General features: G+C 39.3%; 15 protein-coding genes and 9 long non-coding RNA genes across 46 annotated transcripts; 12 read left to right on the forward strand and 12 right to left on the reverse strand.

Annotated features, from left to right (window-relative positions):
• Positions 1-1,978: 1,978 nt before the first annotated feature.
• On the reverse strand, positions 1,979-19,800 carry LOC100872002 (sodium- and chloride-dependent glycine transporter 2). Of its 5 annotated transcripts, XR_015295208.1 has the most exons (11): positions 19,547-19,775; positions 18,461-18,629; positions 16,634-16,912; positions 13,356-13,560; positions 12,946-13,139; positions 11,411-11,591; positions 10,244-10,481; positions 9,005-9,217; positions 8,879-8,924; positions 4,199-4,351; positions 1,979-2,401 (listed from the first exon to the last, which is right to left on the reverse strand). XR_015295208.1 is itself a non-coding variant. In XM_086917674.1 (10 exons), the coding sequence occupies exons 2-10, from the start codon at positions 18,518-18,520 to the stop codon at positions 2,270-2,272; spliced, it is 1,701 nt and encodes a 566-aa protein (XP_086773800.1). In that variant the 5' UTR covers positions 18,521-18,629; positions 19,547-19,800; the 3' UTR covers positions 1,979-2,269. The 5 variants fall into 5 exon arrangements, 4 of the variants coding, with proteins under 4 accessions (XP_086773800.1, XP_086773801.1, XP_086773798.1 ...); XM_086917674.1 differs by having other exon boundaries at positions 8,879-9,217; positions 16,634-16,832; positions 19,547-19,800; XM_086917675.1 differs by lacking the exon at positions 4,199-4,351.
• Positions 19,801-24,775: 4,975 nt separating this feature from the next.
• Positions 24,776-26,072, forward strand: Bet5 (blocked early in transport 5). The gene is made up of 3 exons (XM_003692053.4): positions 24,776-25,207; positions 25,444-25,653; positions 25,732-26,072. The coding sequence occupies exons 1-3, from the start codon at positions 25,109-25,111 to the stop codon at positions 25,858-25,860; spliced, it is 438 nt and encodes a 145-aa protein (XP_003692101.1). The 5' UTR covers positions 24,776-25,108; the 3' UTR covers positions 25,861-26,072.
• Positions 26,073-27,244: 1,172 nt separating this feature from the next.
• LOC100864423 (E3 ubiquitin-protein ligase RNF19A) lies at positions 27,245-36,806 on the reverse strand. Of its 2 annotated transcripts, none has more exons than XM_012484242.3 (13): positions 36,655-36,806; positions 35,035-35,258; positions 34,822-34,964; positions 34,534-34,723; positions 34,149-34,460; positions 33,879-34,023; positions 33,672-33,808; positions 33,325-33,422; positions 29,148-29,346; positions 28,870-29,065; positions 28,618-28,783; positions 28,169-28,539; positions 27,245-28,084 (listed from the first exon to the last, which is right to left on the reverse strand). In XM_012484242.3, exons 2-13 carry the CDS (start codon positions 35,195-35,197, stop codon positions 27,835-27,837), a joined length of 2,370 nt encoding a protein of 789 aa, XP_012339696.2. In that variant the 5' UTR covers positions 35,198-35,258; positions 36,655-36,806; the 3' UTR covers positions 27,245-27,834. The 2 variants fall into 2 exon arrangements, with proteins under 2 accessions (XP_012339696.2, XP_086773802.1); XM_086917676.1 differs by lacking the exon at positions 36,655-36,806 and adding an exon at positions 36,232-36,514.
• Positions 29,796-33,133, forward strand: LOC100864545 (putative oxidoreductase dhs-27). Its single transcript, XM_003692052.4, has 3 exons — positions 29,796-30,833; positions 31,012-31,227; positions 31,532-33,133. The coding sequence occupies exons 1-3, from the start codon at positions 30,696-30,698 to the stop codon at positions 32,483-32,485; spliced, it is 1,308 nt and encodes a 435-aa protein (XP_003692100.3). The 5' UTR covers positions 29,796-30,695; the 3' UTR covers positions 32,486-33,133.
• Positions 36,807-38,042: 1,236 nt separating the features above from the next.
• Positions 38,043-49,926, reverse strand: Fmr1 (synaptic functional regulator FMR1). Of its 5 annotated transcripts, XM_086917677.1 has the most exons (14): positions 49,762-49,926; positions 49,315-49,367; positions 48,295-48,445; positions 48,043-48,206; positions 47,795-47,960; positions 47,579-47,649; positions 45,735-45,806; positions 43,481-43,628; positions 43,224-43,361; positions 42,855-42,998; positions 42,556-42,766; positions 40,415-40,630; positions 40,058-40,156; positions 38,043-39,907 (listed from the first exon to the last, which is right to left on the reverse strand). In XM_086917677.1, the coding sequence occupies exons 1-14, from the start codon at positions 49,924-49,926 to the stop codon at positions 39,726-39,728; spliced, it is 1,980 nt and encodes a 659-aa protein (XP_086773803.1). In that variant the 3' UTR covers positions 38,043-39,725. The 5 variants fall into 5 exon arrangements, with proteins under 5 accessions (XP_086773803.1, XP_086773804.1, XP_086773805.1 ...); XM_086917678.1 differs by lacking the exon at positions 45,735-45,806; XM_086917679.1 differs by lacking the exon at positions 40,058-40,156 and having other exon boundaries at positions 49,762-49,890.
• Positions 49,927-50,000: 74 nt separating this feature from the next.
• Positions 50,001-56,108, forward strand: LOC100864304 (WD repeat-containing protein 44). Of its 3 annotated transcripts, none has more exons than XM_003692051.4 (7): positions 50,001-50,280; positions 51,054-51,222; positions 51,308-51,692; positions 51,816-51,943; positions 52,053-52,190; positions 52,273-52,563; positions 52,643-56,108. In XM_003692051.4, exons 1-7 carry the CDS (start codon positions 50,213-50,215, stop codon positions 54,371-54,373), a joined length of 2,910 nt encoding a protein of 969 aa, XP_003692099.1. In that variant the 5' UTR covers positions 50,001-50,212; the 3' UTR covers positions 54,374-56,108. The 3 variants fall into 3 exon arrangements, 2 of the variants coding, with proteins under 2 accessions (XP_003692099.1, XP_012339675.1); XR_001111727.3 differs by having other exon boundaries at positions 50,025-50,280; positions 51,308-51,943; positions 52,643-54,501; positions 54,975-56,108; XM_012484221.3 differs by having other exon boundaries at positions 50,025-50,280; positions 51,308-51,943.
• A 1,164-nt stretch (positions 56,109-57,272) lies between these two features.
• Positions 57,273-66,672, forward strand: dy (transmembrane protein dusky). Its single transcript, XM_086902470.1, has 3 exons — positions 57,273-57,686; positions 60,689-60,776; positions 62,635-66,672. Exons 2-3 carry the CDS (start codon positions 60,729-60,731, stop codon positions 64,330-64,332), a joined length of 1,746 nt encoding a protein of 581 aa, XP_086758596.1. The 5' UTR covers positions 57,273-57,686; positions 60,689-60,728; the 3' UTR covers positions 64,333-66,672.
• Positions 66,173-85,957, reverse strand: m (zona pellucida domain-containing protein miniature). Of its 3 annotated transcripts, none has more exons than XM_003692050.4 (8): positions 84,902-85,957; positions 76,032-76,111; positions 71,533-71,777; positions 71,057-71,250; positions 70,540-70,662; positions 70,245-70,459; positions 69,500-69,895; positions 66,173-69,398 (listed from the first exon to the last, which is right to left on the reverse strand). In XM_003692050.4, the coding sequence occupies exons 2-8, from the start codon at positions 76,071-76,073 to the stop codon at positions 68,823-68,825; spliced, it is 1,791 nt and encodes a 596-aa protein (XP_003692098.2). In that variant the 5' UTR covers positions 76,074-76,111; positions 84,902-85,957; the 3' UTR covers positions 66,173-68,822. The 3 variants fall into 3 exon arrangements, with proteins under 3 accessions (XP_003692098.2, XP_086758595.1, XP_031771277.2); XM_086902469.1 differs by lacking the exon at positions 84,902-85,957 and adding an exon at positions 79,635-79,653; XM_031915417.2 differs by lacking the exons at positions 76,032-76,111; positions 84,902-85,957 and adding an exon at positions 73,708-74,110.
• Positions 85,958-95,766: 9,809 nt separating this feature from the next.
• On the forward strand, positions 95,767-97,122 carry LOC105734944 (uncharacterized). Its single transcript, XM_012484181.2, has 2 exons — positions 95,767-96,005; positions 96,478-97,122. Exons 1-2 carry the CDS (start codon positions 95,919-95,921, stop codon positions 96,826-96,828), a joined length of 438 nt encoding a protein of 145 aa, XP_012339635.2. The 5' UTR covers positions 95,767-95,918; the 3' UTR covers positions 96,829-97,122.
• A 5,258-nt stretch (positions 97,123-102,380) lies between these two features.
• On the forward strand, positions 102,381-104,362 carry LOC105734943 (uncharacterized). Its single transcript, XM_012484180.3, has one exon. The coding sequence runs from the start codon at positions 102,492-102,494 to the stop codon at positions 103,770-103,772; it is 1,281 nt and encodes a 426-aa protein (XP_012339634.1). The 5' UTR covers positions 102,381-102,491; the 3' UTR covers positions 103,773-104,362.
• A 2,455-nt stretch (positions 104,363-106,817) lies between these two features.
• Positions 106,818-420,881, forward strand: Sol1 (CUB domain-containing protein Sol1). Of its 2 annotated transcripts, XM_086902370.1 has the most exons (13): positions 106,818-107,551; positions 149,571-149,637; positions 167,742-167,922; positions 200,065-200,282; positions 243,376-243,532; positions 245,922-245,981; positions 253,391-253,602; positions 254,955-255,032; positions 378,602-378,788; positions 388,492-388,682; positions 408,627-408,834; positions 412,599-412,846; positions 417,095-420,881. In XM_086902370.1, exons 1-13 carry the CDS (start codon positions 107,549-107,551, stop codon positions 417,163-417,165), a joined length of 1,881 nt encoding a protein of 626 aa, XP_086758496.1. In that variant the 5' UTR covers positions 106,818-107,548; the 3' UTR covers positions 417,166-420,881. The 2 variants fall into 2 exon arrangements, 1 of the variants encoding a protein (XP_086758496.1); XR_015290526.1 differs by lacking the exon at positions 388,492-388,682.
• Positions 168,109-178,539, forward strand: LOC147658370 (uncharacterized). The gene is made up of 4 exons (XR_015290529.1): positions 168,109-168,512; positions 177,026-177,612; positions 177,693-178,184; positions 178,274-178,539. It is a non-coding gene; the product is annotated as an uncharacterized LOC147658370 (long non-coding RNA).
• Positions 168,769-171,850, reverse strand: LOC116414060 (uncharacterized). The gene is made up of 2 exons (XR_015290528.1): positions 171,312-171,850; positions 168,769-170,446 (listed from the first exon to the last, which is right to left on the reverse strand). It is a non-coding gene; the product is annotated as an uncharacterized LOC116414060 (long non-coding RNA).
• On the reverse strand, positions 175,264-178,444 carry LOC147658371 (uncharacterized). The gene is made up of 2 exons (XR_015290531.1): positions 178,321-178,444; positions 175,264-178,248 (listed from the first exon to the last, which is right to left on the reverse strand). It is a non-coding gene; the product is annotated as an uncharacterized LOC147658371 (long non-coding RNA).
• LOC147658372 (uncharacterized) lies at positions 207,024-208,510 on the reverse strand. The gene is made up of 3 exons (XR_015290527.1): positions 208,237-208,510; positions 207,819-208,177; positions 207,024-207,480 (listed from the first exon to the last, which is right to left on the reverse strand). It is a non-coding gene; the product is annotated as an uncharacterized LOC147658372 (long non-coding RNA).
• LOC147658373 (uncharacterized) lies at positions 249,327-281,985 on the reverse strand. Its single transcript, XR_015290532.1, has 2 exons — positions 281,380-281,985; positions 249,327-249,596 (listed from the first exon to the last, which is right to left on the reverse strand). It is a non-coding gene; the product is annotated as an uncharacterized LOC147658373 (long non-coding RNA).
• LOC147658374 (uncharacterized) lies at positions 390,129-390,808 on the reverse strand. Its single transcript, XR_015290530.1, has 3 exons — positions 390,747-390,808; positions 390,584-390,670; positions 390,129-390,517 (listed from the first exon to the last, which is right to left on the reverse strand). It is a non-coding gene; the product is annotated as an uncharacterized LOC147658374 (long non-coding RNA).
• An 8,734-nt stretch (positions 420,882-429,615) lies between the features above and the next one.
• On the forward strand, positions 429,616-442,636 carry LOC100863885 (NADP-dependent malic enzyme). Of its 4 annotated transcripts, none has more exons than XM_086902372.1 (12): positions 429,616-430,053; positions 434,344-434,512; positions 434,908-435,066; positions 435,216-435,397; positions 435,737-436,046; positions 436,145-436,327; positions 436,414-436,639; positions 436,723-436,865; positions 436,944-437,238; positions 437,342-437,486; positions 438,274-438,445; positions 442,496-442,636. In XM_086902372.1, exons 1-11 carry the CDS (start codon positions 430,028-430,030, stop codon positions 438,311-438,313), a joined length of 1,878 nt encoding a protein of 625 aa, XP_086758498.1. In that variant the 5' UTR covers positions 429,616-430,027; the 3' UTR covers positions 438,314-438,445; positions 442,496-442,636. The 4 variants fall into 4 exon arrangements, with proteins under 4 accessions (XP_086758498.1, XP_086758497.1, XP_031771276.2 ...); XM_086902371.1 differs by lacking the exon at positions 442,496-442,636 and adding an exon at positions 440,273-441,379; XM_031915416.2 differs by lacking the exons at positions 438,274-438,445; positions 442,496-442,636 and adding an exon at positions 440,273-441,379.
• On the reverse strand, positions 436,631-440,514 carry LOC147658375 (uncharacterized). The gene is made up of 3 exons (XR_015290533.1): positions 440,254-440,514; positions 437,301-437,506; positions 436,631-437,232 (listed from the first exon to the last, which is right to left on the reverse strand). It is a non-coding gene; the product is annotated as an uncharacterized LOC147658375 (long non-coding RNA).
• On the reverse strand, positions 441,466-443,084 carry LOC100863759 (RWD domain-containing protein 1). Its single transcript, XM_003692047.4, has 4 exons — positions 442,859-443,084; positions 442,296-442,645; positions 442,022-442,208; positions 441,466-441,928 (listed from the first exon to the last, which is right to left on the reverse strand). The coding sequence occupies exons 1-4, from the start codon at positions 442,926-442,928 to the stop codon at positions 441,813-441,815; spliced, it is 723 nt and encodes a 240-aa protein (XP_003692095.1). The 5' UTR covers positions 442,929-443,084; the 3' UTR covers positions 441,466-441,812.
• A 1,341-nt stretch (positions 443,085-444,425) lies between these two features.
• Tusp (WD40 superfamily protein Tusp) lies at positions 444,426-480,096 on the forward strand. 4 transcript variants are annotated; one of them, XM_086902374.1, is made up of 16 exons: positions 444,426-445,247; positions 456,152-456,319; positions 468,158-468,340; positions 469,731-469,838; positions 470,437-470,602; positions 471,083-471,351; positions 472,566-472,654; positions 472,740-472,874; positions 473,068-473,470; positions 473,822-473,999; positions 474,276-475,872; positions 476,026-476,139; positions 476,205-476,427; positions 476,551-476,730; positions 476,802-476,914; positions 477,027-480,096. In XM_086902374.1, exons 1-16 carry the CDS (start codon positions 445,152-445,154, stop codon positions 477,034-477,036), a joined length of 4,032 nt encoding a protein of 1,343 aa, XP_086758500.1. In that variant the 5' UTR covers positions 444,426-445,151; the 3' UTR covers positions 477,037-480,096. The 4 variants fall into 4 exon arrangements, with proteins under 4 accessions (XP_086758500.1, XP_086758502.1, XP_003692093.4 ...); XM_086902376.1 differs by having other exon boundaries at positions 444,427-445,247; positions 476,802-476,923; XM_003692045.4 differs by having other exon boundaries at positions 444,433-445,247; positions 476,802-476,946.
• Positions 449,656-465,679, reverse strand: LOC147658376 (uncharacterized). Its single transcript, XR_015290534.1, has 4 exons — positions 464,226-465,679; positions 450,712-451,378; positions 450,555-450,631; positions 449,656-450,361 (listed from the first exon to the last, which is right to left on the reverse strand). It is a non-coding gene; the product is annotated as an uncharacterized LOC147658376 (long non-coding RNA).
• Positions 480,097-480,761: 665 nt separating the features above from the next.
• Positions 480,762-484,273, forward strand: Sply (Sphingosine-1-phosphate lyase). 3 transcript variants are annotated; one of them, XM_031915419.2, is made up of 9 exons: positions 480,762-480,891; positions 481,446-481,593; positions 481,663-481,878; positions 481,956-482,164; positions 482,261-482,497; positions 482,565-482,774; positions 482,865-483,103; positions 483,170-483,437; positions 483,513-484,273. In XM_031915419.2, exons 2-9 carry the CDS (start codon positions 481,452-481,454, stop codon positions 483,639-483,641), a joined length of 1,650 nt encoding a protein of 549 aa, XP_031771279.2. In that variant the 5' UTR covers positions 480,762-480,891; positions 481,446-481,451; the 3' UTR covers positions 483,642-484,273. The 3 variants fall into 3 exon arrangements, with proteins under 3 accessions (XP_031771279.2, XP_086758828.1, XP_086758829.1); XM_086902702.1 differs by lacking the exon at positions 480,762-480,891 and adding an exon at positions 480,946-481,256; XM_086902703.1 differs by lacking the exon at positions 480,762-480,891 and adding an exon at positions 481,243-481,274.
• A 14,904-nt stretch (positions 484,274-499,177) lies between these two features.
• LOC147658377 (uncharacterized) lies at positions 499,178-503,378 on the forward strand. The gene is made up of 2 exons (XR_015295220.1): positions 499,178-499,480; positions 503,000-503,378. It is a non-coding gene; the product is annotated as an uncharacterized LOC147658377 (long non-coding RNA).
• Positions 503,379-520,887: the final 17,509 nt, after the last annotated feature.

The raw sequence follows: 520,887 nt of genomic DNA on the forward strand, positions 1-520,887 counted from the left end.
TATAAACTTGCTGACTCGCGCTTCGCTATCGCCGAGATTAACGATGTTATATTATTTGCCTGTTATATTCATTGTGACTCGATACGTATGAAATATTTTTGTTTGCCAGATATAATTTTGGTAAAATTTTTGCGACACAGTGGTTACTTGTCAATTAATCAAAGAACGATCCGAATCGTCAGATTCGATTATTTTGTTGCTCGAAGCTGTGATATTATTCGGAAAATTTTCGGTCGACGTGTATATTTCCGTGTCGAGGAAAACTTGAAAAACAATTGTTAGCTGTGAATAGATACGATCGAGTAAAGTCGATAACCTCTTGGCTTCGACGTTTCTTCTTTTTTTTTTTTCTTTCAAAGCGTCAAGACTTTATTTCGAGAAACTTTTAACAATGTTATAATCAGAAATCAATAGTATATTGTAGTTATACATATTTCATTCGATATTAGTTAAGAATCTTTTAAATATTACTTTTCGAATATAAAGTGGGAAATCAATTTGACCGGAAACTTTTGCGCACCACTGAATATATTGTCAGAGGTTTCATAAACCGTGGATCGATAAGAGTCTCATCGGTATAGAAGCAGTACTTCGTTTCATTTAAAATTGCAAAATGCTTTTTTGGTATATTCGATCGATTGATTCCGTATATGAATTGGATTCGTGCAGGTGTATATGTAATGTGTCTCCCGTGTCTGGGATATCCAGGTTGGTATTAGTGGGTTTATTTTGCCGCTTGATAGAGTTCACGCATTAATAAAACAATGGAGGATCGCGGTTATCGGTTGAGCGCTCTTGTAAATACGTATTCCAATTACGAATAATATCGAAAATTTTTCTTTCCATATCCGTTCTTATCCTTTCTTATCTCATTTATCCTCTCCCTCTCTCTCTCTCTCTCTCTCTCTGTATATTATTTTGGAAATTATCCGCGCTCGTGAAGCGTACAGCGACCAACCAATTTTCCATGCTTCGACTACTCCATCTGTATCGAACTCCGTTAACACAATTATCAATAAGGTTTTCCGAGGTTACAACTTTAAAATAAGTTAGTAACAAACAAATGAGAATAACTAACGCGCTTCGTTCACTTCGTTTTATTAAAATTGCTTACTCGTTCCTTCTTACTTTATTTACAGTAATTGAATTTTAAGCATCGCAAGCCCAAACAACTCACCTAATATTCTCTAATGTAACCTCCGCTGTTCCAGCTTCCGAGACATCCCTAGGCCTTGCTTGTTAACGATGAGTCCATTAGCAGCGGGTCCGGCACGAAAAATGTTTTCCTCGCTTCCTCCTTCCTTTCTTCCTCGTCTTTATTTTAACATATTTCCACACACTTCTGCTACAGTATATAAAAACTGTAACGCAACGCGTATATAAAAAAATATATATATATACATATATATATATATATACACATTCTTCTCGCAAAACATTTTTCCCGCAAACTCGAAACATATTTTACAAACTCTCTTTCTACGAAAATAGATTCTAAAAGGTTAACGTTAATCGAGAAGTAGTTGGCAGTTCGAATTCGGCCCGCATCGGGATCCGTTTGCCGAATTGTGAAGGAAACATCGCAAACGAATCCCTTTCGAAATCGTAAACTCGTTGATGCGATACTCGTTACGAGTTCAAAGCGTTATTTCGAAATCGTGGTTAACTTAAGCCAACGTTGCCAACGTTTTGTCCGCGAGCATTAATTTAAAAGTTGGGAAGGAAAGCTTCCGTATTGAAAAATATGAAATCGGGGAAGCGGTTTCGCGCTTCGTGATTCTTCCTCCCCCCCTCCCTCCTCCCCCCTCCCTTCCTTGAAAACTTCTCATAATTGTTGGTACGAAGCGGGGGGGGAAAAAAGGAAAGAAAGTAGAAATAATACGCGCAGCAACATCGCCGGTTGAAATTATCGAGATTAAAGAGGGAGAGAATTGGAGGAAACGTTACGCGGCATAGCAGTGGTTCTCAACCGCGCTTATTAATCTTTTGCATACCGCTTATTTATTTCAATAATTGCAATTACATCGCCGTTCGTAATTCTTCGCCAATATCACAATACAATAAAAAAAAGAAAAAAGTTAGCAAGATATTATTGAAAGAAAAGAGATTGGAAAACCAAGATAATGGTGTAATAACGTAATGTATTGTATAACGAAGAGAGCGTTTTTTCTTTTTCTCTTTTCTTCCACGTGACTAGAATCGTGGAAGAAGAAGAAGAAGAAGAAGAAGGATGGATGGATTTGGTCGAAACTCGTCATGTCGCGTCGAGTTAAACGGAATTCTCCTGCGACTCGTTCCCACGCGGTTCGGATACCTTGACGGACACCGTGGACACGGCGTCCTTACTTTTTTCCACGGCCGGCCCCCACGTCTTCTTTGGTCGAAACATGCTGCGGTCCCTCTGCGGACAATTAAAACGGGAAGTCAAATTCTTTGAACAATTTGCGCCCGCGGCTCGTGCAAACAATTCGTGTCGGCCGAGCCCCGCTCAATGCTGTTTCGACCGCACTCGCCTCCACAGGGTCGCGACTCGAACGAAAGATTTTCCACAGTTTTCCCCACCCGATGTATACGTATATATCGTCTCTTCGAAACGATTTCTTGGAGACGCTTAAGTTGTTTAAAAATGTGAAACTTGAAAGAAGAAATTAATAGAGAGAGAGAGAGAGAGAAGGAGAAAGGCGATCTCCACATTTCTTTTTTTCCCTTCTGAGAGAGATATAATTTAGAATAATAATAGTAATAATAATAACAATAATAATAATAATATTGGTCGGAGAGATTGGAAAAAGGGAAAGATTTTTCTCTCTCGTAGCTCACGAGTAGTAGTTTCTTCGACTGTACAGAGAGAGAATCGAAAACAGAAAGGAAAGGAAAGAAGATAAGAGTAATAGTAAATTTATCGAGTAAAACAAAGCGGAAGCGGTCAAGGAGAGAGGTAAGAGAGGGAAAGAGAGAGAGAGAGAGAGAGATGAAACGGGTGAAATAGGTTCGATACGTACGATGGAGCACGGAACGAAACTTTTCGTTTCAAAGTACGATTACCCGAGGTATATATATATATATATATATACCATAGAAAAACTTGTATTAAGACATTTCCAAGTTACGGTGAAGATTTTTATTACGGTAAAGAAAGGCGAGTTTCAGATCGAATGCATGAACCGAGGCTTAAACAAGGCTGAACTGGGCGCACGTGATCGTTTTTGCAAGAAAATTTGCAATTCGTACGAAAAGAGAGTGGTTCGTTCGCGACGATATCGCAACGAATAACACACTATATAATTATCGTGTGAACCGCTACATTTTATCGTGGAAATTTACAATGTCTCGTTGCACGAATCTTGAATTACGAGAATGATTTTGCTTGTTCGTTGAGGGTAATAAATTTTAATCGATCATTTTTCTCGATCGAAGATCTTTTCCTTTCTCTTGCGATATACATCGAGTCGATATTATCAACTATATATATATGTACATCGTCATAAATCGGTAGAAAAAAAATAATAGAAACCGATAAACCCCGCACTGCTTTAAGCCTCGAACAAATTTACGTAGCAACTTTATACAACTTTATACTACCATCATTCTCGCATAAGCTTCATCGTAAAAACTTATAAAAGGAGATATAAGGAAGAATTAATAATAACGAAGAGAAGGAGGGTTAAATATTTTACTCGACCAAACTTCCTATCCTATCGTGCCCTATAATTATCTTTATCGAATTATTTATTTTCTTTCGTTCGTATTTTTATACGACGCCAGCAAGATTTTTTTTATGCCGCGGATAAAGAATGCATAAATTAAATTGAATTGAATTACGAATACACGTGTTAAAATAAAATGTTCTTAGAGACTCTTCGAACATTTCGAAACGACGATTTCGAACCTCGATTCGTTTTGCTTCGAACGAATTCTCAACAAATCTGCACGGGGCAAAAAGCTTGATATAGCTTGATATAGCCGGAAACTCTCTCTAATACAAACTCTAGAGCGGCGGCTTGTACGTAAAAACAACGAGCGGTTTGCATAATTTCATACAGTTTGTTGAGCATTATGCCGACTGATAAGCCCGCTTCCGGGCGCAAAACTCGATCCTCGAGGAGGAGGCGGCGCCGATTGCTTGCCAATTTCGTTCGATTAAAATTAATCCAGAGATTTATTATTATAATCTTAAGTCTCGTTGGTTAAAACTTACCGGCCCTTTCCAAACGCGGCGGATGAAGAACAACGGCATCGGGGCGAGGGTCGACAGGCCGATCAGTATTCCGATCGCATTCGCCCAGTTAGGGAATATGTACTTGCCATAACGAGGCATCTCGTACGTATATATTTGATACACGAACACCACCTGCGAACGGGAAATCAGACGGGGTAGAAGGTGGAGGAGGAGGGAGGTGGAGGGGAGGGTGGATAGAAAGAGCTGTTATTTCTTGTGTAAACTACTCGGGGGAGCAGTAAGCTCGATGGTACAACGGCCAATTAAGAATTTGATATTTTTAATCGGGGCCGACTTCGGCACGCCGTCCCCGGGGCGTCTTTACGAGGCAGGCGCATAGACATTGGGATTAAATGAAAATTCACCCCGGTATTGAAATCTGATTAAATAGATATTAGGTTAACCGATTAAAATGTCTCTGAAGCGGCGAAGGTACTTACAAATCATATCCCCGCTCGCTTCGTAAAAAAGGTATTTATCGTGAGTCGATATTGTGGAATTAGAAAAATTTTTCGCAAAGTTTTCGAGAGAAGGAAGGGGATAGTCAGCATCTTTTCGATTCGTCTCGATCTTTCGGGATCGGTTGTCGAGATACGATATACAATATTCGTAACACTTTAAGACGCTACGCGATCTTTATTTTTTTTCTGGAAGCTCGTACGTATTCTAGAAATAGCGTATATTTTTCTACGAGTCTTGTCTGCAGTTTGGAATAGCTCGGCGAGAGCGAGGAACGATCAAAAAATACTTTTTTCTTCACGTTACGATAACTCGAGAACCGGAAATCGTATTAGGATAAATCGAAAAGTCTTTTAAAGAGAAAGATTTCGCGCTTCTAACGATCTTTTATTTGTCAATTGTCGAATCATTATCTTCGGAGTTACGGCGATTTAAAGTTTTCCTAATTTTAATAGGAAGTTTGATCGGATTAGAGGCGAACGATTAAAAATTATCTTTTCTTTGAACGATCGTATCTCGGGAACCGGAAGTCGTATTAGGATAAATCAAGAAGCCTTTTAAAGAGAAAGATTCCGTGTTTCTAACCGTCTTTCATTCGTCGACCGTGGATCGTTATCTTCGGAGTTACGGCGATTTAAAGTTTTTCTAATTTTAATAGGAAATTTGATCGGCTCGAAGGCGAACGATCAAAAATTATCTTTTCTTTGAACGATCGTATCTCGGGAACCGGAAGTCGTATTAGGATAAATCGAAAAGCCTTTTGAAGAGGAGGATTCCGCGCTTTCGACGATCCTTCGTTCGTTCGCCGATCATAATTATCTTCGAAATTACGAGGGTTTAAATTTCGCCTAATTTCAATACGCGCATCCTTAAATTTTCGGACACGCGCGTATCGTGTCTAATCTGTAGGGGAAAAAATCAATACGTTCTATTTTGCTGGTTAGCAAGGGCAGACCAAGTTCATAAATACTAATATACTCGATCGATAAGTTCGGGTTTACCGTGTAACCTTACATTAAGCATACGAGTTGGAACACGCGTTGGCCAAAGTTCTCGATAGGTATTAAAACCGGTTTCCGGGGTTGGTTGGGAAGTTTGAAAGCGAGCCGGTCTAATTCCTTGCGCCTGTTTATGAAAATCGAACGATCGATGACCGGAAGAGCGATTTATCGGCGATAACTCGGTGGAGATCGGACCCGATTGGCCAACGAAGCTCGGCCCCAACATTTCCCTTGTTTTTCCGGGTTGAGGAAGGATCGAGGCTCGGTGTTCACAAGTTAAGTTATCGATTTGATTGGCTGGCTCGGAACCGGGCCGGTAATCGATGAAAAGAGGAGGAAAAACCGTGGGCTGCGGCTGCTCGTGATCATTTATTTTGTTACGATTCACGATCGGTAAATGGGACGTGACAGGAGTTCCAGGCCGGTAGGGCTTCCGTTTCAACGAAGGAGAGGTATAAAAGAGGACTCGTCTATATTCTCACGTGTGCACCGGCGAAATCGGTGAATATTAGATTGGCGCGTACACAAAATATCGCCTCACCTTTGAGCCCGTCGAGTTTCGATTCCATTAAATTCGTCGATTGTTCGTGCGGGAAAAAAGAAAAAGTTTCTTCTTTTTCCTCCGTACGTTTGTGTTTCATGCATGCATTTTAAATATTCTCTCTCTTTCTCTCTCTCTCTCTCTCTCTCTCTCTCTCTCGAGAAAAAAAAAATCTAGACGCACCTTGAATACCTCCCCCCGTATCCGTTGAACCGTTCTTAAAAGCCATTGTTGTATGCTAATCAAAATCCTTGGGACACAATCCCTGTTTAATATGAAAACCTTTTTACACTCGCTGGCAAAGCCAGTATCTGTATCACGACATCGTTTCAAAATTCTGAAGAGGTAAGGGAAAAATATGTCGAGTGAGACGAGGCGTCTCGTGTCTCGAAAAAAAAAAAAATAAAAAAAAAGAGAGAAAAAGAGAGAAACGATAAAAGAATATAAATATATAGAAAAACATAAAGAGGGGGACCCCTCTTAAAACAGTTTTCCCTTCGAGCAGTGTCGTTTCATGTAAATGTAATATACATGCGGGGAAAAGTATGCGGCGCATAATTGCGCGTTTACTATCGCGGCAAAATAGAGGAGGACGGATACGCTCTCGAGACATTCACGTGCTAGACGTGGAGTAATCTATAATTGCATTCTTTTCTCATTCTCATTATGATTATTCGAGAAAGAGTTTTAGAACGCTCTAGACGAGAGATAAAAGAGAGAGAGAGAGAGAGAGGAAGAAACTTTGGAAAGAAGATAGAGTAAGAGGAGGGGGGAGTCCAGCGTGTTTTGTCGGAATTTTGTCAATTAAACGTGTAGTCGCGTTAAAATATGGGGGAAACAAACGTTACGCTACGCGTTCCATCCAGAAATCTAAAAAATGCAATGCAAATGCTTGCAATAAGTTGAAAAAGGGCAAAAGTTATTACGGGACATTTATTACAAAGATAATTAAACCTGTGCTATTTCAAACGAAATTTTAACGAGATTTTGACGATTGCGAGAAACATATATGTTACAACAATATTTGTTGATAAAAAAAAGAAATAAAATTTCTTTAAGGCATGCTTTTTTTTTCATTTTAAGCGAATAAAAGAAAGAAAAAGAAGGAGAAGAAGAAACGAGAGATTTTAAGATTCGAAGCGGTCGGGTCGCCGCGCGATTGTGACCGGAGAAATGAAAAGAGGATTGATCGAGCACTATTCTCAAAGGGAACTACCAAAGGTTTATCGAAAAGTATAGCGTACACACACACACACACACACACACACACACACACATATATATACAGATCGTGGAGGTAACCGGTGCCAAAAATGTCGCACTTAATAAAATAGTCGATCGATCAAAGTGACCAAGGTTTGGATCTTGAAAATTCTGAACCAGGAAGAGAGAGAGAGAGAGAGAGGGAGGGAGGGAGGGAGGAAGAGGGGGATATGCATCGTTGAAGCGAGAAAATCTTCACCTGAGCCTGAGACTCTATCTCGAAGAACGATAATGATGAAAATTCTGGCGAGGTGACTGAATGATCGTTGCTTCCTCTCCACTCTTTCACTCGTCCGAATTAGTGATCCAGATATTTGGATTCGCGTTTGTTAACGACGAATGGAACATAATTATTTAGGCTGTGATTTTTTTCAATGGAGGTTCGGAGGTCATTTACTAAACGAGATGCGGAACGAGGGATGGAAGAGAGAAGGAAAGAAAGGAAAGGAAGGAAGGAGGGGAAAAAAGAGGGGGAAAAAAAGCACGAGCGGGAGGAAGAGTCTAAAACAAACGGAAAATCAATAATGGGGCACAAGCGTCGCGCTAAATGCTCGAGGACCGAGAAGCAAAACCGCGATAATACCGTCAGTGAAAACACCGCCTGAAGGAGGAAGGATTAACGTCTTAACCGTGCGAGGTACGCGCCAAAAGAGGGCAGCGGGCGAAACGCGAACTAGCTCCGTGTCCACGGGCAGGATTTGTTTAATCGCTCGGATGATTCGTACACGATTTTGTCCACCGAGTTTTATTAGAGGTTAAGTTTAATTGAGTATAATTATGTGCGCGTTTAATTAGACGCTCTCTATCTCTATCTCATATTTCTGGAAAAGAGAGAGAGAGAGAGAGAGAGAAAGGAGAGTCTCGTTAAGTTTATCGTTTATGAGAAAAGAGGAAGGTTTCATTTTGAGATAAAGAATAAAAGAAGAGAAGAATACAAGGATACGATGTATAATTGGCCGTTGACATCGCGATAGATACACAGACGCATACTGGCTTCGTAACACGGTGCTACGTATACACTATATACGTATGCCAAAGTTATCGAGCTTATTATCTTCAAAGTTGGCCGAAATTTCGTAACGTCTATTGGGAAATTTAATCTAGAAGATAGGAATCGATATCGGTAAGTCGAGGAACATTATTGAATTTCGTTGAAACATTTGGAAAATATTAAAACGAACACACACACATATATATATATATATATAATCTTCCGCGTGGAAAGAAATATTGTCGACAGGATCGGCTCTCATTTACACGGAGCGGTAACAAAACATATCGACATCTCGTTTATTTCTATGAGAACACGATGTTTTAATATCGATGCCGGTGAAATAACTTAGTTTATTCGTCCAAGTTTCAAGGGGAGGGGATACGTGCGATTGCTATACTTACCAGGCAAGTGATAGGCGCGAGCACGACCCAGCTGAGCCACCAGTATCTGCGGAGCAAAAGGTTGAACCGCATTTGCATCTCGGCTATGTTACGCAGGAATTTGTTGCACCCGTAACACCAGCCTACCACGCCGACCTCGGCAATGCCGATCAATAGTATCGCCCAAGAAGCGGTGTTCCAGTCCATCAGCGTGAACAGGTAAATACCTCCGTCGAACACCATCGGTATGGCGAGGAACCAGCAAGTGACGCATATACCCAACACGACCAGCCTCTCCCGTTTTCGTAAATCCGGCCGGAGGTCCAATATGGCGGTGTTTATCGCCTGCACGCCTGCGAACTGTGCGCGTATCGTAAAAAGCAACGACCGACTCCGACTGTACTGTGTGTGCCTCCTCCTCCTCCTCCTCCTCCTCTGCGTTACCCGAGATTCGATGCTCGCCCGCCGGGGATTCTCTCGTTACCCCCTTTCTCTTTTTATATCCCTTCCTCCCCCCTCTCTCCTCTTTTTTTGACGCCGTCCGTCTTAATTACCCTTCAACCCTAGAAAGCGAGGAGGAGGAGGAAAGACACAGGGGAGGGTTGGACGCGTTGCGTGTGTGGAAAACAAAGGGGCCTTTCTTTTTTCTTTTTTTTTTTTTTCGTCCCCTTTCTCCATCCTTCGTCTCGCTCGTTTACCTTTCCACGCTCTCTCGTTCGAAGGAGAAAAGGGGGAGGAGACGAGGACAAGTAGAAAGGTGTGGATTTCAGTGGGACGGCAAACCATAACTCTTTCCATGATATACGAGCCTCGAGGCGGGAGAGACGGGGGGAGAGAGAGAGAGAGACGCGATGCAAAAGTAACACGGCACGATCGTCCGGGGCTACTTGGGAGCAGCACATTTTCACCGCACAGCTCCTCTTTTGACGGATACAGGGACTGGCGTTCCGGTTCTACGAGCCACTTGAATAGCGCCTTCTTAGCCGGCTCGGTAAGACGAAAAATTTTTTTCCCCCCTCCTCCTCTTCTCGCGCGCTTGCCAACGCGCCGTCCAAGGAACAAGGCCGTACTTTAAACTTTAAACAACATGGAAATACGATGCTCTTCATTTTCAAAAGTCTTCACGCTTCTCTACCCCCGTGCCCTTTTCCTTTTCGTCTCTTTCATACTTTTCCCCTCTCTCTCTCTCTCTCTCTCTTTTCCCCCGCAGAGCGCTCTCTTTAACTTTGAAAACCGCTTCTCCATTCTTTTAAAAGAAATTCTTTCAAAAAAAAAAAAAAAAAAAAGAAAACTCGCAAAAAGATCACTCGCCTCGATTATAATCTCAACGATCTCAACCCGATCCCTCCTTATCCCATTGTTCCAATCGTTTTATCGTTCACTTACTTGGCTCCCGATACCCAGGATGAACAGCATGACGAAGAAGAGGACGGCCCACACGTTGGGCAACGGCATCCGCACCACCGCTTCCGGATACGCGATGAACGCAAGCCCCGCTCCACTCTGTATCACATCCTCGACCGAAACCCCCATTTGGTGGGCGAGGAATCCCATGATCGAGAAGATGACGAAACCGGCGAAAATCGACGTGGCTAGGTTCGTGAAACTTACGAATATCGCGTCTCTAAAAAAGATGAATGAAAGAGGGGAGGGAGGGGGAAAAAAAGAAAAAGAAAGACCAAAACTTCGACACCTCCCCCTCCCCCGTTTTCCTTTGTTTCCAAAAAAAAAAACAAAATCCGTCCCTGTCGGTTCCCTAGCCAAAACGAAACTCTATATATTTCGTTCGAGCCGCGATAAAAGCTCTATCTGCGATTGACGATGGTGTTTCTTTTTTTTTTTTTTTTTTTTTTTTTTTTTTACACGACGATCCGAATTTCCAAGATCGTCGGATTCCTCGAAAGGGGAGTGTAAATAGGGTTAGTTGAAGATGACGAAAGGACGAAAGGAAGGACGAAAGGGAGGGAGGAGCAATTAATAATCGCGCGGGGTAAAAGTTGGCGTGGCAAGTTATATTCCGCCGCTGCTTGCTCATTCGACTTGCGTCGCGCTGATATAATTTATACGCGCGCGCGATGCAACGTGCAACGAATTGTATCTGACTTCTCGGCAGCCAAGTTCAACGCCGGATAATCATGCTAATTACGACTTTCCGCTATATTTCGAGCACGTGAACGCCCCCCGGCTCAACTGAACCGAGCTGCGAGTGCATCCGGAGTTGCGGAGGTAACGCGATCCACCCTCGCGATCGAGGCAAGACCGCGAATTATTCTCTAGCTTGGTTCAGCCTCGTCTCGTTTTTCTTTTCGGACGACGTTCGAATTACGATATAATTTTCGGGACTCGGGAGGGGGAGGTCGCCGATATTCGAAGAACGAAAAATGCTGTGTTATATATTTGATGAGATATGTTAATTGGGCGGAAGATTTCAATTGGACGGCCTTGCAATTTTATTTTTGAATGGTAATAGATCGTAGTAGATACCGATCGAATTTCTTCTCGTAAAAGATTTGTGATATTTTCCGATTTTTCTTTTTTTTTTTTTTTTTTTACCTGTGACAATTGTTGTTGAAGTTGCTGTAGCTCGAGAGCGTGATCAGGGAACCGCAACCGATACCGAGGGAATAGAAAACTTGGGAGGCGGCATCCGCCCAGACACTGGTTGATTGCAAGGTGGACCATTTTGGCATGATGAACCAAAGAGAGCCGTCGAGGGCACCTTCCAACGTCACGCCTGCACGTTTTTATTATTAAGTAATTATTATTGTTATCGTTATTATTCGTTCGTTCGTTCGTTAAAAAGTTACGTTGCTCTTTAAACTCGAAATTAAATTCACGAGACACGAGAAAGTGTTAATACGCGAAAATGAAAAACGTATCCGGGGAATACGGATCGTCAGACGCAAGTCTTGCCCCTGTAATATTTAAACTCGATAAGCTGTATATACGTTTAAACCTATGTACCAGCAAAATATATATATATATTTTTCTAATATTTCGAAGCGTTATAATTTTGAAGTAAGGAAAAAAAAAAAAAAGAAAATGTATACACAAAGTTTTATACCGTAAATGCTTTATAAAGTTAGAAGTTGAATATTGAGTGCACACCTGAAATACCGGAGAAGCGAGTAATGAATTTTACATTACGGGGCGCGAGAGAGATAGGCGAGATAGATGTTTAACTTATTTACATTTACTCGGTTCTTTTTTTCTTCTTTCTCTCCTTTTTTTCACAAATGTAAATATGCGATTAATTTCGACTTCCGTTTCCTTCGCGGCACATCTTTCACCGGTGTATAAGCACGTGTACACGTGGTAGGTTTATTCGGCTGGTAGGACGAGCAGCGAAATTCACAAAGTTCGAGGGGAGAATTAATTAAAATTCGACGTAAATAATGGGACAGATAACGAATCCGCGACGAATTCGAACGTTAACGTTAGTTTTCGCAGAAGGGCTCGCTAATTAATATTTATCGATCGATCGTTAATCCCGCTGCTGTTTAACGTTTCGGCGGGATATAATATCAAAGTTTCTAACTTTGATTTTTAATTTAGCGTTGCAAGTTTAATGCCGTGCGAAAATATATCTCGTTTAACGTTATCAATACGTTTTTAATATTCATAAATTGTCAATTATCGTGTCGAAGAATTTTAATTATAAATCTTCGCGTATGGGAAATACGTGATATCGTTCGTCGCATCGCTCCCGAACGTTAACAATTAATATATTTTTAATTCAATGACAATTCATCGACTGTAATATTCCGATTCGTCGAATAGTTATTTATTACGCGCTTAATGAATATGTCCGATAATTGAAGAACAACTGTTTTCCAACGATTTATAAATTAATAACACGTTTCCAAATAATCGTTTGTATTCCAAACTGTGATCGAACACATTTCCGTTATTGCGCTATTACTTTTTATAACTGTGATGCGCGTTTACTCTCCTTCTTCGAACAAGTCGAATAATTTTTTTTTTTCGCCGATCTCTCTTTTTGGTCGAGGATAGAAAAAAAAAAAGGAAAAACTACAATCGCGGGTGGAATTCGACGAGGAATTATATTATTTCATCCCGGTTCTTACCTCGTATCAGCAACGCTATAAGCATGACGTAGGGGAAAAGGGCGGTGAAGTAGACGATTTTTCCAATGGATTGGACGCCACGCATCAGACACAAGAAGCAGATTATCCAAGCGAGGGTCAGACATCCTAACAATTCCCATCTCACGCCTCCGAAGTGTTCCCACGTAGCTCCTCGTATACCGAGCACATAGTCGCTAGATTCGATAATATCTATTCGTGATTACGCATTTTTTTCTTTTTTTCTTTTTTTTTTTCATCTTTCCTAGTATCAGTAATTATCAGTAATTAGACCGAACGAAAAACCAATTTGATTTAATTTAATACACGAGACGCGAAGGAAGGAAAGAATAGTTTGGAATTGGAATTTGGTTGAAAATTCATTACGATTGTAGATAGTTTCGACGACGTACTTGAAATATTCCTCCGACGAAAGGATCCGTGTGTAAAGGTTTCGAAGGAGTTCCACTTTGTCAGCTTTGAAACAATGCGTGACGTTCCCATCGTCGAAATCGAAGCTCCGGCATACGTGGCTGGCCGATATACAACTCTTGTTGTAAAATATCGTTTCCGGATCGTCCGTTTGACATTGAATCTCTTGAAGCCCGCTGTAACAATCTGCGCGAGTCGGCATTACGGCTTTATGCCCCATATCCAATATCGTTGCACGATAATTAGGAAACATCAAAGGCTTTCAAAGGCTATCGTTGATTGAAACGAAATAGCTGTCGTTTACAGAATACGATGCGTCGTAGGGACCCAACGTATGGCTCGATATTGCGACCTCGATGTATACGCGTTATATACACAGACACACACACGCGCGCGCGCTATGCATACACGCGTGTAGTATATCCCACGTTGCTACTTCGTTACCTCGATCGACCAGAGACAATTACGCTACCGCTTTGTTCCTCTCCTCCGTATTTATTATTAAAGAGCAATTTATTTATCTATTTATTTATTTTTATCTCCACCGCAGGGATTTTCGGTTTTCGACCGAGAAAATACCACGATCGTTCGTTCGTTCAATGAGACACGCGTTGAAAAAGAGTATACAACGCGAATAAACCGCGACTTACCGACTTATGGTGAAGTAGAGGCGAGGAGAATGCGGTGTGGAAAATTAATTTATCGGCGATCTTTAAATTAATATCCTATTAGTTTTATAAGAAGATTTTGACGCGGAGTAATTACCGAGTCAACAACGAATTGTCGAGCAAGCGACGAAAACGAAAATGATCGAGTTGGATCAAAAGATTTGACGAGCTTTGAACGAGTTACCAACGAGGTACACCGATGTCAAGCTTGGGATGGAATTATACATCGTAACCTGATACTCGAGAGAGGCTTGTCGATATATAGGCTTTTCGGCTCTATACGTAATAGTGAAACAGTAGCTGTAATTCGGCTGGGATCGTGACCAAACCCGCTCCATTCCAGTATAAATTGACCTTTATTGATCTTAACGGCCAAGTTTCCGGGTGTCCATCCATTCACGCGTCACAATTGCAATTTACGAAAATAATTCGAAAAAGGTTTTTCGAACGATTAACGGTGCGAATAGACGCCGTTAAATTTTTTCCTCCACGCTAATACGTAAATTTATTTTAAACGGGAAAAACTTAAGGTTCGTTAATGAGAAAAATAATAATTCGTTGCTCGTTCAGCCTGCTATACGATCAGAAATATCCTGCACGATTACATTCGAACGGTTAATTTATTATTATATATTGTAACGTATTATTTTGCGATTTTGCATCCTACCAAACTATACAATAATTTACATTTTCCTACATTCTATACAACGATAAAATGATTTCAAATTTATAGCGCGACAATGTTGACCGCAATGCGGTGCTTCCATTTCGAAACAATGATATTGTTGTTACTCTCTCGCAATTTCTTCAATTAGTGATTTATTACGTCCAATTTGGTGGAAATTTCGCAAATTTCGAAAATAAATAAAAAAAACACGATAATTTACGAAACATGCTGGACAAGGTGGGAGGAAAAAAAAAAAATAATAAATAGAAAAGTAAAAAAAGAATGCTAATCTACGTGGAAAATCCACGTCAAACGATCCTGGAACGATTGTTTCGATGCGATCGGAAAAGTGTCGAATCGTCGATACGTGATAAAAATGGATTCTTTATATAACGATATCTGTATCGATGCAGGTGATCGGTGGTCGGCGGTCAGTGGTCGCGTCGATGGCCGTCTGCCGATGAAACTTGTAATAAATTAAAAATAAACCAGGCTTGGCTTCGTGTTGTATCGAAGAGAAGATCTGTTTTTCGTTCTTCGCGTCTCTTAAATAACGAATCCAAAGGATCGCATAATTTATACTTCTCGAGACTCGCTTGAGGATCGATTTTTCTTCGTTAAATGTTCGGTTTTTTTTTCACAAAGCGGTGGAACAAACGTCCACTGCACGGTGAAATGGGAAATGAGCGAGGGTATCGATAGATCTCGAATTTTCACGTATAACGCACGGAACGGGAAAAGAGTTTTAATCCAAAGTTCAACAATTAAAACTGTCGAAACAATTTAGCGGAGAAATTTTTTGGTCAATCCTAGTTTCCCACCGATCGCGATCCCATCGTTATTTCTAGAATCATAGTTCTACGGGCGGAAATTTCGTATTTTTTCCTGGTTCGGAGATGGAAATTTTTAAATGCAATGGAAATTGTTCGGGAGGGGAAAAAAATAAAATCATTTGAAAAAAATTTACGTTACCTTGGATCGAGAGAAAAAAAAAAAAAGGAAAAAGAAAAAAAAAATAGATACAAAATTTTCGATGAGTCGATATACGAGGTTCGATAATTAAATAACAGATAAAAAAATCAATTTGATCGTTGTTGATGAAAAAAATGAATCGTTGGATATCTCTTTTTTAGAATTAGAAATTTCACGAATTAATTATTACGCGTTTAACTAAAAATTGATCGTTCTCCTTGTTGCTGTTATTGTTGTTGTTGTTGCGAATCTCCTCCCTCCCGTTTATGTTTATTTATTTTCTCGCCCTCCTCTGTATCGTTGGAATTTAATACGTGGTAATGCCTTATATTATCCGTATACGAAATAATTTCGGAAATCAATAAGAAGGAAGTGATAACGCGCGCAACGTTGTTATCCCCGTTGCGAAATATTATATGCCGATAATTCCCTCCCTTCCTCCTTCTCTCTCTCTCTCTCTCTCTCTCCTCTTCATCGAAACCGAACGTCGAAACCGATCAATGATCGAAGCCCGATTCGAGCTTTTCGAAAGGCAAGAAAGCGAAATAAAAAATTCGAGGATCGTGTTATTTTATTAGCGTTTATTAGGAGGAAAAGAAACGTTGGTAGCATAGCGATAAATCGCCACGAGCGAAAGGGGAGACGCGTATATAAAGCTGCCTCGCAACGATACGAGGGGAGGGGAGAATATTTTCTCCCGCGCGTGGAGAAATTGAATTTCGAAGGAACGGGCCGTTCGTCATTCGATCGTTTAAAACGGTTCTACGACCGCTTGGGGGAGGGGGGGGAGGGAAGGGGTTTTATGGAGGCGATAAAATACGCGTATGGCGCGGTTACGCTACGTTAAATAACAAGTTGAGCATCCTCATCCGCGAGGAGAGGGGGTTTTCTAAAATTTAAACGCGCGAGCAAGGTGATGGCCGGTTATTTGTTATTTTATCGGTGTACTTACGGTTCGTGTTGAAATCGTTGTCGCAGTAGGCCCAACTGAGCTTCGGCAGGAACGAGAGGAACGTGTAGAAGAGTGTCCAGGCAACGATCACCATGTAGTAGACCATTACGAGCAAAATGACGACCAGGGTGCAATAACCGAGGCCCTCGAGTGCCGGCGCCATACGTTTGAACGCCTCGTTAGGGCCGAGCCCGGAATACTGTCCAACGGCCAGTTCCAAAAAAAATATCGGTAATCCCATGGTTATCAGCATTAAAACGAACGGAATTATAAAAGCACCTGGAACCAGACCACAACACGACTAGGCGTCTACTCTGATAATCTATATAGAGGAGGTAGGAAAGAATTGTACGCGGTGTTGCATAGTTTATTTCGATCGAGCGAAAAGCGAAAAAAAGTTCGAACGATAAAAAACGATGGGGGGAATGACTTTTCCCCTATCGTATAATTTTTTAAATTACGCGACGAACGCGTAAAATTTTGAAAATAACCTTTACATCGTCGCGTTTACTTTTAATTCGCGCTTCGTATCGTTTGTTGCTCGCGTTATTACACAACGAGAAAAGGGTAATAAAAGAAAGAAAGAAAAAAAAAACAGGGAACAATCGTGCCTCGAATCTGATCCGTTCTATAATAAAGAGGAATAATTTAACCATGCGGTTAAATGTGATTTTAACAGCATTAATTTTTCACGCGCGAGTCTCGCGCGTTCCTGTTACGTTGTCAATCGTTGGCAAACTAGCTTGTCTAATCTAACCAACGAAAAGAAACGGGACGACGACGTTAAACGTGTATTAATTGAAATTATCTTCCTCAATTAAAACGAGGTATTCTCGATCAATTTCCGGTTTTACGCTCGCTATCGAGTGACGAAACAAACCGAATAAATGTATATACATACACGCGCGCGAAAAAATAGAGTGGATCTATCATGGGGTTCGAACGGGTACTGATTAAAAGTGTTACCGTTTCCCCGGTGCTCTGATTAACGCGACAAAATACAAAGAGAGAAAGCGGTTAAAAATAGCCGGGTGGCGATACTCCCTTTGGTCGTCTTTCGTTCAGACCGCAGGCGAAGAACAATGAAGAGAGCCGAGGGCCACGTAAACGAAACGAGAAAAGAACAAAACGACGAGAGTGGAGGTAAAATAGAATAATTAAAACCCAAGTGTTTGGGATATGTATATAGTACGGTAGGCCAACCTTTCTCTCTCTCTCTCTCTCTCTCTCTCTCGGTATTTTGCAAATAAACCCGGCCTAGAGCCGAGCGAGAGGAAACAGGGAGAAGGGAGAGTAAAAGAGAGAGAGAGAGAGAGAGAGATTATATCAACAGGCACAAGCGCGCCCGCGCACACAGTCGGGAAAGATTTATTAAATTTGCCGAACGCTCGGTCACGAGCTGCCAAACTACGCTTAATTATTCGAATTAGCCGCTTCGTCACGTCAACCACCACGCACGTACGCGGGCGGCGTGTCGCGCGAGCGACTCTGCGCTTCCCTTTTCCCGCCCCCCCACCCCTCCCCTCCTCCTCCGCCCGGGCTCCCCTCCCCTTTCCCCTCCCTTTTCAGATTTGTTCTTTTTCCGCGAAAACGAGCGGGCACAAGGATAAATCATCCCGCGTAATCCAGTAGTTCGTTTGCCAGCCCGTGACCGTCTCTGTTTAGAGAGCAGCACGAACAGACCTTCCTCCTCCCGCCCCCCCCCCCGCATGGAAAAATCGCTCCGTGCAAGCAAGCTCCGCCGTGCGCTAGGCTGCGCGCCATCCGTACCATACGTATATACGTATATACATATATATGTATATATATGTACATATACATACGTACCACCGCCATTACGATATACAAGGTAAGGGAAACGCCAAACATTGCCAATGCCAACGGCATACCCGATGCAGGATAGAACAAACTCGATGGGATTGGCCCAGCTACCACGTTCGGGATCCTGCTCCAGCTCCACCAAGGCACCGCCGACTCCGAGAGAAACCCTCTTCCTCTGCCAATAACACGGGTTACCTTATATTTGCATCGTATAAATCATCGGCGACGGACGACGAGTTTGGACGGAGGGAGGGAGAAACAGAGGGAGGGAAAGAGAGAGAGAGAGAGAGAGAGAGAGAGAGAGAGAGAGAAAGAAAGAAGCGAAAGAAGCCCCTTAAAAAAGAGTAGGGAAAAATAAAGGGTTAATCGGGTAATTTAATCGAGTAAAATTTATTCGATGCGGAGCATCGCCCACGTAACGGCACGAGCATCGCTACAGTTTAATCTATTCGCGCGGTAAACCAGGAACAGATAAGATCGGACGAAACGCTGTTCTTTTCCGCCGCGCATGGTCGATCCTGTTGTTTTGTCGGCGCGTCAAGACGCACGCGAACTCGGCTACATTATCGGCCACTTCGGGCGAAGCCTTTACTCCGCGGTATCGAGCGAGATTTTATGCATCGATGGAAAAAAAGAAAGAAAGAAAGAAAAAAAAAACGATATACATTTTTATCGTAGAATTACTTTGGCAGAATTTTTTGAACGAGGAGAACGAGTTTCTTTCTATTACTCATCTAAGATAAGCTATTTCGTACGTACGCGATTTCATTTGTCGGATACCGTTTCGACCAACGGACCTCCCTATTTTTTACGACTCGTACTCGATCTCGTTTCGCGAGCCGCGTCTCCTGCCACCGATCCCTTGAGCCGGGTGTATTAAGTGGGCAGAATTTCCAAGTGAATATATCCCGTAACGCGGGCATTGGGAACGTCCCAGTGGGAACGGCCATCTACGTCCACGACATCTGACAGCCCATTCTCGAACGAGAGGAACGAGTTTCTCTCTCTCTTTCTCTCTCTCTCTCTCTCTCTCTCTCTCTCACTCGAGCGTTCGCGTGCTCGAGACGGCGAAAGCGAGACGACAGCCCTTACCTTCCACGTTTCCTCCTTGGCCTCCGTCATGGCGGCGATGGAATCCGGCGCGAAAACGAAAATATCGCGAGGCGATGTGACGATAGATACCTCGTCGCGTTCTGACCTAGCTCCGCCTCGATTAAACGACTATATAACGCGAGATATCGAGATAATCGACAAAAGCCAATTATCGAACAAGTGGATAGCACCTCGTAGTATCGCACCATCGCATTGCAAAACCGTCGAGCTAGCGACACACGCGCCTCCATCTCGCTTCTGGCATGCCCCCTCTCCTCCAACGAAGAGGAGGTGTTTAAAGTCGGGTTTGCCTCGTCACCTTCACCTCCTTCCTTCTTTTTTTTTCGGATTCCCGTCCAAACGTCGATACGTGGCGCGCGATCCGGAAGTTATTGAACCGCGCGCGCGAAGAATCGACGGAGCACAGCGTTCACGTTCGAGCGCGATAAAAGCGTGACGGGAATGTTTGGACAGCTCCCGTTCGCGGCGATACGATCGAGCTACCGGGTCGACGTGATAAAACGACGCGGTGTCGCGATACGCGAATCGAATTCGCGTATATCCGGTGTTTAACAAATCGATTCGGAAATCTTTCGCTCGAAGAGGAAGAGGTGTGCGCGTTTGTGCGTGTCGTTTCGAGAAAGATAATTGGCTCGAGTGAGTGATAATTTCTTCGTTCGAGGCGAGGTGCAAAGAAGAGAGGTTAGAAACGTGTTTATTTGTACCCGTTTGGAATGGACGTTTGATGAAAGGATTTTATTCTCCCTCTCGTGGATATATGCCTGTGATTTGTAGAAAGCTGATCGATATCCTGAGCGATATCTTTTTTTTTTTTCTTTTTAATTTAAAAGATATTCGTATCCATCGAAGATATTTAATGTTTGCACGTGTCATACTTTTCCAAGATTTTTGTGATCGAGCGATAATTAAACGATACGATACGATAATAATCTTTTAATCATTTTGATCAACGACGGTTACAACATCGATGTTAAACCAAGAATATTTTTCATCGGTCAACTATTTTTTTCATTTTTTTCTCGTATCAGCGAACCGTTTATTAACCACGAGAAAAAATTACACGATTCAATTTCTCGCTTCGTTTCTCGCTAATTTCAAGAAACAATTCGCGAATGCGTAATTTTCCAAACTATTTACGGTTTTACAAGGATGAATGGCAGCTACTTGAAATTCCAAAAGTTGAATTCCAAGATGAAAGAATGTCGAGAATGGGAAAAGTGGCATGCCATTTTATCGCGGCAAAACTTTGGCTACGAGAGAGAAAAAAAAAAAAAGAAAAAGAAAAAAAAGAATTCCATATCCGGTGAAAGAAGCGGGAGAAGATGATCTCCTCCCTATCCGTTCGATCGCGCAACAGCGTCTCACGAGAGAAAGGGGACAGGTTTTGAACAAATTTGTTCCACGAGTTGCAAACTTGTTTTACCCGACAGCAGATATGAAACCACCTCTATTTCCGTCGATCGCCAAACAAAAATTGTGGTTTACGCTTTGATACAAAGATTTGACTTTCGCGAATTATGCAACCACGAGATATTTGATTGCATGGAAGAGTTGTCCAATATCGTTTCTCAACAGAAGAGAGAAGAATCGAAGAAAATTGTATAGAAAATTATGTTCACGTTCGCGTATAAAAAAACTGGCGAGATTGAAAGAAACTCGAATCTATTACTTAATCCCACATTGTTAAAATCATTGTGGATTTTAATTACGATTTTCTGCCGTGCACGCCTAGTGGCAAGATTACCTATTATGGTGTATGATAATTTTTGAATTATTTAAACGAGTTATTTTCGACTCCATTCCGCCCTACATACAAATTTATAACGTTATATTTTCGTTATGCATTGCCATTAAGAATATTCTACAACCATGTCTATATATAATGTAAAGCTATTTATGATACAACTCTTCGGAATACTTGTTATTTGAAATTTGTTATGCAAAAACCTATTTCATCAACGAAAGACCTATATAGATCTATAAAGACTGTAATAAGAGATATAACGTTCAAAGTTTTGAAGGGAAGCATTTTAAGGAGAAATTTTTATACATTTTCATACTTTATATCTTAACGATATAAATATAAATTGCCATAAAGATACGTTTACGAATAAAGTTATGAACGATGATCATGATGAATCGTTTTTTTAACGAAACGTAACAATATCGTTGTACAAGTTGTCTCTTTAAAATTGTCAAGTTTTCGTAGAAATCGACAAGAGTTTTAAATGATTTGTCTTATGCAAAAATTCTTAATATCTCAACATCTAATTTTGTAAAAAAATTATTAATTATGTTACGTGTTGGAAAAGATTATATCATACAGTTTGAACAGGAAAATCCTCTTTACCAGACGGTTAATGAAACCTTCATTTGTCATCGTTACATCGCGTATTTCCTTCCTTTTAACTTCTCAGATCGGAAGAAAAAAGGAAAGGAAAGGAAAGAAAAATAAGAGGACGCGATAAAAAATGTAATTCTCTGATTTCTTAGTTTACCTCTATAAAAACACGAAAATTGTATAAATTGCAATTATTTTCGAGTAGTGTATCCAAGGAGAAAGGGTTTAATAAAGCTCGAACAGCTCGATCAACAACAGAAAGTTGGTCGACAAATAAAAGAAGACTAACTTCGACTTACAGTTCCAGTTTAATCTGGTTTCTTTAACGCAACACGATTCCAAGATACGATCTAGCAAATGAAAGGAGCAACGTTAAGGTCGTTGTTTAATCCTGACGTGACATGAAACTCGTCGTTTTCACGAATAAGAATAAAATAATAGGTTCGATAAAATTACGATATAAACAACAAGAAGGTGAAAATTTCATCGATCATGAAGTATAACTTGTGTTTCGATCGATCAATTTCGAAAGGACGTGTTAAAAAGAGGGGGAGGGGGACGATAAGCAAATAAGCGAGCGAGCGAACGAGCGAGCGAGCAGTCAAACAAACAAACAAACAAATAAACAAATGAACGAACAAGAATGCAAACAAACGGGCAAACGAATAAAAATCCAAAGCTCGTGGTTGTTATTGCGATTCACAACGACGTAATATCGTCGACAAAAGCGATATATCTAGTACTCTCTGTCAATACACGGCGTTAGTTTATCGTAGGCTGCTTTATTGCGATGTGATTGTGTGCTCGACTGCCATATGGTTCGGGCCTCGAGAGGAGATGGGCGAATTTCGTCGCGCGCAACCACCTTGCTCGCGAAAAAGCACAGACGATAAGCTCGCGACGACGTGACGACGCTCGAAAACGTGTTTTGCGTGACGTAAAAATATTCGTGGGCACATTATCAGTCGAACGAAGTGGATAATAACTGGCGAAAAATGTTCGCGTGATGACGCAGGGTGAAACGTGTTTATAGGTTAAGTTGGAAACCTAACCAATAATAATAAATGTCGAAGACACGCGATCAATGAACGCCGATAAATCGAAAGCGAAGTGATGCATATTATCCGGAATGAATATGGAATTAACAGAAATGGGAAGTTTGCTATTGCGCAAACTTGATAAGCTTATAACCTGGGTCAGTATACTAATCTTCTCTGCGTGGATCTGTACGTGTACCATTTTAAACTTACTTATTTTAAACGCTTGGCCAATGGCCGATTATATTACGCGAATACGTAAACCTTTATGCAGGAAGCTGAAACCGTATGATACACTCGAAACAGCCAGCGCTGCCTGCGTTCGTTTGATTTATAGCCATTGGGTCATTGTTATCGAATCATTCCAGTAACCAACGCGTGCGATCGCTCGTTTCACGCGGCGATATTTTTATCGTACATCATTTTTCCCTTGTCAAAGATGCGTGAACGCGTAAACCAGCGTGATTACACGTGTAACGAAAATTTTCCTAACCAAAGAATGAGAGAGAAATTGGCCGATACCGGGATGAAGAGAAAATCTATAAAATAATTGGCGATACGTTTATCCGAATACCCGAATAATGATTTATGGATCGTAGGAATTATAGATAACCGATATTATGCTGTTAATTACTTATTTATCTTGTTATCGTTCGACGAAATTCGTTTCATTTCAATTTCACGAGTATAATCGATGGTATTTCTAACCTTCACTTATGGCTTCCGATCTCTTCCGCAATGGGCTATGTACATACGTGTATCATCTATAATTTGTTATCCTCTATTATTCTATGATCCCGTTTATACTGTATTTATTTGTATAGCGTCGTTCGCATAGATATCGCATGATTACGAGATAAAGTTTTCCTCCGGATTGGTTGACTTTAGCTTTCTCTCGACTCTATTTTAACGTTTGGAAAACCAAATGACGTGCTTGATATTGGAGAGCTTCGAGCGAAAAACAATGCAGCGAGCTCGATGCTCATTTATAGCGGTATCGTAAAATATTAATAAAAGTGGTTGAAAAGATAATCGAAGCCAAATTTTGGTCAACGCTTTATGTCTGGTAATAATGTTGTGCATGGTAATTCGAATATCTATTTTCCGAACATAATTATCGCGTTTAAGCGGTCAATAATTGAAATAGGTCAAACATTATTGTTTCTATTTTTTGATTCATTACTTCTTACTCTACTGCTGTTATTATTATTGGTTTCATTATTGCAATGCCGATAAATTCAATTGCATACTAAATTTATTTAAAATTATTTATTACGAAGAATAATAAACTAGCGATCAATGAGCGAATAAAAAATTCATATTAAATCAAGTATTTATATTAAAAATATATCTGATATAAATATGTATAATCTAATATATGTATCTAATGTATAAATCTATAAAAAATAGATGTATATGAAATATAAAAAAAATTGTATCGAATAGAATCTATTAAGATTTTTAATCCAAGATTTTAATCTGAATTAGAAAACTAAAAAGAAAACTAATCAAATATAAAAACTACTTTTTGAATGCGTGAGTATTATAGATCAAATGTAGAAGGAAAGGAAATAGTGGGAGAAGGATAGACATAGAGTAAAAATGTTGAAATCAGCGCCATCTCTAGAGTGCCGCAAATGAAACTCGATACACAAGGACAGAAAATAATAAGAAAAGGATAGAAATAGAATAAGAATTGACCAATAACGCCATCTTTTGAATACTGGAGGTACCTCTTCAAAGATTCATCTTTCTAAAAATTCTTAAGAGATAGCGCTAACCTTAAATTCTTACTCTATCTTATCCTGGTTTTAAAAAGATATCATCAATACTCAAGAGATAGCACTATTAGTCAATTCTTATCCTTGATTTAAGTTTCGTTTGTGGCACTCTGTAGATGACGCTGATTTCAATATTTTTACCTTATCTCTGTCTTTCTCTCACTATTTTTTATCCTTATCTATATTTGCTTGGTTTCATTGTATCTTCATCTGTGATCAAGCGTCGCTCGAAGTGAACGTATTAATGTATTGATAACAATGTACATATATATTTTGATGAGCCATCTTTCGTAAAAAACTTACATCGCTATGCAATCATCGATAAACAATTGATTGAATATTTTGACAACAATAAAGAAACTAAAAACCATACATTAAGATTATGACAATTCACAATTTATACATATTTTCCAAAAATGGAACATTGCTATATTATGCAGAATGGAACAGATTGAATAAATCTGGGATCACAAAAGCAGAGGTATGTACGAATGGATATCAAAATTATTATTTTAAAAATTATTAAATATATACTATATATGATTCTTCTAACCTTTTCAAACTACAATCTAAAAACTTATAAAAATCATTTGTTCCATTATTCTTTAAATTAAATTTATTGAAAAAGAAATTTATTATTATGCTATTGTATTTATTATTAGTATATTATTGTATCATTAACAATATTAATGTAGTGCATGTTTTGTACAAATTTAGGAAGCAAAATTAATGTATGGAATGTTATTTTCCATAAAGTCGTTTGTAAGTAAAATTTCGCCATTAGATCCAAAAGAAGGATTTTTATATTATAAAACTAGTAAATATACGTTACATTATTTTGAAACTCCATCTGGATTAAAATTTGTATTAAATACTGATAATGTTACACAAAATGCTAGAGAATTATTACAGCAATTGTATAGGGAGGTGAGTACAATAAATAATTTTATTATTACGAAATATATTCAGAGATACATAGAAAAAAAAAAGTCAATTTTTTTACAGGTTTATTTAGAATATGTTGTAAAAAATCCTTTGTGTCAATTAAATGAACCTATTCAAAGTGAATTGTTTAAATTAAAAGTTGATGAATTATTTAAAAAATCTCCCTTGTTCTTAAGTAGATCAATATAGAGATCTAAGTTTATTAGAGATGTTTATTGCTTTCATATATAAATATAATATATTTCGATATAAAAATGGTTGATTACTTATTTATTCAAATTTAATTTCATAATACAATCAATTGTTATTAAATATTGAATATTAAAAATATGAAAAACTAAAACAAAAATTATGTATAATAAAAATATTTTTATAATTTTAGTAAATATTAACTTACAATATTTCTTCTTCGTCGTATTTAAAAATTTACATTTATCATAAAACAAATAATTGTTTACAATACATTTTTGTAATACATACTACTGATTTTTATATAAAATGTACAATGATTAAAAAAATTTGAAAAAAATTAATATTTATAATTTTTTTAAGATATTTTTATTAATACGTTAAAATTGCACTGTTCAACGAGAGAGCTAAATATACTTTATAAATATGTATTTAAATCATTATTTGAAATACGTAAAAATATTAGTAAAAATGCAAACATTTTAAAAATGTTTCTATGTTAAATTTACTGATTTTTATATATATATATATATATATATATATATATATATATATATATATATATATATAAAACCGAAATATAAACTGAAACATATTTCGTACCATGCACTAGTAAATCTAGAGCATATATGGTTCATTATATAGTTTATTAATTAAAACACATATCTATTATTTATATATAAAGATCATATGGCAGCTTAATGTCATATTTCACAATTTTTGAATCCATATTTCTATCTCTTTTTTTTTTCGTATAACTCTCGTTCGTAGATATGACATTAGCTTATTCAAACATTAGCAAAGTTATTATTTACGAACAAGAAATATAAATATATATATATATATATACGTGTATATATATATATATATATATATATATATATATATAGATAATAATTTTACACAGTTATGTACACGTATTTAAGTTCTTAAGAACTTGAAATAAAAAGTGAAATAAAACGTAAAATTATTAAAATATGATTACAATGTTTCTTACTATGATTGTTAGTCATTTTTCATTAGCATTACAATATGAATATATCGGCAAGAAAATCAAATCAAAGTTTTTGATATGCCTAACAAAGCACCTGAAATTAGTATATATAAATCACTGGTGTTAATAATAAATAAATATAAATTTAAGATAATAAACTACTATACCTTTTTTATAATATTTCTTAATTTCTTCTCCTAAAACATTGTAACATTCTCTGTCAAGACATGTTCATTGCCTTCAGATACATAAATTATTTTATATTTTCACCAAGAGATAACATTTAGAAAATGTTCATGTACAAAGGTTTTTACGATACTTGTACAGCTGGAAATATGATCGAAATGGAGAAATGTATCATACAAAGAAAATAATAATTGTTGTTCGACATAAAATGCAACCGTAAAGCTTTATAACTTTTTCTTGTTACATACAGTTATTTTATACGTATATGTCATATCGCATGAAAATTTTAATTCTGTTGCAGAGCTTTATCGTAGAAAAATTTTAAAGGATTCGATACTTCTATTTATGAATATTGCGTTTTGAGTACGAGAACAAAATTTTTCGCGTATAATAATATTCGCCTATGCCCAAAAGACAAACGTTGACATAGAAGAAAAATCTGTATTAAATTAATTTGTAACTTTTTTGTAACAAATTTGAGGCCTGTGAGTATATATATAGCTATACACACATACGTACATGACATATATTTATACGCACGCATTTCTAAAATATGAACGCACATATTACTTACTTCGATGTACTTTGCCATGCAAAGATAGATTTCATTTGTTCCCTCTATTGCATTCATAACATGTATACATGGTGTGCATAAATATAGTAAATTCGGCATTATTCCACGCACGCAGTGTACATTTAAATACATATATACACACATATGTGAATACGCATCTATCTACGTATTTCGTATTTAAAGGACGCACATATTACATAAATGCTCAGTCTTTTTTCTTTTAAGAGCGTAAATCTTCTTCTACATTATTTATACTACATCCTTTGTCGGAAGATGTCAAGAAACGTGCACCGTTGTTCTGTACCATGACAGGAAATGGTTCTTCTATCACCGATAATCGCTTTTCCCGATCTGTAGAAGTTGTAGAATTATAAAAGAAAACATTTCTCAAAGCGGCGACGTTAACCCGTTCCCATGATACGTTATCTTCCGTCAAAGAGTCAGCCTTCGATTCGCCATTAGAACTTTTGCTAAAAGTAAATAAATATTATAATTAATAATCGTAAAATTAATCGTCAAATTTTCTAATTTCAATCAATTAAATTCTTTCGTACTTTGTACTCTTTTGAGCATTTGTGTCTTGTTCTATCTCTTTGTTACGTTTACGTCTTCCAGAAGTTCGATTATTCACTCCACACGTGCTAATAATTCCTTCTTGATCCGCTTCGATGAAACTAACATGATCATCGAATCGGACACGTTCAGAACCTTCGTCTTCTCCACAAACGGTCCAATTACTGGAATCACTACATTGGCGATCTAACGTTGGCTTACGTCGAGCACGTTTTGCTAAACCAGGTGCTACTTCTTCGAGAGAACTCAAAGATGTAGCTTGACCTGCCGAGTCCATATGACCTCCTGCAATAGAGCTTGTTCCTTGTTCTCCTTCGGTACTTCTGCCACCGCTAATTGAACTTCCATCCATCTAAACAATAAATACGTTTAAATTTTCATGATGATAAAAAGATTAATTTTTTTCTATTGCAAATAAAAATTCAAATACTTTAAAATTTAGAACAGAGCCTGCTAAAGCTCTCGTGGAAGCTGCGCCATCATCCAATGCAATAGATGCGTTTACAGATTTCTCTGATAAACTGGTTGCGGCAGACGCTGTTTCACTACACAAACTGAAGCGTTGAGTAGATGTCACATCTGCTTGAACTTCCAATCTAATTTTAGATATAAATATATACACGTTTTTAATAATTGCAAATTATATAAATGAAAAATATATATATATATATATATTTTTTACCTTTGACCTCCTGGAAGAACACTAGAAGCTATACTTCCTGCAAGGCTAGTACCAGCAACGGCTACATTACTGGCACTCTCACGATCGTTTTCACGACCTAATTTTTCCAAATGACTACCACTGCCTAATGAAAGTGAAGCTTCTCCTATCGAAGGATTACCGCCACGATGACTCGCAACATCAATCGATGCTGCATCTACGATAATAAGAATTATGTTTTTTTTTTCTTTCTTTTTATTTAATCTAACATTTAAGATCAATTTGAATTATATATTTACCACCACCATTGCGAACACTCAGAGAACCCATAAGTTCATTTTCGTCATCGAAATCAAATCTTACACCTGTACCATTCGTTGAAACACCACAACCTCCACTTCGACAAAGAGAAACGGGGACTACACCATAAACGTAAAATAATAAAATTGGTACGCCAATACCTACGGCCAATCCAGCTAATATGGGCGAAACTAAAACCTGAAATGATGATTCTAAATTAGGAACAATATTTTTATTAATCTTACAAAAATTCAAATTTTAAATTAGAAATTTATAATTATTCAATCAAAGATAATAATGAAGTAAGTAAATATTATATATATTGAAACGTGAAACAATTAATAATAAAAATATTGCAAATTTTATAACTACGAGCCATCGTAGTTTCATGTTGCAGGACGTACAGTGAAATTAAAAACTATATTTTTCTTTAAAATTAATTCTTTTTAGAAGGAAAAACTAGTAGTAATTAAGGAAATTTTTTACGTATTTAATATATTCAGTTGAATTATTTAAAATATGTAATATCTTAATTACTTCGACTTAGCATTTTTTTTTTTTTTAAATAATTGCACGCGTATCAATTTGAAAATGCGACAACTTCTGGAACAGTCTTCAATGTGTCCAAAAAAAGAAACGAAAGCAGCAAAATAAAAATATCAAGCAAAATCGAAGGGAGAGGTTGGCGGTTGAAATAAATATATCTCGGCCAGCCGTGTAACTTGTCATGATGAGCTGAAAGATTACTGGCACACGGCGATCCGTTTTCTAGATTTTCATCGAGCGTGGAAAGGAACGTGAGACAGCAAAACAGGAGACAGAGAAAGTGCATGGTGAGCAAAAGGTGCGGGAGGTGCGGAAGGAAGGATATTGATCGACGGTAGGAGTGCGCGCATGGGAAATCCTCTCTCTGTCCCACCCTGCGGCCTGCATCCACCTAGGTGGCTGACGATGGAACGTGCATCGTGTCAGTCGGTACTTTAAGATCCACACTACGCTACGATCATAAACGGTCCGACGAATAGAACGTTGGGGAAGTCGGTTGGTGCTCTGCGCCAAGGGTGTGTCGTGCTGTGGACACTGTGAGCCCCGATGAGAAAACGTCGAACTACGCCGGCCCGAACGTTCCGGTCGGCGTAACAGGAAGTAGAAGGGACACGCGACGAATCCATTCGTTTATTAGTGATTTCATCAAGTCTTCCCATACTTACACACGACAAGCTCAGATGTGAACAGTCAAATAGGCGGACGTTCTGCATGTATATCGTTCATAGGAGTGTATATGTCGTTTATTGGCATTGATTGGGGACAATAGACACGCAAAACGTCACAAGCACGATACACATACACTTTCTTTCTCTCTCTCTCTCATCTGTTTTTTTTCCCTGTTTTCTTTCAACACGGCCATCATTGATAGTTGTTAACCGTCATTAATACTAATAGAATAAACAAAGGAAAAAGAAAAAAAAAAGGAAGAGGAAAAGAGACAGACAGACAGAGAGAGAGAAAGAGAGAAAGAGAGAGAGCGAGACAGAAGAAACGAAACTATGGCGAATTGGGATTGGGAAGACACCGATTGGGATTGGGAAGATACAGAAGAATCTTCCTGCGGAGAGGAGCAGAATCAGATAGAATTTAACAAGGAGTGGCTCGGTGGTGTCCTAAAGGAATTTCACAAAGAACCGGTTAGTTTTTCGGTATATAAACTATGATTTACAGCTAACAGTTGTCTGTAAGAATTTTTTTTTTACATCAATTTAAACAGCCTAAATAAATGCTTTATTAGCAATGCAACCCATTTAAAAAAATGTGACGTATCAAGTATTCTTGAATTGCTTGCAAATTAACCCGTCATATACACAGGTCACAATAAGCGAATGTAACGTAAGTCCCGGCTGTACGAGTAATGAAAGCGCGCTCAGTGATATTATGCGTCTTAAAATCAAGTATATGTTGAACGACACGAATACTACGCAAGATTTGTCCGTAATCGTGAAAGAGCTTCCAAGAGATCCGATAAATCGTTTCTTTGTTATCGAAGGCCAATTCGATCTTCGGGAAATTAAATTTTATACACAGGTAAGCAATTAATTAATATAGCAGTGCTCGTTTTAGCATCCGACAAGATAGTACCGAATTCAAATGTTCATCTAAATAAGTAATTTGCGAATTCAATTTAAGCGAAAAAGAAGATGGGTGTGAATCAATGTTAAATTTTTTTCAACAATTTCTCATTTGACATATTTGAAGTTTCGAAATTCCATTTCCAAGAATTAATAGGGACTAGGATGCTAAAGGAGGCACTATATATGTTATTGTGTTGTTATATCAATATTCAATTATTCTATCTAATAAATAATAATTTGTATTTTGTTTATATTAGGTCATGCCCGACCTGAAAGAATTTCAAAAGAAACAACTAGCATCTCAAGAAAATAAATCGGATACCGAAATTCTTCTGTCAGTTCCAGTATGCTACTTTGCAGATTATACACCAGCTGATGAATCAGGCGATAAACCCACAAAACCAGAATCAATTTTGGTATTACAAGATCTTCGTGATTCTGATTTTCGAAATATTAAATTTCGTGAAGGAATGACATACGATCAAACTAAAATTGCATTAGAAGCTATAGCACGTATACATGCACACTCATTGGCAATGAAAGTTGTAGAAGGAGAGCCTCTGTCCGAACGTTATCCATTTCTCTTCCAAACAGCAAAAGCAACAAATTCGTATCAACAATTGGTTGAACGTGGTTTACCGCAACTTGCCAAATTTTTAAAAAGTACACCAGGATTGGAAGCGATACTTGAGGCCTTAGTTATTCTAAGACCTAGAACTAAACATATAATATCTGCACTTCTTGCACCAGAAGGCCCGCTAGCGTTGATCACGCATACAGACTTTTGGTGTAATAATTTACTTTTCAAGGAAGGACCCTCTGGTTTCGAATGTTGTATCCTAGATTGGCAAATGGTTACTTATAGTAGACCAACTAACGACATTGCTCTGTTATTAGTGAGTTCATTGCCAACCGAACTACGTCGAAAGCATACGGAAACTTTCCTTGATATTTATTGGGATGCACTAACTGGCACGTGTTTTCGTCTTGGTGTCGACATTCCCAAAGATTTAGGCTATACAAGAGAAAATTTAAATAAGGATTATAGACGATCGCAACTTCTCGCTCTCCTATTATGTATTGGATCCGTAGATGTTGCTCTAGGAGATGCAGATACTGAACAACGCTTGATCGATGTTTTAAAAGACCTTCATAATGAAGGTGTACTTACAGACGAGACTATAATTGCCAATAGCGAAAATGATTCTTAGTCAGCGTTATTACCGCCCATGATAGTGCTGCAGCAAATTAATATTTCTATGCGAAATGTAAATCGAAAAAAAAAAAAAAATTATGGAACTGATCGTTCAACAACTCGATCCGTCTGTTACTAACGTTATAATTACGAATAACGTGATTCATTTCAAGCGAAAAAAGCTTGTGTGTTGATAATTATGTAATTGTGGAATCGGTCACGTTAAAATTCATTGACGTGGTGAAAATAGAATTGATGTTAGATTCTTATGTTTGGAAACATTTCAATATTGGATTGTTCTTGCGATATATACACCTACAATTTAGTAAGAAAATTAAGTAAACAAAATATCACACACATATAATAAACATTATATGAAATTTTAAAAATACAAACGACTCAAAATGTAAAAGAATTGCTAACAATACGTGCCATAAAAAATAATTTAAGTCGAGAATAATATTCTTCTTCTTAAATTAGTTAAATATAACACTTATTTAATTTAAAGTTCCAAGTTTTTTAACGAAATTTCTTCCCGCAAACTAAACTAAAACGGCTATACGACCGATGTTTTGTTACTTGTAATTCATATACGCAATAATTATATTATTCCATTTCTTTGTACAAACTATATAAATAAATAATACTTTGATGTTGTCATGAACTTGAATGACTGAATGAATGATTTTCATGATTCCTAAATGATTCCATTATTAATATCTTTAAAATCATATTAATACTACTTTAAAATATTATTCATCTAACATATATGACAATATATAATTTATAGAAAAATATTCACTTCAAAATTAATAAATTTTATATAAATATGAACAAAAAAAAATTTTAACTTACAGATGCAGTTACTCCTCCAACAATAAAAGCATTCCTCTTATGTTTGTTATCTTTTTCATATCTTGTATATAGTTCTTTTCCTACCCATACTGGAATACCTGTAATTAAATATATATATATATATATATATATATATATATATATATATATACATACGTGCACGCGTGCGCGCGCACACACACACGCACGCATATATATATATATATATATATATATACATGCATATATACACGTGTGCGCATAATTTTTTTCAAAAACAAAATAGTTCAAACAAATTTTTTTCTTAAAGATATTATTATAAATAAATAATATTTGGGTTACATAAAAATTATTTATAGTTTACAAACCTATAATCATAGCAGGTACAGCTATACCAGCAGCAAGACCAATTCCAACTGGAGCTCCTACTAAAGTCCCAAGTTGCCAGAGTATTTTCTTTTTTCTAGACCATGGCTTTTTACCCCAAAAGGTACAACCAGATGGACTATAATATAAAATATATAAAATAAAAAATTATTAAAATAAGATTTTATATAATAATAAATATGTTATACCTTAAATAATGAAGATCACTGATTTCTTTCATACATAACCAACAAAATTCTGCACCACAAACAGCACAAACCATATGATTGCAACTTCCATCATCCATTTTAACAATAAGCACTTGACATCTTGGACATGGTTTGACATCATCTTCTGTAAATGTAATTTTTTTAAAAATATATTTTACGATTATTTATTTAAAATAAATAATTTTTTTTAGAATATTTATATCTTTCATATATTATATTAATTTAACAATTTTTATAAATGATACATACTATGCTGTGAATCACTTTGACTAAAACTGAGAGATGAACTGCGTTCATAATATTGAGTACGTTGAGCTCTAGCAGCATCACATGTCTGATTAGGATGCCAACGTGCTTTACAATGATAACAAAAATAAGAATCGCACCCTGGCCGCTCACAACGTAACTTCGGACATGAAGCACAACCACTAGCAATAACGGCAAAGCTACAATCTGGTGCAGGACACCATCTCGCATCAGGTTCTACAGCAAGAACTCGTCGTACCATAAAATCTTCATATTTCTCCAATTGCGTTTGGTCATTTAAAATCATTCGAATGTCTATAAAACAATAAATTCAATAAAAATAGTGATAATAAAAATTAAATTCTCTTTATTAGAAAAATATATTTACCATTTGGATGAAGTGGCTCTGAACATTCAGGACATGCTATATTAACTCTAGATTCTGAAATTTCTACTTTAAGATATTGTTGATAACAGTCATAACAACTGCGATGGTGACAAGACTGAACAACAGGAAAAAATTCCATTGGTAATTCAGCCAAACATAAAGGACACTCCATTAAACCATTTTCATTACTCTAAAATAAAACTTATTTTACAATCTAAATATCACTTCAAATTATCAATTACTTAATTTATATTTTTCTAAAGTTTCAGGTATATATTCTATAAATACCTTTCCGGCAGAAGGAAGTATAGAACCTTTGCTGGAAGCACATTGTAGATCTATGTTCTGAAATTGAAAATGGCTCGAACCATTACTTACTCTGGCTTCTCCTTTTTCAACATCAGTAATCTTCCCACCAGTTGGATCTTTTGCTAAAAAATAATTAAGATTCAAAAAAAAAAGTTATTTTATATTTATTTCAAATTAAGTATTATTTATTACTTTTTACATTCCTGTTGTTTGAACTCGGTGTCCTCACAATTCGACGACCAATAAGTGGACTCGAATATAATAATCGACGTAAAGAAAATCGTGCTAACATTCTTCGTGGTCGAGGAGCTGTACTGCTACAGCCTCCAGAACTGCTATCATTTTCTTTAAACATCCTGAGTAATATTACAAGTTACTGTCTCATTCTCTGTTTCACAAGGATAAGTCAATTCAATCTATATTAAATCATATAAAAAAAAATTCAGAATTAGAATTTTCAAATTAATTTAACGTATATATCAATATTCTATAATCTATTATATATTATATAGTAACTAAAAGTGATATATTAAATGATAAGATATGATATATGTTATTTATATATTATTATCTAATTTATATAATAATATAAACATATTAAAAATATAATTAAAAAATATAAAAAATATAATTTATAAATTATCGATTACGATAAGCGATTATTTTTTTCTATTATAAACATATGTATTATATTACATATAATTATATTGATCGCATTTAAACAAAAAAAGAAGTTCTTATGATTATTTTTTTCCAATAATATCGCAAAATTAATTTCAAAGTAAATCTTTTTTAGATTATAAATTATTTATTAGTAATAATAAACATAACGAATATATGTGTACGTATATATCCGTCATATAAAAATTCATTATAAAATATATAAAATTTTTATATATTATTATCGGACCTTAATAATTCATATAAATTTATTATTTTTTTATAAATTCACTTTATATTCGATTTTTTATATATATATTTTACTACTTACATTAAAAAAGAAATTATGTAGTTTGTCACGGCAGTTATCATCAATTACGATTTTTTTACATTTATGAAGAGTATAAATATTCAATATTTTGAAATTTTTAATATGCAACATAAAATATTGTAATATAAAAGATTATTGCTATTTATCTTTTATAAAACATAAGTCAAATATTATAATATTATATATTATATCCAGTTATTTCTCTTACCGAATTGTATAAATCCAAATATCCAAATGTTATAATATAATAACCCAATGTTATGTCTAATTCACATAACATTGAAGAAAATAATATATTGAAAATATAAATTAGTAAATCAATTCCAAAATTGTATTTATGAAACAATTACGAGGTATGAAAAACATTTAATGCAAGTTTTTATAATATTATATTTTACCTCACTTCACTCGATGTACTTGTAAGTTGATAAAATAATGATCTTTTTATAAATATAAATATAATTATAATTAATGCAAATGTCAATTTTGTAAGGGATGCAAAATAATCGCCATTTGCAATAGCTTAAATTTACATGTACATTATATAAATACATGTATATTATATATTATACGTATATGTACATACTATATATGTACATATACATATATATGTTTTATTAAAGTTGTTTTCTCATTTAAAAATATTATTAAATTTTAATTAATTAATGAATATTAAGGCAACTGAAAAAAAAGCACAAAAACACGTTTGAGTCGAGTACTGAGAAACCTTACACATAGATGACTAGCATTAATACAGGTGTGGAAAGTTCACGAGCAAATACCAATTGAAGTTAAGCTAATCAAAACGTATTATAACGTACCTGATTTCTGTTAACTGATATTTTCAAGCCTATAAAATCTTTAGTAACTAATAATAGATTCACTATTATTATAATCACCCACTATTGATAAGTTTCACTTATTTTGTTGGTTAAGAATGTTCACTTGACACAACAGCTGACGGCTTCTGACTAAACGTATCATGCACATAATTTAGATGAGAAACACAGTGAATAAAATGAAGAAATATATATACAGCGCCCCTATATGAAAATATTTATTAAAATATTGTTCAAATTATAAATTCCCTAATTTAAAAGTAATATATAATTTTTATATTAATTATTGATAATGATTTTATTTCAAATAAAATATTTAATTAAAAAAAAAAGTTAATATTTAATCATTATAAAAAAAATTTTTACAATTTTTAATTTAATATTTAGTTGAACGTATATATTTATATTAACGAAATAATTTTTATTATTTTAATAAATGTATTATTTTAATAAATTTTATAAATTTTAATTATTATATAATATATAATAATTAAATTTCATTTAGAAATAAAGAATAAAATATTATTATGTAATTTGATTTTTTAAATCAATAACCCAATATTTATATCAGATTTATATGAAATAGTTTTATAAATAATTCATTAATTTTATTTTTATATTTGTATTATTATTTGTTTGTCTATTATTGTTGATATTATATTTTAAATATAATTAAAAATTATATTCCATGAATAAAATAATTCATAATAGTTTTAAATATTTTGTAATATTTTTATGTTTTTTATAAACTTTATATTTTTGAATTTAAAAAATTTAAAAATGTATTTATTTGCAAATATTGTTTTATTTATTTGTAATTTTTATTAATTTTTAAAAATTGTAATATACATTGTAATTAAAAAACAATTTTTAACTATTTTATTTAGAAAATAAATTTTAAATAAAATATAAATATATTAAATGTAATTTTATAATAAAAAAATATTTTTATTTTTTCCACAAAAGCAAACATAGTATCATAGTAAATATGTTAACGATTAATGATTTATTTAACAATAGACATACGTAAAAGTTCATATTTATTAAGTGAATCGAATTCTCTTATTCAGAACTTTCTTTTAATTAAATTATAATTTAATATATTTTTAATAAATTTAAAAAATTTTAATTTTATAAATTAAATGATTTTTGTTGATTACTTTAAATTAGAATGAAAAAATTATTTTGTTCATGTTTGCATTTTTATATTAATATTTTTGTAATTATAAATTAAATTATAATAATTAAATATTATTAATATTTTCAGACTAAGTTCCATGAGAAAATTAAGCGTAATAGTAATTATTTTTAATAGAAAATATGTTACGGAAATTAGGGATAGGGATAAAGATTGTAGTTTAAAACGACTGTTAAGATTAAAAAACGATTATCAATGTTTCGAAAAAATTGTGGTTCATCATACTAATGACCGCTCTATGTACAGAAATGTTTTATTCTTAAATTATGCACAAATTGCAATCAATACAAATGTATCTGAAACAAGCAAGTTGGGGGATGTCTCAGTTTTTTTTGCTGCCATGAGAATATTCAGATAAAATGGCAGCTGTTTTGTTAGATGTCAATGTGTTGCATTAACCGCCATGCGTTTTTGCAAAATCCTTAAGACATGTCCGATTAATTGTTGTCATATCCGGAAGAAAAGGCAGCTGTTTTAAATTGACAGATAATGTTTCATATTTCACTGATAATCAATTTAAAACAGTTAGCCATATCTATTTTATAGCTTAGTATAGTAAAGCTAGTTTATTTTTTCAGACATTCACATTTCGACTAAGTAGTATTATAGTAATAAAGGTATGCGCTAAGTCTGCACTTCAGCTAGATATCATAAAACATGTATCATTCCTTCTCTGGCACATCATACATTGGTATTACTAAGTATACGTTTACTTTCTTTTTAAATCATGCGAAACAATGCAGAAACGAACGTCATATCAAATCCTAATATTTGATATAGTATGCTTAGACTGTAATAAAAAAAACTAAATTACATGAAAAGTGAACTCGGAAATAAAAACCGACTTCTTGTACACCCATTTGTTTTTTTTACAATCAAATAAGTCATTTTAGCATCATGGTATTATTAATCAACACTCAGTATTGAAACATAAAATTGAAAATCTAGTGTTGTTAAATAACTCTAGTAATAATCGTAACAAAAAAAAAAAAAAAAAATCAATCTTGTAGTAAATAGAAGGAACATCATTGGGAACACCTTTTAACCAAGACTTCATGCAGCTGCCACCTACCATTGTTATAATTAACAATGGGAATCCATTTTTTCTTTCATCATATCATGTTTCGTCCTAGTTTTGTCGCAAAATGCTTTATACCCAGTATGTTCAATTATTGTTTTTTTTGTTTTTATATATGAATATAAAATAACACAAAACACGTACTTTTGTTCATATGTCAAAAATCTTTATTACAATTATTGCAATGATGTAAAAGATAAAAAACAAAAAGAAAATGAATAAAATTGATTAAATCCTGCGTTTTTGTACGTATTGTGTTATTTTTTCATAATAATAGCGACACATCTAGGCGAAAATTATTCAAATTGATAATTGACATACGAGCCACAAATATCCAGCCTATTATTAGATCTTTTTTCAAGTGATTAAGAAGTACTTCACAGTACATCCAAATTACTGTCACACAAGTTGGGAGCTTGGTATAAAAATGAGGCACAGTTTCACAATCAGGGGATTCTTTTTAGATGCTTCTACTATCTCCCAATGAATGTATCCATATATCAAACATGATAGCATAATCACTATCATTAAACTAAACCATGCATGGATATTAATATGTGTCCTTAAATGTGTTTAAGGAGAATGACGATTTCTTAAACAACAGTCGTATTCTTATCGGTAGCAAACAGTCTTAACAACGAGCGTAGACTAATCATGTCGCGATCCATAATCGTGTAGTCTTTGCGTAGGTATGCGTCATGTTATGTGCTGGGTGTTAATAGCTCTCATCAGGTGTAATGTTATATGTAAGTAGCAGTTGTCGACCATAATGATTGTTTAGCCACTGGTACCGTTAACCAGAGCTTCCTTAGGCTTATTGCTCTGTTGCATACGACGAGACCGTAATTCTCTTTGGCCTTTAGGCCCTTGGGAACTGTTGTTAGTAGTAGAAACGTCATTGGCTGGTGTTCCTTCTTTACTAGTTACAGTTGATTGGTCTCCTGGACCGGCATTGCTGCCTAAACAAATATATAGATTAACTCTGAGTGTTACTGTATATTAACATTAATACGCATTCTGAAACATATTTAATATTGCACTTACGCTTATGTTATATTAATACCGATCGTCCTAAAGAAATAAATCCTTTTTAAATTTCGCGTAATTACCTTTTTGATTATTTGTTGGTGTAGAACTACGTTGTCGAGAACGTCGAAGTCGTCTTCGTCTTATGCCTTTAGGTCCTCCTTCCACACTTGATACAGATTCTATGCATATGCAAACCATTGTGACCATCTTTTTATAAAATATAAAAGTACTACTGAAAATTAAATATTTTTGTGACTGATTATATAAAAAGCTACATTTCACATACGTTAGTAGCGTGCATTAGTAATCATCATCGATATTGTTAGTGTTAGATGGTCACAAGTGTTTGTTTCACAATCCATGCCATTCTCAAAGGATTTTACTAATCTTTAGGACGAAACGGCTGTTCTACTAAAATATTGGGAAAATATTGTTACCTCTATCAATACTTGAAACGTCTTGACTATCGAGAACAGTATCTTCATCATCTGTTGTTCGACGACGTTCATCTCTACGATCTCTACGTTGAGTTGGAGGACGACCTTGTCTACCACCCATATACCCTGAATTGCCTGCACCTCCTTGATGGCCACCTCTTGGCGGTAGATCCCTTACTCGATCTTCACTACCATCTAAGGTGTCTCGGCGTAATCCTGTAAATTAAATCAGATTTATAACAAAAAAACAAGTTAAAATTTGAATGTAACACGATGAACACAAACATTTTAATGATTTTGTAAAACAAATGAAATGATGAAAGATTAGTATCCTTACTTGTAGTCGATGATGATCAATGTAGCATTTAACACATTATCAATGATGTTTTCCATTATAATAACTAAGGGTATTAATTGGGAGTGAAGAGGCATCTTTGGAATCAAGCTCACTAATTTTTTAATTTCTTCTTCTACCGTTAATATTTATATTTCCATAAATTTATACAAATTTAAATGAAAACTAATATATTAATGTAGTATTAAATCACAGAATATAGTTTTATTGAATTACATTAATGTAATTAAGAACATTTGTAAAATACTTGTGATTGTTACTACCTAATATTTTATAAGTTAAAAATCAGATTCACGTGGAGTATTTTACAAGGTAAATTTTATTACAAAACGTATATAAGTACATTTTTAATAAAAATAATAACATAATTGCTTCTTAATTTCTTATTTATCAACTTGCAAACAACCTATATAGTTAAGACAACATTCAATTTTGTTAACGTTTAAAAAGCAATTAAAGTTAATTACATTCAATGTATTATTTAACTAAATGAAAGATTCAAAAGTCGTTATATACGTACATGTCATAAATTTGACGCGGCATATTCGTTAATCCATAAAAAGTAGTTACTCTTAAGATATATAATACGTGATTAGACAATTCGCACACAAAACAATATTATGTACTTTATTTATTTCTCAATAACCAATAAATCAAATAAATCACACACCGTGAGTTACTTAGCTACTACATGCATTTCCATTAAACACATACATGCAAATGCATATGGTTGCAGTTATTTTCTATTATAATTCCATGTTCTATGTGATGACATGTTTACAAATGCGAATTGTGAATATATCTATAGATATTAATTGAGGAAGTATAAAGTAATTATGACAAAAACAATGAATTACGAATAACGATGTACGATGAAAAACTAAATAGCTGAAACGGTTTTATAACAAATATAGCTTCAAATCTATATAATTAAACAATGAAAGGCATTAACGACTATAAAAAGATATTAAGATCAAATCTGATTTGAATAAATGAATTATTTTAACGTTAATAATAATAAAAATCATGAATAAATTAATACATGAAGAAAAAATTCTCTTTGTATATGTTTTGATCATTATTTTTTATGCTTATATTGATAAATTTACAAATTTGTAAGCTTTCAATTTATTAAATGTAATAAAGTAAACTTTTAAATCATTTAATGAGTATTTCCAAGAATAAATTACAGTAAAAACTCGTTTATCCGAATCTCTAACATTAAATTGTTTTATTTACTGAGCTCAAAAAAGATTCTTTAGAAAATATTTATCAATTCAAAGAAAAAAATATTTTTATAAGTTATATATTTGAATGTAGAGCTATATATGTAATTTATTTTATCTATTAACTTTTAGATATTAAGAAATATCTAAATACATCAAATTTTTCTATAGATTATTAAAAATGAGCAGTTTATTATATAGTAAAAAATGGATTAAATTATGACAAATAATATATGAGACAAAAAATATATTTGCACTGTATTGGGTAATGAATGAACTAGTAGGTGGTAGCGGGAATATCGAATAATATCCTGATTTTTATTTATTCAAACTAAAAAATCATCCCGCCAAATCCGAATAACTGAGTTTCTACTATAAACCTTGTATAGTAATAATCCTAGCACTGTTTCAACAAATTATTGAATGTTACTTTGTGACAACACGCCCTCTGTCTTTAAAATCTCTGGGTTCTCTACTGTCTCTCGTGTTGGATCCACCGCTTCTGCCATTACGTTTTTGTGTGTTCTCTACATTGTTGATATAGTCAGTAATAGTATTACCAGCATTGTGTCTGGCGGGAGCCCTACCCCTGCCACCACGTCCGCGAGATTGACCACCACGACCTCCACGGCCTCCACCACCTTCTTCTGGGCCTGTAATCATTCCTCGTCTTGTTGGAGGAAAGTTGGGCATTGGTCCTGTGGTCGATCCATGCATATTTCTTAATTGTTGGTCAATTTCTAATTTTTCTTGACGTAATTGTTCTACTTCCTTTAAGTCAAATAATAAAAAATTATAACAATAATAATTAAATTATATTATTTAAAATATATTATACATATATTTCATGCCATTATACCTTCAAATGCGCCAAATGATATTCCAATAACATTTTGGCATTAGCAATACTTTCAACAGTACCAACAAATACAAAGGGTACTTGACCCTCTTCTCTTGGAATTGTTGGTTGAGGTTCATTATCACCTTCTATCTTAACTCGTACCTAAAATTTATAATTATAATATTTAGAATTATTTTGTTAACTATATCATTAATAATTATTTTCATTAATTTTTATTTATTTTAATTATTATATCTATATATTTATAAATTATATTAATTTTATTTTAAATTAATATGAAAATTATTTTTGATAAAACCAATAAAACTATGTTCAACATATTTTTATAAACATTTAAAAAAATAATTAATATAATATAATACTCACCACACCACTTTTATCAACAATTTCTTGTATTATGCGACCATTTTTTCCAATTACTTTGCCTACCAAAACACGTGGTACTTGTATAGATTCTTCACTATATTCAAGTAAAGAGCGAGCTTTTTTAACTGCTTCATGTGTCTGTAATTAAATATGTATTCAATGTTTCTTTATAGAAACGTTATTTAAATAAATTTAAATTTATTTTATAAATAAAATATAATATAATAAAAAAAATAAATAAATATTTCTATTTTTACCTCTCCATATATTTTAAATGTGCATGAATTTTCTTCTAATTCTATATTTGTAATTCCATCAACCTTCCTTGCCTGCTGAATATTTGCCCCATGTGCACCAATTGCTAAGCCCATCAAGTCCTCTCGAACATTAAACTCATCTGTGTATCTAAAAAACAAAATTTTATCTTACATATATAATTTCAGATATATATAATTTTTTGTTCTTTATTGAAATATTACAGAATCTATAATAAAAGAATATAACTTATGTTTAATTAAATCTAAACAAATTCAAAATGATTTAATAACATTTTAAATTTTAAAATATCATCTAGATTATATTATTCAATTTTTTTTATTGATATTATAAATAATACTAATATAGCAGACAAATAACAGTTAGTTATGTAATATATTTTTAATATATGCTAATATTACTGTATAATAGAATCTTAATGTTTAATAACATAAAATTATGGTTTTCATTAGTAACATGCAATTTTACATTATTATACATTATTATATTACAGTACAGTGATAATATGCTTTAATTAAATTTAAATTCTTGTCAGTGGCTTGCATCCTGGCAGATAAAAATACTAATAAAAAAATGCTTTGTGAGCATCAAATATATGTATAATATATGTATAATGTATATTACAAATAATAAAGTGATATTCAAAGGTTTCAAAATTATTTTTAAATCAATAATAGATTATTTAATTTAGTTTTTTCACATTTTAGTTTTAAATATTTTTTATAAATTGAAATTTAATTATAAAATTATATTTGAAATCTGATTAAGTTTAAACATATAATACATTAAAAATTTTAATTATGACACATAATATGTACATATATATTTATATAAAATACCAATATATATTTTAATATAATAATATAAATAATAAGTAGATCATTTTAAAAAATAAAGCAATTTAGTAGTAAAAATTAAACCAATTTGAAATAATGAAATTATTATATAAAACATGCTCATATCTTTTTGTAAAAAAAAAAAAAAAAAAAAAAAGAAATATCATATACTACAAATATTTCACAATTTTGTTTCAAATTGTTTTAAATTTCTGAACTTTTTAATTTTAATATTTGAAAAATTTGCTTCTTCCAATGATTTAAAAAAATTTTACATAAATCTCATTTAATTTTTTAAATTATATAATATAATAATAAAAAAAAGTAATATTAAACAAAAATAAATAATTATAAAATTAAAGATGAATAATATAAAATAATATAAAATAAATAATATAAATTTGTTTTTGATATAAAAAAAATTAATTTTAATATAATTAGGAAAATATTTTCCTAAAAATAAAATAAAATATTATATTTTTTTATTATAATTTTAAAAGAAAATATTATATTTTCTTATTATAATTTTTATATTTGTAAATAAGAAGTAAATTTCTGTATAAAGATGATATGGTATACATTGTAAAAATAATATAAATTGTGTAAAAATGTTTCATAAATGAAAATGAAAAAAGTAAGTCATATATATATATATAAATAAAATTAAAAATTATAATAATCTAAATGATAATTATCCAGTATAAAAGTTTTGCATTAATTATAAAATATTACTCTGCTTAATATATATATATTATATATATTATATATATAGAGCAATATATATAATTCTTATCGAAATTTTACAGATAATTTTTTTTACATTTGGAAATATATTAGATAGAGCCACCATTTATTCAATTCTTTATTGTGCAAAACACTTAATATATCAGTGTTTCTCAAACATTGGCAGGCTAGAATATAATTTCTAATATTGAAAAAAATTAATAATTTTAAAACTCTACTTAATACATAAATGTAAAAAAAAAAAAAAAAAAAAAAAAAAAAAAAAAAAGAAAGAGAGAGATGAAGAAAAGGAAAAAGAGAGAAAAAAGGGAGGGGGAAGAAAAGAGAAAAAAGAAGAAAAAAAAAAAAAAAGAAAAAAGAAACAAATGAAAACAGATCACAGCTACATGTTTATGTTTACTATTTTATCAATCACGCAAAATTTTACTACAGAACTCATAATAAATAGAAAAAAAAAAAAAAAAAAAAAAATAAATAAATAATAAATTTTGTATGTCAGTGTACTTGAAGCATTTGAGTTTAAGTGAATGATCTACACAACGCCGAAGCATGCACATTTATAGTGTAGTTTCATTTTTCATTTAAAAAATGCAGCTGTGTGATTTATCATACAATAAGCTAAACTTAAATCTAAACCACGCTGCTGTGATCTCACCTTGAATTTGTTTTCACTCCTGCCTCAAAGTCTGAGACACGCTGATATATAAAGTTTGAAGATCTAAATTTGCTGAAATGAGAAAGAAACTCTTGGTGTAACTTATTGAAAACTTATATATGAGATGGCCCTATCCTGCGTCCCTGCCATTCTGTCTGTTTGCTCCTCACTAAATAATAAAACTTTAAAGTTTTATATAAATTTAATTTTTGAAATATTTATATAAAACAAACTATTCGACAAGAATTTCAATAAATATTGATTAATTTAATGAATAATGTTAAAAATTATATTGTTTTTTTACATTAACATTTTTTACAAATACACTTACAATTTGATATGATAACAAAGGATATATCACTGCATATTTATTTTGTGTGTGTGTATTTTTTTTAAATATTATATGCTCATAAACATACCTGTGTAAAAAAGAATTAATGTCCAGTGTTAGCATTAAACAATTCTTCACAAATTTCTACTAACTTCTTAAAATTTATTAAATATTATTTATTCAATAAAAAAATTATACAAACCCATTATCTGAATGTATGGAAGAATGAGTATCTCAATCTAAAAATATAATTTTAATAAGAATAATTAAAGTGTTCAAAGATAAATAACATGATAACTTTAAAAAAATTTAAAGTTATCCTAATTGCATATATTAATAGCTGAAACATGTAATGATAATGTCTGCTGCAAAAACATGTAAAGCATCTAAAACTACAAAGATATTTGTGATTTTTTTATATGATTATTAATGTTCAATATTTCAAACTTAATGAATTTTATTTTTAGGTCAATTTATTGATTAATGATAAAACAGATGATTTATTATGATAGATGAAACATGACAGAATTCAAAATTTTTTGTACTTCAAAAAATATGTGTAATATATATATAATATATATACATACACACATGCGCGTATGTAAAATACAACAAATATATATATATATATATATATATATATATGCATATATATGTATGTATTCAATATATGTAAATTAGATATATGCATATCTAATCTGTATTTTATAGTATATTTTATATTAAATATAATTATTAGAAATGATTTTATTTTAACCAAGATTAAATATCAAGATAAATAAAATTATTTATTGAAACAAAATTTTGAAAATGGTATTATATTTCCTATCATAAATTATTATATTTTCCTATTCTTGTGAAAATTTATTCTTGTTAATTTAAATATATAACGAATTAAAAACAAATTGTAATTATAGAAAAATTAGTTGAAATATTTAATATATAAATATATCATGTAAATTAAATTAAATTAATTTAATCATATTAGATACAGCTGATAATAGTAATCAGCAAACATTGAAAAATGTAGCATTAATTTATTTGTTATAATATTATGAAATAAACAAAAGAATATGTCAGCAAAAAGTGACATTCACTAAAGACAGATGAAAAAACACATTGTGTGCAGATTTATTACTATATGCACATCGTGCTCTTGTGATTGGCAAAAGTATGAAAAATAAGTATGAATAAATAACTATCACACACAGATGTATATGAATTTTAAAAATGTTGCATGAAGAAATTATTAAATACTTTATACACAATCACGCTTGTATAAACTATAAGGAAATGTATAATAAACATTTGTAATGTGACTACATAACATTCATGAAAATTATATGATGTTGAAGCAAACATATTAATGATTAGAAATCTTGTGAATTATTTCTGCCAGTAAATGCAAACCACAGACAGGATGGTAACCAGGACAGTGTATGGATAGGGGCAGGTTTTTAAATATCACAAGATTTTTCTTAATGGCAACACCAACTCTAACATTTTTACTTACCCCCCAATCGTTTGAAGTTTAGTTGACTCAAGTTGGCGTGCTGCTTCTTCTGTTCTTTTTAAAAGCAATACCTGCAACATATATATAAAATATTGCATTTGATATCAAATATACTTTTATTAAATTTATGTATATATAATGTATCTTGTATAATTTTATAATATCATAAAATATTTAAAAAATATCAAATCTCTTACAACTTATTTTGTAATTCACCTTTTGCGATAAGTTTCTAAAGTGCATTTCTTGGAGCATGGTACTGTGACGATGTAAATTTTCATGACGGGAGATGGCCAGCAATACTCCTCGTTCAGGCACATATCGGCACACTGCCGCCCCTATCGCTTTTTGAAATTCCTTATGTGCATTTTCCATTTTGGCACTATATTAAGTAAGATATTTAAAATATATATGTTATAAGTATTTCTTAGCTTTTTATAAAATAAGTTTGATATGATACATACAATTCTCTTAGATCTTCAGGTACTTCTATTTCGATCTTGTGAAATGTATTTTTATCAATAGGAGGATTAGGATTTTTTGCCCTCAGTCGTTCACTAGCTACAATTTCAGTATAAGCACATTCCCATCCCGAATATTCAACTACTTGAAAACCTCCTTTACTCATCTAAAATGATAATTTCATTTATAATATTATATATATACTTATTGTACTAATAAATCTCATGTATGTTGGGAAATAATTTTTTATTTACCTTAATGATTGCTTTCCACCATCCACATGCTTCATGCTCATTGGACCTAGAAAATACTTCAATCTCCATATTTTCAGAAAATTCTGGTTTTTGACCATCTGTTGGAGGTAGACGTACTTGAGCAAATGGAAATTTTGATTCCGGTTGCCAACTAAAACATAATCAATATTCATAAATTATCCTTGAATATTTTGAATAATATTACAAAATTATATGTATTAAATATATAATATCAAGATTATAATAAACTTTAACAAAAAGATATATATATATATATGTATATATATTTAAATATTATTCAATAAACCATATTTAATTGATATACATAAAATGTTAGATAATAAACATATTTATTGCCTTTATATGTATAAACATTTATTCCTTAAAATTTTTATAGTTTTATAACATAATTAATTGTCATCATTTTTTTTGTTCACTGATATATTATGTTACATTACTTATTCAATTTCTAATCAAACAAAATACAACTTTTAATATATTTCATTCTATATATTATATATAAATTTTTATATATTTAAAATTTAGACTAAAATTATATATATTTATATGTAATAAAAAAACTTAATAAAATATGTAATAAAAATTTAATAATTTATATATGATAATTTATATTAAATTTTTGAATACTCTTAGTAAAATTTTAAGCATTTAATATAATTTTTACCATTAACATACATACATATATATATATATATGAGTATATATATATATATATATATATATATATATATATATATATATATATAGAAATAAATGTATAAAAAAATCCTAAAAAGTTATAATTAATCAAATAATGATAACAAGTAATATCCATAAATATTATATAATTTTTGAAACTGTTGATGTAGGTATTAGAAATATTAGACCTTCTATAGCTGATAAAAATAGTATAATTCTTATGCTCAAAAGACTACACTGTTATTAGTTCAGAGTATCAGGGTAAATGTTCAAATATATTAGCAACTAAACTGTTTTTGAAAAGTAGAAAAAAAAACTTACTCATTTTCAAATGTTACTAAAACCTCGTCCTCAAAGACATCTGTGACAAAGGCCTGAAAAAATGAAACATAAAGCATATAAATTCATTCGTACAAGAATCACAGGTATAATGAGTAGCGTAAGACATTCGGACATAATACCGCGATACTTTCGGGATACGTTAGAGAGTAGTGTTTTTATAATTCTGATATTAAAGATATGCGTTTTTATGAATTGGGAGAATGTTGAGACGAATCGCAACATCAAAAGCTGACGAAAATCACGCCCTGTCAAACGAGACATGGCGTCGGAGGAAGCCGCGTTACCTCGCGAACATTTGAGGGCCGCGCTTTCGCGAAGTACGGGCGTCTCTTTTGTGAGATTAGAACCGCGCCATGGGCCGTAAGTTAGTCTATCCACGGCCTCAATCTTCCGCCCTGTTTTTTGTATACTTTTCACAGAACGAACCTTATAATATGCTCCGTTTTCGCCGCATACTTCGACTGTGAGATCCTCCATCTTGCTTTTGTGTGACGGCTCGCCTCCTTTGCAGCAGGCATGCTGGCGAGCGGGCAGCTGCACGAGTTCGAGGCTGCAAATTCGTTGTTCACCAATCGTACAACTCTTTTCCATGATGCAGCCTCTTTATTGGATGGATTCAGGCAGTGTTACCACTTTCACATCGCTAATTTACGTTTGAAAGAACTAGGATAATTGAAATACGCACCAGTGCATTCAGCACAAAACTGTGCACTTGTGTAACCGCTATTAGAAGTCAAATCATGACTTCGTGCCGCTTACGATCCTGTGGCCGCTTCTACCTGGCCCTAGTGTTCGCGATTTTGCGAAACGCGTGACGTGCCTTGACAGTACCGATGCGGAGAAGAGTATTATTACCAATCACTCAGTGCAGACGACAATGTCTGGAAGCAGCGATTCCGAAGAATTTTTTGATGCAGAGGATGATACTTTTCATCATAATGCACGGTAATTTTTTAATTTGTTTTATTAAAAATTTTATTTCGAATATAATTTTTTCGTATATATTGGACATTTAATAAAAAATATTGTTGTATAAATTAGATATACCTAGTTTAGATGTAACTAAAAAATTATTTATTATAAAATTTGATTTCCAATTTTCATTCTTTTTAATTCGATATATCTTAATTAAAGTTCTTATACATACAAAAGTTTTTTTCAAATCGTTTTTATATAACTGATTTTTATTATCGTATCATATTCTTAAGTAATTATCTTTGGTTAGGTCTGAATTTAAATACTTATATTAGATATTCATATATTCATATGAAATTATCACAATTGGTAAAATTTACAAATTTTTTATGAATCTAAATGTTAATATTGTTAATTTAAGAGATTTTGAAACAATTTTGTTATTATATAGATGTATTTGAATAATTATTAATCTATTTAATAAATCATTCATTTATTTTAATACAATTGTATTTTTTAAATTTTAATATTCGTTTATATAATTACAATTATTTTATTTATTTAGAGTTTATAATATATTTAGAAAAATTTTATATTCATTTTTTGTATATTCAAATATAAATAAATAAATAAATAAATATGTATATATTCATTCATATATAACAAAATAGATATATAAATAAAATAGATATATAAATAAATTTACAATACATAAATAAATTAACATTTTATTAAAATAAGACTCATTTTATATTTCATATTAAAAGAATTATTTTTATAATTAAAATATTTGGTTCTTATAGGAAAAATAAACAACGTGATTCTATCAGTGTTGAAACACAAAATAAGGATACATCAGAATCATCCAAAAAAATGGATGATGATGTTTTTGTGAAACCTGCTCAACCTAAACCAATTGTAGAACCAAAGGAACATATAATGATAGAATGTATAGTTAATAAAGATAAAAATGTAAGTAGTTGTCACTGTTAAAATTGTAATACATGTAATATTTAACGTTCTATTAGTGTTTAATAAAATTTATTTATTTAAATAGGAAGAAAATGGAAAAGATTCAAGTACTGATAAAAGTATAGGTAGAAGAAGATTTCGTGAACTCAGACAACGTATGCAAACAGAAGATGATGATATTGCAATTAATAGTTCCCCTCCAGATAGTCAAACATCATCAATCGAGGGTGTTTATCCTACTCCTTCAAAGACAACACATCCATTTAGGATTATAGAACATGATACTCTTAGTTTACAAAGCATGACATCTTTAGGACGAGTGGGCCGAATTTTAGCTGGAGTTGGGGACAGTGCGTCTACTACACTTGCACCAAATGTAACCCAGTGTCCCCCTTCTGCCATCCTTACCCGTGAAAGCCAGATGTCCTCCATTGCTAGTATTCCAAGCAAAGACGAGGACACAGCATCTGGTAAGGTGTCCCAGTCCTCCAGCATCCTTACGTTATCAGGGGATATCCTTCAGGAATCCTCTGTTAACAGTAGGTCCAATTATATTTCTCACTCACAAAATGATAAGACTGTTATGCTTCAAGAACCTGATGTCATCGCTAGTACAAAGAATAATGGAAAATCAAATGAAGATATTACTATGGTTGGAATACCTGTTGCACCACCAAGACGTAAAAAAAAGTCAAAAGTTCAAACACCTTCTGATCTTGCAGTACGATATTTATTAATATAATATTGCTACAGTAAAAAAGATATTATGTAAAATTATTAAGAATATAATATTAATAATAAAATAAGTAAATATAGATTTATGATTTTAGCCTTCTACAACGGAATCGGCATTATCAGCGTCGCCGTTACCAAGTCCTGCGAGTACTATCGAATCCATTACCAGAGAATTTGAACATTCTCTTGATATTCGATCTGCAACGAAAGGACAATATGTAGTTAAACCACAAGTAATATTATAATATTTGTAAAATATAATTTTAAAATATCAAATGAAATATAAATTGTTCAATTTTGTCATTATTTATACAGGATGAAGATAAGTCGAGAGCCGAAGGCCCGTCAACCGAAGAACTGGAAAGGGTGGAAAAAATGAAAGCTGAATTAATGAGCGTGAGGTCGAGTGACAAATCTAGTAGTCCATTGGGATCCATGTCTAATAACAGTATCGGTCGATATTCTTTAGGTCCTCATAAATTATCAGGTTTAAGTCCGCAAGGTTCAAAAGAAAGACGAAAATCAGCAGGTGACCAAGATATGGTTCAGCAATTAAATATGTTTGTAAGAACAAGAACAGATTCTGGAAAACGTCTAACAGATATGGTATATACTTGATAGAGAAATGTTATTTCTTATTACATACATGCATATTTTACTAGAATTACGTTAATAATGTTTTTAGGAAATCTTGGAGCAAGTAACAGTTTTAAATTTGGATACTGGAGAAAGAGTACCATTGAGTATAGCAGAAGATAAATTACCGCAATGTATTAATCCTTTATCGCTTCATATTATGAGACTTACTTCAGAATATATAAGTAATTCTAGTCTAGAAAAAGAAAAAGAAAGTGACGAAGAAAGTGTTGATAGTAAAATGTCTAGTATACCGCCTGATGAAGATGTATCTGTTGGTAGAGTTCGAAAAAAAACACAAAAGTTGAAACGATTCTTAGGATCTACTGTAAAAAAAACAATGGACAAAGCAAAATCTATTGCACAAGAAGTATCGCATGCAAGGCATAAAGAAGATGTTATGGATATAGTAGACGAAGTATATCCTGGTGAACAGCAATACATAAAATTAAAAGCATCTAATAGTCATAAAGGACCGTATGAATTTAGTTGTTTACAGCATGTTCAAGATTTGAGTGGCGAACATGTAGGTCCTGTTTGGTGTATGAAATTTTCAGTTTGCGGACGATTACTTGCCACTGCAGGACAAGATCGAGTTTTAAGAATTTGGGTTTTGCGGGATGCTTTCACGTACTTTCAAGATATGCGAACTAAATACAATGCCGAGAAAGTTAGCCCAACTCCTTCCCAAGAATCTTTGGTTTCACAACAATCTATGGAAGATCCTAATGTTGTGGCTAGTGCCTTTAGTGAAATAGAAGGGACGAAAAGTCCTTTTATGCCAAAGCCTTTTTGCACTTATACCGGACATACCTCGGATTTGCTCGATGTTTCATGGTCCAAAAATTATTTTGTCTTATCATCATCAATGGACAAAACTGTTCGACTTTGGCATATATCACGAAAAGAATGTCTATGTTGTTTCCAGCATATCGATTTTGTTACAGCAATAGTGTTTCATCCTCGCGATGATCGTTATTTTCTTTCCGGATCATTGGATGGTAAACTTCGATTGTGGAATATTCCAGATAAGAAGGTGGCTGTGTGGAACGAAGTCGATGGACAAACTAAATTGATTACTGCTGCAAATTTTTGTCAAAATGGAAAATTCGCGGTAGTTGGTTCTTACGATGGCCGATGTATATTTTACAACACGGATCAATTGAAGTATCACACGCAAATACATGTTCGATCAACAAGAGGTAAAAATTCAACGGGAAGAAAGATTAGCGGTATTGAACCTATGCCAGGTGAAGATAAAATTTTGGTTACTTCAAATGATAGCCGTATACGATTATATGATTTGCGAGATTTAAATCTATCATGCAAATACAAAGGTTACGTTAATGTCAGTAGTCAAATTAAAGCAAGTTTCAGTCCCGATGGGCAATATATAGTTAGCGGCTCGGAAAATCAATGCATTTATATTTGGAAAACTCATCATGATTATTCTAAATTTTCAAGCGTACGTAGAGATCGAAATGATTTTTGGGAAGGTATAAAAGCTCATAATGCCGTAGTGACGTGTGCAGTGTTTGCACCAAATCCAGATAGTATTATTAAACAAATTGAAGAAAGAGAACATTGGGAAAATAAAGAGGATGCAAAATTAGGTAGTTCAACCGTAGATGTTCCTCCCGTTGATCCTGTGGTCGAGCAGCGTACTAAAGGCTGTGGTGGACATGTCCTTGTGAGTGCAGATTTCAATGGCTATATAAAGGTTTTTCTAAATAAAACAAAACCTAAACACAGTTCTTTACCAGCATCTGCTCTCGCGTAACACAACACTAGATTGATTTATGCACTATTGTTAATACAAAAAAAGATTAATAAGAACACCAATATTACATACAAATATTTGTTTTACCTCAGTGAATTATATAGAACTCGCTGTATGCTGTTTTTAAGGTAAATACTTTTAAGGTATTAAATACTTTCGAAAACAGAATATTTTGAGATGCATGCCAAAAGGCTTACTTCACAATAAGAAAGCTTCTATAAGATAGTTAGGAATATTAAAATATATAAATTTGTGATGCTCAGGCAAATATATATATATATATATTTTTTTTTTATTATTATTATTAAAATAAGCAACAAAAATATCTCTTTTATTTATTATAGATTAAATAACATTTATAATTTTTATTAAAATTTTAAGTAAATTACAATACAAACCGTATCGATATAATTTTATAAGATATTGTATTTTTAACACTTTTTTAAATTTGACATATTTTTATTCATTTTTTTTTTTTTTTTCCTCTTCTTATACTTCTTATATCTTTTCGGTGCTGGTTCACTGTGGTCATGTACGTGAATGAAATCTTGCCGAAATTATGGTTAATGGAATTGTTCGTTTTGATGATATCTATCGACAGAAAGAGCACCTTGGTGAAGAAACAAAGTATAAATAAAAACAAGCACGCAAGCAATGGCCGAATAGAACAATTAACGAATTGTACGAATAACCATTAATTTATAATACTTGATGATCCATCATTAGGCCATCAATGTTGGATAGTATTTAGAAAATCGTTTCATGAAAATCAAATTGGATTTTCAAATCCTGATGGTTTCTAAAATGTCATAGAACTTTACCATGATAAGATAGCGTAATACATCGAAGACAATATATTAATTTAAAAAAAAAAGGAAAAAAAAAAAAAAAAAAGAAAGAAAAAAAAAAGGAAAAAAGAAAAAAAGAAAAGTGATTTGAAGTTAAAACGCATCATTGTTAAGTTTTTGTACGAATATAATTCATATTTTAGAGATTCACTACACACGTTCAAAATGAAATTTTATTACAATATAAATTTAATTTATACGTACAGTATCAATTGATGTTAGCAAAGAGTTTACCTTGTACACAAATATTACGTAAAAGTTATCATAATACTCATAATACTCGCTATGTTTAACGTTCGACACTTGAATGTCGTAACTGTCATTTTAATCTGATTTAAAGATATATGAAATACCTGTTTCGCAACGTGTCAATTATAACGGCAAAGACGTATATACCGTGTACGAGGAACGATTAAAAAGATGTTTCAAACTTTGCGATTTTACGATTCTTATGTATTTGATAAATCACGTCTTGAAGGATGATGCGCTATTTAGTCGCGTGGTGAAGGTTAGATGGTTAATCTCTGTGCCACACAGCATTATAACAACTTGCACAGTCGCAAATATGATGAAACCATCGAATCACAACGTATGATGTATTTTATTTGTATCGTAAATTTAATGTAAATACGCAGAAAAAGAATTGTAGGTATTTTGTGTAAATGCAATTGTAAATATATATTATTCAAGCGATAGCGTAATCGCTTATTAACAACATTGTCATTCCGACAGCGGCGTGCACAAAACTATTGTTTGTGATCTCGTAGTAATCAATAATCATGTAATATATCAATGTATCAATAGTGTATTCATGTATGAAAACGTGTCTGTTTTTTATGTTGCCGTCACACAACAATATACATAAAATTTACATTAATCATTAGAAATGTCTCTTCATCTATCAACTCCTCGCATACAATTTTTCCTCTTCGCATATATATCCATATCCATTTATAATAATCTTTTACTTCAATTTTTGCAATTTAAAATCGAGGAAAAAATTAAAAAACAATTAAAAAACAATTAAAAAATTACTCCACTTCTCGGGATATTTTCACGATATATATTCACGAATAAGAAATCGAACGATCATCCGTGTTGTTACATTGTTACACAAGAAGACAGTACCGGCAGATTCTCATCTATAGGTCAACAATGTATGTGCGGTCAGTCGGTCGGTCGGTCGGTCGACCAGCCGGTTGACTGTCAACTGATTCACCCATTTACACATTCATACGTCTGGGTATACACACACATATCTACGCAAACATTGTTCCGAGTAATTAGGATGAAAGTGTACTACAAACTTAACGCTTTATGCGAAATAAACAGATACCGTAAAACATTTGTTTTCGAACTATGTATGTATGTATATATATATATATAACTTTAAATTTTGATACATCAAAGTCTTAAACAATTAATTTAATCGGATAATACATCTTATATAAAGATTATTTAGAAATAGTAAAAATATTCCTTTTTCATTTCTTATAAATAATATCATCTAATATCGTTTAATAACAAATTCGGAACAAATTCCATAATTTACATAATTTAAACTATATCGAACGCTTGAAACTTGAACTTGGATCCAAAGGAATGTGCAAGAGGAATGATGAATTGATCGATTCGTTCTTACGCAAAGTTTGCAAAGTTAAGAAGACGAATTTCGTTGAATTGGGTTCAACCTGCACCTAGGATAGGAGATCATACAACGCGGAAAGATGTTAGAGACAGGCGGCGTGTCGGGGCCGACAAGTGGCGCGCATCACGCGAAAACAGGGATAACGAGAAGGACAGGGAACGACGAATAGGAGCACCACCGCGACCACGTTCACAAGAATCGTGGTCGTGGTCGTCAGGAGTGTGGTTCGAACGAGAAGAGATATCCTCCGGTTCGTGAGGGACCTATATAACTGTACTGTGTGTCTGGGTCAGGGGGCGGGCCGCCACGTTTATAGTATACTCTCTATATTGGACAGGTGTACCCCATTCCGACTCCACGAGTTCTCGCGTGCACCATCGAGCCAAGGCAGGCTGTAACGTGTCTTTCTAGCTGCCGTGACAGATATCGTGGTGCATCGCGGTAAACACGCGGAAGATCAGTCGCGCGGGGACCCTCCGAGGACGGTTAACCAGTCGTTTGGAAGGATCGGGTATCGGTCGTAACTGGGTTTTCACGAAACGTCTCACTCTTCGGCCCTACCTTCTCTACACGCGCATTCGTCGCTTTTGTCCCCGTTTTTCGTCACCGAGATCGCTCGCCGTCGAGATCGATTGTCTTGTGCTTTAGATAGCCTCCGACCGCGCGGGTACGCGGAGATTTCTTGGCACATGGTGCTTCAATCAGTGCGGTGCATTGCTCGTATCTTTCTTCTTTTGCGCATCGCACGTCTTTGACACGGGATCTGCAAAAAGGGAAGTCCTGCGTTCCGCCGTTTCTACCTCTCGATTGGACAAACGTAAGACACAAATTTATGATGTACATCGTGCTATTAATTACAATAATTCGCCGTCCCTGAATACGAATGTAGGGACGTGTGAGGGCTTGACACTTGATGACAATCCATTTTTAAATAATATTACGCGAAAATAATTTCTCGGTCAGATTATATTCTAATTGAACGCTCGATCGTTTTCAATCCAATGACTCGAGATTGTAATTCTCCATGAGATTTTCTACGCGTATTTGTCGAACGATATTGCAAAGTATATAATTCAACGCGAAATTCAATTATCCGCCATTTGTTGAGCTATCATTGAGCATGTACTGCGGTTATTCAAGTTTCTTTGCGGCGCGTTAACGTAACGTCAGGTTGAACCGAATGAATTATACGATGTACGCACGTACGCCATATAGGATGTGGCGTCGCGTTATAGGCAACCACGTGGTTGGTGACCGCTTTCGTTCCGTCGCACGTGTGCGGCAACAGTTGACGACTGCTAGTCGGCTAGTAAGATTCGCCTTGCGAAGAAATCGGAAGCAAGTAATGGATTCGTGTAATTTTGCACGATCGATTTTAATTCATCCGTTTATTTCCTCGCTCTTGGATGGCAAAATTTTTTTTGCTCGAGATACAACCGATCGTAGCCACTCGTTGCTGATGAAACGAAAAATTATTATTTATCGTTTTTTTAAATATAATTCAATAACGTGTTCAAATACGAACGAATTAATTATTTTCCCTGCTAAATCGTCGCCGATTAATAATGTTATAAAAAAGGTATAAAATAAATTCGATCGAGATTGTTATTAATTTGCGAATAATCGAAATAAAATTTAATCTTAATTAGAGAGGAAGATGTACCACCGGTTACACTTAACGATGGATGATATTCATTCATTGTACATTATCGATAGCGATATCTATCGCGATCAATCAGTAACACGACACCTTTACAAGGAAAGTGCATCGAATTGCCATCAAGTTGTCAGTTTGCTCCATTACGTTCAATTACCATCCGCTTACTAGATTGCACGCTAGATATAGAATAATGTATGCATTACTAACACGCGAGCATGCTCGATCGAGCGCTCGAAAGATAAATTTTCTTCCATTTATCAACTTCGATTATATATATATATATATATACCGACCGACTTCGTTTTAACGATTAAAAGAAAAAAATATTAATACCTTATCGATAAACAATAAGAGATTGGGACACGTTTCACAAATTTCCGTTACATCTTTGAAGAAGCAGAAGCGTGCGCAGACATTCGCAATGCGATAATCAGAGAGAAAGAAAAGGGGAACAAAAATATATTCGAAGCCTTCTTCCTCTATATAGGTCATTATTAGCTACGCATTTATTATGCGAATGCCTGACTTCGGAATTACCACACCGCTGGAACCGTTATATGTATTTGGCACCATGCCACATCTTCGGCGTGCTCGATTCATGGTTAGCATGGAACAACGGACGGTGTAAACAGCCGCCGGTGATTTTTATTCAACGGTGGCCCCGTAGTGAAAGAAAAAACAGGTGTCTCGCGTTCTATCGTGGCATGAATCCCAAAGCGAAATAATAACTAATGTATGCCGGTAATAAATAAGCGTTCGTTAGATTTGCCGCGTTAACGGAATTCGAAATAGATTGCCGTTTCTCGGGGGGGAGGGGAAGGGAGGGAGGGAGGAGGAGGAGGGAGGGAGGGAGGAAGGGAGAGATTATAGCGTCGTTCACGAGCGTTTATGCTTAGATGATGGCGCGAACGAGGAGGAAGAAGTAATTTAATTTCATAACCGATAAAAAATAGGCATAAATATATATAAGTAGGTTTATAAGGAAGGTTATTTTTAAGAATTCGCCCCTCTCTCTCTCTCTCTCTCTCTCTCTCTCTCTGTCTGTCTACCGTGACATAAGACGTAAGAATTTTGAAGATAGAAATATTAGAAATTAAATAGCGCCGAATCACAATAAAATATTTTTGTAAATATAAAAGATTTCAAGTAGGTTAGCCGCGAGGAGAAATTACCGGTCGTCAAAGCGGATAGATAAACGACCATTGAAATCCCAAATTGACGATTTGTCGCACGTATCGTCGCCTATTGTCCGACCTGAAATGGGAAATCCATGAACTGGCTAGGATGATTTTAGCATTGAACCCGAGTAAGTAGATTCGGTACATAGAACGAAGAACCGACGGGTGAAAACCTACTTGCCTACATTTCATCGCATCTCTCGAATTCATCGCGTGTTTATGGCGGATCGAATCGCGTCGCGCGATACACACAGTAAATTTGTTCCTCCTTTCAGGACGCTCGAAAAAGTATCGTACGCGTTCGGTCATCAACCGTTCGTTTACGAGTTCGATCGACTCGCTCTTGCTACCAAATAAGCTTGCTACCGATCTCGATTTTCTTTCCTTCTTTTCTTTTCACCCAAGAATGAAAGAAAGCATGCGCGTCCAAAGGCAATCGCGTTAGTTGCACCTCGCGATAGTGAAATCGATTTTCACGATCTCGTAATCGTGGCAAAGAGGGCCAGGTGATTATAATAAAACGCGCGGATTATTTCCCGAAAGGATTTGACGAATTCGGTTCACGGCTGTAGTTATCGATCACGCCAGTCCGGTATCACGGAGCACAACGAGGTAACGGAGTGAAAACCCGGACACTCGACAGGAATTTGGGACAGGTGGCCTAGTGGTCGCATGAGGCGAGCGTATCTGATAATTGACGATTAAACACGAGCGAGGTGTCCAATGGATGGACCGGTTCCTTCGTTTAACGTTCAATATTTTCTACTAACGATTCTTTATTACGTCTCCACGTCCATTCGAATTTCCGGTAATATCCGCGCAAATTTATATTGCATCGCGTAACACTTTCTTCATTCTCTCCCCTCCTACCTTCAACTCGAAAACCTCAACGTTTAAAACCTCCCTCGATCTTTGTTATATAAATTAATCGTACAAGTAAAAGAAAAAAAGAAAAAAAAAAAGAAAAATTATTTTTTTCAGCGACCAATAGCAAATACTTCACCGTGGACTCTAACGCGGTATGCGGTGGCGGATCTTCATCATTTTAACCTGTCTCCTACTAAAGGGGGTGAGTATGAAATATAATCGGAGGATAATACAATCGAACAGAACGTTCTCACTCCGTTAGAAACAAACGATTCGATGTTGGATCGAAAATTGGGAAGCGAGGAGGGAAAAGGAGGAAAGGAAAGAAAAGAGTGTAGGCGGGAAAACCGCATCCAAGGAGGGTAAGGAAAACGCCACGGTACACGCCGGAAAGGAGGGTTAGGTCGGTAATACGTGGGTAATTACTGCATTATAACCCAGATATCGCGGTTGGTACATAGGCTGGGATGCCGTTACCCAGTGCTCTGACCCAGAGCTAAGGGCGACTCCGAGACCCGGTCGATGTCTCGAAATGGTGCGCGGTGCCCGATCCGGCTCATCCACGTCTACTACGAAGTAACGTTTTATCGTCGGGCCTTCACCACGAATCGGTCTTCTGCAAGATTGCGCGCAAAAATCGCGCACGAAACGACCGGTTCCGTGATCCCACCTTCCCACCCTGCATTCTTTTGGGGACCGACACGATTTCGATTCGCTTCTTACTTTTCTCTCTCTCTCTCTCTCTCTCTCTCTTTCTCCTTCTCCGTCGTTGCTTCGAGGACGAACGTTCGTTCCTCAGCCAACCGCGGCGCGCCAACATTTTAAATATTTTCGTGTCACCGGTTGAAATGAATGACCGGCGACACGCGTCATTATCGTGTTGTCAAACACGGAACATAATTTAACGTGTTCGTAAATTAAACGGGGGATTTATATCTTTGTCACGATCTTTGTGTATATAATCGTGCGTCGGGAGCGTGATAGTTCTTGCAACGGACTCGGGTGAATGAAGCGGAGTAAGAATGAATGAAATACCTTTCTAAGAGGATAGGAGAGAAGCCGTTGAAGCCGCGCAACATCTCGACGTTTATTATCTTTCGTGTGACTACCGTGATTTCCAGTTTTTCTTCCATACGTGTATACACGTGTACATACACGTATATATATATATATATATATATCCTTGTCGTCGATAATTATTTTTCAGACTTGTATCGTCGTTATCGTTACGATCTCCAACGAAACGCGATTCAAACCGACAATTCAATACCGCGAGATCGAATCTCTACGAGGCGAAAAGAAGGTGAAACACGGGAGAGGGGAGGAGGTGCGTGGTCGAAATCCGTCGTCATCCGGATTCGAGTGACCCGGCAAACTTTCGTCGACGATTTATGGGACGATGGCTGGATAGGCGCGATAAGATAGGGAAGAAGGGAGAAACCGAAGCGGCCGATTGACCTGCGGCTAAAGACACGGGTGGTCCGTTATGCCCCAGGGTCACGCGCGAGGCAATCAGCCGCTACACACAGTGTAGTCACCCGATGCTCCTATTTCATCGTTTCGCCGCCCTCCTCCTCGACCCTCCCTCCCCCCGCCATTCGTCGAACAGTCGGAACGGGTTTGTTGTCCCGATCTCCGTCCAGCCCGTTGTCTCCCGTATTCGCCGTATTGGAAGGAATGCGCGCGGCCGGATAACTCTTTCAACGCGTCCCAATCTTCGCCTCCTTTTCCTTCCTTCCTTCGACGATCAATTTTCGTCTCTTCCCTTTCGATCGATACCCATACGCGAATACACCTGAGCGTATACAAAGATGTTCGGGAACGAAGTGAAAAAGTTAAGAGCTGATTATTGTAATTATAATTGTAAGGGGGACGGGATCGTTGCTCCGCCTTTCTTCCTCCTCGAGTAAATTATGCACAATCCGACGCAACAGTCAATCCACTTTCACGCTTTCTCGCCGTTTATCCTACCGTCTCGTCTATACCCGTCGAGGAGGAGGAAGAAAGGCGGGGACGCATTCGGAGACACGCATACACGCATACATACTTTGTGTTCGCAGCTGGGAGCGGAGGATGTGGAGGTGGTGGAGGCGATTCCAGGGGAGGACAATCGGAACGAGAATTCAGCGTTGAACAGGCAGGACAACGACATAAACAGCTCGGACCAGTTGGCGTTAGAATCGTTAGGGGAGAAGGACGCGGGCGGGAGCCACTACAAGTCGGGCGGCCTTCGAGGTCACCCCCTTCCCCTGGGCCCGAATCGGGCAGGGCTCGGGCTGCCGCATCCGAGGCCGCACCACAACGTGGCGTACCACGGGCCGCCCCCACCCCTGCCCCCGGCCAAGACCGAGGCGATCGACAAGGTGTACACGACGGGCGGCGGGATGAGCACCGCGGTGGGCGCGGAGCCGTGGCCCGCGCCCACCCCCGACATGCCCAAGATCGTCTCGTTGGACGTGAAGTGCGAGAAAAGCCTGATGAAAGTTTACCTAGGCTTCGACAAACCGTTCTACGGGATAGTGTTCAGCAAAGGCCACTACAGCAACGTGAATTGCGTCCACCTGCCGGCCGGCTTGGGGCGCACCTCGGTCAACTTCGAGATTAGTATTCACGCGTGCGGCACGGCCGGGAACACGGAGAACGGTTTGTACGGGTACGGGGCCGAGTCCGGGTCGGGCACGTACTTTGAAAACATTATCGTGGTGCAGTACGATCCCCAGGTGCAGGAGGTTTGGGACCAGGCGCGAAAGCTGCGTTGCACCTGGCACGACCTCTACGAGAAGTCGGTCACGTTCCGCCCGTTCCCCGTCGACATGCTGGACGTGGTGCGCGCCGACTTCGCCGGGGACAACGTCGGCTGCTGGATGCAGATACAGGTGGGCAAGGGGCCGTGGGCGTCTGAGGTGTCGGGCCTGGTCAAGATCGGCCAAACCATGACCATGGTGCTCGCGATCAAGGACGACGACTCCAAGTTCGACATGCTCGTGAGAAACTGCATGGCGCACGACGGTAAACGGGCCCCGATCCAACTGGTCGACCAGAGGGGTTGCATCACCAGGCCCAAGCTCATGTCCCGCTTCACCAAGATAAAAAACTTCGGCGCCTCGGCCTCGGTCCTCTCCTACGCCCATTTCCAGGCGTTCAAGTTCCCCGACTCGATGGAGGTCCACTTCCAATGCACCATACAGATATGCCGATACCAGTGCCCCGAGCAATGCTCCGAGTCCCCTTTGCTGCTCGAGTCCCAGGGCCTTCTCGACCCTCACCACTCCCCAACCTCCAACGCCCACCCCGATTCCGCCTACGCCCTCCCCCCACCCATCCCCCTCCCGCTCGAGGCCTACCTGCAGGCGGCCGCAGGCCGCCCGCGGGACGAGAGGCGAAGGAAATCCCGCGAGGTAATACCCCAGAAGGCGGTCGGGGTGAATCGCATAATACGGGTGGTGTCCACGGGCGACCTCACCTTCTCCATCGGGGACGAGTCGGGGAACGGCGAGCTCCCGGGGGGATCGACCATGGTCTTCCCCGTGAGGAACGAGAGCGGTCCGAGCGCGGCCACGATGATCTGCATGACCACCCTCGGATTCGTCGTCACTCTCGTTATACTTCTGGCCGTCTTGCTGCTCTCCTGCATACTGTCCACCTACCTCTGCCTGCGCCTAAGACCGTTCTCGGCTAGATCTAGAAAGGCTGCCGCGTATCATAACGGGGAGCAAAGCGCGGCTAAAAAGTCGATCAGGACGTGTTTTTACTCATAGGTTTCTTTTTTTTTTTTTTTTTTTTTTTTCCACTCGATCGATTGTCGGCGAAAAGACGCGAGATACGATACCGTCCGTTTCTCCCTCCTTACTTTCGCGCCAAGAATCAAGCCTAGGGGTTTCTGCCTGAAAGAGACTGGTTTCACGATTTTCTTTTTCGACGTAGCGTTACTATTATTTATCGAGATAACGGAAAAATTGTTAACGTTGTTAACGTTGTTTAGCTATATATATATATATATATAGTAAGAAGAAAAGAAAGGGGAAGTTTAATTTATATTCTTCGTGTGGAATTGCTCAATGGAATTGCCAGATATTTTTTTTTTTTTTTTTTCTTCTTCCACTACAAAGCGTATATATAGGTGTAATAAGATTCCGGCGAGTTACTTGTTAGCTTGTTTTATTTTATATTTATTTTCAGAGACAGATCGAGACCGTTCAGAGAAAATTTTTATGTTCGATGTTCTATTGGATGTCGCGCAAACCGGTCCTCTTGGTCGCGCCATTACAGGTATCAGTACAGAGGCTACAGAAATGTCGCAAGCACAATTCTGTATATACGAGAGCGCGTCGTATTTTTCGTATTGAAATAAAAAAATATCGATCCTCTCGGCGTCCACGTGTGTGGCGAATCGAACGTTCTCGTCGAAGTGGAAGAGATGGAACGGGTACAGATTTGTGCTTCGTCATCACGAAATATTTACGCTCAAGCCCTTGCCGGCGTGTATAGATATTCCGAAAAAAATTTAGTCAAAGATAATCAAACATTTTTCCCCTTCGTGCTACGACCATGGTATTTGGGTACTTTTTTCTTTTTTTTTTTCCTATTTCGATGAATCGTTGTTACCCGTTATCGATCACATGTATATCATAACTCGACGTATTAAGGCTGAAACACATTGTAAAAAAAAAAAAAAAAAAAAAAAAAAAGAAAAAAGAAAAAAGGAGAAAAAAAAAAGAAAAAAAATAGTCCATGTTTAAGAAAAAAACGTCGTTTCCCTTTTATTTGTTTTTTTTTTTTTTAATACGTTGACGATATTGTTGTTTTTTTAATATTATTTATTTATTAGGTAATAATGTTTCAAATTTCTTTTTTTTTTTTTTTTTTTTTTTTTTACGAATTCATATTCACCATATATCACTTGTACACTTGTAACGGTGTAAGAGCCAGTCACTATCGAAACTATGTTAAAAAAAAAAATACTATCTCGATTTTTATTATTTCTACGTTTAGGTTTTAACATTAAATACGAAACGTTTCGCTTCAGTGAAGCGAGCATTTTTTTCTACGTTAGTTTATACGTATACGCGCTGCCATGTAACGAAGTTTCTTCTTATAACTAACTTAATAGAGTAATAATTTAAAATATACGAGTAAAATGTCGATTATCTTTCGATGGCTATTTCATCAAAGATAAAGCTATTTATATGTATTTGCATCGTGCAAAAAAGGAAAAAAAGGAAACGCGTAACGTATTCGTGGAATAATACGCGGAAAAATATTCTCAGATATGCCGAATATCGTATTCCTCTTGGAATAAATATTTGAAGCGTGTACATCTCTTCCCGAGATTTCGTTCTTCGTCGTTACAATATTCAAAGAATTTTTGAATTTTATATATGTTAATACACGATGTTTCGATTCTTTTCGAAACATTATATTCGCCATTCTTTCCCTCTCAAAAGAAGATATCATCTTTGTTCAATTTCCAATTTTGATATTACGGAAAATATGTTGACGATTGATCGATAATTGACATTTTATTAGAAGAAGAAGAAAGAAGAGGTCGAAATATGTAAATTCGTAGTGAATAAAAAGAGAGAAAAAAAAAACGACTAATTTGGTTTCAATCTTTCATTTATGCAATTAAATTATTTCTTTATATTAATTATACAAAGTGATTAAGATCGAACAATGTATAAAGGAATAGTCAGTAGTTTTGTGATAGCATATAAAAGATTATAATATAGTATATTTAATATTAACGTATAAACACGTAGATATAAACATGTTTATATAAATTATTTCTCATCGATGAGATAATTGTATTTTTTTACAAAATTAATTAGCATTCCAACTTTTTGTATATGTGCGAGTAAATTGTAATTAATATTATATCTACCGCCCTTCTTACACACGAATATTCTCTCTCATTCGAGCTAGCGAATACACGAGAGAAATATGTCGAAACACGAACTCTAATTGTCTTCGATCATTTTCATTTTGGAAAATAAGAGAACGCGGGAAGAGAATGAAATCGTTGGTTCCGTGGAGATAAGTCAAGCTCCTGTAAATATATTTATTGGCATGTTAAATAAAAAATGCAATCTTTCGATCAATTCAATCGATCCTTTTCTTCCCTCCGTCAGAAGTATTCTTTGTCCAATCTCTATATTCGTTCTAACAATTATTTCACGCTTTCTCTCTCTCTCTCTCTCTCTCTCTCTCTCTCTCTCTCCAATTGTAAGAAAATACGCATCTTCATTTCTTTCTACGCGTATTTCAGCAGCGAATACAATGTAAATATAGACGCACGCAAAGTCGAAGAAAAAATGAATCGAGGGAATTTTATTTTTTATTCTTTTTTGTAAAAGAGCTTTTCCGATGTATATGATATTTCAAGCTCGATGAATACAGAATCTTGTTCACAGGATATTAAATATCTTTCCATACGATCGTTGAATCGATTTTTTTCAAAATGTTATATCGACAGGCACAATTCGCTAAACCATATTGAATCTTTGCAATTACATTACATACGCGTAATAATATAAATATCTCGACGTATGAAACAAAAAAGGAGAGAGAGAGAGAGAGAGAGAGAGAGAGAAAAAGATTTGAGCTCGACAGAAGCAGTTACAAATTTTCTTCGCAAAATATTTTTCACCGTGTTTTTATTCAGCTGTTATTTTCAGCCTCTTTAAAGCTAATTCTAGAGGTGCTGCTAGCTTAAGTTCATTACATTATCAATCTCGTTGCGTTTAACAACACGCAAGATACCCGTGAAACCAGATGCGAAAAGCTTTTGTTGAAAAGCGGCAAGGCGAGTGTAAAGTGTAAGTTTGAAATAAATTTTTTTATTTGCTATATACTTTTTATACAAATATAATTTTATGCGAAGATACAAATAAGAAAAAGAAGAAAAAGTTTTCTGACAAAAATACAACGCTTAAGGAATAAAATATATAATTCTTTGCACGATCGTTAATCGTGCGACGAATTTTACGTATTCAAATTCAGATCGATATTAAATTTTGATTGTAAATCTCTTCGAAAGTGTTCTCGTTTATGTACAATGATGATTTTTATATATCATTTATGTATATGATAAATATCAAAATTTATCGATCTCTAAGATAAATATTTAATTCGTAATTCGATTCGTTCAAGAATTACTTATATAATTTATACAAAATTATATTCCATAGTAATTCCCACATCGATGATATAAAATTAATCTTTATATATATATATATATATATATATATATATATCTGATGTGCCTGTTCAATTTTTATTATAATTATGATATGAATATTGATCGTTATCAGCACCTCTAGCGAATATCATCATTAAATAGATAAGACACGCGTATTAATTGTTACGCGTTACGACTTACTTACAAAAGAACGAATCTTTTCTTTTTTTTTTTTTCTTTTTTTTTTATAAATCGCATTTTAATTCTCGTATTCTACACACTTATAGAAAAATATTAGTACGCACCTTCTCAAGTTCATCAATTATCTAGGGGGGAAAAGACGCGTATTTCGTTTAATCCTCCCTTAATCATCTTCGATTCGATCGAAATGAATGCCGAATCGAGGAGCGAAATAATAACACAAAGTACATCTGATAATATGATTATTCGCAATATCAAGCGAAACGTGTTTTTTTTTCTCTTTTTTCTTTTATGTTTTTTTTTTCTCTTTTTTCTTTTTTTTTTTTTTTTTTTCCATACAATATTCACTCAACACTCGAGAGGAAACATTGTTGTTCCGAAACGAACAGCATCCCTCTCGCGAACATTTCATCAACTCGTCCTGCGGCGAATATTGTTTTAGCGATGATTATTTTCCTTACTTACCCAATACCAATAATTTTTACTCGTCGAAAATAATCGTTCGATAACGCTTTCGTCTGCTTTGTTGGACGAGGGAAAGGGGAAGAGGGAAAGAGGCAAAAAGAGAACAAGAGTGGGGGGATAGATAAATGATCGAGAAGGAGGGGGATTGAGAGGAGTTTGGCTCTCGGATTATGAAACGCACCAGCTGCATATTTTTCTTTTTTTTTTTTTTTTTTTTTTTTCTTCTTATAATAATATATCTTTGTCCCTTTTGATCGTTCGATATATAAGGAGGAGACGAACTGTCGCGCGTACGAACTTGACGCACTTAAAATACTTTGTACAGCGTGATTATTGCACATTGTCTTTCGTGGAGCGTAGTTACACGGTCCCGCGACACCAGCGACACAAAAGTCACGGAATCCGTCAGCCAGCTCTCTCGACCGGGGGACTCGTCGTGGCGGCGACTGGATTCGTTTGTTTTTGTTGAATCTGTTCCGGATGATGAGCTGGTCTCGCCGTGCAACGTACGCGCAACAACCCGTAAGGCAACCACCCGTTGGTCGAGTGCACCGCCCCATTGTTCTTCCTGCTGTCGGCGGCCTCGCGTTGCGCCTGCAACCGATGCAGCATCGCGCCCGCGACAAGCGCAGAAACGACCGCCGAGAGCGCCACCACGATGAAGAGGGCGCTGAAACCGGGCATGGGCAGGCAGATACCGTACACCACTTCCTCCCGTATTCTGCCTTGAAACACGGTTACCGCTTCCGCGTGTGTGTCCGGGCTGAACGCCAGATCGGCCTCGGAGATCACCTCGTATAAGCCGCTCACGCCGACGTCCGCGCTACGGATCTTCCTATCCGACACAACCACCGACCTCTTTCGTCTGCCGTTAGGGGACGAGAGCGGTGTCACGCTCGGTATCGTGTCCCCCTCCAGATTGCGAGGGCCGTGAGGGAATTTGTCTCGATCGCTCTCGTATCGCGTTACCCGTGCTGGATCCTGGAAATAATGGGTGAAAACAAGCTTCGTCTCTCTCTCCCTCTTTTCCATGATGGTAATAATAGTGATAAAAAGGAAAGAAGAAGTTGGCGCGAACTCACAAGGAACGGTCGGCTCGTAGGATCGGTCGTCTCGTCCAGATGAACTTTGTCGTTCGGTATCTCGACCACTGGCGCTGGCAACCGGTTGCTCGTTTGCGCCTGCGCCTTCGGTACCGACTTCTCCACCCCCAAGAAAGTCAGACTCTCTATCGAAGTCATCTCGTCACCGTCCTGAATGATGTCATCGTAAAGGGAGCCATCGGCCTGCTCGCCCCCACCTCCCGCGTTTTCGTTACCCTTGTCGGCGCTGTTGTCATCCTCGTTGTTGTGAACGGTGGGAGGTATTGTGGTTTGCGGGTACTGCGGTCGTATCTGATCCTTACGCTCTTGAATGTAGTGGCCGACGGATCCGCTGAGCTGACAGTGATCCAAACACCCGTGACGACAGATCTCAACCTTGACATTGATCGAAACAATTTAACCGCTTTCGTCTTCCTCTCTCTCTCTCTCTCTCTCTCTCTGTTTTGCGCGCAAATTTGCATAACGAACAGGCAAATCATTCGATCGTTCGTTCAAGATCGATCGTCTCGTTTACCGAGTAAATTCGTTAAAAACCGCTCTTCTACTTGTTTAATCGTAAATATTTGCTCTTTACTTTGTCGGACACCACTTGGAGCGGTGAGAAGGAAAGGTAAAGGCTGAAAGGCCAACTTCACCAACGCGTTTCACAATATTTTCGATAATACTTTTGCCTTTGATCGTAAGCTGTTTTATCCGTTGTATATTTATATCCAACATCGTTTACCTTGCACTTGATGTGCACGCTTAACGCGTCCGGGAACTTGAACGCGTGAAAGAAGGCGTAAGTGATGACCGTTGCGCGATCGTCCGAGCCCCGCGCCTTCAAGAATCGGCTGATCATCTTCGGCCTGAGCACGCATCCGAACTCGTCGCTCAGCTGTATCGTGTGCCCGCCGCCGTCGGACGCCACGCAAGACTTGACGCGCATGTCGAATTCACCTGCGTGTGCCCGCCAAAATTATCATGGATTAAACGCATACATTAGATTCCGCCAATTTTTCCAATTTTTGCCCCGTTACCTCGATAATCGTTTATGGCGACGACCAGGGTGAGGGTGGAGCCGAGCGGCACTATTCCGGAGACGGGCGGCGCCCATGGTCCCTTGCCGTGCTGAATCTCCATCCAACAGTCCACGTTGTCGCCTGCAACACCATACGCGTCTCTATCTTAATTCGACGATCGATCGATGTCTAAGCATATAAAACGCGTGCATAAAGGGAAGTTGAGTTGAAGCGCGGCTGCGGTTCTTAACCTGTGGTCAACCGCCGCTACACGAGTTACCGTGCGATCATTTACCTCGTGTTAAACTCTTTGCACAAGGGGGATCACCGTTTCATCCATTTGTATCGTATATATATGTATACATATATACATAGATTCGCGTGCAATTTCATCGAAATCGCTTCGAACGAACAACTGCGATTAAAATTATATCGCACGGACACGCACGGTTTCCAAGCTCTCGAGAGAAGGATCTCAGAATGCCAGATGGAACAGTCGCGTTTATTAAAGTCGATGAGAGTGGAAAAACCGTACCTCTGAAATCTAACTGGATCACGTCGAGATCCGCGATGACCATCGGCGGTTTCGAAGCGGTCTTCTCGTAATCGTTGAACCACTCGCAACGCAATCGTTTAGCCTCGTCCCACACTTCGAGCAGGTCTTTGTCGTATTGAACGACGACCGTATTCTCGTAGAATTGTCCGTGCATGTCTGGCTTGGTACCGCATCTGCGCATTTCAATCACATCAGGGATAAAATTCGATGAAAATTAATCTATCTCGGCTAAAGATAAATAATCGATAAATAATTTCGGTTGAGAAAAGAAGAAAGAGGAAAAAAAAAAAAAATATCAAATCCGATTAAACGATTCTCTCGCGTGCGCGGCGTAATCGATTAACCGTTGCCGCGCGCATATCTTCTTATCGAATCGAGTGCGCGCCGCGAGAGAGAGAGCTTAAGCTATAAAGATCGTTTGACGGATAGAGACGGACAAGTACAAGAGATCTTACCTCGCGTAGGCTATCCGAAAGGAGAAGAAGGTCTGGCCGGTGGACGGTGGAACGTAGACGCATCGCGGATCCGCGTGTTGGCCTTTGGACGAGACGATGCCCTCGAAGGGTTGGGAGAACGAGAGATGTACGTCCATGTGATCCTTTCCACACATCACTTCGAGGGATTGTATGGCTGGCATTCCCTCTGGCCTTTCCAGCGGCCAAATGTCGCTGCTGCTACCAACGCTCTTCAAGCCAACCACCTGTGCATTCAACGAATACGTTTTTATACCTTGAACTCGACGAACTCTCTCTCTCTCTCTCTCTCTCTCTCTCTCTCTCTCTCTCTCTCTCTCTCTCTCTCTCTCTTCCTTTTCTCACTCTGGAGTACCGCGAATGCCTTTTACGAATATCGTTCTACGTAACCGAATATCTCAAAACTTGCGAGCATTTCCGACATTTCGATCGCGATGGAAATAGATAGATCGATGGAAATAAGTTTAAGAATGGGAATGGCCGCAGTTGGTTTTATTCGCAATTATTCCATAGCAATTATTTCATCGATCAAATTGTTGAAAATTATTTTAGATGCGTACATAAATATGCGTACAAAATTGTTAATACTGGGTTAGATTTATTATATCTTAAAGCGCGCCGTATGTTTGCCGTTTCCATCGTAATCGTGTTTCCTCTCAAATTGGATATAATAAACGTTTAATTACTTAAATGCTCGTACATAATTCTCTTTAATGATCACTTATAACGATTATTAAGTTCCGGATAATAATATTTTGTATAACATGCCGAGAAATATACGGTAATTATATTTTCTATATTTAGACTATTAGCGGTACTCATTTAAAATTATTATTGTAAAATTCTAAATTATCGATGCTTGCGGAACGTTTTTTTTTTTTTATCGTTGGTATTTTTCGAGCGAAGAATTCTTAAAAAGCAACAAAAAACCTAGATTAAAGTCCAATAAACAATTTTCGAATAACTATATTCGTCGTATCGATGTAAAATTTACGCTCGCGATTACGCTTCTAACACCGATGATCGAGAGGAAATATATCTGCATCGGTCTTGATTTAAACGAAAGATAATTTAATCTCTCGATCGATTGAATCGTCGAGTTACGATCGTTTCCACACCTGCAACATAGCCGTCGCGTACAAGTTGGTAAGTAAGCGAAAAATGAACGCTGCGAATAATTTAACGATCGACCGATCGATAAATGCAATCTTTGAAAAACTCTGTTGTACCGACCGGATCGAACCGAATGCAAATATCGCGACTACTTTTTCCCGTAGTTACGTTTCCTGTAACATGTTCCCCCCGGTAACAAGGCTTATCCGGCCGTATCTCCACGATTTCTCTTCCACGGATCTCTCTCTTCCCGGTATCTTTATTTTCATTCGGCAACCATGATTATACCATTACGTTTATCGTAAATCACCATTCCAATCTTCCTCCTCTTCCCCTCCTCCTTCCTCTTTCCCTCCCCTCCCCGCCCTCCTGTGCATTCCTTCTCGATCGTAATTCTCAACGAGACGAATAAACGATAATAAATAAATACAACCAATGATTCCATCAATGGTACAGATCAATGGTGATCATCGTTCGAGCTCGTACTCGTATTCGAGAGAATATATGTATATAGTATATATGTATAGTATATATGTTATATATATATATATATATAGAGACAGCGAAGGATCGTAACCGCGTTATCGTACGATCCCCGACCCACGTTTCCCACGTGCAACGTCGATTAACAGAGAGAGAATGGAACGTATACGGATCGTAGGCGAGAAAAATAAGCGGGCGAGCGTGTAACAATAATAATAATAACAATAACAATATAGGTATTTTCTAGAAAAATAGACGTCCAGATCTTTCGTTTCGTTGATGCACGTAGCGTGTCGGGCTCGAACGAGTCGCGATCTTTTTTGAAACGGGGGAATCATAGAAGAAAAATCCGCGCGACAGTGCGTAAGCGCAAAAGTGGGCATGTTTGAAGGAAGGTGTTCCCGTGCGTATATATCGTGGTCGCGCGCAATGCTGGTAACGGGAGAGGCGTCTTTACCGCTGCATTAACGGTCGCCGTTTTTCGCGCAAGTGAAAACAAGTTTCTGCGCTCTTACAATCGCACTGTTAAATGACAACGTTTCATTAGAAATGATTACGCACCTGTGGTATACCAACGGGTGTATACACACCACGCGTTTGTGTGTGCGCGCCACTCTCTTGCCCCCTTGCGAGGCAAACCGAACGACCAGCATCTCGTTTTTCTCCCCCTTCCCCTCGTGGCTTCGCCACGACTTGATTCACGGTCGATCATCGAGGATCAATCGGTTCACGGTTCACAGTATTCCCCTCTCGAAACGATCGTTCGTATATCGCGAACGAGGGAATAGACGCGAGGATTATGCCTCGAACGAGAGGCACGCGTCTCTTTTAACGCGTTTATTTATTTGTATCGTATTATTTGTACAGACAGAGCGGGTTGAAAATTGATTTTTCACGTTTCAAGACGCGACGAAGAACGGATCTCGAAGTCCGTTCGGAATCCACGTCGACTGATTAATTTACTGGAAGGGATCAACCGCGCATGCTCTCCGCGCATGCGCCGTCTATCGAGGAGAGACAATCGCGTTCGGTGTATACTCCCGAAGAACGTGAAATGAATGGCGAAACGATATTTATATTATGCGGTAGAGGCGGAAGCAATTCGCGGGATATAGGCTTTACGACTCGACGGCAAGTTCGTTATAACAGCGAATGTATCAGTATTCCGAGTTACTCGAACGTGAGGCACGCCGGTAGGTGAGTTTCCCATCGCGGCTCCTCTGGCGTTCGAATACTAATGCCCGTCTCCGTGTACCCGATTGTACTCCTCGCGACACACGAGGAAATAGCTTCCTCCGTGTTCGTTTATGCGCTTCTCACTGACTGCGAGACGAGCAACTATTTCTTCGTGTCACGTTCTTTTAAGTAGGCACCAATAAAGACTTCGGTGGTCCCTCGCATTCGAGGCCTCTTCTTTAAAAAAAAAAACGTATTGTCGCGCCATGTAGGCAGAAGCAAAGAACGAATAGTTAAACAGATTTTTACGGTACTTTTTCTCGACAACGGTTAATCCACCGATGGATGGATTGCTAATATTTTTCCGAATTCTTTAAGATTCTTTACCGAGAAACACGATCTCAGAATTTCAACGTAGAAAAAATTCTCTAAAAATCCTTTTATCTTTTTTTTTTCCTTTCCTTTTATAATCCCTGCATCTCAAATTTGAATCGAATTCGGCAAAGAAGAAAAAAAAAAAGAAAAAAAGAAAAGAGGACGTGGAAGATGGACGCCGGTGATGATGAATACGGAATATATTCGGTGGAGCGAACGCTCGAGTGGATACGGAAGCGCATAAATATCGAAGGATCGCAAGTATGCGAGTGGATGACGCATTTCCTGCGCGAAACCGCAATAAGAGATTTCACTGTGCAGACGCAACATCGAGGGGGCAATAGGTTGTGCAGAGGTCCTGAATAACTTTCAGAGGAAGCAGGTGCAAGGGGGGAGAGGAGGAAAAGAAGGTCGTAAGATACGCGTAACGGTACCTAGAGTAGGCACGAATATCCGCTTGCAAGCTGTCGCGTCTTTTGCCGCGTCATCGCATTGTCATCCAACTGTGACGAATTTTTCATTAGGCATCATTTCGTAACGATCATCCGACAATTTTCTTTCTCTCGCTCCCTCTTCTTCATTTCTAATTGCGAACGGTACCCGCAATATTTACTCCCTTTAATCCAAGGGAACACGTCGAACACACGCGATTTCCCTCGAAATTATAGCCCATTGTCGGTGGCAAAATGGGCGAGGGCTCCAACGCTTAATTGGCTTACAAAAGGAACGGTTAGCAGATAAGAGGCAACCATGTGCGAAGAGTCGTGCGAAAATCGTGTGGACGCCGGATAATGGATGCGAGATTATCGTCGTTGTGCACAACAAAGAGGAGTATCGTGGAGGAAGCTATCGTACACGTTTTTCGCACGTGGTTTTATTATATCATTTTAGAATTCGTTATCGAATTCTATCACTCGGACGAAGAGAAGCTTTTTCCTTCGAGCTTCACTCGTAGTATCTCGTTTTTCACTCGTCCAATAACTTACGCTCCTTGTTTAACGATTAACACGAGCAAATTTTATAAAACTATAAATAATATCGATTTTTTTATTTCGTGAGAATTCTATTCGTATTATAATGGGCCACTCGTTAATCTCGGCGCTCGGCTTCGTTATTCATACTCGAGCGAGTTCGATCGAGTCATATAGTTCGTATACTTATTATACGAGAAAGCAGCATACTTTCGGCCGATTCTCGTTCGAAATTAGCCTTTGAACCAGGAAGTTCGATGTTACTCTATATTTTTACCTGAGATCCACGTTATTTCGGTTTCTTACGTTATAAAAAAAAAAAAAAAAAAATCAATACGTACGCGCAGAAGGAATATTTCTCACCATATAGATCAGCATACGTAGCAACCTCCACACCCCTGGCATCCTGGAGGTCCCAGCCTCTCACGATGAGATACGCCTTCCTGGAACGAGAAACGTTTTTGTCGTTAAAAAGTCGTATACAGCCTCGGCTCATCGTAATCGTATGCAACCTGCAAAAGGAATTTGCAGCCGGATCTATTTTAATTTATCCGAGCACCATGGTCTAGCGAGCAAATTAACTGAATACTATCCGCTTCCAGGTCGCGCTTCGGATCCCAACGAGGTCTCGGCGTAAAATTGATTCGCCAACGGAGAAATCATAGTTGCATAGGAGAGGGGTTTGTACGAGCTCTGTACAGATATTAAATTCTGCGATATTAAATTTTTCACGGGATTATATTATCACCGCGAGTATCGATCCGTTAATCCTTTTTATTTCTCGAAAACGCTCGTTTATCAAATCTTCGTTAATGCACGCGGGATCGTTGAAATCATTGAAAATGATGAACGAGCGGAACGGATGAAACGGGTTTCGGTATATTTTCGTATTAATATATTTCTATTTCTCATCGATGATTATCCGTTGAACACCGAGATCCGCCGTGAAGATAGCGCGCGCGCCAACGTGGACCACCGTGCGTCTTTATGCGCGAAAAAAAGCGATTTTTCAGGGAAGGGAGGGAAGAAGAAGTTTACAACTGGTTTCGTAGTTTCGTGGCTGGCCTACTTATTTTTAGTATTATACTTTGTTGGCTCGAATGTAGCCGAGTCGCTAATGAATCGATAAGCATTTTACCGGTTCGGCTGGCTCCTTCCTTTGATCACGATCTAAACGCCGCGTGTAATTGTAAATTTAAACACGCCGATATCCTAACGATATCTCGTCCCATAATCAACATTTCCGAAATAAATGAACGAATGACAATTAGAAAGACGTGTTCGTTTCTTCAATTTTATTCTTATCTCTCCTCTATGTATGCATACATATTCAAAACCCGACCCTATTCTCCATTCATATACACGTATATTTTTAATCTTAACTAACGGTTATAGGTTCGATCGTTTCGATAGATCGATCGAGGTCGATCGAGGTTCAAATTTTTAATCTTATAATTTTATAATGGGGAAGAAACGAAAGGCTGAGAGGAAAAAAAAAAAAAAAAGAATCGAAGGGAGTGTCCGGGATCGAGACGAAAACGTTGGCAAAGATAAAAATGAAGTTAACGATCCCGAAACCTGTTCCACGCGACCATTCATAAAACCATTCGACGACTGTGGTCCGTTTCCACGGTAAGCCATTTATGAATAGATTAAACCGACGGATCTCGACGTTGTACGTTTGCCGGTGTACATCAATCGCGTGTCACTGTTGGAACCAGCAGTCGGTCCATGATTTACCGATCAGCTTCACGATTCTCGTCGATAATAACTTTTTAATTAGCGTTACGTCACCACACTTCTTTTCTCCTCTCTCCCTTAAATGCACCGCCTCTCTTTCCTCTTAACAACGCTCTAAACGATCTATTCAGCTTTATCGATTTTTCTACACCATACGATCGTCTACTAACGAAGCAACTCTCCAGCAACTCTTCATCTTCTTTTTCGCGCTTAAGAAATAGAAATAGAGACGATATAGAACTTCGTTTTTTGTCCGAGAATCTTTTTGAAAGATTCAATTTCACTCGTACGTCTAATTTCCTAAATCTAATCTCTGTCAGACGTCTCATCCATACGTATATGAATATTGATATATATATATATAAATTGAAACCGCTCGAGGGGGAAGGATAGCTAGCTCGCGGCGAAGCAAAAGTGGTTGCACACATCGTTAATAGCGATATGACATATACGGCGTGTCGTAAAATCAAATCCTTCTTCCCTCCTTCTTCCTTCCTTCCTTCCTTTTTTTTCTCGTTCCGTAGGAACAGGAAGAGTGTAGCATCGCGTGGAAACGGCACGTCGATTCTAAAGCCTCCGTTAATAGACGAGGCAAAAGGAAGAGGGAGCCGCGGAGGACTGAGTTAATTAAAACTGAGTTTATGTCGCACGCGTAAGTGGCACGTCACGAATAATAATAGATGGATGTGAACAACGCTGGCAACAACGTGTGCGGCTCACTCGTTCAATCAACGCGATCGATTCAAACGATCTACCAACCATGATTCGACCGATTGTTGATCTACGATTTTTCAATTTGTTAAATTGCACTGGTTCCTCTCGTTCTTGCGGGACGACAGAGAGGAGGGGGAAAATCGGATACTAAACAAAATCGGCGCGAATTGGATTAAGAGTATTGATAGAAACTTAGTCACGCCTCGTTTTACCGTGTTCTTGCCTTCGTGCTGGTTGAAAAACGTTCTCGGATACACCGTGTAATCTTCGCGATCCGTGAGAAACGGATAACACGGTTAGAAGGTCTGTCTGCGGAGAGAAGCGATTGATCGATGCATAAGTTTAGAAGTGAGGTGGTGGAGGAGGAGGCGTTATTGTTCCGCCTGAGAATTTAATTTTTTTTTTTTTTAATTAAATCCCTATAACATAATCGTTGTTGCATCGTGCCTATTAACCGATTAACGTTTCAGCTTACGTGAGATCGAACGAGCATGCAGGAGGACACGGGACGATGGATAAGATTGTAAATACAATTCGAGGAAAATAGTTTTCTACCTTATAAATTTTAATGGGGCTGTTTCTGCGAAACGGGAAATGTTAATTGACTAATTATAACGAAAACCAGTCTGACCCATATACATACATATCCTCTCTACCCTAGATTTTTAACGTTACGCGGTAGGTCGAGGATTAGCTGTTCTACACGCGCGCAGACACGGACACGGTAGCGCGCGCGCTACTTAATCGGAACGCCTACGAAGCAACTCATGCGTATAAAAGTTACGATGCAACTATTGTCGCCATCAGCATCGGCACGATCACTTCTGTCGTTAATGTTAACTGCTCTTGCAACCATTATCGTTAGTACTGTTATTACAGTGTAACTGCTATTCCCGCGTATTACAGCCCGCGACAAGCTTCCCGTCCTCCTCGTCCACCGAATCCTTCCGTCCGATATCGAGATAAAATCGACTCTGAAAAAATTTCTTCTTCCATTCGTAAAACCCGATCTCTCCCGATCCCGAATTCGAGAAAAAATTCACGAGATTATACTCCATTCTGAGCGAATAAATACCGTGTATATACGAAAATACACCAACTCCCTTTTTCTTCCTTTCCTTCTCTTTTTCTTTCTTACTCTTCGGTTCGAGAATCCGTTTCCCGGAATGTGTCAAAGTTGGAATGCAGGGAGGGGGAGGGTCGGTAACGGTGTCCACGACTCGCCACTTCTCGGGCGGAGGATCCCACGCTGTAATGTATTTCTTCGCCGGCGCTCTCTTTCGCGAGAATTATTATCCTTTCCCATATAACCGACTCCCTCTTGGAACGAAACCGGACGCGCGAAAAATAATAAATCGAAGAAATCTGTCGATGATCGCGTTGGCTGTCGCCGCGTTGGCCAGATCGGTACCAGCCTGCTGTTAACGCGAGTTTAATTTCCCGTGGCGTTAAAACGTGTCGTAAAACGGCCGCTTGATTAAGCATTGAAATATAATACCGATAGATAGATACCTTGTATTTTACGATTGCCATTATTTATTTCGTGTTCCGTGCGTTTTATTGTTTTGTGCCCCATCGCCAAAATGGGGTTGGTTTCTCGAAGGAGAGGAAGGAGGGGAGGAATGGAAAAAACCACTTTGATCGAAAGTTTTAACCTTGGAAAAAAAATTGTGTGAAAGACAAATACTCGCGAATTCTGGAGGAACGCGTTGGGAAAAAGGGTTTCACGTAGGAAGAGAAGAGATCTCTCGTAATACGATATCCCCGGTCATTAACTGTTACTGTCATTAATTCTTATATCCCCGTGCAATTTGTAAGTGTCGCCAAAGTGAACGGTAAGTTATTTCGAAACCGTCGAGGGGAAGTCGAATCGACGAATAAAAACCGACGAACGTCTATACAGATAGACGCACAACGGCCGGTGATCACGAAGCGGTACGACAAACTCGTTCCGCGGCAAAAAAAAAAAAAAAAAGAAAAAAAGAAAAAGAAAAAGAAAAAAACCTCCTCGTAGATTTGATCACGAGCAACGATTAATTATTAATCGCGTAAAAATGTGAATATCGTATTTTTTTTCCTTTTTTTTTTTCTTTTTTCTTTTTTTCCATCAAACGATGCATCGACCGCGCGAACGGCAATTAGCGGCGATGAGAAATGACAGAATTATTCGGGGGAAGAGAATTTCTTTCTTAATGAACACGTTTCACGATCCGTACGTTAACGTGCTTAAACGTGTTCCCCGTGCAACTCGCTACTTTTAAACGAACGGTATCTTCGAAATAGTTTCGAATACTCGTGCCAGTAATGCACGCGATAAGTAGGATAGGATCGTGATACGAATATTTTCAAGTTTATCGAATTATATATATATCATAGGAAAAAAAAAAAAAAAAACGAAGAAGAGAAAAATGTTTTGAAAAACTCCAAGAGCTAAGAAATAATAATAAATAATTCATGCGATATTCGTCATCCAATAATATCCGATATATTTCGATCGATGTTGTGAGAGCCAACTTATTAAAAATATATATATATATATAAATAATAGATAGACGTAACAGATTATTAAATCCCTTCCGGCAAAATTCGGACGAAATAACGTTCCGGTTAACCTTCGAACACGTAAACGCGCGTGATCCCGGTCGCGACTGTTATACGCGGCCCGAGATACCAGCGTCGGAGAATTATTATCGGTCGGCAAAATGGAAGAGAGCGGGGCGCGCGGAGAGAAGAAGCGGGAGATTCCGTGTAGAGCGGAGTTCGAGTAATCACGGACCATCACCGATCCATTCACCGCCGGTCGAGATCGGTTGCGTTAACATTAACGGTTAATGCGACCCAGTGATCGCCGCGACGAGGAGGACATCGAGGAGCGGCAATTATCGCGTGCGCTACGTCCGAGGGCCGCGTATTACGCGTGCTCGAGCTTGCACCGCCCCCCTCCCCCACGCCCCGACCGCGTGAATGCATTCGCGAGTAGTACGTGTACGTGTTTATGTAAATAAGGCCCGTACGTACACACGGCCAGATAAGAGAGGTATCGTGAATGGAGGAAAGTGGCGGCGATACCGGACGGTATGCCAGACGGACGAGTTCTCGTTCTCTAGGGGGGAGAGGGAGGGAGTGGAGGGAGAGAGGCGACATCGCGTTACGAAATTCCGATGCTCCGCCGCCACCATCAGGTGCCGTCAACCCGCACCTCTTTTATATGAATATATCCGTCAGCTGTTCTCAAGCCGGTATCGATCGAGCCAAACAAGTAACTTTCCTCCTTGCTAATGGGTGAAAATCAATTTGATTCGCGGAGAGAGATCGTCGACACGCGGAGGAAGAAGTAGGTTCATTGTGGCGGACCAGAGAAGAGAATTTACGATTACTTGTATCGTGGTTATGTACGTGGCGATGAAGCGTACTACATATGTTCTTCCCGTAAAGGATGGAAAGCCCGGCATATATCCGGGACGCGAGGTTGATCCGCGATAAAACTTACGTGGAAACTGTTTCGGTCGGATATCGGTGCGCCGCGTTAGTACGTTACATTCCATACGCGTTCTCCTTTACGATCGAACGATCGAATCGGATGTGCTGCGCGATATTCGCGCAATGGAAGGGAAACGAGCCGAGCTCGAGAGAGGAGTTTCGTTCGATCATCTTTGTTGAAATTCAGGATAGTACGGTCGAACGAATTCTAAAAGCGGCTCGGCGTGTCGAGGCTCGAATCGTTTACCGCACAGCCGACAGCTGTCGCGAATCATCATTATCCTCGTTCGACCTGGCTACGGAATAACCGTAGGGGAGGGGAGAGAGGGAGGGAGCGAAGGGAGGGGAGGGGAGGGAAATAACAAAGAAACTGGGTTAACGCTACTACGACCACGTAGCGTGCTCCGTTTCCACTCCGTGTCCGCGTCCCATTAATCCGTTTCTCTACGAAACGGACTTCTTTTTTTCCCCCCTTCATCTCTCTCGGCCTCGGATGAGTCGAGAAATATCGAGAATAACGAGAGAGAATTCTCGCCCCCGAATCGTAGCCCCCAAACGGAATAACGAACGAACGAATGAACGAACGAACGAGTGAATCGCGTACGACGACGCGGAGACTCTGGCCACCGTCGAATAGTTTTCAATAGAGGATCGTATAGCGAGAGCGAGGATACCGCGTCGAGCGAACGTAACACCGTGGCGGATAATGGATAATGGCACGAATCCATCGGTTTTCGTGCGGGAGAGTGCGCCACGCGCGCGCCCCGTTCCGAATCGTCCGCTGTAAATGATACGCGCACGCATCCGTTCCGCGCAACCCTCCCCCTCGCTGCCCCGATTACGCTTTCGACCCAGTGTTCGCGACGCTTGATGCGTGAAGCATCATAGAATATCCTCGTTCGGCCGGCCAGAAACCGATAACCGTTCGCGATACACGCGCGATTCCGTGGCTATCGATGACCACCGATCGATATTCACCGTTTGCCGCGCGTGAAATTCGTCGCCCGCGGTTTACAGCGTTATTTCAACAGTTGAAGTTGATGTTGATGTTGAGCGAAGAGATCGGACTCGAATTTTCGTCGTTCGTTTCTTCTTCGTGCGAAGGGAAGGGGGAGAGGATCGCGTTACCAGTCTCGCTTGGACAAAGTAGACGAAGCGACGACGGGGTATCGACGGGGCACGGAGGAGAAATTACATACACCGGCAAACGAATGCAAAGTTATGTCGGGCGCGATCCGAATGCCGCGGCAGGCCAGCAAGGAGGTTGAATGCCCCCGTACAACGTACGGATTAGCGCTCGGTACCAACGTGATCGTATGCCTGGTGAATATTTCATGAAGCGCGGAAAAAAGAGATGACACCTGTTCGAAAACCGTTAGCGTACTCCTTTTGCCCGCCAACGACGGGGCGGCGATGGGCAAACGGACGCTCGCCGACTTATTTCGATGCAAATTTTAAAAAAGGACGCGAGCCGCGGCTAAGTTGGGTCCGCCTCGATCGTGCATGCCCTTGATGAGATCGCAACGTTTCGAAGTCAACCCACACACGTGGCCTCCGCGATCTAAGCGCGCCGCTCGAACCGGTCGATTTAACGTTATACAAATAACGAAAACAGGAGGGTTTCTCTTCTGACGAAAGTTTCGACGAGGATGTTAAAGATTTACAGGCGACTACGACTTTTATCGGCTGTTTTTAAACCATTTATTCAGATCCGGTTTTCACCGGTTCCGTTCCCAGTTTTTTTCCCCCCGCGTATTCACTTCGTACCCGAACGTCTCGCCATTCTTCTACAATCTTTACACCTTGGATACGATCAAACTCGATTCGATCCTAGGTTTCGAAGAAGCTAAGCTTTGCAATTTTTATTACCTTAATTCCGTTCGAGTTAAAAAAAGATAGAACTTTTAATTTTAGATCTAAGTTTCGTCGAATAGGTAATCGCGCGGAGGAGGAAAGGAAACGCGTTGGCGTGGCGTTCGTTCAAAATGTTCGGAACGGAGAGGAAGTTCTGGAAGGGAGCCGATCCAGTAATTAGGATGGTACAAAATCGATAATCGGCGTGTCTTCGAAACGAATTTTTCGGGTGTAGCAGCGTGCAGGTGTAGCCAGGTGTACGGGGTCCTTCTTTAGCATGTTATGCACGCGCGTATACTCGAGAGCCGGTCCGTGTGGACCCGAATCGGTCACCCTAGTCGACCCTCCTTTGCAGGGATCGCATAATAGCCGCGGCGAAACATCGATTCTTCGAGAATCCGGATTATTTCGCGATTAACAAGATCGTAACAGATCGTCCAACATCCCGCTCTCTAGAATATCGTTAATTCCTAATCGCCAATTATACCACCCAACTTCTCCTTCTTTCCTTCTCCCCCCCCCACCCTTTTCAAATATTCTCTCTATTCGAAATTCGAATTTCGTTCCATCCATGAACGTTGCTCGCACGCGGTAAATTAAGTTATCCGATTTCGCGGCCGTTCTTAATCTTTTCGTCTCTCGAGGAAGGAAGGAAGGAAGGTAATCAGACGACGTATTCGTCGACGGAAGCGAGTAGTGGCGACGGTAGTACGAGTGTTGGTTGGAATGCGCTAACTCGGTGCTCCGCGAAGCGGTTTGATCCTCGACGACTCGAGGAGGAAGAATGAGAGACGGATACGAAATAAGGAAGAAGAAGAAAAAGAAGAGAGAAAAGAGAGAGAGAGAGAGAAGAGGGAGAGAAGAGGAGAGTGGAAGAGAGGCCCGCGGGAATGGTGGCTCGGTGCGTTCGCGATTGAAGATGGCAAATGGGCGAGAGAAAGAGGGTACGAGAGGGAGCGAGGAAGAGAGAGGATCTGTGTGGAAGCACGTGGAGATTCGAGGCACATTGCGCCCAGACCAGCGGCACGAAAATTTGGTGAGGGCCTCCTTGCCTGCGGACCGACCACATTCCCTCCCCACCCGATTTCCTCGTACGAGAACCTTATCCGCCTGCCTGTTTCGCCGTGGTCCACTCTATCCGCGCGCGCGTTTATATCGACAGCCCCGGATCATCGGCCCCGGCTCGCATTAACTGTCCCAACGACCAAAGCGGCCCTCCCGCCTTCAATGGGGGAACCCCCGGTTTCGTTTCCAGCCCGAGAAAAAAACGAGCCATGCCCCGTATTCGTTCCACGAGAATTACACGAATTGAGAGAAAGAGAGAAAGAGGAGAAAGAGAGAGAAAGAGAGAAAGAAAGAGAAACGCTATTATTATCAATATTATTATTATTATTATTATTATTATTATTAATAATAATAGTAGTATTATTAGGAATAAAGCTCACCTAGGGATCGCGGAGTGCGCGTGGAGTCGCCACGTGTTAGCTGCAGCTTAGCGGCTCCTCGTGCCGCATCCCGGCAGCCGCTTTATCGCCTTATCAACCCCGCTTTCTCTTCCTCTCGAGCTTTTTAAGCCTTTCCTCAAAGAAGCCTTGCCCTTCTCGTTCCTCCCCGTGTCCGTGCCACTGTCCCTTAGATCCCGCGTCGAAAAATGCACCTGTGCGATCTATGGAGCGCAGGTTTATCGCCGGCACCCCTCCTCTCTTCCCCCTCCCTCCCCCCCCCGGATTGATTCGATCCTTCCCCCCCGGGGACGAAACGCGGAAACGGAAGATTCCGTCGTCACTCAAAAAGCACTCAAAACAAAAAAAGAAAAAAAAAAAAGAATAAATTGTTCACCCGATAGATACCGCCGCGGACAGATCTGCACGGCGATTAATTATTAATTACACGGATCGGATCGCTCGACAATCGCTACCAACGATCATCGTCATCGCTGGAAGACCGGCACACCGCGATTGTTCGTTCGTTCGTTCGATCGAGGGGGATCGACGCGAAAAGTCCGTGAAAAGTATCGATCGCACAGGAAGGGAAGAAAGAAAGAAAGAAAGAAAGAAAGAAAGGAAGGAAGGAAGGAAGGAAGGAAGGAAGGAAGGAAGGAAGGAAAAAAGGAAGGGATAGAATAAAATAAAATGAATAAATATAAATATGTGTACAAAGATTGAATTAAAGAAGAAAAAAAAAAAAAAAAAAAAAGAAAATAAAAATAAAAAGGCAAAAAAGAGGAGATCGTGGTCAGGGAAAAGGATGTATATCGGTTGCGCGATACACAGCGAGAGAGAACGAATACGAAACTCCCGTTGGATCGTGGCCGATTCGACTGAGCATCGATAACGGCAGTGTGTGGTACCGGTAACGGGCAACAGCGACGGCGACGACGATGATGACGAAGACGACGACGACAAGTAGCGTATCCGCCAAAAGATCCGCGACGTACGTTCGTCAATTTGTCCTCTCCTCCACTACTGTTACCTCCACCTTTCCTCTCTCTTCCTTCTCTCTCCCTCTCTCTCTCTCTCCCTCCCACCTTCCCCCCCTCCCTCCCTCCCTCCCTCCCTCTCTCTCTCTCCCCCCTTCTATCCTTCTTTCCACCCTGCGCCCTCACTCTATCTCCGTCCCTCCTCCTCCTCCACCTCCCCCTCCTCCTCCTCCTCCTCCCCCTCCTCCTCCTCCTTAGTCCTCTCCGTTGCTCCGCTACGAAAGAATGCGCAACCACACTGGTTTACGGTTCCGTTCGCGACGAAGATGTTCTGCGGACTGATAACCTGCCGTCTACTTACCTCCGGCGAGCGCCCCTAACGCGCCGAACTCCCTGGCACGACAGGTGCTCCGAACGAGGAGTGGGAATAAGAGGATGGCCCCGCGGAGGGGGCAGGGAGCCTACTCGCTCGCGTAGCAGTGGCGGCGGCGGCGGCGGCGGCGGCGGCGGTGGTAGCAGCGGCGGCGGCAGCGGTGCGTATATACGAGAGAGAGAGAGAGAAGGAGAGGAAAGAGGGGCGATTATCGGGGAGGGAGGGTTTGGGCACGAGAGAGGGATGAGAAAGGAGAGAGAGAGGAGGAGAAGTGGACGACAACGACGACGGCGGCGGCGGCGGCGGCAGGCCGTGCAACCAGCATCGAGCAGACCGAACAGAAGAGGGCAACGACACCGTATCGCGGGTCGGTGGGCTTCGACACATTTACCGAAAACTACATCGTCACCACCACCGTCACCGCCACCGATGCTCTTCCGATTCTCCGAAACTCATTCGATCCATCGATCGATTTGCGCGCTTTACTCTTCTTCTCCACACACACACACACACACACACGCACGCACGCACGCACGCACACGATAGATGACGAATTTCGACTCTCGTAATTAAGATAACCCCCTTCAAATTCGTTCAAATACGTAGGCGCGAATCCTCGCCAATCGAAACGATTAATTCCGCATGCTACTGCTTTCGCGGTATATCACTGCTTTGTAAGTATACGCGTGTGAGTAAATTACGTATGGGTCGTCGAATCGGGGTGTCGAGATTTATCGTTATCTAGAGAGGACGTCGGGTGGTCATTCTCGATCGTTGGCCTCTGTTTGGGGCACGGCCATTTCGTAGCCGGGCCGCGTTTTCCATCTCCCGCCCTCCTCATCTTTGCCGCTATCGCGCCACCTCATCCTTCTCGTCCTCTTCCTCCTCCGCTCCTACCCTTCCCTTCTTTCTCTCCCGTTCGTCCTCTCCCGTTCGTCCTATAGTCTTATACGTACATACGTACGTACGTTCACCCTTTTTCTTCCTTTCGTCCGTGCCTCCTTTTCTCTTTCTTCGACTAGAAGCCACCTCCTCCTTAGGGAACACTGATATCTCGAGAACGATCAGCGATGCGGCGGCCCCCTTTCCTTCTTGCGTTTCTCCATCCTCGCGAGCCTATATATACTACACACACACACACACACACACACACACACATCCAATTGTCCATCCTCTTTCTCCCAACACTAATTCTTCTTCACCCCCGGCGTCCATTCTCCACCCGATCGAACGGTGATAATCGATAATCAATACGACGAACGATATTGATCCGAGAAAGGGAGACGAGCTCGATTCGACGAGTGTGATGATATTCGTTGGTCACCCTCGATCGAAGCGGATCGAGAGGATCGAGTAGGGCACGCCTCGCGAGCGGCCAAGGCCGGGGCGAAAAAAGGAACGTTTTCCGTTTTCAAGATCGTTGATGGTTGAAAAACCCGGTTCTCTAGCGCGCGTTCTGGGAAGGATCGGGGTCGCGGGACCGTCGGTACGAGCGTGTACGCGCGAGAAGACGCGAGGCGGGGCGAATGGAGCGGCGCGATGGGCGATCCGATCCGATCCGAAGGCGAGGCCAGGCGAGACAAGGCGAGGGCCGAGGATGAGCCGAGGCGTCGTGCGCTTAACCGCCCTATAAGGCAGTTCTTCTCTCTTCGCTGCCTCTCTAGTCACCGTTGTCTCCGGGAGTATATGCCCGGCCGTGTTCCTTCCCGAGGTGTTCTTCCCGCGCCACGTGATCGTCCTTCCCATTCCCCTTCCTCCTCCTCCTCCTTCTCCATCACGTCGATCAAAATTGAAAACTCTCTCCATTCTTCTTCTTCTTCTTCTTCTTCTCGCGAGAAAATTCTCTTTTGATCTCTCGGTCTCGTTGATCCCTGAAACGCGTTAGGGAAGGGAGAGAGAGGAAGAGTTTGATCGCATGTGAGCCGCATTTTCGGCCGGCTCGAAACAACGGACGTTGGTTTGCCATTGTTTTCTTCCCTCGATTCGTAGCGACGAATCCTCTTTATTTGCAACCCGCATATCGATGAATCGGAGGGAGAAAGAAAAAGAGAGAGGAGAGGGATAGTAGTCGCGTCACGACTCGTTCGATGGTCGTTTAGACGGTGTCACGTATTTGCGTACGCTAATTACTTCTCGGTAACGAACCACTTTTTTCCCCCAAACTGCCTCGCGTGATTACGGTTTCACGGAACCGTGGCCAGTCCATTAGAATCGTTTGATTCTCCTCGAGAAGCGAAGGGGAGTGCAATCGTGTTAGCAGTCGATCGCCTCGTCCAGACTGTCTTCAGGTATCTGAAACTCGCGCGCGCGCTCGACTGGCAACCGAGGAATTTCTTTCCTCTTTTTTTTTCTCTCTCTCTCTCCCTTTTCTCTTTTTCCCCATTGTTGCCGCGAGAAAAATCGTACGGCAAGGTGTATTGTATTCCATTGCTTCGCTTTTTTTATCGATTCTCCTCGAACGATAATATTTCCCTTCGTTTTTCGACCGATCGAAAAGGTCAGGTTAATCGCGCTCGTTTGAAAAACCTTTCTCCGTGACGTAACGCACGATCCTTTCGATCGTTTTTCCTTTTTTTTTTTTTCTTTTGGATCGCACCATCCGTTCCCGAATTACGATTCAACGAGTCGCGCACGAATCGTTTAATTCGTATGATTCGAAGTTGAACGGCAGCTAACGAAAGATAACGCACGGAGTCGTCGATTCATATCTATTGAATCGGGCGCGATGATTTCAAACGAATTCGAATCCTTTACAAAAGGATTTAAACCTTGTTGGCCGTGATTCGTTGATCCGTGGAGAATCGTAGGTACTCGAAATTGTCGCTGCGGGCGGTTTTAACTGAACAAACGAAAAATGGGCGCGTATCGGAGAGATTCGATCGAAATCTGTTTACACGATTTAATACGATCGATCGAATCGAGGAACTTCGCGTTCTCAATTCGATTTCCGGTTAAATCGACTCCCTCGAGGAGATGCATTTCGATATTTTTCTTTCTCTCGAGAGAAATCGTCCCACCAACATTCCCTCTCGGACGACAGGATCCAAGATTCGCGATCGATTCGCAAGAACTCACTGTTATTCGTGATCGTGATCGTTTTTTTTTTTTTCAGGTCGAATGTTCGAAAGTGGTGCACGGATTCCGAGACATTCACGGGACAAATTCAAACTGCGGCCGTGTCGTAGCGACGTGTCTGCACGCGAGTCGCATTCGAGATTATAAGCCGTGATCCGAGCCAGTTTCTAGGCGGAATCGGCGAAACGATACGTTTAACACTGGCTGAAACACGGAACTCGGTGCTTATTGGCGCGGATCGAAACAGTTTTCTAGATGAGTCGTCTGGCGAGAGAAAGGGGAGGGAGAAGGAAGAGGCGAAGAGAAAGAAAGAAGCGAGCCGAACTGAAAATTACTTTCGCGCGATTTCCCCTCGGGTCCAAGGACGATCGACGCCAAGGTCGTCGTATCCACTCGCGAATCTCGAGCCAAGTGGAAGAAGACACCCATCGGCGCAACGAATAAGGTGATCGCGAGATGCTCACCGGAATAAAACTCGCCTCGACTTTGCTTCGCGGACACGGACGGATTAATTCCATTCGCCTTTTCACTTTCCGCGCTTTATCGTTCGTCTATATCCGTTAAATTTTCAATGATAATTTTCTCGAAGAAATTCTGGACGAAATTCTTCGAAGTCGAGTCTAATTCTTTGAAGAAAGAAAGAAAAGAAGGATCGATCGATTCGTTTTATCGATACTCTTCGTTTCGAGCGAACGATTTTACTTACTTCCCGCGTATCGTAATCTTTTTCCATCGCCGCTCATCTAGAATTCTATCATCTCTACGCACCGGTGATCTCTCCACCGAAATCAGGAACAACCGGACGTAGAAGTATTTTATACGTGTCGTGCACTTGGCAGCCATGTATGTAGAACGAAGTGCGGTAAATCGGGCGCATTGCCACGAATAATATGACCCTGACTACGCATTAAAATTCGCTTCCATTTTCTGCCTTCCGCGTGCGTGCGCTGTTCGGTTAATACGGATATTATGGAGAATTGATGGAGAATTTTTTCACTCTTTCTTTTTCCTCTCTCAGACTGTGAGATCGGAATTCACGCAATACGATAATTCCCCGATCGATCTTTCACGACATTGAGACGCGACGATGATCAGGAGGATAGAAGTGGGGAAAGAAATTTTTTTTTTTTTTTTTTAAAAAAGGGTCGCCACGACGACGAGTTCCGTATCTCGAGAATGAGAATTCCTCGATGAGGTCGCCGCATGATACAACCGGTGTATATATATATATATGATACCACGAGCAGAAGAACCGATCTTTTAACCGCGCGCTCTTTTCTCATTTCTCCCCTTCTGGGTTCCACGTATTTCCGTTTATCTCTTAACTATGTCCCTAAACAGTTACTACTTGGAAGAAATCGCTTCTCGGCCACGAGTTTTATTACCGTGAACGCGTGCCACGAGGCGCGTATCGAGAGAGTCGGCCGATTCGAATATCTCGAATTGGCGGCCGCCCCGTGCGTGGAAAGAAAACGCGTTTCTACTTCGATCTATCCTCGAATGTTTGTTGCCCGATTGAATTAGCCGGCACGAGGCGGTGGCGCTGTTCTCGAATCGAAGTAAAAGCCGGAATGGTATATGGTATGGATCGAAGGGAGAGGAGGGGGAGGAGGGGGAGAGGAGGAATGAATCGGCGCTCGCAAACACGTCGTCGTCTGAGTGGTAGCCTATTATTTGTGTAGCTCGCGAGTTAGCTTCGTCCATTACTTCGTACATTAACGGAGTGGTCTGTTTCTTCTTTCCTTTCCTTTGCACTCTTCTTCCCCCCTCCCCCCGTCGTTCCTTCGACCTGTCAGACACGTTGGCACAGGTAGGCTTGTCCCACGATGCAAAAAATCCTTTGTCGAATTCGCTCGGGATTCATCATTCCGCCGCGCGTTATCCTCGAGCACGCAATTTGGATATTACTGGATGCACTTTAAGCCCTTTTCCCTCTCTTTTTCTTCTCCTTTCCTTCTCTCTCTTCAAACCGCGCGCGCGCCGCCTCTACAACTACGCACCGCTAATCGCGTAAAATCGCTTATGGCGATCAAGCATGTCCGTATTACCAGGCTACAACCGGTGTTTAACCTACTGCGCGACTTAAGCGCAATTTTGATAGCGAATACCGATACGCTCGACCTTCCCCCTGCTTCTTTCATTTTATTTCAACGAAGTCAACGAAGTCGGTGCCAGGGACTCATCTGGATGCTCGGTCTAGTAACGAGTTATTATTATAATCCGTGACGAATAACTTTCTCCTCGCTCTCGTATTACATAGGCCGCGGAATAAATAAGCTTTAATGCTGTTTTAATGCTGCTTTGAATAGGAGAAAAAAGTAAGAGAAACGTAATGATAAACGACATGGGTATATCTAATTTATACCATTATACATACCGACGTACCGTTAAATCGCGCTTCTTTGTAAAACGAAACCCCGCTTTATTTATCGAATTACCTTCGGCCTCGGTTTATTTCACGCGAGGAAGGGGGAATGGAACGACTCGTTCTCGCTCGCACGGGCTCGCTTTAAAAATTTCGTCGTACGAAAGAATTGTATCTATTTATCGGATCGATATATATATATATATGATATTTTACTGGAACGCGCGACCCGAGGGAAAGGGGGATAAAATAGGAAGAAGGGAAGGTATATATACGAGGAAGGTATTTACTCAATGGAGACGTAAATAACGCGGGCGATAGCACGCGAGCGATTCGATATCTTGCTCGATCGCGCGGCCGGTATCACGGTGTATCTGTTTTACCACGCACAATCGAGGCCCGCATAGAATCCGTTCCCGATGGGACGGGTAAAGGCTATAAAACATATCGATGCTTAATCCTGTCAGACGCCTCGGGTGTCGAAGCAAATAGCAATGGTATATACGCATATATATATATATGTGCCGCTCTCTGCTGGAAAATCTCTCGTGCGCGGATACCCCAAGATTTCCCTGGATTCGAGTCCGTCGGCGATACCGAGCGAGCTAATTATACGCGCGTATACACGAGTGAGAAACGAGTGAGAACTAAGAGGCCGCTAAGAAGCACGTGGCACGCGTATTATGCCTATTTGCCGAGCGTTAGTAGTGTTGAAACGCGATAGGTGAATAGCGTGACAGCGAGTGAGACGAATGTTAGGCGTGACGTGGCACGTGCGCGCGAGCTCTGTCCGTAGGCGTGTATATCCGCGGCGCAGACGACGTCCCATTAATTAGATAGACGGGGGTAGGAGGGTTTTAACGGTATGGAAGAGAGGACACGTGGCCGTTAAAACGCTTACGCCCCGAACAAACCAACGAACGATTCGACGCCGATCGGCGCGACGGCGGAGAGGGGTCTAGGAGACTATGAGATCGCGAGAGGTCACGCCTCGCGCGTGGGAAAAAACGAGAGAAAAGGCCTCGGTGTCTCGGTAAATATAGGCGCAGCCCGTCGGTCGTCGTAGCCGCGGTAAAAATCGGGGGGGCATGTTCCCGAATAACAGTAAAAGAGCGGTTTATTTGCATTTCGCTTGTAAATCAACCGACGCCCTGCCTTTCCTCTTCTAACCAACCCGATTCGACCGCTTCGTTTTCGGATATATAGGTACTTATATAGGTCTTGGACACCTTCTTGGAAAGTGAGAGATCGTCGTTTGTACAGTTTCGATAGCGATCGTCCACGCTGCATAAATCTTTTTCTCTTAATTTTGCAATTACTCGAAAAGAGAGTATGAGAGGGAGAGAGAATTTGCTTGAATTTGTAAAGCGGTTGTAAAATTATATATCCGTTTAACGGATGCGTACGAGAGTGGATCGAGAAGGAAGGGATCCGATCTCTCTCTCGTCTGGATCGGATGGTGCGTCCGGTGGTTGTCCACCGTTTCTTGCTGAAAGTTGGAACGCGAAGGGGCCACGCCGCTTCTTGGAGGCCGCTCGGCTCTCCTCGCTGCGCGCGCGCCACGCTCGCACCTGTCAACTAACTAGTCGAACCTGATTAAACTCTGCCCCGTGTGTCGTATCGCGTGCCCCGCGTACTCCCCTTCCTCTCCTTAACTCCACCTCCACTTTCTACTTCCCGTTACCCCCTTCTTTCGATACATTCAGTCATGTCCCCCCACTCCTCCTCTCCCCCGTTCGCGCTCTATCGTGCCTTTCCTCTCTTTCCTTCTCTCCGGTTTCCTTCTCTCGCTCTCGCCTCCTCCCCCTCTTTCTCTTTCCCTCCCTTTCCCTCTTCACTCGGCTTCGCTTCGAGACCGATGTTGGGCGCAAGCCACGTTCCGTAACACGACGGCGGAGAAGAGTTACAGGATCACCGATACCATATCCGACTCCGCTCCGCGATCTCCTTGCCCGGCGTAGAAATACGTCCGAATACCTCCTCCCGATTCGTTACCTCCGCAAGATGCCTCGCTCGAGATTAGGAAACGCTAGCTTACCTCCTTTCCCTTATGTGCGAGGAGGTAAAGGATCATCGCCTCTCCATCATTTTTCTCCATATTCGTATTCTACGCTATTCCACGTGCGTTACCATCGAACGAAGTTTTACATTCGTGCAACTTATCTCTCTCTCTCTCGATTCTTTCTCGAACCACTTCTCTCTCACTTGTTAATTCCGTTTCGACCACTTTAGTCACGCGTTCTCTCTCCCTCCTCCCTCTTACAATTTTGAAATGTGGCAGAATATAGAACGAACGTGTGTATGGATTAGCGGGGAAACCAGAGATCCCCTCGGTAAATCGTAGAACGTGATTCACGAATAGGTCAGATATCGAAACTCGCAATCTCTGGATGTACGTTCCTACTAATTTAATCGCAACGAATTCGACGAAACGACGTTTGACGCAAATGAAAATGCGATTTGCGTACAATTTATCGAAATTTTGACTTGATCGTTTTTAAAATCTGTCGAATATTTAATTATAGAATGTTAGACAAGTAAAAAATTAATTTATCTGTGTGTCTCGAATTGGTTTGGCAGGCACGAACACTTTTTCTCTCGCTTCTCTCTACTTAATTGGTAAATTTTGTTGGGAAATGAACAAAAAAGTTCTTTCGTGAGAGTGCTGTCGCTTCACGCGACAACAGTTTTCAGTTTCAAGATCCACGATCACCTTTACACGTAACATTGTTATATACGTGTAAAGAGAAGTAATCGTTCGAGAGAAATCATTAACATATCCTTTAATGTATTCGGTTATACCTTGAACGAGAATACGTTTGAGAATACGCTCGTACGAACCTTTGTAGCAATAGGCATACGTAATTTAATATTTATGTATCCATGCAATTATTCCGCTTTACGAAGAATTGAAATTGTGAAAAATTCCTTTCCTTTGTTCCTCGTTTATGGCCTTTTGTCTCTCTTTTTATTTCATTCGTGGTTAATATCCTTTTGGTAACGTATAAAAATCGTTTTAATTAACGTATAAAGAAACGTTTACCTAGCCCCGCTACGAAACTTCTTCTACTAATGAGGATACACCTATTTTGTAACCAAGTATTCAATTAACACGTTATATTCATATAAATTCAAATTATTTTATTATCTCCTCGTTTCATGCAATTATCATCCACACGATGAAACAACTTTTTATATATATATATATATATATAATATTTCAATACGATACAACGCGCGATACAAAGAGCTTCCATGTTTTGTTCGTGTGGATTTAAATATAAATAATTCTAGAACGAAGAAATAAAAGATTTTATGTGTAATCGAATATCCTCGAATTTCCTCTCCGAAAAACATTTGAAAAACATTTTAGAGTGGAAAAAAAAAAAAAAAAAAGAAAAAAAAAATACATCGAGGGAGAAAGCGCACAGGCGATGCGTCGATCCAATGAAATTTTAATCGAATAGATGGAAATCGATTTAACGAAAGTTGACCGAATCCTAAAACCAGGAAGGGAAAACAGCTTATCGGCAGTTGTTGATCAGTGGTTAATTAAACGGAGGCTTTCAAATTCAATTCCGATTATCTTTATTTCCGTAAAAATTAGTAATAGGAATTATACAAGCAGCGCCGCGTCGCATAAAATCGTCGAACTAATGATTTATCCGGGAGAACTTGTTGCGTGTTTCGTAAGATGGCGTGTCGTGGCACTTATTAAACAACGATATAAGAAAACGAAGGCTTCATTTTCTTTCGATTGAACTTTTTTTCTTTTTCTTTTTTAATCATAAATACTCGATCAGATCGAGATATTCAATCGAAAGAAAACTTTTATTTCGCTTTTTCTCTTCGATTTCTCCTTTTTTATTATTTTGATTTATCTTTAACCATTTTTATAACTTATACTTTCCTTTCGTTTCTTTCACTTCTTTTTTTCCTTGTTATCGTATTAAAGGATTTCTAAATAAATATTGGATTCTAAAATAAGAAAAAAAATATATACATAAAAAATTGTTGTTGCACGCACGTTCCACTCTTTCGACCCTTTTAAAAATACGAGTTTCATTTTCTCTCACCCGGCGCCCTTTTGTTTCGCAAGATGTGACATCTTCACTTTATTCGACGACAGTTTGCACAGAAAGGATCGCAACAACATACGAAATTCGCAGTTAATTCCCGCTCAGTTGTAAATCCTTCCTCTCCCTGCGTAAAGATAAGAAAGATAAGAAAATGCATCAGCCAGATTACATCATTCCTTGGGTGGAGATGCGGGCGAGAGACGAGAACATTCGAAAAGAATTCAAGTGTTATCCCGTGGTAAGAGAACTTTCCAAACGAATACGGGGAGTTTAACAATAATTAACGCGAAAAAAGAGAGAGAGAGAGAGAGAGTAAATAGAATTCGTTCGCTGAGACAGCTCTCGGCACGAGATACGGAAAAATCATTTCAAATCTATCATTCGGGATGAAATTTTCTTGTCAAACGTTGTCTCTGATAACGCTGTCTCAGATCTCGGCCACGGTGATTTTATCTTCGATCAAATATCGCATCCTATCCTATCCACGTCTATGTATTAATATTTCGGGGGACGAATGCAAGACTAAAAAATTTGCTAGTCGTAAACCGATAGATAGATTGAATTGTAGATTTATTAGTTTCTGTCAGCCGGTTATTTTGAAAAAAAAAAAGTAAATCCTTTACGTGTATAAAATCCTCCGTGTAAGTATTAATACGTAATTGAAAATCATCGTGTACGAATCAACACTTGGAGGAAGAAATTGATTTCAGTTGGAACCGTTCGCTCCGCGACATTCGATCTCTTATTTTAACAATAACAAAGAGGACAGCACAAAATGGGCGTACGAGCGTCTTCATAAAGTGGACGGTTTCGATCCCGGCAAGCCGCGATGCGATCGTATCAAGCAGAGTCTTATTTGGTTGGAAATCGCGAGGGAGAACAAAGGTCTGAAGATCCCGATGATTACCAGTCACTCGTACGGTCGACCGAACAGAGTTCAAATCGATATCCCTGACAAGAAGTATCATCGGTGCAGCAAAGTGAAAGAATTTTATTATCGCAGCGGCTTCGAATTAACCACTGACGAGGAAAAACAGCAGAAACCGATTTGTTTCCAATAAAACGAGCCCATAATTGGACGAATCCTATTAATTTAGCGATCGATTTAATTACTCGATCGAATTAAACGATGAATATAAGCAAGAACATAATTTATCATTTACAACAAACAATTATTATCATTCGTCTGAAATTTTCGTATATTTGTTTGCGTATATTATGCGTTTAGCAATTTTATTTTTTTGAATAATTTTAATCAATTTATATTTATATATTTATATATTATGTTTTATTATTTAATGTATATTTGTATGTATTTTGTACAATGTAAAAATAAAAAACATTTTTCAACTCAATCTTGAATTACTAATTTAAAATTTATATTCAACGTACAGTGGTACAAAATTATTCTATATTAGAGAATTTACTACTATCTTCAACCTGAAGAAACGAAAAAAATTCCACTTTCTGTCTGGACATATTTTTATGAATATTACAGAAATATACGTACGTAATTTTTGTATACAAATCGAGTAAAGAAAATAGAAAAATTAATACTAGTGGCGCCATCTCGCGTTTGGATCGTGGAAGCTTCGATTCGTTACTAGCAAAGCAGAATATGCAAGGAGGTATTCGTGACGTCACGGACAAAGAGATAACTGTGGGAGAAGGACAGAGACTAATATCTCCCACCATTTCGAAAACGCTATATTGAAAATTAATTAATTATTCGTTTTTTAGTAAAAATTTTTGCACTTTTAAATTCGCATTTTCTTGCCGAATCTTTGTACAAATTTTCCATGTTAATTTTAACATGAAATTCTTCGTTTGATTAATCGTTTGTTTAATTCGATTATCGCAATCCCCCACTCCGTGATCAAGTAGTAAACAATCAATTTGTTCATTCAAACAACAATGTAATTACGAATAAAAATAAAACACGTGAAAGTAGAAGAGGAAGTAACGTTTCAAATATGTATATTGATATTTATAAATAAATTTTATAATAATTTAGAGAAATTGATGAAAAATTGGTTGCATGTCAGTAGAGTCGGTACGGTCGGTAACATTATTCGTTAATAAATGATTAATTTTTAATTTAGTTTTCCACTGCACTTTTTACTGCACAGAATTTCCACACTTTTACGTTCGTGATTTGTTGAGTTAGAACTCTACACAAATTTCTCGTGTCAATTTCGACGTGAATTCGTTTTCAATTAATTATTTATTAACGATTAATATTACCGACCATACCGACCATGCATTATAACGTTTAACACGATTTTCATTAATTTCTCATTATCATAAAATTTATTTATAAATATGAATACACGCGTTTGAAACGTTATTCCTTCCTCTACTTTCACGTATCATTTTTGTTCACATTTCTGCTTTCGTTTAAACGAGCAAATCGATTATTTATTACTCGGTTACGGAAATTTTGAATTCACGAGATTCACTGTCTACGATAATCGTTGATAAATAAATAATTAAAAAGAATTTCGCGTTAAAATTAACACGAGAAACTTGGACGAAGCTTCAGTTTAAAGATACGAGCCTAAAAGTATAGAAATTTTTAGTAAAAAATGTGTAATTAATAAATTTTTGATGTAGCGTTTTCGAAATGGTGGGGGATATTATCTGTCCTTCTCGCACGTTGATCTCCTTGTCTGTGACGTCACGAATACCTCCTTGCACGTTCTGCTTTGCTAGTAACGAGTCGAAGCTTCCACGATCCAAACGCGAGATGGCGCCACTAGTATTAATTTTTCTATTTATTTCTTCATTTAATTTAGAAGCAAAATGTATTCCCACGATAATTTGTAAAAGTAAAAGGAGAAACGCAGTGATAATTCCATAATTTTAAAATATACTTGTTTGAGGAAAAGAAGAACCTTGTGTTGAAACTTTTACAAATTATATTTTTCGAGTAAAAAAATATAAAATTAAATAAATGATCATACGTTTCATATCACGATGTTTCGATAAAATTCGATAAAAATTTCGAGTGCCAATTCTTTCCTACGTACGTTTCATTGTATAAATTTCGATTTCGTATTAAAATTAATATAACTTGAAAAAAAAAGTGGCACGTGAAATTTGTTCTCAAATTTCAAAAACAAGTTAAAAATTATTCGTAAAATTTAATAACTTTAATAACTTTGATAACATTTCCGTCATTCCCTTGGATAAAATTATATTCGATCGACCATTTTTATCAATTCCTACGTTCTAACCAGTATAGCTATATTTTCTCTTAATCCTTGGCTATCTCTTTTTCCAGTTGCTGACTTGAATACAGATTTCCACGTTGTCGGACAGATCGACGAAAGAAACGGTGAACACGGAATCGTTTCAAATGTGCATATAACGTTTGCTTTCTCATATACGGAATTTAAATCAACATTGGTTCGAAAAACCAATATTCGTCAAATGCATCGAGAATTCCACACTTTTACGTTTCACGATTATCGTCGTAATTCCCATCTCCAACGTTGAATGCTTCGTTAATGCCATTATCGCACTTTTCAACGATATTATATTTAATAATTAATACAAATAACGCATTAAATAAACATTAATGGATAACCGGAGAGCTTAAATATTTTCTTCACGAGTAGAAAATTCGAAGCGAAATTAATCACAATTTCGAATGTAATTTCCGCTTTGGAAATCGGTATTGCAAATTAATTAAAACGTCTCTCGCGAGAACATAATTTCGATTTTAATTTCGTTACCATGAATTTCGAAATACGTTTCTCGCGAGCGTAAGACAATTTTATCCATTATCTTCGAGGATTGGTATCAACTATACCTTTCTACCTTTCCAAGCAAAAGTAGCGTGATACTCGATTCGTTGTTTTCGAATATGCGGGATAGACACGAAGAGAAGGTAGAGCGCATACATCGGGCATATACCTACTACTACTTCTAACAACATCGAGTTGGCATCAAGTTTCATGCGAGGGTATCGAGAGATCGCTGAAATTCGTAGGTATAGAAAGTAACGAAAGGAAGTCGAGCAGGATTTTACATAACCTAGAATATACTCCCGATCGAACTCGATACAATTATTCGTGAAAACGTATCGTGAAAATATTATTCCTTTAACATACGATAAATAAATAACATTGCGAATAAATATAAAATTAAGTGTTATTATCGCGGAATCGTTCACGACTCAGATGAAAATATTAATTCTACGCGACATAACCTCTCGGTCGCAACAATTTTCTCCACGTTCTCGTTCGTATTATCGCCGTTATTCGATGGACGGAAACGTCGACGACACGAATATGAAAAGTTCGGCTCGCGGAGACGAAATCCCGATCGAAGGAGAAGGAATTTTCTTGCAAATTTATGCGCATTAACGTGGCCAGATATTCATCGTGGTCGGTTAATCGACCAGGGTCACGGCCAAGCGAGCGCCAACTTTTTAAATTCTTTGTTTCTCGCCCCGTTAATTAAAAGTTTAATTAAAGCCGCGTCAATTAATCAGAATTCTGTGTTTTCGGGCCGCGTTCTTCGTTGCTCACGGAAACAAATAAAAAGGAGACGAGGCGTTGTCCTGTTGTTGCCCGACCAACCGGCCAATTAAAAACTCGCCTCGGCGACGTGCAAACTTTGCCGTTTAACGATGCTCGGAACCAAGTCGAACGGAGTGAATTTGTTACGCGAAAAAACGTCACCGCTTCAAATATTCAGTATACAGATCGTACATCGGAGCTCGAGAAGAAAGGGTATATTTCGCGGATAAAAATCTAGTAATTTTTCGCCAGAAACGTCATCGATTTCGATTTTATTGTTCCCCTTCTAATAAATCGGCCTCGGTTAATTTTTAATTTAAAAGCACTGATTCAAAGGGGTTGGATCCTATTTTTTTCCCCCCTCTCGACACGAACGAGAAAGCAACGAAGGAAGAGTTTGAACCGCACGGTCGAATTATGGGCGAACGCCGCTCCAGTTGAAAACTCAATCAGCAATAATTATATCGGCGTGCGCATGCCGATATCGCCCGCTACTTCTCTCCTTCGCAACGCATTTAATCCAATTTCCTTTGCCAAGTAACCAAGCCGAAACGAAAATATCTAGAGTGTGACTTTCCTCCCTTTCCAAGAAGAATTTCGCATTTCTTGACGAATTAAATTCGACCAACGTTTCCACGATTTTTCTTTCTTTTTTTTTCGGCTTACGAACGAATTAACGAAGGAACGAGAACAACATTTTCGAAAAATTGTTGCAAACGGGCAACAATTTCGACGAATGCAACGCGATTCCCTTTTTCCCCAATTTTTTCCAACCGGAAAAATTAAGCGGGATCCAAGTTTGGCGCGTTTCTTCTCGCGAATGCTGCATCCAGTCGCGAATTTTCCCCGATATATCGTATTTGTTTCAGGATTTACACGTCCACGTTGGCGGTGCTAAAAGCGCATCCGACATTAATCCCTTAAGGATCGGCATTGCCAAGCATTCCCAAAAGAAATCAGGCGGGTTGTATGCTTTCTATCCGCTCGAGGGATTTGAAGCGGAGATGTTGAAATTAATTTAAAAAAAAAAAAAAAATAAAAAAAAAAATTGGAACAAAGTACATCGCGATCTATATATGATCGGGGAACGTACGGTTGTCGCTGAAGGGAATATTTGTATTTGCTCGATGTTTTGAAAGAGGGAAATAAAGAAAAATTGGATTTTTATTCAGCGAAGAAAGTTGATAAATCAGATTTTCATCTCAACGCCTCCTCTAATATTTGTTCGACCCGTTTTGTTTGTATAATTGTGCAACGTTAGATCCCGTAATTTACGAGATACAGTGACGTTTATTCAACAATTCTTCTATTCTCGCTTGAAACGCGATGACTTGAAAAAAGTGATAAAAAAAAGGAAAGAAAAGAAAAGAAGAAAAAACCTCGAACAATTCATCCAAACAACGCTACCATATTCTCTCTCTCTCTCTCTCTGACATTGTCCCAAGGTTTAAAACTATTCGTCAATTGATAATCCATTTATCGCCGCTGATAGTTCAACTTTACGTATCCATAAAAGTTTCGCAAATACGGAATGCAACGCGTGTTTCCATTGTTCCGTGAAAAAAAATTTTCCATATTTATTCGTTAACGTGTTCGTTCCGTCTCCAACGATTACACGCGATAATAAATATTTCTTCTTCTTCTCTGAAAAAGATTTAAAAGACTTTAAAAGACATGCATCCACTTCAAAAAGTGCTCAACGAATGAACAAAGTGAAAAATAAAAATTCAAAATTCCAAAATCGATTTTCCATAATCGATTCGTTCGAACTTTTCTTCATACGGATAACAACGTACGATCGACAACAAATCAACGGAAGCACGCAATCGTGGCGTGGTAACGTTTTTTTTCCTCCTCCCTCCTCTCTTAAAATAGTATTAAATCGCGAAGCACATTTTCTCGTCATATCTATTTCCGGCAGATTTACGGGATGTATAAATTACTAGAATCGGGACATTGTTTGTCGAAACAATGCCTCATTGAGCCGGGGATCTCCCCGTCTCTCCCCGACTCCTCCCCGCAGTTTATCTAAGTTTTCGAATCGTCGCCGATAAGAGGACACCGATGTTTGCCGAGGAATCATTCTCCAACCGATTTCCTCGAACAAACGTCCGGATATTGCCTTATATTTACGACGTGTTTACGCTTGCTTCGCGTATTTGGGAGGACGATATATTCGCAAATCGATCGGCAAATCAATGGCCGACTCGACATCTCGCCGCCCGTCCGCTCTCCTCCTCGACTCGGACGTGGAGAAGATCGTGGAGCGCGAGCTCGGCCCCGACGAGTCTCGCGTCACGCGAGCCTGGAGCTTGGACAAGTTGGGCGAGACGAACGGGTTCCTGGGCCAGTACTACACCCTCACCGTCACGGTGGCCACGAAGGGGGACGAGGGGTCCCGTTCCCTGAGATACTTCGCCAAGACGCCGCCCCCCACCTCGAGCCCCCAATACGACTTCCTGGTCCGTCACAACACGTTCAACAAGGAGATCGACGTTTACGGGGTGATAATACCCGAGATGGGGGTTGGGAGCGGGCCGAAATGGCTGCCCGACTACTACCTGGGCAAGAACGACCGTATAATCGTCCTCGAGGACGCGGTGGACAGCGGTTACGCGACGCTTGACAAGTACGCCACTTACGGGAAGGAGCATTGGATACTGTTGGCCAGGGCGATCGCCACCCTCCACTCGAGATCCTTGATCCTGGACGAGAGGCTTCGACGCGCCACGGGGAGGACGATCCTCGACGTTTACGGCCATCTGTTGGAAGAGGTGGCGTTCATCGACAGCGAGCCGTTGGCCGCCAAGTATCTGGCCTCGTGCGTGAAAGGTGCCTGCGCCATGGTCGACATGAACGAGGGGTTGAGGGGGGAGAGGGCGGCGGCGATAAAGGGGTGGATCGGGGAGTGGGTGCCAAGGCTGCCGGAGCTCGTGGCGCCGTCCGGCAAGTGGAGGAAGGTGATGTGCCACAGGGACTTGTGGTCCAACAACATAATGTTCAAGGCGGACAACGGGGGCAGACCCGTCGGCTGCTACCTCGTCGATTTCCAATTCTTGAAGTACGGCCTCCCTGCCCACGACTTCGAGATCGCTTTAGTTCTCACCACCTCGAGAGCGACGAGACGCGAGTGCCGCCACCTGCTCCTCGACGTTTATTACGAGACTGTGAGGAGGGAGTTGGCCGGGGAGGGCCTGGTCGCCGAGGAGTGTTTGCCGCGGGAACAATTGGTGAAGAGTTGCGAGGAGACGAGGAGCATGGCGTTGGCGTTCGCGGTCGCCAATATGCAGGTAATGCTGCTCTCGAAGCAGGCGGTCGAGGAATATTTCGTCGGCTCGACCGAGAAATTGGAGCACTACGTGTACGGGGATCGGCGACCGGATCTCGTGAGGAGCGAGTGCAGGGCGAACGAGATGTATCGGATACGCATCGGCGAGGTGATCGAGGAGATCGGGGAGCTCATCGCCTCCGATTCTTAAGGGAAAGTGGTGAAGAGGGGTGGATCGTCGATGTGTCTTGGGATATGATTCGTGATATGAGAAAGGGAACGGGAAGAAGTTCCGTAGAAATTCAGAGCTTCGTAAGAGGGCGGTTATTTAATAAGCCGGAGAGGAGTAGTGAATTTAGCGAATCTTTTGCCAACGGATGCCTCGTTTGCGAAACGTTTAATACATTTCTCTCTCTTGTGAATATACGTGTTTTCTTCCCTCCTTTTTCTTTCGATACGTCTTCGATATTCGTTGTTATCGTCGTAATATCCGTGTTTGTGCAATGATAACATAACATTGTTCGATTATATTTAATTTTGAAAGCAGGCAGCGCAAACAGGGAACGAGAATTTCGTGAAAGAATCGTAGCGTATCGTCTTTTTATACATTTGGTTACATTTACTTGCCCTTTCGTTGATTATTAATAACGTTTCGCAAGCAAGTACGCCAGAAGTATGCTTTTATTATATCGTCTAATCTTCTCCGTTGTTCCGTTCAATCCTTCGTTTTCCTTTTTTTCCACCATTTCCTTGTAAACGATACCCTGTGCAACGATAATAAAGTAAATAATAATAAAGTCACGTATGGAAGTCGCCTTCCATTGTTCCTTCCATCCTTTCCCCGGCCATATTTTATAGCCGCTCGAACGATTGCTCGTCGAACGATGACGCCAACGATCCGTTTGTTGCCTCTTCGCCTAACGCTTTAATATAATTATTTCACGCGATCATTTCTCGCGCGTTGGTAGCTTTGTTGAACCGAGAATCGTTAAGAAAGCTAATTTCCTCCTCCTCCTCCTCCTCTCTTTGCCGGCTTAAACGACGCCATCGCTCTCCGTTAGCCGAACTTTATCGTAAAAGGGAAAAGGGATTATGGCACGTAATAAACTTTGCAGAAATCCTGCAAAAGGCCGAGGGAGATAGGAGATAGGAACCCCTAATATTTAAAGCAACTTTTACCCCATAATCTTGACTCCTTTCGACTTTTACATCGTTTCGAGAGAAAAGAATACACGAGTATTTTGGCATCGACGTCGCGACGTCAGATTAAAGAACGTTGAAAAGAGCAACGGAGCACTGTTGAATATCTCTCTTTGGAAAGAAAGTATTATTTTGACATCGATGTCGCAAAATCAATGTTCGTATTTTTTTTTTTTTTTATAAAATTATTAATTATTTACGAAACAGGAAATTCGTTCCCCGGGAAGAGAACATCAGTTAAAAAACGTTGAAAAAAAGTACCAGTGAAAGAGAGGACTGTTGAATTCTTTCGAAAAGAAAATACCCAAATATTTTGACATCGATGTCGCAAAATCAATGTTCGTATCGTTTTTTTTTTTATAAAATTATTAATTATTTATTATATTTACGAAACATTCCAGAATGAGAAAATTAGTTAAAGAACGTTGAAAAAATATAACAAGGAAAAGGAGCATTGTCCTGAATTCTTTCGAAAAGAAAATACGCAAGTTACTGTCGATTATTTACAAAGAAATATGGGCGCGAAAATAATTATTAATTATTTTCTACGAAACAGGATCCATTTGCAGGATGATAGCGTTAGATCAAAGAGAAAAAGTGGAACGGTGTTGAATCGGTGTTGGCAAATTTATCTTGGTTGCGCAATAATCGAGCATCCGATATTCCTCGGTTGGCGAAAATGAGAAACACCGGGTCCCATTCAATGGGCCGTAATGTTATGTCAGATTAAAGCAGAAGTTCGTTTTACGGCCGGCAATTCGAGGTAGCCGTAATCGTTCCCGTGTCGAGCCAATGACATAACCGGTAAATTGCGCTTACCTATCGATGATGGATCCCGATATTATTACACGTGAATCCTCAACAACTGTTATTACTATCATTATTTTTCCCTCTCCTCTTTCTCAATCGTCCCATCATCCTATTATTCCCCACCGACGTGGACGCGTCCGAAACGAGTCCGTTCGACGAATTGTAACCTTCCCCTCCCCCGTCGTGGTAAACACGCGATAAACAGGAAGATGAATGCGAGCAGTAGGCCGTCATTGAACGTTTCAGTAAACGCGAAATTATTTTATACAAACGAAATCCGTGAAATTCCTTCGAACGCATTTTCTTTTGATCAGGATTTTTGGAAATCCATTTAAATTTATTCGATCCCTAAAAAAAAAAAAAAAAAAGAAATTAAGATGGAAATATGAAGGACGTTTAAACCGATTCTCGCCGATTACGCGAGAAATAGTTGTTGAAACAGGTGGTGAGGAAATTACGTGAAATCGTGCGATGCAACATTATCGCGAAGAGTAGTATCGAGAGAAACGCGTAAATCTGTTAATCACAAAAGCTCGGTATTCCTCGCGCGCTCGTTATACTTCACAGGCTTTCCATTGAACGATGTAGAATTATCATCGATCAGCCGATAGCATTACGATTCCATTATCTGCATCTGTGCCGAACTCGGCCCGGCTAACCCTCGCTCGTTACCAACAGCCTCCAACTAACTCCCGTAATCCCACCATTGTACCACTACCTTGCGAATATTATCGCTATTTACTAGACGGCCTCGTTAACCGTCCGTAATTCTCCTTAAAATAATTATCTTCAAAAACGTTCCAACCTTTCTTCCCATCTCCGATAAAATCTTATCCTATATTCCATTATTATGTATAATTACGTTCTACACGTATATAACAATAACTTTCTTAAATATAAATACCAGTGCAAAGAGTTAAGAATGAATCAAAGTGAAAGTTTGATCGCAAGTCTTATTGGCATCGATTCATTTTCGAGATCGAAGAAATGCTTCGAGAAATAATCCGAGGGAGGGACGAAAATCCTTTTCTTTTCTTTTCTTTTTTTCCCCGGGAGGGATGTCCCGGCGCGAAACAAAGAAGGTAACGAAATTGGACACGCATCCGGCCGCGAAATGGTCGTGGGCCAGACTGGCGCGTTGCATCGACGCGTCCCACGAAAATTTCGCGGCACACTCTGGCGGCGGCGAAGGGCGCAGGCGCCCCCAACGTCCGGTGGCGGCAAGCCGACTCCGGATTTTCTCTCTAGTGTCGCGTCAACTGCCGCTCGAGAGTCGTGGCGCGTCGTCGTTCACCCTGACTCGACTCGAATCCAACCCTCCCTCTCCATTCCCTCTCGACGCGCGCTCTTCGAGAGAGAGAGAGAGAGAGAGAGAGAGAGATATTCCTCGTCCTCGAGTCGATGCAACGCCATGGATTCGAGGTGGTTCGAGGCGCGATTTTAAAACGCGGTTTTGTAAAACACCTCGCTCGTCCCTCCTTCCCGCGTCCCAATTATGAGGGAGAAAGGTTACGGTTGTTGAGCCGCGGCGGACGAGAAGGATCGGATGGGTGTCGACACGTGTGTGTTTATATTTATATACTCGAACGACTTTCGCGTACCTCGAATCGGTCGTTCCTCGAATAATATCGTCGAGCGCCAAACGTAAACACGCGCAAATGTAACACTCGTACCACGTATATTTATTGCGGGGACGGGGTTCGAGATTCGCAGTCGGAGAAGTTTCGTCGTTCGACTCGCTCGACACGACGACGCGAAGGAATTTCTTGCGGGCGAGGGGCGAAAAAATCGAGGGTGTGTGCACGTGTGTGTATGTGTGTGTAAAGAATCGGGGACGATCGGAGGAAAGTGCGTCGACTATGAATTGGTTGTGGAAAGTGCGAGCTGCCGTGAATTCAGCGGAGACGTCGCCCGGCTGTGAAGGAATGCTCGTGTCGGGCGCCGAAGCACGAGGGACTTAACGTAATCTTTAACGTAATGGTGAGTGGCGTTCGTTCAATTCCTTTTCTTTCTTCGAACGCGAATAGATACAAATCTTCGGAAGGAAGAGTAGCGGAATGGTTTTTTAACGGGGAACATTTGCTCGTCGTCGTTGTTTTCTCGCAGAAGGGGAGAGGGGGGGATAAAAAATTGCGCGTCGCGTCGCGAGTTGTTGCGCGAGACTTTTTTTTTTCTCGTTACGAAACACGTAAACGCGTAAACGCGTACAAACAGCCAAGTATCGCGGTTAAATCGTCGGTGCTATATTCTCGTCCACCATTTTTCTTTCTTTCTTCTTTTTTTTCACGCACACGCGCGCGAAAAACCTCCGATTTTATTTCGGAACATTTGAACGGAACATTGATCCCTCGTCGGATTAATGTTTTTCCAACGTTGCCCCCGAACCCATTCTCCTTTTTTACGATTGAAAATAAAATCAAGGAACGATCGTTCTTTCGTCCTTGACGGGTCCGCTACCTCGCGTAGATTCGTTTCACGTGGCGTTAATCGCGACAATACGTTTTCAAAATCGAGGAAAAATATTCTAGCTGAATATCACGCATATAATAGCTATATGATATTACGTAACAAAAAAAATACGATAAATTTTACGGCAAATTAATTCGAAATTTAGTAGAAGACACGATATATCGAGATAGGTCAAGTAAAAATATAAGATTTTAGGGATGAAATGTATATTAAATGTAGACGCGTAAAAGTGAGGCGTGTACACGTATATATCTCGTGGCTGGATGCATAGAGTAGAAAAGGAGAGGCGACCAACTATTAACCGCACGTGTCGAGCCGCATAATTTACATACTTGAGTATCTGCTCTCAGGTCAGACACAATGGCACCCGTACCATTTTACCGTATATACGTATATATATATATATATATATCCGACTTTGCGCGGATGCACACACATCGATACATCTGACACCTGAACAATTTGGATTGATCGTATCAACTGTTTAATCGCTTTATCCTAACCGGACAATGGAAGAACGATGCTCTGAGCATTGCACCGACTGCCGGACTGGTCCGGCAATTAGCTTAAATATCGCTTACATTGACATTAATCGACAGTATCTCGCTTGATTCGAAATCAATTGCGTAACTGTTACGCGTATGCCGTTCAACCGAAGCTGTTTTTAAACCAGGTTTTCGAAATGGATATATCATTCGGCCGTTAAATTAGAGAACGCTTTGGAATAGTTTTCGCGCGAAATACGCGAAACTGGATTTTTAAATTTCGGAACACGCCACGTTATCCTATTTAACGTGCAATTAATATCGGCGTGTAAAACCATTAAAATAAGCCGACTTATATTAATATCGATTTCTCGAAAAGGGAGGGAGGGAAGAAAAACTAAAACTAAAGTTTGTTAGCGTACCCCTGATCGAGCTCATGATTAATTACTCGAGTCCCGGCCAGAATCAATTAGAAAGTTGATCGATTTATTAGCATTTCCGATATTATATACTCGTTCCATCTCCAAGATTTACCTCGCGAGAAAGAAGGGAGGGGCAGAAAGGGGATGTGTGTCATGATTTCTCGATCGAGATGAGAAAAAAAAAAAAAAAAAAGGAAGAAAAAAGCTGTCGTTCCATCCTTGTGCTCGGCCCAAGAACGACTAGGAGGGGATATTTTTCACGGGCGATGATTTATCACGCGCTTGTCGAGAGTGCATTTACAAGCGTAGCGCACTCGTTGCACCAAGTTCCTCAATTGTTGCAACCCGCCTCGCGCCTTGAAAATTGATTTCCCGTGTCCCGATCCCGCCGCCAAATCGCCCATTTCCCCCTCTCCTCTTTCATTATCTCCCCCGACTCGTATTCCTCATTAAATGCAAATACGCGAATCGAATGGAAAAACGTGTACTCCTCTGTCGCGATCGCTAATTGTAAAGTTGTCCATTTTAACCGAGCGAGAGAGAGAGAGAGAACGGTTTCGAAAGCAATTTTCTTTATCGATCCCAAATTGGATTTTTAACGGATTAAATGGTGAAAATGTTCGCCGAATCGAATCATCGGGCACAAATTCTTCCGAAGAACAGTGGTCAATTCTTCTCCACATGGGCCAAAAATACCAAGTGTTTGCGCGTGTTAAGATCGACGAAGGAGCCGTGAGTGTTGGCGATGCTCGCCGCACGGTTAACGACGTAACACGAAACCGCGCGCGATTGCGAGGGGAAGAGGGGACGTATGGACGAGCGAGCAACGTCGCATAGTTTTGGTCCGATTCCATTCCATTTCTGTAGACAGGACAACACCGCCACGAGTGAAGCGATCCCCGGTGGGAGAACTTATTCTGCGATGTAAATATATTTGGATGTTTATACAGGCGCATGGTTAAACGCGCAGAAAGTGTTTAGCAATTTTAGCTTGCTTGTCAAGTAAAGCTGTGTCAATTTACTTTGATATCTCATATGCGCCGCTTGATGCGCCCGATACACGTGCACCACATTTACACGCACGTTGCACTCGAGTTATAAAATAATCGCGCGTTTTTTCGTTAACTTAAATCGCTGTGCTCGATCGATCGATCGATCGAGGCTCGCCATTTCTCGCGCGTTATTTTAATTAGAGGGGAACGGAAATTGGCCAACTTTCGTCCTCGTAATAATAGGACGCGAAAGATAAAAAACCCCGCTCCCTTCTCATCCATCTTATCGTTGCTTCGGCTTCGTCGACGGTTGAACGCGTGCCGCTCGACGATTCTTGTTTCGAATTTTATTTTAAACGAGTTCTTGCTCGAAGATTTCTCACGCGGACGAAATTATTTCAACGTATCGGACATCGAGACGCGTTAATATCGTTTAACCAGATGTTCTCGGGATATCGACGTTTCTCCTCCCACGACGATTCGTTTCCCAGTCAAATAATTAATACGTTTGAAATTTGAATTTAATTAATTTATTATTGATCACTCGTTACTCGAAAATTTATCAAAGCAAGGAGACGCGTTGATTAAATGCAAACTTGTGATGAATTGACAAAAGATAAATAAGAAAAATTTCGCAAGCACCGCACACAGTTTTTTACACTAGATTTAATTCTCGTTGTATTCGTTTTCCAAGTTGGTTACGAGATAACCAGTGTAGTTAGCATAAAACGTGTGTCAAACGTGTCGAGCAAATCGATTCGGTATGCACGGTCTGGAACGCGGGTTGCAGGAACCGTGCATTTACGATGACCGCACGTGGCGCAACACGCAACTACGAAGCGGCGGAGATATACGTTTTCTTGGCAATTGGAACGGCTCGAGAAGAAGTCATAAACCTCGGCGCGTATGTGTGTGTGTACGTGTGTGCGGTAGCTAGCTTGGCCTCGAACGCTCGATAAATAATGCTGGGCGCACCGTAACGTAAATTTCGGTTCGTGCTAAGTTATCGGAGGTGCAACGAGAGTTTTCGAAAAGTCACCCACGCTCCCCGTTAAATCGTTGCATGCGAAACAGCCCATCGACGGATCGACGTCAGTTCACGCGTTTCTTTACAAACGAAGTCCTTCCCATTTTTTTTTTCACACTCTCCTTTGCGAAAATCCTCGCGAAGATTTTTTAGGAAAAATGGGCGCGTGAGAATCATAGCGCTTCAAGTTCGAGTTTCGGACAAACAAAGTGTCGCAAGTTTTCGTTGTTTGGCTTTGAATCGCCAAGAGGGTTCGATCCTTTGAGAGCGTGCTCCAACACGCGAGGATCGGCCGCGCAATTAGGTTCATAAGGCTGTGTGTGTGTGTGTGGAGAGTATCGGGGAAACTCTGAGAACCGTCCTCATGTTTCGAGCCCCGTCCTCGGCGGGGTAAATTAACCTTGCAACACGCCGCAACTTGGAATACTTTTTGCAACGAGACACCAAATTTTGTCATAAATTTCGACGTCGAAATTTGGTAAAATTACGTATTTTCTGGGCGAGGAACGACACGAGAGAGTTCCATTTGAGAACTCGGATTGCACGGAGGTTTCATCCGGGGAAGAAAGAAAGCGAACGTTCCTTCTTACATAAAACTATTATTTCGAGAGGTTCGAAATAATTCTTCCCTGAGAGAATTTTCAACGACGATACTTTCGAATACTTTCTTTCCCCGGGCGAGCGACGTCGATGATAAATTAATTCGAGAAGAAAAACAAACGGTGCCGGGGACGAAATGGAGGAAGATTTCGAGGAGATTGGAGTTGGAGAGTAGGAAAGAAAATTAAAATCAACCCCCTTTAACTCGGATTAACTCGCGGCAGTGCCAACGGGTCGTCATTCATCGAACCTTTTCCCGATTACTTGGACATTATTACTCGGTTAATAGTCGGTTGTGCCAGTTGTTATTACGCGAGAACCGGCTATTTGCAAATGGCCAACCGTTCGCAAGTGAAAACGGCGTGAAAAGAAAATGTAGGGAAAGCGCGATCCGGTAAGAAAAGAGGCAAAAAAAAGAAAAAAACCATTTCACAGTCTCGACAGTGGAGGAGTATTTGTATGCATGGCAGTGAATGGAACGAGAGATAGAAGTGTTGTATCCATTGATTGGTAACTTTCTCGCACAAAAGTGTTTAAACTGTTAACCCGTTTCGATGTTTAAAGAAAAATTCTCAATAGATGGAGCGTTATAGAACGTGTATACACAAACGAGTCACGCTCGCGCCGTGGTGTACGAGAGCAGAGAAATTGGCCGTGAACACGCACGTGAACCGAACTCGCCCTTATCGCCCCGCTAACAACGCGATAAAGACGCGTGCATCGTTTCGATTTTGTCTTTCGCTCGTTCCCGCCTCGATAAGCTTATAATGAACGATACGTTTCCACCGGCGCTCCTTTATCGACCATCCGATAATTATTTTCCACCCCTTCGTTCCACGCGAATGAATTCGAAACGACGCAATATAAACACGCTTCGAATTTTTTCCTCCCCTTTCCTTTCGAACACCATTCTTGAGGGAGATAAAAGCGCGAGAAAATCCCTCGTCGAGCGAAACTTACGAGAAAATTATTTACTCGAGGAGGAAGTGGAAATTGTTTTTTTTTTTTTTTTTTTTTTTTTTTTGCGAATTTCGTTCGAGTGTCTGTAACGCGCGCGTTATGGTCGTTATTTTTTTGAAAATTTTATCGTTGAAAATTTTATGGAATCGTAAAAAATTTCTGGAAAGTCTGGCCGTCCATCAAATAGACGATATAACAGGCGAATAGTTACGGTTTTCGCTTTATAGTTTTATGACGCGCAGCACAGCGTGCAGCGCGTGTAATATTTGGCCTCGGTTTGCGCCCAATAAGGTTTTCGAGCACTGGATGATTCGTGATAATTCGAAAAAAAGCAAGATACCTTCGAACGTGAAAAAGAAACGTGCGAGTGGTTTCGTTTAACGGTGAGATTTGATAAAAGAATAAAAGAGAAGATTTTTGGATTATTCGACTCGAATAATAAATCGTTAGCGAACACGAATTCGATCAGTTTGGTGAAAAACCAGTTTGCGGTTTGTAGATTGTAATCGAGAAGAGAATTGGCGGTTGCAACAACATGGTTAACATGGAATAATCACGTGTATTATTACGTTTATGCTGTTACCATTCACGAATATAATTCAAATATGTATACGCTACACACACACACACACATATATATATATACATATACATTTAGCTAAGCTGCAAGTAATTGTTCCTGCCAAATACATGGTGATTTAACCATGGCCCATCCTCAAATATAAACGCAGGAAGGAACAAATATATATAAAACAAGTTAAAACGTAAATTATTCAAGCATTTCTTCCAACTCAAGCACATACACATACACGCGTAATACGTTTCTTCCCGTAAAAATCTCTTCGTGGCTCCTCGTTCGACGGTTGCACACGATGTGAAAATCGCGTGTGTACCATCTCCTCGACTTGAGGGGTTGCCATTACTCTGGAATGGTTTCATGGCCACGCTTCGTACACGTTTGGAACTGACACCGATGACATAATGCAAGGAAATTTCACACCTTCGCAACGTGACCAAGCAAATTTTGCCCCATTCGTCTATCGCGTATCACACGTGTACGACACGTACGCCCTGCCGTATTCGTATCCCCTTCTTCGAAATGCGATGGCGACACGTTCGAAGCGGGGGAAGAAAATATCGTTCCACGATGAGGGGAATACAAAAAAAAAAAAAAAACGGACAAAAATCTTCTTTTTCTCTTTACGATGTACAATAAGTTTGAAGAAGAAGAAGAAGAAGAAGAAGAAGAAGAAGAAGATCGAGACGAGGAGGGTTATTGATCGCGATGAGTGTGGAGAAAAGTTGGGGCGACCAAGTTTGGCATTGTGGTTTGCGCGATTAAATTTTATTCCACGGCAAGTTTTCCGCGACATCTCGTGTATTATTTTCGACTTTGGAAAACTAAAACTGTCGGGGCGGGGTCTTTTTTCTCTTCCCTATTTCTTTCTTTTTTCCTTTTTCACGGGGGTCCAGAGAGTCTAATAAAGGGGTCTAATAGCGGAAGAATTTCTACGTTGATAGAAAATTCATGGATCCGAGAGAAGATTTATGCGCCGCGTTCCTTCCTTCCTTCCTTCCTTCCTTCGTCTCCTCCTCGAAGGGGGCGCGCTCACTCGTTTGGAAACTATCGATATAGAGTAATATCGAGGACGAATCGCAGGACAATTAATAACCCGTTACGTTGAAATAACATTCGATCGTGACGAGAGTCGAAAATAACCTCGTCGGCGTAATTGGAAAGAAAAAGGAAATCGGGATTACGATTCTCTTCTGTTGGAAAAATTCCTTCCATTATGGATGATTTGACGGACAGTCGTACAACGATGAGCAGGTAAGAAAGAAAGAAAGGAGGAATTAATATCTCGTGTCGCACGATTGAATGAGCGTAGCAGATTTCCAGGGCAAACCTCCCCCAAGACTCGAGATGGATCGATCGTTCCCTCGCTGTTGTCATAAATCACCGTGGTGTATCGATGGATAGAGATGGCCTTGAATACTCGCGAGTGGTTTCGGGGGATAAGATCGGTGAGAAGGGAGCCGGGCGAAGAAATAACAAACACTTTGCGAACCAAACTCGAGGAATGGATCGATCGTTTCTAACCGAAACTTTGTCTTTAATGGATAAGCTCCGGACCCATTATGCAAACGACGGCTAGGATCTGGCAAGAAGTGAGGGGGTCATTTTCCAAAAATAATCCGCTTGGCTGATTCGAATTTGTCTACGAGTCTTCCTATCCTCGTCGTTCAGTGAATAAACAGGGCGAGTTCGGGCTTAAATAGGGATTAAAAAGATAATGTCGAATGTCGAAATTAGTAGGCGGGAAGATATTAGAGGGAGGGGGGAGGGAAATTATCGGGGCGAAATCGTGGTAGGAACGGTGGGATAATAAATCAACCGTTTTTGCAGGACAATGTATTTGGCGTCGGGCTTAAACCACGAATCCCGCTAACACCACTCTCTTGGCGTTTCGCCAATTTCCTTGAATTTCTATATATCATCGATGGCAAAATATACACGCGACGTTATTGCCGCCACTTCACTCCGTCTATGAACGAAGCTAGTCTCTTCTTTTTATCGTTATTATATTTCTCTCTTTCCTTTCTTTTTGCCAAACGAAAACAATGTATATATACGTTTCGCTTCTTTTCACACCAAGTTCGGGCCGTTTTTAGAGAGGGAAGAAGGGAAAAACTGGTTGCAAACCAAGAGGAACATTGGGATCCACGCGTACGTATGTGGCGATAAGCGAGACAGACCAAGCTCTTTCTATTTTCCACGGGGGAACGCGTGTACGTTCACGGGTTCGGATGAGAATCCAGGCGTGTACGTGGCTAGCTAAACAACGTGTTTACAAGCACCGGTGACATCGGTCACCTCTTCGCGGCGTGTTACCCTGATTGAGAAGCGTTGCTCCGTTCCGATGTTACAACGCGATTGACCGCGCTGGTAATTGCTTTTTGCATCGATCGCTCTCCTAATCGCCCCGTGATCCGACCCGGTCAATTATTATTGATTCTTCGTTGTAACGATAAAACGTTGAAACGCGATCGAGAAGCTTGCCGCTGGTAAATTATTTTAATCGCCTCGATTGAAGAGAAATTTTAAATTTATTTATTTTCCCTTTTAGCCAGCCGAGAAAAAGTAATCGCAGGTTGTGGATCATCGAGGATAGCGAAGAAAGGAGAAGGAATGATATAAATACACATTCTGATGTGTGAAAACAAAAATTCGTGAACAACGAGCACACGAGTTTCCCAGGATTTATTCGTTTATTGTATATGTGGCGTGTCGTCGACAGTGGTTTTTCGCATTATGATCCACCGGTGCGCGGTGTGCACGGTTCGCCGTGTTAAAATAAAGCGGATTCGTTGTCTGTGCCACCTCTTTGCCCAACTCCTCTCCAATAATCATAATGGAGCCGGTGGTAGGTCACCGCGTCCTAATCCTTTCACGCGCCCTTCCTCGGTTTCCACCATTCGAATATTCGATTGGATAGACGCGTGAACAAGAGGAGGAGACGTCGATCGAGAACGATAAATAACGAGGTGGGGTCAAAATGTTCTTTAGAGCTGGCATTTTCCCACGGCGAAAAAAAGATTGACCTCCTTTTTACCGCCGATTTATATTTTCTTTTTCTTTTTTCTTTTTTTTTTTTTTTTCATGAAACCGACTCCGTTCGAACGCTAGCTATGATATCTCGTAATTCTTCGGACAATGGCGGATCTCGTAGCTTTATCTCGTCGTGTAATCCGTTACTTCTTTTTCTCCTTCTTTTTTTTTTTCAAGTTTAACTCGTCTTATGACGAGGGGGGACGTAAAAATATTATCGAAAGAGATTATAGGATTATATATCGGGTTAGATTAGGCGAATTTTAACGGAGAGGGTCACGTTAATATCTCGTAATTAATCACGAAACGAAGGGAGGAAGATTTGGTTTGCAAAAAAAGTGTGCAACGACCGAATGGAAAACTCCGGTTTCCAATCGAGCCGGGTAAATAAGTTTTCCCGCGCGTATCGAAGCTGGTGGACCAGATACGGCATAGATATGGCGCGAACGTTTATTAACATCGAAGTGCTTTCAACGAATATGAGCATCGAGTAATCCATAGGGATAAGGTAGGCCGAAAGGTAGGCAATCCGTTTGGTATTTTCGACAGAAAGAGGAACTATGCCAGCGTTTTAAAAGCTTTATCGTTCATCGTTCGTATCTCGTTATATCCTTCCTTCCTTCCTTCTCTCTTTCTTTCTTCCTTCGTCGCGCGGCTATTTCCATTCTCCTGGCTTCCCTTGGACAGCCTAACATTCTCTTTCGATACACGAGATAATAATTCCTTTTCATCGTTGTTATAACGAGTTCGGGATCGCGCTTAGATTCCGGCTATTTTTATTAATCCGGTTGGAGGAAGGAAGGAAGCAGTTGGCCAACCGCTAGTTAACCGAAGCAATAAATCCGAATAAGCTGAAATCTATTTAATTGCGGGGCAGAATTGGAAATATATATATATATATAGCTGACCCAAATCTAACACAAACGTGATTTAAATTAATCCTATCTATATTCTATCTTCCAAATAATTAGATCTCATATTCCTCTTTTAATTTTAATCCTTGGCCCGGGATAAAGTAAATAGCGTATGGAGAATTTTAATTTAAATAAATAATTTTTAATTAAAATGTATATCTCATACACTTCCGCAACTTCTATCCGTTTAAAAGGCCCGATTTCTCCTCGTCTTCCTTTCTCCCTCGTCACACGCCCCTTTTCGTACGAAACGATTCGCGAATCGTTATCGCTTTATAACTTGATAAATTTCGGTATCGAACCAATTTCCATCCGCCGCGTACGTGGAAAAATAAAAATTAACCAAGGCACAGTTTTCGATATTCTTCGAGGGGGGAGCGTCGATGTGTCCGTAACGAAATCGATTCGGTCAGGATTCCGGGACCGTTGGCCATTTCCAACTTTGTTACGTATTATATTTTATTGGTCGCCGATCGATCAACCATCGGTTTATTTTCGGCCAAGTCGGCAAACAGAAGTGCTTTTAAAGCGGTTTATTCCTCTTCGTGCTCGTCCCAAAACGGAACTTTCTGCAAATATCGATCTATCCGCTAATGATAGGAACGCGTCTCCCTCAAGATTTGTCGTGTATTTGAATAACAAACTGATATTTACAGATAAAAAGCAAGATTATTAATTCTTAAAGAAAAGGAAAATATAAGTAAAATGGGAAAGGGGGATATCGATTGATAAGATTCGATCGCGCGAAACGGTGTCCTTGATCCCGTTGTTTAATCGTTCGATGTAATTGCCAACTCGGTAAATAACTCGCGTAGAATTTAACTAATTCCACCTTCGTTATCTTTCCGTTGTTGCATCTCCTTTCAAATTGCCGTAAGACGTTCGTTAATTTTAATCCCGCCCGTGAAAGGGATGTAATTGAAATCATCCTTTGTTTAAGGACGAGTTTGCAACGCGGATCTGGGGCGATAACATAACGCGCTTGTTGCGTCGGATCTCGTGCCAGAATTCGTTGGTCGTTCGTCGCCTCCCCCCTCTCCTTTATTTCAACGTTTCCCCTCGGCCAAATTGCGTTCGCGCCATTGAATCCGCGCGTAAACAAGCAAATAAGTCCAGGCCGCAAATCGATCGCGCCGCCTCGGTCGATAACTGCTAATCTTTACGTCCGAAATTTCACTCGACCGTACCGACCGGCTCGCCTTCATTCGTTTCTCGAGCAAAACGAGGTACGATTTCTTTCGCGATCTAACATCGTTTATTATTCGATTTATTACTCGAATATTTCGACGTGGATCACTTCGATCACGGTTATGGAAGGAAAGAACGGCTTTTGGAGGAACGAGAATCAACGAGACATTGTATAATTTCTGAAAGGGGGGAAAGCTCGAGCTCGTCGAGATTATCGGTGAATGTTCAGGCGTTCGAACGATACGCGGCGTTTCGGGATAGTTTTTATTGATGATCGAGGTACAATGTCGATCGCGTGTTCCAGTTCGAGAGTAAATAACGTTTTTCCCCCCGACGCGCGTCACGTTCGAACGAGTATCGAGGAATTCGAATTTGCTTCGTCCCCGATATTTCATCACCGTTACTTTCCTTACTTTTGTAAATTGAAATCTTGATTTTCTCGCATCCGTTGCGGCGCGCGCGCGCGCACTTCCGCTCGATGAATTATTTTGAATTTACTTTTCCTTTTTCTTTCCTTTTCGTCGCGACGGAGCAACGCATTTAAAGTCGTTCATTTCGACACAGGATGATTACGCAGGAATCGATCGGAGACACGTTTCCCAGAGAATAGGCTCGGAACGGAGAAGGCGTTTCCTCTCGTGTTCCCTTTTGTGTTCCGCGGAGAGCGGCCGTTCGCCGTCTAAAAACTTGGCGAGGAGAAATTCAGCGAAACACGCAGGGTTTCCCTTTTAGAACCGCGTATGTACGCGATTCTTACGCCCGGGAGATGCGCAAGATAGGCGTCCGTTTCTTTCGTTCCGCTCGGTTACCGGTTTGACCGGGCTACGACCGCTTCCCTCCACTTAATTGACCCTGGATTTCATTTACGGACGCCTTCGTTACTATTTCGCTTGGGAACACCTTTTATTACACCGACTCTTTCCCCGCGATAATAAGGATCTTCCTCTACGATACACAAAATATCGTATCCGCCGCTTCTCTTGTTATTATTAACCCTTTTTCTTAGTTAACTTAAAATGATTTCACGAATTAAAACTTTTGTATTTTGATGTTTTGTCTATCTTTACGCGTATATATATATATATATATATATATATATATATAGAAAGACAATTTGTCGAATATTGAACAATCCTAATAACGCGCATCACTATTTTTATCGCTATTTTCCTTCTCAATGAATAGAAATAATTTCGTTATTCGATAACTCATCTTCCATGCTTACGAAACTCGAAAACTTTGAAAACAATATTTCTATCGCGACGACCTGTCAAACTCGGACCAACGTCGAAAATGTAATTCGATCACGGTCTAATTTCGGATAAAAATATCTAACCATTCGATAGTTATTCCACGCTTTATAAGATTACACGTAAACAGCAAATATTGTCGAATCGCTGCATTCGAGGTGCCCGAGAGTCACCGTTGGAGGGTTGGCCCACTGCACTCTCATTTATATTTAAGAAGTTTGTTACCGATCGAGCCAACGAGAGTCCCCCCTTAGAGAACGTAATTCCATTACACATACATCTACTAACGTAAATAAGATATAGGATGGCGACAATACGAGCGCGAACGGTTTTTTACCAAGAAGGTGCGCCTCCCAAATTTTTGCATCCTCCATGCTTAAAAATTTGTTGCAATTGTCGGTTATCCGAGATTCTAATTATTCGTCGAATCGGTTGTCCTAACGTAGAATTTACTATAAGGGTAAAATGAACTAGGGTGGAGGGGGGATCGCGTAATTAACATCGGCCAGTTACCACGGTTAATGTCACCTCTAACGAGATGTAATTTACGGTATAATGGGAGGAGGAGGAGGAGGAGGAGGGCACGCTGAATATCAGATTGGCGCGCGTACACGAAATTTCTCTCTCGGGCGAACGAAACGTTCCTCCTGCAGGCGAAACAATCGGCCCGTTTCAAACCAGCCTTCCATCTGGGTTAATTAATTCTCGCGCCGCGTTTACGATACGTATTCGTCGTAAACGAAACGCCTCTCTTCTCCACCAACTTCCCCATAGTTGTTCCCCAATTAATAAAAGTACCGCGAAAATTTAAAAAGAAGGAAAGAATCCTGTTGGTCGATCGATCGATCAATCGTTGGGTTGTGAAATTATCGGATTAAGACATAAAGGGATAAATGTATGTGTTGCGTATAGATGTGTCGATGTTCGTTCTATCGAGTCGTGGTTCGAATTCGTCTTCGAATGATACAAAAAAATAATTGTTTCAACTTTGTATAACAATTATAGATTAAAATTTTAAATCTTCTTTTTAAACTTGATTAAAAATATATATGTAGGGCAGAGAATCGATAATCGAGTATTCTGTAAATATTTTAACGAGCATTTAAAACATCAAATCATTTTAATTTAAATCGTTATAAATTATCGACAAGCTTTTTGTTCTTTTTTTGTAAATTAAACTTAAAGTCGAGCTCGTTTGTTAGAGATTCACGCAATGTAACGAAGGATCGAATGCACGAAAAGTAGAAACTTTCCACTTTTTTTCCCACCACCATATTTGATTCCCAAAATTTTGCGAAGCTATACTATTAAAATTAATTTTAATGTTTACGCCCGCCATAATATTCCTAACTTTAGTTAGGCCAATTTTTTTATTCCATTCAATCTCTAAACAATCCTTCTTACAATGCTTTTTTTCATTTAATAATCCTATCGTTTTTATCATTATTTTGTTAAATTACCATTGTTCAAGCCGTATAAAAAATCATAATAAAAAGCAGTATCGTTTTCTCCAAAATTAAATCTCCATAAGCTCGAAAATCCAAGAAGGGGAACGTCGATTCATATATAAAGTCGCACACTTTTATATATATATATATATATATATATATATATATATATATATATATATATATATATATATATAAATAAACTCAACACGGATGAAACAATGTTTTTTAATGGGAAGGATTTTTGGTGAAACGTAGCTTCCAATACAAGGGCTTTCTCTCGCTTGATTTAGAATGATACAAGAGGGGAGGACGTGGTGGAGGCGCGTTTAATTTAACCGTGAATACGTAAGCACGCTCGACTGTGCACAACTAAGCAAACGAACGGCCAATTATACCGCATCGTAAGTCTGAGTTAAACCGAAATCTGTCGTGTCATGGATCCCCATGTTGGGCGATAATAATTCCTTTGAAATACGTTCGAATAAAAAATTTGGTTAATGATCGTTTACGCAGCATCTTTCTTTTTTTTACACCGGTTGGATTTCGGTTCTGGTTCTGTTTTGTTTGCTTCGCAAATATATCACATGTACACGTTATTTGTATAAATGATGACGGAATGATGGAAATATTAGAGATAAATCACTCTTTCTTTCTTTTTTTTTTTTTTTAGATAGACGAGATTATATTAGAGACAACAAAGAAGAGTCGATTGTACATATCGATTGTTTGCTCGGGTTGTGCAAATTCGAAGTAAGTTGATAGGATCGACTTAATCAATGGGCAAAGATTGACTCGGATTGACAGAGATTTACAGAGATTTGCTAAGGCCACTGGGTTTCATTCCCACGCAGAAATTGAAATTGTAACGTTTGTCGAGTTTTATTAAATAAACGTGTAAATATTATTCTCCTTCCGAAATTGTCATCCGCGAATTATTTGGTTGTAGATTGGTATTGACATATCGTAGTAACGTTTGCACTACGTGTTTTCGCTACGCTGCGCATCAAATTAATGAAGAGCAATCGATCATTTGGATGATATAGGATTTTGAAAAAAAAGAAAGAAAAAAAGAGAAAAAAGAAATTGATTGGATTCGAAGGATAAAGTTTAATAAACAAACTTAAAGAAATATAGATTTCTAATTTCTAATTAATTAGGATGAATTTTTGAAACGTAGATTGAAACGAGATTGGTTGATTTAATTTCAAAGTTATCTCTCAAAGAAATGAAAAGCGCGACAACGCGGAGATACGCAAACACTCGTGATGAATGTCAAGAAAGGAGCAGAATGTAATTAAATCGTGTTATTATTAAGAGAAAATTAAAACCAAGATTTTTATAGCCAAGTACTTTTTACATGGTCGATAGCTTAAGATTACGAAGAATATTAATTATATCGAAAAGAGACTTGAAAAAGAGGAAAGAAGAGAAAAAAAAAAAAAAGGAAAGAAAAAGAGAAGCGGCAAATTTCTCATAGTCGATTATGTTCTTCCGAAAGTAAGTACTATCCCTGCTTTACAAATAGCACTTATATATCACACAGGTGGATCACATTTTCCTTTTTCAGGATTCCACACACGTTCGTCGTCACTTATTGCCGTTGTACATCGCGAGAACTATTCTTATGAAACTGCTTCTACACCGGTTATATCTCGTGTATTCCATTTCGGCTGGAATCCCTTATGATAAATTTTTCTCCTTTTCCTCCGTAGTTGTATAATATTCACCGATTTATCGAGGTGATATATAATTGCTGCATCAAAGTTGTCGTAAATTTTTTTCAAAGGAACGAGAGAACACTCCTCAATTTCGTCGTCTCGATTTCGCTGAGTTTTCAGTGAAATATTTTCTCTAAAAAACGGCGATCACGTGGTAATCGAAGACTAAGAATAACGGAATAGACCGAGAACAATCGAGAACTTCTCCACCAGAACAGTTTGCACGGTCGAGCGGCACGCGTCGCCTCGAGCACCAATCGTGGCCCCTCTTCTTCGACGCACCGGTTCACGGCGCGTCGTATGTATGTATGTATGTAGGTCGTTTCTCGTGTTCGAATACGGTTCGCGAATTTTCCAGAATGCGCAGGCTACGATGCGACCGAGTCGCGCACGCGCACCGTAACGCATCGACAGTGGCCAATCATCGAATGGAATGCGTTTCTTGGCTTGGAAGGAAGTTGGTTTTACCGGGACGCCACAGATATCTTCTATTCAGCGAGAGAAAAGTTTTTCTCAATAGGTAAAGAAACGCGAAAGTAGCGAGTAGAGAAAGGAAGATTATTGTTCCTTGGCGCGTATATAATACTGTTGTAATATCGTTTCTTTTTCTTTTTTTTCGATTTCGATACTCGCCTCGCTTTCTATTCCTCGACACGAGCGAATCTCTCGATCCGACCTTCTGTTCTTTCGGCATTCGCGTCGGTGCTCGTAATAATACGTGGCCAGCGCGACACGGGCGCAACGTGGGATCGCGCGTATCGAAATTACTGTTATATAAGTGGATCCGGTCGTAAACATTCGTGCAGTTGGCGATGCAATTTATCGGGACGGTGCAAGGTAGCAAAATCGTTAATCGGCTCCTGACCGTATGAATTTTCAAATAACAATGCCTCCCCCCTCTCTCCCCTCTCCTCCCCCCCTCTCCCCTCGCTAGTAATATCCGCCCGTTTATGCGCGAATTCTCGCAATTGTAACGCTCGCGCGTTATCTATCTGTGAGAATCGTGATCGGACGATGAATAGATATAATTGTATTTATTGTTATTCGTTAACATTTGAAGGCGATAATTCACTTGGAAAATTCATTCCGCCTAATCGAGGTAACGTCAAATCGGCTATAATTTCGTTCGCTCGTTTCGCGCGTGATAATTCGCGATATCCGTTCTCCCCGGCTATCTAATCCCTCGATATTTAACCAGAAACCGTCGAAAAAAAAGAAAAAAAAAAAAAAAAAAAAAAACTAAATTAAACGCGCGATACCAGATTGGGAATGCGGGAAATTGGAGAAATTGGTCGAAACTCATTCGGAAATCAAATCACGTATGAAAAAGGGAGAATCGTGCGTGTTCTCCCGTTTTTTTTTTCTTTCTTTCTTTTTTTCTTCTTCTTTTTCAAGCGGAAAAATTGTCTCGGTCGAGCAAAGTCGAGCGTTTTTAAATAGCGCACGGTTAAAATAGCGCGTCGCATTATCTGGGAATTTCGTTGTTCGACGGATCGCGAAGGATTAACGGGGAATATTATCGTAATCGTATTTAATAAATTAAAATAAAGAGGGACGCGTTCGATCAGAAAGCTCATTAGAGATTACTTGGAAGGGAAAAATCCTTTCCGAGGCGGTGAATTCGTTAACGGCTCCCGACTCTTTTATTCGATCCCTTACCGATTCCATTAAGACGATCCTCCGAGTTAATCCTCCGGGGGAAGAATTTATCGTATCTTCTCCGAGCACATTTATACTTTGCGAATTGTTGACTAATTTGGTATCAAGTTAAGTAAAACGAAGAAGATAAAGGGATTATAAGAAATCAATTATAGAAGAGTATATACGTGCCAAATATATATATATATATATATATATATATATTATTTAACGAGGAGGAACACGAACGAGTAATTTTATTTCTCGTTCGACAGTAGAAATTTTAATTATATACGTATCTATCATCTCTAGAATCTATCAACGAGTTAATAACTTACGGTTCGATTTATTGTAGCATTATACGAATCGATAATTACATTGGCCAAATTCGAATGGACTTAGTTCGCAAGCGTTAATTACTTTGTTGTTCAAAGTGCTAGCCAGTGGTAGCTGCCAAACTGAAACCGCAATGCTTTAGAATACGGAACAAATATCGAATTAACGAGCATTGGTTAGAAACATTATAATTTTAACATTATAATTTTCCACTTAATTTTATATAAAACACGGAGAAACAACTTTCCTTCTTTGAGCTTGATTTCCGCTACGTGATAAACTCGGGGGGGGGGAAAGTTTAAACGGTTGAAACGGTTTAGCATTTTTGTTAAACTCGATTCCACGACGATGATCGGTGTACCTTGCGGAAAAGGTTACGAAGCTAGTGACTTCTAATCAATTGATGCATCGGGGAGGGGCGAAACTAAAAGTAATTTACTAGTTGGAGAGAAGTTGGAGCGTCTGTAAGTAGCCGAGAGCCTGTTTCTTCTCTCCCTCTTTCGCGAGCAACAATTAAAGTTTCAGGCCCCTTATTTCGATTTCGCTTGTTCGAAGAAGTTGCAAATACTTGGTAAACTCGTTCCTTTACTTTATCCTCGGCGCAACACGTATAAAACGCCGTTCTCGGAATGCCGGCTCGAAACTAATTCGATCGCCGCCAACTCTCCCCAGACCGATAATCAAATTAAACATTGGAGGGAAATTTTATCGTTTTTCGAACGAAATCCGCAAGTTTCCCCCCTCCAACTTTTCACTCCGTTAAAATCGAATGCTTTCTCCTTGAAACTGAAAACATCGGGGAAAATTTTCTTTCCTACATCCTCGGTTTAGAGAAATTCCCTCACCTTCTTTCTTCCACGAAACGGACGTCGTGGACAAAACGATCGAAGACTTTTCGTTCGAGAAGCCATCATTTTCCTTGTTTTTTTTCTTTTTTTTTTTTTTTCTTTTTCTTTTCTTTTCGAGAAAAACACGACAGGCAAGAAAACACGACGTTTCCACGATGACTAATTCGGGCAAAGAAGAACGAGCGAAGGGAAAATGACTTATCGACGGAGTCGGTTCGCGTAATTAATCTTTGGTACGCGATCGATGTAGCACGGTCCTGGCCAATCATGCAGACGTTTGAACGAAAACGATAGGATCGGTGCACTTTTGTCATCAGGCTGCGAGCAATAATAATCGAATTATCGCGTGCTCGTCGATTTGATAAACGAAACGGGAGCAGGCTGGCTGTATTTGCAAATCCATTAGATCCAGCGAATAATGGGTGGGGCACAATGTGCTGCTTCGATGGATCGGCTACGGTTTACTACGACCTTTGTTTATGCATTGTCGGCACCGTAACCATTGATCAACTTGATCTGACGTTCTCCTTTTTTCCTTTTTTTTCGAAAATATAAAAAAAAAAAAATGACTACAAATTTGCGTGAGTCGAAGATTCGACCGATTGCAGAGCGCTTTAATCTCAATCGATGTTTCTCCCCCCCCCCCTCCCCCCCTGCTGAATATACTCGCGTGGGAATATTGAGAAAAACGAGCGAGCAGTGGGAATACGCGTGCATCGCGTCAATCATGCGAATCTGATAACGTTACACACGTGTTTGTATTATTTGTTTTATTTATTTCGGGAAAAATTTTTCGCGAAACACGATCCTCCCTTCCAACAACTCCGCGCAATTTCACGCGCAATAATTATTCTTCCTTTTCGTCTCGTCACCGGGTATATGTATTCGTCTTTTTAATATTTTCTGAAAAGTAGAAAGTGAAAAAGAAGAAGGAGCGAAAAGTGTGTGAGCGCGAACGTTTGTCCACGTCGAAACGATAAAGTATACGCGATAATCTTGGCCCGACAGAACGAGAAAGAAGGACGGGTCCCGTTACCAAATAAAAGAGGGAGAGTCCTGGAGTGGCCCCTTTCTCCTCGACGATAAAGAAGTGACACGTAGGATATTATTTTCGGATCTTTTCACCGGCTGATTTATGCCGAATCGACGTCCAACACGTTTCAGGCAACAACGAAAATTAGAACGCGACCGACCGATTTATATTCGAGATTATATCGAGCTTAACTCGAGTGCTGTTAAAATATCCAAATCCTTGGCAAGCTGTTGTCTCGAGATATTACTTTTCACTTCGAAGAAAAAGAGGAAGGAATGTCCCTTCAATATTTGGCAGCGTTGTAAAGGAAAGGATCGATTCAAAAAATTGTTAGCACGGTTTTCGAAAAAAAAAAAATTACAAAATTTCGTCCATTCCACTTTTCTAAGCCGAGAAAGTTTTTTTCAAGTCGCGTGACCTATTCGCCCGCTCGAAGGATCGGAAGAAGGTGTATTTAAAGCGATCGAGACGAGGCTTGCTATTTATAGCATGGACGTTTTTAAAATTGGTTTGAACCGTGGAGTTTGCAAGCGATCGGGGCTAAGACATCTACGTGAAACTGGGGTAAAACGTGTACACCGCTGAAAACCGGTTGAAAATACTTTTCAAAGTTTGAAGACGTTGCCAGGTCACCCCGAGTGGCCGTGCACCCTCCGCGCTTTCACACCCTAATCTCAGCCACTCGGCCCAAACAATCTTCTTTCACGTCTCTAACTCTCGGAATTTTCTCATACCGCCTCTATTAAACATTCAAACCCCTTCGAACTTTTATTTCCAAAGTCGAAAGATCAAACGCCCCTCAAAAAAAAAAAAAAAAAAAAGGGAATCAGTTTTTCCAAGCTTTGCAACGATATTCGTTTCGTTTTTCGAGAGATAAAAAGGGGGAAAATGTTCGAATTTTTATTATTTTAGTCGGACCAGTCTCGACGATAAATCGATTATTATACGAGAAATTCCCGAGCGAAATTGTTTTCAGCGCGATCGCCACGATATACACGAATCTTTATCTCTCGAAAAATCGATTCCCCCCCCCCCCCCCGCGTTATCTTAAATCTTTCCACCAGATAGGATCGGGGAGAAATAATCTTCTGAAAATGTTTTTACAGTAGTCGGGACACCGACCTCGGAAATCAATTTTTCTCTTTCGTATCCTTCTTCGTTCGTGTAAGAAAGAGGAACGGAGGAATCGAAAATTTCTGTTAAATAAATTTCCACGAGAAATCGCGGGGGGGGGGGGAGGGAAAAATTTCGTTTCGTTCGCGAGAGAAAAAAACTTTGTCATCGCGCAACAAAGTTTCGTTGTTCGAGATCATATTTCATTTTCGTTAGAGGAAATTTTGTTAAAATTTTTACGCGAATTTTCGTTTCGTGTGTAATATATACGTTCGTGTGTACATATATATATATATAAAATATATATTTCAGGGGGGGGGGGGAAATAAATCACGTTTTATCGAAACATCGCGTTTATCACGAGAAAAGTACATTTGGCGATGTAATTTGAATTATTAGCGGGGGCGCGTGAATAACCGAGCGAGCGTATGAATATTAAAACGCATATGATCGCGTAGCGTGGCTGGTATCATCGTAATTAATGACGATGTATCATTATCGATAAAAAAAAAAAACTCACAGTTTTACGCGTGTCATTGTCAAACGTACTTCGACGAGGAGGAGATTTATTACGTGTGAAGAAAACGACGAAACGGAGAGAGGGAGCGCGATTCGAAAGTTTTAAGCGTGCAATAATGACGCGGAAATGAATTATATCGTTGTACTCGATTTAACGAGGAAAGTTTGGCAATTCGAGGGAAAGAATCACCGACTCTGTGACGTTCGAGAGGTGGAATATATATTTGTATATATTTGTATATTATCTTCATGGAGAAAAGAGAAGAGAAGAACAAGGAGAGGAGGATGGCGACTAATCACGCGTGCTCGTCGAAAGTTGGTCGAACGTATCGAAGTAGAATTCGCTTGTTGTTGGACGAAGAATGGCGGGAAGAAAATTGGGCGAGGTCAAGTCACCTCGTTATCGAGCTCCTAAAATTTTCAGGATGAACGGAGGCCAAGGAGTAGTCGCTATACTGAAAATTTCAAACCTATCCGCGATATTCAACGAACGTGCAGGCCGATGTTTTTCCAACGGTTTATGCCGATTAACGAAAACAATGCCGAATTGAAGCGCAACCCCGTTATTTTTCTCTTATTTCTACATGTTGCGATAAAGCGAATGAGGAGAACGTTTAAATTCGTTTAAATATGCGTACAGATCGATCTCGATCGATATTGAAAAAAAAAAAAAAGGAAAGAAAAAAATTGGACAAAGAACTTTCTCGTTTCGATCGATTCGGCCAATTCAATTCGAAACGAGAAAATGTCTAAACGCGTTACAACGAAGCTTGATGGCGATCCGAGTTGTCGTCTTTTAATGAATACAACGCTTCCAGAAACGTGTCCAATTCCTTTAACCCTTTGCACTCATTTGTATGTCCCTATTTTATATATATATATATATTATATAGATTTTCACTGATTAAGGGATTGAGATGCGGATAAAATTTATGTATTTTTCAAAAAATCTTTTCATTTCGATCGAATGATGAAGAAAAAATTTGGATTGGTAATCTTCTTAAATATAAATACGAGTGCAAAGGGTTGTAAATCTGGAAATTATTCCGCGCGTCTTATTAACTTGACGCAATGTCGCGATTAAACGCACTTTCTCCCGTCAAAAAGAAGGTTTCTCGTTCACGAAAACGAAATTTTTGCATTCCTATTATTTATCCCCAGTGTATCTTGGAAGAAATTATACTGTCGATGAAATTCCAAAAAAAAAAAAAAAATTTGTCGATCGATTGCTTCTCACGAGGAGAGGATAACGTTGATGACTCGTTTAATTGTCAACGAGTGGTCCAATAAGCGTAAAGTTCTCGCTGCGGAATTAGAAAGCGTTGCGACTCTCGAGACAAGGAAGGAAGGTGCGGATTCCTCCACTCGGCCGCGAGTACAAGCTCGGTGGTTAACTTTGGCGGATAACTGGAAAAATGGGGGAGGGATTTTCGAAGGAAACTTTTCGAAATGGAAGGAGGACAATCGTGTTTTCCGTAACTGCACAAACACAAACGAAGGAAGGAAGGAAGAAGGATGTTTGGTCGCACGACAGAAAAGGGCCGATTCCTCTAATCGGGCTGGATTCGAATAACGTATCGATCGAAATGTACGCGATTGAGGGATGTGCACTTGGGAATTACTTTGAAATCGATGTAACGTCCCGTCCTTCCACCAACTTGTACGCGATCACAGGCCGAAACTTTGCCCTCTGGGTGGGCACATACCTGTTTCTATGCTCGAAAGTCTCTTCTAAACGGTGATTTAGAGTAGTTTAGAGTTTCTGGCTCTCTGAATGAAAAAAAAAAAATATATATATATATTCGAAGTTTCAAAATCCAATCTCTTCTTACTTTCTTCCTAATTTTAAATCGTTCTTCGTGACGTTGATCTTCGATTTTCGCGTGCAGGAGGGAAAGAAACGGCGAGATCGCGCAATTGTAACTCGTGTTTGCGAGCGATGAACAGGGGAGGGGAGAGGAAAAATCGATCTTTCGCGGAAGGGGGGGAGAGAGAGGGCATATTTGCTTTCCGCGAAACGAAGGCTCATTAACTTGCCGCCAAACAACGCGTCGCGCCTTTCGTTTTCCTCTCTCTCTCTCTCTCTCTCTCTCTCTCCGTTGCCTTCTTCCTGCGCTTCGGTGTCGAGTGTTTTATTTCGTAGAGGAGATCAGCATTGTTACGGAAGTGCTTCGCGTCTCGTCTTCTCCTTCCTTTCGACGTGCCCCTTTCAGTCCGTTGCGAGCGAGCTCTCTTTTGTTTTTCCTCCCCTTTCTTTCTTTCTATCTTTTTGCTGCCTTCTTCTCCACCGCTCCTTTATTTACATTTCAACGAAACACGGCGCAACAAAATTGATCGCGAGACCGAATATGAACTCTGTTCCTCGCTCGCCCAAGTCGATTTCGCAATTATAAGAACACTTGTTACAGGGTATTAGGATAAAGGGAGCGAAAGAATAATTCTTTTTGTCGAGACTCGTCAGATTTTTATTTTCGACCGCGCGAGTATCTTCGATGTTGTCGACGACTTCTTCGCAGCGACAAAAATGTGCGTTCACTTCTCGTCGCGACCCGAGTTGCTTCGACTATGTTTATTGAAAAAAAAAAATTGATTTGATATGAAAAATTACAAAGAAAGATACTCGACGTGCAGTGACTCAAATCGCTCGTCATATCGTACGATACGCGGCTGTAGTCTGTGACATCTTATGCGACTATAGTCACTCGTAGTATTTTTAGTGGCATCTTATGCAGAGCGATTATAGTCACTCGTAATATTTTAGACACATCTTATGCAAAGTGATTATAGTCATTCGTAATATTTTAGAGACATCTTATGCAAAGCGACTATAGTCGTCTGTAATATTTTAGTGATATCTTATGTAAAGCGATTATAGTCACTCGTAATATTTTAGAGGCATCTTATGCAGAGCGGTTATAGTCACTCGTAATATTTTAAAAGAATCTTGTGCAAAGCGATTATAGTCACTCGTAGTATTTTAGAGTATTTTTTAGTACTTATAGTCACTCGTAGTATTTTAGACATCTTATGCAGAACGATTATAATCACTCGTAATATTTTAGAAGAATCTTGTGCAAAACGATTATAGTCACTCGTAGTATTTTAGAGTATTTTTTAGTACTTATAGTCACTCGTAGTATTTTAGACATCTTATGCAGAGCGATTATAGTCACTCGTAATATTTTAGAAGAATCTTGTGCAAAGCGATTATAGTCACTCGTAGTATTTTAGAGTATTTTTTAGTATTTATAGTCATTCGTAATATTTTAAAAGAATCTTGTGCAAAGCGATTATAGTCACTCGTAGTATTTTAGAGTATTTTTTAGTACTTATAGTCACTCGTAGTATTTTAGACATCTTATGCAGAGCGATTATAGTCACTCGTAATATTTTAGAAGAATCTTGTGCAAAGCGATTATAGTCACTCGTAGTATTTTAGAGTATTTTTTAGTATTTATAGTCATTCGTAATATTTTAAAAGAATCTTGTGCAAAGCGATTATAGTCACTCGTAGTATTTTAGAGTATTTTTTAATACTTATAGTCACTCGTAGTATTTTAGACATCTTATGCAGAGCGATTATAGTCACTCGTAATATTTTAGAAGAATCTTGTGCAAAGCGATTGTAGTCACTCGTAGTATTTTAGAGTATTTTTTAGTATTTATAGTCATTCGTAGTATTTTAGAGACATCTTATGCAGAGCAACTATAGTCACTCGTAGTATTTTAGAGACATCTTATGCAGAGCGATTATAGTCATTCGTAATATTTTAGAAGAATCTTGTGCAAAGCGATTATAGTCACACGTAGTATTTTAGAAGAATCTTGTGCAAAGCGATTATAGTCACTCGTAATATTTTAGAGTATTTTTTAGTATTTATAGTCACTCGTAATATTTTAGAGACATCTTATGCAGAGCGATTATAGTCATTCGTAATATTTTAGAAGAATCTTGTGCAAAGCGATTATAGTCACTCGTAGTATTTTAGAGTATTTTCTAGTATTTTAAAGGCATCTTGTGCAGAGCGACTAAGGTCATCTTATGAATACTCTACATCTTATGAATAACCCTACGAGTGGCTATAGTCGCTCTGCATAAGATATCACTAAAATACTACCACTGACTATAGTCGCTCTACACAAGATGCGTCTAAAATATCACGAGTATTTTTTAGTATTTTAGAAGCATCTTGTGCGACTATAGTCATTTGTAGGGTTATTCTTTGAAACTTCGCCCTTCAACGCAACCATCCCTCTAATCCCCCCCCCCTCTTTTAATTCGCATTGCACGCGAGAAGCAAGGATTGGAGGAAAAATATTGTTGGTTTCCAGAACGGAACACGGATCGAATAGAATTCAGCAACGGTGCCGCAAACAGTTAAAACAAATCCACCATTCACCATTCTAATGCGCGATCCTTCGAGTAATAGCATCAGTTCAGGCACCGCGTTCGTGCAACATTCAAAGTCGATTTAATGCTCTTTTTCGTTATCCCTTCGATCGATCGTTTCTCTAAGGGAAATGCATTCACTTTTCCCTATGCTTCTTTTGTTCCATTCTTATTCTCGGCCACGAGGCTACCTCTCCACACCCCTGGTGGGAAAGGAAATCGGTGGAAATTTCTCTCTCTCTCTCTCTCTTCCTTCATTAAACTTTCCCCTTTTGTAGTTTTCAACCCACGAAACTCTCCACTTTCCGCCGCCCACCTCCTCCCCTTGCACCATCGAACGTGCGAACCTGATAAAATAAAATAGTTGTACGTATAATTCATTCTTACGCGAATGAAAGGAGAAGAGCGTAGAAGTTAATCTCCAAATATCATATTTTTTTTATCTCAAAATCATTCCAATTCCATTTCTCTTAAACTCGCTCCTTTTAAATCGCATACGAATTTCAAACGAGACGATTAAACTCGTTACACGCACGTTTCTTAACACTTTATCAATTGGCGAGCAAGCGGGGGGAAGAGAGAAACGAAGTATCTCTCTCGAGGAGGGAAACGAATCGTGGGGGTTTACGTGATGGGGTTTAAAATATCGCGAAGGGGGAGGAGAACGTTCTCGCGAAAGTAGCGGATTCTCATGCATTGCTTAGAAGAGGGGGAAGAATCCAATAAGGGAGGCCGAAACCCCCCGTATTCTCGAGGGTTTCCAACAACCCGCTAGGAAAATTGCCCCTCGACCTTTTTCCCCCGCGATAATTAATAATTCACGGCACGATTCGTGGGCGGGCGCGCACGATCGACCGTCAAAGTACAGGGTACCTGTTGTGTATCCACCACGGTATCCACCCACGGATATACAACAGGCGTCATTTTGCGATTCGTACTTCAATTTCCACTCATCCTTCTGCTTCCATCTCTAATAATATAACGAAACGAGCAATAATAAGAATCGTCCTCGAAACGTTTAATGGAATAAGCAGTGAAATATAAAATATACTTTGGGATCGCAGAATTTAAAATTTAAGAACGATAGAAACAGAAAAGAGGGACAAATATGATTTGTTAGCGAATCATTCTGCATTTTTATACAATTTTAAATCTAAATCTAAAATATGTTAATATAGGAGGATAATATAGAGCTGAGTTTAAGTTGCCAATTAGAAACGTATATTCATCAAAATGCTTAAAATTGACTTTGGAAACGAACGAAGTGGGGAGCGAGGAAGTAGAAGTAGAGGCACTGAAAACAACTAATTCAGAATCAATATTACAGAATACAGTGTAATGAAGACTAACAACTAATATATATCCCTAAATTTTATATTAAAATATATAAGGTAAAAATATTAAAACTATTTCCGCTCTGTTTACGGCCTTCCATTTGGGCCCCGTGAGGAACTCGACGAAATCACGCTGCCCGGCCAACGTGTTGAACGCACGGAGGAAAGGATGGATGGCGCGCCATTCGAATGGTGCGTTTTCCGTTCGAATTCCGCCGATTGATAACTCGAAAGGCGGAGGCGGTGGAGGGGGGGGGGGCAGATGCGGCTTAATTATCGGAGGGGTTTGTTGTCATTGTGGTTGGGCATCGGGCGAGAAGCACGTATAGGCGCAGAGAGGCGGAACGAGGTCCGCGTGCGTCGTATGAATAACTGCGCCCACGGATTATCCCCCCGTAATCGTGGGAACGAAGGCAGAGAGGGACGAGTGTTGACGCATGATTGATCACAGCTAACCTCGTTATACGATTATTAATGTGAAATAATTAGCGGAGTAAGCAGAATTAATGGGAAGCTGTCCATATGAAAACGGCGGTGATTCCTGCGAAATCCAAGGTATCGCCGCGGTGAGTTATGGTTTAGTTTAGTATTCGACCCGGTATATGTCCCATTCTATATACGGATAATTTCATCAACCGAGTTACGCCGGCTCGGTCTCCTCGAAATCTCGCTAATTTTTTATTATATCCCCGTTGGAATTATTCGTTCTCGATAAAGTTGATTTGTTGGCCGAGAAAAGAAATTGTATAATTCTATGTGATATTTATTCAATTTTCTGAAATTTCGCGAAGAAATTGTTCGAATGTAGGGATCGAATATTTTTTTTTTTTTTTAAAAACAATATGAGTTGAGATTTGGATTCAGCCAATAGCGTTCGTGTCTATCGACCAATGTCGTTTCTTAATCAATTTCTTCTGGCAGTAGAATAACGAATTACTTCCTTTTTGGTCGAGATCGTATAATAGTATCCATTTCTCGTCACTTCAGGTATATAATTCCGTTGGAAAAACGGACTTGTACCGTTTTTTCACTTTACATCCAAATATCATTGCAGTGGATTAGGATTCCAATTTATCTTTGTTTAATATGGATTTCCAGCTCGGGACCCGTTTTCTCATTTCCACGCATTCTGAATTTTTGAAAGGTCTCCTCGTCGATAGAATCTTCTTCTAAAATGAATCTGATATTTCTTCCGAAACTGACACAATAAAAAGAAGTTATTACACGCAAAGGAAATATGAGAGAAGGTTATTTTAAAATTGGCAATTTGCTAAGGTGTGTCACTAATGTGATACACATGATATTACATGCGTTTAATTGGCTCTGATAAGTCTAACCGAGGGCAAGAAATAACTGATGAGCCTCGATTTTAGAAGAATTTAAAAATTCATCAAGGATTAAGCGTTAGAGCTACCAGCACCGATCCAATCCCTTTGACACGTCTCGACACGAGTTAACACGGTGATGAGGTAAAATATTCGTGAGTTGTAATCGCGAACAAGTCGCAAATTTCACTCCCGATTAATGCTTTTTAACGCTTCATCCATCCGATCCAATCTTTCTTAAACGCACGAAAAAAGGGAAGGAATGCATCTGTTTATCGATCATTCCACTCGAAATTCCGATTGCCCGCAGAAAATGTTTCCGATCCATTTAACCTCCGTGGAACGGGATCGACGTACAAACAACTTCGTCGATTCAATTAGAGATTCAACGACCCCTCCGCTTCACTCGAGATAATGAGACAGAAGCTCGACACGGTTTTCGCTTAGGCGAGTCTCATCCACACTGGTCGCGATGCGCATCGTCGATTCCAGCCAGGATTTTTACTCTCTCATTCGACTGGACGGCGAATCAGAGGTTTCGAGAACGACGACGACAAAAGTCCACCTATCAATCGTGATTGAACGTGGAAAAGAAAGGGCGGCCGTTGAATGACTATTCGAGAGAGGCGTAGTCGGGCGGAAAAATCGTGGACTCTGTTTAAACCGAAGTTATTCTCGAATTTTTTAACACCGCCGGTGTTTAATTTTGATTTTCTTCAATTTTAAACGCGAGAACGAATATGTAGCGAAAACAACGTTCTCGAAATATTACTTCTATTTGCAGTCGATGGTGACGAGTTCGAGTTGCAACAGACACTCGCTACGTATACACGTATATTTCCTATTCGTTTTACAGTCTTCTCTTTCCTCCCTATCGATTCTGACCGTGGCTTGACACGCGTGTAAGAATTAATGGTACATACGGGAATATTTATAGAGGGAAGGGAAAATATTTTATTGCAATGGGCAAACTTCTCTTGTAAATTACGAGACGTTATTTATCCAGCTATTCGCGTACTTTTTAAAGTCAATTCGTTCGCTATGTCATCGCAAATATGGACAAATATTAGGCGTGCAAATAAATTCCTTCCCCTTTTTCTCCACGATCGTAACTTCTCACGCGAATTCGAATCGCTTTACTTCGTTCGTGGCGCCATCTGAAACAGCGTTCCTTCTTCGTTTTTAAGAAGAGGCGTGACGAGCGCTCTAACAGTTTCCAGTCCCGTGCAACGATTTCGAGCGATATGGCGCGCGAGAAGCATCGCTGCTTACTTTTCGCGTTCCAGTTTAGGAAATCGGCTGTTGAAACTAGCGAAATGGTTCGCGCGCCATTGGCAGAGAACGCTGTATCTCGCGGAACGTGCGAAAAGTCGTAGCAAATTTAAATTTAAAGCCGAAATTTTAATTTGGAAGAGGACGATCGTTGGTGGATGCATCGAGAAAGTTCGACGACGATGAGTCAGAGAATCGGGAGTCACAAGAGGTATTTATTCGACTGAAACAATTGGGTACCCGATTTATGTAATAAAATCTTGAATTTGGGGAAAAAGAGGGAAAGAACTTATTTGCACACCTAATATATATAAATCATGTTCGGACCAAGTCCAAGAATGGTCGATTTTTCGCGTTCGTTTCGATCAGCCTTTAAGTTTTCATTCGCGAGAATTTTAAAAAGACGAAATTTATAAATCGAAACTTATTCATCTTCTCTGATTTATCCAATTTTTTCCTTTCCCCTCTTTTTCTCCGTGTCCATCCTACTTTTCGAGATCATTGGGGGGGAAACGACGACGTCTGATCCAGTATATTGCGCGCGACGACTGCAAAAGCGAGGGGACTCGAACGTTTTCGGGATCAATCCGTTTCCTTGTGTGCACGACTCGGTCGTAGAGCACCGCATCCGACCATTTCCCGTGTCTTTCTTCGCCTTCCTTTTCACCCCCTCGATACCTTTCCAACTTTCGCCGACAGATGTATAATATCTGCTTCCGCTGCTGAGTTTCACGCTGATCCCTCGTATCGACGATATTCCTCTTTGATCAACTCGACCGCGTATAAAATATGAGGAAAAAAAAAAAACTCTCTCCCTTTTCACTATCAGAGATTCTTTCTTCGGTCGGTCAGCTCTTCTTTTTCTTTTTTTTTCTTTTCCGCTCGAATCCATCCTCTCCTCTCCTCGTCTCGAAGGATTTTCGAATCGAAACGTTTAACGTCGCTTTTCGATCCGCGAAAAGAGAACAATGAAGCGAGAAAGTATCGTTCTCTTCTTGGAAATAATTCTTCGAATTATCGAGTAGCTGCAAGCAACATATGTATGCGCATCTGGTTGAAAAGGAACGATAAGAATAACTCGGTGTATAAATCCGTACACTTGGCCTGGTGCGATTTCCATTTGTTGAATATTGACCGGTTCCACGAAGTGCGAATCGATTGCAAATAAAATATCTATATCGGTGTGTATGTGTACTATATATGAACGAACATCGTTAAATATTTGCTCTTTGTTATGCTTTATACGGATTAAACGAATCAACGAGACGAGCTTGCTTTCCTGTTATATTTGTATTGTACGACGAATGAACTTCGGCCCCAAAACTTACATATCGACGAGACAAAATCGCACCAACGTACGAGAATTCAACTCGAAATTTAATTTAAGAAGCTCGAGTCGAAATCATATTTCCGATGCTAAGGAAATAAAATGCGTGACGAGAAAATATCGGGGAAATATTCTCGCGAGACGATTTGATAGGCTCCTTAAATCGAGACCTTTCTCTCTCTCTCTCTCTCTCTCTCTCTCTCTCTCTCTCTCTCTCTCTCTCTCTCTCTCTCTCTCTCTCTCTCGTGGGTGCTCTCGTCGACGAAAAAGGGGCTTTGTTCGGCTGTTTGCTTTCGATACGCAGCATCGAGGTGGATGCGCGGCTCTCAGTGCGCATCGATGCTCGCCGCCCGGCGTTACAGGTGTATAAACATTTATTCTGTCTATCGTTTCGTTGGAGAGAACTGATTTTTGCCTGGATCGTCTTTTATCGCGTTTCCTTGGAAAAAGAGAACGAAGGTTATCTGTCTATCTGTCTATCCCTTCGTATCGTTTTCTCTTCCTTCGAAACGATATAACCGAGAGATCGAGTCGCGTTGACGGGATTTCTCCACTGGCCTGGAACATCGAAAACGGGACTGCGTTTTCTTCGGGTATAATTTTCTGTTTTTACATGGGCCAAAGTATCGCTCCGCTTCGTAAATTCTTCGTAATCTATCAACCTTTTTGCGACCGTCCCGCCCCCTGTTATGCCTGGCAGACGCTAACCGTATCTCTTCTCATTTGTTGTGGTTCCCTCGATGTTCCCTCCTTTTTTCCGTCCACCTTTTTTTTTTTTTTTTTCTTTTTCAACAGGAAATATTTTCGTGCGCTCAAATCTCGATCCAAGATTTTCCACTTTCCGGCAGAGCTCTCTCATAATGATGTTCGAGCTGTTCCATTAATCGCTACACATATATCGACCGCGCGCATCACGAGAAGTCCTCTAATTACCCTTGGTTGGGTATATATTTTCTTTTGTAGCCTAGGAAGAAAAAGTGACTTTTAAAAAGTGGCTCGTGACGAGCGACAAGCTAGGCGAGATAAGTTTGAAGAAAAAGTAAAAAAAGTAGCAGTGGATATATAAATATTAAAACGAATAGAAGGGTATATTATATTAAGAACTTTCTTTCTTCTCTTTGCGGCGAGCACGAATCAATTTCATCGAGTTGTTTGAAATTCTAATTGTTTGCTCTTCGAAGGTAGGAAATTTTTACAAAGTATAGAAAATTTCATATTTCTAACGAATTAACCTGTCGTATTTCTAACGTATATTACAGTGGAAGATGTACGTGGAGGTGTAAATATCGAACGGATTTATCGTTCAATCGGTGAATTATCCATTCGCTGTTATATATCAAATATTTCGCAGTTATACCATATCCGCGTGTATAGTTTCAATTCGGTCGTAAGAAGTCGAGACCTTTTGAAAGATGCATCGAGGAACGAGGGCAGAGTTTCCTCGCCGCATTTCCCTCGCGAGAGGGAGTTATATGTTTATAGCCAGACGGTGATATACCACCGATCGTATACCCTCGGTAGCGGGGAAAATCCCGTGGCGCAAAGTAAATAAGAGTACTCGTTAGTTCCCGTTCTTTCTACCATCTTCGCCGCGTTTTGCGAGTCGTTCGAAACTTGGAACGGCCATTGTTCCGTAAAACCTCAACACAACGTGGTGAAACGTGTTGGCTAGCAGCACGGCTCGAATCGTGGTTTTAACTCGATCGCAACGGTTCGCACAACGATGGAATTGGACGTTTCCATCCTTTGCGATTTTCATTGGTTTAAACCCATCGCTCGATTCTATATATATTCTTTATCCTGACATAATTCGATGTTTTGCACAACGATAGATAATAACCCCTTGTGAATCATCAGCTTAAACCCATCGCTCGATTCGATGCCTCTACCGCAACATGTTTTATTCAAAGATTCTTAAAGGATTCGAGTAATGGGTTTAATTCGATGGTTTGCACAACGTTGAAAATGGCTTGAATCATTGGCTCGAATCCATCGCTCGATTCGGTGTTTTACTCAAAAATTCTTAAAAGGATCCGAGTGATGGGTTTAACTTAATGACTCGCGCAAGCAACAGAAATGTTTAATGTTTCGGCTCTCTGTGAATCATCGGATTAAACCCATCGCTCGATTCGATGTTGCCTCCACCGCACAACATCTCTCGCTCGAAGATTCTTAAAGGATTCAAGTGGTGCACAACGCTGCAAGTGGCAGAGTAAGTTTCAGCTCTTTGTGAATCATTGGCTTAGAGGCATCAATTCGATGCCTTTACCGCAACGTGTTTCGCTCGAACATTTCTTAAAGGATTCGAGTGATGGGTTTAATTCGATGGTTTGCTGCAGAGCGATATTTTCACCTTTTTTGCGAATCGTCGGCTCAAACCCACTGCTCAAAGATTTTTAAACGATTCGAGTGATGGGTTTGACTCAACGTTTGTCGAAACCGCTTCATCTTCTCGATTTCTTGCTCTGGAATTTCATTGGTAATTTTGCACGCTCGTTGCAAACGCGAGCATCTTTCACCATCGATGGGCTTGGAAAGGGCAAAGTTTAGCTCGTGTAAATTATTTCCTAGATGATTTATTTCGGGCCAAAATCACGGTATTCGCGCCACCTGTGCTTTCCAGCCGATCGATCGCAATGTTCTTCTCTCGATTACTTAATTAATTCGAATTACATTAGAAAAAGTTTGCGTTTCACGATCGTTGATTAAGAAGAAAATCACGATTTAAAATCAGAAACAGAACATCGTTTTGGGAACGTTCTCGATTTTTCTCAGGTTGGAAAAAAATCACCTGATTCGGCAAATAAATTTTCAATTCGGGTGTGTATCACGATCACCTCTTTTCCTATTGACACAACGTCGAAAGCACGCTGCTCTGTTCCCTCAGAGGTCAGCTCAGACCCCTATATAGCCTCGAAATCTATTGAAAATTCAAATTGAACGAGATCCAAAGCAAACACCGCCTCTCACGCATCGGCACGCGTGTGACGGCCGCATGTTCAATCAATCTGTGTTGTCCTTTTGAACCTTCGTTTGCGTTTAACCGCGCTCGCGCGAATTTTCCAAGTTTTTTTTTTTTTTTTTTTATTCTCGCGAAAAAACGAAGGATTCAATTTTTTCACCACTCTACGTCGACACTCGAAACTCCCCCCCTCCCTTAATTTTCGCTTCGATGTCTCGATGATTAACGATAATCACGCTCGTTTAAACCAACGGCGGCAAACAAATATTGACACGGACGAATAAACGTAAGAGTGGGAGAATTTTAGGACAGGATATTTGGACGCAACGCAAACACGATATAAATTCGTGCGCGCAATGAATCCAAATTTTCGAGGTTTGGCGGATGCCGTTTTCATAATTGCGAGCATAATTTATCGAGTCGATGAACCGAGTGCCGAGTTCATAGGGGGAGAAGAAGAAGGCTTTCGTTGAAAGCCTTTTCCCCACCGATCGATCCGCTCGTATCGTGTTGTTGCAACAATATCGCTGATACCGGATTTCCCGTGAAAAGAATACGCCTTCGAACGTCGTGTCCATTTTCTGGCTCGCGCGATTTATAATCCTTCCTTCAACTTCGACACCGAAGATCGATCTTATCCTTGGAACAAATTTCTTCTAATTACACTGTTTACGAAAAGCGCTGTTTAAAAAAAAAACGAAAGGAATTTAATCGGAACAACGTTCGAGCGAGATGTCAATTCTTTGAACTAATATCCGGAGAATAAAAAGCGAGAAGAGGAGGAGAAGGAGGAGGAAGAAGAGGAAGATTCGTTTTAGTTTAATTTCCTGATTGTTCTATCCAAGCATCGCGATAAAAGAGAAATCTATTTCACTCCCTCCCTTAATAATTTCGATTTGTTCGATCGTTTTTCGAGCAACGAAATTTCGATTTCGGGAGGAAAAAAAATTTCTGAAAGTGTAATTTAACGCGTCGCGACAAAGCATCGTTTTTTGCGCGTTAAAAACGATCGATGTTTGTTTACACAAGGAGAATTAACGTGCGAGCGAATTTACACGCGAGTAGTAATCGGTAAGATAACCGATCCGAGGAACGATGATACACCGCGCGTGAAACTGTTTTGCGCAGCGACGCGATGCATAAAAGTGGCAGAAAAAAAAAATAGCGTCGTGTCCCTGGCATACTTTATTAATTAAAAATGCCAGTCGGTCGGAATTCGCATCACGCATTCCGCTATTCATCGCGAAAGTCAGAATCTTGTTGTCAAGAGAGGGGGAGGGGCAGTGGTCGACCGAATTCGCGACCGAATTACGTTGGTTGTTACAACGAACGGGAAGTTACGGGGAACAAAACGTGTTCGTTCCAGACCAAGAGAATCGCTGTTTCAACTTTTAATCTTGCTCGTGAAATTGGATTTTGATTATTTCGAAAAATTATAGTTTTTCTTTTTCAAACGAATCTCTTGGACAAATTTATACAATCCCATCGATTTAATTCCCTAGATTCGGGAAACACGCCGCCGCCTCCCGAGACGCATCGCAAAGGACGTGACTCGAATCATCGATGAGACGTGAACCAACAAACTAATCAATTCTCTATTTTCACGCTCTATTTTCGAATATCGATCGTGCTTTACGAATCATCACACTTGAAAAAAGATATTCTCCACCGGATTCTGTCTATTAGGGGATACGTTGTGAAACGATTTGACCAAAAGTAATAGGAAAAAAGTTCCTTCGTTCCGCTACACTGAGCTCACTGTGCCGTGACGGTCGAAAAGAGGAACAAAAAACGAAACGAGACAACGATCGTCACGCGTCCAGTGACGCTCAATTCGCACGTAAACACACGAGTCGCCTTACCTCGGAATCCTATCGCCCAAAGGAATTAACATCGCTCGAACATTCGATCGACTGAAGAATGTCCAAGACGACGACGGAGTCGCGAAAAAGCACTTTGGAGGAATCGTATAAAACTCGATATAATATTTCGTTGTTGGCGGGGTCGCGCGACACACCCTGTCATTTTCCACTCTGCTTGGGGGACAAAGAGCGGTGGGGCAATAAAAAGGATGGGCGAGCCTATCCAACGTCTGTGCACACACCGTGCGAGGATGTCACTCGTGAGAAAGCGTTGCTCGTGACCTGACGCGCAAACAATGTACCGGCGAAAATATTTCTTCCTGCTGGTTTCCAGCAGGCAGTGTAGCGAGCCGCTTATACACGCGCTTGAAACTCGAGCTGAAAGTTTCCGGGGGGACGCGCTTTGCTTCGGAGAAAGTATTGTTTTCGCTCGTGCACCACCGAAATGGTACACCCTTTCAAAACTCGGCGAATGTTGGTCGAGCACCAGCCTGCGCAAGAACACGTATATCCACCGGATAGAAAGATTAATATCAACTCGATTTGACGTAATTTGGCTTGGAAAATAAACCGTTTGTCCCGTTTGTCTTGGATCGAAAAAATATATATGTGTGTGTGTGTGTCGATCTGTCGATCTGCAATTTGCGCTAATCCCGTATATCAAATCCATCGGAAAAAGCATTACGAAATACAGGATGTCGATAGCAAAGCGTTACTAATTGAAGCGTAGAATGGTGAAAAATCGTTTCGGACGAATTTCGGTAGAGTAACGAGGCCGTTATTGAATCACGTTCCGATATTTCCGATTGACATTATGACAAATAATAATCGGGGAGGATATTTTCGAAAGCTCATCGAGCATCAATACAAATCTCTATATTAATACAATTCCATTTTTCCTGAAATTAATCCCTGTTTAGTCCAAATCGATAAATGCACAACCCTCCTTTCTTTCTTCCGTTTCGAGCCGTATTTCGGCAATTCTTTCGCGAAATCGTCTCGTGTAACACGTTCGCGATTAGATCGGCATACGAATCTATCATTACTCCTCGAGCAGCAGGTCGATCGTTTCGAAGCTGGAAGAGATAGAGGAATAAATAAAGGTATGGAATCGAGGGCGAAATATCGGGCGAATCGTTTTCTCTCGGTCGCGAGTTTCCATCATTCGCGATAACTCTCGTTTAGAGAGATACGTACGAGTGTGTGCTCGTGATTTTCTTCGACGACGATATACGATGGTACGTACGTGTCTCTGCTTGAAAATCGACGCCATCTTTCCCTCTCCCCGCGAATAGAAATAAGGAATATAAATTTAGGCTCGATTTTTTTTTTAACGTGAAACTTTTCAATTACTCGTTTATTATTGATCTTCGATCGCGAATGAACGTTACGTTATTTAAAATTAAACACGCCGCTCGATCCATTTTTCTTCGACTTTCGATGCCCTGTGAACGAAGCATGGTCTGCTTTGTTATTCGTATCACGAAAATACGATTTTCCGTCAAAGCTGCTCTCTCTCTCTCTCTCTCTCTCTCCCTCTCTCTCTCTCTCTCTCTCTCTCTCTCTCCACTTTATAATTTCGAACGAAGTTAAAAACGTTACGTTGTCTTGATGCTGCGTTTATATCGATTGTACGTTAATTTATAATTATATTAATTTATTCTATTATTGTTATTTTAACAGCGCCGCGTTGTTGGCAATTTACTTTATATGTAAATCGATATCGTCGATTATTAATTAATTCCATCAATCCCCAGAGATTCGAAAAGTAAAGCGTTGTCGCATAGTAAACTTGCAAAAATTTAAGATAAATATTTATGCATTACGGTAAACAACTTACCTCTTTACTATGCAACGGTTCCTCTGATGAGATATGATTATATTTACAACTATATTACACCTTTGCGACGTATGCACGACGAAAACAAATTTGAGGAGAATATTTATATACAACACGCGTCTCCCCTATAAATCTGTCCCTTTATTTACCGTATAAAAATTTTTTTCTGTGATAAGTCATTTCGTAAATTTTTTGACGCGATTACAAAAAAATAATGGAACAGGCGATGTCGTGAATTTCCGCTTGTGACCAATTTCTCGATTGTCGATCGGATCGAGTTGGATCCGGAGAAACGATCCGATTTTTTAATTCGATTCAGTTAGATCGGAGAAAAAGAATTTGACGCGAAAACGTGTCGTATTTCTTGAAACATTTTGACCATTCCTTTTTAAAGCTGCGCGCCATTGTTGATCGCCGTTCACGAAAGAGTCGCTCTTTGTTCCCGTCGACTCGACTGGCTTTTTACCCGCGATAGAATACGGTGGAAATGGTGTAATGCGAAATTCCAAGAAAAAACGGGGAAACGTTGAAATCTATCTCACTTGGAAGGACAAGAAGGGACATCGTAAATAACGCTCGAAAGAATCGTGTCCGACCTCATCGCTAATGCATAAAGCGACACGTTCAACAGTGATAAATTTCATTCACGTATAAATCTTATTTTCCACTCTCCCCTTCCTTTTTTCTCTCTTATTAACGATCCTCGAAACCCGTATCATGTATCTTTGTTCAAAAAAGAAGGAAAATTTACCACCGATTCACGCACACTGCTTCGTTATTATTATTCCATCGCCTCCATGCGCGTATTCGAAACAAGGAGTTCGAAAAATTGGAAGAACCATCGACTTGTCTCCAGTATTCTCTCCGGTGTTTCGCTCCGCTAAGGAGAAAGAAAGAAGCGGGGGAAAGAAAACAGAATAAGCGAGTAAAAAGAAAGAGAGAGAGAAAGGAGGGGAGAAGAAAAATAAAGGCGAAGAAATATATATATATATATAGTTGATCGTGTCGCTTTTCAGCAATGTCAGCAGTCGCCGGTGGTTTTCAGGCCGACAACGCGAAACGGGGTCACCGATCGCATTGTACCGCTTTACCGAGTGGAGGACCGAGGCACTTCGCAACAATTCATGCACTTTTGACCTTTGCCGCGTTTCCCACTCCGCGAGAGAGAACGCAACTGGAACGGCCTACTTCTTGCATGGACCCAAGTCGACGCTAATACAATTTCGAGGCAGCGTCGAGGGCAAGTATCAACGCAGTTCTCTCTCGCCGTTCTTATACCACCAATCTTCTTCTCCTATAACCACGAACTGCTCGGAAACGAGTTTGGTCTTTCGTTTGGTTAATGCAGGAGGAAACGCCTGTTTTCACACGCATTTTCCTTTTCAGCCTGGTATAATAATTGTACGTATACGAATAAGCTAAACATATTGTAAAGGAAAATAAATTTTAGCGTTGATTTCGAGCGTTCAAATTATAGCTGTTCCAAGTACTGTGTATACCGTGCGGATTGTAAACAAAGCGTCTAAAGTGGGGATAGGCGGTCCTAGCGAGACTCCTGTTGCCCCTGCCACTTTGTCACTTCGTTTCAACAGTGAACTAGGTACACTCGTAGGTCGCGCACGACACGAGCCTTTTCACATCGAGCTGATTCTAGGCTCGATTGTACAGGTAATTTTGAACAAGATTTTCGCCAACACGTAACGTTTACGATTACCGTGTTGTTTAATTAGAAAATAATTGTTATTTTTAACGCGTGATTTCTTATTCATCATGTTATATATTTATAAATCATTACGCGGAAGAAACCACTCGTATTCTCCCTTTATAAAGTTTCAATTTTCCATGGTAAAAAAATAAAACGCCAATATTTCTCCTCGATTGAAAACTTCCCGTCGGATATACGCTTATTAAAGCGCGAGGGTAAAGCCGCGGCCACTCCTTTCGCCATTCTATTTATCGTTATACGCCAGTTTTATTGGAGTTCTCAGGGGCAGCCGCTCAAAGAGTTCAGAGATTTCGGATGTTAATTTATTCCATTTCGCGGAGGAAAAGGGGTTCATGAAAAATCTAGGCCGGATTCCACCCACGTGTAGCTTCGAAACGTGCTTCGAGTCGCGCCATTTCACAGTATCCGCGTGTAATCAGTGGACAGTGCTATCCTGTGTGGAAAACCCCAACATGTGAAAGTAATCTGAGATGATTTAAATATTTCAATGAGTAAAACAAGCTATACATAACATAACCGAACTTCTTTAACCGTTGACAGATAACGTTTAAGATGGAACGTTGAAGATTATTTGAAGTGTAAAAAATCAAGGTCTTGAAATTTCGATTCAATTCTGCAAAATATGAAACAGACCGTTATTTTTTTAAATACATTCACCGCTTCTTGCGATTCGCTTGTGACCTTGCTTTGACTTGCAAACCGTCCCGGTTACACGAAACAACACACATTCGCCTCTCGGTAAGCGAGCCGTCCTGCCTATTTCGTGTAGCTTGGAAAACGAAACTAACAACGTTCGACCAATGTCGAATGCTGTGTATCCACCACCAGTGTAGAGTCGGCTGAACCTTGGCAGCCGAGTTTATTTAGAGGAGTGCACGCTTTTATTCGGAATCGTTGTCGTAACGGATATTACCGCGGCGATTCACGTCGTTGTGTACATTTGTGGAAAGGAAAAGAAAAAAAAAAAAAAAAAAGAGAGAGAATGAGGAGAGGAAAAAGTGAGTTTTGTTCGCCGTTCGTCCAAGTACCTTTTACAAACGAAATTAACGAACGGATTATGCGAAGGGATCGTGCACGCGGATAAAAAGGAACGCAAGTGGATACAATTCGTATATAAAAGGGTATTTGATCAACGTTGAAGTGGTTGTCGTTGGTGGGGGAGATAGTTTTTCCAACTTGTTAATATCGTGGATTCATCTTCCGCTGGAACAGTATTTAACAAACGTTTATCCCCATTTTTTCCCCAGCTTACACGGTAATAACGTAACCGTGTTTCATTTCAGATTATTACTCTCGTCGATTGTTCGAGGAGTTGCGTTATCGTAAACTAAGAAGCGCGCGCAATTTTTGCTCGAATAATTGGCGGAACGAAAAATTCTATCGGTTTAAAAATATTGTCCAAAGCCCACGAAAATTCGGAGGACAAAATGTTTCTAAAGACGCGATTTATCCAACTTTTAAGATAAGAATTATCTGGCATAAATTCAAGTTAAAAACGCGCCCCTGATAAAAAGTTTTCGAAAAGTTTCCGGCCAACTTCTGGTCAGTTTTTCTCGATTCCCCCTTGATATATACATCTATGCGCGTTCTCGATCATGTTAATAAGGATAAAGATAAAAAATTTGAAAAATTGGAGAGCGCGTTCTCCCTTTGCATTTTTTCTCCCCCTCGCAAACGTAAACGTGCTACCATCCACAGCGATGAAGTTTGTGTACCCGATAAACTTTACCCCAGTTACACACAGTAATATCAATTTGAATGCGTAAATCAAATTTACAATCTATCCTCCCCCAGGTGAAACTGTAAAGAAAAAAATGTTGGCGTCGGGGCAAATATTTGCGTATTTCCCGGGCTACTCCTTCCATCCGATTCAATCCTCAAAGAAGATAAAAATATCGCTATCTTAAGTGTTTGCCCAAACGGTGTACCGATTTGAAAGAGAGCGAAATATTTATCAAAGAATATCCTCAACATTTCTTTCTTTCTTTTTTTTTTATATATCTAAAAGTGAAACGTTAATTTTATTCTACTTTAAAATCGTGGAGAAACGAACGACGTTTTTTCCCTCGAAATAAATTCGTATTCGGTCGGCGTGCCATTCCCGATCGCTCAATCCTTGGTAGCGGATGCTCTCGACGAGTAATTCTCCTGTATCCTCTCTGCTCCCAGCGAAAGCAAATGAACCTCGTACGCGTACACGCACGACCGGCGTCCGCATGCGCGAAGGCAGCCGTGCGAGAGGCGGCGTACAGTGAATTTTCCACGACCAGGGCCAGACTTTCAGTTGTTAAACATGGTGGGGAGGTGGAATCCTTGGCGGAACGAACGAAACGACCGATTTGTCAAATTGATTCGAAGCGGCGTGCGCGTGGAATTTTAAGTCTCCCTCCGACGAGAGGAGGAACGCAAAATTTTCACCACTGTCGAAGTAAAAAAAAAAAAAAAAAAAAGAAATAAGTAAATAAATTCGATGCACGTTCTTACGCCACGCGTCGTACGGTTGCATGCACGCGAGATATTCTATATTTCTTGTTAACGGGGATTCGTATGGACGTATATCGATCCGTTGCAGTCTTTTTATTTTTCACCCGAATTGGCCGCGACATCGTTTATTATCCGCTTCATTAAACGACATCGATATTTATCGAACTTTTTTCCTTTTCAAGGAGGAAGAGGCTTTAATCACGGTTGTCCAGGTTGAACGACGGTGGCCGTTATTCACGGTTCCACGGTTCTAACGAACGCGAGGTTGAACGACGTGACGCGTGTGGAGTATCTTAAAGAGAGAGAGAAAGAGAGAGAGAAAAAGAAAGAAAAGAAAGAAAGAAAAACAGAGGAACAAGTTTGAAAAGAAGTAGGAAACAGGAGCGCGCGTTTAATCCCGGCGAATAGCGGGGCCGTAAATATGAATTAAGGAAATGACGGGGGCTTCATTAAAATTGCACCATCGATTGGTTCCGAATGTGGAGGCGATCTCGCGCGGCTAAATCCACTTAAAGCCAACAACACCGGGGCTGGAAAAGCCGGTATCCATCCGTGCGATATTTCGAAGGCGATCCCGGGATGGAAAATGCACAATTCTCGACCATTACACGTGGATACCATAATCCGAAATTGTTACGCTCCCCGATCGATCGGTCGATCGATTCCCTTCTTTATCGACGCGTCGAGCATCGTTTCCCTTATAAACGAGTCCTACTCTCTCTCTCTCTCTCCATTCTTCGAACCGTCCTCGTTCCGTTCATTGATTCGAATGCGGTTTTTCTCCTTCCGATTAACGATTCGTTGTTGCCGCTTTTATCGCCCGTTTCGATCAATCGCGTAATTATATATCGGAATGTTGAATAGGAATTAAAAATGAAGAATGTTTTCGATTGCTTGCTTTCAGATGCAGAGAGCGGTGCTACTGCTCTGTTGGCTGCCGCTCCTCGACCACTGCCACGCCGTGAATCCAGGTAACAAACTTTTTTTTTTTTTGCTTAATACTTTTCTGTTACAACTTTTTTTTTAAACGTTTTTTTAAACGTTCTCGCACTTTGCTCCTTCGTTGTTCGCGATTTTTAATAGAATCGATGGATGAAATCGTTTCGATTTTCGTTAAATTTTCGTATAATATTTTCCGTTCTGTTTTTCCTCGTAATCGATTTAAAACAGACACCCCGTGTGTGCACGCGTATCGATATTTATAATACGAACGGCGGACACGTCGATTCGATTAAATTGCAATTTGTTGAAATATTACTAAATGATATGGAATAATTGTCACAAATTAATTATTAAACGGCAATAACAATCAGGCGCGTTGTTAAATTTATTTATTACGAGTTTTCTAAAACTTCGCCGGAATTAATTTCTCAGAATCTTCTCTTCCTTTTATTCGAATCGTTAAACTCACATATCGAACCGGTTAGAACGCAGTAATATTCGAAGAAAGGATCAAAGTCTATGAAGTCGCGAGTGGACATCGATCTAATATCCAGGCCAGTTTTCCATGAACCGATGAGATCGATCGATGCCCTGTGCCTAATTCACACAAGTAAGACGTATCCAGGCAACATATCCAGGCCGAAAACACTCTTCTACTTTGCCAAGAACCGTAACAACGAGATTTCATAAAAGTTAAATTAATTTTCTTTCTTAATTATTTTCTTCGCTAATTACAGATTTTAAACTATTCTTTTCCAGCGGCTTCCATCGTCCGCTTATTATACGATTCGAGAGTTCCGAATATTTCAATTTCAAAAATACAGTATAAAAAGTAATAACGGCCGAAAGATAAAGCGAAACGTTTCGAAACGAGATCGTTATATGCGTACATTATACTCATATTTCTAGTTATTAAACGGGATAATGATCCCCCGGGGGAGCAATAATAACATAAATTACGTATACCCGTTGCATACCGAAAGTAACTCGTACTTTTACGCGTGAATAATTATCCCGAGCGAAACGTAATCACGATAAACATTCTTTGATTTGTGAAAACGGACGAGACGTGGTAATCCGCGATAACGACACATTCCGCTCGTGTAAATAACGATTAATAACAAGTCGACGGCTGAAATAAAATTGCGTTAATTCGAAGCGTTGAAAAGCTCGTCGAGCCCCGTGTTAATTCGGTGCGTAATATTCGACGGGTAATATAATATTCGTGTCGAGATTAGTGTTCAACGACGAATTTAGAACGTTGATCAAGAATCATCCCTCTTGTTCCATCCATTCGAATTCGAGATTGGCATTAGGCAGCTGATTATAGCGCGGTGGAGTGGAATATAATTGGCGGAAACATCAATTTTTCCTTCTCCTCGTGAAATCGCAAATGTATGGGCGCGTTCCATTTCGTTTAACGATATTCGAGAGATTATTCGTATTAATCCGGACTCTATCTTAATTAGCCCTCTCCCCCGGGTTATGATCGCAGCCACACGATTTTTATTCTTCCAATCATCGTTCCAAATATTCTTCCTTCTCCCCGCGTTTTCCATTATTCCGATAAGATGTTCTCTCCGAAAAATCGCGGGAAGCTTGGATACACCCTCGACAAATTCGCAATAATGAAGAGAAAAAAAGAAAGAAAAGAAGATCCAACGAAGTTGGCGAAAAAGGAAAGAAAGAGAAATGGAAAAAACTTGCCGCTCGGTCGGAGAGAAAAGTACCAAGTTCCATTAGACGTGCGCGATCCTTTCTTAACACTGAACCTACCGACATTTCATGTATACCTATTCCTACCGTGAGCGGTCAAAAATGCAAAGAAACATTCGTATCTCGATATAGAAAGAGATTTTAGCCAATTGGATTCGCGAAGTAAACGATACAGAAAGTCGTGAATATCGAAAAATGGGTTGTATCTACATTATAAGAAAAAGTCAATAAGTCATATGGCGATAACTTTGTACACAAGAAATTCTGAAGGAAATTTGAAAAACGGTCATTTGACCGCGCCGCGGTAGGTTTAGTGTTAATTTGGCGAATACCATATCGCGCGTAAATCGTGAAAGAGGATCGATCGGACAAATTTGGGAAAAATTGGGAGAAGGAAAAGTTTTAGCAGCGAGAAAAAGGGGCCGAGATACACAGGAGGGGAGGAAGTTTTTAGCAATTTAAAGGATTTCTTGTAATTCGAGAATCCGTCCCGAGAAAGTTTCGCCTCGCCGTGTAACCGCCGCGATAATTCGTCGGCCGCAATATGGCGCGCGCGAAGTTTAGATCTAATCAATTCGGTTGTCGCGCCGAATAATTCCGCGGGAGAAATCTCGATGTAGCCGCGGGCCAAAAGTTCCCCATTACGCTCCTATACCGCCTCCAACTTTAATAATATCCGAAAACTTGGACCACGTTCGCGCGGATCGAGTCGAATGGAAAAATGCTCGATCGGCAACACCTCTCTTTCAGAATGGAAGGATTGGCAACGCCGCGGTTTCCTTCGATTGTTTCACGAGCCCGCCTCGTTACCCTCCGAGTTTCCTTACCCAAAAGTTTGTCGCTCTCGACCGCATTCCGCTCTCTTCGAGGGGATTGATTCCCGAAAGATGAAGCAAGTTTGGAAGTTTTTTTTTTTATAAAAGGGATCACAGGAATACTCGAAAGGATTTGTTTCGTTGTGACGGGCGGGCAAGGTTTGAGATGGATAAAGGAATAATATCGTGCAGCGAAGAAATTGTTAATATTAAGCGATCGTTTCGAGGGTGAATAATCGTGTCAGCCGTTTATAAAGTATGTATCCGCTTTTGACGTGATGCCAGTCACGTGGGAGGGAAGAGAAATTGCTTTATCGATTGGGAAAATTAACGGGCGAGGAGCGCACGAAATTAATAACGGGGAGAGAGAGTTTTTGAAGAAAAAGAAATAATGTTCATCGTTATTTTCCGTGGAAGGAAGGAAGGAAGGAAGGTATCTTTCTATTTATTTCATTGGTTCAATTGAAAGGAAAAGAGGAATTTCGATCTTCGGCTTAGCATCTTGAACTCGGTGAAGCGCTCTTAAATAAAGAAAAGGATCAACTACTGATTCCTCTCCCTGGTTCTATTCCTCTCCGGATAGGCGAGAATTTCCTCGCGGAGAGATCGAGAGAGATTTCGTTGTCTCGAGAAGAAAAATTTTCACATTTCTTCCCCCTCCCCCCCCTCTCGACAAACATTGCAAAGCACACATTCAAGCTGTACACTCGAGATGCTAGATTCTTACAATTGCGCGGAACAAGATGTTCAATTATTCCTATCCGAAGTAGAAGGCAACGCTTTTTCCATCCAACTCCTTACTTCAATAACGGTTACTGCTTAGCAGTTACCGCCTAGAAACTTCTATTCCATTCCTCGAGTGAAATTCGATATTTACGAATACGTTCGTCTCGCTTATTTTCGTTCAGGACAAATACGAAGGTCTTCTTCGAACATGAAAACACTGGAGAATCGCGTTTACACGCCAGTCGACTCGTTCGCCCAAATATGGACGCGTGCGATTCAAGAGGAGACGTTTAGAAATTTCTTCCGTTTCTCATCTCGATAATAACGGCGCGAGAATGTCGATAAAGAAACTCTTCCTCGACTCGAAAGAAGAGGACGAAAGAGAGAGAGAGAGAGAGAGAGAGAGGAAGGTTCCCGTTGGGACGAAGTAATAACGCGAGAGAGATTTCGGGGGACATGGCAGATTTATCGTGGCGACGCATAGTTGTGACGTGACGGGAACGAGAACGAGGCCCAGCGACATCTGGTGCCCGCCCTCTCTCGTATTTGACGCGTGTCGCGTTGCGTAGTCGCGACAGACCTCCGTGGAAAATCCCTTACGGACGAGCATCGCGAGATTGCTTTGCACGCAGCTTCGAGCTATGACGAGGCTGTGAAGAGGAGAGGAATGGGACAGTGGACGGGGAAGAGACGAAGTCGTTGGGATTTTGATCTTCTCAGAGGAGAGAAAATAACGTTTTCTGATATAGCGATTCTCTTCTCCCAAAGTAACCGATTAAAAAGTTACCGAGAAGTAATTAACTCGTTAAAATTCAATCGATCGAACGTACGAGTTATTCGACGTTTGGAAACGAGTCGAATATAACGTTATCTTGAACTTTGGCTATTAAATTTTGCAAAGCGATCCCGTAAAAGTAACGTTCTTATCGTCGGAGATGGGAACGAGTCGATCGTTTAATTGGGACGCGAATAAGAAACGAAAAGAAATAAGGAGAGAAAGAGAGACTACGTTGAACGTCGAAAGATCGTTTATCAGGCTCTAGAAATGTTGCGTAGCTCGGTCGGTAATCTACCGCGCGACAAACGTTATTTTCATTCTGCTCGCGCCGCTTCTTCTCTCCGGCTCTTGGTTGGAGATCCATCGTTGAAGGAATCGCGAATGGTTTCACGAGTGGTGCAACTAGGTCGCAGGATGATTTTCGTCCCGAAAAATAGTTTTCCACCAAAGTCGGACATTCGGCGAGGATAAAATCGATAAAACGTTCGCGCCACGCTCGAGTAAACTCTGTATTCCTGATGAACAGCCATTGGCGTTCGCGGTGAAACAAGTCGAAATGCGAAAAATCCGTGCATCGAGATGAAAGAAAGAGAGAGAGAGAGAGAGAAAGAATTTCGCGCGTTTCGGTCGATTCGTAACGAGTATTCGGCGTGGTGCGAATTCAATTCCAGGGATCACCGTCCCGCTCGAGATTGACCGAACATCGTTCGAAATAAGTTGGTGGAAAAATATAATTGATAACGACTCGCTTCGACCCTTTTTTTTTTTTTTTATTCGTCGCTCGATATTATTCGTATCACCGTGTATTTCTTCGTGCGAACGTAGACGCGAATGTAGATTTCGTTGAAAGAAAAAGAAGAGAAAAGAAGAAGGTAAAAAAGAAATTCGATCGCGACACGAGTAATATTATCGCCGTTCCATCGTTTCGCATCTCGTTCGACACTCGTCCCTACACCAGATGACCCAGTTTACTTGCGCGAAGATGCGCAGTATCGAAATATCGGCCGCTAATATCTATCATTTATCTAGATTTTGACGTGTAACGTTGAATACGATCCTGTCTACACGGAGCGTCGCGGAACTTTAATTACTTTGGCGGAAGCTAGACACGGAATTAGACTTTAAACTATACTATAGCGAAATTAAATTTAATGCGATGCGTGTCACCCGTATTATACGCGTTACATATTTCACGCGTGAATTCATCGTGACGCGATTGTTGATTGTTGGATTAATTTTTTTTATTTTCTGCGAGAAGAGAAGCGCAATAAAATATCACGTCGAACGACAAAGCGTCGTTCGCGCAAAAGATGTGGGACGCTTGATAAAATTGTTGTTATCTGTCACGAAGTGGCTCGCAAAAGATGTGGGACGTTCGATCGTATTATCCGATGATATAAACTATTTTGCGAAAGATGTGGGACGTTTGATAAGAGGTGGAGCAATTATATGAAAAAAAAGAGAGAGAGAGATTCATCGCATATTTGTAAGAAACTGAGGCGGCACTTTAACTCGTGATCTCGAATCACGATACTCGGAGTGTAATATATGCTTACGTGTACGTTTTCCTCGAGCTCTATCCGGTTGCTGCAGTTTCATAAATAACATATTTGTAGCCATGTCAGAAAGGTCGAAGGTCTGAATCTTTGGGGATAAAGAAGTAGCGGATGGAGAGTGAGATGGAAAAAAGAGTAATTTATTTTCATCTTTTGAATCGAGGTTAATTTTCGCGGGTAAGATTTCAAGGGCTTGGAGATTCGCAATTAAATCGAAACGGGCCGAAAACTTTGGGTCAAAAGCAATTTCATCCCGATAAGTGAACCCTTAAATAATAACACACAACTCCATACCCCGCGTTTTCCACTTCGCTAAGTTGCTGAAAGAAACTTCGGTTTCTTCCTCGTGCTCGTTAATTTCGCGCGAAGTTCTTCGCTTGGCAGTTGTGAGAAGTGAAAAAAAAAAAAAAAAGAAGGAGAAGAAGAAGCGGAAAAGAAGGAGAAGAAAAAAAAAAAAGAAAGAAAAGTAAGAAAAAGAAGAGGAAGAACCGTAGAACGATCTCTCGAAAAATCTAACGCGTTTTCAACTTTGCCACCTACCATTCTTTATCGATCGTAACATCTATCCTCGATTACGAGCATCGAATTCGTTGGTGAAAAACATTGCTCGGTCGGTATATACTTACCGATTCGCTATTTCACTTCTCGAGATATACGCGAAACAACGATCATTCGCGAAACTTTCTCCCCCCAAGAGGGACAGGGAGAGGGAAAATCGAAAGGCACTCGTGAGATTTGGTCGGGTTGGATGGGCAAAGCGAGAGAGAATTGCCATCGCGGCCTTCGAGAGAATCGAGGTTTGCCCCCCTCTCCCCCACGCTCGTCGAGTATACGCGAGTTTCGAAACGCAGTGGCTCGTCATTAACGAAAGAGGTCGGTCGAGATGCGAGGCGGAATAGCGCGATCGGTGGTGGGGGAAGTCTCTCCAACTCGTGCCTCGTTTCGTTGCCCGTTCGATGAAATTAGCCACTCGCATTGCGGTCAAGTTCGTCAATACCGTGCCCTTTGCACGCCCGTCACGGTAGAATTGGACGCGTCATTGGTCAAGGGTGGAATCGCTTCGGGCTGATTATTCGACGCGTATCGTCGCAGTTTACTTGGGCATCGCGTGCCGATATATATGTGTATATATATATATATCGACGGAGCATACGGCGAGGACGTACCGTGGAGCGAAATGACGAACGGCCGTTTCCCTCGAGCAGCTTAATGGCCGCAGTTCTCGACGCGGGCTTCCACGAGAGAGATAACTTCTTGCTCGACCGAGTGGAGAGAATCTGGCACCGTTTCTTCCGAAAAAGGGGCAAGAAATAAGGGCGAATTTCTGGTCTTTGCTCGACGGTCACGTTGTTTCGCGGCAAGATCGATGTCTCTTCCGGTACAATGGTAGCGATGATTCCTAGTTATCGAAATACCTCTTTTGTAAATGATATCGAATTCGAGAATCGTACGTTTCTAGAAAATTACGTCCGTCCGATCGTTGATCTGTACTACTGCGTCTCGATACATCGCGACAATAAACGAGTTTTTTTAAGAAAAGGAAAAATCAGAGATCTTGTACAGCGATACGAAAAGATTGTGGTAAGATAGTCGTGGAAATTAAATTAAGCGGAATGATTGAAAGATCGTTCTCAGCTCGAAGTTCTTGATAAAAACTTTACCACTTTTGCAAATATCGCGAATAATTTAAAGGTAATTCGTAGCGTGCGCTGCGCGTAGTATGCGATACGATGCCTATCGGGCCATTCATCGTGATGTTTAATCGATACGAAACGAATTTTCGTTGAGCGTGTTTGGTGTTCGCGGGCGAAAAATTTCGTGCAATTTTCCAACGTGGATAATTCCTATTGTCACCGGGAACAAAATGCCTCATCCGTTCTGTTACCGAAACAGTTGGTGGAACATTAATTGCGAATAGTTATGCGTGAAACGAAATAAAAGGAGGCGGGACGTATTTCGAGAACGTTTGTAAAATAATATATTTCCGTTTATTCTCTCGTTAAAGGTTTCATCGTTGTCGCTCGTTTAATTAACAGATCGTCGACTTTGTCGAAACTCGAACGCTCGCCAAGGAATGAAATTCTCTCGCCCCTTTTTCATTTTTTTAATTTGCCTCGCCAATACACAGAAATCGCTCGTCTCGCGAACGAAACGCGTCGCTCGGTGGGGATCGATCGATTCGAAAACAAGATGATCGCGAGCAATGTCGATTCGTTAAATTATTTTCTATATTATTTTCGTTTGCGTATAAAACGTGAATAAGTACATTGTGTAATTCACGTTGCTCCCTTTCCCGTGCTTTGTTCGATCAAAATTATGACTTCTCGCGCGGATACCTGTTGCTTCGAAAATTATCCCGTGTAAAAATATTCAAAGTAATTGGGGGCGAAGCGTTAAAATATCCCTCTCTAAAAATTCAACCACTTTCCCCCTCCCTCTCCTTCCATTTTCACAAACATCGCATAAATCAACTCGATTCGTATAACTTCGTATATTCGCACGCCACGGAAGATTTCACTTCGACCAAAAATACGACTAAATCTGCTACTAATTTAATCATCGGTTATATCGTTACACGGCTATATAGTAACACGCGAGGAGGAAGGAAGCGAAAAACGTAGCGTTTCCAGGCTTTTCGATGGAAATCCTAATCCGTGATGGTAGTGGCTCGGATTCGGCCGAGTGGATAGCCGAAGAGCGCGATATATAACGGAACGGTCGATCCATCATATTGGTCAATCTATCGCGGAATGGTCCCGGTGAGGTCGTTTTATCGTACGACTCATCCAATCCATCGAATCTCTCCGTGAAAGGGGACTGGGCGACTGCCTGCCACCCGGGACGTGGTGAAGTAGCGATCGCGCGCGCTTGTGTGTCGCCATCACCATCGCAACTAACATCGCACAGTCACACCAGGTTTCTATTTATTCGTGCGCGAGATGCAACTTCGTATAATTGATACATGGCTCGGCCGTAACAGCTGACCAAGCGACTTCTCTCCTCGACGCGTGCCAACCGTTGAAAAATATCGTTAGGCCAGCGATAATTCGGCGGTGTGTCATTGGCTGTCGCGCTGCCCCACCAATTTTAAGAACGTCCGCAATGCCCTCTCTCGACATTACTGTCGACTACCTGTTTACGCACGTTCGCTCTCGCCAAACGTATCCGCGCGTGGATAGATTCGCGTTATTTGGATTCATTTTTGAAGTTATTCCGTCGTTTTAGAAACGATCGATGCCAATCGTTTCGCGTCGCAGACAGAAAACGAAAGAATAATGTCCGAGTTTATCGGCTTAAAAAGAAAAAGAAAAAGAAAAAAAAAAATAGTGAAAAAAGAAAAGCGTTTGGGGAATCGGAGAAACGTCTTGGTAAAAGGCCACGAACGGCCTCGATCGTTCCATTTCGTTTGCATTTAAATCGGAATCAAAATATTGCCCGGCCGAAAAATCATTTTTGCCGGCCGGCGGACAATGCTCGGCCGGGGAAATGCAATCAAATCGACGTTCGACGTTAACGAGAAAAAAACGCCCCTTTCAAAGCGCCCACGCGCTATATGCGTACAACGTATAACTCTCCTCCTCTGTTTTGTTTCAATCGAAAAGATTCTCGAAGGGATCGAAGAGTACGAAGAATCACGGATTTTAATAACACGAATCCATTCGCGTTTTCGAAGAGAATACATTCGATGCACTGAATTATATTCGACTAATCATATCTCTCCTCTGTTTCGCATCGATCGAAAAGATTCGATCGAAAGGAACTTGCGAAATCCATTCGCAGAAGACGAGGGGACACGTCGATGGACAGAATTACGTATACGGCCGGTATAGATCGACGGATTTTCACGGTAAACCGTCGGGTATCGGGCGGATAATAGCCGAATCGTACACTTTGCCCATTATGATCTGGCCGGTAGCAGACTAAAGCCGAGTATTTACGTAATGCGGCCGTGTCGCGGTAATGCATGCATTGCACGTCCGTCGACACAGGGTTACGGAGCGTGTTAATTACTGCGTGCTCGTTACGCGTCATAAATTAATATTTCAATTACGATTTCCCTAATCCCTAATACCGCATATTTCGCCTCTCTTTCGAAGCGATATCCGTCGGGTCGAGATGAATTGCGCTCGAAGAAATTGCTTAAATTGAACAAAGCTTGGTGGAGAAGAAATTGGTCGAATTAAAGCGTAAGCGAGAAGAGATAAATTAGAACCCGATCAGAATCAGGTGTTGTGGTATCGTAAAAATTCTTTCACCCGTGATTCTGATGCACGAAACGAATCTATTTTCTTTTCTGGAAATTTGGAGAGTATACACATACGATATGGATATGGATCGTGGAAGATGATAATTTTACGGCGCGGGATCGAGAGGAGCAGGAAGTTCGATAGTCTCCAAAGAAATGCGGTGTTAGTTGGGCGAAGTAACCTGGCTGGGAGCAAAATCCAGGTAAGTTGGAGAGAATGGAGTCACGTTCGGGCAAACCTGATGCGAGCAAAATCGCGGGGGCGCGAGAGATTGAAACTTGGTAAATGAAGCTGATGCAAAATCGGGAATATTCGCCCAGGGTATCCACGCCTCGAACTCGACGCCTTGGTGAAATCGCCGTGGAAAACGAGTTCGTCGACGCTTAATCGAGAATCTGTTGGAAAACTCGCCGAGAGAGACTTGACACCGAATCCACCAACTCGTAAAATCGAGCTCGATTTTCGATCAGAAGACCATCTTTACTGTTTTATTTCGTCGCACTCCAACCAAAGCGACTTTTAAATCATCGAGTAAGAAGGATACGCGTCGAAGGATATTAATGTTCGTGTTTAGGATGGCGGTGTAATTAAATTGGAAAATTTATATTGTCGCCGAATGATGCGAGTCGACTCGATTGGAAATGCGGGAACTCTGAGGGTGGTTAAGAGAATGTCGAATAGAATTTCTACCGAACTTGCGAATTCTACGGAGTTAACTGTTGATTGGGGAGAGGGGAACTTTCGAGCTCGATCTCGCTAGATAGTAACTAACTCTTAAACGAATACAACGCTCAGCGACACCAGAATTCGCCTCTCTCGATCCCTCCTCGCTTCCGTGTTCCATGGAGGATTGAAACGTGAAATGGATCGAGATTTTCGCGTAAGAAAAAAAAAAAATCCGTACGAACGAATTTTTATTCGTAACCCTTACTCTCGAGCACGCTTCTCTCGAGTTAATCGATCCAAGGAACGGAGATCGTAATAATACTTTGTCCCGGCAACAAGGGTCGAAAGAAACGAGAGAAGTTTTCAAATAAACGGTGGAGCGTGGCAAGAACTCGCGAGAGCAGAGATTGAAACAACGAAATGTGCTGTTGCGGGAATGTATTGAGCAGGCCTCGGGGTGAGAATTAGTCCGATAAATTGAACCGAAGAGAGATTTGGTTTGGCTCCACGGAAACTGTAAGATTTGGATTTAAGACTCGGTAATTTTTCCACCTGGCGCGAAACAAACTTTACGATTAATTGTAAAAACGGAGAAGCAAGCATCCGAGAAGTTTTCGTGTCAATTTGATCAATGAAGAGACATGGAATAACCGCAACAAGGGGAAAGAAATTCGCGATGAATCGGTCGGTGATCAATCCAAAAAAGGTGTAATCAAGCAAGCGTGAGGTTTTCGTCAATTTGATAGAAATCGTGACTTATATATAAGCTCGTGGTATATCCATTGTCGTTGGCGGGACGTCAGAGCGTAGTATTTCTTCCGATATTACGTGAAAAGTTTTCCGCTCGAGCATGCCACATGTACAAAATGCAGGAAATATCTGGATGGTCCATAGAGGACGATGTCCATCCGTACAGTCAATATCTGTCTTTAACCTTAGAATGGAACGTGTACTATTGAACCGCATCTCCGGAGTTCGGTCGTCGTAAAAGTATTCTGTCAATATTAAACGCGAACAATTTTGATATAGTTGCTTGAACATACCTTTGTACGTAGATTAAACTCTTTGTGGAGAACGGATATTTCATTTGCTGTCTATCGATGAATCTCTTTCTTTTTTTCTTTTTAATATTTTATATTAAGTCGTGCCACGTGAAATTGCCGTTTTTTTGTTGGTCGGAGGAGAAACGATATGTTTTCGAAACTGTAATCTTTATTCGATCAAAATACGAGTCATCGGCTTTGATGTATATATATATATATAACCTTTCCGTCGAACAGTTCTCTCATCGATAAAATTTTCTTCGAAAGCCAACCTAATATTTCGATACTCGTATATAGGAATGATATTCTAAATTTGTTCAAAAAGAAAACAATTGAACTAATATATAGATTGAGTATATAGAGTTTACGAGCCGCACTCGATTGTCATTTTATATTCTAAAAACTTCGTGTGGTAGAACATCGTTTACATCGTTGCCGGATCAAAAAATTACTTTCGTAGGAATAATATTCTAAATTTGTTGTAAAAAAGAAAAAAAAAACTAATACAAAAAAGAAGTTATTACGCGAAAAAGATATAAGAGGACAACGTGAAAATATACCAAGCAAAGTATATAGGTTAAGTGGAGTTTACGAGTCCCGGTTGATTGTCATTTCATATTCTAAAATTGGCAACGTGGTGTGGTACAAGCTAATACGTCGTTTACATCGTTGCCGGATCAAAAAATTACTTTCGCACGCGACAAATATTCGCGCCGTCGATCCTGTTTATAAACTTTATTGCCCATATCGCGTGCACATTGTAAATTCGAAAGCGTTGTTCTCCTCTCAGCTGTCGTTTACATTCGACGAAACAGCGGCAAAGTGACGCATTCGAAAATAAACGGATGGAAACGATAAACGGGCGCCGCGTGGTTTTTCGAATCGCGTTCGATCTTCGCGAAATCTTTGTTTTTTTTGTTTGCTTTTCTTTTTTTCTTTCTTTCTTTATTTAAACGCACGCTCCGCACGCGTTTTGCAATTCGAATAACCTTAATATTTGCATCGCGGGGGACGGAGAGTTATGTTAAAAAAAAAAAAAAAAAAAAGAATCGGCCGGAAAAAAATGGTGAAATACGAGGGGCCGAAACCCGAGTATGTAACTTTCGCTGAATCGCGACGTAGTTTTCAACCGATCGCGCGAAACGGAAGCATCGCGGCTACAGTGTAATTTCGGATTCATGAATAAATATCTTCCCAATGGCGCTGCTCTGTATGTTTGTGGTTAGAGGAGCGGGGGGAAAGAGAGCGAGGGAGGGAATAAAAAAAAAGGGACCCGCGTTCGAAAATAACGAAGAAAAATACATTCCGCCAGTTGAGCGTCAAATCCCCGCCAATGGAAGATAAAACAATAGCATCGAGCGATATAAATTTTTGCTAATCTGTTCACGAATAGTTTGGCCACCTGCTCCTAGATTGATGCTCCCTGCACGCCACAGAAATCTATCAAACGAACGCCCCCCATTCTGACGTGGAATGAAACTCGATCGTCGTCATCCACCTCGCCAAATTCCTCTCTTTATGTTTTTTTTTTTTTCTCTCTCTCTCTCTCTCTCCTCACTCGAACAGAAAATAACAGGCGGATAACACGATCAAGGAGGATCGTAATTCACGAAAAGAAAGTTTTCCTTTTCTTTCTTTTTTTTTTTTTTTTACCTATTACATTCTCTCTCTCTTTTACAATCTTTTTAAAACTTTTATCGCGGGCCACGCTCGCCAAACTACACGCGCGATTGCGAACATTTTTTGCGGAAAGAATTGAACCCGTCCCGGGGCCAATATCGATAAATTTTGCGGGCGATTTTTATGCACAGTTTTCGGACTCTTTATCGGATCCTCTGGGATCCTATTGTTCGTTTCCTTTTCCTCCGCGATTTATGACCGCGTTACAAAATAGTCGAAATATCCGGCCCTCGGTCGAATATTAAAACGCACTTACACCGCGCAAGAGAACATACCTTTCTCTTTGACTAGCGAAACGAGTCGTAAATATCGTTCTCGCTTACGAAAATCGATCGAATTATCCGAAGGCGAAACTCGGTTCCTTGCTTCCAATGATTCGAGCTCGAGGTGGACAAATGAGCGAAACAAGCACCATTGGTAATTCACCGATCGCTAAATAGGGACTTGATTAAAGATAAATTGTCCCCCGAGGGGGGACGACTATCCTCGCTTCGACGAAAAAAAAAGAGAAAGAAACGTCATTGTGCTGTGAAAGAGAGAGAGATAGAGAGAGGATACGTTGAATTTTCCATGCGATTCGAGTGAAAGGTTGGATAATCGGGTTGAGCAGATGTAGAGGGAGGAGGGGAGAGAAGGGGAATGGTGGAAGGAGGTGGCGCGTGGCGACAAGGTGGAACGGGGCAAGGGGAGGGAGTGAGGGGAAGTATTATTCTCAATTTATCTCGCGCCCACTTAGCCTCGTCTATTTCGTGGCATCGGTTCTCAAAGGAATAGTCGTGGCGGCCGGCCTCGATCGATATCTCGGGGAGAACGTGCTTTTTGCCTGGTCCCAGCCTTCCCCCCTCCCCCTCTCTTATAACGCTCTCTTGAAATTTCCAACCTTCGTCCAGCCGAATGAAATAGATTTTTCCTTTTTCTCGTTTTACGATGACGATACGATTATTAAAATGATAATTAACAGTCGTGATCGATATTGGACGGTTGATCGAATTGGAATATTTCCGTCCCGGTGGATCGAACAACAATATTATAATGTCGATGGGAAATAATTTGCAAACAATTATGCGATAATTTTTTATTCGAATATTCGATACAATATCTATATATACGTACGTGTACAGATTTTGCTAATTACCAAGCCAACTCAATTAACATTTTGCACTCGCATCCGATATGTATGGTCATTGATTAACAAAAATATGCCCTCCCATGTCGGAGGGAATAATCATTTTGGGCGCGTATATTTCGATACGCGCTGGGAACAATAATTATTTCCATACCGTCTCTCTACTTCAGTTTGTCAGCAGGTACTCGCCGTTAATCGATCAATTATTGAGTCAATAACAATGTAAGTAGTATTTAACAACGAATTAATCCCCCTCTCCCTCCCTCCGTAACCGGCCCCGGCAAATAATAGAGGATCCGAGTCCGAGTCAACAGCGAAACTGCATCCACGGTAATTGCATGATACGGATCAGGTGCTTCGGCTCGGCTGGACGGGACGCGAGTATTGGTGAATTTTCGGAGGGGGAGGGGCTCGATTTCATTCCCCGATACCTGTATCCAGCCGAGTAATATCGCAACGTGTACCTCGACGTTTGTCGGGTGTCGGCCGATGACAATTTCCAAGATTGGACCCTTCCCTCTCCACCGATTTTTTCAATCAAAAACGGGATCCTTCCTTCGATTCGAATCACCTTCGAAACGCTTCTAAAACGCGCTGGTTGCTTGGATTTTGGATTTGGGCCGGGAAACGCGATAATTTTTAATTTTGGATGGAAGAAGAAGATTTCGTATTTTAGAGGTATTTCGTCGTCGTGTATATAAGCAAGACAAAGGAATTCGAACGAATTCTCCTCCTTTCATCCCCGGGAAGCCTCTTTTAACGGAAGCCCCTTTCTGTGTCCACGAGGTAATCGCGTGATCTAAGAGCGGTTGGAGCGCGTCTCCGGGTTGGCTGCATCTCGAGCCAGCCGAGATATAGATAAGCCGCTCCATCGCGCCAACTTTTTTCTCGCTCTTTCTACCTATACTCGTGCATAGGTAAGGGATCACGGTGTTTCCACCGTGATTTCACGAGCTTCGTGGGATAACTCGACAGCTTGCTTGCGGCGTGTGACAATCGCGAAAAGTCAACGTGCAACCCGCGCTAAGTGATTTTTAGTGTTTCCACGCGGTGGCGTTTCGAGGCGTTTCTCTATGCTGTGGCACAACCGTATACCGAGTCTATCGGCGGACGAGATCTGTCATCGAATCAGCCGCGAGGCTTCTCGAACTCCTGCGATATAATGCTCGTGGGATCTGCTCGTTGCAGGAAAAGAGATTGCGGAGATAGGGGCGTGCGGCGACCAGCTGTGAGTGGGGGCCGCTCTTGACGCGGCAACGTCGCGTCGTAAATTACTCTCCTCGCGCAAAGGGAGCCACGGAGTGAAAAAGCTTAGCCCCAACTTGGATAACGACTCGCCAGGATTAACTCGTCTTGCTTCGTCTACGCGGTTTTTAACATTTTACTCGTGTTCCGAGTGTTTAGTGTTTAGATTTTAAACGTCTTTGCGTCTTTGTCGGTGATCAATTTGCAAGGATAATTATCGCGCTTTCTTTTCGAGAAGGGGCGGCCCAGTTTTTGCCCGTCAGCCCCACATGTCATTCCGTTATAAATAACCCTCGCGAGGAGATTCTTGAGTCAGCGCGGGTGAACGTGACCGAACAATGATCTCCCCGGGAGATTTTACGACGGCTTACTAGAAAAAATGAGCAATTAAGGCTCTGCTCTCTCCCTCCCTCCCTCTCTCCATCTCTCTTTGTTGCTAAGATAACGAAAAAGTAGTGCTACGAATTTGAAATTGCTCCTGTTCAAAAAATTTTTGAAAGGAGAAAAATTCCAGAAAAATTTTAAAGAAAGAAGAGCTGGACTGGAATTCGGATGGAGTGAAGGATAGGTGAAATGGACGGAAGTTGATAAATTCCAGCCATCTTCCTATAATACAATCGCCTCCGTTCATATTTGACGCATCGAAGCGAGCATCGTCGAAGGACGTATAAACATATAAACGTCGGTGGAGCGGCGTGTTTTTAGGAACGAAGGAGAGGAAAATGGAGGAAATGAGAAAATAAAGAGGAGGAAACGGTTGTGTAGAGAGATGCGAGACGAGCGCGCAATTTCTATATATATATATATAACCCTGGGAGATGCTTTACGAAGAGAGTTAAAAAGAAAAAAAAAAAGTCCACGGAATTAAAAACTTTTTAACGTCCCTCCATCCCTGTCGATAATATTTCCTGCGAATAAAGGAATATCTTTCGCTTACTCTCTCTCTGTCTCTCTCTCTTTCGAGTGACAGAAGAGACAGAACGAAATAAGCGGTTCTTTTCAGCTAATTTGCCAAAGCCTCTCCACTCTGCCACGAAGGCGCGATTAATTCTCGCGTCACAGCCGAGCACAGAGGCCGAGAATCCCCTCTTTCGTATCGCGTAGTTTAGCCTCTCGAACGATGGATGGCGTTAGGGGCCGACGATTCTTACAAATCGTCTCGCTCGGATTAGTCGTGGCGTCCCCGTCGAACGAATGTTCTCCTAATGGATCACGTTCCAGGGAAATAATCAACGGAATCAGCTGCCTCCCCCTGCGATCGGCTGACACGAACTAATCGCGGGAAAGGTCGGTGATATTGTTGCGGATAAATTATTGCGCCCGTATCGACGAGCCCTCTCGACGTGAATGACCCACATTTCGTACCGATCCGACCTTCCATCTGCCTCTCTGCGATATATCCACGGTTTATAACCTTAATAGGGTTTTTCTTCTTCTGCTTTATCCGATAACCATCTTATACGATAAAAATCGATATAAATGGAGGAGGAAATATCGTTGAGCGTGGTAATGTCGTGGAAGAGTAAGAGAGAGACGAGTGGTCGAAGATTGTTGGCTTTTTAAACGTTTCCAAGGGGGGATGAACGAGCTATTGCGTCCGATTCATGGACCGAATTCGATTTATTATCGCTATACCGATAATGTATATCGATATCGATATAATTTTTTTTCCCCCCCTCTTTTTCTCGAGTAAACGTTAAAATCAAATCGCGCGATCGAATAATTCAGAAAAAAGTGTCTCGTACAATTTTAATACGTATCTATAGCATACACCTGTTAACTTATCGTTTTTCGTTATATTTTAAAAAAAAGGGGAGGAGGATCGAACCAAGATTCGATCGTTCGATCTCTTTTATATTCGAGCATCGCTGCTCATCTATTTGACGCGGATTTTCCGCGTTCCTTCGCGATTTTCTCCCCCTTCGTGACAAAGAGTTGCCGTTGAAACACGGTATTTTAGATCGGTTAAGCCGGGAGGAGAATGGGGGATGGAATGGAAATTAAATCCTCGTTTCGATACAGAGCTATCCGCTTTGACGGATATAAGGAAGAAAGGTGAGGAAGAGGGCAGGGATCCTTTCGTTCGTCGCGAAAATCGTCGACACGTACGCGACATTCCGCGTGAAAAATTATCGCCAATTTTTTTTTTTCCACGATCGATCGATCGATCGATCGTTAAGCATTAAGGATCCTCGGGAATCGGTGATTTCGTTCGTTTCGAAGTTCGGCAAGAAAGTTGCGGTACGTTCCCTCGTAGAAAAGTCGAACTTTAATTTGATTCCTCGAGATTGACGTGGGGCCGATACGAGGGGCTGGGATGAGGGGGCGAAGATCGATGAGAAAGCGTGACGAGTTCATTTTGGAAATAAGAAAAGTTTCGTCGGAGCTTGTAAGATCGGGTATGGATATGGATTTCATTGTCGGTGATTCAAAAGTTTACAAGCCCTTTTTATAGGGACATTTTTCGAAAATTTCACAATCAAAAATTTGATGTTATTACGTAAATTGTAACATGGGTATTGCGATTTGTTGTAGGTTGCTCTTGCGTCGTCTACAGCAGCTCGGACAGACCTCAAGGTGGCACGTTCACATCGCCTTATTACCCAAAGCCATATCCGTCGAATATCGATTGCCTCCTTTACACGTTCATCGGTCAACCCGACGAAATCGTCAAGCTGACGTTTCATCACTTCAATATCCGCCGCGCCCGATCAGAGTAAGTATATCCGCCACAGTCGAGCCTCGAACAGAGTCCAGACCAGAATGGCAACGCCGCAATTTTTCCTCGAACTCGCGATACAAAGGTAAGGAGGATAACCGAGGACCCCCTTCTCCCCCTCTTGATAAACTTCACAGCTCTATTCCTGAGCGAGCAGCGAAGAGCAACACTTTAGATAATACGAGTATTGAAGTACGATGGAGGCGAAATACAAGGCAGCGAGGAGTATTTCGAGCTATTTACAAGATTACTTATCTATCTCCCCCTTTTCAAACTTTTGTTCGATATTTCGTTCCAAAAACGATCGCCGCTGCGATTATGTCGGGAAGATGAACAATTTATTTACCATTTATTTTTCATCCTATGATAAATATCTAATATCTTTCGAAATTTTACAGAGTTACGTATTGCGCGTGAGTATTATCTTTTAAAGGAAACGAATTGTTCGCTTGTAACCTGTTCCAAACGGGTTAACCGAGTTCTTGCTGTATATAAACTTGGGAACAGAGTGGTTATTGCGGGTCACAGTAGCCCTCTCTCGGTGTATAACGAGATTATGGTTCGAGCCAGACTTGGCATAGTCTCTGGTATGTATTAACGATGTTTATTTTCTCATAAATTGTCTCTCTTTTAAAATATCGTAATTTCTGTCTGTAACCCTTCTGTATGATTATACACGAACGAATAAGATGTTGCACAAAATCCGTGAAATTTGTGATCTTGTATTTACTTCATGATTCGCACGCAGATATTTAGATATGGCTATTATATTGATATCAATAAATGGATCGTGTTGTAAAGATCGAATATAAAGTAAAAAAAAAAAAAATTTATCAATTCATCTTTCGTAATTGATTATTTCGTCAAGATTTATTGCTCGATTTATTATTGACAGAAAAGTACGTTTCGTTCGGCGAGAGATGAATATAAATTATTATTAAATTGCCTTTGTCGCAAAATATCAAATGTCACTTCGATGCAAATATCGTATTCGCAATTATCGAGTGTATATTGATAATAATTCATCAAGAGATAATAGGATTAATTGTTTTCACAACGATACCCATATTGAGATATAAAATAGAATTTCTCCCATATTCGAACGAAGATAATCATCGCTTTATTTAATAATACCATTTATTTTTCTCTTCCTCGATTCTCTATTCGCCGCCCTGTCCTTTCTTTTTCTTTTCCTTCTAAATTCAAAATCTTCATTTACGATTACAAGGATGTTCTCGACGACACTCGACAGCTTTAAACAGGTTTATATTACGGCAAAAATACGGACGGTATGGCCGTGGACAATGGTGCACATAAATCCGGAAGATTTACCACACTATCCGACGTGACGGAAGCTTAGTCGAGCATACTTAGCCCCCTGTTATGTCTCGAGGAAAGACGGATCATCGGATAAGAGGCGTTCCGTCTTACATCGAACAAGTTGGTGGCTGATTAGCCGATAGTTAGACGCTGTGTTTCCCTGATAGTCGGTTTGCAAATCGGCTCTCCATTGTGTATATATATATATATATATATGTACCTGTACAGAAATTGTGGTACAAGCTGACTGGTTTTACGTGTAAAAATAGTCGAAATGGAATTTTCAAATTTTTCAAAAGTACAAGTAAAATTGGGTAAAAATGAACTATCGACAGGTGATTCGCTCCACGTATGAAAATAAAAAAATGTGATATTAAATTTAGTATGATCGAATTTTCAAATTCAATTTTCTCTAAAAAAAAAATAAAGTTTTTTTTTTTTAAAATGAACAAGACTCCTATCCTCCTATAATTTATTCGTATTATTCTAATTTAATTTGTACTTGAAAATTTGATTCCACTTGAAAACCTCTAGAAATAATTCTTTTTTTCTATTCACTTTTCATCATATAGAATCATCGCGTCACTTGTACCATGATCTCGAAGAAACCGAATGGAATCATTCTTGTTTCGAAAGGACAAACATCTTAAGATGTTAAGAAAAGTATATGAATCGAGTTAAAAAAAACTTGCAAACGAGAATTAATTAGGAATATCTATAAATTGATGGTGGGACAAAGTTTCTTTGATCGAAGAAAGGAGGTGTATCCAAAATATATAAAATCCCCGCGTTCTTTCAAAATCAAAAAGGATTTAACGACGAATTTCTAACAGGAAAATCCGATTGCGCGTAACCGAAAGAAAATTTCGGACTCGGCATTTCAAATGCATATCACGAAGTTTGCCGGTTGGTTTAGAGCCCGGCTAAGTGCAGGAAGGGTCAGCTACGCGACACGGTCGGGAGAAAGAGTCGGTTAGGAGTTCAGGAAGGAGGAAGTTATGAGACGAAAACGAGAAACGTTCCCGTGAATGCAACGTCCGTTTCCGTGGATGGGACCGACCGACCCCCGTAGATTTTATTTTCTGCTCCGAATGCCGCTGCTTCTCCGACCGGAATATGAATCTCCCTTTTGTAAAGTTGCGGTTTCACCCCTTTTCTCGCCCTTCTTCCTCCTCTTTCTTTCATCGGCCTCTTATCGTATCTGAAAATAATACAATACGAATTCTTTTTTCTTTTTTTTTTTCCTTTTTTTTTTTTTTGGTCAATAATTAATAACTAATAATAAGTTTCGTGGAAGCAAGGATTTACTCAGCGAGTAGATAACGTGGTTCATTTTCAATTTGATTCGCATCGGTAGAGGCTGTAACAACAAATTCAATTGGTGGAAATCCTCCTCATATTCTTGGCGGACTTTATGCCGAGCACGTGCCTGTCCTCGGGCCGCTCTCCTTCTACACAGGATTCTATTTACAAATCCTCCAACGGTGGAGGCCATAAATCGTTTCTGCTTCTAAGGACCGTCCGAAGCGCCCCGCTATCCAATATTAAGCTGGCCACGAAGATGGCCCTATTAATATGGCGTGCGGAGGCACGGCGATCGTTTACACACCGCTCTCCACTATATATTCCAAAGCTGAGAAAATCCCTCGGAGAAGAGAGGAAACTTCGCTTTTAGATCCGCCGGCCCCGTCGATATTAAGCTGCCTTTGCACACGATGCACACGCCAAGTTTCATCCCACGGTGTGTCTTCGATACCTAATTATCGAATAACTTTGCAACGATATTATCGTCGATCGATTGTCTCTTCCAAGATTTATCACGGAGAGAAGATGGTAAGAAAGGGATTCGTAACTTTTCTTATTCACCGCTTATACTTTTCACCGTTTGAACGCCTATTTCCAACGCGAATATATATATATACCGACCGAGCGAAATATTTGCCACAAATGGTGGCCCGAATCAAGGAAGGAAAGTTTACTTTATAAACAGAACCAGTAGAAATTATTCATAGTCCCAGTCGTGATCAAACACGGTGTACATGGTACAAGTATTTAAACGTACATACGTGGGTAGAATAATAACAGTTGGTGGATGCTTGGCGATGTAAACCGGGTCTAATCCGTCAAAGTGTGCGAGCATCTAGGTTGAAAGGTTATGTTTCGCCACGTAACGAGCGCAGAAAATAGAGGAGCGAGCTGTCGATGTTTTTTCGATTCCTCGTGACTAAGACGAATCGTCGATGGTAAACCGTGATATATCCTCTAACGGAATTTTCCACTGTATATATAACGACGTATCGGCGATGGTATGGATTTCGAGTCGAATGTGTTCACTGTTTGTATGGAAAATAAGGTCGACGAGCTGTCGTCGTCGAGTAATCGATCACGTGATCAAACAGAGGGCACGCGTAATCGGCAGATACACATCATCCTTCTTGACCATCGTATAATCATCCTTAAAACGCAATGTTATCGTGATAAATTACGACCAGTGAATAATGGGTTTAATAAAGCCATCCGTTTCGATAACGGAATTGACCGCGCGTGTGCTCGTTATGCATTACTGTCCACTTCCCGATGACACACGATGATCCGGACGTGTATCGATGCGTATTGCTTTTATCTTTGTTCACCAGATATCGCCACGTTCGTTACGTGTGCTACGTGTCGAATTTACTCCCCGTTATTACTCGGGGGAAGGGACCTGATTATTTTCCACGCGATCGCGTCTATATTGATTATTCGAAAAATGTGAAATGCGAATAAAATAAATCGGAACGCTCCGGTAAAAAGGATAAAAAGGATACACGCGATAATTAAGCGAGATTTATAATTGGAAGCGTATCGTACAATTGATGAATTACGAGAAAATAATAGAAATTTATAACGTTCGTAACGTTGTTTCGCCAACGATAGAATTTTATGCAGTTTGTTCGATCGCTTATTAATTCTGGTTACTTCGATTGAACAGGCATAATGGCGGGTGAAAAACAATTCTACCGCTTAATCGATACTTTAGTTCGGACAAGTCGAAGTGGATTTAATTAAGAGTAATTTATTAGGATTGCGGTAAATACAGCAGTAATTATTACCCGGTAATAAAAACGCGAGACAATTAGCCTTTATTAAATTTCATTAAAACTTGGTAAATTGTGAGATTTATTATTAATTGCTTGGATAAAAACAAACGACGCAAAAATTGATAAAAATTATTCTTAGTTATCCTCAAAAATTTGAAACATCTTACCAGATATACCAATTTTTCAAATATTCGTAATACTTTAATACTCTTTGTACACATTGATATTTCACAGGACTTATCTATGCGAAAGAAAAAACTGAAGGACATTTTTATACCGTCCGACACGGAAAATTTGTCTACCTTCAAACGCAAAATATCGTGCAACGTCGTCGCGTATAATCGAATTTTAAATGTTTCTCTCTTTCTTCCCCAAGACCAAGAGCTAAATCATTGCATTCTTGCTACGCTAATTACGAGATTCTCGCAACAATCATCACCCACGTTCGATCAACGGACCGCTATTTCTAATTCTATCTTTTGGCAACGTTTTCTCTTGGAATCAATTGCGAGACGAGAAGTGGTTGTTCGTTCCTCGCGACAATGCCCTTGCCACGAGAATCGATGCTTTGTTGTGTAATTTGATCGCGCGTGGACGAGAGCGCGCGAGGGTCGGGCGGTGCGTTTCACAGCGAGGGAGAGGAAACGGGAGCAGGCATCGCGGAAGGAATAGGAAACCTCGAGTTTGCGGGTCGGACAGTTAGCGGCGGAACGTTGTAGCATCGGCTTTCATCGCAGTCGGGCCGGATGCCGCCGCTACCACGGAATTATACTTGTCTGCCGTGTAATTGCCGAGATTAATTATGTGCTAGATGAAATTCCTGGTCGGCGGGGTGTGACAATCCGCGGGGCGACGGTTTCGAGGAGAAACCGTATCTGCTGTGAACGCGGTTACCGAGGCGACGCGTGCGAGGAAGAGAAGGGATGAGATCGAACGAACGAATAATAATAATAATAAGTAATTGACTCGAAAATAGGGAGATGAGTCGGACAAGAGTCGAGCCGAGTGAAATGGAAGGGGAAAAAAGGGTCGGGTAAGGAGGAACTGGTCGGAACTGTTTGCATAGAAAGTAGCGCGCGACCGTTTCATATGGCCCCCTAATTGTCATGAATAGTTTATCGCGTGGAGAGGACTTTCCAAGCGGGCAAGGTTTCAGGTTCAGGTCGGCTGTGCGATCAATGTGAGAGGAATCCTAGCTGCGCGCCGAGCTCGTCCGTTCTTCCACCATTGTCCTGGAAATTGCTCACGCTCGATGTTTATAAACGAGCGATTTGACGACGCTCGCCGGAGGAAAGAAGAAACTGTTATCGCCTCTCCTCGACTTCTTCTTCCCGCGGGTTGAAGTTTGACGCGCTTTTGCCGGGGCTCGCGTTTGCATAAATTTGGAAATAAAATACTCGCTTGTCCCTGGCAATTTTTCAAGGGGAATGGGCAAGGGGCGGAAGAAGGGAGCCGGATGTCGATCGTGTTTTCCAATTAACATAAGTACAACAACGTTGAACTTGGTGAAATATTCAAGCGAGGGGAGGGGGAAGGCGCGACGAATAAATAGGATTGCCAATGTGGAGAAAAAAAGATGGCACCCCGGTTCTTCATTGATTTCCGCAACCCCGGTGCACGCCGTTAATGGTAATGGGAGCATGGAAATGGATATGAGAATCTTGGTTAGCGTTCGAAGGACCGCGTGGTGGAATATTCGATAATTCGAAAGATGCTGTTAGCTTGGCCCCGTTACGAACGATCCCTCGCGCTCCAAAGACCACGCTTCTAAATGAATCTGTGCGATTTTTCCCTCTAATGATCGTGCTGGGGCGTCGATCGACGAGGAACGGCGATATTACTTGCTTACTTTTATATTCGACTCGAGTTCAATGTTGCGAAACAGGATCCCAAGAGTTGGGTATTTTTTTTTTTTAAGACGAACGATCCATCGAACACACCACCCTTCTGAACGAATCCGTACGATGATTGCGAGGTGATTTTCACTCTAATGGTCGATCGTTCAACTGTGTAGCGTCGATTGACGAAGAACGGCTTACTTTTATATTTGAGTTCGATATTTTTCTATGGAGTTAGGATTAATAATGTTGAAACGAAATTTTTCTGGTAGCGTTTCGAAAGACCGCGGGAATTTTTTTTTTTTTGGTATTATAACGATACGAGTTAAAAACGAAATTTTAAGTTTGAAGAGAAATGTGTTTTTTGTCTGAGTGTTGTATAATGGATTTTATTTGATATTATTCTAATGGATAATAGGTTTTTTTCTTTTTATTTTTTTTTGATAAATTGAAGGAGTATAAGATAATTATAATTTTTGAATAACCGCGGGAGGAATAAATTCATCGAGCTTCGTAGTCGGAAAATTTCAGCGAAAATATTAATAAAAAACAAAAAGTAATAAGCAAGCTTTATATATATATATACATAGAGTATGTGCATTATTAGCAGCCAGCATTTTCATCGTAAATGTTAAATGCACATGAAAAAATGAAAAGTGCGGGGAAAAAGTGTTACGATGTTTTAAGCGTGATGGTATAAGTTAACGTTTTTTGCGTTTACAATTTTCTTTTTTTTTTTTTTCGAAGAACGGTCTTCGAATTTTTATAATGGAAAGTCGTGCGCGTACTTTTTTTCTTTTTTACGATATGAACGAACTCTGTCCAAACGAAGTTCAATTTCGAGACCGAAAATTATCCGTCAACGTATTTATAATAAAAAAACTCGCGAATGTAGCTGGTTTTAAATTTTCTTGCGGAAGACGAAATTCGCTGGACGAGAAGCCTCTCTTAATCTTCGACGCGATAGCTCGTGGCTCGGTCTTTCTGGGCTTACACTGGGTGTTACACGTGGTGATGAATGAAGATCCAGACTTTGCTAAATAAGTAATGCCTCAGGACCCTAACGTAATGAATCTCGACTCCTTAAACCGATCAAAAACTTCGATCAGTATTTATATATATTTTAAATATTTCGACACAATATTACAAACATGGAGACAATTCACATTACAAATAATACGATGACCGAAGAACGAATTACGATTCTTGCGAATCCGTATCTTCATATACCGCACAACCTCGTCTTTGTCTTTCGTGAGACGCTCCCGCGTCCAAGCGAGGAAGAGGGAGAATAATGCACAACGCGTATCTCCTTTCGGTGTAACAGAAGCGGAAGGCGTGGTTACGCATCACAGCCAGCGGAAGCAACGACAGATCCGTGGCCAACTGCACGGAAGGGAAACAGGAACGGAAGTCGGAGACGAAAACGAAGAAAACGTAAAACTCTCGCGTCGTATCGTCGTAGTCGTCGTCTCAAATATTGCCACTTTATGAAGTCTATCCTCTGCTTTGTTAACAAGTTCCCTTTTTCTCTCTCTTTCTTTCCCCTTCCCTTCTGTTTCACGAACGACGGCAACGTCTCGAGTTGCTGCCGCTCCTTGCTGTTTTACGAGGTATCGTTTCGTGACAGAACGGATTAACAGCCGAAGGAGATATCAACCGACGGAAAAGCACGATCCTTGAAATCGGGAATCGTGCTGCTCTTGTCGCCATCACGAGACATCTTTAAGATATCTACAGCGCGAGCAAGCGTTTCATCGCGCTTGCGCTACGGCGCATGGCGCGATAACTTTTTATGGTGGTGGTGGTGGTGGTCGTTGCGTGTAGGAGAGAATTTACGCGCATGCGTCGTAAACGCGATCTCGTAAGCCTCGAATCCTTCCTATTTTCCTGCGTGGCGCTCGCAAAAAATTATTTCTTTCTTTCTTCTTCTTTTTTTTATTAAAAGAACGACGTTTTTCGCTCGTCCCGGTTTAATGATGGCGATGTCGAAAGTTTGCTCGAAAGTTGGAAACAGTCGTGGGTCGCATCATCGTAATCGTTGTTTACCATCTCGAGTAACGAAAGATGGAGTTGAATTATTCCGTTCACGAGTCGCTCTCTAATTTCCTCCGGGTGAAGGGGATCGTGTCTTCTTCTCGTTTCCTCCGGTTCCGGCCGTCGATGTCGACGTGATTAACTAGCCTCGATGCTCCGTCATTGTACATTCGAACACGGGGAAATGGATACAGGTATCGAGACACTTCTCTTTCGATCGCATCTATTTTTCTAGGGATAGATTTCTCTCTCTCTTTTTCTGCTTTTTACAAATTAGTTACGAACGAAGGATTCAAATGGAAGAATTCAAATCATTCTTGCGTCGATAGATTTATCAGTTGGAATATTTGCACAAATAACTTTTACGAATAAATATTTTCCAAATCTCTGGAAATTTATTGGATCATTCTGTTCATATGTAACGATAAAACGCGTTAGTTAATAATTGTTGGAATACGAGTATGTGGAAGTATTCTCTCGTACGAACGTATGTTTTTTCCTTTTTTTTTTTTTTTTTTTTTTTTTTTGAATAGATGAATATATATTCGAACGTATCCATTTTTTGTTTAAATACGCAAATAAAAACTTTCACATTCAGAGTACGTAAACTTTTAACGAATTTTCCAAATTTTTCTATCCGTTATACATATATTTATGAATTTATCCATAAATTTATCAATTATTTCGGGCAAATGTGCTGCGATTATTTATAAATCATAATCGAGCCATTTTATTTACTCGATGCGTTTTAAGTTAAATATATACATATTTCATTTGTTTTACGCATCTACTTGAATCGAAAATAATATCAATAAATTTATTTAGTGAATGGGGCTGAAACTTTCGATTGGATGAAGTCACGATTGAAAGGAGAAAAAAAGATTAATTCTTAGGAAAGGAAGAAGAAAGGAGAAAAAATAGAATGGAAAAATCGACGAGAGGAGAAAGAAGACAAGATGGTACAACAAAAAGCGAAAGTGAGGAGCCTGGTCCGCCAAGGTTAAACGGGAGATTCAAGCGAAATCTTTCCGTGGAAGAAAGATTAGGACGTGGAGGCACGTAGAGAGAAAAGTTGGAAGAAATCGAAAACGGAGCTAGAAGAAGATAGGAAGATAGAAAGAAAAAAAAAGTTGGAAAAATTCATCGAAAGAAAACGTGAAAAGAACGTGATGGCAACGTGATATAATGGGTTGAATAATTTTTTACATAATTCTTTGATCGATGTCTTTACGGTTGCAGGAAAAAGTTTATGTTTTTTTAATTTTAGGGAGAAAAACGGGGAGAAACTTTTCTCCCCCCATAATTTAATGTTACAATAATCGATGGAGCTGGTTCAAGGCAATTTTATTTAATCACATTCAGCTTTAAGAGTTTATCCAAGTAAAAGAGGGAAGAGCAACTTTTCCGATATGGTAATAAATTTTTCGTTAAAATGTGTACTTAATAGGACGGAACGAAGGCAAGAATAACGATATTTTCGATATTTCCTTAGATTCTTCTCTCGAGAGATGAAAATCGCACGAGACAATGAGAAAGGATAAGAATTTCGATAAAAAAAAAAAAAAGGAATTCACGTCGCATTTCCTCGATGCGAAATATTTTATAAACGCAGGAAGCAAAAAATGACGATCGAAAGTATGAAATTCGAAGTAAAGGAGAGGTTATCTCGAAGGGCGTGATGTAAATTTTTTATCCAACTGGATAAAACCATCTTTCTGCGACTACGAAGGGAAGGGGGTGGGGGGGGAGCGAGGGTAATACGCTATTTTCGCGTCAAACCGCTCGCGAACGTGTTATTTCAGAAACAAGTTGAGAAGAAAATAACCCAAGTGTTCTTCCTTGCTTATCTTATCTTGCTACGTTGATGACGTATTCGTGTTCAAATTCCACGCCGATGCTAAAGAAATGGAAAGAAATTTTTTCCTAAACAACCGACCAGTAATTTTCTACGACTTTCCTTGTCGTTTTTCTTCAACGAACCAAGGTAAAAATTATCTTTTTCGTCGAATCCAATATATCTGCTTCCCCCTGCTCGAACTCGGCTATTTCTGAAAAAAAAAAAAATATTTTCAGAGAAATCTTCGATATTTCTGGAATTCTTCGACAGCTGAATTGCTTACACTCTTAAAACTCGAGACAGAGGCAAATCCAGAGTATACTTCACCACATCGTTCCTTTCCAAATCGTATTTCGCCTTTCGTCAATTCCAACTGTTTTCGTTGTACACTTCTCCTCCTCTTTGACTTGGTGCATGCGAATATTCGCTAAATGAAGGAGTCCAATAATTTTAAAACGGGGAGTCGGTTGACGGATAATAAAGAACGGATTTCACATCTTTCCGTTGGAAAAAGAAAGCTTATTTCCTAAGAAGTAAGAAGAAAAGGAGGAAGAAATGGCCGCTTTTCACGGCCGGAAAACGGTAACGTAAGCCTTGGAACGACCGGTTTCCAAAGGACCGTCAGATCTGAAACAGAAAATTTAATTAGATAATGAAACCCGAGGGGAAAAAAAAAGGAAGGAAGCAGGGGGAGAATATAAAGGGAAGGAAGAGGAGAATGGGAACAAAAGGGAAGGGATATAAAGGGCGGTGGAAGGAAGGAAACAGAGGGAGCGGGGTAATGCTCGCAGAGGGAAAAAGCGAATTCAATTTTAACATTTTTAACTCGAGCAAACCTTGCCACTATATATATATATATATATATATATTACATATACTGCTACCTTGAACGGTTTAACCATGAAAACGAGAGAAATTATTCAAAGTGATGGCGAAATCGAAAAAAATCGATATCTTGGTGGTAAGTTGAGGAAACAAAAGAGAAAGGTGAACGACTGAGAAGAAATCGTACGAGTATCATCTCTTAAAATTACGAGAAACAAAAGTGTAAGAGCGGTGTAATTGTATTTTCTTTTAATTTCTATAGGAATTTGGAGATTTTGAAGGAGGAAGATTTGAAGGAAAAAAAAAAAAAAGGAGAAGAAGAAAGGAGAAGAAATTGCTTTTCCTCTTATTTGCATTTACTTCTTATTTACATACATCTTCACTTTTAACGCGGTTAAGTGCACTCCGAAAGAAATAACGGGTAAAAGGGGAAAATGTACTCTCCAATTCAGATAAGCCTGTAAATTTTTGCCAGCGTCCTCCAATGGTGTCGTCCACGCCCCCTACACTTACCTCTCCCCTTTAGTATAAACTAAACTTAACCGTATGAAACTTAAGCACTTACATGCCCTATCTCGAAAGAATAGGACAGGGATCCATTAATTAATCTTCATTACTAACGTTATCGAAAACGTATCTTCCCTCTCTCTTCGTCCCAGCGTTCTCCGATCGCTCCATCCTTCATAATTGGCCCTCCGCATCGGGACCTGTGACACTCGATAGCCAGACTTGGCTATCGTAAAGGCGCCGCTTGTTGCTCCGGATTGTTCCCTACTACGTGTGTCTACTACGTTAAGGGTAGTGCTATTCGGTTTCAGAGGAAGCTATTTCCATGATAAACGGCGTTGAATTATTTATCACGTAGCCCGGATAGATTCTAAAATCGACATTATCTTATATTATATAATTAGAATAACGTAAATGCAATATATATAACATTGTCAGCGTTGAAACTCTGGAAAAAGCAACTATTTTCGTACGAAGGAACGAAAGGATAGTTTTTCTTTTCCTTTTTTTTTTTTTTTTTTTTTTAATATTCGAGACAAAAATAAAAAAGTCGAGCCAGGCAAGGAGGCTATAAATCTCGGGGATTGGATCATTTTTCAAACGAACCGACTGATTGTACAAAGCGTGCGATGTACAGGTTGATAACCCAGTCGCCTGGCAAAGTTTCTTTCTAATTAATTTTTATATGAAAGGGGATTCGAAAGGAAACGAGGAGGGAGTGGGAATATAAGGGGATAGAGGGTGGAAGATCGTCGGCTCTTCCGAAACTTTCTCCAGCTGCCAGTGGCAAGATATTATTCAACCGGCGGAGACCTTTATTAACTTCCAAATTAACCGTTGTATCGAAAATTATCCCCCCGCGAGACCCACGTTATATCATCATCCACGATTCACAATCCAAGACGAGATCTTCTCCGCTCGAGGAAACGGACAATTTTAGATTTTTAAACAAAGAGAGCAACTTACTACTTGTTTGGCGAAATCAACTCTCCACTTTTGAATCGATCGACGTCGACCGATGCTACTTTTCGAATCGAAAAATTGAGCGAGCGCAATGCCCTCGAAATTTGACTTTTCTCTTACATATATATATATTTTTTGATTGAATTTTTATAGAAGCATTGTTGATGAATCTGCTGCGGTTTTCCCCCGCGATGGAAATGAGTTTAAACGCAATTTCGGTCAATTACCGAAACGTTGTTGTTCAGGGGGTGGGGGGAAGCAATAAAAAAAGTGTAATTCATATTCATATACGTATGTGCAACTAGATATAGTCCGGGCGGTTATCGATCAAATGAAAGTCTCGAATCGAAGTTTAATCAAAAATTTAATAAAAATCTCCCCTCCCCCGTTTCGATAAGGGAATTCATCATGCCCTCGAAATTATACACTTTTGGTATAATCCGATTGAAGAAGAATGTCCTTCCTTTATTTTTCCTTTTTTTTTTTTTTCGACGAACGCCCGCATCGAATTAATTGCACGAATGCACATATTTTCCCTTAATTATTTATTCGATAATGTGTTTCGACCGGTCTCGTTTCAAATCTCGAATTTCTGATTAAAGGGAGTGATTTATTGGTTTAAAAGCGATCGAAGAATTCGCTTATTATTATTATTTATTTTCCTATCCTTTGCGATTCGATCGACTATTTCTAGATACTTTTGAATAGATATCGAGAAGAAAAGGTAGAAGTACAAATGGAATAACGATCGAGGAGAAGAAGAAACTTAAGAACGAAATACGTATGTATGGAAAACTTTTCCCTTCTCCCCTCGACAGCCTTTTTCGCCTCGATTTTCACGAAGAGAAGAGTGTTTTCGATATTTTTAGCTGTTCATCTTCTTGCTACAACACTTTTCCTTCGCTTTCATTTGCCTTCTCATTTAACTAAGTGAAACCAACGCGGTAAACTGTGGACGAAATTAAAGCAATATTAAACCGGAGGACGGTGCTCGCTTCTGACTGGCTGATTCCCGCCCCGATCGCTATAGGAACAGCCGCCATAAATTTCGAACATTTTCTTCCACAAAGCTGGAGGCTAGATGATAACGATTAAACATTGTTCGAGCAAACTTGGTATAAGACGCTTTTGATCATCGGAATATTTGTACCTTGGATCTTAATCATCGGGCTGGAATAATACTCCTCCTCCTCCTCCTCCTCCTCCTCAATTTTGTCGAGCAATCAAGAAAGATTTCTCGCTATCTCTCTCTCTTCTCGAAACAATTAGCAAAATGTCTCTCTCCTTCTAATTTTATTACACTCGACGAAGTGAAAAGTGTATAATATAAACGAGATCGATGGAGATCTCGATCGAGATTTCGGTTGCTCCAACCGTTCTCGAAAATAACTCGTTACGTTGGCGAGGAGTTTGGGGGGGTTGAAAGAGAGGGAGGACGAGATTGGGTAGACAATCGAACGGGGAGGCAAAGGGAGAGGAATAAAAAAAAAAAGAAGGAGGCAGAGAAAATCCTGACGCTCTGTCGAGGGCTAAATTAAAGAGGACGGAAACCCTTTCTCCGTTTGACCGAGGAACGCATCAAAGCCGAAATTGTTCTCCGACTTGTTTCAGGAGTTAACTTCGTCTTTCTTCCATTCCTTCCCTCATAATTTCCTCACGTTTTTCATTTTATTTTTCCACGAAGTGAAATAAAAGAAAAGAAAACTCGATAAACAAAAAAATTTTGCACTCGAAATTATTGGATTCGATTGGGAGGGAAGAATGGAGGGATTAGCATTCGGTTGAGGAATTTTTTTCTTTATTTCCAGCTTGCTGCCGGGTTGCATCTGTTAAAGCACGGCTTAAAGTAATGTCGTCGTTTAACAGTTACGATCGATTTCTTCTCCTGATCGACCAGTCGATAAAAAAGGGTCACGAAACGAGAAGAAAATAAAAAAGAGGGGGGAAAAAGGGGCACGGCACCTTTGCATTTGGCTAATCAAACGATAATTCGAAGTGAAGCAAATTTCTCGAGGATTGAAATCGATCGATCGATATAAATCCGCGCATCCGTGTTTCTTTCTTCGTTTCCCATCTCGAAGATGGGAAAAGCGCAGCGAATAGGCGGATTAAAAAAGCGCAATGGGGGGAAATTAAAATTAAAATTTATTGGAAGGAGATCGAGTCACGTTGCTAATCGCTATCATCCCTTTATCGATTTCCATTATTACACCCCGCTTAATTGGAACAGGTATAGTTTCGAGAAATAATAATCTTTCTTAAATATTCGAGGTAAGGGAAGAATGAAAAATTTTATTCTTGGAAACCGTACCATGCCGTTAGATTTTGTTAGAATAATAATAATTACCCAATATTCCCGCAATCTACTTATTTAATTAAAAAAAAAAAAAGTTTCCAGCATTTCTCCGACGAAATAACTCGTTCTATCTCTCCTTCCTTTTCGTTCTTTCTCGTTTTTTCTGAAATAACTCGTCATTACCAACGATCGCATCCAAAACGTTATTATCATCATCGACAATTCAAATTCTTTTCTACTTTTTCCAATCACCGCCATTATCCCCGTTGCACGAGATGAAACCGCGACGAAAGAGTAAAAAAACGAAATACGCAGAGACTCGATTTTGAAATCGAGGCGAGGAGGGCATAGACGAGCCGCCATTAGACGAGAGAAACGTGGTATCTGATGGGTTGGAAGGCGAATCGAGTGTGGCTGCCACGAGCGTTGAAGCTGAACGCGATAGAAGGAAAGGGAAGAACAAAGGGAAAGACAAAGGCGGAAGAGAAGAGGCGAGGCAGAATTTCGAACGGATCGAGCCGGCGACCGATTATAGCTATGGAAATTCTTAGGTGTGAGAAGAAAGGAATAATTATCCTGCAATTATTGCGCCGTGCTCGCGCATTGAAAACGCCTTTCAATTGCGTGGCGCGCGCATTCGACGAGATAAATGGAATAACGGCCTCGCTTCGTTCCGCGACTAACAGATGTCTCTCCTCTTAATCTCGCCAAACTAGCCGTCTCGATTCGCGCGACAAATGTCATTATTTGTCGAATATTTTTAACATCCTATTATACATTTTTCCTTCCTTTTTTTCATGCGTTTAAATCCGAGTCCAAGCCTCGTCTCGTCGAGTATGCACGAATATAAAAGGAGTAATAATAATGATAATAATAATAAAAGAAAAAAAGAGAAGGCAATAACGATGATCGATGGAGAAGAAACGAGATCGAGCGAGGGTGATAATGGTGTATTGAAAATCGTGTTCCAGATTTTGGTCGGTTAATGTAGATCGACTTGGGTAGCACGACGAGGGAGGGGTGGTACGTTTCGAGGAGTGAATACGATGATCGCGATGCGACAAAGCTTTTTTTCTTTTTTTCTTTCTTCTTTCGCTCTTCTTCTATCGTAATTTTACTCGTTCCATTGGTGTATTTAACATTCGTTGCGCGAGAATTCTAAAACGATTGAATGGGGATATTTTTTTTCTTCTTCCTCCCCGTCAAGATTAACGAGAGACGCGATATCATTCGAGAAGATAACGTTACATCGGTGTACATCGAGTTATAAAAACTTGATAAAAAGCGATGCCGCGTACATTTTTAAACGGGCAATCACATTCAATTCGAAACTGGAACGCGCATTATTTATTCACTCGTGAAGTATGATTTCGTGCGACTCTCCCTCCACGAAGGAATTTCTATTTGCCGCCTAATGAAATTTTCTCGAAGCTTTCGAAATAAATCGAACAACAACAACAACAACGTCGAATTTCCTCCTCTCTCCGTTCCTTTAGAATTCTAAATTCTGAATGAAAAAGATTCTCGTTTCAATCAACCCGAGGATATATATATATATAACGCGTGCACACGTTGCCGATGTATCGATTGATAAAACGTGAAATAACGTTCACGCCTGGAATTTCGTAATTGACCGGTTGTGTGTTTGATCTCCTGTGGCTGGAACAGCATTGTTTGCTAATATCAGGCGATATCCATAGTTGCCAATTATTACGTGGGGGAGAATTTTGGAAATTTCCCTTGGAACTCGAATTTCCCTCCGATCACCCTACTCTTTGTGCTCGATATATTCGAACACGCAGCTACGAATCGACCGACTGAAAAATTTTTCCAAAATTCCAAATTCAAGAACTCTGTTGCGCACTGTTCTCGAATAGTCGGATAATTAGATCCTAATTAGTTGTATCAAGGCTCGCCCTCTCTCTCTGCGTTTCAATCTAACCGAGGTGAACCGAGGTGTTTCTCTGGAAAATCGTTTGTCGAGCGAAAGTTTCACGATTTTGGAGCGCGATTCGATCGAGAACAAGGGCGAAGAGTAATCGTGGAAGCGTGAGAAAACCGCGGAGACCGGCAAGTGACAACTGTAACGAGTTGGAGGGAGAGAGAGAGGGAGAGAATGGCACGCGCCCCAGTAATCGAGGCATTTCTCTTTTGCAACCCTCCGTGCACCCCTTTCAGTCATTCAAACCCGCCCTTGAAAGCCGCCTCGTTACGCTCCTCGAATTGTACCGACGCTGTTCACTCGTAGCCTGAGAACAATTTGTCACCCTCCCAAATCCTCTCTTCTTCCGACCAATATTCACCATCTTCCGTTCCTCGTCTTTCCTATTTTCCTATATTCGTCTCAACTGGTTGCCAATTGTTCTCGTTTTTCTTCGAGAAGGAAAGTGGTGAAAAAGTTAAAAGTGTTTCGTTCGTTTCGTCGGGAATTTAAGTAAGAAATTTTCTTTCGACCCGTATTTATAGATATTTGCAGGATGACGAGAATGGAAAACGTTCGAAAACGAGTCCAGCAAGCTGTCGATGATAATTTCATCGCGCATTTATTTAATCGGGATTGTAATCGGGATTTTAAACGCGGTTCGAAGAGAAAGAAAAAAGAGTATTAAAGAATCGATCTTATTCGAGATCGAGAAAGGTGTACGGGCGATGTAACTGAAATTAAGGTATCCGAGTTTAATTAAAAAAAAAAAAAAAGAAAGAAAGAAAGAAACGTGTAATTGCAATCGTGAAATCGTATTATCGCATAAACTCGATAATTTATTTTTAATTTCATCAGAGGATTGATATTGCTAATTTGCTTGGACGTTTAAATTCCATCTCTGCCGTCAACGCGGACAGATATCTCGCTCATTTTATATTTAAATTCTATTTGGCGAAGAGTTTATAACGATCTAATTAAAGCGGTGGGACGATATGAAAGTAACGACTGTTTAAAAACTTTTGACGTACTTTTGATTAACAACCCCACTTACTTTACCGCCGTGTGTGGATACACAACTCGCGAATAATCAGCCGTGGAAATATTCTGCCAAATCTCTCCACAGAAGCAGAATAATTATTCGATCGCTCGATAATCTCTGACGAAAGGGATTGGAAATCGCCAGCTTTGATCAACAAAAAACAAATCGGAGAAAAGTATCCGTTCGAAATGTATTGTACTACATTTTTTCCAACTGCGAGGAGGATATTATCCATCGAAGGAATCGCTTGAAACGTAGCCCGCCTCCTGTTCCTCCCACGGATATTGAAAGGAATCGCGATTCTGTAACCGACACCATATGGCACGAATGAAAAGTGGCCGAGGAAAGTATTAAAGAATATCTTCCTCCACGCTGGACTGGCCCCAAATGATGGCACGTTATCGAGAAACTTGTTCTTCTCCAAGAAGAAGATGTACAAGCACGATGACCCGGCTAATGGCCCTCTGACGAATCCTCTTTTCCTTCTTTTTCACCACGAATATATACATATTTATAGATTTCGGATTCGAAACGAGGGAAGAAATTTTATTCGATTAACGTAATAATTTTTCGCGAATATACGGTTGGAGAGGGAAAAATAATCCATTTCTACGAGATGGAATTTTATTAGAATTCGGGTAAATCCCGATTATTTAAACGTTGCTCGTGTTATATTTGTTTCCCGTTAATATATGACCCCGAGGGAATTTTCGATACTGGAAAACGAAGCTTTTAGTCTTTATGCAAACGTTAATACACATTGTCTACGCCAATAACCACGGCTACGTAACGCGCTTTTAACGCAACGGGGCAAAAATTGCGAAAACGCGTTACACTACTCTGTCCATAGCGTGTCTCGATAAACACGCTTTCTAAAAAGGTTTCTCCATCGTCCCCAAGATCATCATCCCCTTTTCCAAATATCCCTTTCCAATCTGAAAAATAAACATGGAAAATTCGAAACTACGCTTTGTCCCAAAGAACAGCCGTCTGAATTATCGCGCGCGAACCTATTCGAAAGGATAGAACTCTAATCGGTGTAACGCTTCCTCTCGGGGCGGTTGATCCGGTTATTCGTTGCTAGAGATTCGCGCGTGGAATTCGTTATCCAAGTTGGATTCAAAGAAAAAGGGGAGGCTACGATCGAATCGCGACCTCTCCTCCTCTTCCTTTTCACCCTCGTTGTTTCGAGAGATTTTTTGCACGAGGAAGAATAGGAAAATTCTACCGAGAGAGGAAAAGGAGGAGGAACCGTGGCCAGTGTCTACGACGCTTGCTGAATTATTGCTCGAGAGATGGCCATTCTCCATTGTCGTGTCATATTCCCAGGTGAAGAGAGATCGTTTCGTTCCACAACCGTATAGCACCGCGAAATTGGCCGAATATTTTCGCCAATTGATCATTGGGAACATCGTTCCCAAGTTTCGCAGTTGTTCTTTCGATTCCAGCTATTGGCCTCGCCGTTTGAAATTGGTTTTTCGCTACGCGGGGAAGGGAAGAAGGTGTGTATATATGCTTGAAATGATTCGAATCAGTTATTGTTTCAAGTTGGAGATGAGTCAACGTTAGCAGGTAGTTGAAACACGATGGAAGGTGTTGAGTTTCGAGTTGGAAAATATCGAAATGGGGAATGGTTTACTTGAAGCGAAATACGATAGGCGTGGATGGAATGGAATATAAATTTTGGAATCGAAAGACGCGAAAATTTTGCTCGAATTGTCGATCGCTCGTTTCAAACCATCGATTGGCGAAACTTTGCAAGATTATCTTCGTTATTAGTTGCCATGGGAACGTACGAGTATTGCTTACAGGTTCGTTAATTAACGTGGAAAATTCGATAATCGGGAAAAATTTAAGTTGTTTTCACGGGAGAGGTACGCGCCCGACAGGAAATTTTGCGTTGGATTCTTGCTGAAAGTTAAAAATTTATTTTTTTTTTTTTTGTAGCAATTACTCTTTCCTCCGCGAATAATATTTTAAAATGCGGTGGACGAACACGTTCACGTTTGCGTATCACGTGAATAAAATTGCATCGTAACATGTCTCTTGTCGAGAGAGAATTGACAAATGGACGAATTAATATCGTCCGATCGATTTCTACATTTATTTCTTTGCACTTTGATAAGTCTCGTTATTTAACAATTTCGTATCGATCGTTAAGATCCAATTTTGACCAGGTTTATCTTTTTTTTTTTTTTTTTTTTTTTTTTAAGCTGTAACGATTACACGATTTATTACAAATAATGGAGATTTACCCGGGAACAAATTGGATTTACAGGCAGTCGTTTTTTCCATTGAGCGGGGAACAAACGCAACGACGCGTGAAGTTTGATTATAACAAAAAATATAGCGACCTCTAATGAACGAACGCATCTCGTTCCGGTATAACGGGACAAATGTTTTTTGAAAAATTGTTCGACAACATTAGACGAATAATTCGTTGTAAAACTTTCAAAAAAAAAAAAAACTCTACGATACATCTAAAAATGGATAACTCGATTACTTTTTAACCGACTCCGCGTCACACTTTTCAACGTCGGTTTTGAATAACGTTAATTCGCAGTGACGCGTGTGGAACGTTTTAATTCACCATTATATCGCTTCAATTTTTCCCTTCCTTCCTTTCGAAAAAAGAAAAAGAAAAATTAAACGAATCACTAAAACTTAAACTCTCGTTCGAGATTCAGTCTTCTCTCTTTCTCTCTCTCTCTCTCTCAAGATGGAGAAATATCGACGCAACGGAGGAATGTAAAAAATTCTCAGGGGATATAAATCACGTTCGAGCACGTTGTTACAGAGAGATAGAAAGGGGACCAGGAAAATCTTTCGGCGTGTACCCAAGTGCCGTTTGCCTTAATAGTGATGGATGGCTCGAGATTCACCCGATAATGTCCGTGTACTACTTCAGCCGAGAATTTCGCGGCCTCTCCAGTTACAGCGACGAGTCACGCTATTCTCGTAGCGTAGCGCGCGCACACGTACATACAAACGCAGCAGACAAACAAGGAGGAAGAGAAGGAAGGAAGGAAGGAAGGAAGGAAGACGGGCAAGTTCGACAGTGGGGCGCGTGTGCAAGCCAGGTGCAAAGCCAGCTCTATGATTACGCGCACGGCAACTTCGTTATCTGTATTCTCTGGTCGGTTCTGCGGTGATTAGTGTGGAAAGTTTTCGTATAGACGAATATTTGCGGTGGAGATTCCACCGGATCGGTCGATTCGGTCCGATCGAAGTGTTATCGAATCGAGTTTGGAAAATTTTCATCGTCGTTTCGCTCCCTCTGGTGAGAGAGAGGTAAGGTAACGCGTTTCACGTTTATCTCGCGTGACTTCGGGCTTGAAAAGAGGGGAGAGAGAAAGAGAGAAAGAAAGTTACGCGTCGCGTTGAGGATAATTACCGACACACGGTAATTTGGATGAAAGAATTGCGATCGGGTTACGTACGTTAAAAGCGCGTAACGCGTTGTTTCGAGGGCTGGATAAATATTGGGTACGAAAAGGAAGGGGTGAGAGGGATTTTTCTAGTATTTATCGTAATTTATAAATTTATTAGGGTTTATTAACGTATAAAAGGGGTCTCCTCCGTCTAATTTCAATCACGCTCGAATTTGTGTCATAATAAAGTAATTTCTGTTGTAACGTAATTACAAGAGATGATATCAGCGGTAAATTTGCCGGGATACGCGATTAACGAACTAATTCTTTCCAGATTATTTGAAAAACGCGAAAAAACGTTTCGCTCGACGAATCTGTCTTTTTCCTCTTCTTTTTTCTTTTTTTTTTTTTTTTTTTTTTTTTTTTACATGTTTGAACGATCTTTTCCAAACACGTTGCGTTTTCGTTTCGAGAGAACGAAAGAAACGTACCGGAGTAGCTCGTTTCGTTTTAAAAGAGAATGTTTAATTTCGTGCCATGAATTTTCGAATTTTTGTCTAAAGATATATATATATATATTTTTTTTTATTGTATACGTAGAGACGAATCCCAACAAATCTGTCAGGTTTTTCAAATTCCAATTTATAGTCGTCGATGAAAAACTCTGTATATCCATTGTGTGTCGCTCGGAATATTTTTTCATTTTTAATTTTCTCTGCGTCTACGTATTCGGCAAACGGGGTGGACTGCTTGAATTCAGGATCACGATGGATTATTTAGACCGTGGGCACGTTTAATTTTTGTAATACGACGCGAAATATTTATTTTTTCTTTTTTTTTTTTTTTTTTTTTTTTCATATATATATATATATAAATTCGATAAAAAAATAATATCTTCGTTTATTTACGCCGTTTATAAATTCGATCGTGTCCGTTTTTCCGGCTAATTGAATGCTCTATTGTTCAATGAATTAATTCGATAAGCGATAATAATACAAATGGATTGCGCAATATAAGTGATAGGACGAACCACTTTTGATAATTAGGTTTATTTTATCGATTTGATTTGTTATTCCTTCTGCGTTGAATATTAACCGTTTAACCTTTAAATATTTACCGTTTAATTTTGATATTACAATTTAAATTGATCATCCCAGTAACGCCAATATTTAAGGCTATTGGTTACGTGTTATAATTAACAGTTAATTATGTTCGTTGATGATGACGATATTAATTGTATTTCAATCCTGGTATCGACGATAAAGAATAGATCGGCTTTATGGTAAAAAAGAAACGTATATTTCCATTTCCCCTCTTTTTATCACAATCTTTTCGCCGTATCTAGTTTTCGCACTTGCTCTTCCTTTCCCGATTTCTCAAAAGCTTCCTCGTGCTTCCTTTTGCTCGACACTCTTCCACAAACTGTTTACCAACTGTTCTATCACCCATGTGTTGAGTTTTTAATTCTCCAACCTTTATTCCCATGCCTGCGAACCTAGTAATTAATCTCGATAAAAATCGATCTTCCTCCTCTCGAAACTTTTTTCGTGTGCGCAAATTTTTAAAGAGGGGGAAAAAAGCGATATTACAAAATTAACGAACAATTGGATATATTGGAAACGCATGACGAAGGCAGCTAAACTGCTCACAGCGTTGACATAGCTCGCGTGGCGAGCTTGATTGCCTCCAAGATCAGCCCCCTCGAATTAACAACAGTTTTGATTACTTCTCAACTGTTCAACGTATCGATGAACCGACAACGAAAACTTGCTCGAATCGAATATTTACGAATTATAGTTTTTACACGTAAAACCAGTAAAAAAAACTCTTCTTCAAACCTTCGTGCACCTTGACGCTATGGCGTCGAAACACGATCGCTTCTCGTTCGAAGGAAAATTTTTCGAGGGAAGTGTAACAGGTGTGGAATAATACGGAACATAAAGATAACACGAAGAAATTAGAACGTAAAATAATCCAGGGACCAGTGAAAAATCGATAAAAATTCTGTTCGTCGAATCTGAAGGATTTTCAGTCGAACGATCGAGCAAAAGTTCCATCGCTTTTGCGTAAGACGCGAAACTTGTAAAATGGAAAGACGTTTAAAAGGAGGGGGGAGGGCAAGGTCGAGAGCAGTCGTCCGGCTTGAAATATCGATCGTCACGCACGTCGCGAGAGGAGGCATCGTGGCGTCCATTGTGGCGAGGTTCTCACAAAGCTCTCCATTGTTTAGCCGAGCTCGCATTCCTAAATCTCCATTGTCGCGTGGATGGACGCAATTGGAAGCTGGCTAGGCCTCGTTTCGGTCGAGGACGAGTCGACACGTGGCCGAGTATATCGTCTCTCCTTATTGTTCGCTTCAAAGTGATTTGAAAGGAAAATGAAGAATGATTCAAGATTTTTCAATTAGGAACGTAACAAAGAAGGAGGTGATGCATTCGTTGGTAAAAATCTCTCATCCTCGAAGTAATCGAAAGCAAGATGAAACTCGAATAATTTGATCTCGATTTCTTTGCTGGATTGTGGAGGCTTTTCAATTAGGAGTGTGACAAAGAACGGGACGTGACGCGTTCATTTACAAATATCGTGTCTTACTCCTCGATGGTCGAAAGGAGAAGGAAGCTCGAACGATTTCGATTTTCAATTAGGAATGCAACGTGATGCATTCGTTTACAAATATCTTACTTTTCCCCATCGATCTTCGAAGCGATCGAAAGGAAAAGGAAGCTCGATTCAAGATTTTCAATTAGCAACGTAATTCATTCGTTTGTTTTTCGCCAATCTTCGATCGAAGGGAAAGACAAAAATTCGAATGATTCGATCTCGAGTATATAATGAAATGGAACGACTGATTTTACCAAATGATCGGCCAACTGTGTATAATCTTTTTATTCTTAATTTTTAAATTTCTTCAAATACGTGGACGAACGTGGTGCACCGTTTCGGCATAATTTTCGAAATGTGTAAAATAGGTTAACAAGATGACGCAGTTCGATGCACAATTTGTAGGAATCCTGTCTGACAAGTGGGAACTAATGGCGATTCCGTACTTGCAAATCGCGTTAATAGTTAGCAACATAATATATACATATAATTAATAACATTACCTACACGCGATGTTTCGCGTACAATGAGTCACTAATTTCGGGCTGAAATTTACGTTTTCAAGAAACGATTGCAAAAATTCGAATAAATTAGAAGGAAGAGCCTCGTGTATTGTAATTAAAAAAAAAAAAACTCAATCTGGTTAAAACAAAATTTCCCCGAATTTCGAAAAGAAGAAGAAGAAGAAGAAAAGGAACGATCATGCACGACAGGAGACGATAACTTTCATTTCCTTCTAAAAATATATATATATATAAAGAACGAAAAAAATTAAGCTGAAGAAGAAGAAGAAGAAGAAAGACGCGCCCAAGTATAATTTAAATTGCGTAGAATTTTAAACGAATCTCATCCCCAACGAAGTGGAAGAAGATATAAGAAAGATTACGTTTTATACGCGAGCAATTAAAAAAGCGGAATGCTTACGGAAAGAACGACGTCCAATAACTACACCATTCAACTCTTCCCCTTAAATATAATATAAAACCAATAATAATCCCTCGTCTCTCGTTGCTTCACCGCCGCCCTTTGCCGCGCGATTAAAACTGGAGATCGGTGAAAAATGGCGTGTTCGATCGAAAGAGATCGATAATATTGGAAACCGGTCGAGATTTAACACGCTGTCCACCAAGTTGCGTATCATCCTCTCCGGGAGGGAGGATATTTCTTTCCAGTCTATCCTTCGAGTTGGATCGAGTTAAAAAACGAGGCATAATTGCGGTTAAATTCCGCTCTACACGCCACGGAATCACTTTTTAAAAAGGCGCGTAAACTCGGCTCGAGAGGGCGAACTTGCTCGTCTCCCACACACGCGCACCTTTTTTAATGGAAAACACGTGGCTAAAGTAGCTCCTCCCCGCGATGGAGCCATTCGAGTTTTTTGGTAGCCACCATTTTCCTTCGATTCGAAGAGGAAACGCGGACCAATCTTTCTCCTTTCGAGTTTTATTCGAAACCCTTTAACGAATCGTCAAGAGGGACAGAAGAGTTATCGATAACGATAAATAAACGGGATAAAAACTGGTGTGTCGGGATATTTATTGTTATATCGATGAATTCCTCGAACCGTCGCTGCGAAGTCTTCTTGGTGGACAGAGAGAGAGAGAGAGAGAGAGAGAGAGAGAGAGAGAGAGAGAGAGAGAGAGAGAGAGAGAGAGCTTAACCCCGTGAAATAAAAAGCGAGTTGCTTTCTCTTCCCTGTGACACGGTCGGAAATAGATATCTGGACCAAGTTTCATCCGATTTTTATCTCCTTCTCGAAACGCCCTCTTGATATCTCTCCTCGTGCGATTCTCTCCCTGTTATCGGCAACCATTCTTCCCACAATGGCGTTGAACATCTCGTGGAAATTACTGCCGGATGAAATGAAAATGACGTTTTGAAAATGACGAGTTTCGCGAAGAATAAGAACCTCGATTATTGCAATTTCCAAAGATATTCTCGTTGCCAAACTCTGGCCAAAGTAAGAGTCAAGTAATTGCGCTCGAAACTCATTGGAGACGAACGATTCGAGGACATTATTAACAACGATGGTTTGGAATCGAGATTGTTGCGAAACATTGAAGCAGCAGCCTCCTCTCGAGAGGAGTCAAAGGGTAAGTAATTTACTTCGGTATCAGATTCATCGATACAGACACTGATAATTTCGATCAATCGATAATCTCTTAGACGTTCGTCCCCTTGCTCCAGTTAGGGGATTAAATCTTATTGGATACATACGGATCGAAGCAACAGGGCCACTGTGTGGTGGATAGATTCAGGGCGGAGGCACGCATCGGTTGGAAAACATTAGTCAGACGTGGGCCAATTATCAAATTCAAAGTTCCCTATAAGCTGGATAATTGGATAACGCCGACGGGATATATATATATTCGAATTGTGTACCTTGCAAAGGGATACACGGCCTTTAACCGATTCCGGATAATTGCGAGACAATGGTGGTTTGAAATTTGTAATTAATTATTGGTGAATTAGTGATCCCTTTGTTAAGGGATTGAATAAACGAATCTCGCGCATCTCGTCGTGCTTAGTCACGCTAAACGACGATAGAAATACTCTTGATTCAGTTTAATTCGTTTAATCAATCGATTCTCACTCGCCTCTGGTTGATACAGCTAATTTCAATCAAAGGAGATTTCAATTCAAGTCGGAGCTTCCTCGATCTTCGATCGTTTTCAATCGACGTGTTGAACACTGGATTCCAGACAGATTCTCCTTACGCGTTATATTCGAAACGAGATTGGTGGGCCTTGATCGATATCCGTGAATGGAGATGTCTGCTCCAATCGAATCGTGTTATTTATTTTTGCGTTTGGCGCGAAACGAGATAAAGGAACGAAGGAAGATTATTTCTTTGCGCGTGGAATATTACAGAGACGTAAACTAAGCGTAAACGGTATCGATGACAGATCTATTACAGGTTGAATCATGATATTTAGCCGGCAGATACACGTGTTGTTTGCACGGATTAACGCACAGAAATCACAGAGGATATCGGTTGTCGAGAGAACGGAGAATCGGAGAAACGCTCCAAACAGTTGAATCGCGCAATGTGATTGTCGAGCAATCGTTAATCCGTAACCCACGATGTGTTAACCATTCGAGAGACGAGTCTCGCTCGTCGGATTATATTTTTTAAAAAAGACTGTAATTTTGTTTCGTTCTCTTATATATTATACGTTATATCGATTACTACGTGCTTTCTTTTTTTCTATTCTATAGTAATTGAACTGCAATGTTTGTTCATTTTCAACGAAATAAGAAATTGTAACGAAAAGCAAAATATCGTCCAGGTTAGGCGACTCTATAGTTCGAACCGAAGTGACAGTGGCGCCACGGCCGTTTCACGCGGCAACAACTTGAACTATTTATGCTAGATTTCGTTGTCTTCGATGAACAAGAGTTGAACGATCGTCGTAAAATAAGTTTCTTGGATAAAATCATTTTGCGTTACTCGTAAAATAATCAACATTTCTTTCGAACGAAACAAGATTCGATCTATTCTATGCTGTCGAACGTTGAATTTTCCATTCACCAAGCGAAACTAACGAGGTACGCGCTATATATAAAATCTTTATCATATCTAAAAAATCTTTTTTCACGATCCTCGAGGGATGTATGTAATCCTGGCACGGGTCCAATCGGAATAGAATTCTTCCGGGAAGTTTTACCATGCCTACGATTCCTCTCGTGCCAACCAACGATCCCACCTGCCCCCTTAGCAGCAACTTTTTCGAATTGTGCCACGCTAATCAGTTCCTGCGCACTGCGATGTGCCACATTTTATCTCTCGCCTCTCTCTCTCTCTCCCTTCTCCCCCTTTCTTTTCTCGCCAGTGGAACATTCTCGATCTCGACGATTCGCATTGAGCGGCGGGAGCGAATCGACGCCAACGGTTGGGGAGGGGAGAGGGGAGAAGCGATTAGAAACATGACACGCGGGAACGAACGTTGTTTCTTCTCGAACGACAACGACGAAACGATTCTTCTATCGGATTTCAAAAATTCGACCGAACTTTTCTGGAAGCGATCTGAGAAGAAAGTTTTCCATCCACCTCTTTCATCCAGTTCCGTCCTCTGATATTTTTCACACTCTCCACGACGAGTTTGTATACACAGGGATTGTCGCCGATTGCCTCGAATTTTTCTCTCGTATCGGATCCAGCCGAAACGAATCTTGTTTGCCGGACAAAGCGGATGGTGTTCACAAACACGATAAACAAATCAACTGCACGAACTTATCTGGATCCATGGGATATTTAATTTAATACGTCGTAACCATCCTTTCTATCGTGAAATTTGAGAAAGGTGATGGAGAGATCATCTTTGAAATTCTTCTACTTTGTGATACTTTTTTCCCCCTCTCCCTTAACACGTTCGTCGCCCATATTTGGATTTCAACCAAAAACCTTTGCGCTCGTATTTGTATTTAAGAAGGTTGCCGATCAAATAAAATTATATTACACGTATATTTACATTAGGAAATATAAAATGTAGGACTATACGGCGACGTACGAGAGAAATTTAATGGAATAAACACCGAAATATAAAATATACATTCGATTCACAGAATTTGAAATTTAAGAAGAATAGAAACGGACAATATTAGCGAACCATGTTTCTGCATCTTGACACGATTTTAAATCTAAAATTAAACCGTGTACGGTAACATAGCAGCCTGTCGTTACGAATTTCCACCGATAATGCAGAGTTGGACCGAGAGCCGATCAGAGGCTTACATTCGCAATATTTAAGATCGATATTTGGAAAGTCTTCGAACGATTGAAACGGACGAGTGGAGACACCAGAAGACACCAGCTAAATTTCATTACTTTTTGACGAGTAACATTCGTGAAAAACTGAATCACGCTGGCCGCGTTGAGGGCAGGCTCGAGACGAATTTTCGAGCCTTTTTGTTTTCGCCGGTGGATCGGGAATTTATGTGGAAACGGGAGGCAGGATGACACGGGAGGTGACAAATTCCTTTCGGGTGTAATAAATTATAACTCTTCTCTTTCTCCCCGCGAGAAAGTGAGAGCGGAGGTGACGCGTGTTAACGTTACAACAAAAGCGACGTGTCGCGGTTCGGATTGTGGCTAGTGAAGAGGGGGGAGGGTTTCATCTTTTGACTGGGAAATCGCTTTGTGTGTAAATTCAGCCGAGTGGATGTAACGCTTGACAATCGGGGACCGACGGCTCTTTGCCGTTTCCACGGACGTTCTTTTGACAACGTCACCCACCCCGCGCACGGTGAATGTGTTTTCTTCGAGAATTTAATTCTCGAACTGGGGAGGGGGGGGGGCGGATATTTCTATATGACGAATTCTTTTCAACGATTTTGTTATCGTTTTTTTTTTTTTTTTTTTTTTTTTCGTCTTCCTTTCTATTCATTTCTAATTTATATTATATACACGTGTGTGTATTGAAAATTGGTTGCAATATTAATTACGATTTAATATAAATCAAGGCGTATCGCTTATTATTATTACATAGGATAAAGTAGGAAAATTTAAATGTTGTAATAATGTCGTGAATTCTTGTTTATCGAATATTATTTCCGGAAGCAGAGTGGAATTATATGGGTAAACAAGTAAGTTGGAACAACTCATTTGTTTGTAATACGGTATAATATCACGCACGTTTCATGATTGAAAACGTTGCATGATTAAATTATGCACACAAATAATGCACTTGCATAACGTTCAAATAACATTTTAATGCGAAAGTTAATACTCGTATAGTTGTCAGATTTCGTAAAATCGTGTTATTTAAATCGTAATCCATAAATTTCAACCGCAATTTATCGATGAAATACTCGACTTGATAATCTTTTAATAAATTCTATACGTTTCGATTATAATAATAAGTGATAATCCTTTTTAAAGTTTCTTAAAAAAAAAAAAAAAAAAAATGCCATTTTCAATACTTCAATCGTTTCTTCGTTTCTCGATCACAATTGCTTCGAACTGCAAAAAACAAATTGTCAAGCAGGAGACGGACATTTATTACGATAAATGATCGATAGCCTGTTGCATAATGAAATATCTTCTAATTGCACATGACGCGATTCTCTGTGGAATTGACCTAATCGGTTCATGCCATACGTATTTTACGTATCTACAGAATATGCGGAATATATTCGGCATATATGACTGTTCGAAAATTTAACAACCGATTCCTCGAGCCACGTATGATGAAAACGATCGATTAAACGCTATTAAAATGAGAAAAAACTTCAAACCGTTATAACTTCGAAACGAGCGACTTTTGATCGACGAATGAACGATCATTGGAAGCGCAAAATCTTCCCCTTTAAACCTTTCTTTGAATCGTTTCGATACGACTTCCGGTTTCCGAGATATCGTCGTGTAAAGAGAAGCGTAATTTTTCGCTTTTATCCGGGCTCTCTCGCTCGGACCCTCGTCTCACTGACCCATTACAAACTCGAGACGAAATTCCTAGAGAAACGTACGCACGCGGGGAAAAATGTGGGTCAATTGGGTCCATTCATAATTTCCGCATCGCGTTATTAAGCGGTATGGAAACTTTGAATCATTGTATTTCGGCGATAGTTCGAGATATCGAATCGAGACTTCAATCGTACGATTTTCACCAACTTTCGAATAGGTTTCGATCTTTATTACGGGAAGTTGAAATTTATTCGTTCGTGACTTTATTGCAATCGATTCGATTGTCACGATGCAAAGTATATCGAGAGTTAAATTTAATTTTCGTATATTTTTGCATAGCACGAAGGATAATAAATGCGTATTTTTTTCGAATTTTTTTTTTTTTTTTCGATTCCTAATTTTCGTTTCATTCGAGGTTGAAGAATCACCCTTTAAATTTTCTGACACCTGTAGCCGAACTTTCGGTACTGAACGTCACGCGCATACACGTATTATAAAGCTTTATATACGAGGTTATACAAAAAAGAATGATAAAGCATACTTGCCACGTATTAATTTACATAAATATTTTGCGAAACGGAACGCATCCCTCCATGAATTGCATATGTTATTTCTCACGCGATATGAATTACATGTAACAGCAGTTTATTATACCACGGCTGAAATAAAATTAAAGAGCGTTTTAATATGTACGATGGGACACGTGGAAAGCGTGAAAGCTCGATACGCGGGCTGCTAAATTTTTTACTTTGATTGTTTGTTCGCGTTGTAAATTGTCGTTGCTAATAAATCATTCGTTATTAACACCACGAATAATTCACTATCGAGAAGAAGATTTGTCTTAGCTTTTCGAACGCTACGAATAATAATCGTTCAAATATCCTTCCTTACCATCGATCGATACTTACCATGCCATATATACATCAATTCGTCTCTTTCTTATCCCCAATGAAAGAGACATCAGAATACGTTTGCGGCAAATATCATCATCACGAGCCTGCCCGTAATTAATTAAAAATCGTTCGAATGCTCATCATCGAAGGTAAATTCTACACTCCCTCTCAAGTATGACGATCCCAAATTATAATATACTCTCTTTTTTGTCGCGTCGAGCCAAGTTTAAGAGGGATTTAAGTTCGTCCCCGTTATCGGTGGCTAATGGACGGTGATACAGGATTCGCGTGTTAGCAACCGCTAACGAGCCGGCAAATTGTTTTTGCGAATATCTCTCTCTCTCTCTCTCTCTCTGTGTAAGCTGCTCGGCTCTATTATAATCCGTGCTAATTTCGGCATTGTATTCGCTTTAAGTCACCTCGGATCGGAAACACTCCACGTGAACTCCGGTAATCTGTGTACAGTCAGACTCGGGAACACCTGTTCCGTTTCACTGCCGAGACTAATTAGTCAATTAGCCATTCCACCGAGTAACCCAAACCTTATAACGCTGTTATCGAGATTCTCGATTCGATCGAATACCTGGCCGGAGGGAAACGCGATGAATAAGTAAATATAATTTATTTTATTATTATCGGCGTCTTTTTCTGTTACACGATTTTTAAACGAGTTTCAACTAATCGTCGAGTTAAAAGCAGTCGAATTAATCAATAAAATTAGAAACGTTCTATTTGGAATGTTTTTCGGTCGGTGTTCAGAAATTTGTGGAATAAATCATAGATTTATACCTATTATAATTGAATCATTTAAATACATTCTTAATTGAATTGATAAAATAAATTAAGAAAAATTAAATAACATTAGTTTGTCAAACTGAAGTTAATCTTTTGTTTTTAAAATTATTTTTTAAAATTCATTAGATGTCCGAAGTTTAAGAGTCGATCTTTTAAATCAAATGTAGTAAATTAATAAATTACTTCCAATGAATTTCATTCCTCAAACAACACCCAATTAAATGATATTTAATCATTAAAACGAACGATAAACCTAGTTTTTTCTTTTTTTTTTTCCATTAGAAACTGTTTCTTGGATCAATTTCTTAGCCAATCGGTTATCATCCCCCTGCCCTAACATCCTCGACACGCGGTTTCTCCTGGGAGGAAGCTGTGCTAACTTGGCCCTCGATTGATTTGTGTTTCAGCTGCGTGGGTGGCGACTTTTTAAAAGTGTTTCTACATCTGGAGGCGAGCGGCGTTTCCGAGTACACCCCGTGGTCAGGTGTGCTTTGCGGGGATCTACGCGACATCCCCCAGGTCCTCTACAGCTCGAGGTCCACGCTTATCTTGGAGTTTCACACGCAGGAATCCTCGTCCGCTAATGCGACCGGCTTTTTTGGAAATTTCCACTTCATCGACAGGCGTAAGTTTCATCACGGAGCGAGAGTGGCAAATTTCCAAATTGTTGTTGTATTCCAAGATGTGGGAAACGGGAGGGATGATCGAAACGAGAAGAGTCACTCGCGTGCTTTATCGTCCCCAGCCTTTTTATAATTCAAATCGATGTATATATAAAAACAGTTTTAATCGAATATGCATCGATCGAAGCTGTCACGGCATCAGATGATGCTTGCGAAACGAGTAAAGCGTCCAAGGAACGAGTCGATTGACAGCTTCTTTCCTACACGGATCTTTGCTAATTCGAGTCAATATATCCATATATACAAACAGTTTTGATCGAAGCTGTCATGGCATCCATTGAGATACGACGATGCTTGTGAAACGAATAGAGTTCAATTATAAAAAAAAACTAATTCAAATACGTGTATACATGATGCACTCAATCGAATATGCATCGAGCTGTCATCCATTATGAAACGAATAAAGTAGTCCATAGATCGATAGCTTCTTAAAAAATGCTTTCGTCATCTTTATCAGCCTGCTTTGTTACGCAGATTTATCTTATTTTATATAAAAAGCTAATTCAAATCAAATTATACATGTGTGTGACGATGCTTGTGAAACGAACAGATGTATCCAAGAGGCAAGGAGTCGATTGATAAAGCATCCGAAAGATATAAAGAACGATTGAAGTCGATTGACATCAATTATAAGAAGCTGTCACCTGGTATATCCATCGATCCGTGAGACACGACGATGCTTGCGAATAAAGTAGTCCAAGGAAGGAGTCGATTGACAGCTTCTTAGAAAGATCTGATTAATTCACTTAAAAGAGGGAAATTCCATCCTCGGCACGCTCGATCGAGAAATTGCTTCAAGTTTTCTTTTGCGAAACTCTTTCGAGTTTTACTACCACCACCATCCTCAACAAGAACCGATGAATTCGTGTCCATTTGAAAATGAGACCAATCTCTCGATTGTGCGCTTTTCCGTTCCCACAAATTCGATGATTACGCGGAGGAAAAAATTCAACCTCTGTTTCAACCGCGTGACGGATTAACAATTTTGTTAAATCGTTTGTTAAACGATTTGCAGATAACTCAACGATAGAATAACAAACCAAATGCGAAATCTTTTTGTATTTTCTTGTATTCGCAGAGAGAGGAAGGGAGGGAGGAAGATAGAGAGAATTTGCCTAATTATGCACGCGAGGGGATTCGTGTTTTTTTTTTTTTTTTGAACGCGTAACAAGCAGCGCGTCGCAGGAAAGAGAGAAACAAGATCGTGGAACCGTGGTAAAACTCGTGCTACTTTGGAGCCGTCAGGTTCATAAATCTACCCGGTCGAGCATTGCGACGAGTGGAATATTTTCTACCAGGAGGGGGGAGAGAGTGTGTACGAATTTTTCACTTAAGCGTCTTCGTAAATGGAAGAAATATCTAAAAGGAAGAGAGAAAAGAGCAACGTAGTCGTAATAATAATGATTCCATGATGACTGCAAATAAGTAAACTTCATAACGCGATTATTACATCTGTTATATCCCTTTCTTTTTCGCTATTTCTCTCGCCACCAAAAATGTGCACTGTGGTCGAGAAACGTGATCAGCAGCCGTGTTTACGATTCGAATCGCTTCGATGGTGTTTATTGAAAAAAAATAAAAAAGAAAAAAAATTGACGATAAGAAACATCGATCGCTCGTCGTATCGTACGATCATCTTGTACGCAGAGCGATATTATAATCGTTCGTAGTGGCAAAAGGGTTGAAAGATAGAGAGAAGAAAGATACTTTTTGGGGAGGAAAATTTCTAAAAATAAAATAAATTGAACGTTAAGAAAAATCGACAGACGGGGCTCGACTCGATCGTGGCACGTTAGACGACTAATCGTTGCTTCCATCCAATGCGTACTTTAAAAACAAACGGATCGTTTGGAGAAAAAATAAGATGCGATATCTCTACCCCCACGTATTATCGTCGCCACTTACCTCTTAAAAAAAAAAAAAAAAAAAAAAGTGTCCGTCGCCGGTTGAAGGAATTCGAACCATTTGTCTGGCTTAAATGTTCCTTAACCACTTCCGGCAGCGTTTTTCCCCTACGTTTTCTCCTACGATAAATCTTAGCCCCTTCCGGAACAACCGTATATCCTGTCCTTAAAAAAGTGCAACGTGAAGAAACTTCCCTTTTAAAATTTTAACGATAAACAAATTTGAATCGATCGATCTTCCACTTTCTTTCTTGCCAGAAAAAAAATTTCTTGAAAATTCATTACGCACGTCGATATTTCCCAGGGAAGGGAAACGCGTTTCTTGTTCACCCATCCACCTGGGGGACCAAGATCTTAGATCATCCTGAATCATCATAGTTTTCGCGGGGCTTGTTAAACGGAAAATATCGTAAGTTTGGGCGGAAACCGTGGCTCGGTTCGTTAGTAAACGCTTCACGGCCAGGAAGCGTGCATTTTAAATCCAAAAATTTTTTATTTCGCTCACGTATTAATCCCAGCTCACACGTGTGCCACATACAATTCTTCCCTCGAGAGACTTCTCTTCCCGAAAGATAGAAATTGTGAGAAGATGAGAAGAAGGAATTTTGCAACAGAATTATTATTATTATTATTATTATTACTACTATCTCTCCTTCCTTCTCGAGTTTTTCGCAAAAATCGTTCAATTTTCCACACCACCCTCCCCTTTCTGCAACTCGTGAACCACGATTTGTTTTCCCGATTTTGGATTTTCGTCTTGCTCCTCCGCGGAGGGAACGGATTTCGGTTCGAAGTTAATCCGAGGTGGCCCAAAATTTCTGTGGAGGATCTCCTCTTCCACCTCCTCCTGCTGCTGCTACTTCCGGCCAGGCATAATGGAAGTCGATAACCGAGGAGATTAGTCGGGCGGAGATTAGACGACAGATAGGAAAATCGGTGCACGGTGGGCTGGCTTATCGTAAATCGTGTTATCAAAGCGACGTAACGTATAATGTTTGCACAGTGCGCCAAGAGGGGGGGGAAGGGGTGTACACCGCTCGTGATCCCGCACGGCTAACTCGATCGATATTCAATTTCGCCGGCGATCGTCGATTACGTCGTCGTGACGCTTTTATCACCGCGAGCTGCCCACCCTAACTCGTGACGGGGACGGCGACTACGATGATTCGTGAAGCGAAGATGATGATTCGTGGAGGGTGAGGAGGGGAAACGCGGATTGGCGGATCGAGTAATGCGTGAAGAACGCGTCACGAATCCATTTCGTTCGATCCATCATCCACGGACAAACCTGTCAACCGGGGTTGAATGCGCGAATCCGCCGCGACGCGAGACGAAGAACAAGAACGGAGGGGAATGTAAATATAACAGAGACGTGTCTCCCCCATCAATATTCCACGTTTATACAATTTTGTGTAACGTAACATTTTCGACATCTTTTTACAATCGTGAACGTGACGATACGTGAAAAACATATGCATTCGAGAGTGCTTTTTAGAATTCGACTGGACGTTGTAATTTTTAAAATGCTTGAATAATAATCTCTTTTCTTTCGAATGAAGTAAATTAGTTATATTTCGCCATTTTTTATATCTTCCTTCTTTTTTTTCTTAGAATCGTTCGACGATACATGAAAAATAATCCTTAGAATTCGACTGGACGTTGTAATTTTTAAAATGCTTAAATAATAATCTCTTTTCTTTCGAATGCTTCGTAAGTAAACGCTGAATTCGTTATATTTCGCCATTTTTTATATCTTCCTTTTTTTTTTTTTTCTCTTAGAATCGTTCGACGATATATGAAAAATAATCCTTAAAATTCGATTGGACGTTGTAATTTTTAAAATGCTTAAATAATAATCTCTTTTCTTTCGAATGAAGTAAACGCTGAATTCGTTATATTTCGCCATTTTTTATATCTTCCTTCTTTTTTTTTAGAATCGTTCGATAATACGTGAAATATATACGCTCGAGCCTTTTTTTAACCCTTAGGATTCGACCAGACTCGACATTGTAATTTTTAAAATAATTTAAAAATTTTCTTTCGAATGCTTCGTAAGTAAACGCTGAATTCGTTATATTTCTCCATTTTACACGATTCACAAGTTGCTGCTAGATAAAAGAAAAAAAAAAAAAAGGAGTGCAAAGAAGTGTTAACAATAGGTGTGGAGGAACGAAGAAAATTCGGCGTGTTCGGGCATAGATCACACGCCGTTAAACGGTAAACAGCGGGCCGTGTTTCGGAGCGTGAAACAGCAGCTCGCTGATTAACCATGTATAATTAAAATGTAATTTCTTGCCCGCGTAACAAGAGCAAGTTTTAATCACAAACGGGGCTCAAATCTCGAAGAAACAACGAGGGGAGGTTGCACGCCGAGGGGGGACGATGATTATCATCGCGGTTGTCCAGAGAATTGAAAAAAAAAAAAAGAAAATCTTATTTTCCTTTCGAAGGAATTATCGAGGGGCGGAAAGATGACGAAGGGTAACTTACTTATTGCTTATTACCTGACTAAGCCTCGATCTACCTAGAAATTTGGCGATTAACTGGGAAGGCGAGACGCCTTCCCGATCATCGTCTTCTCGATATAATATTACTCGAATCCCTTAACCAGTTAATTGGACACTTTTCGTAATAATCGATCTTCCAAAGGAAAAAAAAAAAAAAAAAAGGAAAGAAAAGAAAAACTGACGAGTCGATTTATCAATCCACTTCGTGACTCAAGAATCAACTCGGCGTAAATCAGCCGCGCAAAATACCCATTTTGCCAATTTAGATAATAACACCGTGCCTCGATCCTTCGACATCGATAGCCCCGACACCAACCTCCACCTTCCTTCCTGCCTCTATCTCGTAGCCCCAAACCGTGTCGTAAACCAACCAACGTCGTAAATTTTCACCGTCGAACCTTTCACGTGGCAAGTTATAAGATATCCGCTCGAAACTCGATCAGTCACGAAATTAAAATTCCGAACCGAGGTTTAGACGAACTCGCTTATCGCCGATAAAAGGAAGCGATGGTCAAGAATAAAAAGGCTATACGGCCGCTCTTTACACGCCATTTCCCCGTAACGGCCTTTCTTAATTATTATACTTTTTCGATTTACGCAATGTTTCGTTATACGATAAAAAAAAAGAAAACGCTTTACGAACTAAAATATTATTATATAAAAAATTGGAATTTTTACGTACGTTTTCCGGGATGTGTCCAAGCCGTAAAACGAGGAAACGTCTCTCCGCTATTGATTAAAGTGGATAATTTCAACTGACTATTTCCAACTTTATTCTAGCTGCTGCCGCCACGCGGAGATCGCGCTAATTACTCGAAGACCCGAGATATACACTGAAATTCGATTTCCCCCTTTTATCCGAATCCATTCCAATCGGCAGTTAGGGGTGGACCACGCGTGTTATTACCGCCCCTCGAAAAATTCTAATCAAAGCTTGATCGGCTCCCTGAAGGAGCCGCCATTCTTTCCAATTGTGCCTTTATGAAAGAGCGAAACGTGGAGGGGGAAGAATTCGTTTCGGACGAATATGCGCGGAATTGTAATGGAAACGATTCGACGTGTCTAATATTAAATTCTTTCGCTCGAAGAAGACGGCGCTTTGGGAAATTTGTGTTTCTAAATTTGAATTTAACGATAACGATATAGTAAAGGGGGACTTTTTTTTTTTTTTTCTCTTTCCTCAAAATGTTGAGAGGAGAAGGTTGTTGCGCGACAACGGGAGTACAAGGTTTTCGATTAACGGGTTCAGCCAACTCGTTCTTTCGCGGTGATACGCTATTTGGTTTGCTCGTTTAAACTTGGTTCGCGGCTCTTTCGATTTTATCATTTTGACAGTTCTATTATCGTTACGAGAAACACACCGTGCCAACATCTTCCTTCGCGCGATAAAATGCAAGTGATATAATTTTGAAGAGAGAGAGAGAGAGAGAGAGAAAATAGGAGAACAATTTCTCCTACTTTTTTTTTTTACATTCTTGTAATAACGAGATACACTTTTATTCGTCAATTAAAATCGACCAAACCGTTCCAACTCGTTCCTTTCCCCGGAACAACATGGATCTTTCTACTCGATTTTTGCTTCCTTCTTTTTTCCCTCCGCGTATAATTGAAAATTATCGTTCCACGACAGTTCAAAACAGCCTCCTTTGATCGAGATAGAGGCATTTAAAGGCTGCGCTCGATCGTTAAAAATTTTTAATCGATACTCGATGTTTCTTTCCTTCTTTTTCCTTCTTTTTCGAAGCTCGAGAAACGAAACACGAGTGGTACTTGGAAAACTTGTCTCGAGTCGGTGGTATAATTTCCCCTTCATGATCCCATCGGTGGCCGCTGTTTTATGCAATCCCCGTTTCCGTTTGTTGCGCATTCCACGATACCTGGGAGACAGATCTGATACGAAAAGTACTTAAAAACTCGTGAACTCGTTTCTCGAGTAGAAGTTAAAGGTAAATCTTTCCCTCTCGAACGAAACTTTGCCCCGCGGCACGTCCGTCTCTTTCCCGTAAACAACTCGCCACGTCGTTACGTAAATTCCTAGCTAGGGAATATCCCGTACAAAGTTAATGGAACTTAGAAATAACAATTTCTTCCAGTCCCGGCATCGCGTTTCCCAATTTCTTTCAATCTCGCGTTTGATCGGGTTATAATTGTAAATTGTGTTAAAATTGTGAGATGATTTTGATTAAGAAAGGATGTGTTTAACGAAGGAAATAGGAATATGGACGTGATGATGTAAGCCATCGGATTCAGATCCGAATGAATAAAACTGGCATATTTTTGATCGTAAGTATATTTTTAACAATCCATATATTTAAAAAAGACTATAATTTTGTTTCGTTCTTTTCATTTTTTTTTCTATTTTATTTTAAACTATATTATACGTTTTATTTTTCTATATGTTTAGATATATTTTACTGCTATATGCATTTTCAACGAAATAATAAATTATAATAAATAGAAATTATCTCAAAAAATAATATTTCTCCAATTAGACTCTATAATTCGAATTACTGTGAGGCAGTTCGAAAAAAGAGGAACAGACGAAACAGAATCGAAACAGCGATCGTCACAAATACACACAAGATACACGTGTATAAATTGAACAGTAAATGCATAATTTTTCAGGATTGGATACATTGCTCGAGAATCCTCCCCGGGAGGAGAACTTGTTCCCACGAGAATCGATTACTTTCGTTTCTTTCGACTTTTGTTCCTCCATCCTACAGCAACTACGAAAGAGAGATAGATAGAAGGGGAAAAAAAATCGAAAAATATTTCGTCCCCCCTCCCCCCCCCTCGCGATATCGCGCGAAATTGAAGGAGGAAATGTTAATAGAAGCCGTTTCTATGCGTGGCCAACGTTTCAATCTGGATCCGCGCCACTTATCTAAATCCAAGAAAGATCGCGGGGAGAAAGTTTGGTCGTTAGAGCGGGTCGTTTAACTTTAATGAGATCACAGGGTTAAAATAGCGAAAGTAGCTCTCTCTACGTTTTCGATACTAACTGTTCGCGGCCGTTGCTTGAACCGGGATTAATCGAGCGACCGGTTACTTAAAGAGTACTTACCGCGAGACGTAAACTCTGGAACCACGTTGCCAGACTCTTTTAACGATTCTTTCCCTTTCAGCTTGTGCCGAAAGTGTAACGTTCCGTGAAACCGTTTCGAATTCACTGGCTTGTTTGTTGCGACACAGGCACAGATCGCGAAACCTAATTCTATTAAATGTGCAAATAAGTTTTTTCCTTTGTCTTTTTTTTCTCCAAATTCAAGATTTTATTGCACAAATCGGATACGAGATTACCCGATCGTTTCAGTCGGACGAATACCGTTTAATCTCATAACTGGATTCTCATCGAGCAATTTCTCTAACCTTTTACACTCGTATTTGTATTTAAGAAGATTACCAATCAAGCAGCAAAAGTCCCTAGAATGTAATTATATTATACATATGGTGACTATACGGTGATGTACGAGTGTACTCACCGTCGTCGAACTTTCTCGATGCACCCGAACGATCGTCGTCTTCCAAATTAAAATTTCCGGCTTTAAATCTTTGCTACGACTTTTCGCACATTCCGTGAGATACAACGTTCTCTTTCACTGTCGCATAAACCATTTCTGTAGTTTCAACGGCCGATTTTTTAAACTGGAACGCGAAAAGGAAGCGGCGACGCTTCTCGCACGCCATATCGCTCGAAATTATTGCACGAGACTGGAAACTGTTAGAGCGCTCGTCACGCCTCTTCTTAAAAATGAAAGAACGCTCTTTCAGATGGCGCCACGAACGGCAAAGTGATTCGGTCGAAAGTTACGATCGTAGAGAAAAAGAGGAAGGAATTTACTTGCATGTGCTGCAACGAAAAAATTCGCAATATATTTTTCAACACCATTGCTGTTAATTTCGACGGGTGCAGAGTACTCTTCAGAACATTGGCGTTCGAATACGTAAATGAAAAATAATAACACGGTGTTTAAATCAAACGTGCTTCCAATTATACGATATCGTTCAAACGAACTCTTAATTATCGATCATCGTGACGAACAAACTATTAAACAATACCACTAACATAGTCGATTCTCGGTTCAAATTTTTGGATATTTATCCCAAGTAAGTATTGAAAGCTTCACGTGATAAAGATGTAACGTTTATCGTTTCGAGGTTATGTCGAGAAGTGTAAGAAAGAGAAAAGAAAAAAACGATTCGCGCGTGAGAAATTTTGTGAACTTGAAATAAATCGTAGATAGTCGCGAGAAAGGGAGGGAAAACGTGGTTCGTTCGTTCGATTAAATTCAATTAAATTATTATTCGGGCAAATATATAAATGTATAAAATTTTATTCGCTCTTGTTTAAGTTGCCCGCCCCTCTGTTCATCCATCCACTGTTGTTTGAATCAAATTGCGTTTACCGTCTCGTAATTTATATTATTCATTTAATTTCTGGAAAAGTAATAAACGTCACCGGCCTCGAAAATTATGACATTGCGACAGGCGTTCGCAACATTAAATTCATACCAGTAGTTTTTCATGTTCTTTTCCCGCATTATTCTTCTTATTATAACGTCATAAAATACACATACGTGCGTATACACCTACATATACACGTAACCTCGTTTTCCTCTCTCTGTTATTTTTTTTTTCTTCCACTTCTTTTTTCTTTTTCCCCATCCTCCCTCTCTCACTTTCGTTCGCTTTTTCTTTCCGTTCACGTAACGCGTAAGTCACACTATTGTCGTAGGTGTGTATCGTGAGTTTTCCACATCGGTATGCGCGATACGAAACTTCTTGTTATTAAATTGTTAAAATTAATATTTCGCGTATAAAGTTATTTCACTTTATCAGAGTCTCCTAATCTACTCTTGCAAAAAAAACTCTTGCAACTCGAGAAAAAAAACATTTGTTGCCACGCGAATTTTCTCTCGCTCACGATTTTATAAGATAAATAACACGTTCGCCCGTTTCACGTTCGAAAACAAAAAAGGAACGTCTCCCAAAAGTAAATGAAAATATCTTCTTTTTTTTCACTCGTACGCTTTTTCCTTTTTAAATTATCATTTTTTTTTTTTAAAAGATTAAAATTAATAATAATATATATATCTTCTAAATTTATTTTCTATGTTTTCCTTTCCCCTTAATTCGACGATATATCCGTTTCGACCGATATTCATTCAATATCTCGCGTGTTACAGCGAATATCAAACACGAAAAGCCGAGCGAAGTTAACGATGATGGCAAACGCATAAACACGCGCGTTTCCGTTTGTGTACAACGCAACCCCCTTAACGGGTGCAACCCTATTACTTTAAAATGGAACGGGGCCGTCCCGTTGCGGGGAGGTGTTTGCAGTGCTGTGCAATTAAAACGTTGTAATTTGCGGGACGCGTTGATCGGCGGAATTGAGTAAACGGCGCGCAACAGAGCGGTGTTCGAAACAAACGTGGCGTTCGCGACAGACGTGGTGTATCACGTCTATTGCCTTAATTCGTGCGGGCGCCGGTAAATTGATAATGAATCCTATACGATTGGGCGATTAATTTAGGAAATTCAACTCGTCCTGTTCGGGAAACGTTCGATTCGATCCCGTCGAATTTCCAAAACGGATCGATCCAGAGGAGTGGAGGTGTTTTCCTCTTCGAGCGACGATCGGTGAATCTCTTATCTTTTGTATTCCATTTTTGATTGAACAAATGTTGAATTTCAAGGTCAATGTTTTGAAAATGTTTTTTTTTTTTTTTTTTTACAGATATTAGTGAAAAATTTAAAAAGATCTTATTTGTTGACTCATTGTTGTTACCAAAAATTTATTTATCATCTAACTATCTAACATAACCTCAATTGCGACTAACGAGCAAAAGGAGAACGCGTGAAACGATTGATAATAATAGATAAAAAAGAAGTTTGAGAAGACTATAATGTATAAAAATAGTGTGTCTTTTGTTTAAATAAAATATCGCGAGTAAGTTACATTGCACTCATTATTTCTATTTAAAAATTTAACTCTTCGATCTGACATAACCTCAATTGCAACTAACGAGTGAAAGGAGAACGCGTGAAACGATTGATAATAATAGATAAAAAAGAAGTTTGAGAAGACTATAATGTATAAAAATAGTGTGTCTTTTGTTTAAATAAAATATCGCGAGTAAGTTACATTGCACTCATTATTTCTATTTAAAAATTTAACTCTTCGATCTGACATAACCTCAATTGCAACTAACGAGTGAAAGGAGAACGCGTGAAACGATTGATAGTAATAGATAAAAAAGAAAAGACTTTTAACATAACCTCAATTGCAACTAACAAAAGGAGAGAACGCGTGAAACGATTGATAATAATAAATGAAAAAGAACTTTGAAAAGACTATAACATATAAAAATAGTGTGAACTTTTGCTCAAATAAAATATCGTGGAATTGAATAATTGAGGTATTAGGAGAATAGATATGGTACAACATAGAAATGACCTTGACAGGTGAAATTTATTCCTCACTGGCAAATGTTTACATAGATATGGTAATTATTACCGACTCTACGTAGCAAGTGTTCAACACTGAACAGAATATATATACGTACGATATATATTGCGCGTGTATATATGTATTCGTAGCTCAAGAAAATAGACGCACGTTCTTCTCACCTTTAAATAGATCGTTCGAATATTTATACTGATTTTTTTTACTATTCCGATACTATTTTCTTACATAAATATTTATAATTTATGAATCACGCGTTGTATATAAATATTCTATTTCCACTTATTAATTTATGCGAATTAAAAATTGGACACGCCTTTTCCTTTTTCTTATAGCGGCCAAGTTTTTAAGTTAACTTGAAATTAAATTATGGAAATAAAGCTGGTGATAAACTTTCATCGCCACAGAAAGAGAAAAAGAGAGAGAGAGAGAGCAACTTTCGTTTACGATAAATTCTCGAAAGAAAAACGGGGCGTAACGTGAATATTGATATGTAAATTGGAGATAAAAGAGCAAATGACGAGTACAAGGATGAAATGGATGAATATTTCGTATAACGGTGTGGTGATCGATAGCCGAGAAATCTAGCGTAGCTAGAAAATATAGCGTAAATTGAGTTGAACGGAACATATTTCGAAGAGGCCGACTACATCATTTTCTCTGGAAATGGCTCTCGCAATGGGATTAGCGCGCGAACAGAAAAGGAACTGGGAAATGGAAGGATCAAGCTGCGAGATTAACCCATAAGAAAATACTTTAATTGATTTGTCAGATGAAATCCATTGATTAACGCAAGAGAGAGAGAGAGAGAGAGAGAGAGAGAGAGAGAGATAATAAATCTCGAAGGTTTGTTTCATCGAAAAAAAGAAAAAAAAGACCACCGATTCCTTAACTTCAAATCATTCAAAAATTCTCAAGATCGCACATCGTATATATTTTCGCCAATTTCTCATTCCTGTCGCATACTTACATTTTGTTACAAGCGTAACATATGCAACGATTATATTCATCTCGCGTAACATCGACCCATCCCCCCTCCACGCCCCATCAAGAATTTCAATAACCGTAAAAGGAGCGGAGTTGCATAGTTATTCTTCCCTTGAACCGACCCTGTCCATCCTGTCCCGAGGGCGAAACTTTCCCCTTCGAAAGTCGAGATAACGCGTTCCGTTCGAGATGAAATGGGACGAAAAGAAAGCGGAATCTGCGGCCTTTAATCGGTTGAACGCGAGAATCGGGTAGCGCATTCGAACGCACAACACGTGTACGAAGAGGAACACGAGCGATCACGAAAACGCAGCAGGCAAAACGTGTGTGGCAGCCTGCTGGTGCAAAGTGGTTACGTGGCTCGCGTACAAACTCGATTAAAATCTATCCACCAACCAGGCAGGGTAATGGGGGGAGGAAATTTAAGAAGAATCTCAAGAGGACGCGCGTTTTCGCGGTCGAGGAAGATAGTATTTTCTTATCGCCTCGACAACGCGTCGCCAGTCGAGAGAGAGAGGTCTTCTTCTGTCCGTTCGTTTCGAGGGAGAGAAATGAAAAAAAGAAAAAAAAAGGAAGAAACGACACGAGTCTCGAGGGGATGGCAGCTGCAGTTCGTTTATGCGACGTTTTTTCCCCCGGTTCTTCTTCACGACAAAAGTCAACGTGACGAATGGGCGACGCTCGATTGGTCTGAACGATCTCGTCCTCTGGAAACTCGTTCTTTCGCCCCGTTGCGAAAGAAGACAGAAATCCGGCGGATGAAGGAGAAATTGCGGGGACAGGGATTGAAGGTGAAACGTTCGAAGGGATAGAAGAAGATAGGATGAACGAGACTGGTTGGCACGGTTGGCAAAGTTGTTACCAGATTCGTGATTAGTAGTGAGAGCGCGTCAAGAGAGGTATATTTAGAAAAATCGATTTGCAACGAAGGACTAGAAAAGTAATATTGTTCCAGAAATAAGCTCTAAGCAACTAATCGATCGGACCGTATTAAAATTAGAAAAAATTTAAACCGCTGTAACTCCGAAACGAGCGATCTCTGATCGACGAACGAACGTTCGTCGGAAGCGTGGAATCTTCCCCTTTAAAACGTGTTTTGAATTATTTCGATACGACTTCCGGTTGCCGAGATATCGTCGTGTAAAGAGAAAGGTAATTTTTTTTTTTAATCGTTCACTCTCGCTCGCGCCTCTCGTCTCACCGACCTATTCGACGAGGCGAGTGGCGGAGTCGCAATTGCTGGAAGAGCGTGGTACGCCTGATTCTAGGGGAAAAAATGTGGGTCACTAAATCGCGAGCTCCATTCATAATTTTGTGCTTGCGCACCGTGCAAACTTCGAACCCCCGTATCTCGGCAACCGATCGAGATATCGGGATGAATCGAAAACCTACTTCAATGGCACGTTTCCCTCTATCTCTCGCGATAATAAATTTTAACGAACGAAATCTTTAATTTATTATCGCGATTTTTATATAATATTCAAACTCACATCACGATTACGATTAACGGTTCGTGCTTTATTTCATTTTGAAATTATCGTTCGATTATCGTTCTGTTGATACGGAAAGTCTGCACGTACAAGTTTGCACAACAGAGAGATTAATATTCCTTCCCTTCGTATATATATATATATATATGTATCGTATCAAACGTGGGGATGGCGAAAGCGCGAGTCACTTAATTATCGCCGGCCTGAATGGAGGAAAACAGCGGTGGAATTCGAGCGTGCATCCGTAGTCTCCTATAATTACTTGCGAGCTTAGCAATGATGATAAACTGACGGAGATTTGGTTACATATATACATATATATATATATATATATCGATGTGTGGCGCGCGAAACGCGGTTAATAAACGAGCCAATGAAATTTCCTCGCCTCCACTCGCTGTCGCAATTTTGAATCGTTATTTCAACGGCATTGGATTCGCACAGATTTTCATAGGGGGGAGGGGGGGAGGGATATCAATGTCGGTCGTGCCATTTCCACGTTACTCCAAAATACACGGACAGGTTTAATAACACGATGAGCGTGATATTTTAATTTTAATACGACGAATATCATTCTTCCCTCTTCTCTTCTATTCCATACGCATTGTGCGTAAATCATCATCGTTTCACGATCGCGTATAATAATCATCGATACGAGAAAACTTGGGGAAATTGCAAACAAACTGTTGTCACGCGATATCTCGAGAGGATTGTATGTACGCGCACACACTTCATATCGATCGAACACGATCGAAGAGGGGAGGAGATAAAGTTAAGGGAAAGTTAAGCAATTGACAAACATGAACTGCTTAACTTCTTGCTTACACGCTCACGACATTTGTGCTCGCGTAGAGTGGAGTGGCGAAGAGTAAAGTTTTTTTTATTAAATTGTCTCCGCCTTATATTCTCTCTTTTCTAACTTTTCCATCTACAAGGAAAACAGAGTTAACGAAGCATCGTATCGAAAATTATGTGAAGGGCTCGATCGATCGTCACAAGATTAATTAATGAACCCGTTACCGGGATTATTAAATAGGAATCGAAAGGGGGCCGTGTGTATCATAAATCATGTGGCCTAATCAAGCGCGTGGCTGACTTTTCCAATTAATTACGGTGTGTTGCCAATTTCTAATAAATCCGTTCTTCGATCGACACTGATTCCGTTTATTTTTAAGTCTCCCTCTCCTTTGGAAATTCCTTTCCAAGGAATGGAAAAGAAGAGGGGGACCGATATTCAGGATGTCGAAAAGAAAGAAAGAAGAAAAAAAGAATCGAAATTTAAATCCATTTATAATTAGCTCGAAAATTTCGTTAGGTAGACTGCTCGCACACACCCTCTCACTGTGCATTTTCAAGTATTCCTCCCTTCTATCTCCACGCTCGATCCCGCGTTATTTTGCAATTTAAAAAGTGAATCCCGTGATGGGCCAACTCGCTCGCAGTTTTTCAAAAGCTTTAAGTAAGTCTACGCTTTTTAACTCGTTTATCCTTCACCTTTTTACGCGAGAAGCAAAAATTTTTTTGTTCGCCGGAAAATAAATTTCAACGGATTTGATGGAACAACAAGTTTATACTAATTCGATCCTCTCGTCTTCTTCTTGTTTAAACCAACACGTTTGATTCAAATTTTGATTCACTTTAATTCGATCGAAATATATTCAACAATCGAAGCGAAAATGCATTAATTCCTTCCCTCAGAATTTTTTACCCTCCCTTATTTTAATTTCTCAAAGAAAAAAAAAAGAAAAAAGGAATTAGGAAAATTATTCTTTGACGAAAGTGTTCGATTTGGCAAATTCAAACGTTTGATTTAAAATTGTACACTTTAATTCGATCGAGGGAGGATGATGAAACGGAAATATCAGCAATCGAAGCGAAAATGCATTAATTCCTTTCCCCCAGAATTTTTTCCTCTTCTTTATTTCGCTCGTACGAAGAAGAGAGAAACAGAATTTTCGAAAAAAAAAAAAGAAAGAATTCGGAGAATTATCTTTTGCTTTTGACGAGAGTGTTCGATTTGGCAAACTCAAACGTTTGATTCAAATTTTACACTTTAATTCGATCGAGGAGGGGATGATGAAACGGAAATATCAGCAATCGAAGCGAAAATGCATTAATTCCTTTCATTAATTTTTTTCCTCTCCCTTATTTTAATTTCCAGAAAAAAAAAAAAGAAGAAAATTAAGAGAATTATACTTTGCTTTTGACGAGAGTTTTCGATTTGGCAAACTCAAACGTTTGATTCGATTTTGATATTTTTTTTTTTGTTCCCTTACTTTAATTTTCAAAAGAAAAAGACAGAATTAGGAGAATTATCTTTCGCTTTTGACGAGAATGTTCGATTTGGGAAACAATGAACGCGCGGATCTGCCCGTTCCCCCGCTAGAGAAAGGATTTAAAACGGTTTTCACGCGAGCCGGCGGAAAATTCAATTATTATTTTTCAATCCCAACAATCTGTTTCTCCCACGCGATGCGCAAATTCGCCGCCACTTCCGCGGAATATCGACCTCCGCGCATAATTTCAATTTGAATTTGCATCAAATATTTCGAAAATTCGATTCGAGCAACTCGACTCGTTTCTTTCGAATCTCGATCGATGGGGGAAAAATTAATTTCTTTTTTTCTTTTTTCTTTTTTTTTTTTTTTTTCGAACAGCAAAAATTGAAATTTCCACTGATATTTCTGCTTCCATCGAATTCGAGGGGTGCAATGCTGCTCGACGTCCGGTTTCCATCCGGTTAATAATCGCTTTACTCTTTCCATCTCTCTATACGACTTATAGCAGCCGATGTGTGTGCATATAACGGAATGAATAATATCCCGCTAATTGAAGTCAAAACATCCGATAAACGTCAGGCATCAACGGGTTTCATTGTATTTATGCATGCAATTTGTTACGTTTAAATATTTAATTTTCTAGGAAACCGATCGGAACCGATCGAAATAACGCGCGTTATGAAATATAAATATATCCGAAATATTAGGTCACGTTTTTCTCGTACGACCAAAGGAAAACGATATATATTCTCGAAGCTGTAATCTTTTCTCGATGAAAAATACGGGCGACGTATTTCTCAACGAGACTCACCGCATTCCATTTTTATAAAACTTTCTGAACAAATTCTGCGAATGCCGGGATTACAGCTTCTCGTATCTTATTTTTTAAGAAACAAGTGTAAACGAGTGATAATCGATGAAATAACCAATTTTTCTCGATCAATTTCTTGAAAGAGTAACGAATTATTCCTTCCTTTAAAGGCAAGTTCAAAAATGATCCAACTACTTTTCCAATTTTTTACCAAGTTACACGCAAATTTCATTGGAGTTGATGTTGCTGGACGATCAAGTTCCACTTTGGCCTCCAATTTATCTTTGTTTAATATGGATTTCGGTCCAGCTCGTTTTCAACATTCTCATTTCCACGGTTTCTGAATTTCTGAAACCACCTCCTCTCATCTCGTTCGATATTCGCGCAGGAACAATATTCGTTTGGAAAAACAGTTAAACTAATACAAAAAAAAAGGAACTTATTACCTATTCTTAAAACCTGTTCTTTGCATTCTTTCCATATCAGTTTAATACAGCGAAACCATAAGAGAAATAAATAAATCGAGGGATTTTTTAGATAATCAATCGAGAAGCTTTCCACCAGTGAAGCGCATCTCTTTCCAAAACCTCGAGTTTAGAAACATTTCTATATATATATATATTGATTCTTGTTCTAAATAACTCGGGGAGAGAATTTATTTCGCGAAGCTTTCCCCTTACCTTCTTTCCGCCTCGCCATTCGTTACCTTAATTCGAACTCGTCGCGATATCATCCCATTGCATCTCTAACAATAATTAATTTTAAAAATAATAACGGACAGATGGCCTTCCTTTTTCTCCTTCGTCGAATTAAATTTCCAGCCAATTTCCACATCTCCGCGGACAAATATCGGGCCCCAAATCTCCAAATTTCATTACACGCCCGAATTTGAATAATTATATGTGCGCAAATACCGCGTCGTCGTCCGTGTACCAAGCTGAATTGCCAACGCGCTAACCGCTCCTAACGAACTCCGAGTTGAGTCCTTAAGACAACAAAGCGTTGTCGCCCCCGTTGATTCGTGGAAAATTCGTGAATGCGAGAAAAGAAAAGGAGAGGAAGAAAAAAAAGATCGATTCCGATCGATGAATAAAATTTTCGGGAAGAAAACTTTGAAACATTGTGAAACGCGAGGTTGAAAAAAGGAAACAGCATGAAATGTAAGAATAAAGGCTTCTCCTATTCCGTGATTCTACTTTCGATACAAAAACGGAAGAAGCAACTCAACGGTGCGCGCGTGTGTGTGTGTATGTAGATTTATCAGGAGAGAGATCAGGAGTACGCTTCTCAGAAGTTTTTCCCTTCATCCGTGCGATTCTTGATCTTCCTTCTCTCCTTTGAAAGGAAGAAAAGAAAGAAGAAAGGAAGGAGAAAGGGAAATCCGAGAGATAGGCGGTTAAATAAAGCGAATCCGTAAAGGAAACTCTGGAGGAGAAATAGAAAAGGAGGGGAGAAAAAAAGAGAAAAAAATACCACGAGGTGGTAAGACGAATTTCGTTGCTCGAGACGTATCGAAGAATCCATCCCCTGTCTCTTCCCGGTTGGAAAACAGGCGTACAAACGACGCCGCGGAGTTTTCAAAGCGGGGACGATAAAATGGAAAGGCGAAGGAAGTCCATTGGCACGGATTACGCTCGTTCCAACGTCGTGGTAATTCGACAAGTCCCGTGCCAGACCCTTCTTATCGAGACGTCGGTTTCTGCGTACAGTCCCCCCTCCTTCGTTTTATCGATGCGGAAAATCAAAAGAGCCGCCTCTTCCCCTCATCCGAGAGTTGTGCGCGTGTGTGCGTGTAATAATCGAATCTCATCGAAATCGGATCACCCACGGAAATAGGAACGCGAAACGTTCCGTGGAACCGAGTTCGTTTTCGCGATCGATACCGAGATGGATTCTATTTTCGTTGCTTATTTTCCTTTGTGGAATTAAAATGGGGAGAGAAAAGAAGAGTAAGAAACGACGAGTCTCTTCTTTTCTTCTTCTCTTCGTTAAATGGTAAAATCGTGAAGCGTGCGATCGAGAGAAGGGGAGGATTATTATATCGATTATTGATCGCCAACGTCGAATGATACGAGCGGTGTTGCATTGTATTTACTTGAACGGTTGATGCGAAACAACGATCGCTTGTACGACAACGTTTTAGCATCAACAAAGTGTAGCAATCGTGCAAATTGGTTATACGTGTTCGAACCGGTCCGATAAAAAATCTGGAGTCCGTTTATCCGTTTCGAGAATGCTCGACTGTGTTGTGTTTCGATTGTGTTTGTCTTCTCTTGAGTTGAGATTTTAATTTTCTGTTTTTTTCTCTCTCTCTCTCTCTCTTTTTTGGTATCAATCGATTCTCTCGAAGGAAAGAGAAATGTTTAAAAGATTGTTTTAAGAAAAAAGCGCAGGGGATAGATTGATGGTCGAATGTCGATTGAAATTCTGAGAAACGTCGTGACCTATTTCTTTCTTTCGGCCCGAGCCGAAGTGGAAGTGGTAAGAAAAGCATCGATTCGCGCGGCATCTATCACTGACCATAAGTATTACACGGAGTAGGTCAGTGAATACGAGTGAATATTTCTATGTAACGTAATACGAGGAAACTTTGAATTGCACTTTTCGTCTCGAACGTCGTTTCGAGTAATGAAAATGTTTGAAAAATAATAATGCAACAATTTAATCCATAAACGATATCTTGATGCAAGTAACACGATTTACAAGAATAGGCGTGGAATGGAAAAAGATTTTTCCTTTTGTTAAAACTGTCGCGTTAAAACAATTGTTTTTTGACGGAATTCCATCCACAATGCAAACAATTGCAACAAGTCGAAATTTCCCTAACAAAATACCAGGATAATTGCTTTGACTTCCCGCACAGTCGATGTTCGTCTGTATCGAATATTCGATCGAATCTCGTGGGATAATAACTAGATTCTAGTTATAATTCGCGATAGATAAAAGTAACTAGTATTCGTTCGATAAAAATGCATCTTCTCCATTATTCCCCTATCGTGTTTCCCCTACATTAACGGATCAATCAAAACTGTTGGTAAAATATTTTCATGCTCTACGAACATTTTAATTTCACGATAAAATTTCTTGAAACGTTTCATTCTTTTTTTTCCCTTTTTTTCTTCATCGACAGTTAAATTCTGTCGATCGTCTTATTTCCATATTTTTTCCAGATTTTTCAACAGAATTCGTACGATCGAACATTTTAATTTCACGATAAAATTTCTTGAAACGTTTCATTCTTTTTTTTTTTTTTTCTTTTCATCGACAGTTAAATTCTGCGCGTGTCGATCCCCGTATTCCCTCCGTATTTTTTTCCGTACGTCCACGTATTTGTACGGAAAGAACGATAACGTTATCCGTTACGACGCGCCATAAACTTTCGCTCGCCACTCCAACAATTTTAAGAGGAAATTAATTCTATTCGCGGGGCACGCCGGCTCAAAAATATGAACGCGGGGTCTTACATTAACCAATCTTTTAAACAATGCAAATTACAATTGTTTTCCTCGAGCATAACTCGTGTCATACCGATTTCTAACTTTACATTAGACATGCATTTTCTCTGTTACCATAGGATGTTACCCATCGACCTTGTCTCCAGAAAGAGATATCCTTTGATTGAATCTCGTAAAATTAAAAATTGGCAAGTAATACGATCCGTGGAACGAAGAAGATCCTTTTAAAATTAAGTAAACTTTACGCTTCCAACCTGTGAATTAGGATAACGCGTTTCAAAACTCTCCTCCCCTCCGATCCCTGACCACGCAGTATGAAATTTCATACTGCTGGCTAAGCTAACTACCTCTCCCTACTTCTATTCAATACAACTTCGTTCTCGTTACCCGTCCGTATTTATTCGTCGAATAAAACTCTCTTAGAATACATTGGTCCAAGTAAGAAAATGACTCTGTGAATTTCGATCCATAAATCATCCAGCTCTCGAGATCGAGGACGAGTTCACGCGTCACACGGATGAAAATGCTGGATACTCAAAATACGAGAAAACCGTATTTCAACACGGACAGCCATAAATAAATAAATAAATAAAAATAATAATAATAATAATATCGAGGAAGAGAGGAGGAGGAGGAGGAAAGGAAAGGAAAGGAAGAAAAATGGATCGATCCTTCTGCCTTCCCTCGGTTCGTAAACCGTGGTGATAATGTATTCCCTTCCCTGGTAATGCATTCAAATTCACCTCCCCAGGAGTTGATCCTCACCCTTCCTCCCTCTTTCACACGTTCGAGGACCGATCCACGTCCTCGTCGAGGATCGGTGGTGGTCTGTCGTGAATTTCCAACAGCTAGTTCGAATAAAGTAGGCACGAAGTTGGGGGGGGGGGGAGGGGGAGGGTGGAGGAGACCAGGATCGTGAAGATCCAAAATAAATCCGGCCATTACGCCTCCAACTCCCCTCTCCCTATCTTTCTCTCGATGTCCACTCGATCCACCGTTCCTCAGGTTCTGCTTTTCCACCCACTTGCTCGTTTTCATCGTCGCCACTCGTTCTCCCCATTCACGTCGATTTATATCGTTATTCCCCAACCCTTTTTCAGTTCCTCCCCCCTTCCTCTCTTTGAAATATTCGAATAACTCGAGAGAGAGAAGAGGAGGAGGAGGAGAGGTTTCTTTCGGTTTCTGCGGAGGGCTCGTTGAGATCCGGAAGAAACGTCGATATCGCTGAAATTTCGGTGAAATTCGAATAGGAGGGATGAGAGTTGAAAGGAGGAGGAATCGTAATTTCTCGACCTTGCTCGTTCCCTCCCAAGTTGACCAGCCAAGGGTCAAGAATTTACTTCTCGTTTTATACGAAAATCCAACGTGACGTTGGATTTTTTCTTTCGCGGCACTGTCGGATCGTTCCAATCCTTTGCTCGAGCTATTAATTCAAAAATACGGGAGCAAGTTCGTATTTGTAGATGTTTGGAAATTCCTTTTTCTCTTGATTGGGTTCTCTCTCGAGGCGAATTTTCTTCGTTAAATCGTGGGTGGAACTTGTTACGAGTTTATTTACAAAAGAGAACGAGAAAATTTACACCCGATTGATCCAACTGATTGACACTCCTTCCATTTGTTTGTCTCTGGGAGAATGAAAATCGAAGCTTCCTTCTGAAATATTCACAGGAAAATTCGACCTTATCGAGGAATTAATCGTTCAAATTCGTCATTCGTTTCCCGAAATGAAACGAAATTTACTTAATCGAAACTTTATCAAGCAGGGACGTATTTCTGAAACACGAGAAAAGAAAATCTTTCGTGAAAGATTTGCAACGAGCTCGTTTCGAATTCTGCCTTTCCAACGTTGGCCAATTCGTAAACGACTTTAAAATCGATGGATCTCGCCGGTCTTTGTCGGCGGCCGTGCACCTCTCTCTCGGATTCCGGTCACGTGGCCGAGCCACGCGATCCTTTGACTTCTTACCACCGCGATTTTCTCTCTTTTCTTACCGTATCGGCCAACTTCCCCATGTTTCACGGCTGCCGAACGCGCCCAACATTTTTCTCCGATCGGCCGGCTCCGTGGTATGCCGGCCCCATCATCCAAATGGAACTCGTGAGTCGCCTACGCTCGTCGAGTAGAATTTTAAGAGTCCGTCTTCTCGATATCGCGCCTTCTAATTTTTTCCAAGTTTACCGTTTCAGTTTAGATTTTTAATCGTTCTTTTTTTTTTATTTTCGCGACTCGTACGTTTTTAATACTTTTCGAAAGGATCGTTTTTATTGGAAAAACTGTATTACCACTTTTCTTTTCTTTCTTTCTTTTTGGAAATTGAAGAATCGCGAATGGAAATTGATCCTTTATGCAGGCGGGGATCGGTCGGGAAGAATAAAAGTTGAGAATTTTTAATAGCCGATCGAACGAGTGGCTTTTCATTATTCAAGCAATGTAAAAGTTTTGAAAAAGTCATTTTATATTCGGATGTGCGGGAATTTCATCAAATTTATTATATTAATTTGATTAAAATTCCGTTTCAATTTGTCCCCCCCGCCTCTCGAACGAAAAAAATGGCTAATTGAACGAGGGGAGAATAGAGAAGAGGTATCGATATTATCGTTATTAATTTCTCGTCTCCTTCGTTCCTTTACCGATTCTTATTCTCGTCGTTGTTTTACACGCGTAAAAACGAGGGTCTTTCGTTAAACCGCCTACCATTTATTTTCATTTCTTTGCGTGGTACCTTAGTTAACTCCTCCTCCCCTCCCTCCCTTTTTTTCTTAAACAATTACACAAGAGTGAAGCATCTGAATATCTGGTTGGCTCTAGTTGTCAGGTTTCAATGCAGATTTTATAGAAAGTCAAAAAGGAGAAAATGAATGAAGCTGCGGTCACCACTGCCACAAAATAATAATACAATGTCCCGAGCTTTCTCTTCTCGAATCGCCAGGCATTATTGGATTCTGCATTGTTCCCTTTGCGAGTTGTATTTTTTTTTTTTTTTTTTTTTTTTTGAAAATTTCCCCATTGTCCGTGGAAAGAGGGTTAACCGAGAGTGAAATACCGACGATTATGGAAGAATAGCAAAAAAAAAAAAAAAAATTTCGAATATATCGTATAGACAGATCCAAGACTCATGGCAGATTATAATCGTGAAAATTATTCGCCGCTTTCCATCGATCGATAAAGCAGTTGAACGCCGTATCGATCGAGCGAAACGAAACGACGCTCGATAAAAATCGATGAAAGCGGATATACCACATTATATAAATGCACCGTTTCAACGAGGCGTCTCGTAGGCCAGCCAGGAAGGGGGTTAGCATAAATTGCAGATAATTACGAGGACACTTTGTACCACCGCGGGTGGTTTTCCCTTAAAATTGCGCGGTTTTCGAGTTTCGTCGGGCGAGGATACCGCGAGGCTGCATATTCCGCGATGTCTCCGGCGGCGGTGCAACTTTGGGACCCCGGCACAATTATAAAATGGAAAGCTGAAAGTTTTCCACGGGAGACAAAGGGCCGGCGTCTCGCCGCTGAAAAAACACTCGCGGAGAAATTAATTTCGCCGCTTAACGCACGACTTTTATACGTTGCGCCGGTTCTCGAGCTTAAATGGGCTCCGCGTAAGCCGGCTTCCGCGGGAACAGGGGCTGCATTTTATGGCCAACGGCCGTGAAAGCCGAAGGCCTGCTCGCCTCTTCCCTCGTCGCCTTCGTCGCTCGTCTTTTATCTTTATTTTGCGCCGACCACGTCACACCTCGGGCGAACGTCTTCAAACTCGAGTAGCAGAGGTAGTAGAGGTTTTTTGCACCTCTTTTTTACAAAATTCTACGTTTCTTCTCCTTCTTTTTTTTCTTGTTTTCAAGGAGCTCGAATTAGAAGAGAAATCTTTCTTCTCCTAGACCTTAGGAATTGCCTGGCCATTTTCATCACGCGATATTATCAATAATTGAGAGCTATCTCTGGATTTATATTTACGTGATGTGGTGATTTTATGGAAATACGAAGGAAGATAAGTAATTCGATACGGTTTCTACATTGGGTAAGTATGTATTAGGTAAGTATGCCACGTTATCATCTGGTATATCTCGCTCGTTTGTTGAGATGTTAAAAAAATGTTTCGAACGAAAATTGAGTGATTTTAACAGGGTTGTATTTCGGTGTTATTAATTCTTTTCTAAATGTATACGTAAAGAATTTATGAAGATCGACATTATTTTTTTCAACGAAATCATACAGTTTTTAATACACGAGTAGACGTATCGTATCATTCTCTATAGAAATGTATTGTATCACTTATAGCGAAAAATTGTTGGTTTAGAAGATATTTAATTATATTTAATTATCTTGTAAATCAATAATTTTTTGACACATATGGTTTAATACTTTTTTATAGAGGATGACAAAGTACATCGATTCGTGTATTAAAAAATACATAATTCCATTTAAAAAAATAATATCGACTTTCATAACATTTTTATGCATTCACTTAAAAAGAATTTAATAACATAGACATAAAATGCTCTTGAAACCATTCAATTTCTATTCGGAGTATTTTTTAATATTACAAAAAATAAGCGAGATATTTCAAATGATAAAAATGAGACATCCTATACATTCCCCAATCCCTTAGAAATAAGTAAAATGTTTAAAAAATGATTAATTTCTGGCGGAAATAAGAGGTAAGTATAAAGGTAAGTATAGGTAAGTATAGGTAAGTATAAATTTTCAAAAAATTTAACATTATATCCTTTTAATATAAAACTGTGAAAAATGTACTACCTCTTGTCGGATTATATTCTCCTGTTACAAAGTCGAAAATTTGACAAGTCCGAAATTTCGACTTTGTATTAGGAGAACATAAGTTGATAAGAGGTCGTTCGAGAAATTTTTCCAAGAATTTTGCCAATTCTTGGAAATGACGTCAAATTCCTGGAATTTTCAAAATTCTTAGAAAAATAAAATTTTGTCTGAAATTTCGACTTTGTATTAGGAGAATATAAGTTGGCAGGAGGTCGTTCGAGAAATTTTTCCAAGAATTTTGCCAATTCTTGGAAATGACGTCAAATTCCTGGAATTTTTAAAATTCTTAGAAAAATAAAATTTTGTCTGAAATTTCGACTTTGTATTAGGAGAATATAAGTTGGCAGGAGGTCGTTCGAGAAATTTTTCCAAGAATTTTGCCAATTCTTGGAAATGACGTCAAATTCCTGGAATTTTCAAAATTCTTAGAAAAATAAAATTTTGTCTGAAATTTCGACTTTGTATTAGGAGAACATAAGTTGATAAGAGGTCGTTCGAGAAATTTTTCCAAGAATTTTGCCAATTCTTGGAAATGACGTCAAATTCCTGGAATTTTCAAAATTCTTAGAAAAATAAAATTTTGTCTGAAATTTCGACTTTGTATTAGGAGAATATAAGTTGGCAGGAGGTCGTTCGAGAAATTTTTCCAAGAATTTTGCCAATTCTTGGAAATGACGTCAAATTCCTGGAATTTTCAAAATTCTTAGAAAAATAAAATTTTGTCTGAAATTTCGACTTTGTATTAGGAGAACATAAGTTGGCAGGAGGTCGTTCGAGAAATTTTTCCAAGAATTTTGCCAATTCTTGGAAATGACGTCAAATTCCTGGAATTTTCAAAATTCTTAGAAAAATAAAATTTTGGCTGAAATTTCGACTTTGTATTAGGAGAACATAAGTTAGCAGGAGGTCGTTCGAGAAATTTTTCCAAGAATTTTGCCAATTCTTGGAAATGACGTCAAATTCCTGGAATTTTCAAAATTCTTAGAAAAATAAAATTTTGTCTGAAATTTCGACTTTGTATTAGGAGAACATAAGTTGGCAGGAGGTCGTTCGAGAAATTTTTCCAAGAATTTTGCCAATTCTTGGAAATGACGTCAAATTCCTGGAATTTTCAAAATTCTTAGAAAAATAAAATTTTGTCTGAAATTTCGACTTTGTATTAGGAGAATATAAGTTGGCAGGAGGTCGTTCGAAAAATTTTTCCAAGAATTTTGCCAATTCTTGGAAATGACGTCAAATTCCTGGAATTTTCAAAATTCTTAGAAAAATAAAATTTTGTCTGAAATTTCGACTTTGTATTAGGAGAACATAAGTTGATAAGAGGTCGTTCGAGAAATTTTTCCAAGAATTTTGCCAATTCTTGGAAATGACGTCAAATTCCTGGAATTTTCAAAATTCTTAGAAAAATAAAATTTTGTCTGAAATTTCGACTTTGTATTAGGAGAACATAAGTTGATAAGAGGTCGTTCGAGAAATTTTTCCAAGAATTTTGCCAATTCTTGGAAATGACATCAAATTCCTGGAATTTTCAAAATTCTTAGAAAAATAAAATTTTGTCTGAAATTTCGACTTTGTATTAGGAGAATATAAGTTGGCAGGAGGTCGTTCGAGAAATTTTTCCAAGAATTTTGCCAATTCTTGGAAATGACGTCAAATTCCTGGAATTTTCAAAATTCTTAGAAAAATAGAATTTTGGCTGAAATTTCGACTTTGTATTAGGAGAATATAAGTTAGCAGGAGGTCGTTCGAGAAATTTTTCCAAGAATTTTGCCAATTCTTGGAAATGACGTCAAATTCCTGGAATTTTCAAAATTCTTAGAAAAATAAAATTTTGTCTGAAATTTCGACTTTGTATTAGGAGAACATAAGTTGGCAGGAGGTCGTTCGAGAAATTTTTCCAAGAATTTTGCCAATTCTTGGAAATGACGTCAAATTCCTGGAATTTTCAAAATTCTTAGAAAAATAAAATTTTGTCTGAAATTTCGACTTTGTATTAGGAGAATATAAGTTGGCAGGAGGTCGTTCGAAAAATTTTTCCAAGAATTTTGCCAATTCTTGGAAATGACGTCAAATTCCTGGAATTTTCAAAATTCTTAGAAAAATAAAATTTTGTCTGAAATTTCGACTTTGTATTAGGAGAACATAAGTTGATAAGAGGTCGTTCGAGAAATTTTTCCAAGAATTTTGCCAATTCTTGGAAATGACATCAAATTCCTGGAATTTTCAAAATTCTTAGAAAAATAAAATTTTGTCTGAAATTTCGACTTTGTATTAGGAGAACATAAGTTGACAAGAGGTCGTTCGAGAAATTTTTCCAAGAATTTTGCCAATTCTTGGAAATGACGTCAAATTCCTGGAATTTTCAAAATTCTTAGAAAAATAAAATTTTGTCTGAAATTTCGACTTTGTATTAGGAGAACATAAGTTGATAAGAGGTCGTTCGAGAAATTTTTCCAAGAATTTTGCCAATTCTTGGAAATGACATCAAATTCCTGGAATTTTCAAAATTCTTAGAAAAATAAAATTTTGTCTGAAATTTCGACTTTGTATTAGGAGAATATAAGTTGGCAGGAGGTCGTTCGAGAAATTTTTCCAAGAATTTTGCCAATTCTTGGAAATGACGTCAAATTCCTGGAATTTTCAAAATTCTTAGAAAAATAAAATTTTGTCTGAAATTTCGACTTTGTATTAGGAGAACATAAGTTGATAAGAGGTCGTTCGAGAAATTTTTCCAAGAATTTTGCCAATTCTTGGAAATGACGTCAAATTCCTGGAATTTTTAAAATTCTTAGAAAAATAAAATTTTGTCTGAAATTTCGACTTTGTATTAGGAGAATATAAGTTGGCAGGAGGTCGTTCGAAAAATTTTTCCAAGAATTTTGCCAATTCTTGGAAATGACGTCAAATTCCTGGAATTTTAAAAATTTTTGAACGAATCAAGTTTTGGCTAAAATTTCGACTTTGTATTAGGAGAACATAATTGGACAGGAGATGGTACGTGGATTTATATAAAATTTTGTATACTTACCTTAGAATACTTACCTGTTACAGCTACTATTTTTTTTTTTTATTTTTTAATCGTTTTTTTCAACAGTTTTCTTAATTCTAGAGTTACTTACCTTTTTTTATACTTACCTGAGCTGCAGTAATACGTTTTTTAATTCTACAGGATACGGAAATATACTGGGTGTCTCATATAACTTTATATCTGTAAATATCTCGTTTATTCTTCGTAATATTAAAAAACGTTTCGAATAAAAGTTGAATGGTTTCAAGCAGGCTATATTCCGATATAATTCATTTTTCCCTAGGTTAACGCATAAAGGATTTGCAGAGGTCAACTTTGTTGCTTTAAAAGAAATTACGTATTTTTTAATGCATGAATGTGGAATTATATAATACGTTCACGTATGCATCAAAAAATATATAATCCTTTTTAAAAGGACAAAGTTGACCTTCACATCACCTCTACGCATCCGTCTAAGAAAAAAAGTAATTATACCATATTATCCCCCTCTTGAAACCATTTAACTTTTGTTTGAAACATTTATTAATATTTCCATAAACAAGCAAGGTAATACGGATAATAAAGTTACATGGCATACCTGGTATATTTGTACGATGTAGATTTTCGTTCCACGGGATTACCGCTCTAAGACAAATGAAAAAGAGGGAATAAATGCAAGAGAATTGGCGGAGGAATAGGAAATTGTTGTTGCTCACCATGCTCTTTCTCCGTGGTCTTATTGCAAATTTGACGTTCAGTTTAATCCTGTAATTGTGCCCGGATGTTCATTCATGTTGATTAGCATTGCGATTCCCGCCCTGGTCTCTCTCGTGACATTTGAAAATTGCACGACTGGAACAACTTTCTTTTCCATTACTTACCGTTCAATTACACGGGATATCCCATTTTTCCTGAAATTTCCTGAAATAAAGGAGTGGCTGGGAACAACAAATTTTTTCCCATAATTTTTAAAAATAGAAAAAGCGAGCTTGTTATAAAGATTGCTGAAAAGTTAATTTAGAAATTTTTGGTTTATACCTTTTATTATATACCTTAAGTGAAAAGTATGCAGTTGACGTTAGACAAATAGTTTTTCAATTTTCCAACGAAAATTTTCGCGATCCTTTAATTTCACTGCCACATACATATATGCCTTAATTTCTCCCCGTTATACTGTCAGCGAGGGGTGGGGGGATTGAATGAAAAGAAAGTCATAATGCTTGAAAAGAATTTAAATTTAAAAGGGAAAAGAACGAGAGATATTGAAATTTGAAAAATACCAATATAAGAGATATAACAATTTGTTATATTTCATTAATTAAATTTCGATATAAAATTTCACTTTGTTTCAGAGGAAGAAAAAAAAAAACAAAACGCACGAAAATTTATAAATTGCATCGGTTTTTGTTAAGCAAAACTGATTTACAATCCTTTTTGTATAAATACGATATAAAAAAATATAAAATTATACACGTATTAAAAATAATCGTGACGTTTTGAAATTTCGAACAAAGTGAAACGCTTTCTCGCGAGTGATAATGACAAGTATCCCCTTATAAATCCCAAGAATTTTCGAAACGAAGTTTCCAATAATTCCACAAATGCATGTAAATATTCGAGTTACCTTTTCCTTTTAACCCTTCTTCCCTTCCTCTTTTCATTTCAATCGTAAATAAATCATGAACAAAGAATTTTGGTCGCACAATGCATCAAAAGGTGCATTACTCGCCCCTACAGAAAACTCTATACACGCGGAAAACTCATGAAATATGTACACGATTTACGACAGCCACGCTGTATAAATATATATATATATATATATATATAAGTATAAGCCAGGCCTTGAAAGGTTATCATAAGTTAGGGGCAATTTTCTCTTGACCCGTGATCACTTTTCCTATAAACGCGCGTTGAAATAAAAACAGGATGGGGGGTCGAATAAAACAACCGTGGCGATGATGACAAGGGCGGTTGTGGCCGAAGAAAGAGAAAGTGGAATAAGAAAATGGAATGGGTGGGAAAGAAAGAAGTGGGGAGGGGGGAGGGGGGGGGGATTGTCCGCAACTTATGTAACAATCGTAGGAAGCGCGATATCTCCATGACGATGCTCTACGTAAAATATAACCAGAAAGGTTTCCGTGAGTTGCAATTTCCTTCTACTTCGAGTCCCCCTATACTCCTCTCCCATTGCCCTTTAAAATGAGATCCGGTGGACGAGGAGGCGAGGCGAGGTGGGCGAGGAGAAGGAGGAGAGGAAAAGTCTGAAATTAGAGAGAGAGAGAGAGATGAATAGAGGGAGGTTGAAGATATATATATATATATATGTTTGCACGCGTGGTGGAATGTTGTAACGTGGCGACAAAAGAAAATTCTCAATGAAAATGTTAATTTAAATTGAATTCACCGTGGTGGAGCTAGGCTTCCAGTTGGCTGTTTAAAATATTTCAGGCCGCGTGTCAACGAACAATGAACTCGCTTGCGACAAACTTCTCTATCCTCTCTGGTCGAGCAAGGATTCAAGCGTAATTAAATTACGTTTGGGCCAAAAAAAAGACGAAGATATTAATAAAAGGAAATTATAGAACGTTGCTCGATGAAGTCCGCGCGTGTTCTTCTTTGAAAAGGTGTGTGGAGGAAAAAATTGCCACGCTTTTTCTTCTCCCTTGGAATGAGAAAAGAAGAGAAGAGGGAGAAAAAATCCTCGTCACTTCGTTCACGAAAGAAATCTGGGTCAAGTGGAAACGTTTGCTTTTATTCCCAATAATAGAGAGATGTAAAGGAGATTGTAAACCCTTTTGTCGCTATAGACATTGACAGAGCTCGAGGAAAGCAATGTTATCTTTTTCTTCTTCTTTCTTTTTTTTTTTTTTTCGATCAGCGTTTCGTGGATCGAATTCGAGCGAACGAATTGCAAGAATTTGTTTATTGACACGTAATTGAGAGCCAACTTTTCTCGACTCAACCTTTGTACCGTCGAAATCTGCTTGATCAACGACGAGAACAGAACGAGAATCAAAGAGATAAGAGAAGATGAATCGTTATTATGCTTCATTATGAGCGTTTGCTAATTTTTATCGGTACACAAAGAAAAAGTTCCCACGCTTCGATCGCACTTTTAACAGTGAAATGTCTGAATCAAGGAGGAGATCAGAGATTTCTTGCATACCTTGCATACTCGTTTGTAAACCGATTTTACGATCTCACCTGGACCTGCTGCACTCACACTGTTAAGTAAATAAAGACTCTTGTTTTTAAGCGGCTTGTCTTTCACCCCCGTAACAAATGGAATCCTCTTATGCCTTAAGTATATGTTCTTCCTTTCCTAGAATGGAAACCAGCTATTTATCTTTCAAAGTAATTTCGTATCTTTGAACAGAAGTTCGTTACTTATCAGGGGGAAAATTGCGTATTTGCGTTATAATGCGACATTGCTTCGAGATTAAAACGTTTCTCGTTTCCTTCGTTCCTTGTCTTCGACGTATAAAATACGATTTTACTTTTATTCTGACCAATTGTCCGAACGTAGACGTTGAGAGAAATTCGTCTCGAATCGTTAATTCAACGCGAGTAATCGGCTTACGTATGATACGCTGATAATGAGATTTAGCAAGCACGAGAGAAAATTTGGAATAACGCTTAAACAAGATTAAACGGTTCGACGTATACAACTACGAATTTCCAGTGCGTGGAAATATAGGTGTAACGTAATTTTGAGAATTTCTAAGTTTGAATCTTTCTTTTTTGAAAAATTGTATAACAAACTTTTGCGATACGCAGTCTTCGTAGTTTTAAATATGGTAGAACGTACGATGCATCCGTTTGAAACGTAGGAAATGTTGTGGAATAAAGCGACGTGACGCGACGGTGTTGCAAAGTGGATGAGGGAGGGAGAAACTTCGAGAATGTTTCCTTGACCTAATAACCTTCGAGTCAACTTCGTATCGCGTTTCATTTACTTAGAAAATACACCCTTTTGCATTCACAAGACTATTCTCGGCGTAATGTAAATCGTGCCTTGGGATCGTAACTGTTGCTCACTTTTTTATGCGCGTTCCTTGTAGGTGGCGCCCTCGTCGCTGTATCCGAGAACAGTGCTCTCTACAGTCGTGTAGAATAAGTAATGACGAAAAGATGCGTCGCGAATTAAGAATTCCTCTTATTTTTTACTTTACAAATTTTTTTCACCGACGAGAAGAAATACGATAAAGATTTCGAGAGATGATTTTCTCTTCTTTGGAAGATGGAAGGTTTTTCTTTTTTTAAGATTTAGGAAAGACGGAGAATGCATTAGGTTGTAAGAAAGATGGAGTAGGAGGATAAACTAACGCGACACGATGAAGGCGAAACGATAGTCTAACGAGGAAGACAAAGGTAATTTATAATGGCCGACGGTGAAGAAAGGACAGTGTATTGTCGACGGAAGACAAGTGATGCAACTGTTTATACAGCGGAGGGTTTCAAAGCGTTTTCAAAGCGTAATAGCATTGACCACACGGCATTCAAATGTGTAAAAGAACTCAAAGTCAGAGTACAATGGCCCTAACTACGTGAACAATACGTTTCGTGATATTATTGTTGTACTTGATAATGTATCGAGTTATATATCTGTTAATTGGCATTGATGAATGAAATGACTATCGTGAAAATTTGATTTGAGATCGAGATGTATATAATACTTTTTTTTTCTTCTTTTTTTGTAATATCAATGTTATTAAAATTTTAATCAAATACATTAAAGGAAGATTCTCAAGACTACGGTTAAAAGCAGTAAGTAAAATGAAATGGAATTTCTCACAAAGCTTTTTAAAATGAAAAAAGTGAAATAAAAAAGCTTAATCAAAGCTGTGGTGGTTACATCGAAAGCTCGTTCCCCTCGTCAAAAAGGAATTTCACACGTGAAATTGTAATCTTTTTTTTTTTTTTTTTTTTTTTTTTTTTAAATCGATGATGAAAGAAACCAAATATTTCTGACGTTTTGGTAATTTTTTCACAAAGGCTTTAGGAGGAGGGGATTTGTTCATCGATTAGATATGGACGACGTTCGAACGTTGAATATATCGGGGAAAAGATTTTCAGTTGAGCAATCGGGCAAATTTAATTTTGAGATCTTCGTGAGGTCAGTTCGGTTTCAGAGTAAAAGTAATTTCTCCCTGCATCCAGCTCAGCTATGAAGCACTTTCGTGCCGCTTCCGGCGGTGCAATTTCCGTTAGGTTAACGTGGATCCTTTTTTCTTTCCTTCTTTCTTTCTTTCTCTCTTTTTTTCTTTCTTTCCTTTTTTTTTTTTTTTTTTTTTTTTACGAAACTTTCTTGATAAACACGGGATCATTTCTTTTGATAATTAACGTTAGTAGTGATTTCTAGATTTCTCGTTGAAATTCGAGTAAAAAATAAAATGGGATATTGAACTCGTAATATTGAATATTTTCAGAATTAAATTTGTTTTTTTTTTTCAAAATAGATTTTAATTACCAAGTTCACGCTTCTTGCAGATAACGAATCCATTGTTTTAGATGATAATCTTGGAAACCATGATATAAATGTTCCACGAGTAAATTTTCAAAATGTCTTCTTTTGAGGTTATATATATTATAATATCGTGGATGAATTTTATGGTTTTCGGTAGAACAAGCTGATTTTTCGTTAATACAGAAAGCACGCAGATACGGTATATAAAATTTGTTAATCTATGTTTCACTTAAGGATATGCCTAAGGTCGAGTATAATTTATTCAGTCGAAGTTTACGATGAAACTACGATGTTGGCAACACAACACATGTTGTACGAGGATTTATCGCGAGGACTTTCGAGTAAAGGTGAAACTTTATACGTATAGACAATTTTTCTACTGGCTACGATCTGTCATTGTTATTTCTTCGCAAAGAAAACTCGTACTGTTGTAGGCACAATCAAAATCTGAAGAAACTTTGAGAAATAATGTATCAAAAGTTAGAAGAAGAGTCAAATAACGAAACAAGGGAATTGATATTATTGTATTTTGGATTATAGATAATACTCCAAGATTGCAAAACATGTTCCAAATGTAATCGAGTTAATTTAATTCTTCACGAATGAAAAGAAATAAAAAAAGGAATGTAGATATTAATCTTTCAAATTCTCGTCGTACCTAATACTAACGATAAAGAAAAATAGTAATTGCGTATAAAATTAATAAGAATGAAGTAAATAAGATAAGTATGTGAATAATTAATAAGAATATATAATAACTTAACATATTTTTGTTATAGATTGTTATTAACCGGTAATATCGAATTCTACTTAATATCATAAGAGACTCTATGTACTTTCGATGCTTCACCGCCAGAGTGCACTGTTGCATCGTAATCAAGAACGTGTATTTACTAAGGTTATTTCGCGTGTCTAACGTAAGACAGATATTTTCACCACGGTGTTCTATAAATAGTTTTAAATTTACAGTGTAATTTGTTACTTGAATAAACATCAGTGTTAATAGTCCATAACAACTGACGTCCATTCATTAATCCTATAGTTCATATAGTTTTTCTTCGATACCTTGATAAAATTGACCATAACTACACTTTCCATTGTAATACTAAAAAAAAAAAAAGAAAACTAGTTTCATTTATTGTTTTATTGCTATATGAACTTATATGATAATTGTAAAATCATTCTCATACACTTTATTACCAGTAATAGTTTTGTCAGTGCATCTACGATGAAAAGGATAATATATAGACGATAAAATATCGATTCAAGCTAATCAATTTGAGAATAAAAGAATATCTCTCCTAAGTGGACACTGGACCGAAGTGACCATCAAAGAACGTCACTTAATTAGCCGAGAGTGAATGGATACTTTGTTAGTAATATCCATCAGTCAAGATACGTACCTTTTCCAAAAAATAATGGAATATAATCGCACATGGGGAATTAAAAATACTTTGTTTGATAGAAATAAAACCTACAATTGGAATATTTTCGTTATATTCGAGCAAAGTTTGGTAACTGGGTCAGTTCTATCCTTGTTTCTCCAAAATGATACACGATGACGTTGAATTAGATTCGGTCTATTCCCGCAACAATCGGTGACCGATCCACCAGATACCAAGTGCTACTTTTTCTTCTTCTTCTTCGAAAGAGAGAGAAGAGTATCGTGTCGTGGTGATTTCATCCCTGTTCTCGATCTACATTTGGAGAATCCATTACGGTAAGTAGAGTGCTCGGCATTCGTTGCTTTTACGCAGTATTTCATCGTTTCACCTGACGTTCCACCGGAACGTAAATATTTAATGCCTATTAAACGTAATTGGGAATCGATGAGACGCCCTTTCAAATAATTATCGACTGCTCGTGTGCGTGCACTGTTGCATCGCGTATGCGTGTTTTGAAAGACGTTTCCACCAGAAAGATTTGCAATTTGTTCGAAAATGAACAAGAATTTTTACTCGAGAATATATATATATATATATTTATATATAAATTTATTTATACCCGTTGAATATTAATCAATTTGATTTTACACTCGATCGCAAAAACTTGAAATTTATTCCGTTGTATTTTAGAGTGGGAAAAACATGGCTCAGAGAGAAGAACTGATTCGAGGAAGGTATGGCTGGCGCGATCGAGCAAGTTATAAAGAAAGGAAAAAAAAAATGGGTTATAAAAGAGCATCCGAAAAAAGCTCCACTGAACGATCTATCTCCTGCAGAGGAAGCTGCTCAAGAATAGATTTCGCTCGTTACAACACAATCTTTTCATGGATGCTCAAGAAAAAGAACCATTTTATTGTTATTTTGGCGTCTACGAGAATTGGGGAAAAAATTGAATAAAGGAGAGCAGGGAGGAAAGACTGGCTACAAGGATTTCTCAACAGATATTTTGATTCACAAAATCCTCTCAACAGCCAACGTGTGAGAGGGTTTAATGCTGTTGTCGTGGAAAAGTTGTTCGACTCGTTGCAATCGAATTATACAAACATTTACAACGAGTCGATGAAACGAGTTCTACCCGAAAAGATGTTAGATCTTCGAAGGAACAAAACAGGTTTCTCCCAGGAAAGAAAGCTTTTCTCGAGTTTCGAGTTTGTATAAATCGCGTACAACCCCGAGTTGTTTACATTTTCGCCAAAAAATGGGCGAACGATAAATAAATTTATGGTTCGTTCGCGTAGTGGACGTTTTGGTTTGAAAAAATTTTATCCCACGGTCCTTTCGCTTCTCTAGCATGGGCGTACTAAAGGTTTAGAGTTTACTCATCGATCTTGCGCGAAGAAATAATGCTCGTGCATCCCCTCATTGCGAGCACCGGTTGCAACCACTCACTTGATGCGTCTTTTATGCCACCGTTCAGTACACGCTACCCGCAGCAGATTCAAAATTGGTTGGCTGATAATCTTGGACGATCTGTGACTGTTTACGAGATAGAAAAATTATACAAAGGGGTCGAGAAAATCGTTTCGAGCAAGCATATGCATCGGAGAAATCGTCAACGTGGGAAAGAAGCCTCGGCAAAAGCAGAAGAAAGTGCAAAGAAAAAGAAAGTTTTCGAGAGGTTAAAACGACAACAAAGTGTTGCGTATAAAAGATTAGCAAAGAAAATTGCAATACTTGAGTAAATTAAAATAAATTTGTAACACGATGTTATGAAATAATTGCAAAATAAATAATTTAAAACAGAACAATTTCTATTGACTAGTTTTTTAAGAGAAATAAAAATTTTAGTGTTTTACCGAGAATCTTAATTTTCTTCGGTAAAAAACGTGATGAAAAAAAGCCCTGTTGATTTCCAGCTATGCAGCAAAATTTTATTTATATGCCTGATTTTTTACACCCTACCTTCCTCTTAATTCAGAATTTAAAAGAATCTCTTAAATCGTGACCCGCAAAACCTCTGTTTCTGCAGAGGGATTTTATAAAGTACATTTTCTTGTTCAGACTAATTTACAAGAAGCAAGATACAACCACGATGAAACGATTCATCGTATCGATAATTTACTTAACACGTTCGCAAACAATTTCCTATTTTTTCCCCCGGTTAAACGGGAAAATAAAAGTTATTTCATTTTATATTTCTACCCTAATAATAAAATAAGATCGTTCAATCCCAGTTTGCAAGCATTGCAGTCGTAATTTTATGGAGAAGCGTATAAAAAGAAAGAAGGCCCTCCCCTTTACAGTGACCACAGGGTGTTTCAATGAATTAACAAAGATCGAGCGAGGGAAAGGAATATCGATCGATTTTCTTCTATCTACGTCTACCATTCAGAGTATCGTAGTCTCGAGAGAAAAGGTGAACGAAAGTGTTTGACGTGGTTTGCGTGGAAGAATGCGACGAGAAATCTTGGCTGCTTGGTGACAGGGCGTGACGAGGCGCGGTTGTAATAAACGCGGGGAGGTTTCGTCTCGACGGGGATATTGGGACGAATGCGAAGATTATGCAAGAATGCGGAGACGCGTTTCGATCCGCCAAGTTTCTCGACTCTCGAACCTCTTCTATTTCATTTGCCCTGCAATTTTTCCAATTCTCGCCCCCCTCCTTTTAACTTTTCCATTTCCTCTTCCTCCCCTTTGTTCTTCTTCTTCTTCTTCTTCTTTTTGCTAGCCACTCTCATTTTCTTTGGGAATGTTTGAAGATGCGAAGCGAAATTTTATGCATCGACAGGTCGGCGTGCGCGACACCCCTCCGGCATTGCGGTGGCGTGTAAAATATTCAGATGAGATCCTCCCCCTCCCCCCTCTGGAGCCTGAATTTCGTGTACCGTATAATGCCCGCGTGTGAAACGTATTATACGCGATATTTCGTGATTTTTTCTTTTTTTTTTTTTTTTTTTTTTTTCGTTCCTTTCATCCCGTCTCGATTCTCTTCTTCGATTTTTGAAGTTTGGGTTTTCACATTTCAACGTATGGGGAGATGTATATGTTTGAGATACACGCGTGAGAGTGAAGATATCAAGGCTATAAAACTTTCTTTCCAACGGGGAAAGATTGGACAGTTTCGAATTTGATGAATTTCGTTAAAAATTCGTCACGTTTCGCGTGAGTTAATAATAATAAATTTGATCTAAGGAAAGATTTCGAATTCGATATAACATTCTCACCTTTGAGTTCGTTAGAAACGTTTTTTCGAATTATTTTATTTTATCATTTTTCCTTTTTTTTTTTTTTTTTTTTTCGACAGCAGGAATAATGCAAATTCGGAGAAAAGTTCTTGTCGATTTTCAATGTTTGACATCAGTGTTTCGTGTTCACTTTGTCATCAGAGTTCTCGATAGTCTCTCGTCGCGAAATGTAAAATGAAAAAGTTGGAAGCGTAGGAGGAAGAGAAATTTTTGCCGAGTGGAAATTTTGCACGTTCGCGCCAACTGGCCAACCGGTTATGATTTTCAAGTATGTTTCTCCCCTTTCCTCCGTATTACCCAATTTCATTCATTCACTCGGAGGAGGAAACGAGGTGTAGCGAAAAATTTTTCTTCTCTCTTCTTCTCTCTCTCTCTCTTTTTTTTTTTTTTAAACGGAAAAAGAGAAAGTCATCTACGGATTTCATAAAAATTTCCCGCTCGAGAATTATAAACAGATTCCATTAAGAGTTTGGGTTCAAAACTCCGTTCAAAACTCGCAGCGCAGCTTTTTTCGATTCGCTTCAAAATTGAAAGTAGAAATGAAAGGACGCGAAAGAAAGCAGAGCTTTTAAAAACAAAGCTCAATAGATTCGATAAATTCAACTGTCGCCATTTCATCAATTGCAAAAATAATTAAAAGTCATAAAAACCCGTCACAAAAATTTTTATCCTCTAAAAGATATCGAGATATCAAAATTTAAAAAAAAAAAAAAAAAAACTCGCGGCAATGCGACGATATAAACGTTCGCGTTTATAGATTCCTACACGTGGCGTAAAATTATGTTGAAAATTTTAATCAAGAGTTTCCCCCTCCCCTCTCCCCCCTCCCCCTCTGCATAAAGCTGTACACGATGTCTTAAAGCCGATTTATGAGAAAAGCTCCCGTAAGAGGCTTTATTAAAATGTACGTGGAAGAACGCGTACAAAACAGCATCGAAACGTTGGTACGTCGTGACCATATATTTATATCGTGGCTTAAAAACTATCAAAATTGCCTCTTACGTGCAAAAGTTTAATGAAGTTCGAGGAAAAATAAAAGTGTCTTCTTTCTTTTAATAAGAAGCGTAAGAAACGAAGCGTAATCATTAATCGCAACTCATAAGCGAGGATTCGAATTATTTCGTTTGTTCGTCCAATTGCGTTCTCACAATATCGAATCTAGCGACACTAAGAGTCGCACGAACAGTAAGCACTTTGTCGGTACAGTTTCCCAACCGGTTGCCCAACAGCCGCCGTCACAACAAGTTAACTAGAATTTCAAGGGTTAGGGAGGGGAGAGGGCATCAAAGCTCGGGAGTGGATATGCGATAACTGAAATTTTCATCGGTTGTCGCGTTTCCGACCTGTGTGCAGAAAAAGCATCGACGCGCCCCGAAAACGTAGAATATTACCGCGCGCGAATAATAGCTGCGCGTTTAACCGCTCTTTAACGATATCGCCGAATGAAATTCACGGTGCCCAACTTTGTTTTTCGAACGTTCGCCGTCCGCTCTATTACTTCATTCCACGCTTGTTTGTCGCGTCCACCAAACAAGCTCTTATCGATCGACACGATCCACCGTGAGACCGGGCATTAAACCGGATTAAAATTTGAAAAACTTTGAACCGCTGTAACTCTCATGATAATGACTTTCTTGCGACGAGTGAAGGATCGTTGGAAGCGTGGAACTTTCTTCTTTAAAATGCCTTTTCGTTTATCTCGATACGACTTTCGATTCTCGAGATATCGTCGTGCAAAGGAAAAGGTAATTTTTCCTCGTTCGCCGGTTTCTTCCGTGTGTCGTCTCTCGCTCGCATTATCGCTAACTTTTTTAGACACGATGGAAGACGCGAGGAAACAAGTCGCACGAGTCTATTCATAATAAAACACAGAAGTAAAACTTTCGTAATCCTTCTCGGTAACCGATCGAGACATCGGAATCGAATCGAAAAATGGCTTCAACGGTTCCCTCTACATCTTCTAAAGTATGTTTCGACGAAGAAAAATTTGTAATTTCTTTTCCACAATTGTGAGCAAAGTGACGAAGCGTGCAACGCTAGATATACTGTTTGTCGTAAAAATGTCCCCTACTCAATTTCCCCTACCAAATTTAATAATAAGATATAGATTTTAATTAAAATAAAGCCAATTTCACGAAGCCGTAGTTACTTTGTTAATTAGTTTCATCAACCGAATATGCGCACAATTCAGTTTTCGTTTGTTTTGCCGGTATAACTCATTTATCTTAAGATGGTTTTTATTAAATTATATTATTACGACGAAGCTGGTACACCGATGTTGTCGGAAATTCCACGACTTCGTATAAAACGATACACGATAATCTATTTTTGTTCCATTGTTGTCTACTCGAATAGACATTGTCTCGAATCCCTTAAAAAAAAAAAAAAAAATTGAAATTTTCTCGTTAAAAGAATCGAAACAAACAAATATTTGTGCGCATACACGTGCATCATCAGATATATCGAAAAGATTACGAGTACGCGTTTTTTTTTCTTTTCTTCCTTCTTTCCCCCCACCTCCCTCTTTCTGTAAGCGTTCCAATGTCCCGCGCCTTTGTCCCGCGTACACAGCCCGCTAACGAGTTTTCACTTTCTTCGGCAAAAGAAGTGTTTCACGGATTCTTCTCTTTTTCTCGCCCTTGCCGACACCGTATGGTAATGCTCCGTAACTGCATGAATACATGCATACACGGCACTTAGTCGCGTCGCGTCATTTAACTGCGAGACTGCAACTTTCCAAGTCCTTTCCAAGCAATTTTTAACAGCAGGCAGCTTTTCTAATTTTAGCGATAAAGAGTAAGGCGCCACCGCCAAGTTTCGTTCTATATCAGAATCTTTGATTTTATTGATCATCCGTTTTCCGAAAACAACATTTCCACCACGTCCATTTTCGTTTCGATGAAAACGATTGTTGAAACAGACGTTGCCTCGCTCTCAATTTACCCCCTGCCCGGGTACACTCATAAATATTCCACTGAAGAGGGGGGGGGGGGGTTGACAACTTCCCTTACCTACTAATTGTTAGTGTATATAACTATTCTCGGTCCCGTGAATGCTGTTATATTAACTTTGGAATATTAACTGTGGACAGTACTCGGCCAAGAATAATATCCGTGTTGCCAATTATTTCGTCGTGCGATAAATCGACGCTTAAATTAATTGTATCTATGTTCCAAAAATCGAAAATTCTTCCTTGGAATTCGATTCGTATTTGACGAATGTAATTTAAACGATTAATCGAAAACAGGTGAAAAATCGATTAGAGTGTTTCTCGAAAACGGATCTTACGATTGAAACATTTCTTGGCACATTCCAAAGCCTCGTCTTCTACTTTTCTTCTAAATTTTTGCTAGCTAAAACGCTGCTCGACCGTTTCAAGCTGTCGTGCATCGTGTCCGCACTTACGGGCCAAAAATGTGCACTATTTTTAATTAATAAACTTCGGAATCGAATAAGATTGCAGAATATAATAACACGATAACAATAACTTTATTCCAACCTCTCCAAATTGATCTGGCATCCTTTTTTCCCTTCATTTTTATCATCTTTAGCGAGAAACCAACGATAAATCGCTCGTCGTATCTTTTTACAGAACGACTTATAGTCAGTAGCAGTAACGAAAGGGAGAGGATCGAATATCTCGAGCATCGATTCAAGTATTCGTTCGTTCGCTCGATCTCGAGCAACACCGCTTAGGTGTTGACGCGTCATTACGTTGGAGCGCGATTACGTCGCTCAACTGTCCCTACGCCAGATAATCGTCATTTGTCAAGATAAGTGAGTGGTTGCGGTCTGTCACGTAATAGAGGGCACCAGCATCTTGTTCCCCCCTTTCCTTATTGCGACGCGATTTACGTTCGTAAACAGCTGGAGGTGGTATTCGCGAAATCGATGATAACAAGCTCGAGGAGGAACGTTTCCTTCCTTTTTTTCGCTCCCTAATTAAGTCGATCCTCGGCGACTTTTTAAAACCTGCACGCCCCTCCTTTGTTCCACGGGAACAAAGGGGAGATTATAAGATTCCGAGGAAGCATCGAGCTTTATGTATACATCTGGATACTCGAATATTCGCGAGAAATGTTGCAAAAGGTGGGGAATAATTGGAGCGTTATTTTCACAGTGTTTCCATTCCAAGGATGGACTTGACTTTCCGTGATTTTATTTAGATTCGAACGAAAATGGCGAATCTTTGAAAAAGAAGAAAGAAAGAAAGGAAGGAAGGAAGGAAGAAACGACGTGTCGTCGCCATGGTGAAAATTTGGAAAGAAATATCAGGCGGGAGTTTTGGCTTTGTTTTTAATTTTTGCTTTTTGACTCGAGCGACACAATTCTGTCCGATTTCCATCCGTTATTAATTAAATTGGAAACGGTTGTTGTCAGGCTAAACAGGTTACACGAAATTTCGAACACCGGGATCGAATATCAGCACCCGATATCAGAACATTCCTATAATTGGGAATGCGTGGAAAGTCTTGGTTTCGAAACGAGTTTGAAACGGATAGCAGAGTTTCGGCAAGGCCGAAATTTCTCATGTATCCCCCTCCCCCTCGTGTGAAAATCCGTGTCACACGTGAGATTTGCCGAGCGTCTGCTCGAAAGTTTGGAATTTCGGAATCGGGCAGCGACAAAATTGTCCACGTATTTGGAAATTGGTCGCTTTTGCTGCGCGAGCAGAGAGCGATACGATCGAAGCTTCTTTCGGCTCGAAAATAAGTAAATCCAAGATTCGCCATTTGTGCGAAACTTGACCAATAAATTATTGATCGAGTGGGCAAAAATAAATTAAATTTGTAGGGGAAAAATTTAATCAAAAAATCGTCGCGCACAAATTTGATTTCCTCCTCCGTGGAAACGAAATTTAAATAATGGGGGAAAAAAAAAAAAAATTTTACGCCATTTCTTCGCTTCCGTTTAATCACTTTCCCACAGTCGACATTATTAACCGAAATTATTAGCCCCTGAGAAATCGTTTTAACCCTCTGCGCTCGTATTTGTATTTAACAAGGTTGCCAATCAAGTAACAAAAGTCCCTAAAGAATGTAATATTCACTGATATACGTATAATAATAAAATATAGGATGGTGAGTGCCATATCCGTTTGCATTTATGTTTATCCAGTCGAGTAACAATGTCGAATGTCCCTGGAACGTGATTATATCATGCGTATATTCATACAATGCGTAAGGAATAACGATAAAACGTTTAGGATGCAAGGAGAGATGACAGCGCCATTTCTGTTGCAGGCCTGTTCGAGACGGACGGCGTGTTGATTCCCGGCACGATGTGCGACCTCGAGTTTGTCAGCTCGCAATCAAAACGGCAATACGGCCGCTTCTACTCGCCACGCTACCCGTCCTCCTACCCAAAGAACATCCGGTGCTCGTACCTCTTCCGGGCAAGGTAACTACGCTGACCTACTCTCGAGCCGGGCTGCCAACCGATCCCGACGTAATCCACGTGTAATGCATCTTGAGGCCAATCTCCACATACATCTAATGCTCCCTCGCATTTACCTAACTGCTCCTATCTGCGCAATCGAGATGCTAGTTAATTAACGCCCGATCCGAACGCAGCTTCCATCGATTGATTTAGCCTCGTTATTTATTTCTTAACTGTCAATTCGCCCGATTCTTCCTTCACGGGGGATAAAATGAGTTTGAAAAGGATCGATCTAGATTAATTAATTTAGCTAACTGTTTCTATCCGTGTAATCGAGATGCTAGTTAATTAACGCCCGATCCGAACGCAGCTTCCATCGATTGATTTAGCCTCGTTATTTATTTCTTAACTGTCAATTCGATTCTTCCTTCACGAGGAATAAAAAAAGGTTGCTAACTATTCTGCGCAATCGAGATGTTAATTAATTAACGCCTGATCCGAACGCATCTTCCATCGATTGATTTAGCCTCGTTATTTATTTGTCGTTAATTTGGCCGATTCTTCCTCCACGAGGGATAGAAAAGAATCGATCCAGATGTTAACTTAGCTAACTGTTTCCATCTGTGTAATTAAGATGCATCCACCGATCGATTGATTTAGGCTCATTACTTATTTCTTAATTGTCACTTTGGCCAATTCTTCCTCCATAAAAAAGGATCGATCCAGACGTTAATTTAGCTAACTTAGTTAGCAATCAAGAGATGCTAGTTAATTAACGCCTGATCCAAACGCATCGATTGATTTAGGCTCATCGTTATTCGTCGATGGTCAATTCGATTCTTCCTCCACGGGTTAATCCATTCGATGTTAATCCGTTGGAAAATTACGTTTCTTCGAATACGAGGCATTCGTTGCCGTATTTTCGCCGTGTCGCGATTTTCCTTCTACGCCGCGGCGCGTTGAAAAATGCACACCGCGGAGACGTCTCGCCCGGGAATGCGTTTATAAAATTCCAACGCGTATCGTGCTCTCTTTAAAATCGTGTAAAATCGTGTAAGAGGAATAAGAGCGAGGCGTCCACACACGTTGGATATGGATGTTCACCATGCGCTCGAGTGTACTTCAGGGACGGCGATAAATTCGACGATAAACTCGATCATCCGACGGATTCTAAAAATATGTACACGCCTGTCCCGTGTTATATCCGAAGGATAATCGATCGTCAGCCTCAGTTTTGCCATTCTTTTTTTTTTTGTCGCAAGAACAATTTGCAACAATCTCTTCATTCGTGTATTCCAATTACTACTAATTAAATATTCTCATCGTTCGCGAGATTGTTTAATTTATAATTATTATATAGGGAGGTAAACATTTTCACGAAACTGTGAAAAAATAATATGATTTTTTTTAGTGGAAAATCGTATCGCTTTGCCCCGCAAATTTTCGCGGCTGCCTTCAACTTTTCTCGTCTCCCATTTCTCGTCGTGGTACGCACGAACAGCGCACGAAAGTTTACACCGGTCGTGTCGCGAGTATTTTCTTCGAAAGGATGGAAAGAAACGTCTCGTGTCAGAAGTGCATCCTTGAAATAGCGGATCTATGAAATACGACTTGGCTTGGAAGACAGACAGGCGTGCGACACCTCGCCGATCCGGGAAACAAGATACGAAGTTTTTTTTTCGAAATTTTCTCCTCCCCGATTTGATTAAAATTCTAACGCTGGATTAAAAGGGACAATTTTAAAAATAATGGCAATTATCATTGGGATGTAAATTTTCGTCGAAGAAATTGGCAACGACGATTTTCACAGTTCTCGAGTTCAATCCAAATTTGAGGGAAGGGAGGAATTATCGATTCTTCGGGGGAAAAAGAGACTTCGGAAAATTGGAGATTTTGAATATTTTCATATTTTTTTGAAAAAAAAAAAAGTTTTAAAATCAATCTCGGCGAGAATTGAAAAGTTTTACAAGCGCAATTTTTCTTCTTTTCAACAGCGGTAGAAAATAATTAGATTTCTTCTGGGATCCCCCCCCCCTCCCCCCGCCTTCCCCCGCCTTCTCCCCCGCCTTCCCCCCCCTCCCCCCTCAGACCCTTTTCCTTAATTCGATTATATTCCATCAAGTTTGTCGGATACAGGTTTCCAAAAGCAATTATTTGTTTCCCGAAGAAGGAAAGTTTTTCTCCAACGTTTCATTCCATTCGTGAAAATTTCGTTATCCTCCTTTTTATTTATCAATCTCAAAACTCGGTTTTATTTATCAATCCCTGTACACGACTACTCCCTTCCTTCTCCGATTTCCCTCCCCCTAATCCCTCGTCTAATCGAATTATATAAATTCGATCCACAACAACTACGACAAACATGTTTAAAAATGTTCGCTCGAGGGAAACGTTTTTGATCTGATTACAGGTTAAAGGAGAGGATACGTTTATTTTTCGAGGAGATTTCTTTACAAAAGGGAGACTTGAGGTGAGTCTTTTATTTGTTCTATTCCGTTCTTCGAGGCTTCTTTTCTACCTTCGTTTATTTCATATCGATATTTGGATCCATTTTAACCGGAAAAAGGAGGAGAGGGGAGAAAAAAGAGAGAAGAAAAAAAGAATTGCGTTTAATATCATCGCCGCGTTATTGTTCCTTCGATAAACGAGTTAAGCAACTTGATTATAACCGAGATTATTCGCGATGGCGAATAACGCAGCGCGAATTCAATTTGAAATTTCAGAAACGTGCAACGCTTGGGAAACCGAATGGCGCGAGGCATACAATTCGATAATACTAATTTTATGAATGTAAAATTTCGACTCATAATTTTGTTTCCACCTATTCGATTATGTTTTATTTAACTTTCTCATATAAATGAGATTGATTTTTCTCCCCCGACTCGAGTTGCATCGAGTTTTCTCTACGTCGAGACGGAGAGAGAGATCCGTCCGCAAATATAAAAATTAAACGCGAAATAATAATAATATTCGCGTCAAAATATCTAATAGAAATTTCAAAAATTACGAATTTCGTTTACTTCTATTCGGAAAGAATTCAGGAAAGTAGAAATCGACGAGATCGAGACTTGTGACGATATTTCGAACGTTTCATAAACGTTTCATCAATCCATCTAAACTATCGATCCACGGATACAATACCTTTCTCACACAACACACGATTAATCCCGAACCACGATACGTGGTTCAAATATCGTATCGTTGGCGCGTTATTTATTCCTCATTTTTGAATAACTAACGAACCGGTCCAGTCCACTTTATTACGTGACACGAACCAATAAAGTTAAAAAACGAATCGTCTCTGCCCACACAGCTTCGAAATCCGCCATTCTCCTTCGAAGTTGGAGTACGTTTGTTTGAACAGGGCTTGTATAAAAGCGAGAACGGCCGTCGAAATCGTCGCACACGAGCAACTTTGTTATATTTGGAGGACAAAGAAAATCGCTTTTGGGGGTAGGTGCAAGTTTCCAAGTATGTAGATAGAAAGGGAAAGGGACGATAAGTAAGAGGGGAGAGTACTGTGGAGTTGGCAGAGAGAGAGAGAGAGAGGATTAAAGTCGAACCAACTGTTAAACGAGCTGCATCCACTCGAGCATCGATGATTCATAACCACGAGAGAAAACTGAACTGTGCAAATGCGAAATGTCGAGAGACACGTCTGACCGAATCCTTCTCTCGAAATCGATCCAAGTTGATAAATTTTCTCGATTCGATAAATTCGAGATGGCTCGAACAAATGAAAATTCGCGAGCGATAAATGGAATTTTCTGGATCGAACTGGATAGAACGCTTGTTCACTCTTTACTCGATTAAAAAATTTTTTTGAAAAAAAAGAAGAAGTACACGCGGTGGATTATTCATTTGCAATTGTCCTTTTTTTTTCTCGAAAAAAAAAAAATATATAAATTATCAACGAAATTACGTTTACGAGATCGAATGTCGAAAAACCACTCTCCCCAAAATCGTGAAATCACGTCACACTATTTTTTTTGTTATGCTATTATTCGATTCTCGAATCGAAGCAAGTAATTCTTTTCGAAAGTTGAAGAACAGAAACGCGACGGACGAGTCTCTAAACCTCGACGATTTAATTTAACGCGAGGAGGAGTAATAGCAATAACAACAACGTTCACCGAAAAAGCATACCGTGCCACTCGGTTAACAATCCGATAAATTTTAAAACGCCTGCTCCTCCTCGCCCAGTGCGCCCTCTGCTAATTGTGAATTACGACGCCTGCCGGTTATTAACGTTCACGAGTTAACGAGGCACGATAACGGCCGAGGCGCGCAAGATCGCCAACGTTCCTCCCCTCCCCCAAAACTTTTCTATTTAAAAGTTTGGCAACATTGTATTCCGGTCGTAGTTCGACGGTATGTCAAACTTCGTGAAAGGGGGGAGGGGATCCGCCACGACTTTAGGCGGATTAAACACGCAATGGAGATTTGCGTGCGCGCGATAAACTTGCCCCTGGATTAATATTTTTTCTCCCCTCCCCTCGTTCGATCGTTTGTTTAAACTTTAATGGGATCTGAACGAGGCAGAGTAAAGTAAAGTATTTTCCCATGCATCGTGGCGGATCATCGTTACGAACGCTAAAGTAAGATTTTTCCTCTCTTTCTTCTCTTTCTTCAGTCTTTCAGAAACAGAGCTTGAACGCTCATGATCGATTGTCAAGGATCGGTACTCTTTCCTCGCGATCTTGCACGGTGAAGAAATTTATTTTATTTCACGAGGAAGAAACGATCGACCGAATCATGATAGAAGAAAAGATTGGAACGAACGAATAATTGAAATTATAATCCGTTTTTCCCCTTCGATTTAAGCAGATTTTCTTTCTTTCCTCAGTACTGCATTTGCATATCGAATCGAGGGAAATAATTCCCTCGAAAATAATTCGCGTAAATCCGCGTGAAAGAGGTGTGCTTTGTTGAACGTGGCGTGTCAGCAACGTTGCATCTATATCGATCGATTAATACGATAATATCGAGCGCGATGCCCAATCGTTCTTCTGAAGAAGCTTATTCGCGAATACGTCTTCGAAACGCGTCAATTCCCGCGGGAGGAATGATGTTAAAATTTTCACTCGTTCGTTAAATTTTAATGCAACGTTGCCATCCGAAGAAGAAAAGAACGATCGAGCAAAAAAATCCATCCAACGTTCGGTCTCTATTTCTTTCCTAAGGGGATTTGAAAGTAGTGAAAGAAGGAAAGAAAAAAAAAAAAAAGAAAAGAGATGCAAAGAATTTAACACGGTGCTTGAACCATTACTCGTTATTAACCTTGCCACAATAGGCAGTTGAAGCAAACGAAAAGCAACGGAGCTCTTCGAGCCGGGAACGTTCTTCTCCTTCTTTTTTTTTTTGTTTTCCCCTCCCCTCCCTCTTTTTCTTTTTCAAATCCTGTAGCACCGACTACACCTTACTCCTAAATCCTTTGAGCGTGGCACGGACCATGATTCTACTTAACCCACATAAAGTTCCTCTCTGCTCCAAGACTTAGAGCTGGAAATGGCGATGGTAGTGGTGGTGATGGTGGTGGTGGTGGTGGTGGTGGGGTCGACTTGGGAAACGAGAGGTGCTCAGCAGAGACTTGCAGCTGTACCGTGCAGGAGTTAATCCTTGATAAATCCTTGAATTTCGTCCTAATTCGGTATTGAGCCACCTTAATTTCATTTTGCCATTGACCTCTGAGCTTTTTCGAATCCTTCTTTTTCCAATCATATATACTCTCCTTTACACAACATCCAGGAAAGGAAGCGTTATTATTACATCATAAATAAATTCGTAATATTTTTCTAGAATAAATACTATTATAAAAAGATGTAGAGAGTTTATTCTAGGAAAAAAATTTACTTACATTTAATAAAATAGATACGCGCGATATTTGGATTTAAAATTTAAGGAGTCATTCGCATACCCATGAACGTTACAAGTTGAATTTATATTCATTGTCTAGTTCCCCGTTCGACCGCCAGGTTCGTAAATCGCAACAAGTGCCCTCTATTGACGGTCCGCGAAACCTTTTAACTTTTCCTGTCTATCTTTCTTCTATCCAGACGCGTCTGGATTTACGCCACGGAACAACCTAGAAAATTTCCACGAGATTACAAACTTTTATCACGCGCGATGCGAAATACAAGCGTGAAAAAATTTTAAAAACTGTAATTATCAAAATTCGCTTATTATTCCCCACGGAATATCCCGCAAGGAGAGATTAATCATTCTCCAATTCTCCTCCTCCCCTCTCCCCTTCAGTTGTCAAAACGTTTTTATGCAACGTTTCGCGCATTTTCACGCTTGTATTTCGCGTTGATACGTAACGATCCAAGAGCTGCAGCTTACAAAAACCGTGTCCAATTACCGAGGAGGAAATTTGTGACTCTCGAATATTAGTTCGCGTATTTTTTCCTACCATAGTGTTTTGCCACCGTTTACACGGCGAGAGTTTCGTCGGAACAAACACTCCCCGACAAAGGATAATTGATTTCGGTTTCTCCGCTTCTCGTCGAATCAATTAACTTCGGCCCTGGAACGACTACATTATTTACCTCCTCCCCCGCGCCAGTTTCACGCAATTTTAATATCGCGAACCAATTGGCACCGCGTTTTCTAAACAAGCGACGATTATTGAATCGTCCATCGATATCTTCCATATATTTTCCCATTCATGACTAAATAATCGGAATTCTTGCATCCCCTCCTTTCGATTGTTAACCAATTGTGATCAAAGTTTCGAAAAGATCGTAGTGAGAAGTTGGAAAGATTTAACGGGGCGGATTTTCAGTGCTATTAATTAATCTCGATGACGTTTATCTTTTTTGAAGGTCGCGGGATAAAAGTTGGTAAAAGGGAGGGGTAAGAGGGTCGAGAAATGTTTCGATATATCAAGCGTTAAGCCGCACTGTCAGACGCACTCGGATATTACCCTGGAACGGAGCTGATGGATATTAGGAGGCTCCTTCTCCGTCAACCACTTGATACCAGCCACGATATCTGGAACGCTCGTGAGCACTCTCCGCGTATCGCCAACTTTTATCGACCACGACATTTTATTTCGTCTCTCGAAAAAAAACCAAGATACAACAATATCGATCGAACAAATCGGCGCAGTCTCGTATTTTCTTCCTTCTTTTCTCTTTCTTCTCCCTCCCCCCTCCTCATTAAGATCGTCCTCATCGTTTTCTTAATTCAGAGCTTGCCCTTGTCTCGAAAATTTCCGCGACGCATGCACGGCAAAAAGTCGGCATCCGTGCGATTTTTAACGCGGCTGATGGCGTTAGAGATACCGGAATGCCAGGTATATCCTCCTTGGTATTTACGTAAGATTGCGCATCGTTGAATATTATATCAACGTAAATAAAAAATTCTGGAATCTTCGGGACTATTTTTATCGATGTACTTAACCCGATTCGAATCTGTTTGGAGGTAAAAGTATCTTTTAATTACACCCGATTTTTCAAGGTACAATTTTCGATTATATTATTTATACGCGGTTATTGTTTAAAGGATATGAATAAAAATCTTCCTCTTTTTTCCCTCGTTAAAATAAACCCAACCCAACATCGATCGGGCAAAAACGAAAGGAAATTCGTTTAAATTCGATACTTGTGTAATATCTCTTGTATAATGTCGGGAAAATAATTTTCGACGTTGTATGTAATTAAGATTAAAAGTTACGCAACAAGGTTAAAACAACGCACTTTGAATTTCGAAACGGCGTTAAATTAACATTTTATTCGATCAACATAAATTAACGTGTAACACCGTGTAAGCTCTGCAACCGTCTACAACGTAGATTCTGAATGGAGTATATCTAATAGAGAACCTCTCTCTTCGACACCGTGCAGCTTGATGGATTAATCCTCAAAAATCCTCGTAAACTTTCTTGATTCCATTTTGTTTGGAGTAAGGAAAAATGGATCGTTTCATTTCATCCAAAAAGATAAATTTAAATAAACTTTCTTTCTCTTTGACCGTCAACTTTTTTTTTTTTTTTTGATACATCACTTCAAACAAGAGAGCACCGTTGGCGAAATTTATCCGTGTCCTTGGCTCACTTTCTTGGAGATCTTCTTAATGAGATCTTATCGCTGTACGTGTACAAGTTGGATGAAATTTTGCCCGCGTCTCAATTACTCGCTTCTTGGGAAAAGAAACAAAACTGGATCGATCACCCGATGCCGTCCGCGACAAGAAAACATTTTCTCTTTCTCTCGCGTATCATATTACACTCGTATTTATTTTCTTACTTTAACTCGCAGAAAGAAAGAGAGAAACTTTCGAGAAACGAAAACACTGTCTCTCTAATCTATCCGATCTTCGACTCGACAATCCTTCTTCCCAAGTGTAATTGCTTAACCCGTGCATGTAATAGTAAGCTCGTGCCATCATCGATCAAGCCCTTAAATCGATCGAGTCCGCTTCGAGGATCCAACTCGATTACCGACCGAGCTGTAATTCTCTTCCATTCGATTAGACAAAGTAGTTCGCGTGTACCTATAAAGGTCGAATCGTCGACTATTGATGGAACTCTCTCTCTCTCTCTCTCTCTCTGTCTCTCTCTCTTCTATTTCTTTCTCCCTCTCCTTCCTAGTTTCCGCCACGTTTCTCCAGCTACGCCAGCGCAGCGTTTCTCGTTCTCCTCCGACCAACACGTTACGTCCATCCGCTTTGTCCTCGCAATTTCACCTTTAACTCTTCTCTTCCCCTAAAACAAAAAAAAAAAAAAAAAAAAAGAACTCTCGAGTCCGTCCTCTCCTCTCTCTCTCTCCGTCGCGTGGCCACCACACTTTGGCTGCTCAGCCATCTTTTTCTTCTTCTTTTTCTTTTCTTTTTCCGCGAAATATCTCGCAACGAGGCGAGTCAACTCAACGAAGGTAAATTATCTCACCTCGGCCGAGAGGCAGACCTTGAGGTACGAGCGAGCATTCGAGAGGGAGGGGAATCGACTCGGGCAGTTTCTTCTCAAGTTGCGCGCCGACACCGCGATAAATTAAGAGGATTCTTTCTCTTTTTCCTTTCTTTTCTCTCTCGCGAGCGTTTTCAATTCTCAAGGAGCAAGTGAGAACATTAACTGTTCGTTACATCGTCGAGTATTTATTATTAGGTGAGATTTGAAAACTTTGGATTTTTTTTATCACGTATTCTTCTTCTTCTTCTTCTTCTTCTTTTTCGTCGTCATAGTCGTTTATTCCATTTTTCTTGGTGAAAATTTTTAAATTTTCTCTCGTTTTTTTTTTTTAAGATTCGAGCAATAAAAACTGTAAATAGGAAAAGAAGGTTTCTTTCATTTTTGACGAGGGAAATTCAGGTCACAAAGGGTTAACGATCTTCCTCCGTTGCCCGATACGAGAGAACTTCCAACTTTATTGACCTATTCATTTCTGCACGGTTGTTGTTTTTTCTTTTTTTTTTTTTTTTTTTTTTCTTTTTTTGTTGAGAAACTTCAGTTTATTACGTTTACTTCTTAATAAAAGTAACGAGTTGAAAACGTAATTTGATCGCAGCGGGTTTTATTTCGCTATATAGAAAAAAAAAAAAAAAGGACAGAATTTGAAAAAAATGGTGGAACCAGTGAAACCGTATCTCGAAATTAAAAACCTCTGAACAAGAGTTATTTTCATAGGTTTCAAGTCTCTCAAAAATGAATTTATATATTGGAGATAAAGAAGAAATTTCGATCAATTTAAGAAAAAAAAAAAAAAAAGAGAAATTTATTATCGTGGAAAAAAGTTCACTGTTCGAGATATATCAGAAACTGATCGCGTATTACGTAAGGCAGGCGTCGTGATAGGAATCTCTCAACTTCCGGTTCGCTTATTCCGCGGCGGAGGGAAACATACCTATAAGTTGCCGTTAACGAAAGGTATCCTGTTACAGTTGCCTGAATAGAGCGGATTTAATCAGAGTGCACGACGGTACGGATTCAGGGGCTGCCACAATAGCTATGCTGTGCAACCAAGGAGCGGAAGTGGAAGTGCTCAGCACAGGGTCGGACCTGTACGTCGAGTTCGTCGCTAATTCCGAGTGGCCGGGCCAGGGTTTCAAGGCGATGTTCCAATTCCAGCCATTCGACGATGCACCGCATCCCGGTGGGTAACGAACGACATCCCGATCATATTATGAAAATCCGCCGTATATATATATATATATAAACCCCTCCCTCCCTCTTTCCCCCTTTCTTGCTCGATTAACGATTAAGTCGAAATCTTGGAAGGAGGTATCGGAGTATTCGAAAATGCAATCGCGGAATTGCGGTCACCGCTCTTCCTTCGAACCAGTTCCCAAATTCATCATTTTTCATCCCACGATTTCCTCGATCGGGTTTAATCGAGCATCACTCACTCGCGTTTAAATTCCCGATCATGTCCTTCTGATCCTGTCGTCCACGATTATTCGAGAAAGTTTCTCCAAAGTTTGTCGGAGAATAATATCAAGTATGTTTGCGGTTTGATAAATGGTTGAAAGTGATAAATAGTGGTAACTTCCTCTCTCTCTCTCTCTCTCTCGTGATCACGAACGAAAGAACATAGCTATTTTTTCAGTTGCGTTAAGTGTTTGCACAAGTTTGTTTTTCTGGAATCGAAGGTATATAATTCTTCCTGTTCTTTAAATTTCCTTTTTCCCCAATAATTTATGATCTATATACTTTTACAAAAAAGATAAATTGTTAAACAACGCCTCTCCTTACACGTTCTGCACGCTCTGTGGTCGGTAGCGTAGATTCGCAAGCTCGACGTAAGAGAACGCGGAGAAGCTCCGGAAGCGCCTCTAAGCAGAGCTCGCGCGAAGCTTTCCAAGTTGGCGCTGTCGATAAAACAGAACTCGAAGCGTGTTTCCAACACACCGTAAAACCGGTGGATCGACTCCTTCCGTTTTTCCACTTATCCACGCGATCGTTGTCACCCCCTTTCGATAATTTCCATAAGCTCCGTAACGAAACGAAGCACCGTTGTACCAACGAAGCACCACTCTCGCAATGGTTGGAAACGTGTTGGAACGAACGTGTTATCACGCGCGACGGCACGAATTTGCATTAATTCGTTATTACGCGGACGATAACATTTGTATCCCTTGTTGATTCAGCCTCCTTAAGCGTTTCTGGCCCTGTTAATCAAATTAATTAACGACCTTCCCCCCTCCCTCTCTCTCTCTCTCTCTCTCTCTTGCACTCGATCATCATGAAGTAACTTTACTGATTCGAAAACGAAAATTGATTCTCATTTTATCAGAATATCGGACGAACGAAAAAAAGACGAACGATAGATTGGCCAACGATAGAAGTGTAAGGATGATTCGCGTGGTTGATTATTTATGAGGTAATAAATCACGAATGGGGACCGTTTGCTAAGGTAGATTGGCCGTGTTCCATTCGCATACGCGACTCCCAACTGTAATTAACGGCACTGTATATTCCGAGGATAATTACAATAATGTATTTCAGAGGCGGACAAGGTCGTCCCAGGGGCCGTTACCGGTAACCCCAAGTACTCGGTCATCGGACCGGCTGTCAGCGCTACCAGTAAGTATTATATCACTCTCTGTCCTCGATTTATTATCCCTCTCAATCGATAATCACACTAATCCGTCCCATCTCTATCGTAAGCTACAGTTTTCTTTTCTTTTCTTTTTTTTTTTTCTTTTTCCACTTTGCAAGTGATCGGTGAACACACTTTGTACACATCGTGAATACGATGGAAGAACAAACTTTCGGGCGCGAAGTTAAATCTAAAGTTTTAACGGTCGAAAAATTAATTTTTTTAAAAAAATTTGGACATGCATTGCATTGAGAGGGAATTAATTATTTTTTCGACGAGTTAAACGTCACGTTGATATGTAGATGATACGCAGTGACTTTTATTTTGCGAATTTGGCAAATTGTACTTGTTTAATCGTTGTTGCTAAAAGCAAGGTAAGTGTACAAATACAAATACATGGATCGTGTTGCTTGGGTCGTCGTAAGTTACCTGTAAGTAGCCAGTGTAGTAGATAAATTATAAACTTTATTTCAGTTAATGTAATTCTCGTGTCCTTAAAACTGCACGCTCTTTGAATTCAAACTTGCTTTATATCCTTCACCATCCACCAATGTGTTAGATACTGAAAGTTTTAATAGTGGAAATCTGGAAAGCAGTTCAGCAGAAAATCAGCTATCACCGAGAGAAATGTGTCTTGTAAAGTTAAACGATCCAGAACATTCTACCGATCCAAAATTTCTCCCTCTCTCGCGATACAATTAAATCGAGAATTGCATCAATCGTTACTGTTCATAAACTAAACGTCCATGATGTATGAAAATTCAAAATTCCTGTGCAATCGTCAAATTAATTGCGCAAATAAAAACGAAAGAGGGAGAGAGTGCGCCAATTAAATTATCCAATTTCAAGATACGCTCGAGAATAATTGACTTGAAACATCATCGATCTCGAAAAGTATTGCGTCTCGTGCGATTCAATTTACCCGAAATCAAAAAATTTCCCTTCTCGTTCTTGTGTTATTACGAATTATTCCCATATCTCACGATCGATACGCGAACGAATTCCTCTCGAACTCGTTCATATAACATATAACTTGGCTAGGCGAGTTGCATAAACTTGGCGAGTTGTACTTTCAGAGTCATCAGCCGCGCGTCCTGAAAGCTCGAAGAAGGACGAACTTTATATCTTTTTCATGAAAACTACTAGCTCCCCCGGCTTATGAGGCGAAGCACTAAACTAAATTATTCGGTTGACAAGTACAAGGTGATCCGGCCTTTGTACACGAGTCCCACCTCTCCCCCCCGCTTTGACGTTTTCGCATCGATATTCGCGCCGATATTTCCTTTCTACGAGCGTCACACTTCGTTTTGTCTCGTCCCCTTCGAGCGGGCGAAAGATAAAGAAACGCGAAACAAATTGTTTTCAAACTCCGTCGAATTTTTTTCCACTCTACTTTCCTTCTTCCAATTTTACTCGTAACTCGTTTTAATTACCTTGCTACAATTATTTCCGATTATTATTACTTCCTTCAACTCTATTCGCAGCTTTGTTAAATTTTCTCCATCATTGACGGAACGATAAAATCATTTCACCTCGGATCGATTATTACTTTGAAAACGATACGAATTTTAATTTCACCCGCGTCTCGATTGTATCGCGTGTATCGTATATCGCGTACATTCCGTACAATTACCAAACTTGGACCGTCCTTTAATTGATCTCGATTAATCCGGGCGGGCAAATAATTCCAATATCCGGCATAACTTTAATCTCAATTTCTACCCTTGTCCCAAAGGGCAGCTGTGTTTACTGTACCGCAAATCTATTCCCCGCGATAGAGCGAGCGCAAAGCCTCGGTCGGTAGTAGCGGTAACGCCTTTATCAGCGCGACAGTATCCCGAACCGCGCCGAAGGACTTTAGATCGCAAGTTTCCGTGCGAACCGCCTTCTTACCGACCCCCTTTCCTAACCTCTCTTCCAACGATACTTACGGTTTAACCGTAAAACAAGATACGTGACGTATCCTCTTATGCGCCTACTTTCGTATGCCGTACACCCAGCGGTAAGTGCTCTAAATTATCCGACCACCAGCAGCGACCCAGCTGGATGCACGGGAGGAAGGAAGGAAGGAAGGAAGGAAGGAAGGAAGGAACGAGTGGGCGGCGACCGATGAATCCCCTCTCTCTCTATCTATCTATCTGTTTCTTTCTCTTCTCGGAGGAAAATTTGTATGCGCCGCGGAAAGGGAAATGCGTGAGAATCGAGAGAAACCGGTGTTCGTTAGTGTTGAGGTTGGGTTAGGTTGGGTTCCCTTTCAGTTTTTTTTCGCGTACTGTATTATCGCGTACGATCTCTCGTCGAAGGAGAAATATCGTACGATGATGGACGACGAAATTGGTCTTGGAAGAAATCGTAGATATGAAAGATCACCGAGCTATTGAATTTCTTCTTTCCCTTTTCTTCCCGTTATGGCGCGCCATCGTTTCGAAAGGGTTTCGGGAGGCAAACTTGGAAGCGTTTTATAAATTGAAAAGGGGATGTTTGAGAAATATCGGTCGCCTTTCATTTTTTTTTTCTTCCTTCCCCCCCCTTTTTTTGTCATAACTATCGTATCGAATCTATCGGAAACGATCGACGATTTCATAATTGGAAGAATTCTCGTTTCGAAATTCTGTTTTATATTTGTTCGAAAAATATCGCGCGCCTTTCGTTTCTTTTTTCTTTTTCTTTTTTTTTTCTTTTTTTTTACAACTATCGCTACTAGAAACGGAGAAATTTTCGTTCCTTTCGAAATGCGTTCTATATATCGTTACACGAGAGAGAGAGAGAGAGAGAGAACGTGAAAATTGTACAAGAAATTTTTGTACAACGATTCGAACGAGATTATGATGGCAGAAGATTGGTTTCCTGGGTTTTCATATTTTTTTTTCAAAGATTCAAAATAAAGGAAAAATTGAACGTACAGAGCCTACGTGCCTCAAGACGTATTAGAGAAAAAAACGCTACATTTCTTCGATTCTTTCTTCAGCCGTGCTTTTCTCGAATACTTTCGGTGGAGCGAATTAGAAGAATGTATAATAAGAAGAATATGTTTAAAACTTGCTCCAATTAACATTTCGCATAGAAACTTTTTAATCCTCCTTAAAAATTTCAACGCTTGAAAAAAGTGTTCAACTCCTTGAATAATTAGCAACATCTCGAGTCTAAATTCAGTTTAAAACAGACAAAGAAAACAAAAATTGAGAACGCCTAATTCTTTCCATGGCCTTTTAACCGCCTCCCCCGAACAAAGTGATCGCAGACAAAATTAATTACGCCGATAAACAGAGAACGGGTTGTTCTATCGGGGTGGAAGTTGGCCGGCCAAGTTTTCCAATTTTCTCGCGCGCAAAGGATGGATTCCATTCGCGACGCGATATCATTCCGCGTCTGGAGATCAGTTTACTACAGTCTCCATATACATATATATATGTACGAAACGTGCATTGTGTTTTGCCCTGCCCCGTGTCGAGTGAAACGAATAAGCGATAAATAACCCCGTGGACGCCGGTAAAATGCTCTGCTAAACGTATATACGCATTACGCTGTCCCAGAAATAACGTATCTGGCAGATAATGCGGAACAGGAGACGGTAAATTCTGGTGACGTTTTACTCGAGAGGGGAGTATCGAGGCGAGAGAAAGAAAGGGGAGTAAGACGAGGGATGATGGATCGAAATTTCGCAATTTTCTCTCTCTCTCTCTCTCTAGAGGGAGGGAGAGAGGGAGAGTCTGACCCCTACCTCAATCCGGGACTGCATATGCTCCCAGGTAGGATGTCAACTTCTCCCCGACGGTGTAACTTTGTTTCCCGGCTTATTTTACGCCTGGCTCGAGGAGCTTGCTTCCTCGTTCCAGTTGATAAAAAGTTTCGTTATTGGATGATACGAGCCTCATATAAGTTTGCCCCGAAACTAATCAACGTGCATTTTTCATCAACGCGATCCCTCTCCTCAGCTTGGTTAAACGTTGGCAGATTGAGAATTTATCGGGCGACGTTGGAGAATGTTCCTTTTCCTTCGTGAAACGATATTTCTTCTACGACTCTTATATACTCGTCAACGAGTATTCTATTTTTAACAGTATCCCTAGCTCGGCGAATTTCTTAGCTAACTTAAAATGATATCACAGCGCGTGTAAAACTTGCGTATTTCAATATTCTAGTTTGCGTATATGTAAAGAAAGAAAATTTGTTTCGCGCGATATTTTCCTCTCTCTCTCTCTCCTCAATTTCTTAATAGATAATCAAACTCATCTTCTGATCTAATAATTAAGATAATGAAAAATCTAACTATTCGATGTAACGTATTATTCCACTTATAAGATTACACGCAAACAGCTTAGCAATCTGTAAGTCGTGATGCTTTAAAAATAAATGTCGTCATCGAGTGTCGTACGAGAGCCACCTTTGGAGCGCGAGTCAAGTTAAATTTCTCGCGGACGATTGTTGCACTTCGTTCGAGTATAACGCCATCTGCCCGCGAATCAACGATATTAATTCGTTTCGTCGCGTTCAAAGTTGCACCGACTATCGGGATCAACACACACGAGTGGACTGTACGGACGCGGATCAGGTTTGATAGATCGTGTATAATGCATAGGGAGAGGCGCTATAAACCGCGTCGGATGCAGAATAATCCACTTGAAACGAAACGGGCACACCGTGATAAAGTGGGCGTTAAAGCGGCGGCTGAAAAAAATCGGTACAAGCAGCCTATTACAACAACGCGCTTGTCCGGCAAATGGCCTTCCTCCTCCCTTTTCGAGGAGAGGAAAAAAAGTTTACCTATCATCCATCGGGCGGGCCTCATTTCGTTATTCATTCTTCGTCGACCACGACTATTATATATATATATATATATATGTATTTGAAATAACAACTTGTTTCCTTGTGGCCGAAACGAAAGGGTAGTTTTTCTTTTTTTTTTTTTTTTTTCGAGGAGGAAGGGAAAATTGAACGGCATCGAAAGAGGGGGGGAGGGGAGGAGGAGGTATCCCGTTTCAGAAAGGTTTCGGCTGCGCGAACGGTGAACGAGAGATAATAGTTTTTCCGACGGATTGATATTCAATGGAGAATCGGAAAACCATAAAAAAAAAAAAAAAAAAAAGAAAGAAAGGGAGGAATAAACAGAGAAGGTTACGCGTTGATTCGTTGCGATTGTGCGTGTACAACGTTAGGGAGATGCGAGCAAGCAACTCCTGTTGTTGAAGTTTATTATTAAAAGTTCGAAACGTCGAAATATATTTTTTTGGAGGAGGAATGCATATTCATTTCTTTCTTTCTTTCTCTTCAATATCGATTTGCAACGATTTCTCATCTCCCGAGATCGAGATAAATTTCATTGGTCGAAATGGATTTGAAAAATTGGTTGAAAAACAATTTTTGAATCGATTATAATTCATTCCTTTCGCTCGTGCTCTTTACACTTCCTCCGTTTCGAATCTTAGGCCCCGTTCAGAGATTCTTTCTACGAAACGGCGTAAAAATCTTACAAAAATGATGCGACGAATTCGAACGATTCCTATAACCCTATATAAATTAAAAAATAGTCGGAACAATCAGAAGAGCAGCTAACGTTTCCACGAATATTATTCTTGCCATCGATATAAATCGATCGAAATCGCGACTTCGATTCGAATCGATATTTCACGATGGACAAACGAGAGGGAGGAGGGAAGGCTGAAACTGGTTGAAAACGTATAAGATCCGTGCCTTTTGACCGGTTGACGTGGAAAGAGCCGCGATTTCTCGCCGTCTCTTTTTTCGTCTCGAAAGAGGAGGAGAGGGTGGAAGTCGGTGACCCCTCGGAAACCGTGGAAATCTAATAGACCGCAAGCGAGGATGAGATATTGGGTGGAAGATCGGGTTCGACCGATGGCCCCGTACCAACACTCATACATCCACGGTTCAACTTCATATCCGTGACGCAGTTTTTCCTCCTCCTCCTCCTCTCTTTCGAGGAGTGGTCGTTGCCGATTTCACCTCGCTACTTCGTATCCATCACGACGATTAAATTAGTAAAGCTCGGGAGGGCCACCGAGATTCTCTCTCCGATCGATAAATCGTATACTCGGCCTTTGAATGTCTCGAGAGGCGAAATAAAGAAGAAGAAGAGAGAAGGGAAGAAATCTTGGTTCGCTGTGGAAGGAAATTATTATTCGCGTTATTGGAAAGCTGATGGCTAATTAAGTTACGGCTCCTTCCAGCCTTAATTTGCGTGTGCCCAAGTAAACTTTCGTTTATACGCGATTTCGTTCAGGTATTTCGATTAAATCTTCGATAAAAATGCTGTAACGACTTCGAGTTATTAATACGACTTCAATGGGAGGATTTCACTTTTTAAAACCACGTCAAAACCTCGTTCATAAACTTGTCACCTTTAAATACACCGACGAGCACGAAACAGGCATTTTTTTCACATATTATATTCAAATTTCCATTCGCAGCGATGCAACCATCATTGATTCGTTCTACTAGCAAATCCCCGTCCACTTTCGCGTCGTTTTACCACTCGTAAAATCGGCTGTTTCGGCCCGCGACAAATGCACAGTTCACAATTAATTGCTCTGCCGCATCGATCATTTATACGTATTGTGGCCGGGACGAGTGACACGCATCGTTTCTTCTAACGTCACGAACACGCGATCCCGAAATCGGCACATTTTCCGCAAACTCATCCGTGATAATTCGCCCTGCACCTCTCTCTCTCTCTCTCTCTCTCTCTACCGGCAAGTGACGAAGACAAACGATCCCTTCGATTTACCGAAACGCGAAAAAATCTTACGCCACGCTCTCGATATCTCGCGCCCCGTTTTTGCGCGCGCTTTTTCCTCTCCTTTGTGCGTTGTTGCCTAGAAAAAGAAGAAGCTAAAGCAAGAGAATCGCCGATGAACTCGAACGTTTCGTTTCGTTCGAGAAGTGTGACAAGTGTAACAAGATCGTTCCTCGAGATCCTCGGTCGATAAGACAACACGGAGAAAAAAAAAGATCGAGGAGGTTAAAAACTTAATCGAGTGCTGTATCGATCCTTATTTGGAGAGAATGAGCGCGTATCGACGCGCTGATAAAACCGTGCAGCCGTTAGTCCACGCCAACTCGAGGTAAAGGCACTTAATCCGGGTATTAAGACTTAGCGTCAAGACGTGACGCCAAGTTTCTCCTATTTTCACGCAGCAGGTAATGTGCCGCGATGTGTCGCGAAATTTCCACGCAAATGCGGGAGCAGCAATTTGCCAAAGATTTTGACGATTCGGTTTGAAATGAAACGAGGCGTCGAAAGAATCGAACCGCTATTACCGTCGTTTCGTTAAAAAACGATTTGAAACGCGCTCTCTGTATTTAACGTGTTATTGCCACCAGCGCGATTCGTCTGATCGATCGATGGCCGCGCTATTCGATGCAAATCGAATTCGTTTTTTTCTTTTTTGCAGAAAAATAATGAAAATTGATTAATAATTTAAAGCCGCTCACATCGGTGAAAGTACATCTTTTCGCTTTTTCTTGAATTTGACGACGATCTTTTTCTTCCCGATCTCCTTCCTTTCCCAATCCACTCGAGTCTGGAGCCTGGTACGAACGAATGGTAGACGAGTGTATGAAATCGTAAGCATATTGCTCGAATTCGAGTGGAAGAAGTGGCGTTAAACCGATCGGGAGAAAGTTGGTGGAGCGGGCAGGGCGGAAATAGAAATTAATGAAAGCCGGATCAGGAAACGAATAGGGAGGATATTACGTGTTGAGGATATGGACTTGCCAATTACAATCGTATCCGAGCAGCTATCACCCCCATGGGATGTGCAATCGCTGTCTGTTTCTATCTGGCCGGAATATCTACCTTCGCGCGTGCACCTCTGCAACAGCGTTTCCCAATCATCTCTGAATCGAACTCGCCCTTTTCCCCCAATCTCTCCCCTCTCCCCTTCGAGGTAACAAACGGTTCTTCCGTTGAGAGAGAAACCCGATCACCCCGTCGTTTTCGAAATTTCTACGCGCGAATTCATCGTATCTTAAGAATACAACGTTCACAGGGACGTTGAGAACCCCTGGCGGCCACGATTATTCGTGTGGATTCGCGAATGGCTCGCACGACGCGGGACAAAAGTATATATTCGCACGTAGCAAGTCCACGCCCACGTCCTCTTCCCCCACCCACGCTCCTATTTTCCGACTGCCACGCCGCAACTTCGACTCGGTCGACCGCAAAATGTATCATCTCCTAGTTTGTACTCCCCGGGTTAAATTAGATTTTATTGGGACTGTTATCCATTCTACGTTTCCCTCGAAAAGTACTTCCGGCCGAAGCAATCACGATTCCCCCTTCTCTCTCTCTCTCTCTCTCTCCTTCGCCTCCAACGGGCAAAATTCGAATCTATTCCGACGAATACGGCGGCTGATGCGGTCGATCGGGTCCCGAGCACGTATCCCAACGGCTAATCATTCGCTTCCCGAGCAAAAAAATCCCTCGTGCCGTCTCTTTCATCGTCCGCCCTTTCCATCCGAAACTTCCTTCTTCGAGGAGGGAGCCGTCTCCCTTCGTAAGGAAGGAGGAGGAGAAATACGCTTGATGTATATCAACAATCGGGAATGGATGGAAAGTTTGAAAGGGTTATTTTACCGAGAGGACGAATTTTCCTTTTTTCAAGGGGAAAATATTTAGATTTCGATACTCGGGGCGAGGCGAGCGCGCTCGAAGAAAGAACCGGTAAATATCGGAGGTAAAAAAGTTGCGATAAGCGTAAAGGAGTGAGGAAGAGAGGAGGAGGAGCGAATAGTTTGCGCGAGGCAGCTTTAAGATCTTAAACTTCCTGGAATAACTGCGAGCTTGGTTAATGCGCCGCTATGTTTTTCCGTAACTAGAAACAGGAGGAGGAGGAGGAGGAGCAGAAGGAAAAGAAAATAAGGCGAACGAGATTGCGAGAGAGCCGGCATGGAACAGCTTATTCGTGCCGCTAACTTTACCCGATACCATAGTCGCGACGTAGACAAACTGTCGCAACTTCCGCGAAATTGTCGAGTTCGAGCGACCTATCATCCTTCAAACTTGGCCCGGCGCGAGATCGCCGCTTCGTGCGCTGCACGTGTGCCGTCCCGCACGCTTCTTTTCCCCGCGCTTTTCCCCTCTATATATATATATATACACAGTCGACGTTGCCACATCACCACACCCGCCTGGCAAAACCTTGGCAAGTTCAACGACACGCCGAGTGTGTCGTGCATCGCGCTTGGCAATCTTTCAGCGATCGGGCACAACCAACCGCTCAACCAACTCCCCCCACTCCTTGCCCGATTAACACTGACGAAGCGCAGGGTTCCATCGATAAAATCGACGCGCGAACGCCCAACACCGATATTCGTATTCGAGGAGTTGGACGAAAGGAAAGGAAACTGCTTGTCGAAACCACTCGCTGCGTCGATACAGCGATTGCGCGCGTGCGTTACGACAGGATGGAGAATCGTCTCGATTGCGATCCGCGTAATGCGCAATTGAAATTTTAAACGTAACGATTTTTTCGATGATTTTTCTATACGTCGTTTCACGCGATAAGAATAGTTTTTCTTTCATTTTTTTTTTTTTTTTTTTTTGCGTATTTGAAAACATTAAGCTTAATGTTCTTTAACCTAGCTCGATATTTGTGGATCAATTTTAGGCTATCTTATATTATATATGTTTATTATTATATTTGTCTTCTTACAGTGCTTTCTTCATTCCATAATTTTCAGTTTTTACCATATCTATCGAATAATTTATAGGATAGAAGGATTATCGTATGCTTGTCAAATTCTTTCAAGCGCTTTCTACTTCTTGATCGAAATTTTCCAAAAAATCGAATCTCCACGTATAACTTCGAAAAAAAAAAATAACTTTCTCCAGTTACCTCTTCTTACATCGCCGATATTTTACACGATCGAGGTCAACCTCTTTCCGACACCTCTTGCTGAAAACTCTTCAAGCCAAACGGATCGACATGCCGTGCTTTCGCAGTACATCGAATGAAACTGCATCGAGAAAGAACAACCACCGTTCCCTTTCACGCAAATCTTGGCGAAGCACAGTGCCTTCGCCCGACGAAGAAGAGAATCTTCCTCCGAACGCATAAAATTTCCGCGGTGCACTGAGCGTTAAACCCCCCTTTCCGCGATAAATCATCGAAAAAGGGGGCGAGGATCTCATAGACGGCCGTTATTAACTCGCTGCCCCAACCCCTCCCCTCTCTCACTTAATCGAGGGAGGACATAATTTTCTCGGAACTTCTTATCGGGCGGGATCGGATCCGGAAAGAAAGAAACCGAATTCCGGCGGAAACCGGGCGACTCGTGCCCCGCCGCGACTAATGATAATTGCAGGGGCGAGGCGATACCTCTCGTTTCTTTATTTCTTTCCTTTTTTTTTTTTTTTTTTTTTTTTTGCGTAAAAACGACCGCCGACCGAGCGGCATCACAGCGACGATAACTCGTCGTGGACGAGTTCATCCTGAATGCTCCTTCCAAAGCAAGCCTGTCCTTTCGTGGATCGATGATGCGATCGATGATACCGTTCATTGGTTTGATCTACTCTCGAGCGAGAATTTTTCGTCTCATCTTCGTCGCGAAAAATGTTTATGAAACTTGGGAGTGGGGGAGGGGAGGGGGAGGGAGAAGTGGTGATAAAATGAGAAACTTTAGGATCGTCTCTGACTCGATTAAGTTTTCTGACTAATGTTTGCGGAGTGTTTGTTCAGTCTGCTGTTATCCGCTGATAAGCACGAGGGAAGGGTGTAAAATTCGCGATAGCGCGGATTACTTTGGTTCTTTGGTGGCTTGGGGAGAAAGTTTGATTTCTAAGGGAAATAAAACGAATAATACGTTTCTTTCGTTGATCGATAATCGAGGGTGTCAACAATTCCCTCCCCACGTCGAGTAGGAATTTAAAATAATTTCGTTCGTTCTTCGTTCGTTATTCGAAAGTTTTTCAAAAAAACTTGTATTCGCCACGATCGAGAAGTAAAAATAGACGCCTTTCATCGATAAAGTTTCCCCTTTTTCGAACCGTTTAATTGATGTTTACGAGAAAGTGTAAAATCGATCTAACTTGGACCGGTTGCGTGGCTCCATACTCTTGTACCCGGTAACCGCGTAACCGGAAACTCGAGTAATTTCCCGATGTTCCCAAACTATTTCCACCAAGCGTCCTCGGTTAAAATGAAGATGGATACGGTTAAACGGCGTGTCAGCCGTCCCGGGTAAAACAACTTGTTTCGAAAACAACGGTGGGAAACGGATTTTCAACTGCGACTTCATACTTTGCTTTTTCCCTTAATTTTAATCGAATCGAAGCAAGTCTATAATATCTTTGAACGGGCACGGCTTAGAAATTTAATTAGGAACGGGCGAGGGAGGCTTTAATTAGACGGCGGGCCTATGATGAAAAGTTTTCATCGAGCCGGCCTTCTTGCTCCTTGTTTTCCTTCAACTTAAGCCCGAGTTAAATATGGTAACTCGCGCTTCGAAAGTATTAGAACTAGATCTAAAAATCGAGAAAAATTTGTCCAAAAATATTATTCGTACGTATATTTATCTTCAAAAGAAATCGCGTTTCGTGATTGATCGATCTTCCAACCCATCCTCCAATTCGAACGAATTCCTCCTTTCCTTTGTAACAAGAGGAAACGCCATTCCCCTTTGCCGCGACGTATCATTTCTTGATACGGTTTCACGCTCGACGCTCGCCTCTTTATTTATCGTCGACGTGGACGTAATCGAATTTGTTTAAAATCATGGCCTCGAAACGAAACGAAACGAAACGATCGATATAGCGCGTATGCATAATGGATAGGCAACAAATCGATGAACGGGGCACACGTAGGCCGAGCGCGTGCCGCACTTTATTATTATTCCAAGCTGGAAGCCGGCTTCCCAAATAATTCAAATCGGCCGAGGAGGGCGATACGATCGATAAAATCGCCTCCACTCTCTTCCACTCGGTTGTTTCGGCATAGGAAGGAAGCAAGGAAGAAAGGAAGGAAGCAAGGATGGAAGGAAGGAAGGAAGGAAGGAAAGGAGGGGTTCGAGCGCCAGAAGCGCCGCCCTAGGCGTCTAACTAATTTCTACGCTTCCGTTTACTAATTTGTCGCGGCCCACACGGTAATTCGTTGCGCGCCCACCCAGGCCACGCCACACAGCCTACCTATCTCATTTTCATTCAAGTTTGCACGAGGAACTGCCCGTCTCGGACCTCCCCCGATGTCATAACACTTTCATGACTTTGGGGAACAGACTCGTAACCGCGTTGCGGATTGCTTGGAATCGAGCTTGCTTGCTTACCGCCATGCATAACGCTCTGTCGTTATTGCAAATCCCTTACGTATTGACCTCTCTAGTTCCGAGAGATCCGAGCGTTGGACCGATGCGAAACTAGACACAGCTTCGACTATTCGTTTCGAAAATGTACATCTTTTCGAGTGCACAAGTTCGGAGAGACGTCGCCCGAGCTTCGAGTTAGAGATTCTGGAAAATATTTTGCATGTTATAAACGGCCAGCGAGGGTTTGCTTATCGAATTTTCCGTTTCATTGAACTTTAAGACTCCCGACATGTTTGGGACACGTTCCAAAACTTTCGCGTCTCCGAATCTCACGTGCACGTCCAAAACGCACAAACTTCGAGCGAAACGTTCGTTTCTTCTTCTCAGGGAATTTCGCAACCAACTCCTGCCTGCCACCTTAACGACCTAACCTCCCTAATCCCCGATACTCGTCACCGGGAATTTCTAGGTCAACCGTCTGTCCAACGACGCTTCCCTCAAATTCCGACCGTCCATCGCGAAAACAAAACCGAAAAGAAAGCTTCGAAAACCATCGGTCTTCCAACTTCTCGGAGTATCGACAGTCACTCGATGCTCACTCGCGCGGTATCCGTTTAATCGTCCGGTTCAACTGATAAAATTGTAAAGTTTTCGGCAACGAAGGAGGGAAAAGGGAAAAAATTTGGCCAAAAGCTCGAAGTTGGATTTGGGAAAGGTGGACTCGACAAACCTGCCTTCTTCCTTAACGAAAAGTGGAAGAGGTTATGTTCCGTTGTATCGCATCTCGATATGAAATTTAAAAGCGAAAAATTTAACAAGTCCAAGTTAAACACGAGTAAACGTTATTTCAACAGGCAAGTTATTTGAAGTAATTCGAAATTTTTAACTACTTTCTCAACGGGTTATTAACGACCAACTCTGGTGCGAATGCCGACCGTGTGGCCGACGTGACCGCGGGAGGAGGAGAGGGGAGGAGAGGTAGAATAGTGGGATACAACGAATGGAAGTTTTTGGAAGAGAGAGACAGAGTGGCGGGAAGGAGAAGGAGGATATTGTGGCGCGACGCGTAAAAATTACGACTGCTCATTTCGCGTGCCAAACTTCTCTCTCTCTCTCTCTCTTCTTTTATTCTCTATTTTTCTTCTCCATCCTTTTAAAGCTCGAATTTCTCTACTTTCTTCGCCGATGTCTTCGCGGGCGTACATTTTGCGCGGTACGGTGACCTATGAATTGATTATTTTCCCATTTCGTCGTGACAGAATTTTATCGTACAGACGCTCGGGACAGAGAGGGCATCGATATCGGTAAAAATTCGTCGCTTTATATACCCCGGGATAGAGGTTTTGTTTTTCACGGGAGATGCCTCGGAGGTAAAGTTAGGTTGGCGATATAAAAGTGTACGAGCAGTGGAGGGGGAAACTTCCACGCTCAAGCTTCGAAGTGGGTTAAGCGCTACGCCAAAATTTGGCTCCGTCGAGTCACACGATACGTTGAGGAATTATTATGAAAATTACGTATACATCGTTGATCGGAGGGACGAGACTTGATCGTTGAATTAATTCGCAGTATCGTTAAAACGCTTTTCACATCACTGGATCGTAACTTTTTGTAACCTGAAAGAAAGAAAATATACGTTCCATTATGTATAATTTATTACATATTCGCTGTTAATTTTGCAATTAAAAATATTTCTTCAACTTTGCCGAAACAGAGAGACAAACAGCGAAAGATACACGTTCCCGATTGAATCTTCGTTCCACAAATAATTCTCGTCATCTCTCCTGAAACGAATTTAAGAATATCCAGCCCGACAATGCGGCGATCGTTACGTGTAATAATTCTCGTGCATACAATTCTCGTACACAGACTCGCGCGAAAAATCCGCACATAATTTCGTTTCCACGTGGTGGAGTTGGGGGTGGATAATCCAGGCCGGCTTAAAGGCGGCACGTTCTCGTACCGCACATTGGGGCGCGATACTACGGGACAAACCACGCGTTCAACGCAAATATTTTCGAGGGTCGAGGGCACGAACGAAGATTGAACGTGCGAGCGGATGAGCGAATGAATGTTTAAAATGATCTACGAAATGATCTACGGTGGGGCGCGCAGGCGAAATAAAATATGAAGTGGAAGCGAAGGGATAGCCTTGGAAAGCGGTCGAATCACAGAGCGGCGTGGGATTAAGTTTTAAGACGGAATGGAAAGGTTGCTGGAGGGGGCAAGAGTTGCGGTAAGACAACCGGCCACCGGAAAATAATCGGACGGATAACCGTAAAAGGTAGACGAGGGGGAGGGAATTAAGCGAATGGAATGAGGGATGCTTCGTTGAGGACGGTGAAAACTTTACGTTGAAAACGTGGAAATTTTTCGTAATTGGTTCGAATTGGATTTGGATTCGAGTTGATCGATCCGCCAGAGTTTTGAATAAGATTGGAAAGAATTAATATGGAAGAATTACTATGTTCGAAGGAATAAAGGGCGAGTCATGGAACGTGAAAAATTTTCGTAATCGATTCGAAGAACGTTCGAATTCTGGGATCGATTTCAGTGTTTGGATCGATCGTGTTTTACGATAACATTGGACAAAAATTAATCGGTTACGATGCGTCGAGGAATAAAGGATGAGAGAAAAAGATGAAAGGTGAAAGTTGAAAACTTTATACTACGTGACGTGGAAATTTTTCGTAATTGGTTCGAATTGGATTTGAACTCGAGGATCGATATTAGAGTTTTGAATAAAATTGGAAAGAATTAATTGGTTGTGAAGGGATGAGAGAGAAAGGGAATGAAAGCTTCGCTATGCAACGTGGAAAATTTTCGTAATTGATTCGAATTGGATGAACATTTGAATTAGAAAATTGATATCAGAGTTTAAGATATAATTGGTTACAATGCACGAAGTGTGAATGTTTCGTGGAACTTAACGATGGAACGTGGAGAATTTTCATAAACGGTTCGTATCCATATTTTGGGATACGATTGGAGAGAATTAATTGGAAAATTTTTAAAACTGTTCGAATTCGAGGATCGAAAAACTTAACACATTGAAATTTTTTCATAAATTTGGAAGGAGTAGGATTGACGCGATTTTTGGAATCGAAATTCTTTACGATCCTTCCGTCTAACCGACTCGAGTTGTTTTTCAAAAACAATAAAGCACGCAGCGAGAAAAATGAGGAGATTTTTAGGACGACGCGCAACCACCTTCTTCCTTGTTTCGCCGATCACGGGGATAGGATAACAAGTTTTATTCGAAGCCACGGAACAAGTGGCTGACGCGTCTCTCACGAAACAACACGCGTAATAATCTTCGAACGACTTTAGCTGTAAAAATTGCTTTTACGACGTAAAAAACCGTAAAGATCCGCGATCTTAAAACTCGCAAGTTCTCGCAGTGTCTTCACTCTTCTATCGAGAACTTTCGATACTTTTCTTATCCAAGAAAATAGAAGATGGATTTTCACCCTTGTCCAAGAAAAGGGTGGCGAACGAGAAGCGAGATTACGTATATAACATTTCGTTGCATGCGACGTTGCATGCTTAATTCGCATAATTCGCGTAAACAAACAAACAATTTCCCCTTTGTTCCCCATTTTAAATGTCAGTTGTCCGTGCATTAACAAAATGATGTTTGCCGAGCCGAGGTTTGCCAAGCTTTCCCCTTTCGTTGTTCGGCACGTTTCACGGGGCGATACACTTTCCCAAAGAAAACTTGGACACGGTTCATAAAATAAACTATGCCGTGCGTGCAATAATAGAAATAAAAGCGGCTTCCTTCGGCGAGCGTGTGTATAAAACTATATAACACTTGGAAATGTCAATATTGAGAGAAATTAATTTCCGCCCCTGTTGACCGAGATCAACAACGATTCGAAATTATTTTCGTCCCTCCATTTTTTTAATTCGAAACAGCAAAATGCATTTTTCGTTACAAGTTCGTCCTTCAGCGTTAAAATTGGATCGTATAAATAATGTATATGCAAACCATGGTCACTAGTGCAGGGGGAGAGACCTTCCTCCATTTAAAAGTGTACAGCGTTACGCGTATATACACGTATATATATATATATATATAAAACAGCGAGCGAATTTTTCTTCTTTCTCTTTTTTTTCTTTTTTTTTCCCCAGGAAATTTTACGCTCTGCGGTGGAAAGAAAGGATTTGTTCGTGCTACCAACACTGCGCGATGAATATTTAAAAACTCCTCTTTCCCTCCTCTCTCTCTCTCATGTTCGCTATTGTTTCGTTACGTACGTAAGGCGATGATTATTAACTCTAACGAACGTAAAAATTAGCGTGAAAACGTGAGAAAAGGGAAGGAGGCGAAAAGGAAAAGCGTTCGTGGTATATATTTAATTCGCCTGTATCCAAACGAATTCTATAACGAGCTCCGCTAAACTGTTTTTCCTCTTTTTTCGAAAGAAAGAAGGGGGAGAAAAAGGTGAAATGCTTTTCAGGATCACTTCACTTATCCGAGTCGATCGATAATCATCGTCGGGGTTTTAATTAATAAAAGTGGCTCCCGGAGATAGTTTCTCTTTCCACCAACTATATCTAGTCTCATCTCGATAACAATTGCTTAAACAGGCAACTCTCTTTCAAACTCATTTTCCAATCTAAAGATCGTTCTCTAAATAAAACACACGCATATATATCAGTTCAAATATAAAAATAAATAAATAAGAAAAGGGCAACTTTTTTCGATTAAAATAATCAGACCGATCGAATTTGGCCTGGCTGAAAGATTCTCGATGTCTCTGCGCACCTGATCACACCGCCGCTCTAATTCAACGCGAGAGGTCGTAAATTTTCAAGAAAAAAAAACCGCGGGGACGGTGTACGCAGGTGTTCCCCTTCCTTTGCGACAATAAACGCAATTTCGATCGATCGCCTTCGTTGATTACGAAAGTTTCCAAGGCAAAAAGGCGTATCGGCTAATTATCGTCGCCCGCATCTTGGACGAAAGCGTAGAGAAGGAGGAATGACGTAAGGTTCGACACAGGGGCAATTTTTCTCCAACCTCCGTTCAATCCTCGCCTGCAGAAAATACAATCACTGTCCCGGATCCGTTCCGGCAAAGTTCATCCCTTTGTGTACCGAAGGCGAGGTAAAGTGCCCCTCCTCCCTTCATTCATCATCGTCTCTCCCCTCCCTCGCCCTTCTTCGACACCGTTTCGCTCAAAGACAGCCACGTTTCGCTGGACGAGAGACAAGAAGAAGATCGTTAACACGAATCGAAAGAATCGTTGTTCCTGCTCTTCCCTTGTTTTCCAACTGCGTCGCGATCCGCCCGCAAACACCCATGCGCCGTTTCGCTCGACTTGATTAAATTCCGTGCAAATTCTCTTCTTACGCATTAAGCGGCTTAAAATGTAAATGCCTCCGCTGGAAAATTACTATCCGCGCCCGACCTGGAATTTACCGACTCGACAGCGGCTCCTCCGCGCGTGCCGCGACCGAATCGGAATTAAACCAAGTTTAATCCGATATCGATAATTCCTTCTCTGTTTCTGTCGTCCGATCGTTAACCGATTTGCGAACGATTTACGCGGGAATAAGGATCGTCGTGCCTTGTTGTGGTAATTTTTTCTCGTTGGGTTGCCTTCCGCGGATGTGAAACAAGATGGTGCGGTTTTTGGAATAGCACGATTCCTCTCTTCCAGTCTCTCTGATCCGATTGTAAAAGTAATTTTTTTTCGGGGATGTAAAACAAGATGGTGCGATTTTTGGAATAGAACGTTTAGAGATCTCGAATATCGATGATTCTTCTCTGTCGTCCGATCGTTGATTGCGTGTGAACGCCACATGGAAAATGTAATTTTTTCTTTGGTTGCGCGGATATAAAATAAGATGGTGTGATTTGGTGGAATAGAATGTTTAAAAATCGATGATTCTTCTCTTCCAGTCTCTCTGATCCGATTGTTAAAGTAATTTTTTCTTTTCGGGGATGTAAAACAAGATGGTGCGATTTTTGGAACAGAACGTTTAGAAATCGAATGATTCTTCTCTTCCAGTCTTCTTTGTCGTCCAATTGTCAACCGATTTGTAAATAATTTAAGGGGAATAAGCTTGTAACCGCCATATGGAAAACGTAATTTTGAATTACGCGGATATAAAACAACATCTCGCGATTTTTGGAATAGCACGTTTAGAAATCGATGATTCTTCTCTTCCAATCTCTCTGGTCCGATTGTTAATTGTATACGTAATTTCTTTTCGGGGATGTAAAAGAAGATGGCGCGATTTTTGGAACGACACGTTTGGAAACAATCGAACGTCTCGAATATCGATGATTTTTCTCTTCCAGTCTGGGAAAAAGAGAGAGAGAGAAGGAGAGGTTTAACACCTTGGAAAATTTATGGCGGAGCAGGGTATTATTCCGGAAATACTTTGGAATTCTTCACTTGGTATGGTAGGTAGCTGGTTGTCTCGTAGCAACAAGTTGCGTCGAGATTCTCCTGCGCTCGAGTACGTGGTGTTTCCAATGAAACCCACGTTGTTTCCTTCTTCTTTTTCTTCTTTATTATTCATTATTTTTCGTGTTATGCCCGCGTCGAAGAACGCGAATGCGAAGGAAAGTTGACCGCGAGCGAGAGGATTAATTAAAAGTTCTCACGAGTTGGCTTATCCTGTAACAACATTCAGAAGATTTTAATTTAAAAATAATTAGCCAACTCTTGATTAACTTGGTCGCGACGAATTATTCTTGGCAAGATCAATCAGAAATTTAAATCCCTTCACTCTCGATTTTGTTTCTTTCAAATAAGAAGAGGCATAATCGCGACGATTCACGTAACATCGAGAACGAGACTAGATTTCCTAACCATTCGCGATTAAGTCGGTCCTTTATCGAAGAAAACTTGTTTCCTTCACACAACCGAAGGAACGCTTTTATTGCGTACAAATCCTGGTGAAACGAGGAAAAGTTGAATGTTATTTTATAATTTGAGACAGTGGCGTAAACGTGAAAGAAGGAAAAGAGAGAAAGAGCTGACATATACTGGCGATTCCTCCTAGTAAAATTTAAATTATTTATATCGGTTGTATCGACGCGAAATAATAGCCGCGGGCGAACGTCGAAAAACTATTATTTAGTTTGCCAAATAGCGCGGTTATGTAACAATAACCTGAAACAAAAAGAAGAGAGAGAAAAAAAGGGGACAGGAAAAAAATCGGTATAGCAAAACGATATCAATATTCGATATTCAATCTCCGAATCTATAGATAAAATCAAATCCAATCCCTTTTTTCCCGTATCGATTTTATACTTCCCTCCCTTTCGTACGAATCGAGAGATTCGAAAAAAGTGATCGATAATTGCTCGATTAAGAACCGCTCGAGGAGGAAAAAGAAAAAAAATAATTAATTTGCAAAAATGTTGGAATTTTCTCGTTCGATTAGAAATTTCGCTTCGCACGGGGAGGAAGATGATCGTGTTTACGGTTAGCGAGCAATTTGCCGGTCAAAGGAGGCACAGAGAGACGTGGTTCGAGTCATTGGACCGACCACCGCGACGACGTTTTACGAAGTTAATTCCGTTGTAATTAGAGAAGAGCTTTGTTTCCTCGAGGCTCAAAGACAAAGCCTTCGCTCATCGACGCATCGTGTGCGTAGACGCGAGTGGCCACATCGTCGAGTGCAAACCGCGTTCACCAGGACTCACCTTAATCGTTCCTTCTTGCGCCCTCCTTCCTTGCCAGTTCCTTTACTTAGACACTCTTCGAACGTTCCAACCTCTCTCGAGTCAATTTTCTCGCCAACTTCGGCATCCGAGTTTCTCTTCAACGCATTGTCTTGCGCGCAATTTACATCCGTCGCCCTCGAGCATTACGTTTCCACGATTGAAAAGTTGAACGTCGAGGGTATAAAGCGATATAGAATCGTCTGGAAACACGGGGAGGCTCGCGTTTTTTTTATTACAATCGAAACGGTTTGATTTCGAAATTAAGTTCTTTCGAGGAACAGAGTGGTATTGCATTCCTGGCTACGAAGACGTCGAATTTTAACTGCGTAGAACTGCACGATGATTTATCCTTCGTTTTAAGAAAGAAAGAGAGAGAGAGAGAGAGAGAGAGAGAGAAAATTTCAATCATCGTCGATAACGATATATTATTTTTATTACTATCGATACCTGGGAAGAAATTCGATCGAGACAACCTCGTGTGTGCAACCTTTCACTTCAAAGCGACGAACGTACGATTTGTTGCGTATATCGACGTAATCCTTCGATACGTGACTTCGATCCCGATTTCTCGCCGAGCAATTACAAAATAATTTCTTCCCTATCCCCTCGTGCAAGATCGATATCGTAACAGGTTCTTAAAAATTAAAGGTTAACCTTTCGTTCGTTTTATTGGTTTTTCGGAGCAAGATGGTGGAGGAGAGCGATGGTGGGGAAAAGAGAGAGAGAGAGAGAGAGAAAAAAAAGTAGGAAATCACAACTGCGCGAGGTCACACGCGCGTTAAATGGAAAAGCTTTCCAAATGGAAACGGCGGGTATTTTCTTTTTCTCCTGCAACGCCGCCAGCCTCGTTACCTGTCCCCGCCCGCCTCCTCGCGTCCCTCACGTTCCAGTTTGATCACGTTTGATTCGTCTCCAACGATCGCGCATACGTGCCCCCTCCCCCCCTTCGAATTTTCGTCCACGTAGCTAATTCGAAATTATTTGCGCGTTAACGCGGCGAACACGCGTTTGTTGCCAGACTGATTTCCCTCCGAATAGTTGGCGAAACTATGTCCTCTGCGTCGTTAGGGCGATATCAACTTTGCCTCCCCACGCCCCCCTCCCCTCTTCCATTATCGGTGCACACGCATAGCCGACATTAAAAGCCACTTAGCCCTGTTTCGCGTTACACACAGCCAAGAATCCTTTCCGCGACAACGGCCCTCGCATACAACTAGCAACGATACAAACACGTCCATCGTTCCGTTTAATCACCTTGCGCGCTACAGTGTCGTAAGGTGGCCGTTTTTTCCCACCACCAAAACCTACACGACCAAGCTATATATATATACTCGTCTGTCCGTTGTCTAGCCTATATATATATATATATATGTATATACGTATATACGTGCAAACACGTCCATCGTTCCATTTAATCACCTTGCACGCTACAGTGTCGTAAGATGGCCGTTTTTTTCCACCGCCAAAACCTATAATAACCAAGCCTATACATACTCATCTGTCCGTTGTATTAGCCTATATACCTATATATAGGCTACGTACGTATGTATGTATATATATATATATCCACTCGCTTTACCAGCCTTGGTTACTACAACCTTGCTCGCTTTCTTCGTCGAACCGTTACCGGGCCCGCATCCACGATGCCCGCATCGTCGTTTCAATCCGCTTCCCCCTACCTTCGCTTCTCCCGGCACTTTTCCTCCATCCTCTTTCTTCCCCTTTCTTTTCGCCTCTCCCCAACCGATTCTCCCCTCCTGTAAGAGTTCAGACCTACGAGCTGCTGCCCCATTCAACCTAGCCCCGAACTTTTACTTCCGTTTTATTTTCTACGCTTAAAGAATATTTTCCGCGATAAAGAGATCGGGTTATGGCGCACAAAGGCAGCTGCTTTCATTCTGTTTGTTCCGGGGGCGCCGGAAGAGACCACAACGTGAGCTTTGTGTGTGTATATATATATATATATCCCTCCTCCTTTTTTTTTCCACTCTCCAACCACCACTTTACTCCTTACTCCTCGCTTCTTACCGCAAAAGCCGGCCCTGTCTGTCTGTCTGTCTGTCCGACTCTCCGTTCCTTTCTCTCTCTCTCTCTCTCTCTCTTTCTCGCCGCTCATCCGTGCGGCTGGCTACGACTTGCGGCTTTCTCCACGTTTAATGAAAGCTTTCGGGTTACAGGAGTCGGACAGATAGGTTTCTTTTTTGTTTTTTTTTTTTTTTTTTGCCTCTATTAATTAGAGGACTCGAGTCGAGTTATTTCATCGTGAATTGTACGTACGTTCTCGTGATGCGAGAAGGGGAGGGGGGGAGTTTCTTTCGTTGTTTACCACGACAATTTTTTTTTGAATTAGAAATTAAAAAATTGAAATTTCCGATTATCGCCTCGAGGAGGTGATCGAAGATTAATAATAGGAAAGAATCTCGAGCGAGATTTTTTTCTTCCTTTCTTTTATTCTCGGTAACGGACGTGTTCTCGTCGTTTGATTTGAAAGATCGGTCACAATCTCCACCATCCCTTGGATTCGCAAGGAAGCAATATCCTCCTAACTAACTAACCAAGTAAGTAATAAATTTAACGAATCTCGACGTGGAACGGGATAAAAAGTTGGTTTCTTCTCGTGACCATCCTAGCTGCCCATCCCTATTATTCCAATTCCTAATTATCGAGTCTAGGCTGAATTATGAGGGGATATGATACGCGAGAAGATACGAACCGCAGAAAAAAGAAGAGGGAGAAATTCCAAGCGAGATTGGCGAGGTCGCAAGAGTCTTGAATTAGGGAGTGAGAGTGAATCGGGTCGGATTTTTCCCTTCGAATTGGGGAAAAAAGGGGAGGGGAGACGCGAATCGACTCGGTTCGTACAACTGCGCGAGCGAAAAAAAAGACGAGAGAGAGAGAGAGAGAGAGAGAGAGAAAAGGGATCGTGGAAACGAACTGATAATGATATGCGGTCGAGTCGAAGGGCGCTGCCATCGGCCTGGAAAAAGTTTTCTCGTCGTTGGGGCCGCTATTCGAATTACTCGCGTTGCGGGGAAAAAGTTGCGGTCGTTTCCCTCTCTCTCTCTCTCTCTCTCTCTCTCTCTCTCTCTCTCTCTCTGTCCTGTTTCAGATTGGCGAGAGAGTGGAACGATGGAACTAATTATCACGGATCTGTTCTTTCGGTTAATCGGGGTATCGCGTCGAGAGAATCGAGCGAATTTGTAACACGAATTTCGATTTGAATATTTCGGATATTTTTTTGAGATTTCTAATTTCGATCCAACGTTTGTTCGAGATGGGTGACAGAGTTAAGGGGGTTATTGACTTATCGCGAGAGAAAAAATGTTCCTCGAAAGAGAAATTCCCTTCTTCTTTACGCGATCCTACGAAATTGAAAATTGAGAATGTCGTTGTTTATTCGCAGATTTCATTCCTTTTCTTATTACATATATATATATATATATAGAAATGTGAGATTCGAGGGTGCAACTGGTTAATCGAACGCGGATTCTGCACTTGTTTGATGTCTCGAGAAATCCGATTCTTCTTTTTTAAACGATGTAAACAAGATTTTTTAATATAACGCATTCTTCCCCGCGGTGGAAGCCTCATAAAGATATCGGAATTCCGCGGCACAAGGTGAAAGTCTCGCGCGGAATTCATCCGTCCACGCAGTCGAATTCAATACTTCTCGATCGAATATGATATATAATCGTTATAAATCGTCGAGGACGATGTTGCGTTCTAAAACGTCGATCGGAACGATTTCAATAAAAATTTCAATAAAGAAAGATCTTCCCACGAATTTCGAATTGAAACCTCTTCGTGTCTTTGGTATCGCGGATTTGAAGGAAGCTTGTCCATAGCTTCCCTCTAACTTTCCATACCCTTATCCATGCCTCTTTGTAGCCTCTTGAACGCGATCCAGATTCCGATATACCTCTGCACACCTCTGCTGCCTTTAAAATCCTGGTGCACGATTTTTTTTTTTTTCTTTCTTTCTACACGACACGCTGGTTTAAAACGAACGAACAAAAAAGTTGTACAACGGGTACAACGACGTTTAAACAAAAGGAAAGAAAAAGAAAAAAAAAAAAAAGGGAAAAACCGTCACACGCGACAAGAGAAGAAACGAGATATCGCTTCGTATCTTTCGCTCGTTTAATTTCCTCGAAACTGTCAAACTCGGTCAATTATTCAATAGGTCGTGACGCGTCTAGATACAATAGAAATCCGATAGAAGCTCAAAGTCGATAATCTGGAACACCCGCACAACCGCAGAAACTAAATTGACTTTCGCTCAGATAAATCTTTCAAACTTTCCTCTTCCCCCCTCCTTGATCCCTTCCAACTGGGAGAGGAAAAAAAAAAAAAAGCGCTCCTCCCAACCAGAGATCGAACCATTAACAGCCCTCGAAAAGATAAAAATCGTTTCGTCCCTTCTGTTTGATGATACGATGATATTGCTCCCGTCGTATTTATTTCGGTTTTCGCCGATATAAGAATCGAATCGCAAGTTTTCGAGTTTAACTCCAGTTTCTCGCCGCCTTGAATTACCAGAAGAAGAGAGGGTTTATGCGCGCCAAATTCGAAAAAAAGCCTTGGGGGGGGAGGGACGCTTATCAATTATTTCTCGCCTTCCACCTAATCGTCCCGAAATTTATCCCTCGCCTCGATTTATCGATACCCGCCCGCTTTACGTTCGAGCGTAATCATATTTTATTCCACTCCTCCTCCTCCTCCTCCTCCTCCCTTATACTTATTTATTTACCCTGACCTATTTTGCCGTACACACGGGTCGGTATCGATAATGTCCTCCTCCTCGAGGACATGCAAAACGCTCGAGAAACGATTCGTAAATTTAATGGAGCGGAGTTAAAACTAACCGAGGGGAAAAGTCGAGGGGAAAAGAGAATCGCGCTCGATTTCGCCTTACATCGTGTGAACTTACATCCCGTTCCTTCGATTTTCCATCGGCAATCGAGCAAAGATTTTTTTTTTTTATCTTTTCGAAGAGGATCGTTTGTTTCGTTGTTACGTCCATTACGACGAGTGTCCAAATTTCGTATTCTCACCAAATATTTTAAACTTTACATATTATCAAACAAAACGAAGGAATAATTTTTATAACGGATCTGTTGTAATAATAATAAAAGCAATGCGTGCAAAATGTAAATAAATCGCGAGTCTTATTTATCAAAAGCCGAAGGGAAAGTATAAATACAAGGTTCGAGCCGCGTCTTACACGCCGATTCCGGCGAAAGGAATTAAATTCAAAGTTTCATTAAGGATACTTGCCGAATAAACAAGCAAAACCAAAAAGGCGTATCAAAGTAGATTCCCTTCTTCCCTTCCTCTTCTCGTTTTCCATTTCACCGTTTCCCCCTCTCGATCGCGCGATGCACAACTTTCCGCCTCTCTTCTCCCCCCCCCCTCCCTCCCCCACTCTTCGTTCGACCCGCTTTCGAATTCCAAGTTGCTCGGAGTCGAAGAGCGCTCGAGGAGCCGACAACGATTTTCGCGATAAAGAAGCCGGAAAAGCAAGCCTCCTCGAGCCGAAAACGATGCGTCGCGCGTTAATAATTCCTCTTCTGGACCCTCTTCCTCCCCTCCCACGATTCGATGGAACCTTTTGTTTCTTCCCCTCCCCCCAAGAGTATCACCTCCCTCCTCCTCCTCCCCCTCCCCCACGCGTAACAATAGAGTGTACGATCAACGGTGTAATCGATCATTTTTCGAAAGGGGGGGGGAGAGGGAAGAGGGGGCCGTGACACAGCCGTTTTTATAGGGGTAGCGGGGACGGTATATCAATGGTGAAACGCGCGATTCGAAACGCGCGGTGGCTAATCAAATTTATTTTACGCGCGTATTCTTCGTTCGAGAAAGAAGGTAGGGGAGGGGATAGGCGGATTGGGCCAGACGGCGGAGGAATAGAATCGAGTATAACGCGGATATTATCGGGCTCGTGACGCTCCATGGGCGGCTCGATACGCCCCGTTTCCCGCATCAGAAGCGAATTATAACGAGTGACCGGCCACGAGAGGGATCGGAACGGTTCAGAGCGAGCGGTTAATACGGCTCGATAGCCGATCGACCGACCGATCGCGTTATGCCCCGCGGACACGCGAAACGAGCTTAATTTTCGTTCGCTTCTTCTTCTTCTTCTTCTTCTTCTTCTATTTCGTTCGCGCCGAGTTTCTGTTCCTTCGATTTTCGAGTCGTGGTTTCATCGACGTTTCATCACGTCGAGAAAAAAATGGTCTTTTCTCTCGATTCGATGAAAAGGGGGAAGGGACGAATATAATGTATGGAGGAAAGGAACGGGAAAAATAATTAAAGATCCGCGCGAAAAGGGATAGAATCGAGGAAATTATTATAGGTAGGCGAATAAATTCGAATTACTTTACCGTTCGTGGCGCCATCTGAAACAGCGTTGTTTCGTTTTTAAGAAGAGGCGTGACGAGCGCTGCGAGAGGCTTTTCGCGTTTCAGCTTAGATCTGCTGTCGAAGCTATCGAAATGGTTTGCGCTGGTTTCACTGGCAGAGAACGCTGTATCTCACGGAACGTGCGAAAAGTCGATATCAAAGATTTGGAAATTTTAATTTGGAAGAGGACGATCGTTCAGGTGGATCGAGAAAGTTCGACTCAGAATCGGTGGAAAGATCTGAAACGATTAGATAATCTGATTTACGCGATAAAATCCTGAATTTGAAAAAGAAAAAGGGGGGAAAGAATTTATTTGCACACCTAATATACTCGCAAGAAAATGCGTGTTAACGATCGTCGCCACTTTTTGTCCATCCACGCGTTAAATCACCACGCGATTTATTCCAACTTTCCCATCGATTTCTCCGGAGAATAAACGCTGAAATTTGCACGAGTTTCCGAGCAATCGAGGCGGAGCAAGGGAGAGAGAGATTTGTTCGATTCACGCGTATCGGGCATCCTCAAGAATATCGAGAAGAAACGTCGTATTTCCCACGGCTGTGTAACGGCGGCAGCAGAACGAATACCGTCGTTCGAGGACGGACGAATGCCGAGAACTACGAGCGACATCGGATGGTTGTTGTTTTTCGACGACGCGTTATCGAGGAGAGGGGAGAAAGAGAGACAGAGAGAGAGAGAGATGTTTTGTATTCCTATCGACGCGCGTAAGACTACTGCGTATTAGTACGTGTTTTTGTATACATTCTTCCACGCGGTTTAACTCGCGAATATAAACAGTCCAAGTTTATAATTTAGAGCGCGGAGAAATCGAGGAGGGGGTATAATTATTTATGCAGATTCTTGCAGATTAACCTAATCTAAATTAATAATGACGGCGCAAACTTATTAGCCGGAAACTTTCCCGGGTTTAAATTAATCTCTTTTTGCGCAAATTGCACGATCCCCTTTTTTTTTTTTTTAGTTCGAGGCTTCTATCCATAAACGCCTAGCGCGAAGCTGTAGCATGTGGAACTCGAACTCGCTTATTACCCATCCATCGTTTTCCATCGCTTTCGGTTTCGGCGCGAAGGAAGGAGGCGAAGAGCGAGGAAAAGGTGGACAGATTCCGTAATTGGAATATCGAATTCCGAAAGATTGAAATATTTAAAAGAAATAATCAGCGGTGGCAGGGGCCGGCGGCAGGAAACGTCAGGAATTCTTTGCTGATTATTCCCCGGCGAAGAATCCGAATAAGTCCGGTTTCGATGCTCTTTTCTTCGTTGCCTCGGTTCAGGATATTGGATTCCGAGTTATTGAAATGTCGAAGGGGAAGGCACGGCCGGCCCCGTGGCCCCAATAATTTCGCCCATTGATCTTCCCTTTGATGTGCATCGGTTTTCCACATTTTCCACCGCGTAATCGGCCGCGTAAATCACCGTTTCTGGATCTCGTTCTCCCGCCAACTTTCACCAAACTGACCGAGATACAAGTTTAACGGGTATATATCATCCATGGTGGTACGCGAGAACACACCGGAATTCCCGCAAAGTCACTCGTCGTCGCGCGACCAAATATAACGCCTACCACTCTTACCTTTCCTTTCCATTTTCTTTTTACTCTCTCTCTCTCTCTCTTCCTCTTTCCACGTCGCGACGTTTCTTCTTTTCTTACATATCCGATTCTTATCGCCTGGAACATATAAGAAATCATTGACGAAACATTTAAGTATGCAATTACTTAATTTATAAAAAATAAAAAATTTGTAACGATTTAAATTAAAATAGACGTTTTATAGAAGATGTCATGATAAAATTTATAAAAATTTCCCGATCAGTCGGTTCGATTAATCAATTCTCTGCCCAATATATACGCGTATTTCGTTTAAATCGTTTTAAAAATAGTTTCTTTACAAGTTTTATCCTTTTATAAATTTAAAAATAAATTGTTCGAACCACTGTGTGATTCTTCCTTCCTCTTCGTACGTAACTACACGTTCATACCGAGTTTGTCGTTATGGAACGAAATTTCTCGTGCATTTCCCTCTCCACGATCGACGCGGAGATTTATCGTCCCTGTATTCTTTCGTCGCTGTTGATAGAAATTATCGCAGCACACCTCTACGAATATTCAATTCTCGGTCGAATATTCTTCTCGAGAATCTGAAGTTCTGCTGCGTTGTGAACGAGAGAGAATCTCCAGTCCAGTGGAGAAAGAGCGGATGATGGAGCCGATCTCTCGAAAGAGCACACATCAAAATCAATCGAAGCTCGAATTAATTAGATCGAACGATTCGATGATTCGACTGACCTTTCCATAAATATTTGACGGCCGGATCAAAGATGTAGGGGGCGGTTGGTAGCGGAGGGGGGAGTGTAAGCCGCGATAAATCCGATGCTTCCACGAATGCTCGACCCGACCATAAATCAACCATCTATGCTGCCGGCTTTCTGAATATGGAATGTTAAGCATATATCGAAACGCTGTTCGCTTATAATGCGTGACCTCCCCGCCCCCCCCCTCTCGATACGATCGTAGCGCTACCAGCACCCATCATGCCAATAACTAATCGGTGAATCTCAAAATATGAACTGTGCCTAACCCCTGCTGCTGAATTATCGAGGCGCAGACGAGAAAGCGTAAACGGAATACAAATTTCGGAAATAAGCGCGCGTTGATCGTGCCGAAATTGAAATTCGGCTTTCATCCGATTTCGAAAACGGGGGAACGAAACACCGGAGAAATTACTCGATCGATCGAGTAGTTACTCGATCCCTTCGAATCGATCTTTCTCACGGGTTTACCATTTAGATTTTCGTCGAAACGATCCTCCCTCGGTACAAATATTACTTTCCAGGGACTTTCGAGTCTCTCTCGAACATTTCCACATATAACGCTCGTTACTTACAAATTTATCATCGACCGAGAGATTCCGCCAAACTATTACTACGTGTGTGCTGTGCTATGTACGTATATATATATATATAAAAGAAAAATATATTTTGCGAACTCTATCGACTCTCCCCCTCCAAAGTAGCAAAAGTAGTAATTCCATCTAACCCTATACACACGGGCCAAACTTTTCTTCTTCCTCCTCACCATTGTACCCACAAAGCGACCATCCTCCATCCGATGACAAACCGTAGAAACGGCCGTAAGGCGTTTCTAATAACTTTAAGAGTATAATAAACGGGAGTAGTAGTCGAGACATCTCTCGATCCTCCTCCTCCCTTTCCTTCGAATATCTCTTCTTCGCCGCGAGAAAAATCTGAGAAATTATCGAGGGATAAGGGTAAGACAGAGGGGCGGCGAGGTGGAGGGCGAGCAGCGGGTGGGATCGAAGGGGAAGAAGGGGTGTGCGTGCGGAGGGCGCAGTCTCGGCTCGGCGCGCCGGGCATTCGCGTTCGCGGGCCGCGTGCTCGTTGCTCAGTTTCGGTCCAGGTGCAACTGCACGACCTTCCTCCGCGACCACCTTCTCTCTCCTCCGTGTCGGCCGTCTTCTTCCTCCCGGATATAAAAAAGTATCCGCGCGAGCAACAGGGAGAGAAACACAGTGTTCTCGTACGGATCCGCACGGATATATAATAAAACGCGTCCATATAACGTGAAAAAGAGAGAGGGAGAAAGAGACGACTCGTTTTACGAATATACGAGTTTCTTTTCTTTTTCTTTTTTTTTTCCCCTCCCCTCCCTCGTTTCGAAGGAAGAAACACGAATACGAAAGCAGTTGTTGACGCGAGTGACCACCTCCTCCTCTTCTTCGCACGATCCGTTATATCGAACGCGCTATTACGTGTTCCTTTCACGGGAGATCTCGGTCGTTTCGGATCGATCGAGGAGAGGTTGACGAAAAACTCGGTGGTGGATACAAACTTCCCTTCGAAATCTTCCGTTCGACTCGATTTAACTCGTTGGAGAGAGACGATGGGCGCGAGATAGTGAGGGCGGTAATTGAACGGCGCCGAGTCCAATTAACATTTACGCCGGCAAGCTAATCGCTTAAAAAGAAGAAGAAGAAGAAAAGAGTGAGAGAGATCGGGACGCGAAATCGCGATCCGTGGTGAATGTTTGATAAAAAAAAGAAAAATTGAATCCCATCGCGGTTCGAAAGTTTGTGATTGCTCTTTCCTTTCTCCCGTTTCGTTTCCTATTATTTATCGTCGAAGCCGAGTATCGAAGTGAGCTTGTAAACGTGATCTCTTCTCTTTTCGCACGCGCGTGAACGTAAAACGTGTCCCTCGTTGTTGTTGTGATATTTCGGCGAAATATCCCCCGCGTTCCTTTCGTTTTTTTTTCCATTGGACGCTGCAGATCGAAACGGAATTCGAGCCGATCTCCGCCGACTACTGGAGGAAAGGAAAGAAGAGAAACATCGCGAGTGAAAGAAAGAAAGAAGAGCGAAGAAGACTGTGCGGGGGGAAAGGATACACAGGAGATACGATATAATTAAGCGGGTTGGAAAAAAGTGACGACGATGCTGCTGTTTACAGTTTGGTGGCTCGTCCTGCACGCATCTCCTCCGTTCACTCTGGCCGTGCAACGGGCGAAGGAGCTCGGTGACGGAAAAGGTAGGGGAATCGGAATGGAAATCGAGATTAAAACGTGTTCTCGCCTTCTTTTATCGCCCCCCTCTCTCCAAAGAAAGGTGGCGGAGTACGAGCGTTACTACTTAAACAAAGCCCCGGATGGGGACGATTACGACGACGACGACGACCGAGGGCGGCGAGCGAAAGGCGATAACCCGACGACGACAGACAATTGCAATTGTGCAATAAGAATACTTCTCTCGGCGATAATAGAGCCTCGCTATAACCCTCCGCCTCCCCGGAGGCGGCCGGGTTAAAGGAGAGCCGTTGCTCCGCTCAATGACGCGAGATTTCCACTTTATTAAAACGGCCGGCCGCGGACGAGGAACGCCGTCGCGAATTAAAGGCGTTTCGTCTTACCTTTTCTCTCGCCTTTCCTCCGATTGAAACGACAATAACCGAGTGTTTCGCCGGAAAGGTAACGGATAAATGGCTATCCGTTTACGCCTCTTCCCTCTTGCTCGACCAATTAAAACCCTTCCCTTTTGTTATTCGTTCGCGATATAATCGATCGATCCAAGTTTCGCGTGAAATTTCGATTAAATCGCCATTCGAATTTAATCGACCTTTAAATCGTCGTCCCGCTCGAAACTACCCTCCAAGACTTATTCCGTTTCGCCGTGTTGCATCTTTCCGCGTGTTTGCGTGCATTATCGTGGCCGGCTCGAGAGGAAGCGATCGGAGAGAGAGAGAGAGAGAAGAGGGGTAATCTCGAGACGATTGCGAGCGATTTTTCGAGATTCGCGCCAACAACTTTTCTCGAACGGACGACTCTTTCGAAAACTGTGGTTTCGCGAGAGCGATTCGACTCCGTAATACGGGAATGTATGTTTGAAAGTTGTAAGTAATTTTTTTCTTTGTTCTCGAGCAGGTTCGTTGTAACCAATGGTCAAAATTTATCCATCGTCGAAAGGATGGAAAGGTTCGAGTAGCGAGTGTCTCGTGTGTGTAAGGATAAACAAAAGCAAAACGGTAGAATAAAAGGAGAGGAGCAGAGGGAAGAAATGGGTGGAATTCGAGAAAAGTGAGGTATCTTGGAAGAAAATTCGTTCTAACCGGTCGTTCACGCGTTATTTATATCCTCGAAACGGGCCGCGCGTACAAAATTTTTAACGATACTCGCCGGGGTTGGTTCGACGGTTTTTCTCCTCTCCTCCTTCCTCCCTCTCCCCCCGGAGAGAAGGGTATTCCCGCGAAGTTTGCTCGCATAAAATGCATCTTCGTTTCGAGGGTCAGGAGCAAATTGAAGAAACACTAGTTGCAAATGAAGACAAACACGGGGGAAGGGAGGGGAGGGAGGGAAAAGTTGTAGCAACGGCGACTTCAAAGTGGATTCTCTCTGTCTTATCGAGGGGATCAAATTCCTCGAAACTTTGTAAACAAGTCTCGTATCTGGAAACTTTGGGTTTCAGGGAACAGATTCTTTCCCTGTTGTACGTGGTACAGGCCAGGTTAGTTAATTCGTAGAGCCGAGTTCTCGTTTTGCTCTCGTTCGTTTCCCCGATCAAAGTTAAAATTCAAAAATTCAAACTCGAATCCAGTTGAAACACCTTTTCAACGGTATTTTAATTTCCGGCGCGCTTCGTTTCGAGATAAAAAAGAAAAAAAAAAAAAACGTTTGAAAAGAAAGAAAAAAAAAAAAAAAAAGAAAGAAAAGAAAGGAAAGAAAAGTCATCTCCTCCTATTCTCGAATAGAGAGCGCAACTCTGATCCGCGGTAAATAGCGTAAAAGTTGGCGAAGAAGAAAGGGAGGGGATGTTCAATTTTCCGGCTATCGGAGCCGAGCGAGCAAACCGACGAGCCATCTAACGATCGGCAAATGGAAAGAGTCGGGGAGAGGAGAGGTTAGCCCCTCCATTTCGGCGGGAAAATTAAACAAACTGAACCGAACAAAATCGCACGGGTCGCGATAAAACTGAACGGCTGCGACGGCGGCGGCGGCGAACTAACGACGAGATTGAATCGACAAAGTGCAAGGATGAGCTTCGACAACGCTCTTGTTGCGCGACTCTCTTGTGTCCCTTCCCCCTCTCCTGCCGCCGCTCGTTTATTCGTTTTTTGTTTTGGGACCCGGGCAGAAAGGAGCAATTTGCCGGGGTGTGTGTGTTCATTTGTTGAACTGACGCGCGGCGTGCACGAATAGTTTTATGCCACGCCGCTTGTTTCATTGTCCCGCCGCTTCCCTTTATTTTACGCTAGCAATTTTACAAAAAAAAAAGAAAGAGAAAGAAAGAAACGTTTCAACGTGCACACTCGGGCACAAGGAGTGTGGTCGTCCGTTCGTTCGTTCGTTCGTTCGTTCGTTCGTCTGTCCCACTTGCACGAGTTATAGTTCTTCTTTTCACCTCGCGTCACTTTGTCCACGCCTAATCCAATGAAACGTCACGCGTTTCCCCTCTTCCCGACCAAAGGTTTTTTTCCCTCGTAAACGTGTTTCTATTTTTTGCGAAAGAAGCGTTGGATCGCTTGTTCTTCTTCTTCCTCTTCTTCCTCTTCCTCTTCTTCTTCTTCTTCTTCTTCTTCTTCTTCTTCTTCTTCTTCTCCCCTCCCCTTTTTTCTCGCGGAATCGCGTTAAAACGCACGCTTTTTCGCTTATTTCGCTTATTTACGATTATTTACTCTCGTCGACGACATTTGAATCGACGCGGCGAGGTCGTGAAAAAGGCGCGAGAGGGGGGTAGAAGATTCTTCTTTTAAACGCGCGGAGTGGCTATTTTTGATTCGTTTAATTTGTTCCGTAAATAAGCGACCGTTAAATTGGAGTCTTTCCACGATTAAAGGAGGAGTATAAGGTGCGAGTATAACAAGCGTTATTACCGACGCGAATTAAAACGAAGGTTGGAAATTCTTCGTGGCATCGGTTTCCCTTTCGCGTTTCTTCCTATTACGCGTAACAAAGTGGATTTTTAATTAATTAAGAGGAAGTTTCTCTTTCTTTCTTTTTCCCTTTCCTTTTTTACGCGATTATACACCCGAGCATTGATTATTCGAACTTGCGAATCTCGAACCTGCATCGATATCCCTTCGGTGGAAGAATCGCGATCCGGAACGGATAATATAAACCGAACCACGACGGTAGAGCAGCAACTTAGTAACCCGTTACGTTACGTTACGTTACTCGAAACCCGCAAACGTACAATTTCCTATATATTTCCGTTCCAAATTTATCCCTAACCTTTCTCTCCACTTCCTCCACACCCAAATCGAACGTGTAACGAATTATTATCCGAGGCTTGCTCGAGTCGGTCGATCGATCGATCGCGTTCGCGAAAGAGATTTAACGCATTACGAGTGTAATCTTTTAATTAACGATTTATCGCGCGGCGATATACACAGGAATCTCGACGTGAAAAATGATGGAGGGAGGGGGACGGTTCGTTAAACAACCGCGATTTTGGGTTAATTAGCGATTATGGAAATACGATCGCGCTTAATTGGGAGACGAGGAGCGGGGAGGCGGGCCGGTTATAAAATAACGCGAACAGATCGGCCGAAACCGTTCTTCGCGGCCGGTGGCTGCAGTTGGAAACGCGTGTGACCAAACACCATTACTAATTACGCCCCTCTCTCCCTCCAGGAATTGCCAGTAAATTGCCTCCATTAGGTACACAGCCTCCTACCGCATACTTGCTTCGGCTTAACGTCGCAACAGCTGCGACCATCCTCCTCCCGTACGTGCCCTGCCCCCGTAAATAGCCCCGCTATTCCCCGTAAAAATACGAGGTCGAATTAATTCGAGGTGCATTAACGGGGGAGCGGTGGAGGGGAGGGCGGAAGAATCGACGTTTTCTGCCCATTCGAACTTGGAACCGGTCCAACGACGCTCTGCACGCACGCACGCACGCACGCGCACACACACACACACACACCTGCCCTACGACGCTCCGCTCCCCTCCCAAGGAGTCACGCTGTTTACCGGCTATTTGTCCTTGGATTTTACGATCTCCCGACGCCGGAATACCGCGCTACACCGCGCCTAAACGCTCCACCCAAAGATAATCCAAACTTTCTTCTTCTCCCTCCTACTCCTCTTCTGGCCAAACTCGTCCCTTCCCTCCCTCTAGCTTTTGGCTAATGGTCGAACCGGCGGTAGACCACTGCTCGTTCTTGGTGTCGGTCGAAAGAAGTAACGCGCGCGTCGGACACAAGGAAAGAAAGAAAGAAAGAAAGAAAGAAAGAAGAGAAGAACGGTTCGGTTCGAGGAGGATCTTTGCTTCGTCCAAGAGGATAGCCTGGATAGTTTCTCCGCCATTTTTGACGATTCGTAGAGATGGAGAGAAGGCCATATAGACCGTCCGCGGCCCGTCGCCGTTAATTTTTAATTTAACGAGTTTTTCCACTCGGATAATTGCCATTTAAATTAAAGGCGGTGGGAGGAGGTGGTGGGAGGGGGAAGGGAGGAGTTCGACGACAAGATCGATACGAGAGAGCGGGGGGGAGGGAAGGGAAGTCCGTATAGCCGGCGGCCGTGTACCGACGTCCCACGGTCCTTAAGCCGGCCTAAGCTAACTTAAGCTCACTTAAGGTCGCGTCGTTTCGTTCGCGAGATGAAATTGGAACGCGTGCTTACTCGTCCAAATTAAATACACGGTGAATGACGTTTACGTAGCTGCCGCCACCGTTTCTTACGTCGAGAAAGCATTTGTCGCGGCCCACCAATTCCGGATGATTAACTTCGGGGCTTTGTTCGCGCTCCTGGCCTGGGAACTTTCCAGACTTCCATCGTCGCGATTCCTCGTCGAATCTTGTTACGGTTTAATTAAAACGTTACAGCGTCGCCCCTGTAATTCCTCGTTTCGCGCCCCTCTTAAAGTTTTAAACTCGATCGATAAGTGCGTATCGAACGTTCGTGTTACGCGCGCGATATTTCCCTACTTTCGTTCCTCTCGAACGATTCGCCAGTGGAGATCGCAAGGAAGGATCCATATTTCGTCCATTCTTTCACACATTCTTAAATACGAGAGGGATACTTCTCATCCTCGGAAATCGGATCCATCGTCGGAGAAAGTGGAAGAAGGCGAGAGAACGCGAAAGAATATAGGCACGTGTTTCGGATGGATACGAGCGCAGTAGCGAATGTCAATATCGTTCGCGACGCATATCGGTGAAATTCGATGGTAAATAATAAGATGTCGATATCGAATCGGATCGAATCTCGACGTCTCTCGTCCTCGATTCTCGGATCGATCGGTTTCTATCTGGTTTATAATTGATACAAACAAAATTTCGAACCGTATCGGAATTATTATACATCTCCCGTTAAAGAAATATCCAACGAACGGTTTGCTTGCACGGTTATTTAAAACGATAATAAAAGATTACTTTAATCCATTAACGGGTCGGCGTCGATCGATGTCAACCCATTCGCACAGTTCCCGGATTTTTATTATTTTCCTCCTCCTTTTTTTCTTTCTCTCCCTTCTTTTTTAAATCGTATCGCAAAAGTGAACCCCCCGCCTCGAAACCGCCCGATATTTCAAGAGACGCGAAGAACGGGATTTTCATTTTCATTAAAGTAATTACTTTACGCCCCGAGCATCCTCGTATTCCTCCAAAGGTATCCAATTAATTTTTCATCGCAGTTACCTTTCAATTTTATCCGCAAAGCAAACTCAATGGAGCGAATTCAAATACCGGGCTCCTCCCTCGGGGGTGCCAATCATTTATCGATAACTTTGATTACCCCGACGGATAATAAAACTCCTCCGCTTTGATAAATATCTCGCGCGCGTTAATCACACGAAACGACAAGCAAATCGATCAAAAAAAAAAAAAAAAAATGTATTCGGACTGCATCTCTCTCTCTCTCATCCCACCGTTTCGCGTTTCATCTAATTTCGATCGACAAAGGATCCCCCCCTTCCTTTGTTACCCGTCGCGCGACACCCAAGTTACGTAACAACGATCGTTCGACGGAGGGAAGAGGAGAGCGATGGATCTTTCGAGTGGATCTTCTTTACGGAGCGGAGCCGAAAACACGCCTCTCCTCGAAGGGAAGAAATTTCTCGTTCGAGCTCGACCTCGAAAGCAGAAGGCAGGCAACGTTACATTCCGCCCAACCGTTGTGTAACCGTTCTCGCGAGCCGAGAACGAGAAGAGGGGTTTTTATCGAGGGACACGTAGCTACGGAGTCTCGCCTTTCCCCCTCCTTTCAACCCGTCACCGGCGAAGGAACGGCGCTGGTATCCAGGGATCTTGGAACCGCCTCCATCCGTGTTTCTTTTCTTCCCGCGACACGTCCCGCGGGTTTCCGTTTGTCGTTCCCCTTTTCACACAGGGATGGATACGGTTCGACGGATGAAAAGTCCTGGTGGCCTCGATTTCGCGACACACCACCGATCCTCTCGTTTTCCCGCGATTATATATATATATATATATATATATATATATATATATATATATATATATATATATATATATATATATATATATATATATACACACCTATATGATACACAGTCGGATACCATTGTCGCCGCAATAAAGTCGTCCTCGCCGCGAGAAAGACGCGACAAACCATCCCGCCATCGATTCCCGGGATGAAATTATTTTCTCGACAACGTTCGACCCGACGACGCGAAAGCTTTTTCCACGATAATCCTGCGCGAAATCCCGACCCATGTTTCTACTCCCTCTTCTCGTTTCGAAATTGTACACGAACGAAAACGATTCTCTAGTCTACACTCTAGTCATGATATCTTGAGTACGCGTGTGCGTATACGGACTCGTTTCGGGTGGCAGACAGCCAGATGTCGCGTTAATCATTATTTTCCTTCGAGATTCCTTCCCCTCGAAGGAGTCGAATTCGCTCGATTCGATTGCTCGATCCGTGGCAACTCGAATTCTCGTCTCGAGACTTCTCGATTCCGCGATGCTCTCTGAGGAGAAAGGGGGGGGGGGGGAAGAGTCACGAGGCACGCGAGACCGTTCCGCAAACAGGAACGGAATGCGACGTTAAGCGCGAGAGCGTCGAGTGGCGGGGAGGAAGAGAGGAAGAGAGAGGGAGAGAGAGAGAGAGAGAGAAGGAGAAGGAGAGCACAAAGAAGAGCACGCGTGGTACGCCTCTGCACACCATTTCGACTGCGTGGTGGTAGGTGTTCGCACGCGCGTACGTGCGTGTTCCCCTCTCATTATAGTGCCGTAGTGTGGATCGCGTACACGTGTACGTACACGCGAGTGGAGCGGTTCCAAAAGCGCGAAGGCGGGGCTTTAGACGATACAGCGTGAATAACGTTGATAAGCATCCGGTCCATGACTCCGCACCACCGTGCTCTTTATCTCTCTTCCTTCCCCTCCTCATCCCTCCCGTGTTTCTCTACGTGTTTTATTTCGGTAACACGTGTCTAAGCGCGCGTGTTTAAAGGAAGCAAGCGCCGAGTTAACGCGTTTGCCGAAAGAGATATCTCTTTGTTGGACGATGGAAAATTAATTAATTAATTAATTAATTAATTAATATTCGTTCGCGTATTTATTTGTATTCAAAGGATTGGAGGAATATGCGATTCGAAAGGAAGGAAAATAGAAAATTCTTGAAACGCTTCTTTCTTCCTTCGTGGAATGTGAGTAATAAAATTTACGGTTCAGTTTGGAAAGTTTATTTTTGAACTTCGTATTTAGTCCACGACGACGAGCATTCGGATCGTTTGTAGCAAGGGGGAGAAAGAAGGAGAAAAGAGGTTTTTCGCGTCTTATTGCAGCGAGCGGGTCTGATTTCGAGGGCTCGTTTCATCTGTCAATTAAGAACCGATTTAACGTAGCGAGCAATTGGCAAAGTTCGAGACGCTTTATCCCTTTCTTTCTCTTGCCCTTCTCCCCCTCTTTCTCGAGCCCGGCCAATGATTGAGATTTAATTCGAGGGCGGAGCAAAGATGACGCTATTAGGTATCGGATTACTCTTCTCACGGCGATATCAATTTCGTAATCGGGAACGTATCGTATCGCGAATAACATTTCGCTTCGTTTTTCGTCCTCTATACTCGCGCGGTTTAAACTCGATCGATCTTTTACGAATCAACGGATTACGTTAAACGAATAAATGGATAAACAATTTTCAAAATTGTGCAGACGAAGAAAGGGAACGAGCGAAATACGATCGAAATAAATTCGAAAGATTCGAGGGGGAAATTTTCATTCCAAAAATCACGAATTTGAAATGGATTGCATATTAAAAAAATCGAGATGGCACGAACGAGAAAAACAAAAGAAAGAATCTTCGATATTTCATCGCGCGGTGAAACGACATTTTTCCAGCTCGCCAGAAACTGAAAACTGAAACTGCCTACTAAAGAAAATGCGACCCGTTCGCCCGGTTAATCTTTCTCAACCACGGTTATTACCACATATTGCCCCAACCGGCGACCCATTACACGTACGTAACACACGTCGCTGTGAAAACACACGTGACACATTTAAGTTGGAACGCTACACAGAAAGGTGGGGGGGAAACGATCCAATCACGAAAATTTAATCGAAGATACGAACATTTTCACATCTTCGATCCAAATTTGTGGAGACAATTCGTCCCAAAGAAACAACTTACAAATTTATCGATACGAAGGAAAACGAATCACCTTTTTCTCCCCGATCTTCTTCTCCTAATTTCTTCGAGCGAAGATGGAAATTTCCAAGTACGTTTCGAATCCACCCTCGCCAGCTTTCCACGGACGTTTCCCCTCCTGTTTCGCTCGACACGACACGCTCCCTCCAGCTCCATTTTCTCGTGGCCTACGTAAGAGGAATACCCTCTCACGATAAATCTCGTGTATCATACGACACGGGCGCGATTAAGGTGGCTCTGGGGCGGGGTGTATTTAGGATCGAATCGCGTAAATTATCGGATTGCTCGACTCGATCGAGGATCACGCCGCTTTTTTAATTCGAATTATTCGAACGATACGTTGACCTTGGTTGTCAAGGCTACTCCGCGAGATCCAGTGAAACAACGAAACCACGCACGATTATTATTCGTTCTTCGCTTCGTCCCGTGATGTATCGATTATTGGAAAGAATGGATTTATTTTCGATGATAAGGAATTAACAACCTCGAGATTACAAATTCCGTTCCCTTAGTTAGTATAATTCAGTCTGGCCGGAAACGTTTCAAATATCGATACTCTTTTCCGTAAAATGAAAACGTGAATAAAATTAGATTGGGATTAAAGGAATTTTAGTTTCTCGCTCGACGAATTGAATAGGGATTCCGTTCGAAGTTTCACGTCGCCATTGCTCGTTCGCCTCTGCTCGCAACGATTGATGCGCGGCGCTCGACGTGGCACGTGCAACGTCCGCCAGCTAGCAACCCTTGGGTCCAGTTTCTGGCAATGCTCCGCATAGCAATTGCGCGCGGAAAACCCAGCCGACCTTTGCATTATCAATTTATCGCTCCGCTGTATCCTCGCTTTTTGCGATACCATCTCGTGTTTAATGCAGTTTCACAATCTATTAAAATTTATCGTCGTCGCTTTATACATTTATATTTATACCCTCGGAGAGAAAAGTTGGATAATTCATTTTTTTCCCTTTTCTCTACGTATCTAGGTTACGCGTGGAGTGAATAACTTCTTCTTCTTCGTTCCCGTTTACCCAACGAATTCAACTTCCGTCTTCACCGAAGCTCCGTTCCGTTCGAGTGGTGGATATTAGTGTTACTTGTTTCCAGTTTCATTCTAAGCGGCGAGCTTTAGTAAACCGCGAATGGGATTTCGCGTGGGTCAAATGGTACTCTCGGCGACGATAGCCCTTCAACAACCGGTTTATACACGGACGTATATCTCTCTTAGCTCCAGTTTTCCTCTAAACGAGTCTTCCTCTTTCATTTCTACTTTTTTACGCGTATCTAATGTTATTATCTCGATCAAACGTTTTTTGTTAACCAACATGTTGTCAGATGTCGTTACACCTTTGGGGGAAACGAGTTAATTTTCAACTTTCAACGGGGATGAAATTGTTGCGAAAAAAATTTCTCTTTCCTTTTTCGATTTCGCATTTCGCGAAAGAATTCAATATCGTGCGGAGAGAAAAGGATAAAAAAAAAAGTTTATAAACTTTTTTTCTTTTTTTTTTGGAATAAAAATATACCCGCAGATTGTGTGCGAAAGCGGCCACCACGCGTTATTTTACCCTTGGTAAACATACGCACTCTATGAAAATATGTATATATATATATATATATATAGGAAGCATATTCATTTTCTGGATATTTAATTACCGCTTTTCACCGGCAAAGCATGTAGCTGCGAATGCTTGCGGTGTTTTTTTTAGTTTCGGTCTTTAGAAAGCCAATTTTATCAGTTGCAATTGACGTACTCTCCGTGTATGTGCGCATCCCATACGATTTATTTATACGTTTATTATTTCCCTCGTATGAAAAGAGAGACTCGAGAAATTTGCACGAGCGAATGAAAATACAATGTGAACAGAATCCTAACGCAGAAATTAATCCTTCCTTTACGCGATTAAAAATCGATAAATCCAAAGGACAATATTTTAAATTATTACGTTAAATTAAATTATTACGCGCGAGTGAATAAAATACGGTGCAATTTTCTTTCTACAATTAAGTAATAATTCCCTGAACGTTATAACGCGTGTCTTATAGACCGGCAACACGAAGCTACGATAGAGAACAATTTATTCGAAAACCGAGCGAATATATTTTCATTATTTTCGAATTAAAAAGGAAAAAATCCTATATCGAATATCTAAAGACTAATGTTTTTCCAAATCGCGTCTCTCTTTCCCAACCATTTTTCTTATCCTCGAAAAGCAAATTTTCTTATACCAAAGAAAGAAGGGAAAAGGAAAATACGCGCAGGATATTTCTCCTTCGCCCCCCACCCGCTGGCTTTCAAGCAACTTTTTCTCCCCGCCTCGATAATTCTTCGCGTGTCCGGTTGTTCACGCGCCATTTCCATTGTTCGCCCGCCAATCGTTTCAGATCGATCGTTAACAACGTAATTAAACTATCCGGTCGAGGGTGTATCGTGGCTATAATCCGATTCATCGAACGAGGGGAGGAGGTTCTTCCAATCATCGACGTTCACTCGAACCGCTCATCGTCATTTCACATTCGTCGTTGCCCCAGGGAGACGATTCCAATCTCGTGATTCCAATGCGACACACTCCTCTCTGTTACCTGTCTTATCATGGAAGATGGAAGAGGAAGAAGTTTGGACGGATATTTGGAAATCTTAATGTAACGTTTGTATCGATCGAGACATCACCTTTTCTGAGAGAACGAGAAAATTCCAATTATATAGTGTTCCATTTTTACGAAAGTTTGTTCGAATGCTGGGATTGCAGCTTCTCGTCGAGTATTTTATTTTTTTAAGAAACAATTGTAAAGGAGTGAGCATGGTCGAGAATATAAAAGAATAACGAATTATTCCCTTTAGAGGCAAACGTTTTGACCATTGCACGGCGTTCATTTCTCGTCACAGGTTATAATTTCGTTCAAGAATAGACTCGTAGCCACCCATCCAACTACCCACTTTTCCAATTTTTTCGACTTTATGTCCAATTGCCATTGGAGTGGATTCTTGCCCGTTCGTGGATCAAAACTTCTTCCAAACTTTCGCTTCCAATTTATCTTTGTTTAATATGGATTTCGATCCAGCTCGTTTTCAACATTCTCATTTCCACACATTCTGAATTTTTGAAAAGGACCACCACGAGGAATCTCTTCCTTCGAAAGCTAGCCTAACATTTCGATACATTTCGTGCAGGAATGATATTCTAAAAACCTGGTTAAACCAATAATACAAGAAAGAACTTGTTATCGCCATTCATTCGAAAATTGGCAATTTCGTAGGCCTGATATTTATTTTATTTCACGTTTCACGTCTAACCCATCCTCCTTTTGTTCGAAACTCGCGTGTCACGTTCGATTAGCCTCGCTCGTTCGCCCGAAATTTATGGTAATTTATTCGCTTTTATCATGTTTACATTTGCCCAATGTTCACGCCCAATGTTCCTCCTCTTTTGTCGACTCATCCCGCTGCCTATTTCGATTTCATATTCGACATCTCTATTTTTTGCCTTTTCGTTCTGTTTTCTCTTTTCTTTTTTTTTTTTTTTCCACCTTTTTTTTCCCTCCCCTTTCAACCTATGCTTTTACGATGCTTTTACAGATTTACGGGAAAAAGAGAAGCATGTATGAAAGAGAAAGAGAGAGAGAGAGAGAGAGAGGAATGGAAACACGGGTGAAAGGACAGGTGGCGAGCCGCCAGTCAGTTTGTATTCATAATTTTCTCATTGGCGAAATTAACGAGGGAGGGGAAATTTTCTCAACTGTGATTAATGGAAATTTTGAAGGACGCTCGTTACGCCACGATAATTACGCGATCTCTCGGCCCTTTGGCGCGTCACGATCCCCTGGTAACGAGGAAGAAGCAGCTCTGCGGTTAACCGTTATCGGAGACGGAACCGTTGTCGTCCGACGATCTTTGCCGCGTCGCAACAGCGAATACGAATCAACGATCGATCCTTGGCTTTGTACAAATTTAAACACAACAAGTTTCCCCCTCGAGACGCCGTTAAAAATATCCTCGAGGTGTTGCTAAATTCTAAATCTATTTCTCTGCAGATACAGATATTCCCCTCACAAGATCCAATCCTAAATCTAAGGTTTACCACCTCATTAATCGATAACCAGCTTTATATTAATGGCTCGAGTTAAACTAACGGAGATCAAGTCGAAATTGGACCAATCTCCACGGAGATTATCAATTAAAACGACGGGGCGAAGAGAGAAAGGGAAGGAGAAGCGGCAGAGAGACAGAGAGAGAGAGAGAGAGAGAGAGAGAAAAAACACAACGCGATTCGTTGTTCTCTCAAATTTTACAAAGCTTGCCCCCACAACTTCTCCCTTCTTCTCGCGAAGAGAGAACGGCGCGTCTCCTCAAACAGGCAAATAGCTATTTCTCCGAGTGGAAAATGTCCCACCTCCCTCCCCCCCCCTCCCCACCACCGATCTTCAACGGTGCAAAACGCAAATCTTCGAGAAACCGTTAAATATTTATGAGAACGCACATCGACTGGAAACGCGCGTCTCCGCGTGCCACTTCCAATTATATATATATATATATAATGTGTGTGGATATGTATCCTGGTGTGGTGTAATCGGATACCGGGTTTCCGACAAAACGTCGAATCAGCGTCGTCCGTAAGAATCGTAACGTAAAATAGATCATCGCTGTACAACAATGTCATTTGGACCAATGAACATCTCGATACGAGGATGTACGTAAGAATGTAACGATATCCGGGATGGGATTCGAAATAAATCGAACGGGACGAATGGAAACGAATGGAATCTCTATGGATGATTGAACGGCAATGTTCAAAGATGATCGAATCGCGTTGTAATTATGTCTGACTGATGAGAGAGAGAGAGAGAGGGAGAGAGAGGGGAACGGTTGGCCGCGCCGTGAATTCTCGGGCGTAATGCCGAATCTGCAGTAGCACTCGGCCCCGTTACAACCCATTAGGATGTTTGATGAATAGTGGAGCGCGAAGGACTATCGGGAGCCGCGCGTTGTCTGTATTTCGGTCGGTAGAATGCAGCACAGGTTTGAATAGGTCCGCGCGAAACCTTGGGACGGGATGCGAATAGACGGAGGATAGATCGGAGGGAACCGCAATAACACGCGTCGCGCGTGATTCCCCTTGATTTATTCCACGCCGAAACTTTCCACCATTGTGCCAAGTTTCTCCCTCTCTCCTCCCAGTGTCTTTAAAACTCGACGACCAGATGTTCCGGAATCACTTTGTTCACCCGGTATACGTGTACGTTTGTTTGACGGTCGGTAGATGTCGGTATATGCCACATGCGTGTTAATTTTCGAGATCTCGTAATGATACGCAAGTATGGCGGTGGTGGGAGGTTGCTTAGAAAGTTGCTTATTATTTTTTCAGGCAAATTGTGTGCGGTATATTTGATGTAAAAATATAAAATTTGCATTTTCACGAGAGAAACTACTTTGCAGGCGTTTTACATCCTATCGATGTGTGCGCTGCACTTTACGTAAATGGCGGTGATGTTTAAAATGATCGGAGAGATGAAAAAGAAATTTTTATATAATGTAAAATCGAATGGTGCAAATCGCTCCATCCGCTTTTTTAACGCGAATTTTTAATATTACTTTCATGCATGGCCGCGGATGAATATTATATTTGCGCCTTTCATTGAAATTTTAAATTTCTGAAATTTAAAAAAAAAAAAAAAAAAAAAACCTGTCAAAGCGCTTATACGCTCGAGATCTCTCGCGATCTCTCTCTTTTTTTTTTTTTTTTTTTCGTTATCTCCGACCGTGTTTCAACCACGTGCCACGTGACTCCTTTGAAAGTTCATTTTTAGGTCATTGGATAATTAATTCGAAAAAAGAGAGAGAGAGAGAGAGAGAGAGAGAAAGTGAAAAAATGCATTCATCGCGAACGAAATCTTTCGAGATGTAAAAATATTTACGCCTTTATCGATATTCGTGTCAAGATCAAAATTTACAAAAAAAAAAAAATAAAAAAAAAAAAAGAAGAAACAGCGCGAAACGCTATGAAACCGAACAACGATAAACCGCTGTTATCCATTCCCATTTCTATCAATTAGTTGAAAGTAGACGGTTTTGTGTACACGGAGGATTGGAAAAAGAATAAAGAATTGGAATGGGAGGGGGGGGGGAGAGGAAAAAAGGAAGAGGAAGAGAGACGAACAAGATCCGCTCGCATCCCGTGGGATTTTCTAGGGAAAAAGGGAAGTAATTTACATTCCGATTCGGTGAATCGATCCGTTCAAAACTCGGTAATGAAAGCGTGAACGGCGTTACGGCCATTAAGGGCTATTAGAACGGTGATGAACGGATCAGGAGGAGCACCGGTGGTGTTGGCATTGCTGTTTCCATTCAAGTGCAAGTACGGCTTGTACACGAACAGGACAGCCGCGGGGCTTGTAATTTGCGCGGTAGAGTGCATGGAACAAAGAGAAAAGGGACGGATGGAATAGAGAAAGCGACCGAATCCCCACGCCCTTAGGAGAGAAACGGTTCGGATATTTCGAGCGCAATACCGAATGACCGACCGAAAATCCGATTTCGTTTCGAATCGCGTCGCTTTCCACTATCGGGGACGACCTATGAATTTCTCTCTCTCTTTTCCTCTTCCTCTCTGTTCTTCCTCTTTCCATTTCCTCCTTGACCGAATCGAGCCCCTTTTCCGCCGCGCTCTGCAAACGTCTCGAATCGAAGTAAGTGCGCGATCCGGCCCGCGACTCGACCAGTCGCGCAAATAATTTCCAAGTCGAGAGAACATAGTACAGTAGGCGTGTAGTAAGTAGAGGGTTCAATCCTATAATCGCACATGTGCGCTATTTTCTTGATTCACGTGTAGATTCGAGTTTGTGTACAGGGTGTACTGAAAATTATATACGGATCAACATATATATCACGATTTTTCGTTTGTATATACTTTGTATATACCTTATCTATAATCGCACATCGCTACTTTCTTGATACGCGTGTATATACGAGTTTATATACAGGGTGTACTGAAAATTACGTATGGATCACGATTTTTTATTTCTATACACTTTGCGTATATCTTAATCGCTACTTCCTCCTTGATGCATTTGGTATGGTATGAGTTTATATACAGGGTGTACTGAAAGTTATGCACGGATCACAATATATCACGATTCGTATACACTTTGTGCATACCTGTTTCAATCTTGTAATCACACATTTACTTCCTTGATGCACTTGTGAGTAGTTTATATTGAATTTATATACAGGGTGTACTGGAAATTATGCGCAATATATCACGATTCGTATACACTTTATGCATACCTGTTTCAACCTTACAATCGCGCATGGCTACTTCCTTGATACATACGATAGATACGAGTTTGTATACAGGGTGTACTGGAAATTGAGTGCATACAGTCAAGTTTCAAATCACAATATATCACGATTCGTATACACTCTACGCATACCTGTTTCAACCTTATAATCGCGCATGGCTATTTCCTTGATACACGTACGGTAGACACGAGTTTGTATACAGGGTGTACTGGAAATTGAGCGGTATACAGTCAAGTTTCAAAGGCGGATCACGATATATCGCGATTTTTCGTTCGTATACACTTTGTGTATACCTGTAGAGAGGCGGAGGGATTAAAGGGACGATCGAAAGTGGGGGAACTTGGGTTTTCCTTCGTCGGCTAACCCCGCGGTCGCCGCTGATTTATCGCAGCTTGAATTTATATCGCAATTAAATGGAAACTGCGCCGCATTTTACGCGAGAGATATCGATGCCGCAATGACCACTGTCCGAGACAGTGGCCGACGTGAAAGGTATCTCGTGTCGAAACCCCCGGAAACAGGAAAGGGGGAAGGGCTCTATATTCTTTGAACGATGCTGGTTCTTCATCCTCTCCCCCTCGACCCCGGTGACGGAACTTCTTTTGTTCCTTCCTCCTCGATCCTCGTTTCTTCCTCGATCCTTCGTTCGAAATCATATCCATAAATCGAGAGGGCGTCGTTCGTAACGTCGAGAGGAAAAATAAATTCCATTTCTGGGGACACTGGAAACGTCCTGGCGGGGAGGGGGGAGATACTCGAAGGTAAAAGGGTTGTTCGTTACGGTCCAAGTAGCGCGAGGGAGCCGGTTGAAAGAAGGCCGCTTCGAAACTCTGCTGAAAACGTAGTTTTTCGGTCACCAGCTAAATTCTTTCACGACGTATGCGAGAGCGTTTTTTTTTTTATTATCATCGTCGTTGCAACAAAACGAGAACGATCGTAGAATTTTGGAAAAAATTTTGCGATCTCTCCCTTTCTTGAGATTCTGCCAAATTTTAGACGAGATGCTCGAAGTTCGCGCAAGTACGAGCAATAGAACGAAAAAAGAAAAATTCCACGAGGGGGGCGATTGTATTTTTCGCCGCTTTAAACGCGCTTTAATATCCAAAAAGTATGGGGAAAGTTTGAATCGTGCCAAACCTTGTTACCGGTCTTCGCCCGATCTTATGATACGCTCCCTCCTAACAAGGCAAGTTCCACGCTGACTTGAAAATTCAGGAAAATTTGGAACTTCCCGCCGGGTATGGAGAATGTAGCTCGAGAGTAATAATATCATCTCGGGAAGAAGGAAATGATCGACGATTGGAACGATCAATCGTCCTACTTGTTCGACAAGCCGCGTTTAACATCGTTTAATCGGCAATCAAAAACCGGGATGGAAGGCCAAGTGAGAATTTCTTTATTCGATAAGTTAACTTTTTATCCTACGACAAGGAGGGAAATGATGGAAACTTTGAACAGTTTCCTCCGGTTTAAGGGACAATTAAGTTTGGAGAAATTTAACTGCCCCTTAAAAAACTTTCCATGGAAGATTTTTAACGATATTTAAATGCCAAGTAATATTTATACAAAATTATCCTTCTCTCTCTCTCTCTCTCTCTCTTTGACCTCAAAATTAAAGTCTAAAGTAACGTTTTATTTATTTTTTTTCTTTTTTTGAAAATCCAAATTATCTTTCCTCGACCAGGATATAATTTCTATTCTTCATTCTCGACGCAATATTAATCGCGCCTCTCAAACGTTTTTGCCGCTCCTTATCGGGTCATTAGCCCCACCGGTCATTACTCCCACGATAACTTCTCTTTCGAAACAAGTATATGCCCCTTCCTACTTACATTCGTACATGTCAGAAAGGTAATTAATCGATCGACCTGTTACACCACGTTGAACAACCACGATATATCGATCCTCCCCCCCTGTCCACTCGAGCATTCCTTTATTTATATATACGAAACGAGGGCATTAAAACGAATCTTTATTACCCGATGACGAATCTATAATCTCGCCAATTCCTTGGGAATTAAGAGCAGTTTGAAGGAAGGAGAAAATTTTCTTTCCACTTCGCCTTGAACGATCGACGAAATTTGTAACTTTATCGCCCAAGTTTCGTTCCAAGTGGCGCTGCTATCGTCGCTTTTATCGTATGACACCGTAAACGTTGAACCGAAACTCCCGACTTTCTCGAAATTGGAATTTGTGAAATTTTGAACGCGAGTAAAAAAGATTTCTTTTCGTTGTGAGAAACGAAAGATTTCTCTCCCACGTGGAGGAGGCATTCCGTGGGCATTCGAGGAAATATCGAGCCTCGTAAAACGAAGAAAGATTCATAAGTTCGAGGGAGCTCCCCTTTTTTTTCTTCTTTCTGACACGCACGCGAGAATTGTATCGCAAACGCGATATTTTCCCCGAGAAACTTTGTTATTCCAGAATAACGCGGTCGACAATAAATCGGAATGGCGAAACTAAACGGATCTAATTAATTGATGGAGCGCGTAAAAAGGAATGGAAACTTTTACGACGACGAGGGAAGTTGAAACTGTCGAAAGAGGGGGAGAGGGTGGTCGATGAGATTTCATCGAGGGTAAAGTTTTTCTTACAACGTTCGAGAGAATATTCCACGCGTACAAAACAATGTACCCTTTCGATATCTCGTAATGATGATCCCGCACAGAAACTGGAACAAAAGGAATGATAAATAACTTTGCCCCGGTCAATTTTTCCCCCGCAATTTCAATTCGCCCCAAGAAATTTCTCAGATCTGGACGATAATTAAATTACACGGCGCCGCTCATAGCGAAGATTTTTAACGGAATCTCTCTCTCTGCTTGCTCATCGTAACGCCTCGAGACTGATGAAACTTCTAATCCTCTTGACATCCTCCACGAACATTTCACCCGAGCTTCAGAAACGTGGAAACAAAGATAGGAATTTGACCGGTTCAAGTCTTGGATTTTCTGTCGGCCCGGCCGCCATAAATAAAGACGTTGAATGCGGAAAAAAGTTGATGAGTTTAATATTTTCCATCATATTTTCTTCGTTTCGAAGGAATTCAGGTTTATTCGGGTTTATTTCGCAATCATCGTTTGTCGCGTCGTGCGTGAAATTTTGGAAGGATTTGATAGAGTAAGATGTTTGCACGTGGTTAATCCTCGTTAATTGCACCCACACGATGTGTCACTCAGTTGCACACGATTCCCTGATTACAAGATTCTTTGATCTTTCGAGTGCCAATTTTCGATGTGATTACATCTCTCCATTCTCTACTTGTTTTTTTCTCTTGCTAAATTTCCACCAACTCTGTATAAAATACCGATTCGAAGTGATTTTTTCAAGGATCTTCAGTAGTGCGTAAAAATTCTGGAGCTCGCGTGTCTAAATTATGAAAAAAAAAAAGGACCTCGTGTTAAAAGTTTTCTGGTATGATACATGTCCTCCCGACTTCGCGTATGAATAATTGAAATAACACTGACCCGCTCCGGGGACGGAAAAAAAAAAAGTGTCGTTCGCGCGAATAATTTTATCCCGACGACGCACTTCCTTCGACCCTACAAAATTTTTTTCAAGCAGAAATACGATATTTCGTCTTTAATTAATCCGTGTAATTAAACATTTCGTCGTATTATTATAATTCATTTTGTCCTGAATTATCGCGTATCTTTTTCGAAATTATATGTTCAAAAAAAAAAAAAAAAAAGAATGAAAAGATTGCAAAAATTCGAGGTATTTTAAAATTCAAAATTCGCAAGGTTCATCGATATTCAAAGAAAGAAGGTGTGTAAGGATGTGAACAGGAAGAAAGAAAGAAGAAGAAAGAAAGAAAGAAAGAAAGAAAGAAAAAAGAACATACCACGTTGTTATCGTGCCAGTACCTCCGCCTTTAACCTCGTAGACCGATTGCTTTAATTACCCGGCCATTTCCTGCTAAGAGTCCAATTTAGTTGTTCGATAAAGTTTGCATGGGGGAGAAAGTGTAGAACGCCGTTAAAGAAGATGAAGAAGAACGTAAAATAATGGCAACGCTAGCCGTGACGAGGAATTTCGTAATTGCATTGCCAAATTCGGTTAATTTGCTTGATAAAAGATTTTAAACTCGAGCGATGCTCGAACCATCTTTAACACCTTTGGAGAACCATGCCTAACGGACATCTCGCTTAATACTAAACTACCTACCGACTGTTCTTGTATATTTGTTTTTATCGCGTCGATAGGCAAGACTAATATTTCTTGGAAAGAAAAAACAAAAACTAAAAGTAAATACTGAAAAATATATTGTACGCATATTCTAGGAAAAGTCATAAAGATAAGTCGTATGTTTTGGTAGGTTTAGTGTTACATACACACACTCTCTTTTTCTCTCTCTCTCTCCCTCTTTCTTTCTCTTTCTGTAATTTTCTATCTTGACGATATAACTCGAAAGGATAATTCACATTGATGCCTCGCTTGTGCACATTGGACGAAAAGTGTATATCGTTTGGAAGAAACGAGACAGGTGAAGAGGATCGATAAAAAAGCGAAATATTCGTATCGATCGTCGCGTTCGAAGAAATCGGTGGATGGAAGAGGAGAGGAGAGGAGAGAAGCGTTATCGAAGGAAGTTCGATGAAGAGCTGGTTCGATAAAAGAGGACGAACGATCACCGATCGATCCGACGGTTACAAATTACTTCACCCTCTAACGACGAGCGCTGTATATCCAGCTGGAAGATGATCGTTTTCCACGCGACTTTAAACACTTTATCGTATATGTGGTCACGTTAATGGCGGTTTATTTATTTATTTTTTTTTCTTTTATCGCATCCACCTCTCACGCGTCGTTGATTACGTTGAAAATGCTATCGCGAACGTTTTCGGGCAATTAATCACGCGGGAAATAAATGCTGATTACGTGGGTTACGAGGGTTAATTAGCTCTGACGGCGGTAAACCGGACTGCTTCGTTTAAGAAGAAAGGAAGGGGGGAGGGAAAAAAAGGATATAACGGAGGATCGATCCTCTTTCAACTATTACATCCTAGCACGCGTATGATATAAAGATGCCGGCATTGGGTTCTAATTACAAGCGGAGCGACATAATGACGCAGCCTTTGATGGCCTCCGAGAACAAGTTACGCGTAGCCGCCATTAACGATGACCGCGGCCATCCTCGAAAAAGATGCTCGTTAGTTGTCCAGCCAGCGTCCCACTTCGCTAATTGTGACAATGTTTATCGTCAATATCGTTGGAGAAAAGTTTCGACACCGCATTTTCATTATTTAATTTTTCTTTCCCGCCGGGAAATGTTTGCTTTTCAAACGAGGGAAACCGCTTGTCTCGAAAATGCTTAACCTCGTTCGTTAATATACGCAGAGATACGCAGAGATTATTACTATGAAAAGTCTCTCTTGCGTTGTGAAACACATCACGTTTGTGTCATCACTTTTATCGCGGAGAGTTTTCACGTTTCATTTTCATTCTCGTTGTAGGACGAATCGAATCGAAACGAATCGGAGGAAAAGAAATAAAGACCGCTTCGTTTCTTTATAGTTGTCTGCTACTTCATTCGGACAAAAAGCGCGAAAATTGAATCGATGATGGCTCAAAGATTCCCTTGAGAATGGGAAAAAACGAAGGAAAAGAGAATCGTTGATCCCAATATTTACGGCAGTTTTAAAAATAATCCGCGAGGAGAGAAAGATCGGTTGGATTCATATTCGTCGAGCCATACGTTGTAATTACACGCTGGTTATAACCGGGATCGGGCGTTAACGGGGCCGATAACAACGTCACGCGCGGCGCATGGGCCGTGAATTTCAAACGGGTCCGTCGTGGCCGATCATCCCTCCAAGATGGGCCGCGCTTAGTAATAACCGGAAGATCGCCACCGACCCTTTTATTTAAATTCCCACCACCGGTGACAATCATATTTCATCCACGGGATGCCTGTCGCATAAACGAGAGTGCACGACGCGACACCCCTTCCCCCTCCTATTCCGTGACACGATTATCAGGCGTGCAAATAACTTCCTTCCCCTTTTTTTCTACGATCTTCGTAAAATCTTCTCACCGAAATTTGCCACGTTTACGAAATCTGATACGTTTTCGGTTGGTATTATAATTGCTTACCTGGACATATTCTTCGATTTTATCTTTTCTTTTTCTTCCTTTTATTTCCCTCGATTCTCCTTTGTCGAAAAGAACGCACTGATTATTGCAATACAAAGGACACGCACGTTGACAAGCGTTTGCACAAGCGAATATATCGTATATTTCCAAGATAAAAGTATCGGACGTGTGAATAAGATCCTTTCCTCTTTTTCTCCATGATCGTAACTTCTCGAATTCGAATCGTTCGCGACGCCATCTGAAACAGCGTTCTTTTGTTTTTAAGAAGAGTCGCGAGGAGCGCTTCAAGAGTTTCCAATATGGCGTGCGAGAAGCGTCGTTCGCGTTCCCTGTTTAAAAGAATTATGGCGGTCGTCGAAGCTATCGAAATGGTTCGCGGATTCATCTCACAGAAAAGTCGTAACAAAAATTTAAAATTGAAAGACGATGATAGTTCACGTGCACCGAGAAAGTTCGACGACGGTGAATCGGAGGAATCGTTCGAAAATCCGACTAAGACGCGTAATCTTGTACCCAATTTGTGTAATGAAATCTTGAATTTGAATAAAAAAGAGGAAAGAACTTATTTGCTACATCTAATAATAATCGTTAAAAGTTGTGAGACGATCCAAGTGTTGGCACGACAACTTCAGCTGAGTCTTCGAAGAAGGTTTCAAAGAAGGCGCAACTTCCATTAATTTTTTACCGATCGTTTCGGTTTAAACGAAAAATCGGTCGACGATGGAAATTGATGGGCGAATGGTGAATAAATAGGTAAGTTTTGAGAGGTGGATTGGCGATAATTTGAATGAAACACACAGTGGTGTGGGATCGAAATACTATTTTGATCCCACCTCCGGTTCGTAGAGAGGCCAATATTGTCCGGGGTGATCACCAGAGATTAGAAAGTTTCCTTCGCATCTACCTTTATTACCATGATATTAATATGAATATTATCGCTTTGCACGCCACGATTGTATCCGTGAGGAATATGTATGAATGTAATCTTCGGGTGGATCGCGTTAATTCCTCCTCGCCTCGTATTGATTCGAAATTGTAAGTGGATGGATTTCATTGTTCGATGATAATTCATCGGATATATATATATTATCGTTTCGCGTAAAACTCGTTGGATAGATTCGAAACATTTTCCGTGAAAAAAGTTTATCAACTCTTACAACTTTTCCATCTATAATCACGTTACGTTTTCGCGAGACGAATGCATGCGAGGTATGCATGCACGTAGCGAAATTTCCGCTTAACCGATCGATGATAAAATCGAAATTCTTACCACTGAATTTACCATCCCGCTTATCCAAGCATCGGAAAATACGACATCAAATCCTTGTTAATTTCCTCCTCCCTTTATAAAATATATTCCTAGAATAGCGTGGTTCATCATAGTCGAGCGAGTGTGCAATTTGGCACAGGAAAGATTAAGAGCCAATCTCGATCCGTAGTCTTTCAGTAGTAACAGCAGCAGCAGCAGTAGTAGTAGTAATAACGTCTAAAAGGAAGGATGAGATTATACTTGTCACGAGCAAAGGAGACGGGGAGTTGAAACGGGAGTGGAAACGAGGTCATGAGTCGGAATCGAAGTAAGAGCTCGAGCCTCCTCGAGGACGCGATGGTTAAAAAGATGCGAGCTTCTCCTCCTCCCACTCCGAGTTCGAGAACCAACTTTTTTCCCGCTGATTTAACACCGTTTCGAACGTTATCTCAAGGTCACGATAGACTTTCAAAATCCTTTCGAAATCCACCTTTATTTAATTCATCTTTTGTAAAAGGATACGAGTTTTTTAAACTCGTCGTCGTTTCGAAATCGAACGAATCCACGATTCGAGGGACACGAGGGGGGAGGTTAAAATCACGTGACCGTAGAAACGAAGCCGCCATTTGTCGCGGCGATGTAATTCGATCGTGGAATCGAGGCGAGATGGCGCAAAGGTGGGCTGGAAGCGGCTCGATGCACGGCCGGATGGAGTTTAATGCGGTACGTCACACTATGCAAATACAGGATGCTCCGGGGGATAATGCAGGCAAGAAATTGCGTTTGACGCGCCTATATCAGCCGGTACTTAAGAGGCGCATGCAAGCCTCGTCTATATACGCCTGTACCTGACGCGCCTATCAGAGCCTGGCGTCGTTTCGCCAAGCGTTTCGATGTGTTTCGCACACACGCGGTTTATATTCGCGCATTCGCAGTCGTTCGAGGCGACGATGAGTGCGCCTCTCGCGCTTTGTGCCGCCGCTAAGTCCTTGCGTCCAAGTGTTACGAGCATTCCTCGCAGGATCACAAGAATCGGAGGTGTAATTTTTTTGCAAAGGTCTCCAGTCGTAAATGGATAAAATTTCGACCGTTCTCCTTTTTTCTTCCTCTGTATCGGAAACATGTTATTGTTAAGCAACTTTTTCGCCTTTATTGGATCGAGTTGGCCGGGAAAGTGGGTCGTCGACGAGAAACTTTGGATTTCGTTGTTAAGAAAAGAGGGGAACTTTTGTATTAGCTTTAGCGCAACGAGGTCGATAAAACTGCCGTTGTATATTAATAAATTGAAATATATATTTCTTCATTTATTTTATATGAATATAAAACTGTGAAATTTCGATAGGAATTTTCGACGGTGATTTTCGATAAACGTGTATTAAACGTATTATAACGGACGAATCTGAAATATAATTCAGAATTATTCGTCGATTTTTTAATACTTTTTTTTTTTTTTTTTTTTTTTTTACTCGTCGTGAAAACTTCTTTCTATGAGGTTTACAAGAAAAGAGAGGAGGGGGGGAAAAAAAAGGTCGGTTATATTTATTTTTATCGTGGAACGATATATTTATAAATAATGCAGCTATTTTCTGAAACTGTTCTTCCGGTTGATTGATGTTTACTGGAGAAACGTTCTATTTATGGACGTTTTGTTTCAATTCCATTATATTCAACAAGTCCGTATATATATAAATATATATATCGAAGATGTATTTTCCGCTTTTCAATTTGAATACATACATACTATCACTTTAAATGAAATAGCGAAATGAAAATGGACATGGCTGATCGATAGTACGGGGAATAAGGTTTATGGAATATATGATCAATAAAACGTTATACATCGGGCGTGTCGAGTGTAAAACTGCTTACAATTCCAACTATTTACAACGGATTTTTAAATAATTTCGCAACTTTTAAACTATAATACATTACCTGTTTAAACCTGTCCAACGTTGCATATTCAATTTAATGGAGAAGGTTTCGATTTAATCGATCGCGTTCTTCAATCAATCTTGCGCGAGAAATTTCGCGAACGAACGAATCTCCCTTTGAAATAAAACTCTTCTCGACTTCGAGTGGAAAAAAAAAAGAGTTTCCAGCTACGTTCGATAATCTGATTTGATGTTACTGGCTGATTTCGTTAATAAAGGGGCATCATAATCTCGTTACGTTTCCACCCCTCTAATTTCTAATCCTGTTTTTAAAATTTTTTTAAATACGAATTTAACGTGCGTATTCCATCCACATTACAACTTAATTTCGCCCTCGTTAACATATTCGCATATCTCGATCCCTGTAACCCTTTCAACCCCGCCACTCAACACTCCATTATGCGTGCGTGATTTTTGCGTTCGTAATTCGCGAAACGGACGTTCCATCCGTAAAAATTAAACGAACGAACGATACGTCGAGAGGTGTATGATTTCCACGCGAGCGAAAGAGGAAGAGAGAAAGGAAAGGTGGGCGGAAGGAAACTGACTGTGACGATGAATCGTTGAAATCGGCAGATCGAGTTAAATAATTCATGGAACCGTGGAAAATGATATGCCGGCAAAGTGCGTTATATTCTCCACTTTTTCCCCTCTCCTTTCCTTTCTCTCCTTACCTCCGGCGAAATTAACTGCAAATGCGACTCTGCATATGCAGAGCGGGGGCCTGAAAAGGAAACGAAAATCCAGGAAGAGAGTTTGAAACACACCTCTCCTTGCATTTTGATTTTCACCATCCGCTGGATACATCGAGCTTTCGAACTTTGGGGGAGACGCACGATACGATTTGTTATTGTTGTTAGGCGTGCAAATAAATTCTTTTCTCTCCGCGATCGTAACGATGCTTCTCCCGCGAATTCGAATCGCTCGTGGCGCCATCTGAAACAGCGTTCCTTCGTTTTTGAGAACAGTTTCCAGCGATACGACGCGCGAGAAGCATCGTTCAGGAGATGGTCGAAAGAGAACGCGCGAAAAGTCGTAGAAAAGATTTGGAAATTTAGAAATTTTAATCCAGACGAATAATCTTGTATGTCCCCGATTTGTGCAATGAAATCTTGAATTTGGATCAAAAGGGGGAAAGAATTTACATTCACGTCTTCGATAATAATCGTTGAAAGTCACACGAGTGAGGCTTCGGTCGACGATGGAAATCGATGGGCGGACGGTGAACAAATAGGCAAGTTTTATCCGAAAAAGAAAAAAAAAAGAAAAAAGAAAAAAAGAAAGAGGGAGACAACTTATTTGCACGTGTAATATCATCGAACCGCGAGGATATTTCTTTAGGTCGATCCAATAAGGAGGAATAAATATTTCGCCAAGTTTGGCAGGAAACGTAAGGGAAAGAGGGGGTCGAGACGACGTTACATCATCCCGCGGCCATTCCCTCCGCGCCCTCGCGGGAAATCTCGCGATACCATAATTCTTACGAACGTAAACGGAACCCGACAGGGGTGAAATAATACAGCCTCTCGCGGATCCACCCTTTCCCCACGCGAAATCTTGGCTGTACAACTGTAAATCCTTCGACGTCGATTAAACGAGAGTCGACGATTTTTCAATTTACATTTTTCTCTCGCGAGAGAGAGAGAGAGAGAAAGGGAACGATTCTCTTTCGAAATTTAATTTTTACACTACCTGCGCTGGAAACGTGCACAAGTTGGAGAAGAGTGGAACAATTTTTCGTCGCGTGGAGAAGAGAGCTGGTTCGGCAAAATTTATTCCAACCTACGACCGCCCTTACCTGTCGTCCCCTCGAAGCGCGCGCATTTTTGAGACGGTCTGTGGGGAGGAAAGGAAAAAAAAAAAAAAAAAAGGAGAAAAAAGAGAGATCGAGGCTGGACGACCGGTCGTAAAACTAGCGTAATTAATTTATAACCATCAGCGAGCGTTGCCCCACGAAGAACATAAATCTCCCGTGATAAATGTTCGAGCCAGGAATCAAATAGCGGGTTCCCTTGGCCGCAAGTTACACACGTCCTACCCTTTCCCTCCTCTCTAGGTAGAACGTTCGTTTTGGGATACAGGATCTCTCTCAGATTTCGAAGAAATCTCGGCCTCGTAATCCGCGTAGACGTCTCCCTCCCCTCCTCTATTCGTCTTGTGTCTCGGATAAGAATGAAAGGCGCGGCGAAGATCTCCCCTCGAGGATCCCCCCCCCCCCTCCTATATTCCAGTATTCCTATAGACACTTCGTCTCTCTCGTAATTTCTCTCGAGGGAAGAGGGAGGGACGATCGTTTCCCCTTCTCCGTGCCTTCCTCCGTTGACACTGTGGCGATGCGTCGAAGAAGAGGAAGAGGAGAAACGTTCGAACGTTTTCTCTCTGGAAAAAGGAAAGAGTGAAACGCGTCGCCAATATATTCGCAGGGGAAGAAGGAAGTGGAAGGAAATGGTTGTTCGAATTTTTTTTTTCTTTTTTCATAAACTTTTTCCATAACCCTCTCTACTACGATACTACTACTATAGTCGCTCTGCATAATACTATACTATGCTATAATGTTATACTATAATATAATACTATAATAGTCATTCTGCATAAGACGCCACTGAGACTATAGTCGCTATGCACAAGATGGCACTGAAACATTACGAGTGCTTATAAGATATCACTAAAATATTACGGATGACTATAGTCACTCTGCATAAGATACCCGAGATGCTATGAATAATTATAATCGCTCTGCACAAGATTGATATATTATGGGCGACTATAATCGTTCTGCATAAGATGCTTCTAAAATACTACGAGCGACTATAGTTGTTCTGTATCATTACGGACGACTATAATCGTTCTGCATAAGATGCCTCTAAAATACTACGAGTGACTATAATCGCTTTACATAAGATATCACTAAAATATTAAGACCGAATGACTATAATCGCTCTGCACAAGATGGCACTGAAACACTACGAGTGGCTGTAATCGCTCTGCATAAGATGCCTGAGATACTATGAATAATTATAGTAGCACAAAATGCTATTGAGATAGTCACTCTGCATAAGATACCACTGAAATACTACGAGTGCTTATAAGATATCGCTAAAATATTACGGATGACTATAGTCACTCTGCATAAGATGCCCGAGATGCTATGAATAATTATAGTCGCTCTGCACAAGATTGAAATATTATGGGCGACTATAATCGTTCTGCATAAGATGCTTCTAAAATACTACGAGTGACTATAGTTGTTCTGTATCATTACGGACGACTATAATCGTTCTGCATAAGATGCTTCTAAAATACTACGAGTGACTATAATTGTTCTGTATCATTAAAATATTATGGACGACTATAATCGTTCTGGATAAGATGCTTCTAAAATACTACGAGTGGCTATATAGTCGTCGCTCTGCACAAGATATCACTGAGGAATTATAGTTTGCATAAGATGTCACTGAGATACTATGATCGACGAGTATAAGATAGTATAAGATACTATGAATAATTATAGTCGCTCTGCACAAAACGCCACTGAGATAGTCACTCCGCGTAAGATGCCACTGAGATACTACGACCGACTATAGTTGCTCTGTATAAGATGCCTCTAAAATACTACGAGTGGCTATAGTCGCATAATACTATACTATACTATACTATAATACCATACGAATACTACTACGAGTGACTATGGTCGTTCTGCGTAAGATGCCATGGTGTGCTACAGACGACTATAGTCACTCTGCTTAAGATGTGACTAAGATGCAACTATAGTCTCTGTGCATAAGATATCGGGTATCGTACGATATGATGATACGAGTGTGTTCCTTTGGAAGCGTAGCATCGATATTTCGTTCTTTTCAATAAACACGACGAAAGCAAGTCGAATTGCGAGGCGTAAACAATGTTTCTCTGAGCGTATTTTTGGTTTTGGAGAAGTCGGCCATCGATAATCGCGAAAGGGTTAAACTCGTGGGGGATCGATTGTTTCTTTCATCGAAACGTATAGGCAGGGAGGACGCCGATCCGGCTTATCGAACAATATCCCGCGTACATCTGTAATCGATGCTCGACACATCGCGGGGATTAAACCCGTAATCCTTTTTCACGTAACGTTACCAGGGATAGGGTTACGCGAAACGGATCGCTCGCTTTCCACGGAACGGAAGAAATAATTTCGACGTCGCGCCATTTCATCCCTCTTTTTCCTTTTTTCTCGGAACCAAACCAGAACCTTCACCCACGACACGAATGGAATTTCCGCGCGACGGAATTGTTTCGACGCTTTTTCAGAGATTATTTTCCTGCAAGATCCGCCGAATTATCAACCGTTGAAAACACACAATGAAAACGGCTCGATTAACGGCCCTCCGTGCCTTTGATTCTCATCGACGATATATAATTTTCGAGAAAGAAGTATTAAAGTTCAGTTACCATGATCCTCTTGAAAGATCGTATTCCACGAGCAAATGACGGGCTAATAACGGGGAGAGGTGGACGAGTGAGAATGGCTTGCGAAAGGGGCAGTGATTCGGTAACGTCGCGCGCAGACACGCTGTCGCGGCTAATATCTCTTGGACAGGCTTTCTTTGTCGACCGACAACAATGCCAGGTGTCGCTCTCCGCAATCTCCACGTCTTTATTCCCACTGAAAATAATTCGCGGGATTATTTATATTTTCTTCGCTGTAATTCGAGAAGTTGAAGGCAGGAGAATGGCGGGCGTTGGCTCGTTAATAATTCCAAATTCCTCCACAGCGAGGATCGATTCGCATTCGATCACGATTTGTCTGAAAGATAAAACTTTCTCTCCCCTCGTGTGCAGTCGAGAAAGTGAGAATCCACTTTTCGCGGTTTGCGGAACGAGAGAAAAGGAAAAGATACAATCGCAGAGGAATTACAAGATGGAGTCGTAGGGGGTGAAGGAATTAACCGGGGAGGAGCAGAACTGGTTGGGAAAAGGATTAATCTTGGTTAAAGGATAAATTGTTCGCTTCGGTGACCGAGGAGGAGAAAAATTTGTGTAAACTTCGCTTTTCGCTCCGATTGTTCTACGTCATCGTTTCAAAAAGCGTTACTTCTTCGTAACATTCACGTAGATCATTGTCGTTTTGGGAACGAAATCGATCGAAATTTGTTCGCGATTCCGTTGGAGATAGGAAATTTGATGGAATCTTTGCGCATAGAGGAAGCTGGAGCCAGGACAAGAATCTGCGTTAATTGTCTTGGATGAAAGGAATTGGAATTTTATGCAAATGTTCATTGTCGAGGAAACGTCGAGGTAATAACGGCCCGATGTATTTCACTGGCGATCAAATTAAAAAAATTTCGCTATAAATTTCCACGCTGCTTCCTCGTAATTTTTAATTTACATAAAACGTCGTGATTAAAAGAAAAAAAGATTCAATTACATTAACAAACATAATCCTTTTTCTTCTACAAACTTCAATATATATATATAAAGGAATAAATTTATCGCTGCTCTCAGTTTGCTCACGCGAACGAATCTTTTCTCTCGAACGATAAATGCGAAACAATAATAATAACAACAACAATAAGAACACCGGGATATATCTGTACGCTTACACCTTGTATTAATTCCACGAAATCCACTGTCTTGGCCATGAAATTTGTTAACGCGCATAATAACACGAATACCAACGCCACACACCGCAATGCGCAACTGCAAATCTCACGAATTTAATGAAATATTTGAATAAATCTGGCACGGGATCTGCTTGCAGTGAAAATACGAATAATTGTTTGGAAAATCAAACCGGGATACCCGGCTCGTAATCGTTCACAACGAGATCAAAATTTGTATGATATATCCCGTGTTTGTAATATATATAATTTGGCGGAAAATTAACGTTTACTTCGAAGAAGTAAGCGCACCTCGTATCGAAAATATAGTAGAAACGTATATGCATGCATGCGTTATAAATGATGGAAATTCAAATGTCGAATACAAGGTTCGACTTAACCTCGTATTTCGAGGTTTTTCACATTTTAAAGTCCGTGTGATCTTCGCATGATAGTTCTAATAATCTATTCTGTTTATATCCCCGCTCTATATTTCATTCTGACGCACGTGCGATTTAAATTTTTCAGCGGACCGTATTTCGACTAGCGGCTCGATCGCCGGCAGTGTATCTCGCGTATTTATCGCCTGTTCCATCCGTTTTCGTATTTCTAACAACGAGTGAAAAAAAAAAAAAAAAAAAGCATACACACACACGTTGTAACCTTTTTTTTTTTTTTTTTTTTTTTTTTACGTAAGATCGTAAAAATTCATCGTATATTTTCGAAAAATATTGAATATCAACCGTATTGAATTACACCCGGATGAAAATAATTTTCACGTTGCTTTAAATCGTAGAGAGAGGATTTTAATGCGATTTATCGAGTTTTCGAAAGAGGCGATGGAATAATGCATCGCTATAGAGATCTTGGATCTCTCGTTTCCTTCACGATTTCTTCACAATCGCGGCCACAACCGTTCCGACTGTACAGAAGAAAAGAATCGAGAAGGTATCGAGAAAGGAAGGAAGGAAGGAAGAAAGAAAGAAAAAGAAGTAATGGAGTCTCGCTTGCCCCGATTGCCCCGGAAACGAACGAATCCCGATGGTAAGACACTATCGGTGGAACGATAACGCAGAGAGAAGCGTAATCCCATGGAAGGAACTCTCCTCTCATTTTACGGTTAAAACACACGAGCCCTGATTTCGTCTTTGATGCCGGAATTAGAGACGTCTTTGTAATTCCATTCACGTATTCCAACCTCTATCTCCCCCTATTGTGCAAAAACAATTTTCGATCTCGAATTGTAATCGGGATTCTCGCTGCCATTCCGTCGAGAGACAATTATTTTTACCCGCGTATATTGCAAATTTTCTATACGATTTCGAAAATTATCCAGACAATTGCATCGTCTATATCCGATTTCCTTCCTTTCTTTTTTTTGTAATTTTACAAAAATAATGTGATAATAAACGCGCATAATCTCCAAATACCTGTAGATTTGTCAGATAAACTCGCGTAGAAAAAGCGTGCACAACAACAACAACAACAACAATTTCATTTTTCTCTGCCATATGGAATCAACTGAAATTTCATGACGTTAATCCCTGGCGTAACGCCAATGGATTTTTATTTCTACTTTAGTGGATGATGAAATATTTCATCGTGGAATCTGTACAAATCGAGTATCGGTGAATATTAAATACGAAAAAAAAAAAAAAAAAAAAAAGAAAAAATAAATAAATAAATAAAACCTTTATCGTATCTTCACAAATGGATTCCAATTTGGTGGGGCGGATATTAAACGGTTTTTGAATTATTCAATTGCACGCGTATCCCATTGCATATTCATCGATTTTTCATTATTAAAGATGCGAATCTACTTTTCTTTCTTTTTTTTTTTTTTTTTTTCGTAACAAGTTAGTTACAAATATAACGCGATTCCGATCTTTTTCGAAGAGATTGCGAGCAAATTCGATATTCAATACGGTCGAATCCATAGATTATCGAGAGCGGTGTTTCGGATTCTGTGTTGTCGTTACGTCATCCATAGTTTTGAAAGGGAAAGACTGAACTCGCGAGGATCATCGAGGGGCAAACGAATCAGATCGCGAATAATTGAATACGCGGATATAAAAAGTCGTAAAATCATCGCCGGCCAATTCTAAATCCTAAAGTGGAATCGTGATGTTCATGCGCAACTTTTCAACTTTCAATTAAATCGAAAAGCCTATCTCTCTGCGTTGGTCAAACGTTTCGTTCTTTCCCTCCCCCCCCCCCTCCTCTCTTTCTTCTTTTTTAATTAAATTACCACTTTTATATATATATATATATATATATATATATATACCGAAGAGCGTACTTGTACGCGGGAGAAAGAGAATAAAAAGTTATTTTTACCGTCAAGTCGGATTCCGCGTTGAGCACTGTCAAAATTAAAAACTTTTTTCATTTCACCCGTGAAATCGATGTCGCTCGCGACTCTGGTCCTTTTGGAAACGCAAACATCGCGCGTCGAACCTGCGTTTACACGCACAAACGCGACTTTGTCCCCTTCCATTTTATAAGAATGAAACGAACGAACGAACGAAAAAAAAAAAAAAAAAAAGAAAAAAGTAGCATTCTAGTTTAAATTAATTATACTCACTCGTATATATCAACAAAAATATATATATATATATATAGCATACAATTTCAATCTTTATTTTCACGAATACCGGATAAATAACTTTCGAGCAATTAAGAATTAAATGGATTTTGTAACGTGACGGGCACCGACGTAACAACGGCCCCGTGTTTTATTTAATAGACAGCGATAAACCGTGGTCACACAGTACCGTTAACAATCCGTAGTACGACCGGTCGGACAACCGAGTGGCCCGTCCCCCGGCTAAATTCCACTCCGAAACAAAAGTTTTCGGCCAACAGAATTCCGGCCGATCCTGTTTTATCGCTCTCCCCCCCCCCCCTCTCCCCTTCCGTATTGAAACACCGTAACCAGCGAGGTAGAAAAAAAAAAAAAAAAAAGAAAAAAGAAAAACTCGTAAAAGCGAGAATCGGTTAAATTTCGGATATCTCTTTCTTTCTTCCTTTCGTCGTCAGAGTAAATAAGAGAAACGACCGTTCTCTCGGGCGTTCGTTCACGGTATAAACGCTCTCGCGTCGGTTATCGCGTCCCCGACTATAGTCGAATGCGTACGTGTATACTTTGCTCGTTAACGGTGGTGGGGGGAAGAGAGGGGCGAGCGTCGTGCGGTCTAGCGTGCGTCGTGTCAGCCGGATATAGAAGGAGGGGTGGGCGATACGATCGCAATATGGGCCGCAGGATAGGAGGAACAAAGTCCAGTTACCTTCGTTCGACGTCTCGACGGTTCGGCGTTGCAGTCGACCCGCACGAGTCGATGGGCGGCTTGCTCCCGAGCCCATTGTTGCTTCCGCCGACTGACGTGTCAGTTTCCAAACCTGCTCTAATCATCCAACCTCGCTTGCCTCGCTTTGAGCTTATGCGCCGGAAACCGGAAAATGATAGCTCGTAAGCGTCCCAGTTTCCATCGTCTTTGCCTTTGAGAGTCGAGAGAAGGAGAGAGAGAGAGAGAGAGAGAGAGAGAGGATGCTCGATCGATGGCCGTTCACTCGCGATAACTTGGCTCCTATCTCGTCGAATTAATCGTATATTTTTAAATTAAGTAAAAAGGTTAAATTGGATTATCGGGATTAAACATCGAGATTTCGTAGTTTCATAGAGGAACGAGGACAATGAGCTCGATGGAACGAAAGGAAGAATGCCAATAGGGTTTCGTTTTACGTCGTTCGCTTAGGGGAAAAGCAACGTTATACCGTGACCAAATCGTATCTCGGCGGGAGATGTAGCGTTTAATCGAGGAGTCTGGAAAAATATTTGTCAGCCGGTGGGGGGAATGCTACTTGATTCGAGGCGGGATAGTTGCGAGGCCGAGCGATAAATTCCTATAACTTTATAGCCTGCTGCATCGTATTCGTGCGCAAGGAACGGAGTTTTCCGCCAATCTTCAACCGTGTCCTCTCGACCGTGTTTCGTCGATATTTAACGATATTCGATTTCTAATTCGATTCGAAACTGTTATTTTTTTCGTTTTTATAACGAATGAAACACATTCCTACCTTTTATGTAATGAAATGAAAATTCGATGATATTCCATTCGCGTTTCCAAACGCGATCAAAGAAAATCTCGCTCAAAATCTCTAATAATTTTTTAAAATATTCTTGAAAGGATCGAGTTTGTGTGTTTCGCTCCGCCCCGAATATATTCTCTTTCAATAACAAGTCGGGTTGGATTCGTTTCATCGCTCGTTTAAAACCATTCGGTCAATATCGGTCATACAAATCGCGCGTCCGTTTTTATTTATCTTCGATTTAAAAACAATAAAATTCCGGGTATCGCGAAAATTTAATCCACCGTTTTCACCACCGAATAAAATTCTACTTTCCCCCCTCCAAACTCGCGTCTTTGTCCCACGATATCGGAACGATGTTTCGATCATAATGACACGCCCTTCCCACGAGATTTTATCCGGGGATGATAAAACAATTTCGGCTCTCGAATTCGGGTAACGAACGAATCGAGCGGCTCTTCTTCTCGCCCGCGTTCCTGGATCTGGCCGTGACACCTCTGTAAACACCGTTCGGCACAAAAGCGCGTTTAGATCCCCGTCACAGATTTGGCGGAATAGAAATTTGTATCCATCCCCTACGTATTCGTGGGCGCGCACAGGTTCTTACACGAAGGCCGAAAGGTACGTGTTTCTGCGGGGGAGGTGTTATCTGATCGTCGGATAAGTTTGAATTACTGCTTTCACGGCGCCGCTTTGGATCTTCCGCATTAGTTGCGAATTCATGCGTTCCCTTCCACCCATCCTGGCTAATGAGATTCTTGGCTCGGCTACGAAGGGAATTAATTTACCACCGGTGACAAAATATACTGGCCTCGATTCGTGTCGGGCCCGTGATACTCGAGAATATTCGTCACGAGATGAAAATCGACGGGAGATGTTAGACGCGACGAAAAAAAAAAAAAAAAAAAAGCGAAAGGATCGTGTCGGACGATTAAGAAAATTTCGTATTCGTAATTTTTACGAGAAATTTTCTTTTCCTTCCTTTCGACGAAGCGAGCGATTAACCGTTATTGCGCAGGACGCACACTTGTCGGTTAATAATTTATTTGCATGTTTAATTATGGATTATCAAAAGCAATTAAATTTGGTTTATTACGAACGTAATTATTAACGAAGGTGAGCGTGTGTTAGCGCGGATGTTACGAGAATACAACGATGGAAAAGTATGCGTATCACGGCGTTGATCAAATTCGTCGTATAACGATTCAATTATATTCAAACTCGAGTCGAGAAAAATTTTGTTCGCGAATATTGCTCGATCGTTAACTTATTTATTTGTTTTTCCACGAGAGAATCGTCGTTGCTTCGCTCTCCCTTTCCCCGTTCTCTAGATTCTAACCGAGCAATCTTGTGGTATTCCATCTTCTCGTCGAATATTCGTCGTGAGCATAAGAAATTTCGCTCGTTTCTCCACGTGTTTCGCCAAAAATAATTAAATTCACCAGATATTCCGGTTGAACGGAAACTCGTGGACGTAGTTTTCCACTAGGGAGGGAGGAAAGAAAAAGAGTCTTAACGAAGAGTGTCTCGCTTTCCTCTCGCCTTCTTAAAAGAAGAATCGTCCCTTCGAAAACTCGGGAAGGGAATCGCGCATACGTGGAGGAGGAAATTATCAAGCGTTTAAGCGAGAGAGACCGCTCCCTCGATCTGGCGGCCCGCCAGGATTCCATTTTTCCAGGCCGGATTAACATTTTCTTCTCGAAGAATGGAGAAAAAAAGAAGGGAATATTTCGAACAAGGCATTACGCCTACTCTCGCCTACGCTTTCATTCTCGCGTGTAATCCTCGACCCGTTTTCTCTCTTCTCCTCTCTTCTCCTCGGCGATCGTTTGCAAACGGAATAACGAATCGGGCCGCGTGCTATTAGGTTGACACTTACAAACGCCACGATGAATGCGATATCTAATTTAAGAGGTTCGCGAACGTGGCGTCGAGTGGAAACGGGCGGCCATTAAATTGAGACGACCCCAGCCGCGCGCTAAATAATGCATACCGGCCACTGCATAATAAACGATCGCAGATGCCCGTCGCCGCAAACCGACCGCCCTTTTCCAACCAAATTTTTCCAACCAACGCACGACCTTGCTCTCTGCGCAATTTTGAAAAACAGGAGGAAAAAAAGTAGCGATCCCCCGTCTCGTGCACGATTGAAACCGTTGTCTCGATTCTGCGGATATATCGGGTGGGACGATGTCAAAGTGATGGGCCAGCAAGGGATTAGGTTCACGAGAATGGGGAGAGACAATTTGACGAGAAGGATGTCGATGGAAGGGAAAATATTCGATTAACGATTAGCTCGATTTTTCTCTTCGTGCCACGATTCACAAGCGACGATTTTTCAAATTTATTCTCCCTCCGCCTGTGCAAATTTTCCCGGATCTCGCACCGGGTTTCGTTCGGCAAAGTTTGATCCTGCTGCGCCACCCTGATAAGGAATCGGATTCGCCCGGATTCCGTTCCCGCCCTCAGCCCGAATCTTTCCTGTATTTCCACCATCATCCGGATCCATCATTCTCGACACCCTCCTCCTCTGTTGATAGTAGCAATCGATGAATTGTTAGTATTTCACAGTTTTAGAAAATTGTGGCCAACCTTAATCATTGATCGTCGTGTAAATGATTTCGTTAAATGGGATGATTCGTTCGAGAGTTTAGAGAGTTTGATTTTTGCGGAAAGAAGGTAAAACTCATCGATAACGAATTATATATTTTCAAATTTCTAATCAATATCTAATTTTTCCCAATTGCTTTTTCTCGATTGTGAAAAGAGATAGCTGGAGGAAATGGCCGGTTACATATATATATATTCGCGTTTGCATAACAATCGATTCGTGCCATTATTCGATCGTTAATTGAAATGTTGTGGAACGTTTGTAATCAATCGAATAAAATGAAATTTTCAGAAATTTGCGGAATATTAATGCATCGAGGTGGTGGACGAGCACGAACAGCTATAAGTTTATCGATTTACGTTTATTGACATTGCAAATAAAGTCTCCGACGCACGAAAAACGAATGGAAAAACGAAAACAATTTGTTTGAATTAAGAGTTGTTCATTAAAAATGATACATCGTTAAAATACCCGATCAAATTTTATGAAACGGGTATGGAATATCGTTTAATTTTTAACTTTCTCCTCGATTTTTCCACGCGAAAATAAACAACCGCGTGGAAAATATATATTGCGAGGAGATATTATGAGATATAAAATCGAAACGTATGCTTTAAAATGTTTCACGAATTTATTATTTTTATTATTTTTTTTTCCAATCTTTCGTTCCCGACCGGCTTATCAAGTATTACCCAAACCCTTCTTCGTAAGTCAGGATGAACGAATACCAAAAATAACAAACGAATTTCTTCAAGTTAATCGCGCTTTCTAAGACGAATCGAATCTAGAGAATCGTTCGTTCGGAGGATTAACAGGACAGGAAATTAATTGCCGGTGGAGGCAAACCGCTCTCCTCGTGATTTCTCAGAGCCTCGCGTCTCAAAGATGCGTTATCACGGGAATGGCGCTGGTGTCGCGTGAGCAGCGTTCAACAAGTTTCCTATTGAAGTGGAATTAAAAGTGAGGTATAATAAGATTCACGGTGCTTGAGAGAGAGAGAGAGAGAGAATCGATTTCCTCTCGAGTAGTTTCGGAGTTCGTTTTCAAGCGGTCTCTCTCCTCCGCTGTGGAAATTGTTCGGGATAAGTAGGAAACGATTTTCCTACCCGCCATATAACGAAGTTTCCTCCTCCTCCTCCAATCCGTTGAAAATCGTCGAATCGAACGGGTGAAAATTGCTAATTAACATTATCGGATTAGGAATATCGAGGTGAAAAACGGCGAGCAGGAAAAATAAAATCTCCTCTCCCCTCTATATATATAACGACAACAAGAAATACATTCCAACGAAAAACAAATCCTGTTCTCTTCCGAAATACCATTCCACCATTTTGAAGAACGGCGTCCAAACCGTTTGCGCGACAGAAACGATCAAAAAATCAGTCGAAAGAGGAGAGTTTCCCGGTTGGAACGAGCTAAGAAAATCCTACGTACGCCGACTAGAATACAGAAGGATACAGAAAGCTCGTACTTCCATTTCATTCGTTCGTTTCCATCAGCTTTTCAACTTCGTTTCAAACGCCCTTCAAACTCCTTTTCTCGTCCAAGCCGATCATCTTCCTCCTCCTCCTCCTCCCCCCCCCCTCCCCCTTCTTTGGGGAAACGCGATACAATGACGCGAAATATAATTCCTCGGCGCATGGATATACAGTGGCCTCGTTGCGAGTTCAATGTTCCAAAGAGCGGCGGGTGCAGTTTCAAAGAGTAATATAATTAGCGGGGGCGCACTCGAGCAGGCAAATACATCGGTTGGAGGAGTTTCAAGTTCAAGAGGATCCTATCGCTCTCTCGCCCGCCGTGGACGTGATCTTTATGCTGCTCGATCGGTAACGAGGTTATTCAACAACCTGGACGGATCCATTGTTTGCGCTCGTCGCACGAGTTTTCATCCCCTCCACGGGATGGAGGCATAAAGGGAACAATTTGCGTCACGTGAAAACGGATTTGGAAATCGCCTAAATATATTCTTCGTGTATTAAGCGCGTTTCAATTAGCCGAGCGCGAATTAGCTATTGTGCCGCCTCTTTTCTGTCTGCAGCTTCGAAAGGAGTTAAACAAGTTGATTTACAAGTTTCGTTCGCGTCGGGTAGTTAAGGATGTTGTTACGCGATCAAAGTTATTAGCGGAACTGGGGAAAACTTTCCCACCTTGCCTCCTTTGTCTCCGTGCCTTCCTCTCTTCTTTCTTTCTTTCTTTTCTTTTTTTCGGTTTCGTTTCCTTTCCAAGTTTTTGGAGAAATTTTTCGAGGTAAGAGTGGAGGAATATGAAATTCCCCTCTTTCTCTCTCTCTCTCTCTATATATATATATATAGATTAAACGTTAACGCGACGGTTGTAATAAAATTAGAGGCCAGAACAAAGATAACGATATGAAATGACGATTAGATAGCGAGCGTGAAAATGAAGAAGCGACGACTCGTGTTTTCTACGAAATTGCGCTTTCTCGTTATTCTGCGAGGACGGCGATTAAATTTCAAAGGGAGGGGAGAAAAATATTATTGAAATTAAAATATTATCGTGGGAGGAACGTATATTTCTAAATATCGAAAATCGGTGGAAACAGCGCGTAAATATTATTTATATACGAATTACACGCGTCTTTAATTGACGCGATTCGTGGATAAATCGGGATTATTGAAATATCCGCGTGTACGAAATTTACATCGGTAAATTGTTTTGGCCAAAAGTCCGCGATATAAAAATAAACCGATACGGGATATTAATTGGAAAACATAGGTGGAAACGCTCGCGAATAATATTCGAATAGCGCGAAATCATTAAGCGCGCAAAAACATTTTCGATCGGGCCGAATTGTTACAAAATTAACATGGTGCGTGATGGAATTTGCATAATTTCAACGTGGTCGTTGTTCTCAAACGAGGACGCTGCATTTCGTAATAATCGATTTTCGCGAGAACCGATTTAACGAACGAAGCTTTGTTTCCAAGCTTCTTTCCAACGGGATGCAATGAATAAAACCGCGTAAAAGTTGGTCAAAGTACTCGGAACGGGCAATATGGCGATAAGAGGAAACGTCTCCATAATGCGCGAGACCTCTCTTACTTACTTACTTAATGTGCGTATGATCGACTGTTTGCTTAACAATCGCAACCACTCGCCGATTCCGCTACTTTCGACAGGCTTCTCGTTGCAAAATCGAAAGCGTCTCATATTCGTCCCGGTGATTGTGACTCATTCCTTTTCCACGGAGGGGGGGGATTTATTCCACGAACCTGTTGCCGGTGTTCGAATTGCAAAAAAGGATCCGCCCCGGTATAATATTGCGCGTGATTTAACTGCGCCGTTTCCAATTCCAAATTAGAATTCGAGCATTCCTGTTTTTGCGAATACAGGTAGCACGAGATCGTAATTGAATTTTTTTCATTTTCGAAATTTTCTCGCCCGTGATGGACACACGTGCTCCTCCCGCGTTTTATAAAATTAACGAAGACGATGCTTGTTTCAACGGCGCTTGAATTTGCGAACGCGGGCAAGGAAAGTCTGTCGTTATCCCTTGTTTCACGTTTCGTATTTCGAGGTGACGAAGGTCGTTCCCCAAAAATGATGATCAACTTGCCGCTCCCGGCAAGTCGGTATCAATAATAAAATAACCGGTCGCGCGGTACTAATAATGTACGAAACAATCATGGGACGCGTGTGCAAAGTTAGATTATCTTCCGAGCTAACCAAGTTTCACGCCCCGTTTCGCGGCCGACGTAATTATCAGCGGGCCATGGATAGATAGAACGCTCGTTCAGTATGCGCTGCGAGCATGCTTTTTCCATGTATCTTCGTAAATTGCAATCGACGTGAATTAAGATCGTTTTCGCGCCGATCTTCAGTTTTGAGAATCGATTCCAAGATTTCGCGCATCAATTATCTTACGTGGAATGCAATTTAAACATTTTTGTTTAAGGCAATACGAATGATTGTCCGTGCGAGATAAATTTTATCCTATTTAAAAATACAAATTTTTCGTCTCGGGTAATTAACATGGGATGTAATTTAAAAATACAAATTTTCAAGTTTAGGGTAATACGAATGATAAATTTTATCCTATTTAAAAATTTAAAAATACAAATTTTTCGTCTCGGGTAATTAATATGGGATGTAATTTAAAAATTTTCAAAAAGTTTAGGATAGTACGAACAATTGTCTATATGAGATACATTTTATCTTACATGGGATCTGATTTAAAAATACGAAACTTTCGTTTCGAGTAATTATGAAATATAAACGTTAATTTAGTCGAATAAGGTTTCTTTCAAAAAAGAGTGAAAAAGGGAGGGAGCAATTGTTGGCTGATCTAATTCCAAACCAATCTCGTAGAAAAGTAGTCGGAGGGACGTATACACACAGGTATACGTGAGTGGTCACGGCGAGTGGGAAGGAAAGAAAAGGAGAAAAAGAGCCCGAATTTTGGACAAGTCGGGTTTAATCGGACGATATTTCCCCCTCGTACGAAGAATCTTACTCAACGATCTAAGGATTATAGAAACATTCGATCCAATAATTGTATCATTATTCTCACCTTTTCATCTTATTCCTCGAACAATACGATCGCTTCGTTCTCGATTGGTCGTTTACGAACATTTGTAATTGCCGTGGAAAATTTCCGCGGAAAATCGTCATTTTCCAGGGCGGAACACAACAAGGTGGGGTGGTATCGAATTCGGGCAAACTGTCGGCCGCATTCGCTCGCTTGTTTTTCCGGCTTACTGCGCGTGACATAATAAAAATTGCATTTGATTTTTCCGGACCAAACTTTTCCCGATTATCACGCCAATATTACAAATGAAAATTGCAAATTGAATTATATAACGCGATTACCTACGTCCCGATACAGGCTCGGCCAACGAAAACGCCATTTTCCTAGAAATCGCCTCCTGATAATTGATTTCTCGGACGAGGAGGTGATCCGCCAAAGGAAATTGGGCGCGTAAAGTATGCGTTACGTCACCAATCGAATCGCGCCCCTCGAGAGCACGAAAATATCCACGCCTCGACAAAACGTCTCCACCTTTGGAAACGTTTGCGCTCGTCTCTTGATTGCGCGGGGCCAAGTTTCACGGAAGTTTGGCGGCCGATGCGCCCGGACGATCGTCGCCCCGCGCTACCCGCATCAACCTTGTTTATTGGCTTAAAACGAACTTCCCCGCCCGAAGACGCCGATAACGAGCGTTCGGTGACGAGTTTGCCTTTCCTCCTCCCTCCGTGTTTACTATGTTAATTTATTCCTCTCCTTCTAAGGGGAGGGAATACGTGTATTATAATAATAATAATAATAATAATAATAATAATGTAAAATAATATTCGAAGAAAGAAGAAATCTTCGTGAAGACAAATCGGAGAAGAACTATTCGCTGCTCGCTTTCCCTGCGTTCAAATTAACCGAAGTTCGAAGAATCCAAAAATATATTCTTGTTCTTAACTCTTTTCCACTCCCGCTCGACGAGCCGTCAAAAGTGCGCTCGAGAAAGATCGTTGTTTTAACGGTGTTTGTCTCTAGAGAAAGATTGACTTGATATACTTCAATTGCAGAACGACTTCTTAGCTAACGTTAACTTAAAATGATTTTAAGTCACGAATTAAAACTTTTATATTTTAATATTTTATCCATCTTTACCGCTAAATGCTAAATCTTTATATAGAGAAAGATAATTTATCGAATATTAAATTGTTGGATGTTTTAATAATAAAATTCATTACCAAGAAGCATCCCTCCGTTTGTCTGTTATATTGTCTATTATTCTTATCTTCTTATACTACATCTCTATTTTTATCGCTCCATTTCTTAACGAATAGAAATAATTTCATTGTTTAATAAACGAAAAATTCATCTTGAACTAATAAAAAATTTTTTCGCACATTCTATTATTCTTATTTTTCACCCTCTCTCTTACTATTTTCTTAATAAAAAAATCTCAATAAAATAATTTCGTTATTTAATAACGAAAAATCAAACTCACTCTCCACTTCAACTAATTTCATATCGCCACGAATGCCAAACTCGGACCGACCGTGATCCGAGTTGATCTTATTTCAGATAAAAATCTAACCATTTCATAGTATATTATTCCACACTTTATAAGATTACACTTAAAGAATTTATTCGTGAAGCGATATTTAAAAAAAAAAAAAAGAAAATCAAGCATAAATAAATCGATCCAAATGGTACCTGAGAGTTGAAGCGCAAAAGTTTCCCTCGAAATAACACTTAACTCGCGGATATTATCACGTGTGTGGCGAAACCTGTTACTTTAACGCGTAGTTTTGCGAACAACGAGAAAAAGGTGGAAATTTTTCACCCGACCTTCGAGATCGTGGAATAATCTTCAAACGCAACATTTGCCTGAATTATCGCGTTAAATGATAAATCGTGGTTGCTTTTGCACGTGTACACTTAAAAAACGCATCTCGAGCATACTTTGTATTGTCAACTCCACAACCTGGTAATAATATATTTGCTTTCCCTTCCACGGGGAGTTTCTGCGAAATGTTTCACACGCTCTTTCGTACACCGTTTTTCTCGCCTCCCAGCAATTCCTCTCTTTCGTCTCGAGCACTCGTTTTCCATCACTCTCGATCGAGACGTCGAGCGAAATTTTATTATTATTATTTGATTTTATTTCTTTTTGGAACAAACTCGTTCGAACAAGGGAAAATGGAATCCGTGTGGAATATCTGCGGACAACGGGTTTGTCAATTAGCGTATCTCCAAGTAACACTTACCAAATCGACCAACCTCCATCCAATTGAGATGGATTGTAATTAGGTTACTTTGCCCCTATATATATATATACACGTTGGAGGAACGAAGGAGGATTTAAACTGTGTTCGCCAACGTACGAACGCGTCTCCTCCCCAATTTTTTTAACGAAATTAACCTTATTTCGCGAAGAGTCTTTTCTATCGTCCCGTTAATTTTTGTTTTTTCTCGTAATCTCGTTGATGAAAATATCGGCGAATTTTAATTTCGAAACGAAAGATTCGATCGACGAAGGGAGAACACGAAGTTCGAAGGGGGAGGGAAGTGTAACAGCGTCTAAGAGGATTAATTTTACGAAGCTTACGTATCGAAAAGAAAGTTCTCCGGGGAGGAAGTTTTCCTTATGTGAAGATAACGCGACTTGTACAAGTTTCACGGTGGGAAACAACAAAAGTGGGAATCGACAAAGCTTCTTCGATCGCGTTCGTTTCGATCGCGTTTCGTTGGAGGAAAGAAGCGTGGCCACCCGTTTAATAGGCGCGAGGGTTGTAATATAATGGGATTCATGGGAAGGGGAATCGATATTTCGACGGAGAAAAACTTGGAGCGAGAACTCGAGAAGCGATAAAATCGAAATTCTGTTCGCGCGGTGTAATAAATTTTAAAAAAAGTTCTCCCGGAATTTAGATTCTCTCGGCATTTCTTGAATCGTTCTATAATCCATACGTTTTCCTCGATAAAGAGGCGTGTATTCCACTTCTGAAATAAAGGGGACGTTTTCGTTATCCTCGACTCGTTTCAAGAAAAAAAGTTCTTCTTTTTTTTTTTTTTTTCGTCGTAAAGATCGAAGATAATTGAAACGCGTGATGATGTCCCTTTTTTTGATATCGAGCAAAAAAAAAAAGAAAAAGAAAAGGAAAGAATAAAAATAGTAGAAAAAGATGCATTTGTAAAAGTTGGTAATTGTACGTCCCTGTTTCAAGATGGATGATAGGGATCTGTTATTCGCATCTTGAAAGACTAATTCTTCAGCGTGTTACAAATTTCCTTGAGATGATAATAAAATTTAATGATGATGAATTATTAGGGGGAGGGAGTGGAAATTGATAAATTATTCTTCCCGCCCAAATTAATTATTTGTCTCTATCTATATCTTTCCAATTCGTCTCCAACAATATTCAACTCCACGACTCAACGAATCCAAGAATGGAAATAATCTTTCGCGAGATACTTTTTTTTCTCATATCGTATAACAATTTATCCCTCCCTTTCCTTCGCGGCTAAAAATTTCAATTAATCACGCAAAAATCGATAAATCTTATCTAACGTTGGTTGGTACACGAGCCAGCACTCTCAGTTTATCCATCGATAAACCCTTCTTCTTACACCGCTTTGAATAAACCTTTTTTTTTTTTTTCCCCCTCTCACCTTGATAGTTAATTATTATCCGTTCGCAATGCATAAGGACGCGCATTACGATTAAAAATAGAAAAGAAAAAAGAAAACCGAAGATTGTTATTATTAAAGTTTCTTCAATAAATAAATAGACACGCGATTTCCAGTCTCGCGCTTCTTTTTTATTCTCTCGCGAATAAGTATATATCACGGTATACACGTAACGATGTCTTACGATCTTATCTCGCCCCCCGTGAAAATGTGAACGTATGTAAACCCCCCTTAAACATCGTATATACCGCGCGTTACACCAACCCTCCTCTTTTCCTTTTTATTTTTCTTTATTCCTGCAAGAACACAGTAACACACCTTGTTACGCGCGTCGTGTCACGCAGACATTTTCCTATTTTCGTTACGAAGAAGGGGAATTAAAACGAATCGGCACGGCGCTGAACCGTTTAAAATTCATTCATAATTCACAGTGACGTTTAATTAAATTCGAAATATATATATATATATATGCTTATCCCACACGTGTCCCCCACGCAGACGGACGGACAAAAGTTGTTAACGGTTAATAGTTTCAACGTTATTCCACGATCCCACCCCTTCTCCTTCGCGTTTTCCTTCGCCGTCGCATTAATCACGTTTTCTCACGGCCAGAGTGAGAAACAAAGTTGAGAACAATTTTGCCAACGTTACGCGCGGATATAATAGAATAATCCAATCCAGTTGTTGGTGGCCTTCTGCTAACGGATCGAAACCGTTATGCGCTGTACACCGCGTATATTCGTCGGGGGGAGGGCGCTTCCATCGGTTCTAGATTCTAGCCTCTATCTCTAGTTTACCGTCCCCTTCCCTCCCCGTGGAAGGAAGGAACGTATTGGTTCCACGTGAACCGCCCCTGCCAGTGTTCTTGCATTATTTATGTCCCCACGGAGAGGGGCCGCATCCAGCCTCTCCTCGCGTGGCTTACACAGATCACGTTAATCCCTCTCGAGGTATTGTCGTGTTTTATGGAGAGCCCGACTTTTCTTCATGAACCTTTTGACAAACGCGATCCTCCCTTCCATTTTTCCACGATTCGCTACGAATTTTTCTCCACAATTCGATCCTTCCACGGATCTAGCAAATTGGCGCGGGCCGATAATTGAAATCTTTTCAAGCCGAAACGTTAACTTCCGCAGGATTAATTGGACGGCTCGTTTGACGAAGAAAGAACGAAGAGGGGAATCGTCGGAGGGGATGGAACACTCACCGACAAAATTTCCATGTATTTGCCTGTCATAATATTTGATCTGCCGGTTCAATCTCTCAACGCCCCGGTTCAACCTGGATGAATGCTGCTACTCCTCCCTCCCTCCCTCTCTTCCTCTTCCACTATGCGCTAGGATAAAAAGCCAATAACGCATGAGGCAACCGTGACACACGATGAACGAGAGAAGAGAAGAGGAGGAGGAGGATTCCAAGGCGTTCCTGCGTCGTCTTCTTCCACGAAAGGTTGAGATCGATGGCAGGAGGGGATATCGAGGAGGGAAATGGTGGTATATAATTTTTCGTGCGGTTCGATTCGAGCTATAAACCTGGCTCGCCACCGGTTTTTCGCCTTGTTACTCCTCCTCCGTCGTTTGGATCCGCGCCACGACCAAAAATTCGCGGTCTCTCCGCGAATGGATCGAAACACGATTGCCAGCGGTTCGTCTCGACGTTTAAATTTCCTCCATCGCTATGGCTAATATTGGTCGGTGGCGAAGAGAAAACCTTTCGTACAAATCTATCCGCGGTATTTACCGGATATCCAGATGTGGACGAATATTACGCGCGCTTTCCTTCTTTTCGTTCGTTCCTTCGTATTTCCAGGGAGCATATGTCGTAATTGGAATGTCAGTTACAGTTACAATATTCCTTCTCGAATGGAATTTTTGCATTTTCGAACGTGTGTGAGTGCGTAAAGAGAACGATTGTCTTTGAGGGCACGGTTTCTAGGATGGGTTTAACGATGCTAGGCTCGAATCGTTCTTACGAATCTCCCTTTCTTCCCTGCCTCCAACGCTTTGTAAAAATTTTCGAGAATGAATAAACGTCTCACTCGAGAGATTAATTATAGATTTTTTTTTTTGGAACGACGGTAATTCGGGTATGGAATATTCAAGTCCGTTTCTCGCTCCATCCACGATTAATTCGAAAGGGGGACGATTTTTTGGAAGCTGCGATTTCCACAGAATTAACACATTGTTGAGTTAACTCGTGAATCACCGTTGTTTTCTCTTGAGCGAGCCTTTTTAGGCGATCGTTGCACTGTATGAAATATTAAAAGTTGAATGATGAATTGAAAAAATTGATCAAAGTTCATTTATAAGTTTCGTTTTACTTGCGCATCCGAAACGATGGCCGGTGAGATATGTTGACTGTGTTATGCAGTGGTGAACAATAAATAAAATACGCGGATTTAGCTGAATAGATATATTTGAAGATTGCAAAGTGTATGAAATAGTGGCACTGCTAATAAAATTATAAATAAAATTTCACTCAGCTTTATACTCTGTAACTAGAGATAAATTGTTAGTAAAATTGCCGGTCGAAAATGTGTTGAGCACGATTGAAAATGCCTTCTCCCTTTCTTTCTTTCTTTCTTTCTTTCTTTCTTTCTCTTCTTCAAGGATTAATTCAATATACGCGATGAAATATTCACCGGATCAGATCACGGTTCAGTTGCAGCAAAATTTCTAAACGCGTTCTATAAATATTATAACAGCAGAGGCGTGCTTCAACATTTTGGGCCGGGAGAAACGTCCGGGGAAAGCGATTTCGCCAGAACACTTGGCTAAAGTGTTGCCGGACACTTGCGAAATTCATTTCGCCCTGTAATTACTTCATAATGTTTCGGAACGTAACGTTTCGTCTGGAATTACAGTTTTAGCAGAGACGTGTTAAAATTCGTCGTGATCGAATACAACTGGAAAGAAACGAGGCCAAGCTTCCGATCGGACAAATTCTCGAAATTCGCGGATTTCGCCAACTGCGAAAAAGAAAGCAAATTTTCGATCTTTGCTGGCAATTTTGATTCTGAAATCTTTCGCACGTGTCTAATTATCGTTTCGTCGAGCGCAAATTTATATCCGAAATTATTTCGATCGAAGAAAGATTTCCATCCGGTCTGGTGGAATTTTCCTTTTTTCACCTGCGAACACCTCGCGGGCAGGGATAAACTACTACGTTATTTTTTGCACATCTATAATAAATATTGGCGATATAAAAATGTTTCATTTAATTATTTGGAAAGCTTTTACTTTACTAGTGCACGAGAGGGGGGACGCGATAAAAATGTTTTTGCGTGAACGAAAACCGGAAACGGTTGCGTCGAAACGCATTAAAATTGATTCGGAAAAAAAAAAAAAAAAAAGAAGAAAAAAAATACGCACAATCAATAAGAGTTTTAAAATATTTCTATAGAATTTGAACACGAATATTTTTTCCCAATATTCCGTTCCAATTTATCCGCGATGATATTATTATTCGCAAAATTTTGCACCAAATCCAATCTCCCCTATCCCTGAATTTATTCAAAATTAAAAAGAAAAAAAAAAAATTAAATCTCATCTATATAATCGCTGATAAATAAATCGAACTCGACAGATCCCTCTCTCATAAATTCAACTTATCGATTTAATCCGGGCGGGAACTCTTTGAAGTCTGATTGCTTCAGAACTTGCTGATCCCCGACCAAAGATTAACTAAAAGCTGATTGATGAAAGCCGAATCGCAAGTAGCTGGCCAACAACCGGGCCAAGAACCGGCCATCTCGTGTTTCCAAAGTCCTGTACACCACTGTTCCTCTGAAATTTCGTTCGTTTCGTCCCGTTCCGCGCTTGATAATCCAACTATTCTTTCCTAATCACTCTCGTGATAAAGAGATAATTTCCCAAAGCAAAATTACACATCGATACAAAACGAGATCTATCTGTGTGTGGTTTTTCATCGAAGAATCGTTCGTGAAATCGACCACGCTACGATCAAACTCGTTTCAAACTCACCTTTCGCCGTGATTTCGTCGAGTTTTAATATTTTTTATTTTATATCGCTTCCATTAACCGATTCTGAATTACTTTTAATGCCTCTACTTCTACTTCTTCGCTCCCTACTTCGTTCCAAAGTCAATCTCAAGTATTTTCGATCTGAATACAAGCCTCTAATTGGCTGTCCAACTTGAGACTTAGTTCTACATCGATGGAAATTCGTAACAACACCCTCCTACGCATATAATCTTAGCGGTTCGCTGATGGATCCCTCTCTTCCGTTTCAGATTGTTCTTAAATTTTAAGTTCTCTGATTCCAAACATACATTTCGATGCTTATTCCATTAAATTTCTCTTAGAATTCTACATTTTATTATTACACGTGTATATTTACATTAATAAATTATAACATAACATTCCAGAGTGCTCTTCTTACTTGATCGACGCACCTTCTTAAATACGAATACGAGTCGAACAAATACGAGTCGAAATCTTATTTTTCTCCAACAAGCAAATACATTTGGCGTGTTAAATCTCGCTTCTCTCTCTCTCTCTCTCTCGCGGATAATATTTTGAAGGAAGAAGCGAGAACGAAGAAGAGGGTGGGCCGCGTCATCTTCGTGAGAGAAAGGTTTCTCTCGCGGCCAGTATTTCCCCGGAGAGCGGGGAAACATTCCTCCTCCTCCTGTCTTCTCGCGAGTCATCAACGTTAATGCTTAAACGGGTCAGATCTCGAATCTCAGGTTTCGTGGCAATTGTCGAGAGGGGAGAGAAATAATACGCGTAAGACGTTGGGGGTGTCCAACGAGGCGGAAGGTTGGAAATGGCAACCCGTCTCGTTCGAGGAGAATTTCTGAATTTTTCATCGCGGAATTCGAGCCGAATTTGGAGAAGGCGCCTGTTCGAGCCATTGACTCGAGCGATCGTGATTTTCGAATGAAATTTATATGGAAACGGCGAATCCTCCTCCAAAATAACGAATATGAAACGATACTTTCTTTCGACCGGATTGGATAACCGATTGTTAATTGAACAAAGAATCGAATATCGAGGGCAAACACGAAAGCCAAGAATATAATGCGATTGATAAAATTGGCTCGAGATCAATTAATACGAAGCGAAATTGTTCGTCCTTCGTGGCCGAGACTCTTAACACCAAACCTACCGACATTTCACCTATTCCTACCGTGAGCGGTCAAAAGTGCAAAGAAACATTCGTATCTCGATATAGAAAGAGATTTTAGCCAATTGGATTCGTGAAGTAAACGATACAGAAAGTCGTGAATATCGAGAAATGGGTTGTATCTACGTTATAGAAAAAGCGAATAAGTCACACGGCGATACAGTAACTTTGTTGATACAAGAAATTCTGAAGGAAATCTCAAAAACGATTTCATCTGACCGCGCCGTGGTGTGCATCCGTTCTTGCTTCTTCTGCTTCGCCTCCTCGCGTAATTTTTCAACCCTTTGCACTCGAGAGGTGACTCACCACTTTGTTTGCTGACTATTTATGTTTTCTTATCTTGTTTGCGATCTTGTTCCTCGAGGTGGCGAAGAATCTCCCTTTCAAACTACCTAAAATTTTCTTATCTGAGATTAGTGCGGACTGCATTTTCGGTTCGAACTCGACAGCCTTGGCAGAAGGAACAGAAAAATTGAAAAGTTTCTCATCCCCATTTCCATGGAATTTAGTAATGAAATAAGCTCGAGTGAAGATGAGTTTGAACGAGGAAATTACTTAGCTATGCACAGAGAGCTCGAGGGAACGTGATGTGATGTGCAAAGGGTTAATCGAACGTGGATTTCGAATTTTGTTTTCTCGTCAGGCGCCGATTTCTAAACATTGCAACACCACGGATGCTCGAGAGCAGTTTATGCACAGGCGAGAACGTGCGAAACGAGCAGATTTCTGCGCCCGATACTCTACCCGTATTCCTCCACTTTTCCTTCCTTCCTTCCTTCGTTCACTCCAGCTTCTTTGCCCGACAAATTTGTTTTCCATTGTTGTAGAAAGGAGATACATTCTCTTATCGACGATTAATTTATTACGAAAAATTGCGTATCGTTGTTGTTGTAACGCGCCACGTGTTCGAGCTTAATTAACTTATAATATGTAAACGATATATGTAACAATATTCGATTCGAATCCGGGCGCAATACTAGTGTAGTTTATCAAAGGGAAAACAGAAATATTCGAGGATGAAAAATTTAATAATAAAGTTCCATCGAGTGTATCGAATCCGTTGTTGTTGTTATTTTTTTTTTTCTTTGCAGTAACATTTTATATTTCATAATCTTTATTTCCATACCAATATTCAATATTGGCAACGAATATCACCGTTAATCGAACCATTATTGAATCTATCGCAACGTTAAAACGGAACGATAATACTCGTTTAATTAAAAAATGCTGGATTTTCCCGAAATTCATTAATATTTATTCGCCGGTGGGAAGGAGCTGCATACAATCGCCACAATATAAAATTATCATTTAGAACTTTTGGTTTGAAATTCATCGCTTACGCTGCTGCGCCTTCTTTTTACGTTTTTATCCCGTTTTTCCAAAATACAAATTGTCCCCCGCCACGCAGTCATAAGCGCGATTATTAACTAACATTTCCTGTCGATTTAGCGGAAATCCGCTTTGCGCGACATCACGTGCCTCTTACGAACCGAATTCGCCAGAAACCACAAGAAACGATAATAATTTCCCTTGGTACGTGGTAACCTCCGTCATCGTCGTCGTCGTCGTCGTCGTTCAATCAGCGCGCAACAACGTTTTCATCTCGTCTCATCGCGCGGCTCGACACCAGTCAACCCCGTTAATTTCGCAGATGCGTGCATTTGCATATCCGCGTAAATATATGGTAAAAAAATATCGATCGATTTTCTCGATCGAAATATCTTCGACGGAAAATTTCTTTCTCTCCCGGCAACATTTCTTCGGTCAATCGGTTAACGAGTAAAGTAAAGTCGAGCGTGAATGCGGGATATAAATTCCGCATGAAGATGGAACACGGGTAATAAATCGTGGATGGAAAGAAGGAATGGATGTTTGGTGAAGTTGGCCAATGAAAGGGGAGCTCGGTCAACAATCAAAGTTAGATTTCAGCGAAGAAGGCAGTAATCAGCAAACACTCCACTCCTTCTTCTTTCCCTTTTCAAGAATGAATCGCCTTTTCAAGGCCAGCGACGAGCAAACTTCCCTATAATATTTATCCCCTCCCTCCTTTATCGACGAAGACCACCAAATTGCACGGATTATATTTTTCGATTGGCAAATCGAACCGATTCGAGGGAAGAGAATGGGTTAAAGTGAGACGATCTCGGTGTAACGTTTCGAGGATGGGCGATCAGAGAGCCGGTTGATTAATTTCCTTTGGCCGGTTCGACTCGAGAAACACTCGTCACCTTCCTTCCTTCCTTCCTTCCTTCCTTCCTTCTCTCGCCACCAGGAATTGAATATCAACGAAGGAACAAAGAAGGGGAAAAGCCAAGGGGAGAGAATCCAATTTTGCTGCAAATATGCTACGTGGCGGCCATCCCCCTTCGCCCATATTGCGTTCGGTCACGTTTCCACTCCTCTAATTATGCGCGCTCCACCGTCGATACGATTCGATCGTACGAATCCTTTGTCAGAATCCTGTATTCTGCTTTCCTTCCTACTTCGCGTAAGAATGCAAAGGTGACGAAACAAAAGCCAAATCGATTAATAAAGGATAATTTTTTCTCCAACAACGAACGTATATATTTTGCAAATTCGTTCTTTATTTTCAACCCCTTCGTTCATGCTCAGACAGGGATGAACAACATCATTCTCTATGCAGCCTTTCGAAGAATTCTCGTTCGAAGAATTTTACAAATTTATTACCAGCCATTCCTTGTAGTATTGTATGAATTTCAGCAGAATTTTCAATTAATAATGCAACTTTTTTAATGCAAATATAAAATTTCATTCCATTGGATTGTCGCTCGATCAGAATCACTTATAAATAAACCCTCTTAGTTTCGAGGAACGTTTCTTTCTTCGACGATCATTCGAAAGGATTAAGAGGAGAACGCGATCTTCTCCCGATCCCGAAATTCGACGGAACGAAGACAGGCGTGAATTTCTCGCGCCCCGTATTTTCTTCCTTTCCAAACGTATTATACTCTTACGAGGAGATAAGCGTGTGTGTATAACGTTGCGTTGGATTAAAACCTCGAGTGACGAGTGTATTTAACGCATACCTTCAAATCCTTTAAATCTTTTGAGAAAGCGCGTAGCGGCATAATAACGAGCAGACGCAGCGGCCGTTAAATATTTAAGTGTGAAAACGCGCACAAAGAAAGGTAGAAAAAAGAGAAAGTGGAACGGAAGAATTTGCATTTTTAACAACGCGTTACCTTATTTGCTTCTAATTAAAAATGTTTTCTGCTTTCTATATATATATATATATATATCGTTGTTTACGGGGGGAGAGAAATTTGCGAGAGGCTTAAAATTTGGAAACCGAGAGACTGGAGAGAATATTGGACGAGGACATTCGTGGAAATGGTGTAATAATCGAGGCTGGTGATTCGTGTAACGACTCGTTTCGACGAGGAAAAACGTATCGACGTCCCTCGCCCATTGCCATTCGAATTTTCGAAACGACCGACGCTTAAACTCGGGCCGTTGTTTTAATTAAGAGCAATCGAAAGACGGCTGCGCGCGATTCCTTTAACATTTATCGATATTATACATTTGCTTCGACGAGAAGTTGTTAATAGAGCGTGATAAATATCACACGTTTGCACAATCCCCGTTAATAATTCTCCTGTTAGTGGAAATTCGCAGGGGGGGGAGGGAGGGTAAACAAATAGAGAGAAACAATCTGGTCGATGGTGAAGTTTGCTCTTCCCCTCCCCCTCGATGGTAAAGATTCTACGAATCGTGGTGTATCGACACCAAACACCAAATTTTACGTGAATAATAACACGTTTGCGTAGCGAGAAATCAATCGATGGTTCAATTTTCAGCCCCGCGCTTTCCTCGAATCCGATCGGATTCGACGAGTTTCTGACCTCTTGTTGTTCTTATTGTTGGATTAAAAATTGTACTGCTCGTGAAAATAAACAGGCAATAAAATGTAATAATTCGCTTCGCTCGTTCCATTCGAAATTTTAATATCCCCCGTTGTCTATAATGTTCGCTTCCCCAATCTCTCCTTGTCCTTACTCCTTGTTCCACTATTTGAACGAGCGTTTTTCCTTTTTATCACTCGGACGCGAAAATCCGCGCGCGATTCAATTAAAAAATAAAATACCGCAGTTTCTCGACTGAACGGCCCCCTCCATTCGATCGAATTCAGGAAATTCTAGCGTGAAAGCAAACACGATCCTCAACAAGGTTTGACAAACGTCATGGTTCGCTGACAAGGGTCATGAATTTTTGCTCGTTCGTATTTCCCAAACATTTCCATCGCCGGGCGTAGAATGTCAGCTATTTGGATTAAAACTATTCCGAATAGCTTCGAATGAAATTCGCGTTGAAATCTATACCGATAGATTTTCATCGCAATCGTCCATGGAAACGTCCAGTTTTTCCCCCCCGTACGACTTTTCTTTTTCTCCCGAATCCACATCCCTTCGAGTTTCTGGAAAATTTTAATCGATCCCGAAAGATAGGGCAAGAGATTTCGAGAGATTCTCCCCTCGTATTCATTCCACATGAATGACGTAAACAGGATGTGATAAACGTGAGAGGCAGGGCGAAAGTATCTTCCGATCTTTTGATCGACGAGATGGAGGGAGAGGAAAATTCTATCGGGTAATAATTATTCAAAACGGGAGGGCGAGTGGCCGTGGCGCTTTTCGAAAAACGGCCCTATGATTGGAGGCCGACCGATGCCAATCTCCACGGACCATTTGTGCATGCCGCAACGACTATTGTTGTTCCTATCCAATTTCCCGGCCCCCTGCATTTTTAACCTCGTCCCCTACACACGCACACACACACACACCCATTCTCGATTATAGACCGCGTCGATGGAAACTGCTACGAAATTTTCGAATCGTACGAAACTCGCGCGATACGTTTTCCAACGTATGGCTGCCCGCCCGCTCTGGTTACTCGATTTTAATTAAAATCGCACATTTTCATCGCGTGCACATTTAATGCATCCCCGAATTCGTTGATTGAATTAATTATCTCCTTCGATCGGTGATGGAGAACGCGCAAAGAAAAAAAAAAAAAGATCATCCTAGAGAGACTTCGTCTTCCAATTTTCTAATTTCCCTCATTTTCCAACCGATATTTATTTCGCGCGCGTTCATTTCAATAAAGTATTCGTTCTATCCCTCTCCGATTTTTCCCAAAATTTCTCCATCGTCCCGTCAATTCGTCAATTTGTAAATCATTTTATTCACGCACCGTTCGACAAACGACTACCGTTTCCAGGTCGATGGGTCCGCCCGTGTTTATGCGGCCCTTCGATTCCACCCCCCTCGAATAACGGCCGGCAGACCTAGTTAGGCTGTAATTTAAAACACGATGCCGGTATGCACGAAAAATCACGATAACGAGGTGCGTTTTTCGGGGCTGCTGGCTTTTTGTAAGTAAAAAAAAAAAAAAAAAAAAAATGTCGCCTGGCACAACGGTCGAGGGGAGGGTCGTCGACCGATCCTTGGGGGGGAAGAAAAAAAGAAAAATCGATCGCTTTGATAACGAGCACCTTGCATTATAATCGACGTTCCCTCCACTCTCGAATCGAACATATATACATTCGTCCCTTATTCTCGATTAATATCCGATATGATATGATCGTCACACAAGCGTGTTGACCGGAGAAAATTTATTTTCGAATGTAACAACCATTTGAAATTTTGAAGATACCTGTTTGTGGAAGATACGTGATATATTGAAATATTCTGTAAATTTTTTAACGAACGTTTGAAACGTCTATACGAAATTTTAATTGAGGATTGCGAGTTATGGATAAGCTTTTTGTTTTTGTAAATTAAAGTTGAGCAATCACCTCAAGTATTATTAGAAATATTTTCCATACGAATTTCTATTCTGCCATTCACTGGATTCTTTACTAAATTCATCTTAATATTCCTGATCTCAGATGCGTCTTACGCTTCGTTTAATAATTTTCTCAGGCCCACGAATTCTACGATCGCCGAGGACTTTCCGTACTAGCAGACAGCCGTAACTTTTTCCCAACCTCCAATTTATCGCGTGTTTGTGAGATTCGAGGCGCTTTCTAAATTAATTGGGATATTTAGCTTTGCTTCGAGTGACGATCATTAATTATAACAAGAAGCGGGTTCCCAACTCGTTCCCTAAAAATTAAGATCTCTCTGATTAAAGTCATCGAAACTGGAGATGAGATATAATAATTTTCTCCACCCACCTTCTTCTGTTCGAATAAATTCCTCCTCCTCCTTCGTCCTGATTAATCCGTTCGCCTCTCAAGAGTCAAGTCGAGCCTAATATTCCTAGAAATATATTCCTAGAAAGAAATCGTGTTTCCTCGAGGCAATAACTTGGTCGTCGCAAAAAAGCAACGAAATAAGCAACTCGACAAACGAACACAAGTGAACGCAGTAAATAAAACGCACGGATATTCAGACGAATTAAACAAAACGTTCGGAAGTATCGAGGTAAGAACAAATAGATGACCCTTCCATCGAATACGTTCCATCGATCGAATGTCTCGATCAAAAGCCGAGGGATAATAAAACGATGGCGGCGAGGCGGCCGTGTTTGCTCGGGATAAATGGGGGTGGGGGGGGGGGAGTGAAGCGAGGGGGAGGATATTAGACGCCTGTACAAGTCCGTATTGATAATTAATGCGTCGTAACGACGGTGTCTGTTGAAGTCGAGTGAAGAGATCCAGACCCCCTCCTCCTTGTTGAGGGGGGAAAAAGGAGGAGGAAAGAGAAAGAGAGAGCAAAGAAAGGGAGAAGCTTGAGCAAACAAAGCGTGCAGCTACTTATCCCGACGCGGGTCTGCAGAGACAAGAAAGAGCGACGACTCGACGACAGCTCGGCAATGACCCAGCTTTGTGAATGCACGAGCAAAAGTGTGCACACCCTCTCGCCTCGGTGGTGGACCGCCTCGACTGCCACCGAAATTTCTCTCCCCTCCCCTCGTCGAGAGAACGACTCGGGGACTTGGCTACTTTCCATTCCCTCGAGTATCCATTTTCCTCGTCGCAGATGTTCCTAATTTTCGCTACGCTGTTTTCGTGAGCGAAGAAAAAAAGAAAGGAAGGAAGGAAGGAAAAAAAGAAAAAGAAAAAGAAAAGAAGAAAAGGGGACGCGAAAGCGTCGAGATGGAATAACGTTATCCGCGAATAGGGCGGCTCTCGATCTGGGACAAGGCGGTGATGAGATTGGATCGTGAGAAATTCTCTCTCTCTCTCAAACGTGTAATTGAAGAAAAAAGAGAAAGAGAGAGAAAGAGTTTCTTCCTCGACATGCCGAGTTGAACGTCCGATTGTAAATCTCTCTTGATTGTACAACGATTGATCGTAATTATTAACCCTTTCCTAAGACTTGTGTCGAGAAAGATGGCCGCGTTTACCCTTTGCTTGTTGGAAGGAAAAAAATCGATCGTCGTAGGAAGGGATTGGAGCGAAACGATTCGAGAATCAACGAGAAAAACGAGAACACGAGGAGCGATGGTGCGCTTCGATTGCGATTCACACATCCCCGACGATTTTTTCCCAACTGTTTTAAATTCCTGGCTCGCAAGTCCGAGAGGGCCGCAAATTCCAGCTGCGTACCCTGCGGTGAATTATGGTTACTTTTTTCGGGATTGAGGGGCGTCCCGTGACAAAGGGGGGCGAGATTACTCGCGTTTTTTGGTAAGATGCGGGTGTACAACGTTCGATCACTCGGTAAGCCCTATCGATAATGCACGCATACGGCTTCCATACGGCGCCCTGGGAAATCGGCTTAACGAATGCGGCTCAAAGATCGTTTTCATACGTGGCCATAATAATGCGTCCGCTCGTGTGGCAAGAAAGCTTTGTTTGTTCTCGATACCCTCGAGATTCAGTTGGTGCGCGCGCAAAAAAAAAAAAAAGAAAGAAAGAAATAATTCGGAAAGGGAAAAATTGCACAAGAGTCTGCGAGTCGATTTTGTCCAAAATATTTCATTTCATCGCGCAGGATCGAATATTTCGTTATTTCGAAAAGGAAAATTATTCTTGGGAGATTTCAACGAAAGAGGTTGTAACGAGAGAAAAGAAGGTGTGTTTCTCTTCTCGAGGCAGACTCATCAATAAGGCTTTCCACCAGCCTCTCGAATGCCTCGGGACTGTTGAGGTTGGCTGGTAGAAGGATGCGTTCCTTCCACCGACGGAATAGTTAATGAAGAATTTTCGAGCATTTTCTCGATTTTCCCAATTCCTCTTCCCAAACACGTATAACTCGTATTTCGGAACGAAAGGAGTTCGCACTCTTTGTCCTACCTTTTTCCATAAAAAAAAAAAGTAGTACACGTACTGAACGAAGGGAGAAAAAATTCTGTCTTCGATCGAAAAATTCCCTTCGCAATTATATTCGCGCAAAGTTACGTCGGGCGCAAGATGGATCTCACGGCCAAACTTATTCAAACTATCAACGCGAGAATACATTTATACGGGTTAATGTATTTTTAATTGCGCGTTATACTCTTCTCCCGCGATGAATCTCGCCGTTAACCATTATTTTTCCCCTTCCTTCCCCGTCAAAACGAGAAGAAGAAATATCTATTCCAGAATCGTATCTGGATTACACAACGTTTGCAATAAGAGGCGAAGGGTTCAAACCGATGTTACCGTTTGTCGTTTTCTTCCCCCCGACGCGATTAATCGCCCCGACCGAGATAATCTGAAAAGTTCGCGTAACCGAGTTTTCCTTTTCTCTCTCTTTTTATCTGGAAAACGATGAGGAACGGCCGAGACTTTTGCGCCTCGATTAATACGCGCACGATTTTCATAGAAGGGACAGAGGGAGGAAAAATAATAATAATAAAAAGTGGTGATTCGCGTTGGACGTTGGTTAACAATATTGCGAGATCGTGCGAGAAATGAAAAATTTTCCTCCAGGCTTTCCACGCGAGTCCTGTTCGATAGTTTTGTGTCATGTTAAATTGCGCGCGAAAACAGGGAGGGGGGGGGAAGAAAATATCCGTTTTTCCCTATCGTGGCTTTTTTCGCGTCAAAGAAAAATCGTTTTTACAGAAAAATTCCCCTGCAAAAAACAAAGAGGTCGGGGTCGGTTGTTGGTTCGGTCACAAGAGAGTCAATTTCGAGGCTCTTTTGTTTCCGTTTGTTGTTGGCCAATGCGAAAAATAATTAAACGATAATTAAACGAATTCGATGCGTGAAAAGTGATGCTAATTTTTTTTAACGCGGTTTTTACGATCCCTTTGTTGTATCCCCCGTACGAGTTATTATTTCATTTATATATATATATATGTACCACTCTTTTCTTTCGTAAATTGTGAAAATAAATCGTGCAAGAGAGAGAAGAAACCGTCCGTGTTATAAATTAAACACCTCTTTTTTTGTCCACAGGCTCCGAAAAAAGTAACGTGTTGTTCTCTGAAAACCTGTGAACGAGTTCTTTATGCGGTTAATGCTGCGGTTTCCTCTTTAATTTTTCTTTTTTCTTTTCTTTCTTTTTTTTTTTCCTCTCTCTTCTTCTTCCTTTTACATCCATAACGACAACCGCTGCTTCTGCTATTTGCAAAGGAAACATCGAGGCTTGCTTTAAAATAGCACGATGCCCTGTGGATCCATCCGCATTCCTCTTTTTTTTCTTTCTTTCTTTCTTTCTTTTTTACCATATTTTTCCACGGTTAATTAATTAATAAATTAGACGATTCGCAGCTTTCGCTGCGAAACTTTTTAAACGAATACTTCTCTCTCTCTCTCTCTCTCTCTCTAGCGCTAATTCAATTTTGATTACATCTCGTTGTCGTCCCGCTCACTTTCGAGGATGTAAACCGAACTTACACCGTCCATCTGTCCGTCTATCGATTTTCTCCCTCTCGCTCGCCTTTTTCGAACGGGAATCGATACGCGAATGGAACAACGAGTGATATTATTACCATGATATTATAACAACAACAACAACGTGAATTTAATTTATCATCGATACATTTTGAAATTTCGATTTAACCCTCGTCGTAATTCGTGTACAATTTTCAAATATTCACGATGTAACAATAAACGATCCTTTCCTTCCAATTAATGAATTTTATATATCGAAATATACGCCCGTCCGAAATATGTCGTTTTAAATAATTGAACGACTCGCTCGTTTTATTATATTCGATCCAGCTTAGGAACGTGCGCAAAGTGACGTATACTCGATATATCCAGTTTCAATTTGCATTTTTATGGAAACAGGTAATGAGAGAAAATCCATACATAAATATAAATTTATTTCCCTCTTTTTTTTTTTTTTTTGCGTATTTATATTCCTTATAATTCCATAAATCATCAATTCTTTCGAATATCAATTTGTATCGATCCCCGTTTCGCGTTCACTTTGGCGTGGTATTTCATTCCAGATGTGAAAAAATACAATAAGAGGGTAGAAAACGTTGCTTCCAACAACGCGTCTTTGTAAGAAATTTCTTTTCACGCGTGTTGACCGGGCATGCGTGCGAAAAATAAAACGGATTCGGTTCAACGACCCCTTCCTTCGCAAATTTTAAACTGCGGTACACATCGTCGCAGTACATCGATCAATTCCAATTGGAACAGACGGTATCCAAAAAAATACATTTGCCTTTTGAAATTAAACCCTTCGCAAATTCCTAGCTAAACTTATAAACTAAACAATGAGCCAAATAATTAAGTTGGCGAGTAAAATTTCGGTGAAGTTTGATTCTCGAAAAATTGGCACATCGTTATGCTCACTTCCGATCGGTCCTGTGTAATAACAGTTTTCAAGCAAGAACTTGATCAATCGCAACGAATGAATTTCTTTCCCACTCTCTTCCCACATTCCCTTTCGCTTTCTCTGTCATACGATAACCCTTTTGAAACCAGACACGATTCGATTAACAACAATTTCACGGGATATTTCGAAAAAGCAGGCTCGTTTCGTCGATTCGTCGCGATGCATCGATGAAATCTCACGAGATGAGGATGCACGGTTTTCGTCCCAGATATTCGGATAGCATTCAGCCAGTCGTAAACCACAAATACAAATCGAACAGAATTGGAAATTTTTTCCTTTCTGATCGAGATGAAATTTGGCAGACGTGGGCAACAATGATATCTCAGCTTCGACAGATCACGCGCGTATATCTTGACGTATAATTCGAATAAATTCTCCTCGCTCCACGTACATCTGTGTATAAAACGTATTCGATTCATTAGAAATGGTTTACGAACAAATACGTGCATCGGTACGATAAGTACTCGATAACGAGTGCTCGATCGAGAGATACAGAGGAACGATAGAAGATAAGAAGATTTGCATAATGCTCCCTTATTCGCATAACTTTTGTGCTGCGTAAGTCGCGAATCCAGGCTTCTCGTTGAACTGAACGAAGAAGAGGGGTTTCTCACTGGAGGAAAGAAGCAAACGAGCGTAATTAGACACCACCCATCTCGACCGATCGTTTTTCGCCTTGCGCCATCCATTGTTGTTCCATTTCTTCTCGTCCACGATGCGCTATCCCTCAATCGCGATATATTTCCAACTAAGAGAGAGATATGCTTCTTTCCTCTTCCCTTTCCTTCTTCAATTAAAAATTATTTGTTGGCCGACTTGAAATGATTCGTTTGCGGATATAAAGGAAGAAAATTCGTTTCGACTTCAATTTCAATCTCTCGATAGAAATAATTACAAAACTGGAAAAATCGGGACGGAAATGTAGTTTTATCCAATTTCGGATAAAAAGATCCAACTCTATTGGATATAGCGTATTGTTCCACGCTTTGTAAGATTATATAAATAAATATCGCCGTTACGTGGTTGACGAACTCGTCGCAGCGAGAATAAAAAGTCGATCGAGAGAGAGAGAGAGAGAGAGAGAGAGAGAGAGATGTATATCGCGAGGCGGTTAGTTTCTGATCAACGAATTAATTAAATCGATCTACGAGCAACAGCCGCGTGCAAATCCACGGCTGCTCGCGCGCATTAACGGCGGCCGAGTGAGTTATACGCGACGGTTATTATCAAGCGAATAGCGGCGTAAACTACGTTTGCCTCGCTCTACATTGTTATCCGAGGTTTCATTGTAATCCGAGGGAAATATCAATTCACTTTGGCAAGCTGATCGGATACCGACGATACGATCTATCCACCCCGATTGTTATTAACCTCGTGTCACATATTAATTGGTCGCGTTTCTCATTTGTCCTCCGTGAGAGGAGCCACTTTTATCTGCTCACCCTGGATTTAATTGGATAATTCGTGTGTGTCTCGTTGCTATTTATTGGAAGAGGAGGAAGAAGTATTCACGGACGGTTAATTCGATCGGTGAAAAAAAATAGAAATAGATGGGTTTCCTCGAAAGAAACTAACTTCTCCCTCGATCGATTTATTCTCGAGTTATCAAGTTTCAAAGTTGACACGCTCCAAGTGGACCGATCTGGTCTATTATTATCGGGGTTCGCTTGTCCTCCATCCGTCCTGAATCGCGCCGAGTATGTACGTAGATTAATTATCCATCCAGTCGTCACTGTCGTAGATTAGAATCATGTTTACCTATCATCTAAGAATACCGCGATCTCTATTTACACTATTTTATGATAAATTCGCAATCAAAGTTCCACTCCACGGAATATATATACACCCGGTATATTCGATAAATCGTGTTTATAACTCGTGTTTTTATTCCAATTTATTTGAGGATTACAGCAGTGAGAGAAACTGATTTATACGATCGAAAAACTGGCATGTTTACGAGAGCCTATATGCGTGGAATAATTAATAACTTCATTGGACAGGCATAGATTCAGAGACGGATAGATAATAAAATTAATTGCAATAATTTTTTACCGATTTTATCTCGTGTCGTATCGTCGATAAGCAGGCAGAAGAGATAGATTAGATTTTCACCTTGAAATCTTGAGAAGAGAAAATGGTAGAATTCGTAGAAGGTGAATGTGGAGAGACGATCGAGATAGCCACGGCCCACAACGTCTTTGCCGGATCTGGCAAGAGGCAAATAGTTACTTTTATCGTATCCCTTATCTCGCTCTATTTGCCCGCTCTCTTGTCTACCCTCTGCCGATAATTCTTCCCAACGCGCAAATCGTTTGTCCCGAGCGGAAGCAATGGGATCGGCGAGCGGGATACGCCTCGCTTCTGGAAATCTTCTGGAAACTTTGCAATCAGCCGTTGATGAATAAAACGGAAGAAACGGGGGAAACAGAGATATACACGTAACGCGGAGAAGAAAGAATCGATCCGAGAAATTATATTTTCCTCTCTCCCTCGAGTAACGAGTACTCGAGAGCAAAAGTAAATTCCTGCGAATATTCCTCCTTTCTCTGATAATTATTTATTCCGTTATTATTATTATTATTTCGCTTCTAAAATTCTTGAGATCTTAAACAGAAAAGAAAAAGAAATAATTTCAATTCGGAGGGTATACAATACGAGTCGGCAAATTCGAAACGGTTACGGTTACGAAGGAAGTAGCAGGATGGATTCGCAGAGGCGATCCTACACGATGCGAAATGGAAGATAACTGACCAACGTGGTGGGTTCAACGTTGGCGTTGAAGCGCAAGAAGAAGAGTTCGCGAAGAGATCGCGCGAACGTGTACGAGCGAACAGCTTCGGGTGCTTTGGCAAGCGGCCAACTCGAGTATCTCTCGTGTGTTTGGCAGAATTTGTCCCCGCCCATTCCCCCCCTTTCTTTCTCTCTCTCTCTCTCTCTCTCTCTCTCTCCCTCCCTCTCCCTCTTTTATACGCTTCTCCTTCTCCTCTTCCTCGGTTCGCCCCTTTTGTTTCACCGACTGTCTCATTCCGGCCGCGCGACACTCCGTTTCAGTAGGCCTCGGCTGCCTGCTCCTCCAGATACTCGACACGTCTGGCTACGTATGTTTGGTTACGCGAAATGCTCTCGTGCATCTCGAGTCGAATGTTTGATGGCGCTCTTCTGTTTAAACACGGAGCCAGACGCTAACGGACCCCGGTTGTCTTTGGTATCTGCATACGTTACGTACGAGAATAGCGTTCACCTAACTTTCCTTCCCTCCTTCTCGTGTAATAATAACCTAACCGCTCGTTCGTTGTAATCGTATCGGAGGACGGGTGAATGAACGGAAGGAGGAGAAATCACGTTGTATTTTTCTTTTTCTTTTTCTTTTTTTTTTTTCTCGTGATTCTTTCGAGCAATCGGTGAATCAGTTTCGAAAAAAAAAAAAAAAATGCACTCGTAAAGATCGTATAAATTAGATCGTATTTCCGTATGTCTTAAGTAGACTCTTTCGCGAGTCGAATGGACGAGGAATAATTCGAAGGCAAATAAATATAATGATAAATTCGTCCTTGCAATTTCGTGCATTTTTTCCACAGATAATTCCATTCTTTCGGACACAAGTGCGAGGTGATTTTCTTCCGAAACTGCAATATGTTCTAATATATTGCATAAGATTTTGAAAGTGTTTCTTAGATATACGAAGGAGAAAAAAGTATTGCGGTATCTATATTGGAACACCCGTTACGTTGAAGGATCTATAAAACTCGAATAACAAGTAACTCGAAACAGACACGTATATAAGGATATTATAAATCAACTCCCATTCTCGCTTTAGAATCCATATAACGTCCATATTCGTGGAAATAAATTTTATTTCGAACCATTCTTTTATTGATTTATGAAAATGTACGTGTCAAATAACTTCACAAGAATGGTTGGTGATATTGAAAATCTTCCGTGTGAGAAAAAGAACCTACGTAAAAAGGAGAAATTAAAAATTTTCACCATCGAAATTCTCTCGAAGAAAAGGAATCTATAGTATCCACTTACTTAAGACGATATTACGAATGGATTCGATCATCTATATTTCTTCCTACACGTATCTCTCCAGGAATCCGAAGTCAGAGAGAAGAAGCGAACGATCAAAAAATTATCTTTCTCTTCGCACGAGGATATCTCGGCAACCGGAAGTCGTATCGGAATGAATGAAAAAGCGTTTCAAAGAGGAAGCTTGCACGCTTCCGATGACCTCTCGTCCACGGACCGGAAGTCGCTATCTTCCGAGTTACAGCGGTTCAAAGTTTTTCTTAATTTCAATACGATCTAATTCGAAAATTACCTTTCTCTTTACGCGAACAAAACGAAACGAGAAACGAGTTTCGAAGGAGGAAAGGTATTCTCTCGTCCATCGATAAAAAGTGTTCGGATTTTTCTTAATTTATTAAATAAGAATTCGATCGAGTTTGGAAATATAAATTACGCGATATCTATACGTGTTATCTATTATTGGCGAAGTAGAAATCGAGAAGTAGAACGCTGTTAAAAGCGACGGTTCACAGTGAAAATTCTCCACCGTTCAATCACGGCCGTGGAAACTATTTCATTTTTCCCGCTCCTCCTCTCGCCTCCTCTCGCGTTTTATACGTAATTCCACTCGTACTTTTCACCGCGATGAGATTGCATTTCGCGGATTATTAAATTCGACGGTGGCGAATTTTCATTCGCGGGGAGCCGCGATCTCTCACGTACAGGATAACCCTCCCCTCCACCACGCAACGGTTGTAAACCGTCCGTGTAATAAATTACCGGGTAATGTTTCCGCGGCTCGCCGTTTTAAGAAAGTTCTGCCAAGTCGGCAGCAAGCAATAGAAAAACACCATAAATTCATATCGATTTTAGCGAAGGGAGACGACAATGGTTCAGCTCAGCTCCGCTATGATCACGACGACCGCAGATAAATAAAATCGTCGACGAGATCGACGAAAAATCCCCCGGTATAATGTGTATGTCGTATTACTCATCCGCGAAACGACAGATTCCTTTTTTTTCTCTCTCTCTCTCTCTCTCTTTCTACCAACCAGACGGATTTACAACTTGACCATTTTTTCATGCCCCGCTAATCATCGGTCGGATTTATTTATTCGTTTGTTTGTTTATTTATTTATTTATTTTTTTTTTTTCCTCCCCTTCGCCCACGTTCCAAGCTTCCGTGGTGGTAATTCAATTTGTCACGCAGACGGAAGTTTTGATAACATCCTTCCGCTTGATTTGTACGTTTCGCGGTGAACAAAAAAATTCTGCAGGAGGCCGAACAATGGCGTGTTGGCCCCCATCGATTTTCGTACCAGTAATTCTCTTCCCTTGATGTCTCGTTCCTTTCCTATTCTTTTTTCTTTTCCTTCCTTTTTTTTCTCCCCCTCCTTCTTTCTCGTATCGATAATTGAATTTTTACGAACCGGGATTTCGAACGAATTTCCAGCGACATTATTCCAGGTTGAAATAATATCCCGGTTGCTGCTCGTACGTTAAAGCACCTCGCGAATAATCTATCCTTTTCTCTCTTTTTTTTTTTCATCGCGTAATCTCATGAATTTTAGCTTCCTCCATAATCACCGTGCCTCGCTCGGTATCCTGCAAGGCAACCGAGTCTTTGTTACGCGGTAAATGGAATAAATTTGCCATGCGAAAGCGGCGGAATCTGTATATGTCCCGGCTTGGTAATTGCGTAACCCGGACATATTCTTCGATTTTATCTTTTCTCTTTCTTCCCTCCGTTTTTATTCCCCTCCGTTCTCGTTTGCCGAAAAAAAAAGCGCTGATTATTGCGATACAAAGGGGGCATTCGTCGCAATTTTCGTTGATAATCGCGTAAACGTTTACCGAGATAACGAGACGTATTTTGAAACGAATTCGTAAATTTGTCCGGCATAAAATGTATCCACTCGTTATTTGGACGCAAAACGATAAACGAGGCGACCCGATATATGTATATTTTGAAACAAAAATGAAGAATAAATGCGTTCGAATATCGTAATAACTCGTGCGTGTTAAAAGCGTTCGTACAAGTGAATCGTATATCCGCGCCAAGATAAAAGTATCGGGCGTGCGAAGAAGTCTCTTCCCCCTCTTTTCTCCACGATCGTAACTTCTCACCGAATTCGAGAATCGCTTTATTGTTTCGTGGCGCCATCTGAAACAGCGTTCTTTCGTTTTTAAGAAGAGTCGCGAGGAGCGCTCTAATAGAGTTTCCAATATGGCGCGCATAGAAGATCGCCTGTCGAAGCTATCGAGATGATTCGCGCGTCACTGGCAGAGATCGTGCGAAAAGTCGTAGAAAAGATTCAAATTTGGAAATTTTAATTTGAAGACGATCGTTCGGCTGCATCGAGAAAGTTCGAGGCGAGTCGGAGAAATCGACGGAAAGATCTGAAACAGTTAGGTAATTTTGTACCCGTTTTACGCAATAAAATCTTGAATTTGGGGGAAAGAACTTACTTGAACAGCTAAATATATATATATATATATCGAAATGATTTTGATCGACGAAGGGATCGAGCGAGAGAGAATCCAGGCTTTCGTGAATAGGAATTCCAAGACGGATTTGCAGGGAAGAAAAGTGGCCAGTTTCCATCGGTCGTGATTTGTTGATCGACGTGGTTGGCAGGCGTGGTGCAATGCGGTTATCTCCGTCTTCTCCCGATCTTCTTTTTTTCTACTCGTTATTCCTCGCCCGTAGCAGAGGATGCTTCTGCTCTCTCTCGATGGAAAAACGAGGTGCATCCTTTTCATTAGCCGTCACGGGATTTAGCGTGATTAAACTGCGTGTACAATTGTCTCTGTGCTGAAGTACCAGTGTCGCGGTTCATGTAACTTGACACGTTCGTCGTCGATTGTTGACAGGCTCGAGAACTTTCGCTCGTCGTATTGACAAGAATAAAATGTAGATTTGTTACGAGGAGGATAAAGAAGGTTAACCCACATCACGTTAGCGGCTCGCTATCATTATTCCGAACGTTTTGCTTCCGGTGCTCCCGTGCATGAATCACGTCGCCAGACAGAGGCAATCCCATCGCGACCCATTGGCAAAGAAGAGTGTCAACTCTTTGACCCAGAGGCGAGTCACGTCGCCTCGACCGTGTTAAATTATACCTATCGTTGAGAACCGCGTTGATCCTCTCTCTCTCTCTCTCTCTCTCTCTCGCCCTCTCTCTTTTATCTTCATCGTGACTCGTGCGTTATATATTACGATTAATTTCAACACGTCGTTTGTACGTAGTCAATTCACGATCGTGTACAGCGTATGAGAAATCGATCGAAGGAAAATTGGCCCGATGTTAAAATCGCCCATCAGTTGGAAACTAATACAAGAAATATCCCTGCCGTTTTTATCCGATAACCTTTTATCGGATAGCCTTTGCTTTGCTTTTTTTTTTTTTAGCCCTCTGTTATACCCTTATCGTTTATTTTCGACGTTCGAAAATCAATCGAACGCAGCCGGATAAGTCCAAGTTTAAACTCCGGATATGGCGAAATTTTATTTACCTAGAGCGCGTTGATTTAATCGTCATTTGTCTCGAAACGGAAGCGTGTTTGATACGATTTTTACTCACGAAGTTGAGTACTCCTCGCCGGTTACCGAACTTTTTAAATTGGATCGAGGGGTAAAAAGTTGTTCGTAGATCCTCGACTCGTTGCCGGCGAAATGACGACGAAATGTTTCATCGGGCGAAGCCCGAATCGCAAATAACGAGAGATAACTAAAGATAACGTTTTAACGCCTTAGATAAGACGGAGAAATTAAACAAGAAACGAGAAGAGGAGGCTCTCGAACGCTTGATCGTATTTCCACGTATTTCTCGAAACCTCGAATTGAACTGTTTCCCGAACGAAAAAAAGAGCATCGAAAGCTAGGAATCGAGCGTTCGTCGTCGCAATCGTTATCGTTATCGTTATACCAGCCCCCAACAAATTGGCAAAAGTCCGCCAATCGGCCAACCTATCTTTAATTTCACGGCTTAACTCGCGACCCCTTCGTTCACCATCTCCCCCCATCGTATTGATCGATCGCTGATCCAAGCTTAACCTTCCCTCTATCTCTCTCTCTCTCTTTCTCTTTCTCTCTCTTTCTCCAGGAAATCGAAAAATTCGTTACACACGCGACCCATCGAAGGGAAAAGGCGACGGTTAAAATTATCGTTAACCCCTCCCTGTATTATCACGAGTCTGATGAAGATTTCGGCCCAAATATAAACAGCAGGAGTGGAACTCGTGAACTGAAGATCGGACCCAAACATGAATAGCACGAATCTGACTTGTGATGAAGATTTCGGCCCAAACATGAACAGCATACGTGGGACTCGTGAACTGAAGATTAGGCCCAAACATGAATAACACGAATTTGACTCGTGATGAAGATTTCGGCCCAAACATGAACAGCACGAGTGGAATTCGTGAACTGACGATCGGACCCAAACATGAACAGCATGCGTGGGACTCGTGAACTGAAGATTAGGCCCAAACATGAACAGTAGGAGTGGAATTCGTGAACTGACGATCGGGCCCAAACATGAATAACACGAATTTGACTCGTGATGAAGATTAGGCCCAAACATGAACAGTAGGAGTGAAATTCGTGAACTGACGATCGGGCCCAAACATGAACAGCATGCGTGGGACTCGTGAACTGAAGATTAGGCCCAAACACGAACAGTAGGAGTGGAATTCGTGAACTGACGATCGGGCCCAAACATGAATAACACGAATTTGACTCGTGATGAAGATTTCGGCCCAAACATGAACAGCACGAGTGGAATTCGTGAAATAAAGGTTGGGCCCAAACGTAAACAGCACGAGTGGGACTCGTGATGAAGATTTCAAGCCAAACATGAACAGCACGAGTGAAATTCGTGAACTGAAGATCGAGCCAAACCTAAACATCATGACTAGGACTCGCGGAATGAATTTTTTCAATCGATATTTACTTCTTACCACGAGAAAATCACGAGATTCTTATATAATCTACGTTGCGAAGCGCCCGGATTTCGTCGAGCTAATTTGTACGGGAAGGGGTTAACAAGATTTGGACGATTCCAAGGTATCCCTCGAGCGAAAGCTTCATTTCGTTAGCGGGAAGGACGCTGTCGCGATCGAGTTTACCACGTTTTCTCCTTTCATCGTTTGCCTGCTTCCTGCTCGCGAGCTGTCTCGCCACAATGAGGACGCGAATATAATAGATCGACTCGCGGTGAAGGAGGAGGAGGGAGAGGGGGAGGAAGGAACGAAGACGAAGGGAATCCCGAGCGATGCGACAGGAATTTCTATACATCCGGTTGGCAGCCGTCGCTCCAACCGGGATTGTAATTTCGCCATCCACTCCGTTAACCCCTCCCCCTCCACCACACCCCTGTTCGAATCATCGTAACGTCTCACGCGAGGAAATCATTCTCTTTTTTTTTTTTTTTTTTTTTTTATTATCACGGTTATGATCGGGTCGTCTACGACCGTCCCGTTATCCTTTTCGTGCCCTCTTCTCGCCCTTCTCCTCCCCTTCTATTGTCGCCTTTCGACTTTCCCAGTCTTAACCGCCTCCCGATATTCCTCTGTTTTCTTGGATCGATCGAGATCTCCATTTCTTTTTGGACAAATAACGCAGCTTGTTCTATTTTTTCACAGTTTCGAAATTAATCGGGGATCAATCGTGGATCAAAAGGAGAGTTAAAAATTAGGGTGAATATCGAGGAATTTTATTTCTATTTGAGAAGAAAGGAATAAAAGATCGATCTTTTGAACGTTGAAAAATGTTAGAAGGAAATGTAATAAGTAAAATTTATTTCTACGACGAGCTCGTTGAATTTATGCGAATTTTCTTTTTAGATAAGCGCAGGAATATATATATACGCGAAATAAATGTGTGTGTCTGTAAAGAATAGAAAACGGAGGGAAGACGTTTAGTAAAGTATACTTTTCAGGCTATCGCGTGGCCACCGTAACAGATAAGACAGTTCACAGTTTCATTTATCGTTATCACTTGCACGATACCGCGCGGAATGTACACGTTTTTGTTATTTAAAAAAAAAAAAAAAAGAAAGAAAAAAAAAAGAAATCAAAATTAATCGAAGCAAAAAGATCAAGTTAGATGTATCCTTCGTAAGTAAACACTGTTTTAAATTGCTGTTTCGAAACATTTCTCGTTCGATGATCCGTTCGTAAATCGATTTGTTTCTTGTTTCTTCCTCCTCTTCCCTCGTTACGTACTTTCACCATCCCATTCTTCCAAGCATCGATCGAACCACCGTTCTTCCCTGAGGAAGGACAAGTAGCAGGATGCAATCAACGTTGTATAACTACATCAGCCATTGCCATTACAGTTTTCTTCTTTTTTTTTCTTTTTTCTTTTAGAAGAGATACGATTATCGATATTCGTTGGCGATCGTCAGAAGAGTAGAAATCCAAGCAGTAAAAACCGACGCAACAAGAGATTATTTTCGCAGATTTCAGATCGCTCTTCTATTCCTCGCGATTGATAAACATGGCACAAAATCTCCAATTTCTCCATTCGTTCTCTTCGTCGATTTCCACCTCGTCGAAAGGAATAGGATTAACCACGGGATTCTAAGAGCGGCGGGAATATTCTCTTGGCGAAATGGAAAATTTCGAAGGAGCTGACCGAGGAAAAGGGGATTCGATCCGTTCCATTTCGTACGCGGGGGGCCATCCCTGGCACGGAATTTACGGAAAGAGTCGTCGCGGATGGAAAGTTAGAAAGAAACTCGTTTCGAACGGGGATTCTAAACTTTTCTAAAACCGAGGTGGCCGTTCTTCGAAAAATCCTCGTCAAAGGGGCGGGGAGAGAAATTGGCGTGAAACGAGAGTTGGCTGGGGAAAAAAGGGGGAACAGGCGATAATGCGGAGGGGCGTGAATAACGGAGAAAGAGCACGTGTGCCGAAGCACCGTCTCAAAAGATGGCGTTTACGAGCCATAGAGGATAACCGGTGGAGCGTGGCCCGTGATTCGGATCAATTGGCCGGATCGTCGTTCGGCTGAAAATCGTGAATCCCTTCGTTATTGTTGAAATCCCTTTCCATCCATCCTTGTTAAATCGGTCCAATTATTCGCGTTGTCTCTTCTCTCAATTTCTTTTCTTTCTCAACTACCGACATTTCATGTGGCACACCTATTCCTACCATCAGCGGTCAAAAAAAAAAAACATTCGTATCTCACTGTAGAAAGAGATTTTAGCCAATTGGATTCGTGAAGTAAGCGATACAGAAAGTCGTGAATATCGAAAAATGGGTTGCATCTACGTGCATAGAGAAAAAGTCAATAAATATGGCGATACAGTAACTTCGTATAGAAGAAGAAATTCTGAAGGAAATTTCAAAAACGATCATTTGACCGCACCGTGTTTAGTGTTAATTCTAATAAGATACATCAGAACGAGGAGAGAAAGAATTCAGTCTCTCATTTTGTAGACGTAAATGTGTCGTAACGTATATCGTCGAGGACCATATTTCTCACGACTTTTCCGACGAACTGGAGCAACCCTCCAGCAGGTTGCTTGCCTGTACAAGGCCACAGTTGCCCACCTTTTTTCGTAAAATTGCAGCGTTTGTCCTCGAAACGCGGAGAAGGAGATTCGAGACGAAAGAGGCGCTTCGAGCACGCATCCGTGTTATCTGTCTACTCCTCGATGAATCGTTATTGGGCAATCGATGGAATAATTCGTTTCCGGATCGTATAAATATTACACGGGGGAAACGGTTTCCCATGGAGATGTTTTAATTTGCATTATTGATTTCCGCGCACACACCGATTGGATATATACTTCGATAGACTTCGGCCAAGTGTTTGGTAAAACATTGTAAATTGAGAATGCTGGGATGGATTAAAATTTTCGAATAAAATAGACCGATTTTACGTTATTAATGTTTTTTTTCTTTCTCCGTGCGTGAAAAAGACTTTATTTTAAAGCGTATCGAGTCGTGTTACGCGAAACGATGACAGGATAAAATTCAACTTTATTAACAACGATTTTCGTTCGTACGATTTTTTTCTTTTTTTTTTTATCGTTAAAATTGTTCGAATTATTCTCTTAAAATAATACATTTTATCCAATCGTGTCGTCGATATACGCATAAAATACTTATCGAATTTTCGTTATCGTTTCTGTTAATGCTGTAATCTCCCGTTATTTCTGGATCCGATGCATTTATTTATTTATTCTATCGGAATTTTATGAAGAAAATTTATATCGCCACCATCGATTAATATTACTTTTCGTTAAAAGTATCGTACGTTTCTCGACGAGAGAGAGAAAAAAAAGAAGAAGAAGATGCAAATAAATTCCTTCGAGTCTCGATGACTTTACAGACACACCCCCCTCTTCCTCTCTCTCTCTCTCTCATCGCAACGATCTTACGTAGTACATCTATTTTATCGTAGAAATCGATCGAATTTGTTGAATAAAAATTATTAAAAAAACGAATATCGAGTGGAAACGCGAGATTAACGAACGACGAGGCTGGCGCAAAGCGAGAGAAGCGAGCGTTAAAGGAAGATATCATTAGTGCTGTAACGAGAGTTAGCAGCAAACGAGGGATAGCGTCAAAACTAGCCGAAACAACCGTCATTTGTTTAAAGTGTGCTTTAACTACGTTTGTGCGGGAAGCACGGTGTAAAGACAAGCGTTTATACCGTGTGCAGTTAACAGCTTCGAATGAAAACTTACCTTTATTTCTCCTTACAAATCAACCCTCGATAAATTTCATCGTTCACAATTCTTCGAAAGGCATTCGTCTCACCTCTAATTTTTCTTACATTCCGCCTATAGAAGGAGAAATTCCTCGGGAACGAGTTTAATCCCACGAGTCGAATTCGATTTGCAAAAAGGGGGGATCGACGCGTGCAACGATTTCTTCCGCTTCGCGACACGCCTTTAAACGCTTGGAAGGATCACCAGGAGCGCATCCATTCTCCTCGAGCGTGCACACCGCGCAACGAATCGCCTCGAACCCGGTGTTAAGAGTCACGTGTGCTCGTCTTTATCATTCGATGCTCTCTCGAGAAAGAGAGGGAGGACTGTGTCAAAGATACCACGGTTCAATTCGAGATAAAAGATTCGAATTGAACTCGCTTGCTTCCGATCGATAACGCGCGCATTGCGATGAAACGGTGATAATTGTTAAATAAAATCGATTCAATTTCAATTTCCCTGCGTTTTCGAAGAATAATCGGGGAATATTCTCTCCAAATCGGCACGTTAATACCCTTGTTAATTAGAAATTTTCTCGAAAGCGAGTTTTCGAAACGCTGAACGCCTCGACAAAAGCGAGATTGTTGGCGGTCGCTTTTGCGCGCCGGGTTAAGTACCTTGTCCGCCCGAGTTGCAGTAATTAAACTGAAAGCTACCTTTAATTTCGAACATTAACGCGTAATGTACACTCTCCTCTGTTACGCCGGATATTTCGAACGGCCGCTTGTTTCACCCAACGTTCTCTCAAATCCTCAAGTTTGCCGCACCAAACGTGGATTTTGATCGTTCGAACCGTCGTGTCCATCCTCGAAATTTCACGCGGAAGGTTAACAGCGAAACTGCAAACCGGTGGAAAACCAAGATTCTTGCGGAAACTTTGTCTCCTCTGATGGATTTCTAAAACTGTCTAAATCGACGATTCCTTAATCCTTAAACAACGACAAATTTCTTGATTTACAAAAAATGTGTTTGAAAGAAGAATAAATTAGATTGCAAACAATTGAGATTATTTTAAAAAGTTAGCATGCACAACTATGTCGATATAGGAGTTCTAAGGATTAATATCGCGATATCCCAAGGAACCTCTGCAACACGAGACGTCGTGGTTGATAGCAGCAGTGGTAAAGTTCGCAATGGCGGTGTGACTCGTCCAGGAACGGAGCCATTCCGCAAAGTCGATATCAGCGCGCCACGCAATTCGATTCTCTTCCGGCTAGAAAACGTTTCGAAAACGTTTACCGTTCCATCGCGAAGAATAACATTTTTCGAACGAATATATCTCGTTTCTTCGTTTTTGATCTAGATATACGAATTAAGGAAAAGATTGGATAATCATAACAGAAACGCTTCTCTCGCGTTTAACCAATTATTACAATCGTGTTTCGAAAGGATATGAAAGGAATTCATTTGTTGTATCAAAGTTGCTGTCCGTTTCGATTATTTATCGAGAGGAGAGCGAGACATAGAGCGTGCATCGATCACCTTCTTCGAATAACTCTTCTAGCAAAAAAAAAAAAAAAATCATCATCATCAATTGTTATTATTAATTTTTCTCTCTTCGTTCACGAATCTCAAGAATGCAGAGCGAGGACAGATCCGAAAGGAAAGCGGGCAGATACCGTTAACGAAACAACGCCTCCCCTCTAAAAATACACTTTTATCCGGTTAGTTCTCTCTCGAGCGGACGTGAAAAACCTGCTTTAATTCAAATTTCCCTCTCGAATCTTATAACAGAAAGAAAGAAAGAAAGAAAGAAAGAAAGAAAAGGCATACATACGTTCACTTCGCGTGCGAGAGAGAAAGAGGAATGAAATAGGTTGAGGGGGAAAAAGATGGGACACAATACGTTGCGCGAGATAGCCGTGTTTGGTCCGCTGTCCTAAGGGATAAGCCGAGAATGGCCTGGTAACCACGTTCGATAAGCGGTCGGGTCAGAATCCTCGCCTTCCACCGTGGATGCGTACGGCAAACTTGGGCGAAACTGAACTCCTTGCAAGAAATATCCTCGATTGCCTCGTCTCTGCCCGCCCTCCAATGTTTCACCCGCTCCCGTAGGAATGCGACCTCCTCCTTATCCTTGATCTTAACCATAGATGATGCCATATTCAAAATTTAGACACATTTATATGAAAATTCTCTCGATATCATCGTTCGCTGTACAACTCGAGTTCGAATCGAATATCTCGATATCACGCGTGTGTATATTCGAGGGGTTTAATTCGAGCGAGGAGGAGGAGGGTTGCGCGCGTCAGGAGGCGAGATGTCGTCCTCCCGGACAAATGGGGTCGGTGGCGTGCCATTGACTGCGCTCGACGTACGGACAGATTAGCGTTAATGCGTTTCGTTGACCCTCCTCCCCTCCCTGATTCCGTTACTCGGCCGAGGAACAACACACGGGAGAGACGTGGGCCGTGAAATTGGACGATGCCTCGAACGCCACCTTCGAACGCCTCCTCGAGAATTCTTCCTCGCCTCTGATCGAGTCCACGGTTGCTTCCAATCCAGGGAAAAACCGGAACGATCGAGTCGAGTTTCTGCTCCCCCCTCTGGTCGGGTTGGTTATCGGATCGACGAGATTAGAAGTGGGTTATTTCGGTGTTTTTAGCGGTGAACGAAATTGAAAGGAGGGAAGCGAAAGTATGGAATAATGGTTTGGAATAAAGGGGTCGATGGACGACGATTTTCCGCCGGACCGATATTGAATTTTTCCCCTTGCAAGGGGACCGCGGAAACTGGCTTTATCGCCGAGTAGGTAGAATTTACTCGCTAATAACGACACCGAGTTTCAACGTTGTTTCCGAAAAAATGTTTTTTCGAATTTTCTCTGCCCTTCAGAAGGGCATCTTTTCGAATCGAATCGAATTCGATCGTATATTCGATTACTTTTCACCAGGGGAGGAGGGATTGTACGGTCGAAAATTGGCGAATTTTTTATACGTACGTACGCGTGGAAAACGATCGTCGTTGTTGTCGCTGCTTTTTCTATACGGTTTTAGTGATTTTATTTTCGAGTTTTGTTTCAAACTCTTCTCCAACCGCAGCTATTTGCTCCCGCGGTGAAATTAATTTACTTGGATGAAAGATATATTCGATGCCAACTTTTTTTCTTTTTTTCTTTTTTTTTTTATATGTAACAAGTAATCTCATCGTAAGAACAATTCGTCCGAACGAATCGAATATATATATATTTATATTCTTTCGCCGGTGTTTTAATTTTCCAACAGAGCGGGCAGAATTTATTTATTAAATTACAAACGATCCTCTCGACTTGGATGGAAAATATATTCGATGGACGCTTGTTTTTTTTTTTCTTTTTTACGTAACAATAATAATCGTCACGAATTAATATATAATATATATTCGTCCACCCATGTTTCAATTTTCTAACACCAGAGTACATTGGATGAAAAATATATTCGATGGACTAACTTTTTTTTTTTTTTTCTACGTAACATAATAATCGTAACAATAACTCGACGAATCTTCCACCGATGTTTTAATTTTCTAACACCAGAGTGGATTGGATGAAAAATACATTCGATGCACGCTTGCTTTTTTTTCTCTTTTTTACGTAACGTAATAATCGTAACAATAACTCAACGACGAATTAATACACGATATATTCGTCCATGTCGATGTTTTAATTTTCTAACACCAGAGCGAATTGGATGAATTGGACGCTTGTTTCTCTTCTTTTTCACGTAACAATAATTCAACGAATTAATACAATATATAAATATTCTTCCACCGTGTTTTAATTTTCAAAACACGAGGGTGGGCCAGAGAATCCGGTTAAATTAAATTACAAAACGAGATCCCCGGCCGGAACTCGTAAGATCACGCGTGTAAACGTTTCCTCCTTTTTCTTTCTCCTCTTCCCTTCCTTCCCTTCGACGCATGAATAATCTCTCTACGCTTAATTCGCTCTTCCTCCGCCAGATATCTCCGGTGGGACTTTTATAATGAGCCGTGGCGCGTGCAAGAAACAGGAAGCCAAGTATGGAGGGGAAGGGGCCGCAAAGACATCCAACGAATTTCCCCTTGAAATTCGCAAATTACCTCGCGGAGTGGAGTACTTCCTCCACTGGCCTATTCTTTTATTTGCGATACACAATTTCCTTCCTTTGAGGGATCTACCCCCAGCCTCTCTCTCTCTCTCCTCGCTTTTTGTCTTCATTCGCCCTTCTCCCTCCCTCCCCCGGAGAATTGTATAACGAGGCAAGAGTGTACGGGAACGAGATAATATAAGCCACGCACGACCACGACGAGATTCTTGGCTGAAATTTACAAAGGACGAGGGGAATTAATCTCGCACGAGGCGGAACACGAGGAGAGGAGGAGGCCTCTTCCTAACTTTCTTCTTAACTTGAGGCCACCGCCTCCATTTTTTTCTTCTTCTTCTTCTTCTTCTAAATCGAATCTCGAATCGTTTACGAAACGATGAAACCACCGCTCCTCCTCGTCGTTCTTCCTTGTTGTTTATCTTTCTCTTTCCTTTCTCTTATCTTTCTCCCTCGGTTGAAATTCGTCCCGGTTCGTCTTCGTTCCCCCCTTTCCTCTCGAATCCTCTCGGACTCGTTAGGCTTTTCACACCGTTCTCGCGATACTTTAACGACGCTTTCTCTCCACGCGTCCTCTCATTTTTTAATTTATGAAACGAGATCTCGCGCGCGGATAACGCAACGAGAATAACGAATGCACGCTGCCATTCTCGAAACGCGTACCCAATTCTCCATAAATCTATGTATATTAAATTGTTCGAGGGGGTATAATAGCCACGCCACGAATTATTTAATATTTTTTTCTAACGGAGCGACTAACGGTCAGACGGATCTGTTATTCGTTACGCGCAACACAATTTCCGAAAGGTAAACGTGGCATTCGCCCCCAATAACCCCCTGATTTACACTTTTAATATTAATTTGTATACCAACGAGGTATGCATTCTTCCCCTTCCTCTATTAGCTCATTCTTCGTATCAAATTTATCATGAATCTTTCGTTTTTATCCACCTTAAAAAGTTTCGAAGATATATCGCCATCTTGTTGTTATTCCAGAGAGTTTGAAATTTCTCTCTTCTTAAATAAAGGAGTTTTCCTACACCTTTCCTGCTACTTTGTCCAGCATTAGGAGAGAAAATTCCATTTCCAAAATTTCGTGACATTTCGGCCGCGAACGAGGAAAGGGGTGGGTGAAAGAGGAAAAAGCGAGAAATTTTATCGAACTCTTGGAGAGAAGCATTTACATTTATTCTCCAGCGAAGGGAACGTAACCAGCCGAATTGAGTGGAGCTCGAAATTCGCGAGGATAGTGCATCCCCCACTTTCGAGTATTCCGATAAATAACGCGTGTTAATTTCGAAAGAACGAATTTTATACGAAGGAATCAAAAGTGAAAATAAATATCAATTTACGTACGATTGTACGGATGTTATTTGCATTACGAAAAAAAAAATATTGGGGGAGAGGGAAACCAAGCTTTTACACCTACCTGCCGGGTTTCGACTTATTTATTATCGCGTGTTTTCACAATAATTAATCGAGTATCGATCCTCTCTCCGGCCAGATAATACGATTGATGGAATTGATGAAAACTTTAAATATAAAATACCTACCGAGCATACGTTTTCAATAATATCATTTAATTAAAATCGAAACGAAAGGTTTTGTCGGGGGGGGAGAAAAAAAAACCGAAAAAAATTAACTTTCAACGAAAAATCGACGATCGACGATGTATAGATAACCGAGATAGATTGCAATCAAACAGAGTATAAAATTTCGAAACTTCGCCGCAACTTTACCTTTCTCTCGAAATTCTGAATTAATTCGCGCGTTCCACTTACGAGGCGAGACATGCATGTTTCAAATATTTCTGCGTTAAAAACGTTGACAGGCAAAATGAAATAATTACGAATAAAATATTCGATTTTTTAACCGATGAATATTCATAATATCTCATCCTCGTTGTATAGTAATGTTTCGATAAAACAACGTTTTATCCCGTCGATTATCATCAACACGCGTCAGAGGATCGCGCGCGAATCAAACGAACCGATCGTATCGCGTTCTCTTTCGAGTTTAAAAAAAAAAAAAAAAAAAAAAAAACTGGGGCTGGAATCGAGACGAATAGATGGCTGTTTAATTCTTCTCCTCCCCCCTGGAATCTTATTAAAAGATACCTTTCTCTCGCCGCGTTATAAATTTACCGACCGAAAATCTCGCTTCTTCCTTTGTGCGAGACGGAAGAGGGGGAGGAGGAAGGTCCTTTTGCTCGTACACACACACACACACACACACACACTTTGACAAGTTTCGCGCCGCAAAACTCTATCTCGCTGATTCCTGCCCGACACGCGTCTCGCGATTGTACGTCGGCAAAAGGAAAAGTACGTCTCTTCTTCTTCTTCTTTTTCTTAACCCTCTTCAAAGACGAAGATGACAAGTAGCGACGTAATATATCTCGTAGCGGACCAGACCCACCCTTTTCTTGACCGTGGATTCGTCATTAGCCGAACGTTAGACGTCTTCCCTTCTGCGGACACAATTCGTTTCGTTTCCTCTTTCTAACTTGAAACTCTTTGGGAACGAAAAATTTCGATGAGATCACGACGATCTCGTCGAGCAACAGTGTCGGAACGCGGCTCGAAAGAGGATCGGGTTGAAATCAGTAGCGAAGGTCAACGTTTGCGCGAGAAAGGAGAGAGCGATAACTTTGATAAATTTCGAACCGTGTTTTCTCTCGTATAGGCAAATATATATAATTTCGACGTCGAGCAACAGCGTCGCTTTGCTCGAAACGCGGCTCAAAAGAGAATCGAATTGTATTGAAATCAGTAGCGAAGGTCAACGTTTTCGCGATAATTTCGAACCGTGTTTTCTCTCGCATAGGTAAATGTATAATTTCGATGGACAAAGATAGAAATAAGATCACGACGATTTAGTCGAACACACAGTGTCGAAACACGGCTCAAAAGAAGGATCGAGTTGAAATCAGTAGCGAAGGTCAACGTTTTCGCGATAATTTCGAACCGTGTTTTCTCTCGCATAGGTAAATGTATAATTTCGATGGACAAAGATAGAAATAAGATCACGACGATTTAGTCGAACAACAGTGTCGAAACACGGCTCAAAAGGAGGATCGAGTTGAAATCAGTAGCGAAGGTCAACGTTTGCGCGAGAAAGGAGAGAGCGATAACTTTGATAAATTTGGAATCGTGTTTTCTGTTGTATAAGCAAACATATAATTTCGATGGACGAAGATACAACAGTGTCGCTTTGCGCGGCTCGAAAGGAGGATCGGATTGTATTAAAATCAGTAGCGAAGAGAGAATGGGGGGGGGGGCTCGAGCGACAAGTTTAGCAACGTTTTCTCTCTGTATAGGAGGGAAATGGTGACGCGCGACACCAAGGGCGAATAAATTAACTTATGCATCAGAGAAATTTACCCTGGAGAGAGTCGTATGGTCGTTTATCGAGCGTGCAGTATCATATTTATGTTTATACAACGATGGCCGCATCGATACCTGCATTATACCTGCGCGTATTAAGGAATATTTATGGGTGGGCATAAAGTGGATGCAATACCGTTGTCACGCCTCTTCTAATGGTTTTGCACAATAATAATAAACCGCGGCCATCTTCCCCTCGCCATTTTGATTCGTGCAACAACGATAGCATTGCAGTAAACGTAAATGTTGCTGTTTATTGAGAAGATTAGGGAGGAAGAAAAATCGAAGAAATGTTTCAGCCTGTAAACAGAAAAAAAAGAAAAGAGAATCCGCCAATAAAATGATATCTCCATTCGTTCATAAAACGTTCCGTTTCGTTCGTGTAATATCAAACGAACGGGAAAAACTGTTACACTTGTTCTTCTTCTTAGCAAAAAAAAGAACTGTTGAAAACTTTTAGGAACATGGGCGAAACCGAGGGGAGATATTAATTTTCATCGGGGATAACAACAAATCCGGGTTGAATACGGATTTGAACACGGTGGATGGATTCGATTATCGAGCGATTCCCTCTTCTTTTTTGCCCAACCATCCAAGGATGTTTTTTTCCTTTTCTCCGCGCCGGGACCCTCTGGAGCACGAAATAAACATGAACGCTGCGCTGCACAAACTCTTTATCCGATCGGAAAACTGAAAAATCGGAAACGTATGATATTTACTCGCGTTCCATTATTTATTCGCGTTCTTCCGATATATCGCGTTGACAACGTGATATTTTTCAAAGTTTCTCCCAGACTATTCGCTAAGAGGAAACAGAGGAAAGAGGAGGAGAGGAGAGAAAAGACGCGTTTCTTCTTCCCTTATTTAGCCGCGAATTACAAATGATCGTGAAACTTTTTCATTTAAAACCTCGTTGAATCGTCCCCTCCTCCCTCGATATAGCAACGAGCATTATCCTCTCCCCTCCCCTCCCCCAAGATAAGTTAAAGTTTGACGACAAAGTTGAATTTCCCTCAGGTTATTCCCTTCCCAACTTTTACAACCAATTACTAATTTACTCTTCGAAAATTTTTCCAAAGACGTTGTTTTTCCAAGTTTCCTTTCCTTTCCTTTCCTTTTCTTTTTCTTTTTTTTTTTTTTTCGAAAAGAAAATTCTCCTTTTTCATCCGACCAACAATCGTAACGTTCGAATCACGTTACAGATTAAATCACCACCACGCCATTTAACCGCGATATTTATTCGAAATTTTCGATCGCGTGTTTGACGGATCAACAACGTGCCTCGAACCCCTCCCCTTCGTTCGTTGTCCGTCAAACTTTATTGTTTTATTTATTAATAACGGTAAGCGCGTGCGATAAATTGAACGGCACACGATGGGGGGAGGGGGAGGGGGAGGGGGAGAGGGAGGGGGGGGGGGAAAGGAAGAAAGAGCTGATAAACAGCACGATCGGTCGATGTAATCCGCCCGTGTTTCACGGTCGGGCTCGATTCTTCTTCGTTTTTTCCACTCCTCCTCTGCCATTCGATCGTGTCGCTTCGACGTGTCGTTTGCGACACGAAACGCACAAAACGAAGAAAGACGTAACAAATATTTTCCCAACAACGAGTTTAGCGTTGCTTACTGTGTCGTATCATCGTTGCTTTTAACGCGAATGAAATTTTATCTATAATTTTTATCATTGAACGTTGGCAGCAGTGTTACGATTCTGTAATTGACACGTGCACTACCCACGTTAAACCAAAACGTATCCATTCGCCTAAATCCGTATATATTTATTGTTCACCACTGCCTAACCAACCAACAACACCCTCGTTTCGCGAATCTTTCGAGCAGGAAACGATTATTCATATTGGATGGTTAATCGATCGATGAATTTCGTTCTGCTGCGTAATTATATTCTATCGAGTCGACTAATTTATAGATCCACCCTCAGTTCAGATCGGCTCGAATCGGCCAAGAATCGGAGCGCGAGAAACAAGAAACGCTGGACGAAATCGAGCGAATCATTCCTCGTGGAGTATCGTGAGTCGGCTTATGCCGAGTAATTCCATGGTCGCGGGATTTGTGCGATTCAATATTAGCGGACAGTTGGCCGTTTAACGGTATATTCCACGCCTGCAAAGTGTAAATTGACTCGCGTCCACTTCCCAAACGGGCCAAGATGGGGCGTACAATGTTTGACGGGATCCCACCCCGCGGTTAATCGGGGAGAGCCCGATATGCATCTCGTTGCCCTCCAACGCATCGAACGTAATCTATAATTCGAATTCGGATTTAACGCCCTCTTCGATCGTGTCCAGCCAACCATTCGACGTGTATTCAAGCAACAGCGAATTACATTTTCGAACGATTCCTTTGTTAAATATGTTTCTCAATCATCTCTTCTCTTCGGGGCTGTCTTCTCGCCGGAGCTCGATTAAAAGTTAATCGACACGGCACGAAAGGATCGAGATATCTTCGACCAATCTCCTCGATTCTCCAACCTGTTATGCATAAGTAATAAAATTAATTTATCGTTGCAAACTTGTATCGGCAAAGTTGGCTGAATTCTGAAGTTTCTTCGAGCTTGAGAGGATTCCGAGGTTCGAAAAGTCGAGCTGAAGCATATTCTTCGATACATACACGAGCGACAATCTAAGAAAAATTCGTAGAATAGAAGACGTGTTCATCCTCCAAATCTTTTCGCCATCTCTGTTTTCACCATGTCCGAGCATGAACGAACGGGTTGATTTTTGGAATCAAGTAACATCACGGAATATAATCATATACGTCTTCTCGTCCGATTTTTCGTTCGAAAATGATCAATCCAAATAATCTTTGTCGTTGGAAAAACGTTATCTTTCTTATCTTTCTTAAAAAAGAGTCTCCAAATATTAATTGATTTGACGTTTCTCTCCTACTGATTTTCATCATCTTCAAAGTGAGAAACAAAATATCCAATAGAGGAAGATGACTCGAATCGCTCGTCGTGGAACACACGGCATCTTGTATGCAGATGCGACAATAATCGATCGATGATGCGAGAGAAGAAAGTGGCGAGAAACGGTTAAATCGCGTGGAGGAAAAAAAGGGGAACGCGGCGTGAAGAATGGATCCTCCCTCCCTCCCTCCCTCCCCGTGTATCGTGTAAATGAAAGGGAGAGATGCGTAACCGGATTTTTGGCCCCATCGAAACCCGGATTTCAAATGGGACGGAATCACGGAGTATTTTGCATGGAAATTAAGAAGAAAATCGACGAATATCTCGTTATTTAAAAATTCTCCACCGCTATCAAGTTCCAAACTGAGTCCTTTTTTTTCTTTTTTTTTTTTTTTGGACGACGATTCCCTGTGAAATTAATTGCTTTCATTGTCTCGTCCGAATATTCGAAAGTCAAAAACTGTTGCTCGAAGTAGGGGACTCGATCGGGTGAAACTCGTTGACTCGTCCATTCGATAATTGTTGGAAGCATTCGTCTCCTCCCTGTCGCGGCTAATATAATTAATAATTCGGGGTTGTTTGGGAAAAAGCGGGATGGCGGAGAACGGTTGGAGCGACGCGGTCGACGAGGACAATGAGCCGTTCGAGTGGCGCGGTCCATTCATTTCCAGATCTTTATCGTCGCTAATCGGTCCCTTGATAGACGAGCTCTCCCCTATCCTGACGGACTTGCGAGATGATGGATGGTGGCCGGGGTGGGTTTCGATAGCGCATCGTCGCCAAGAGAACGGCTCGCGTAACACGAGGATATCGATTCGACACGCGTCCGCGCGTGGCCAAAGAGGGAGGAGGAAAGGGGAGAAAAAGTGGAATCGCAAGGAATTCCTTTCGAATTCACGCAACGCAGCACAGCTTTGAAAATATCTCCTCCTCTTTTTTCTTCGGAGATCTCGACACGCTCCGCTCTCGAGAAGCTCATCAACTAATGGAAATGCGATCGAGCGATGAAAACGATATCAATCAAAATATTTGTCTTTGAGGGAGGGAGAGGCGAAAAGTTGGGGAGGAAAATAGACGAGGAGGAAGAATGGACAACGGAATGACGTTGCTCCGAGTTGCTGCGAAGGGAAAAGTTATTAGGATGAGGGGCTGTATGATGAAAAATAGCGAGTTCCGTCATCACCGAGATGGGGAAAATAAGAAGAAGAAGAAGAAGAAGAAGAAAAGGCAATAACCGGCCAACCGATAAAATATCCGTTTATACCTCGAAAAGAAAATAAACTCGAATGGAATTACCACATCGACACTTGTAACGTAACTTCTTACTCTTCGAATGAACGAGATTACAAAAATTCGCTTCGATATTTTCGAATATTTCTTCCTTCTTCTTCTTCTTCTTCTTTTTCTTCGAGAGAGAAGAGGTGTATGTTCAAAGTAACGGGAAGCGTAACGAAATCTGTGACTGTGGAGCGAATACTTTGGAAAATGAGAGAGAGAGAGAGGGATACGCGAGGGACGAGTTGAAAGGCAACGATGAAGAAGCAAAAGCCGATAAATCAGCCGCTCTAGTCAGAATTAGTTACCGTTCCATTTTGCAGCGACGTTAAGTAACTTCTCTTCCTTCCTCCTTTCCGTCTCCGCTCTATTCGCCGCCTCCCTCTCGATTTCCATGCCCTTATCTACCCACCTCGCGCCCCTCTCCCTGCCTGAGCTCTCCTCCACCTCGTTTCCTCCCCTTTTCTTCCCGGCATCCGGATCGGCGGCGGTTCGTGCCTGAGACAAAACCACCGTGCAACCAACCACGGTTCGCCAGTTTTCCACGGCCAGACACCACCAGCGTCGGTTTCCGGTGTGGCGTCACTCGTCTCTCTCTCTCTCTCTCTCTCTCTCTATCCATCTATCTCTCGTTTGTTCTCTCATCGATTCTCTCCAAGCCTGAGGGAGTATATCGTCTAAACTCGTGGCGTCGATCGTCCACGAAATTCGAAATACGCGATTTCGGCATCGTCTATAAAAGATCGATAAAAGGTCGCCCACGATTCTTGGGGAACGAAAGGCTGTAATAGAAAATGTAATATTTCGCGATACGAACGAACGTGGTTGGGACGAGAAATCGAGGGAAACCGCCATTTGTCGTTCGTTTCGTTTATTTATTTATTTTATTTTTCGTCCAGTCGTTCGAAATAGAGCTTTTTCGCGAAAAGTAAGAGCAGTTTTGTTTTTTGTTTTTTTTTCTTTTTTTCTTTTTTTTTTACGTATAATTTGATATTCACGCTGAAAATGGATCTTCTTTTTTTTTTTTTATTTTTTTGGGAGAAAGGAGAGAGAGAGAGAGAGAGAGCGATAGTTTGGGAAAAGTATGCTGGTACGAATTTGATATCCAGCGAATCCAACGAAACGATTCGAAAATTACGCGCACGTGTTTGCGCGATTAACCACTGATTAACTTCCGACAGATACTTAATGAGCTGGTTCGGTGAATAAATTTTGTTGTCAGTCACTGTCGAAACAACAATGCAAAATTTATTAGCAGAAATTGTTACGCAACTGTTATGATACATCCAAATTACCATTTTCCTTCCCAGATTCTAATAGCGATTCGATTTGCTATGCAATTAACCAGTGCAAACTCGCCTGTCAAGTCGTCTCAAAGTATTTGCTCCATTTTGCCCGCCCGTTTGTGTAACGTGGTGTGGCGTGGTTTATTCATAAAATTGAAAGATCAAACGGTCGCACAGTTTCGTTTCGATTGGAAAAAAAAAAAAAAAGGAAAAAAAAAAATATTTGATCGCCGCGTGCCAACTTTCCCTTTAAAATTTGAATTCAACTCTTTGAATTGGGACTGGAATTTGAACTTCGAACAACGTTTACATTTTTCCCCGTTCATCAATGATTTCGAGGGGAAAAATAAAAAATGAGAAATCCACGCGCGTATTAAAAATTATTAATTAAAACAAGATGGAACAAGATAGTAGGGAAAAATAGTAGAAAAAACACTCGATGATATCGATATCGGTGAAAAAAATCCGAGATAAATTCACAACGAAATAATTAATCGATTCTTCCAAACACAATAATCATCGAAACAACCAACTTTTTCCCATTCTCGAAAATACAATTCGTTTCCCCAACGAAACGCGTCGTTGGAAAGGATACGCTTTCTACGACTCAAGTGTTCAAGGGTAACACTCTCAACATTTTGTTCCTTGCTTCTAAACTGAATAAACTTTCGATTTCAAAAACTTTCGAAGCCTCGTTACGACGATTAATGCAACAAGTTATCGAATCGAAGCGATGATCCCGTGTGCTTCGATCGAGAGAGAAATTTAAAAGATACGAAAAAGGGGGGAAGAGGAAAGGAAACGTGCGTTTTAACTTCGTTTCAAGAGCGTGATAGATGCGTCAAAGATCGATTAATAATAAGGTGGGAAGATGGTAGATCGCAAGATTGACGGATAATCTTTCGCGCGAGTTGATGCTTTATTTTCCCGTTGACGAGAACCGGCCAATCTTCTCTTCTCGCACCACAGAGTGAGAGAGAGAGAGGTAGAGGCACCAAACACGAGCTAGAAAGCATTTTGAGACCAAGTTAACAACGTTAATGAAACGAGATACCGTTATACCGGAGAGTTCACCGGTTAATCGGTTTAAGTCAAGAGACCGTAAAATGGAAATTCGCGAAACACAATGAAACAGGCCTGCGGGAACGGGGAGGGGAGGGGAGGGGAAGGGGGCGCGGTCCCCGTATCGGAAATTATATAACACCTTGAACCACTGAGATAGGGCGGCGGACATATTGGATGATAAATTTGTTTCACGCTTCCCTCCTCCCTGCACACTCGTGAACCGAAAAATTTACTTATCCATTCAAATTCGAATCTTCTTACTTCCGCTCCCTTCCCTCCCCCTAATTGTCTTGCCGCGTGGAACGCGAAACAAATTTTTTTTTTCTTTCGTCCACGAATAATGAGAAGATGATTCGAAAATGAGAATGAAATCGTGAGAATTCGAAACGGGTGGGAAGAGAGAGAGGAGGGGAGGTAGGTTCAATTAAATTTCCTGGATATCGTTACCAGGTCGACGTCCAGGGACGGCTTTGTAAGGTGAAATAATTACATTTGCATCATACTTTGAGGCAATTTGTTCCGTTATGCGTGAATGGAATATACGACAATTTTATTGGGAGGAGGAGGAGGAGGAAGAGGAGGAGACAGACACGCAGTCGCATTTTTGGTCGGCAATTAAGTGGCAAATTTTCTCTCTGTCCATGCACGCTTCGTTAACGTGTTAATTACGCGATATGTCTCACGTATTCTCGCGAAATTAAAAATTACGCCGTTCCAGCTTCTTCCGAATTTAAGTTATTTTCGCTTCGTCATTCCGTCCCCGCGAGGCGAACTCGAATTACTCGCGATTACAATATAAAAATAACTCGGATTAAACAGTCGAAATACGAACGAAGTGAAACTCGTCGATTCGAAATATCTACACGAGAATCTTTCTCCCTTCTTAAAAATCTCCTCCAACTTCCTTTATATCAACACACATCGACAACAATTTTTCATGCTATCTCCCTATACTATTTTCGTCTCCATCCAGATCTTTTCGCCTCCCCCCTCCGCCATTCCTCGAATTCTTAAACATCGATAGAAATCTCGTTGACAAATACCCGTCTGGCAAGAAGCGGCGGGGATTTCCGTTTCCCCGGTCGGTCGAATGGAAAAAACAAAACACACACAGAGATGATTCTCTCTCTCTCTCGCGGGAAAGCGCGGCGTGAATAATGCAGAGATCGGCAAGAAAATATGAAACGGAACAGGATATTCACCGCGGCGACGACGGCGATTCCGCCGAGCGTAATAAACGGACACGAAGAGGAGGGATACGTAAGCTCCGAATCCACGGAATTACGTCTAACTCGGCCGGTTACTTGGCGTTTCGAATTAATTTCGGCAAACTTCGGACCATCCCCCCCCCCCCACTTCGGGGTATAATAAATTATCGATACAGCGCTCGTTGCTGACTCGGCCGTCCTCGGTTAATTAAACGCGCCGTTTAATCGGCGGATTCGATCGTCAACGACGTTTTCCTTTTCACGGTCAGGCTTTTTTCAGGCGACGGGAAACGTGCTCGAAACAATTGGACGCCGCCATCGCGCAACGCAAGAGTTCTCGAAATATCCCGAGAGAGGAGAAATTCGAATTCGGTTTTCGAAACTTTCTTTTTCAACGCGCGAGATTGGGAGGGGAGGTGGAGGTGGGTTGGCTGGCGGCGATAGTTGACAAGGTTCCAACTGGAAACTGACTGGTATAAACTGAAATTTCGCGTAACACGAGTTTTAAGGGAACGCGTGAAACGAGAATGAAGCCCGATTAAATTTCGAGAAACAGGGATTGGTGGGGAAATGTGCGTGAAAATTTCGACCAACGAGATTTTAATTAGCCCTTCGCGCCGTGCCAAGATTCGATTGCGGGCGTGGAATTAATCGCGACCAGGTATCTCCGAGATATAATTTCCGATCGGACAATCTCTCTTTCTACCTTCTCCCTTTTGTTTCAATATTCTCGAATCGTGCGATTAAAAAAAAAAAAAGAAGAGGATCGAAGGTGCGGGAAAAGGATGGAATAATAAAAGGAAATTTAAAAACGAAAATTGTTTAAAGGTGGAAAACGCGATTGTGAAATTTTGAAAAAGGAGACGCGCAAATAATATCGGTAAATATGGGCGTTTAATCTGGCATTAATCCGATTAAACGCCACGCGATTTCGCCATCGATAATATTCCATTAATAATGGCGCGCTATACGAAAAGTTCGATCCGTTTTTACGGATAAACGAATAGCGAATACAACGCGGTCGAAAGAAAGTAGCCACGTTTCAGACGTTGTTTCAGGATCCAATATTTCTCCGTGAATAAACATACTCATCTTGGATAATTTTTCACCCATTTTCAAAAATACGAAAAGAATTTAGAAAAGGAAAAAATCGTCTCGATATTTTTATCTCTCGCCTCACCGAATCCAGGATCTCCGCGGGAGACAAAAGCGAGAAAAATTTTCAACTCGAATTGCGAACCGAGATCGATCCACGTAGGATTATTAGCTTACACTCGTTCTTCCCTGGATAACAAACGATACGATCGTTTCTTTTATAAACTGAAACGATAGAGAGAAAGAAGGAAGCGTTGGAAAAAAAGAGGAAAAAAAAAGCATCGTCTCCCCCTCGTTTCGCTACAAACGTGTTTCTACACGTTGATCAATCTCGAGGATAAAGCGAGCGAACGAGATCTCGAGTTTTCGCTCGACGAAAACCGCCTCCTCTCCCCCCTGGTCCGGATCGGCTACTCGACGAATACATTAGATTTAACCAGGTAGGGAGGCCATATTCTTGGAAAGTAGACGCATCGATCGTCATAAGTGAATTCGTCCCTTCGAATATAACCGTAGAGAAGACGTACTTGGAATACTTTTGAACGCGGTCTCCTAAGAATTTTGCCAGCCCGGCTCATGAATGCAAATTAAAACGTTTACCCCGCTCTCTCCCTCCCTCCGTATAAGCCGAGTGTTCAAAAGTCGATAAGCCCCCCCACCCCACCCCACCCCTAAATAATGAATGCCCGGTAAACAAGCGTCCTCCCCTCTCTCCTTTTCCCTTCTCCTATTTCTCTTTCTTTTCCCCAAAGCTTCCTTCCTTCCTTCCTTCCTTACGGGTAGGGAGGGCAAGCACAGAGGAGGGCCAGCCAGAAGAGGAGAGAAACTGGCCCGAATTTCTGAGGGCGAGTGTTGAAGGTGAAACGAGCTGTTCGAGTCGCACGATCTTTCCATGGGAGACCCATAAAGCGAATTAAAACGATTATTGAACGGAGAGAACATTCTGAAAACTTGTCGTGTTTTTGCGAGGAAGAAGAGAAGGCTCAAAGAATTCTCGCGTTTTTGTTTCGTCGACCAGTGTCGCACGGCCAAGCTTATACCAATTCTCCTCCATTACCGCGGGGATTGACCGCCAACGAAGCGAAACGGCAGCAAGTCGGCGACTAACCGGCGGTTATCGTGCAATTTTTTTCGTCACCGGATGTAAATATATTTTCACTTATTTCAGCTTGGCAGAGCTCTCTCTCTGTTATTTCTTCTTCGTCGATGGGTTAACAATAAACGTTTATTTGTTATCCACGAAAATCCTTCTTTCGTCTCCTTCTGAGAAAGAAGCGCGTTGCGTTTCCAACGATCGCGTCAAAGGCGGAGGGGGAAGCTCGTAGTACGAGCAATATTTTCGATATGCTAATAATCTCGATACTGTAGAACTGTGATGCAGTCATGCAACATTCATGAGTCGTCGTGGATAACACTTCGCCCTTTCGCTTTCCACGCACGGTAAATCTTTGTCGTGTCGGTTTACTCTCTCGATAATGGAATGGAATAAAGTGTTTTTTCGATGCCTTCTCCTTCTTCTTTTTTCCTCTCGGTTCACAAAATTTTCGCTCGAAATTTTTGTATCGATCGAATAAGTGGGATGGAACCACCGTCACGTGAAAATTGTGCATCAGCCATCGAAACAATTCTCGCGGCGACGCGTGTGCAATTCGTGGCACGCCTTTGAGCGCGTCTACGTTTCACGCGTCGAGTAGCAGCCAACTAATTACGCAAACAACGCAATGAACCAGACGGACAATAAATTAATACTCTTTGTATCCCGGTAATTAACGCCAAGCCAATTAATTAAAATTGCGAAACAATCTATATCCTCCAACTGTGTAAATTTAAAAAAAAATACAAGAAAAATTCCCTCCTCCTTTCGCATATCTTCTTCCAGACGCAATGTATATATATATTGAAGACGCTCGTGAATTTCCGCGATATCACGATGATCCTGCAAACAGTCGTCTGTTTATGCTCGCGAAATTTACGACTCTCTTTGAAAATATATTTGCCAGAGTTACACGCCTACGTTGAATGCACGAGCGTGATGATGATAACCGTCGAAAATTTCAGATTAGATCGGATCGACGAAGAAAGGAGCAAAGGTTTTATCGTTAATCCATAATCGTTCCATCATTTGTGTTGCAGCGTCACTGTGCGATATCGTTTTCAACAGCGACACGACGAAGACGGGTGTGGTCACGTCGCCCGGATACCCGAATCCTTATCCACCGAGGACTCACTGTACATACGAGTTCCAGGGGCGGGGGAAGGAACGAGTCCAATTGGTATTCCACGACCTCAACTTGTATCATACGTCCAACGCGGCCAACGAGTAAGTCTCTCTGTTCATCGCCCCCCCCTCTCTCTCTCTCTCTCTCTCTCCCCTTCTCTTATGGTTACGAGATACAAATGAATTCGGTAATCACGAGAGAGAGAGGAGAGGAGATACGTGATCGATGGTTGGAATCGGAGAAAACGGGGGTTGAAATATCGAGAGTTGAAAAATTGTTACGCGTATCGAAACCGGTACGTCGATAAGCGAAAAATGAATGATTCGTTTAAACACGTCGATCACGTGTTTAACGCTTTTCAATAATAAGTAAAGCGAGCCACGGATCGAGCTACAGGGAGGCTGGAAACGTTCGCAAATACGGGAAAAAGCGGGTGAAATTTTATCGGGCGGATCCGCTTTAATTGGGAAAATATCTCCGCGTTCAGAACGAAATCAATCCGTCCAAAATTGTTATTTTCCCTTTTCGAGAAAAAGAAGGATCGACCGTTTTTTTTTTTTTTTTTTTTAATTCTTTAACGCAACAAACAACTTCCTTCCCGAGATTTCCAACCGACGACTTAATTTACGTATTGCTTTTTTTTACGTATCGTTGCCTTTACGTTACGCTGAAATATTAAACGAGACGTGTAATTAAAAGTCGAGATTCTTTCGTCGAAACAACCGTATCAGTTTGCAGTTTCTTCGATTACGTTCCTCTAGAATTTCTGAATAATCCTTCGAATAGGGAGAAATAGATGCATCTTTCGTGAAATTGTGAAAATAATGATTTTATATCAAAATATAAGAGAAAAAGAGAGAGAGAGAGAGAGATCTGATTTTCAGAAACGCGTCGTTCGATTTTTGTACTTGACTCACATCATCGACCACCGGTCAATTTCTAATCGAAATTTAATTACCTTCTATTCGCTGTTATATCGAAATATATATTAATTTAACAATCAAAGCTGATTAATAGATAAATCTGGGAATGAACTCAAACATTAATTTCGCGACAATGAGAATTTTAATAGCGAATTAATAATCTAATTGATAATTAAATTCGATCGTTAATTAAACCGATGATTATTATTATTATTATTATTATTATTATATCCTATCTAAATAATTGAGCAAATATTTCGATCGACTAAACATTTAAACGCGAGAAAAAGGCTTTTTCTTCTTTGATATCGCGATCGAACAAATTTCGATGAACAAACGCATAATGATAGGTAATGGAATTGGAATCCATTCCATCATCAATTTCCATTCAACGATTCATCTCGATGAATTGAACATCAAAGCGCATCGAAAATACTACTTTCCCAAAAATAGACAGAGACTCGATCTTCCTCCTCCCTCCCTCTCTCTCTCTCTCTCTCTCTCTCCATTAACGAAAATGGAAGAGTGTTGGAATCGGCGATTGTCTCCTGGCCAGGAGAGATTAGACGCCGATTAATTCTCGCGATAACTTTTAGCAATCAGCGTAAGTGGTGGGGAAAAAGAAAAAAGAGAAGAAAAAATGGTGGACACGTGGTATATAACCCTTTGGGTGCGCGTGCGGATCGAAATCGATCAACACAACTGTCGGTTCCCGTGCTTTTCGCCGGGAATCCGAAACGAACTCGTCGATCAATCGGCGCCGCGGCCATCCCGATCGTGCGAGCCGTGAACGCGCTTGTTCCAACGTACACCCAAACATTCTCCCTTGCCTCCCTTCCTTCTCTTCCTTTGTACATCGCAACGATTCGAGAACGAATTTTCGAAGCGTCCCCGAGGACATTCTCTCTCTTCAGTTTCTTTATCGATCAACCGTGGTGGAAAAGATTCCTCTTTTTTTTTTTTTCGAGTAATTCATCGGCCATCCGTGAAATAGCGGCGCCATTATATCGTCAACTTCGTTAAACGAAGGGGAGGAGGGCAAAATCGTGCCATAAATCTAACTATTAACTGACCCGTCACTCTATTAACCCACGTGCAATGGAATCACGTCACGCGTGTGCGCGTGCGCTCCCGTAAATTCTCTTCTCCATCGCTTTCGAGATCGAACGCGACGTTGTTCCACCAAACCTTGTTCTCCTCGCGTCGGTTCTAATTCGGTGTCAATCTTTATCCAATTCAAAAGGAGAAGTTTTCGTCCATCCACTCGCGCTTCGGACTGGCGGCTAAAATGGCGGCGTGGAGGGAAGGAGGGCCCTCCTCTTGGCGAGGAGGGGAATGGCATTCGAGGAATGGCGGCTTTCCTGACAACGGCAATCGCGATTGGTCATCCTCTCGTTCATTTTCCACGTGCCTGACCTTAAACGGTGTTTAATTGCCGCTCGCGCGTTTCATCGTGCGGTCGCTCGAGCAATGTTGCCTTAGCATCCACCTAATCGTTCCTATTGCATTTCCCAACGAAAATCGAGATAATCGCATAACGAATACGTTTCTCGATTCCTTTCCTGCGATCAAGTTTGTTCGATGTTCGTAGAGTTAATTAATAATCGTGGTTGGTTCGGTTCTGGTTTGTCAACCTTGTTCCCCTTTTGACAGATGCCGTTCGTTCGACGAAAATCAACAAAATGGAAAATTATACCACGATTATTCGTTTATTATTTGAAACGAAATTTGGGGCCCGCGATCGTTCTGAATATTTCTTTTCTCTTCCTCTTCTCCTTTTCTTCGCCGTATTATTTCTTTTAATCGAGAATTAATCGTGCAACGGTTGGGAGAATTTGTGCAGGGAGAGAGAGGGGGGGGGGAGAGGTGTAATTGCCGATGTTGCGAGCGAGATGAACGAAATACGATTAACACGGTGTGATGAAAAGTTACGTTAATAGAAAATCTGTCGATGAAATCTGTGACAAATTGTCCGAGTCTATTTCTTCGGAAATGGCAATTTGTGAGGGCGCGCATAAACTACGTGTTCGAAACGAGTTATTAGTTCTCTCGTTACTTTGAAAATTTCATTTAAAATTAGTATGAGAATTAATCTAGCCTTTTCCTTCCTTTCCTTTTTTCTTTTTTTTTAACAACGAACCGTCTAATGAAAGTTTCTTTGCTCGAGACAAAATGGAAGAAAGGGGATTGCACTCTTTTCTTTCCAACGATGTTTATTGCACGGTGGTAGATAAATTTGTCCTCGAAGCCAGTATTCCGGAATCGAAGGAGGAAAATTCGAGGAGCGATAATTTCATCGCGAGGACGTTTTATTCAAAACGAAGCGTAATAAACGATTCTCGATCCAATTTTCGATTATTTATTCAAGTATAATAAAAATCTCGATAAAAAAAAAAAAAATATCGCACGATATTTTATTTTCCCGCCTTTACCAACGCACCAACGAAGGATATTGATCAAAAAAAACGCGTTATTTAGATAAGGAAAGATCCCTATCGAAAACGTTCCATCTCGTTCCAGTTCTTGGATTAAACGAAACAAGGAAACGAGGCGTACACTTCCCGCCCGTTATTTATTACACGGCTTCCAATAAATTCGCTGTGAAATACGCTACACTGCCAACGTACCGCTGTATGATGCGAGATTTATTATAACAACTATATACATATATATATATATAGAAACAAAATGAAATGAATTGCCGTTTTGAAAAATACGAGATAATTCTAACGAAAGGTATATGTTAATAGAAAAATATCATCCACTGTAGTTATTTGTTCCAATACGCACACACACAGTGGCCAGTTTCCTTATTACAACATCTATAGACAGAAACGAAATGAAATGAATTGCCGTTTTGAAAAATACGAGATAGCTCGATAATTGTGACGAAAGGTATATGTTAATAGAAAAATATCATCCACTGTAATTATTTATTCCAATACGCACACACACATACACAGTGGCCAGTTTCCTTATTATAACATCTATAGACAGAAACGAAATGAAATGAATTGCCGTTTTGAAAAATACGAGATAATTGTGACGAAAGGTATATACGTTAATAGAGAAATATCATCCACCGTCGTTATTTATTCCAATTATTCCACACACAGAATAGCGGAAGCGCGACAGATCGAAATGCGATGGAACGTCTGACTTTTCTGGCCAGTTTCCTTCCAATCGTCCTCCGAGTGGATTGGTCGAAATTTTCCTCCAACGTTTTCTTCCATTCGAATATCGTACAGCACAATGTTACACCGACACGTATATTCTTCGCATCCGTACTTTGGATCTCGAAACTTCTCTCCCCGATAATTTCGTCGAGCGGGAAGAGAAAATGATGTTCGAAGAATACGAGGAGTTGAGAAAGTAAAAATTATCGTATCGAAACTTTTCCGTCGTCGTTATACAAAACGCTCTCTCTTCGCGGCGATGAACCGTGATAAATCCGGGGAGGGAATGGAACGAGGGAATTTAAATTGCTGTCTCGACGAATTTTTACGTACTTACGTGTATTTTAACGACACGTGTTCCATAACGCGGATCTAATAGGCGGCAAATTCGAATTTACGGCGATGGGGGGGGGGCAGCCACATTCTGCGCGCGCGCGCGCAATGCATAAATGTTTAGGGAAGGTGTTAAATATTTATTAAACGTAATTATGATTTAAATATTTATGGTATATCTGGCGGGTATAAATTAGCCGGCGAGATATTAATTTAGACGAGGTGCGTTTCGTCGCGTTTTTTACTTTGTTCCTTCCTCCGAAATGTAATTCTCTTTGTGTTCGAAAAGCGAAAAAAGGAAAAAAGGAAGAGTCACGTAGCAGTACGTAGTGTAAATTTTAAGTGTAAATTTATTATATCACCGTGTCAAAATTTAAATAAAAATAAGCCCTGATGCTGCAACAAGATAAGACTTTTTTGAGGGGGGACACGTTGTATACATCTCCTTCTTACCTTCTTCCTACATTCTTTATTCATTTTTCTTTTTTTCTCCGCTCTTGCATTTTGTATATACCGACAGCAATTGACAGCAATTCGTGAAACAATTTATGAAAGGGAGGCAGGGTATAAAATCGCAGGTAAAACAACATTTGAAAGGATTCAACGCAAATGCAACGTCGTACATTACGTGTTATACGTGTATAAATCTCGTTTGGAAATAGCTTTATACCCCCGGGTTTAAAATGCCTGTTTCATTCCCTAAATTCGACTACGTTCGCGTGAATTTAAATGCGCTTTTATTGTAGAAAAAAAAAAATCCCCCTCCCCTCGATATCCCTCCTTTTAAAATCCACCCACTGGAGATACCTTTTTTTTTTTTTTTTTTTTTTCATAATAAGATGGGGGGACAAACACGCAGTCGCGGATTTTTGATCGGCGCGTAAGTAACGTAAATTTTCTCTCTTCGTCAACGTGTTAATTATGCGACGACATATCTCACGACTGTTCGAAATTATCTATTAAAAATGACGTCGTTCCATTTTCTTTCGAATTTACTTGCGATACAAATGAAATAAATATCAAACTCGTTGCGAGAAATCTATCTACACGAATATATCTTTCATTAAAATCGACCCACTTGGAAGATACCTTTCTCCTTTTTCTCACAATAAGACGAGAGAGGGGACCATCCATGGACCGTCCATTCTCCGGAAATTTGGAAAAATTTCAGAAATCCCTTTCGAAAAAAAATTTCAAACAATTTGTTTCCCCGCGAAAATTTCTCGCACGCCGAAAAGAAAAAAAAAGGGGGAGGGGGAGGAGGAAGGAAGGAAAGAATTCTCCATTAATTCCAGAACTACGTCCCCGGAGAAAGAAGAAGTGGCTTTAAAAGAACATCCAGTATCCAAGAGAGCGCGATATTTCTCGCGAGGGAAAAAACACGCGAGGAAAGGGAGGGGGATGAGCGAAGAGGGTGTTGAAAAAAGGAGAAGAAAGGAAGGGGAAAAAAAAAGGGAGTAATAAAAGAATGGGGAAGAAACGGGACAGAAACAGTGGAATTTTTCTCCCCTCCTTTTTTTTTTTTTTCTTCTTTTAGAACGAAAACGAAAGTCACGATCACGAAAAGGAACGTCGAGTGTTATCGGTCCTCGAGTTTCGCGAGCGTTGAATATGAAAATTGAAGGAGAAGGGAAGGGAGGATAGGGAAACGCATCTTGTCTTCCGTGTTTCTAACCGGGACGTGAAATCAACAGCGAATGGAAATGCACGGGGTTGGGTCCCACAGGTGAGGCTTCCTTTGTCGGAGGGAGTGAAAAGTTTTCCCATTGAATATGTTTTATGCCACGCGTTGTTGGTGGCCGTCCACGTATCCGGAGAATTGAGGATAAATATGAAAGCGAGCGAGACTCTCTCTCTCTCTCTCTCTCTTTTCTCGAAAGTGGCACACCTTGCATTGAATACTTGGAGACTAAAGATTCAGAGAATGGTAATTATCCAAATTGAAGCAATTACTTCTTTGAGTTTGTTACGGTCTCGGATACGGTTGATTAATTATTTCCAACTTTATTCCGATGCAACGTTTCTCGATTTAATCGATCGAACGAGTTCGTTAAAAAAAAAAGAGGGAGAAAAAGACCCACTCCCTGAAGCGCGCGATCATCTTGAACAACACCTTGTTATCGTGAATTTTCAGCCTCGAACAAGTTAGGATCGCACGCGATCTCGATCGAGAGCACGGTCACTTCTTCCTTGATAACGTAATCGAGTACGAAGAAGAAGAAGAAGAAGAAGAAAAAGAGGGAGAGGAAGAATCGCTTCTGAGCATCCAAGCTGAAAGAAAGGAGGAGAGGAATTAACTGGCAGTAGAATTATTTCAATTCGCTGTCATTTAATTTAACCGTTCGTTATTAATGCACCCGTGACGTTCGTTTCGCGCATACAAATCGCGTCGTTAAAAAGGAACGAAGAGGAAAAAGAGAGGGGGAGGAGGATATATATATATATATCTTTGAATACACTCCTTTTAACGGCATGATAAATCCGCCTTCCCTCTACGAAAGAAAGTTATAGATCTTTTGTATCGTCGTTTTTACCAGGATTGCGCAACATTCGTACTTATTATAGCCGGTTCAGCGATCCGGGTGGCGGGCGAGGCGCGAAAATTTAGTGGCTTCTTCGAACACGATTCAAATACTGCCGTCCCGTTGCCCGTTCGACCGTTTTACTTTAACGAACTCTCTCGATTTCTAACGATCGCGCGCGTTAATATAAACGAGGCGACGAGTTGGCGATATATCGGCGGCCGACCCATCCCGTTATCGCCAATTCCAGAAAATTTCTCGTGGAAAATGTTCAGGCTGTATACCAGACTCTGGTGTACGGATATTTCGATACAGCGGACAATAGTTTCGTTCAAAATCATCGTATTCATCGTCGAACAGCAGTCGAGTAATTATCTCTTTTTCCTCGAAACGGCACAGGTAACCAGTTTCAATTGGTTTTTAAAAGCAATTTTAATACGATGTTTCGAACGATACAGTTTTTATAAACACTTACAAAGATGGATGGAATAATTAAACAGAATCCGGGAGCGACGTTGTTTAATTAACGGTAATCCCAGAGAAGGAGAGAGGGAGAGAAATATAGAGTAACGTAGGAAAAAAGCGAACTAGAACGTTCGCCTATTCGTTTTATCGCATCGTCCGTGTGAACCCCTGAAGCGTTGTCCACATTTCACGATACGCCTCTGTATTTATGCGAATGCATAGGAGGAAGGGAGAGAGAGAGAGAGAGAGAGAGAGAGAGAGGGAGGGAGGGAGGCATTGCTAATGCATATGAAAAAGATCGATCGAACAACGCCACCGGCCTGTTTCGGCATCGTATCGAAAAACAATTTGTACAACAACGGTTCTCCAACGGAGTACTTTAAAATATTACACCGGTTTACGGGTGTTTCGACACGGAGCTGTGAGTATTTCTCTTGTAAATCGAAACTTTCGCGCACCACGCAACGTTTTAAACGTTGAAAAGATCCAACTTTTGTTAATTAAACGGATTGGTTTTTTTTTTTTCTTATTCGATCGATTTAAATTGTTATCACGTTTGTCTTCTTACATTTCCAAAATTTCGAGTTCGTAGTTTTTCTATTTCTAGAGTTAGAACGAATCCAACTTTTGTTAATTAAACGGATCGGTTTTTTTTCATTCGATCGATTTAAATTGTTATCATTTTTGTCTTCTTACATTTCCAAAATTTCGAGTTCGGAGTGGATTTTGCATTTCTGAGTAATAATTTTCTTTTTTTTTTTTTCTTTTTTTCTTTTTGACAATTCGACGGTCGAAATTCTAGAGCCAGAGAACGAAAACGAGGTTCGAGAGTTTTCTTAATTTGTAAATGATTTCGACGAACTGGTATTACGCGGAGTGTACAAGCACGCAATTTAGGATGGTTGTACATGTTCCTAATTTTGGGGGAACCGTTGCCGCAAGTCCTAAAACCCATTACCGATCAGATCTGTTCGAATCCGGTGTACACGAGTTTACAATGTGTTGATCTAAAATCCGAGATCTAATTAAAATTTCAAATTTCCTGCAACTGGAACAAAATTATCCGACTATTCCACAAACGATACCTCGCTCGCATATTGTAATTTTAATTAATAATCGTATCATCGTTAAAATATCCCACCAACAATGTATCATCATTCGAAAGTAACGATTCGAATATTTTTTTCTTTTCCTTTCTTCCAAAAAGGTGATCGTCGTTAACGATAAATGTGACACGCATTTGCAGTATTATTTAATTTTAATATCGAAATCGAAAATGACCAAGTGTAATTATTATTCGGTATTGTTGTAATATAATTGATATTGATCGAAATTATATTATTACCATTAATAGCATTAATTATCGGCACAACAAACTTTGGTTACAAACGAATTGAAATATCACGAAATAACCGAAACCTCGTTGCAATCGATGCAACGCGCAATTTGTATCGAAATAAATAGTGTATATAAAGAAAGAAAGAATACGAATAAATGAAGGTGAAAAAGGTGAAAAATTTTAATTTCCAAAAATATTTCCCGAAATACACGGATAATAAACCCGTATATTGTTTATCTCATGAATTCGTTTAAACGCGATATTTATCTTGCAAATCCGTCGAAATACAGTAAATACAATATTTACTTTGTAAATTTATTTGAAGATAAACGGTATCGCGCAAAGATTAAAAATATTTACGATCCATAAAAGAAATAAATACATATCGTTACTCACTGCCTCTTCTTACGAAATGAGCCACTCGCTCAAAATTTCGAACGAGTTAATTAATTACAATATTTTTGCGATATATAGATAATAGAAACGAATGTATGCAATTGCAAGATTTCGAGCAAAATTTGTCGACGAAAATTTTATGTAAGATAAAAACGCGCGTATTCGAAATCGCTATAATAATAGAAAAAAAAATATAAATTGTTGCAGATCGCAATATCTAGATTTAAAATACAACTTTGCGCTTGATTATAATCTCTCGTAACAATATGTGTGTGTGTGTGTATATATATATATATTCTGGATCACTCGAATGATCTAGATAAATGGGAAAATATCGTGGTAAATTAAATTCTTGGCCAATGTCGTTTAACGACATTTTCGAACTCGATTCGGTTGTTGCCAATTTGCGCATACCTTGTTTTCACACTAGGCGAAGGCAACAAACTATTTCGGTTGATCTCAAATATGCAATTTGCCCAAATTACGGTAATCGATGATAATGAACGTGTTGTCAATGTTACTCCCCAATGATGATGTATCGCGTGTTACGCTCGTTTATCTCGAATAATAATTCAGCTCGGCACAAATCTCATCATCATATCTTCGATTAAATAAACGGCCCCCCCTTTTCTTCTCTCCGGAATTTACAGATGCGAGGGAGTGGACTCGTTGATGGCGTACGTGCACATAGACAGAAAGAAGGAGAAAATAGATTCGTTCTGCGGCGAGAAGCCGGCACGGCCTATCATGAGCAACGGACCACGCCTCTCTTTGGAATTTAACGGCATCACGTCATCCCGCCAATCTCCAGGCTTCAAAGCTGTATACACGTTCACGGAAAGTGAGTACCGACCACACATTTCTATTTCCTTTCTCCTCCGTTTTCGCCTATCAACCACACAGGTATTTCGTATTGTCGCGTGGCCTATCTCGCGAGACTCGTTGAATTTCTCACGAATTTCTACGAACTTACGACGAAATATAATGCCGTACGAAACGTTTCATCAAATGTTGATCTATTAATTTTTAAGCGAAAATACAATTTTTCTTCAATTCTAAAGAACTTAGGAAATTCGTTCGGTATTCGCATCGATCGAAACGGCACTGGCAGTCGAGCGCAAAGGGTTAATATATCATACGATAAAATTATCCGTATGCACGCGTTACATATGCACGTTCAATCCGAATTCTATGATTAATTATCTGTTTCGCCATTACGATCAGCCTCGAGATCGCACCATTCCAGATTCGAATGGTGATTACACTCGTATTACATATCGAGAAGCGAAGATATACTTTTGGAATGTGTTTACGAGGCGAAATGCACGATTCGATTTTTTCCTTTACCCTTCCTCTTCATCCCACGAGTGGTCGTCGCAACGTAGATGATGATCTCCTTTAAATTTACATTTCGAGTCTTAATCCTTATTAACTTGCAGAAATTGCTCCACTTTCCGGGAAATGTATTTCAAATCGTTATCCACTCGAAACGTTCGATCTCCTCGTAAATTATTATCGGAATATAAAGAGTAGTCTCTCGTGCATCTTGTTCCCCCTGTAAATACGTTGATCCTTATTACGACACATTTGAACCGACGTTATTAATGGTTCCGACGTCGGAATCTCCTCTTCCCGATTTTAAATTTCACGTATATATATACAGGGTGTTTATAAAGTTCGCATGCGTGAAGGCTTAATCAACGAGTTGCAAAGCGTTTTAAGTTTACATTGGAGCGAGGACAACAATCACGAATTCCAGCGAATCGAAACGTGACGAAGCTCGTTCGAAATTAAATTTTCGCGGCGCGAAATAATGCCTCGTAACGACTCTTATTTACACTCGTTCGAGGACAAACGTTTAACGAACGAATATTAAATTCGATCGAAATCGCGGTCGAAACAGACTCAAGATCGTGAAATATCCGGGGGAGGAGAAAACGATTAAGAATCGTTTCATTAGGAGAAGTGCTTCGTGCTTTTTGCTAAGCGCATTTAATCTCCAGCACGAGAAATTTCGTTCGTTCGATTATCGAGATTTATATATCGGGGGAAAAAGTGGGGCGTGTCGCGAACCCTCTCGTTTCCCTTCTCCAATTTTTTCCCCCCTCGTTCAATTTCGCTCGTATTTGCTCTTTAAAAAAAGAGAGAGAGAGAGAGAGAGAGAAATCCAAATTACAACGTTCGATTCGCTCCTCGATACATGTATCCCAGACACGAAGAATTCCTCTCCTCTCCTCTCCTCATTTCTAATTCACCTCATTTCCTCGAGAGGAATAAAGGCAACCTCTTAATCCTATCCACTTTTACTTTTATTTCCTTTCCACAAATTTCTCCTCTCCTTCTCGTCTTCCCTCCTTCTCCTCGCCAACGTTCCTAAATTCTAGGATATCGTCAGTCGCCGTAAATCGGCTCGACGTGCAAAGATAGACGATACGCATCATTGAGAATAAGTTATCTGGATTCGCGCGACACCGAGACGATACGTGACGTACGATCTGTGTGTGTGTGTGTGTTGCACGCACGGGTCCTGCGCCCCGTCAAAATTTCAATTTCCGTTGAGCATTCTATCGTGATGGCAATGTGTCTCTCTTCGTACGGCCGTTCATCATCCGCAACCGTGCAATGCCCGCGAACAAATGGATCGCGGAAACAGCGTTTGTCTTTTCCTCGTGTTGGCTGTATAAAAAGAGAGAAGAAAGAATTGTCTCACGATCGTAGAGGAATATAATCGAGACGAATTACTTGCTCGTAATTTATTTAGGTTAAGTTTCGATACGTTAACCAATTAGAAATTTCTTTTAAACTCTTCAGTTCATAGTCTGTGTCGTACTGTTTTATTACACTTGATTTATTACAGTTAATATAATTTCTAATTTGATTAGATATATTAATTAAAGGAAGATACCTTTTCTTTTTTAGGTAAGCAAGCGACTCGTAATTTCAAATCCATTCGTTGTCACATCAACGAGGAATCGATTAATCGGTTGCGTGAATATATCGCGTATGATAGTTATTTACTTCTTTGTAAAATGTCCCCGTTTGTTGTTTCACGTTGCGCATCATCGACGAAATTTTTCATTTCCGCCTATCTTCCGTCTAATTAATCCATCGTCTAGCTTTCGCATCGTGGATTTGAAACACATCTACAGTGTGGATTAAAAATGGATGAAAGGATCTATATACAATATGTATAAAAAAAATTTTTTAAATGTCGAAACACCGTTTTCTCACAAATATATTGTAAATTTAAGCGAGAAAATTTTCAAAGTATCATTTTCCATATTCCAATTTCTCCCCCGATGTTTCAACAAACATTGCCACAAATTCGAGCGACAAATTTTTTAAAACCTACCCTCCATTCTGCAAGGATATTTCATCGCGCAAAGTGGGGGGCGACAAATTTAAGCGACAAACTTTCGAAATCCACGCGAGGATATCTCTCTATCCAAGAGGATCTGCTCGAATTTCTTCGAACGCTAAAACTATAATTTCCTACCTCCACTACTTTTCGAATACACGGTATTAATTTTAACGGACAAATTTACCGTGTTAACGGCCGCTATCTGTCTATACACACATATATATATATATGTGCGCACGTGCAAGCGTGTATTGTTGGCCAAGTTCCGGCCAGGTAGACACGGTTCCTATTATCGCGTAATTGAAACCCGAACAAACGGATTTCGAACGGATTCACAATGGCGGGTGGGGGAGGAGGAGGGTACGCGGCCGGCCAAGTTCTTCGTTTGAGTCAACGTTTCGCCCCCCTCCTTCCGCCTCCACAGAGAAACGTTAACGATAAAAAGTTTCTCTTTAATTGCTACGGCGGGATATCCTTCTGGGAAACTTCAAAGCTGGATATCGTCCGTGAAAAAGCCGGACGCGGGCTCGAGGATCGTTCATAACTGGATTTCCAGTGGCCGGTGAACTCGTCCAAGCCTAAATACAGCGGCGTTAATCTCGCCTCGATCCCCTTCGAAGAATGTTTCGAATCGTTGAAACGATTCGAGATCGAGAATCGGTTGAAGTTACTCGTCGAAGCATCGGTCGTCCAATCAATTTTTCAAAGCGCGACTCGCTCGAGTTTGCGTAAATTGACGCCGGTGAGTTTCCGGAAATCTCGTCGGGTCCACGGATTTTTGAAAAAACGAAATGGAAACGAGATTGTCTCCCTCTCTTCTCCTTCCCCTCTACTTTTATTCTCATTGTTTCTCGGTTTCCAAGCGCAATTCGCGCGAATGGAATTGCTAATGCGCTATGACCAGCCAGCTAGCTGGTGCTCAACAGAGAAGAACGGATCGAACAACAAAATATCCCCTCCTTCCCTTTTTTTTTTCATTTTTCAAAACGTTTAAACGACGCGGGGAATTTAATTTTAAAGTGAAAAAAAAAAAAAAAAAAACGTTTCGTACGATATTTGATATTCATTCAGGGAGGGAAAAAAAAAATATATATATATACGATATTAACACTAAACCTACCGACATTTCATGTATTCCTACCATGAACGATCAAATGAGCGCTGCGAAAATACATTTGTATCTTAATATAGAAAGAGATTTTTAACTAATTGGATGGATTAAACAAAATATTTTTCTGATGCTACAATAATGCGTGTAATCGGTTATATCTACATCATCGAATTTTCTGCTATTGTAAAGTCATATGTACGATACAGTAACTTTGTGCACAAGAAATTGTAAAGGAAATTTCGAAAACGGTCGTTTGAGTACCATTTGCGTGGTAGGTTTAGCGTTAATAGGAAAAAATTGAAAAAATTCGGTTCTGTTCTCGAATCGATCCCTCTCGAGAGAAATTATGGAAATCGACGATAACGCACGAGTAAGTTGCCTTTTTATCACCGTGGTAATTAAACATTTATTATAATCCCGTTTTGCTAGTTTTCTTCCCGAACGAACGCATTCTCCGCGCTTCGACTCGAAATCGACTAGAAATCACCGCTCTCTCTCTCTCTCTCTCTCTCTCTGTTCCTCGTCAACGCGAAACTCCATTTCGCCTAATCTGATCGGCGATATATTCCTGTCGCCGCGTCGGGAAAGGAATGACTCATTTTCGGAGGGGAGGGAAAGTCGTCGGTATTCACACCCGTTGAAGCGAGGGGGGGTCGTCGTCGACGAAACTTTCGGGATTCTGGTGCGAGCTTGGAGTATCGATAGAAACGGATAGGAGGCCGACATATTCTTGCCGACGTTTTTCCGAAAACTCGAAAAGAGGAGATGGATTTACGAAGTCACCGAGGACAGAGAGAGAGAGAGAGTTTCGAAAACAACGCCTGGACGCGCGCGTGTATCCATCTTTCTCTCTCGCGCGCGCCAAACGTCGAGAACTCGCGCACACAACGTTTCAATGCAACCCTCGTATTTTTCGCTTCCAAACTTGGAACGCCGCCCTCGTTCCGACGCAATATACCCGGCTTACGCTGCGCTCCTAGCCAGCGCGAAATTTTAATATTTCGGGGGGAGGAGGGAGAAGAAAGAGAGAGATTATTATTTTCGAATCGATAGCGCGAAAATTAAATATTTCGGGGGGAGAAGGCAGAAAAAAGGAGAGATTACTATTTTCGAATCTTTAATATTTCGGGGGGAGGAGGCAGAAAAAAGGGAGAAACCACTATTTTGGAATCAAGAGCGCGAAAATTAAATATTTCGGGGGGAGGAGGCAGAAAAAAGAAAGAAACCACTATTTTCGAATCGATAGCGCGAAAATTAAATATTTCGGGAGGTGGAGGAAGAAAAAAAAGGGGATTACTATTTTCGAATCTTTAAATTTCGGGGGGAGGAGGCAGAAAAAAGGAGAGATTATTATTTTCGAATCTTTAATATTTCGGGGGGAGGAGGCAGAAAAAAGAGAGAAACCACTATTTTCGAGTCGAGAGCGCGAAAATTTAATATTTCGGGGGGAGAAGGCAGAAAAAAGGAGAAATTACTATTTTCGAATCTTTAATATTTCGGGGGGAGGAGGCAGAAAAAAAGGAGAAACCACTATTTTCGAGTCGAGAGCGCGAAATTTTAGTATTTCGGGGAGAGGAGGGAGAAAAAAAGAAAGAAACCACTATTTTCGAATCGAAATTTTAATAAAATTCGGGGGAAGAAGAGAGGAAAAAAAGGGAGAAACCACTATTTTCGAATCGATAGCGCGAAATTTTAATATTTCGAGGAGAGAATGGAGAAAAAAGAGAGAGATTACTATTTTCGAATCTTTAATATTTCGGAGGGGGGGGGAGGGAGGAAAAAAGGGAGAAACCACTATTTTCGAGTCGAGAGCGCGAAAATTAGCGCGAAATTCTCCGCGTTTGAAATTTGAAACAAGGGTGGACAGAAAGTAGAGGAAACGTAATCCCTTGAATAGAAACGTTCGAATGGGCGAACGTTTTGCATTCGGCGGGGAATTATTCCGCGCGAATAACGAAACGAGGTGGCGGCATGGAATCGTTATCGTTGATTACAATTGCAAAGTTGGGGAGAGGGAGGGCGGCCAGACACTCCTGGGGAACGAACCAACCAACCAACGAAGAAAAGAAGGAAGGAAGGAAGGAAGGAAGGAAAGGCGGCCTCTCCTCGAACTCGCGGAGGAATCGGATCTTTTGTAATGCAGATGACGATTTATGCCGCGGTTCATGCCCCTACGGAGGGGCAAAGTGTGATAAACAACCCTTACGAAACTCAAACAGGTGTAGTACACGCATCGGTACCGTTTCTTAACCGCCTGACTTAACCTCGCCCCAAGAAGAAGAAATTCCACCTACGACGAAAGTAGACGTAAATTGCCGGCTCGGCTTATATACTTCAACATTCTTCGAGCCTGGGTATTATAAAAGTTCTTGCGAAACTTTATCAATTTAACGGATTCGCCGCGTGTATCAGGGAAGGGAAAGGGAGGCTTTTCCCCCCTCCAACGCCGCTTTCAATTACTCTTTCTCTCGCCGAGAAACGTGGGCAAGCGTATTCAAGGGAAACTGGGTGTCGAAGAATACATCCACGGGACTCGATTGTGCGAAATCACCCGTTTAACACGTTCGTCGGCCAGCGTGATTTCGTCGAGTTCCTCCAAATGTTACTCTTGGAAAGGCGTACGAACGATGAGCGGAACTAGTTTCGATATTTTTATTTTATATCGGTTCCCAGTTTTCATCAACTAGTTCTGTAACACCGAATTATTTTCAGTGCCTCTACTTCTACTTCTTCGTTTCAATTTTAAGTATTTTGGTCTGAATACAAACCTCTAATTGGCAACTTAGTTCTATATTATCGGTGGTAATAACTCCTATGTTATCATATACGATATAATTTTAGATTTAAAATTGTATAAAAATGCAGAGTGATTCGCTGACAGATCATACTTGTCCCTCTCTTCCGTTTCTATTCTATTCTTAAATTTTAAATTCTGTGATACTCCAAAGTATATTTTATATTTATATTTCGGTGCTTATTCATATAACATTCCGGAATGTTCTCTTCTTACTTGACTGATCGACAACCTTCTTAAATACAAATGTGAATGGTTAAAATCTTATTTTTCTCCAAGAAGAAAGCGTCACCCATATATAGGCGACGAACGTGTTAATTACGCAATTAGAACGAAAATAATCGAGTAGCGCCTCGATCGTTGCGAGCCTATTTATAACCCATTCACTGCGGCACCAAAAATGTAGAAAAATCGGCAGTCGAGAAGGAAATGGTCAGCGAAAACGTGAATATCGATCTAAAGCTAAAATCGTATCGTAACGACACGCCTCTCGAAACGAGAATTTTATTTTATTCGATCAAACGACGAAAGTTGCGATCTCTCGTCGCGCAAGTTGTTGCGTTGTAGTTTCGTGCGAAACGATTTCAACGATTGGAAGATTTTCCAACGAAACGTGTTTCTTGCACCGGGTGGGACAGGTCGTCTTATATTCATATCGAACTTTGCCCCGAACCAACTCCGAACAAGTTTTTCCTCTCGTGCGCAAAAATATCGACTTATTTCGATTGTTTAGAAAAACGAAACGACAACTCATCCTTTAGAGTCACTTTCGCCATTAGCTCGTTACGTTTCAAAAGTGCCTCGTACAGGCACTTTCATTCGAGCAGGGAATTTGATCTCGAGCGGAAAGGAGAGGATAGAGAAACGGTGCTGTTTCGCCGGGTGGAGGGTCAATAACGTAAAAATGGCGCGTGATTTTTCCTCCACGTGGTTGTTGCGCTAAATATTTCAACGGCGTTGTTCCCTTGTATCTCGAGAAACGATTCGACGTCCGTATGAATTCGTATTCGGGGGGAGGGAGGGCCCTCTCGAGTCGAGAATCCGATATCCCGGGAAAGGCGAGTTTTTCGAGGGAACGATCTTAAAAAATTGACGCCAAGGCTCGGTTTTATCGGCGCAACGGGCTACTAAACGCGCCACTTTATTGGATCGTTCGCGCTACAAACACGAAACGTGTACACCGTGCGCACAAATCTCAATGCCGACCGCCGAACAGGTTTCCAGGTCTGCGGTGTAAATTGTTCGTGGAAAAAAAAAAGGAGGGGGGAGGAATTATTATCGATTTAACATTAACAAATAACGCCGTGCGATATTCACACCCGTTGAAATAAATATATATATATATTTCATTTGCGCGGCTCGTAATTCAATCGTGAAAAATAAGATATAAATTCGCTTCGAAATAAAAATGTTGGCTGGGGATAAATTTTAAGATTTATTCCTCTCTTCTCTCTCTCTCTCTCTCTCTCTCTCAGATAATTTATATATATATATATATTTTTTTTTAGAAAAATAGTTTCAAATCGATAGTTAGGGGAAAATATGTAGCTATAATACGCGTATATATTTATAGGATCGATCGGAAACATTTTTCGTGTAAATTTTCTACTTGCGACTTCTATCTTTTTACGCGATAAAGTGTTGGCGTTGGAATACAGCGGTTATATTTCTTTGCGAAAACTTTTTTTTATCGAAACGATATTTCAATACCTCGCGATAGAGAAACTTTACTCGTGTTTTTTCCTCGTTTAATATATTTCGCCCCCCCAAAAAAAAAAGGAACCTTTTCTAAAATTAATTTCATCGAATTTCCTTGGTTAACGAATAATAAGGGAAGGTAATTTCATTATTTCGTCATTCGTTGGAACGAAACGCGAGTTAAGAAAGTTTGCAAGTGCAAAAATCGAGACAGCTCTCTTCGAACCAACCTCTTATTCGTATGAATATATATATATATATATTTCAATTTATAGAATATAGAGAACGAACGCGCTCTAACGAAAACTTATTCCACGAAAGCTTTTCCAAAGTTTACTTGTCGAAGGAGTTGCGCAAAGAAACGTCAAAAGTTCTTTGTTTCGAAGAAAATATTTCCGGCCCTCCTTTCTAATAAACGTCTCTCCACACGCGTCATTTCCAGTCCAAACTTCCGTATGGACCATTCCACTTTTCCAACTTTTCCTTTCCCCCCTCGATATATTAACGATAGATCATATCATTTAGAAATTTAACGGGGATAAATTCGTTCGATCGTCGTCGTCGAGCCTCAATTCAAACGAACAATTGCCCTTTCGCCCCAATTTCTCCCCTGCGTTTAAAGCGCCTGCTACAACGGCGGTATCAAAAAAAAAAAAAAAAAAAAAAAAAAAAAGGAAGAAAGAAAAAAAAGCGGACAAATAGAGCAACAATGGAAGAATGTCTGAAAAACGACAAAGCTCGGTCGCATTCGTTCTAGCAGCATCGAAAGCGAGTTATTCTTCCAGGTAATGCGAATGACGTGTGCATTCTTTCTCTTTCCTTCTCCTTCTTTTTCCCCCACAAAAGATCGCGTATGCGCACACGCACCGTCAAAGGTCGAAACTTTGTTAACTTTCCGCAGCGAGCTAAGGGAGGAGGAGGAGGAGGGGCTGGGGGGGTCACAGTGTCAGGTGGTGGAAGAGCATACGCTGCGGCGTACAAACAGCCCCCTGTAATTTCCGTGAAAATGCACAAAGCGTGTGGGGAGAAAACGCTGTGGCGATCTCGTTACTTTAAACCGGCCATCCCCCTCCTGTGTGTAATCGAGGACATTTTGTTCGCTGCTTGTAAAACAACCGACTCTGTGCCGAAAAAAAATCCTGCGGCGCGGGAGGGGGGGGGAAGGCGGGGGGGAGGGGGGAGCAATGCAAATAGGGCGATTCCAAAATGAAAGCCCGGCCGCGACGATTCCGATTTTTGCCGCGCGCGCAAAAAAAAAAAAAAAAAAAAAGACATCGAAACTTGGCAATATGAGCTTCTAATTTAGAAACCGTCGAAACGAAATGGAAACGGGGGGAAACTATACACCGATATCGTTCGCCTAATTTTTCGTTCGTGCTTCTCTGTGATTTTTTCTTTTTTTTTTTTTCCCCCTCTTTTTTTTAGATCGTATTATTTTTCAATATCGTTATTTTTTTTTTTTTTTTAATATTTTCGAGCGGAGCACGATATTTTTCTCGCGGTCTGCGGATAAACGTCGGGCACGAGGTGAACGCGGAACATCGTGTATGGCATATAATGTATATTAATTGAGAGTTGATATTAAAAAATGAAAGGCTGAACCGTATTGAATACACGAAATTAATTCGCTTTTCGGTTGGAAATTGTTGGAAAGTCGATACGTGGAAAATTTATTTTTACCGTTGTTATTGTCGTTTATATATATATATATATATATATATGTATATAAAATTCGTTCGTCCTGTCTTATCGTTATATATATATATATATAGAGCTTCGTTTTATTTTTATTTTATTAGTTTTGTATTTCGATAAGATGAAAAACGAAACAAATTCCGATAAATCTAAACGGTTGCGCGCGATATTTTAATTTTCCCAAAATATTTCACGTTACACCGTGATTCGAGCGTAATAGAATTGTTTATTCGTTGATTCATTCGGCGATAACAATGAAATATCTTCCAAATATGTTCCGCTGCCCTTTTAAATACGATCTCTCCACCATTCGCGATCCTGTCCCATAGATCCTTCCTACCTGTTAATATCGTTACATCAAATCCGTCCCATAAATAAATACGAAACGAACGAAACGAGGATGGCGCGAATTTTATTCCACCGATTTTGATTCTTTGTCGATCGTCAATCGATGATTCTTTTTTTTCCCCCCGAGTTCTATGTAACTCGCCACAACGGAGAGAAACGCGCGCCACGCCATCTGGGCAGGCGTGAAGAATACGAGCCAAGATGGAACGTAATATCGTAAATCGAAGCATCGATGTTTCGCACCGATCTATGAAAAAAATAAAACAATCAAAAGAATGAGTACCGTTCGATACGCAGAAATAATAATTCGTTTATACATTAATCCCACTTTTGAATTCGTGCATTCAATTCCCATTTTCGAAAATACTGTTTGGACGCGTATAACTATCAATTGGGATAATATCGTTATGGATCGAAATGAATCCGATCCCTGTAAATTCATTATGATCCATGAAAGGGAGGGTTAACACCAAAGGCGGCTACAAATAGCGCAAAATCGCATTTGAACCGGACGCACCGTGGATCAATATTTATTGCCTGTTTCCCTCTCGTCGACCCTTTCACACTTTTCAAACGGGCTCCCCCCTCCGACCCGCTTTTATTTACACGTCCGATAATAAAAAGTGTACCCGATCGTTTCCAACTACTACTGCCATTTACCTCCTCCCCAACGACAGTCTCCAAACAGATTTCCAAAACGTCTTCCCTTTCCCCTCTGATCCCTTTTGCCTTCTCGAAAAAGTGTGGAAAAAAGAATCTCTTTCCGCGCGTTTATTTAACCCACCGCGGTCGAACGACCGTTTTCGAAATTTTCTTTACAATTTCTTGTATACAAAGTTAGTATCGTCATATGACTTTACAATAGCACAAAATTCGGTGATGTAGATATAACCGATCACGCATTGTTGTAGCATCAGAAAAATATTTTGTTTAATCCATCCAATTAGTTAAAAATCTCTTTCCAGGTTAAGATACAAATGTTTCTTTGCATTTGACCGCTCACGGTAGGAATAGGTATACATGAAATGTCGGTAGGTTTAGTCGAGGCGGCGGCCTAATGCTCGACTCGCGCTACTGCGAGTAACCCCAGACGCTCCTCCAGAAACAGGCTGCTGCTGCGTTGTATATTTTATCGGGCGTGAGAGACACGCATAGCAATCCGCGAACGCGTGTACGGGAGTCGGGGAGGCGAAACCTGTTCGGCTCGCCACAAATGAATATCCGATTGCTTCTGTGCATACATATACACGTTGTCCACGGATACCTTTAATCGCGCGTTATCTTTCTATCGACAAACGTCATAAAATCGAGCGAATGATTCCGTCGTTTTGAAAATGTCGAAATTCGCCCACCGACGAATTGTTGCATCCTAATGCAAATGTTTGATCAACGATCGATTCAAGATCGAACCGGTTCCATTGCGTTTATATATGTGTGTGTATGACTGTGTCGGGTCGTATCGAAACGTAACTCGTTGCGAGGTTCGAGAGTACATTTTCAGCGAAAGATGCATTTAGAAAGTGTTTTTTTTTTTTTTTTTTTTTTTTTTGGAATAAATTGTGAAATAATTTTCTTCGTATATAACGTGTTGCACTGACTTCTTCTTTCGACATTTATACCTGATCGCCGTGTAAAATGAACGATTCTAAGATTGGTTTGCGACCGATCGTATATCAAACGGAATTCCCTCCATTGTAGAATTAAAGGGGATATCATCTACGGCGGAGAATACACTCCGCTTTTCGATCGATCTCTCGTTCAATTTCCTTCCTCTTCTTCTTTGCAATTATGTTTCTTTTTTATTTTGTTTTTTGTCTTATTTTCAAATTTAGCTGTTTTCTTGTTAATGAATCGTCGAGGAAATATAACACGATGGACGGATCAATTAAACGGATGTGTTCCGGAGATAAAAAAAAGAGAAGCAATTTAAAAAAAAGTGAAAAATTATAACGATCGAGGGGAAAAAGTTTAAATATAATTATGCATTTCACGATTCGGATCACGTTTTTTTAAGGACGTTTTCTTAATTGCTCCACGCAGAATGGTTTTTCGCCCACGTTTCAATTGTAAATACGTCAAATGTAAATTTGAATCGACGCAATTTCGCTCGTTCAATGGTGTTTCTTTTTTTTTTTGTTTTCCCTTTCTTTTTCTTTTCTCCTTTTTTTTTTCGAAACTGAGATTCGTAACTTTTCCAACTTTTCGTTTCTTAATTTTTCATAGTACACACCCCGTGTTGACGTCAAAAATTGAAGTGGCTGTTGACCCATTAATGTTTCGCTTCAAAAAGTCAGTATGTTTCGAAACACGCCGGCAAATCCCGTGGCAAAGCAAATGGTGAAATTTTTAAATATTTACAAAAAAAGTACCCTCGTTACCTTTCTCTCCGTTCACGAGTGAAATTCGTAAATTCTAATTTCCCCTTCCTTCTTACACCACCTCCATTATATTTCTACTCGAACGAAAATAATTCACAAATTCAAAACAAACTCGTGACAACCAAGTTGTGAACCGTTTCGTCTCAAAATCTCGAAAAAATTTTTGCCCTGAATCTTTTTTTACATTTTTTTTTCCCCCCTCCACGAACGCGTAACCGTAGAATCGTAGCCAAATATATATACATTCGTGGTTTTAAAAATCCTCCCTTGCTTTGAATCCTTCCTTTCGCGCATTCACCATTTCATTCTCGTTACCCTCGCGTTTACATTATTATCATTTCACGCAATTATTCGAAAAATTTCGACGGGCCACAACTTTTCCAAATAAACTAAAAAAAAAAAAAGAAAGAATCTCTCCACGGGGGATAATGGATTTTCTCTCCTCGTTGAGAAATCTCGTGGAAAAAAGGAAAGATTAAATTATCGTATCGTCTTATCCGTTATCCGATCTGATTATCATTACGTGATAATGGAATTGATTTTAGACGTTATCAGTTTCCCACATCAGGAATAATCAACCGTATCCCTGCAGTATCCGCAGTTGTTCCAATCCCCCTCCCCCCCCTATGTAGTGTGCATCAGTAGTGTAAATATTTACCCTCTATCCAATCATTTGCGACAACAAAATTGACCGAAGGTCGCGGCGATGATGCTCTCTCGTCGCTTTGTGGTCGAACGCCGATTATCGCCAAATGCGCGTTAATCGCGTTAATGCGAGCGATTGATATTTGAAAAATGAAAAAAAGGGAAAAGAAAGAAAACGATACCTCGCATTTTTCCTCCCCCCTCCCCTTTAACGGGTAATTTTAATTTCGAATTTTTTTACCCGGGAGAAATTCGTTTTCCTTCTCTGTTTAATAAAAATATATTTACAGGGAAAAGATTCCGTTGCAAATGAAATTTCAACGGGGAATCGCGTTATATACCCGAAGGTGCGATGAAATTCAATGAAAACTCGGAGAGTTGCGAAACTTTCATAACTTGTTTGCACCGCTCGCTTTTGAAATTTCAAATAAAAACGGGAAGCGTCTTTAACTTTTTTTTTTCCCTCTCTCTCTCTCTCTCGCTTCGAATATCTATCTCCACGAATTTCCATCCTCTAATTTCATCCCGATATCACGGATTCACGGATTTTGTTTATAAGGGAGGGGGGAGGGGGGGAGGAGGGGGAGAAGGGAAAGCTGCAATTTTTTTCATCGGCAAAATAACAGGCGATATTATCAAGGAAGGATTAAACTTTGAGCATTCATCGAGCTGCTGCATTTACTTTGTACGAAATTATCGAAGCAATCGTACGTTCCATCTATGTATATATATATATATCCCATTTCACAAATTTCCAAATCAGTTCAAACTCCCTGCTTTGTCTCAAACCAATGGACAATGGAATATTCTTCCGTTTAAATCTCTCGAATCCGAGCGTATCGCCGCGTAAATTTGTACGCCCGAATATAATATCGAACGTGGATTACGAAATAAGCGTGCGTTACTTAAATGGATTTTCACACTGGTGAATATGATTGAAATTTAAGCAAGTTGTTCCGCTGTGATCGGCGCGATAATTGCCGTCATAATTACGCACGTGTGTGTGTGTGTGTAATTCGTAATTGTTGGCGTTACGAATTCCCGCAACAATTTCGTTCAACGAACATCGATATTCGGCGTGCACGCGTTTATAAAGAAGTCGAGGAGAAATCTTCGTTCCATCACGTGTATTGGGCTGTACGCAAAGTAATTCCGTTTTTTCGCACTGTGCGTCGCTAGCGTCGAACGTTTATCACCAGCCAACTTCGTTCTAAACCGTGTGCTGTTATTACACATTTCGAGAGTTGGCATTTCATTTATACAAAGAAAAGTTCGTTCGATTCGACTGTTTTATATTCAAATTTATAGAGAAGATGCTGTATTTAACGGTACAAAGAGAGGGAAAATAAAGTCACCGATCGAAGCAAACCGACCAATTGCACAAACTCGAACAACAAATTGACTTGATGTTTCATTGTCACGGAAAAAAAAAAAAACGAACAATCAATGTCCATTTTTTTACTTTCCTTTCTTTCTTTTTTCTCATATTATTTCCAAATATTATACTCCGGATAAAAATTCGCGAGGAGCGGAAATACGAAACGAGGAGGAGGCGCCACGATTCGGAACGTTGCTTAACAACTCTCTTCGCCGTAAGAGAAAAAAGGAAGGAGGGAGAAGGGCGTGCGTAGCGGGTTGAAAAAGACGCGCGGGGCGAGGGGCAAAGTTCGTTGTTTGTGGAAAAGCGTGTAAGCGCGGCAGGAAGCGCGGGGGAACAGGAAGGAAGGAAGGGAGGGAGGAGATGGCTCGTACTATCTAGGGAATGGTATAGGCTCGCACGATGCCGGATGCTGAACGCTCGCAGCGAACGTTGCTGCGCTCAGGAAATTTCTTCGGAACGTGGCGCCCCCGCGTTAAAAGTTTCCAACCAGTTTCGCGCGTGTGTGTTAATTGCGGGGGATCTCCGCGCGTCGTTGTCGCGCGCTGTTGAATGTAAATAATTACGAGGCGAACCGTCGTCCGTGGAATATCGTCTTCCCAACGAAACGGGATCACGATTGTTGTTGTTGTTGTTGTTATTATTATTATTATAAAATGTATTTTAAAGAGAAGAAGAAGGATTAAAAGATTCCGATTCTCTATCGAATACGAACGATCGATACGAGCGTTTCTCCGTTAATATTAACATTTCTATTTCGACCGTGTCTAATAACTTTGATCGAATTTAATTGGATAAACACACGCGAAGAGCAACTTAGTTATAACATATAGTATATACAACCGATTGGACCGTTTGGAATCGAGTCCATCGACGAGCGATTCAATTCAGTTTGATCGTTTAATAAATAAATTATTCCGTGCAATGATGGGTGAATTATTAAGGGTGAGTTTTGTAGGTTTTTAGAAAGAATAGTCGTTTCATCCCTTCCGAGAAGAACGAACGAATTGAATAATTAATCAAAAATCTAATAAAATCCATTCCGAAATCAAATGATCAAAGTTTATCCAACTCTATATAACTGCGTTGTTCCCTTTCCAAGGGGATAACGTTTAAGTTAAATTTTTATAGCTGAAACTACTACTACTACTCTCCGCCCTCCGCCTCTCCGCCTGGATATTTAGAAAAATAAAGATTTTCCGATAAAACTACGACCGATAAGCTGTAAAATAAATATCGGCGAATAAAAAAATATCCCGTTCATAGAAGAGCTAAAGTCGTAAAAATTACATAAAAAAAAAAAATAATGTTATAAAATCACAATACACGTCCGGTGAAAATTTTCACGTAAAAAAAAAACAAATAATAATAATAATAAAAACGTATTTCTCCGCAAAAGCTCCGAGATATAAAGTTTTCTTTATTTAATACCGGATAATTGTTACGATTATTCAACCGATAATTGTACGAGTTGCTTAAACCGCCAAAGCTAACTGCAAACCGAATTTCCAAATGGTCATTAATTTAATCGGTAACCGTATCTAAGTAATAGTCTGGTCACTAATTTCAGTAATTAAACGAAACTTGTGCTTTCCGTGCGCAACAACCATCAACGGCGTTGTATAATATAACGCACCGCTTACGTTTTCTTCTTAATATCCATCCCGAGGGGGTGGAATCGATCGAATATAAGAAAATATAGGAACCCTCGGAGGGAAAATCGATTCTCCCGTGTTCCATTGAAAAAGAAAGAAAGAAAGAAAGAAAGAAAACCTCGTTTCTTCGATTCGAGAGAAATACCAATCGACGAGTCGACGATGAAAATCGTCTCGAATTTTTTCTTCGCTGCAAACTTTTCCTCGTAAGATTGATGCACTCGCGGGCCAAAAATGTATGAATAAAAATTTCTCCTCTCCTGAAACAAGTCGTATCCCTTATGCGACCGACACCGATTCACCCTTTCAAGACTTTCGCGGTAACATTGTCCCATTTCGCGAAGATTTATGAAAATCATTCCCTCTCTGCAAAAATGGGGAAGAATGCTTGTTTTTTTTTTTCCCCTCCCTTTCTTTCCTTCCTTTTTAAAACATCCACAGTAAGGATGAAGAATCAAATTAACAAGGGAATATCTCGAGACGAATAAAAATTCCAAGTAGCGTTTACTCTCGGGGCAAAGCTGCCTCGTCGAAAGCGCACTTTATCATGCAGTCACTTTCTTTCCCTTCTCGCAGTGCAAACAGCTAGTCGAGTAAACGACACACACCATCTCTGTAAAATTAACGCCGGGGCAAAAAGTGTTAGATTTAGCGAAAAAGGAAAAAATGGTGCTTTCAAACTAGTTTCTCTTCCTCCTCTGAAAAAAAAAAAAAAAAGAGAAAAAAAGAAAAAAACTTTCTCCATCCTCTCTTGTTGCTCGAGATGCGCGCGGATACGCATAGTAGGGAGGGGGGAGGAAGACCGAGCTTGGAAAAGCTTCGACGGCGATTTACAATTACAAATAAAAAAAACCTCGACGCAAAATCTCTCGATATTCCTTCCCATTTAACGCTTCTCTCGTTAACGATCAACCCTGCGTAACGAGAAAAGTTGACCCTCCACTTTCTCGCATTTTTTTCTTCTTCCTTTCGTCGGAAAGAGGTCAGAGAAGCGTTTGCCGGAAGCGTTTAAACCGTTTTCGTCACGCGGTCGCATTCTTCCTCGCATTCAAGTCTGTCATGAATATACGCATTTCGATTAGTAGCAGGATTAATTACTCGTTCCCTCTTTTCACATGAAATATCAATACAATTTAAACACGCAATTTACACTTAGAGGCAAACTTTCTTCCTTCTCTCGCTACGTACAGGGTGTTTATAAAAATGTGTGCGACACCTTTGGATTCTGCACTTTCGTCGAGGGGCTCCGCTACGCAATGCAAACTTAAAACTCCTTAAAAAACTTCTTAAAACTCTTTAATGAACCTTTTATCCGCCCTCCAAAGGTGTTCCACATTTTTATAAACACCCAGTATATACGTAATAAATGAACGGTAAGTAGCTGAGCGCAAAAGTACGTTGGTCGTCCGGGGAAAGCTTATTACTCGATGTTTACAATCGCGAGCGAAACTTGGCCGGCGTACGTAACATTGGAGGGAGAGAGAGAGAGAGAGAGAGAGAGAGAGTACACTTCGGGGAACTCGACACAGAAGTTTGGCCCGCCACGCAACTTTGCTGGCCATACAACCCGAACGATTTGAAACGAGGCCTGACGACCTCCCCCCGATCTTATAATTAACCCATTTCGCCTGTGGAGCTTTAATTTTCGGTCTCAGAGTCGCGGAGAGAGAGAGAGAGAGTCGAAAGTTGTGATTCAGTAACGGTGGCGTCGCTAAACTACACCCAGTCGCCAAACTTTTATCGTTTCGACGAACCGAATGGTTTTCGTTGGGCGTGAAATCCTCGTGAAACGATTACTTTCTTTAAACGTAAATTATATCGAGGAGTTTTTTTATATATAAAGGAGATGCGTGCAACATAGGGTATGGAGCGTATAATTGTCGAAGGTTGTGTTTCGACGTACGAGAAGTACGATAGGATTTCGGTCTTTCCAGAAAATTTTAGTATTCCCGTAAAAGGAAAAATGGAACAAGCGCTGAACAAACTTGAAGTTTTACGGATCTCTCGAGATTTATGAATTTTTTTTTTTCTTTTTTTTTTTATCCAAAGAATTTCCTCGAGGAAATTCGGGATAAGTAATCTTGAAATTTTAGAAGGAAATAAAAAAAAAAAAGAATTTGGTTGGGAAGAAATTATTTACTCTCGAAAATAATAATAATAATAATAATAATGATAATATTCTCTTCGTTTCTTTTTTTTTTTTATTTTGTAAAGGAACCGTCATAAATCTCCGGTTGGACAGAAGCATACGCAAACTTCTCATCTTGTCAGGATCAACACCGGACATTAATTGCCCGGCAACACTCTAATGAAAATGAACGACTATTGTAATGAAAGTGGTGTAACATTACGAGGCGAGTAATTCACAAAAATTTTCATTAACGTCACCAGCGTATAAATCACGTTACTATCGCATTATTACTACGCCTTATGAGCATAAACAGATAATCAAGCAACGCTGTGTGTCTGTCGAAGAGAATTTCTTTCTTCTTTTTTCGAGTTTGCTCCCTAAGCGAACTCGTCACGAAAGAGAAGTACAATCTTTTTAAGGGGAAGCTAGTCCGGGGACTAACACGGTTATCCCACTGGAATGAAATTATACATTGTAAACTTGTCGTATCGACAAGTATCGGATTCACAAGTTCGAAAGTACGATCGATGATGATCAACGATTAAAATGCCGGAAATGATACACTAAATTATCCATTATGGTTAATACATAAAGTATTATCGGCGTATTAGTCGCGTGTAACGCACACTATCATCCATATTCATTGACATGAATTGAAGCAGTTGCCCTCTCGCTCGGTTCCCGAACATCTAGTTAATAATAACGTAAGCAATTACGCCCTTGTTGTTTATTAATGTCCATCGCGTTACAATATAACGATTATGACAGTGATGCTTTATATTTCGACGCGTGGCTGTTCATTAGCGAACGTCAATATTTATTAAGCTTGCCAGATGGATAGCGCAGACAATCACAAACATTACCAAGTGATCAAATAATCTGTAAATAAAGGGTAATAAGAGTGGGCGCATGAAACGGGTATTGGCACCGGCTGCAATTCGGCTGGAGAGAACCGAAATCGAATTACGAGTCGTTTTCACGAATGAAAAACCCTTTTTTTTTTTTTTTTTTTTCGTTCTCGTCGCGTGTAGCTATAATGAAATTTTTTTACCCCGTTTTTATAATCTATATGCCCTTTCGTTTCGAGAATTTTCTCCGAAACAAAACATTAAAAATCGATTAAAAAAATATCAAAAATTTTATCGTTATTCCTGATAAAAAGGAATAACACGAAATTTTAAATTCGATCGGATGGGATACAGAAAAATATTCTAAATTTTTCTACTCCCTGTGAATGAAACACAGAGAGATCTCGATCCTTTTCATGATTTCCAAATCATCATCGTCCCCGGAACAATCGCTTTTTCCAGAGCGGTGTTCGAGCCACTTCTCATTACTCGCGAAGGAAGGAAGGTGTGAGCCGATTCAAAGTTGGCGACTTCCTTCTTTCCGCGATTAAACAGGTGGAATGGTAGCGATTTAATTAACGGTCTCGAGGAACGTCATATTTACCCTGGTTGAGACGCGCCTTCCATCCCATCTCCAGGCCAACCAACAGGCGCTTTATCCTCTCTCTCTCTCTCTCTCTCTCGGTGTGAACGGATTTAAGGAACACGCATTAACGCGGCATTGTTTCAACTGTGTGTTTCAGACTTTGGTATTACGACGGGGCGACAAGAGGCGCAATATCCCTGTGCCTTTGTATACAACAGCAACGAGACACGAAACGGCACGTTCACGTCGCCCAATTACCCGGGCTTGTATCCACGCGACACCGAATGTCACTATTTCTTCAACGGCCAGCCGAACGAGCGAATCCATCTTCATTTCCACTTCTTCGATGTCGAGGGTGTGATGCCGTAAGTGTGTTATTCGTATAAATATTTTTCTTCTTCTTCTTCTTCTTCTTTTTCGTTTAAAAATGTATTTTGTGCTCGATCGTAAATGGTTCGTTCAAAGTGGGAGGTTCGAAAAGAATCGCATTAAAGGCGATGGGTATATCAAAAATCGGGTAGAGAGTTACCTTTCTGAGAAGGGAGGGTTAAGTGGCGGTATTCTATATTCGTCGTATAAAAGATCCCTTCTTCCTTACCTTCTTGACACACATACACACGCACACAAAGAAAAGATTCTACCATTATCCATAATAATGTCTCCGAAGAGGAAAGGAGCTTGTAACCATTTAGATAATACTATTTCCGCGGAGGTAGTGGAATAGTTGAAGTAGAATTTCAAACGTTAAAATACACATTTTGTATTCAAAATTAAATTGCGAGTAAATTCAAAGGAAATGAAAAGAGAAAAAAAAAAAAAAAAAAAAAAAAACGAGATACATTCCATCCTATAAAAAAGTTTCAATGTTTGTTGAAAAAAAATTATACACGCGAGAAGATAAAGTCAATGGCAAATGGCGTCGTAAGTGAATTAGAAAAGGTGAACATGGTACGGGGGGGAGGGGATAAACTGGCTACTCTCTGACAGTGATTGGAATTCCGCGTATCGATCCTTTCCCTATTCCCCGCTTCCTCTTCTCGTCACTCTGCGAGACAAAGTGAATATCCTTAACTAACTAGAAGTCTATTGGAAGCAAATCGATGCTAGTTCGATTGGGTTTCTCGATACAGTTCGACGTGCTGCTACTAAATCAAACTACGCCAAAACAAAGTTTCAAGCTGCTTATTGGGGACGAAGACTCAACAACCAGGAAGAGAATTCCGTAACCGATAGTCGAAAAGCCTGGTCGGAACGTCGAGTATTCGCGTCAACGCTGACCAATTAGGGAGCACGGTTGATCAACAAGGGATGATCTCGACGCGATGGTCAATCCATCACGCGATATTAGGACGGATGTGCTCTCGATGCTCGATTCCTCCTAGCGAGGATGGAAAGGGATGGAAAGAAGTAGATGGTTACGCGGTAACCTAATTGGGTCTTATTAAATCGCCATCAATAACCGTGTTGTAACACGATGGAGCTTCGTTCATTAGTCGAAGCCAGCTAATTAGTCGTGTTTTGCCGATTTCTGCCCAACTTTTCAACAATAACGCGGAGTGGAAGCGCAAAGTAGGTCTCTCGTCGTCACTTCATCGATTCCTCCTCCTCCTCCTCCTCCTCTTCCCCGCCAAATATGCCCTCGATTTTTATAATTGGAGGTCAACCGATATCAAGATCCTGATCACAGAGAAGAGACACGTCGACGCGTCCGTTGTCGCAAATGGAACAGTTTTGCGCGACGTGAATTTTTTTCTCTTTTCCATTCCCTTTGAGAAACACGCTTATGTGCTTATACGGAGAAAATAAAATAAATTTAATAATACGACGATAATATTTACGATAAGCGATCGAAAATTATCGAGCCGATCTACTTGGCGCTCGCTTTGACCCACGTCGAGTCAAGTTCGTTCCCGAGTTGGAGAATGTACATTTTGATTCCCGAGATCGGTGATGGAGATTTGGAAACGTTCGAGCCTTCAAAAATAACAAATATTTTCGCGCACGATCTTTTCAAATATTCCGATCGCAAATAAATCGTACGATCGAAGATACGAGCGAAGAGTTTTCGATTAAAAAAAATGCAACGCGCAATCGTTCGATCGGTTGGAGTCCCTCCCATCTCGCAACGAAGGAAAGATACATTTCCAGTCGTAAATCCGTGTACGAGTAAACAGAGCGAAATATATGTTGGGAAACGTGAGAACCGAATGATGATCTATCACGGGAATTGCCACTTATGTCATCGGTGGAAGGAACGAGTCGCGTGATGTATATCTCCGGTTCCGCGATAATAGCCTCATCATTCACGTATCAATATTTCTTACGGGCGCGATATATTATTTACAAGGGAGTGAATGCATTCTTCCACGGGCGAAACGCTCGCGTAAATCGCCCTTATCAATCCCATTTATCCTTCGTGATCGCCGCTTCCTTTCGCCTTTAATTGCAGAACACCCGACAACACCAGCTCATATTTTTCCCCGTTCCCCGCCTCTAATATTTCTCATATTTGCCCGCAATTGGCTCAACGTGGTGACGTCACCTCGCTCTCCTCTCCCCTCCCCTCCCCTCCCCTCCTCGCCCAACAAGCCTGCCTCGCTTCCACGCTCCCATTAAGATTATTTTTTTTCTTTTCTTTCCGCCCAACGGTCGAAACGAACGCAGAAAAAAACTCCGACTTGGCACAACCAAGGTGACCCCGGCTTGAAGCGTTATTTCCGATGCTCGCGCGCTGCTCCTTCGCAACTTTAATCACAGGTTATGTAATCGGAGGAGATTCATCGTCCCCCGTAAAAGCGGAGAGAAATATATTTATGGAGCGCGGAATGGAAAATCCGAAAACAGAATATCCGATATGTATATTCCGATTGTAAATAGCGGTATGAAAACGCGGCGGCAGACACGCGCTCTCGCATGTAGGTTGAAATTATGCGAGGAAAGAGCCAAGATTGAATTACTTATATGGAATTGCCGGTCCGCACGGAACCAATTTATGAGTACTACGGGCGTACTACACCGAGAAAAATCATTCGACTCTTCTCGATATTCCCCGCGAAAGGTGAATATTTCAACCACGTCTCGCGAGCCCTTTCACGCGCTCACATCCGTGTATACATCAATTCCTTTTTCTTTTTTCTTTTTTTTTTTTCTTTTCCCTACGATTGCGCAACGTACGGCCCGGTCAAAAATATAAATTTAACGGGCGAGCGACTAAGTTAAGAACGCTCTTGAATAATACATCGGCAATTGTATTTTATATACATATAACATAAAAGCGCCGCCAGGTTATACGAGGCAGCAGACTTGTCATCCTCGTTGAAATATAGGTGATGTCATAAACTTTTATGAGGTTTCTAAATACGTACCGCGTGCTTTATCCACCAGGCTTTAGGAATGAGGAAATAAACCTCTTCTCAAATATTTGGATCGTACTTGTCGTTATTAACGTTATATGCGAATTATTATTTTTTTCTTCTTCTTCTTCTTTCACGTAGCGTATTATAACACGAATGCAAACGCATTGAAACGACGAGGAGGTACGCTCGAATACGCGTATTTCATCTTTTCTACAAAAATTACGAGCAAATAAAGCGGATAACTTTTATAATTAAAGAAAGATTAATTAACTCGTGCGTAACGACGACAAGTCAAATTGCGCATGGAATAGGAACGTGCCTCGGAATTACCCATTTGTTTTGCTGTAACTAATTTTCACGACTCAAATATTAATCCGATTTTTAAAATTACGATAAATAATTTTTTTCTTTTTTGAAATTTTCAAAATAACGTGACAATATTTTTTTCTGTTCCACTAACGTAAAAATAAAAAATAAATCAATAAAAACAGATTCTGTCTTTTATGCCCCGTGGTTTTCACGCGTACTCGATATGCCTCATCGTTTCTTCGATGTATCGAATGCAATAGCCGTTACATTATATTACTATCCCATTCCACGAAATTATATCGATATGTATAAAATATTTTAAGAATGTATATATATATTGAATTTTGCGCATCAGCGATTTCGAAATAGAAACCGGTGAACAGGGAATTTTAACGAGGATGCAAAGTAAATTTTCAGCATCGCCAACTTGATAATAAATAATATATTATAATAACGCGTTACAGGTGCGAGCCAGTGTCCGCGAGCGACTTCGTCGAATTTTCGAATTTCATGTCGAGGGACAGGAAGTACTCGAGGCACTGCGGCCAACAGAAGGAGTTCGACGTGAACAGCGACAGAAAGTTCTTTCGCGTGACGTTCAAGAGCAACGATAGATACGATGGGACAGGATTCAACGCTAGCTACGTGTTCATGGATGACGAGGGAAATTACACGACCAAGCCGCCTACGAGTAACGCGTCAACGTTGAAAGGTAAAAAAACTGAAACTTCCTCGACTTTTTCCCCCTCCACCGCAACTAACAACTTTCTTCCCGGCACTCCAGTTTTTTTCACGCCTCTCCCTGCGTAACACAATCCCGCGTACTTTTTGCTACGTTGATTCCGCCACGACGGCGGAACAAATTAAAAATAAAATATACCGAAATATTAACGATTGCGACAAAAGAAAATTTAAACACGAATTTTAACTTTTAAACCGTGCCATCTCTCCCTCCTTCTCTGGATCGTAAAACATACACGCCTAATTACGCCGTGTAACAAGAAATTGTTCGAGCAAAGGAGAAGTAAAGGAAAACACATAGCAGTTTTTAAATGTACAGCATTTGGAGAAAAAAAAATTAATTGCCTCTTATTTATAACGCTCGGTTGAAAAACAATTTATATATATATATATATATAGGCGAGTAACCAACCAGTTGCATTAGAGTTGGAACAATTATTAACTGGCCATTGAATAAATTATCACCGCTTGCAACATAGATGCGGAGACTTCCCCTCGTTTATTCACACAACCGATTAAACATTGAACGGTCGAATGTAACCGGCCGATTGTATCCCCGATTTCAAGTTTGAATATTTCAATTCGACGATATTCGTATAAATCGCGCCAACGTTGAACACGTTGAATTTGTTAAATCTTTCAATCAACAGTGGCGATTACAGAATCTAGGTTAAACGTTCTACAGCCACTGGAGAAATCTTCCAACGATTCGTCGACGTAAGATCGATCCAGGCGCTAATGCCGAGTTAGCAAGGCTGACGAAGTTCCGTTAGTTTGCAATGCAAACACACCATATTTCACGAGGCCACGTGTGCATTTAATATTTTCATATGCACGCGTATATATATATATATATACGATCTTACTTTTCGTCCAACTTCTCCTCCCCTTCGTCCAACGATCGAATCGGGCTTTTAAAAAAAGAGAGAGAGAGAGAGAGAATTCGCGTCCTTCGGTCAATTTATCGTTTATCCAATTCCATGAATAATCGACAGTTTACATCCGGAAGCAGCCGTTACTGTGAAAAAAGATTATACAGGATTTATAAGGGGATTTGCCTGAGAGATCTGGCCTGCCCTGCAGATAGGAGGGAGAATCGAATTTTTGTGTACCTTCTCCCATTATTAAATCACTCGTAGGACGGATCTCGTTTATCGATCACAACGAAATCAAGAGACGTGGATTTACATTTTTCGATCTTAGCCTTATTTTTCCTTCGATAATTTTCGATAATTATTCGATTGTAAACGATTGTTGCGAGAGAACGGCGGAGGGAAAAAGTTTTTCGAGTGTTAAAGTGGCGTTTACATTCGGAACACGTTTTCCATGCGAGATTTTTATTTTTACAAAGTTTCCTACCTTTACGGCACAAAAGAGCTTTCTTCTCTCGTTTTTATGATATTACACGTGCATTTATGTATACGTGCGCGTGTGTGTATCCGCACTTGATAAAGAAGAAACAAAAATAGTAGGAGGAGGAGGAGGAGGAAGCGAAAACAAAGCGGAAAGTGTACCCCCCCCTCTCCCCCCTTTTCTAAATTCAGACGCAAAGAACGGAATACAAACCAATCCTAAAGACAAGAATCAAGTTTCTCGGGATATAAAGGAAGCCGGGCAACAAACTTACCTACGAAAAACCTTTGCTACGATATATTCCAAATTACTCGTCGACGTCCTTTTTCCTTTTTCCCTCTCCGATTCCGCTTACGAGCGAAATTTGTGTGGCATATCAGAAATTTTTCAAGTTTGCAAAATAGATGGATAGCGTATTTTTTCCCTTTTTTTTTTTTATTAATTTTTATTCGTACTCGAATACATCGTTTCCGAACGTTTACGTTTCCAATTCTATTTCCAGTTTTTCCACAGAGCAAAAAGAATATTCGAATGTGTATATATATATATATATACGTTACATTCTTTTCATCGTCAAATATTTCGATTAAATATTCGGGATTCGCAAAGATTTCTCTTTTTTTTTTTTTTTGGTCGAGATAATTTAATTATCCAATTCTCCCCGTTTTCCCTCTCTTCCGCGATTATTGACGAAAAATATCGAAGATCAACGAACGAACGAGTTCTCCCGATCGAAGAACAATTCGTTTTTTTCTTTTTTTTTTTAGAATTTATAACGGGGCACGATCGATATCGATTAACACGAACGTTAATATTCGTTATTACACGTAATAATGTAATAATAATCCTCCCCACTCGTTCGCCATGTGGATTTTCACGAGGTGGAATGTTATGAATAATGAATGAACAGGGGGGAGGGTATTAATTTCGAAAAGAAACCGAAATGGATTGTCCAATTGAATCCCGCGAAAGTTAAATGGAATCGAAATTACTGCGACAGGATTACGGCGTAATCTTGGAAATTGCTTTGCCGGCCATTCGATAGAATTAATTAGATTCGCGTGGAGAAAAAAAAAAAGAAAAAAAAGAAAAAAAGGTGTATAAAATTGAACGTCATCGAGAGAATCAAGAAATATATATATATATACACACACGCGTTAAAGATCCCTAGAAAGCGACTCCCCTTTTAGGAGGGCAGGTTTACGACACGAGCAACGAGTTTTCGAACGAGCAATTAATAATGGAACCGATAGGGGCAATATCGGTGTTCGATCAAAGGGTGTTCTAAATACAGGGCTTATATCCGTACATTAAGTGAATCAATTTAATTTATGTAAATGACGTATTAAACACGAATACTACGTGTTCCATTCGATATTCACAGTGATTTTCTTTTCGTTCCATCAATTTCTAGCGGCTAATGTATTTGAAACGTTGTTTAATTTTCAAATATATTTATTAACGCGATTCCACAAATTATATTCCCCCCCCCCCCCGTCGATAATCGTTCCCATGCAATTTATTCCCCAATTATTTTTCTTATCACCGCATACGTTTCCATCGGGGAAATGGAAGCCAATTGAATTGTTATTCCCCCTAGCTAACGTTTTCGATCGGGAATGAAAATCGGGAAAAAATGATTGCGAAAAGAAATTGGGAGGTAAATGAAAAAGAAAATTGCATGGGCAGAGATATAAAAACAGCACGATCGATCCCGTTGCAATTTACTCGATCGCGAAAGTAATTAATGCAACCGACTCGTGGAAAAAACTCTGGCGAGAAAAGGAGGAGAAGGGGGGTGAAAGAGGAGAGCACCTCGAATGATTCTAAGAAATTCTATTCTATTCTCCTGTTGCTCTTGTCTTCCTCCTTTTCTTTTTTTCCCCTCCCCCCGCCCTCTTTATGTCTCCATATTGCGATTTCTCTGTGAGCTTGCCTGCCTCCTCTCCTAGATTTTTCCCAATATCCCTGCGACTCGTTCGCTTCGTTATATTTCGCTATTTCGAATGTTTGTGATCGAATGATTATCGAGAGATTGTTATTATTATTATTATTATTATTATTATCGTACAAGTCGAATATTGCACGTTAAAGTTTTCACGCGACTTCCATTAATTATTCACGATTATTTAATTCCCCGTTGGAAATGTGCCATCAAGCAAATCAATCGGTTTGTACACACGGTTTCCAATTAAGCGACGTGAACGATGCATAAAGCGCATATAACGATTCAAATTATTCGCCAAGACGAATCTCTCCGTAATATACCTTTCTCTTTATCTTCTTTTTCTTTCTCTCTCTCTCTCTCTTTGTCCGTCCAGTTTATCACACGCTTCTCCGATGTGTGTATTATTTTTATTTTTAAAAATATCAAGTAGCAAATAATATACAGAGAAGCGTAAAGAAGCATATTTGGGAAGGAAATAGATACGTCTGTCAAACGTGTATATATATATATATATATAAAACCGTGGAAATTAGAGAATTGGAGGCAAGGGAGGCCATTATGACCCGCCCCTCCCCCCATAAATCATCTCATTTGGACGTTTAGATTTACGCGGTTGATAATTACACAGAGACGATATTCCCCTCGTATAGCGTTAAACGGATATTTACGGGGAAACTTAAAAGGGATAGCGGTGCTCCACTTATTTGTGTTATCGTAATTGTCTGTTATCGCGTTCCGTGCATCCGTTCTTTCTTACCTTCTCGACGAGCCGTTCACGTACACACTACACACACACACACTCTTTCTTCCTTCCCTCTTACAACGTAAAAAGATTTTCGGAACGGTCGTTATCTCGATCGTGTCAAGGTAATCACCGAGCCTCGCTACTCTATTTTTCTTTTTTTTTTTTTGTTAAAGGTGCAACGGCGATGCTGGTGATGCTGTTCACGAGTCCCCTTCTTCCCTTCGGCCGAGTTTCACCGCTTTAATCACGATCGAGTAAGTAAGGACGGGATGGTGTTGGCTCAATTTACAACGAACTATAAACTTGGAAGACGGGGAGCCATCGAAAATCCTCCATTACTCGGCCGAGGAAAGTGGCCGGATCTACGTTCGCATCTACGTGAAATTGCCGAAGGGAGAGAAGATCTACGAGGAAGGAAGGACGACGCATACGTTGCGACAATTACCAACAATAAGAATGACTCGTGTATCTCGTCGTGTAGAAAAGAGACAATCGGTCGGAAGTAGATATAATAGTTTCGTTTCATCGATTGTTCGAAAAATAAATAAGACAATCTTTTCACTGATCGCAAAACCTGATGATTCTTTGATTGAGAAAAGTATGTATCGATCGATCGTTGCCTTACTTCTTCTTCCATCGACACATTTGCTCGATAAAGAAAGGAAAGGAAAAATCTCGTCTAAAGTACGTCTACGTAAGTCGCACGCACTTCTAAAGAACGTTCTCACGATATTATAACACTTCGAGCTCGAACTCGAAGGCGATTTAGTATACTTAACGAAGAGAGTTGTTCGAGTAACGAGTCTATAATTTGTTGTATAGAATTGCCCGAAAGTGGTGAATTGTTAACGTTCTCCTCCTCGTACGGAAACGAATTTATTCAAATCCCTTGTAAACTATTTGTCCGAAGGAATTTATTCGAAAGTCATATATATATATGAAAGAGAAACACACGAAGAGAGAAAAAGAGAGATTCGCCTTGCTACAGTAACGCTACAGTAAGAATGTATCTATCATTATTACATCCTCTATACGACTGTGATGTTTCCATTCCTTCTTAGCTCCGTTAGAAAACAGAAGTGTGATCGATATATCGCGAAAGGAGAGTCAAAAATGAGGGTGGAAAATATCGTGAAATCGATACAAAAGCGAGTATAATAATGATCGATGACAGATTCGAATAAGATAATTAAAAGTTTGAAATAATTTTCTGAAACTTTACACGAGAGAGAGAAGGATCTTCCTCTGCCGCGGAACGAATTAAACGGTTCGCGCGAATATTCGGAGGCTACGTATGAATTTCAATTTCTTAACCCCCTCGATATTCCGTTCCCTCCCTGGATAAACTGCCATTGTTTGAACCAACAATGAGAACGACGCTTAAACGACGATAGTTGTGGCTGGATTCGAAACGGAAACGTTCGAGCGGGTTGCCGTTTTAATGAAAAGAAAACATTGGTAAGAAGTTTGGGGATGGTTGTTGGATGGATGAGACGCGATACACAAAAACTTTCGTTCCAACTTTCATCCACTTAGAATCGATAAAGATAAATGTTTAACGACCGATGCGAGCGAGAGAGAGAGAGAGAGATGATAAATGGAGGGGGAAATGCATCGGTGGTAGAAAGTCATTATCGTCCGAGTTAACGATAGTTTCGACAAACTTTGCGACACAAAGGTTCGCCACTTTCCCGGAAAATTATTTCAAACTGCATAAACCGGTCAAACTATATAACCCAGGCCACTTTCTCGAGCTTATCCCGAGTAAATATCTCCTCGATACAAGAGGAGGGGGAGGAGAGGGTGGAGTTTTTGCGGCCGTCGTCATCGTCGAACAGATATATATATATATATCGTCGTGTGACGAAGAATAAAAAAGGGAGGAAAAGATGACGAGATGACGACGAAAGAGGGCGAAAAGGTCGAAGAGAGAGAAAATTGAAATTCTTTCGACGAATTCAATATCAAATCTGTCTGTGTATCCAAAGAGGATAGGGGTAGCAATACTGTCATACTGTGTACGTTAGAATACTACTGTGAATATTTTTTAATAGGTTTATATATATATATATATGATGCGTTGACTACTTCTCCCGGGTTTCTAGTTGATTTGTAAGAGAGAGAGAGAGAGAGAGAGAAGAGTAGAAAGAGGGGAGTGTGACTGAGTGTGTTAATCAATTTACAACGTTTGAACGATTATGCGCGCGTGAGAGCATTGTGGATTATATATATATATACACGTATAATTGTATATATATATTATAGCAGTTGCCACTTCCGTTTATTGTTATTTATACGTTGTCTATGAAGAGGGAGGGGAGAGGGGGAGGGGGGGCGAGAAGGGTCAGAAACACTATTAGAAAGTTGTATACAATCGGCACTACTACGGACGAAATGCTTAAAACGTGTAACTAACTAATTACAACACCGTTGTAAATATTGTTATATTACAATATCCGTTCGAGTTGCTGTCAAACGATATATAAATATATATATATATATCGAGCCGTTTTTATGGACGGAGAGAGAGAGAGAGAGGGAGAGGGAGAAATAAAGAGAAGAAAAGAGAAAAAAGTGGAAGAACGACGAATCGTGTTGCTTCGATATGCAGATATGTTAAGTTTGCGTCATTTTTCGTTGCACGTTCTATTTCTGCGTCGTCGATTCGGGCACACGATCGATAGAAAGAAACAATAACGCTACGAATAATTAATTTGCCAATTGCTTTGGCCAAATACTTGATTAAGAAAGAAAAATGGATGGAATTAAAAGGGGGAGGGAGGGGGGGCTGCGTATTAAGGAAGGGAAGAAGAAAAATTAAACGAAATACGTACGCGCTTCTAAGGAAGAAAAAAATATATAAAAAAAAGAAAAAAAAAAAAAAAATAGTAGGCGAGAAACAAACTTACCACCATACTTTGGGTATGCGAAACTTAATTTGAATTAAAAAAAATAAAATACCACGCCTAGTTGAGTTTTTCTTTCGCAAAGATTAGTGCGCGCTTGTACGCATTTAAAGAAGGATCTACATGTGTACGAGGATGACTATTAACTATAGTTGAATAGTTATACTATAAAAAAAAAAAAAAAAAAAAAAAGAAACTCTTCAATCTCTTGCGATTTTACGACTCGACGAGCGCTCCGTAATTAGGCAGGAAGTTCAGGGGCGGCCTAGCAGCAAGTTCCTGAGTCCGAGAGAGAGGAAATTAGAAAAGGAGGAGGGGGGAAGAAAAGAAAAGAAAAGAAAAAAAATAAGAAAAAAAAGCAAAAAAAAAAAAAAAAAAAAAAAAAAAAAACTTTTATCCTTAACACACCGCATATTACTGGGACCTGCGAGTTATCAAAGTTGCGCCTGGGGCGCCTCGAAAACTTTGTCCTGCGGTTAAAACTGTTCAAAAGCATCGTAGTCGTGCTCCGGACAAAGCGCGATCATTGATCGGGGCATCGACTATGGTATCCGCTGTAAGCGGCGGATGTATTTTCTTATTCTGTTTTGAGGCTCTTGCCGGAACATCTCACACGCATAAGTTACCGAACTGTAATGCAATCATCGTTACTGTCCTAATAAACCTTAACATATGACTCTGTAATGACTGTGTCTCGACTGTACTTTCTTTCTTTCTTTCTTTCTTTCATTCTTTCGCAAAATCATTCTCTTCGTTTCAATTCTGAAAATTCGATCGAAATAGAATTACGATACGTAGAAAAAGTTTCTCGAAAAAAAAATAAATAAAAACACGTTTAATTCGTATCAATTTGGGGTTTACATCTCCGGATCGATCTGATAAGTTAATTTTGTTAAATCAATGGAAATTGTCATTCCATTGATATAATCGTCAATGTACATTGTACAAGCAATCGTCTTCGTTTTAAAAATCTAATTTTTGTACATTTTCGAGCTGGTGCGAATATTATCGACATTCCTGATACGAATATTATTAATAAAATTCTACAAAATAATACTTTATTATTATTTACCTGCCTTTTTGAACTTTGCTTATCTTTAAACCCTTTCACGCGTGGACGAGGAACATAAATTTCTTCGTGTTATCGTGTTATTCGCTCTATTAATCGCATTCACAACTGTTCGACGTAGGGCAAGAATTGCGGATGCAGCGAATATCGTATTCGCCAGAGTTTTCAGTGGAACGGCATTACTTATACTTAGCCATCACGTTGGTCGTTTGTATCGAAAACGCGGGCCGACCAGAATATCGAATAGTCGCCAACTTCCGCCAAATGTTCGCCACGTAGAGAAGAACTGTTTTATAAATTTAGACCATCTAGGAAACCTTTCCATCAATTTCACGTTCCTAAATTCCTTTTCCCCGGTTCATAATGTTTCTTCTTATAACACGAATAAACCGCGATGACGGTTTGATTAAATTTCTCGATAACTCTGGAAGAAAAGATCTTTCGACTTAGGGGGCTACAAAATCAGAATACTGCTCTTACATTGCGCGAAACGTCCGAGTCTGAATTATTTGGGATAATTATTTGCAGCAATTAGCACGCGGGCGTTAAAATGTTAGCGAATACTACTACGTGCTCGTAGAAACGACCATGGAATGTTACACTGTATTTTAACGAAATTATATTTCTTTTTTTTTTTTCTTTTTTTAAGAACGAAACACCACCAAGAGAAAAACCACAAAGGACAGGCGAAGAGCTTTCGTTTTATCAACGAGCATTGGGTACTTGCCAGACGCTCGTAGATGTAAGTGGAATAAAATGTGTTCTGGCAGAATACGTGCGTGCACCTGCAAAAAAAAATTTATCGCCATTAAATCTCTTCAACATTTTATTTCACAGCATGTTAGAATAAAATAATGCGTCAGATTTAACGCGGATAATATCCACTCGTTCTTTTTTTTTTTTTTCTTTTTTCATTCTCGTCTCGTCGAAACATCTGTTTTCTTCTTGAATATGATTGAATATCGTATCGGCGTGATATATATTTGTAAAAGTGTTCGATATATATTCCATCTCTTGGACCCGCAAGTGAAACTCGATATACAAGGAATATAAATAATAAGAAAAAGATAGAGACGGAGCAAAAACTGACTATCAGCACCATCTTCCGAGTGCCAAAGATATTCTCTTCGAAGAAATGTGTTTCTAAAAAATTTCGAGAGAGGGCATTGTTGTTAAAGAATAGAGGCGACATCTTACGGAACTTCGTCTTACATATTCCGCAATACCTAAAAAAAGATCGTGCTATAATCCAATATAAAATTAAATTATTCGAAAAGTACAAATTAAAAATCGTTATACAAAAACGTGCAACAGAAGAAATCAAGGCGGAAAAATCTTGATCCTAATTTCTATCAAAATTTTTCATTCTCGACATCATGAAAATGAAAAATAATTGATAGTTGAAAAACGCAAGTGAAAAAAATAAACCAACCATCACCCAAAGCATAAAAAGAAAGAACAGATGTTAAACAGATATTTTACAAAGCATGTACCACTATTTTAATCATTAATAATTTCCTTATTTATATTATTTTATCCTATTTAAGTCTTTAATTTTGCATACATTTAAATATACGTTTAAATTTTTCTTTTAATTAGTGATCCTATGTCTAGTCTTATTTTAATTGAAAATAACTTATCTAATATCTTAATCTAATTAAAAAACCTAATTAATCTAATTAAACCTTAAAATTACTTAAAAGTACCTTCCCTAGATACAAATTTAATTTAATCTGCTTTTAATCTAGTGATTTTTATGATTTTTATCTCTAATTAATATTTGGAAGTAAAAGAGAGAAGGGAAAAGGAATTCTATGACATCTATGCAACTCTTGAAATAGCATATTCCTCAGCTTTCATAAAAAATCCTGAAACAAATTTAAACTCAATATATAAGATTAAAGATATAATAAAATTAATAAAAATTTAAAATTCTTTTATACAAATTAAATAATTTCCTTTAAATCCTACCTATCACAAAATTGAAATATCCATTCATTCGACTCTCTTTTTTTATTGAAAGCTGAATGGCTCCTGAAACAAATTCTATAAAAGAATTAGTAAAATACAACAGATAATTTCAAACACTATTTTGTAACCCTTTTCTTCTATCCTTTCTTTCTCCTATTCATATCTGTAACAAAACTTAATTGCTAGATTAGTAACTAAAAAATAATTTATATCTGAAAAGAGAAATATATTAAACAATTAAATTATCAAAATATTGTTGAATAATTCACAATCTTTAATTTTTTTTATGAGAAATTATCTTAATTAAAATTATTATGTTTAATTTTTAAACGTAATAATTTTGAAAAATAATAAAACATTTTCTAACAATATTTTCAATAACAAATGCTCTGTTAACAGGGGTGCTGAAAAGAAAAAGATACGAAAAAAGATAGCCAGAAGGGCTACTAAAATATAACTTATAAATCAACCACTCAATATGAACAAACCGTGAGTGGTGATATTTATTTTGTAACGCAACACTAACAAACTAATAATTTTTACACAAGAAAACCGCGACGAGTGCTTCGTTATATATGCAATCTCAATTAATTACAATTAATAAAAAGAAAAAAAAAATTAAATACTCTACTCTATGCACTCAAATTTAAATACGCAACATTAACAACCCGAGAATGCAGCATTCTCGATTGCTGCCGTATCAATCACTCTTTGCATAGCTTTTTCAGCTATGTCAAGAGCTTCCACATTCCTAGTGGAAGAAATTTGTTCCAAATGTTCGCGACGCTATTTAACAAACACGATTGCTTTTCAACGCAACACTACTCTTTGAAACAAGTTTAATGAAAATTACGTATAACTAAAGCGTTACAATTAATTAATTGAAAAAAATTATTGGCAAATGATACGAATTTTAACAACTACTTTATAAAAGATTATAACAAAATTTAAACACTAATAAAAAGAATCGCGTTGATGGAACAGGAACCGATGGGCCAGCATGCAAATAGGCCAGATACAATACAACATAAACTACGAGATACTAAAACGAGCACAATGACAAAGTAGTAACAATGACTTCCCATTCTTTGCACCCGAAACAAGATCCAAAAAATGAGAACCCATTCGTCGCAGCCCTCTTCGTGACAGTTTGTCGGGCCTCTTCGGTCTTCCTCCTTCGGGCGCGATGCCCGCTGAAACTTAGGCTCGAGATTCGCTGCTCGAAGATCAAAAAAAAAAGCGCACGTGGACGACCAACGAATCTCGAGCGCAACGTTCGTTTCGAAAGCAAATCACGACCGCGGCCGCGAAATTCGAAAAATCAATGAACAAAGCCAGAGACGAATGGCATTGTCGTCTCAGCTGTTCACACTCGATTTCTCAAATTTGATTTCCTGAAACAGGTTGCCACGCGAGAACGCGCCTACCCGACCCTGTGAGACTGTGACAACCTGCCCGGCCCTACCTACTTATAATTAAACATTCGCACCAGAAAGTATGCTACCTATCCTACCTAGCCCTGTATTTGAAAAAAATGGCAAGACAGGCACACCAACACATTCGTTCTCACGCATAATACTCGGGCGCAAAAGGCCTACACCAGGGAAAGCGTCCCGGGACGCCTCCGACACCCGAGCTTGGCACACTTCTTTCACGCTCTAACTTTACGTACCTTTTTGCTGAAATCGACTGACGATATGGGCTAGCAACCATTGCGTGAAACGCGACGAAAATGTGTGTATTTGAATTGTGAATATGAAAGTTTTTTTTCGAAAAAATGTTATCGATAGAATTTTGGTATTTATTATTATTATTATAATTTGAAATAATCGCAACTGTTACTTACAATCCGCAGTATTTAATATGCGGATGTAAAATTATTACTATGAATCGAAGTTGAATTGATAATTCATTGTGAATATATAACGGAAACGACGCAATTCCACAGCCTAATACACACACACATACATGTGGAATATACGTCGTGCACGATACACTAACGCATCGTCAGTCGCTGAAAAATTTGTATAAACTTATCAACTATGGTCATCATGCCCATCGCCTCTCTCTCTCACCCAAGTAGCACCTGGGCACGTGAGTGAGATCCTGGCAACGAACGTGGAAAGGATTAAACCTGAAAATCCTGAGCTAAAAAAATTGTTAATACGTTTTCTTTTCTAACGGACTAAAAGTTATTGAAATATTTGAAATATTGAAATATACTTTAATATCAAGCAAGAGAAAATGTTGACGAAGAATTTATTTACGATTAATATTAATAAATGCAAAATATAATAACTGATTTTAAATGAAATATTAATAGAAATAATCCTCAGGCGACTCCTTCGTCAAAGCATTTTTCGAGGAAATTCAAAAATTTAAAACTTGCTTTGATTTCGAAATCTACCTGTCGCGAAACGCCCTTTTTGCACATAAAATTATTGTGTAACAATTGCAACGAAGTCAAAGGAATTTTTTCCATGTTTTTCAATTATGATAATACATCATTATTAGAAAATTACTGATATTACTATTCAAAAACGCGATGTGCAAAAAGACTCTATCCTGAATTAATAAATAAAACATAAAAGAAATGTTACTACTCACGGATATAATAAATATCCGTGATCATTGTGCTCGTGCAAAATTCTACGTATACAACCAGCCACCCGTGTCGATTCGGATCTTTCATCCTTCGACATGATTGAGTGATCGGAGGAACAAAAATGCATGCGACTCACCATTCGATGCGAAAAATCTACGATGCTGCTTTGATTCATATGTCGTCATCAAACAGGAGACGGTGTAAGCTGAGCAGTATCTGTAATAAAACGTAAAAATGTTATAATTCGAAACATAGTATTGATTTAAAAAATTTAAAATAATATAATGAAAGTAAACGTGAAAAGATAATTACGTCTTCGCGTGATGGATGATCGCCTTATTCTCTTGATACACTGACTTTAATCTATACCGAAAACGAATATATTCAAAAAAATAAATAAATAAAAGGCTATTAACGCGTTTATATTGTAATTGGCGAACAAGCACTGATTCTACTTTCGCGAATATGTAATTATTAAATTTAAATAATGTTATCGTGATATAAAAAAATTAAATAAAAATACTTTTTCGTAATAAACACTGATTCTATCGATCGCATTGCACGCGATCACAAATATTTTTTGAAACTAAAAGGGAAGCTATCACAATCAATATCTGTAACAAAAATTTTGAAATAATGAAAAATATAACAATATTAAACTTTTAATTTTAACAAAATCTATTAACAATAAAAACAAACAATTCTTGAAACATATAAAAAAAATATATATATATATATACCTCTTTTGATGGTAGATGATTATCTTATTCTCTTGAGAGAAACACTGACTCTACCCTATACCGAAAACGAATACATTTGAAAAAAAAAAAAATAAAAACCGAATATTAACGTATTATTTATGTTTAATTATTAAATTTATTAATGTTAAATTTAACGTATTCATTTATGTTAAACAAACACTGACTCTAATTTCGCGATTTATTATTACAATTAAATTTAATTAGAACTGTTGTGTTCTAAAAAAAGACTTTTACGAAGCAAACACTGACTCTATCAATCGCATTGCACGCGATCACAAATATTTTCTGAAAATAAAACTATGTTAGTACATAGGGAGGAATATATAACAGCAAAATATTTTTACGATATTTTTCTTCTTTTTCTATTGAGCATTTGTTAACGAAATATCTTTCTAAAGTTACAAATTAAAAAAAGTAAGATGGCGAAAGAATGAAATCAAATAATATATCGAAATAAAAATACGATTTAACTTTTTCTAATTATTTTCGTCTAAATATTCTCAATGATTAATGTATCGATATATTATGAATTACTTAACAAATATACGTATTATTAATAATTCAAAAAAAAAATTATAAATATATTTCTAATATAAAAACTCAAACCGTTTCCGCTTCTTTATGACAAGTCGCCATTTGATTAACGAATGCATCGAATGTTCATTATGGCGTCCATGTTGAAAGTTTTTTCCCGCCTTGTAGATTATATCAGTAATCTGCACAAAAGATTATCAAATAATAGAATAAATATATAAAATATATGAAATTAGAATCTATTCTATTAAAACAAGATAATAACAAAGCTATAATTATCTTATTTTAGACACCACTAATATCTATTTCACTAATAATACTATTGGTGAAATGGATTTATAAAGAAAATCGAATAAATTTATTCCTCAAAATATTATCAATTATAATAATATTTAATAAATTATTAAATTAATGTACTAATTAAATAATAATATAGGAAAAATAAAAGAATAATATGAAAAATAATATACTACGCAATAAATTAATCACGTACCTGAAACGTCTAAACGCCACGACTGTTCACAGAAGAATAACACCTCGCACCGCAATTTCGATTATCGAATTGGATTAGAGAAAGAAAGATATACTAGAAGTTTGGCAACAATCGAAACATACCGAGCATGGTACGAACGAGGAAAGATATAAGAAATATTTTCCTCGAGTGTAAAATCAAAACAAAACTAAACGTTATAAGAAATATCTCGACTCAAACGTAAAACCAAAACAAAAGTAATACGAATTGAACGCACGAATATGCGTATTTAAGAAGAAAATATATCAGAATATATATCAAATAAAATCGATTTAAATCGATTAAAATCTAATCAAAATAGTTCTTTTATTTCTACATTAGTAGAAAGAAAAATGAAAGAAATCTATAATAAATATTTTATATCTTGAAAATAATTCAAATCTTATACACATTTGTACAAAAATCATGACACATCGTATATAACCTATTGCATTTTTGAAGCAATTCTAATAATTATTAATCTGCACAAATAATAATTAAGATCATTTTTTAAAAACAATTTTAAAAACAAATTTATAAAATTAAAATAATATTAAAATAACTAAGCAATAACTAAATATAAATTCGGTTTACAAAGTATATTAATATAATAACTGTAACCGTCAAATGCGCGAACAATGAAGAACGACGTAAGAAATGAAAAGAAAAACTCAATTTTAATATAACAGTACTTAATGATTAAACACACATATTAATTAAACAAGACAAATAATAATAACACAATATTAAATTTTATATCACAATATAAATTTTACTTATATCGACACGTATTCTTCTCATGATTCTTGATACAAGACTGACACCATACGTTTTGATTCGTCTAACCATTGGGCCTCAGAAGCTTTTTGATTGGCTGAAGAGACGCAATTATTATTTACTTCAACTGCGCGAAAATTGAAGTATAATACAATATATTTTAATTTATACATAACTGTTAATTTATATATCGAAATTTTACAAAAAAGTACTGATTAAAAAACGTAATAAGAATAAATTTTTATAATTAATATAAAATAATATAAAAAATATAAAAATTATTCAAATTAAAAAGATATAAACATAAGATTTAATCATTTAAAATAAATATTGATCAAGTCTGAAGAGTGTAATGTAAAAAAAGAGTGAACATAAAATATAATTAAATTAAAAAACATATTGAAACATAATAAAAGAATATAAGATAAATATTAAATTGAATTAAATAAAAAATAAATTTTTATATGATTCTGTTATATTGTTTCAAATTTATTACTCTTATATAGTACACAGATAAATCATTTCAATATAATACATCATCTATAATATAAAATTAAAAACTACGCACATATAATATAAATAAATTTATATCTAAATGAAATATCGAAATGTTGTTTAGTCTAGATTAGACTAAGTATGTGTAATTCTTATAATTAGTTTGATATTCCTTTCTAATATTATCGAAAATGAAATTTTCTTTTAATATAATAATGTTTTTGTTATAAATTTTTCAATAAAATGTATTATCATATCTATTTTATAGCTCGTATGTGTTGATTATTAATTTTTACCCTACCTTATCTTATTATTAAAGAAGATGACTTTAACATTCGAGAGATGGCGCTAATGATCATTTTTTATTCTACCTTATCCTATCTTGAAGAGATATCTTTGATATCTCAACAAGAGATGGCGCTCAATGTCAATTCTTTTTATCTCTATCTTTTTCTACCTGTTCTCCTTGAATATTGAGTTTCGTTTGTGGCACTCTGGAGATGGCGTTGATTTCAAAATTTTTACGCTATCTCTATCCTTCTCTCATTATTCCTTTTTCCTTGTCTATTCTATAAAACGCGCTAAAAGATAATTCCTACATTTGATTAACTTTATTGTCTTGTTTTTTTTCTGTTCTAACCTATTAAATAAAAATCTTAACAAAGTCCCATTAAATAATAATGAAAAAGAAGAATTAAAAAAAAACCATTATTAATACATTATATAATATCTAAAAATAAAAATTAAAATTGTTTAAATTTTCGTCAAATAAACGCCTAGTTACAAATAATATTTCTTGATAATTCATTTAAAGATAGAAGTTAAGAAAAAATTCAAATATATATAATATATATATATATAAATATAATAATCATATTAAATGGATAATAAATGAATTATTGATTTACAATTTTATAAAGTTCTCTCTATTTAAATTCTCTTTATACGATTGGAAATTAATTGATTCAATACATAAAAAAATATTAATTCTCTTGACTTTTAGAATCGCAACGTTCCGATATGTTATCAGGGAACATATAAACGAGCCCCTGGTCGGGAGAATTCGGCTATTCCCGCGAGTGGTTCATCGGACACAGGCACAGCGTTTCCTCACATCCATTCACTCACACTCGATCGCTCGTACAGCCAACATCTGACACAGTGCAGGAACAAACACAAGGTTGGCAAGGAAGAGAAGTACGCGATCGACGTATATACAGTACAACTTTAATGTATGGATCGCGCGCGTGTGCAGTACGGTGTATTGTGTAAAGGAATCAGTTGTGCGTATGCGTAACCGGCTATATGGACGAACTTGAAGTCGAAAGAGAAAAAGGTGTGCGAGAGTAGACAGAGCGGCGGCGGCGAGCGCGGGTAAACGGGTCAGCATTGGTAAGCACGATTAGCCAAAAACGCGCAGTCGCGCGTTGATCCTGTTGGGTGGGAGGCGATCAGCTGTAAGCACGCGAGGAGCGAGATGTTCGTCCTGCAGAGGTCTATATTGTGAGTACTAGAAAATTTTTATACAAACCATATACACAAAGCAACGATTTGTGATTAAAGACATACTGGCTTTTACTGCACGAGCAGAGCACGCACGTGTGCCGGTTCAGATTGTCGAGAGAGGCGGACAGAGCCAGCGAAATACGCGAGAAGGGCCGTTGTAACCTAGCTTCTGCCGCAATGCAGTGCTGAAAATAGGAACGCGCTTGAGAATCCGTCGATCGATACGAGGCCACGTTACCGTGTTCTGTGAGCCAGTGCCAAACGAAATCATATCGTGTTCACGTTTACATAAACTTTAATATTTTCCTAATTCGTGTTGCTCTTTCTATCTATCTTTTCGTTTTTTCCGCGTATCCTTCATTCGATAGTATTCAGTTTCCAGTAAAGTTTTTACAGGTATCATGCGATGTCTGTAAGGACTAGTATGTTTCATCCCCTCTACTTTATCCTGTTTCGTCCTTTCTTTTTCTCAGAGCGTCGACCCGTAGACGTGCTGACTCACAAACAGTTATTCGGGAAAAAATTCGGAAAAAAGAAAACTCGCTTTCAATGAAAATTATTATATGTATTTTTTAAACATAATATTTATGCTTATTTCATATATTTTAAACATTATCTGTAAATGAATTACATATTTTTTACCATGAAATATATTTCGTCCATTTGATTCCTTTTGGCGCACCTGTCGTTTTAACGAAGTTTTCGATCGATCGTAGCACGTGTGGAAATATATGTTCTGAAATTGATTATATTATTTAGTTATATTCATTTTTTTCTCAAATAAATATACGGATCGCATTGATTTATTTTTATATCTCGTAAATATCTAACATTTTTCAAGGAATTCTTGAAATATTTTGTTTTCGTGGAAATACAGTGACAAATGTTGAGTTGAACGCCCTCATATTTCGCTTTTGTGTTTCGATCAATCTTCCGTCCGTATTTATTGATTTTTACTATATCTGAACAAAAATATTCAAAAAAATAAAAACAAATATATGTTATTATTTATTTGAAAAATATATTATATAAAATTACTTTATTTCACATATTTTATTATGAACGAAGGAAAAAAAGAAAAAATACTATATAGAATTATTGTTATCATTCTAATTTGAAGGAAAATGTTCGAATATAATAGAATTTATTTTATTTTTTTTTTTTTAAACTATTTTAAGTCTATATTTTGCTTCGTTGCTCGTAACATGTTATTTTTCTACTAAAAAAAAAAAAAAAAAAAACACTTCATACATGTGAATTACCTTTAAGTAATTCAAGGTTAAAACAGATCAGGAGGAGTTTAAATAGATGTGAAGAGTAAACTTTGAAGGTGATCTATAAATACAAAATAACAATTTTTGTTTTCGTTTTTTACATCTATGTTAAATATTCTATTTTTAAATACTAATGATTTCTAAATATAATTATAAATGTCTACAAAATAAAATAATAAAATTTAAACATTTAATTTATAAGTTTTAAAAATAAAAAATTATAAAATTTATGTATACAAGTTATCTCATCAAGAAGTTATACTCATATTATTAAAGAAGAATATACTTTATATATCTGTAATTTCAAAATATCTAATAAATAATCCATTTTCTTTCCTATTATATACTTTGATTCTTATTATTAAATTTTTAAATATTTTGCTTTACACTTATAAATAAAGTTTTATACACAAAATTATATAGAAGAATTTTTTTATTATGATTATTACAGTCTACGTTATTATATTATATTATTATTATCTAAAATCTATAAAAATTGCGACAGTTATCATATTTTATGATTATGTCATTCCATACCGGCAAAGTTATATTGGTACTTTACGTAATACATTAAATCGACTATCTTATATAAGATATCTATACAATAGTTTTGAGAGAATGCAATTTATTTTTGGATATTTTCATAAAATTTATTTAAACAAGTTATTTCACATCGATAAGGAATAACAGGATAAAAATACAAAGATTTACGTATAAATAATTTACCATCTGTCATAGTTATTTTTCAAGAAATAACAACAAAAGTAAATGTTCGATATATTTAAAATTATAAAATTTATTATCTCTTAGCGTAGAGTATTAACATTTATTTCGATAATTTTGATTCATTTATTTATTCTTTTAAAATTAACACTTTTACAACTCAATATTGATATATTCATGATGGAAATTTGTATAATTATCATCTCAACGTTAAATTTAACAAATGTGAAATGTTTGATTTTAATTTGTACAAGAAATTTATAGAAATAATTTACTTCATATCTGTAAATTGCATTACACGCATACGTCCAATTATTTATGCAAAGGCTGCAACATAATTATGATGTTTCATAATCATATTGATATTTGTATCGATATTAAAAGCGAATAATCTTTGCAAACACATGTACTTTACACAGGAAAGTGACATTATTATTGTCACGTTAGTAGTACTGCACCCAGTCGATGACGAGGAAACCGTAATGATCAAGGCCATCAGTGACTGCAGATAGACTGATGCCGTAAATGAATTGCATAAAGAAGAGAGTTCCGAGGAGAACAACAAGATTGTTACGTTACGCTTTCGATGTGAAAAATTATTATCATATTAAAAGTGAATTTATAAATTATCAGAACTGGAAGATATTATTTCCTTGATAGAAAATCGATAATGTTTATTTAATATAAGAAAATATAACGATTAAAAAAATTTCTCATTAACACTAATGGTGGAAACAATATTCTCTCAGGGCATCGCCGCCTCCACCAAAATATTTTCCATAATATATATTTCTCTAAACTTGGCCAAACGCCATTGAAATAATAATAGATTAACCTGTTCTCTTTACAGAAATGCAATAACTCGCTTTGCTACATATTTGAAGATATCCATCAGATCGATATGCACCTACTTTATATGTAATTGGACATGGAAATGTTATTGGACATTAAGATTGCTCAAGAAACTCGAGCATTTCGACTTTATCTGTAAGTTTAATCGATTCGCGTTTAATTCCATAGTTTAGCTTAACCAGATTAAACCAGATAAAATTTTATTGCAAAGAGTTATTGATATGAGTCATGACTCATAGTTAAATGACAAATTCACAATTAAACGGATCTGATTGCCTTTTCCTGAAATTCTACCATTCGTATAACGCGATAATTTAAATTATTATACTCGTTAATCAGAAAATCATGTTGAATTTTTAACTATATAAATTCTAATTTATACTTGGATGTGCTTACTATATAGCATATCGAGTTTTTTTTTTTTCATGTAAAGATTATAACGCTACAAATTATCGATTGTATTTGAACAGCTTTTACAATATGCGTAGAACATTTGTGGATCACCGGAAGCAACGAAAAGATTATTACGCGGTCACTACGAAGAACTGTTGTTACGAACACCTTGAATATACTTCATATATTCTAATGAATATATCATCAAATGTCAGGGTATCACGTTCTCGACATTCTATTCGATTTCTCTAGTTGCAATGCTTTCAACGCGTCCTTAATCGATAAAAAAACACTTCACTTTGACATTCTCAAGTTCTTCATATCTATTCCGATTTGCAAGAACGTGTCCGTGCTCGTGTGCTCCATAAAAAGAGAATGTCAGGCAATTTCTAATATCGATTATCAAAATCTATATTTGTAGAGAGAAGAAGGACCGAGGAATACAGTTGCTCGTTGATTTATTACCACTTTGTTTGGCGTGTATAAATTATTTGGCAATCTAACTCGTCCTCATTCTCATCGTTTCTCGTACCACCAATTCTAGGAGCTAGATCAATTCTGTTGCAACAAGTGTTTTTATCGGGGAACACGATGTCGATAAAGTTTGACCGGATAAATTACACGTATGCTAATTCGTATGGGAATTTTCTGAACGACGTTAATCGCGTATATCGAGGGAAAACAGGCAATTTTAACTTGTTTTCTCACACACGTTAAACTTCCCCTTAAATAATTAATTTGCTCGAACGTGTTAATTGGCACACATTTCTGTTAAAAGTTGTCGCAACTGGACGTTAGTTGGCTATTTTTATAGAAAGAGCACAAATACCACAAATTAAATTTCAAATATTTTTCTCTTCGAGAGTATTATTGAATTAGTTGTACGGGATAACTGGTTATCGTTTTATTTTTTTTTTTTTGAGAAATAATTCTGGACGGCAAACCAAGCTCTTCGTTCGTTTCGTCTCGTTCGCTCGTCCGCGACAGAAAATTTCTGTTCTGATAATGAAAATGAGAAGCGGGTAATGGTTTTATCTTCTCACAGATCGCCCAGCAGCAGAAGTTGTACAGGATCATGGGCACGTATGCTTCCTCCTACGCATCCTGCTGTAAAGGATATTCAACAGAAAGAGATTCACGAAGTATCTGGCGATGTGATACCTATCAATATGGTGAAAGGTATCGGCCATTTAAGGGATCCTCGGCTCAATAAGGTATTTTAATCTTTATTAGTCGGTATCGTGATCCGTGAAAAGATATCTTTGCGAATAAGAATGGAAGAAATTTTGTTTACTTTATGATAGATGTATTCAATGTTATCGTAAATTGTGTTAAAAATATAATTTTATTCTTGAATTCTTATCTCCCGACTTTTTATTTACCTTGTACTGTTTGTGATCTCTAGTGATTAATTTTAGTGAGTTCAAGCGATTAATTATTACTCTGTTTTAATTAATTTTAATTAACTCTCGTTCTTTCGAAATAAAATCTTTTTAAAACTTTAAAACTTATAACGCGACTTTTTTTTCTTCTTTTTTTTTTTGAAAATATTAGATATTAAAACTATGAAGGAAATAACACCTCATTATCACATAATTATCTTCTATAGGGTTTGGCATTTACTTTGAAAGAAAGAATATCTTTGGGTATACATGGTTTACAGCCTCCAAGATTCAAAACTCAGGAAGAGCAATTGGCTCTGTGCAAAGCTTCAGTTATGAAGTACACAGAGGATTTAAACCGTTATCTTTATCTCGTAGAACTGCAGGTAGAATAAAAAAGAATTCTATGGTGTAAAAAAAAAAAAAAAAAAAAAAAAAAAATACATGCATATATATACAATTCAAATCGTGTAAGTAGTGGCGTGCAAAAGTTTCGCTTAATTATTTTACATCATTTTCGGTTTATATTCCGTAGGAAAGAAACGAGAGATTATTTTTCCGTCTATTGAGCGAGAACATCGAGCAAATGATGCCAATTGTTTATACCCCTACCGTTGGATTAGCCTGTCAAAAGTTTGGTGTTATCTATCGCAGACCCCGTGGATTATTTATTACGATATATGATAAAGGTCATATTTATGAAATCTTAAACAACTGGTTCGTATTTTCATAAAAATGCAGTAAAATTTATCTTTTAAAAAATTTATCTTGTCGTGCAATTAAATTCTTTCAAAGAAAAAGTTCAAAAGTATCGATTGCGATCACGATTACACGAGTTGATTTCGTGATATAATATAACGCGTGTTCTGATTATTCATAAAAAAAAAAAAAAAAAAAATGTAGAATGACTTGTCAAAGAGAATAGAAATACACGTTTTATACAAATAGTACATGCATATATATATATATATATACATATACGTACGTTCATTTAACAATAATCATAGCACGAGTAACGTGAAATGTTATTATATTTGTATATTTTCGACGATGTAGGCCCGAGCAAGCGGTTCGAGCGATTTGCGTAACAGATGGAGAAAGAATCCTCGGTCTCGGTGATCTTGGAGCATGCGGAATGGGAATTCCGGTAGGGAAATTAGCTCTTTATACCGCGCTCGCCGGTATAAAACCGCATCAATGCCTTCCAATTACGATTGATGTTGGCACGAACAATGAACAGTTGAGAAATGATCCTCATTACATCGGTCTTAACAAGCCGAGGAGCCATGGCGCGGAATACGATGAATTGATCGATGAATTTATGGCCGCTTGTGTGAAAAAATACGGTCAAAATGTTCTCATTCAAGTACGTTTTTCTATTATATTTATTGATTCCTTTTTTTTTTTTTTTTTCCTCATTATTATCATAAATATCTTATTTACTTACTCGTTGTATCGTTCCAGTTCGAAGATTTTGGAAATCACAACGCTTTCCGTTTCTTAGATAAATATCGCGACAAATATTGCACGTTTAACGATGATATACAAGGCACTGCTGCAGTCGCGGTTGCTGGAATTTTAGCATCGAAAAGAATAACTAAGAAAAAAATATCCGAAAACAAGTTCGTATTTTTAGGCGCCGGCGAGGTATCATAAGTTACTATTTTTGCAAAACCTCTTTGTTCTTATGTTTTTGCCTTTAAATTTTATTTTACTGTTTAATTTTAAAACAGGCGGCCATTGGGATAGCCAATCTTTGCGTGAAAGCGATGGAAGTAGACGGTTGTACCACGCAGCAAGCACGCGATAACATTTGGATGATGGATATCGATGGATTGCTGGTGAAAGATCGGCCTGAAGGTAACCTGGAAGGTCATAAGATCTGGTACGCGAAACAATATAAAGTGATGAAATCGCTGTTGGAGGTCGTAAAAGAAATAAAACCATCCGTTTTGATCGGTGCGTAAAATTATTTATTTATTCGACATTATCATGTATGGAATTTCTAGATTCCTGAATATACGAGAAATATATTTTTATAGGTGCGTCAGCAGCAGCAGGAGCATTCACTCCCGAAGTGTTGAAAGAGATGGCCAAAAACAACGAAAGGCCTTTAATTTTTGCGTTAAGTAACCCGACCAGCAAGGCAGAGTGCACGGCTCAACAAGCTTACGATCACACAAATGTAAAAAAAGATATCGATGTCCGTCAAGATCGTCAATCGAAGAAACTGACCTCATAATCCTTTAATCATATTTCACAGGGAAGATGTATCTTTTCATCGGGTTCCCCATTCGGCGATGTACATTACGGAGGAAAAATTTACAAGCCGGGTCAAGGAAACAACGCGTACATTTTTCCTGGAATCGCATTGGGTGTCATCGCAACTGGATGCCATCATATCACCGAAGATCTATTCCTTCTTTCAGCTCAGGCTGTTGCTGATCACGTGAAAGACGAGCATCTCGAAGTTGGTAGTGTTTATCCACCATTAGGCACTATTCGTGAATGCTCGATCGACATCGCCGTTCGAATTGCCGAGTACGCTTACGCTAAAAGTAAGAACTTGATTTGACTTTATATCACAATTTTTTTGTAATTTTCAAAAATATTTTAATACCTTTATGCACGTATATACGTTCGATACATCTTATTTTTTAGCTGGGTTGGCAAGTGAATATCCAGAGCCGAAGGACAAACGGGAATTTATTGTAAGTAAAATGTATGATGCGAACTACGACAGTCCACTGCCAAACGTTTATGACTGGCCAGGAGACTATGCCAAACCTCGTGTTTTGCCGGATAAGTAAGTATTATGCTATTTTTCTAAAAATAAGTAATTCTTTTTCCCATTTTTTTTTTATTTTATTTTATTATTATTATTAATACACTTTAGATTTAGACAAAAGAAAAAGAAAGTTAGTAATAACTCGTAGAACTAATTTAGAAATGAGAAGAAACAATGAATGTAGATTGAATGAATAGAATGAATCGAATAGAACACGTGTAAACAATGATAAAAATAATGATTGAATAAAAATGAATAAAATTCGAAATGATATTGTGATAATAGGTAGTTAAACAGGGAACTTCATGAACACATTGACACGCATGTGGCTTCTTAATTGACTAGTAGCAACGCTGTTGTAATCTTGTAGCAATCTTATTCTATCAGTAATCTAGTAAATATTGCTTCATTTATATTTCAGAGCATTGCTTAATCTAATATAATAATAATAATTGCTTTTCTTTTTTTTTTTTTTTTTTTTTTAGAAAAATATACTAGCATATTATATTTTTTTTTTTCATAGTTGTAATTAATAATGAATGCTTGATATTAAATTAGTATAGTAATATACATACGATTATTTTTGCAAAGCAAAATTATAGAGTGTTAATTTAAAAAAAAAAAAAGAAAAAAAAAGAACGTATTTTCTTCGCGAATTTAGCTGTGATAATAATTACTTGTTGTAAAAATTGTAATTTTCTTTTGTTATTTTTTTCTTAATATTTTTCTCTCTATTGTCAGCTTGTTGCTCGTCAGTGACTGATCTCTCGGTGCAGGCCGCTGAAGCTTAATTAATTTTTTTCAGAGACACTGTCGAAATCCGCCACGATTTAAAACATCTGTAGCGGATTTCATCGAATGGGATATTCAGAGGCTATTACTATTATCGATAAAAATATCGCTATGTTCTGCATTGAAACTGTAATAAGGTCGTGGACAGATACAGGCAACAGTGTGATTATAAAACAATTTTAGCTGTAAGAACTGTTACTCTTTCAGTAACTAATGCCAGTACTTTTACGATATAACTTGCACGAAGTGTTAAAAAGCACGAAAAACAATGACATAGTGCTATTATTACAGCATCGAATGTCTCAGTAAGCTAACATTGCAGTATTTTAATGTCCTCCTTCATCCCATATGCAGTATTAGGATTGCTAGTTTTATCGTTCAGAATCGTGATAGGTATTAAGCACTGAAAGTATTTAAAGAAAGTTTTATCATATTGTTGTTCACTTTTATGTCCTACGATTATGTTATGATTAGGAACGAAACAAAAGAAAGAAAAAAATGTAACATTACTTCATCGATTGAGATAATCCTGCTTAGTTTACATTTATGATTTTATGACACCATGCATACATAATATATATATATAGTATATATTATATACATAATTGAATAAAACTAAGTATTTGTATGGTGAAATTTTTCGATTTTGTAATAAGGCGAAAAATTTCACCGATACAAAAAGTAAATTTACGTAAAATTTAAATGGAAATTTCCTTCTTTTATTTTTCTCAATATTTTCTCAGAGAAAGATTTATTTTCTTTTCTTTTTTTTTTTTTTTTTTTTCAAAAATATTATTCCACCAGATAATATTATATTTCTGACATTGTATCATATGTTTAAGAATGCCTGATTTTTCCTTTACGGATGATGTCCAAGTAAATCAAAAAATCCCCTGAGCTTACTTCCTAACAAATGAAATCATCCATATGAATTGAAGATACGTTTGGTCCAAAGATGAATGAATACTTCATGCACGCTTTAGAGTTATTGAATTTTTAGTTTGCTATATTTTATATATCCATATACACTATTATCAATGCAAATAAAAAAATATTAAATAAATATCTTTATAAAGAAGAAACAAACTACAATGAAGTTATACGAAATAATTATTTGTGACTTGTAATACAACACATTTAATCGTTGCAATTAATATTTCGAAACAATAAAACAAATCGATTTATTTTATCGTTTGCTCAAATATATTTGTCGGATAAGCGAATAATATTTTACTTAGATAAAGTATAAATTTAAAAACCATTGATTGATATTTCCGAGATAATCAGAAATTAATTTTGATTATTGAGTATCAATGTATCATATGTATAAGAATTATTTTATCAACGATGATGCGTGAAATATTTTATATACACTTGAAAATGTACATGCAATTACAATTCTTTGTTCCTGAAAATATTTTCGCTTTTTATATTTTCCGGGTGATCATTGTATAAAACAATTCAATACGAGTTAAATACGATACGACCTATTTTTCTCTACAAGTATCAAAGTAAAAACCTATTTTTCGTGAGGACGTATTTCGCTATGTGTATAAATATTAATATATATTTTTCAGTCTAGACTTTTATAACTATACTTTGAGAAATTTCACACGCTATACAATTTCGAAAAAGAAAAAAGAAAAAAAAAAAGAAAAAGAAAAAAAAGAAAAACATATTCACGTATAAAATGTGTTTATTATGTGTCATATAACGTATAATTAATTGTTAGATAGTTAAAATTCCGGTTAATTAAGTCGGATATTATGCATAAGAATGTTTGCTGCTATGAATTTGATTGTTTACTTTTAGAATGTGGCTAAGTTTAGCCAAGCGACGAAAGCTCAATGTTAAGTAATATACATTAGAACAGCGATTAAAAAAGATACTATCTACGTTCCAATCTGATTTTATACGATACATGTGTTGATTGTGGTCGCTTGGTTAAGCAAAAAAATGTTAGCAAAAGTATTATTACTATGCCATTACTAACCGTATTCTTCTCCCAACAGATTATGACGTGTTGGCGACTCGAAAGACGAGACGACTGCTCTGACATATATACAGTCATTTTAAAATTAAATCAAATTTCAAACAGAATGACTCAAAATATGGTTATAGTCCTCTAATCTTTTTAATTCTTTGATTCTGAATTATCAGAAAATCAAATTTTTTAATCGTACTTTTTTCGCGTATTATACTTTGTATGTACTTATTTATTATTAATTTAAAATTATATAATGCAATTATATTTTACGACTGTTCACTAATTTCGAATCTATCTCATATATTTATTATTTTATTTTATTTTTTTTTTTTTTTGTATCTTTTATCTCTGTTTGTATTTAAATTGAACAATTATGTTCGTAAATCAAAAAGTATTATAGTATTGTGATACTTTTTTTTTTTTTTTTTAATCATTCAAGAAATTAGTGAATAGTTTATTGCTTGTAGAAATTACATCACATATATATATATATATATATATATATATATATATATATATATTGATATTGATATATTGATAATATTATCACGTATGTTAATTTTTTTAATATACTAATAACTTTCTTTTCAAAACGTATATATTGAATAAACGTGTGGAATTTAGCGATATATTATATTTAAAAAAAGCGATTATTATATATAATCATTAAAAGATATACAAATTTCATAACACGAAGATGTCCCGTTAGGTGTATGTAAGGCCACATAAGTTGTCACCGTTTCTTCGATTTTATATTGCCTTAATAAGCATTATGATTAGAAAAAATAGGACAACTTTGTAAAATCCGTATTTTTTGTACTGTATTGTAATTGTCACTGTTAAGTTAAGTAAATATGAAACTGAAAATTTTGTCAAAAGGTTCCTATATGTTACGTGAAATAGAAACTTTGATGATAACGTCGATTTCATTATTACTGCCACATCACAAATATAATTACCTCATTTATAAATTATTCTGAATTACACTATGTGTATGCATACATTTGAAACGAGAGAAAAATAAATTTAAATTAGCCGAATATAGCTAAGTTCTCTCGTTAAAATTTGTTATTAAACACGTGTATATTATATACTAAGCTACATGAATAAATGTTAAAAACATGATCGTTAATGCGCTTTTATTTCATTACGTTTCTGTTTCGTTATGATTTAGACGAAATTTTATATTTTTAAGATTAAGCGCAAGAAAAATACTAATTTTCGATTTATTAAAGAAAACTTTATTGAAAAAAATTCAATTATGTACATAATTATATAAAATTATCTTCCTTATTAAATATATCTATTCTTTTTCGCACATACATGTATAAAATTTATCTGCATGACAGATGTAACATATTTTATTCGTATAAAATGCAAATTGCACTAATGAATTTTAATAAATTCATTTCATATTGGCATATTTGCTTTGAATATATCAATCTGTTTAAACTCTAGTATTTTTTAAATAAACTTTTAAATACTAATTTTATATATAAATATTCAGTAAGTAGGAGTTTTGGGATTATCTTATAAATAATAGAATAAAATTTTAGTAGATTTATTTAGGCACTATCATCAGAAACGTTTGGTTCATAATCAGGATCCTCATCATCGTCGTCATCTTCTAATTCCAAATCATCTAAATTTTGAAATAAACTTTCGTCTACTTTAACAGAATCTAAAGAAAAAAAAAATCAATATTATATTTCCTTTGAATATTTTCAATGCCTTAATTTCAATTAAATAAATTAATAATATTTTAAAATAATACCATCATCTAAAAACTTTAGATCCGATTGATCCAACGTTTTATCAGTCATAAATAATTCTCTACCAGTTAATTTCTTTCCTTCTCGTTCAGCTATCTCTTTCCTTTTCGTGTATCCCATTTCTTCATCAAATTTTTCTTTCCAACATAAAAATGTTTCAACTGTAACTCTGGTACCCTCAAACTTTTTCTAAAACAATATAGAAATAAATGCTTTTAAATAAAAGCAGCAATGAAATAATTTCTATTTTTAAATTTTTAGAATATAACATCTTACTCTTTCTGCTTCTTCCTCTTCTCTGAGTTTTTGTGCTTCACATTCTTCCCGATTTAATTTAATTTTATCCCATTGTACATTAAGCCATTCTTGAGCGGCACTAACTAAAGTAAATACCATAACCATTCCAAGGTTTTCGTTCATTTGTTCTATTAAATGTTTTTTTAAATTTTCAGTACTTTCTTCTTCGAAGTTTTCAGGTTCTTCTATTGATATTAAGAGTGGTTCATCCGGATATTTTTCGGTATATGTAAATTGTAAACAACAACTGAGACCATTTTCGGTACCTGATTCATATTCTTCAGTTTTAATAGGTATGGAAAATGTATAAAATGGTTCTGTTGCTAAAACTAAATGAAAAATTTATTTATTAAATTTATTATAAAAATTTAATAATTAAAATTGTAAAATATTATTTAACATAAGATATATATTTATTATTATGTTTCATCAAATTAACGTGATAGATAAAGAATAATTTTAAATTGTAATTTGTGAAATAATAATAATGTGTTTTATGGTATGAAAACAAATTTATAGGTTAACAACCAACGCATGCATACCTTCCAATTCTCCACAATAAATTGATTCCAAAGCTTCAATCTCATTATGTTGTTCGTCTTTATAATCCATGATGATTGAAATAATTATTAAAAATGTTTTATATTATTCACTTAATTCAAAACTTGCTTTAAGTTGGAAAAAAAAATCACAACACAACTGTAACAGCAGAAATGGACGGCGTCGTACTTGAAGCGGTATTTATACCATAAATGAAAGGAAGTGGTCAGTAAATCATAAAATTCCTACCTTCTCGTAATTTGAAAATTTTTAAATAAATTTTACAATTTTGAACATTATTAATAATATATTATATATAAAAAAATTTATTTATAATTATAATTTTTTTATATTAAAATTTATTTATAAAATTTTATTATAAAAAGTCAAAACTATTATAAATGTATATATATAAAAATATTATATATTATATAAAAAAAAATAATTCAGAAGCATAATATTTTATTTTAATATATCATTTTTTTTTTACAACAATGATTTGTATATTTATAATAATAAGAAGAATTATAAATAATTAAAAAGAATTTCAATTGATTCGGATTAAAGCTCAAACAATAAAATTATATATTATATATATTATATATATTAAGAAGAAATATAAATATTAAAAACCTATCAAAAGAATTAAAAAAAATATAATTAATGTATATTTAATTTTTTACACATTTATTATTTGTAACATAAGATTAAATAAATTTTTGATATTAAATTATTGTGAATATAAATTATAGTTGTATGTGTTAACAAAGTACTATCCATAGATTTAAAACTATATAGAATATTAACTACTTAATTAAATATTTGTATATATATATATCTGCATATATAAGAATACATAATACAGACATATAAATAATAAATAAAGACATAAAAAATATTTTTACATTTAAATAATAAGATCTATTTTCATCATAATTATAGATAAAAATAAATAAAAAATAGATAATTAAAATTTTAAAACTGAAGAACAGACGATGAAAAAAATATTAAGTAAATTTTTGGAATTTTCTTTCAAATAAAAAAAAAATTACAAATAAAATGTTTCAATTAAAATAAATTAAATAATCATCTTATAAATTTAGAAATTTCTAAGACTAGAAATTTTCCGAATTTTGAAATTCTTAGAGTTAGCTATTCTAAGTTTTTCCCCACTCCAACAGTTTACAGTCCTTTTCCGAGCCCTTACTTTCTCTACCTGCAAATTTCATTCAATACCCAATCCGTCTATTTCAATTTTCAACTCCTAGCTTATATACCTCGAGACGACACCATCGAGCGTCTCTCGATTGAAAAAGAATCACGATACGAGTTCGCGACACTTCATTTTATACGCACATCATAATCAGAATTGTATTAAGCGCGAGACACTTCAAAATTTCCGCGTTTTCGAGATCGGTTAGAAGCCGATTCGAAATATAAAAGAAGCCCATTTTGAGATCATCATCGGCTCGTACCTATCATTTCCACATTATTGCGCGATGCTGCTGGTAGCGCGCAAAAGCTTTTGCAGCAGATTTAACACGGACAGAGGCCGTCAGGTGGCCAGGAAAGCAAGCAAGCGCGGAGCGCAATCAATACGCTCGCAGAACGCGGCGGTGCCTCGTGCGCGACAGCTTCGGCTGAGCTTTCAGTTGGACGTACGAAAGCGTCGAAAGCTCACGAAAGCTCGGTTCGCTCGCTCGGCTTGCTCGCGCGCGTCTTACCGCGTTGCACCGGATCGTCGTCAAGAGGCTACAGGGTGGTGGACTTGACAGCAAGCGGCAAAATGGCGACCGCGATACGAAACAAATGACTTTTTGACTGAAAGTTGATTGTGCAAGCTCCGCGTGATACGTCTCGTATACGCCTGAGACAGATTCGTATACATTTGGATCAGCTTTGAGCGGAGAGGTTCGAGCTCGATGAAGCTGATTGGGACGAGAACGTTGTCCACGATTGGGACACTCGTTCGATTGTCATCAAAGCTCGGTCTTCTCTTGTAGAAACAATTATCGAGATTCGAAGTAAAGAAGGTGGATGATTAAATCGAAATCGACGATATGATCAACGTGAAGAAATTCGCTCGATGACTATTTGGCCGCATGAAATTAAGTTAGCTTGGATTTTCGATTATCGATCCAGGTGATCGATTAGCGTGATGAATATCGATAAAGTGGACTAATGATATTAAAAGGTGGCGTGTGGTATACTGCTTCTGAGTGACGATCGCGTCGGTTTTAGCCGGCTTCGATGGCTTGACGAACCTTCGCAATAGTTAACGCGATTTATGCGATCATGCATTTATACTTCGAAAAGAACAACAATGCCAAGTGCGACTGCAACATCTTGTCGCTTAGCTGGATGGGCAAGGTGCCGGACGAGTCGCCGGAGGTACGTGATTTATTCTTTCAATGATTCTGTTGTATATTTCATACGTTCGTATTTGATAATAATGACAATCTTGTGAAAATAAATAAATACAATTCAAATATTTAAAAATCAGAAAGTAAGGAAAAGTACATCGACAATGAGATATAAGTTATATTTACAATCGAATTTTTCTAAAAAAGAAAAGTATTTTTTCTTCCTTTTCTTAGTAATCCGTTTTATAAATCTTCGATGGAGAATATCGATAGACTTGATTTCTTTATAAGTAAATATATTCACTTCTTAAAAAATTCACGACTAAAACAAAATATTTAGCTGCTATTTTCGATACTAATTTTTTTGCCGATGGTACAAGAAGACGCCTCAAACCATTATATTGATATTCATAGCAAAAAAGCTTGTACTACAAATGTCTACGAGTATTCATATTTCACGAAATCAATTTCACGTGGAGGCAGACCTTTTAATACGTTTTATCGAGCCAATAATAATCCTAATATAACACGATAACGTTACATCAACGATAAATAAGAATCAGCAAGTCCCATAAACACCAAGATACGGTTATTCTATTGCCCGTTTCCTACACTTGTTTTTCCCGTGAATTTTTAGACTGCCACTAGGTCTATTCTAGAGACACCAAACGCGAGACATGAAATGTCCCGAGAAGCGTTATTTTTCACGATCGCCGTCGTTGATGTCGTTGAAACTTTACGCAAAAATTTTGAAATTTCACAATGTGATCAAAATTACTATTATTAATATCTTTCGTCCATTTGTTTTAAAAAAAATCAGCAATGTTTTTATAAATTCCTTTCGCAAAATTTGACAAAATACTTGACGAACGAGATATCGATTTACAAAATATTCATCAAAGTGTTCAGATATTCACGAGTATCCATATTTCATGAAATCAATTTCACACGGAGACAGATCTCCGTTTTAATACGTTTTATTCGTTCGGTCGGGGGGAAAAAGGAATCTCGATGGTAAAAGAGGGAACCAGTATCGTCGAGGGATTAATTATCGAAGTTGCTTCGTTAGTTCGCTAGCTAGCTGTATATGTAAGTCCCAGCGGAAACTCGGCATCGCCAACGGCGCATCGTCCACTCTTCGCGCAATATGTATTTTCAAACGAGGGAACGCAAAATGAAAGGCGCGCGCGTTTCGCTCGAAGCAAAGATGTTTTTACATCGGTCGACGATCCTCTCTCGATCATTTCGACGAAAGTTGCATTCTCGCACCTTCGATCGAGATCGATCTTCGCCATCCTCTTTTTTTTTCTCTTTTTTACTATCATTAAATTTTATAAAACAAATCTGAAAAAATTCTGGAACACTCATTGAAGTCTCTATTTTATAATACACGATATGTATTATTTAAATCTAGTTAAAAATAATAAATTCCCTTCGAAGAGGAAATTTTATGGATGCGAAGGAATCACGGAGAGTTAATAATACCGGAGGAGAATTTTTGGCCACCGCATCAAAGCGCACTAAGAGAGATTGGAATTCGTTTGGGTGGAGGTGGATGCGGCACGTGGAAGCGGCGGCTCAAGCTCTCGTTCGAGGGCGAGAAAAATTCGGAAGGGGTGACAAAATGTACTTAGGTGTGTGCATGTAGTGGTCGCGTCGACCGCGGCAAAAATAAAGCCCGTGTTCCTTGTCTCGAGTAGTCGTCTCACAGTCGAGTCCGACTGAATCACCTATCTTTTTCTTTCTTCGTCGCTTTGTACGTGCAGGATGACGCGTGGAGAAGCACTCGAAAAGCAGGCATCGAGACGCAGTTATCCTGGTAGGATCTGCGAGAACAATGAGGCGAGATTACACCACTTTGGAAGGATTGTAAACGCTTATTGATTCTTTCGTTGGCAGGGTTAACTGTTCTTTCGATTCTTGCTGTGTTGAATAACTGCTCTCTTTTAGCGTGCCTTTCGTGATAAAAGTTTTAAACGAAATTGCTTGACAACAAGATAATATAATACCGTAATATCATTTGTGTTGATTCTTTACTAATTTTCTATTCTTTTTTTCTTTTTTTTTTTTTCAAATTATATTGACAGTTCGAAGATAAGAGAAATTGTAATTGTAAAAAGATAAACATATAATAATAAAAAAAAAATATTCATTCCGATAACAGCTCATAGCTTAAATGTAATATGACATTAAATCGTATCTGTTGATAATCTTTTCGTTATCGTGCGTTCAGTTACAAAATGTCTCGATAAACTAAATCGAAAAAATACACGTTCTTCTTTTTTTCAACATTTTTTCGTTATTTCGCTGAAAATAATATTATGCTTTATTATTTTTAAATAACGGAATTCAACTCGGTATAATTCTTTGAGAGAGGTAAAAAGGGGGAAAGAAAGGGGCGAAGGTACGAGCAACGCTCTCGCATCCATGGTTAAGCAGGATTAACTCGATCGAGGGAAAGTTCGATGCACACAGCGGGACGCAATCGATCAGAATTAATTACGCTTCCTATGTTACTTGATCGACGAATTCTCCTTGCCCGTCAACTGGTCCGTTTCCCAGAATTAATCGTTGATTAATTCGTTCGGCCTATTCGTGTATATATATCTGGAGATATCGACCAAGGGAAAGGAAAAATAATTATTACTGGACGATTATAGGATTCGAACACTTCGCGCAATCCTTTCGTTCGATCATAGATCCCTGGATATTTCCCGCCTTTAATTACTTCCTGACCTATATTGATAAATATCGATCCGATCGCGAATCGATTTTTCGTCCTTCGTGTTCCCAAAGTGTGTTCAACGATCACAATGACCGAGGATCGTTTAAGAGTCGACCGTTAAGACGAGTATAAATTTATAGCGACTTCTTTCCCTTAGCCTCAGGTAAGGTCGTAAAAATAAACGGTTGACTCATTACTCGCCGTCGGACGAATGCGAAATATCTAGAATCGTCCTTAGTCTATTTTGTTTAGAATTCTGGTATGTAAAAACAGAGCGATGAATTATTTAGTTATGAGAAAGGAAGAGGGATAAAGGAGTATTTAGGTTATTATAAAAGAGTCCTTTCTTCGAGAAAAAGTTTGGGAAACATTGTGCTAGGGGATTTACGATTACAGTGGGGATAGGATAGTTAGACGAATACTTGCGGGAATTGTTTCCCGTGTGAATCCCTCTGGTGGCGAGGCTAGGAGGGTTGCCACACCTTCTTACGTCTTGTTACTTTGTTAAATCTTTATTAACACTTCTTAGGTAGAGGTCGCTTGCTTTCAACTAAACGAATTGTTCCTCTATTACACATCGAATCGATAGTATTCGTTACTTACTACAGAATTCGTAGATAATTGTCAAGCAAATGTTTACAATGCGTGTATTTATACATAAACATACATACATGTATATTGTAGCTTCTCGATGTAACTTAACTTTCTCTCCAGAAAATCGTATATTTATCCAAATCTCATTATCAGTCCAATGGTATTCTAATATAATATAGGTGGTCGTAAATTCGTTAAAAAAAAAAACGTAATACTTTTCTGATTAATAATGTCTGTCCATCTGAAATCTGGTTGGTCGACAAGTCGAGCAAGTCGAATATGGAAACGTATTTAAAATACACAGCTGTTCGTTCTATTTTCACTAGCGTGACGGACGCACGGAATAAACGCGACTTTCCAGATGAAATGATGCGTATTCGAGTTTCACACTCGTCTCGTGGATTGTGCTTGAATCGATACCATCATTATCGAGGACCGTTTTACCTTCGTCGTGCGCATTGTTCGCGATTAAATCCAATGGCATCACTTAGACGATACTTTTTCAAGTGCTTGGCTGTATCGACGCGTATCGAGCAAAGGAACGCATAATCAATTTTTCCTTCACAGTAATTTTTCCAGATGAAAGATATTTTTATTACATTGGAACAAAGAGGTTGGCGGAATGGAGGGGGATATATTCTATTATGGCTTTTACCCAGAGAACTCCACAAATTACCATTTCATTTACCTTTCATTACGTATATTCTGCGCGTACTCGCCAATGATCTTGATGATAATTTTTTTTTTTTTTTTTTCTTCTATAGACTTTTCGTTTTTTCGCGAGAGAAAAGACATGAAAAGTTACCAGACAGGAAACGTTTTTAACGATCGATGCGATATTTATTTATTTATACGTATCGAAAAGATCGTTCAATTTTAGAGTAATTATATCCGGATTTTTAATCAATGACACGAGTAACAACGAGTAATAATTACCATGGGATTAGCAAATGACAGCAAATCGTTGCCCACGGTTATTAGACATGCTTATAATCGCGCAGTAATATACTATAAGCCGTAGTGTAATCACGTTAAGACGGTTGAATGTACACACGCGTTGTGCATGGATTATCGTATAAGAGAAAAAAGATGCGGAAAAGGGAAGCTTTCAAGCGAATTTTGCCTTCATCTTTTTTTATTTCTCGTTTGTCAAATTTCAAAATTCTTCTCGTTCAAATTTCCCCTTAATCCCTTCGGTGGATCTGGATTCACCATTTAAAATTCTTCTTAACCGTTGAAAGTTGGAAAATTCGCAAGGAAAATTTTACTTTCGAACGGGCGCGAAGGCAATTGATTCGCCCGTTAAGTCGATCTCCTCGTTCCGAGCTGTTGAATAATTTGGCTCTAAAAGTTACGAGCGTCGTACCGAGTTCTCACAGTGGAAAATGGCGGAAAAGTAGACCAGTAGACGAAACTGGTACAGTGGATCTTTCCGGTTCTCGGGTCAGATTTAAAGAATCGTTCAAACAAACGGCCCGATCTCTTCCATATTCGATAACGAGGGGGAAAGAAAAATTCGAATTTACGCGCTATTTTCGTATTCTTGTTCCCAGCAGGACGTAATTCAATAGGAATTTAGCGATCCGATTCCTTTTGAGACATCCATCCATCCAAGACAAGCGGTTCCATTGTTCTCTCTCTGTTAACACTTTATCTTCGATCAAGAAATGCGTACGATCTTTCTTCTTCTCTTTTTCGTGTAAATTGTGTAAGTAGATTTTTAGAAGAATTTAAGAACACTTTTGTATAAATATTTTTCGTTTATATGAAACGTAACTTCGATGATCCTTCAGTGGCTGGTCGTGTTAATATCGTTTGAAGATCTAAAATCAAAAGAATGTTCGAATTAAACGAATTGTTACGAGGAGAGCAGGCTTTAGAATTATAATAATAATTTATTGATTATTAATTTCCAAATGTAATCGAAAATTTTCTTCATTTGTGAATATACATAATCGAAAAATGTTTTCAATTTTGAAAAATAATTATTTTGAAGAATAATAATTTCAAACTTACTTTTCTCATGTCTTCTTTTCAATTGATGATTAATACGTAAAAAATTAATATCCAATAACGTTGGTTTTTATTCCCATCTAAGGAAAAGTTCCGTCTATTGATCAAGAAGAATAGAGAAAAATATTCGATAATGGATATTGTTTTATTAATTACATACCTGTAATTATCAGTTGGAAATGTCAGCAGTTTGAAAGATTCAATTACCTTTATGTACGGATCGAAAGCATAAAGCATTTAATAACTATCGAGCAGATCACAAATGGAATGATGAACTGAATCGCGACAACGATGGAACAGATCAAGATTGCTTCATTAATTTTATCGCTTTGTATACTTGTCATAAATTTTCCGCGAGTAAACTCTCTATTCTGTCGAATGATGGAAATTTGAGGAAAAAGATTTCAAGGTTTTAAACGAGAAAAAAGGATTCGTGGATAAAAAAGTTTCATCATCGGAATGTTATATGTGAACTATTCAATTTTTTCGAATAGATAACACTCCATGTTGGGAAATTTAGCTCCTTAATTTCGTCACTGTACGTATATCACACATTCCTTAAAAAAATTTATAATCACGATTTACAATTTTTAACATATGCTAAATTTTCAATATTATTCTTTAAACCTGTCCTTTTATCGACGAATCATCGACACGATTACATTATTTTCTCGTGATTTATCTTGCAATTATTACAATCTATCCAATGTAATGTAAATGATCCATTCGATCCTTCAATTTCTTTTTATCGATTCTATGCCACAATTGCGATATACCACGTTCGGTAAAAGATTAAACTCTGTCCAAATATTTTAACTTTAATTGTCCTATAACAAAAAAAAAAAGAAAGAAAGAAAGAAAGAAAGAAAGAAAGAAAGAAAAGAAAACAGCTGTCTCCGATGTTGTTTGAAAGGAAATCAGAAAAGTTTAAAGATTGAATTTTAAAAGTGGATGGGATCAATCGTGGAAAGAGAAGGTTAACAGCAAGAAGAATTACACTTGTTTATCCGAAAGTACAAAATAGGAAAAGTTTCGAAGTAAGTGTTTTAAAATGGCGATACTTTGGAACAACGAACGGAGCGGAACCGCGTTGCATATCGTGTTTAGTAACCAAATCGTTTATAATTTATCCTAAGCTAAAAATTTATCGCAAAGTTTCACTGAACCAAGCAAAAAATATCCGACAAGTGTGCAATTTTAATAAAAAATTTTCGCATTTTATTATTTTCAAATTTTTACTTTTCTCTTCCTTTTTTTTTTTTTTTTTTTTTTTTTGAGGGGAAGGGAATTTCGAGCGAAAGAGTTATGTTAAAATCGATAGCGAAAAATTAATACTCTCGCTCATCGAGACGGGATAATATAAAAAAATGAACAGCATAATAATAATAATAATTCGATTCAATTTCCAATATCGCTGTCAATATCCCTGTTGAAATGTTCAAAATTTTTACGGGTTCGTTTTTATCGAATATCTTTACGAGTCTTTGTTAACCAACTCTGGCGAATTTCTCTGAAACTTAAAAAAAAGTTCCAAAGTTATAAAATATTTTTTGCGCAGAACAAAATGAGTCGGTTTGTTTACTAATTTAACATTTTGAAAGCAGCACGCGGAACGACGGTAACCGAGGTATCGTATTTCGTATTTAAGTATCGAATTACCTAAACATTCAAATAAACCGTTTCGCGGTTTACTTCGAAAGTAAAGGCCGTGAATATTATGGATCCGTGGAAAACGTCTTAACTGGATGGGACGACGACGGTTGGTTGACGATAGTTTCGACCAGAAAAAACGAAATATTGTTGGTCTTTCTCTCGGTAACTGGATATTCGGCAAACTAACGCCAACTTGCTCGGTTGCAGTTTATCCTGGCCATTAAAAGGATATCGAATATCCGATACGGTTCTCAGTCCCGGTAGGAAACCAATGAGTTTTTAGCTCGCGGAATAGGAAAGTATCGGGGAATCTGGAGGGAAGCTGATATGCGCGATATTGTTCGAATATAATCTTGTGGAAAATCGAGAATTTAATTTCTTCTTCGAAAGCGAAGAAGAAGACGAAGGAGAGAAGGAAGCGGAGAGATGGGAAAGATGTCCCTTTCCTCGCAAGGGTATTATCGAAATTTAATAACTTTCGAGCGTTGTAATAACAGTTCGAGGAATAATCGATCGTTCATCGATCGATGGTTAGTTAAAGTGTGACGAGGAAATACGAGGGATGGAATGGTTAGAAATTGATTTGAATTATTTGCAATTAGATTATATACACGCTTCGATTTTGATCCCGTTTTAAATGCTATTTGCTTTAATTAATTAATTTATTCTGTGTAATTTGTACGTTAATTAATTATGGAAATTTTAAAATTCATTTGCCGCGATTATATCGAAACGATTGAAATGTCAAGGAGGAAAACGTTGGTGCATAATTATTTTGAGATCGTGTTTCGTCGAACTGAAGTGTATCTAAGTGATTCTTCTCCCTGCGAACGAGCGAGACGAGAAGAAGTTTTTTTAATTAAATTTCAACTTGGGATCGCGATTCGAATAAAAAAAAAAAAGAAAAGTTTCGAATAAGTTTTCAGAAAAATATAATTGAACAAGTTTTGAAGCGAAAAAAAAATATTTATAATCGTACGCCATCTTATTGTTTAAGAGGGGAAAAGAAGAAATGAAAAAAAAAAAGAAAACTTTTCTCTCTGACGGAACTTAAAGAGTATAAAAAAAAAAAAATTCTTTGTTCGTGTCACGCGATCTTCGCGTCGAAAGTAGAGTTAATTGCCGAGTCAACTTATTGTTTTCAAGTATGCAGTCAATATATGCATGTGTATCAAGTACAGACAGAATAAATTGGGTTGGTTGAGAAAGGCAGCCAATCGACAGAGGAGGGACGCCAACCGTTAAAGATGCAGCTCATCGTCGAGAAAACTCTTTGAAATCGTAATAATTAAAATTTCCCAACCATCCTTTTCGCGCAATATAAAAATAATTACGAATAACTCGTATCCCGCGATGAAAGCAAGGAAAAATCGAGGAAAGATCAACAGATATTATATATTAAAATCGCTCGTTTTCATAAATTCGTCGACGTTAACAACTCGCTAATATAAAAGAATAACCCTGGTCGAACACAAGCGGTCGTCTCGTTAAGGAGATGAAAAGAAAACCGAGATCGTTAATTCGATCGTTCCTTCCTCGAAACTTGAGGTTCGAAAAACTTATCGTAGAAAAACGATTCCCTGTTGTTCGAACGGTTTCAGTGTCGTCGTCGTCGGGGAAATCTGTCTCCGCGCCACCATGATGCTTATTTTTCTAAGGGTTCGCGCTGGCTGGAATAATTACACGTACACACATGTATGACAGGTCTGAGGGGAGAAACCCTTGTAACATTGAAGCCTACGCCCCGCCACCTGACGCAGTCCCCGCTTAAGTGGAAGAGTTACGTGCCGGCGAATAGTAATATCAAGCCAGCGGTGTGTTTTACTAGAGGGAGGGGGGAGAGGCGAGCGATACAGCGGTGAATCCATCTAATATCGAGAGGGCAGATAGAATTTTTTTTTTTTCTTCTTCCCCTTCTCCGCCACTCGTGGCCACGCGTCGTTATATATATATTTCGGTTCGGTTGGGTTCGGCCCGGGTCGGTGATCGATCGTAAAAATTATTAGCCTCGTTTCTATTTGAGGAATGCGGCCCGATCGAGGAAAACGAGACGAGCCGCGTTATGATCGAATATCGAAGAGTTGGAAACCGTTGGTAAACGTAATACGAATTGGGGTTGAATCGAACCGAGAGTTTTAGAAGGAAGGAAATGAAATATAGAATGATGGTATCTTTATATTTAATTTGTAGAAACGCACGTGTGTATATTCGAAGTTTTGTGTACTTATAATTAGTCGAGAGTTGAATGTCGTGTTGAACCGGTTAATATTCGACCGATAAGCGACACACACGTATACGCACACGTAGTAATTAACACGGGAGAAGGTAAAATTGGGGAGGAAAGTTTTTTTAAAAAGATAAAGGCTGAGGACATTCTCGCAGTGCATATTTAACACGTACGTGTTTTATCTCTACGATTTCATCTCTTCGTTAAGACTCTCTCTCTCTCTCTCTCTCTCTCTCTGGTAGAATAAAAGTTCTAATCTGCAATTCCACGTTTCTTCCACGTGGAGATAATTAGATAGGCAAAAGCATACGTTTATTATTATATATATTTTTTTGTGCATATATTCTCATTGTTTTTCGGGGGAGGAAAATTATTCACTTATTTATTTATTATTCCTCGTTTTACAGTTTCATAATTTATCATCGAATAATGCTGCACGGCATTCTAATTTACCCGGAAATTATTCATACGCGTATGCAGATCGGCGTCGTACTTCTTTGAATTTGCATAACGAATTCATAACGTCCTGCCTGTCTTTTCCCGCGACGAAAATGTTCGAGTTTAATTTAATAATAATCGTATTCGATATTCTTGTGTTCAAATACTACGCGTTTTAACAAATCGTTATCCGCGTGTTGGAGCGGTATATTTGGAAATATACAACGCCGAGTCGTACACTTAGGCACAACAAGCCTAAGTCCAATGTTGGCGGGTGTGAAAATCAATGCTCGACCGTTCTCTTTGCACGCCTCGCCATGTGTGTAGTACGTGTGTGGGAAGAGTGTGTGCGTATGCGCACAAACTGAAAGTCAAATTTTCGAATGTATCCTCAAATTTTCCAACCTTACGAGAATATCGTGGCGATACGGGTTTTATTTATTTATTTACATTGTCTGCGTATCTGCATCTTCGCCGATGAGGTGACGATTTTTCTTTTTTTATCGATCAAGGCGATTACTCGTTCCGTTCCAACAACTCGTTTGTGAAAAAGATTTCATTTGTCTTTCGATTTGGCTTTCAAATTCTTATTAAACATCGAGTTTTATATTCAAAACACGAGATAAAATTTCTCTAAATTTTAAACGTGTTGCACCGCGTTCTGCTCCCTGACGCGGATACACTTACCTACGAAGAATCGAAAACGCAATTTCCATTAAAAGGAAAAATTGCTATCGCTTCCAGATCGATCCTATTAAAGGTTAAACTGTGTGTTAAATCATCGAAGCATCGTCTCGATGATCATTTGATTGATGAATTTACAAATTTCTCTTCTGTCCGCAATATCTTAATAAATCATAATTCTTGATTCATAGATGGATTAAAAAGTAAGGGGCCTTGAATGATTAATCGTGATATTCGTGTTGCATGCAACGAATTCAATTCGCGTTGAGCAAGGGATAGATCACAGTTCGAAGATAGAAAAGGCAAAAGGCTCTAATAATCATTAAAGGGTGAATTTTCCTTTAAGATGAGTGAAACTCTCGTTTCATTAGCGCAGTTTCAACGATTAATTAAAGGGTAAATTTAATCAACGCGATATTAAGCGAATCGATTTGCATGTTATTAAATCTAATTACAAACCGCTTTTATCGGCTGTCAAATTTAATCGATCCTCGCGGCTAATCCGTTAAAATCATTCGCACGAACTACGAGTAAAGTAAGGAACACGACTGTCTAAGATTTTTTCCAATCCTCATAATAAAATCTCTGTGCAATTCAGGACGAAGGATGGAAACTGGACCGTACGAATTACTATCAAGAAGGGTGGCTGGCCACTGGAAACGCCCGAGGCCTGGTGGGGGTGACTTTTACCACGTCCCATTGTCGAACGAGGGCCACGGAACTTCCGCTGAGGGCGAATTACAATCTTCGAGGACACCGAAGCGAGGCAAGTTTTACCTCTCTCTCTCTCTCTCTCTCTCTTACACCTACGCGCATTTACTTTCCCTTTCCCGCGTCTTCCTTTGCCACGCGATATCACCGCGACTGCGAAGCGAGTCATCATCTCGTTTTTCCCTTTTCCCGGATCCGCTCGAGCGGTTAATAACGTTGATCCTTTTACCTTTCCCTATCATCCTCGTGGAAAACGAGGATACAGGAGCGTGGGAACGTTCATATTTATTAAAAAGTCGAGGTGAATAGTTGCGAGTATTTTCGGATTCTTTTGAACCGGAAGATTTCCAAATTATCCAATCTTTTCCTTTTCTCTAACGCTTCGTCGGTTCGAAGGACAGCGAATTTTTCTTCTCCTTCCTTCCACGTTATACGTGTAAAACACATATATAAAACTGTTTACTGTAACGGCTCGAAGTAATTAAATCCTCGGCTCATCGTGCGACATTTTGGATGGTCGGTGTGAAACAGGGGTTAGAGCTGAATTATTCAGGAATCGGTTTAATCCGGTGCACCGAAAGGAATGGGAAAAAGTAAGGAATCATAAACGCTTGGTGTACCTAAATTGTTCAACAACTTACTTTGTGTACAATCGATAACTTTTATAACTTACAATACAAACGTATTTTGGTGAGATAAAGTCCTCCTCGAAGATATTCCGTACAACTCAGAGAAATCATAATTCAACTCGAAGTGGTGGTTGGCGAAGCGAATCATTTCTTTGTTTCCACGGATCGAGAGAGTTAAATAAAATAAAATAAAAGTTCGTCGCTTATCGATCGTCCGGCAAATAGGACGAAACATGGGATCGAAACTATAAATAACGGTAATAAATTGGTGGCCGGGTTAAAAAGTAATCCGTATCGCAACCGAACGCGAAACTTTGATTTCACGCTTCAACCGCGACACTAAGTCACGCGGTGTAAGGGACGCGTTGACAGGTTGACGCTCGTTGTACGAGTGCCCCGCCAATTTTCAATCGACCGCCCATTTTGCGCCCACCAGCGCGCACAGTCCAAGCCTATCATCGGACACGTGCGGGCCAACTTTGTGTACGCCATCCGTGTGCACTGCCCCATTACACCGGGCGCGTTAAATCGAGAAAGAAATTGGGCGAATGCTGGATAAAAGGAGGAGGGGAATTCCTTTCTCGAATATTTCGAACGCGTACAGAAAATTTTTGGCTCGAGGCGAAACGAGACTTGTGCGACCGAAAGAAAACCGTGGAAGGAATATCTTCTCCCTTTCCTCTTTTATCATTCTCGCGCCTTCAAATTTGTAACGATAATTAATACGGATCAAAAGATAAAATAAAATCGACGACACTTTTTAAATCGCGAAACGGGAGAAATAATTGATGGCATTTTGTTTATCTTTTTCAGAATGTATAACCTGGTTTTATATATATATATATAGATTGATATTAAACAAAACCGCTACAAGAAATGTAGAACACGTTGAAAAGTTGATTCGAAACCGAGCGAGCAATTTCACTTTATTATTAGATGAAAGGAGTTTTGTTATCACGGGTGACGATGGAAAAAAAATTGTCTCGCAACATTCGGACACGGTTTATTTCAGACACTTGCACTTGAGTAAGTTTTCATCGATGGGAGGGGGTGCAAACTGGGCGCAAACAGCGTCGTCGGATCCTTTGTCGAGGGTCTGAATCGATATTAAGCCGTGGGCCGTTCTAACGAGCCGCAACGTGTTTTCGACTCGGTGTCGTGCAACTTGGGAAAAATATATTCCCGTAGCGTATGCGAATCCCCCGTATTCCTACAATATTAATATTCCAAGGCGACTTCGAATCCCCCGGATTTTCCATCCCTCTTTTACACGTTATTACTTCATATTTCGCTGACTCTCCTCATATCGTCGTCTTCTTTCATTCGTGAAATTTTTCTAGATTCTCAAACACCGCGATTTCTTCTTCTTCTTCTTCTTCTTCTTCTTCTTCTTCTCGTTTAAAGAAAAATCTTTGCGAAGAAAGATTGAGAACTTGAAAATTGTCAGTGGAAGCGTAGACACGCCTTTTATTTATCTCGTCGTCTTTCTCGCGGACACGCCTCTCTCGTTTTCTTCTCGGTGAAGAGAAAAGGACCGTGCGAATCCGTGTGGCGGACTCGGGGAGGAGGGGTTTGGTGACGTTTCCGGTTGCACGAACACCGGTTAACGTCGTTAACGCGGCGAATAAATCTCGTTTCGAAAGAATCGTTCTTGCTATTAAGTTGTTCACGTCTATTTAAAGGAAGGAAAGGCTTTTGAATCTTGGCTCTTAATAAGCCATGGTTAGGGATTGTCTCCGCCGAATAAAAGGAAATTTCGTTCGGAAATTTTGAATCGCAATTATTTCGAGGATACGTAATTATTTTTTCTCGAAAGATATCGAATAATTCTTATTATTCAATCTCGACGAAATGTGAAAAATGTAAATTTAATTTCCACGCGATTAATTGCAAAACCTTCTTTCCAAATTCAACTCGTGACTAAACCGTCGGATTATCAGCAGTTAGCAATTTTGTTATAATCGACACGGCCTTGATCTAATTGCTTAATCGATTCCTCTTCAAAATTGTCTCCGCTTCGCCTCTCACGATCCGGAGAATTCGTGTCGTCGAACGCGAAAACGTGTTCACTCGTTAACACTTTCCTTCTCGCCTAATTCTCCAAGGATCGTCGATCGACAGATAATTCTTACGTACAAAATGGAACCACAAATCATGGCGAACGAGAAGAAGTTTTAAAATAAAATGTCATTTCAATCGTTAGAAACGCGTAGAACGAGTTGAAATAAATAGTTTAAAGTTTTAAAGACGAGACGATATCGCTGCCTCTCAAAATTCCAGAGGGAGTAAAAGTATTTTATGAGGATAATTAACGAAATAGAGGATAGAATATTCTTCGTTGCTTCATTTGCCTCGTGAAACTATAAGGATTTTTTATGTAACAATTTTTCATTTACGTAATTAATTAAATTTCCATTCATCCTATTATTTTTCTTCTGCTGACAATATATCGTCTAACAAGATAAATCTTTATCTTTCAAATTAACAAAGTAGATATTTCTCAAGTTACGCAAGATTCATCAGTTTTTTCGCTAATTGTTTCCCAAGTTCAAAGACGTCAATCTTGAGCCAATATTTTCGCTCGAGGCATGCGATAATCAAATTAAGATATATAAAACGCGCTCTTAACGAAGTTTGTTTGCGTCAATTCAAAAAAAAAAAAAAAAAGACAGACGCATTCTTTTTTTTTTATCGCGTTAAAATAAATTTCAAATTTTAACGAAGTTTAATCTCGTAATCGAATCATTTCGATAACGAACAAATATTGTACATCTCCACAGTTTTATCCAAGTTCGATGCTCAACAATTGGGGATCGTTCGATTTAATTTTGAACAAAGTATGCTCGCAATTACAATCACAGGATCCATTATTAACGCTGTTTCTGCAAATGTACGCGATTATTAAAGATTTATCGTCGTTTGTAGCAACCTACATCAAATTTTCCCGAATAACATTGAATAAAATTTGATTATCGATAACATTCGGTTGTTATCGGTGAAATATAATTCGGGAGAAATTGAAACAAGTTCAAGTTGCGTCGTGAAAAACAGGGATCTTTGTTAAAATCATTTTGCGACCAAATTACTCGTTTACACATCCGCGATGGTTTATCGAATAAATTTGGAAAAGTTACTCGATGATTTCAGGTTTAGATGATCGAACACGGATCGCCTACACGAGGAATCTTTATAAAATATTTTCAAAGAGTTTTTCCTTTTCTTTTCTTTTCTTTTTTTCTCACGAATCACAGCACAAGAGCGTGTGTTTTGCGTTCACTTCGGTCCACATTTCAGAGTTTAAGGGTAGCCGACGTGGTATCGATCTGGCACGCAGTGCTGTTTTAAGGCAGCGGTTCTCAACCCCTACCTTCCAAAAGGTATCCTAATTTCAAGAGCTTTGATTCGAGTGGCTTCCTTCATTGTTCCTGTCCATGCTTGGATAACTCGGGCCGTATATATCGTTTATCTTCCCTTTCGCTGTGGATACAACGACACGAAATACAGATATTTTTGACTCACAACGTTACTATAACAACTTGTGACGTTATTATATTTTCTAACATTCTACGAATGGAGAACGAATTTGCATTGTCATTCTCGTATTTACTCGCGAAGATTACATATCGCGATACGTCTCTGCCCAGAATTATCGATCGATCGATTTTTATCTACTCGCCTACTATTATCAATCGAATATATATTTTTACGTAATATTAGCGACAGCAGATAACTTATCACGAATATTTCCAAATATTAAAAATTCATTTCTGAACAAATATTTTTCTTTTATCCACACTTGGCGATCTATTTATAATTAGTATATAATATTAATATACACATGTAAAGTAAATTTATAACTCGATCCATCGACAAATATTTGATAACAAATAATTTAAGGAACAAGATCAGACTTACGTAGAATGTGACCAACGAAACGAACGAAATTCTAACCACGTTTCTAATTCGCCCCTCCCTCCCCCCGCCCCCTATCGTGTCGATGGAAATTCCGTTTTAATTTCCGCCAAGGTGCAAGCTCGAAACGGGTTTTATGCACAATGCACTTTAATATCGCCCATGCCGTGTTTCTGTTGCCGGGTAATCGAGTGAAGAAACCGGCGCGAAGGCGAAATTACCCCCGAAGGAGAGTATATAAAAAAGAGGAGTGGTGCACGCGCCAAATTGGAAAATGCTCGATTCCTGCTTTCCGAGTATATCTCTATGACACATCTACACCGCGGCTCGACTCTCTCGCAAGTAAAATGTCGCGATCCTTTTTTTTTTAAATCTAATCGAATTGTCCCCGCGACAAACGAACGTCGACACAAATCGATCGAAGATAGCGATATGTGTCCATTAACCCTCCCTTAACCATATTTCTCTCTTTCTCATCGAACACTGAGACAGGACAGCGAAGCCAATTCCAGAGACAGAGACGAAATAACTTTCGTAAATTTGCAGGAGTGGGGAGGAGTTAATCGTGGTTGGCCGTCGATATATTTGTGGTATAAACGTGGATAAAAAGCCTAGTGCTATAAGTGGGGGAGAAAATGAAATTCTTACCAACCGGGGCAAAGAAAGCAATCGCGGAGCGGAATCGTATTAACTCGGCGGGGATAGTTGGAAAGCGCTCGCGGGCGTAAGGCAGGCAGGAGGAGGAGGAGGAGGAGGCCGGTGTTTTCAGTTATTTCTAGGTTCTAGGCCGTACCAACTGCTGCTACGGGTTCGAGCGAGCCATTTATACGAATCAATACCGTGGATCATACGTGCCAGTTTTGCCGTGGCTCATTAACCGCGGCGTGCCAATTTTCACGTCCTCCAATTTCACGGTGTTAATTCAAATTGTTATTTCTTGCGTCCACCGATTTTCTCTCTTTCTCTTTTTTTTTTTTTCTTCTTTCTTTGCTGTTTAAGTTGGCGCGAGACGCAGATTGTTGTCAATCGTGATGATGTTGATTGTTTGTAAGTTGTTCGAAAACACCGATTCACAGTTTAACAAATTGAACACGAGTCGTACGGGTTTGATAAGTATCGTATTTTGTGAATTAGTGAAAATGTGCTTTAAGATTCTAGGATGTTTTCGACACGATTGGATCACGGAAAATTTCCATTTGAACTTTGTCATTAGTTTCCGTAACGGGAAATAATTAAGGAGGAACAAGGTAATTCGCTTTGTTTCTTTGCGCTCGATCGTTGAAATAACGAAACGAGCTTCGTGGAAATTTCCTATCGACATTTGCACATCCATCGATTCCTTAACTCGTTCTAATTAATCGTTCACGCGTTTTTGCGAAGATAGAAGTTACTTCGAGTTTGAAGCTACGGGATACAAACAAATTGAAAATAATTTTAATTCGTGCGTGAATTTCTTATTATATAAAATTTATGTATATAAAATCGATCGACAAGGGATATAAATTGATCGTCGAGACATTGTTACAATAAAGACGCGATAAAAACATGCAAGAGACGGTTTGCAAAGGCAATTTTGCCTCGGTACTTACTCGGATTCGAGCGTGGAATTTAATTACCGATTGTTGAAAAATAATTAAATTCGATTCGAATGTAATCCGAGGAAACGAGATAAAAACGTTTCCTTTCGTGCATGAATATCTTTATAATCGCCAGAATATACACGTTCAAAATACACACGCACACACAAGTTGGAAAGTAGGTTTTAAGAGATAGATAGACTAAAATATAAGTGGAGTAGTTATTTATACGATCCGTTTTTCAGACTATTTAAAGCTATAAAGTATAATTTAGCCATGCGAATTTTACTGTTTGCCATTAATAATAAATCTGTAAAAGTAAAGAATAGCTACTCGTAGCTATAGATTTACTTATTAATGGAACGTGTATAAGGATGAATAAATAATGGCGTAACTGGAAAATTCGTCTCGATTAATGTCTAATTTTTAATATTTATTACGTTTCAAGTTACGTTTGCACGAAGTTTAACATTTCGAACGAAGGGACTAAGACCAAATGGAATGATAAATGTACAAACTGTACCGCGGAAGCGAGTAATTCGTCTAACGAATTCAATCAGAAGTACACACATCAGTTTCTAGAGTAATTGATTGCGAAGGGGCGTTGTCCAAACTTGGGTGAATAATCGTCCGTGGATTATGAATTTATTCGAGGTCGCTGCTTCCCTCTCCTTTCGATAAAATTGACAAGTGTATAAAAAAAGAATGCTCGAGAGGAGGAACAAACACACTTATAAAGTACATCTTTGCTCGTCGAACATTTTCATCGTCGTTCGAACGAAGCTAAGGCGATCGATCGCAGATTAATCGAGATTGGAATATTTTGATGGGCCAATTTCACGACGATTTATTTGAAAATGGACACGCGACAATGGGGTCACTGGCATGCGGCGAATAAATTCTCGAGCCAGAGAACTTGAGCCAAGGTCACGTATGGAATATATCACGCGACGTAATGGAGATGGAGCCAAAAACAGGATTGAGGGGAGGCGGATATCGCTCCTTTTCCAGATGCATGGCGCACAACGTTCGCCTTGACACTGAAAAAAGTCCGCCATTGTGTACGCGCGGATCATCGATTTAAAGAAACGAGAAACATTACGCTACTTTACCGCAGCATTTACCGCAATGCATTCGGTTCGGTGGTGTTACGCGTGACAGACACGTTCTTTTGCTTACGAAACGAAGGGAGGAGAATGGAGGAGAATGAAAGGAGGGAGGAAGAATCGGAGGAAAATCACTTGGTCGCGAGCAAAATCACTCCCGAAAAGAGTGAAATATTGGCGTCAGAATTTCCACACTTTCTTTTTCTTTTTCGAATGAAAAGATGCCAAGATGACTGTTAATTGACGATACGAGGCTCACCTAGTTAATTTATTTCCAGGAGGGAGAGCGAAAAGGTGTAGTGGTAATTACACGATTGGGGGAAGTGCGAGATAACCGGGGGGAAAAAGTTGGCAAAAAAGAAACGAAAGATAACTAGTCTTGGAGTGTGCTCAAAGGATTATGCAGTAGCGGGTTCTAAACAAAATTCCACGGTGCTCGTATGCAGCTAGGAAATAACGTTTCGTGAGAATCAAATCGGGGATATTTTACACCGCGAAAGCATTACCGTGATAAATACGTTGATGAAATGGAAATTTCTAGTTGGCCGTGAAATTTTGCGCGATTATAATTGCGTAATTTAACGCGGATAAAACTTTAACGGGAAAAATTGTTTAAAATTGTTAAAAATTAGAAATAAGAGGCGAAGGAATGCCATTTCTTTTTTTCCGCGTCTCTTGATATCCATTCAAAAAAATTTGACGATCTCTCACGTACAGTCAATGATAGTTACACTTACCAAGAAAGGGTTCCATTCATTCCAGCGAGGGTTTTCCCCATTAGAAATATTCCACTTGTTCCTTTTGTACGAGATGGTTCCAACGACAGCTGAAAATACAACTTTAACGTCGAGCAATCTGCCCACCATTATATACCGTTGAACAACACGTGCACGTACGTGTGCATGTATTATTTGGCAAGAAAGGAACGAAGAGACACGAGAAGAAAGGATGACTGGGAGCGTACTACGAACAAAGGGCACGCGGAACTTGTGTGTGCCGAGTATTTTTCACGTCCAACCGTGTAATAAGAAAATATATACGTCGCTAGAAAAAATGGGCTGCCGCCGATGCGATGTTTGAATACTCGTACAATGCCGAGCAGCAGGCGGAATGCACGAGGAGGAGACGTGGCGCCGCGCCGCGCCGGAAAATGAAAGCCCGATAATTGTACGTACGCCTTGGATCGTGGCACGTCGATGGAGAGCAAACAACGATCCGACCATCGATCGTCCATTCTCGCGACCGGCCAACTTTTAGATAAAGATCAATTCCGTAATATTTTTAAAATCTTTTTACAAATTGAACTTCGTAAATATCCCATGTATAATACATAGGATATATTCTGTATGAAAAATAGTACTATATCAATCGTAAAAATGGCTGGAATTGAGGAGAAATGGATTTCTCTCGCGAAAGAATAAAGTGTCGGTCGAGAATCGATCAAAATCGTGCGCAATAATCAGTAATATTGTGAATGCTGAGGAACGGCGGCAAAGAGACGTGAAATATATTATAAATCGTTGGAACATAACTGGTGGAGAAAATCGTGGCAAAGATAGAGTAAAGGCGGTGGTCGATATGAAGCTATGGTTGCCTCGAATTCTCTCTCTCTCTCTCTCTCTCTCTCTCTCTCTCTCTCTCTCTCTCTCTCTCTCTCTCTCTCTCTCTCTTGGCATCGAAACCGTGCAGAATGCGAGACTGCGGGAAACGTTTGGAGCAACCGATATATTCGAAGACGTCGTGAATTCCTTCTTCGGGGAAACATCGGTTTCTCCTCCGAGCGAGATTTATAATATCTCTGCTGCGGTATGTCGTTATATTATCTGGAATTTCGCGTAGAATTAAACAACTTATGATTGCAACATACTATTTTTACTTATTGTCACGGGTTACGAGAAAAGTATAACCTTTGTTTTTTTTTTTTCTTTTTTTTGCTTTCAATCTATCTATTAATCTTGATGATTTAAAAAAAGAAGAAGAAGAGGAATAGCTTTTGAAGATACGTGTCGCACGAGTTATTATTCATAAAGTTGACCAAGGACAATTTCATATGCGCATTAAAAGAAACGACTATCTATCTGATACACTTTGATGATGCAGGTTTATATTTTATGAAACATTTATTGTCTCGTGACAATGACACACATTGTAAAGCATACTTTGTAATAAATTTCTTCTAAAAAAAAAAAAAAGAGAATGACAAATATTTCAAATAATATTATGATAAACGACACGTTAATTAACATATAATTAAATTGTTTTGCTGAACGATGAAACTTGGGTATTAAAACAAAAGATAGATTCGCGCAACTTGGCGTTATAAACGATACTTTTCGATCGATTGATCACCGACGTACTTTCATAACGGAGCAATGACACTTTGCTAAATATAGAAAAACTATAAGCTTGGATTTATTGTTTACGTGTGCTTCGCTCTCTGGTGGATGATATGGTTAACACGATTCATCCTTGTATTAATTATCTAAATGTAATTTCTTTTCTTGAGAAAAACTCGGGATAATAATAATGCAAATCTAAATATCAGCCAACATCTTTATTATTACCTTTGCATTTTTCCACGCGCGAGCATTCTTTACGGTATATCATTCCGCTATTTTTTTTTTTTTTTTTTTTTTCAGACCTTTTAAATATTTATTAGAGCTGACGTGCGATCCCTTTGAGCCGAAATTCTTACCGGGTTAGTTCGGGAGGTAGATGCTTTTAAACTTTACACTTGGCGCCTTTATACCTTATGCATTACACTTTCTACCTTGCGGTTTATGCTTCAAACTTTGCACGCTCTACGTTTATTTTATAGCACGCTCGAAGAAACACAGTAGTACACGTGAATATTGAATATGTTTTTCTTTTTTAATAATTTTTGGCGCGCGTCAACTTCCATGTCACTGGTGGATTCGATTTATTTTTTTGGAAAATCGTTTTCAACGAGAAATCTGATATCATTTTTCAAGCAATGGCCACTTGTTCAACAAAGTCTCTATTTATATCTTGACTTGTCGTGAAAATGAACGATGGTTCGAGAACAATCTTTGTCAAAACTCGCGAGAATAGGTCTCTTGACAGGTTAGAGTTATTTTTGTTGGCATGATTGTTATTTTATTACTGCATCATAACAAAGTTCATTTTAAGAGCGGCCTCAAGATAAGATACACATCATAAATTTTTATTATGAACATTTTTAAACAAATGTAACAACATATAAATACAATTTTGATATTTAACGTATCGGGTTTAATAAAAAGCGTCACTGGTTGCTCAGAAAAGAAGTGTATATTATATATATATATACGAGCTAATATTTTGACTAGTGAAAAGTCCGTTTCTTAAAACTTGGGATCGTGGAGGTTGGTGACTCGGGCGAATGTTCAGAAAAACAAAGCAATTGAGTGAAAGTTTGGAAAAATATTGAATGGCTGGGTGAAAAGTTGGAGGAAATATGGATGATTCGAAAAACAAATAAATTCGTCTCGGTTATCTCGATAAAAACGATAACAAACTGCTCGAATGTTATAATTCGAAGAAAAAAAAAAAAAGAAGAAGAACTTTGCAAAACATCCTATCAAACTATATTTCAACTTTAAATCAAAATTTTAAAAAGCATAAATTTTATTCGGGAGGGAGGAATTACAATTTAAAAGATTGCAAAATCCAACATAAGAGGGAGATTAACGATTTTTATTAACAAAAGTAAATGCAATTTATGGAATTACGTGATGAAGGATTGAGGATTCACAATTAACGAAAAAATTATTAACGGTTGAACGATATCTTATTTCAGGTAAATCCGCGAAAGGGTGATAAGAGGCTGTATAAGCAGGTGCTACAAAGGAAGTCCATATCCTTTATTAAAGTCCATAAACCGAGATAGAAATAAAGCGGCGATGAGTTCAAATCTTTTAGCAAGACGCTGAGAAAGGATAATCTTTGATCTTACCAGTGTAATACTTTCTCTCTCTCTCTCTCTCCAATGAAAAAAAAAATGAGTAGAACAAAGAGCTTGATGCTCGCAAGATATATACCTATATATATATATATATAAGATAAAATCAAATTCGTTTATTACTTTTAAGACGGAAGAAAAAACTATATCGTATAATATCGAGAATAGAGCTCATTCCTGCAAATGTTTCCGTAATCTAAACCCATCTCACATTCTGACTGATTGCTCAAGGCGAATTGCACTATGAATAACGCACTATGTTGGCCAAGACCTTTCAGATTGCGTATAGTTAACTGACCCAGAATTAAAGATTTCTAATCTCGTCGAATTTCATACCTCGATCGCTGAAAAGAATAGAAAAAGTCGAAGCACCTTAAAAAGAAGAAAGAGAAACGTTGTTAATTCTTTGATCTTCTTTAACTGTGTCGGCCAAGACCTTGCTGCTTTCAGATTGCGTATAACTGACCCAGAGCTTCAAGTCTCGATCGCTGAAAAAAATAGAAAAAGCACCTTAAAAAGAAGAAAGAGTCTTCTTTAACTGTGTCGGCCAAGACCTTGCTGCTTTGAGATTGCGTATAACTGATCCAGAGCTTCAAGTCTCGATCGCTGAAAAAAATAGAAAAAGAAGAAAAAGAAACGTTGTTATATGTAATTCTTTGATCTTCTTTAATCTTTCGAATCGGGAGAAAATTTCTGTTATTGTTGCAGGTGATATTGGTGAAGTGGAACGAGCCCTACCAGAAGTTGGCGTCGTGCGACAGTTCCGGGGTGATCTTCGTGTGGATCAAGTACGAGGGAAGATGGAGCATAGAGCTGATCAACGACAGAAGTACACCTGTCACGCATTTCTCCTGGTCCCACGACGGTCGAATGGCTCTCATATGTTACAGGGTAATTCCATTTATGATAAATTCTTTCATTTTTTCTTTCTTCTTTATTAAAAGAATGCAAAGAGTTTTAATTGTAACAATCCTCTTAGCGGGATGACACAAACTTATGGTGGATGATGAAAATTTTATCGAGAAATAAAAAAGAATAGATCTAGATTCGCGCGATAGTTGAATGCCGTCCAATTCATTGCTATAGATACATATTATATATATATATATATACGTACATTCAGTACGTTTGAATCGACAATTGAAAATCCAACGCTTCCGTGACTTTATGATCCACGCGATTCAATGGGTCGGGCGAATTATCAGCAGGAGATGAGATTTTTATTAAAAAGTTGACGATGCGTAGAAATCTCGTATTATTACGGGCATAAGATCGAATGGACAAAGTGGCTTTAAAAGCGTCGAGGAATAAGTATTGAAAATGGTTATTCATTCTGTGAAAAGCGTATGCGCATAAAACTTCGAATAAATCGTATGTAGATTGCGTACATTGCTTTTTTTTATTCGAATTAAAAATATTTGTATTGCAAATGTGTGCAAATAATAATACAGATACATTTCCAATTATAGAATATGTTTTATTCTTTTTTTTTTTTTTTTTTTTAAGAGAAAAAAAGTTAAGTTTCGATACAATCAGGAGATAAATAGAAGCCAATTTTCGATTCATTCTCGATCCAATTAAATACGTATATAAGAATAGGAAGATATACCGATGTGGAGATTATGAATGGACTATGAAGCGACCTAGTGACCTATATTTCTCTCTCCTGGAGAAAACTCGTACGTTTTCTAGGAATAGCGTACGCTTTTCCAGGAATCGCATCTGTCACTCACAGTTTATAAGGATAGATCGGTGAGAACGATCAAAAAACACCTTCTCGTTTGCACGACGATATCTCGGCGACCGAAGCTCGTATCGAAATAAATAAAAAAGCGCTCGAAAGAGGGAGAGTTCCTCGCTTCCAATGATCGAAGTAACTATTATCGGAGTTAAAGCGGTTCCAAGTTTTTCCTAATTTTAATAATCGAGATTTGAACGATCAAAATTATATTTTCTTCAAACGACGATGATATTTTTTGGAAATATGTTTGGAAAGAAGTCGAAGTAAATCAAGATGAGTTTTAAATGATCTCTCATTTAAAGGCTTTCTAACATCTACATCAGGAATTCGAGTCGTTTTTGACGCGAGTTTTAATTATGAACGATTAAAAGAAGAACGAAAACGCAGTTTTTGTTTGAATGGACACCGTGTATATACACTACGGTGTTTTAAAACTTGGCAAAGAAGTGTTTGTCGCATTATATTACATTATATATACTATATGACGCATGTAATACAATTTAAAGAAAAGAAATCAATAAAACTTTCTTTCCTTCGTAGGACGGTTTCGTATTGGTTGGCAGCGTGGCTGGCCAAAGGTATTGGTCATCGATGCTAAACGACAAGGCTACCATTACTTGTGGTATTTGGACGCCAGACGATCAGCAGGTAAACTGTAATTCTATTACACAAATTGCATCGCGTAAGTTATATTGTACGAGTGAAAAAAACTTTGCTATCGCCGTTAATATCCCCCCCCCCTTTCCCCCTTTCCCTCTTCTTTAATTAAATATCATGTTTATTCTTACGTAGCGTAACAACTATCTGCGAAACAAGATCTAAAAAAGGCTAAATTAAAACTGTATTTGAAAACACGTGTCACGAACAATCTAATCTAAAAACATCTTCTCTGCTCATCGATTCGTATGAAACGTTTAAATTTCACGATACATACATTTCAATACTTTAATTTAACATAATAATAAAATACTTTAATTATCATCGAGAGATGATTCGCTCACGTCTTCAATATATATATCGTATTTACACGTGAAACGTGATAAGACGGCGTAGCCTGGAATAATTACGGGGTAACGTTACCAATTCTACCATGGAATTTAGCAAGTAAAAACTATTTAACAAAAGTTGGTTGTGCGCCGTTATCAAACGATTCGAGGCGTAATATCAGATTGGATTGAAGGTTTATTCGTAAAATTTTACATTACTTGTTTCTTCTTTTTTTTTTTTTTTTTTTTTCAAAAAACAGGTTTATTTTGGAACAACGGCTGGACAATTGATAGTAATGGATGTTCACGGGGCGATGGTGTCCGAGGTGCAATTGGCGGCCGGCGTCACTTCGATGGCGTGGAGCGCCGAAAAGTTCACCATGGAGGAAGGGGATGACGATTTAACGAACGATAGATCTCATAAAGGTAAAGCGCAACCTCTCTCTAAAATCACCATTTTATCAGCAGTTCGTGTTGCATTGAAACAGGGGCAATATGTCTTGTAACTTGGATTTGTATTTCTAGTAGAAATGATTTTAAAACTAACTACTTTTTTGGAAGTAAAGAAAGAAATAAGGAAGGAGCAAACTTTTTTTTTTTTAAAAAATTTGGAGAAATAGGAGCGATAATAATTCCTCCCTGCCGAATCTCTGAATTTTGCAATTCGTTCCGCAATTCTCTATTATTCATTCAAATTGTTCGGCGCAGAGACGGTTGCTCACGAGCTCGAAATCCACCCGCAATCCCATATATTTCCCGCTTTCAGCGCCTAAAATCCACGATACACGAATTCACATGAATTTGCAATAAGCGTTGCTCGAACAGATTGTAAAATGATTCTTCTATTCTAAAAATTTATCCTCCTTTTGTCCAACAAATTGTCATCGAAATATCACGTGTTCCCAGACGATCGGAATTACGTGCTGGCCGTGTGTCTGGCCGATGGGAGTATCGTTATGCTGCGCTCGTTCGACGACGTCTCGCCGATCACGATACGCACAAGTCTGAGAGCACCGTTGCACGCCGAATGGAGCAATTCGAGGAAATTGTTGGCCATAGCCGGGACCAGGGATTCGGATAACGGGCAAGCCAGCCCCCACGAGTACGCGAACCTCTTAAAATTTTACTCGGTGGCCGGTACCCTCGTCTACACCGCTGCGATACCGTACACGCAAGTAAGAAACGCATCTTTCCTCGGATATCGAATGGAGCTTTTTAAAAATTAGCCAGATTAACACGTTCGTCGCCACCTCACCCACGTATGGCTGACGCTTTCTTCTTCTTCAAAAAAAAAATAAGATTTTAACCATTTATATTTGTATATTGTATGTTTAAGAAAGTTATCAATCCTCTACAATGTTATATTATATTATACGTATATTTACTAATGTACGTATATGTATAATAATAAAGTATAGGATAGTGCATGAATGCAAAGAGTCAAAGCGGAAAGAAATTTAATGGAATAAGCACTGAAATATAAATAAAATATACTTTGGAATCGCGGAAAAATTTAAAATGTAAAAATAATAGAAAAGAGGGGCAAATATGATTTGTTGGGGAATCATTCTACATTTTTATACAATTTTAAATCTATATATTATAATAATTATAGTTAGTGTGGCCTTTTTAACATTGTTGGAACGTAAAATTTTAGGTTATATCCAAGATCGAAATAAAATTTTATTAATAGGTTTATTTCAATCTTTTAAGGATGCATTAAAATTGTCATCAAAAGAATGATGTTTTTTTAATCATTCAAATCTATTTATTTTAAGCCCTATGTTGATGTTTCTAATATCTTTAGTTATATGAGTTTTATATCCATGAATTAATTTAATTTATTCATTGAATTATAGAATTTTATTTGTTGATTGAATTTCTAAAATTATATATGGCAATATAGGAGGCTCCATCGATAATATAGAACTGAGTTTAAGTTGCCAATTAGAGGCTTGTATTCATCAAAATACTTAAAATTGACTTTGGAAACGAACGAAATAGGCAGCGAGGAAGTAAAAGTATTCAGAGGCACTGAAAACAACTAATTCAGAATCAATATTACAGAATTAATGAAGACTAAGAACTAATATATATATAAATATATCCCAATTAAATTTTATATTAAAATATATAAAATAAAAACATTAAAACTATTTCCGTTTATCGCTCTTCTCTCTATGTTCTTACGGTCTTCCGACAGTAACATTTGGGCCCCGTGAGGAACTCGACGAAATCACGCTGGCCGACGAACGTGTTAACGGCTGACTTTTCATCGAGTTAGACCACTGTTTTTTCGATAGAAACGGGTCGGCTCGGGAGAAAGAAAGAAATTTAGAGAAAAAGCTTAGGGAAAAATTTCGCGAATTGACGAGGTTATCATTGTCAGTGTCCAGTATCGGCGCTCACGTGGGGTCACAACGACAGACGACTTTTCGTGGCGACCGGTGCACGCGTTCACGCCGCATGGGTGTCAAGGTAATATCATCTCCATTTCGTTCCTTTTATCCCGGCTAAACTGAAAGTAATTCGTACTACGAAGTGTTTGATGCACGTTCTGCAGACGAGTAGGTTCCCTCCAATTGTTGTCTCGTTTAGCTGTGAGAGCATCTTTGACGAGGGAATCGAGCGTTCAGCAACTTCCATTGCCGCCGAGATTAAGAGCGTCAGTGGCTGCCCTCTTCGCCAGTACAATAAGGTATCATTTTGATCCTCGCCATAGACACACATGTATGCACGCAGAAGTATAGATAAATTTTCACAGAAATATATATAAAACATCAATGAAATGATCCCTTTTCTTCTTTTCAACTCGTTGTCAATCCACTTTATGAACGTAATCATAAAAAACATAATGTTGTTTGAGTAGAATTTCATTACGAAATTTCTAGATGTTCCGTGCCGGAACCGAGGGAACTGAGACGTTTCGTGTCGCGTCCACCACCGGGAGGTGGACGGTTGCACTGCACCATGCTCAGACACGCGGTTGAACCGGTGCCGTGTTACACGTTGTATCTGGAATATCTGGGCGGTCTGGTGCCCCTGTTGAAAGGCAGAAGGACGAGCAAAATCCGGCCAGAATTCGTGATATTCGATCCACAAAGTCAGGACACCCTTCAAGTGGTGGAAGACACGTCGCAGTGTCCCTCGTTCAGCGACGGATCCGATACGGAAAGGGACACGGCCGACCTCTGCGGATCGCCTAGAAACAAAAGGAAGAACAGAAGAAAAAGGGAGGAGAAAACGACGAACGACGATTCCGACGATCTCACTTACGTGGACACGTTGCCCGAGGTAAACACGTTTTGAACATCGATAATTATAAGAGCAACACATATTAATTCACGTATTAATTGTCTCGAATGCTAGAAAAAGACGACGCTTTCCTTATTTCTTCTTCTTCTTATTTCTAAGATTAAGATCGATGTTGTACTTGTTTCGTGTTTTTTTTTTTTTTTTTTTCTACGACGAGCAATCTTTCTGAAAACGTCACGGATAACGATTTAAGAGAGGCTACGATACACTTAAACCCGGCCAATAAGAAATTGCGTGATGTAGCAAAGTTTAACGAGCCCTTTGAGCCTTAAGGTATTGCAAAAGTCAAGTCGCGTGACCAACAGTGTCGCAAGACGTATCTGTTTGCAGCACGCGAGATTGGTCGAAGTAACGTCTAATATCTGGGGCACGAAATTCAAGTTTCACGGGCTGGCTGATTCGGTGCCCGCCAACTTGGGTCAGGTTACTTATCGAACATCGTTGTTGCATTTGCAACCGCGACAAATGACTCTGGTGATGACGGAATTACGGGATGACGTGCCTGCAGGTATATTTCCGCGAAATCACGAACGAAAAAAAAAAAAAAAAATAAAAATAAAATGCAGCCGTTGCAATTTGAAGCTTGCGCCCAAAAAAACACTCCTAGGCCAACTTCGTTCCAACTTTGGCTCGTTCAAGCATCGAGAAAAAAATAAAAATCTCTGTCCTCTCTCGAGGACAAATTGGCATTTACTTGGTTAGACTCAAGTTGTAACGGTTGCGTCGACGTTGTCAAAACGTTGTTGGTCGGCCTCGAGACTCAATCGATTCGCTCGCTCCTCAGGTCCGGATCCCACGTTCAATCCCAATCTGTTCTCCGAGGACGAGGAGGAATCATTCCAGGAATTTCAAGCCGCCTCGAGGACAACGTCCGAAGCTCAACCACCTCCAATAGCGCCTATGACGCCCCGTAACGCGCGCCTCAACTCCAGTCGTCCAAAATCTCAAATTTCCAATCAATTCATGCCCGCCGAACCTTTGCCCGCCACTCTGTCCAGAGTCGAGAACTTCGAGAACGAGTTAGCCTACGTGGACCTGCAAGAATTCGAGAATCTGAGAACCGCGGACGGTTTGAGAACCACGAATACTTATAGAACACCGCCCAGGCACAATCCGCCTAGATGTTGCGACGTGCCTGCGCTTCAGTCCCCGAAAAACGCGGTCGCGCCCACGCAAACTATCATAGCTACCTCGAACACAGGGGCGGATTACTCGAACAACATTCAGAGAATGAAAACCGCGCTCGCTGATCAACCTGGGCTTGTCTCGAAGAAAGAGCACGAGAACAACAAGTTCAATCAGATTTCTCAGGACGACAAGGCGGTCCTCGCATCCTGTTGCCCGTCGACCATCATTCCGATGCACAATGGCCAAGCCTCGGGCACAGAGGCGTCGAGCAGTCACCACGGATGTTCTCAGGGATCCATCGTGAACGGTTTGAGCAGCAGTCCTCAATCGCAGATATTTCTCAATGGGTTGCACGGTATGGCCTGTTCGAGCAACGGAATCCAGGGTAAAAATAATCACAACGTAATAAACAACAACTCGAGCATCGGCCAACCGTCTTCGAATAACGGCCCGTTCGGTAAAAATGGCATACACTTGTCCAGCAATCATTCGCCGGCCTGCTCTTATCAATTCCCGGAGAACATCGATCAATGTATCGGGCAAACGTGCGCGTATTGCAGCACGAAGCTAAAAGATCCGAAATCTCACGAGATGTGCGGTAAGACGAACAACACTAGCGGCCAATCGACGAGTTCCGTCACGACTGTTGTTGCCGGTCGAGTCGACGAGATGCGTTTTATCGACGAGGAAAGTCGCGGGGAGGCGGAATCTTTCGACCAATCGCGAGGAGTTCACAGAACACAGACGGTGGTCAGTATCGGCCCACTTTGCGTGAACGACTCTATAGTTAGAAGTTGCAGTGTCGGTTATTTGGACATGGTGGACGCGCAATTGGTTCCGTGTGATATCGCTTTGAAGATGCTTAGAAAGGAGGCACCCAACAAAAGATTGGTCCTGGTTTCGAGGAAGACGAAGAGGAGAAAAAAGAACAAGACCCAACAAGAGATCGGGCAGCAAACGTCCAAGTCGCCCAGGCTTCGTAACTGTGGCAAATCCAAGAGTCTGGATTCTAGTGACATATTTCCAGCCAACGAGCAAATAGCCTTGCCGCCTAAGCTGCCCGAACACGCTGAAGAAGTAACGGGAGCGGTGAATCTCGAGACTGTCGAGGACAAAAGTAACGAGTCTTTGGAAAAATCACCAGACGCGACAGAGATTCTCGATGAATCTGCTAAGCTTATTACAGGTTCCGTTGTGGTTATGTCTGCCGAGGTTAACCCAAATCGATTGAAAAGTTGTAATTCGCCTGTTAGGTAAGTTGATATTTCGATTGTGTATGTTTTTTAAACCAGTGATTCTCAATCTGTGATCCATAAGGTCAATTTTCCGACAGGTTATTCTTATATTCATATTTAACTTTGTGTAATTCACCCTATATTTATTTTTCTCTCTAATTTATATTTCAGAGGATCCAGCCCGAGTGGTTCATTGGCATCGTCTCTGGACGGTCTTGCAGCTCGGCTTCGAGATTTCGACGAAAGTCATTCTTTGCCGCCACCATCGCCTCGTCCATCCACTAGGTAACTATATTAATCGTATAAGTTATTCGAGCAAGCGATCGTTCATTGATGGTTAACATTTTCAGATTGCCTAGAAGTTCTCCCAGTAGTCCAGCGCCGTCGAAAAAAGGTAAAAGGCCGGCATCTGCCTCGCCGATTAGAAGAAGACTTTTATCGAGTCCTCTGTTAAGTAGAAAACCGCGAAAAAGTCGAGGCGAAAGTTCAGACGAGGAAGGACTCTTGCAAGATGACTCGTCGACCAATTACAGAGATCTCGAAACGTTCCAAAAAGCACAGTTGCGACAGAAGGTTAGATTAGGAGAAAGAAAAGTAGTAATTAAAACATTTCTATACATATTTCTATGTAAAAGATGTGTGAAAGAGATAATAATGTAATTTAATTTAAATAATTTTAATAATCACGTCGCATAGTTGAAGCAGAAAGGAGGAGGGATATCTGGTCACAAATCAGAAGCAGTGAGGCGAGAGCTTGTGATGCATAATAAAGCACCAATGTGGAATGAGTCCAGTCAAGTATATCAACTTGATTTTGGTGGTAGAGTGACACAGGAAAGCGCTAAAAACTTCCAAATAGAATTTAAAGGAAGGCAGGTATGTAGAAATATAATCTCTTTCAAAAACTATTGATCGAACATCGTATAATTGTTTCAATTTTCCTCTAGGTAATGCAATTCGGAAGGATAGATGGAAACGCCTACACATTGGATTTCCAATATCCCTTTAGCGCTTTGCAGGCATTTGCCGTTGCCTTGGCCAATGTTACACAACGGCTCAAGTAATAATCGTTAGTCTTCGATAATTCGTTTGGTACAAGAACGTATATGTCAATTACTTTGACTTTTAATAACTGATTCATACATTTAATAAAAAAAATACTAATTTTTCAGGTTTATGTGAAATTGAGAAAAACGAAGAATGTTATCCAGAATGTATCTTGTAATTATATAAATTATTCGTCCAAACAAAAGAAAAGATGAAAAATAGAAGGCTAAATCTATAATAATACAATGCTAACACATATAGTAAAGGAGAAGAACGAAAAACACTTTTAAATACAGCTTTCGAACAAAAATAGAGCCACGTGTCTTTCTATTATTAATACTATCGACGGGCTAGAATAAATCATTAAATAAACGAACAAGCGTTCAGCCTCGATACACAGAGATCAAAGTTGAAGAAAACATATGGTCTTGCTTGTGGCAAATAAAAATATATGAAAAGAAACAAAAAAGAAAGATAAAAAAAAAAAAAAAGAAGAAAAGAAGAAGAAATGAAAAAAGAAAAAAATGGAGATCTTAGCCTCTCAATCAATGCCTTCAAACTAATGTAACACGATACGTCAGTTCGCAAGGATCAGTTTTAACGAGCGAATAGTTGAGAGCGATTTGAATTTGAGCGGAACACAATGATTTTGTGGCAAGGAACGTGGTAAAAAAGAAAAAAGAAAAAAAAAAAGATTTTGTTGAAATGCTTCTTCGTCGTACCGTCCAAAATATTTCGTTTCTCCCAACTTCGAGCGCTCATTTTTGTATAGTTTATGCGACACGTTGAAGTCTAGTAATGCTGTTGAAAGTTCACCTCGTTCATTTTTGCGGTCCGCCGAGTGTATTCGAATTTTATATACATATATATTGACGGACTCGCATAATCACGCGAGCGTTTCATGTTGTTCGATTAAATGTTTCTTAAGGCATATTACAAAATGGAAAAAAAAAAAAAAAAAAAAAATGAAGAATTAACGATAACGCTAAATGATATAACGTCCGGCCTGTATTCGTCCTTGTCGAAGCAGGACAGACGAAGGAGGCAAAATGAATAAAAAATAGGATAAAATAAAAGAATGTAACCAAATGGTGCAAAAAGGAAAAGTATTTGCCTGTATGCTAGTGTGTGTACGCATCAAACTAACTGTCGTCTGTACTTAATCCATGGTCGTTGTATTTCATTCGCCTAATTGTAAGTGACGTGAAAAAAAAAAAAAAAAAAGAAGAAAGAGAAAAATATCGATTTCAGGCCTACACAAGAAACGCTTAAGGGATATAATTATTTTTTCGTCGAATCGAAATTTTGAGAGTGGGGCGCCTGAAACGATCGCAAACGAGGTCTCAAACTATGTAAGAACGCGATTGTAACTTTTGTTGTCTAGCTATGCATAGAAAGACCAAGTGTAAAAGTGTATTTAAAATGTGACACGAATTGCAAAGTCGTGTAACGCTTGATAACGAATATATATAAGAAATGGCGCTTTAGAAACATTTAATTTCTCATAAAATGTGATGCGTCTTATACTGGCTGTAACCCTATTTTTTGCAAACATATACATACGATCAATTTTAATAATCGCGAATGTAATTTATATCGTTCGTCTTAACTTTTAGAATCGATCCTTTTTTTCGATAATGTTTACAGTTATTAAATCAGGCCGCCCCGTACTCACGAGTTAGCGATAAATATACAAATATTTATGCCACACGTATTGACAGTAATTGTCGGTATATAAAGCTGCTAGATCGTATGGTTGGTTTGATTTTTAGACAATTTGTATGTTGAATTATCTATCGCCACCAGTAGTAGATAGCACGTTATACCTACTTACATGATATATTATCAGCGACAAACGGTTTTTGGTTGATAAATATTGTTGCATTCGTGCCGTAAAAAAAAAAACTCACAGGATATACGTACATATAATGATACGCATAGCGTGTATACAAGAAAATTTTATTTCGAATTTATATAGAAGTAACGAACATCTGAAAAAAAGAAGAAAAGAAAAATGACGCACATTTATAAACAACGTAATCGATCAATCGAATTATGAATAATAATGTCGATGTCCTTTTGAAATTTTTTCATGAGTTCGTGCGTAGGTATGTTAAAGAAACGTTTTGTACGAGAAATCGTTGCAATCGTTTCTTTCGTTCGTATTTTATTTAAGAAGCTGTTCTAGAAAAACAAGAAAATGGTAAGAAAAAGCAAAATATGAAGTAAATAAGAAAATTAAAACAATGTAACGATAACAGTTTCACAATGGCTAACTTTTCATACTTGCACGAACTTTTGATATCAAGAAAAGAATTACATCAATGTGATCCAGTTATTTTTTAATATATATGCGTCTTTATTGCATCCGCCGAACAAGACGGACTTGAGTCACGCGATACAGGTTATGTTTACAATGACGAGTCAATCCACCAAATACTTATTTCTTCTTGGGCATCCGTTATATAAACGTTATAAAACGATTGATCATCGATAGTTATATATTAAATAAAAATCTATTGAAAGAAAAAAAACAAACTGTTACAATTTGGATCATTGGATCTTCATTAGAATGCTTTTTTGACGATGAATAGTGCCTATGCATATGTAAATCGAATGGAACGACCTATGAAATACGAAAGTAGTGTACCGAACTTACACAGAAACTTAAAACAGAAACATTACTCGTCGAAAGTTTCTCGATACTTTATCATTGTATAACAATTGTTATTTTAACATTATAGGTTCACATAAGTTGTCGTTTGTAGCTACGCATAATATAATTATACACGCGCCATAGTCGTGACTGAGTTCCAAAATGTTCGGCCTAGCTCAACAAGTCAGACTTACTATTTGTTATTATTTGTTAATTCAAATGAGAATCCCTATGTTTTTCGTTAACATGTTTCTTTTATAAGCATAATATTGTAATTATGCTTACTGATATATCATTATAAAAATGCTGTGTCACGTATAAAATCTTGTGACTGAATAATATACATTATAGTAAAGACACGATTTTACATTGTAATGAGAATCGTATCGGTATTGTTTTTGTTTCTCGTATAATGAAGTTGTTGATTTGTCGTCTTAGCGTTGAACGATCATTCTGTATATGTGCAATGCAATTTTGTTACCGAATACATTGATGATTATCAAACATTTGTAAATAAAGAATGAAATTCTACACGATAATATTACTATTAATTCCTTTCCTATTTTCATTACATAACAATAATAATGGAAAAAAAAAGAATATTAAAACGATTTTTTATGAATGCATTTTTTAAAATAAGTATAAATAAAAAGATAAATAGTTGGAACGGAAATATAGTAAAAATATTGAAATCAAAGTCATTTTCAAAATGCCATAAATGAAACTGGCTACACAAGATTAAGATTAAAATAGTAAAAGAAGGATAAAATAGGATAAGAATTGATTGTCAGCGTCATCTTTTGAGTGTGAAAAATATCTTTTCAAAAAATTATGTTTCTAAAAACTCTTAAGAGATAACGCTGCATCTAAATTCTTATTCTATTTTATCCTATCTTTGAAGAGATATCTTCGATAATTAAAAGATAGCGCTTAAAGTTAATTCTTATTTCTATATCTATGCTTCTCTTATTATTATTATTATCTCTTATAATTTATAGCACTTTGGAAATGGATATTGATTTCATAATTTTTATCCTATCTCTTTCTTTCTGCCTTTCTCCCTTTCACTATTTGCTATTCTTATCTTTGCTTATTTTTAGCCCATAATCATATAGATAAGGAATATCAATTGAACATTCATTCATTTTTTTTTTAAGATTATAATATTAATTTTTAATATAAAAAAATATATAATAAATATATTATATTCTTGATTCTATAATATATCTATAGAACGAATCTTATAAAGAAAGATTCGGAGCTGCCATCTGTTAATAGCCGTTTTTATATAAAAATCATTTCGCTGGAATATTATATTACAGCCGTGTGAGATTGTAAGTATTTGATAAATAATAAAGCTTATAATGACAATCATTTAGTTTTTAAATTATATGTTGATATTATAATTATGCCATATATAATTCCATCATTCACAGTATTAAAGTTTACAATTTTACATACAGTATTAATGAATATACATTTATATTTTACTTTAATATTTTAATACAGTTAAAAATTATAATATGTATTTAAAGATTCAAATATTTACTTAAAATAAATCAATTTTCAATGTATTAAAAATAAAAAGTAATATTAATAGTAATAATAATTACATGAACAAGTGATTAGTAGAACAAAACAAAATTATATAATCGAAAAAAGTATCAAAAAGTGCTGAGTGAGAAAAGAAAGCTATAAGGTATACAAAAGATTGAATGTATGTATAAATGAAAGAAAAAGAATATAAAAGTATAGAAGATAATAAGAGAATTAAAGATAATCTTGTGATTAGAATATGTGTATATCAAGTTTATTAATTAAGTTTATTTGATATAATCTTTGATATAAAAAATGATATGCAATGTAGATAATGAATTTTTTTTTTTAGATAAACATGTATGCTTTTTGCCTTAATAGTATGAAACAATTAATTAATAGTTATTTTAGAAGCAAAGAACCATGGCAAATAGTAGTTATAACAAGTACAACTATCCTTACTTCAATCTGGCTATGGAATTTTATTTTTCAAGATGAAAGTATGATTATTTATAATACATATAAATAATATTATAGAAACTTTTAATAAATTAAAAGTTATTTTTTAGGTCTTACAGAGAGAGCGAAGAAAAAGTTATTTAATTTAATGCATTTTATACCTGCTATTAGAAATAAAATTGATCAGGAATTAGATAATATTAATCAGATATTTGAAAAAGAAACTTTGCAGAGATTAAAAAAAGTTTCTTTTGTTGTAAAACTTCCAGAGAAAGGTTTAAAACCAGAAGAAGTATTAGAAAGAGTAAAACAATGTGTTCAATTAGGTAAAAGCAATAAAAGAATAGAACAAAACTTAGCTTAGATAGAATAAATATATGTATATATATATATCATCATTTAGGTGATTATAATTGGAAAGATGGTAAAGTATCTGGAGCCATATATAGAGTTGATACTAATCTCTTACAATTAATGGGAGATATTTATAGTATTGCATCATACACAAATCCATTACATCCTGATGTTTTTCCTGGTATATGCAAGATGGAAGCAGAAGTAGTTAAAATAGCTTGCAATTTATTCCATGGAGATAATGCTTCTTGTGGTACTGTAAGTTGTTGTCATTCTTAAACATTAATATGCAAAATAAAATAAATACAAACAAAATTTAAAATATAATAAATATAAAAAATATAATGTTTTCAGATGACTAGTGGTGGTACAGAATCAATTTTGTTGGCATGCAAAACATACAGAGATTATGCAAGACATGTAAAAGGTATAAAAAATCCTGAAATAATAATGCCAGTAACAGCACATTCTGCTTTTGATAAAGCTGCTCAGTACTTAAAACTTAAAGTACGTTCTATACCTGTTAATCAACATACTTATACTGTTTGTATTAAATCTATGGAAAAAGCTATTACAAGAAATACAATAATGGTAAGAAAATTATTTTTAGGATTAGGATTACAATGATAGTATATTAGAATTAATATAGCTATAATAGTTAATAGGATCAGCACCAAATTTTCCATATGGAACAATGGATAATATTCAAGCAATCTCTGACTTAGGAGTAAAGTACAACATCCCTGTTCACGTTGATGCTTGTCTTGGTGGATTTTTAATATGTTTTATGAAAAATGCAGGCTTTGATATATCATCTTTTGACTTCAAACTTCCTGGAGTCACAAGTATATCAGCTGATACACATAAAGTATATAAATAGTATTTAAACTATTATATAATACATGTATATTTCTAATTATTTTTTTAATAATACAAGTTTATTTTTTATATTTTTTAGTATGCTTATGCTCCAAAAGGTTCTTCGCTTATTCTTTATAGAAATAAGAAGATAAGACATTATCAGTATACCATAACTACTGATTGGCCTGGTGGTATTTATGGCTCTCCAACTGTAAGTGGTTCAAGAGCTGGTGGAGTCATAGCATCATGTTGGGCCACATTAATGTATTTTGGTTATGATGAATATTTAGAATCAACAAAAAAAATTATAAAAACTACCAGATATATTGAACAGAGGTATAATATTTAAAATTTTTATCAGAAATTTCATAATGATCAAATACAATATTGAAACTTTTATAGATTGAGAAAATTAAAAGGAATTTTTATTTTTGGTACACCGGCTACATCAGTTATTGCATTAGGATCAAATGATTTTCATATTTATAAACTTTCCGAAGCTTTAAATACAAAAGGATGGAATTTAAATACACTTCAATTTCCTTGTGGTGTACATCTTTGTGTTACATATGTCCATACACAATCAGGTGTAGCAGATCAATTTTTAAGTGATGTTGAAACTGAATTAGTAGAAATTTTAAAAAATCCAGAAACTCCTATCGAAGGAAAGGTAAATAAAACAATGAATCAAGTAAAATTGTTAAATAAAAGTTCTATATAATTGTAATAAATATTCTTTTTTCAGTTTGCAATTTATGGTATGAGTCAGAGTATACCAGATAGAAGTATTGTTGGTGATTTTGCAAAAAGTTTCTTAGATTCCATGTATTTTACGCCTGAAAATCAAACAATTAGCAATGGTCCAAGTATTTAAATTGATTGCATTATTATAATAATTTTCATAAAATTAAATATAAGTTTACAAATAAAACAATAGAAAATTAAGACAAAAAAAAAAAATAGATTGATTTAGGAATTTTTTACAGTTTTTTTACAATTACAAGATTTAATTATTAAAAGATTGAATTTAATAGATATTGTGTTATACGCTAAAGAGAAATTTAATAATTATAAATGAAATAATTGAAACATATATTTTATATGATACAATATATTTTTAACTATTTAAATATACACATTTATAGTACATTTATAGTACAAAACTTTATTCTAATCAAAATATATCTTTTTTAACAATATTTTTACACATTTTGTAAAAAATATATATATACATATATACACATATATATATACATATATATATTTGTTAATCATGGATTTATAATAAATGCAATTATATTTATTTGGTATTTCCTATAAAAAAACATTTAAGAATATTTATCTATAAATTTTAGATATTTTTATTATGTTAATCCTAATATTAAATATAATGTAAAATGTACTAAATGTTACTCAATCATAGTATTACTATTTAAAAAAAATATATAATTTCATGCAATACATTCCTGATAATGAAATTATTGAAAATAAAGAATTTAAATAATACATTTAATCATTTTATTTTTTTTCCCATAAATTTTTATATTTTAATATTTTTATCATTTTATTATTTTCTATTACAATTTATTTTATTTATTATCTTTTCTAATTTTCTATTAAAAAATTTCTATTAAAAAATTTAAAAGAATTTAGAATTATTTCTAGAAGAATATAATTAAAAAAAGAAATAAAGAATATATAAATACATAATATTTTATCAAAAGTTAGACAAAGAAACTAGAATAAAGAAATTTAATATTAGTGACGCCATTTTGTGTTTTAATCGTCAAAGCTTTGACTTGTTAAGAGGATAACAGAATGTGCAAGGAGGTGTTCAAAGTTATAATGAAGGAAAGAAATATTAACCGAGAAGAATAGAGAGCATGTCTGTTTAAAGACGTTACATGGAAAATTTTGAACAATTTTTATTTATAATTATATTATCGTTTAAATAAATAAATTCATTGTTTATTATTCGATTATAGAATAAAAAATTGCAATCAAAACACTATCTACGATAATCGTTAATAAATAATTAATAAAAAAGAATTTTGTATTAAAATTAATAAAAGAAACTTGTCTGAAATTCTAGCTGCAAGATTCGAGCTTGAAAGTGCCGAAATTTTTAACGAAACACAAGTAATTAATGAATTATCTTATATGGCGTTCTTAAAATGGTGGGGGATGTTCTCTATCCTTCTCGCACAATATTGTTCTCCTTCTCTATGCTTCGAATACCTCCTTGCATGTTATGTTACGCTAATAACAAGTCGGAGCTTCGAGTATCCAAACGCGAGATGGCGTTAGTATCGGATACTTTTTGATCGTTGTCTAACTTATCGACATATGCAAGTAGTTTTATGCGTAAGTAATTTGCATATATAAAATTTTTAAAGAAAAATACATATATATATAAAAATATTATTCATCACCATAAAGTTTAAACTACAGATTTGTTATTTGTACACATATAAACATGAATGAAAAAACTTATACTTTTGATTTATGTAAAAATTACTTTAATTATTCAACAACGTTGTATCATTACGATATGTTACAAATATTTAATTGTGGAAAAATTTTCTCAAATTAAATGTATTTATAAAGAAAAGAAGATTTGTATCACTTGATCTTCTCAAAGAAAATTTGAGAAGAAGTCAATGGAATAAAAAATTGAGCCGCTGCATCACGTTCATAAGATATGAATATATGCCTCGGTATGAAGACAATTTTATCGAACCCTTGGGGCTGGTTATGAGGGCAAATACCAACACGATCTTTTGAATATTGCCGGGCATTTTTATTCATTCCTCTTGCAACTTGCTTGTCCATCCGAATACAATTTGTGTGTTTTTAAAAAAAGTATCGTGAGAGATATCGTGCAATTTTCCAAGAAAAATTTGCAAAATAGAGGAAAAATTTTTTATCTCGTCCGACTATTCTTCCATTTTTTATATCGCGCGAGAGAGTCGTTTTTGCAAAAAGATTTTTGGACGAGGAATTGAAAGTGCGAGGTGTACCTTGAATAAATGAAGAGAGATTAATTACACGTGACGAAAGGATGGATAGTGTTGGCACAGTTTTGCCAAGGAAATTCCGGTTTACATGCATAAATTACGTAGACGTAAAGGAGGGCACGAACGAAGTCGAGAGTCAGTCAATTTACGAATTAATTCTCGTATGAATATTTTCACCAAGAGCACAGGAATCGTGTATCGTCCAAAAAATGGCAAAAATCGACAGATTGCTACGATTCAGAACCTTCCAGAACCTTCCTTCTGGACTAATGCCAATTTCTCGAAGAATTCTCCAGGCAGAGAAATTTAAATCTCGATGCATAAAATATAATAAAGGTGGAAATAATCTGACAATTAAACGTCGCCTCTTTTATTCTCAATTTTCAATTACCAAAATTGATAATAAAACTAATTTTATTTTAATTCGTGGTTTACATAATAGCCAATAGATTTCAACTTTAAAAGTATCAAGTATTTTGGAGTAAAATATATGTTTTTTCGTCTCCTCTTCTCGCATTAAAAGACGATTAAAAATCATTTTTTACGAAAAGTAACAATTATTAAAATTGATAATAAAATTAATTTGTAATAAAGTATATTTCTCGAAAAGTGACAAGTATCGACAAATATGCAAAAGTTTCGTGGTTTATATATAGTGGCCAATAGATTTCGACTTGTCAAGCATTTTGGAGCGAAATATGTTTTTCGTTTCCTCTTCTCGCATTAAAAATCATTTTTTACGAAAAATAACGTTGAACCAATTTTATTTTTACAATTACCAAAATTGATAATAAAATTAATTCGTAATAAAGTATATTTCGCGAAAATACACTTTAAAACTCATAAATATCGACAATTGCGCAAAAGTTTCAGTGGCCAATAGATTTATCAAGTATTTTGGAGCGAAGTATGTTTTTCGTTTCCTCTTCTCGCATTAAAAGACCTCGATTAAAAGTAATTAAAAAACGAAACGTAACGATCGTCGAACCAATTTTACAATTTAATTTTTTACAAAGGAATTAAACGAATTTCAATAAAATACCCTTACAAATATATTTATCGGGAGGAAAACGAGAAACGGGACAATCGTGCGTGAACAAGTAATTGCAGATTACACGCACGGTATTCCTCCCGATGGGATTGTATAGTATCGAGTCAAAAGCTCGATAATTCATGATTGAAACTTCCTCCTGCCAATTCGGTTATCGTTATAATCGGGCTATCCGGCTCAAAGACGGCAGATTCGTATGTTGATTCAACCGTCCCAGCCAACAGTTTTCCTGTCACGTACGACCTTTCGATTAAGTTAATTATTTTGTAACAGAAGGCCGTTTCCTACCCGGAGTGCATCGTCGACTCGTTCCGTGACTCGTACAAATATATATATATATATATAGAAACGAGACACGAGTTTCGATGTTATCCAACTATTTACACAACCATTGCAATCGTTGATGCAAAAATTGGATGGATTACGGCGTTTCAAGCGAAGGAAGAAAAAGGAAAGAAGAAGGGAGGAGCGATCATTCTTCGAAATGAAAGCGAAACTTTCATAATTTACGGTTCGCTAACACAGGATGAGGAGGGTGAAGGGAGGATATTGATTCGATATTATCCTCGAGTGACGATATTAATTGACTCGACTTTTAATAACATCCCAAATTGATTCAAATTAATTGGCCTTCCATTGATCGTATTGCCCCTTATTTGCTTCAACTCGATACGTTTGATATCACAATAATTACGCGTCCTATAAAATCGTTAGATATTTTTAACGAAATGTTTTCCTTTTTCTTTCGAAAATTCCGTTTATAAAATTTTGTTTTTCCCCTACAATTCGATCGATTTCGTGCTAAATTCGTACCAATTACAATTGTCCAATTCTTTTCGTGTCTCTCTCCAAAAGAGACCCATCATCTTTATAGTGTCCAGTATATTGTTATTTCATCACCCAGACAAATTTCATTTCATCCTGATCGATTCATTTTATTCCTTCCAGATATTCGATCGAGGAAGAAACGAGACGGATGGAATTAACGATTATTCTATAAGTATAAGTAAGTTTTTCTTTTTTTAATTTATTAAGGAAATTAAGGGAAAGGGAAGAGTCGATTCCTCGAACGAAAGGAATTCAAGTCGGCGAGAAAATCGTGGATATTGCAAGAGTGGATATTGCCGGGGGAAGTAAAAAGGGATCTGTTAACGCTCGCGATACTCGACGCGTTCGAATGGAAGTGACGTAGGCAATTAAACGAAAAACTCGGTCGTGAAACGGTCGAATTATTTCCGTGGAAAAATTATTTTCCGGATCCCTTGTTATCGATGAGAGAGAGAGAGAGAGAGAGAGAGAGAAGCAAATAAAAACGCGTCGAGTTTTGTGATTCTTTTCTCTTTTTCTTTTTCCACGCGTTTTGTTTTCACTTTTCGCCCGATAAAAAGGATGGATGTAAGGATGTTTCTGTTACAATCAATTCATGAATCGTGTTCATGAAATTAAATTACTTTAAATCGGGCTGTCAAAAGGTTGTCAAATATCGAGAGGAGGATTTATCGAAAATACTTGCTTGAAATGTTGGAAACAGTTGGAAATCGCGATAAAATAAACTTTTCTAATTTTCCTTCTCCCTCTTTCTAAGACATTTTTTTATAGATTATTTCGCAACCTGTTCCGAACGATTGATCCGCGTAATCGATCTGGAGCCCCACGCGAGAAACCGAGAATTTTAATCACATTTTGATCGCGCTTTGATGAAATTCTGATAATTTAAATATTTGTAATATGCATACATATATTCCTATGGAATATTCATAGATTATTAATTATTTGCCGTTCCAAATCCGACGATGCAACTATTAAATTCACACCAAAGATTATTAATAACACCGTCGAAAATCACACGCGATCGTCGATTCAAATATCACAATACTCGAACCAAAATAATAATTGTCTCCTCTTTAATAATATCAACCGGAGAAGACAATTACAATAATCCAACCACTCCATCAAATATCACAACATACGAATCAAAATAATAATTGCCTCCTTTTCAATAATATCAATTGGATTTCCTTTAATAACAATAATCCAACTCCATCAAATATCACAATACTCGAACCAAAATAATAATTGCCTCCTTTTCAATAATATCAACCGGAGAAGACAATTACAATAATTCAACCACTCTATCAAATATCACAATATTCGAACCAAAATAATAGGAGAAGACAATAACAATAATCCAACCACTCCATCAAATATCACAATACTCGAACCAAAATAATAGGAGAAGACAATAACAATAAATCAACCATTTCATCAAATATCACAATACTCGAGTCAAAATAATAGGAGAAGACAATAATAATAATTCAACCACTTCATCAAATATCACAATACTCGAATCAAAATAATAGGAGAAGACAATAATAATAATTCAACCACTTCATCAAATATCACAATACTCGAATCAAAATAATAGGAGAAGACAATAACAATAATCCAACCACTCCATCAAATATCACAATACTCGAATCAAAATAATAGGAGAAGACAATAACAATAATTCAACCACTTCATCAAATATCACAATACTCGAGTCAAAATAATAGGAGAAGACAATAACAATAATCCAACCACTCCATCAAATATCACAATATTCGAACCAAAATAATAGGAGAAGACAATAACAATAATTCAACCACTCCATCAAATATCACAATACTCGAGTCAAAATAATAGGAGAAGACAATAATAATAATTCAACCACTTCATCAAATATCACAATACTCAAACCAAAATGATAGGAGAAGACAATAACAATAATTCGACCACTCCATCAAATATCACAACATTCGAACCAAAATAATAATTCTTTCCTTTTTAATAATATCAACCGGAGAAGACAATCACACGCGATCTTGGATTTCCTTTAATAACAATAATCCAACCACTCCATCAAATATCACAACACTCGAACCAAAATAATAATTGCCTCCTTTTCAATAATATCAATTGGATTACCTTTAATAACAATAATCCAACCACTCCATCCAATATCACAACACTCGAATCAAAATAATAATTGCCTCCTTTTCAATAATATCAATTGGATTACCTTTGATAACAATAATCCAACCACTCCATCACAATACTCGAACCAAAATAATAATTCCTTCCTTTTTAATAATATCAACCGGAGAAGACAAGAAGCAAAGACAAGCATCCCTTGATACGAAAAAGGAAAAACCCTCTTCCTCCGTCGTAATCCACCGATTCCACTCGAATTCCATTCTCGAATCGATCCTTCCGCTCAAAAATCCCTCCCTAATCCCTCCTCCTTCGGAGCAGAGCGTAAAGAAAAGAAATTGAATTTCCGATATCAAAAAAAAGGGAGGAAAGTGGATCGTTGCTCCTGGCGAGAGAAACAAAGGGGTGCGTGCGATCGAGAGCTATTCGAAAAAAAAGGAGAGAGAAGTGGAAGAAGAGATTGGCAGGCACGGGTGGCGGGCAGAGTAGGTTGGCATCTCGAGTCCGCGCTCTGCGTCCGGCGAGCGTCGCGACGCGAATGCCGCGAGATACTTTGGCCAGTATCGTGGAAGCGCGCGTCCCGTGCCGATCGTGCGATATCCATCTGCCCATCCGCGTCACCAGATACACATCCGTGGTGAGTGTTCCGCTTTTCGAGACAGAGAGAGGAGGAGGAGGAAGATAATAATTGGAGTAGAAAAATTCTACAATACGAAAAGTGTGCATTAAACGACGGTTTGACAAACTTTCCCTCCCCCTCCTCTTTTTCTGCGATCGAGAAACTGATTAACGATCTCTCGAACGTTTGAGGAAAAGGGTGTTCTTTCTTTCGGGGCCTCGAAGGAAATTTTGTCGTTGATCAATGATTCACGCACGTCGAAGTCGTCTTCTAAAATTCTGATGCCAGAAGATTCAGCATTTAGCGAATATATGTGAATAGGGAGGTTGTGTCTCTCGAATTGAAAAAAAGGCAAGTGTATCGACTGCCACAGCGTTCATTCAACCAGCCGAATATACCATTTCACGAGTTTCTTCTCCTTCATTCTTTTCAAATTATATTTGAAATTCTTCCATTCTTCGTTGTTCTCAGGATCCACGAGATATGAAAATTCATCGAGCGAATTCACAAAGGAAGAGGAAATTAGCCAAATCGGTTGTTCTCCTTGAGATTTATTAACCACTTCCTCCCCGTTCCCTGGAAGGGTCGAGACAGTGAAAAGTTTCTCGCGTGAGGGAGGAAGGTAGAGAGAGAACTAATTTCGAGGAAATTTGAAAGAGTGCAATCTGGCGGAGAGATTGGAGGGGAGGGGCAGTTTTGTGAGAACGTTAAATGAAGATATTCAACCCGTGGCGAATCGCCGATCTATCAACCATCTATAAACTCATCTAGCACGCGCTTCCGCGTAATTGGGTCGAATGAAATTTTCGACGTATCCTCCCCTCCACTCGTTTGCAAATGGTTCGAAAATTAATGGTGTAAAGTGCGTTTTACACCGACTATATTGTATGTGCACATATATCATGGCGGACTCCATCCACTGCATCGTTAATTCATTTTAGATGAATATTCGAGCAATCGTTCGCGTTTCTTCCGCAAAATCTGAAATAACAGGGTAATTATCCTACGATCATTTTAATAATCGTCCACAGATTTCTCGTTAATTCAACTCTAAATTCAATTGCTGAAAGCTGGTTGATCTTTGGTCCCGTGATTAATTCGCTGTCGTTGCGGCTAAGGGATTGGATCGACTCGGTGAACCTGGTTGGTGATCCATGCAGATAAATAGATAATAGCCTTTTCGAAAGATTTTTGCGATTGCGATGGAAATTCGAGAAAAGCCGGATACGTTTCCTATAATGAAAATCGACAGTCGAGGCGAGAATTTCGACGGTTGTGCATTTCGCGATTTCGTAATTATACGATTTCAATGAACAAATGTATGTATACATATATATATATATATTTAATAACGTAAACTCGAATTTACGTAATTTAATTTTGCTCATTTGTAACGTTTGATTTGCGCTGGAATTTAATAAAAAGGATTACATTTTAATTAAATGACACGTTTATTATTTTCATCGCTTGCAATAATTTTATTCATAGATAAAGAATCGTGTCCTATCGTGTGGTAGACAGAATTGGGCATTAACCCGTAGCTATACAATTATTTGCAATTATTATTATGTTTTGAACGATAGATCATAGAAAGTAAGTTTATTCGTAGCATCAAGTATTAAATTTTCACATCGAATGAGAATCGAGACGTGAAGCGAAAATTGATCGAGTTCGGCGGAATTAAGTCGTTTTAAAGGGAAACGGATCGGGCTAATATCCACTTACCTCGATCCCCCAACTTCTGAACTTCTGCTAATTGAATAACACTTGAAAGCGCATTTTCTCGAAGATGGAAAAATTTTCCCATCCAAATCCCATTTAAAAGGTGGAGGAGAGCGTGTTTTCGAAGTCATTTTTTGACCGGTCCCGATATCTCAATCGGTTGCCGAGATACAACGATTCGAAGTGTTGCTCGCGTTAACTGCGAAAATTATGAATGGATCCGCGCTGACCTACATTTCTTCCCACAAATGCGTACTACGTTTTTTCTCACGAAGTTCGCGTCTCGAGTTTGGGTCGAGAGCGAGAGAGGGGGAGGGCGAGCGAGAGATCCGAGTAAGCGAAGAGAAATAGTGAATTTCGATCAAAAAAATTACTATTTCCTTCGCACGACGATATCTCGGGAACCGGAACTCGTATCGGGATGAATGAAAAAGCGTGTTAAAGAGGAAGGTTCCACGCTTCCGACGACCTTTTATTTATCGACCGGAAGCCACTATCTTCCGAGTTACAGCGATTCAAAGTTTTCTCGATTTTAATAGGATCTAGTTGGATTTTTAAGGTGAACGGTTAAACTTACTTTCTCTTTGCACGACGATATCTCGGAAATCGAGAGTCACGTCGAAGTGAATCGAAAAGAGTTTTGTAGGGGAAGGTTGCGCGCTTCCAACGATCTTTTATTTATCGACCGGAAGTCGCCATCTTCGGAGTTACAGCGATTCAAAGTTTTCTCGATTTTAATAGGATCTAGTTGGATTTTTAAGGTGAACGATTAAAGTTACCTTCTCTCTTTGCACGACGATATCTCGGAAATCGAAAAGAGTTTTAAAGGGGAAGGTTGCGCGCTTCCAATGATCTCTCGCCCATCGACCGGAAGTCGCTATCTTCGAAGTTACAGCGGTTCAAAGTTTTCCTAATTTTTTTTTAACAGGATCTCAAAGCGATTTGCGCGAAGTTAAAGATTTTGTTACTTCGTCTCGGCCGAGTCTCTCCAATTGTGAATCGATCTTCGAGTACGAGCGGTTCAAAGATCAGCGAATGACGAAGTAGAAACAGAAATCGATGCGTCGCAATTTTATCATGCAAAAAAAGGGAATGTGTTGACCGCGTGTTTGTGTGAAGTACCATCGATCGATCGTCACGAGGCTCGTATCGTTGTGTGTTTCGTATCTATTGTGAGACGATAAGGGCATCGCTGTTCCGTCAATCGAGCTTCATAATCTACGCCACTGCTCGAAAATTTATTTTAACGATACCGCTCCTTCCTCGTGAAAGAAACGGGGAGAGTCAAACGAGAAACATGATTAACGAGCCGTGATAAAAATAACGATGATTTTATATGTTTAAAGAAATGAGACAGCTATTAACTATCGCGGAAGACGAAGAGGAGGAAGTTGAATTTATTACGGAACGGGGATGATTATTTTTTTTATTCTTGCGTGTAATATTAATATAATGAGAAATTGTTAAGTTTTCATGCACGTGTAAGTAGATGTTTATCTCGTTTATCTCCTTTCTGATTTCATTTCCTTCTCCCTTTTGTTCCACGATGAAAAATATACCGGCGTTTAGCGAAAACGAGGATAAATGCACGATTTTCGCGACAAAATTGGATCAACATAAATTCTAAAATACTTTTGAAACTGTTTCAATGATGAATATTTAGTTTACCATAAAGATTCTTATATCTTTGCCTACAACTTTGAAAACATTCTTTTAATATTACACAACGATATTCATTTTGTTTAATCACAAGTGCATAACGATTCTAAAATCGTCAATTTTAAGCATATTACAAATCGAAGAGAGATATTTTTCACGACTCGCCCTAATAAATAAATTGCATTATGAATCATTTTGATTACGTGTATTTTGATCGTGTTTCGTCTCCATTTGTCCGCGGTTTTTAATAAAGTTTTTCCTATAATTCTAGTTGAATCGCGAAACTAGTTGATAAAACGTTGAGAATTTTAAATTTAAACGAAGCTCGACTGAAGAAAAAAAAAAAACCATACCGCTTTTAAATAATAATAATAATAGAAAGAAACATTTTAATGTTATAAATACGATCGTTATATTTTTATTTAAAGAAGAAAAATTTCAATAAATATCCTTTAAAAAATCTTTCAAAATTCCTTTCATTCATTCGTGAATTCTCTTCTCGTCGATGTTCCCTTTTTTTGCATACGTATTTTATTTTACGATTTAATTTAACGTAGCATAAAGAAATAACATAATTTCCTGATACTGAGAGAAGGTCAGATGAAATGTTATTGTGGGGATAAGATCAAACATATATTTCCTTATATTTTGAGACTCGTCCATGGTTCACATATATACTATATCAAATTTTTCCCACGAGAATAATATCGTTATTCTCTTTTCAAACAGAAAGGAATCGTATAAATCTCCTTACCTTTTTAACGATTCGTATTTTGTTACTCGTCCATTCGTTCAATTCCTCCAATCCTTTCACTGTTTATAAAGATTATACATAGAAGGAGTGTACAGTAAGAATGGACAAATAAGTATGAAAACCAGAAAAACAAGAACTTTTCAAATAGAACCGAATTCTTCGTTTCGTCCATCTTTGACAAAACGTTCGTTTTCAATCTTTTTTTTTCTTTTTCAACGCACCTTGGTTTGCATTATCGTTCGTATATCAATCGGATCGAGAATTGTGAAAATAGCCAATTACGATATTTTTACATTTCGTTAATTTGTGTGCGATAATGGAATATTTCTCTCTGCAAACAGGTTGAGAATTGTTCCCAGTTTGTAGAATAGAGTTACGGCGTTTAATCGTTGATAGATGGTAATAGAATTTCGTTGAATGTGGAGAGATACCGATGCGTAATTACGTTAATTCTGTGAATAGAGTTAATACCTTGTGATTACCGAGTAAACATTTATCGAACATTTATCTTGCACTCTTTATGATTGATTTTATCCATATAATGAAAATTAAAAAAAAAAAAACCGTCTCGATGAATTTCGAAGAAAGAAATTTTCGTGGATAAAATAAAATAAAATAAAGCGAAATCGCGCCTCGAGTGGTAATTTTCTTTTTTTTATTTTTAAAACAAGTATTTCCTTTCATTTTTCACGCTATTCGAACACACTTTTTTTTTCCCATCTCGTTTTTCGTCGATTATTGTATTGAAAATCGATGGTAGAAAGAATTCGGTTTTTCTGTTTCTTTTCTTTTTTTCTTTTTTTTTTTTTTTAAGAACGAGTCATCGTTAATTAAATAATATTAAATTTACACAATTAAAAGGATCGTAATCGATAACACTCGAAATATTTGTTTCTTCAATGGATATTAAATTTTTATCCAACCGGATGTATAATTAACTAGATATTCAATTTTGAATCGAATCAACCGGATACTTGTCGCAATCATCGTTAATAAATTGTAGCTATTGAAATTTCAACGCGTTGAATTAATATTTAAATCCACAATATTAAATCTAGCATCACAATTAATCTTGGCAATTGGCAGCTGGTTCACTTCTGTTATTAAAATGGGTGTACAACACCTCGAGCAGAATAATAAATTACAACTTAAGAGTTGAACGATCAACTTTCGACAAAATACACACTGCTTATTCATCAACGATTAATTTCACTTTTTTACTTCACGATTCTTTTTTTGACATTATTTCACAAAACACACACACAAATTATCCAACGACGACTCGTATCGATTGCCTAAACACTGTTGCATTTGCAACAGTGTGAATATTGTTGCGTGGACGAGAGAAGTCGATGAAATAATCGTACGCTTTGACGGTTTCGGAATCCTCTCGAGAGCGTCGATCACCGCCAGTTGCAAAGGGCAGCGGGATCGAGAATCGCGATTCCAGAGACATTTCTGATCAAATCCAATTCAAATCTAATAGCTCGCTGATTATTGTTCGCGAGTTTCAATCGCGGCCCATTGATAAACCGAGCATTCCGCCGAGTGCTCTATCGATCGTGCACGATATTGAAAACAGGCTGCTTGTTGCCGCAACAGATGAGGGAACAAAGATCGCTTACTTTTCTTCTTTCCGCCAAAATTAATCAACCCGATATTACCACCCTGTCCTCTTTCCATCGCCAATAACCTCTTTCTCTCTTCCAAATTCGAGAGATTTCGTTACCCAAATCGGGTACAAGATTACCACCAATCGTTTCGCTCGGATAGATTGCCTCCAATCTTCCCGCCGATTCTTCTCGCGTCGGATTTTCCTCCAGCGATTCCCTCGAGCTCACCTCGTCCTCCAAATTAAAATTTCCGACCGCTTTAAATCTTTGCTACCACTTTTCGCACGTGAGATACAGCGGCGCGGATTTCGGTAGCCGATCTCTTAAGCTGGAATACGAAAAGTAAGCTTGTTGCATGGAAATTCTTGGAGAGACTCTTCTTGATGCTTTCGCCACGGGCGAAGCATTCCTGATTGCTCAACGCCAGAAATGTGTTTGAAAAAGATCGTCAACGGTCACGTTCACGCCTCACAATTGCTTTGAAAAAAAAATTGATGAAAAAAACAAAATATCGTTTCCAAAAGAAATAATCGGTGAGCGATAACTCTAATCGCTCGTTATATCGTACGATACGGGGCATCTTGTGCGCAGCGACTGTATAATTGCTTGTAGTGGCATCTTGTGCAGAGCTATTATAGTCGCTCGTAGTATTTTAGTGACATCTTATACAAAGTGACTCATCTTAGTAACATTTTGTGCAGAGTGACTATAGTCACTTGTAATATTTTAATGGCATCTTGCGCGGGGTGACTATAATTATTATAGTCGCCCGTAGTATTTTAGTGATCTGCATCTTATGCAGAGCAACTATAGTCGATTGTAAAATATTACGATATTTTGGTGACATTTTATGCAAAGCCCAGTGGCATCTTGTGCAGAGCGAGTATAGTCACTTGTAGTATTTTAGTGACATCTTATGCAGAACCCATTTTAGTATTTCAGTAGCATCCTAGACAGATCGGCTATAGTCACTTGTAGTATTTTAATGACATCTTATGCAGAGCGACTATAGTCGATTGTAATATTTTAGTGACATTTTATGCAAAGCTCAGTGGCATCTTGTGCAGAGCGAGTATAGTCGCTCGTAGTATTTTAGTGACATCTTATACAAAGTGACTCATCTCAGTAACATTTTGTGCAGAGTGACTATAGTCACTTGTAATATTTTAATGGCATCTTGCGCGGGGTGACTATAATTTTTATAGTCGCCCGTAGTATTTTAGTGACATCTTATGCAGAGCGACTATAGTCGATTGTAATATTTTAGTGACATTTTATGCAAAGCTCAGTGGCATCTTGTGCAGAGCGAGTATAGTCACTTGTAGTATTTTAGTGACATCTTATACAGAACCCATTTTAGTATTTCAGTAGCATCCTAGACAGATCGGCTATAGTCACTTGTAGTATTTTAATGACATCTTATGCAGAGCGACTATAGTCGATTGTAATATTTTAGTGACATTTTATGCAAAGCCCAGTGGCATCTTGTGCAGAGCGAGTATAGTCACTTGTAGTATTTTAGTGACATCTTATGCAGAACCCATTTTAGTATTTCAGTAGCATCCTAGACAGATCGGTTATAGTCACTTGTAGTATTTTAATGACATCTTATGCGGAGCGACTATAGTCGATTGTAATATTTTAGTGACATTTTATGCAAAGCTCAGTGGCATCTTGTGCAGAGCGAGTATAGTCACTTGTAGTATTTTAGTGACATCTTATGCAGAACCCATTTTAGTATTTCAGTAGCATCCTAGACAGATCGGCTATAGTCACTTGTAGTATTTTAATGACATCTTATGCAGAGCAACTATAGTCGATTGTAATATTTTATGCAAAGCTCAGTGGCATCTTGTGCAGAGCGACTATAGTCGCTCATAGTACCTCACTGATATCTTGTGCAAAGCAACTATAGTCACTCGTAATATCTCATTGGCAATATCTTATGCAGAGCGATTATAGTCACTCGTAGTTACTGGCATCTTATGCAGAGCGAAAGAGTTAAAAACAAAAGAACTTTCGAATGACATCTTGAACGGGAAGTTCAATTCGAATTATGATCGTAGAGAAAAAGGAGAAGGAACTTATTTGCACGCCTGATAAAGATCGATCGATCGATTCGTAACTCGAGTCGAGTTTAAATTCTTCATCGATTAAAATATATGAAATTTATTCTCCTCGAAAATAATTTTTGGACCGTCTAACTGGGTGAGATAAAAAATTCGAGAAGATTCATGGATCGGGTATAATGCGTTCGCTCGTGATACGCGAGTGTGAATAATAACGGGATCGGAGGGGAAGGAAAAAAGATGATCCAAATTGAAGTCTATCCAGAGGAATGAAAAATGTAGTGCGCGGCCCCGAGAGATTCCGGTGTTTCGAAGAAATCTCCATACTTTTATCTCACGGAGAATGTTGTTGTTCGCGTGTCCCAACAATTCGTTCCCGAAAATTCTTGGAATAGATTTCGTTCCTCCGTGCATTCGACCGGTTGATAAAATTTGAAAACGCGATTTGTACGCTCGCTTTCGAGCACGAAAGATTCGGATGAAAGAATAACGGCGAAGAAAATGGAAAATTTTCTGCCTCGAATAGCTTGAGAGGAACGTTCGCAACGTTGAAAATGAATAAAACTTTTGATCTCGGCATCTTACACAATTCAAATTTGTATATTTCTATCGTTCTACCGAGACTTCGATTACATTCGTCACATCGATTCGCGCGTTAATGAAAACGTTTAATTGTCGATCGAGGCAAACAGCCTTGCCAACTCACGATAATTTCCTGTACAATAATTGTGGTTTACATTATTTCCTGGCTTTACACAGGAAATGAACGCGGATGGATGGATAATAAAGTGTACTCTTACGTCGATAAGTGGCTGATATCATTGGCCCATTGACAGAGTAACTGTATCATCTATTTAGGTTTATCACAGTGATCCAAATCTATTGAATACCTCTTATAACCGCTGTGAGACGTCTGAGATATTGAAAACTGGAGGAGGGCGCTACTGGCGCTGGTAGCCGTTGTTCTTAAAATTACAAGATTAAATTTTTCCAATCTTTAAACTCGATTACGAATGAAAGTGTTGAAACAATTACCGTGTGTGTATATATATATATTGTATCCAAACGAGATTCACGAGGTTTAGATTCAGGTGATAAATAGGACGGAAACGGCGGTGAGGTTATTTATGTATACGGTTAAGAGAGGTTAGATTGGCAAAAGGCTGGAAGGTGCATAAGTATTCTGGCCCGGAGGGTTGTCAAGATACTTGGAAGCACGGAAGTTTGACGAAGGTTGGTCGTCGGATGGTATAATAAATCTTATTATCTTGGCGAATCCGGTTTGCCACGAGTATATACGTACTTGGTGCTATGAACTTTGCTTCGGTTTATACAAAGGAATATTTCTCGTGACACGGGCGGAAAGAAGAGATTCGATGTATTTACGATCGTTCCGAGTGTTCCAACCTTCGATTTCGCGACACGAGTTTGTTAATTAAGGAAATTTTCTTGTATACGGATCGAATACAAAGTTGCAACGAATTTTGTGGGACACGAGTTCACGGATCGATGGAATTTCCTTGAGGAATAATAAATATTAATCGTTATTCGGGAGAAACGTAGCTGGATATGTGTTGTTCGGTGATATGTGACTTGGTGTTAATATACGAATTGAAAATTAGAGGCAGAACAAACAGGTAACATTAGCGAGGAATAAACGAGAAAATACGATATCGTAAATATAAAATTAATCGGTAATCAATTCGAGATAGGTTAAAAGCATTTTCGTTTCCATCCGTGCAGGATTGAAACGACGTTTGATGTATTTCATTACAGAAATTTTGATGGAGACGATAAACACTTTCGACGATTCTTTGTGTGCATGCACATACACGAGCACAGGTGTAGAGTTGTTTGGTAGAGGAAAATGAAATATGTATGTACAATGTCCTATCCCACACGATTATTTGGTTACTTGAAACAAAGTTGTTAGTTGTTGTGTGTGGGTGATGTGATCGTTTCAGTTGCGAAATTTTGTTATACGTTTGATGTTATGAAATATAAATATCGATGTTGATAGTAGTACATCATACATATATACTTTCGAGACAAATTTTCTGAAAGATTTTACCGATGCAATTAGAAAAGACGAGAACGAAAAAAATTAAACAAAGATCAAAATAGTTCAATCTGTATGCTTGAATAACACCGTTTGAACAATTTCTATCTAATTTGAACTCTGCCTTGACTCTCCAACACGGATAAATCGTTTGAAACTATAATTGGATCTCCTGTTTATTATTCTTAATTGTGTTCGCGGTTACTTACATACACGGAATATGGAATTAGATATAGATTCTCGCCAAGTTATTACGAAGTTCGCTTTATTGTTATACGATTTTGAAGTGAAAATAATTATTACGAGGTAATTTAACATCGTAACGAGTTTGAGACTTTTCCAGAGATTGTGTTCAAGATTTTGATAATAAAGCTTTAAAGGCGTGTTTCCCTGCACGTTTATAACTCCTATAGTACGATTTTCTCAGGCAAGTTATTCGAACGGGTGACAAATTGGAATTGGAAAGAAGAAAGAATTTCTTTTTCTTTATATTTTTTAATATTAATTTCCATCTCAAAAAATTTATGCAATTATATTATGTGAACACAATCGATGAAAGAAACATCGTGGTGAAAGGTTGACAAATGAAAAGTGGCAAAGTGGAAAAGAACAGAAAGTGAAAAATACTTTTTTTTTTTTTTTTTTTATAAAAAACGAATTAATCTACAAAGTTTCCACGAAAATTTTAAACAATATATTTTTAACTTTTCTCGTGTATATCTTCCTTCGTGTGAAATACTTTCAAGATAATTTATTCACGAAATATGTTCACGAATATAATTGCTCGATATCCGTGAATATTTTGAAGCTTAAAAAAGACAATTATAGATTTAACTTAAACGAAATAACATGCCCCGTCGTGCAATTGATGTTTTAAATAATATATTACTTTCAATCAGAAAATATTTCAACGGACGATATAGCGTATATTTCTATTATAATTTCAATCTTTCTTTTTTTTCTCCTTTTTAATTATTTCCACGTCTTCTTAATAACCACGACTCTTTCTTTTTCCGTTAAACTTGCGTATAAGCGATAAACTTGTTGTTGATCTACGTAGTTTGATTTTCATTTAAAAAAATTCAAACTGAGCTCCGTTGAACTACCGCTGCATCCATAAAAATGAAAATAAAATCTTTCGAGAGGATATTTTTTTTTTTTTTAACAAATTATTATTATTCCGTGATAATGCAACGTGTCGTCTGTACGAATATTCATTAGATTCTTCTTTTTCATCGACATCGACGAATCAAACAGATCTCCCCGTTTCCTTTTCAATTTATTTCGAAATAACCGATACTTTGTTCGAATGTTTATTCATTATTCATATCGATTTTACCGTCGTTGTTGCACAATCTTTCTTACGTACGTATAATTCCATCCAGATCGTATAACGCGAAACGTGAAGGAGAATATTCTCGAGTTGGAGATTAAAAATTTTACAGTTTGTTTCTTGCGTTTCAATCATTTTTCACACGAAAGGAAAAAGTGTCGATCTCCTCCTTGGGTCGCGCGATGTTTTTACGGAAAAATAGAGAAAAACGTTTTCTCGATGAACGAAATTTTCGAGAGTACATCGAATGAAACTTATCCTTATCGATCAATATCGAGTCACCTCCTTGTAACGAATTAGGCTTTATCTTGTGAAATTGGAACCTCTACAACTTTCCTTTCAACTTTTAATCCGGATACGATAATTTGGACGAGGCTTTCGTCCTCAGAAGGGGGACGAAATCTGGAAGAAATCTCGTATCGTCTTGAAACTCGTGTCCACTTTAAGTTACCTCGTCTCGTGTCGTTTCCTCGAGGGGGATGCCAAGGGCGTTCGTGATTCTCTCCTCCGGTTGATTGCTAATTAAGATTATTACGGACAACCGATTGATGTGTGTGTATATGTTGGGGGAATCGGGTTACGGGTTAAAATTTAATTCAAGTTAATTGTTCATCGTTGGATGGATGGATGGTAAAACACGCGTGTATTTGTATATCAGTTTATCGCCATCCATCAAAACGTCCGTGCGTTGATATTTTGGCTTATTACAAATTTATTCGAAGATCGTTTCGAGTTTACGCGCTCGTTTTACGGCCAATTTTTGGTGGTGGCGATTTAACAGAGATCTAAGATCGTTCTAAAGTTCACGATATCCGCGTAACGAATTTTGGTTAGCTGGAATAATTCTCGTCAAAATTAAAATAAAATACTTGGAAATTATGGAAATTGGATTTTTAGATTATTTTATCGATATCGTTTACGAACGATTCTTTTGACTTCTCTTCGTTCCTTACAAGTTGATTATTCGGTGTAATTCGTTCATCATTCTCTCTCTTTTATATATATTTCTGTATGATGATCGTAGAAAGTAAGTAATTTACAATTACGATTCGCAGTTATTTTCTCCTGAATACGAACAGGTTATTATCGATGTATTTACAAAATTTATAACTTATAATTCTCGTGGAACTTTAAAGTTAAAATAAAATTCGTACTGGAAATTATGGAAATTTGGATTTTTAAATTATTTTATCGATATCTACGAACGATTCTTTCACTTCTCTTCGTTCCTTACAAATTGATTATTCGGTGTTCATCATTCTCTCTATTTTATATATATTTCTGTATGATGATCGTAGAATGTAAGTAATTTACAATCACGATTCGCAGTTTTAATTTCAAATATTTTATTATTTTCTAGGAACAGATCGATGATGTATTTATATAAAATTCGAAAGTCAAAGTATCGTCGTAATCTGGATCAACAACAGTAATCCTTCCAGACAGAGAGAAAAAAATAGCGTTGGATTGGTCGACTTTTTTCTACTCTCTCATTTTTCCTTTTTTCTTTTATCTCTTATTAATGATTAAACACGTTTAGAGGAGAATAAAATCGCGTGATTTATCGCCATCCCCGAAACGAGTTCTACTAAAAATTAACGTAGAATAGAATTTATAGGGAAAGATAAAACTTTGGATTCTGGAAATACATTCGAAGCACACTTTTATTAAAAGAAACGTTGACACGATGTATCTGCGAGAGTTTACACGTATATAAATATAACGATAAATGCCAAATAGTTTTTTGTTTTTTCCTCTTCTTTTTTTTATTTCAAGTTACACAACTAATGGAAGGAAGTTAAAATTTTTTTAGAGCAGCTTTGGAGAATGTCACGAACGAGGTGGCGTAAAATCGTATTTTATACGATTGTTGTATACCACCGTAAAAAAAAAAAAAAAAAAAAAAAAACGTAAAATAATACCGTAAGATAAAAGCATCTATCGTCCAAAGAACTCACGAAACTACTAGCCGTGTAAATACATCGGTATTTACGATCTACATTTTACTTCTACTACTCTTGTTTCTCTTGTACAGCATCCCTAAAAGTAGACTGTCTCTACGTTTTCTTTTTTTTTACTTCCTCGGATCATCTCATCAATTCGAAGTAATTCTCGTGGTTTCAAAATTGCGCGCGCAAAAGAAACACGGAAATTTCGCTTCCCCTCGAAAAAATTGGAGAAAAAATTTCGACGAATCTGCCCTCTCATCCAGCAGAGGAAAAATTAATTGGAACATATACAAAAATATAGCACGTGTACATTCTTTCATGGTTTCATTTTTAATTGTTGGAATTGATCGATTCCAATATAATATTTAGGATAACATTTTCACGAATGAAGGGGACGATTGTCCTCTTATTTACATCGATTGATTTTTATTCTCTCTTCGTATATTCAGAAATTTCATCGACTCTATTTAAATTTAATACTTGCTATTTTATTAAAAAAATCTTTCGTTAAATTACGACCAAATTTCGTTATTTCAACTTTTTGTTACAGTTATTCTATTAATTGTATCACTTTTCGATCGAAATTTTAATGCATCGTTTTTTTTAATATCCAAAAAGAGATCCAATTTCATATCAAGTTTATTCTATTTTAATTCTTCCCGGATTTGGATCAATTTAATCTCACATTGCGACGAATGAAAGTGAAAAAAAAAAAATAAATAAGTTTTTAAAAATTTAGGAATAACGATTACGCAAAATATTAGGTTTTCTTCGTGTGGTACGAGATCATCATGTGTCTCAACGTTGACACGCACATGCGAGCAGCGCGGGGGAAACGACACGTTGCGTAACGGTTGAACGATCGAGAAAGGAGGGGAAATCCACAGGGACGGCCATATAACTCAATTGTCACGCGCAAATTCCTGGACGGTTTGAAATATCGTGGCGAATCACCAGAATTTACCCATCGACAATCGTATCGATGTTCCTGGCAAGATGTCACTGCCAGATTCCCTCGAATGAATCCCATTTCTAATTTCCAATTCGTATCTCTGAGTCTCATCCTTTCAAGCTTTAATGTGTCTTTAAGTTTTTCACGAGATATCTAATGTTTTCGACAGAAATTTAATTATTGAAGAGAATTATTATTAATTATTTGAAGAGAAGGATAATAGATAATAGATAAGAACAGATAGGAAACATTTTTTCAAAAACACTCGTTGATTTTTTTCGATACACGATATTTTTTCCTTTTTTTTTTTTTTTCTTGTTTCCCAAAAAAGCAATCGAGCGGCGTTATTACGCGGCCGAACGAGCTGTGGCGGTGCACGAAATTGGCACACCACATCCTTTCCATCGATTCGGAAAGATATTAGTGTTGAGTGGAGCTTCAACCGTATTACAATACGCGCGACCACGAATACCAAGGACAATGGGCAGTGGTGGGGGAAGAAGCGAGGAACTTTTAGGAGATCTGGTTGCTGGAGGAGATTAGCACGACCGAATGGTGTCGAAAATAGCGTCAATTTCCAATTTCTTAAAACTTTCTCCATTGAACGCTTCGAGAAATGAAAAGTGAAATTATTTTCCGAGAAGATTTTCTTCGAAATATTTCTAATTCCGATGAATTCAAATGATATGGAGCTAACGAAGAAAACGAGGAAGATTCGATATATAGATTTGTGATATTGTTGTTGCGTGTATCGCTACTCAACTTGCCTCTCCGTCTCGAGAGAAGAAGAATCGAGAATCGTTGCTCTACTTATCGTTCGAGCGCTCTATTACCATTGGAGCATTATTTTTCTGAAAGCTCGACATGCTTACTTTGCATCCCCGAAAAATGGAATGATTTATATCCACCGCGCGGGAAGAAAGGAAAATTCTTTTTTTTCTGAAAAATACGTATTCTGTAATAATATTTACGTACGATTCGACTGATAACACGGAAAATTTACAAATTGCACGCGTGTGTGACAATGTGTGTGTGTACAATTAATGATTGCAACGTATGCGAATACGTTTAACTCGTAATTAATTTTCGTTTATCTTGCTTCACCTATTATTTGCTTATCTATAACGTTTGATATCTGTTGTTACGCATTGCCACGATGAATTCAATGATTGTACGTGACTGTAACCGATATGTAACGCGAGGTGTTGGTTTTAAATTCACTTTTTTTTTTTTTCAAGATAATTTTTAAAACTACACTCGCAAGAAATGTTCACGAACGAGATGGCAATTCTGATTTATCCACAAATTCGAAACGAAAACGATAAATAATTCGAATAATAGAAGGATTCTCGAAAATCATAAAACCCGATATTTACGATTCTCGCTTCTTTTTGTAAAAAAAATAAAAGCTATCGGATTTTCATTCTTCGTTTTCATTCAGTTTTTTATGTTGTCTCCCTTCATATTTTAATCGCTTTGCACACCTGTCTCTCTTCCCTTTCTTCCTTTCTTCGAATTCGATTCGAGCCAAAGAGGAAGCGGAACGAAAATTCTCGATGATTTGCCTTCGTCTTTTCGCGAAAAAAAAAAGAGAGAGAGAGAAAAATTGCGATTCCCTTCGAAAAAATTTCCCTCTGGTCGTTTTCTTCACGAAAAAAAAGAAAAAAAGGGAAGATTCAGGAGTTTTTTAGATCGCTTATTAAGAGTATTATTCGAGGGCAAAATTGTAATTGGATCACGGGGTTGGCTTAGGGTGAAGAGAAGAGGATATCCTTGGGGGAAAGAAGCGAAGGTCGTACGATAATATCGTGCGCCGTAATCAAAAGTCCTTTATTTCGTCCACGCTAATTTCCAATCCAAAAGTGATTCCTTTCGTAAGCCGGCCATCATCCTCCACCGAAACTTCCACGTTGATCCTCGACCGCGTCCAGCAACCCTCTCCCCTCTCTTTGATCTTTCATCACCCCTTCGAAGCTGAAACTTCGAAACACCGTTCAAGGGTGAAACTTTCCACCTGGCTTCACCGAGATACTTCTTTTCTTTCTTTTTTTTTTTTTCTTTCCTCCATCCGAAACTAGCTTAGAAACACTTCTTGTGTCGACATCATATTTCTTACATTAAACTTACGATGCCGAGCTAGACTCGACGTTATATATATTGGAAAATTTGCATCTTTTTCTCTCTCGAATAATTTGTAACGAATAAATAATGAATTTAGTTATATTTCACACGATTAAGGAGTTGTTGCTGGGTAAAGGAAAACAAGTGCAAAGGATTAATGCAAGCGTAGAATGAAAGTAGAGAAATTCTTCCAAAAATCGAGATAAGGCAAACATTCGCGCTACCTGTTCGTGTTATTTTTATATGTATCGTTTTTTTGGCCCACGAAGTTATGCCAATACTTCAAATCAACACCGTCGAAATGCAAGATAAGTACCGCGAATCATAACGTTCTCTCCTCAAAATTTTGAACTATAAATATCGCCTTAAACGAAAACCATTTCCTCTCGTCATTTCCTTCAATTTATATACTTTTTTTCTTTTTGTTTTTCCTTCCTTTTCGAAACAAAAATCCTTGCTTCGAAAAGAGAGAAAATTGTTTTAGAACCGTCAAATTTATAGATTTATCTCTCTTGTTTTGCGCGATCAAAGAACGAGTTAAATTTATTTAAATATTTATCTACCTCTGAGCACACACTTTCTTCCATCTTTTCTTTTCTTTTCTTTTTCCAACTTTTCGAACTTTGTCACAATACGCCTGTTTTGTCCGAGTAAAAACGTTAACACTTCGGGAGGAGGCAAGTTCGTGGAAATTGCACGAGAAATCTCGAGCGAATACGCTCGAGTGACGATGTATGAAATTCTGAAGGATGCGCGATTTTGATTCTCCACCGATTTGCTATTCGAAGAGAGCATAATCGGGAGCCGGCCACGGAATACGTAATAAAGTTTGAAGGGAGTGTGAAAACGTTGCACTGAACATGGCGAAGAAAAGTGAACGAGTGTGGATAACAAACAATTTTATTAATTCACTTCTCTCTTCGAACGCTTGTTTGAAAATTGTTCCTTGAAAATTTAACCATCTGCTCGATCACAATATTAATAATTATACAGCTTGACGCGTACATTTTCGACCCACATTTCTCGCTTGATAAGAAAAATATAAAAGCTCTGGCGAATTTCGATCAAATAATTTTCTTTTTAATTCGACAACCAAAGCGTATAATCTTTTTTTGAATTGTACGAAAAGTAACGTTTGAGAACCAACACATTTCTTTGCGCATTTCTTTCTTTAAGATGTCGAAATTGCGACGATTCGAGAAAAAAAATTGGAGAGGAAATGATGTGAAAATTAGAAAAGAAGGGGTATTCACGTTTTCCACGTGATCGTTATATTCGATTCAGATTGCATCCATGGACAAGATGAAAGTATTTGGAAACTGGAGAACTGCGGCGTGATAAATCCCTGCGGCGGATTGAAAAGTTGTCGTCGAGAAACAATTTAAAGAGTTATCGAAAAAAACGTAATCATTCGAGGGTGGAATTGCATCCCTCGCGCTTCAAAACGGGGCGAAGTTGAAGCGGGCAAAATTTTCGATAAAGAAAGAAAATGCAGCCTCGATATAATATAACTTGTTTTCGAGACAAAGTGTTTTTCACTTTACCAAACTTTTTAGAAAGAAATTAATAGAGAAACAAGTTTCGAAACTGCGCTTCGCTTTAATTGTGATCCTATTTTTCGTCGGTCTATTTTGGATCAAAAGAAGGATGAAATCGACGTCGAAATCCTCGATACGGAAAGCTTCGAAGGAAAAAAAGAAGGGAAAACCTTGCTCGGCCTCTTATTTCTCTCCCTCGACGTTATTTATCGACGTTGCTTCAAACAGAGCACTTAGCTTAAAACGCTGTATTCGTGTTGCGTGACGCAAGATCGAGTCGGTGAACTGCACTCGTTCACGATGGAGGAAAAGGTAAAGTTACCTTCGTTCTTCGTGGACAAAGTGCACTAATTATGGTAATCGAATATAAAATGTCCATTCCATTTCTTCGTATTCGCTTGGAGGAGTTAAAAAAAAAAAAAAAATTGATACATGATCCGTGTTTGCAAATATAGATAATTATTTAAAATATCCTGCGTTTCTTCTAAAAAAAAAAAATATTCCTCGAAATAATTTTGGACAGATCGATCGAATTAATAAAATCGACACGGTTCTTTAAAAAAGATGGAAGATAATAATTTGTCGACTCGAATTGGAATAATTACGGAGCGAAAGCGCAATCCATAACCATTGCCAAAATTCTTTTCTAAAGAAATGGCGAGTTTTCCACGCGTTTCAAATTGGAACGAATTTTTTTGTGTACAGATAAATGGCCTTTCTGAGATTTTATTAACACCGATTCGTGATATTCCAAGCATGAATGTTGTCTCGAAGAAGAAAGAAAGGAAAGGAAGTCAATTAAAAATTTTCTCCTCGAAACTATTCACGTTTTTTAAAAGAATTTCAAAGGTTCCTCGAGCCTTTCGCAATAGATGTTTCGTGCTTATTGTTCGCAAGTTCAGAAGGATAGGGTTTAGAGTAGGATCAATTTATAGTGTTGAAAAGTATGAAGAAGAAGAAGAAGAAGTTATCTGGTAGAATATAATGCTCTTTTATTCGTGATTTGAATAAAGTTAATCAAAAGTAGCGAGTTCGAGAGATGTCGATAACGAAATGATTTTTTTTTTTTTTTTTTTTTTTTGCCTGACAAAAAGAAACTTGATTCTATACTCTGGTGTTACACTTGTTGCGTCTGATTTGTGCGATACTCGTTCTACTTGATGTTGAACTTTTTTCAATCAAGAGTTATTCGCTTGATTAGAAGACCAACCAGATGAAAATGTTTTGTAATAATATAAGTGAATTATTATTATTATTTATCTAAGACTTAATAAATTCTTATTAGATTTTTTGTATCTTTTTTTTTTTTTTTTTTTTTTTACAATTATACACTTTTTAAAATAAAGTGAGATTGTGAATTATGTAATTCCATAATTTTTACGTATTTCGTTAAATTCATTTTCACCTCCGTTCTCGTAAATTCGAGATATTAAAAATGTCATCCCAGTTCGAAAAATATGAGATATTTGATCAAACGGTAGATAAAATTAAAATTAAACACTTTTTTTCGCTTATTCGATTACAATGTAACTTTTATCCTTATCCTGTTTTATTTTTTTTTTTTTAATCTTTATTCTTAAATCTTCATCGAAATTTTTTATCGATTAAAAAAAATTCCATTTTAAATATCATTTTGAAAGCGCGATGAAACACTTAGAACTTTTAGTTCTCTCGCTTTTAAATAATTTCATAATCTTTAAGTAATACAAACAAAGAGAAAGGTTAATAAAGTTTTTAATTCGAAACCAAAAAAGAAAGGCAAGAAAAGGACAAATTTTTTTGAGACGACAGAAATAAAGCATAATTTTAACTTGTCCAACTTGAATATCTTGCCGATAAAAGAAGGAGAAAGATAAATAGGAGTTTAAAAGATAAAGTTAAACATTTTCCAAAGAAAATGAAACAGTTTTAACGAGTTGCTCGAATAAATTACGTAACGCGATCTAAAATTCGTGTACAATCAATAAATTGTTACAAAAAATTGTTGGAACAAAAAAAAAAAATTCTAAATAATACGATTAAAATTTCAGAAAATTTTTACTCTTCTGAAACGATTTGTTTATATTTGATATAAAGAATAGCAAGAAGATAAAATCTTCGATAAAATTGTTAATACCGTGTTAATTAGTTTGTTTTGCTTCGAGCGATATTCCTTAGGTTTAATTTGTGTATATAATTTACAGCGCAATATCAATCAAATCATATTTTCGTCAAAAGATACACTTTTCTTTCAAATCTTGATCCATATTTCCAGACTTTCCAGCAATTTGAAACTTTTAAATTTTTATAACTTTGATTTGAACTTCTTTTAAATTTTTAATACGATCGAACTATTCTCACTTGAAAGCATGTTAATGGTCGTAAAGCATGTTAATAAAGCTTAAATACCTTTACAAATAGAAACTTTTCATTTCCGCTTAATCAAAGCTTTCAAAGCTGATTTGAAACGCGCGCAGTATACCAAGAGTTTATAACGAAGACACATGGAAGAAACTATTCCAGATTTGTCATTGGTTAATTGGGACGAAAAATAAAAATTTCATTGCACCAACGCCACCTGTGTGTCTCGTGTTGCTTCGAAACGCTTTTGCGCACGCGTGCACAACACGTAATATTTCTATTATTGCTCTCACTTTACGCCCTTTGTCCACATTTTTCTTGTCACGATTTCAACGTCTCCTAACCTCGCTTTTCTCGTTTCCATAACTTCACTGTGTGACATGTAACTATATTATCTCTATTTTAAAGCCAAATTCTTATTCTTTTACGGATATTGTATCGAGAATTAAAAAGAAATATTCAATATTTATCGAGCATGATGCAACGATACTGTTCGTACATTATAATTTATCGAAACGACTTGGAAACTGTGAGATTCTTGATTCCTCCTATTGGAATAACGCACTCGTATCGTCTCGACCAATCAATTCGCGAAATTTGTGTTTCTCATCCTAATTTTCCCAGTTTTAAAGATAATAAACGGTTATATGAATCGAAGATATCAAATTTGTCGTATATAATATCGTACAAGAAGAATCGTCATATGTGGAATAAATAACGTAATTAACATCCGGTGACACCTTTTCGCCGCATAATAAAATCGTCTTCGATGCAAATGACGCAAATTCGTGGCGGGGAAAATTTACATAGGTATACCGTAGGCGAGCCGTGACCCTCTGCCCCTCGCCTTGTGAAAAAGTTTCGAAACGTATTCCATTACAAGATTAAACGGCGCTCGTTCGAGCCCACCTCCTTCCCCTCTTCCTTCGACGAACTTTACGAAGAGAGAGAGAGAGAGAGAGAGAGAAAAAAAAGGAAGGAAAGTCAGTCGGATTTCTCATTTCCGATTACGAGATCCAATGTAAATTGAGACGAGAAAGAGAGAGAGGGAAAAGACGAAACAGGTCGCGCAATAGATTTTCGTGTGTTCAATCCATAGAGGGGACTACGTAACGACTTGGTTAAATAAATAAACCAAGAAATACGTGGTGAGAAAGGAGGATATACTCGCGATAACAAAGGGAGAAGGAAGGAAATACATTGTACGATCTCGGCTGGTTTGAGGTTAAAGTATTTGATGGACGGATTAAAGAGCCTAATGGATTGAAATTGTCGATTTGTTAATCGAGTTAAGTCGGCAATCGGAAACGATTTTCTCCACGCCGTGATTCGATCGCTCGTTCGTATCAAGTGGCGAAACTTTGTCAAAAGGACAAATATCGTATGTATACGTTTCGTCATCGATCGTCGCTAAAATCCGGCCTTTAACCGCCGTAAATGGACGGTTAATTTGATTAATGCGGATTTGATCCACGGGGATAGCAATTACTTTTCATTTTCGCATTCGGTTATTACAACTTGTGCCAATATTATTTCTTCGGTGTGTCGTTCGGTTTGCGTTTTCAAACGAATTTAATTATACCCTCTCGTTCGTAAATTTCTATTCTACTAATTTCATCGCTCCCACTCCTTTCAGATCCCACCGTGGAAAAATATTTGACACGGTTTTCAACGATATTTATCAACGAGCTTTGAGGGAAGAAAATTCAATTTATCAAACACGTTTGATTAAACACGAACGATCTTCTCCCCTCTTTTTCTAATTCTCGAAATATCGAAGAATTGAACGATCTTGTCGAGTTTGGGTAAGGGATTATTCAATTTGTCGAGTAAAATGTAACGATACGCGCCAGCTCGTATAACCGACTGCTATTAATAGCCAGCCGATTGATTAAAATTATTTATCTATATATACGTGGTTTTAATTAAAAGAATATGGATCGCAATTAGTGATGGTTTAAATGAAAAAAAAGTTGACAAAATTTTGCAATGAATTCGATTATATCATCGCATATTATATTTTCCTGTACACACGAGAGGGAAAAATATCGTTTTCCTTCGTAAACTTTCCCTCGTACTATCAAATTTCCAACTAAAAAGCCCTTCCTTTATCCCGATATCGAATGCCAGAACAGTAAATGCGATGTCGAAAATAGCCTGGGTTAAAAATGAAATTGCTTCTTTACGACTCGGATAATTAAAATATTCGGATAAATTAAAATATCCGTTAATTAATCCGTTAATTAACCATAGAGAAAAAGATTTATTTTGTTACTGGAAAATAAGCGAAGTATATTTTTTTTAATTATGCACGTTTTCATATCACGTTCAAAAAGTCAATATTGAAAGAAAGAAATATTTTTATAATTTTTTTTTTTAAATCATCACTGGTTGCGTATAGATCGATGACTTGCTCGACTTTAAAATTAATGATGAAGAAGGTGCACGCTAACATGTAACATGTTTTGAATAAAAATTTAATAATTCGTTACGCGAAATAAAATTGCAAATTGGCTTGGAGAAGAATAATTTTTATTTTGGACCTATTTTAATTCGCATTTCCAAAACGTATATGCAATATTCTCTACGCCTGACACACACACACACACGCATACACGCGCGAACGAGGATTTTTAATTTTTCATTACGCAGAGTGGCAGAGTTACGCGTGCGTAAAATTCTGCTCTCTGCGTTAAATTTATTCCGTTCGTATATTAAATTACCGATTTGAGATATTACGGAGAAATAGATTAAAAATGGAGTGAAAATTTCAAGGATCCTGCCCTGGCAACAGATTTCACACTCAATAAAATTGTAAACGCGATCAGCTATGAATGTGGACCGTGATGGAAAATTCGTGCCAGCTCGTTGATGCTTAAGTAAATTCCAAGTAGATTCGATAGCTTTCCTTTTCTAATCTCGATAATAAATCTCGAGCAAAGGTGGATAAAAGGAGCGGTTACAACACCCTCTCGTGCGAGAAAACGGAACGATTCTTTGGAGAGAATAACGATGGATAATTCTCGCTTTTCACGATTAAGGAAATTGAAAGAATGGAACGAAGTGTGATCTCTCTTTTGTTAAATCAAGCCACCTTTATAATCACTGTTAATTACGGGGGAAAGGGAGCTTTTTCACGCGCGAAATTTGCATAATTGCACAACCTTACCGGTGTAATCCGACTCGTTCAACATCGATTCAACGATTTATTATATATTTTATAATTTTTCAATTAAATCATCGAAATGCAGCGAAATTCAATTAAATTAAGAGGATATATCTCTCTGACGAGAGATCCACCATCTTCGATCCACCTCCACATCGAGTCAAGATTTTAAAAATTTTAATCCGGAGGATCCATCAACCAGGGAGGATCTCTCTCCCCCGAAAAATTGCATCGATCAAGAGTCGACAAATCCGAATTAAATTACATTATCGTTCGATCTCCCGTTATTTATCGTTAAACTCGCCAAACTCAAGCTCAACTGCCCTCCGATCCATCCATAATTTCTCTAGTAATTAGTTCGAATCATAAAATACCAGTTATACCCCCAGTACGCTCCCCCGAGCTATTGGACCCGACCATTAATCATTAATCCCTTGTCAAAGGGGCGTAAGATCGATTCAAGTGCGGATAATCAGCGTGCATAAATCATATCCGTGCGTTGCGTTGAAACGTGTCCGCAGAAGCGTGAAATACTCGAAAATAGGGAAGGAACACGAATGGAAAAATCGACGTGGTTGTATGAGTTAACAACGTTAGAGGGATTCTTTTCCATCTCCAGATTTCATTATACAAGATAACCAACCGGTATCCTGTCTACACGTGCTCGCAAGTATACCGTCTTGATAACAGGATCAGGCTCGAACAGCAACAGGCGCCCCCGCGTCTTCGCCTACACTACTCCATTACCACCAAGTTAATCGTGTTACCGTGCCCTGCATCCATTGCCTCGTATTAACGCGCGCACGTCTTGATATACGCGAAGCGCGAGTTGTAACCGATGCGCGTCTGTTCCACTGCTCGCGGTTAATCGCGTTTATAATAATAATTTTAACGATTTTGCAAATCGATCGATGGATGCATCTGCTCTCGCTGCAACGATCGAGAGGGGTGGTGAATTAATTTTTGGACGAAAGGAGGGATTCAATTCGACGAGATCTTTTTAAACCGAGAGATTTCTCGCTTCTCGAGATATATGTATATATATATAATTGTAATTTCTTTCCAATTGTACGATAATGTAGCATTGAATTTATCTCCTCACCGGAATATTATCAAGGTATTAAGATTACTCTTCGGCTCCAACATTTTATCGTTATTCGTAATTTATTGCATTAATTTTTTCCATTAATTTTTTTTTTTTTTTTTTATTGTGCACGATAATAAAAATATTCCTTTTCATTGCTTGCATTATCATACTCGTATTAGCATACACGTTGAAATTTCCCTCGGGTGGTGTTTAATCCGAATAATCCGTATAAATACCGCGTGGCAATTTCGTACTTTTCGAAATACTTTTCGTATCGTTTAAATATTCATGTGTGTAAAAAAAAAAAAAAATTTACCAAATTTCTCGAAGAGAATATTTTTTTTTTTTTTTGTTATTTATAAAATATGCTGTCATCATTGAGCACGAAATTAAACAGGGGAAATATTTTCCTAGTGTTAATCCGTTTGTATCCATCCAGCCAAAGGGCTGCTAATCACACGTGTATATTTGCATGTACATCAAATAGAGTGAATTGACGATAATCGATTTAATTCCACTATGCGTTTACCGCTTATTGCACAGCCCTCTATATAAACCGTATCTATAATTTCAATTTATATGTTAAATTATTATTATATTATCCGCGATTAATTGGAATCTTACTTGCGATCAAATTGAATTGATCGTGCGTAATTCGAATGTATAAATCTTTTCGAGAATTCTTTTCGCTTTACTCGATCTTTCGTTCGAGCAAGCGATAGCAAGCGATGTTCCATTTTATATGGGATAGAAGATGCGTAATATGATGAAAACATTTAAAAAGATTTAATTTCGAAAGGAACGATTGTTGGAAAAGAAAAAAATTGTGGAAACGGAGCTTTGAAAACGACTTGCACGCGTCTAAAATAATTTCCCTGTTCCGCGTCTGTTATGTCTAATTTCCTAGTTTAAACTTCGAAATGTACACCGTGCAACTTCGCCTTAAACTTATCTAATACTGTTATGCAGCACGGTTCACGGCTATTCGTCTCTTCCTTGATATCGCAGAATATTTGCACGATTAAATATCAAACTCGACGGACGTTTGAAGAAAAGAGAGAAAAATCCTTTCTTCTCATCACGCGGAAATTAAGTTTCACTTACCGAGCGAGCAACACGTTTCACGAATCTTTGATCACATTTATGGGTCAGCGGTAACACGATGCCAAGTTGGGAAACTTACTCTGAGAATCACGAGCATACGTGTACAGTGTGTACATTTTAAATATACGTTTCGAGGAGGATAGTAGTGCGAGTAGACCAATAGGATTAGCCACAACTATAATTTTCAGCGAGAGAGAGAGAGAGAGAGAGAGAGAGTAAAGAAAGAAAGTATACGAAACGGCGAATAACAGAAGTATCCAGTGACATGAATAGAGAAGACTATTACTACCACTACTCTGTTACCACTGTGCATCTTGGTTCTTTACTCGAGAAAACGTTTTATGTAGAATGGTTTCATTACCCGAGATTAAAAAAAACTAGGATATTTCTTCTATTCTCTTATTTTCCGGTCTGCCCTTGTTTCCGGTATTTTTTCTTTCTTTGTTTTGTTTTTCGTGTATGCTATAATTTTTCTGAATTAAAGTTTTTATTTTTCAACGCGATCGAAAAAAAAGATTCGACGTTTCTTTTTTTCAATTTCACGTTTATTTTCAAGTTATGATATTATAATTAAGTTTGTTAATTGTTAAAAATTATGGCGGAGCATTATGGTCGCTTGGTTCGCTCGTGGGTTAGATATTTCGCACACTGGCCTCGAAACATACGATGGGATAAGAGATAGGCTCTCAGGCAGCCACTTATAGCTCGTTGTCAATAATGTCGTTCGTTTGGACAAGTTAAAAGCCATCTATAAGTTAGAAATTTCTAGCGCCTGTCACGTAACTTTAATCATTAATAAATGTGCTCACGTTATAATTAATTTTTATTTTAAAATTATTAAACTTCTTTTATTGCATTTTCATCATTGTTCAAAATTGTATCGTGAATATTTCCACGTGAAAACGGGTCAGGATACTTTTAGTCTCGAGCTTTGGCAACCTTGATTCGAGGGAAAGAAAATCGATTAGCGAAAAGGCTGGTACAAGTGCATTATCAGAAATTATCTCCGCTTGGTTGATTGATACGTGAATAAAAATCGATGTTGGAAAAATTTGTTTAAAATATATTTTGCACGAAAGACACAGTTCGATGTAGTAGAGTACAAAGGTAATCGAAAACAAGGTGTATAAATCTTCGGAAGAGGATAATTCGAAAGGTTCTTACAACGCGCGAGATAATATTTCCTGTCAAACTTATGAAACGAACGGAAAAGTTTGGATATAAAACAAGAGGGCGAAGCATGAAGGGCGGATACACGTATATACCGGTTTGAATGCAAAACTTGGAGACATCTCACGTTAGGTTAGATACTACTTTTGATATTGGCCAAGTGTACCGAGTATATATGTATGTGCTCAGAGTCGGAACAAGTTTCACGGATTATCCACGTTCGAAATAGATTTAACTTGCAGCCTAGAGAGAAAAACAATGGATTGGGAAACTATTGGAAATCGAAAAGAGAAGAAAAGTAGGGAAAATAGGGGAAGTCACTTTTCGTTTTATCCCGATATCTCGATCGATTTTCAAGGATATAAGTTTCTATATTAATATTAACATATATAATGGAGATTATGAATAATTTTTCCTGGAAATAAATGTTTTAGAAATTGCACACGTTTATTCCAAGAATAAACGATGCTTGTCTGAAGTGAAACAAGGTGCGAACGAGAGATCCGAATAAACGACAAAGATATAAGAAAAATAGTAAACGATGAAAAAATTTCCATTCCCTTTACACGACCATATCTCGAGAATTGAAGGTCGTATCGAAACGAATGAAAAAGCGTTTTAAAGGGGAAGCTTGCGCGCTTCCGATGATCGTTCACTCGTCGACCGGAAGTCGTTATCTTCGAAGTTACAGCGGTTCGAAATTTTCCTAATTTTAATAAGATTTAATTGGATTTAAGATGAACGATTAAAATTATCTTTTTCTTTACACGACCATATCTCGAGAATTGAAAGTCGTATCGAAACGAATGAAAAAGCGTTTTAAAGGGGAAGCTTGCGCGCTTCCGATGATCGTTCACTCGTCGACCGGAAGTTGTTATCTTCGAAGTTACAGCGGTTCGAACTTTTCCTAATTTTAATAGGATTTTTAAAGCAAATTACACGATAAATTTTTTGCTTATTTTTGGATAAAATATTGCTTGTAACGAATGTAACGATACAAGTACAGCAGCTTATCTCGTACAAGCCGTAAAAAAAGAAGATGGTATCGAGGATTATTATGGTTTAAGGATCATCTGCATCTTTTTTTTTACAGTGTTATAAAAAAGTAGCATAAGATCATACGCGTATGAAGGAAGAAAAAAAGACATTGCACAAAGTTCGCGTCGTCCGACGTTTATTTAAATATTTGCCATCCCTTCACTGACCTATTTGCAATTCATACGCATCAAAATATTTATCCACGTGCCATCCTGCTCGCTAACTTTCATCAAGCTGTGTGAAATTCTCCAGGCGAACTGTGCAACAATCCGTGCCCTCCCAGCTATGCAAACTGCTATGCGACTTGACAGGAGTTCGATTCATCTCGAGTATCATCGCTGGCGATCCATCGATAAGATGAAGCCTGTGATCGTCTCGACTTTTTATATCCTTATCCTACCCATCTACGCAAATCTATCAGATGCTATATAATTTTTTAATTCTCGAGATAAAAAATTGGATGGGACGAAGTTCCGATCGTTAATATTTTCATTTTCTTCTTCTTCGAGCACGCTAATAATTCGGGAAGAGCTACGTTCTCGGTTAGGTTAGGAACTGTAACGTCCACCATTCTCAACCAAATTCCATTAAACGTTCTTCGGGAAAGTTCTTCGTTGCTCGGGCGAAAAGTACGAGTCCTTTATTTCGAAGATGAAGCGGCGTTAAAGAGAAGTTCTTCTAAGCTGAGAGGAGACAAGTTTAATTGGCACATAGTTAAAACTTATCTTATCTGAACAATCGATAGTAAACGTAATTACAGGAGACAGAAATCACCGTAACGATCTTTTCTAATTAAGTCTCTTTTAACCTACCATGAGTCGATCAATTCTACATTTCTCCTAATAATAAAATATGAAACGATTACGAATTCTTCGAGTCTGATTCGTCAAGAATATGTCATATTCCTCTTCCATTTCCTTAAAGGCGACAAGACCCATCCTGGTCAAAAAAAAATCATCGAGTGAAGGGCAACGTGTCTACGATATTCTCTTCCATCCAACACTTTCCAAATACTTCACAAAGTGAAGTCCAAGATTCTCGCTCTCTTCAAAAGAACCTCGGCTGCGTCAGCCGTCATTTTAACGAATTTGAGAACTTTCCTCCAACACCTCGCCCCAAGGATACCGACAGTGGCCTCCAGCCAAGCTCTCGTCCATAAAATCCGGACCACACGGGACGACTTTTCGCTATATAATTATAGTTGCTCTGCGTAAGATGCTATTAAGATACTACGAATAATTATAATCGCTCTGCATAATTTGCCACCGAAATATTAAGAGTAACTATAATCGTTTTGCATAAGATGCCACTGAAATACTACGAGTGACTATAGTCTCTGCATAAGATACCACTGAGGAACTATATAACTATAACTATATGATGCAGAGAGATATTATAGACGACTATAGTTGCTCTGCATAAAATGCCACTGAAATACTACGAGTGACTATAATAGCTCTGCATAAGATGAGATGTTACGAGTGACTATAGTTGCTCTGCATAAGATGCCACTGAAATACTGCGAAATAATTATAATCGCTCTGCACAATATGCTAAGATGAAATATTACGAGAGATTGGAGTTATTGCAAGTTATTTTTCTCTGGAAACGTAGCATCGATATTTTTTTATTTTTCTCGTCAATTTTTCTTCAATAAACACCGTCAAAGCAACTCGGATCTTTCTCGAGCACATTTTCGATACGGCGGAGAAGTTGTAGCGTGTTCTTAGAGATCCACAAGTTCTAAGAACACTTCCTGTTCTTTTTCCCCGATTTCCCAGTGTCGGTCGCGATCATAATTCTTGCCATGCTCCAATTCGGTATCCGCAGCCCTCGATATCGTAGGAAATCGTAGTTGGCACGATGACGGCTCTAATTGGAGGACGCGTGGCTCGGTTTCACGGGCTACGATACATGCTGTCGATGCTGTGATATTCGATGCTATGGACATTGTACTCGATGGAACAGTGCACTTGGCACGGTCTCGTGGTTGTACTTGACACCAACGAGATCGTACTTGGCGTCTCGATGAACGCCCTCCCTCCCCCTCCATTCCTTCGGTTTCGAGGGTTTCGAACAAGTTAAACTCGAGGAAGACGGTTCGAACATGGATTCTTCTTCTTCTTCTTCTTATAAATCGCACGTCTCGAACCTAGCTTTGATCCCGTTTCTTATACAATGGTCGAATGTTTCTCGTTATTTAACACGTTGAGTTTCTCACAGCGTTCAAATGTTAAAAAGCCAGAACGTAAACGAAACGGAAGTATTTTATTAATATCTTTATTTTGTATATTTCGAAGTAAAATTTAGTTATATATATTATATATATCAGTTCTTAGTTGTCATTAACCACCTGTAACACCGATTCTGAGTCAGTTGTTCTTCTACTTCTTTGCTCTCTACTTTGTCTGTTTCGATCGTTCGAAGACTTTCCGAAAAGTCGATCTTAAGTATTCTTGTCTGAATATAAGCCTCTAATTGGTTGTCCAACTTCAACTCAGTTCTCAGTTTATGGAAATTCGTAGGAACACTCTATGTTTACCACATGTAATTTTAGATTTAAAATCGTATAAGGATGCAAAGTGATCCAAACAGATCATACTCGTCCCATACTTTTCCGTTTCCGTTGTTCTTAAATTTCAAATTCTGTGATACTCCAAAGTATATTTTATATTTATATTTCGATGCTTGTTCCATTAAATTCCATTCATCCTACATTTTATATTTACTAATGCAAATATATCTATAATATAATCACATACTTGATTCTTGGTAACTTTCTT

This window comes from Apis florea, unplaced genomic scaffold, assembly GCF_048593485.1.
Source record: "Apis florea isolate Af1SG1 unplaced genomic scaffold, ASM4859348v1 contig_2272_pilon, whole genome shotgun sequence".
Lineage (NCBI taxonomy): Eukaryota > Metazoa > Arthropoda > Insecta > Hymenoptera > Apidae > Apis > Apis florea.

Coding starts and splice junctions, on each gene's coding strand:
- LOC100872002 (XM_086917672.1), bottom strand. CDS start 19,576: ATGACGGAGGCCAAGGAGGAAACGTGGAAG. Junction 18,630..19,546: donor CCAAGGAGGAAACGTGGAAG/GTAAGGGCTGTC, acceptor TGTTATTGGCAG/AGGAAGAGGGTTTCTCTCGG. Junction 2,402..4,198: donor GCCGCGTTTGGAAAGGGCCG/GTAAGTTTTAAC, acceptor AATTGTCCGCAG/AGGGACCGCAGCATGTTTCG.
- Bet5 (XM_003692053.4), top strand. CDS start 25,109: ATGACAATTCACAATTTATACATATTTTCCAAAAATGGAACATTGCTA. Junction 25,208..25,443: donor CTGGGATCACAAAAGCAGAG/GTATGTACGAAT, acceptor GTACAAATTTAG/GAAGCAAAATTAATGTATGG. Junction 25,654..25,731: donor TACAGCAATTGTATAGGGAG/GTGAGTACAATA, acceptor ATTTTTTTACAG/GTTTATTTAGAATATGTTGT.
- LOC100864545 (XM_003692052.4), top strand. CDS start 30,696: ATGGCGAATTGGGATTGGGAAGACACCGATTGGGATTGGGAAGATACA. Junction 30,834..31,011: donor AGGAATTTCACAAAGAACCG/GTTAGTTTTTCG, acceptor TCATATACACAG/GTCACAATAAGCGAATGTAA. Junction 31,228..31,531: donor AAATTAAATTTTATACACAG/GTAAGCAATTAA, acceptor TGTTTATATTAG/GTCATGCCCGACCTGAAAGA.
- LOC100864423 (XM_012484242.3), bottom strand. CDS start 35,197: ATGTTTAAAGAAAATGATAGCAGTTCTGGAGGCTGTAGCAGTACAGCT. Junction 34,965..35,034: donor AAACAACAGGAATGTAAAAA/GTAATAAATAAT, acceptor ATTATTTTTTAG/CAAAAGATCCAACTGGTGGG. Junction 28,540..28,617: donor GCTCTGTTCTAAATTTTAAA/GTATTTGAATTT, acceptor TTTATTGTTTAG/ATGGATGGAAGTTCAATTAG.
- Fmr1 (XM_086917677.1), bottom strand. CDS start 49,926: ATGGAAAAGAGTTGTACGATTGGTGAACAACGAATTTGCAGCCTCGAA. Junction 45,807..47,578: donor AAACTTCAAACGATTGGGGG/GTAAGTAAAAAT, acceptor TTCTCATTTCAG/CAAATTTAGATCTTCAAACT. Junction 42,999..43,223: donor TTGTTGATAAAAGTGGTGTG/GTGAGTATTATA, acceptor TATAAATTTTAG/GTACGAGTTAAGATAGAAGG.
- LOC100864304 (XM_012484221.3), top strand. CDS start 50,213: ATGTCTGGAAGCAGCGATTCCGAAGAATTTTTTGATGCAGAGGATGAT. Junction 50,281..51,053: donor ACTTTTCATCATAATGCACG/GTAATTTTTTAA, acceptor TGGTTCTTATAG/GAAAAATAAACAACGTGATT. Junction 52,191..52,272: donor AATATGTAGTTAAACCACAA/GTAATATTATAA, acceptor TTATTTATACAG/GATGAAGATAAGTCGAGAGC.
- dy (XM_086902470.1), top strand. CDS start 60,729: ATGCGGTGGCGGATCTTCATCATTTTAACCTGTCTCCTACTAAAGGGG. Junction 60,777..62,634: donor CCTGTCTCCTACTAAAGGGG/GTGAGTATGAAA, acceptor TTGTGTTCGCAG/CTGGGAGCGGAGGATGTGGA.
- m (XM_003692050.4), bottom strand. CDS start 76,073: ATGCCAGGGGTGTGGAGGTTGCTACGTATGCTGATCTATATG. Junction 70,460..70,539: donor CGCCATAAACGATTATCGAG/GTAACGGGGCAA, acceptor GGGCACACGCAG/GTGAATTCGACATGCGCGTC. Junction 69,896..70,244: donor GCGTGCACATCAAGTGCAAG/GTAAACGATGTT, acceptor ATCAATGTCAAG/GTTGAGATCTGTCGTCACGG.
- LOC105734944 (XM_012484181.2), top strand. CDS start 95,919: ATGCATCAGCCAGATTACATCATTCCTTGGGTGGAGATGCGGGCGAGA. Junction 96,006..96,477: donor AATTCAAGTGTTATCCCGTG/GTAAGAGAACTT, acceptor AATTGATTTCAG/TTGGAACCGTTCGCTCCGCG.
- LOC105734943 (XM_012484180.3), top strand. CDS start 102,492: ATGGCCGACTCGACATCTCGCCGCCCGTCCGCTCTCCTCCTCGACTCG.
- Sol1 (XM_086902370.1), top strand. Junction 149,638..167,741: donor CTGCCACGCCGTGAATCCAG/GTAACAAACTTT, acceptor GATTTGTTGTAG/GTTGCTCTTGCGTCGTCTAC. Junction 167,923..200,064: donor ATCCGCCGCGCCCGATCAGA/GTAAGTATATCC, acceptor TTTGTGTTTCAG/CTGCGTGGGTGGCGACTTTT.
- LOC100863885 (XM_086902372.1), top strand. CDS start 430,028: ATGTTCGTCCTGCAGAGGTCTATATT. Junction 430,054..434,343: donor GTCCTGCAGAGGTCTATATT/GTGAGTACTAGA, acceptor ATCTTCTCACAG/ATCGCCCAGCAGCAGAAGTT. Junction 436,640..436,722: donor AAAACCATCCGTTTTGATCG/GTGCGTAAAATT, acceptor ATATTTTTATAG/GTGCGTCAGCAGCAGCAGGA.
- LOC100863759 (XM_003692047.4), bottom strand. CDS start 442,928: ATGGATTATAAAGACGAACAACATAATGAGATTGAAGCTTTGGAATCA. Junction 442,209..442,295: donor AAGAGGAAGAAGCAGAAAGA/GTAAGATGTTAT, acceptor ATATTGTTTTAG/AAAAAGTTTGAGGGTACCAG. Junction 441,929..442,021: donor TCTAAAGTTTTTAGATGATG/GTATTATTTTAA, acceptor TTTTTTCTTTAG/ATTCTGTTAAAGTAGACGAA.
- Tusp (XM_086902374.1), top strand. CDS start 445,152: ATGCATTTATACTTCGAAAAGAACAACAATGCCAAGTGCGACTGCAAC. Junction 473,471..473,821: donor ACGTGGACACGTTGCCCGAG/GTAAACACGTTT, acceptor ATCTGTTTGCAG/CACGCGAGATTGGTCGAAGT. Junction 474,000..474,275: donor ACGGGATGACGTGCCTGCAG/GTATATTTCCGC, acceptor CTCGCTCCTCAG/GTCCGGATCCCACGTTCAAT.
- Sply (XM_031915419.2), top strand. CDS start 481,452: ATGTATGCTTTTTGCCTTAATAGTATGAAACAATTAATTAATAGTTAT. Junction 482,165..482,260: donor ATAATGCTTCTTGTGGTACT/GTAAGTTGTTGT, acceptor TAATGTTTTCAG/ATGACTAGTGGTGGTACAGA. Junction 483,104..483,169: donor ACCAGATATATTGAACAGAG/GTATAATATTTA, acceptor AAACTTTTATAG/ATTGAGAAAATTAAAAGGAA.